Source organism: Colius striatus, chromosome 4 (assembly GCF_028858725.1).
Source record: "Colius striatus isolate bColStr4 chromosome 4, bColStr4.1.hap1, whole genome shotgun sequence".
NCBI lineage: Eukaryota > Metazoa > Chordata > Aves > Coliiformes > Coliidae > Colius > Colius striatus.
The window spans coordinates 73728183-74278843 of NC_084762.1; the positions used below are offsets into that span (position 1 = coordinate 73728183).

General features: G+C 40.3%; 6 protein-coding genes across 13 annotated transcripts; 4 read left to right on the forward strand and 2 right to left on the reverse strand.

Annotated features, from left to right (window-relative positions):
- Nucleotides 1-4544: 4544 nt before the first annotated feature.
- Nucleotides 4545-8863, reverse strand: LOC104553975 (cytochrome b-c1 complex subunit 7). 2 transcript variants are annotated; one of them, XM_061995973.1, is made up of 4 exons: nucleotides 8754-8863; nucleotides 7790-7861; nucleotides 5907-6073; nucleotides 4545-4770 (listed from the first exon to the last, which is right to left on the reverse strand). In XM_061995973.1, the coding sequence occupies exons 1-4, from the start codon at nucleotides 8770-8772 to the stop codon at nucleotides 4693-4695; spliced, it is 336 nt and encodes a 111-aa protein (XP_061851957.1). In that variant the 5' UTR covers nucleotides 8773-8863; the 3' UTR covers nucleotides 4545-4692. The 2 variants fall into 2 exon arrangements, with proteins under 2 accessions (XP_061851957.1, XP_061851956.1); XM_061995972.1 differs by lacking the exon at nucleotides 8754-8863 and adding an exon at nucleotides 8388-8591.
- Nucleotides 8864-11745: 2882 nt separating this feature from the next.
- MTERF3 (mitochondrial transcription termination factor 3) lies at nucleotides 11746-27579 on the reverse strand. Of its 4 annotated transcripts, none has more exons than XM_061995031.1 (8): nucleotides 26943-27579; nucleotides 25990-26345; nucleotides 23870-24022; nucleotides 22990-23179; nucleotides 18779-18926; nucleotides 17499-17570; nucleotides 14539-14700; nucleotides 11746-11974 (listed from the first exon to the last, which is right to left on the reverse strand). In XM_061995031.1, the coding sequence occupies exons 2-8, from the start codon at nucleotides 26318-26320 to the stop codon at nucleotides 11780-11782; spliced, it is 1251 nt and encodes a 416-aa protein (XP_061851015.1). In that variant the 5' UTR covers nucleotides 26321-26345; nucleotides 26943-27579; the 3' UTR covers nucleotides 11746-11779. The 4 variants fall into 4 exon arrangements, with proteins under 4 accessions (XP_061851015.1, XP_061851018.1, XP_061851016.1 ...); XM_061995034.1 differs by having other exon boundaries at nucleotides 27126-27191; XM_061995032.1 differs by lacking the exon at nucleotides 26943-27579 and adding an exon at nucleotides 26644-26718.
- Nucleotides 27187-61667, forward strand: PTDSS1 (phosphatidylserine synthase 1). Of its 2 annotated transcripts, none has more exons than XM_061995029.1 (13): nucleotides 27187-27519; nucleotides 32641-32732; nucleotides 34297-34341; nucleotides 36499-36623; nucleotides 41096-41254; nucleotides 45565-45716; nucleotides 47609-47750; nucleotides 48690-48802; nucleotides 51082-51147; nucleotides 55164-55263; nucleotides 56418-56486; nucleotides 57005-57074; nucleotides 58301-61667. In XM_061995029.1, exons 1-13 carry the CDS (start codon nucleotides 27341-27343, stop codon nucleotides 58411-58413), a joined length of 1425 nt encoding a protein of 474 aa, XP_061851013.1. In that variant the 5' UTR covers nucleotides 27187-27340; the 3' UTR covers nucleotides 58414-61667. The 2 variants fall into 2 exon arrangements, with proteins under 2 accessions (XP_061851013.1, XP_061851014.1); XM_061995030.1 differs by having other exon boundaries at nucleotides 58304-61667.
- Nucleotides 61668-112721: 51054 nt separating this feature from the next.
- SDC2 (syndecan 2) lies at nucleotides 112722-175523 on the forward strand. Its single transcript, XM_061995637.1, has 5 exons — nucleotides 112722-113050; nucleotides 164514-164625; nucleotides 170730-170863; nucleotides 171636-171771; nucleotides 173272-175523. The coding sequence occupies exons 1-5, from the start codon at nucleotides 112991-112993 to the stop codon at nucleotides 173433-173435; spliced, it is 606 nt and encodes a 201-aa protein (XP_061851621.1). The 5' UTR covers nucleotides 112722-112990; the 3' UTR covers nucleotides 173436-175523.
- A 9871-nt stretch (nucleotides 175524-185394) lies between these two features.
- Nucleotides 185395-359011, forward strand: CPQ (carboxypeptidase Q). Of its 2 annotated transcripts, none has more exons than XM_061995505.1 (8): nucleotides 185395-185465; nucleotides 209020-209477; nucleotides 223012-223219; nucleotides 251637-251844; nucleotides 297809-297920; nucleotides 318687-318778; nucleotides 329593-329794; nucleotides 358477-359011. In XM_061995505.1, exons 2-8 carry the CDS (start codon nucleotides 209051-209053, stop codon nucleotides 358635-358637), a joined length of 1410 nt encoding a protein of 469 aa, XP_061851489.1. In that variant the 5' UTR covers nucleotides 185395-185465; nucleotides 209020-209050; the 3' UTR covers nucleotides 358638-359011. The 2 variants fall into 2 exon arrangements, with proteins under 2 accessions (XP_061851489.1, XP_061851487.1); XM_061995503.1 differs by lacking the exon at nucleotides 185395-185465 and adding an exon at nucleotides 193666-193743.
- A 142767-nt stretch (nucleotides 359012-501778) lies between these two features.
- On the forward strand, nucleotides 501779-535673 carry MTDH (metadherin). 2 transcript variants are annotated; one of them, XM_061995064.1, is made up of 13 exons: nucleotides 501781-502451; nucleotides 508141-508245; nucleotides 512221-512302; nucleotides 512795-512974; nucleotides 514444-514512; nucleotides 516744-516995; nucleotides 519156-519242; nucleotides 521179-521277; nucleotides 523271-523395; nucleotides 523942-524061; nucleotides 526515-526634; nucleotides 530605-530764; nucleotides 532300-535673. In XM_061995064.1, exons 1-13 carry the CDS (start codon nucleotides 502047-502049, stop codon nucleotides 532368-532370), a joined length of 1875 nt encoding a protein of 624 aa, XP_061851048.1. In that variant the 5' UTR covers nucleotides 501781-502046; the 3' UTR covers nucleotides 532371-535673. The 2 variants fall into 2 exon arrangements, with proteins under 2 accessions (XP_061851049.1, XP_061851048.1); XM_061995065.1 differs by lacking the exon at nucleotides 526515-526634 and having other exon boundaries at nucleotides 501779-502451.
- The last annotated feature ends 14988 nt before the right edge of the window (nucleotides 535674-550661 follow it).

Genomic DNA, 550661 nt, shown 5'->3' on the forward strand with positions numbered 1-550661 from the left:
CAGTCTTAACCTCCTGCTAAAGCAAGTTCACCTCAATCGGGTTGCACAAGAACACATCCAGGTGGCTTTTGAGAATCTTCAGAGGAGACTCCACAGCCTCCCTGGGGCAGCATGTGCCAGGGCTATCTCACCTTTACAGTAAATAAGTTTTACCTTGTGTTTAAGTGGAACTTTTTGTGTTCCAGCTTCTTTCCATCACCCCTTGTCCTGTCACCAGGTGCTACAGAAAAAAAAGCGTCACCCCATCCTCCTGACATCCACCCTTTAGGTACTTTACAACTGTTGATGAGATCACTTCTCAGCCTTCTCTTCTCCAGACTAAACAGCCCGAGATCTTGCAGCCTGTCTTCATATGAAAGATGTTTCAGTTCCCATATCATTTCACTAGCCCTCCACTGGACTCTTTCTAGAAGTTCTCTATCACTTTTGAGCTGGGGAAGCAGAAGCACACATGACTTCTGGCACACTGAGGCACCAGACCAGCCTGTCACCTAGTCCCAGCACTACCAGCACTGAGGTCCTGGGTGAGCCAGGAACTATGTGATATTGAAGAATTTACAAAGCCACTCCAAAGGAAGCTTGTGGCTTCACACGGCCTGCAGAGGAGTCCGGGGAAATGGAGTTTTGGGATTAGGCCCCATTGGACATTTGGCTAATTGGCTATTGACCCAAATTATTTACAATGGAGATAGTTGTCTACAGATTTTAAGATCTTAATTCTTTGGGCATTAGACCAGCTAAAAGAGGCTAAGAGAAGTCACTGAAAGCATTGAGGTGAGCAGCATACCAGGCACGACACTGAGTTCCAGCCCCGGTCTCAGCCTGCAGTAGCAGTGGCTCAGGTGACCTATCCCTGTTTCACCTGCAAGGGTGAACAAGAAACCAAACCAACCTCACCCCAGTCAAAGTTTCAGTCCATGAAAACTGACTGCAAGGATGCAGCATTACTGTGGGGAAATCTTGAAGATAAGGCTCGATCTTTGCTATCTAGAGAGAAACCGCTTCATGTAGAAATGTGTTTATGATATTAATGCTAAAACAGTTCCATTATAATGACAAGCATGATGTTTCATCAAAATTCTTCTGAGATTTATATGTGCTGTAGCTCTCCTTCAGATGGAAGTTGGATGTAAAACAAGCATATGTTTCTTGTTACAACACTGCAAAAAATTTCATTGTTTCTGGGTTGACCGATTGGAAATGTGAAGAAATCTGCCTGCCATAACAAACAATCAAAACCTGTTATTAAATCCACCGTGAAATATAAGAAAAGAACTTCCAAGCGAGGCGCAGGTTTGCTTAAAAGTGATGAAAACAGATTCAAGCAAAAACTGTCATCAAACTATGGGATTAGACTCTCTTAATTTGACATGCACAATTTAGATGTGCCAAAGATAGCGTGAACTACAGAAAGACCTCAGTAATTTATGGAATCTGCATAGAATTTATATCCCAAAAAACTATATTAGTAAAGGTTTCAGAGTGAAGTCAGGAAACACAAGATGCACTGTGGCTTTGTGTGTTACATTACCTTAAGTTGCAGGTACACATTTAACCCATCAGGAACTCTCTTTGATTTAGGAATTCTTTTCAATCCTCTCATGCACAGCTCAACCTTGCTTTCGGCACTCCCCACACATGGATCAGCTTTTTTAGAAGTATTTCTCCATTTATTGTCAGAGGACTAATGACTGTGAGGTCTTTTGCAAATCTGTGAGAATCCTTGTGAGATCTGCTCCTGGTACCACCACCTGTAGTATCCATTGTGTGTATGGATGAACGCCAACACTTTCACCCAATGTTTTCAGAACAGATCTACTGAACCTAGACAAAGATGAAGTTACTCTGCACTCCTGTAGATATAGTTCCAAACACCGTATATTAAGCACTTAGAAAAATCCTTGTAAGTTTCTGTGAACCAATTGTCTTGCTCAGTATTACAGAACCACCTCACTCATGATGGCAACAGAAAGAAAACAAACGAGTTCTCCAAACAAAAGCGCTCTTTTACCATCAGACTTTCTTTTAATCTCTGGCAATCTGACATCCTTTACTGTTACCAAGCTCTTCCTCCTTAAAATGAGGCAATTTTGCAGACAGCAAGCTCATGGCTGCAGTCCTGGATCATGCACAAAGGAGCACAGCCTGCACAAGGAATGTGTCAGGATCCCACATAGAGCTGCACAGGTGTGATGGAAGCATTACAAGGAAATTACAGATCTGAAAATTCCTAATTTTTGGAAGTCCATTCCTTCACATCCCAGATATTTTCAAGGATGAACTCAAGGATCCAAAAATGGCAATTACACTGACCCTTCCACTTGTCTTCAGAGCTTTCATACAAGAAAACTCCTGTTTCTTCTAGCTAAATGTCAGTAGCTCAGTATGCAAAACAGAATACTAGAGTGAAATACAAAACTTCTTCAAAGTCTCTCATCTATTAGCCAGTAGCACAAGCATCCAAATCGCACATCACGTATTCTAGATAAGAGTTTACGGTTGCTAACATAAAGCTGCTACAGCTCCTGGTTCCCAGGCAACGGATATCCCTCTTGTACTTACTGCCTTCCTCCCTGCTTCTCTCTATTTTTAGATTCTCTTAAACATCTCAAAGAATACATCTCTATCTGATAAAAAAAATGACATTTTCCTTACTAGTATCATTCTAAGATACAAATAAACAGCATTCATTGAGCTTTTTCAAAATACTTCCACAGGAGACTACTGCACATTGTGGGAACTTAAAAATGATCAAAGTCAGAAGCATCTGAAAACACAACTAAATGAAAGCTGTCAAACAATGTCAGCCTTGGTGAACAAGCAAGCTCTTAACATGGCTTCCTTTTCTCTCCTCCTCTTGAACTGCTATAAAGATCTCTTTAAAGATCCTTTCATTAACTTCTACTACTTGCCTCTGACTTAAATATTAGATTTAAGTCTAAAGAGGTCAGTGATTCCAGGTGCCCTAGGTCAACATGAAGCATGGCTGCTTTGCACTCTCAAGGTGCCCAATGACAACAAAACTGTTTTCTCTAAACCAAGTAATTTCTGAGAGACATTTGAGCCATGTTAATCAGAACACAAGGTCAAATAAGCAGATGCTGTCTTTCTAAAAAATCCTAATTTTTGTAGAAGTTTGACCAGCTGTGCCTTTTAAGCACTACCTCCATTAAATAATTCAGTCTTGTAACATTATTCTTACAGATAATGAAATAGTTCTATCTCTAATTAGAAAAAATGGAGTATCTGATAATTTCAGAAAAGGACGTGTGAAACTTCAGGTGCTATTTGTCTCTTGGAAGAAAACTATTAAGCTCTCAAATATACATCAACTTACATATGCTTCAATCTCAAACTGAAAGAAACCTCACATTCTTAATATAACCTCCTCACAGACTTTTAAGGAACATCAGTGATGCAGATATTTTTCCAGCATTTTGCTTTACTGCACCAGGCTGCAAGGTTTTGAAATAAATATTTCAGCCAGAGATCACTGTATCCATCCTACAGATGTAAGCAACCGAAGCAAGCAGAAGCAGCATTACAAGAGTGATGAACAAAGCTAAAAGACAGTTTCCATCCTAACTTCTAATCCAGTATTGTATTATCTGGTCACACCAATTCAAAACTACAGATATTTTTTGCTCCATATTTATGTAATTCTGTTTTTTTCTAAACTGCTCTAGCTTTTGGTGAACTGATTCTTGCATTTGGCAGACAAACATGCACAGCCAAAAGAAAAAAAGCAAACCTTGGGACTATCACACAAGATTATGTACTGCACACAGAGGGCTGTATGAGGGGCTTTGAATTTCACAAGTAATACCAAAGTGTGTCTCAAATTAACAGTACCATTAAACCATGGAAGACTAAACTCAAGGTCTTCAGCCAGCAAGCACTGGTATTTTATGGATACAACTAAATTCCTTCTGGTTTTAAGCACAGCTTGAACTCCACGTCTTGTCATTAAGCCTGACAGTTTATAATGCTTTATACCAATCACTGTAAACAGTATGCTTCAGACTATGAAAAAAGTATCTGGGAAATTAATTACGCTGTTGAAAGCACATGTGACTACCACTTACATCCTTTAATGGGATAAAAAGTCTCACAAAGCTGAGTCTTCTAAGGATCAACAATGCATAGAGTATAAAAACCTAGTCAAAACATTTCCTGTGATTCAGGAATCATCTATCTTTTCCATTACTGTCATATGTATGTGCTTAGGTGCACAGAATGCTACACTCTGCTGTCTCACAATGCCATTGTAACACCAAGCACTGGTTCAGTCTTGTCTCCCGGGAAAAGTGATGAAGGAAACAACCTCTTTTTAATTCAAACACAGGAACTAGCACCAACAACCTTGTGTGTTTCTTACCTAGCCTTAAATAAAACTGCAGAAAGCAGCTGTACTGTGAAAAGAGTACGAACCAAAAAGCTGGAATGAAGACTGCATACCACTAAGCTAACATGTAATGTATATGCTCATAGGAAAGATCTGAACATTAACTTGTTAATGTTTACAAAGAACTCTTCCAAGTAGATTTTATACTTTGACATGTTTATTTTAGTTGGATGAAGAGATTCAATGAACGAGCTGAAACAGTATTCCTCAGCCTCACATGTGCCTCCCTGTAGACTTTATAACCAAACGTTTAAAAATATCAGAAATATGTGGCTATTTGCATGAAGTTATTTCTTGTTCCATGCTTCTCTTTCATGTCTCTCACGGATTACCTCTTTTAGGTACGGTTCAAGGTAATGCTTATCCTGAAAAAGAAAAGAACACATTTTAACTTATAGGGAGCTCCATAAAAATCTCAAGCTGTTTCTATAGATTAACTGGTTTCTCAAGCCTTGTCAGATTTGACTAAAACTGAGCCTAAATAAGAAGTCCGACATTACTGACTCTGAAAAGGTAAACTTTGTATTTGCCAAGTCTGCAATTACAAATTCTTTACTGCAGCAGCCACTAATTCCTTATGCCTCGCCAACATTAACAAGCAAAATGATGCTTTCAGCTATACCTCTGCAAACAACATCCTTTTGGCAGACATCCAAATGTACAAAACCCTCTTTAATTAGTTCAAAACCTAACTGCAGTACATTGGAAGGAACTCAGTTTTGAATTTAACTTCTAAACACTACCATCAACTTGGATTCCATAGGATATCCTGACTGTTTTTAACGCTTACAAACCAAACGCTGCTTCAGGAACTATACTCAATGCAACAGACACTGAAATATAACCAATAAGACCACAAGAAACTGCCTCTGCTTATATAGAGAAACATAATATCCTCACACTATTCTACAGTCAAAAGTTTAGTGATAAGATTCCTCTCTGTTAATCTGCAGATAATTGAGATGGACAGCAATGCACAGTCTGTGAATCAATCTACTACAACCCCCTCAAATTTTAATTACACCTGACAGGAAAGGTGTAGCTTGTTTTTCAAATTACAAGATGACAACTCAATGCAAGACATCACTTCTTGGCATCTTCCTGAACAAAAGCTTTGGCTCACGATTTTCTATAAAATTCAGAAATTAATCAGAAAAGGGAGAGACTTTTTAAATCAATTTCCACATTTGCTGTGGTGTATTTCTTTATCTGATAGCCTAGAAGAAATGTTTTGTCTGAATACTGACAACGTGCTATGGCTCAGAGTTGTAGTTTAAGCTTTTGTCATCTTGAGGGAAAATGTTACAGCTTTCACAGAAAAACAGATTTTTCAACAGCATTCAACAGCTGCTTTTCCAGATGCATCCTACAAGACACACACTCGATTACTCACTACAGAATTGCTCACAAGTGCCTATCTCTTCACAGATTGAAAATCCCAACGATCAGTTGTAGCAGTGTCAGTGCAGATCTCCACCTTGGAAACAACCTGTACACATACCTCTTCATACTTCACCCACTGGTCTTTTGGAAGGATCTGATGTTTCAGGCTTAAGTCGAGCGCTCGCTTTATACGAAACATTCTTTCATTGTAAAGATGTTCTGGAAGTCTCTTCAGTGCTTCTTTTACATCATCATCTTCATACAATGTGTCATCTCGCATTAATCCTGTACCGGGAAGATTTTGCAATATCACTGAATAACTGTTCTTACTTAAGATGTGGGATAGACCCAGGTGTTTCTATACAACATCAGTGAAACACTTCTAAGGCAAAAACATGAAGAAAAACCAAGGCAATCTGTAAGAACAGAACCGCAAATTGCTCACAGAAGACAAACATCAAACACTGGCTTTCACATACTCTATTTACCTTTCCTAAGGAAGAAAAGGGAAACTGGATATTTAAAATGATGTGTTTCCTAAGAGTATATATCTACAGAACAATAACTACCCTCGATCTGAGGACTTGTGTTCCTTTAATTTTACATTTGTATTTAAGATGATTGCCTAGGTAAAGGGCTTAAGAGCTCTGAATCCACTAGTCAGTTAACCACAGATGTGACTACCTCAGTACCGAAGAACTGTTCTCTAAACTCCACTATATGCATGACCACTAGATCTCTACTGAACTGTATAATGCTATGGAAACCTGAAGCTAGATGTTTGTGCACAAGCTGGTTCCCTCCCACATCACCCCAAAATAGAAATTAAATCACAGAGAAGCTCTTAGTTTGCTCAAAGCCAAGAAGACCCCCTCATACTGTTTGTGGAGCCAAGGATTCCTGAAATTCCACCAGCTCTGCTTGAAGTTTCAGTCTTAACAACACAGGACAGAAAGTGACTTCTGTAACATTGAAAGACTGGTGCAGATTACCAAAGTATACCTACTTGACTTGTGGTTACAGGTTTTGATCTCATGTGACTGAGCTGGCAGTAAATCTCTCAATAAAACAGGAATTTCTTTTGAGGCTACATTTCCTGAATTCAGTTATCTAACTTATTTTAAAGGCATGGGGAGTATGGCTGATAATCACCAGATTAAATTTGGTGTTTCTCCTCAGTTTTCAGTCACATTAAACAAACATTAACATTTGTAGAAATTGCAGCAGAGAAAGATAAAAAGAGGGGCTAACCATGGCATCTCTGGAGAACAGATCTAAGCTCATTCCTTTACAGTTGCCTTGCTACTTTTTTCTAACTTTCCCAAGGCAAGTGTGTTAAACTTCCTTTAAATTACTTACTCATATTGTGGTCAGCAGTAAATTACAGCATCTGAATATTCCGATTCTCTTGTCCTTCAGAACAGTTGAAAAAAACTTGCTGACAACAGTTTGAAGACAATACCATCAAGGCAATCTCGTGTAACTTAAGCAAGCACTGTTTTTACACCTACCTCACCACTTCTCAGGGTGGACAGATATCAAGTGAAGTGTAGGGTGATACAGAGGCCAGAACTAACTAAAACCTCTTTTGCACTTTGGATAATTGGCCTAAGTATCGCAAGGCAGACTCACTGCTATCAGCAGAAATCTCTCCAGCTTCAAGGGCAGCCTTTGGGTTAGAAGATATTGGCCAGTAAAAGTGACTTGGTGGGAAAAGAGAAATAATCAAGCTTTCAGGACTGCTTTGCAAAAGTATTTTCAACTGCTCCAGTTTAACCTTAGCTGTTATAATTTATTCCCCTGAAAACAAGAGCAAACACAGAAAGCACAGAAAAGTCACTGATTGATTACTAGGTAGCAATGATGGCAACTGAAGTGACTGCTTTCCTCCTCAAAAATAGTAGTTAATCTTGTCCAAAAAGACATGGCAAACTACACGGACTTATGCCAGTTTAGAGTCGTAACATTTGCAGAGTTTGTAAAACTCAGTGAAACACTTACCAAGTTTGTTGAATCCAGCTGCGTTATAATACCACTTGCGAATCCTGTCTATCAGGCGACCACCTCCTGCAACTGAATGGGACCACCATCAGTGGCATAGCAAGACAAAGTTCAACATTGACCCACTACTATGATAGTACACAAATACTTTCTGGCCTACTTCAAACACAGCAATGCAACACTATCTCGACTTTGAATCTGAACACTTATGACTCGGCCTCTCTGCTTTTCAGTACTCCTTAACTGACACTGAATGAGCACTTGTTATGTACAATTATTTAACTTCTGTGCCCCAACCGTACAGCACACACAGAACATTCATCAATAACTGTAATTCTGAAGTAAAGGGTGCTTACACGTAATGAAGTACAATGCTGTGCCAAATACTATTAAAGCAACCCAACGAGGGGTCCAGAAATCCAAAAGCAGCACAATATGGTCAATGCAGCCAGGACAAGCAACCTTTCACGACCTTAAACCAGTTGTCTTACCAAGTCCCTCAGTAGAATCATTGCTACGTGTGATATCGTTGGCACCATTAGCATACGGCCGTATTAGCCTTTATTCCTTTGTACTTTAACACTTAAGAAGGACTAACGTTAGCGGCATCTCAGGCTGGACTGGGTATCCGGGCAGGGCTGCAATCCTCGACGCCCCTCCGGAACAGTCCAAGGCAGCCCCCAGCGCTCCCAAGCTCCTTCTGCCTCACTGCTCCTGGAAAGCCTCAGTACCGGAGGCAGGCTCCCTCGGGTGGGACTGGGCTCGTCCGGGCTGCGTCGGCAGTGCAGCACCCACGGGCGCTGCCCGCGCTCAAGGGCACGCGTCGCACGCGGCCTGCAGGCCCCCCACCTCCAGCCACAGCGCTCTCGCTTCCCGGCGAGACACAGGCCGAGCTCAGCGCCGCAAACGTCACGGGACCGGCCCCACACGACCCCCCCTGACCGACCCCCCAGTGCCTCCTCACCCGACGCCCTGGCCGCCATGTTGACCTCGGCGCGGCGCGCTGCCTGCCGGTACCCGCAGCGTCCCGGGGGCGGGGGCGGGTCCGGCAGTGCCGCCGCAGCGCTGGCGCATGCGCTCCGGAGGCCGCGGCGCGGGGCAGCCGGGGGCGGGGAGACCGGCGGCTCCTCCTCTGCGCGTCAACTACGAATGTGCCCGAGGACGGCGGGTGCGCGTTGGTGTCCGCCGTAACGAGCCGTCCGCTCTCCAGCCACCCGTTAGGCCCCTGTCTGGCGCCGGAGCCCCGCGGTAGGGGCCCGGGCTGCGCTGAGGTGATCAAGGCAAGTCCATGCTTGTTCTGGACAACGTGAACAGCCGGCTCCCAGCGCACGTCCGCTGCGGCACCTCCGCAAACTGCCGGTGGCTCGACGCCGCGTTTTGCCGCCACAGTCGGAGCCGTGGCCCTGGCTGGTAGCGCCCGTGGCCTCGCCCGCCGGTCTGCGTGGCCACGGCTGCCACCCGGGGCCTGCAGCGTCCAGCGGCCCCGGTGTATGGTAATGTGGCCCTGAGTCAAGGCAGCTGAACTGGTAGACCGTTAACAGCACACTGAGCGGTAGAGGTGAATGTTTGCCAAAGCTTTGTGAAGCACAGTAAGCAAAGCACCAAGTCCACCACAGAAGGCTCGGGTAACGTAGCTGTCAGGTGAACAAACGGCTGTTTTCTGAGGGACAGATCATAGCCTCTCCCCAGCAGCTCCTTCAGAAACAGACTACTGCGTTTTTGAAGACAAATGTGTGCCATTATTCTAGGAATGCTGCTATGGTAGGCAGTTTCAGTAAGAAAAGCACGTGGCTGAATGTGATACGCAAACAAACGGCACGGCTCAGACTGGACATTAGCTGAACAGAGTCTTTGCTACACCGTACCCAGCGTGCCTCAATTAAATCACAAGCTCAAAGGCTGCTAGCCCTTATCAAGAACTGCAGACAAAAGATTGGCAATGCTAGGCCAAACTTTTCTTCTAAAGATTTTTTTCATCTTAAAGCAAAAAGTATTTGGCGTGATCCTCTCTCCCCTTTCCTTTTAGCACTCCCATAAAATCTTCTGCTTGCTTTCTTCATGGCATTTCTGGGAAGCTACTTTGGCATACGCTCACACATTTAACATTCCAAAGAAACTGGTTCAAGCTCTGACTGCAATCATTTTTGCATGTAAAAACACTAAAGGAATTAAAAGCTCAAAGTTTGAGATACTCAAAATATACACATTCCATAATATAATTTATATTAAAATGTTTTGTCATGTGGTAATATAGATCGTGATAATGACAGCAGAGTAAATCTGCAGAAGCAAACTCTTTACTTTGGCATTACAAACCCACATACTTTCTATTTTTTTTTAATAGAAACATTTCATTTGTACTAGATTTTGAAGCTTACAGTTTCTTACTATCATTTAATACAATCAAAATCTAGGTAAGCATATTGAATTAGACTTATTTTTATTTAAAAGCAGGGAATGAGTTTAGCCATCACATTTCAGCCACCGCTTTAGATGAAATTCATTATATGTTTCCACCAGGAACAGTCTACTTAATAGAGGATTCTTCCCAAGCCAATGGAATGGGAAACATGAGAACAAAAGTCAAAAGAAAACATCTCGGATAAATATTGAAGACAATGAATGTGGCTGTTTACTGTGTTTCAAGTGAAGATGCCCCAGTAAATCATTTTGCATCCTTGCTTGTTCCAACAATGCTCCTTTTCTTGGGTTGTAATTCAAATTTTTATTTTGGATAAGAGACTCGAGTTTTAATCCAGATGCACTACTATTCTCATTTTTTAAAATGTCCCTAACTTTACATTGTTTCCTACTTATAAGAATTTAACCATTTGAATTTTATTCTGCTATCTCCATTCAAATTGGTGTTTCAAGCTCCAACAGCAAGCTTTTAGAACACTGAGGCTTCTTCATTAGATAAGCTTAAATCCAAATGAAAAAAATCTGGATTTCAGTTTCCTGATTTTTTTTAACTGAGAGAATGGAAACTTCTAATAAACTATCAGAGTTTGCTTTGGGGTTTAGTCAGTTCCTTGACTTCGCCCAAATACATTGTGAAGGGACTGATAATTCCCCATCACTATGGTTTGTTTCTTGGTAGGATTAAGTACTTTCAATACTCCTGCAACTCCAACATTAGCATTTACTTCAGCTGCCATAATTGAGCAAGGTAATTGTCACCTAAGTATACATTACAGCCTTTTTTCATATAGATACTTATATACTAAAGCCACACAATTCTCATTGGGGTGGGGGAAAATTGCTTCCCTCTTTCAACAAGGGGAAAAGTGGCTTTAAAAAAGGTCCTTCTAGACTTCAGAGACATGTATAGTTTCATTTTTTTGTATGCAATTTTTCTAGGTTCATTTTTTTGCATTGATATTTCAAACCAAGTTTCACTGCACAGCTTTGAAGATAGTAACTTCAGCAGCCAGCTTCACAAAGAAACACCTCTGTAACCCATTGAAGAATGACTTTTTGTATGAAAGACTTCACATATGTCACGGTACACTTTTTTCTACTATACAAGGAAAAGAATAATTTTATTAGCTCTTAAATAAAAGTAGGTAAACACATAACTTCTTTGTCTACTGCATTAGCTGGTTATTGTAACTTTTGGCAGAGAGGGTGACCGGAGAAACAGAGCAAGACAAAGAATGAGTCGGTAGCCAGTTTTTCCATAAGAACAATAAAAAACCCAGAAGCATCCATTTTAATTTACTTTGTATTCGTGTGCAATACCACTCACTCTGAATTAAGTCAGCAATTGATTAAGATTGCATCAGTAGCAATTACCACATAGTCACTCAATCCTTCTGAAATGTATTTTTAATTCACCATAAAGAAAATTACCCAGCCTTTAAATCCTAAGTGTTTTGTAAGCATCAACTTCTTAAACCAGAAATGAAAAAGAGAGCATAAAGCAGAGTAGTTTTATAAAAGATATTTATTTCATAACTTTATTCTGTTCTTTTTTACATATGTCACTACTTAAAGTGTTTTTAAGAATTTTTCAAAGTCACATATAGAAGCTTTGGCAATCTCTGTACAAAACACCTCATCGGGCAAGGATACGAGCTGGTCCAGAGAGATGTACCTGGGTTGTGCTGGATCATACTGAGCTCTTCCCAAAAATTTAAGAAACATGTGTCTCTCTTTGATTCGTAATAGTTTTGAGTTGAAAACCTAAGAAAAAAAAAGAAAGGGAAGAATCTTTTAGGTTATCTAAATTTTAGACTCTGATGAATCTAAAATAAGAGCATGTTTTAGACAAACTGAAGCTCTAGAAAAAAAACAAATAATTTGTGTTTTGTGTAAATGAGAAGATGCAAAGTAGGTTACTTTATATATTAATGACTTACATTCTAAATAAATGCTTAAATGCAATACTCTGATGTACACACAAGGGAAATCAGGGAGTGACACAGCTCTCAAGCATGTTTTTTGTTCATATATGATAACTGAATTACTCTTGTGTAATCATAGAGAAGAAAGTGAAGAGGAGGTGTTCAGAAACGGGGAGCAAGAATACCTAAGCATTTCCCCTATACAATAACCAGTATTTATTTATCCAGATGGATTCAGGAGAGCATTATTATAAGGAAGAACTTACCAGGTGACCACATTGGTCACGTGTGTAATAGAAATGAGTGAACGGTGTAACGGAGTGAACTGCAGAGTGGAAACAAAAAGGTGAGTGGCTGTGCCCCCTATCCTAGCGCAGCCAAAAGGCACAGTGTGGCAGTTCCAAACAAACACTTCTCTTCTGCAGCACAGCAACACCTACCTTGGAAGATATTTGTCATAAAATGAATTCCAGACAGTGAAAGGTGAGAACAATGGTAAGGGAAACATGAAAGACATTAGTGAAACATGTAAAGACAGAAGTGAGGAAGACAAGAGATGCACAGGTAAGAAGCCTTAAAAGCAGAGATGTAACTGCCCTTCAGTGCAATACAACTGAAGAGAGAGATACTGCTTTAGAGACAACAATGGTGGCAATGAAAGTGAGCAGAGTTTTTACTAAAAAGTAGATGCTACACTACTGCAGGAAAGATTTCCTGAGGATGCAAACTAATTTGGACTAGGACAGAGAGCAAAACTACTGTTCTGCCTCTGCTGGCCTTGAATTTTAAGAGGGAGTCAGTAGACAAGGGAAAAAAAAAAAACCCTTAACCACTATTTGACAGAAAGGATGATGATGACAGCAGCTGTAACATCACAGAAGAGATGGAAGGGTTGGAAGAGACCTCGAAAGATCATCTAGTCCAACACTCCCTACAAGAGCAAGACCTCCTAGAGTAGGTCACACAGGAACTCATCCAGATGGGTTGTGAATGTCTCCAGAGAAGCTGACTCCACAACCCACCTGGGCAGCCTGTTCCAGTGCTCCGTCACCCTCACAGTGAAGAAGTTTTTCCTTGTGTTTCTTTGGAACGTCTTATGTTCCAGCTTGTACCCACTGCCCCTTGTCCTATCGTTAGACATTGTTGAGAAGAGCCTGGCTTCATCCTCCAGACATCAGGGAAGATATGACAAAGATATGCCGTACACCTCATTTTCAGAATTTCTGTCATTCAGGAATAATAGATGGAGACAAGACTGCATTTATGAATGCACAAGTTAACAGGCAGACCACATACAGCCTGAATTGCACTAACTATATCCTGGAACTCAAGAGTTTTTAAGCATGGAAAGGAAGAACAGGGAAGAGAGAGGGTGACTGTGCCCAGAACAAGGAACAGAATAAACTCTCCACTCATCTTTCCAAACACAGAGAAGAGAAATGGCAAGGTGAATGAAGTCAACAATAAGACACTTGAGAAGGAAGTTAGCAAGACCCACATCGCTTACAGGTCAAGGAGGGCAAAAGAAACACACGGATTTGAGTTACATCCTTGTTAAGTAAAGACATATTAAATAGCAAGATAAGTAATCAAAATCCTGGGGAGTAGTTTTATTTCCCCATATGATTTTGTCTTTTTAGCCAGTCAGACAGTTAGATTCCCTATCAGACTTGCTTTAGGAAGAAAATTAATGGAGTTCAGGCACTGTAATTAATGCTTTCGTTTCTACTTTGCAAGAAGCTAGTGTGACTGAATATCAGCATTGGATGAAATAACTAATGCTTTTAATTTGTGAGGAAATAACACTAATGAGGAGACAGAAAAAACTACAGTACTCATCAAGAAACTAATCTATTTTCACTCGTGATTTTTTTAGGTATTGCTGTAGGAACAGGAAGATCACTGAGAATCTGATTGCCTAATGGACAGAACTTCTCTTACCTTTAAATGATATTTTCAGATTCTAGAGTCTACAAAATGTATTTTTTAACAATACAAATCCAAAAGAAATGCTTTTGTATATGTGTTATTTAATTAACAGGTGTGCCATATGATGTCTTCCCATGTGTCTCTCCAGGTAAGGTATCAGGACAAAGTATACCTAAGCAGGCAGTAATCTCTCTTGTATGAATCCAGAAGAGATGAGTATGATTAATTCTGTTGAAAACTGAAACACTGACAAGACTAAGGGCAGTGGGTGTGATGGTGTAACATGTGCCAGGGGGAGAAGGGCACTTCGACACTGGAATCCCCAATTGCTAATAAAAGTTACCCCCATCAGAGTAAAAGCCACAGACTAGCTGAAGAACTCAAGCGTGTCCTGGATACAGCAAAGCTCCACCTTCAACATCAAACTAATAAAGCAAAAAGCACCTACAGTTTATTCCCAGACTGACAGCTCACCTGAGGAAAGTGAGTAAGCATGCGGTGGGGAATGCCCATCACATTGTGTAAGTAGTCAAATGTCTGTTTGAGTCTCTTTTTACTTGCAGTTAGAATCTTGGGGGTTTTAAACACAATCTGTTGAACTTCATGAAGTTGAAATCCAAGTTCAATCTGACAAACCTGAAAAAGAGCAAAATTTCATTTCCAAAAGTCAGCTATAGCAAACTTATTTTAACGTGCCACTGAAACTCATGCAAAATTCTTCTGCCCTTTGTCACAGAGCAACAAAAGTGCAACCCAAAATAATATCTGCCATTCCAGTTCTCAAGTCAGACCATACAAATTGTTTATCATTCTGGATTAAAGTGTAATTTGTTTATTGACTACCCCTGTAATATAAAGATGACTTCTGTGAATGCTATATATTTTTCAGCTTGTCTGAAATATGAACAAAAAGCTGTGTCTCAGTATGCATGGCAGTTATAAGCATAAAAATCCTCCCCTAAAGAGTCTTTTATCAGTTTCAATACAAAGCTGTATCGTTGTGGAGCTGTTGAACTCTCTAAAACACTGCAATCCAATAGCTAGCAACTACTTTTATTAATGTGTTACTTCTTTTACTAATGTGTTCAAGTTATACTTTTATGTTAGGGAGTATAATTTCAATCCTGTAGTCTTCAACTGTTAAACTGTTAAGTCTTCAACTGAAGTCTGCTGAACCTGAAAGAGATATGCAATAGAACCTGTAGCATATGCAGTGTGTTCATTTTATGTTGCAGTTGGTTCATGTCTAAAGTAAGATGTCTTTTTCAGAGACTGACATGACTTCAATTGTGGTTTCCCCAAAGGAAAACAAAACACATTTTTTCAATAAAGTCATGAGCACTCCTCCCAGTGTACAAGAATGGCAGGCAGTTCATTGAGATGTTGAGAAAGGAATTCAGCATATGAAAGTGTCTGGTAACTCAGCCATTTCTTCTATCTCCCAGTGACATTTACAAGCAGCTTGTTTCAGTCATGAAGTGGGTGTGCTTGCCAGTCAACATAACCAGACTTTCAAATCTAGCTCAGGTAGTATGTCAGCTGGCAAAAAGGTGGTGCTTTTTGGTTTTTGAGTTTGATGTGCCAAGGCTGTTTTCCAAAACTGCCTGGTAAATACAAGGGGAAGGGCTTAGAACCTGAGTTTTGAAGCTACCTTAGGATTTCCAGACCCTTACGGGGAATAGTTTCTAAAGGTGACTACAATCAGGTCTTTCAACTCCTGGTTCTTCCTTATCTGCTTTAGAAATATATGTATACCACAATAAATACTAATCAACTAAAACAGCATCCAAGTATGGAGAGATGTGTTTGCACTTCAGTGGCATCTTCCCTGGATCTGAGTTGGCAGGGGTAATTTACTGAATTGAGACGCAACTGAGAGCAAGGCTTGATGTTAAACTAGAGATGTACAGCTGCCCCTGCTGCAGAGGTAACTGTGGCAAAAATCTTGAGCTTTTATTTTCTACTCTGTAAAATGGAACAGCTCTCTCTTGACATGAATGGTGAGCTCAAGTATAAGTTGCTTTGACTGCACTCAGCTTAACAGTAAACATTTAACATTCAGTAACTCTCTAGACCACCATATGCCAATACCCTTAATGTGTAAGCCCAGCAATAATCAACATACTCCGAATGATTCCCACAGCAGGCAGTGGTAATGCGAGCTGTCCACTTTTACCCTATCAGTGAATCACTAATGGTGCTTGATGGAACCTTCAGAGGATGGAATAAGCCATCTTTAGGCTCATTTAGTCTATGTTTCCTATCTTTGGACAATCAATATCAGCTGCAACAGTTGTTTCTAAATAATAGCCAACTCAGGAGGGATACCACCACAGATCACTTCTGAACTGCTGGTATTTCACTCTTAGTACTGCCTGCCCACCACCAACTTAGCAAATACAGATCTCAACCCAGATTCTGAATCTGAGGTGTCCAGACACCTGAAAGGCTGGAGCTTCTAAGTATTAGTAGATTTTAATAGCAAATAGACCTAAAAATCCTTCCTCTCCATCTCTAAAACATGTTATAAATAAGGATGCTACACTATACACTTTTTGGTAGATAGCTAGCATAGTTGCAGAGAAGTGAGGATCTTAAAAACACATTCATTATAATCCCTAGCCTTCGGAAACAATGTTCATTAAAAAGAGAGCACTATTAATTGGAACAGTCTGCTACTTTCCGGTCTCCTCCCTTACCACACACATTTCAGATTGCAAGATTCTCAGTGTTTAATAGTTTCAGAGCAATGAGTCTGTCTGAAAATTCTATATTTTAATTCACAGTTATGCATTATAGGATAATGGGATTTCTCAAATTGTTACACTGCATCATGCTGTTTGGCCTAGATGGCTTTACAGCACAATAATTAAACCAATACACAGTTACATTTTCAAAAGGGAAAGGATTCCCTGTGGGTTTGAAGTTATTTACTCAATGGTTGTTAATAGCGACCATCTGCTATCAGACAATAGGTGTCAAATGTACATTTTGGCAGGCTAGCTACCTGCCAAGAGGAAAATAATCAACTGCACATTTCTTGCTCTTAAATTCTCATGGACAATCCAAGTTAGCAAAAAAACATAATAATTAAGGGAAAAAAAAAAAATGGAGCAGGCTATATTTTTCACTCATTGTAAAGAAAAGGCTAATAATTTGTGTCATCAGATAGCAAGTTTTAGCAGGAAGGGACCCAGATGAAGTTTCTAACCTACATCAGGGTTGAAGAGAGAATGAGATACTTCTCCACATTCACTGTAAGCCTGTAAGCTATAGAGGAAAAGGAATTAAAAAACCCCTCAGTTATTTTATACCTCCACTAAAAGTATTAATTGAGTTATTTTTGTGCAGGATTCTCCTCCAGGAATTTTATCTTCTGACAACACAAACTATGTGGCTACACAATACATTCTAATATTTACTAATAAGCTCACCTCAAGATTTTCTTTTACAGGTTCTAATTTGCCAGTCAGTAGCCTTGGAAGACGAATTACCAGATCCTTTGTCTACAATTGGAGAAAATACACAAAAATGACTGAAAAATTGTTTGTGAATACATCTGTGAAAGAAAGATACAGCTCTCATAGAAACTTCTCCCCCACCACCCCCGAGTCAGAAGAGAGATGCACTGTCATTGTGTATCATTTTATCTCTACCAAAGATGTGTTTGTATCAAGCAGCAATATATTGAGATGCAAGAAGTTACTGAAGCATGTTTGTACGGAAAACAAAAATTAACATAGCTGTTGTAAAACAGAGAAGAAGAGGGAATAAAATCATGCCCCAGAAGTACAAAGCATGCTCAAGTACCCATGCTCAGTGAAGTTGTTTGTTCCCACTTTAAAAAAAAGTAAACATAACACCATCTGATCGAGGCTATAAAAGGATTTTTCAGCGGCAGTGCAATTTCTCTACCTCAGGGTCTGGTTAGACCATAGTGCTAGTGGGAATACAAGAAATTACTCCACATACCCTAAGCCATGTGATTACTTGTAATCCGCTCTGAGTACAGGGCAACGACAAAACCCTTTCCCAGAGAGATCATGGCAAGGCCAGGAAGAGGCACTGTGACAACTGTGATTGTTCAGCTGATAGAAGTCAAAAGAAGAACACCAGATTCCACTCGGAACTCGACTTTTACAGCAATTCTCAGCTACTTCAGCAAACACTGCCCACTTATTCCAGGAAAGTCCAGCTACTGCCTCTCTGAAGATCCCAAAGCACAGCTAAGCATGTAAAGTGATAAGCACTTACAAACAAAAACAGGGGCTATTCTTGTTAAGCTGGGCATATGATTTGGCATTTAGTTTTACATGATATTCACATATTAGACTATTTTTCACCAGTTTAAGTAGGTTACAGTATCTTGAAGAGAGACAATTAGGTTTTCTAGAAGTTAAAAAAAAGCTGCTTGCTGTTTCAGCAACAGATTCTGTCCTCTGATGCAGATAATAAAACTGGACATACACATACTTGTCTGACAATAACTTGCAGTTCGTCTTCAAGAACTTTACTTCAGGACCTTTAAAGTTAGATGTGCCTGTTACCCCTATAGACAGTTAAAATCATGTTATCCTCCTGCAACCCTCTGTGTTACAATCAGTAATGTCACTAATGTTTGCAGATAACCTCCAAGCACATGAAGTACTCATGTTGCAAGGCCTTACAGTTGTCACTGATAAAGTACCTACAGACTTTGGTGTATAGACTTTACCTTTTTTACACTGAGGCCAAGTTCGTTTTTGAAGAAACCCAGCCTGTTATCCAGTCTTTCCACTGAAAACAACAGCAAATATGGAGCTCTTGAGACCATCTGAGCAATTTCTGCTTCACCAAATTTTTTTGATTTTAGGTAAGCTACTCTGGGAAGAGAACAAAAACAAAATAAAATCCAGTGATGAAAATTTTATTGCCTCCATTTATTCAGTACTTGCTTAAATTCCTCAGTGATATCTTATAAACGGACAGATGTTCTAGCATTAACATGCAGCCCTGCCAAAAATAATTAGGGAGAAATCTGCAGTTATCATAAAAGCAAAATACCATACCTTCCAATTAATTAGAAGTAAAATAAACCTCAGAGCATAATGTCAATACTGAAGACAGATTTTAATTCCTTCCAGCTGTACTTAAGCAGATAACTGTGTTAACCTACGTTTAACTACCAGCCTGTCTCCTAAATTGCAAACACATTAATAGATCATCACAGAGAATGGACAAGAAGATATATACAGCCTTTTGCTATTTTAATGAATTCCATTTCTACTGCTGAAAGAACAGAGTACTATACCTCATACATCCCTGTTTTGCCAATAACATTGAAGCAGAAATATTACACAACAATGCTATCTGTAGAGACACTGCCCAAAAAGACATTTCTAAACCAGTTGAAGTTACTTTTGTTACAATAGGTTCCTACTTTCAGTCACCGATCCAAGGATTTAGTTACAAAACATCTGGTTGTCAGAAAGGAGAAGGAGCTGACTAAAGTTTTTATGTTTAACAGAGCTTGTTTGCTTTCTTTCCAATTCAAAACGTCTTCCAAACTTTGTTGAATTCAGTGAAAGTGAAATCCTACTTCAAGTAATACCTTCAGTAGATTATTGCCATAGCTCTCAGAAAAAGAAATAGGGGGGAAATATAGCACACAAAATAGACATGATTAGCCCATGTACCACCATTCACAAAAAAAATAAACTACAATTTGAAGAGGTCTCCTTTGGTTATAGATGAGCATATACAGAAATACCTACTGTCAGGTGAACTTAAAGCATACAAGAACTGATTTTATCTGGCAGTAATCAAGATACAAAATAGATTGCAGAATATTCTGCAGAAGCAGATATTCAGCAAAAGACATGTTGTGTGTTAAATCATGTCTTGGAAGTATCTTCTAGTCACTACAACCTTCCTGTGTTCCACAAGCCCTCACAAATGGTGTCACTGCAAACCAAAACCCTCTAGATCTAAGATCTAAGAACAAGCTCTAGAGTACCAGTTCCTAACTGAGCAAGCGTCACAGCATAGAAGGTAGCAGCCTAGGCTCCAGACAACACTGATTGAACTGGCTGCAGGAACCTCAGAGACAGGAAGAGATTAGGAGGGGGAGAAATGCAGAACATAATGAACAACCGTCTTGTCAAAATTCATAACATCGTATTTTGAATGCTGCAGCTTGGCTACACTGTGCTTCAGTTTTTCAAGAGCACAACTGCCAAGCATCCTAGAAATGTAGCTAAATGAGCTGACGAAAAAGAAAATCTTTTGGTTGTCCTGACTCTCCTTCACTTGCTTTCTGTTAACAGGTTGTCACGAGTTTGTGTGGAGCTGCTTTTTGCTTGGTAACAGGGACAGGAAGCTGCAGTGTGGGTCCCAGTACAAAGTTCTCAAAATATCCCCAGCTCTGAGGTGAGCCCACCTTCAGCCCAGTCAGGCAAATCTGGCACCTCTGCCATCACTATCTAAGGAGGGAATTCTGAGCAGAAAGAGGAGGTGCAGGAGTGGTACAAGATAGAAGTGATCATGTGGACACCACAGTCAGAGAAGGAGGAAGGAAGGAGAAGCACCAGACAGGAGAATCCCTTGTAAACCATGGAGGGCAATGGCAGGACTGAGAGCCACCAGCAGCTCCGGGTGAATGTGCCCGGATGGGCAGGAGACTATGTGAGGGGGTGGCCACGGCTCAGACCGTGCTGGAGAGCCTGAGCGTTGCAAAGCAGACCCACATGAGAGGCAGAGAGGAGCTGCAGCCTTTGGGATGAACACACATCAGAGCAGCCTGTGCAGGGCTGCCTGGCTTGTGAGGTACCCTGTGCTGGAGCAGGGAGAAGCAGAGAGGAGCCCATCTGTCCTGAGGAGAGACAAATGGTGGGCGCCATCAGAACAGGACTGATTGAAACCCCTATTCCCTGACACACTGTGCAATTCAGGGCGGGGGGAGATAAAGACACTTAGATTAGGGCTCTGAGCCCAGGAAAAGGGTAGGGGGGAAGGTGGTCTTAAAGGACTGGTTGTGCTTTTCCATCATTGTGCCACTCTGTGTTGTTCTCTGTTTATGTTTTTGATTGGTGATGGATTCAATTAATTTATGTTTTATTCCCCAAGTTCTGTAGTCTTGTCTTGACCATAAGTGGTGAGCGAGCCCTCCCTGTCCTTAGGGGGTTCTAAAGGCCCTTGGTGCTTATGGCTGATTGTGATCCCTTGTTCCTAGATGGGCCTAAACCTGACACAAGTCATCAAGATGCACACCTGAAACATTTCTTTGTATCTTGGAAAGGGGAAAAGCTTAAAAGAGGGATGGCAATATGGTAATAAACTGACTCTAGAAACTGGTATATTAAAGAAGTGCTATCATCCAACCTGACCAAAGTTTGAGATAAATTTGTGATTGTTGGAACCAAGGTCAGCCCTTGTTCTGCTACAAGGGTCAGCAGTTCTATACAGCATGTTAACAGTTTCACATCATCATTAACAATATCATAAAACAAAGCATCTGGTGCAGCTGCAGTACAGACACTGATTTGCAACTGTCAGAATTGTTATGAATTATGGAATGTTTTGACTTTTACAGTGTTTATCTGAAGTCAAATGCCAAATTTATTGAAATTTGTGTTTTGTTTCCTGGCAACGTGGAATCCATAGCAATAAAACATTCCAGAGTGATGTAACCAATACCATGTCCATCTGCACTGAAGTGTTTATGCAAAGGTGATACTCGGCTTTCAGAAGACAGCTATCCAAGACACATTCCCTCCATGGCCTGCCACACATCCTCCACAGCACACTTACTTTAAAGCTTGCAGGAAAGAAAATGCCAGAGATAAAAATTATGGAAAAATCAAGCTTCAGAAAATGAAAAGGAAATGGGATCACCCTATTCAGCCCTTACCTCACTAACCAGACAGTGCCACAGGACAGTCACTGAAAAGCAATTCTGACCTTACAGCAGAGTTAGAATGCTTATCATAGAAAAAAATACTCTCTTCTTAAGAGTTTAAGCAACTCTGATACCTAGACTCAAAACTACTGCTGAAAAATGACAGGTTATTTTTGGATATTGTTTCTGAAAGGCCACTTACTGAACAGATGGATGGAAATAGAGAAGAAAGAAGAAAAGGCAGGTCTATGTCAGGCAGGAGTCTGCTAATGTGCCTGTTTCCAAAAACCTGTATTTTCAGATCTCTGTCTTGGACAGCTACTACGTGCAAAAGCTGAGCAGACAGAATTTCTTTTCAGGAAAAGAAATTACAAAGTGCATGTACACACACACTAGTTGCTCTGTAAAAGAGCTGTTTAATTAACATAAGCCTGTCTGGAGTAATTTTAAGAATAAAAAGTCTGTCTTGTAGGCTGAGCAACAGTGTAGGGCCATACAAGTGTGAATACAGACACAAATTAGTTCATTGTGGTCTCCTTCTCAGTTTGATCTGGACAATAGGAAAAACCCCATAAAAATAACCAAAACCTTCTGCTGCTATTAGATGTAAATACAGAAGAGATCTGGTCTGCTTCTTTTACTGCAGAATTCACAAGGTATGGGTAGACGTATCTTCCAGAAAACTGGCTTCAAAGCATGACTGAAAAGGTTAATACTGTTCCACAAATTTAGTTAAAGCCTCAGGGACTAACAATTTGGAATCTAAACAGAAATAGGTAAAGCAAGTGGCCTAGGATGGTAAGCTGCCTGCTCTGTGGCAGAGAGACAGGGATGAGTAGTAAAATTTGTTAATGGTCAGTTTTTAGGTGGATCGGTGTCTTGACTTATGATATCACCACATGTTAATGCTGACTGATGGGAACAGTGAGCCAGGGACTGAGAGAAAAAGGAAGCTGCAGCAACACAGTTTCAGACAAGGTTAAGCCAACTGGGAAACTAGATCTTCAAGCTAAGGGCCTTAACATCCTGCTGCTATTTGGAAGGCTTACCTGGTTTCTAAAGCTTCCAGATCTTCAGCAAGGATGTATGGATTTTTGGTCAGGAATGGTCCCAGCTGATTGTCTTCTACACCCACATCCTTAAGAAACAGAAGTATTTTTCTTACATCTTTTTCAAAGTCCAAGGTCAGTAAGAGCTGACCTGCCTTTTGACGTTTCTCCACTTGGGATAAGTCAACTCCTACAACAAACAAAATTAGACATTGTTTTAACTAAACACAGACCCTACTTCCTATAAATGTTTCACAAAGGCATGTTGAAATTTATAGGACTACTCCTTTTTTGCACTGCTTTAGCGTACTTTAATTGCTCAACGCAGCAAGGTCGCACCACCTTGTGTATTGTGGAAAGATTCCAGATAAAACAAGAAGACATTTTAGATGCTTTTGCTGAGCTTATTTTTTGAGGGAAGACATTTGCAGTGAATCCTGCCTGTGAGGAATCAAGTACACTAGCACAGGCCACATGCAGAGACCTACTCTTGTTGCACAGAACTAGATGCACAGAGGAATTCCCAACTCCATTAGACAAGAAGAGGGGACAAAGGTGCAGTAAAGTGCCTTTATATACTGGTTCACACGTAACTATTTGTTCCTACATGGGGCCAGATATCCCCTCTCAAATACTTTTTCTTCAACTTCCTTCTAGTGTTCCTTGCATTTCTGGGAAACAAGGAAGTGGCCAGTAACCTGGAACTTTGCTAGCCCTTAACAGTCCAGGTGCTTTCCCATTTACCCTGTGTAACATTCTGCTGCTTTTAGTCATTGGTCACCCTTCTTATTTTCACATTTACAAGGTAACCAGTAAGATCAAAACACAAATTACAGAATCTCCAGACGTAGGCAAATCATATAAGCAAGATCATATATACCTAGGTGGACAAGCTTTGCCAGGGTTTCTGAGTGGTCAACATAATCCCGGAGCGTGGAAGAGTGGAGGGGAAGAAGTGGTTCTGCAATGATCTGTACAGCTTCTTCCTCAGAAATTTCCTCCAAAGCAGATGAAGGTGGGACGTCATCCCAGTCTAAGAAACAAATTTAGAAAACTTAAATGCGTTTTGTGAAAGACGAAGCTGCTCCCACTAGATGCTTGCTACATAGATTTCCTAAAATCCATTTCAAAATGCAAGAACACTGCAAGAGATGAATAGCCAATCTATTATTATTTGGAAATATACAAAAAACATAAACTCCCAGTTTTTGTCTCTGTTCCATCTCCTTGCCAGTGTCCATCAACTCTTGCTCAAATAGCCAAATCTGAGGGTAGTAACCAGCAAGCCTGCCTTCAGTCTGCTGCCTTGATCACTACAAACAGATCACATCATCTTCTTTCATGTGTTCACAAATGCATTCTTGCCTGATCATATCCAGATCAAAGGCTACAGCAAAGATAATTTTTCCTAACCTGGCAAGACCACTACTTTGTGCCTTTTCTGAATCTGATGCCTGAACTGCAGTTGCTGAAACTTTCAGGGTATTTCACAGCCAACTCTAACCAAGCTATCACATCTTACCCATTATCAAAGGGCTGCTGACTGCCACCACCTCTAACAGCTCAAGAAATCAAGCTCCATTTCCTACCCATTAAAGTTTCCAAGTGAATATCATTGTCCCTGTTTCCCTTTAAGTGTTCCAAGTCAGAGACCAGCGTCTTTTTTAAAAGAAATGTTTCTCTAAAATGATCTATTTTTCCATTGACACAAGCTCACAGAAGCTAGGTCAACATTACTGCTTGCAGGCTGGATGGCAGTATCTACCTCAATCAAACTGACTACTGGTCAACACCACCAATTATAAACTCTTCAGGATGAGGATTTTCTGTGCCTTGTACCTTTACACAACTTCCTAGAGATTAGAGTAACCCTCTTCCATTGAAAAAAAAAAAAAATCAAAGTCACACCAGAACTATCAAGACAAGTTCCAAAATAAGTAGGATGACCCTAATATTCCAAGACCAAACCATTAAACATCAAGGTCCATTCCAGAACCACAGATGCCTTTTTTTTTTTTGCAACTTTTAGACCTCCTATCAAAACATACCACAAGTAACCAAAAAAGAGTTGGCAATTATATTTATTACATTATATACACTGCCAACTGGGCAAAATTGTTCCACAACACACATATACACAACTGTCAGTCTGCTGGCAAATAAAAATCTGGCATGTAGATAAATTGTACCACAGGTGCAGACACATACAAACTGCATGACTTGTCAGCTCTGGTGCAACACTGTTTCCAGAACCAGCTGCACAAACACACATATCTCAGTTGCAGCTCTGAGCCACCCCAAAAATAAGCTCTGTAGGATCCAAATTGGCTGGGCTCAAAGCAGAATCTGAACATCCAAGACTTCTTGGTAATCCAGAGCAAGTTTCCTCAACAAACTAGAATTATTTTCAGAGGGTGATACTTTTTGCATCCTCACTTCGATATAAATGTAGAGAAAAGTGAGGCAATTTCCTTAGAACAACAACGCCAAAGTGACCTTGTATCTATCTCCTTTCCTCAGGAGACAGTTGTGGAAGCTTTTCTCATCAGGGCAGTCCTTAAGCAGGCTTCACACTCTGCTGCCTCCTGTTGTTCATCCTTAATCATTCAAAGGGGTGTGCTGTGCAAGGTGCTTCAGGGGCTGCTTCCTCCCACCTTGCTTAAAACCTCCAATCCAGCAACATCCCTCATTTTACACCAGCACAACTATGAGTGAAAGGCAAACACTTAGCTGCTGCAGATACTACTGCGAAAAGAAATGCCCTTTAAACAGCAGCTCCAGGCCGACATTTCTACCCAAAAACATTTTCATCTCAGCTTAAAGGTATCCTCTGTATGTTAAGAGTGACCACAGGAATTCTGTGTTAGCTATGGGACTAAAACCAAGTGAAAGTCAGGAATTTCAGATAAATGGTTTAGATAAACAGGCCAAAAAAAAAAAAAAAGAGAATCAAGTGTAAGGTATGTTGGAGATTTGGCAGAAATTCCTGAGGCCTCTTACCTTCATATAGTGTTTTTGCATCTATATTAGGTAACGTTTCTGCTTTTCCTTGTTCCTGTTTTACCGGTGAAGGCAAGTTACTTTCTGGAGACGAAAAGGATCCATCCTTGGCACTGTTAGATGGAGAACAGCTTCCTACCGAAACACATCTGTATGCCTGCAATCTCCACGGGAGAACGTCATTCCTAGAGGGCAGCAGAGCCAGAGGGGCTAGCACATGACGTGCCTGCGCGCTGCTACTGTGGCCACGCAGCCTCCGGGGAAATGCTGCAGCAGACGCCGTTTGCAGCAGGCAACGCCAGCGGGAGACTTGTCGAGCCCACAAAGCCATCTTCTATCTCAGCGCACCAGCTCATCTGCTGGGAGGGAAAGGCCCCAGCTGCAGTACAGGCGCTGCCGCACCTCGCCCACAGGGCCGGTAGCGCGGGCGCTGGTTCCCCGAGCGTTACAGCTTAAATTGCTGACTACAAAGCACCAAGGAGCTGCTTTAAAGCTGTAAACGCGGGTCAAACGGGGGAAGACAACCGAGGGGAGCCGGCTCAGAAAGCCACAGCTCGACCCTATGACAGCCGGTCCCTTAGGAGCAGGAGTGAAGCCCCGCCCGTGATACCGTTTAACTTCATTTTTGGCATTAAAAAAAAAATAAGTTTATACCCTAAGATACCACTGGGACCGAAATCCTCCCCAAGAACAGGGCCTTCCGCACTGAGCCGCCACGGGGCAGGAGGAAACCGGGCTGGGCCGGGCCGGGCCGAGCCGAGCCGCCCTCGCCGCCCCTTACGGGCCTTCCCAGGCCGGCAGCCTCGGCATGCAGCCTGCGTCAGGGCGTGCTGTTGTGCTGTGCTCCGCTCCGCACGCACGCAGCAAGCCCGGCTTGAGGAGGCTGAGCGGGTGAGCAGCCGCCCGGCGCGGGCGCGCAGCACAGCCGGCGCTTGGGACGGCCACTACCTCACCTGCCCCACGCGCTCCTCCCGCGCGCGGCCTAGCCCACGTGCGTGCCCCTCCCCAGCCACAGCGCAGGCGAAACCATTCTGAAGCAACGAGAGGGGGAGGAAAAGGCAGATACGGTTCCTTCCCAGCGCTTGCTCAAAGGGGGCGGTATGGTCCCATCCCCCTGTCGTTCCTTCTTCCCTCACCGCGTGGGCGCAGGGCGCCGCGGGAGCGGCAGGGCGAGCTCCGCCCCTCGGCGAGGCGGGCGCGGCGTTTCTCTCCTCGGCGGCGGCGCCTCAGCGGGAGGCGGCGCGGGCGGCCCGCCCGGTTCGCGCCGTGCAGGTTCCCGCTGCGCCGCCCCGCGCCGTCCCGTCCTGTTCCGGAGAAGCAGAGCTGCCCTGAGGCTAGGGGAAGGGGCGAGATGGCGTCGTGCGTGGGGAGCCGGACCCTGAGCAAGGACGACGTGAACTACCGTCTGCACTTCCGCATGATCAACGAGCAGCAGGTGGAGGATATCACGCTGGAGTTTTTCTACCGGCCGCACACCATCACCCTTCTCAGCTTCACCATCCTCAGCCTTATGGCCTTCGCCTTTACCAGGTGCGCGGCCTCCGGCGCCACCGCGGGGTTACTCCGCCCCGGGGGTGCCGGCGCTGCCGCGGCCTCGCGTACGCGGTGCCAGGGCGAAGTGGGTTCCCGGGGCGGGGGCCGGCGCCTGTCTCCTGAGGGCGAGGGCGGGCAGCATGACTCTGGCGGGCGGAGGTTTCTGCTGGAGGTGGGTTAAAAGGTGTCGGGTTGTGACTCGCTGCGTGCTCTGCAGGCAGGGGTGCTGCAGCAGCCTGGACAGCATCCTGCTCAGTATCCTGCTCAGTGGGCCCTTTGCCTTCGTAGAGCCGATATTCTCCGCAGCTGCCTTCCCAGGGAACTTGTTGATCATTTTAACGCTTGACCACAACGTGTGTTTCAAGCAGTTGCCAAAAATGGCTTTTACTAGACTGTCAAGAAGCTAAGCGAGGATATCCCCTCAGTCGGTAATTTACCAAGTGTTCTGTGGACGGGAGTGACCGTTTTGTATAATCCTTTTTGCCCAACACACTTTGTGTGTGGCCAGTTGCACGTTGGCTTAGGCCCCGGTGCTGATATGCTAGCCACATCGTTTCCGCAGCGCAGGAACATCTCTGTGGACTTAGCCACTGCAGTAATTCATGGAAATAAAGCTGGGAATGGGCACAGTCGTTTTCAGGAGCCTTATTTGTAAACAAAGGGTATAGCTGTGCAATCTGAATGGTATTTTTCTAAATTGCACGTACTTTTTATTGCCTCCTACTGAATAAGGCTGTGAAGGTGATAACATAATTCTCCTTTAGGCTAAATCGTGCAGCCTCTGGACAGTGATTCCTTAGAGATTTTGGCTGAGGAGTTGTGCATCGTGTTTTGAGCTCATTTACACTTTTGTGGTGTTGTCCATACACAATCGGAGATTTCAACAGCCTTGTTGATTAAACTTGGCATTGACAGAAAAGCATCATTACTTGTCCTTAGGCATGTGTATAATCTTCTTACTCTAAGAATCTATAACTGTAGTTTTTATCAGCTGTGAAAATAATTGTCAAGCCTGTTTTAAATTGAGAAAGGAGGATAAGTAAACATAAAGTAGTGTAGCTGGTCTGAGGTGGACCTTTACTTGTTTTAACTTGTGTATGGCCCCAAGGAGGATATTTTGATGAACACACTGAGATCTTGTTACCTAAGCTAAAGTAGAATGTCCAAAGGATCCCTCCTTAAGAGACATATTTCTGTGCTTAGGTACAGCATTTGAGACTTGATATAAATTCTCCCTTTGTCCTGTCTCCCCTTGCCCAATCACTTTTCTCACTATACAGCTAATATAGGTCAAACTTGTGAGTTACTAGGAGAGTCTCATCCAGATATAATTCTGAAAGATTAATGGAATTGTTCTCTCACCTTCGGAGAAGTAAAGGAATTTTGCCTTTAATTCTTTCAGTGGAAGATGGACTAAGCAGCAGTTTCAGACCTGTGGTGCATTCTAGGCCCAAAGAATATTATTTCACTTCTGGAATGTTTGTTTGCATTTTTCAAAAAGGATTGCTAGCTTTTTAATTCCTCCAGTTTAATTTTCTTCCCCTGTCTATCTCTACTCTGCCTCCCTTCATGTGTTTAAATGCCTGTTGACTTCTCTCTGTTTCTCCTTTTCTCAGGTTGTGGAAGCTACTCTGATTTTATTTTTTTTTTCATTCCCTTGTTCTTTCTGCTATTTCTAACTATTCCTAGACCTCCTGGCTGATACCTGAGTGCTGCCTCAAATGAGACGTGACCCAAACTATAGGTCCTCTGTGAAACTGGGGGTGTGGAAATAGTTCCCCACGTGCTTATAATAAGCATATGCTTCCAGGTCTGGTCTTTCTATTCCCGTCAGCTGATTGCAGTGATGACTGTGTGTGTGTTTCTGCCTCCTTGGCACAAGACACTAAAGACTTTCCAGTAAGGTGGGACAAGTGATTCTTTGTGTCTTCTCTGCTGTCAGTTGTTCTGTAGCAATTCTCCTCAGTTTATCAAGTATGAATGTATTGCAGAAAATCCCCTACTGTTGTTGTTAAGTAAATTTTATTTTTTCAGGAACTTCAGCATAGGCAGAGGAAATTCTGCTTCCCCTAAAGTCTTTCTAGTTTCTCCTCTGACTGTTTTATGTCAGAAATATGTGAGGGCTCAGACAAGCTTAGAAAATGCTTTTCTCCTGGGTGTACCAAGCCAGTATGTGGGTTCTGCTTTGGGATCACTGAGAGCAACTGAAACTGTCTTTCAGCTGACAGTTGAAGCTGGTCGGTGAAGGGTGAAGATGAATTTCAGGTAGCAGTAATCGGCAAGTAGTAACAATAATAATCCAAAAAAAAGAAATGTGTGTTTGATTTTTCTATGTTTAAGTGTGAAGTTGAGGCTTTTCTGGTTTTTAAAGCACATCCTTCAAGTGCTTCTGACAATGGCTGCAGATGCCTTGGTTATTTCCTGCTGAATGAGCGAGATACAGGCTCCTCTGCTTCCAGGCTGTGCCTGGGAGCAGAGGCATGGAGTGACTCTAGCTTTTCCTGTCCTCTTCCTCCCTGGAAAGAGCAATGTCTGTAGAGCAGGTGGGTGATAGAGGGGATGTTTTGTGGAGCACAGCAACAGGGCTGAGGAAGGTGACAAATGTTAGCTTTGCAGGGGTTTATTGAAGCAGGAATAACAACTACGGGGATATAGGGCTATTGTCTTTCACATCCCTTGATTAATGAAGTTGATTAAACTGGATTATTGTGCATTTAAGTTTGGGGAGTTTATTGAAGTTGTGGGGTTTTTTTTCCCCCCCACACTCTAAATTGTGTCCTAGATATTTTTTTTTCCCTCAAATGAGTATCATTTCTTTATGATGTAATAACTTACTAGTTTATATTTTTGTAGTTTACCATTGTAACGTGCTCTGGAGAAGAGCAAGAGAGAGAAAAGGCTATGCAGGTATTATGTGCTTTGGGTTGTTTTGTGTTTTGGGGGTTTTTTTTAATTCCTCAAAGAAGCCACAAAACTGAAAAATACACTAGTAAAATGGGTTTAAATTGAGAGAATTATCATCTGTCCTCCCACACAAGCATTAGAAATCTTGTTTTTGCTGCATGAATGCTTTTATTTCAAAGTCAGCATCAAAGTTCCTAAGGCTAAGTGAAGAGATGATTTAGCATATTTTCCTGATTGAAGCTTGTTGTGATCATGTCTTTCATCCAACAGTTATTTTGCTTCCCTGTTTGTTGTGGCGTTCCCCAAAATAGTTCTTCCAGGCAAACACTGTAATTCTTACTCTCACTAGCGCACAGTAATGAGTGTTGCTCTCATCTGCTTTTACCTGCCCCTAGCAAGAAGATTAGAGGTTTAACCATGTTGAAGGGTGTCTGCAAGCCAAAATGAAGTGCTTCTACTACTCACTTGGAATGAAAAGCAGTTTGATGCTGCATACAGCATTTTTGTTGACTTTTGGGGGAAGTGACACCAGTGTGACTAGGACAGCTTTCCAGAAGCTGAGTAGCAATTGATATCCTAATATGCAATGGTGAGGATAGGTGAGGTGTCACACCTTCAGCCTAGCTAATGTGACAATGAAGTGAGGTGATCAGCATATTTCACTTCTTTCTAGGCCATGCTGAACTGTACAGTGGTATGGCTCCAGTAACTGATTCTTTGCCTATGGTTAAACAGAAACATGGGTTTGCTGCCTGGGCCAGCAGAACCCGAGGCTCTGGCTGGGAAGTGTGATGAGTGGCAGAAGGCTCTTGAAATTGCCAGGGGAGGCAGAGTTAAGGTGTGGAACTTGGGATTCATAGCTGGTTTAAAGTGTCAGCCTGTGCAGCGTGGCTGCTGGCAAATGACTGGTAAATCTGGGCTGAGCTGATGTGAAAAAAAAGCTCTGAGGAATCCCTGAGGGCTGCAGAGAAACCATTCATGTTTAATGTACGTTTTCCTGCCATACAGTTAAACGCACACGGTGCTTAAAATGCCTCAGTGATGAAAGTCTGCTGTGGAGCTGTTAAAGTTCAGTTTTGAGGGGAAAGGGAAATAATTTGGTCAAGTTAGGAATATTTTATAGCTGCAGCAAATATGTAACATGAAGTGCATTTATGCTGTCACAGATTCCTTACTGAACCATCCATAAATGTGACAGATTTTCTGCCAGGAATAACTTTATCCCTCTAAGGTTTGCTGGGAATTTTTTGGTATCAGGTTGAAAATAAAATAAAAGATATATTTAAATAGATGAACCGATCTTAAGCACATGAAAGATAGCGAGATAGTAAAACTTTAATTTGAATTGTAGTGGGTGTTACATTATGAATTGTTAGCTATGCATACTGTGATAATCTGAAGTTTGTTTCTATTTGTATTACTGAAGTATTCTAGAAGCTGACTGCTGATTAGAAGACTTGAGTGGACTTGTTTTTTGTCAAGCTTGCTGCTGTACAGTCTAGTCTACCTGCTTAAAAAAAAAGCAGCTTAATCAAGTTTGCTTTGGCTTTCCAAACTGAATCCTTGGATGTCTTTTCTGGACATATGACAGTAGCCCAAATAATACCTTCTATTTATTCAGAGCTTAGACTTAATGGATCTAAAAGCAAGTTGGTATTTTTCGCTGTTTCTTTTAAATGTTGCTGTCTCTCTGTTATATGTGGATTTCAAACTGTTTAATCCTTATTTCCTCTCTCTCTTTGCACTCAACTCAGGCATTTGGCATTGGGATCATGCCAAGGGAAGTGAAGGGGGTTGTGAGCAGCACCAGTACGGCTGAGGGAAACCTAGGAATTGCATCCAGGCTTACAGAGTTTTTGTTCTAGGTTTCTGTTTGCTGTGAAAAGTACTTTTGATGATGTTTCTATGAACATGAAGATTTTTTTCGTCCTATGTCAAACTTAGTCATTGCTTCTGCATTGACTTCTAACAATGCTTATGACTCTCATGTTTTAGTCGTTCTGAGAAAGGGATACCCCAGGGATGCCCCAGAAGGGCAGAGTGAGAATCATTCAGTGCAATTAATATCTTGACTTGTTATATAACCAGCATGCTTATTTCTTATTCTTAATTTCGATGTAGTCTTTATTTAAATAATATGGTATCTTCAGAACTTTTCAACTTCTTCCTTATAATGTACTTTAACACTTTGATTGTTGTTGTCTGTCTCTTCAGGGATGATTCTGTCCCAGAGGATAATATTTGGAGGGGTATCCTCTCTGTGATTTTCTTCTTTCTAATCATCAGTGTTCTAGCTTTTCCTAATGGTGAGTAAGGTTTATTCTGTTTATACTTTACTATTTGTACATCCAAATTTATCTTAATTGCCACTATATTTATTTTTGCTTTTATTAAAGTACCTATTTTTTTTTAATGTGGAGTGGGGTTTTTTTGACCCTTTTGAATTCCTTTATATTCAGGAACAGTCTAAAAATGGATTGCAATCATACAGAGATAACGGTTATTTATAGCTTGTCTGTGTCTAACAAGGAAGTTAGATTCTCCAAAATCAGTGTCTCTAGTTGCAAGTGCACAGTTGTGGCCCAGATTGCTACATACTGATGCCTCCAGATCCTTAAATGATGTTTAAAAGGAGTCTACCTCAGTGTGCTTTAACAGAAGTGTCATGCTTCAAATTCTCAGAGATGTAACACTTTATATAATCACCTTACCAGAAGCTATTGATAGCTGAAATGTCTAAGTCATATTACAATGTAAAACCATAGTAGAAGGTTAAATTAGGCAGAAGTTTTGGTGATTGTGTGAGGAACAGAAAGTGCAGAAAGGTAAAAACTCCTGTGTGACACTTAATTCTGTAGAGGAAATACTATCTTCCTGTTCTGGTGGTATGGGATGGGTTTTTTTGTTGTTCTAGTTCTAGACATTTGTTTATTATTTATTTTTAGCTTTTGCTTATTGCTATCAGCAAGAGAAAAATTCTTGGGTCAAGTCTAAACTGTCTCAGGATTAGCAGTGTTCAGGGAAAAAAAAGAGTTATTTTACACAGGACAGCTTTGTACTTTGGAGTCTGGATGTGCTTTTCTCATATTTTAGGAATCATCAATCCATGCTTTTCACAAAGTACTTCTTGAAAATCTGAGTGCTGGAGAAAAATGAACTTTATGCTTACAGTGATGAAAGAGCGGTCTGCAGTGCATCCTGAAAATATTTGTTCAGCCACTTTTTGCTACCTAAATGTATGATTCATGTTTAGAGATTTTTCCAGTTTCACTAGACTGATCTTCTTTACTTTTCACCTTACCTGAGAAGTTTTAAATCTAATAAAGTCAGTTTAATCACTGACTCTAAAGTAAATAACATTGATACTAGTAAAGTGTCTAGGTAATGTACTTCTCATCAGATGCACAATATTCAGTTTGGAAGTTTTGAGAGGCCTGTTTGATAGCATTTCATGATCATCTGAAGGCTAAGCACCGTGTTTCTTTGCTACACAGAATTCGTGATTGATCACTTTGTTGGGGGCAAGCCATGTATGAGCTGTAGTTTAGAAACCAGATGAAGAGATGCTCAGGTGACACCTGAAATACAGTGTCTGCTGGTCAAACAGTGTATTACTGTTCTGGAAACAACTCCATTAAAATAGTTGAAAACTTTGGCTCTACACTACTGACTGGCAGTCTCATTTTCATCTCTAAAATATGTTACATTTTTTTTCCTTAAACACAGAGCCCCAGCATTCAGGTGTATTATATAGTTTGATGGAAAACTGATCTATGCTCGTGCCAAATCCTTGTAGGAGAGAGGCTCAAATAGATTATGTGTCTTATTGATCTGTCGTGTAATAATAGGCTTTTTATTTACTGTCCACAGGACCTTTTACACGTCCCCACCCTGCAATATGGAGAATGGTTTTTGGTAAGTTTAAATTGTATTTCTGACTTTTTGAGGGCTTCTGCAGAACTGGCCATTTTACCTTTCAAATGAATGGAATTGTCATAAAATGTAATTGTGCATCAAACATCTGCAAATGTGACATCCCTCCCACTTCTGAGCAGTTGCTTATAATCCATTCTCAAATTTGTTTGGGAATGTCACAATATTCATTCTGTTTCAGGATCATGTAAATTAGATCACTAGAAAAGAATAATTAATTCTGATACTACTACTCTGTTTTAATACTATTTTTGTGTTTGTGCTTCCTAATCTTCTTCCCTCATGCCCTTCCTACTGCCACCTTTTCTCACCCTTAAAGATTTGAGTTTTTCATACCTACTACATATATTATCTGACTTCTAAGTAAATCCAGTTTAGTAGGGCACTAGTAATAGCAAAATACACTATTACTTGCTGTCTTTTAAAGTTGTATGGTTTTATATCTTATATACATATTTATTTCATTACTAGTAATAATATTAATATTGTTAATATTAGTAACTTAACATTTCAGAAAAAATACCTGTAAATGGGTTACATTCATAATTTGGAAAACAATTGTATTAACTACAGAACTTATTGAATGAAATGCTTCTCCTTAAACATCTGAATTACATGTTAAAATCAAGGAATTTTATTTTTAAATAATTGAGGAAATATCTTAGACTTTAAGCAGATATGCAGAGATTTAGGCCCATTTGGTTTAAAAGCTCATGTGTTCCTTTTTAAAGGGGACCGTATGTTTCTCTCTCCTACTATCTTATACAGCTAAAAATAAGTAGCCTCCCAAAGTAGCTGATTACTCATCTCTTGACATTGAGAGGATACTGCTGATTAGATAGTACTCATTAAAGAATCTTGCTCCTTGTGAAGTTTGGAAAACATGGGGCCTGGTGCTCATTTCAGATTTCTGCAACTGTTAAGAGGTCATTCTCAATGTTGATTCTGTCAGAGCTTGACTCCCCGTACTTTTGGGAAAAGGCTGCACACAAAATGAAGAGCAACATTTTCTCCTGTGTAATTCTGTTTCTTCTGACGTGGCTTACTTAGCCATACTTGAGGTCACAGACCTGTTCAGTAGATGAAAGGCAGGAGTAGTGAATCCTCCACAAAGCTGTGCTGCTTGCAGTAGCTTGACATCAGTTTACCAGATTGTGTTTAGGATGTACTGTGGAGAACAGTGAATATACTTTCTATTTATGTGTGTGTACTTGAACGGAAGTTGTTTTCTAGCATACACTGGGGATTAATAACAGGTAAGTTTTGGTTATAGTTTTAAATATCTTTTTAGAATTGCTGTAGTTTATTTTGGATGGCAGTTACTAAGTTTATTCACATTAATCTTTCTGCCTTCCATAATATTGCTGCAGGATACAGGTAAGCTTGAATGCTAGACTATGGAGATAGCATTCATGTTCATATGCCTCCTCCAAATGTGGTCTTGGGTATCTGTGAACTTGTGAATAACCTAAAGATATGCTTGCAGCTTCATCTGCCCACAGATCTGCCCTTAGGACTCTTACCTTCTTACAAGTTTTGTGTTTTTTTTTTTAAAGAAAAATCTATATTCAGATATTGGGAGGAGAGAGAGAAGCAGTAGTGTTTCATAATTTATAGTGGTGTGAAAACAAATTGTAATCATCTTTGTCTTTTAAAAGCTTTAAACAGCAAATTTTGCATCTCACACAAGTAATTCAAACATGTATTAGTTTATATTTATAGCTACTCTTAGTTGCCAGCATAGCTCAGAATTGCCAGGTAGTATTCTTAAATTGATTTCTATGTTGAAATCTGCATATAGTCACAGGGACCTGTGTTAGTGAGACCACGATTACTTAAAGCAAAGGGATAGAACTAATCCAATACTGAGGTCCTAATGTGTCCAAGCATCACGTGATTTTTGTTTTGATGGGTTTCATGCGATCAAGCATGTATTACTAGAAACAGGAGGTGATATTAAGGGCAGAGTGCTCAGAGACTGCTATTTGGCTTGTGACTCTTAAGCTTTCTTTTTGTTTGGCCACTGTAGGTAGAAAACTCATTCATCCAAACTGGGCATGCGTAGAGCAACTTTTTGGACTCTTCTGTCCCAAGGAGTTTTGTGAGTGAATGTGATTCTAAATCTGAATCTCTTTGCAGGTCTCAGTGTGCTCTATTTTCTGTTCCTGGTGTTCGTGCTCTTCCTTAACTTTGAGCAGGTAAAAGCAGTGATGTACTGGCTGGATCCTAATCTTCGATATGCCACAAGGGAAGCAGATATTATGGTATGTATCCATGGCACTTTTTTGAACCTTTTGGCTACTTTAAATACGTTTTACACAGATAAGAAGGGATACATCTGAATTTGCTGGTATAAGGAGTGCAAGTTTGTTCCTGTACTTGACAGAGTCAAGGAGACTTTTGCCAACTGTTATTTCTTTACATTGAAATCAATTGTTGTTGAAAAAACACTTTTTTTTTTTGTATTCTTTCTAATGCAGATGTTCATATGGATGTGCAGACAGGAATGTGAGGTATTAGCAGTGAGGTGGCTTTGAATTCCTTTGAGTAATAGATATGAGCCGGGATACTGAAAATAAGCTTAGCAAGGTATCTAAATGAATGGGGTGTGTCCCCAGATCAGTGTTTTTTGATTACTGCAATGCTACAGTTGAAGAACTTCGGTCTTGTCTTACTGTTCTGAGCTTAGTGCATGACTGGCATGCTACTGAGTCTGTGGAAAACCAGGTACAGCAACTGCGGGGCTCTGCTGCCCTCCAGTCACACAGCTAAGTACTGGTACTGTTACCACTGGGGAAATGACTTCTACAGACCATGATCTGCAGTGGCATGGAAAGCCAGGCTTGCTCTTCAGCCTGTTGAGCAGCTTGCAAAGAGTTTTCAATACAGGTAAGGATGCAAGCCAAGATAGTTGAGGCAGTATAAGGAAGCCTGGGAGAAGCATGTGAGGTATGAGGCAGGCAAAGAGAGTGTGAGCAGTTGAGCACCAAGCAGAAAATGATTACTGGGTGGAGAGGCCAGAGTTACCAGTCTTGTTCTCTTTGCTGTCATATCAACTTACTGCCTACCACCTGAGGAGCATGCTTCCTTGCCTTTGGGGTTGTACATCTGCATGCCATGGTCACCTATTGTATAGTAGGTGCTGTTTGTTATTAGACTCATGCCTCAAGTAAGGAAATAGACTGATTGTTTTTGACAAATAGTAGTGTTCTGTCTGTAGGAACAGCAGTGGCTGCAAACTCCCACCCTGTGACATGTAAAGGGGAGTGGAAGTCTTTACAAGTGCAATAAGCTTACATTAGTTGTTCAATAGCAAGGCCTGCATACATACTGCTTACCTGAAAAAACCCTACGTGCTTCAGATATTGCACCTCAACTGACAAGCAGTATGTGCTGTGCAATCCCAACATCCAGAGCAGGCATCTTGGTTTAACCCCAGCTGTCAGATAAGCACCACACAGCTGCTTGCTCCTTCCCTTCCCGTGCCCAGCAAGACCCAGGGAAGAGAATCCAGAGGGTAAAAGTGAGGAAACTCGTGAGTTGAGATAAAGACAGGTTAACAGCTGAAGCAAAACTATGCTCACAGAGCAAACCAAGGAATTCATTCACCCCTTCCCATGGTCAGGCAGGTGGTTCAGTCGTCACCAGGACAGCAGGGCTCCATCATGTGTAACAGTGACTTGGGAAGACAAATGCCATAACTCTGAATGTCCTTTCCCACTTCTTCCTCCTTCCCCAAGCTTTATGTACGGAGTGTGACATCATATGGTATGGGTCAATTGAGGTCAGCTGTCCCAGCCTTGTCCCCTTGCAACTGCTTGTGCACCCCTAGCTCACTTGGTGGGGTGAGCAGCAGAAAAGGCCTTGACTCTGTGTAAACACTGCTTCCCTGTAGATAACACAGGGATGTTTTAGTTACACTGTTTCCAGCACAAGTCCAAACCATAGCCTTATATCAGCTATTAAGGAGAAAATTAACTTTATCCCAGCCAAAACCAGCACAGCAGGGCTGTGGCTTTCTGTTCTGCAGGAGACGTGTGGTAGTGGCGAGGCGTGGGCAGCCTACTGTTAGGGTGGTGGAAGGACACATTGCTAAATGGTGCATGAATGTGGGGGCTAGTGATGTTGCTGAGCAACAAAAGAGAGCTGAGCTGAGCAGTCTGTTAGTAAATCAAATTCACCTGCCTCTCCTGTCATTTAGTTAGAAATAAATAGATTTTGAGTCAGGGGAGGACTAGTATTACTACTGGCACAGAACCACAACACAGTAGATCCCTTGACTATAGCAGTCAGTGGAAACTTACTCTGTATTACTTTGCAGTCTTGGTGCTATCACTTAGAGTAAACTTTTAAAGTGCAACTCTAATGAAGACAGTAGCTTGGTCTTTTGCAAAGGGCTGGCAAAGTTGCTTGACTATAAAAGAAAATTCAACACATTTCATTGTGTGACTGACAGAGCTGCAGCTAGAAAGGTGATATAGAGGGGGGGAAAAGCCCCAGTTAAAAGCAAAAAAAACAACAGCCCTGAAAAAAGCTTATTTTGGGAGTAACCTCATTGTGTTAACTCACAGAATTTCAGATATCATGGTGTAGCTGGGAGCCTGCACCTTCCATTGTGCAGTCAGTATTTCTCATGCTTTTGTTAGGAAACGTAACACAGCAGCTGTAAGGTTTTGTGTGCATGTAGGTCAAGGTACTAAAGTGACTTCAAATGAGAGCTTCCTGACCTGGAATATTCCTCTGGATATTCCTCTGCATGTAAGGAGAAAGAAGCAGAAATGTAGAAGGAAGCTTTAGTGTGTGTAGATTTGTCCACCATTGTGCTGGGGTGCTCTCAGACATGCTGGGAATACAGCAAATGAGCCCGTTCCACATCTCTTTGGGGGCATACACTAAAAGCTGCAGCTTAGACCTCTGTAGGACACGTGGGACACTTGTCTCTGAGTGACCAGCAGCACTGACGTGTGTGAGGCAGCACCCTGCTTTTCTTCAGCCAGCAGGCAGTTTTGTGGTGGGACTTAACTGCCTTGTGAGAGATGGGAGAAGCATTCTGTGAAACTCTGCATCGTCCTTTTTATGGAGATCAGGATTTAACTCTTTCTCTGCCATTTCAGTCTTAACTTGATCATCATTCCTTTGTGCAGAATTAACAATATTGCTCAGACCTGGGAGAGAATCCTTTCTTAATGCAGCAATACCAAGCAGTGCTGTGCTATCACCTGCAGGTGGCAATGTATATTTTAGGAGGGTTGAAGAGCAGAGATTTTTTTTAAATGTGTGTTTCCAATTGAGAATAGTTCAGTTTGTGCTCAGTGACAAGACAGAACTCCACAGATGCAGCCTCCTGATTGCATACATATTTTTTTAAATTGGGCAGTGATTTCTAGCACTTAATGTACAACATGGGAGAGTGCATTTCCTTCATGATTGAGGACTACAATGTTAATGAATATTCTTAAGGAATATGTCACTCATCTGTGAGAGAAAAGTTTTAAGTTCCTTGTATGTATTTTAGTTTGAGTCCTGATAGATAATAAACTAAACATGAGCCAGCAATGTGCCCTCATGGCCAAGAAGGCCAATGGTATCCTGGGATGCATCAAGAGTGTAGCCAGCAGGTCAAGGGAGGTTCTTCTCCCTCTCTACTCTGCCCTGGTGAGGCCTCATCTGGAGTCCTGTATCTAGTTCTGGACTCCTCAGCTCAAGAGGGAGAGAGAACTTCTGGAGAAAGTCCAGTGCAGGGACACCAAGATGATCAAGGGATTGGAACATCTTTCATATGAGGAAAGGCTGTGGGAACTGGGGCTGTTTAGTCTGGAGAAGAGGAGACTGAGGGGAGATCTTTTTAACATTTATAAATATCTAAAGGGTGGGTGTCAGGAGGTTGGAGCATCTCTTTTTTTCTATTGTATCTAATAACAGGACAAGAGGTAATGGGATGAAGCTGGAACACAAAAAGTTCCATTTAAATATAAGAAAAAAATATTTCACTGTTAAGGTGAGGGAGCCCTGGCACAGGCTGCCCAGGGAGGGTGTGGAGTCTCCTTCCTTTGAGATCTTCAAGACCTGCCTGGACATGTTCCTATGTGACCTGATCTAGGTTGACCTGCTTCTGCAGGAGGGTTGGACTAGATGATCTCTAAAGGTCCCTTCCAACCCTTACCATTCTATGATTCAGTGCTGCAACCAAACTTGCTCAATATTAATGTGTCGTAGGAATTTGCTTTTGTGACAAAAATAAAACAAAAAAAGAAACTGATGGACATGGAAGAGAGTAACAAAATATCACAAACTGGTGAAGATTATCTACTGATGAGCCACATCTAAATACTAGGCAGCATAAAAATGGGGAAAGGTGGTTATTTCAAAGACCACAAAGTAAAGCAAATAACTATTTTCTGGAGTATTGTTTGCTGGTTTTATTTTTATTGATTTTTATTGTGGTTGTTCCTCTGACATGTAAGAAATAAATACTCCTTCAGGCACCGAAGTCTATTCCATCTCCCTTCAAATTAGAGCTGTACTGTGATGATACTGAATCTTAATGCTGAAAGTTTTTCTGCAGAGTTTAGAAGGACAAGAAAGCAGAAAAATACATATTTAAATATTTTTTTATAATTTCAGGCTTATTGCACTGCATAGAAAGAAGTTTGTTCATTCTAGTATTTCTAAAGTTGCTTGTCCATTGAGGTTTTTTGGGTGTGGATTTTTAGGTTTTTTTTGTTGTTGTTGTTAGGAGTATGCTGTGAACTGTCATGTTATCACCTGGGAGAGAATCCTCAGCCACTTTGATATATTTGCTTTTGGGCATTTCTGGGGCTGGGCTATGAAGGCTTTGCTGATCCGCAGCTACGGTCTGTGCTGGACTATTAGCATCACCTGGGAGCTCACAGAGGTAGGCCGCCTGTTTATCTTAATTGTAAGCAACTGTATGAGACCTGAATTGTTCTTGGGGGGGGGGGGGAAATGTGAATGTTACTAGAATGACTCACTAGTTTTCAGTATAAATTTACATTTTAAGCCATATAAACCAGATACTGAACAATTGATGCAGTTGCATTAGTGGACAACAGCAAGCTAGGTTTAGGTAAGTGACTCACTACTACTTTAATAGGTGGGAAATCTAAGCCAGCCTCTTGGTGCCATCCGTACTTTTTTCTGTTGTTATGAGAGTAAACACTCATGCGACTTGATGTTGACTGTTATTTCCTGGTTCAGAGCAGTTGTTCTCATTTTTCACCTTGCAATGTCTGTGATCTGCCATCATGATCTCCTTATCCCAAATACAGCACTACTGTATGTTGTTCACATGTGAACTAGCTTAGATCTAGGTTTAGTAGGAGTCACATTTTGTATCAGCAACCATGAATAAACTGGGTTTTTGGGGTACAATTTAATAAAACAAGTGTCTGTGCACTCTAGCCTCCTGACACCATGATTTGGAGGACCACTGGCTTATTTTTGTTATCCAGCTTTAGCACAATTATCCCAAACACATGCTTAAGTTATTTGAGTGTTGACACTTTCAAATTCTACTTTGGCTAAGGTGATATAGAGAGACTTGACTTAGTCAGCTGACTGTTGCTTGGGCTGATGGTCCTTGTTAGATCTGTTTTAAGAATTCAAGCTGATTAATTGCTACTCTAAATATTTTCATTTACATGTTACCTATAGCTCAATTAGTAGAATGTGTCATGTAAAATACAGGGATGTTTTCCCATAAAAATGAGTTTAATTTCATTACATTGACTGGACAATTCAGAGAAAATGGTATGGGCTTTTGAGACAGCAATCTCACCTGTCACACTTAAAATACTAAGTATAGATGTGAACACCTGAATTTAAAGTCTTTAAAATTGTAGTTTTCTGTAGAGCCTTGCTATTTAGAGAATTCTTTGCTCATCTGACAAGGCACTTATAATTCAGAAATAAAGGTAAGAATTTAGTTGTCTAAAACTAAACAGCTGGATTTAACAATACTGGTAACAGTATTTCTTTTTCAAAACACGTTTTTGTTCTGTGGCACTAAAGAATACAGTTTTCTAAGCAATTTTGAAACTGCTTAAAATGGGGTTTTCACAAGTAGCCATCCACAAAAACCAACTTTGCTGGTTATTGTACCCCTTTTTTTCTTCCTCCTTTGGAAGGTTTAAATTTGGGTTTGTTTCTCACGCACTCTTATCGTTCAGTTGATCATCTCACAACCATCACCTTCCATTTGACACCGCTTGAGGTATCTAGTATTCCCTGCTGTTGAAAGGTAGATAATTGGAACAGGCAATGTATTGGGCAAGGTTCAACATATAGAGAGGTTATCACCACTCAAATGGATTTTTAATGAATTAGATAATTCAAAAAAGTCATTAGAAACCTACAGAAGTTATCAGAGCAGCTACATGGGGATTTAGCTGTGCATCTCCTGTTAGCATTAATGGATTTCAGCTGGCTCCCTGTTCTGAAATGGGACACTTGGCTCACATTGTATGCTATCTGAGGAAAGTTGGGATGCAGGCAAACCTTGGTGTCTCATTCTGAGACAACAGCTAGCTCCTTAGAGATGATCTGGCTAACACCTGTGCTCTGTCTTTTGCTGCCTTACTGTCTGTAATTTCTGGTGCTTTTGGCTGGATTATTGAAGACTGAGATTTGTAGCCTAGGACCCCTTTCAGGTTAAATTAATTTAAAACATGAAAGGGAAACTGTAGCAGGATGATGAGCAACATTGTATAGCTTGGGTCCTGACAAGAAATGCAAATTTTCTTTTCTACAGGTTGAAATTCCCGTAGCCTTGTCCAAGATGAACAAGTTGCTTTGCTATGCTTTTGCAAGAGTTTTTAAAGGAACTGTCATTGTCAGTGTCAGTCACTGCAGTTTATTGGAAATGGACCGGTGTTCATTCTTGCTGTATACAGGAAACATCCTTCTTGTTCCTTTTCTCACATTTATGCATCTGTTAACCAGAGATACTTTATAACAAAATCATACCAATAATCTTCCAGAGACACAATGCATGTACATTAACTGACCAAGATTGTATTGTTTGTGTGGAGGTATGAATATGTTCTGGTTTAGGCCCATCAGAAATAAAAAGACCACGATTAGCCTCAAGTACAGAAGACTTGAGGATTGCCAAAGGGCAGGGAGAGCTTAATTGCCACTTAAGGTCCAGGACAAAACAGACCAGGCTACTTGGCTTGGGGAAGAAAACAGAAAGTAATTTAATGCAACATCAACTAAAACATACCATAAAACCCCAAAACACAACCAACGTAAAACAACACAGAGTGATACAATGATGAAGAGTCCAACCAACCCTTTAAGAACACCTTCTCCCGACCCATCCCCTCTTCCCCGGCTCAGAGTCCTGATCATGGTGTTTTTACCTCCTCCCCCCACTCGAACGGCTCAGTGGGGCAGGGAATGAGGGTTTCAGTCAGTCTATTCCTGAGAGCTTCCGCCATTTGTGTCTCCTCAGTGCAGGTGGCCTCCGTACCAGTCCTCTCTGCACCTCTGCAGGGGACCTCACACACCCGGCAGCCCTGCACAGGCTGCTCTGATGGGCGTTTATCCCAAAGGCTGCAGCTCCTCTCTGCCTCTTGTGTGGGGCTGCTCTGCGGTGCGCAGGCTCTCCAACACAGCCTGTGCCGTGGCTGCCTCCTCACACAGTCTGGGTATACTCACCCGGAGCTGCAGGTGGCTCTCAGTCCTGCCATTGCCCTCTATGGGTTGCAGGGGCACAGCCTGCATTCTAACTGTGGCTTGCAGTGGGGTCTCTGGTCTGATGCTCCTCCTTCCTTCCTCCTCCTCTGACTGTGAGGTTTGCTCCGTTGCCTCCATCTTGTACCACTCCTACACCTTCTCCCAAGCACTTCAAATTCCTGTCCCTAAATAGTGATGGCAGAGGCACCAGATTGGCCCAGCCGGGCCGGAGGTGGGTCTGAACCCAGGAGGCAGGGGAAAGTCCAAGAACTTTTTACCCGGTCTTCACTGCAGCCCCTCCCGCTGTTACCAAGCAAAACCAGCTCCTTGCTAAACCATGACAGAACAATCTTCAGTTTGCTATACGTTTTTTTAAACATCTCCTTGAGTATTCCAAAGGGACTGCTTAACAAATGACTATCTCAATTTCTAGACCACAGCTTTTTCAGGCTATTTTTTGGATTGCTGTGGCTTTTCTTGTAAGAGAATACAATTATTTTATCTCAAAGGAGATCAAGAGGCACAGAATCCATTTCTAGCTCTCAGGAAATGATGGTTATATCTTGCATTAAGTCTGGCCAGTTATTTTTCACCTATCAAAAGTGTAAAGTCACTGAATGTATGTGTAAATATATTTAATTGCCTTACTGATGCCCTGTAGTGGTCTTATCTGAGTATTCAGAAAGGAGGAGGTTGCTGTAGAGGTAAATAGTTTGTATGCTTTACAGGGGATATCTTTAAGGGATTAAATCTTAAAGGAACTAAATGTTTTGATATATACAGATGGGGCCAGCTTTGCATTCTGATGTTGGTTTGTTTCTGGCCTGTTTTCTAGTATCTTCATCATAAAAGTACCCTCTTTAGTGCTTGTCAGAGAACAAGCAGGAAAGGAAAGTTGAAATATCCTCTTATTGAGAGATTCTATATCAAGTGTAGCAGCAAAGCTTGTAGTGCCTGAAATATTGGTGAACTCTTAATCTTTTTAAAAGTCACTATGTTTCCTAAAAACAGTAAATGAAATAATTTTGAAAAAGAACAAGTCCTGAATTCCAATGTGCTTTAGTACTGAGAGTTGTTACAAATGCATCCATTCTGCTTACTGCATTTTGTTGCTGGTTTAGAAAACATACTTCTTTAAACTGTTGAGCAAAAATATGGCAAAGATTCTCTTAATTTTTGTTAAAGCACAAAGCACCTTTTATCCAAGAAATGCAGTAGTTATTTCTTGTGTTTCTATGAATGTTTTGTATATCATCTTTGAGAAGGCAAGAGCTGCTTGATATCCTTACATACAGATGAGAAGGAAACTTCTGATGTCTTGTGATGTTCCATCCAAGGCGTTCTGCAGTTAATGGAAGGATGTCCATCAAATTTCAGTGGTTGAATCTCATGTCCTTAAAATGTGACATGTACTGAAAGGATGTTTTTTGAGTGTGTACTTGAAAAGTGAATTTGTATGAATTCTTTGCTGTTCCTCACCCAGAGTCTTTTTGCTGTATTCTGTAGCTCTTCTTCATGCACCTTCTGCCTAATTTTGCTGAATGCTGGTGGGATCAAGTCATTTTGGACATCCTGCTTTGTAACGGGGGTGGCATCTGGTTGGGCATGGTAGTTTGTCGTTTCTTGGAGATGAGGACCTATCACTGGGCAAGCTTCAAGTAGGTCTAAATTAAAGCTTGATTAAAAACTGTTTGATATTATAATATTAAGTTAATTTCCTTGGGAAACAGACCTTCTTTGCCTATGTAAATTGTGTGTGGACATAAGGAGCATGCAGTTTGCACATGCTGACATTGCTGTATATTTAAAATGTTAAAAATCCATCTCACAGTAATGCTACTGTACAGCATAAATGTGTGAATATGACTGTATATATAATTTTCAGTAGTAAATCTATATTTGCATTTTCACTTTATTTGGTCCAAGTTAAACTTTGAAGAAGGCAGTGAACAAAAAAAATTGTAATAGTTTTTTCTCATTGTACAATATTTTTAAACTAGATTCTTTGGCAAGGCATTAGCCTGACAATCTGTCAGCACTAGCTGTAATTGCAGACAAGAAATCGTGCTGATTGTACCCCATTGCTGACCCTCTGTAATAAATGGAGTAATTGCAAAATTACGTAGCACTTGTTGAGTAAAAGTGCAACAGCTTGTGGCATAGTAAATGTCAGTTCCTACCTGTCTTGGTAAGGTTTCTTCCACAGTTTTTTGTCCCTCTCCTGCCTTCTTCCCTTCCAGTTGGTCGCAAGCATGGCTACCTGTGTGTTACCAATGGAACTGATGAAAGAAGACAGAGTACAATGAATTGCTAAAGGATATTGCCTTGAGAGATGGAAAAGAAGCTCAAATCTTTACTTCCAAATTTGTACCCTACACGAACTTCTGCTTTTTTACTTACAAAGTTGTTGGCCGCTCTGAGATTTTTTCCTGCATTTCAGTTCAGGAGGAATAATGAACATTATAAAGTTGATGGTCTCTAGTAAATTCTCTAAAAATAGAAAGTTAAAACATCAAAATATCTGTGGCAGCGCTAGTCTTTACTGTCTTTGTGGAATGTTTTTTCCTCACGTTCTTGTAAATGCATGAGTAGAATATATTTTTTTGACCTTTAACATGAAGAGGAGCTGCATAAAATGAGAAGCTTTTGCTTTTGCCCTTTTGTTTTCCTTTTATTTTTTCATTGAATCAACATGGATCTTAAAGATTATGATGTTTCCCCTAACATAAGATCTCAGTAGCCTATAAGAACACAAGTATCAGAAATAGCAAATCTCTATCTATCTTCTTTTTTGTTCAGAAGGGCCAGGGAAATACCAGGATGAAAAGGGGTTTCTAGCCCTGCCAGTTTTCCTTCAGGAAGGAAACTGATTTTTTCTTAGATTCCCTGACCTTTAGATGCTGTTCCTCATCTGAATTGATGTTATCAAAAACAAGAACCAGTAACACATCTGATAGGTGAACCTTCAATCACATCCCTTTTTCAAAGGGAATTTAAAAGCCACCTAGCTTTTAATGGTAGTATTACATCTTTCCAGAAGATTCCTGTGCCTCTAATATCAGAGCAGCAGTGTTTTGTGTGTGCTGGAAGTGCAATACTTTCAAATCTCTGGAGCCAGCTGCTTTTGCAGTTAATGAATCTGACAGATTGTTGAAGGATTCATATTAGTGAGCTCTAGAACAGGGAGTCTTTGAGAAAACAGCAGTAGCACTGTAGACTTGGAAGAAATAGCCTCTAGATTTTCCAAGGAGGTTGCAGAATTGCACTACTTGTTTCTTTCCTTCATGGAGAGAATGACAGATATGTTTTATATTTAGTTAATGAGGATAGAGGAGGGTGGATTTTCATACCAGAATGCATTCTGACTAAAATGCTTAATAGATTTTATTTCTTAATTTACCTTTGCCTGGCACACAATTGTGTCCATGTAGGTTGCTGCTATCAAGGGAAAATGTGTGTTTTTTCTGAAATCTCAATATTGCAACTATTACTTTCTCTTTTCTTCTTGCATATTGGTTGTATTTACCAATATGCCATTCTCTTTTTCTAGGGACATTCACACAACCACAGGGAAAATCAAAAGGGCTGTATTACAGTTTACCCCAGCCAGCTGGACCTATGTTCGCTGGTTTGACCCCAAGTCTTCATTTCAAAGAGTGGCTGGAATCTACCTTTTCATGATCATTTGGCAGGTAAGAAATAAATTACGTGAAATCAGAGCTGCCATCAGCTCAGTTACTTATTGGCTGTGTTTGGCTGAAAGATATTCTAATGCAGTGTATGTCTGTGATTGAAGTGCACCATTAACTGAATTGATAATACAGAGTTAGTCAGGGCATTGTTTGCAGGAGTTATGTGATAGTTCAGGAGTGAAATTACAGAATCTTTGGAAAAACCCAAATGTTACAGATTGCTGTACTGGCCATCAGATTGCTCTTGGAAATTGACAGTTTTTAAAACTGCTAAATAGTGGGGTTTTAGAGTAGGTTTTCTGTTGTTTTGGTTTTGTCGGGTGGGATTTATAAAAAAAAATTGTTTTTCTTTCCTGTTGAATTGTTGTTGAATCTCAGAATTCTGGCCTTGAGCCGGCAAGATTCTCGGGTATGTCCCAGCTGCATTGGTACTTCATTACTCAAATCCTAGCAGGCTTCACTAAAACTTTGTCTTTGTTTTGGTGTTTTATGTTTTTTTTAGTGTATTTACTGAATTTAGTTTTTAAAGGAGAATCAGAAGTGTTTCATATACTTTTTAAAATAAAAACAATAATATAGTCTCTTCTACTCCTCTACCAAATTCATTCATAGCTGATTTAAGATATGAAAGTTATTACAAGACATTTGAAGTGTAAAGTAGTATCTAGTCTGTTGTGGGTTTCTGCAAGGAGAGCAAATACTTTTACAAAGGTGTCTAGGGGAGAAGTCTTTGTTTACTAGTATATTCCTTGCTTGTTCTGAAGTGGGAGTCTTAGATTCTTTAAATCCTGGATCTAACCAGCAGGGCTGTAGTGCAGCATAAATAGTTTTCCTTCTGTGTTTTAATTTCCATATTCATCTTCCATACTGATAATTTTCTGTAATGATGCATTAAGAGTTACATAAGTTGTACACTACCAACTGTTTATTTTTTCCTAGCTGACTGAGTTGAACACATTCTTTTTGAAACATATCTTCGTGTTCCAAGCAAGCCACCCTTTAAGCTGGGGGAGAATTCTGTTCATAGGAATCATAACAGCACCCACTGTAAGGTAATTTTCCAAATACTGTGTACGTGCTACAGTTCATGGCAAAAAGTTAATACTAAGCATCACGTGCTATGCATAAGGCCTCAAAGTTTCATTTTTGTAACAACTTAAACACCAACCTCATTGTGTAAAATCACCATCCTTATTGTGCTTAAAACATCAGCCTTATTGTGTCTAAAATATCACTCCATCTGTTCGGCCTTCAATTAGTTTTCTCTCACACTATGGTTATGCTTACCTTACATTTAGTTAACTTTATATTATTGTTAGTTACATATGTTACAATTTATTAGTCAAGTACAATCAATCATATAATGCTAAATTGAATGCTCTATTCAGTCTTCTAACAATGCTTAGTTTAATGTCCTGTCCTGTCTTCTTGCTTTGACCTTGTTTCTGTTACAATCTGCTGTTTCGGTTTTCCCCTTGCTCAAACTTGCTATCACATAGGCATTCCTTTCTGTCCTTTTTTGCTGTAGAAGGCAATTCAAAGACAAACTGCAGACTTTCTTTGTTTCTGACTGACTCCATAACATTCTTTATAGCCCAGGCCCCAACACATCTTAAACATCCTATAAGCTCCTGAAGAGCTGAGCTTTTAAGTATTTTTATGTATTTTCCAATCTGTAAAAGTCCTTATTCTCAAAAAGTCCGTGTGTTGTTGGATTAAGAACGCTTGTCTTCTCTGTCAGTGGAAACTGGAAACAGAGACTGAGAAAAGAAAGTGGTTCCACTTCTTTGGAATTCTCTTCTGTAGACTCTTAAATTAGGAGCATAAAGGACATAAAGAACAGAGCAGAGTGGTCTCCAGACTGTTCATAAAATAGTGAGAAATTATGCTCTGTTTTTGAGAGGAAAACCTGCCAGTAGTTAGAGCACTCACCTAGGGCTCAATATTGAGAGTGGTTCTGTTTAATACCTTTATCAATTATGTGGATGAGGGGATCGAGTGCACTCTCAGTGCATTTGGTGACAACACCAAGTTGGGCAGATGTGTACATCTGCTTGAGGGCAGGAAGGCTCTTCAGAGGGACCTGGACAGGATGGAGCGATGGGCCGAGGCCAATTGTATGAGGTTCAACAAGGCCAAATGCCTGCACTTGGGCCATAACAACCCCAGGCAACACTACAGGCTTGGGGCAGAGTGGCTGGTAAGGGAAAAGACCTGGCAGTGTTAATCAACAGACTGCTGAATATGAGCCAGCAGTGTGCCCAGATGGCCAAGAAGGCCAATGGCATCCTGGCTTGTATCAACAATAATGTGACCTGGGAAGTGACTGTCCCCTTGTACTTGGCTCTGGTGAGGCCACACCTCAAATACTGTGTTCACGTCTGGGCACCTCACTACAAGAAGGACATTGAGGTACTGGAGCGTGTTCAGAGGTGGGGAACAAAGCTGATGAAGAGTCTGGAGGACAAGTCTTATGAGGAGCAGCTGAGGGAGCTGGGATGTTTGGCCTAGAGAAGAGGAGGTTGAGGGGAGACATGATCAGTGTACAACTATCTGAAAGGATGTTATAGTAAGGTGGAGGTTGGTCTCTTCTCTCTAGTAATTAATGATAGCACAAGAGGGAATGGTCTCAAGTAGCCTCAGGGGACATTTAGATTGATATTAGGAAGAACTTTTTCACTGAGAGATTTGTTTAACACTGGCACAGGCTGCCCAGGGAGGTGGCAGAGTCACCATCCTTGAAGATATTTAAAAGATGCTTAGATTAGGTGCTAAGGGACATGGTTTAGTGATGGGCTTGGCAGTGTGAGATTAGTGGTCAGACTTGATGATCTTAATAATCTTTTCCAACCAAAATGATTCTATGATTCTGTGGTATGGAATAGCAGAAACTATAAACTTGGTTTCTTCCAAGTTTAAAACCCACATCTGAAGAAAATGCTATTGTTAATAATTTAAAGACAAACTGTGAAAAAAGTGAGGGATTTTCTAATTCTTTAAAGGCTCTTGTGCTTTACCTAAAAGAATTGGAGATTCAGTGGAGAGGCAGGAAACAAAAATATAGCTTTGTTAGCCTACTAGTTTGGGTACTTTCCCAGTCCTTGCTCTCTGGATTGTTTTCTGTGTTGATTCAAGCTATTTGATCTATGTGATAATCTGTCCTACTAGAATTGAAGCCATCTGGTAGACATAGAGCATGATTGCATGTGATTTTAGCCATCAGCACTTCATTTTCGGTATAGATACACTTGTAACATAAACTTGTTTTCTAAATGTAAATACTCTGGGGACTTTCAGCTCCACTGAAGAATTTTCTTGTTTCCTTTCTCAGGCAATACTATGCATACCTCACAGATACACAGTGCAAGAGGGTGGGAACTCAGTGCTGGGTGTTTGGGTAAGTGTTCTTGCTGCATTCTTGAAGCACTTGGACAAGTGTTAAGTGTGAGTCCAGCGTGAGAACAGGCTTTGCATGAAGCCAGTTGTTGTGTCATTTTTTGTTTATAAAGAACAGTATGGAGAGTTTTTCTTTTTTGGCAAGTTCAGAGGAAAGGAAAAATCTGGATTTGGATGAAAGTGATGGAACGAGTAAGAACAGGAAAAAGAACTAGAAACTATTGGATAAAGCTGGGCTCCTCCAAAGTTGCATTACCTTGCTGTCTGTGTTCTCAGTCAGGTGAAAAAGATGGAGCTTTTGACTCTACTTTTTGCCTATCATTGGAGCAATATTTATCTAGCTGCCAAAGTGGGCATTGCTGCTGTAAACAGAGTCACAACAGATAACAGCAAAACAAACCACGATTCTCAACTATTACTATTCTAGTCTGAAACAGGGAAAAGAATAACACTCTGAACTATAGTTACCTTGGCTACAGTCTCTTTCAACATGTCTCTTGGAGGAGGCCTTTAAATTAAGAGTTTGCTGGATGCTTCTGCTGAGAACTTCTTTCTCTAGATGGCTTGACTGAAATGTCCCATTCTGGAAACATGAAGTATGTGCTATAGTAGCATTGTAAATGTTCTTGTAAATAAGCAGCATTGTAGTGCCCCTTTTGAATTATGACTTGGAAGCTTACAAATAGAAAAACATAGAAGATCTTAAATGACATCTTAAAAAGTAAATTGGAGTAGTATTTCAATGAGCCTTAAAATACTGAGATACAATTTAGAGGCAGAGCTGTGACAAACTTCTCACCTTTACTGTTAGTTTTATGGATGTTAGAGTTTTAGGAACAGTGCTGGGCTGGAAGGCATATTTCCAGCTGCACTACACCACTGTAAAGAATGCCCCTTTCTCAACACTTAATAGAGATGAGAGCACAGCATGCTGCAATGTAATCAAAGGGATTTCTACTCTTGTTTTAAATGTACCCTGGAGAACGTGACACACGTCTCCTTAGGTTTGACTGGAGCTTAAACATTCACCTCTTTCACCTTCCTACATTGATCTGTCACTGTCGTCTTATATTTTTGCAAGCCTAAGCCTCCTTACTTAGGGAGGATCCCCCTTCTTGAAACATGTTATGATTCCTAAAGAGAGTTGTAACATACACAGTCCTTTAAAAAGGGTTTTTAACGGTCATGGCAGAATAACCTGTCTTTCTGGGTTTTGTACGGATGGTGCCTTAATACTGAAGATAACTAATTAATCACACAGTTAATATGACTACTTAATTTACAATTAGAATCAAATAACCTTGCTTTGTTAAAGCATAAACATCTTGGTAGTTACAAATCAGCCATATGAATATTTTAGAGATACGTGTTTGGATACAGATGTGTTACTGAAATCTGTCTTCAGGAATTGAGACGTTTATATGGACTGGAACAGACTGCCCATATGGGTTGTGGAGTCTCCTTCTCTGGAGACATTCAAATCCCACATGAGCAAGCTCCTGTGTGATCTATTCTAGGTGGTCCTGCTCTGGCAGAGGGGTTGGACTAGATGATCTTTCAAGGTCCCTTCCAACCCTTAAGATTCTGTGATTCTGTGAAAAAAAGAAATTTTGTCAACTATAGGTGGCAGTTTTAGAGTCTTAGAGAAGACACATTTTAAATAATTTTATTATTTTGGGGAAGAATTTTCCAGTTCTGCTTTATGAAGAAAGCAGGCTGAACTCATCAAGGCGAAAGCACGTGTACATACTCTTCTGCAAACTGAAGGGAAATATGATGCTGAATGTTTACCTTCAGGCTCTGAAAAATTAAGGATTACAGGAAACAATCATCCTTGGTTCAGAGCTGTCACTGACTGAACGCATTGATGTCACATATGTCAATAAAGAGATGCCTAAATATATCTCTAGGATTGCATAAGAAAAGCTGCCAAGATAGTGTTCTCCTACAGTATGATCTAGTTGTGGGAAGTGTTCATGGAGTAAGTTTTCTTGTTGATACTGCGTCCTTCTGTAATCTGATAGAAAAACCAAAACAACACTAGGAGTTCTGTTGTTTGTTGGAAAAGCAGTGCTCTTCTAGTAATTTAACTATCGAGAATATAATTTCTGAACCAATAATAGTAAGTATATAGAATATCCATATCTGTGGTGATATAAGACACACATCTAAAGGCACAAATTGAATTTAATATGGGCAGTAAGTGATGTAAGGCATGAACAAGGCCAGTGCAACAGCTCTGCTGGAAACTGCACCATTTTCATGAAGATGAAGCCTTTCAAAAAGGACTCTGTTACGATGTTACAAGACCATTTTGATTGAATAAAAACTTGCAATGTCTTTAGTTGCATTGAGTATTCTCCTCACCCTTCACTAAGACATCTTTCACTGTTAGCATTCCTCTGTCTTTTGTTTATCATGTCTTTAACTGTAATAGCTGTTCTGTTGTACAATGCACTTAACCAAGTATTTTTTACAAGAATAGGAAGAATGTACAAATGCAGCACAAACAGCTGTGTTGTTTTTTCGAGTCTTTGTTGAAAGTAGCCCATTGTCTTGTTTATACCTCTGAGTATATCATACCCTTATATGTTTGTTTCCTGATAGTGATCTTTCTGTTCCCACTGCTCTAATTCAGTTTAACTGTTTTTTAATCTATATCTGGATCAGTTAGAGTAACATAAAACCAAGAAAGCAAAGTAGTTGGTGACCCAACAGTAATGCTGCTCTCAAGTTCTAACTAATACGCACCTCATTAGTTTGCAGTCTTGGTCAATTAGGTGCTAATTCCACAATTTTAAGTTTTGTCTGCACTTACCATACTGTAAGTCACATCAGATGGTACAGAGAAAGCTGTAATTCATTGCTTACACTAGGACCATCTCTGCCATACCAGTGGTTAAGTCATGTACACATTTTTCCTCTCTTTCACAGAGGGGTCTGGGTGCCATCTGCCGGGTAGTAGAGCTGTTTTTAGCAGTTGCCTGGTTGTGGAGACTGCTAGTAGGGAATGTGTCTTGCAGTGTCGAGCTTGGGAGAGCAGAACACTAGACCTGGTGTAAAGTCTGTCTGCACATGTTTGAGGAGGAGTATCCATGCATGTGCTCACATATACAGCCTCAAAGTTGCTATCGATCAACTAAGTATTTCTTTGTCATTTGCTTCAGCTTGAGAAGAGACAGTTTTCTACACTGTTGCTTCACCAGTTGTGTTTCTCTGCTTGTATTTGTTACAAATAAATAATTTTATGTCCAGGATCTATACAAACTAAATGTATTTCTATGGCAGATGATGGAAGCTTTGGATTCATAGCCTTTTGTTCCACACCAGTGCACGGGACAAGCCTCCATAGCTTTGAGCTGGAAAAGATGTAAACATCAATTTTTGCTCTCATTTCTTCCAAAATCTTCTGATACTGTGGTGTGGGCCTGAGTTTACACATAAAGCAAAGCAAATGCATGTATTCTCAGAGAACTTGAAATGCTATTTCCTGTTATTTTTCTCATTAAAATCCACCTGAAGCAAGTAAAATAGTCTATTTAGAATTATAGTAAATTTACATCCAGTAGAGAAATACCCAAAGCACAGTCCTAGTTAACCCAACAGGGTGTCTGTTAGCTCAGCATGGAAAAGAAATTTGTACCTGCTGAGGACTGAAGCACAGTGGTAGGTATAAACAGAAATTCTCTGCAATTGGCACGTGCTCCTGCTTGTTCCCTGGACAAGGAGAGGCTTGCAGAATTGTGAACTGCCAGTTGATCACTTTTTGCATGCAGTTTATGCATAAAAACTTGCATTATTTTTTTTTTTCAATAAAAGAAAGAAAAACAAATGGAAAGAAAAATAAAATTCCCAAAGAGTTTTAGTTAATGGTGGTGTTGGGAAGGTGTGAGCTCACTACAGAGGAGTGCTTGTCTTGTTTAGAGCTGACAGTCTAGGGTCTGAGTTTTGACCATGTGAGTTAAATCCTTATTGTTTGTAACCAGTTTTCCTCCCCCATCTTTTATTTACCCACAGGGTTATTGCTTTCCTTGAAGCTATTGTGTGCATAAAGTTTGGACAGGATCTTTTTTCCAAAACACAAATCCTATATGTTGTGTTTTGGCTTCTCTGTGTGGTAAGTGAAATTCCTTGTGTGAAACTTAAAACATAACAAAATCAGTGAAAGCATCTAAATAGCTTCCTCACCAGAACATTGTGGAGGAATGCTGGTGCAGATCTTTGTGCATGTCCTAGGAAAAGCATATGCTAGTTCACTTACAACACACTTTGAAGGGACTCGAATAACTTTTTTTTCCTTACTTCTTGCCATAGGAGAATAAAGCTACTTTACCAGTGCTTAATGAAACAAACACTAGTTAAAGGGTGCTTTGTCTTTATGAGAGAAAAGGTCAATTTGATTGAGACTGGCTTTGATGGTGCTTGCTATAGTGCCCACTGGAAAGGAACAAGAGTTAATGAATAGCATTAATAAGTAATGCATGTTGTTTCACACAGAATTCTTACAACTATATAAACAACCCTGCCTTATCAGGCAAATTGTTCTCACTCAGCCTGTGACTTTCTGTACTTCAGCGTGATTACTGCAAATACAGCATGAAGTGCCCATTTTATAGCAGTAAATGGATGGTTGTCTTGCCAGACTTGTAACTCCAATGCCAAACACTTTTTAATGGTCAGAGAAAGGCATTTGTAATTGGCTGGCAGATAAATACTTCTCCCTTCTTGTTGGGAGCACAGCTTGAATAGGTGAGTTCAAGGTCAGAACTTATTGTCTTATATAACATGACAATTTTATTCCTGCAACTTCAGAGGAGAAAAGTATTGAATTGCTTTGCGATCAGAGCGCCACAAAACCAAACATGTAACCGAGCCTGAAACATGGGGCAGCGAGAAGGAGAATACGTTTTCCTTCCAGACTGATTGTTCCTAATAATACACCTACAAGTACTTGCCTACAAGTGCCTGCCAACTGCATTTCTATTATAACCGTACAGGGTGAGGACAAAAATCATATTGACTTATTGTATATGGGTGATCTGTATGCATTCTCTTACCCTCATTGAGAATTGGTCTACACACCCAATGGTGGCAGAATGTATGTGTACCTTAAAGTTGAAGCACAAGTCTTATTTATGCTGACAAAAGATGCAGTCAGAAACAGAGCATGAAAGTCTCTGAATGCAGAATCTCTGGGGACTCTGAGGCCTTGAACCAGCAAGAAATTTAAAAAAAAAAAATTACAGATGGTTTTTCTTCTCCCTTGTTTAGGCCTTCACAACGTTCCTGTGTTTATATGGTATGGTTTGGTATGCAGAATATTATGGCCATCGAGAAAAGGTACTTTATTCAAAAGCCTCTTTTTGTTTTTATACCAGAGTTAAAACTACAGACTTCTAGATATTAGAATTCTTTACCAGATCTAGTATAAATAGGAGTGAGAGGGAATGGTCCAGAGTCTAACTGAAGTCAATAGAAAGAACTCTGAATTCAGCCAGCCTTGGACAGGTCCCAGATTTCACTGTGGTTTCTAAAGAATGCTGTCTGCTTAGTTACTCAAAATGAGGCTGTAATTTTAGCAAAGCATTTAGGAACGAATGGTTAGCTAATGTTCCCTTTGTACAGGTGGAATGCCAGGGAGTATTAAGGATACTTGGTTACACAATAGATCACCTAGCAAGGGGTGAGTTCATACTGTATCATCTATGTTGTACCTTCTAATTAGGAAAGGAAAAGTCCCTAGTACTGACTGAGTTTTTTGTGAGGACTTCTGCCACAGTTTAAATTTACAAGTCTAATTTGCAAACAGGGATCACAAGAATCACTAGCGTCCTAATGTGTCCTCCTTGCTTTTGCAGACCTTATCAGAAAGTGAAGACAGTCCATACAGTCCTGATGCTTCCTGGCTTCATTCTAAATTCAGTAGAGGTATTGACAGTTTTGCATTTATTTTCTCAAAGAGGTAGCATTAAGGCACTAGGAAATAAAGCTTGAGAAAATTACCTTGGAGACAACTGGACTTATTTAAATATCCCTGTAGGAGCTATACAGATAAATCATCTGCACAGCTATTTTGCTTTGCTGCCTTTTTTTCTTCTAACTCTTGGAAATGTATTTATTTTTAAAGTAAGCAACTGATTTTTTTCTGCCATTATTCCAGGTCATTCTTGTAGGTTTAAGGTATTACATATAACTGGTGTGGAAGGGTTTTCTCTCTGAACATTGTATATTTGATTTTTATTTTTTTTTCACCTGTTTGTTAAGAAAGAGTCAAAAGTGACTGTCTCCTCCTCTGACTTCTTTTCCCTACAGTACAGATCAGTTAAGTTACTGATCCATTAACTCTTCAGTGTATCAGGATTCGCACCTGGAAGTTATCTCTGTCAGAGTTTTTGCTCTGTGTGTGTGTATCATTAAAAAGATTTCTTATTTATCATATGCTTAAAAAACACCTACAGCAGAGCTTTTATATATTTCATACACGATTTTTCTAGATGCTAATGTTAATTTACTCTTAGTTTAGTAATCTTGTGTATTTTTATGTTTTGGAGAAAAACTGCTCGAACTCAGAATGTTTTTCTCATTCCTATATGTCAGAGAAATGTGGCCAAGCAAATTTTTCTCTGACTTTCTGTTGCTTCATTAGTTGTAAACTTCAGCCTATTTCATGTTTTGCTTTTTAGTTCTTGTTTCAGTCCCCATTGTCTCTGCTTTCTGAGAGTCAAATGTGGTCCCTCATAAGAAAGACTGAAAACAAGTAATATACAAGGATCTGTGACCTCACTTCTGTGGTTCTTAATTTCTGATGGTGCTGCCTGACAGGAATAAAAATAAGAGACCAATGAACCAGTAATTTTAAAAAAAAGATGGATGTTTGATTATTGATGCCATTTAAGATGGAGGACCACTGCTATGGTCTGCCATAGGAAACTTCTGAAATTTTTTTGGAGGAATAGGAATTTTGCAGAAATCTTAAGAATTGCGTTGTTTAAAAAAAAATAGGCCACTAGATGGAGTACGAGTATCAACCAGTTTGTGTTAGCCTGAAATAAAACCTACTGTAAACACTGTAGCTCTAGAAAGCCTTTCTGTCTTTTAGACAAGAGTTTGACAGTGTCAGTTATATATGTAGTAAAGAAGTATTTACTTTTCAGCAGGTGCTGACAATAGTCCACCCAAGCATTCAGTCAATAGTGAAAGCCATTCATCTAGGAGGAGGAGCCGGCACTCCAAATCAAAAATAACAAATGGAATCAGCAAGAAATAGGAATGATCTCTGAAGAAAGCCTACAGCACGACCAGAGGTGACAAAGAAAATCAGACCCGGCTCTGAATTTCCGAGTGGAAGATTGATTTTTAAGTTTAAAAATTAAAAAAAAGGAGGTGTTGTGGTAAAAGGATAATCAAGATAGAGCCACCAGTGTATTGCAAATCATTGCCTGCTGACACTTGCCATTCACTGATTTTAAACTAGTTTCTTCAGCATGTGGCACCAAAAGCTATGATGAAGAGCATGCTGGGAGGAAAAGTAATTTTATCATAGCAGGTACACCCTGTTTTGTGTTCAGGTGTTGCAGGTGTGTTTTTAACTTTAGTTGAGGACTTAAACACAAAGTAAACTGATAATCAGTTGGTGTAGTTGGTTGGATTTTTTCCATTTGTTTTCCTGTGTTCTAGTTGTTTTCTAGAAGAGTATGCAATCCTTTGACTAAAAGCTGCTCTGCCTTTCTTTCTCAGTCTATCAGCTATACTGTTTTATACAACCGTTAGCAAGTATTTAAAATTTCTATACTTGTACCCATCTACTTGGATTTATGTAAAGGCTCTTTAGACCTGGTGATTGGGTTTCTACCAGTGAAGAAATGGGTCCAGATTTCTTGTAAAGAATGTGAAATCCATCTTCAAACATGGTTCTTCTTTTCCCACATTGTCCTTTTGCTCGATTGTTACACATTTCATTTCTTTTGAAGCTTTTAAAATACTTACATAAAAACCTGTTGCATAGTAGAGAGATGTACCACCTGCTCTGAAACAGATACTATGTCATTTACTTGGTTTCCCCCCTTTACTGCAGTGCATTTTGCATTTTCAAGTGCAAATATGTCTTTTATTCAACTGCGTCACATTGTGTATGATGTTCCTTCCCACTCTTCTCTAGTTTGCTTCAGCTGGAACCAGAAACCCCAGCACCTTAAAACTCATACCAGAAACTGCTTTGAAGGCTCTGGTGCCCTACTAAGCCTGGTGATAAGGCAGTTTTTTGCTGAAACTGATTGACTTACTACTGCCATATACATAATTATTTATGAAGGCTTGCTGTAGTCTTTGGTGTCTGAGAGGCAGCATGATATTACTGTGATGTACCCCATTGCTTTGGTATTTCTTATCATGCAGTCAGATACCCAACAGCAAGCCTACTCTTTCTTGCAGGGTTTTTTGTAGGGTGGCTTTTTTTTTTTGTTTGGTTTTAATTTTTTTATATTAATTCTGACACCAAGCAAAGTGGATAATTCTCCAGCAGTGAACATTATGATTAAGTCAAGACATAAACAATCAAGAGCAATCAGTTCCTGTGTTACCAAAATATAGTTGTGCCAATTAGATTTTTGGATTCATGGGGCTGAGGAGTGGATAGCTTAAGTAAGGATAAGTAACAACTATTAGTCACTTAGAAAATCCCATTTTCTTATGAAGACTTTTTCTTTGAATAGTGTTAGTGTGATTTGCCACAGGCTAAGTATTAAAAGAAATATGCAGCAGAGACTTTATACAAGTGTATGATACTGTAAATAGAAAAAAGTAAAGTATCCTGTGTAAGCCATGAATTCCTAGGTGCCACAGATTATCAATGTTTTCAATGCACTTAAGTGTTGCTGCTGAGCTCCAAGGCCCTTCCTTTCTCACTCCCTTTTTCAATCAAACATGAAGTGGACAACTTGGGAAGTAACATAGTAGAAGCTGCTATGTCATCATTGCTACAGTAACATTAAATGTTACACGAGGGAACAAAAAGTATTAGGAAGACTTTCAGATTTTCTACAACTACTTGTTCTTTATTGGTACTATAGCAGTTCCATCTATTGCCTACTTATTCATAATGTACTACATATTGTTGAATGTATTTGTAGATTTCTTTGGATACTGAGACTTAGTACTTTTTTTATTTTCTTGGTTAATAATTCAGTCTGTCTAAGACTGAAGAATTGCATTGTAAATTTTCTACCTTTCAATACCAAAGCAAGAGATTGGAAGTCTAATGGTTTAGATATTTTAAGCACTGTGGTTTTCGAAGGTGAGAGCCTGTTTTGTACTTGCAAGGTGGATACACACCAATTTTGTATACAAAGCTTACAGGTGTAAGCAGATGCTGAAGGATAATTATCTACTTGCCTGTGGGGACAAGTGCATACTTTGTAAATGAAGATCTGGTGCTCAGACTGCTGAACTGCACCCTAAAAATATTGGAAAGGTAAATATGAAATGTCATATTATTGGAAGATGACTTCTGTATGTTATTGCAACAGCTTGGCCTTTGACAACACCTTTAAAAATATTTCCCATTAAGGTTTTTTTCTTTTCTTGTTTTTGATCAGGTGTTTTTCTGTTTGCGTGTTTATGTTTTTACTACTTTAAAAGAAGGATGACTAGGGAGAGAGTAAACTATACAAGTGCTGCATGGAAAATGGCACTTTGTGTCCTCTGTCAGCAGTTCTGGCTGGAATTCACATGTGCTTTCAGCCATGGACTGACAACTGTATCTTCAGCCCCATTGTTACAGATGTGAGCTTTGCACTGGCAGGTGTTGGAAAGGTGCTTTTGTTCACTGCTGTAAAACTGGTGGTCTCAATTTTATCATTTACTGTGCTATTACTGAATCCTGTATGTCTGTAACACCCACGGTGACAAATCACTGAGCTGTTGAGCAACAAGCATCCATGTATCAGTTCTGCTGCTGCTTGAACAGTACTTTAACAGTCACAGTTGAGCTGTCCTGTTTTTAACTAGTTGTTCTGTCTTGGCCTCTCGGTCTTACTTTCCTGCTTCTGATGTTCTTTCCTTTCTCTGTCCTCTAGTGACCTCTCTTGCTGCTATGAATTCGCCCTCCAGAGGCTGTCCATCAGCAATGTCAGTCATTGAAGGGAGGCTAATGCAAGGCAGCATGGTGTGAGCAGAGGGTAGTGGGAAGAACTATAACTAGTGGATTAAATAAAAATGGAACATTTTAAAATGCCAGTATACAGTGAACTGGAGCTAGTCTTGAGTACTGGATTCCAATATTAAAGTTGCTGCATAGATCATACACTGCATCTAATTCAATATTTGGAGTGTGATTTCAACCAGTGCTTTTGTTACTCTTCTGTGAAGATCACCATTTGATGTTCCAGCTGTTAAAACTTTGGAATTTTTTACATTGTTATCACAAGAGGACACAGATGTTACCATGTGTTTAATAGTTTGAGTTGCTCTGTATTGATTGCAAAGTTTGTATTTTGCAATAACTCAGTAAATCAAGCCATGTCACCAGTGTGTGTATGTGTGTGTGTGTACCTGCAAGGCGTGGGAAATGGTTATGTACTGCCTTTAGAAGCTATTACATTGTACTCAATGCAATTGCATGCTGACAAATGTATCAGCATGCATCTAATGCCCTTCCTGAGCAGCCTACAGTGCACGCTGTGGTTTTGCTGGAATTTATTGTTTTGAAGCAGCAGATCTATATATGCACAGTCCTGGTATGCCTTCTGAAATATTCAGGGTACATCTTCATTATTCTTTTTGCATTTGTTTTACTATTAGATGGAAGAGCTGAGTTGCAAGATGATCTCATGCCAGACCTTTAAAGAAGAAATGAAATTTCCTTTACAGTAGAACTGTAAGGCAGGTTATCGGCAGGTAAACTTCTGCCAGTATAAAGGTGTCACTGAGTGTCAGAAACACTTGCTTTGGCTTCTGCTGCTGCCACAGTTCCCACAACAGCAATTCCCAGTTGTTTTTGTGCCTAATACCCATTGTAAGCTGTTGATTGCTCCTCCACTGTTGGCATGAGCCAGATGTCTAGTGTGTAAAGAAACACAACTTTCCCTTTGTTCCTTGGTTCCTTCTCTCGACAGGCATTTAATACTGTCGGGTTTTCTTCAACCATCATCTTTTTGAATACTCATTTATAGAGAGTCTGTAAATTCTGAGGATGTAACAAAATTTGGAGTAGCCAGGGCTGAAGCTTGTTCATCATCAGGGGAGAACAGCTATGAGGCAAGTATTGACCTGGTTAAACAATTTGTAAAAGCCACCTCTCTCACAGGACCCTACTTACTACATGGGGGAAAGCTTTTTTATGTCTTCCTTTTGGTGAAGTAAAGCATTAGAGATACTGGAAAAAAAACCCATGAAGCATTGGAAAACACTTCCATTAAGAAGCAAGATTTGAAAAAGATTCTGCTTTGTAAGCATGGAGCTTCACTGGTATTGAAGGATTGCTACTTTGTGTTTTACCTGTGCTACTGTTTTCCCACTGATATTTCTCCATCTGCCTATGCCTGAGAACCGTAAAGACTACACTGTCAGAGCCTGGAGTTTAAGCAGAGGTCTCTCAGCTGATTTTAAGCCACATGTCCTCAAAGTACCTCCTGGAGTATTCTGTCCCCCTCTCCAGGTCTGCTCTGCTGCTTTATCCTTCCATTGCCACTGCGTGTTTTTTTTTTTCTCTGGAGCCTTGTCAGGGACTGATCGTACTTGAACAAATGACGTTAGTTCCCTAAAGTTTCAGCTTGACATTTGGGTGGAAATGTGTTTTGGACAAGCACCTTCCCCACCCCACTCCCCCCCCTCCATTACTCACCATGCTTTTGCTTTTTACAGGGCTGGTCAGAAATTGAGAACATACATGGTTATTCAAAGAAAGTGAGACTAGAAAGCCACAAGTTCTTCATACACTGGGCTTAAAGCAGAAGGAACACCCGGATGGTAGCTTTTGTCTCATGTGCTGCATGCTCAGGCACCTGTGTGCTTGCTCCCTGCTCTGCTGAGGCTGTGCCTGTGGCTGCAGCTGTGCCCTCTCCCTTTGGCAGGTTTAATGGGTGCCAGCCCCTTCTGATAGTCAAGCTCTGCCTCCTCCCAGCAATTTTGTTGGAGTTGGTGATACAACTTCCCCGCTTCTCAGGACATCTGGGTCCAGGAGGGCTTGCCAATTAAAGAGTGAAGATAGAAAGCAGTCTTTCAGGCTTTCTCACATTCTATATGGTACCAATCAGGCCAATATCCTCCCTGTCTGTCAGAGTGCTATGTATAAACCACCGTGTTGCCTCTAGAAACCCAGTTTGGGTCTGGAAGAAGTACTTTTACTTAGTTTTTTTTTCCTGTTTTCTGGAGGCTTCCAAACCCGGTGTGCCTTTGGCAATGTACAGTTTGCTGTACACTACAGATCATGAAGAGCAGATCCTTCACACAGTCTTCTGCAGGATATTTTCCACCTCTGTTCATTCTGGACAGAGGAAAATTTATCAAGTTCCCTCACACTCTAAAGAAGAGTCCAAGTCATGTTTTTTTTCAAAGGACTTTGGAAACCTTGGGGATCAATCTTTCTATTTCCAGCTCATCTCTTATCTCCTTAGTTTTGACTGTATCTTCTCGTGTTTCTGTCATCTCTTAGTAAAAGACCAGAACTGATCTCTTTTGCTTGGACTTTTCTTCTCACACAAAGGGGCAATACTGCCCTGAGCAGTCTAAATTATATTATGATAAGATCAAGTGAGTTTTTACTTCAAGTCAGAGAAAAAGAAAGACTGGGAAAGAATGTAAATTGTAAACATTGAATTCCTGTAATCAGCAACAATGTAAGTGCTAGACTATATACTAAGCATGCACATGGGTTTAATTTTTGTAGCGTTCATAGATCTCAGTTTGCAGATGATCATGAAATAACTGGATGGCTTATTTAATGTTTTTTCGAGTAGTGGAATTTACAGCAGTAGCATTCCTATGGCTGTGATCCAAAGTATGTTCTGCAACTACTGTGCCCTCTGGTTCAGTGTTCCGGTGGTTCTTGCTTTTAAAAAAAAATGTCTAAAATACTTATGTTTATTTATATATTCATATAAATCGACCAAATGAACTTCCTCCTCGGAGCGCTGGGGGCCTGGCTGAGCGTGGGCTCCATGCCAATGAGCACTGTGTTCCTGAAAGGGCAGAGGCACTGTGCCTGTGGGTACCACTCTGGTGTCCAGGGTACCAGGCACTGATCTCAGCTGCAGCCCCTAGGTGATGCTGTAACACAAACACACGGAGAACGTGACCTGGATTTTAAATGCTGCTTCTAATTTTGGGCTACTGGCTTTAGCCCACCCTGTCTCAGTTTTAAAGGCTTCGTAACTCCTGTTGACTTTAATTACATGTGCCATACACACAGGCCTACAAAGTGCTCCCGTTGTCAAATGCTACAGAACAACCCAAGCAAAATAAAATCAAATGAGTGGCTTTGAGGAGGGTTTTAATTAAAATGTTAAATGATAGCCCTAGTCTTTGGAGAGCAAGAGCGAGAAGCTTCTATTTTGGTTCCTACCAAACACACAGGCTGCCAATTTGTTGTTGAAGTACCTTCCCTGTTTGAAGGGAGCACTGCTGTCTGCAGAGGATGTCTGGGACGAAGCTTCAGCGTTCTTCTGGCTTTCATCCTTTTCCCACTGCCCTTTGTGTGAAGCATTGGGGTGGGACAGGGTGAGTGCCATTCGAAGATGTTAGGTGTTTGCTTAGAAGCAAACAGGAACCTTGCTGGAGCAGGCCACAGTCTTCAGGGCTATCCCCTTGCCTGAGCTTCTGGCTCTAGCAATGAAGCTGTGAGTTGATCTGATTGCTCAGATGAACCTGTCCCTCACCCCTGCCATCCTGTTTGGGAAAGGCTAGTAATAATCCACTGTGTGCAGGTTGTTATTGCTTCATGTCTTATTTGGGCCAAGTTCGAGATGGCTCAGTACATTTCAGCAAGCATTTGGAACTTCATCCTACCCACAAAGAATTCCCATTTTTTCAGTGAGAACCCCTGAGCATTTTTATTAAAGATTTGGAAAGTCCTGTCAACCTTAACAGGGCACCTGGCTTCTACCAGTTTCTGTGACTTCTGTCTGTTAATGCTGAGATGTTCATATGGGCCCAGGAAAAAAAAACATTACAATTGTGTGTGGTCAGCTGAAGGATGAAATCAAAGCTCTCATTCCTTGCAGGAGGAAATAGTGTCCTTGCTCTTCTCAGTCTGATCTTGTGTAAGTGTGAGCACTAGTAGAAACATGTTTTTATTGTAGCCTGATTTCAGTACGTAATGGAGAGGAAAAAATGCAGTGTAAAATACCACTAAAGAACATGTATTTGCATTAATCAAATGATGTGGAAGAAAACCAGGATCTTTTCTTAAATCAACTGAGACATTTAGGGTTTCTTTTCCCCTAATTTGTGTGCTGTGTGATCTGTAGGTGACACAAAGTGATACTTACAACTTTTAAAATATTCTTATTTCTGCCCACTTGCTGCTTTTGCCATATTTGGATCCCAAATCCAGATCTGCACATTCCCTTTGCCCACATTTGAAATGTATTTAGAATAGCAGGATGGGGATTGGGTTGGAGAAACCAGATAGAGCTGAACTGCAATTTCCTGGTGACATGTTTTCTAAACATCCCAAAATAATCTCTCAGTGTGAAGTGTTCCACTTCTCGACTTCAGCTTTGGGCAGTACACACCGTTCATTCAGTGCCGGTACTGCTGGCGGGGAGGGTAACGGCGTTACCGCTAATGATCTTTCATGCTGTGGAGTTTTCTTCTCCCACCGCTTCCACATTGAAGCAATTTCTTTAAAACAATGCATAGGACATTGTAAACCTGACAGCAGGGGGGTGACCAGTAAGTTCATGGTAAAGATTAGAAATGGAGGCAAAGGGTAAGTGATTTGTCTATGTTTCCTCAGGAAGCTGAATACAAAGTAAAGAGTAAGATCCCAGACCTTCAGTTCACATGCTGTTACCAGAAAATTACCACGGGACTTGCTAAAAAAGGACTTCTGTAGTAAATCCAAGAATGTTATCTCTTAATTCCTAAAAATGAAAACATACTATGTTAGACAAAGAGGGAACAGGAGTGAGATGATGCTCCCCCCTCCATTTATATATTCTGGTCTTCATTTTATTTTGTTAGTTTACTTCAATTTACCTACTGATGAGCTCTCATGACCCAATACCTTGTCTCTTGATTTAAAATTAGCATTTACCAAAGGCAGGTCAACACGTGTAAGGCAAAGCACAAGGTCTTTGGATCTCCAGGGCATGCTGGGGCACCGTGGTTCTGAACCAGCACAGCAGCTTTCTGCTCTTTTTGTTAGTACTTGTAGTCCGACACATTTGACTTCCCAAGGGATGAAATAAGCTGGTGGACTTCTTCCCAGTTTACTGAGTCTGGTGAACCAAGGCTGCAAGGGGGACACCAGCCAGAGGTTGGTAGGGGGCTTCTCATCCTCCCTTAGAATCAAAAGTGATTTCAAAGGGAAATCTTCATCCTTTGGAAGACTGTGCCCCCACATACATGAAAAAACAGCAGCTGGAATTGTTCTAAAATAAATAATGTGGCAAGAAGCGTTTTCATCTCACAGGCTTCTTGCTGCATTTTTGGCAAATGCAGGTGCTGTACCAGTCCTCCCCGCAGAGCTGCTCTCTGTTGCGATGCTCCACCTCTGTCTTGGGGTGTGAGATTATTTGGGACCTTTTCCTTCTCTCAAGTACATCCCTTTCTCATGGGCCCGAGCCAGTTTCGTCTCTCATCTTACTGTGAGATTGTCCTTATTATGGGCCTCATCAATGACAATCACTTCCTTCTCACTTATCTGACCTCTAGGAAGTTTCCAGAGGACCTTTCTGAGAAAAGCTGCCGTGATCAGTGGTAGCACAGTTCTCCTGTGTCTCTTAACAGCAGACCTTTCAAATGTAGCTTGTTTGCTTGGTTAAGGAGATGGCTATGAATGCTCCTCAGGAAGCACTGCCAGGGTAAACTGGCATGGGTCATGACTTCATGCCAAATAACCATGACACTTCCAAGCAACTGCTGGCTCAGAAATGCACTGCTACAAATCTCTTTCAGCACCAAGCTGTGAAACATCAGTTGCCTCTCTGAAGCCCTTGATGTCTGCAAAGCTGGGGTAAGGTAGGAGTCTGCCCACCACACACATTTAAATGTGCTCCTGTTGGGTTTTTTTAATGAACTATTTGGATGGTGTTGCAGAAACACCAGTTTGCTGTGGGTTTGTGTAACCAGGCACATGTAACCTTCTTGCACCTGCATGAGGCAACTGTGATTTGTGAAGTGGGTGATTTGGTACAGTCCTGCCACCAATACCAGAACCTTAAGGCTTTAGTTTTGTACTTAGCAAAATTGCTGAGCGACCTGATCTCCTTTGCATCATGCTTGTTTTCCCTGTTCTGTTGTGGCAAGAGTGAAGGAGATTTTGACCCAAGTGACTTTGTACCAGGCTAAAAAGTTTCACTTTCTGCTATTTAAGTACTGTTCTTGAATCTGGCAAGGCCTCGGTGTTTGCTTCTATCAGCCATGCTCTTCTGCCTTGACATGTCAGAGATCTTTCAACAAGGACTAATTACTTTTTGAACTTGATAGGAGGATGCCAAGCATTTTAAAATGAAAAGAAAAAGGAACCAAAATGCAGCTTTTGTTTCTGAGCTGGGTTCCTGGCTCATCTCTGTACTTCCATCTAATGTGATCCCACAAGGCTTCAGCTTTCAGCAGCTGACAGAGGTGTCCTAGTCAGCCCGTTTCAGCCTCTGTTCTGCTCCACTCACAATAAGTTTTTACTCCTCTCCCCCAGCAGCAGTATTGCTTTCCTCATGCAGCAGCCAGCCTCACCCCTTCCAGCAGCAGGACAGGATGCCTGGATTCATCTCCACTTGAGACAATTCCCAGAAGAGCCTGAATTAGGTGCAGAGCCCCTGTAGGCTTCCTTGCTAGTCAATGATATTCAATAGGCACCATCAGAGAGCAAGGGAGGTTGTAGGTGGTTTAATCACTCACTGGAGTTGCAGGTGACCTCCATAGGAGCCTCCACTGCCAGCAACAGGTGTGTAGCTACCGCCAGCCTTTTTAAGTGCAATACCTCTGGAAGTGTCTAAATTACAGTCCAGGCCTTTGCCCCATGTTACTCCACTGATTCGAGCCATACATCTTTTTTTCCCTGTTGCTCCTCACAGTGTGATGCTGATTTCCAAATGCAGAAATGCTATACTCCAGTGGTGGACAATTCCCATCTGATGGGCTGGTAAATACTTGATGCCTCATTTCCCCGATGGTGGGCTTTTAGGATGCTGCTGATACTCTGAGCCCATTGCAGCATCAAAAAGCAAACAAAGGGATCTGTGCTGGAATGAACATGTTCACCAGCTTTTTCACAGCACCTGCTAAACTCAGGGCTGTTTTCCTACTAAGCAAACTATCATGGTAACAGATGTGACAAACCTGTCTTTCTTCTCTCAGCTCTCCCAAGCTGTAATACCTCTTCTCCAGTGTCTTTCTTTAGGAGGTAGCTGCAGCTGTTAGAAGAGGGTTAAACAATCTCACTAAGAAGCAGAGAACTTTTTCATAGCTAAGGAGGATTAAGGCAGGCGTAATCCCTTTACAAAGCCACTTGCCTTCCAACTCCAGTGCATAAAAATAAAAAAGGGATTGGATCAATGTTATTTTTCTCATATCTAATTTGAGAACAATAGAGCACATTAAGTAATTAAAATCTTCACCTGTAAGATGCTTAAAAGCAAGGCTGCTGGCAGATATATAATTAGCTCCAGTTAGCTGCCTGCTTGTTTGCTTCAGTTAATTCACCTAGTGTGGGGTCTTTGGGCTTGGAGCTTTGTTTAGAAAACATTTTGTTGTTGCATAAGGTAATGCAGTGGATAGGCAGGGACCAGAGATAGAAAAACAGAAAAAAGATGATTTACTGAGCCAACATACAGGCTAATACAGGACATTCCAGGTCCTCTTCATTATGCTGCCTGCAGATGCTGGCAATTTACCTCTTGTAAGAACTGTAGTTCTTAATAGGTCAGGCAAAACCACCCCAACCATTACCGATTTTCTTCTGCAGAGGACCCAGTCTGCTCGGCCTATCTCTGCACATAACTACAAAGCAAAGGGTTTCCAGCTTTCTTTAATGGAAAGATGACTTTGAAAGGTGCAGAGCTGTGCATGAGCAGACCTTGTGGGCAATTTAAAAACATATCAGGGCTATTACCTTCACCTCTAAAAAAACCCCCAAACCAAAACAGCCTTAAATGATGAGGATACACTTACTATTTGTGTTTGGTCCCGTTTTGTTTGAATGCACACAGAGAAATGTGTGTGAAGTGCTGAAGAACAGGATTTTTACCAGGTTTCACATGCTACCTCTGCCAGCCCATTGCCTGCCCAAAAGCCAGAGGATGCAGGTTGACAGGCCACATCAGGACAGATAGATGGAGACCTGACAGGATTTAAATGAAGAGGCCAGAACAGCAGTTCTCTCCTAACTCCAGGCTGCAGTTAATGGCTCTCTTGCCATGGACTATAGGCTTCAGCCATAGGCAATGGCCTATGGGCCGGGACCATTCATTTCACTGATTTTATGATGTGGCTTTAAAAAATCCAGCAGCCCTGGGAAAATAAACCTTGGGAGGATTTGGAATTATTTATTGTTCAGCTGTTACATGTGAATGGGTGACTCTGCAGAAGAGCCCACAAATGTTTAGGGTTTATGATCTGGATAAGACATATGGGAAGCTTGGAAGATAATGACTGCCACCAGCAAGGAGGGGGAGATATTATTATACTGATGTTGTGTGTGCACAGTAGAGGAAATGAGCCTTTAAAGTGTGAAACCTCCAGCACTTCAAATGATAAGCAGTGCCTACAGAAATCAGCTTGTGGGATCTGTTTCTAAGCTGCCTTTGAAGGTTGGGGGTTTGTTTTGCTTTCAGTTCCCCTGAGGAAGTTTTCTCTCCTTTCTAGTCCTGCCTGCTGATCAGAGCTACACCCCCAGATCTGCGGGAGTCTGGATTCCCATGGCAGCCTGCGATAAAGCCAGTGGTTTTCCACACAGTAGAAGTGATTGTCCTTCTCTGCAGGTCTTGAGTTCAACAGCCACAGGAGACTGAGCCTGTCAGCAAGTGAGCCCTTCATGGCTTCTGCTTTTTTAGTGAAATGTTGGTTTTGTGGCTCTTGACAAGTGCATCTCGGTATAAAAATCATATGTGCAAGTTGAGTTGCTTTTCTTTTGTTGTGGAATACTTTTCTTTGCCTTCCTGTATTTACTGTCTGGCTTAGGGACCAAGGACTAAACACCTGCCTGCCATCTGCCTGGCCGAGCCCAGAGATCCCTCTACATGTACTTTCAGCCACTAGTGTTGTTCAAGTGTCCTTGGACAGACTGAAGAACCCGAGAAGCTCCTCCATTGCAGCCTGTTTCGGCCTTTCCTACTCTCACTGAGCTGAGACAAGATGAGGGCAGCTGCTGATGTAGTATCAGGCCACCAAAGCTGGAGGAGTTTTACCAGAGATGGATCTGTCCATCCATTTAAGTGAATCTAAGGCCAAGTTTCTCAGATTATCTATTTACTCCCACACTGCTCTCAGCTGTCAGCCAGGCATATGTATGGAGCTTTGAAACTCAGCTCAGGCAACATGCATGGGAGTGGAAAAGGACAAATCCCAGACATATGCCTTCCCCCTCTTTTCTATCCCCTAATCTTTCCTCTGGCAACCTGTGTTCAACTGCTAGTGAGTCCACATCAGCTAATCAGCTCTCACAGTTATCCAAGAGTATCTCCAGCTGGTACTTGCCAAATGGTGAAGAAAGCTGCAGAGGTTGGACCTCATCAGAGAGACCCCCAGTCTCCCCTGGGCTTCCCTGCAAGGGCACAGAGGCAGGAAGAGGCACACTCAGCTGCTGTTGCAGGCAAACAGGCTCTGTCTCCCCAGAATAGTGCACACTGCACTGTGACACTGACAGAAAGTCCTACTAGGGAGCCTCAAACCAGGCTTGGCTTATTCTCCAAGCCTGCCAAAGGCTGCAGAAAAGACATAGGGTCTCACGTCCACCAAGGACAGAGCCAGCTTACCTCCAGGGCAGTGATGCAGTCAGTGCTGGACAAGTACAGCTAAGAGCAGCCAGAGAGGACACCATCTCCATCAGAAATGCTTGTGTGAACAGCTGGGATGAAGCAGGAACTTGAAGCCACATCTCCAGTCAAAAAAATACAGACCTTGAGAGGCTGACTTGGAAATGGGACAAAAGATAGCAATTGTGTTTGTTTGTCATTGTAAAGATCTGCCTCACCCTCTGACTTCACCCTTCCTGTTTCAGATGGGTCACCCTGACCTAATTTTCAGGCAATGTTTTTGAATTTCATGACATGATGAAATCTGGATAAGTAAGAGCACAGAGGGCTTTCCTGGTCCCACCATTACAGAGGTGGCTGGTGGCAGGTTGCAGTGAACGTGACCAGAAGAGCCAATGCGGGAGTGCATGGGGCTACCTGGAGAAATGTGACCTGAAGGTTTCCTGTTTAAGCTACGTCCCTTCCTCCCCAGCAGGCATAAAGGTTAACTCAGCTGTGCAAACTCATTTATATTCAGCTGCATGGGGCCGAAAACTGTACTTTTTGTTCCTGACAAATATGAATATGGTATTTGCTTTGAAAATTCCCTGTTTGTCATGCAAAGTCTTTCCCTTTGCCATTTGTCTCTGCGATGTAGAGTTTTGCTTGGCAGACGGACAGTGCAGGAGGGTGGCCAGGCTGCGTGGGAAAGAGTCAGTGCCCGGGATATGCAGTATTCTCTTTTCCTCTGAACTCTTGTGCAAGTTATAGTAAATTGGGGACATGTAAATGGGAAAAAGAAGAATGTTCTTCCAAACTGTTGAGCACAAAAGGAAGATGAGATGTCTAGAATCATCTAGAGACCTGGGAGTGCTGGTTGATAATAAATTGAACATGAGCCAGCAATGTGCCCTCATGGCCAAGAAAGCCAATGGCAGCCTGGGATGCATCAAGAAGAGTGTGGCCAGCAGGTTGAGGGAGGTTCTGCTTCCTCTCTACTCTGCCCTGGTAAAGCCTCACCTGGAGTTCTGTGTCCAGTTTTGGGCTCCTCAGCTCAAGAGGGACAGGGAACTTTTGGACAGAGTCCAGCACAGGGCCACCAAGATGATCAGGGGACTGGAGCATCTTCCTTATGAGGAAAGGCTGTGGGAACTGGGGCTGTTTAGAGAAGTGGAGACTGAGGGAGGATGTCATTAATATTTATAAGTGTCTAAATGGTGGGTGTCAGGAGGTAGGGGCATCCCTTTTTTCTGTTGTATCTAGTGACAGGACAAGGGGTAATGGGGTGAAGCTGGAACACAAAAAGTTCCATTTAAACATAAGAAAAAAATATTTCACTGTTCAGGTGAGGGAGCCCTGGCACAGGCTGCCCAGGGAGGGTGTGGAGTCTCCTTTTCTAGAGGTTTTCAAAACCTGCCTGCCTATGTGACCTGATCTAGGTGAACCTGCTTCAGCAGTGGGGTTGGGCTAGATGATCTCTAGAGGTCCCTTCTGACCCCCACCGTTATATAACTCCATGATTCTATGATCTAAAAACCCCATCCTAACTCTAGACATCATCCTGTGAAAGGATGGAGAGGACACTGGACAGAAAAGTGGTTTCAAGTTCCTTTCCAGCTTGGAGATTGGATTTAAATTAGGGAGCTGTCAGGACTCGGAGCTTTCAGGACTCAAGAGGTGTTTTCTGGAATTATCATCTGTATTCTGTAAAAAATATGAAATGACCTACATAATGTCAGACAAACTGTTGTAAAAAATTTCTGCCTGAGCTTGGGAAATAATTGAGAAGCTCTCTGCATGAATATTCTATGTTGTAATGTCAGAAAATACATATATGTGTATGTGAACACTTACAAATCATTTCCCTTGCTCTGTGTGCTGGGAAAATAATGAACTAACATTATTAGATAACATTATGCTTTTGGCCACAGAGCTGTTTCGAGGTTATTATCCAGCTTGTTGCCCTCAGCATGGAAGAGCTGACTTTACATTCTGCCTGATCCCAAGCCTGTCACGTTAAACACAGGACTAAACCACAGGCACAGAACTGAGGAGCATGGGAGAAAAGGAAAAGCTATTCAAGAATCTGGCAGCTGACAACAGGATCTTGAAAAATTATTTCCTTGGATTCAACAGAATTTCTCCTTTCCCCACTCCAGACAGGGCTCTGCTAGGAAACAGTTTGGGCCGCTGTGGTTGAACCCAGCTGTTGAAATCCCAGCCAGCTCCTGAGTGAGCAAAAAACTAATCAGAAACTGCCTTCAGCAATCTCTGCTTTCCTAAGTGCTGCTGTCTCCCCACCCAGGCAATGTGCTGCCCATCACCAAATCAGCAGGCGGCTGATTCCTGCTTGAGCCTTAAGCAGGTTCCCCTGTCTCCTGGCCTCACACTGTGCCCTGGTTGCAAGACCCTTTGGTAGCAATTTAGCAGCACACCCATGCCTCGCAATGTTGTCCCTTAGCCGGCCATTCTTGCCACACTGGTAGAACCGCCCTTACTAATTTGATGAGTTCTATTTGATGTGAGATGATCAAGGGCTGCTGAGGACTTTGTGTCACCATTTTAGGACTCCAGCAGGTCAACTCTTGTGGCTCAGTTGCAGCTGAGCATCTTCTGGATGCATGTCACACCATTTTCAAATGCATTGCAGGCGTGAGGAGCTCAGCTGGAAAGTGGGAGAGGTCTAATCTGGGAATTTTCTTTCTAGGGGTACTTTTATTCAGACAGAGAAGCTCTCCTGGTATTGCTACATCTCTATTGGAAAAGTCTGCTAGACTTTTAAAATGAACATGAGCCAAATCAGCTACACCAGGGAGAAGTTTATTATGTTCCTTGGTTTACTCACTAGCTTTCTGCCAGCACAGCACTGTTGTCATAGAACCAGGGCTGTTTGCAGACCTGGCCAACAGTTGTGGCTGGCTGACATCTTTGACCAAGAGACCAAGGAGCCAGAAGGCAGAGCCACTTGCTCCAGTCTTTGATTTGATGGTGGGCAAGTATTGCCTGGGTGGGGAAGCAGTGGTGCTCAGGAAAGCAGAGCTTGCTGATGGCAGTTTCTGGTTTAGTTTTTAGCTCATTCAAAAGATGACTGGGATTGTAACAGTAGGTTACACAAGCTGTCCAGCAGATTTCAGTTCTGTCTACTCCTTCTCGTTAGTGCAAAATATGGCTGCACACTCCAAACACCAGCACAACTTCAAGGAAGTCCTCGGTTCAGATTCTGTGGCAGAGTTCAAGCTCTTGAAATATGGACTTTTACTCCCAACAGCAGTTTCTGGCAATCCCATCCTCATGTCCTCACCTTTAATCAAATAGAGGACACCTCAAAGCAGAGGGACAGCAATACATATTCCCTCTCTGCTACTGCTTGCGAGACTGACCTGGATTACAAGGGCCTGGTGTTTTCTAGGTGTGCTGCCTGCCCTGTCTCACTTCATAGCTGTCCCTGTTGTGGCAGAATGTGGCACCACACAGTCACTCTGCCCTTTCCAGCTGCACAAAGAGCCACGCTGCACCCTACCCTGCCAGATGGCTCTGTGGCTAATCCCAGGGAAGTGGCAGCGATGTAGAGCCACAAGCCTGGTTGCAGCAGTTTAAACATAGAGTCCAGTTAGAGATTAAGCTGGAGTCCTGGCCCTGACATAGCAGCTGACATGAGGATACCTGTGGCTGGCATGCTTGGGGACCTCCTGCCACAGAGGTGGTCCCGGCTGCAATCCTCCTCACTCACATACACATGCTGCAAACTCTTCTCCAATGATTAGATAAGAGCGATTGCCCATTTACTTTCATTTCAGTTGTGCGTGACTGGATCAAAGGATGTATGCTCTCTTTGCTTCTAGTACACATTTTGGTCTAATGTAGTCCAGATGGTTATTTCATCTCAGCTTTTATATTTATTCTTGGCCTTTCTATTTAACTTGCCTAAAACAAATGCTCACTCGTGGGCGTATATTAATTCAGGGACAAGAACTACCTCAATCAGTATGTTGAGGTTAAGTTTCTATACCACAGTAGGGCCTATGTACATAATTTCTGTTTTTATTACCCCACTGCTAGCCTCAAATATATGAGCAATCCCTTTAAAGAGTTTACTTTGGCTTTTTCCTAAATTTAAACAAATTATAGCTCTCCTGATTATTAGATTTTCAATATGCAGATAAACCCCTCTGCAAACTTTGGCTGAATATTAGTACATTTGCAGAAATACCAAGGAGCCCGAATATTTGACAACATGATATTGTAGCACTGCTGGCTGTGGCTTGAGTGCCCAGCAGAGGGAAAAAAAAACATTGTCTATTCTGAGTGCAATCCTGCAACCATGAAATGGAAAGGGTGGAAAAGCTCCAGAGGCGAATGGGACAAGAAACTGAGAATTTGTGGTTTACACTCACATCATCTTTCAAACCGAGGCTGAAGGCTGGGTGCTGTGGATTGACTCAGACACTGCTGACAGAGAGCTGAAGGCTGTTCCTGGCAGCAGGTGCCCGAGGAGGCAGAAGGACTGACTCTAGGCTCAGCAGAGATACGGGATGAGGGGACGTGGGAAGTCACTGTTTAACCTGTCTGGCATTTGATTTGGGCTTTTGGTCCTTGTTTGAATGATGAGATTGCAATTGATCTCAGTACACTTCCAATAAGGACATCTGAAACTCAGCTGCAGCCAGGCAACAGACTTTCATTTTGGGTAATCTGATTTTAGCTTTCGGTGATTAGCTGCTCTGTTGTCAATGGCCAAATCTAATTGTCATTGTAGTTTCTCTCCTGGATCCAATATGTGCTAACGTCTTACAAGTTGAGTTTTGCTTCATGCCTGTCTCAAGTAATGTCTCCCAAGGCATTCCCAAGCAAAGGGGAGGTGATTTCAGTCCTAAGAGCGAGGAAGCTGATAGCAATCACAGAGCAGTTTTTCTGTTGTATAAAATGGACATAGAGATTCATCACATTCTGGAAATTGATATTGACCTGGAAATCTCATACATATATAAATATATGTATATTTATTTAGCATTCCTAATATAAACCTACTTTTCGTGACATATGTTGGATGAAGTTTTCCAGAAGCAGATTCACTGCAGCATTTTACACCTGTATTTTTGTGTGTTGGTGACTGCTCTGAAAATCAGCATGAAACTGGGACTAGATGGATCAACAAGTTTCATTGGAGATTATTTTTTGTTTGTAAAGCCATTTCCTCCAGACTTTGTTTGATTAAAACAAAACAAAACAGGATGGGGAAACAATTCATGACAGCTTTTCCCTCCCCTGATAACCCCATTCATAAAAAAAGCTAGTTAGAAGTATAGAGTTAACTTACACACAAATCCTTAGCCTGGGAGGAAAAGGAGACAGCAATGATAGTACTGGCACAAGTTTCTCCTAATTACACTTTCCTTTTGGTTGGACTTCTGCAGCAAATGAAGGTTTAGGTTTAAATCTCTAGCCTAGCTTCTGGGCCCACTGTCTGTTCCCAGGAGAAACTATTCCATTTTTTCCTTAGCGAAAAGCAGAAATAAAATGCTTTGATGTCTTGGGAGGGCAGATGAAAACCAGCCCTCTCTGTTGTGTGTGGTGGGAGAGCGTTGCTAACACCATATATGTGTGAAAGAGCACCTGCACAGCACTGCTCAACAGCCTTTGGGCTTTCCACCCATGAAGCTTCCTTTAGGAAATCCTTAAAAGCTATCTGAAAGTCACACAGAATCACAAGATCTTAAGGGTTGGAAGAGATCTTGAAAGATCATCTAATCTAACACCTCTGCCAGAGCACGACCGCCTAGAGTAGGTCACACAGGAGCTCGTCCAGGTGAGTTTTGAACTCTTCCAGAGAAGGAGACTCCAGAACCCATCTGGGCAGCCTGTGCCAATGCTCCATCACCCTCACAGTGAAGTTTTTCCTTATGTTTCTTTGGAACCTCTTGTGTTCCAGCTTGTACCCATTGCCCCTTGTCCTATCATTGGACATCATTGAGAAGCGCCTGGCTCCATCCTCCTGACACCTTCCCTTTATGTACTTGTAAACATGAATAAGATCACTGCTCAGTCTCCTCCAAGCTAAAGAGCCCCAGCTCCCTCAGCCTCTCATGAGAAGGAAGATGTTCCACTCCATCATCTTGATGGCTCTGTGCTGAACTCTCTCCAGCAGCTCCCTGTCCTTCTTGAACTGAGAGGTCCAGAACTGGACATGATATTCCAGATGCAGTCTCACGAGGGCAGAGTAGAGGGGAAGAGAAACCTCTCTCTTTAAACTACAGTAAAAAACTTCAAAAGTAAAAAACTTCTACTTTCATTAGAAATATCTTCCCATTGTGAAGTCCTGCATCTAATGTGTTCGGTTATTTCCTCATTTCTGTTGTTTTTCTTCAATAAACATGACTTTAATGAGATCTACTTCTCCTAGAACAATTCAAAACATTTAAATTTATTGTTAGTCCAAATCAACAATTGTACAAGATACTTGTAACACTGTGCACAGGATATTCTTCTCATCACTGAGGAAACACTAAACATTTTGTCTTTCAGGAGAAATTCCAATTCTAATTTCGTACAAAGACAAACCTCTCACTAAATTTGCTAGAATACAAATATTTTCACTTAATACTGAGGCAGTGAAGAAAACTGTATATGCATGTCACTTAAGCAGACTACAAATATAGTGTAGCATATGCACACAGTCCTTACCCACAGACCATACGGGGATACATATGAAAGTCACCCCCCAGTCTGTGCTTCAAAGGAAACCCCAAAAAAGAACTTATGAGAAAACTATAGCTTTCCAGTGAAATGAGCTCAGGCTAACTGGAAAAGCAGAAACAGTACACAACCACCCTCAATGCCGCGACATAAGGCTTTGCCTGCACAAATTAAAGTCCATCCATTCGTCAGTGTTCCTCAATTTCCAGGCCACCGGTGTGCCTGCTTTTCCCCAGCTCTGAGCCACACTGGCTGTCATGGGCAAGCATACACTGTCTACAGCTGCCTGGATGGATGGAGGCAGGACCTGGTCAACTGGGTGCCGTCCTTGCCAGCTTGATGAAGCTTCTAGGTGGCTAAACCACTTCTACCCCACTGCTAATGAACCTGAATGTGGCACCTTGTTTGTTTATAATAGCACGTGTAATGCTGAGGCTGGCCTTGGGTGCTTGGGCCTCGATGATGTTTTCTCCATCAGCTGGAGACTGTTCCACTCACTCAATCACTTCCCCATCAGCACTGACTACCAGGGGAAGGGATCACCAGTCTTGGCAGCAGCACGTGCAGAGACAGTATGGAAACAAGAGAGAAAAGAGGAAAGGTTTTTGAGGGCTTTTGAGACAGTCTTTCCAAAGGAAGGACAAGGGGATTGTTTCACTCCAAAAAACCCATTGGCAAAGGACTCGGCAAGGAGCCTAAGCTAGAAACGCCAACTACAGCTTGCCCTCAGAGTCAGTGTGCATATCCTGGGCACTACAAATACTTTCAACTGCTGTGGCCATAAGAAGAACTGTTAATTAGCCAATTTCCTGGGTAAACAATAAATACACATGTTACAATAAAACCTGACCACAAATTTGCTGTTTAGAATTTCTGTCCCTTAAATAACATCTATGTGAATGTGTTTTCCGGATCCCTTCCCAGACTTTCCCATGCCAAACCACCCGGTACTTTGGAGGGTGTAGGCTCGTGTGGGACAAGCAGCACAGCTCCACAAAACAGCACTCTGGGTTACTCTCGCCATTCTCTGCTTTAACAGCTGAAACCTTCTGCAAGAACTAGGGTACAACTATTTGATGTAACCCATACACACACCTCCCTATAACAATCACAGAAAAATTTAAGAACCAATAATGGCATTGGAAAGAGGACACAGGTTTCTTACTGGTTGCTGTTGTGTCTGTTATCTTGGATTTGCTTTCCTTTATCACTGCCATTTTCTTCTGTTTTAACTCAGCCCCACGGGCCATCTTCAGCCAGATTTCTGACAACTGATTTAATCTGTGTTATAGAGATGAACTTTGAGAGGTTCATAGCATGAGCTGCCTGGAGCTGTCAACCGGTTGTAACTTACCCCACTTAATTTTCCTTTTCTATTTATTTTCATAGTGCTGAGTGATGCTGTGAGTTTTTTTCTTAAGTGGGTTGGTTTTAGACAGCAACAAGATGCTACACAGTTTCAGGAGTTTATTGTTTTTAACAAATGTCACTTTAGTGCCAGATGGGGATATAACTCACGGTTGGAAATCAAGAGGCCATCAGTCCTACACCCAGCTTGGCTGGATGGCCGTCAGTTCTTCTTTTAGGCACTTCTATGTGGAATACAACAGCATGACCACAGCACTATGGAGCTGGAGACAAAGCAGGTTATTAGGTTATTACACCCAGGGGACAGGTTAGACTCCTTCTGCCAAGGTGTTGGTTAAGCAGAGGCATGTCTGTGGATGGTGCTGAATCAGTGGTGTTAACAGCTCTTCTGGCATGAGATCAGTATCTAGGAAGCATTAATTTCAGCAACAGAAAGCAACTTTGTGTCAAGGGGAAGAACACAGAGAACTTTGAGTAAAAGGCACATGACTACAAAGGAGGGTGATTACTTCCACATTGTGAAATAAGTGAAAGTGGCTTGTACCTTGTCTGTCTTTGGTGATTCTTAGAGATGGCAGTTGTACAGCACCACTTGGGTCTCCTCTCTGGAAACAGGCTGTAGACCACAGGAAACTGATAAGTCTAAATAAACAGGCTTATTAACTACATAGGAAAGCTACCAAGTCCGGGCTCCTTGTGATCACATTTCCCATTACGTTCTGGGAACTGAAACTCAGGCAAAAATCCTGAAAATCCAAGTAGCTGTAGCCACGTCCCTGCCTTCAGCACAGCTGCACAAGCACGTGAAGAGGGACCAAAGCGTTGAGTCACGCAGCCTTACTGATAGATATCTCGGCCAGCCTTCACAGCGTGGGCTCTTGGATGGCTCTAACTACCCAAAATTTTGGATTGAGGCTCTCCTATTTCCTTGCCATTTTCTCTCTTCCCTTACCTTGTTGTTGGGGCTAACTTCACACTGTGGAGCTAATTGCTGCTGGCAAGTTGAGATGTGGTACTTGTCATGTGCCAGAAATTTTTGCAACTGAGTGTGCCTGCTTCTGAAACCCCACTGAAATGACCTGACTCACCTTGGAAACACTACAGGTAACAGTGGGATTGTATTAACACTGCTATGAGGGGGGAAATGAATCCCAGGATAGCAGACACAAGAGGCTGGTAATAGCAACTGCTGCCCACAAGACATATTGGAAAAATACCGTGCTGAAAACATGTTGTTTTAAAGACATTCGATTCATCAGTTTTCTCCTTGGGAATGTAAAAGAAATGGAGAAAAATACCCTAGAAATAGAAGAGAGCTAAGCAATACTCACATTCAGGAATAAAAAGGAACCTTTTGCTGCCATAGCGTGGGCAATGACTGACTAAAGGTCATTATCAAAGGCTGATATTTGAAAACAGCACCGGCTAGTATTTCTATAGCTCTTCACAAAACTGCAGGAGCTGACTGTTGGATGCTGTCAGTGGTCCTCTGGGAGCACAGCTGGTACTGCACAGATGTTAAAACACAGAGCCTATAGCCTACCTGGAAGCTGGGGCTTCCAGGTCACTGAGAAGTGGTTCTACAACTCGTTAAAATCCTTTACTAAATAAATCAAGCTCTATCTTAAAACTCATCAGATTATTTTGTTCCCACTGCCCTGACTAGGGAGCTGATGCACAGCCTCCATGTCCTTGGAGGAGACATGCAGACAGCAGTTACTCAAACCTTGCTTTGGTAGGCTGGAGGGGTCAGCCCCATGTGGTCCTGTCCAGTAAGAGGAGACCGGGGCAGGCAGGGTGTGGGAACACTCTTCAGGAAACTCTTGAGGTGTCATTCCCTTCATTGCCCAAGTCAAGGAGCTGCCCAGCTGTGCTGCATCTCCTCTGACAATACTCCCGGGTTTCAATCCTCCAAAAGCTCAGGCAGTGTGGCTTGGATGAGTGGACAGTGAGGTGGATCGAGAGCTGGCTGAATGACAGAGCCCAGAGGGTGGTGATCAATGGCACAGAGTCGAGTTGGAGGCCTGTGGCCAGTGGAGTTCCACAGGGATCGGTTCTGGGGCCAGTCTTGTTCAACATCTTCATCAAGGATCTGGATGAGGGGACAGAGAGTACCCTCAGCAAGTTCCCTGATGACACCAAACTGGGAGGACTGGCTGATTCCCCAGAAGGCTGTGCTGCCATTCAGCAGGATCTCGACCGGCTTGAGAGTTGGGCAGAGAGGAACCTCATGAGGTTCAACAAGGACAAGTGCAGAGTCCTGCATCTGGGGAGGAACAACCCCATGCACCAGTATAGGGTGGGGATTGACCTGCTGGAGAGTAGCTCTGCAGAGAGAGACCTGGGAGTCCTGATTGATAATAAGCTAACCATGAGCCAGCAATGTGCCCTTGTGGCCAAGAAGGCCAATGGCATTCTGGGATACATCAAGAAGAGTGTGGCCAGCAGGTCAAGGGAGGTTCTGGTCCCTTTACTCTACTCTGCCCTGGTGCAGCATCATCTGGAGTTCTTTGTCCAGATTTGGCTTCTTCAGCTTGAGAGGGACAGGGAACTTCTGGAGAGAGTCCAGTGCAGGGCCACCAAGATGATCAGAGGACTGGAGCATCTTCTTTATGAGAAAAAGCTGCAGGAACTGTGACTATTTAGTTTAGAGAATAGGAGACTGAGGGGGGATCTCATTAATATTTATAAGTATATAAATTTACTGCACTGTCACATTGCATTGGTGACTTACAGCCTGACAGTAACTGAGGCATCTACATCTTTTCCTTTCTCTATTCCTTTTAATTCCTGGTTTATTGCTGGAATCCTCATTTGTTATCCTTGAAATCTTGAATTCCCATTTTTCATTCCACTTCTTTAAGTCTCATCTGTTATTTGTGCCTTCAGAAGAGTCACCTTATTTTCCTCATCCCATATCACATTCCCACCTGTCTGTGTCACAACCAGACTTAAGGACACATTTATGTTTCATGTCAAGACTATTTATGAAGAAAAAAAACCCTAAAAATTGGTTCTAAGTCTAATCTCTTAATTCACCATCCATACTTTTCCATTATCTAATTCTTTTTCTTTCTCATTGACCTTTTTCACTGAGAACTCTTCCTCATTTCAACAAATAATTCCCTTTGTGTCCTCTCATCAACTGGTTCACTGAAGTTTGGACAGATGAGATCTATGATCTGTAAAACTCCCGTCATCCATACAATCGGTTTCTTATTAAAGAAAAACCTCTACATCTACCATTTCACCCCATTTTCCATTTACCTCCATGCTTGTAAATACTTTTCTCCAAAAAATGTATTTCAAATTGTGCAGAGCCTTCCAGAACTGGACTTTATGGGGGTTAGGGAAATAGTCTGGGGATTATCTAGATTGTTTTCCTCTCTGCTTCTTGTTTAGCCATAGATCTTTTATTCTCTTTAATTCTCAAGGTTTCCAATACTATTCCTGATGTGGAGGATTTACTACAGCTCATCACTATCAAATCAGCACTTTCACACAGCAGGTCTTTGAGGAAAACTTGAGCAGACTAAGCTCTCTGTGTATAGTGCCTACCCTGACACATCAGGGTATTTGATGATAACACGGGCAGCTAAATGATGGAAAAGGTGGATTGACTGAGCATCTTGGAGTGGATGGCTACACCCTGCAGGGAGAAGGCACAGGGTGAGTGGGAAAGGACACACAACTATATCAGGATGGCAGGGAGCCAGTTGAGAGACTGACCCAGGTCGCCTTCAAGCACTCACTGCTTCTATTTGTTGTGCTGGGCTGAGCTGCCCTGGAGACTGATGCACCCAGCTCTATGCCATACAGCACACAGCTGAGGGGTGCAGAGCCGAGCTCTGTGTCACCAAAGGAGAGTGAATCTCTCCCTCTGCCAGGAAGGAAATTTCAGGCCTTAAAGACAACAGAGACAGGTCACTCTTCCTTTGTGGAAAGGAGCTTTGATGTGCTACCTCTCTCTCCATTTAAGAAACAAGGGTAATGACAGCTGTCCTGCCGGAAGGCTGCTGACCATTGCCTGTGCTGCTGCGCAGTCCAGAAGCACAGCTCTGAGGACGAACCCAGTGGGACTTGGCTGACATTCTCCTAAACATCCTGCAAACCCCTCTGGAATCAGCCTCTCCAGCATCTTTTTAAAGAGCTGGATCTTTCAAAGGGGGTTTGAATCACTTGCAATTCTGTCTTACAGCCACGTTACACTTGAAGGCAGAAGTGTCCACAAGGGTTGTTCAAACACTATTTTTGCTTCTGCAAACAAAGGAGCCCTTGATACCAAATGAGTGACTGTATCCCCCAAGTATGCTGGCTTGTCTAAATATGGAGATATTAGTAAGCATTTATTTTCATTATCCGAAAAAGGAGGAATTACTGTTTCCATCTTTTCTTCTGAATTTTAATGGGGAGAGGGAAAAAAAAGCCTTTTGGACAAGCACAGTTTTTATTTTCCCAAGAAAAAATACTTCTCTGTGTGCAATACTGGCCTTGCATCTGCAACAAAAATATCCTTTCAGGATATTTTGATTATGTCTCTTGGGGGGACACCATGATCAGCTGTTTTCCAGATGTTTTAGTCTTTCTTAATCATACTTTCTCACTAGCTGAAAGATCTGATTCAAAGCTGAAGAACGTCATTCCATCCAGCACAGCTCTTTTGAGTCCCCGGGAAGTGTTTGGCTTTTGAAGCTTATAGATGGGAATTTAATGAAAGGATAAACTGAAATAAATCTATTTACAGTGTAATTATACATATGACATGCCATTGGCAGTCTAGAGCTACCAACATTGCCACTGGGAGATACATGTTTAGGAGTTTATCTTGCATGATTTATGCATCAGGTTGAACTTTATAAGTCTACCCTGGGAAATGGAGAGTGCCTTTCTATCCTGTTGAAGGCCTACTATTACCAAAAAATGTTCTCACTTTGCTTCCCACTCTTTACCTAGGTCATTTACAAGGCTATTGTACAGCAGGTCCCAGTGCAGATTGCAAAATTCTCTTGGTGATCTTCCATCTCAAGCAGTTATGTTTTGTTTACTCTCTTGTAACCAAGTTGTCAGTTTCCCCGGGGCTCTGGTGAGAAGTTTTGTCCAAAGCCTTTGGTTGAGAACCCCAGCAAGGCGGTTTGATTTTCTGCCTCTGCCAAGAGCCAGCACACAGTGTTTCCTCCACCAGCTCCATGACACAGCAATCTGCCTTTGCCCTAAATACCAGAATTTGTCTTTTAAACCAACTCCATAAAAAGATTGTTTTCCCCATTGCCCTGCTCTCTGTGTAGTCATTTATTGTTGCATATAATAGAGGTAAACTGCTCCTTAATCAAAACTGTACCATCTGCATCAGTTTCCTATCATACAATAATGGCTCGTGTACTTTTGCTCTTAACAGTAGATTGACTGTGCATGTCTCAGGGAATTTACGCAGGACCTTGTTCAGCGGGATCTAAGCTACGAGTGAGGCCTCTGGGATCCCCATGAAAGCCTGATGTGCAGATGACAGCCCTTTCTATATGACTCAGATCATATTTGCTGCACACATTGCCATCCTGACATTTTCCCTGGTCCACTGAGGGCTGTAGTCCCTCACTAGCAAAACAGAATGTAGGAGAATTTTTGGAAAATCAAACTCTGGCTATTTCTAGAAAAGCAAGCTGGGGATTTTTTTTAAAGCAGGGGTTTTTTACATCATTCTCCATAAAAATGAGACCTTTTATTTTCATTGTTTTGATGTTATTCCTCCAGGAATCTTTTTTTTGAGTCACAATTAGTTCAATGAAGTTCATAAAGCACCAAGTCCTACAAACAGTTGAGCGTGGCAGGGATTTATGGGGAGTGGACACACACAGCTTTGTAAGCACTCTTACTTTCTGTTAACTTTTTTTTGTTAGAAACATAGCAGCTGGTGGTTTGGGTTTTTTTTCCTTTCAGAAGAGAGGAACAGAAAAAAAGATCCTGTTTGTGTGGATGTTGAAAATAAATAGTTTTTAAATGGATGTCAAATATTGGGCTGACAACGTGGAGGGCGAGGTCATGCCTCCTAAAAATGCAGATAAAGGCAAAACTCTAACGGGTTTCTCCATGTTTTACTCTGGATTTTTGCAGTTATTAGACTCCTAGGATTTGCAGTTTTGGAAAGAAGGATGTGAAATGGCCCCTTGGCTTTGCAGAGCCTGAGAGCACCCGAAGTGTCTTTTTGCTTGACCATTCACACACATACACACACACACACACACACACACACTTTCCACCTCCCCAGCAGACTCACTGTTTCTTTCTCTTCAAATAAAAATGTTGCTGGGATAGCGGGTCTTATTTATGTGTTCATACTTTGACACTTTCCTACTGCACTAGGGTTGTGGCCCCATTCATTCTTGCCTTCCCCATGACAGAATAGGAATGGGGAAAAGAGCTCTAACATCAAAATTCTCAAAAATATAACGGATAATATTTGTTTTTCTGCCATTTATTTTTGTCTCCAGTCTACCAATGCCACGGGAGAAGAAGCCCCCAGAACTGGACGACAGAGTAGGCAGATTATGTGAGCTCCTGTGTGGTTCCCATTGCTACTGACCCACCTTCAGGGGCTGCAGTCCCAAGGAGTTGGAAAGAGAAGTTTTCCTGACGTGAGAAGCCTGAAATTGTTTGAGAACCTGCTGATGTATTTCAATGAATCTCAGTTAGTGGCAGAAAGAATCACAAACCACAAGAAGAAAACGTGTAAGTTGGAGAGCAAGAATTGCTGGGTTGTTTTGGGTTTGTTTTTCTAACAGCTTCTAATTTCTTGACGTTTGATTATTCAAGTGCATAAAAGGCACAGTGAAAAACTAACCTGCAGCTTTGTAGAGTACAATACCATTATCCCATAGGAAGTACAGATTGTTTATTTCAGTGATATTTTTTTCTGATTTATAACTCCCACGTAAACTTTGTGCAGACTTCACAGAGCAGGACTCTGACAGGTTCAAGGATTAAGATATTTACTGTACAGATACATTAAAATAAACCTCATTATTTGCCAGGGGCAGCCTCCAGTTTGTTTTCATAAAGAGGAAGTGCAGTGAACTTCTTCATGGAGACTTCACTTATAATCTTCCTCATTTTATTTCCTCTTCATCTTAAAATAGCTCTTTTAGGATGAAAGTTGATGGTTCCACTCTGTACATGGAAAGTGTAACAGAACAGTGTGAGATGAAGTGTAGGACCTAGTCCAGAATGACGTGAGGAGGAAAACAGCTTCAGCTGCAAACGCTGATGCAGTCAGGATGTGAAAATCATTTCTCTTCTTCAAGCTGGAACAAAAATGTAACTGAAAATATAATTTCTGGGTGGCAAAAGCAATAGTCCTGGGATTAGTTGTAAAAATAAAAAAAAACAACAGGAAATTGTTTAAATATATGGAGTTTGTGTTGGAAGGCAGGAAAGAAGGAATTATTTGCTAATCATGCCACACATTTTAGAGGTTCTCCTCATCTATTCTAGTCACGTACATACACTCTGATTCTTTTACTATGAAGAGCTATTTAACCCACAGAGAACCACATTTCAGTGCGCTTGCATTGTAAAACTGTTATAGGAAGAGTGTCTAGTGAACTGTTAATGACTTCCTTAAAAGGATAATACAGTTAACAGTTGAGAGGATGTACTGCTAAATGTGGCCCTTATAAAACTTAGCAGATTTCATTAAAAAACAGACGTGCAGGAAGTGTCTCGTTCCTATTAGAACTGATTGTACACAGTTGCATGGGAAGAAATAAATTTAGTGTACAGAATTTTACATCACATCCTTTTAAAGCACTGAAATTCTCTGGGGTACACAAATCTGTGCATCTGGTCCACATACACACACACACATACACACACACACAAACAATTAACTGCCGTGCAATTACTTGAAAAGAGAATGTGGATCTAGAAGTCAGAGTCTACACATCTTGAAGTGAATGGTAGTGTCCTACGGGCTGCAGCAGTCCTGGGTTTGGCTGCTCCTGAATCTATAAGTTAGGCTCTCCTCTTACTGTCAGTGTACTCATCAGGGAGACTCCATGTCTGTGCAAAGGAGGGGGAAATCCATTCCTCTAACTCCATTTTTTCTTTGATTTAATTTTCTATTTTTGAAATTGAAGCTGAGTTGATACTAAAATTTCCTTCATTGGATTGATCATTTGTTATGAACAGCAACTATGGGTTCAGTCATACTTAAGGGATTCAGCTTGTTTATTTTCAAGGTATTTTCAAGTGAAAGATCTGCAGCCAGAATCATCTCCAGTGTCGAAAGGTGGCTCTTCACAGGAGCCTGGAAAACCTTTCTCAAGTGTATTTGAAATGATTTTTTAATTCATTTGAAAGGACATCAGAAAATCAGTTTGTCTCTAGCCACAGTCCTGACACTGGCAGGTAAAGACAGGGAAATGATCCAGAGAGCAAAGTTACCTACCAGAAGCCTAAAGAATTGGACTCAGGGGATGTTCATGGGTCCAAACCCAAGTTTTTTATTCCTCCCAAACAAAACTCACTTCCCATTGACACTCAGTGAAGCTCCAAGCCTGTGCCATGAGGATGCCCCAGACGGGTTCAGGGCCTTGGGAAGAGGGAGGTCTCAGGCATTTTTGCTACCTGCAGACAGGGTGGGCTCTCACCTCTGAGAGTTGTTTGGGCTGCTGTGCAGTCCACAGTGGGGACAAGAGTTGTGTGGGGTCTTCCTTACTCCTCATGCTGCCTTGTGTCCTGGGAACTGAGCAGTCACCAAGGAAAGAAATATTTGAAACCTAATATCCTTGAAACCTCTTGCTCTGTAACACCCCAAAATAAACCCCAGCTTTTGGTGCTCAGTGTATCTTAGAGAGGTTAAAAATTCAGACTGACTGAAGAAAGCAGCAGCCATGGTCCTATGAAAAGTACTTCTTTGGCAGGTTGATAACAATGTATCTCCGGGCGGGAGCTTTTTTCATATTCTAAGGAGAAAATGAAGACAGTGTGTCAGCCCCATCTGGGCTCACAGGGCCAGTAAGCAAGAGGGAAGTGAAGAGTATCACTATTGCAAAGAAAAAAAGTTTGAAAAAATGAAAGAGGACTTTTTCATAGTGAGGTCTGGAGCTTATGCTGTATTTTTACTACTAGAGATGGTTTTGTGTGGAATATGATGGCTATCCTGCTGTGTTGGAAGAATTATGTTCAATTTAAAAGCCTGAATTTCTAGGCTACAGGTTTTGTAGGAAATAAATAAACAGTTTTACACAGGAAATGAGCAGAAGTCTCTCTGCAGCACGCAACATTTACAAATCATTGATTTGTCATCTGATATTTAATGGGCTACCTTACATTGACAATGTGGAGACAAAAAGTGAAATTAAGTGAAAGCACTCTCCAGTACCTGCTGCCAGGGCAGAACGAGTCTTTGCTCTGACAAAAGTTGCCTGTTCCAGGCATGCCTTGGCAGTTCCAAGTTCCATTAGCTGGCATACAGGGCTGTTTCCATTGGCATCTGCTGATTTTGGTATAAGGCTGCACAGCAGAGCCTCCATCCATGGCACTACCAGGTATTTCTTTAAAATGACGTTACTTCAAAGCTCTGGGAGTGCGTTGTGTTGTGAGAATTCAAAGCAGCAGCAGAATGTTATTGAGCAGCATGCCTAACTCATTGGTATTATTTGCCATGTGGTAAATGTTCAGTATTACTAATAAAAATTGTTCTTAACTATGGAAGAATAGCACAGGAAAAGAGCTGCAGCAAGTTTTTTGATGTTCTTCGTAACTGTTCCCTTACAAAGCCTAAACTCTCTAATGCTACCCAAGCATTAGAAATGTTAAGTAACAGGAACATGTACCATTTTGTGTTGTGTTACTTAGATGATTCTTCAGCCGAGTTTATCAGATGAGGACAGGATATCACCACATTAAATATATGACCTCTGTACACCAATTAACCCATGTTGCTTCTTGGAACACACATGGGGAGGGAGGGGAGGAAGGGATGCTGAGGCTCTCTCTCAGGGAACTGCTAACAACATTAACAGGTGCCTTTAAGTGGAAAGTAGCAGCAGCAATGCAAACTAGGGGCTTGGTGCTCACACTGACTCCCGTAGGGACATGACAGGTACAGTCCTGGCTAATTACTGGTGACATCTGCATGTAACATGGGTCAAGCCCTGGTCCTACTTTTCTCAAAACAGATTTAATAATTATTAACTTTAGACTGGATTAGGAGAAAAAACAAATGTTAACTAATAACCTTGATTTCCTGGTATACACAAACCCAGGGTTTTTTTAATGTTGGCTTTGCTTGACTTTCTATTTGCCTGGGAAATGCTGATTTGATGCTTTGCCCCCTTCCTGCAGTTTTATACCAATGGAAGGAGAGAAAATCTGGAGTGATGAAGCAATGATGCAAAGTGAAGTCAGAGATATGCCCAAGTCAGTGGGTATGTAGCTGCACTGATGGAACCAGGGCTTCTTTTCTTCCCCTTACCGTATGAATTAATTTACCATCATGTCAGTTCAATTGGAACTAAACCAGCTTCTTTTCTTCCCCTTTTTTTTATGATGCACTCTGCAGTGCTTCTTGTAGCCTGAGGGTCTCGAATGGCATGTAAATGGATATTGCCCTGCAAGCTGCATTCTCCTGCACAATTGCCATCATCTCCTAAGTCTTAAAAGCCAGAGCATGATGTGAATTATAGGCTTTTCTTCTCCATGTGGGGCTCACAGCTTATAGTCCTAAATTACATTTTGTCAGCCTGTTAACAAAGCAAGATAGAAGACCATTAAAAATAAGCTGCAGTTATGTAAGTGTTCATGAGTGTCTAAATATTAATGTCAGGACTCTGCATAATGGAAGTACTCTAAATAATCCTTTTTAGCCTTTGTAGTTTAATCTTTATTCGTATTTTATCCATTGGTTACCTTTATATACCACAGTTCTTTTGACAAGTAAGAGGCTGTGAATAACATTCACAGAAATTTCAACATTCTTGTCTTTCACTGCTGCAGTCAAAAATGACTATTCCTGGGGCCACTTGGTCTTTGGTATTTTAATTGCAAATGAACTACACAACCTGCAGTAGTTTAAACAAAAAACAGAAAGAAAGAAAAAAGAAAGCAAACATCCCAGTGCCCAACTTCTACCTCTATCTAAGGCTGGCAGAAGTATTTGAAATCTCAACCCACTTGCATTATCAGTGCTTAACTCATACCACTTTTCTACATGCTGTTATTTGCTGATTCCCAAAGCTTACCAATAAAATGCTGTCTCAATGATGTCAAGCTGGTGAGATAAAATGATAAAAGGCAGGGATTAGAAGTGTTCATGCTGTGCCTAACTAGCTGCCAATGTCCACAACTGATCTATTGTGTCAGTGAATTTGCCAGGCTTGGCTGGAGGCCCCAGCGGTGGGCACCTCCTACGCTGAAGCATCCAGCTGTGGAAGTGGAGAGTTTAATTTATTTCATGTGCTCTCAAGATGGTAGAATCCCTACCTTACCAGGGCTTTCATAAAAAACAAACAAAAAAATAGAACCATAAGCAATACTCGAATGCAAGTGATGTAGTATTTGCACATTAAAAAAAGAACCTGAGGTGGTAATTCCATGTGTCTTGGTAGCAGACTGGACCTTCAGCTTGGGCAGCCAAACCACCTACTGAAGCCAGACAGATCCTTCTCCTCCCATCCTCCTTATGTGTCAGCACATTGATTTACCGTATGGTAGCTGCTCCGCTGTGATAGAGGCACATGCATGGCAAAAAAGCGTGGGGCCACTGAAGCGGATTTCTCGCTGCCCACCAACCAGTGCTCTCAGCCACAGCACCCAGTCCTGTCAAGACCCTCTCTGCTACATGAGAGTTTCTGTCTGGAAGCTTGGCAAGGAGGATGCAGGGCTAGGAGCAGAGGCAGGATATGTATATATCCAGGAGATGGGTCTAATAGGAGAAGAGAGGAATTTGGCTCACGGCCTCATTTACAGCTCTTGCTTGCAGCCCCACACAGCGAGGAGAGAGTCTGTGGGGTGGCACTGTGAGCAACCGGCATCGAGTACCTGTGGTTTTTGTAAGACAAAAATCAACTTCATAAACATCCTAGCCTTCCATTTCTCAAAAAATGCCATGGGAATCCCATTACTTCAATATTTTGTAAACAATTAACTATATCAGATGGTTATAAAGTTTTTAAATATGTTTCCAAAATGCTTAGAAATTTGTTTGTTAATTTAGATTGCACTTACTTAAAGAAAAATAGCCAAGCAAGAGCCATTGAAATATTGTAAGACAACTTCCAGTGGGAGAGATGATACTGTTTAACTCACTCCGTCATCATTTTTTTGGGGCATAGCATTTCTTGAATCCCCACAGTGCCATAGGAATGCCACACAGCCAGGTGAGAAATAGCTGTCATTAAGAAATTCCTCACTGTTAGATTTAGGATATTTTCCAGGTTGAGATAGGATCTCATGTCTGAAGATCCTATTGTGAAAGCTTTGTTCTTGCAGATGGGTTTCTAAGGAAGTTGTGACAATATGCGCTGATGAGAAAGCACCACATGCTGATGCTGAATGATTCATGGTGTCACACAGGAGCCTGATGCAGAAATATCAGCTGATAACAGAGAGCATCCCAAACTCTGGCCTACAAAGTAGAACCACGTGTGAATCACGTGGGAGTGCTTCTCTCCCCTTACTTCCATCTGCTCAATTGCTTAAAAGGTTGCTAAAAATATGACTATTGCTTAATATTACCCTTATATGTAGCCTTTCTGCAATATCATCGTGGAAGCTGTGTGGGGAAATCCTCCCACTGATGTGACGAAAATACAGAACCTAGATTTTCCAGTGTAGGCATTTGCTTTCCCTTTTTTAAACACACCCTTCATATTTTGGTCATATGAATGTGATCATTAGATCATCAACGAGGTGAAAAGGAACCCTCAAAACAAAACACATCCAAAAGTCTCATTTTTTGTGCATTGCTGCCCTACCCCAAAATGCCTAGGATGGCTGTCATGCTTTTTTGGAAGTATCCATGTGGATAGCTGGGTTTATGTTATATCAAGGATTCTGTTGGTAGTAACAACTTTAAATAGCAACATAATTGTTTGTCCTTATTATCCTGGCTCTCTAGAGGACCCCAGCATCTTGAATGAAAGCAGAAATAATTAGGAGTCACTGCAGCATCTCAATGTTATTCATTTTCACAGTAAAAGCCTAGAAACTGTGTGTGCAGTATTTGCGTAAGGCTAACACCTTATTTTCCCATTTGTGCATCCACACGTGTCCCTAGACAAATGTGCACACATATGCACATACAAGGCTAGATGGTAGAAGAAATCTACCTTTTAAATATTTATAATACCCTGAGTTCAGTTTTCTACAAATGGTGGAATTGTCTTTACTGATATTTTGACAGCATTTGGAGCACTGTTGATGCCTACAAAAATCTTATGGAAGGCTGGATGAACTACAGAAGAAATGTGTCCTCGCATCAGAACAGCACTGTGCTCTGCCTGCCGTTCTTAGCTCTTCCCTTTAAAATACCTCAGCTATCTAATCTGGGATCAGAAACTATATCGTGTCACTTAAGTTGTCAATCACACACAACAAGTCCTGAACAGGGAGTGCCTGAAACAAAACTAAAAGTCTGTGCACAACCTGTAATCTGCAAATCATTGGTACACACAATTCAGTGACTGCTCATGAGTAAGAAACAAATACATTTGAGGAAATGAGAGGGAGGCTCACAAATTGACCAGATAATCATCATCCAGGGTGAAATATTCATGGCTCCCAGAAACGAGTTCTTTATTATCGTGAAAGAATCTTCTAGGGGAGCCTGCAGTGACCTCTCTGGGTTGCTTAATATTTTGAATCGGCCAAGGTTTTTGTGGACATCTCTGAAGCTCTGATGCCTCCCTGATGTGCCCCTGCCATGGGGAGCTGGGCTAGGGGAAAGAGGATGGCCAACCACTATGTGCTTCAATACAACTGAAAGCAGAGGAGGAACTCTGAAAGCAGAGTAGGAACACTTTTAGATGCTTCCACCACTTTGTTGGGGGAGGGGGGAAGTTTTGCTGGGAAATGCTGGCAAAAGGTACCAGAGACCTTTATAGGAGCCACAGGTAGGGATGGCAGGTGAGGAGGGATATAGGGAGAGGTTCAGTGGTGGAGATACACAAGTAAGAGATATTACCCAAGCAAAGGCTGAGGCACTGTGCCATCCATGTGGCTCTAACTCACACTCCAGGGCAAGGAAATTACTCCCTTTCTTATCATCATGTCTTATACACAGCCTTCAAGAAGCACAGAGTAGTTAGGTTTTTTCATCCACTGCTGTATGCATGCCAGAAATAGGCTTTAGTTCTTTGCTAGTTTCCAGTTCATGTTAACAAAATAGAGTGAAAGCGATTGCTGAGCACAGGCAGAATCAGAGCAAGCTGAAGAGGGCTGAGAGACTGTGAAAAATGAATGGCATTCCGGCCCTACTATCCAGCCGGAGTGTGGGCTGCATGGTACTGCTGGGATCCTACCAAGTACAATCACTGACCAGGCATCACACGTTTTCCATCTACTAAACCAAAAGGAAAAAAAAATAAAAGAAAATTTGCTATTTCTCTTTGAAATCCTTGGAAACTCTGCTAAAATAAACTCTCTAATCCTGTTTGAACAAGTGTGACTTTATATTCTCAGTGTTTGCTTTGCGTTGCATTACAAACCCCCATAGCCACTCACTTGGAAAAATGCTTGTGGCTCAAATACATTGAATAGTCCAAACCAAACATTGTTTACTCTTCCGATTGAATTAAAAACATTTTATTTAAAGTGTTTACAAAACCTTCTCCATGTAATAGGAATTCACTGCAAAGTCGGAACAGCGCTTTTAGGACTTTTTGAAATCGTCACAGTAATTTGATTATGTTACCAAGATTGTATAAATATTCAGGAAATTGGGTCTCTATTCAGTAAGATGAAAATAAGTTGTAGGGAAGAGATACTCGGGCATTAAATGCTACACGACGTTCTGCTGTAAATTGCCAGATGTTCCTGTGCAGCGTACGGCACACAGTGAAACATTCTGATTGAAGATTGCAACACACTGTTTGGGGTAATCAAACCGTCCTCAGGCAACGGGATGAAACTCCTGGTACCCTGCTGGAATCATACAGTGCAGCAAATTCCTGTAATCTCCTGGCTCAGTTCATGGAAGCGGCTCTCACAACCCTCTCAGTGCACACGTTTAGAGTTTGTCAGTTTGCGTTTCATCAGCCTGTGCATGTGCTTGGCAATAGGCATCTGTTCTGGACAAATGCTTCTCATTCGAAGCCTTGTCCATGTGACTGTATGCCCCTTGCCTTGAGTTCACCTTCTGTATCTGCCTTGTCTATATGCAAAAGCCATTTAAAATTCAAATTGCTGTGGAATAAGTTCTGAGGAATTTGGCTTTGTATCACATTTTTCACACTTGGGGTGTGTATAACTGCAGTGGAAATTCATCAGCTGATACCAACTATACAACTGTGTTGTGTAGGTAACTCCTGGGGACACCAGCTCTGGATGCCTATTTCAGCTTCCTTAACAGTCAGAAGGAATTTTGGTGACATTACTGGGGTTACACATTCACTCTTCTTTTTTTCAGGAATGCCATGGAACTGATCTCTGACCTGGAGAGTGACACAGAGAGACAACCTCCACCTCTGACCTGCTGTGGTGGGTTGGCCCTGGCTGGATGCCAGGTACCTACCAAAGCTGCTCTATCACTCCCTCTCCTCAGCTGGACAAGGGAGAGAAAATATAATGAAAGGCTCACAAATCGAGATAAGGATAGGGAGAGATCCCTCAGCAACTACCGTCATGGGCAAAACAGACTCAGCTTGGGGAAATTAATTTATTACCAATTAGAACAGAGAAGGGTAATGAGAAATAATAATAAAAAATCTTAAAACACCTCCCCCACCCCTGGGGAGGTCTCTGCCTCCTCCCTGCCAGTGGCACAGGCGAATGAGAATGAGGGTTATGGTCAGGTCATCACAGATGGTCTGTGCTGCTCCTTCTCAAGGGAAGGACTCTACACACTCTTCCTCTGCTCCAGTATGGGATCCTTCTCACAGAAGACAGTCTTCCATAAACTTCTCCTATGTGAGTCCTTCCCACAGGCCACAGTTCTTCAAGAACTGCCCTATCATGAATCTCTTCCATGGAATGCAGTCCCACAGGAACGAACTGTTCCACTGTGGGTACCCCACAGGGTCACAAGTCCTGACAGCAAACCTGCTCCAGCCTGGGCTCCAGTCTGCACAGGGTCACAGGTCCTGCCAGGAGCTGCTTCAGTGTGGGCTTCCTACAGGGTCATAGCTTCCTTCAGACGTCCACCCACTCCGGTGTGGGGTCTACCTCCAGGATGCAGGTGGGTCTCTGCTCCCCTATGGCCTTCATGGCTGCAGGGGTAGGACCTGTGTCACCATGGGGTGTACTACAGGCTGCAGGTGAATCTCTGCTCTGGTTCCCAGAGCACTTTTTCCCCCTTCTCTTCACTGACCTTGATGCCTACAGAGTTACTGCTCTCATATTCTTCTTCCTCCTGCACAGTAATTTTTTTCCCCTTCTCAAACATGTTATCCGAGAGGTGCTGCCACCATCTCTGATGGGCTCAGCCTCGGCCAGTGGTGGGTCCATCTTGGAGCCATCTGGCATGGGGTCTGTCAGATATAGGGGAAGCTTCCGGCAGCTTCTCACAGAGGCCATCTCTATAGCTCCCTGTGCTACCAAAACCTTGCTACACAAACTCAATACATCTCCCTTCCTTCAAAGGACCTGGCTTGGTGTTGGTCAGAGCGGCAGCCTACCAGTCCTGGACTGCTCTTCAAATACCACCATCAAGCACGGGATCTCCTGTGATCCTGAAGGAAATTTCCCACTTGCCCATTTCAGTTTTAGTAGTAGATGTACAGAGCCTCTCATCTGTTTGGTAAGGATGTATTGCTAGTGGGGCAACAGGAGAATTTTTATGGAGTAGGCATGGCTGGAGAAGCTACTCCTGCACTGTGCCCACTGTGGTTTCAGGTTTGCTCTGCACCTGTGCATTGTCTGCCAGGGCAGCACCAAGGGCAGGGGAATGTCCAACAGGAAAGGTGCGGTGGTTTCAGCTGCTCTCTTGAAGACACTCCAGGTTTGATTTTAGTCCCAGAGGGCAAGTGAGCACCAAACAAGTTGGAACACTGCTGAAATCCATAAATCACTAAGGAAAGGTCATTCTTCTCTGGGATAGCTGTGGCTATGGTCTACCACATGAACCTTTCCCTCCTTGCAGGCATATAGATTTTGGGAACCTCAGCAGGAAAACTTCCAGTTTCCCTTTAGTCAGCATGCCATCATTTGTACCGTCCCCATGTCCACTGTGGTGTGAACAGACATTTCTGGCACCAGATAATGTCCACTCTCTCTTTTCAGTTTCTACCTGTTTAGCTCTGACCTTTGGGAAACTTACTGTGAGGTTAATAGTGAACCTCCGCCTGCTATGTCTGATGAAAATCCCAACACCATTTATACTTCCCAGGGGGTTTTAGGCACTCTGGGATAAATTTTAGATTGTCATTAAAAAGGGATACTCCTTATCTGTCCAGAAAAGGAAATGTGTGATTTCTGTATCATGTAGAATCATAGAATCGTAGAATCATAGGGGTTGGAAGGGACCTTTAGAGATCATCAAGTCCACTCCACCTGCTAAAAACAGGTTCACCTAGATCAGCTCACACAGGAATGCATCCAGGTGGATTTTGAAAAGCTCCGGAAAAGGAGACTCCACACCCTCCCTGGGCAACCTGTGCCAGGGTTGTGTCACCCTTACAGTGAAGTAGTTTTTCCTTTAACAGTTTCACCATGGAGTTGTATCACATTGGGGTTACCTTTCTTTATTCCTTTTTGTTGTTGCTGTGACTGTAAACCCCAGAAAACTCTTCTGAGAGGTAGGCAGGCAGGGAGGGCGCCTCAGAAGAGCCGGCTGCTAGAGATGGGCAGGAGACTCAGTCCCCATGGCTGTTTTCATATTGTGCTGCACCATGGTCCAAACAGTGCCTGTTGATCAAAAGTGTCATTTCAGAGGAAGCAAAAAGCAGGAAGAATTTATGAACATGAGTGTAGCTGCAGGCTGCCATCACAGCCAACCAGAGGTGCGGGGAGCTGCTCTCTGATGTTGATGGAGAGGAAAGTATCATGTGGTGTTTGTGCAGTTCACCCATCCTCTCTACTGCATTGGTATCAACCACTCAACACGTACAAATTTAAAGTTTAGACAGCAAGGACCCATGGTAGCCTGTAGTGGAGAGGAACTCCCTGCAGGGCCTTGCCTAGTCACTGCATGTCAAGTCAGATCCTCAGTCATCTCAGTCATCATCCTCAGGTGTACATAGATTGAGTACGTAGATTGGTCTCCTTCTTTTCCTGTAGCCTAAAACCAACATTGATCCTGGCAGCAGCTCATTCTGTGCAAAGCTCTTTGTCTACCAGTACCTGAGAGGGTTTGAAATCAGGCTAAATGTGTTCATTCAGCCTTTTCTTCCTCCAGTAGGAGTGACTGCAGGGGTTGGAGTCATGCAGTGCTGCTGCCCAATGCTGCCACATTAACGACTCGGCAGTTTACAAAGCCCTTTGAAGGCCTCAGTTGTATGGTGTTACTTGGGCACAGAGTGATGTGTACACAGCTTCTTATTGACCTGATACTGGAACAACGAGAGAAAGAAAATTTAATTTAGCCCCTTAATAGCATTTATTTAGCCTTGCCTTAGTAACAGGCAAGAATAAAGGTCTAAGAGCCCAGGAGACTATAATCCTTTTAGATACTCAGGCTCGCAGGCAGAAGGAGGTGAATCTCCAAATGGCATGTAGAAGACATGAGTGACTCAGGATTGTGCCTCAGCCATGGGAAACATAGGGAGTCCTGTTCCTTCTGAAGGAAGTGAGCAGATGATGACCCAGAAGTGCTTTCTTTCCTGGCATTTGGGTACTACTGGACTTAAGAACAAAGGTCATAAAGATCAGGACTGAACTGGCTGAAAATTAACTTTCTGCATATCTATAACAAGGCTGTCTCTTTTTCCAAAAACTTCATGAGAAACAAGGGAGAGTTTGCAAATCTGCACATTGACTATCAAGGCTTGAAGATACAATCCTCTAAGCTGCTGAAAAAGTATCACATTCTTCCGCAATAGATTTATCAAGATGCTCAAGTGAACTCTTTGTAACATGAAGTGGATCTAGCATCCTTGCTAATATGGTTTCCTACTGAGTTAAATAATAACATAGGATTTTTGAAGCAAATCAACTCTTGGATCCTACTACTGTCACTGTGCTTTTTCATCTCAGGAAATTCTGGGGACTAAAACTGGTAAAGATTTATTTCATTGTGTACTTCCAAAGAGAAACCCATGTTAGAAAACAAGGGCTAGAGCTGTGGCAGATGGTCCTTTTCTGGAGAAGAAATTAGTGTTTAATAAAGATTATAATGGTGTGAACCAGATGTTCATCTCACATTTTATCTTTGAAAAGATTTGGGAGGATGCCAGATAGATACATGTGTGCATCACAGATCTTGAAAAAATACACAAGTGGATCTCCAGGGGCTCATTAAGGGAGGGGTAACTTTCTGTGAGCCATCAACCTCAACTGAAAAAGCTAGGTCTGTTTAAGCGGTGACCAAGTATCTCCTAGGAACTCCCTTTCACCTTTCACATGGACAGAGCAGCAGTCCAGAAGAATAAGGGTAGCAATAATCTGGTTTTCCAAGCAAAACGGTGACTCTAGTTTAATCAAGTATTTTGGAAAATATTACTTAAGTAAGGAAAGCTTGAAACAAAGTGCTACTCTTACCATGCTTTGTCTAGCTCCTTGCTGGGATGCAGAAGGGAGTCCTTAGCTATCCATGACACCATTTTCAAGTGTCCTAAGTATTGGGCCTTCCAGCAATGCACGGCTATATTTATTGTGTCTGAATTGCTCCTGCTATGTGACAGCCTTTCAGTCTACAGTGAACTGTCAGGATTTCTCCTTGAGCAGTGGAGAAATGCTCTTGTCCATGCAACTGAGCTACTCAAAGGCTCAGCCTCAGACTAGGTGCTTCTGGCAGAGTGGAGACACCTCGTCAGAGCTCCCAGGCTGGTGCTAAGGTCTTAAGATAAGACTATTTTAAACCCCTTGTGCCTGTTGCTCCCCTGCCTTTGCCATGCACGTTTTCCTAGGGTGCCTTGGCTGCCAGTGAGCAGCACAGCTGTGCCCATACTTCTCATCAGGTAGTTGCAGCAACAAGAGCTGTTCTTTTTTCCTAGTGTTTCAAACATGGTTTTTCTTGTTGTTTGTTTGTTTGTTTTCATAGCACTAAAACAATGAGCAAGGGACTCTGTGTTTTAGTTAGGCCTGTGGTCATTTTGAGTCTCTTTCCTGCAAGCCACCAGGCAGACCAAGTGGGTACGTGCAGGAGGGTCTCCATTATGTTTAAGGAGAGCCTCTGAGTTCCTGCTGCCCTCCTTTAGCATATCCCTAGAAGCCTGCCTCAGCATCCAAACAAATTCAAAAAGCACGGATGCTCAAGTTAAGTGAGACAGACTAAAGCACACGAGAAATTATCTTAAGTTCATGGTGGACATAAGTGCCAAGATCTTTTTTCTGGGCATGGCATTTGTACTTCTGCATATTGCTGGGGGATTCAATATCATGGCTGTTTTCACTGTTAGAGGCCAAGGTGTACTATCTGAAGAACTTTTCAATATGTTTTGTGTAAACACAAAACCTGCATTAATTAATAAGACTTTAATTAAGAAGATGAGCTACATCACACACACTTAAATTGGTTTAAAACTGATTTACATCAATTTCTTTGCTATTAGTCAGCTGTAATTAATTAAATTTGTCCACACAGAGGACCTGACTGGTATAAAATACAAGACTGATTCACAGATTGCTTGTACTTACATTCCAGTTCAAGGTCTCCCTGCAGTGGGGCCAGACGCTATCCTGTAAACAATACACTTATCTTTTGCAGCTTCTTGTTTTCTTGTGGCTTAGATACAAACCAAACTACAGTTATTTAGTTGTGGAGGAAATGCTTTAGCTTAACCTCCCCCCATCAGAGTTCATGCTGAGTTCCCTCACCTTGCAATTAGAGCAGGTGAGGAGGGCATATAAATGATTATTGACATCTCTGGGAGCTCAGATGTAGCAAGGTTAGTTACTTAACTCAGTTGTCCGCTGGAGGCCTTGAAACAAAATAAAGGTTATTCTCACTGACAGCATCCTTTGTGTATGCAAAAGCACAGGAGAACTCATTAAGGACTTCATTCTTTTAAATTCCTAGGAGTCACACCAAAACCTCATGGCTGCTAAACGTGTCCTTCCAGAGCTGGAAGCTAATGAATTTAAAATGTTGTTCATTATAGAAAAGAGGAAAGAAGGAAAAAAATCACAAGTGTCATCATCTGACATTAGCAGTGAATTTGGAAGGGAAATTAAGATACTTTTTTCCAATGTGAATACGTTTGCAAAGTTTTCCATCTTTCCTGTGCTACTACAGAAGCAGCTTGTACTGTGAGCCAATCATACTTTTGTGAAGAATTTCATAAGAATATTAGAGTAAAAGCAGCTGCAGCCTCTGAAGTGAGGTTCACTTGAGAGACAGCACACCACTAGTAAGAGCCCTCCAACACAGCTTGGGACCACAGGCTCATTGCTGACCAAGACACAGCTAGCATTACACCTGGAAATCAGCAGCATCATCTGCTTAAACCATCTGCATATCGCCAAGGTTTAAAAAGGACGTAATTCTCCTTCGTGCCCATTGCTGACTGTTAACATGGGAAAGCCATACAGAATTTAAGCTAACTGTTCAGAACTGTAGGGACTCTGCTCGTTCTTGCCGGTTGCAGTTGTCCATTATTCCCGATCCTTGTTCATGCAACACCTAAACAGAGAATCTCATTGGACAGAAGCAACAATTTTCCTTGTGCCTAAAGAGCTGTTGCAGCATTTTGGGCAACTTCTAAGCAGATGATTTGAATAGCATGTGTGTTTGTGATTTTCTTGGCCACAACAGACCTCTTCTTCAGCTTTGTCCCAGGTTCTGTCCTGAAGGACTCCAGCACTGCCTGGTGCCTGTTGCACATTAAGGCACTGGCAGGGCTATCTCCTGGAAGCCAGCATGCAGAGGAAGTGACTCACAGAGCAATCCCAATGGCACACACGTGGGAACATTCAAGGGACTTCTGTTACTCATATGAGTTGCCATTAAGAAAACTCTGTCTTTATGACAATGTTTATGACTGTACCTACTGCCCCACATAAAGAAAGAGGGGAAGGAAGAAAGCATTCACTGCCTTTGTCAAGGTGCAGGAGATAGTTCCCACTCTAGCATATGTTACTGTTATTTTTCCCCACTGCTTGCACCCTTCTCCCTCCTTCCTATCCTCCCATTTCCTTCCTCCACTACAAAGCCCTTCAAAGATCAAAGTCATCATTGACCATGAGTTTGCACAACGTTTCTGCTTCGACACTGGCAAGGAGCCAGCTGGCACGTGTTAAAAACCATCATCAGAATCTGTTTAATTACTGTTCCCAATGCAGTATTTTAACAAAACACTGGAACAGACAGAGTTCCAGCAAACTGATGCCCAGTGATGGGACACTGCAGCAGTGCAGACATGACTTTGATGTTGGCTGGTTTAACTGTTTTTTATTTCATACTATTAATCCACTTTTTGTCTCACTTTGAAAAAATGCCTTTGCAAACACAGTAAAAGGAGATCTCTAAGATTTTGCCTGGTTTCATAAAAAATTATTACTAAAAGAGGTCCCATTTAGATTTGGATTCAAAATGTATCAGCAAAAAAAGCTTTTTTTTCTGTGAGAGCTCCTCCTACCTGTGACCTGTTGCTGGATAAGGACACTCTCCTGGCTAGTCTTGCAGCTGAGGGTCAGAATGACAATCAGCTGCTCCAGGAAGGGCTTGCCATTAATCCACCTGTTAAATGAAATCTATCATGGATGCTTCTAAGCTTTTTCCTGACTTTTGGTATATATCTTGACTTCTGGTCCTGCCCAGAACAATTGGGTGGCTCCTCTGGCTCACACCTTCTCTGAGTTCTTCTCTGATCCATGCCCATGTATTTTTGCTGCCTCTAGGGGATCACTCACATAGCACAGAGCAGGTCAGATGCGTTCCAGGTAACCTGTGGCTACCTGCATTGAAGGACTTCATGTTATATACCTCTCTAGCTAATGGCACACACTTCCCTGTCACCCTTGGTCTCAACCACCTGCATTCAGCCAGTGTGTAAGTGTGTTACCCTGGTGAGCAACACAGCCCGGCACAGGGCTGCTCATGGCTATCCCTGCCATTGTAACAGGGCAGCCAAAACCACCACCCTTCTCAAACCGTGCAGCTGGATGCCCTCCAGGTCATTCCCCATTTTGTGTCTAAGATATTGCATCTCTGCTGGCTCTACGTACATGCCTCTGTGGTTACACTTGATCAGACTTCATCTTCTTGACTGGAGGAGGAAATATCCAAAAAATCTGCAGGTGAATCATCTGCACTGTTGCCCAAAATTATGCCACAGGACTGACTACCACAACACTCTAACTAAGGGAAGCCAAAATCTGGAAACACAAAGACTATATGGGGCAGAAAAAGTCTGTCTGGTAAGAGAAGAGCATCCATCCCAATGTGCAAGGGAAAGGCAATGGTATCACTGTGCCACTCAAGTTGGAAATGGCATCTGTGAGGCAGCAGCACCATCCACTAAGAGACATATTCAGAGCTGTCTCCTGCCAATGCATGAGTTGTTCCTGTTTTGAGGAATGAGACTGTATTATCATAGCCACTTTGACCATGACTAAATACTTGTCAATCTTCATGGCACCTGGGAATCTGAACTGCAAGTACCCAGGGCTGGATGAGGATGACGAGGCAAGTCCTGCAGCCTGGGACATTGCTGTCCTGCCAGACATATCCTCACGTAAGCCAGAGAACCACTCCTGCTGCTCTGCAGTGGACGGCCTCTTTGGCAGCTCAAGGGACTGTGAATAATCCTTTTGAGCTCCTGCCATCAGTCCCAAAATGTGATCAGTGTGCAATGACGCCAATGACATAGTCTGAACCTTTTCCCGCTTTGAGTGACTAGGTTTGAACAACAGTGACAAGAAAGAGATGGGATGTAGGGGACATTCGAAAGGACTTTCCCCTTCACACAGATCCCATGACAGGAACACAGTCACCACATCAAATCACAGGTGATGTGTTAGGGATGTATTGTCCTGGCTGTATGAGGGGAATTTGCATCCCGACCTTGACCCCAACTTATGTGACAACTGTATCTTCTTGTCCTACTTCCCTTGTCCCATCACGCAGCCTGATCTGGGCCTCAGCTCTGAGAGGCCTGACTCCTCATGTCTTGCTGCAGAGCACTTGTCCATGCCCAAAGCAAAAGGTAGGTGGGGCAATTACTCATCCTGCTCATCACTGCTAAAACCTGGGGCAAAAACTTGTCTTCAAGATCTTTGGGATGCTGGACTGGAAGCCTCAGCATCCAGGGTCCCGCAGCAGAACACAGCACATGTGGTGGCTGGGGCACACAGCACCGTCTCCTGTGATATGGTCATATTTTCATTTCTCACCCATAACTCCTCAGCTTTTCTTTGTTGTGTATTATTAATAAGCTTCATCTCCTCTATAGTGGATTGAATGGAAGGTTAACTGATTGGGGCTTTTGTTCAAAAAGACCTCAGAAGCTTCAAATACTTGGCCACTCTAACCAGCAACCAGGGTCTGCAAAACTTTCTGGGGATTATTCTCAGGATGAGGGTAAAATTTTGCCCTTGGAGAGGTCAAACAAAACTTTTACCATAGATTTTATCGTGACCCTGGAGATGGAATTTTCCCCAGCGAAATTTCCAGCACTTTAACTGGGTGTTCAGTTAGAAAGACCACACATGATGCTGTCTGACTGGTGTTTAGCTTTTCTGCTTCCAAGCCTGGCTTGACCTAAGATGAGAGCTGAGAGTAAAGAGAAGGAAGAGGAGACAGGCTGAGCAGGAAACGGAGTCCAGTGAACTTATACAAATCTTAAACAACTGCAGTTGGCCGGGATTCAGTGTGAGACAGACCAGGGTTCAGGGTGATGTATTATATCTGGAATGGTTTCACATCTCTGGGTGTAATGTATGGGTTGATTCCCCCTCTGAAAGAAAGTAGATCTGAAGAAGTAAGCTTTCAAAATGATCATCCATTTATCTGTAGTGCAGTATTCGCTTTCTCTGCATTCACAAATTTGGAACTAATTCCCGGTACGACATAGCGTTTAATGAGTTTGTCTCCTGAGTTCTGCAAAGCATTTAAAATCCTTTTGATGTCATTTTCTCTTTAGTAATTAATGTCTTATCAGTGAGTTTTGCAGAGAACAATGGCCTGATTCTCCTACAGTGCCATTTTACATCTCTGTAGCTTCACTGACTACAAATGAGTGACTCCTGCTTTGCTGTGGGGGGAGAGGAGAATTAAGACCTTAAGCCTACCACTATTTAATCACATGTTTTGAAATCATTTTCTCTCATTTAGAATTTGTTCCTTGCTGCAGCCCTGCGTAACTCCAATCTTACTGTCATTAGGAAGTTGGTCATTATTGGGAATGTATGTACTACCTTTGACTTCAGAAACCCAAACAAGGGAAGCCCCACTCTGCATCATCACGTGGCCATAAGTGATGGGTCTTCTCACTCAGGTGTCAGACTTCCCCTGGGGACAGCTACACAAGCACTAAGGGACATTTGCCATTATTTCATTTCACCCCATATCAAGCAGCTTCTTCCACATACCTGATGAGTTTGCAATTGCACTCAAAAAAAAAACAAAAAAGAGGAAAGCTTGTGAGATGAAAATGAAGCTTTTTCTCTAGCATGAAAAGTCCAGCTGCATTTTCTCTTGGAAACAGTCAGACCATGGATGGTCTTTTTGCTGCAGACTAATTTGTTTTGATGCTCACAGGATGTATATCCCAAGACTGGAATAAATATGTCGAAACATGTATGACTTGGACACATCTTTATTTTATTCTTTTGGCTCCGGATCCGGTGTCGTCCTGAGAAGGTAAAAACAACACAAACAGAGAAAAACAGAAATGTGAAAAACCCAGATAGCTATGATAAGGCTTGCCATAGACAGATGCTCACTTGCTTTTGAAATATATATTTATTTAAAATATATATATATTTATATATTTATATCTGAAGAATAAAGTATAAGCAGGCAAGAAGTAGCAGATACTGTTTTAAAATGCTTCCAACAATTACATACAAATCTGGATTAACTTTAAGATGCTCAGTATATTACGTGGGCAAGTCATGCAGTATCTGTTTGCACCATAAGTTAGGAGTTGATAAGTGCTGGCAATTAATTACAGTGGTTTTTTTTTATGTGTGCAAACATTACTCACATGGGTACAGATTTCCAGGGCCAGACAATAGAAATTATGTAACTCGAGTGACATGTTGTACATCATATTGTGAGAGTAATATTGAGAAAACCTTTGCTATAGAAACATTTCTGCTACAAAGCAGAGCAGTTGAGAAATGTCAGAATTAAAGCTGTCCTTGCAGCTAATGCCTTATGATACTATCTTTAATTACAGTCATCTTTGTCATTGTCTCTATAGTTTTCAACTTCTGCAACAAAATGCTGCATGAATCTTACTAACAACATTATCTCTCGCTGCTCAGCCTATTATTTATACTGATCAGCCAATGCAGAGAGTTGGGGCAGACAGATGTCTTCCCATCATTATTTGCTGGCAGTAGAGGAACGTGAAGCCTTACATCTGGTGGTGTAGTTTTGAGGTCTGGAGGAAAACGCAAGTACCCAATGATGGGCAGGACAGTCTCTTTCCCCTTCATCTCCCAGCCACCCCAGGCACTGGTTTCCTCCATTGTTGCCCTGGTGGGTAGTACCTACCATGGATCTGATGCCCTGGCACTTGACCCTCTCCACCAACACCTTCCTCCACCCTCACTCTTGTCCTTCTCCCGCCGTGCTGCTCCCATTCCATAGCCTCTCTCTTTCCACTCACTTTCCAACTCTTATAGCCATTGCCTCTCTCTTTACTCCTCTACAAGTATATCAAATTCCCTTCCCCCTCACTGTGCAGGCCCACATAGCCGACCTTGTCTCACAAGTGCCAATAGGAAATGTATTACCAGCCCTTTTACTTGGAGATAGACCACAGAGGGATTTCTGGGACTCTGAGCTGGAACACGCCAAGCCTAGATGGGATTTTTAGATGTCAGAATTTAGCAAGTCTCTACCGAGTATGTACAAACTGCAAAGACAGTAATGCTTAAACAGGGTCCAAATTTGGGAATAATTTCCCAAATGTGTTGAAAAGCAAATTTCTGGTGTTCAGTTGACTCCTTTTGCCAAATTTTTGCTCTTTGCTACCATGCACGGAGGTAAAATGTCTTCTCTGAGAAGTGTTTGAAGGAATTTGGCTTACTATAGACTAAATAACATACTTTCTCCTAACCTTGCTCTTGGATATAGACGCACCATTCTTGATAAAACTCACAAAACAAAAATAAACTGAAATAAAATCAGCCGGAGGCTGATACCCTGCATAGGAAATTTCAGCATGATGCATTAAACTTTGGCAAATGTGTAAGCAACTGACAACAAGATATAATAATGAAAAAGTGTTGGGCAATCTCTGCACCTATAATTCATAACTCCTACACGTTTTAAGATAATGGAAATTACTCATGTTCATCAGGAATTGAATAGATGCCTCTGTTATTACTTACATTATTCAGTTAGCAACAGCAGCCAAATGTATGTCTAACTGACTTTCATTAACTTCAGCAGTATACCTGGCAGAATTAAAATCTATTTCAATTCAACCCTTATGTACCTTTTTCTCCTGATACACGGCATACAAACCTTAACCACGAGATCATCTTTTGGGATAATAAACTAAATCAACAATGTATTTCATTTGCAGGGATCATCGTGGTTGAGACACTTCCAGGTATGCAAATGTCTCAGGCAATTATTGAGCCATGGGTCTAAATGAAACTTTCTGAGATAAAGAATTATCTTGTTTTTTTTAAAGTTACACTTTGTCCTGATTAAAAATAAATAAATAAATAAATAAAAAGGAAAGTGTAATAGCCTTGACTAGAATGGCAGAGTAGTGATTTTTACCCTGTTCAGGATGCCAGCATGAAGTAACGTTAAGTTTCTTAGTGCAGTTAATATCCAGAGCCAAAGCTGGGAATATAACACTTCTTTGGCCAAGTCTCATTATTTTTCGATATTTCTAGCTGTCACTATTTTATCATTTGCTTTGCTTATGGTGCTTGATAGGCATCTCTCCTGGACAAAAAGACTCTCAAATCAGCGAGGCACTTGAGGCATGTATTCCACATTTAAAAGCTTCAGTGACTGGTGGAAGAGCAGGGTGAGACCTATTCCAGGAGCATTGCCAGAGCCCAGCTTTAATGCCAGGCATAAAAGCTACCTTTGAATCTGAGCAAGTGACTGGTTCAGATGACTCCCTCCAGGTGGGGGTCACGACTTCTCAATGTGACTCTTCCGGAAAGCCAGCTAATGCCATTCTTGCCAAGCAGATCCCACCTCACTTGCCGCACTTGTAGCATCCTCCTCTGCAGCCATCATTGCGGTGAAGCCCCCAGTCTCTCCTTATCCCTCTGCCTCTTTTCATTGATGCTGACTCCTTTTGTTGCACAACAACAAACACAAACCAGCTCCATTTTCAGGTTGCTCTAAACTGCATCACCAAACCCATCAGCTCTTAGGAGACTGCTGCTTGTGCTTTGCCCATAGTGCCAGCCTTTTATTTTCTTTTGTATTAGGCCTGCCTAGCACTCTTCCATGGGAAATGAACAAAAAAGTTTTGCATGCTGCAAGTTTTCTGTTGTCAGCTGTCATCCAGCTAAGCTGCAGACCAAGCTCAGACTTCCTGTTGTGTTAATATAAAGCCTGACATTATAAACCACCTTATAAACAATATATAGTGCAACTGTATGGCCCTGGCAGTGCCACAGCAGACACAACAAGCACTGCTTGCTTAATGGTGTCCTTAGCTCCTGCCATGCTGTTATTTCACCTATCAGGAAGCAGCCGGTTCTGTGTAGATGTATTTTGTATTTCATATCAAACAGATAGATAGATGGAGAAAAAACAAATCACCTACAGAAGTCTATGGTTCAGAAGCTGCATAGCAGAAGAGACCTTTGACTCAAGGAGAAACAAAGATGTCCCCCAGGTATTTTGGGGATGCATAGAAGAGATACAGGGGTCTGATGAAAAAGGATGCATGTTCATGTAATTACACTGTTAGGAACTGATGCAGAAAAGAACCATTCAGTGACACATTACCAAAAATTGATGCCACCTCTCCTGTGGTGAAATGGTTTCATGAGCATCAATCACATCCTACAAAGCTCCTGAGGTCAGATACAGAAATGAACATGAATGCACTTGCAAATATTTACTGAGACATTTTTATAGAAAGTATAGGTAGTTCTATTTTTCTTAAATTAAAAGCATAAAAATGGGGAGTTTGGGAATACAGTAATAAATATCAATCTGAACTGTCCTACCAACATACTTCACCAAGTTTATTTCAGATTATTTCCTGTATGAGTTCACACAGGTTTACTGTCAGCTGCTTTATCCCTTTTCACACGTTCTGTTCATCTTTGAATAAGTTATTTGGGAAAACTTACTGTCTTTTATGACCTTTGAATGTGATGCCAATGTGATCCTATCCTGGGCACAAATACAGCCACCCATCATCTACACAACAAACATCAGCTCCAGCCAATGCCACATCATTGCCCACTTGACCGCGGCGCTGAGGCTCTGGGGTTTACTGTGTTCACTGGTGCTTTGGACCAGGTGTTCCCAACCACACTTTGTATTATTGGCCAAATCTTAATGGAGAAACGGCATTATTAGGAGCTCTCCTTCATGTGTGTATCTCTTTCCTTATCCATGCTGGTTGTGCAAGTCACCTGGAGGACATGGCCACACAGAAATGAATGCTTGTGAAGCACTTGGGAATTTGTTAAGGACACTGATAAGGCACTTAACAGTGCCTTGGCAGCCATAGGCTAAAAATCTGTTTCCCAGGATTTCCCAGCTTACTTTTTTGCACTCATCTCTTTGTAGCCACCCTCTTCCCTAAAATTCCAGTAACTCCATGGCACGTCCACTTAAAGGGTTCTGCTAAGCCCTGTGCTCTGTAGTTCTCCTAGCTTTAGAAGGGTTTGTTTTGTGTGAAATAACTCAGTGCTCTGACTGCACACTGCAAATGAGCCAGAGCTGGCAACACAGGATACAAATCCAGGTTTATATTTATAGAAGAGATGCAGAGCTGAGTTTTCAAATTCGGTGCACATTTGGGTTACAGTTTGGGCTTTTATGCGGTTAATTGCACATGCTACATGCAAAGTCCTCTTGCATCCTTTCAGTATACACTATGTTTCATAAAAAACTACTCCTTGGTGAAGTTTGTTCCTTAATCTCACCTTAATTCCACTCAAAAGATTGGGACTGGGTGGCCAGTGCCCATTGGAGGGCTGAGGGATCTCACAAAGGCAGTGTGGTGATTGCTGCCTGATAGTCTGAATCAGAAACACCCAGGCCTGCAGCTTTCTCTTGGCAGCTCTGTCTCATCGCCTGGCTCTGATTACCCTCTTGTTGCGGTCCTTATTACATAATTCCTTTGAGTTAAAAACACTTGCTTTTGGATCCATGCTGGGCTTTCCACTCGCCTTTGTCCCTATAAAATCAGGCCAACAATAGGAGCAGGTGCTAGAGCACTTTGCTGTGATAAGGTAGCACAGCTGGTCTCCATGAGACTACCAGTGGGAACGCTCCTACCACAGTACACTGCTCCCAGTCAGAGAGCTCAGGAGCGTGTGGAGGCAGAGTGGGTCCCCAAGACAATATGTGGTTATTTCTGTGACCTACAGGAGTTACTTCTTTTCTCTTCTTTCCTCCTCGTGCTCATTTCTGTCTTTTCAAATGATTCATCTTGCTTCTGGTTCTCAGTTCTGCTCTTTCTAGTGTTTTCACGTGTGCTTAGCTTCGTGCTTGGCCTCGGAGATTGCTCCCTCACGGGGTTAATGATGTGTGTAGGCATTTGGAGGTTTTGCAGGTCTTAGCCCCAAGTCCTTCATGGGGACTGCCTGTATGGACACTCACGGTCCATGAGGAGCCCGTTAGTGGCTGGTGTCTTTGCCTGAGGAAAATCTTCCCTTCACTGATTGCAGATGTTATTTTGGTCTTTGATAGATTCTACCGAGTATGTAAATAGTTGAAAATCATGGATTGTAACACAAAAGAAAAAGTTAGCTTGGTGTATTTATTAAAGATATGCCTGAAAAGTCTGAACACTAAAAAACCCACCCTACTGTAGTAAATCACGTGCTTCTTGGTGTCTGACAGCCCTTAGGCTGCTTCCTGTACTCAGCTTCTTTGTCTTCACATTTGCTCTTTTATGTTATTTGTTTCTAATGTGGTGTTCTTTTTTCCTGCTGTTAAGGATCCTGCCAGCATAAGGAATACTATTTCTGGTTTCCGCTTTGACTTGGGGCAAATTACAACCTCTTTATCTCTCCCATCCCTGCAGATGGGGGTCCCTGTAAGACCATGTGCCTACAGATTTGGCCCAAATGGAGTTTTCCTCCCTTTGCTTCACTGCATTTCACTCACTCACATCAAACAGCACTGAATTTGTTGCTTTGTTGGATTGCAATCCTTCTGCCTACCACGGAAGATGATACCTACTCTTGGGTCCTGAGTATTTGCAACATATTTTGAAGGAGAATGATTATATTGAACACCCTGTTTAATATATAGAATGTATTACACTTCATGTAAAGAATATATTAAACAATTAAACACCCACAGGGAGCAGACCACTGAAAATCTGACAAAATTTCAGTGGGGAACACAGTCTAAAAAAAATCAATGACATGGCATGTCCAGAAAGTGGATCTGGAAATAGCAAGTGTGTTAATGGTTGAGAGGTATCACATTCCTGGGACTGGGTTGCATGCAGTGAGAGCACTCCAGGCACAGCTACCAGCCTCTGTGGGGACAAGTTCCTGCCATGTCCCAGGACAGGGCCAGCTGCTGCACCCACATCACCCAGGGATCTCCAGGGATGCATGTTTGCCTTGGGGAGGCTGCAAAAGTGATGAGTGGGGTCAAAGGTTGGTTGTGTCAAATTAACTTTATTTAGTTGTTGTACATGGCTTTCCTGTTTTGACCGGAAAGCAACCAGAGCCAGAACTAAAGGTGGTTAGGATCTCTCCATAGAGCACAGGGTGAGCAAGGCAAAGGGTGTGGAAAAACATCTGCCTGGCAATCTCATTGGGCTCTTCTTGCCCTCTGTGGGGCTGGGGTACTCTAAGAGGTATAGGGTTCGCTACAACAAAAGAGACTATTACAGTCCTTGTGACCATTTGACTAGAGTTATGAAGGGCTTCCTGCAGCCTTCTGAATTAAATCACAAGCGCTAGTTTGCAAGTGAGATTGGTATGTTTTGCTTTCTTGGTTACTGCTCCTTTCCCATGTCCAATGACTGATGTAATATATGGACACGTTCAGCGGTGGAAAGATGCTGGCATAGGCAAGTGGATCAGGCTGAGGCTCCTAAACTCTGCAACACCACCATTTTCCCCAGTTGAGAAATACCGTGGACTAGTCATAGCAAGACTTCTTGTTTTGGCGTCTGGAGCATACATGCTTGGTGTTGTCAGTTCCTGCAATATTTATTTTGAAGACATAGCTCCTGGATCCATAAAACTAGATGCAAATTGTGGCCATCTCTTACCTGCCACCCCCTCATCCCCGAAAGTTTCCAGTCTTCTTGTTGAGGCGATCCAAAATGGGCTGGCACGTTAGGATATTCTCCCTTTCCCCGTGATTTGTAACCCCTCCGTCTCGTTCTTTTTTTCCCGGCACGCAGACCGACTCTGCGGGCGGCGCGGGGCAGCGCTGCGAAATCTGGCGGCAAGCGCGAAAATCACGCGACAGCGGCCAGATTTCCCCTGAAATGAGGGAGCCTTCCCCCGTCTCCGCTGTTATACCGGGCCAGCGCTCGCTCGCTCGCTCGCTCGGCCCGCGGCGCTGCTCGTGTTTTCCACTGGGCGAGAGGACTAGAGAGGGGAGACCAGGGAGGAGGAGGAAGAAGGGGGGACGGGGGCGGGGGGGGGGGGGGGGGAAAGTTGCTTGAATTTGCGAGGGGCGAGAGCCGGCGGCGGCGTCGCGCCGCCTCCTTCCACTGGCTGGGGGAGCTGCCAATCTGTGTTGTAATCCTGCAGGAATTTCTGCGGGGTTTAACTGGGAGCCGCGCCGCCGCTGCCGCGCACTCGGGGCGGAGGGCGGGCGGAGGGCGGCGGAGCCGGCAGCGCGCAGCCTGCACCCCGCGCGCCTCAGCGCCGCGCAGCACCGGCGGCCGCAGCGGAGCGCAGCGCACCGGAGCGCGGAGAGACAGCGCGGAAGAAGAGCGGCGGGCCGGAGGGCGCCCGCGGCCCAGCCCCGCGCCCCCTCGGGCGCTGCCGCCCCCCAGGTTTCTTCCTTTGTGCCCGACCCCAGGCGGCCGCCGAGTCGGCTCCGCAGGAATAATGCGGGGCGTGTGGCTAGCGCTCACCGTCAGCTTCGTGGCCTGCGCCTCCGGGCAGTCGGTAAGTGTCGGGATGGAGGGAGGGGGGCCGGCGGCAGCCCCACGGGGCGCGACGGGACCGGACAGGACAGGGGCTGCCGCCTCAGCTCTGTTAGCCGATACTGATGTGTGGGGCCATCTGTTGATAGATAAGCTCTCTGTAAACAGTAGACATCCCCCTTCCTCCCCAAAAAGCCCCAGCCACGAGCGGAGCACCCTGCCGCCCTCCAGCGAGCCTCATCCGAAGTTTATTGTGACGACCCAGCAGCCTGCCGGTCCCGGAACGCCCCCGGTGCCTCTTCCCCTGCCTCGCCGACGTGAGGGTGGGCTGCCCGGTGGCCGCGGGGCGCCCGAGGGGCAGCGGTGCGGAAGCGAGTCCAGGAGCCTCCGGGGCTCTGTGCCCGTCCCGGCACAGAGCCTGGTGGTGAGGCGGCAGCGTCTCCTTGCAAATCAGCCCTCCGCGACCAGTTGTTCAAAGAAGAATAGAAATAATAATAATTTTTAAAAAGCAACAAAAAAAATCAAAGCGGTAACTGCCCTTGGCTGCGCGACTCAGGACCCTTCCCCGCCCTCATCCGAAAACCTGCGGGTACGCCGCGGAGCTGCGCCTTCACTCGTGCGGGTGCGCAGCGCTGCGCGCTTCCCGGCGCGCCGCCGGCTCCGCGGAGCCCGAGCCTGCCGCTGGCCCCTCAAGCCCTTCCCCGACGGGCTTGCTTGGGATGATGCCGCTGTTGACACTTTTTTTTTTTTTCCGCGCCACAAGTGTGTTTGCTAAGCAGGGACCTCCGCTTAATGCAATTAACTCGGTTGCCGGGATTTGTACCTCTGGAAAAACCCCTCTAGGGCGAAGCGTTCCTACCCTTTCGTGGCATGGAGCCAGTGAAGGCCGGTTGGAGGGTTTCGGACTTTTCCATCGGTGGGTGTGAGATGGTCTTGAGGGAAGGAGACATGCAAATGACACCGTTGCGGTGTTCAGGCAAATATTGGGAAATACTAAGTTGAGGATTCAGGATGAAATAAAAAAAAAATAACAATTTAATCCAATTAAAATGAGCCGCTCCACTGAACTAAATAATGTCACTAGTTTGGGTTAACTTTTGAAGTTGTGTAGCTGTTGTATAAATTAGCCTGGTCACAGCCTTCATGAAATCTGTCTCATCATTAGGGATTTCTGAGGATACAATTGCAAAACACTTTTCTTAAGGACCAATTAAAAAAGGGTTGTGTAGAACACCGACTCCTGTTTCTGTTAAGTGTAACTGAACTGCAGAAACAACCTCGGCTAATGAGGTACAATATAGTTTAATTTTATAGAAATACTGTTATTACAAAGTTCTCTGATGGTGTAGTAACTATTAAACTGCCACAGTAATTAGTAAAGTATTAAGTTTTATGGGTTTTTTGCCTTGGGATGAACATGCTGCGGCAGCATGAGGTAGGTTGTTGGGGCAGCATGGTTTGGGGGGCAGGGGAGAGCCTGCCTAGCCACAGCGCAGCACTCTCTCTGCTGCAGAGAGTTGTGGAGAGATCGGAAAAGTAAAGGGGGGGGGTGTTTTTTCTCTCTTTGAGCCTCTCCTCCCCCCCCTTTTTTTTTTTTCTTTCACTATGGCTGGCAACAGTTACATGGTACCTTAAGGTAGGATTTTGTAGACAGGCCTCTAGGAAAAGAGATGCCAAATCTGTTATCTCTGCAGAGGGCTGTACTGGTCATAAGAGGAATTTTGTATTGATTTTTAACAAAACTGTTAGCTCTCCAGAACACTGTTAAGTGGGTTTAGCTCTACATTTCTTCTCCTTTGTTTGATCCTACTATTTATTATTGTTATTATCTAGGCAAAGCTGTGAGGTAAAAATTTCTCATTTCTGATAAATTACCCAGGAGTTTTTTTGAGCAGCGGAGGGAAAGGCAGTGGGAGATTTGTTTCATCAAGCAACACCTTCCCTGGGTTTGCTTCATGTAACCAACAAGCTTCTTTATTGGTGTGGGCCGAGTAGATGTCAGAACCCTGTTCAAAACATACTGGGAATGAGAGCTGCCACTGAAACTGGGAGCGGTTTGTCTGTGCTGGGTGCATGTTTTATGTGCCCTGACGTGGGCTGTCGTGCTGAATATACTTTATCCTGCACTTTGCCGTGCCATGCCAACTGCCCTGAGGGAGCAGCCCTTTGGGGACGTGGTCAGGACACAGAGGGTGAAGGGGAGCCCAACCTCTTCATGCCAACCTGCGCATGGTGGCAAGCATTGTTCAGACCAAAGCTAGTGGATTGCAGCCAGGTTTGCGGGGTGGTTTGCTGCCATCAGCGCAGCGAGCGGTGAGACAGAGTGGGGCCCAGTAACCCTGGCGGGCGTGGGGAATTCACCCAAGCTTGGCTAAATGGCAAAAAAGTGCTTTCTAGCTGCCTTGAAAGTTTCCTGATTTGCCTTTAGAAGAGAGAAAGAGAGCAATGTGAAATCATTGCAAAGAAAAGGCACTCTCTAAGTGAGAGGCCTGATGTGCCTTTTAAAAGGTTGGGTCTGGTCCTGATGATAGCGGGAGTCAGCTCTTGCTGATTTTAATAGCACCAGAGAGCAGCGCCAAGTATCCAGCTGTACTTGTCAGCTTCCATTCAGAAGAGGCTGATAAACCTTACTGCTTCATCCCAGTTCTCCAGGGTGGGACGAATGGTTTTCCGGAGCTTGTATGATGGTCTGATCCTCTCTGCAAGCCTGAGTGTGTGTTGAGGAGCTTTGCTGGCTGACGGGTTGTGCCACGTACCACAGCGTTGTAGTCATTGTGGCCCTTCTCGAGAGGGTTCTTGCATCTGGAGACTTTGCCTCACATCAGCAAAGCATGTGTGTGGGGTTAGTTTTTAGGCTTTCAGTAAATTACAGTGCTGGAGCATCAACATCAACTGGGTGGTCTTTCTTCTGTAAGCAACTAAGCACTGATTTGTTGGCACAAATGTAGTTATTGAAGGATGGTCCAAAGGTAATATTTGGTGTGTTTTTCAGAAGTATTTAGTATTTCAGAAGCATGGTGCTGTAATTTTTGTGCATTTGTTTCTAATGGTTACTTTACTTTTGGAATTTGGAAAATTGGTAGTATGTTGGAGGGGAAGAATGTTTGGTTTATTTTGAAAAAGGCAGCTAGGCTTTGGAGACAGTAATTGGAGAAGAGAGAAGAAGGGCTGAAGAGATAGGTGGCGTTTCAGATTTACATGCTGTATGTGTCTCTCCTAAGCCTGTTAAATCTGTATTGCCAAAGAAAGGTAGGAAGCTTTTTTAGTCTTGATTTATTTCCACCCTTCCCCAACTCACGTGAGCCTTTTTCTTCTTGCTGTGGAATTAATAAATATCCATCTGTTGTTTTTTGTGGCTTGGCAGCACCTGGAACCGGCCAGCAGCATCTGCCATGGCTGCTTCCCTTGCTCTGGATGAATATCTGGGTTCTCCCATCCAGCAGTTGGCTGCACTGCTGTGCACTTGAAGTTCAGGGAAGCTCTGGGTTTTGTTGCCAATCTTGATTATTACAATTTTGGTGCTGCAATGAAGCCACCCCTTAGCTGGATCTTCTCAGGAGCCACTTGCTGGGAATAGATTTTCCTCCCAGGTTAGCTTACCTTTTAAAAATTAAAGAACAGATGATTCTTGATCTGAGATCAAACACTGAAGCAGTTTCTCTTTCTAATATCTTAGCCCTGAGGACTGCGTTGGAACTGACTTAATATTCAGGCCTGAAGTGCAGAGATGTTTTCTCTGCATTTTTTTCTAGATCCTTATCGAGGAAGCAGATGAGAGCCTCATCTTCAGGAGCAAGTCAGGACAAACATCTCAGGGTTTGAAGTCAGGCAGTGAGATTGTGGTTCTTGGGCTGATGATACCTCTGTGGTAGGTTTGAGGCATTGCTGCATCTAAGGAATAAAGATGGTAGACTTTGGAGAATGAGCCCTAAGACTGTGTTTTGTTTGAGGTTTAGATGGATCTAAGTCTCTGTGGTCCTAATCTTAAGTATAATCTCAGGATGACCAGATCAAGGCCTAATTTCTTGGCTAGCAGAAATATGACTTACAAAAAGCCTCATGTCAAACACATAGCCACGATCTAATGTCTCCAGGGAGGATGGTGGAGAGCTACTTACCATCCTTGACAGGGAATGTGGTGTTTTGTCAGGGAGTCCTGGGCTTGGGGAAGAACTTGTTCTTCCCTGCAGCAGCTGAGCTCCTGGTGGATCAGCCAGTCATTTACAGAGCTCTCAGTTTGCCCTGCTCTTCATGGCCAATTGTCTTTATAAAATGTCAAGCAGAGGCATATAGATGACATTTATTAATTACATTATCTCACCAAATTGACTTTTGCCATTGACCAGTTTAAACATTTTCCTTATGGCAAAGAATTACGTGCTTTAGTAGGGCTCAGTGTCTTGTTACGAAAAAGTATTCTTTCATCTTCTGAATAGATTTGACTGAGTATGATTTTTAGCAGAAAGTTGTTTTTGAGGCTGACAAGCTTATTTGAGGCCCAGTGTAAGACTCTACTTGAATGGAAGTAAAAAAGATGCCCTCTGTGCTGCCACATTTGAGAGAATCATGATGCATGAGTTATGAGCAAGCGGTTTGGTCCATGTTCAAGTTGCCCTGCTCTCTGTCTTGTGGCAAGGATGAGAGAATTACTGTAGGCTGTTGTGCAAATAACTCATCGTTTGGTTATCTTCAGTTCAATGTTACACGATGATAACAAACTGCTATCTACAATCTTTTCAGGACTCGTAATTTATTCGTAGGTTACATGGCACTATTCAGTGATTTGGGAACAAGTTTCCTCATGCTCACGTTGAAGTATAATTTGCAATCTCTCGAGTAAAGACTGCATTAGCGTTTGACCCTGTAATAATGACAGTTTTCTGTATGTATGTTGTTTTCTTGATTAGCTCAGCCCTGAGGGATGCTTTCAAAAGCATACTAGATATTTAGGCAGAAATACAAAATACATGTAATCCTCAAAAGTATTGGAAAACTGATTGCAGTAGGAGAAAACACAGCATTTAACAACCGTTTGCAACAAGTACTTTTGTACCAAACAAGTGATTTTTGTTGATGTCTCAAGTAAGGGGGTTCATTTAAAGTGAAATAATGGCTAACAGGGTGGTAATGAAATCTGCAAAACTTGGCCTTGCCTGTAGATAGGCTATTAGGGTGTCACATAGGCTATGTTTAAGTAAAGCCTGAGCTGGAGGCTCCATCTGAAATCACTATTTTTAGTTTATATATAAACAAGCTCTTCAGAAATCTCCCTCCTAAGCTAAATTGTTTTGTTCCAAAGGTGAATTGATTTGGAAAAGTTCAAATAAAAATCTGTTTGTCTGTGTTTGAGTTGTGAGCATAAAGATAAACACAAACTTTTTACTCTTGTTAATGGTGAGAAGACAAAGGGACTTGCAGAAGGTCAAACAGCCTGTGGTGTATGCGGGAACGAACTCAAAATGTCCGGAAACTAGCATTCCCATTAACAAACAGAAGGTATTGTCAGTATTTGAATATTGTGTTGTCAGACATGTTTTGCTCCTGCTTGATTAACCATAATAAAGCATAATTTTCTCTAGAGGTGCTTCCACACTAATGGAGGTCACTTGTCACCTTTCAGATCAGCATGAAATGGCCCATCCTTATTATTTGAAGTGTATTTCGGGAATATGACTGTAATGGTCTCGCAGAGCTGTAGGAAACTGTGCTGATAAAGTAATATAGCCACAGGAATGAATAACTTAACTTATCTTCCATCTCTCCTGCCTTTCCCAGGATCCTGTCTGGTATGGACACTCCTGCCCTTCCATTAATTATACGGGTAGAAGCAAGTTTTCCCCTTTCATCTGGGCTGAGATACATTAATTCCAGCTGTGGTGACTCTGCAGTACCTGAGGGAACAGCTGCCTGGACACAGCAGCTGAAGGGTAGAGCTGTGACCAGCACATGATCTCTTTTGACTTTAAAAGCAGAGTCTTACTTGCTTTTTGGGCTGAGGTCTGCAGGGGAAGGCTAATAGTGGGTTTGAATACATGATATATCTTTCAGGCTGCAGAGAGGAAAGATGTGTGGGAGATAGATTCTTCCTTTACTGGGTTGTTTATCCGTGCTCACTCTGGATGTGGAGAACCAGAACCAGTGTGTGGCTTAAACTGATTACCAGGCAAGAGCTTCCATAAAGCCTTTCCTTTTGAATCTCTTTTAAGTGTTGAGCAGTTCTGCATTCAAATATGCAGGTGTGGAGGTGTGACATTGATGGTGTTCTTATTATGTAAAACTAAAATCTGTACCGGGAAGCCAAGCAGAAAGGTGAGGCAAGTTCAAAGTGATGGAAATACACCGTCGTTGGGACATCCAAAACTTGAGCTTCCATTGAATATAAATATGTGACATTGCATAAATAAAAATAGATACGACTCAGCCCTATAAATGATAGTAGTGTGTAATTCCTCCAGCAAGGATATGCATAGAATGATGTTGCTGAGAAGCAAGATGACGAATTTTCTGTGGAGGGAGTTTGCAGAACATCCAAGGCCTGGCCTGACTGTTGAACTGTGTTTCCTCACAGTTGGGAGTACAGGGATATGTGAAACTGGTGTCAGTGCAAGCACACTCAGGCTAATTGTTCATGCAGCAAGGAGGAGGAGGAGCATCCATGAGCAGGGCATATGAAATTTGGTTATGTTAGTAACTGGCTTCTCTAAGTCTCATTGTAAGAAGGTGAAAAGTTCTCAGGACCTGCCATATCATACAGTGTTGCAAGATTAATGTCTGAGGACCATTAGTGACTTAAGCATCTGTAGCACGTGGAACCCACAAATCTTGTTCTCCGTGGTAGAACAAGAAATATCACTATTCCTGGAGGTAGAAATGAAGAGTTACTGAAGTGCTATGTGTATCTTCTTTGGTGGAGTTACTATTTTTTTCAGTTTTGTGCTTGATTATTTCTCATTTGTGAAGGCTGATTTTTTTTGAATGTAACACCTAAAATGGTATGAAACAAAACTTCTTGAAGGATGTTAGAAATTAAGTGCCTATGGAGACTGTCTTCCACATAGCATTCAGTACAGAGCTCTTTGCAGCTCTTGTAGTTCTAGCTTGGAAAGTTGTGGAAACTTTGTTTTATATAGGTCTTTATTCTACATAGATCTCCACATATATTTTTACCTTATATATTTTTGTGTATATCTCTTCTGCAAGACACAGTATGTTTTTCAAATGTCAGGAGAAGAAATGCCTGCAGAATATGACGAGGACTCTTGGTTAAATAAACAGAACAAAATGGCTCTCAAAATTATCCCAATTATTCTGTTGGCCTGAGTTAAGGTAGGAGAAGCAGCTTCTTTTACCTTACTTAGCAGGAAAAAAAGCCTTAAACAGAATTTAAAAATCATTCTCTTGTTTCTTCACTTGTGATTTAATACAACAATTTCATAACAATTTTCCTCCATATGTATGATTTGATCCTCTCTAGCTCCCACAGATGCTTTTGGTTTGATTCTCTGGCATAGCCTTCATTCTGTCATCAAAGCCCTGGTAAAGGGATAGGCATGGCCACCATCGCTGTAAAATGTGAATGAATGGGAAAGATACTGTTCTAAAGAGAAAATCTGGAAACAGGGATTATCATAGGCCTGCACCTGACCTGGCCAGGCTGGGAAGTCACGCCAGAGCTGTCATGACAGGAATGGACTCCTGGCTCAGCTCAAATTATTTGTCCATGTTGCAGCTTGGGTCAATTGGATTTGCTTTTTCTTCCCTTTTGACCACAACTCTTTGGTGGATGTGTCTATCTGCTGCATGATGATGTGGCAGAGGTCTCCAGAAGTTTCCAGAGAGTTTGGCAATGAGTGGGAGGTGGGTGAGGAAGCTCTGTGTCAAACCTTGAGATGGTGTCTGTTCTTCTGGTAGGAGCTGTGGTCCTTCCTGCGAAGTTCCATAGAGCACCTGTTGGCATGCAGAGGGGAGGGGTGACATGCGGGCATTGAAGAAGCAGCAGCTCTGAAAACTGACTATGAAAAAAACTGTAACATTTAACAGCCTTATCTCCAACCTAGTGAATCATGTTTGGATACCTCATTGCTGTGTAATGGCCTGACTGTGTAGGGTTTGAGGGTGATGAATGTAGGTACCATGGCCACTTGTTAAAAACAGACTTCCCTCCCTAAAGCAGGTGCTGGAGGAGACAAGGCATTGAAGTTGAACGTGACTGGCTGTCTCCAGTTGTGCTGCCTATTGGAAGTGGTTTTTTTCTCTCTAGTGGCATTTAGCCTGACAAGCTGTGCCCTGTTGAAGAGCAGGGCCATGTTCTGCAGGAAGGAATGTCCATGCCTTTGCCGAAGCTGAGGCTCAGTAATAACTAGCTTTTCTGCTGGAGTGGGGAGTCAGCAGTGTGCTGGTGTCATGGCTCTGCAGCTTACCTGGTGGAGGGAACTTCTGAGCTTCTGGTAGTGAAAGAGAATTGAGTTTAAAATGATTTGAGACAGTACCCTTAATACTGCTGCTGTGCTCAAAATGCCACTTCTTGTCTGTTTTGTAAATGTAGAGCACTAGAAAGGGGAAATGACCCTTCTTTCCCTTTGTTCATGTTCTTACTGTGATTCACAACCTGAAAAAGCTTATTCTGTCCTTGCCTGGTTTGGGGTTTTGTGCTTTCACTAGTGCTGCTTTCTTGACCATACCTTTACCACTTAGCTGAGAGCTGGTGACTTGGCATTTTGATGTAGGTCCCTTCTAGTGGACACCTGTAGCTGGTCTTCTGCCTGGTGACATAAGTTGGCACTATACCAAAGGCCAAATAAACTTGATAGTGATGAATGTTTCCTGATTTTTTTTTTTGAGAATTGTGGATCTCATCTGTGTGTTAATGAACTCTTCTGGAGTTGTGAATATTTAGCAATGCTACTGGGATCACGTGCCTGTAATTTTATTTTTTGTTTTTCTGACCTTCTCTGTCTGCACTGGAAGAACTGGGAAGAACTTTGCCTTATGACAAAAAAAAAAAAAAACCCTTAGTTTGGGAAAAAATGTGGAGCTTCTATAATATATAGAGGCTCTGTGATACTACTTCATCATGTTCCTTTGTGCAGTTTTACACTTGCATCTGAGGATCTTATTTCCACTGATTTAAATGTGTAAAGGTATTTGGCTGGAGGAACTTGAAGACTGAGGAGAAAACTTCTGTCAAACTCTGTCAGCCTCAAAAAAGGTAGGTAGGATCCCTTGTCTTGAAGATTGGGGCTGCACAGGCAGAGCTGACACAGTTCCTGTGTGGTAGAGTAGCTTACATGGTATTTCTGTGTTGGTCATCAGAGAAGAAAGGGTCCTAAAGGAGAATTAGTAAGCATGTTTTTTGGGATTTTTCTGCAGCTTCCTAGAGATGGACAGAAAAAGCTAATCACCCTCTCTCATTATTTAATTCAGCTAACCTAATTGCCTGCTTAGAGCAGTCTCTGGCAGCTAGCTGGAGCAGCTGTACAGTTAGTAGTGTCACTTAAGTGGAGTGAAAAACAAGGAGTGGTAGGAAACCAGAGGTGGATTTTCATGTGTATCTTAACAACACCCCCAACAGCCAAGCTCGACAGAGTGAACTCAGCTGTGAATTTTAAGAGCTTAAAAAAAAAAGGTCAGAATGTTTAAAGACTTAAAGTTCCAAATGTCTTTATTTTCTTACTGCCAGTGTTGTTACGCTGTAAATCTCACAAAGGTGGTTTTGACCTGAGAGTTACTGTTCTGACTCTATAAAACTGTGTTTACTTCTTGAAGCATTCAATTTTGGGGTTTTGACATTATTGTAGTTAATTTACAAATTAACTTATTAATGAAATTTTACACAAATATGATTGGATATGGGGGCTGGTGAGCTCTATTGCCCATTCCTTGAGGTATGAGCTTGTCAGGCTGGATGGGGAAGAGATATTTAAGTAATTGCTTTATATATCTGGGGACAGGTCTTTGGCCTTTGCCCTCACAGCTTGACTACTGGAGTATGCTTTATTTTGGGATAACCCTGAGGCCCATTAAGAGCAGGAGGCAAGTTGGAGGAGAGCATCAGCCCTGGGGCTGAGGAGGTCAGCGGCCTGTGGTAGTGATGCTCCCTGGCTGCAGGATTTAGTTGGCACCAGAGTGAAGAGACAGATTTGCATTTGAATTGCCAGCTTGGCACTTTCCAGCCTCACATCATTAATTTCCGTGATGCTAATGTCATTTAGCCATATGTGTATATTCAGGTAGTGTTTAGTTAAGAGTATGAGTGGGGCAAGTCCTAATCTCCCAATCTGTGCAGAGTTATGTGGGTTGTCATATTTGAGATGTGTGACCCATGGTTAGGAAGAATGGATTTTGGAAGTGTTATTAACTGAGTGGCATATGTCAGGGACTGGAAAATGTAGGCTATTTATAATTGTCCACAGGTGGAGAGGGAGGCAGCAATGCACGGGACTAGTAATAATTATCAACAGGATAGAAGTTCATCTCTGAAGCTGTTAGGTCTAACGCACTAAAAAGCATTTGATCTGAAGTCTGGCACAGCCTTCAGATGGAGCCGTTCAAAGGCATCCTGACCTAATTTTGCTGCGGAAGTGTGTGAGCCTTCCTCGCTCCCCTAATTTCTTGCAGAAGGTTTCAGTGATAAAGTCTTCATCTGCTACATGTGCATATATTTTACCATAGAGCATTTGAATAAAAGCAGCCATTACAAGCCAGGTGGTAAATATAGCATGCAGCTTAAGAGAAATGACCTTCAATTAAGCAGAGGCGGGCCCTTCTCCTGCGCTTTGCAGTTGTCAATTAGCTTAAGACTTTCTTTTATTTGTTGGCTCTTTTTGTGGCTAATTGCAATGCCTGAAGTGCAGCACTGCCAGTAAAGACTTCGTGTTACGCTGAACATCTCTAAAATGTGAAGCAGCTTATAAATAAAAGTTTGCTTTCTTTTCCAGGGAAGTAAATAATTAAATTATAAACCATCATCCATGGAGCCCTGTACATTTATTTATCAGTTAAAGCTCATAGCATAAGTGCTTTGGCTTGCCTTTGCATAAACCAAAGCAGATGTAACGACATTATGTCTTAATGGGCTTTTGTCTTCAAAGGAAAATTGGGACAAAAGAAGGCTGTTTTCCAAAGGCAGTACTATAGCGCACGCTGCAGCCGTGGGTAGTGCTCCCTTTATTGTCTGTGTAGGTGTATGCTGTTTTTATCAGAAGATAAAAACAAACAAAGCAACCTGAACCCAAGAGTGCTTTTAAATTCTGTCTAACCTGTCACTTGTATGTTTTCCCATGCCATTATCACTGCAGTAGTGGTGTAAGACTACCAGTTTCCTACCAGAAATGTCGCTTTTTGTTCAGTGTGAGTTTTTTGACTTGAGTTAATGGCATTTTTGAGCAATGCTGTGCAGTACATGATAACTATAGAGCACTTAATTGTGATTTGTGTATTAAATTCTTTATTTGCACTTTTTCTCTGTAATCTCTTGTGATTCCAAACTCATTATACTGATTTTTATGGTTTTTCCTTTCTCCCTGCTGCTTTTCTGCTGTCAGGCAAGCCAGGTAACTGTTAGCATTGGCACTGCTCTTCAGTCTCATGTTGCAAGCACAAGATCCAAGAGCAGAAGAAATGGTAGATGAAAAACTGGGCCTGCTCTGATCCTTTGCCCACCCTCAGGAATCCTTCTGCTCGCTCAGCTTGTGGTCATGAAAAGGAGGGAGCAGGAAGGGGATGGTTGGGAGTGATTGAAGAACTGTCAGTGGTCTTGGTAGGGAGGAGATGCTGGACTGCTGGCATATCTTAGCCAGATCATAATTCAAGGGAAAATCTAGGGGTGACCAGTTTGGGGTAGAAAAGAGTCTCTGTATCAGGGATACTAGTGCCATCTTTGACTCATCAGATGTGTCTGAAAGCACTGCAGCACAGGAACCAAGTGTTTAAGCAGACATGGATGACTGGGGCACCGCATCCCTCATTTCCTTTGCATTTTGGAAAGTGTGTGAAGCCAAACTTTGCAGCTTGCCATTTCTCTTGGCTCTTCAGGTTTTCTTGGAAGCCTTTGTATTCTCCTCTCAGACTGGGGAAGGTCGGGAATGGTGGGTGCATAGTGCTGATAAAGTCACTGTACCTCCTCTGACTGACGGTGTCACTTCAAAACTTAGGGTTTTGGGTTTTTTTGCAAATCGCTTTTTGACTGTTTAAGTGATCAGTAACTCTGCTTGCTCAAATGGGAGGGAAGCAGGCTGAAGTTAGGACAAGCTGGAGAAGTGTCAGGTTACTGAAGGCCCTATAATCAAGGTGACAGCTGCTTTCCTTATGTTGTACTGAAACAAAATATCCCAAACTGTTCACGAGAGCCTCACCAAATACATTAACCTTGGTTCTTTTACTCTTTCCACAAGTCAGTGCAATACTTAGCATTGTTGGCTTATAAAATGTTGGAGCGCTAATCTCTTTCCATGGATACCAGAGGAGAAAATGTTGAGTATGGCTACCTCCAGAGTGCGAGCGTATGCATGTGCTAATGACCATTTCTAAGGCTGGTGGCATGGTGAGGGACACAGCTTCTCCTAGGAGTGCCTGTGCACCCCCTGTGGGTGTTGAACGTGACATGGGGGGAAGAGGAACAGTGGGCCTGGGAGGATGATCAGCAGCTGCTGCCTGGATGTTCGCTTCTCCATACCCTGCATGGTGAACAACCTGTTAACACAACCCAGTCTCCCTCCTACCCCTTCCAAGGTACTTACACTTGCCCTTAAGTAACCATTTCTCTCTTTGGCTACTTAAGCTGACACACTTCAAGATACACAGGAGTAAAAAAATGGGAGGTGCTATCTGAAATAGCCTTGATGTGGTATTTGGGAGAAATGTGTTTGAGGAGCAGGTTATAAGAGTTGCCTCTGAGCAATATTTATACCTCTCTTCTAAAAATACCAGTTAATTTTGTTTTATTTTAAACAAAATCTCCTGTGGCTTTCTTAGTGACAGAAAAAACCCTCACAAAAACACCTTGTTGAGGTTTGAGTGCAGTTTTTCCAGTGATGAAGGGCAAGCATGTGTAGGGAAGAGTTTACATGAAAGAAGAAAAACAAAGACTGTGAAAAGTTACTAGCCCAGGGCTTTCTTGTGGAATTGTGACTGAAGATTTGGCAATCATAATCTGGTACAAAGCCTTTCCTTAATAGGCTTCTTTTCAGAGAAAACTAGTTTTGGGCTTAGTTTTTGGATTGCCATAGACTTCCAGAGCAGTTGGAGGGCTGTAAGCTATAGTTTCTTTTCCTTCAAGGCAGAAGGACCTTTTCCCAGGCCTCCACAGACCCTTCATCTACTGTAACAACAGAGGTTGAATTGGGATGCCCCAATCTGTAGAGACATCAGAAGTAACAGACTTAAAAATTGTGGTGGGGAAAGGCAAGAGTAATCTTACTCCTCACCATATGGAAAATGTAGCATCAGCTGTTGTGTGCCAACTGCCTACGTACCAGTACTGGTTGGGGAGTGAACTCTCAGAGAGCAGTGTAGGGGAAAGGTACCAGGGTGTGCTGGTGGACAGCAGGATGGCCGTGAGCCAGCAATGTGCCCTCATGGCCAAGAAGACCAATGGCATCCTGGCATATATTAGAAGGGGTGTGAGCAGTAGGTCGAGAGAGGTTCTCCTCCCCCTCTACTCTGCTCTTATGAGACCGCATCTGGAATATCATGTCCAGTTTTGGGCCCCTCAGTTCAAGAAGGACAGGGTGCTGCAGAGCAGGGTCACAAAGATGATGGAGTGGGGCATCTCCCTTATGATGAAAAGCTGAGGGAGCTGGGGCTCTTTAGCTTGGAGAAGAGGAGACTGAGGAGTGACCTCATTAATGTTTACAAGTATGTAAAGGGCGGGTGTCAGGAGGATGGAGCCAGGCTCTTCTCAATGATGTCTAATGGTAGGACAAGGGGCAACGGGTACAAGCTGGAACATAAGAGGTTCCAAAGAAACATAAGGAAAAACTTCACTGTGAGGGTGACGGAGCACTGGAAGAGGCTGCCCAGATGGGTTGTGGAGTCTCCTTCTCTGAAGACATTTAAAAGCCACCTGGATGAGTTCCTGTGTGACCTACTCTGGGTGTTCCTGCTCTGGCAGGAGTGTTGGACTAGATGATTTTTCAAGGTTCCTTCCAACACTTAAGATTCTATGATTCTGTGAAAAACAAGAATGAAGAGTGAAAGGACTCTGAGAAAATCATCTGTATTAAACTTGACACGCCTGACTCGCACAGGTCTGATAAAAAGCAGCAGGACTTGCACTGAGTGCATTTTAAGAGCTGTCTCTAAAAGGCTGGGCTGGAGCTCCCACGGGAAGGAAGGTGGACAGTCTCTAGCTGCAGTTTGCAGGAGGCTCCTTCCCTGCCACAAACTCCTCCATACAGCCTTCCTGTTCCACTGGGCTGCCAGCACAACTGGAAACCTCCCCTTTTCCCTGGCCATGAAGCCTTCTCCAGCTTAAGGAAAAGCACATCTGTATCACTTCATTTGTGGTCAATGATGTGAAATGTTTCCAGAGTTGAGAGTACAGGCGGAGTAGTACTGATACTCCCATCAGGGCAAAGAAACAGAGTGAGAGTAAAAGTATTGGCACCACATGAGCTCCATATTTCCTTGGCACCCGGTTTGTCCCTTGATCTTTTCTCAGTTGCATGTAATGTGGGCAAAGCCTGTGCTGCACGGGGACTGTGTTGGAAGACATGCATTTGGAAGCAAAGGAACTGCTCAGTACTGAGGAAGCATGGAGATCTGGCAAAGAGTTTTTGTACATCATGATTTTTACTCTTAAAAGGTCTGGAGCAATAGATGCCCTGATAACACGTTTCCCATGAGCAGAAGACTAAGTGGCATAGATCATGGTTGCATCCAGGCTTTTCCAGGGGAGTGGTTAACCTGAACCCCTGCAGGAAGGATGGCTGGATTGTGCCAAGTCCTCACTCGTGTCTCCATTTTAAAAATTCTTGAGATGTTTTCCTTCTCATGCAAGTAGAGGCTGAAGATGTAAGGCTGACCTCTTGCATGAGGAGGCAGCCTTTTCCAAGGGAGACGGAACAAACACCAAGGAAATTAAAGGGAGAGTTGTTCCAAAAAGAATTTTTTAGGGCTATTTTGTTTTCTTTTTCCATAATTATTTTTAATCCTCTCCTGCTGGCAGCATAAGAGGCATCAGAAGAAAGCAGTGTGTTCATTAGGTGTGGTGCAGGACTTATGAAGCCTGACCAAAATGAATAGGCTTCACTGGACGATCATTGAATACTTGCTCTGGAAATAACTCCTTCATTTTCTCTTGGGGTTTGGGAGATGAAGGGGGACTTTATTTCAGCCCTCTTGCTTATTTAAAATAATGTGTTGGCATGCCAAGCAGAGCTGGATTTATTTTTTCTAACACTGGGAGAAGCAGACCATGATTAAGAAACTTTGGTGGTTTGTGACTCTTAGTTTGTTTTCTTGTATTTTTGATGCTTGTGTTTGTATGCTAAGGTGTTCACAAAAGCATAGGAAGGTGTATTTTGGGGGAAGTTATGAAATGGATGACATTTTCCAGAACAGTGTGTCTCTTTTGGCAGCATCGTGGTCAAACAAGTAAATATGTGTATTGGTAAGGAGCCTAATTTTGAAAACATCTATGGATGGGTCCTGTCATACTTCCTTACCATGTCTGCAATTCCAGGCAGCCTTGGAAAGACCATAGATGACAAACCCAAGTATTTGAGGGTTTGTCTTTTTTCTATTTCATTAATTTAAAATTACTTTTTAATTCTGTGATAACGGCCTGGATTGCTGCACAGCAGATATGCTGGATTTCCAATATAATTAGCATAAGTTAGGGGTGAAGTAGCCCAGAATACCTCTAGTAGTGGTGTCTCGGCACTTTCTGTGGAGGAAAAGGTAGCATGTCAAGCTTTCCTCTGTAAAAATTTCAGTAGAAGGGACAGAGTAATTCTGTGCTGCTGTTGCTGATCTCTTGTGGGTACAGAGGACATTGAGGTCAGACAGAAAGACACAAGGAAAGAGGACAGAAGAGCCACAGTGTAACTTTACATGCTGAAAACTATCTTGTAATTGCTCACAATCAACTAACACTGTTTCAGAAAATTATGCATGTTTTGGAAATTGGTGCAGTGACAGACAGGAGAGAGGCATCTTTCCCTGAAAAGGAGGAAAAACCCTCAAGAAACCCCACCTGCTGCAGCTTCTGATTCCTTCTACTTTTGTTTTTACTGGTTTTCATTAGATGGAGGATGCTTCTTGTCTGAACTCTGCCTAAGAGCCAAGCAAAGCACTTATGGAAAGTGGGTAGGTTCTCATCACTGTTGCTCCCAGCAAAGGTGCTAGGAAGTGAAGGAATTACCTCATCTCACCAGTCCGTAAGCTGCTCACCTCCTTCAAATTGGGGAATTATGATAGTGTTGCAAGTAATGCTGTGAAAGATGAACATGAAGGTAATGGTGGATTTATTTGTGGGACTCCAGAAGGGTGATCTGGGGAAATTTAGGTACTGTTGTGTAGCTTTTGTGAAAGCAGAGGACTAGTTTTACTGGAAGTGCAGCAGAGGGGCAGGTTGGAGCTGACAGACTGCGTGGAAAAAAACAAATACCCCTTGTGATATTTCAAATGTGAACTGATGTGAAAATACACAAACCAAATCAGCTGTTATGTGAATAATTCAGTGTAATGTAAGAAATTTCTAGCTTCTCCTGCAACAACAGCAAATCAGTTACTGCTTCATTATTCTAATGTATGAAGTAAAGTGCCTATATTTTATCAGTTTATCTTTGGAAGCCTATATGATTCAGGGCTTTCAGCATATAAATTAATGAAATTAAAGGTTATGGATCGCAGTGCATATGGTTTTAAAGTTCTTACTTAGATGATGAAAATTAGCTAATATTTTATATAACCTATTAAAGCTTATTTAGCTTTTACCTAATAAATATTTATTAGCTGCTAACTATCAGTAATTCATGCCTGATGAATGTGGTTCTCCAGGAAGCGGCTTCAGCTGGGAAGGCATCTCTCTCCTACCCTCTCTGCATAGTTCTACATTAAGCGGTGTCTTTCCCACCTGCTGCTTTTTGCCCGCAGTTGGAATGTCCCTTTTCAGTGCTTGTCAGCAAGTCTGGATGGAGATGTGGGTATCTTGCACTTCCCAGCACTGAGAAAGGGGCCAGTTTTCCAGGACAAATCCTTTTAGAAATGTGAATTTGTTTGCTTTACAGGGAGGATTGAAATGGGTCACCTACTATAGCAATACTGTGGTTTCCTCTTGGGGGTTTGGATGGATATTTTATGCATGTCACACAGCTGAGCTTCTGGAAACTTTTATTTATTTTTTTTTTAAATGCTTTTAAATGTCAATATACTCATCTATAAATCTTCAAGCATCCAGAATTGATGAGTGGTTTTTTTAGAACTAGACAGTCTTTGTGGAAAGGCAAGCGGGAAGGCAGTAAGAAAATAAAGTATTAGACTCTTTGGGATTGATGGTTCAGCTTTACTATCAGGGGATGATAGGTCTGGTTGTACTGCAAGTGGGGTTTTCCAGGACCCTGTGGGCCAAGTGAATGCATGTAGAGTTCAGGATACAGGGTGTAGGATTTTCTACAGAACTGGAAAACAACAATTTGTCTGTATGTGTTATGGCTTTTTGACGGCAATAGTAAAACTCCCTTTGTATACAAAAGCATCACATGTTACAAGGAGGAAAAAAGGAAAGACAAAGGAGAGCTCAATAGAATTGGCCAGAATTATATCAGTTTGTTTATTAGGAAAGAACAGACTAGGTAGAAAGCTGCCAAAAGAAAAGATCCACCCCAAAGCCTGATTTTACCATGATCAGTGATGGCCTAGCAGGCTAGCCTCAAACAGCTGCTTGGGATAGGCTGCTGGGTCTTTTAAAAAGAAATGATTGGTTAGTGGTATTTTGCTGATGCTTCAGGTGGCACTTTGCTACAGAATTGACTTAGGGCATCAAAAGAAGTTAGGGATTTTACTTTCTCAAATGTAGAGTTTCAGTTGTCTAGCAGTTCAAGGATTTCCATGCATCAGCATGATCTGCATGGATTATGGAGCTGGATTTAGTTACATACCATTTAAGAAAGTCAACACTTCGTAGCAATTTTGTGTAAGGAACACTAGATACTGTATTAATTTCCTTTTCAGTCACTGTGTTCTCTGTGAGGTTTTTTTGTTTGTTTATTTTCTTAAAGGGACCAGAGCAAGTGAAACTTTGAGGATTAAAAGTAACTTTCAAGAGTATAATTACAATACAGTTCTCTTCTGCCTTACACTTGTTTTGTAAACTGTTACTATGCAGCTGAATTTACCTTTTGAATGAAGCCTTAACCACTGGAGTTAATATTTAAACCAAACCACCCGCTTAAAAATATCTACCCATTACCCTCACTTAAATTAGAAACTCTGGTAACAAAGTGAAAAGGTTCTTGTTTTATAGCATGAGCTGGTTTCCCACCCTCAGGCAGCAAACTTATTTTAAGTCTTCTGCTCTGAAGAAAATAGAGTTCAGTCCTCCAGCTGCACATGGCCGTCTCAGCACTGCGAAAATAGAAACTGCTGCTATCCCAAATGCATAATTCATCCCATTGCTAGCAGGCATTCATGCAATGCAATAAATGGGAATGGCTTCTTTGAGGGTGCTGCAGGTGGGAAGGGTGTCCTAAGGATGGTGCGGGCAGCTTGGCAGTCTCGCTGGGGCTTGTGGCGACCCCCTGGCTATAGGTAAAATGAAGGCTGACCTTGCAGCCGCTTAAGTTATGGAGGAACTTAGCCTGATGTTGTCGTGGTTGAGTGCAAAGATCTGTAGAAATGAAGATATTTCAACTTTACTGGCATCCTTTGAATGAAAATACGTTGCTTCAAGCTTTACGGAACGTGATTATGTTCTGAATTTGTATAGGAAAAAGTAGTTTTGGAAGCTGTCTAGCTGCTATATGATGTCTTTTTCTTCCTACCTTCTTTGCCACAAACCAGTATTTGTTTCTTCCTCTCCATCACATCAGTGTTACTGGTTACTGCCACAAAAATCAGAGTTGGAATAGAGATACTATTCACTATTAAATATTTGAGAAGTGCAGCATAAAGTAGCTCATATTAACAGTATCTTTTTTTTTTCCTTATCTGCTTCTGAGTAAAATTTTCTAGAGCATTTCTTAATTTCCAGTAAGAAATTTGAGTTAGTCTTGCTTTTACTCTTTGTTGTACCTAACAAAATGCCATCAGCTTGAGTGAAGTTTGTGTTGTAGTAATTGGAGATCTGACACTGAAGGATGGAATAATCTCAGCTAGAAAGGAAAATGCATAGAGGTGGTGGTGTTCTTCTTACAGAGCAAAAGTGTAACAGAGACAGCTGACCTGTTACTTGTTTTGGTAACAGAAAACATACATGTCTATTTCTCTACTCCTTTGACTTTTAGAGGAATAAACATTGAGCAATGAAAACAAATGGTCTTCTGTCAAAGAAAGACAGAAGTTTAGGTGGCTTCTCTGCAAAGAGAGGAAATGATCTGAAGCCTGTCTTGTACAGGTGAAGGGTGACAAGTATGCAAAACTTGTCATTGATTATGATGCCTTTCAGAAGAGATTTTTTTAAAAAATAGTGTTCCAGAAAATGATTCTTTAAAAAAGAAAAGGTAAAAAGTAGTTCCTTAGATGCTCATGGCTCTCTTCACCCTTCTGCCATGCTGCTTTTATTGCTGTACTTCAGTGTGCACATGAGACATAGATTTGGTCTTGCTTCAGTCACACTAGGTATCCATCAGTGACTGATGGATGCAGAGGTGTTGGCTGTTTCAGGGTTATAGCTTAGGGAAATGAATCCCCAAATGAAGTGGATGCTTGAACCAGCAGGAGAAGGGCATTCAGAGAAGTATAGTCATCTTAATTTCCCAAGTATGTCCATAGTTGCCAGCTGTGGGGTGGGTAGCACTTCTGCCTGAGCCCCACTGCCAGCTTACCCTTGGGGCTGGTACCTCAAGCTCCCCGTGGCACCTCTGCTGGTGTGGAGGAAGGCTGGAGTGATTTGGAGGCTCCCTGGCTCTGCTGCCAGCTGTGTCCTGGAAAGCAGGTGGGCTGGGCATGCAACTGGGAGACTCGCGTTATCTGATGGTCCCTGCTCAGGTGCCTCACTGATCTCTTTCTTCTTCGTCTGGACAGCCTTCGATTTGGTGATTGCCATGTGTGATGAATGCTGCCTGGGATCTGTCTATGGGCCAGGGGCCATGGCTTGGCCATGTGGCCTCAGTAGCTGAAGCTAAGCTAAATCAAGAGGCTTGAGGATTTCAGTCATCAGGGGAGAGAGATTGAGTTGACAGTGATTCTTCATTGCAGGAGTCCACATCTGTTAGTGCACAATGCTTTGTTCTGCTGGATGATGGCCTTTATTTGGCTGGGATTTAGGACAGCCCCATTCGCCACTTTACTTACGATTAGATGCTCCTGAAGAAAGTTTTAGTTGCATAAAACTTACTAGTGATTGAACCATCACTTCACTTGGCTGTCTTCAGCTTTTGGGGATTGTCAACCTTTAAACGAAACTTCGTGCAACTGCGGTAGAGCTTGTGTTGTGACAGGTATAAGCTGGGTTGCAGCTGGGCCTCACATATTAGATATGTGCAATAGATGATGTCTGGGGAGGCTGGTGGTGATATTCAGGTTAGGTAAATCCCGTATGTTATTCTTTGTTACTCTTGCATCTATCTCATTTTCTAGGACCTCTCAATTGATAATAATGCCAAATAAAAGATCATTGGAGTTTGCAATGCAAGCACATTCTTGAATGGTCTTCTAAATGCAAGCACATTCTTGAATGGTGTTCTAAAGTATTTTAGAGTTGAAAATAAGTAACTGAAACAAAAAAAAAAAGAAGAAGAAAATGGTATTTTTGGAGCAATTCTTTACAACATGAATTAAAACAGAAAAGCAAAAAAAAAAAAGGAAATGAGATGTAATCCATGACTTAAGGACATGCTCCAAGTTAAGCACACTGAGCAACCCCAAATGTGGTCTCCTGTGACACTCCTTGTTGTGCATAGAGCGAGACATGTGTGAGAGCACCTGACCAAGGACCAAGGTCAGAGTTGTAGGTTGTGGGCAAACCCTAATCCAAAAGTGGTAGCAGGGCACTGAGCCAAAATTGGCCCAGTGTGTTCCTTGAATGGTTTGCTGGCTTTGGTAAAATGCTCCACAAAATGGTTTCAAGTTTTGTATTGATCCAAGACAGGCCAGAGCATGCTGCTGTTTGCTGGAGAGCTGTTTGTTTATTTATGAACTTACAGGAATGTAGTTGATTTTAGTGCTCTGGAGGGAAGAGTGAATTGTACAAAAATCAGTATAAGCACAGAATGGCATGAACACTGAGACTAGCACTGCACGGGTTGCTTTACTCAGTATCATATCTCAGTGAAAACACGGCGAAGGAAGTAAAACTCATTAAGTATTACTTTGGGAGGAGCAGCCTGTGTAACCTGTCAGCAGGAGGAGCTGATGCAGAGAAGAGGCAACTGTCTGCCTTGCAAGCTTGTTCTAGGAACTGTTGCTTCCTTTAAAAAATCAAAAAGGAATCAAATTATGTACACCAAAGGCAGTTTACATGCTGTGTTTGGCAATTAAAGTTAGGAACGCAGCTGAGAGGGGTATACAGATCACTGCACCAGGCATGGAATTGTCTTGTTGGAAAGAGGAGTAGCTCCAGGAGAGGGTCCTGTACAAGTACAATACACTTATTTTGGTTAGCCCTTTAGGGAAGGAATTGAAATAACAGAAGTCTGGGAATCTTTACAAGTTTCCGTCACGTTAACTGGAAGAAAGGATGTTTTCCTGTGCCTCACGTGAGGGAAACCAGTGGTTGACATTGCCTGTGTAGTTCTATTACTCGTTGTTCCTGAATGTGACTGAAGCACACACATGCAATGTCCCCATTTCAGTTAAGTCTTTCCATCCTAAACTCTCCTTACAGACTTACTTGTGAAGCACTGTTGTTTTTCTTACTTGATTACTCTCCTCTCAGATCCTCAACCCCACCCCAAACTCAAACTGTGAAGCCGGGTAGGGATAAACCCATGGCATCATGCCTGTCTCTGGAGCTGCAGCCCAGGCCTGGGTGAAGCTCAGGCTGTTGGATGGCCACCACCTTGCTCTTGTTTGAGAATACACTGCACTGCACAGACTTTTGCAGGGGTTGGAATTGCATGGCAGTGCCTGAAAATCTGTAGCTGTAGACCTTGGCTTAGTGTTGACTTGGCCAGCTCATACTAGGTGTAGGTGCTGGTCTGGCAGTGCAGAGATTGTGCACACAAACCTCAGTGATGTTGCAAAGTTGGGCCCTCCAAAGATGATGCCACATGTGAGACATGGACTGAGGCCTTAATTCTGGTCTTACCTTCCCTAGAAGTCATTGCTATTTCTGATCCTGTGCTTTGTTTCTTTTCTGTTTCATGATTCTGTGCTTTGTCAGAGAAGATTTGGTATTGTGTCTTGTAGAGATCAGGCACAGATGAGGTCTGGGTTTTGGGGTAGAGTACTTCACTTGAAACTGTGCTCATTCCCGTGTTCCTCCAAATCTGGTTGCTCTGCCCCTGGATTAGGAAGCTGGCAGGATTTGTAGGTATGTATGCTGTGGTGAGTGCAGTAAGGTCGTACCTCTGAAGCACACAGTCAGTTCTGCTCTGTTCCAGAGGATTTAGTAAAGCCAAATCCTTCCCGCTCTGCTGTTAGGTCAGGCAAATGAATGAGATTAAAAATAGATCTGTCTGCTAAGTGTTTGAATTCCCAGGTGTCTGAATTTCCATGTAATGGGACTTTCACCTTAATTTATCTGCTTGGAGTGTATTAGGAATGAAAAGCTACCATTCTGCAATCACAGCTTTATTCATCATGTTTTGTTTCTGCAATTGCTCAGCCTTTGTCACCCATCTTTACTTCTAGGTGGCTTTTACTACCATAAAATTTGAGATACTCTATTGAAGAGAAGCTATACTGGGAAATTACACCTTTATTTAATTTGCCCTAGTATATATTTTCCTTCTTTTCTTTCTCTCTCCGTTTTTCTCACACCACTTCAGTCTCAGAGCTCAGGTGATGAGACTTCCTTTGCTCTGTTGGTGAGGCCAGGTGCTCACTGTGGTACCTGCTTCTCCTGTGAGCAGGTCCATCCTTGGTGATGGAGAACTGGTCTCCTCCTGTGGCTGCCTCACCAGCAGCAAAAGGGAGGGTAGTGTCTTGGAAAGCAGAAGGAACTGGTGCAGGATACGTGTCAAAGAGGTTTTTCATGTTGTTAGCTCTGTTTTATTTGACTGAAATTACAGCAGCTGTGCTTTGTGCGTGACTCATGGGGAAACAGATTTCCAGATTATATTGGTGCGGTGACTTGGCTGGTGCCAGCAGTCGATAGGATCCGTGTTTCTCCCTCAAGATGTGTGACAACTGCTATGTAATGTTAATAAAAGCAAGACATGCAGAGGAAGTTTTTCCCTCTCTCCTTTTCCAAATGAAGCTTCAGCTTTAGACCTCTGTCCTGTCAAAGACACTAAGGGAGTGCACCACAAAAAAGATGCTGCTTGAGTCTGAAAGCACAGTATAATCTGCAGTGTGGGACTTCTACTAGCATGTCACCTTACCCTGCTTCACTGGCCTTTTGAAGAACTTGACAAGAAAAACATTATTTAAAGTTATGGCATGTTTATATAGAAACAACAGTATTTTATCATAAACTGTATTTTTTCACACTCTTCCCATAAACTGCTAACCTTAAACTGGTCAGTTTTAGAAAGCGTATGTATTATGAAGTTATTTTTTCTGATTTTATATCCTTTCCATAAATTCTGTGAGAAGTTTTTATAAAATATATTTTTCTTTATATCATTAACTTCCTATGTCATTTACTTCAGTGTTGTGCAATACTGAATGAGCATTCCTCTTGTTTCTTGAAGCATCTTACCTTTGTTAGTGTATAATGTTTCTGCAATCTATTAAGCTTTATAAGAGTTTCTTGGTAGTGAATGAAAAGAATTGCAGGTATTTCAGGAATCTAAGAATGGCTATTTCATAATAAAAGGCTAATAAGAGGGGAACATTTTTTTCCTGGTAATCTGAGTTTCATGAGAGGTGAGTACTAAGAGCTCACTGTTACGGCCTCCTTGCTATAACTTGATACTTCAACTGTGTAGAAGAAAGCTGTAGTCTTCAGTGAGATTGTGGAGAGATAAAAATACAGATCTGTGCTGTGTCAGAGTATTTCTCAACACAGCACTGAGCGAGCACTGTGGTCTCTTTATCTAAACCAGAAGTGACAGCAATGTTGCCTTCAGCATGGCCATGAGCTAAGGTAGAGGAGGCAGACTGGATAACAAGTCCCATTTGAGTGCCTGTAAAAAGTAAATAACTAAATTACTTGCAAATTCTATAGTATGCTACAAGTCTGACTCTGGTAAGGAACATTAAATAATTCTGATGTGGAAAGACATCTCAGGATGACCATTTTACCTTTTAAAGAAAAGTAATTCTACTAACATTTGCTTTGCTCTATATAATGAATTGCAGTAGCTGCTGTTGAGAGCCCTTCAACCTTAATGCCTTCCTTTTAGGAAGTGGTATTGCTAATGGGAAGTTGTACAGATTAGGTTATATCAGTGCCTGGTTTCTATCAAACAGCTTGGCAGGAATTGCTGCATTCTCTGCTAATAGATTTGGTCCTCTAAGAGTACATCTTTCTAAACACAATCTCAAATGAGATGTTGTAGTACGACTTTTGTTTCATGACTATACTTAAGAGTATTGCCTTTAAATCATAGAGGCTTATTGTGCTTCAGTTTACTTCTGTTTAATTTTTAAGCAGGGATTCCCTTGAGCTAGGTACTCGGTTTTACTTAAGGCACATAATAAGGTAAGTATCAGATGTGGATGATTGTTTAATGGCCATGGATTTTCACAGTATAATTAAGGTTAATGTTTTCCTAAACTTATTTAGATTTGTATCTTTTTCAATTAGTGTCCAATATAAAAGATAGGTTTATAGGCTACCTCTGGTCCTTTTTTTTTTTTTTTCTAATGTGATTTAATTATTTCTCAGGGGAGGGAAAAAACCCTCTCTATTTTGGCTTCAGTGTTTTAGTAACCTATAAATTTAGACAAATATGCTAAAGCCTAATTTTAGCTGAACTTTTCTTTTTCCCTCTAATCAGTAATGATCAGAAATAGGTTTCCATAATTTAAGTCTGCATCTTCCAAGGACAATAATATTACCTGTGCTGTCAGTTCAACCCACACAAGGTGGATTTCATTACATGATGAAAAAAGCACATCTCTCAGCCAATAGTTCCAACAAAATAAATATCTTTTTTCTATCCTTTTGTTAGAACCAGCCTTAGAATTTTGCTGTTGGGGAAAGTTACTCCCAAATAACTAAGTCTAAACTTACACATAGTACTAACACTGTATCAATTCTGAAAATAATGTTCATTCCTTCTTAAAGTAAGAAACATTTGGTTTAGTGCTACTGATTCAAGGCAGTATCAGTATGACAGAGACAAACCTTGTTCGTGTATTTGAAAGCCTTTAGAGGAAGTCTTGCATTACACAGGAAAAAAATTGGGCTCAGATAGTAGAGTTCATTGAGCAAGTTTAAACTGGGAATACGTTTTCTGTCTTAACGAGACAGAACATACATAGACTATACAGTTTGCTAGTGACTTCTAGTTACCTGTGACTGTTGTTACTACAACCACTATGCTTCTTGTGAAAATCAAGGAAATTTAGAAGTATATGCAAGCTTTCTAAACCAGATAAAGAAAAAACCCCAAACCCCTCTGTCCCATCCCCCCCCACCAGCCCCTGTTGTGATCCTCAGGCTGTTGTGAGCAGTTTGTGCATTATTTCTGTTCTGTTTAATTAAGAAATTAAATGCCTCTGTGGGAATGCCTGTTCTGTAGGAAGCTGTCAAGGGTTACTAGTCCAGTAAAGCTAATGTGTTACTTGCATAAAAGTTAATTTCTCATACGTTTAACCACAGAGTTGAAGCATATAAAGTTATTAAAATATTAGACTTGTTCTTTTTTGGTGGTAGCTGGTTTTTGTGACCTTTTTTTGTGGGCCTTATACATAAAGGTTTGGTTTTTTTCTTCCCCTCAACCCATCCTTTTATCCCCTTTAAATTTATTGCAATAAAGCAAAATGCCTATTTTTAATAGCAGTGAGTACAGTATGTAGTACAGTCATGTAACGTCACTCCAGTCTTCAAAAAAGACAAAGAAGGAAGACTCGGGAAACTACAGGCCGGTCAGCCTCACCTCTATCCCTGGAAAGGTGATGGAACAACTCATCCTGGATGTCATCTCAAAATACATAAAGTAAAAGATGGTTATCCAGGGGACTATACATGGACTCATCAAGAGGAAATCTTGCTTGACCAACCTGATAATCTTCTATGAGAGTATAATTGGCTGGCTAGATGAGGGGAAAGCAGTGGATGTCATCTATCTTGACTTCAGCAAGGTTTTTGATACTGTCTCCCACAACATCCTCATCAGAAAGCTCAGGCAGTGTGGCTTGGATAAGTGGATAGTGAGGAACTGTCTGAGAAAACCCAGAGTATGGTGATCAATGGAGCAGAGTCCAGTTAGAGGCCTGTGGCCAGTAGAGTTCCACAGGGTTCAGTTCTGTGGCCAATCTTGTTCAACATCTTTATCGATGACAGGACTGAGTGTCCCTGATGACACCAAACTGGGAGGTCTGGCTGATTCCCCAGAAGGCTGTGCTGCCATTCAGCAGGATTTTGACTGACTTGAGAGTTGGGCAGAGAGGAACCTCATGAGGTTCAACAAGGATAAGTGCAGAGTCCTGCATCTGGGAAGGAACAACCCCATGAACGAGTACAGGCTGGAGGTTGAACTGCTGAAGAGCAGCTCTGCAGAGAGAGACCTGGGAGTCTTGATTGATAATAAACTGAACATGAGCCAGCAACGTGCCCTCTTGGCCAAGAAGGCCAATGGCATCCTGGGATGCATCAAGAAGAATGTGGCCAGCAGGTCAAGGGAGGTTCTTCTCCCCCTCTACTCTGCCCTGGTGAGGCCTCATCTGGAGTCCTGTGTCCAGTTCTGGGCTCCTCAGCTCAAGAGGGACATGGAACTTCTGGAGAGAGTCCAGTGCAGGGACACCAAGATGATCAGGGGAATGGAGCCTCTTCCTTATGAAGAAGGCTGTGGGAATTGGGGCTGTTCAGCCTGGAGAGGGAGAGACTGAGAGGAGAATCTCATTAATATTTACAGGTATTTAAAAGGTGTCTGTCAAGAAGATGTGGGGTGCACCTTTTTTCTGTAGTGTCCAGTGATAGGACTAGGGGTAATGGGATGAAGCTGGAACACAAGAAGCTCCACTTAAGGAAAAACTTCTTTCCTGTTCAGATGAGGGAGCAGTGGCACAGGCTGCCCAGGGAGGGTGTGGAGTTTCCTTCCTTGGAGATCTTCAAGACCTGCCTGGACACATTCCTGTGTGGCCTGACCTAGGTTGACCTGCTTCTGCAGGGGGGTTGGACTGATGATCTCTAAAAGTCCCTTCCAACCCCTCCCATTCTGTGATTCTATTATTTTTTTGACTGCCTATATAAATTATATTCTGTATGCCATGCTGCAGTGTATTAGTAGGCAGACTGATTTATGGTTGAAGAAAAATATCATTGCTTGTGTTTTTGAAAGCTTGGGAAAGATGGAAACAGGTAGCCTTTCTCGTTAGTTTTTAGTAGAATGCTCTGAAATACTTGGCCTTGAGTCAGGCAAACAAAAGCTCTCTTGTTTTATGAGACTTTGGGGTGTGCCTACACCCTAAAAATATCAAAGTAGCATTTATTTTGGAAGCCTTATTTGGAGCTTTCATCAACACCTTAATGAGGAGGGGATAGCTACTATCAACTGCCCTGCCTGGCCAGTCTCTGGCTTAATCCAGCCAAGAGGGAAACCAATAATAATGCATCAGCCTTTGAAAATCCTGCCTGGACCTGCCTTGAAGAAGGAATGAGACGTTTACAAAGTATTTCTGCTAATGTCTGTATAATCATGGCTGGTGAGTGATACAATTTGAAACTCTCGAAGTAGAAGATCTACAGCTGTTTTAACACAGGCAGCTGGTAATGTTTTCCTTTAGTGTCTTTAACTGTTCACTTAACATAAGATCCAGTTCAGAATTGCAACCTGCTAATCCTTTTTTCATGTCCTTCGAAGAGCTTGTTTGTGCAAAGAGACCCTGAAGCCGAGAACTACTGAAAAGCTATGTGTAAATCACCTTGTAGCTACGTGCACTGAAACAATATTAAAGCTTCCTCCAGATCAGAATATTTTTTCCAGCTTTTATGCTGTAGATATGACTAATGTGACATCTTCTGATATAGTGTCTGTGTCTGCAGGCATTAGACTGAAAAGGATTTTCTAAGTAGTTGTGGACCCTAGGTCTGGTGAAAATGCTGATCTCTCACTGTGGAGTCAGGCCAGTGCAAATCTGGTGAGAAAGGTGCCCTCCTTTTTCCCATCCTGCCCTCATTAGATTTTCAGCATGGCAAAGAGGAGGATTGTTCCTTCCACAAGAAGCTATGGCTGCTGCAGCAGCCTGCACTGCCACAGCTTCTGATGTGGATGTGTTGGAGTTGGCAGGGAATGAGGGGAGCTTAGTGATCTGTAGGATTGCTCAACAAGGTGCTGTGCAGCCTTTATCTGTGCCATTACTGGAGCAGGAGATAATGCTGGTCCATAGGGTCTTTCCTACAGCAGCAAGGGGAGAGATAGTTTAATCAACTGTTAAGGAGTTCTTTGTTTACTATTCATTATGAAAAATTGCCCAATAGATTTGTGTTAAAGACATGTCCTTCTCACTGCTATAGGCAGTAAGTTATTTAATTAGCTTTGAAGGTCTGGATACTTAATTTTTCTGTGCTTGGTGTTTTTTAGTTAAAAAAGGCAACCTGGGAGAAGAAATTCTTGAGTGTAATTCTTGTATTCTGTGTCATTGTCTTGCACACATGGCATGCAGAAGCCTGTGTGGACATCTGTTGTGAGGAGTGCCTGGGGGTTTTGACCCAGACCTCATCATCTGAGGTGTTTCTAGATGGTGTAAGCAAGCTCCAGAAGACCCATAGGGTGACATCCAGGAGCGCTCTCCAAAGCTTTTCCTGCTGTGCAGAGTTTGCTGTGCAGGAGTTGCTGTCACTGAAAAGTGATAAGTCAGGCTTTGCTCATGTTATGTTCAGTGCCTGTGTCCAGGGCAGGCACTGTGCAGAGGTCACAAAGCTGTGTGTCCCAGAAGTGTTTTAGACATCTGCACAACCTTCATTCAGAGTCCTCTGTCTTCTATGCCACAGACAGTCCTGATTTGGAGACAACCTCCTTCTGCCTGCAACTCCTGCCCTTCCAGTGAGGGACAGAGAAGACAAATGATATTACTTTTTGGTGCCATTTAAGATACCTTCTGGCACTTGGAAGTCTGCATAGTCCTGGAAGGAGGCATGTGTCTGTCCAGAGCAGGAGCTGGGACAGGGCAGGGTGCCTGAGACGTCAAGAATTGCGAGGTGCTTGTGTTTAGGAAGCTCAACAGGGCTCCCCTGGCTGCAATGGCTAGATTTCCGCTGATTAAAATAGATGTTTGGATGCTGAGCTCAAGGCAGATGCCTGCCTAAAAGGCTCTTTGGAGATGAATCCCTTTCTTTAAGCCTGGCCCTCTGGGCAATTGAGGCTCTCCAGGAATGGATTTTAAATTCTCCATGCTTGTTTGTACCTCTCTTTTCCTTTTCCCCTATCGCTGAGGAACAGCGATGGTACTGCAGCTTGGAGCCAGGAAGCACGGCGATATCCTGTAATTGCCTCTCAGATGTTAGCTTGGAAGTTGCTTTTGTATAATTGTCTTGTTTTGTTCTCAGCTTGTTTGTTCCCACAGCCTCCTATTACATTAGGACAATACATCCCTCTTGGAAGGTTTTCTAAGCACTGTAAGGTAATTTCATCTTGCTGACCATTGTCTGTAAGTGCATTATATGCAGGTATCCTTAGGGGGTTTTCATACTGTGTGGGCATTTATCAATAGCCTGGCCCGAAAGAGAAGAAGGTGACACAGGAATAGGAACAGGATTGCTGTCTTATGCTGAGCGAATAGGTCCTTATTGTCTGTAGATAGAATAGGTGTATAATTACCAGAAATGTCAAGCACTTTTTAGCACAATCACATCTCACATTTACAGGTTGGCTTTAGGTCAGTTTTTCTGCTACTCTGTAATGGATAGGTATACAAAGCACTTATCGAAGACCATTACATATACTTATGATCCATGAAGGATTTAGTAGGCAAAATGTTGCTAAAAAGATAACCAGCATGTTTAACGGCAGCAGTTTCCTGCCATACAGTTTGGATTTGATTCTTTTCTCTGCTAGCAAAGCTCCATTAGTTTCTCATTTCACACCTGGGAGATTTCTGATACTAACTCTATTGCAGGATTTCAAGTGGCTGTCTTGCTTGCATTTGGATGCTGGTTTTGCTGCCTCTGTTGATTTTAGGAATGAAGCTAAATTTGCATAGAAAAGAACTGTGAATTTTGAACTGGTTTGCCTGTTTTTTGTCTCATTGCATGATAGATACCTGACGTTTAATTTTAAGCCTTAATAGATTACACTTCATTCTCATTGCGCATGAGAAAAATAAAGTAAAATACAAAATCTTCATGTTTTACAAGCCATTACATCCTCCTGAGGTAGCACAAGTCTGAATAGTTGTGTATCTTGTGGATTTTGATGACTGTATCACAATGCAGCTACTCCTTTGATTTCTGTTACTCAAAGTGGCATGTGGAAAATCGTATTTCTAAAGCATTATGTTCAGCGTGCACTTTTCTGTACACAGTGGATGGCTTTGAGAAAGGATCTGATATATGTTGCCATTCACTTAATGGCTGTACAGAGCAGAGTGAACAACTGGAGGAGAGTTGTGGTGTGCCAAGCTTGGAACAGTGTCACTTTCATAGCAGTCATCAAGTGACTATAAGCAGCATAAGAAGAGGTAAAAAGTTTACATGGAAGATTTTTTTTATTTTTTGCAGATAGTAATGTGTTAATTAGCCAGTAGAATTGGTTTTACAGGCAGCCAGGTCTGCACATTTAGTTTCATGACAATGATGTCTAGGTGCTTGTTTACTTCAGATCTGAAATAGCTACTGTTGTATGTGGCCAGAGAAATACAGCTGCTTCTTGATGAAAGAACTCTGTGGTTAGGAATTATGCTGTGGTTGATTTTTTTTTCATTTTTTTTCCCCCTTCCTTGTAAAGCATCCAGAGACATGAGTACCCACTGTCCCAGTCCAGGGACGAGTCACCTACTTGGTTGGATCATACTGTGTCATTACAAATAAACACACATCTTTTATTGGAACCATCAGCTGCAAAAATATGGATGTGCAGTGTGATGTGGTGGGATTTGGGTTTTTTTTCAGTACATCTTATGGCAGCACTGAGATACTGAGGCTTCTTTCCAAGTCTCTTAAATATGCTGTTGTCACAGTAATTGTTCCCTTGGAAAATGCAGAAGATCTGCTGGCTTTGCAATGTGCCTCTCTACTGTTTTGTTCCAAAACTCATTCAGAGCTACTGGAATTTGACATTATAGGTGCCACTTCAGCCAGAGACTGACTCCCTTGCTTAACATATGTTGGAAGGGCTGTTCAGCTGTTAGCTGTTAACTGAGAAGTCTGAATTGAGACATAAAATCGGGACTGTGAACAGCCCTCCAGAGAAGTACACCTCTCTATTGATCTTTAGAAGGACTTTTTGGTCCTAAATTTAGCTGCTCTGAATTGAGGTAAAGTTAGGTGCCTGAAAATTGCAGTGTCTTTCTGTCTCCCTGTCTCCTTAGTCTCATCTAAGAGTGTGACTGTATTAAAGCCCTGAATTGGATAATCCAGCATAAAGACAGTGGGTTCAAGATTACAAGTGAGGTCTACTTGTAGTGATTATGCTAATTGTATGGGGATATAAAGAGGGAAAGGAATGTGCATATGACTCTTTGGAGGCTTACTTTGATCCTTTGCCCTCCCTATGCCAAGCAGAGGGACACAGAGAGTAGGAGTAGATACAGATAACGTTGGGAAAATACTTTAGGTTTCATCCAAGGCTAATGTTGCATTTTAGGCTGTGAGACTTTTCATCAGGCTGGTTAAACCCCCAGCCCATGCAGGAGACATTGTTGAGGTTGGGTGGCTGCAGCTGGCAGCAGAGTTAACGAATGATGCTATGAGGAGCAGTGCCCTTCTGCTGAGCTCCATGTCCTGACCAGCTGCCATGTTGGGCGCTTGCCAGAAACTCAGAATTTATTAATAAATAAATACTCATAATTTATTAGTAAATAAATACATGGGATAGTTCTCAACTGAGAGGATTGAAGTCAGGGATTGACATCCCTGTTACGGAGAACCAATTTCACTTTTGCTGTGACTAAATTGATGTAACTTGTGCATTGTGGATCAACCAGTCTGCCCACACCAGATAAAACAAGGGAGTCTGCCACATGAAATCCTGGTTTTGAGAAGGGAATGAAGGGGTAAACAGGTGATGGACGTCATATGCTTTATATACCATGTCAGAAAGCACTGTGCAGCAATCAGTACACAACAGAATAAAGGAACATGAAAAGGTTCAGCATTGATCCACTCTGGAAGCTATCTCTTTTGTAAGGAGGATGGCCTAGGTCTGTTGACACCTGGTTGTGGAAGTAGGATAATCTGGGCATGACCCCATCACAAGGTGCACCAAGCCCCTGGGAGCTACCTGTCTTTAGCTCTGGCCTTTGATCCACCCTGAATCCTGTGCTTGGGTCAGAATGCCCACGTCTCCTTCTTGGCCTTCCCTCACTTCAATGGAAACACTTAGTTTTCTTGAGTGGAGACATCAGCTACTAGCATGCATAGCTTTTGCTGACAGGGTTTGGGTAGCATTGAGAGCAAGGGATGTTTACATCCTAACTAAACTGTGTCAACACAGATTATGTTGTTAAAAGAAGTGACAGTTGTAATCCCACAATCATTACAACATCAAGCAACAAGTCTGAAAAAGATGTGAAGTTTGATGCTGTTGCTCAGGATGACTTAAAACCAGAATAGGCATGCTACAAGACCACAGCTACATCTTCTGCTCTCTTCAGAAGTGATGAGGTTCCAAAGTGAGAGGATGAAGGCTCTGATAGGATACTCTGCTTCAATTTCACACACCCTCAGGGTATTTATTCCAATACAGCTTTCAGCAGGGAAGTGACATTGCAAATAGCTGCCATAACTAGAGATTTCATGATACCTTCTGTGTTTTGCCTTGAAAATACAAACTTGACATGTAGCAGGATCACCATGAAGGCAGACTGAATCTGTGTTTAATTCCTCTTTAGCATTGGAATATAAATAAGGACTATGTGCTCTGGAAATTTTTCCAGCTGCTTGCAGAGAAACAGTAATAGAAGCTCAGTGTTGAGATTGATTGATTACTCACAGATTATAGAGCAGCAATTGAAGACAGTTTTACTGTTTAAACACTGTTTGGTATTAAACCACTTTTATAGCAGACTGAGAAGGCAGATGTCCATTTAATCTGTTTGGTTGCTTTAGCACTGCATAATGTCATGAATGACAACCTTCACCAGCAAAATGGAAACCTTCGGCTGCACGAGTCAGTGGAGGAGGCTTGAAAGTGAGGGAGAAGCTTGGTCCTCTTAGTGACTCCTCTGGTGAACGTGAGCTTTAACTTTTAGATGACAGGTCTGATTATAAATTGGTACTGGGATGTATATAAAAACTGTATGTCATGGTTATAAATCAATAATTGAATATTGAGTTGATATCTTAAGATACTATAAAGTGGAGAAGTGGTGGGAGGCACCCTGAACTATACTGTTACTTGAATCTTGTGTTTTGGAAGGGACAAAAAAAATCAGTACTAGTGCAGCCTGTCCCTCAGCATACAGACTATATGTACTGAAGTTTTGTAAGTAAAATCTTTTAAGTTGACACTTATACTTTGCTTTAGCAAAGGCTGAAGGTCTGCAGTTGGCTGTGAAAAACCCAAGCGCTTCCCATTTTGTTTTACCTCTTAATTGTGGCTGTAATGAGCACAGGGAGAGGAACAGCACAACCCTCTTTTACCCTCACAAAATAGGTTTTTGAAATACCCAGGCCCTGTTGGCGGGTCAGCACTAGCTGGACTTGCTGGAGAGCCAGCACAAAGCGGGCTGGGAAAAGTTAATGTCCAAGTGAGTGCGTTCCTGGGGACAGCACATTGGAAACTTCTCAGCTTTCTAATGACAAAATGAGGTTTTTCACTCTGAATGCAAATGGTGTGCCACTTCAAACCCTCCCTACTGGGAAAGTAAGGAAGAAAACGCCGCATTGTCTGTGAAGGCAGGACACAGCTTGCCGGGAGGTTTGCCTTTGGCTCCCAGTTCCTTTGGCTGCTGAGCTGGTGCGTGCAAAGAGCGGCAGCGTCCCTGGGGCTGGTGGCTGCTGGTGCCATGGGCAGTGGGGTAGGTGGGACAGACCCTTGTCTCTCCTGCTCCAGGACATGCTGTAGAAGGTGGAGTGACCTCCAGAGCAGATTTCCATGTTAGGCTTGCAGAGCATGGCCTGGTCTTTTTAAAAATTGTAAGCAGGCTTATGAAGGACATGATGTTTAGGCAGAAAATAGAGTCAGTTCTGATTTTCTGTCAGGCTTAAGCGTGGATGGGACTGTCAGCAGTGTCCTGACTGCCCTCACCCTGGTAATTGAAAACTGAGGCATTATCCCACAGCTCTGCACTTTGTTTTGGGGAATTTGTGTCACTTTTTTGGTATTCTTCATAACTGTTCATTTTTTTCCTCTTCAAACTAATTTTAAAATAATTAAATGGAGGCTTGTTAAGCCTTTTGGTTGCGTAACGTACTTCATCTGAGCTGTAAGCCAGTAGTAATCTGCTCTCCCAGCCTGTCAAAGGCTTCCCCAGGGGACTGCAGCACCGGGCCTGTGTGTGTGCACACGTAATTAATGGAGGAAGGCCAGCCCCTGCCAGGACTAGGGCCTTTGGTCTCCTGAAAGGCCCATACTCTATCAGGCTGTTAAGCAAGCAGCTTCAACACAGCAAACTCTTGGGGTCCCAGTTTGTCTTGATAAGCAATTTTTTTCTGCAAGTGTAGCGATATATTTCACTGGATGAATATCATTAGCTTTTGTGGGATGTGTCCAGTATGGAGCCATTTTTTTTTAAGAATTAAATGAGATGATGACTCTGCTTTATCAAAATGCCAGTAACTCTTGTGTTCTTCTGCATAATTGTCTTTGTTTATCATCTTGTTATGAAGTTGAATGAATTTCTGAATGACTTGAACTGAGTTTTTAGTAGAAATGATTTTCACCCTGTTGGCTGTCAAATGCTTCCTGGTCATTGTCTGGTTTCATTCAATTATTGTCCCTGAAAATGTTAAATGAAAATATCTTTATGATCTCTTCTGTCTGGTCAAAGTGGGTAAACAAATGCTTTCCATGATGTACCATTTTGCAATGGCCTACTCACAGTTGCCTTCCCCAACATGCCATATAAATATGTTTCCATCTGTATTACTTGCAGAACTCTATTTATCGACAAGTTCTTGGTATAATTTACTCATGTATGTTTATTATAAAACACAATATATACACTTCGTACTCTACCATGTGAGGAGAGGCTTACTCCTCAATAAAATGTCTAATTTGAAAATAACTTACATACAGTATTATTGTATGATGATAGAAAACTCCTCTATACCTTCTGCTAAAATGAGGCCTAGATGCATGTATGCATCTTGTTGAAAATGTTGTAACACATTGCATTGCCCTTGTTTGAAACAGTCCTTGACCACTCCATTTTCTGAAATATACACATTCAGTTGTACTAGTAATGTTGCAAAACCATTCTGTGTTGTCTTGCTGTGGCAGATGTGAAAGTCTTGCTGTATGGTCTCCCTAAGCAGTCTTTACACCTCCCTTCTTTGTCCTCCAACTTTATTTTTTTTTTTAAGCTCCCAGAACCCAGGGAGCTGAGCAGGTTTCTGTGAGGTCAGGTCTATTAAGCAGCCAACATCCATAACGCTTAGACTGATGAAACCGTTTTTTGCTTGTTCCATTTCCGAGTGCCGAGTGACCCTTTTACTGAAGCAAACAGAATGAGATCTAAGAAGCCTTCTAGTGCTGTCAGAGTAGCAACCTGTTTTTATTGCTTGCACAAAAAAAGCTGTGGTTTGAATTAAACTTTTGTCATTAATCTGGGGATAACCTTGTAAAGTGCAATTGCTTTGGACGTATCTGCAATGAAACCTGAAGAGAATTTGTCCATTTGATTGACAGCTACATGGAGCAGATTATGTGAGTACTTTTGAAGCAAAACTGTTGGAAATAATTGGAATACATTCGTGCTTTACCTAGAGTAACTCAGGGTTGACAGGTTATTTGTCCATTATGTCCACTATTTTTGACAACACTTAACCACATTAAGTAGCATTAAGATGACAGTGCTTTCATAAGATACTGATTGAAAGGTGTTTTTGTGGTATTTTCAAACTTTACTGAACTAATAACTGAGAAAATATCTGTTCTTTCCATTCACTCTGCAAAGTACAAGTTTAACAAGGAAATAGGAAAGTTGATCTAACATCCAGAAACAAAATATCCCTAGCAGATATTTTGCGGACTACATTTATAACATTTTAAATCTCTTTCTTTTCTCTCTGGGCAGCTTCCTCTGTATGTCTTGGCCCTTGTTTGAGAGTCTAGTTATCAAGTGTGATACAGAAGTTGGTATCAAACCGGGCTGTCAGCTGGGTACATTCTATAATGTGTCCTTGGATTAAAACAGAGTAGATCTTAGTAGTTCCGATGACACTAAGGAGTGGTATGGGTCACTGGCCAGACAAACTTTCAAGATATGAAACTTCAGAGTAAAAGAATCAGCAAGAGCTTTTTCCTGAAACAGGATCACCTCATAAATATTTTTTAATAAGAAAACAGAAGCATGGATGCAGCTGCTCAACTGTTACTATTCATAATTTACAATCCAAAGAGAGCTGCTGCTCTAGCCTTGGCCTTCTTGGTTGATGTCTCTTGGTGTGAGTCTGTAGAAGACCATGAGACTGCTTTTTGATGTGTGTTGATGTGTGTGCTTTCCTACCATGCCACAGAAATATGGTCTTCAAGCTGTAAACCTTGATCTGATAAGGGGTTTAGGAATAAAGGAAAGGGTTTGGTTTTTGAGTTTGAAGTGTGAGAATTTTACCTTTCTTTTCTCCCCTTCCTCGCCTACCAAGCCAATTGATGTATTTTCTTAGTCACTAGGTAAATAACACTTGCTAGATTCTGGTTTTCTACAATACATACATACATTTATATATATAAGTGCCAACTAGGCAAAAGAAAGTGTGCGAGTTAAACAGCATGGTCCCAAAAATACGTGGCTTCGGTGTGTTTTATCTGCTGTACATTCACATTGCCCTCTCCCAGGCGGTAGCTCAGGTGCACAGTCAGATTCCTGACAGTAAGGCAATGATCCATAGGGTATTAGAAATACATCGAGAAGTGGAGGAAAAAAAGAAATAAAAAGGGCTCTTGACAGACCCCTGTCAGGTTTCTGCCTAGTACCTCCCCATTTTGTGCTGTGTTGTAAGCAGTAGCAATAATACAGACAAAGCCTAACAAAGAGACTTACTTGCTGGCAGAAAGTTGCTTAAAATAACTTACTGAGGATAAAGAGGCTGCCCAGGTCAATAATGCTGTGAAATCCTCAATGTGTAACAGCTCCAGGAGGTTTTGTAGGCATATGGATTTTTAAAAGCTTTGGGCTGCTGATAAGGCAGTAAAGATTGTACAGTGCTGCTAACCTTGTATTGATGGTGCTGGAACAGTTTTATGAAAATTCAGAGTTTGGCTATAGAAATAGTGAAATCTTTGTTCCTTTCATCAGAACTCTAATTTGAAGTATGAATGCTAGAAAGAAAAGATTGTTCTCTATTAACAGATATTTAATACCATTGAGAGTCTTTGTTGCATTTTGCTCTCCAGTCAGATCTACATCTGTTAAAAACGCTGTCAAACAAATTACTTGGCTTGCTTTCCTTTAAATCAAGGCAAGCTAATTTATCAAATACAGTGTAACTTATCCCTACCTTCATTATAAATGAAATTCCTTTGGTTCTAGTTTTATGTAGTGTTATTATTAAGACATCAACTGAAGGTAATCAATATGAAGCTGATTTCAGCCAGTTTTCATTAAAGGTAGTCGCTCATGATAACTAGGACAGATTATGTTATCGGTTCACTAATCCTTCAATTAAACCAGCAGCTTTCTTGGCCATGCTTTAAACCAAAAAATGCTGTTTGAAAGTGGTCCCTTATGTTGAAAATATCAGTTGAAACTGTTCTTTGGAGAAATTCCTGTATATTCATGGTTGGAGTTGTCTGTTCCATGTTCTGTTGCATCCATGTGCACAACTCATAAGGAGGGAGCAGCATAGGGGAATGGGTTAGTGGTGGGGAGAGAAACATCCATAGAAGATCGAATGTCAGCCTTTCCACTGCTCATGGAGTAACTCTTATTTTGGTATACCTTATACTAGGTGGTTTCAGCTCAATGCTTTCTACGTATGTTTGTGGTGTTTTCTTAAGAGCATATGTTTAAGACATATGTTAGATGGTTCTTTTCAAAAATATAAATACATGTTAGCTGTTACAGTATGTGCAAGGATCTTACAGCAGGTAGGGGGGCTCATGGCAGACTGCCTTACCGGAGCTCTGCCTCATTTTCTCTTGCTGTGCAATCGATATAGTTCAGTCGGCTGCAAAACTGTGTGGGAAGAAATTCCTAACAATATAGTTCAAATTCTCTTTCAGTGGTTTTGCTCAGAATATCCGTCTAGTTTCTAAATGAAAACCTGGACTGTATTTGTCTTCAGAAGAAATTGTTCCCCTGGTTCCCTTGCTCAATCTGATGCTCCCCTGCAAGCCCTGGGGAGCCAATGGGAGAGTCAAAGATGGAGGGAGGGCAGGAGAGAAAACCCTTCCTTCTTCCCTCAGCACTTTCTGGCTAGGAAGCTGGCTGCAGGGAGGGTTCTATGTACCTCCCAGGCCAACCTGTCTGGGTAGCTAATTGGGCTTGTGTCAGTGATGCTCCAGTTCCTTCTTCCTGGTGGGAGGAAAGTCATGCCTGAATGGCAGCATACCAAACAGACAACTGCCCACAAAGCCATGTAGCCTGCACAAGCTGCCATATTTCTAATTTCACTCAACTGCTTTTATAGGATAAGTTATTTGAGTCATATTTTATCCCATCTGAGGTAAACTGATTTCTTATCTTTGTATGCATCAGAGAGAGTTATGAGCACCAAGTCTTTGTAGCAAAAAATCTCTTAAGTAAGATGGGATCAGAGTGCCGAATTCAACAACTTGAAATCTTGTAGACCAGCGAGATGAGAGGGAGGTGACACCTGGAAACAGCAATAAAGTCACCTTTGTTGTCTTACTGTTTGGGAGTCAGAGATATGAAGACATATTTCGTAAGAATGTACCTGATCTCTCAATGCTTTCCGTGTTTGCTGCCTCTGTCTGAGAAGACTATAGTAGTGGAAAGAGTATCAGTGATACTGTTTATCCATTTGGCCACAGAGATTGTGCCTTCTGGCCTGATTTATCCAAGTTTTGGATTTAACAATTTTTTTCTGCCAGAGGACAAACTGAGCTCCTAATTCTGCGCTTCCAGCCACCACCCAACAAACTGGGAGTAGTTACCTGAATAAATGAAGTCTTGATCATTCTCATGGACTGGAGGAAGAATTTGGCATGTGCAGCATGTTCTGCTGGCTAACACAAAGTTCACATTGATCTGCAGTTCACTTTGACTTGTGCACCATTAGACAGTACCAGAGTAGAAAATCTCTGTCATCACCCAAAGTCGGATAAAGATGATGATTCAGGGATTGTTTGTTTGTTGGGTATTTATTTAAAGGTTGATTCTTTCCTTTTGTGTTGAGTGCACAACCTGCATATTCATCTCAGTTTTAGAGGATCCAGGATTCCTCTTCATTCAGAGCAGTTTATGACTGTCTTCTGAAATAGGCTGTATGTGATTGTGAGAGGGAAAGAAGTTCTTTCAGATAGTTGTTATGACAGAACACAATTTTAGAAACAGATTTTGGGTCTACCAGTGGCCGGTTTTTGACCTGTGGAGAACTTTGGTGGGATTTCACTACGAGTTTGCCACCAGGTGTGGGTGGCAAACAGAAGTGTCCATTGAGGTACAGAATACCAAACAGGATCACAACTCTGGACTTTAGCAGGGTCAACTTGCCTTTTCAAGCAATTGCTAGAGGACATCCTGTGTGAGAGGATATTAGAGGATAAAGTGGCACAAGATAGTCAGTCTCTGTTCAAAGATCACTTTTTCAAGCTCAGGATCAGTGCATCCCAGTAGGTAGGAAATCAAGAAAGGGAGCCAGGGGATCCACATGGTTAAATGGGGAACTGTTGGGCAAACTCAAGTGGAAGGAAGGGATGGCCACTTGGGGTGACTGTAAGACTGTCTTTAGAGAATGTAGGGAGGCAAATAGGAAAGCTAAAGCCTCATTGGAGTTGTGCCTTGCAAGGGAGGTCAAAGACAACAAAATAGGCATCTTCAAATACGTTACAGACAAAACTCTCCCACAGCATCCTCACAGCAAAACTGAGAAAGTGTAGGCTGGATGATCAGGCAGTGAGGTGGATTGTTAACTGGTTAAACGGAAGAAGGCAGAGCATTGTGATCAATGGGATAGGGTCTAGTTGGAGGCCTGTGTCGACTGGAGTCCTTCAGGGGTTGGTACTGGGACCAGTACTGCTCAATATATTCATTAATGACCTTGATGAGGGAACAGAGGGCACTGTCAGCAAGTTTGCTGACGATACCAAACTGGGGGGAGTGGCTGACACACCAGAAGGCTGTGCTGCCATTCAGTAAGACCTGGACAGGCTGGAGAGTTGGGCAGAGAGAAATCTAATGAAATTCAACAAGGACAAATGTAGAGTCTTGCATATGGGAAAGAACAATCCCATGTACCAGTACAGGTTGGGGAATGAACTCTTAGAGAGTAGTGTAGGGGAAAGGTACCAGGGCGTGGTGTTGGACAGCAGGATGAGGATGAGCATGAGCCAGCAATGTGTCCTCCTGGCCAAGAAGGCCAATGACATCCCGGGGTGTATTAGAAGGGCCGTGGGCAGTAGGTTGTGAGAGGTTCTCTTCCCCCTCTACTTTGCCCTCATCACACCGCATCTGGAATATCATGTCCTCAGTTCAAGAAGGACAGGAAGCTACTGGAGAGAGTTCAGCACAGGGCCAAAAAGATGATGGAGGGAGTGGAGCATTTCCCTTCTTTTGAAAGGCTGAGGGAGCTGAGGCTCTTTAGCTTGGAGAAGAGGAGACGGAGGGGTGACCTCATTAATGTTTATAAATACATAAAGGGCAGGTGTCAAGATGGAGCCAGGCTGTTCTCAACGATGTCTAATGATAGGACAAGGGGCAATGGGTACAAGCTGGAACATAAGAGGTTCCAAAGAAATACAAGGAAAAGCCTCTCTCTGTGAGGATGATGATGCACTGGAACAGGCTGCCCAGATGGGTTGTGGAGTCTTCTTCTCTGGAGACATTCAAAAGCCACCTGGATGAGTTCCTGTGTGACCTACTCTAGGTGGTCCTGCTTTGACAGGGGGATTGGAGTAGATGATCTTTCAAGGTCCCTTCCAATCCTTGAGATTCTGTGATTCTGTGATTTGCAGACCACGATATTCAACTACTAAGTTGAATAACAGATTATGCGTTTAAGAATTGGAAATGCTCACTCCCGAAGCCGAGAAGTCAGATTCCTTCTCACTTTTGACAAGCTTCAGTTGCCATACATAACCTTTGTAGTAATATTTAATTGGTGCTTAACGTAACTTTAATAATATAGTTGTTTTACATGTAATTTCCCTGTTTATGCAAAAGGAATGTAGTTGATTGAGACAGTTTATTGCTAATTCTTGCAACTAATGGCAAAAATATCTTAATTTAAATGATTTCATGTTACTTGATTCTGGGTTCCTCACATGGGGTTATTTTGTTGAAATTCACGGACTGGAAAGTGATCAATATGGGGCTTTTGAAACTGGTGGAGGTTTGCAGTGCTCCTGCTACGATTGATTACAGCTGCTTTTGTTGGGCTTTAAAAAGAACAATCTGTATTAAAAACATCATTCTTTGGTATGAGCTTGAACAGCTCCAAATAGGTTTCCATGGGGGCTGCCCTGCAATTTGACCACTTCAAGGGATTGCAGTAATCACCAGTGGGCCAGGGCAATGAGGCAGAGGAAAGGCTATTAGGTGGGGAGTTATTGGCATGCATGCCAAAGAGGTTACCCTGGCAGCTTTAATCATTCATCCACATTCTCAAGAGGAGGGAGGAAAATATAAGTGTTAGTTCTTCTGATTGATTAGGAAAAAGGATCAGTAAAGCGTGAAAGGAGAGGGGAGGTGCACATGGAAGAGACAGTGCACGTTGGACTTAAAAGCCCTGACTGGGGCAGGTACATGCAGCTATGACCTCTATACCAAAAGGTATCTGCTTTTCCCATTACTGTCAGACTTGTAGCTGGTGATTCAAAGACAGGCTAATCTCTTCATTCAGCATTTTGAAAGTATTTAGCTTTTTGGTCACGGCTGTGCCTGAAATTTAACCTATCTGCACGTGGACTGATATGTCCTTAAAAAAATGATTAACGTTTTGAGCTGTGACAACATTTTGCATAGTAGTTTAAATCCTATTTTTGGTGAAACTAATGGATGCTTTTTGGAAAATATGCAGAAAATTGCTATACTATTGTGATAAATCAATCTGTGATTCACATTGCTGTCTGCTGACTTCTGACGCTGTTTGGCCTGCTCATTGCCCTTTAGTATTTCAGGTTGGAATCAGCTTCGGAAGCTGATTCAGCTGTAGCCCTTCTAAAATAGTTTCCCTGTTGTATCGTGCCTACGTCAAAGGCAGAGTTGAAGAATAAACTGTTCTTTGCACTGATTGATAGCTCGGCATGAAAGCTGGAAGGGCTTTGTATCTTTTAATTTTGGGATTCCTAGAGAAACTTTGGTATTAAACTTCTGCTTTTACATGGGAAATGAGAAGCTGTGTACTGCACTTTAACTGTTAAGCAGTCTTGAGACTTTCCAGGTAAAGAAGACAACTAAATTGCAGTGTTCAATTCTGGATTTCATGTACGAGCAGAGAAAGACCTGTTGGTGCAGAGTCAGTGAATGTGCTATAATGTCAACTCTTGGGGTTCATGTAAATAGCACAGCAGTACCATCTGCTTGTGTTGCCATATTACGTTTGCCCTGCCTGTCTATCATTCCTAAGTAACCATTTTTAAGTTGCAGTAAGCTTATGTGGTCATTGAATTAGGAAAGTTCTTTGATCCTAACCTGTAGAGATGATCTAACTACATATCTGACCACCATTACCCTGCTGCTGGTTTGGGAAAGGACCAACAGGGTTGATCCTCTCTTGAGCATGGGCTTTCAGCACAAAATGATGCAGAACTGCAGGAAAATTTCATTGCTGGAAAAAGAAAATAAAAAGCTATAGTTTTCTATCCTGTGTTCCAAGTACTTACTAAGTTGTGAGATTACTATGTGGGACTTACTCTGAAGACTCGCTGCCCAGGTGAAGAACTGCTCTTCACTGCGGTATAGCGGTGGCAGGGATCCACAGAGGTAAAGGTTTGTTGTTCCAGAAAATCCTGTGTAACTGAATGAAGACGTAGATGACTTCTACAGGGTAGACGATGAAGGTATCTTTTGTAGGGGCATACCCAAATATGGTCTCTCAGCAGTGCTTTGGTACTACTTCATGTGGGCTTGAGCCTAGTTGGATAGCCTAGGAGGGCTGTTGAGTAAGCAATGAAGACCTCTTTCACTAAATTCTTTTGTAACTGGACAGAATGGAGCAAGTTGTTTCATCCGTCCATCAGAAATCATTCTATTAGTACTGGTAGGTAAGGATAGAAAACTCTACCTGATCTCACTGATATGCTTGCTTGCTTCCCTCCTGCATCTTCATATGACAACCTCTGTCCTGCTCTAAGCAACAAAGTTTCTGAATAAGGGATTGGATTAATAGACTAAAGTTTGGTTTTTGTGTACATCTAGTAGATCAATGATACACACAGGAAATCAGACTTCGTGAAAAGAAGTGGAAAGATAGAAGCTTTTTCCATTGGCATTTACCTGAAAGAGACCAGAATTTTAGAGGATGTCCTCAATGCAGCACAAGCTTCAGCTCCAAAGCTCTAAGCAGGCCAAAAGTCTGTGAGCTTTTACAGAAGAAAAAAAAAAACCAAAACATGTTCAGTTAGGCTTGAACAAGTTCTCCTGTTACTGTTTTAAGTTCTTTTACCACATGATGTACCATACAGCATGTAATTACACATTAGGGAATATTCCTAAAGGCACAGACGGCTGTTAAAAAACAGGCACATTAGTTTCCATGACTTTGTGAAGAGTGTGAACTTAAATCTATCAACTGCAGCACTGTAATTTCTTTGCTGCGTGGCTGTAAGTGAGCAGTAGCTGACGTGGTCCTGGCTTGTTGGTGTCTCCTTACCCCAGGGGCTCTTTGCCTTGCAGCATTTTCCCTGTGAGCACCATGGATGCAGTGTATTTTCTTTAGCACAAGCCATGACATCGACTGCTGAAATGCCTGACTCTGGCAAGAGTTGCTTTATTAATGCCATCCCTGTCAAATGTACCTCTGTTTTGGTAATTAGTCTGGCATAACAGACTGTGTGCATCTTAAAAGCCAGCATATTTTGACTCTTGGCTCTGACATTAGGCAATCTCTGTAAATCAGCTCTTTTGGTAGACTCCTCTATTGTTGAATGCTAGTGGTACTAGAAGCAGTGTGCAGTACTTGTGTTTATTTTGAGCTCTCTGCCTTTCCTCAGCAGCCACGAGAGGTCAAACCCTTTATTTATCTGTCCTGAGAGATTGGAGGCCTAAAGCTATAGTTTTGTGCAGCATCAGGAAGTTCTACACAAGGTACAAGGAGCGTGAATAATCTTTCTGGCATGTGCTCCAGCCACAGTAGTAGCTCTGTGCTGCACCAGACAGGGTCTCAGCTGCTGTGCCGCTGCCAGCACTGGTGCCATCCCCACTGGCAAACACCTGACTTACAACACTAGCAGAGGCACTTGTACAAAGACGATTTACCTGAAGAAAGGCAGCAAATGTCCTCTAGGATTTTAAAAATACCTTTGGAAATGAGCTCTCCAGAACGAGTCATGGCAATCACAGTTTGTTATTTAATTGGCCAAAGCTAGTGGTGAGGGAGGTGGTGGCTTTTGCAGATTCAGTCCAGACAATTCCCATTGCGAGGCTGGTTTTCACAATGGGCACGTGGATGAGCAGGAGAGGAGGAATAGTTGAGAAAGGCAGCAGCCTTGGGGGAGTGCTTGAAGGGTTTTAAGCTGTTCTGAGGTAAAACTGGGAGATGGTAACGATGTCAGAATGATTTGGGGGAAATGAGTAATGCACATGTTGGCTTCTGTATGAAATCTTTGCTCTCGAACTTGGCAAATCTATTCTGGGGCTTGTTGTTATGGAAATAATATTTTTGCTGTGATCACAGATGCCCAGACTGTGGTGTAGGGCAGCTTCCCTGCAGCTGGGACTTGCTCCACTCACATCGCCGTTGTGCAGGCAGTATGGTTTCCTCAAGGAAGAAAATAGGGAATCCTTATAGTGTTGTACTTAAATTATTAGTGTCTTATTTCTCAAAAAAATCCCACAAACACCGTGTCTTCTTCTGCCGCTTCTGCTGAAGGCCTCACCATAGTTGGTACAGTGCACTGAGGTGGGGGCTTTCTGGGAAAAAATGGGAACTGTTTCTCTCCTATTCTTCTGTGACTAGATGTAGGGTATATCAGAGAAAGGAAAGAAGGGCATCTATACTAAGTGGTAAACATGCCTCGTAACATAAAATCTTCCTTCAAAATTACATGTTTGTAGGAGGGTACATGTGGGGAGCACAGGGATGTGCAGGCTCGAGGAGGTTGATGTACACCGTCAGAGCTGGCAGAGACTCATCTCTGAGAACCAGTAATACGATGAGAAATGGAAGGTGGATGCTCTTCTGGCTAGTGCATTTCTCTGTGAAAATCTAGTGCTTTTGAGGTTTCAAGTTCTGCTCTGCAGAGGGGGTTTTTTGTTTAAAATCATGACTCTTATTCCTGGACAAGGTTAATGAACTCTTAAATGAGACAGTCTCACCAGTGAAATAACTTCCCTGTTGTGGTGAGGGAAACCAAAGAAATGGCCAGCAGTGATAGGAAGACACCTTCCAGCTTTGATGTCAGCAATACTGAGGCTTTTTAGGACTAAGTCCTGTTGGATGGCAGATCATAGTTCCTTTCCCAGGAGGCCTAGAGGTAAATAGAACTTCTCCTTCACACAACTACCTTTTCTCTAGCCTTCATTGGGAGTTTCTGCAATGGCCCTTGGGCTTTAGATGAATGCATTCAGGTGTTTAGCTTTGCAAAAAATGTAGTGTATATGACGAATACATCACCTAGGTGAACTCACACTCACCAGCTGACTGTGATTTGATAAAGCATGTGTAGAACAGCACTATCTGTTAGTAGAAGAGGAAAAATCTGTTTTCTTTCTCCTTCTTACATACAAGATCTCTGCCTAATCAACAGCTGTAATGCTTGCAAATTTTCAGAGCCTTCTGGCTTAAATATTTGTGATATAACATCACTTTTAAAACATTAGTCTCTGGTTCTGTGCATACTAAATGGATTACATCTAAAAGACTTCCATCTGGGGAAAAACGGAGGCAATGTACCATTAATAACACAGCTGCAAGTCTCAAACTCTCTGTCCCGTATATATATCCAAAAAGGCAGAGAACAGAAATCTTAGTGCATGTGTAAGTAAGAAAGCGTTTCCTTCCATATGTCAGTTACTCATTGCTCTTCCGTCTGAGTCTCAAACAGCCTCAACAGCCATGGTAGACATTACTTCTTCACTGCTCCTTACACCAGCTTACTTGACTTCATCTACATGACATAGAAGGTTTTAATGTTTTACTCCTAAATCATTCTCACATAATAATAAGACTGTAACAGCAACACTGGAAAAGAGAATGGCTGTGACAGGGCACTTAGTAGTTTTTTTACCAAATGAAATGTGCCATCCTTTCCCAAACCACCTATTGTCTGAAGCTTGTTTTAGATTTTTTGTCATTGTAAGTTTGATGAATGATTTATGCCTTTCACGAGATGATGAGTCAGAAAAGGCTTTTTTTTTTGCTTTGTTTCCTTTCTCATTTAGTGTCAGAATTTTTTTTTAATGTCCTGGATGATTTAAATTTATTAAATTCAAAATAATTGAAACTGTAAGCTTCAAGAAATAAAAACTGTGAGATCTCAATTTCAGTGTATAACTGGTATGGGAATATCTTTTATCTAGTGCTTAATGGGGGTGCTAATCTACACTGCATCCCTGAGATTTATATTTATGCCAGTGTAGTCAATAACCAGACAGGAAGCAGTGATCATTAGCATGTAGCATGTGAAGTATTTAGGTCACAGGATTTTGTGGCATTATATTCTTGGAATAAAAATGTAAGTGGGATAACAATGATGGACGAGAATGCAATCTCTGTCAAGAGGTAATGAGCAGTTTTTGTGGCTTCAGGGCCAGATTAAAGGACTGATAACAGAGACATCTTTGCCTGGTGTTCCTGCCATTTTAATAGATCTGAAAATAAGGCTGTTACATAAAAGTGACATGAGGGCCCTCATTTCAATTGTTAGCCACAGGAAATAGTCCCTTAAATATTTGGCCTTCATAATGACTAAAAATAGGTTTATGGAGTTAGAATTTGCAAACTTTTTCATTTTTCCTCCTAAGCGTATTGAACTACTAATACAGATCTTTCTCTGTCCATAGAGAACAGACTTGTTTTTTCCAGCTTGCCTTTTGTGAACACCTTGGAAATAGTCCATGAGCACCCATGGATTCCCAGCTGATAAGTGAGAAAACATTTCTCAAGCAATATTAAATTAAACTTATTTTTTCATAGCATAAAATTGCAAAGAGTGGCTTCGGTGCTTGATACTCACTTAAGCATTGTGAAGTATTCTTTTATTTTCATTAACCATCTCTCATTTTTCTAAGATTAATCTTCACAGAATTATTTGTAATGGCTGCACATTTTTCTTAGCTGTCAGGCTTTTCTTTTTATTCATCACCTTAAGGCAGTTTCCATTCCAACTGGCCTAAGGCAGCTACATGCTTCTGAGCAACCGGGAAAAGAAGTGCAAGCTGTGGGTGTAGAGATGATGCCCCTGCCCCAAATATGCTAAGCCAGCTTGCAAAGAGAATCTGTTTGGGGACAGTGCAATGCGTTTATCTATGCGTATGCCTGGAGGTTTTTAAGCTAGAATGTGCTTCTTTGTGCTTTGGTGTTTGCCTCCTGTCTTGAGTGCCAGTAGACAAGAACCATTCATACTGGAAACGGGCTGAAGCAAGAAGTTCTGGCTAGAGAAGCTGTGCAGCATCTTCTTCAGATGGAGCTTAATGTCTGATCTGAATGCATTTGGGGTTCACTATACCATGTACTTCTCGCTACAGTAAATACTGTACTGGATCTATAACACTATGGAGAATAGTTTTCTTGTTCTGATAGAATTGTGCCGTACACAACACTGGCTATTAAATAATGTTTCACACTGTATCCTTTGCATCCCCAGAATAAAGTACATTGCATAGTCAAATTGCTACTGAAAATTATCCAGACTTTTCTTTCATTCTGTTCCTGTTTTCAGCTGGTTTAAATCTTGAGAACATCTCAGCATAGCTAGAAATTAAAGCTTTTGGCAGATGAAAAGCCATAATTCATTAAAAGAAAGGGAGTGAATATAATGGCGGGGAGACTGGATGACCAGACGTTTGCAGCTTGGTCTGGGTTGGGTCTTAAAAAACCAGAATCTTTAGAAGAACTGTCAGGGATCATTTCTGTCTTCACTGAGTCCTGTAAGGCTGGAAAGAGCAAGAAAGCAAAGTTGTTTGTTTCAGTAGTGAAGTGGTGTTTGGGGTTTGTTTTTGGTTTTTGAATTCTGCTAAGTTTGTTTCTGATATAGACAGAAGTGGGAAATGGCCTAGAGAATAAATTGATTTGTAAGTTCATATTTTTATTCAACACTAAAAATTCTGGGCACAGATATGTGATCCTTCTATTCTCATGCAGACTAATTTTCATTCACCGACATTTGCAAACTCAGGCTGTTTCTCAGCTGTTGACAAATGCTATTTGCAATTTCCATTGTTAGGAAATTTCTCCAGGTAGATATTTAAAATTTTTCTCCCAGCTTGGTGTTGAGTAATATTTACTACATCTGATATCTTTTTAATATTGTATGCCTTTTCTGTATTAATGGGTAGCCACCTGCATTTCCTTTTAAATAGATATTGTTTTTTCCTGTCTGATACAGAGGAGTGGGTTGTTTTGTTCCACAATTACGGCTGAAAGTAAAATGGGGCGAAATGGCTTGGTCCATTGTGGCAGCCTGATCAACAGCAGGATATTTGTCCCATGACAGGGAGTTGTTTTCCTATATGGAAATAGTCTCAACTATGTCTTAATTACAATACCACTTATACACTTACCAAGGTACTTCAGGCTTTCCTTCAGAGACATCTTTTAAAGGAATTAAATCATTTGATGGTGACCAGACATGGTCTTGAATTTCTGTTTTGGACCGCAGCCAGTTCCAGGCAGACTGTGTGAACTAGCAGCAGCAGCAGATGAGAGCAAGACTTTTGTAAACCTTAAAAACACCGTGTTTTTCCCCCGACATGTCCCACAAAAGCTGCTGTATCAAGAGTGGACTTTAACCAAGTATCATGTTTTTCTTTTCCTCAGGAGAAGAAAAACAGGGCAATACTACTTTAGTTCAGACCTCTTCAGAGAAGCGTTAGGTACCACCAGTACAAAGGTCTTTGAAATACTCTAATAATCAAGATGGTCTTTCTGCTTCCTGTGAGGTCAAACTGAAGGACAATTTTGTGCTGTGAAGATGTGTACAATAGGACTCTGTTGCCAAAAACGTCCTAAAAAAAATAAAGTCACAAATGTCTTCAACAACATTCCAGGCCTTTGGAACAAAAAAATAAAGCTTGGAAAGTCAGGTGTGGGTCTTTGCACACAGGAGGAGTTACCCTTTCACAGTTTGGTACCCCTTTAGGAAAGCTACAGTCGATGTTGTATAGAATAAAGCGAATCAATGCCATGCAGTAAAAAAGGTGGAAACCCTTGGGACTCAGAGCAGCAGGTTTGGGTGTTTTTACGAGATATAGAACAGATGCATTTTGATAGAGCATTTTTGTATTTGTCTTTTTTACTTCAAACTCCATTTGAAACTGTCATAAATTTCTTCAACAAAACGTATCAAAAGGCCATTCACAGACATGTTGGTAAAAGTAGTAGTAGTAATAGCGGCAGGTACCTTCTCAGTCAGCAAAGGCACTTGGCTCCCTTAAGGAAGTTCATGCTCTGTTGAGAAAGTGTGAGCTGCTGTGGAGGAAGACAATTTCTAGTCTTTCAAAGTCTGAATTGTCAATCTAAAAGGAAGACTGATACCTTGTCCTATTATCAGTTCATTTAACAGAATCTCTCTTTAGCAGGGAAATACTTGCAGACATAAAAACGTGGTGAAAATCACATGAAGCCAACTTTTCAGCCTGTTGAAAGCACAGCTTAATTTTAGGAGAGATGTGTCCATTTAGGAGTTGGAGCATCTTGCCTGACCAGAGACTTGCTCTCTGATCCAGCTGGAAATGTCATAATCCTTAATCTACAGCACTGTCTTGGAAACATTTGTATTCTATAGTCCCACTTATTCTAACTTGTACAGAGCTTCATGAGATTTGGCTCCATTATAGCTATGAGATGGTTTTTGATACATGCTCTTGTTGATTCCTGTTTGAGATCAAAGGACAGGCTTCACATTACAGCCTATAGATTCATATATTTGAGATCTTGACAGAGGGCTTCAGTCCTGGGATTTGTTTGCTTCTTGTTACAGAAGCTCTGCAGAGTATATTGCAAATCCTATTTATTCATTCATGCGTTTAATGAGATGAAGTGTGATTTGAAGGGGCCTTGCTTCCCGAAGCTTGGAATGTTTCTTAGTTTTCATTGTGCAGCCTTGGAATTTTTTTATGCTGTAATTTTACAAATTTCTTTAACATTTTAGACAAATGCGTTGCATAAACTGAAAGTATAAACTGTGCCGTGTGCCATCATCAGCTTTGGAAATAGGAGTAAAGAATAAGAGACTGCTACAGTGGAATACTGTTATCTTTCTAACCATTTCCTCTTATCTGTTTTCCAGAGAGTGGATTTGACCTCTGATAAAGATTTATACCTTGACAACAGCTCTGTTGAAGAAGCATCAGGTGTCTACCCAATTGATGACGATGACTATTCTTCTGGGTCAGGTTCAGGTGAGACAACATGTCACAATTTGATTTTAAAGAGTGTAAGAAGTAATGGAATTATTTGATGAAAAGCTGTGCAGTTTTCCTTTATAAATTGGGGGTGATACTTTCAGTGAGTACCATGAGTGCTTGGCTCTCTATTTACAGAGCACTGAGTATCCCTGCAGGCTGGGTTTTAAATAATAACTTCCTACTCTTTTTTTCTTACTCCTTAGTTGTATCATTTCACTGCTTTATTTTTTTCTCTGCTCTCCCACTGCTTGCTCTCCCAGATCTCTGGAGTTTAGAAATAAGGATTAGAGAAGGCTTAGTTCTCCCATAGCATATTGCTAACTTAGTAGTCTGTAAGAAAACACAGCAGCAGCAAACTTGTTTTCTTTTATATGCATTCAGGTTGACGTAAACATGATGTCCACTTCTTTGTTGTTGTTTTAAATTTGGAAGTCTAGTCTACTGCCAAAACAATGACAGGCATTTCTGAGACAATTACATCCATATAGTGAATAAAGAGATTCACAAACATAACTTACTTAGTTCTCAGACTTAAGCACTCATTAGAAGCATGTAGCTAGCTCAAACACTATCAGTGAAACTTCGTTAATAATTTCTCTTAGAAAGCATCAAGTGTCCTCTAAACTACTTGGGAGACTCTAGCCATTGAAAGGTAAGTGCAGGATTTTATGGTAGTTCTAAAAGAGGGCAGTTGCTGAGCTGTTGCTGAAATCCTGTTTATTTTTCAAGTATGTTAATTTTTTTGTTACTGCACTTCTTGTAATCTGCCTTTTGATGTTTATAGATACTTGTGAATTTTTAAAGGATGAGCCCTTCATGTAGCACCACTGTCTTTGTTACTCTTGTGAACCACAGTTGAGATTTTTTTGGATGGATTTGTGCTTTTCCTTTCTTTTGGAGTTTCAAAGATCTGTTAAAATGGAGTCTACAGAGATCTGATTATGCTGCCAGGCAAATTCAGGCCCATCAGTCATTAGGACCTGGGTAATACCTTTTGGGAGTCCTCCATGGGGGAGTTTGACGTTGTGACCAGAGGCTTAATTGGACCTCCTCACTGTAGGCTTTGAGGGGAAATTTAACTTCATTTGAAAAAAAAACACCAACCATTCAACCCAACTAGTCAGTGGTTTCATCCAGTTCCCAGGACAGTCTAAGAAAGTTTCTCACCTCTGAGAAAATTGGTCTTTCAGTCAAAATCCCATTCTGTCATGTCTTCAGGTTACTTCATAAGCTTCAGGAAAGGAGATAGATTGACAGCAAGTAGCAATATGCAGTATAGCTTGTTTTGGTTTTATTGCATCTGTCTGTGGAGTTTGTCTTTTTCTAATATGAATGATTCAAAATGCAGCCCTGCTTTTAAAGTGGGAAGGACTATACAAGAACTAGCTTTAGATTTTGTTAACCCACCTCAGTGGTAAAAGTGGAGCCAGAAGGAAGCCACATCTAGACTTCACCAAAAGTAACACCTTGACTTTCTCTTCTCTCTTTTCACGTGCTCAGCCCTTGAGCCACAGGTAGAAGACAGACTGTGTAACATGCACTCACGCTACCTCTGGAAATCTCTTTCTTTCCTACAAGAACATTGTGGACTGAGTCTAGCTGGATTCCCTTCCAGAGGGCTGTGTGACAGTACTATAATCTAATGCTTTTGAACAAAAGAACTCTTCAGGTCAAATAGGCTTCTGAGCAATATGTTTACTTGAGAAAAAAAATCTCAGTAGAAAGTGTCCTGCAGATGTACCAACGATCAGTTTTTCTTGTATTATGCTGAAAGTCTCTTTCTTTACTTGATACTCAGTGATGTAGTGTTCCTAGTAGAAAGAGCCCTCCCACTCAAAAGCGGTTTTCTTGCTATGTAATTCCACTCCAAGCAAAGAGATCTGAGATGACAACATGCTGACTCTTTTCTGTGGTATGAAAATTGTTAGCTGCCACCAGGCCTATGGAGATAAATAGGAATTGTCAGCACCACCATTAATGCCCTTACAGGTCTACAAGCAGCATTAACATGGACAAATGTCACTGTAGGCCTGATACATTTCAGACTAGAAGTCGGCTGAGGTTTTTGTAAGGAGAAAAAAAGACGATGGTGTTTTGCTTTTTATTTTCCTTTCGTAGACTCTGTGGTCTTCGTGTACATTCAGCTGCGGTTATGTTTGTGCTCAGGTGTTCAGTACAAATCTATTGGTCAGCAGTTTCTAAAGGAGCCATGTCTGCTTTCTGATTGTCCTGTAGCAACAGCATAAAGTCTGTAGTAAACTCATTAGTCCACTGTTTACTTCTTGCAGTCTCCATCTCTGAGGATATACTTTGATCTGTCAGCGTTATCTTCAGGTGTTTGTATGTAGCATAATAATAAAAGCGTAAAAATCCTGCCTATATACCCCTTGGAATGTTTTTATAACTACTATTGCTTTTTCCTCTGCCATAAAAGTTCTTAACTGAGCAGGTAGCTGGAAGTAGCTACTAAGCAGTATCACCAAAGAAAAGTACCATCTCTATTATGTTCATCTACAGGTTCTTTAGAAAGCTATGTGGTTCTTGTGTCCTCATTTAAGTTACTCCTGGTAGAGAATTGTCTGCAATATATGTATATATCAGAATCTCACGAAGATTTTTTTCTTCCTCTTCTTCCCTTCCCTGACCTAATATTTCTCAGTCAATAGTAGCTCAAGTTGAATAGGTTAGCTCAGGGCGATATCAGGATGATTAAGGGATGCACTGGGGACTTTTTACATGAAAGGGAGTGAGATAAGCCAGCTAAAAATGTGTCATTCTGGTGTGTGTCACAGTGATGATAAGAGATGGAAGGTGTGAAAGAGATGGTGGATGTGTTTGTATGCACCTATGAGTTTCCTTGTGGTGATAGTACTTCCAGAACGTGATGTGCAAAAGCAAACAAACATGATGCCAAAAGACATGGTGAAGTGATTGGATTTGCGTGGTAGGAAGAGTTAATCACTGTCTGCTTTGCAAGTAAGAGAGGCTTTTGTATATACAATAATTTAAGCTGGCACAGTCTTGATTTCCTGACAAGTTTCCTCAAGCACCAAGAATATGAAAGAGCATTTGAGTTCCCTTGTCATCCGAGGAGCAACTAATAGACTGAGGGTGAAATTAGATTTTTCCAATATTACAGTACAATTTAGAGCTGTTTTCCCTACTGTGAAGACAGCAATGGGGCATCCTGAAGAATTTATCCTTGGTAAAAGTGTGTAGTGACTGAGAGTTTGCATCTCTTTACCACAGAGATATCTATGGGTTTAATTACTGCAGGGTTTTTGCAGTGCTCTCACTAAGACAGCAGTATCTGTTTTTTAGAGGGACTCAAGTCAGATGAGATCCAGCACCATCACCCAAGCTGGCCAAATCCAGGAATCTTATAAAGAGGCAGCAGAAGATTCAAGAGGAAGAAGTGAACTCTTCTACTCCAACTGTTTCACAGTGTTCATCTCAACAACCTAAACTAGGAAGTTGGAAGTTAAGCTCATGACACTCAGTTTTTCTTTCCAATCCCATTTGGATTCAGAGAGGGGAGCAGTTCTCTTTGTTTTGCCTTTTAGGGAACATGATACTATATATAATGCCATTAATATATTCTGGAGAGTATTAGAGGGGGTTTTTTTGATCCCTCAGTCCTATTTATTCCAAGAATACTACTGTCAGTTTAGCAAAGGAAATGCCTTTCCCTTCTTTAGACCTTTAGACCTGCTTCATGCCAGTTAGATTTCTCTAGATTTTATCTAGACCTGTCTAGATAAAACTAATTAGAAAGCAGGAACCATGGGATTTTGTCTGAGCCATGAGTCAGGCCTAAAGGATAGATAACCGGAAGCTTTTGGGATTGTCAAGTTTCCCCCAAGGCTGTACAGAAGAGGAGTTGGTAACTTTGGTGCAAGTCTAGTGACTAGTCCAGGAGTTGGATTAGTCACCCATTTGTTGAGAGATCGGAGATCTACACCCTCCACAGGCAGAGAGGTTCAGACCCATAACACTCACGGTTTTATCTGGCAGACACAAATGCTGCCTGAAGCTGAGGTGATGTATAAGGATTTGGAGGAGCAGTTGTGATTAAACAGGACTTATCATTTCATAAAAAGAAGAAAATAAAGTTCTGTACTCTCAAAGTGTGTTTTATCAGGTCTTTGATCTCATCGTCAATTTTCATTTTCTTGTCTGTGAGAGTCTTGTGTAATTTGGAGGAACTTTGGAAGGTAAAGCAGGCTGAGCTATCCTTTGGGCCCTTATTTCTCACAGAAAACTCTTGAGGCAAAGCCAGAAAATTTTTCCTCTTGGATGCCTTTTCTCATCTCTGTTATGAAACAGGATGTTGTTTTTTTGATCATTAAGTAGCATATCAGGAAAATACCTAACTCTTGTTGTGAGGTCTTTATTTTGGAGGTAGCACTATAGTTTTGGTGTTTCTGAAGAATTTTCCAATATTATTCTGTACTGCTAGCTTTAATATAGTAGTTTTTTTTAATGATTCCAAATTTTCTTTTCTACAATACAGAAGTTGTTTAGTTATCCTCTTCTTAATGCCTTTCCTTTCAATGTAATTCTTGATCGTGAGTTCAAAACTTTGCTATCATGCTTGTGTTTTAATCTTGTTTTATTTCTCTACAAAAACAAGATAAAAAGTTGGTTTGGAATGAGTGAATAGCGCTGTTCTGTTGTAAGAGGATATATTTTTATTTGTTGGGAAGTACTCTTATGCACATTTGCTGGATTTACTACCCGACAGTTCCTTGAGTAACCAATGTCTGTAATGAGCAGAACACATTGAGATTCATAAGGAGTAGTCCAAGAAGAAATTGATTCTTTTCCTCTTTCAGGCCTTGCAATAATTTAGTCTCTTGTCTGTGTCTTCTTCCTTCCAGTGTCACTAAAGGATATTTATTAGACATGTCCATTATCTTATTCTAAAAGAACCTTCATACTCCAGCAGGGCTTTGAATGTGGAGGAAATTAAATTTAAGGTCATCTTTAGGGAGTTTTCTATTCACTTGCTCTTTATTTCAAAAGAAAAAGGCTTCTGAATTACGTGGAGTTTAAAAACATACAAATTCCTAGTGACAGAAACATAATGTAGTAGCAATCTTCCTGTGGATAGAAGCTACTTGTTTTTTTATGTTTGAGGATTTAACAGATTTACTGTATAGGTGAGATTCTGTTGTTGAAGCAACGTGCTACAGGGAAAAAACTGTTATTTCATGTAGTTTTAAGTTAAATCAGAATCAAAGAATCCTTTTGATGGGTTTATTTATGATATGTAATTATCTGGCAATAACTGAAGTTTTGGGCCCAATATCAGCAATAAAACAGATAACCTCAGTACCAGCAACTTACAAAATGGTAATACACAACCACAAATTTCCAATCCCTGTTCTGTAGCTGATCCAAGTACGTGCCAGAGCACACAAAGACTCGTGTGCACATACACATCCCTCCCACAGGCATGAGGTGTGCAAGCTCCCTTCCTGTGGGTGTGCAGGACCTGCCCCCATCCCCCCACTCTCCTGCTGATGGAGGTGCAGGTGCCACCAGCCCTGTGTGATCTCAGGGCCCTGCTGCCTCCTGCCATCCCCAGGTGTGCCCCAGAGTGCAGGTCCTGGGGATGTCCTTGTGGAGAGCAAGAGGTAGCTGGAGGCACCCATGAAGTGTGGGTGTGGGAGGGATAGGGACTGCCAGGCCATGGCAGAGCCCAAGAGGCCACATCAGATGGAAGTCACAGCAGCCCTAATGGCTGATGCTTCAGGGTGTCTTTCCATATTACAAGGATTTTAAGGTTTTTTTCAAACTTCTTTTTAGGATGGTTCCTTCTGTTTCAAAAATACCATGGTAATTTCCTGATTACTGCTTAATCCAGCTGATGCCCCTCCTCTTCCTCTTCCATGGGATCACTTGGGAAAAACTTCCCCCTAGTAGTTAGGGGCACTTCGTCTGCACTCATATCTTTAACTTAGCAGGTGTCATCATCAAGGCCATTTGCCTACAGTGGACTGTGCTAGCATCCCTGCCTTGGTGTCATAATCAAAAATGTAATTGTTCTGGAAGAGTTTCACAGGTCAATGATATGACTCTTATTTTGTTTCCAGGTGCTGAAGAAGATGAGGATAGTGCAGTGGTAACAACATCCAGAACACTTCAAAAATTACCAACAACTAGTGATGCATCGAGGGCTGAGACCACCACAGTGAAAATGCAGACCAAGGTGCCTGTACAAACAAAGGTGTGTAGCTGGAGGGCAACATCATTTACAATGATTCTGCTATACCCTGCTGATGGCTTGATGTTAACTTGGTTTTATTTATATGGATTAAAAATCACATGCCCCCACCACCACCTTACTGCTACTGCAACCTGTTAAATAAATACAGAGCTCTTCGGTTTCATTCCTACTAGGAAGTCTGCACAGGGACATCTGGATTTCACATAAAAGGAGAGGGAGAAGCAAAAAAGAATAACACATGATACACAAGACAGTTTCTTATGATACCTTTGAGTCTGAGCTGTACTTTTTTTACATCTCTCATAGAGCTATTAAAAAATTCTACATGAAACTTCCTTTCTCCAAGGAGAACATTACGTGGTTTGGCTGTAGTTTGAACACTTGCCAAGTTCCATTTACTATTTCAGTCTTCCTTTCTACTGCCATAGGTTAATGTTGCCTTTGCTACCCTCAAAGGTGTTCTGAATACAATGAACCTGATGTGTTAATTTCAGAATTGTTACTTCATTCAGAGGCTGTTATTCTGATAAACGCAGAATATTTAACAGCTGTTTGTTAAATATCCTTTTGAGGGTTTTAGTCTTGTGGACAGTGTTTTTCATTCTGACATCATGCCAACAAATAGATCCAGTTACAATGTCTAGCACAGCTTTCTGCTGTCAAAAAGCCTCCCATGTGTTGTGTTTGTCAGCATTGTGGAGCCACAGCTCTGTGGCTGCCTGTGGTCTGCCCTGTCTGTAAGCGATGATCTGTTTTCTCCTTTGTGCCACAGTCACCTGAAGAAATCGATAAAGAGGAAAGGTCAGAGACGGATGCCAAGAAAAAGAGTGATGAGCCAGGGGATGATACCGATGTATTCACTGAGAAACATTCAGAAAACCTCTTCCAGAGAACAGAAGTTCTGGCAGGTGAGGTGATGTTTGCTAAGGTCTGTCCCACCAGAAATACCACAGAAAATGGAAGATCCATATCAAATAGTGCCAATTCAGTCTTTGTGTTTACTTGGTAGATTTTGAAACATGTTTGTAGTAGCCAGTGGTTGATTCGATGAGAATGAGATGGGCATTTTCTGGAGCTGTTTAATAATGAAGTCTGGTGCTAATTGATTTGATGCCCACAAGTGGAATACTGCCTGCTGGTTATCTGAAGCTTCTGCAGCTCAAAAAGTGTGTTGCAATTTGGATTGATGCTTGTGGTGTAGAAATTATTTCTCAGCCATGCTTCCAACAGCATGTTTCTGTCTGGCCCATCTGTGCAGATGGACGCTGCCTAGGAGGAGCTTATGGCAAGTGTTGAGTGGATGGAGAGGGATGGATAAGCAACGTCCTTAGGATACAGAGAGTCTATTTCTATGCATAACCCAAAGAGGCACAAACTGACCACCAGTGTTTTCACTACATCTGAGGGTTTTTTTGCATAAGCACTGCATATACTTTGCCCCATCACCTTGGGGTGTGTGTTGTGAGGTGTGAAAGTCACACAGTTTTGGACCACATCTTCCTATGAGCATCAAAGTGTAAAATAGCCTTAATGCCCACATCAGCAGAACTATGCATTTTTGCCCTTGAAGTCTAGTTGGAGTTGATACTTCCTACACACTCACAAGTGCATGATGAGTGTAATGCCTCTTGCTCCTACAGCTCCATGAAATGTTCTTGCCTATTTACTTATCAGTAAGAAATTTGTTTCAATCTTGAGTCACAGTGAAAACTGATGAACAAAAGGGGAAACTCATTTCTTAGCGAGTCCAGCAAATTATTCTCTTAAGGCTGAAAATGTTAACTGTGTAAAAAAATATTCCGAAAGAAACTTAATTGCTATTATTATAAATTAAGTTGACTTTGTGTGTTTTGGCACCCTTGGTGACTGTCTTAACTGAGGTTTTGGAAAATTTTTAATAACCTTTTTAGATCTGTGAATTGTTGGATTACTGACTCGTAGGTGGAGTGTCCTTTTCATAGAATGGTAGGGGTTGGAAGGGACCTTTAGAGATCATGTGGTCCAACTCCCCTGCAGAAGCGGGTCAGCCTAGATCAGGTCTCAGAGGAACATGTCCAGGTGGGTCTTGAAGACCTCCAAGGAAGGAGACTCCACAACCCCTCTGGGCAGCCTGTGCCAGGGCTCCCTCACCTCAACAGAGAAATAGTTTTTTCTTATGTTTAAATGGAACTTTTTGTGTTCCAACTTCATCCCATTACCCCTTGTCCCTTTTAAGCGATTGCCTTCATAAAGACAAACAGGCTTTCTGAGAATATATTTCTGGATACTAATAATCAAGAGAGTTACATAACAGGAGCCTTTTTCTGCGATTTGAAAATAATGGCAAACTCATTGTGTGAGATGAAAAAGAACATGGTGCTAAACTTGTTTTTCCAGCATATTGTGAATCTCTGTTTCTTTGATTACAGCTGTTATTGCTGGCGGAGTTATTGGTTTTCTTTTCGCAATCTTCCTTATCCTGCTGCTGGTATATCGCATGAGAAAGAAGGATGAAGGCAGTTACGACCTTGGTGAACGTAAACCATCCTGTGCTGCCTATCAAAAGGCACCTACTAAGGAGTTTTATGCATAAAACTCCTATTTAGTGTCTCTATTTATGAGATCACTGAACTTTTTTAAATAAAGCTTTTGCATAGAATAATGAAGATCTTTTTTTTTTCCATTAAAGAGCCGTTACGGCACCTTTATGATAAAATCCCATTGTATTTAAAACTTTTCATGTATTCCTTTAAAAATGTAAAATTAAAACTTAACATTTGCAGTGTTCTGTGAATAACAGTGGCAAAGCATTATTTTATAAAACCATTGATGTTCACCGAATCATTTTTAAAACTTTATGCATAAATATAAATAATGAAAATTATTGTTTTATCCTATGGTTCAATGAAAGTTGTTTAATTTTTGTCGGCATGTCTCAGATTGATCTTCAAAGTTAGTTTTTATTTCATTAATTTATCTGTTTCCAAACAATGCCTTTTTGTAATTGTCATGGTGCAGTTTGTCTTCAGATAATTCAGATAACAGTAACTTTTAGTGTAAATGTAATTTTTCAGCTATGTAAACTTTAACCTCCACTTCGTATAAATTTAAGTGTCAGAATATCAATTTTACACTTTGCATTGTTTCTCAGCGTACCTGTAGCTTCAGTGAGATTTGTAACAGCAAATTAATGTGTAAAATTGGATTATTACTACAAACTGTATAGTCTTATTCTTACTAAACAAATCTCCTGTCAGGAAGATTTGGAGTAAGCTACTGACAAACCTAAGCAAACCCAAAGACTCTAACAGTATTTTGAGAAGTTGCTGCAGATTTCTATGGCCACTGTATTTGTTAATTATTTGCAATTTGAAGGTACAAGTAGGGGTTTAAATTTTTGTTCTTTAAAAAGACATTTAAGTTGTAAACATCTTTTAAAGCCTTTGAAGTGCCTATGATTCTATGTAACTCGTCGCAGACCGGTGTTAATGAGTATATAACAGTAAAAGAAAATGTTGGTATTTTATAAGCACAGACAATTCTAATGGTAACTTTTGTAGTCTTACATGGATAGACATAATTGTAATTTGGGAACATAAACACTACTGAATAAATCATGTGGCCTAATACTGAAAATTCCATTGTGACATACTTTTGTACACTTTTCATTTTATGTCTACTTGCTTGTGTTTTAATGTCACAGAGTACACCTAGTAGTTCTTCAAAATCCAGACCAAAAAAAAACCCCAAAAGGCTGTTGATCGGGCTCGGTCCAGATTTATTCCTGAAGCTGGCAGAGAAAAGTGGGAATGTCTCTTGCATCTGGTGTATGAGTTAAGAGTCATTCGACCTTTGCATTAGATTTAATGGTAGTGTCGACATAGACCTGTTCTTCCTGAAAATGTTGTTTTCCACACTGTAAAATTCAAAGGAGTACCTGAGTTCATTTATTGTGTATATTGGGTTTTGATTTGTTGTTCAGCTTTATGTTTTTCCCTGGCCTTTTGGAGAATTTTGGTTGATTCTGCTTGGACTCCAGCAGAAGAACTAAGTGGAATATCTTCATAAGAGAAGAAAGAAATATTCCGAGTAGAAGAGGAAAGGCTCTGTTGCTTAGACCTCAGATAGGTGTTGAACAGAGGGACACATGGTGAAGACGATAGTCTGCCTCCTTATATTATGCTTTGTAACAGACAAGTGACTTCGTCTTCTGCTCTGTTAACCTCCTCATTTTTCATTTGTGGGATTTCCAAAATATAGGTGTTCAGGACATCAAGCTGAACTGCTTCTCAGAAATGGCAATGTATTGTAAATAAGGTCTGGCAGCTCTTCAGATAAGAGTTGCGTAACTTGTATTTGTTGCTGTCCCAAGTTCAGTGGTCATTTAGGAACGAGCAAACACTATCCTGTGCTAAAATACTTAATATATTGCTTTTTAAATTACTTATACTTACTGGCAAGTTTTTCAAAGCCATACAAGTTCAACACATAAAAACAGGGTAAGATTTTAACAGGTATATCTTATTGTGCAATATTTAGTGAAATTCAATTAGTAAAATAGCTGCTTGAAATAACTGTGCCAAGAAAAGAAAATTTCTGGCAAATGCTGTGCCACTGCTGTAAAATAAAGCATTTGTTCAAGTGCCAAAATAAAGTCTACCATGCCTAAACTAATACTTTATTTGTATAGTCTGACATCCAGTTTTTTGAAGCTCACTTTGCTTAAGGTAGTAGATTCGAATTTGCTTTAAGGGTGCAATGAATATTGCTGTAAGTATAGCTGTAAATACTAAACATCAGATAAATTATCTCCATAAGCAAATTGATATTAAGAAGCTGTTCTCTTATTTATGTACGTTAGACTCTGCCTCTCTACCTAGTGTACAGGACACTTTATCCAACATAGGCATCTATTGTAATTATGCAGGCTACCAAATAACATGCTTGTCTGATTCCTCCTACATTTGCTGTCAAGCAGAAGCAATGGTAAAGTTTCAACTCTGTTTTAACCACTCACCTATTTTCCCTCTACCCATCCATTATCCACTGTTACATGCAGAAGCAGCTTAATGCTTCAGCTGTGTACATGGACTTGAAGTATCGCAGTTCTCCTGCCTTCCCTAACATAAACCCGAAACTCCTGTAACATACGGTAGGTGTTATAGCAACATTCATCATCTCACAATCTCTTTGCCTTTCTCTTTTCAGTGCCAAACCATACTGTTAGGGAGAAATTCTAACAGAGCTATCATCTTGGTTATAAACATGTTTTCAGCGGTCTGAAAACTGGGCTGATGCAGACACTCGGCTTCCAGCAACTCTGTTCAGAAGAAATCGGCAGCTGAATGGGTGCACGTCTGTTAAAACTGAGCCTTCCTAGCATAAGCTGGTCTTAGGTTTTGCTTCCCTTTTGTTCTCCCCTTCCTGGATGTGTTTCTAGCAATACTCTGGCTACTCATGGATGTTGCTGGGCAGCTGGGAGTCCTGGTGCCAGGCTGTGGATGCTGCCTACTCACAGCTAGCAAGAGCTTCTGTATGTCTGGGATAGCTTTTCCTAGAGACCCTTGGCTCTTCCCTGCTGTTGCAGCTCTGAAATTCCTCAGCAACCTGATGCGACATCTCCTTGTGATTGATAGGCTCTAATGTTTATCAAAATGCCATTTTGCTTTGGTTTACTCTGCGTTATAAGTGATTACTTCCTCTTAGATTCTTTGCAAATGAAGCCCAATGCAAGTGACCTAAAGCTTATGGTAAAAGAAGCCTCTCACATTTGCTGAATTAATAAAAAAATAACTTCAGAAGTTGAGTTCTTGCTGCCTCTGCTCTCCAACTTTACAAGTGAATTGTAGCTCATGTTTACAGGCCACATAGCTGGCTTTTTTCTTCATTTTGAGCATTGCACTTCATTGAAGAAGAATAAATTAAAACCAGAATGATTCTCTTCTATCTCCTAACAAGAGTCTAGTATGTTTGTAACTTTGCCTAGTTGCTGCTCTTTTTTGGAGCTGTGTATCGAAATGGTGGTAGAGTGCAGTCTCAAATGACAGATACTATTTTTAAACAACATATGGAATACAGGAAAGAAGCATCCAGATAAACATTAAACAAAAACTGTTGGTGTGAGGGAGATGATGATAGTATGCTGAGTAGTATATTATTTGCTCAAGTAAGCAAACAAGGAAAAGGAATCAGGGAAAAAAAATCTCAAAGTAAACTATTGTTCTTACAGATGGAAATAATATAGCTTTTTTCTTTTATTGTTTAATGTTTGCTTAATCAGAGTGGCATCATTTCCTTTAAGGAATTTGCAATATTATTGTCTGTTTTTATTGAAGTTTAGTATTAATTTTATTGCACTTAAGCTCTTGCCTTTGTGTTGCTGAGCTCTGAACCTTGGTGTGAAAACTCCCTGCTGTGAACTTTTAGAGCATTGTCTTTCCAAAACTTTCTTCAAGTTGAGAAAGCATGACTTTGTAGCACAGTTTGAGAAAAGATGTAGTGAGTATCCCCCTCCTTGGCATGTCTCCTGGTCCTGAGATGTTTTGTGACTGGAACAGAAGAGCAGTTTTGCTAAGGAACTGGAGCAGGAGAAGGAGACTCTGACATGTGCATTTCATTTCCTCCTGACTATTGGGCTGAGCAGCCGCTGGGTTCAGTCGTGTGGGTGGGAGTGGGGGACCTGTAACCCAACCCTGCCAGGGGAAAAGCTGTTTTGCTGAGATTTCTTCCCCTATGAAGTAAAGTTGTTTGGTTTTTTTTTTTTCTCTGAAAACAAACAAATGATAAAACTTAAGCTCGGTAGACCTAGAAATGAAAACGTGGGCTTCTGCCCTGACCCCTGTGAACCAATTTCACATGGGCATCGGATGTGCAGAGTAGCTGCTTGCGTGGGTGGAAATCTGAAAAACCCTCTATGTGTCTGCAGTATACGAGTTCAGTTTCTAGAGGGAATGGGGGAGGGGGGACTGGGTGACAAGGCCCACGTAGAACTACAAACATTAATTTGGGGTGAGTGGAAAGAAAGCAGGAAGAGAAGCTGTGCTGACAGCCCACATTTTCCGCTAGAAGTTAGAAGGCATTTTGGTGTCTTGAGTATTTGCCATCGCACTCACTTTACTCTAAACAGAGAGAAATTGTAGGCTGGAGAGTGGGCAGGTGTTGGTGTCATACCCTGAGAGATGCTCTTGGTTGCACACAGCTTCCCAGCACATGGGAGATTGGCACTGCCAGCTGTAGGTGGTGCCGGTTGCTGCTTCTGGCTGCTCACCCTCCAGACTGCAGAGGAACTGCTACAGCAACCCAGGTGGAGGACCTCCAGGGCTGAACCTATGTGCCTTCTGCTGCCCACAGGAGATGCTGGGAGGGCAGCAGGAGGCAACAGTTAAGGTGCTGTACTGAACTCAGAAGGGTTTGCATTATCTTTTGTCCACAGGAGGTGAGAAGAAATTATGAGATTACAACCAGGACTTTGCAGCTGAGATGTGCTGTTGTGCTGTTTGTTCTCCATGCTTGGGATATGTCAAGCTTTTGCTACACATGACTCCTTCAATATCAAATGTGTTTATGGCATAGCCTCCAGAGGTCTTGGGTTTTTAAACTCATATTGCATCTTAAAAACTGATGGTTTTGGGCTGGGGCTGAGGGCTGCTGTCTCTCGTGGCTGAAAGACGGGTCCAAAGAATTCCTCCAGCTTGGCAGTTCAGCTTCAGCCTGGAGTGAGAGGAAGTAGGAATGCTTGTGAAAAACTTCCAGAAAAATATTGCAAGACCTGTAATAGCTTATTGAAAATAAACAGAGTCCAAGTTCTCTGTAGGGGGTGACTTTAACTCATTTAGATTTCTTCTGGGGCATTATGCATTTTTTTTCCCACGGATCTTTTGTTGATTTGTTGAATGTAGAGGAAGCTTCTGATTTTTTTCTATTTTTAATCCAAGTGCTGACGTATAAGGAACAATAATTCCATCAGACACGCTACTTGAAGCTTATCGAGTGGTGGGAAACTAAGCACAGTGGAGGAAAAAGTTCTGTGTCCTAGTTATCCACCCACCTTCTATGGCCATATGTAGTTCCTGAGTCTAAACAAAGTTTAGTACCCATTTTCCTGAGATCCTGTGATGGAACTAGACCTTTCTCTAAACATTTTGGCTCCCCAGAGGATACCAAAGAGAAATGGCAACAGTCTTTTTGATATTTTTGTGTCATAACCCATAATACTAGTGTTCATGTCCTTCCTACTTATATTTCCAAATATAGCAGCAGGGGAGAAGTCAACAACCATCACACTAAACAGTACTGAAGGAATGTAAAACAATCCAAAGTTCAGTTTTCATCATTCATCCCTATAATTCTCATTACCACAGAGCTAACAGAAGAGTCTCTTGTGTAATGAAGGGAAGCAGAGCATGTGCTTTCTTCTGGACCAGCCCACAGTGCCAGCTGAGTAAATGCTGACTTGCACAAAAACCTCTTCTTGGCAAGGAAGAACTTGTGGGGTCAAGTCTCAGATGGATGAGGGCACAGCTTAACTCCTGCTGTGAGAAAAAAGCTTGAATGAGGCACCTTGACCTGGTGCCTCACTGTCAGGCTAAGACTGTGCCATCTTCATGCTGGTGAGGCAAGGCTTCAGGAACAGTTCTGGTAAACCTTCATTATCTGAGCTCCATTCCCTAGGAAAATCTTCCCTGAGAACCACAGTCAACTTAAATTGCTGACTACAATCAAAGCAGCAGCAAGAAACCTTTCTTTAAATCATCACCTTTCACCTTGTCTTGCATGTACTCAGATATTTTCCCAAAGATAACTGGTTTTCAGTGGCTGGTAAACAGGACGACTTGTTAACTCCTAATTTAATTTAATCTTTACAGTAAATTTTGTACTTCTCTTTGCTCTGCAGGAGCACACACTGTTTACATATTTATGCCAGTACAAAGCTTAACTTCCATTTTTGTGTCCTGGTTTTTCCATTCTGTTATGTTAAAAATGGTAAATACATATTTATTTACCAGCTGATTCAATTTATAGCTTTCATTTGTTTCAACTTGCTTTTCAATAGAAATTCAGATTTCATTCAGAATGTATAAAATTAGCACTTCTTATAATGTAAAATATATTAAGCACATCAGAACAAAGATTAGCAAAAACATGTTGAGCAAACATATTTAATTGATGGAAGTTATTTATTAGGCAAAAGCATTTTTGCTAGTTATTGAATTGAATTGAGCAATTCCAATCACAATGTCTATTAAGACTTTAAAGCCAGTAGCTCTCAATCTTTCTTCCTTTTTCCCATAGGTTGGAGGAGTACAAGCTTTCTCGTTTTTCTGTTTCTAAGTGGTTTTATTTAAAAGAGCTTGAAAAAAGAAAAAGAAAGGATAGAATTTTATACCTACAGAAGAGCTGTCAGCGTAAATTTTTCTTTTATCTTAAAAATTGGTTACTGGTGCTCAGCCATGTGACTTCTCCCAGTTCATGGTTTGATTTTTGTAACAGTTCTGGCAGTAGAAATCATCAATTTTTCTCTGTCAGTCTGTGCTTTTTATAACACATATTCAACCACTAAAAGCTAAGTGGAATTTTACTTCAGTCTTTCCTGATGGGAATTTCAATGCAGATTCTGAAACTCCATAGACTTGTTCAATTCTGGCTCATCTAGATTCTAAGAAATACCATACCTATCCTTAAATAAGCAATATATTATTTTATGCAAGCTCTTAGTACATCAGCTTTTCACTTTTTGGCATGTGTATCAAAGCTTTCAAATTGTAATCAAATAGACTTTACAAAATTGGGTAAGAATCGTGCCATCTCCTGATTGTATACTGTAAAGGGTCAGAAGAGGACTTCAAAAATTTAGTCAGTTTTGATGGTAACACATTGCCTCTCTTGCAGAATCCCATTTTGGCACTCAATTTCTGTCCATCTGTCTAGTATCTGCCACTTCACGAATGCTCCCCTTCCCAGTACAATGGCTGGCTGAAGTGTCATTACCCAGAGAAGTCACACTCCTGCTTGGGCTCCCATCTGCCTCTGTTAGACAAATATTTTATTGGCTCATCCTGTATGAAGACAGTCTGTTATGTGTTCAGTCCAGCCCCAGCTCTTCCCCAGGGATTTACTATTCTCATGCAGGGTGGTAGCATTGCACTGGATGTTCTTTAAACTTGGAACTCACCATTACAGTAGCTGTGTTATGAAAAAAGGATTGCTTTGGTACTTTGCAGAGTAGAGGATTACTTTTACTCAAAGACTATGTATCCAGAAATAAAAGATATATTTTATCTGCATTTTTAAAAGCATCTACAGATTTAAACTTTTTTGGGGTCAAATATGCGTACAGAAACTGAACCAGGGTTTTGAGTAAGTTAAACCTGGATTTTAGCCTCACAAAAATACTGAGATGAATAAAGATACCTAACTATAGTGGAGAGAATTGCTGAGATAAATCATAAAGGAAGTAATTTAGAGTAGTATTTAATGTATTTTTAATGCAACTATACGATAATTGATATTAGGCATCCAAATGTCTCTGCTTTGTAAACACAGGATTGGAGGAAGACTCATGGATATTGCTGGACCAATTGCTACCCGAAGACTGGAGCTCCACAGGAATGCACACACAGGACTCCTTGCACCTCTGGTTTTATAGGTGCCTCTGCTCTCTACCCATAGCAGCACAAGTCATACAATTTATAAGGAAGTGGAAACACTTTTCTATGCTTAGAAATGAATGCTTAGCATTCAAGCATGGGAATGCTTAGCAGAAACTTTTCTGTGCCATGGCAAAGCTGTTGCCCCTTGAGTAAACAAGTAGTTACCTGCAGGAGAAATTACACTGTCAGGCTACATCTTACTAGCAAGTTTTGCTCCCAGAACTTTTGTGAGGTCTTTAAGTTGCTGACATTTTCATGTCCCTGGAGCATGTGTATTCATCACTGCTTTTTTTGAGGTGCTGCATGCCTTCCCTGCAGGAAGCTGTAACAGCAGAAGGGCTGCTGCACACTGGGTAAGGACCCAGGGCTTGCAGCTGCCAACATTGCCATCTTCTTGGAGCATGTATACAGTGACATTTTGCTAGTAGCTATATGTTGGGTTGTGCTGTTCAGAGAGGAGATTTCACTTTGGCAAGAAAGGCTGACTTTTGTTGGCTGAATTCTGATGGAGATCAAATTAGTATGAGAGTGCATAGAAATTGAGGGCAACTAATGCTGACTTCTGACAGTAAACCTGTATAGCACTGAGCAGGCCCCAGCTAAGATGTCCCAAGAAAGGCATGCCCTACCAACCCGTTGCTGGCAGATGATGTGTTCTGTTCTCAGCCCATGCTGCTCTTGATACCTGAAAAAAAAAAAGAGTCTCTGACCCAGCAGCAGAAAAGCTAGCAGAATTGTGTAGAAGAATACTGGCCATACAATGCTTACTGGTTTTCTGTCATGATGTCCCTACCTTTTTCTTCATTCTATGTGCTACTAGAATAGGTTTATTTGCTGTCAGGCTGCATAAATCAAAAGACATACAAGTCGGAGTCAAGCTTGAACACTTCTTCCTATGAAGAACTGAAAAACAATGCTTCCCAGAAACTCTGGAATATTTCTTTTCATCTCCTTTACCTGAAAAATAATAATAAAAAAAGAGCTGAAGTTTGCATCATTTAGCAGTCTATATTTACCAGTCTGCAGTGCAAAGTAACTAAGAAAAACTTAGTTGGGACTTTTGGGAGACAAAAAGTGGAAAATACTTTGGTAAGTAAATAAATGTCTTAAAATGAAAATTGAGAGCATGCTTCTAAACAAGGGTAACTGGTACATTGGTAATTCCTTCAGCCTAGTACAGTATGCTCCCACTTCAAACACCTTTTGTGTTTGGACCTGTGCTGGCAGCTTTTCAAAGGAATCTGTACTTTCTTCCCTCCCCTCTTTGCATAATAATTAGTACGTGAATATGCTTGTGATTTCTTCTGTTATTTTAATGCAGTCACATTTTAGAGACTTCTATGAGGTTTAGAGCTCCACTGAAGCAGTCCTTGATCCAACAACTGTGCAGCCTAAACAGGCTGGAAAAACAAAGCACAGTGAAATAGCTTCATCCATCATCCCTATTCCATGCAGGAAGAAGCATGGGACCAAGCAACTGCCCTAACAGAAGAGCTTCAGGATACGTTCAGGTATTATCCTGCACCTAACAGCACACCCCAGTAGTTGCCTCAGGTGTGTCATAGAAGGTTAAAAAAATTCCAGCAGTAAGAAGTGTGACCTGTCCTCATGTTAGATTTCATTCTCCTTTCCAGTAGTCAGATACCAGCTTATTCTCTGAAGCACCAAGTTAAATCAGATAATTCAGATTATTTTTAACACTCATATAGATCCAATCCCTTTCTTGAATACTAAGTTCTTGACTTTGACACTGTTCCTGCTGGTGTAATCACAACAATCACGTACAGACACATCCATATGGGGACCTTCAAGAACCTGAATAGTCTCAATCAGTTAAGAAGTCTGCAAGATGGATCACACAGATGATTTCTGGATGGAAGGGCTACAATTTTGTCCAACACAGTAGCTTATAAAGTCTGGAAAACTGAGCACGGGTCTCTTGAGCTGCAGCTTCTCCCTGATTTAATAACTGCAATCCCAAGGAGGGAAAACCAGCAATCTGAAAGTCCCAAAGATACAGACTAAAGGAAAACAAAATTATGCAGTTAGTGAGTGATGTAAAATATGAGAAAATAATGTCAAAGGTGGGTGTCATAGAAATAACTTTCCCAAGGCAAAGTAAGTATTGATGTGTTTCAAACCCTGGAAGCAAAAAGGAAAGCCATACATTGGAGGTTAAGTTCAAGATGTTGTGGGTAACAACAACTAACTTTTGAGGATGGAATATTTTCTTGCATGATTTACAATGCAGTTATAACTATTTAATCACTATATATACTCTCTTTCCCCTTATTTCCCAGATGAATACCTACAGCTTCTAGAGTATGATATGTAAACAATACACAGAATGCACAGGAAAGAGACAATTAGGCAGATCTGTAATACCCTCTTGTTTGTGTGGTATTTTAAACAGTTATTTTGTTACCCTTAATGGAAGGGACTGCAAGAACTGTGTCAGTTTGAGAGAAACATTGTTACACCTACTGGTACAGCCCCAGCTGCAAAAATGTACTGTCCAGACTGCGCATAGAAAAACACAGGTGAAAAGCAAGATGAAAGAATCACCTCAAAAAAATGGGTGGAGGAGTCTGGTTGGCAGGGACAGCCATTATCTTATAATAACTTGTATTTCAAATGCCTCCTCAAGGTACATGCCCATGAAGCTCTTTACTATTAGTCTTTTCACTTAGGCAGAAAATTCATGAATATTGGAATACTGTGTTGAATAATAGAGGAAAATTCTTCACTGTCTTCCTGCTACAATGGCTTTTGGAAATGCACCATGGGCTTTGATCCTATAAAAACACTCAACCTGTAAACACCTGGGTAGTCTCCTTGACTTAAGTAGACCCAGTTGAGAGCTTCAATTCAAGTGTTTGCACATTAAGACCCATGTTTGTATTTTATGATCTTATCTACAGAAGAAACTACAGTCATTTACCTAGGTGTTTCTTATAAACACACCTTTATTTAAATGTGTGCAATGCTACTTGTGCAGGAGGCTGCCATGTGATGAGTGGTGGTCCTACCTTGGTTCTCAGCAACGGTTCCTAGCCCACTTGAAATCACCAATGAACAACATGGTATTACCATACTCTGAGGAGGAGGCTGCCGCTACCACCCAAGCAGCAAAAAAATATTCTCAGGCTTCATCTGTTTGCTGTACATCCTCGCACCACTAATGCCCTAAAAAAATGCAGTCCTAGGTAGCAGGTACCCCCCTCCCACCAAACAATTTTATCCCCAGGAGTGCCTGATGAAGGGTCTGGAGAACATGTCTGATGAGGAGCAGCTGAGGGAAGAGGGGTTATTTAGCTTGGGGGAGACTAAGAGGAGACATGATCCCTCTCTACAATTATTTGAAAGGGAGTTGTAGTGAAGTGTGAATCAGTCTCTTCTCCTCAGTTATGAGTGCTATGACAAGAGGAAATGGGCTCAAGTTGCTCCAGGGGAGGTTTAGATTGAACATTAGGAAAGACTTTTTCACTAAGAGGTTTATTAAGCATTGGAACAGGCTGCCCAGGGAGGTGTGGTGGAGTCACCATCCCTGGAGATATTTAAAAGATGTGTAGATGAGGTGTTGAGGGACAGTTTAGTGATGGGCTTGGCAGTGTGAGGTTAGCGGCTGGACTTGATGTTAAAGGTCTTTTCCAACAGAAAGGACTTTATGATTCTTGGGGGCAGGGCAGGATTTTTTTAGACCCCCTCTCCGAGAGCCCAGGGTTGGGTGGAAGTGCTCGGGCTCGGTCCGCCTCACGTCAGTGGAGCCTACGAGGCTCCGGGAGCAGGCTCTCGCACGACTGGCAGCGCCAGGAGGGTGCGTGCCCTGAAGCGGCCGCAGGCAGCCCCGGCGGCCCGCCCCCTTCCAGCGCCGCGGCCGCCCCCTTCTAGCGCCGCGGCCGCCCCTGCCCCACGTCGCCGGGCGGAGGCAGGGGCCGTGCTAGCGCTGCCGTGGGCCGCTCTGTGCGGGGAAGGTGCGTGTTTACTCTGCTCCTCTCCTCATCCTCCTCCTTTTCCTCCTTCTCACCGGGGCCAGGCCCGCCGGCGCGGTAGGCACCTGGGCCGAGAGCCCTGCGCTTCTCCCAGGGCTGCGCTTCTCCCAGGGCTGCGCTTCTCCCAGGGGGCCCGGCCCCGGCCCTGCCGACTGGCCAGGAGCGAGGAGGAGCATGCAGGCCGCCGGCGCCTCGGCGGGGCTCGGCCCCGTCTCCTCCTCGCCGAATCCTTGGGTTAAAGTCCAGACAACATATGCTTCAGTCGCTGGGCCGCGGGCGGCTCTGTCTTGGGTCGATGGGCCGGAGCCCCCCGGCCAGGTGCCGGGGCCTCGAGCCTGCCCTCCCCCTCCTCTCTGGAGAGGGCCAGACATTTAACTCGGTTACCAATCTTACCTTCGTGTTCCTTTAAATTTAATACCGAGTATTCACTTTAAGTTGTAGTTGGCTGTGACTCACGTGCTTAAGGGACACATGGTCAGTTTCAGGCAAAGCAGCCGTGCTCTGCCGTGTCAGATCGTGAAACCGGCAGCGTTGACAGCAGTCGCTGATTCAAAGCTGTGACATTGCAGACGGATAAAATCCATAAATACCAGATGCGTACATTAGGTATTTAATGACATTTTATGTCAGACTTCATAGTGAAGAGGTCCTGGCATGTAAAGTTATCTAGTTGAGTAGGAAACTCTAAGAACTAGTACCCATTAGATTTGTTTTGACAACACTTTATTCTTCAAAGGCTACCATTTTCAAATTGATGCAAAAGGGAAAAGTATAGGCATTTATATATACCCAATTTTTATGTATGTTTATGTACATATTCGTATTTTATAGATGCACTAAAATATATATGAGGGAGCGAAAAGTCAAATATATAAAAGCATGAGAAAAAGAACTGCAAGCTGAATCAGATTTTACTAATGAAGGATTAGATATGGAGCAGCCTTTTGGATCTAGTGGTTGTGTCTGACAAGTTACAAGCCTGCTCAGAACTACTGAAGGGAAAATTCAAATTACAAGCACTAGATTTATGTTTGCTTGTTGATTACTTGTTTCTTCCTTCAAACTGCAGAATAGTTGGGATCTGAATTACCTAAGTGCTGCATGAGCACCCAAAAGCCTGCTCAGAGGACCGTGTGTAACATCCAACACCTGAAATCTTGAGTCTTTGTTTTGCAAGCGTTAATTTTCAAAATTTTGCCTGCCTGTGGTTTTCACTCTTTTCAAAATTAGATTAATTTGTACTGTTTCTGGAGATTGTTCCACATCTGCTGGTCTTTTTGTATTAAAAAAACTGCAAGAGTGTTGTAATCTATTGATGAAAGGGAAACACGTGGGTGTTTCTTCATCTACAGCAATATTTGGTATGACTGTAGAACAGATTCCCTGTGCAGGAATGGAAGAATTGCTCACTTCTGCATCTGTCTAGAGTGTATCTATTTTAGCTTGAGAAATTACTAAGATTTAAGCTAGGCTGACAAAAGGTGGCTTTGATTTTACTCTGGTTATTTTTCTGCAAGGGTGAAAGTTGTATTAAAACTCTTTCTCATGCTTATCTACTATCACTTCTTACAACCACCTTTTAGTCTTGTCTGGTGATCCATCTGTTAGATGATCATTTTGAATAAAACCTCAAACACTTCTTTCCCCAAAGAAACCCTACAAAGCCTGCCATATCCATGAATTTGTGTGTTCCTTGTTTCCTTGTAAATGTTGACTCATATCTTCAGACATAATCACTCTTGGATAACATCTATCAATTGTGCCTTGCAATCAGTTTTACTTCATCCAAACTTCAATCTTTCAGATGAAGTCTGTGTAGATAAAATTGGATCAGAGCCACTGCAGCTTTAGAGATTCATACAAAGCCTTTGTCTTACTCAATCTTGTTTCTTGGTGTTTAAAATATATATAATTCTTTTGAACAGGAGAACAATAAGATACTAAATCAGATAAGAACAGATTGCAAATCTGGGCTGGGGAAGAACAACCGGGCATTGACCCCTGTTGGGAGACATCTGTCAGTAAAAGCTCATATAGATTCTCATTTGTTTTATAACACAGTTTTGCAAATGCTTGCATGTCTTTAATGCCAAATCAGGAAAAGAAGCAACTTACAGAGTCTCTTGTTGTTGACATAATTGAACAAACTCATAATGCACGTGGGATTTTTTTATCTATCTCTGCAATAGCATGTAAAACTCGTTTTAAGATACAAAACTTCATCTTGTCATCTCTTCCTTTCCAGTTGTGGGAGGATGAAGATGAAGGATGGCAGCACATCTAAGAGATAGCAGCTGCAGGGGTGAAATATTTTGCTTAAAAAAGTACTTTGTGCATAGAAATGTACGAAATGATTACAATCTTGAAACTCTACAGTTCTTTCTGTTCTGTCTCGACAGGAAATATTATCTGTCAAAAACTGCACTGCAGTAATGTTTCACAGTTTTGTTACCAAATGTCTGCAATAATCTCAAAGCAGTGAAATGTAAGTTTTCTCTTCACTTGACCCCCAGTCACTTACATTTTCACTGCAAGGGCAATAGTGAATTTTTAGCTCTAGTTTATAATCTACTAAATACCAATTATTTGATTAAGTCAGTATTTTTGGTGGAATCTGTGGAGAATACTCTGGTATTTTTTGTTCCAGTTTTTTAATAGAAGGAAAAATGTATGTCAGCTTGAGAGAAGTGTTAACTCTGGTAGCCTGTAGTTTTAAAAAATGATAATTTGAGTGCCTTAACCTTACATGGGGCTTGATTTCTGTTTATGAGAGAGAATGGACCAATGGTGGGTGGCTGGGGTTTAAGAGTGTGTTTATTTTAATATTAATTTTGTAGTTGGTTGATTTTGTGGGTTTTTGTGTTTTGTTCTTTTAATTATTGAGGTGGTTTTGGTTTTTTTTTAAATGGAGTCCATTCAGACACACAGCACAATTAGATTATTTTTTTTCTCTTCTGGTATTAATAATAGTAATATTTTCTCACAATCTTTTAACGTAGATCCCTGATGTATTTTCTCCACAGTGGGTGAGAAGAAAATGTGAAAGTCCCTTTGGTGCTGTTACTACCAAGAGGGATTTGATAGAAGTATCTAATGAACAGAAACATGGATTAAAATGCATCTCTAAGAAGTTATTTATGAATTTTGGCAAATATTTCTCTGTACTACCTATTGCAATCAGAGGTATGGTAGAAGACCTGTGATCATAAAACCTGGCTTTAAAATGTATTAATGCTGTTTTAGAAAAGAAGAAATCAGTCAAATTCATCATAGTTCTCTAACATAAATTTTAAATCAGTGGTCTTATAGTGAGAGGAGGTTAATCTCAGGTCACTTATCATAGACATTTCTTATATCACAGGAAATTTAAACAACTAAGATTTATTTCAGACTTGCCTGAGTGAGCATCTGGTATTCAGCACAACAGTGACCATTTCCTCCAGCTCAGGATTTGCCCAAACCTGTTTTGTGATCCCCACAGATGTAGCATTTTGTGCAACTGAGAGCTGCCACTCTTGTGAAGCCTGTTTTAGTACTGATGTGAGAAAACAGTTCTGGTTTTAAGTATATATGTGTTTTAGGGTGGCTTTTTTTTCCTTTTTTTTCCCCCTCCAGTTACTGGTTGTCATATCTGATCTTTTACTTAAATGTAATGATAGTACATTTCCTGCTAGAACACTCTGTATGAAAGTGAATGAGATGACTCTTCTGCCCTCCCCCTATTTTTCTAGCTTTCATCTGCTACACATATATTGATATCCTGTGCCTTTAATTTTTGTGTTGGTTGTTTTCAGAGGAGGCACTTGACTGTGAATTTACATAAGACAAGTGAGTCAAAAGTAATTCTGCGTTTCAAGTAGCCCCACAAAACAGGCTTATGTAATATTATGTATATGCCAATAGACATTTGAGAAAGAAAAGTGCTTTTTTGAGGCCTTAAAGTGAGATCTGAGCCAATAGACTCCTTTGGGAAAGCACTTTTTTATCTGTAACTTTTGAAGACCGAAGTATACATGTGATTTATCTGTAATGGTTTTTCGTTCTACTCTCCACAGGTTTTGAGATTAGCATTTCTGATCTTGTTGATTTTTACTGTTCTGAATCACAGGGCTCACGTTCTAGTTCTCACTCTGGTCATATTCTCCCATACAAAACATGAGTGCTCTTCTGTGGCAGACTGCGAAAACACTTCTTGGAGTTTTAATTTAATGAAATTCTTTATTGCTTTGGAAGCAGAAAGAATTGCAAGCTACTAATTTCTTTAAGATTGATCATATACTGCAGTGGAGTATTAATATTTTCTCTCATGACAACTAGATAAGGCAGAAAAACACATCACTAATCTCAGGTGACGTATTCAATGCTGCCAAAAAATACACAAGAGCAGATAATTTCTATAGCAGTGATGATGGACTGTGAAACATCCTAGAAGGAAGACAAAATCAACTTGGTTTTAATTGTTAGGTTTGGTTCTCTTGAAATAGTTGTTGAGTAAGGAATCTCTAGAGGGCTTTCGGAAGCTAAGAAGTCAGAGGAATAATCTTATAAAACTGTGTGGAGGCTTCAAGCTACTGTCCTTGTCAAATTTACCTGCAGCTGCTGCGGAGGTTTCCACTCCAGCCACATACTTGTCCCTTGGTCAGCCATTTTCACCCAAGTAGCAGAGGTGGTGGAAAGTGCAGAGCTATCTGCTTTCAGGCTGTGGGGAATGCTGCAGTCCAATCTTCTTTCGACTACTACATCCCCATTTTCTCTTCATCACTGACCTATTGGTAGTGCTCATGCTTCATTCTGCACATAGAGAATAAATTTTTTTTCACTGGATGGTTCCCAGAACCAGCTTGCTGCTTTCCCATATAGATAACTTTCTGGTGCAAATGAATGGCAATTTGGAGGGCACAGCCACTGTAGCTGGGCTTAGATGGATTTAAGACACAACAGATCCAAATCTTCTGTCGCCTAGTCCATAAACTGGCAAAATACACTGACACCATTTTCAAGATATGTTACTGCTGCAGTTAAAGTCTATGATTAATGCTTTGTTTTGGACCTGCAACTGAAAAGAAAACTTGCAGAAAGGATAGTAGTGAGCAGGAATATCTCTGGCTGCACTTTCAAGAGTAACCAAATGATGCAGTGGAACAGGCTGCCCAGAGGAGTTGTGGAGTCTCCTTCCTTGGAGGTCTTCAAGACCCGCCTGGCCATGTTCCTATGTGACCTGATCTAGGTGAACGTGTTTCTGCAGGGGGGTTGGACTAGATGATCTCTAAAGGTCCCTTCCAACCCCTACCATTCCATGATTCTATGATTCTATGATGCTTGTTTCCAGCAGTGGATTCCCCTCAAGTCAGAACACACATCTTGCTTTGTAGTACCATGTGGTGTATACTATAGTTGTGATTGTTAAAAAGAATTGCAATAACCAAATTGCATACCAGTGTATCTGGTATGGGTGGATCAGATGGGGCTTTTTAGTAGTTGTCCAATTTTGGACTGTTCTAGCAAATCTCGTGATGAGAGAAGAGAAAGGCATCAAACTAGAAGAAACTTAGAGAGAAAAGATTATGCTGAATGTCAAAACATCTCTTCAAAGTTTGCTGAGCTCATAAAAGATGCCAACAGTGTCTTCAGCCTCACATCTAATTTTTGACTGGGACAATGAATTTTTTGTTTAATTGAAAAAGGTGGTCAGAAGAGTATTATTATCGTTCTGTGTTTATGTGTCACAGTAGGTGAGCTGAAAACTCACTTGCAAGTCATTTTCCCTATAGAGGAAAAGGTATTTCCCAGTGATAAGTGATGTTTCTGTTAGCAGTCCTCATTGCTCAAAGTAGGTCTGATTTTTTGACCCAGAATATTGGTTTGGAGTAAAGAGAATCCTTTTGATAAAACAGCATGAGTTATTTTGCATTTGTAAGCAAACCAGACTTGGTGCTGTCTCTAGCATGGAAATTCTGGTACAGCCAGAAATGATACTTTATTTTTCCCCACATCATACTCTCCCTTCTGATACTATTTGTGAAAATTACATCATAGTTTAAGGTTTTAGGCTGAAAGAAGTCAACGTGGTTTTTTAACTTTATTTGAGGAGCTGTCATTACCACCAGTGATATATCCTGTGTTCCCTTGGTCTAGATCATATGGCAAGTTTTATTTAAAATAGAAGCATTAAAAAGAAACCCATAAAAAGTGAATCCTGTTTTGCTGACCTTTACTATAAGTCAGGGTATGAGCCCAGCAACTAAAAATTGCATGATATATGTGTCTATAAAGTGTATCTGATATTTATTGCTCGTTTTCAGTTGTGTGATTTTTTTTTCTTTAAACCAGTGCCATTTTCTTATGCTTATGGTGCAGCCCTCTCAGCCATCTCATTGTTACATTATATACCACACTCTTGTCAATCTCACTACTATGCATTTACAGGTCTCAAGGGTTTACCAAAGTCAGAGCAGTTATGTTTCAGGGGAGTAGTAGTTGAATTTCATAAAGTTTTCTTCTCTTTTTCATGCTGTTTTATATCCTTTGGCTTTTCCTCATTGTTATAATGCTGGAAGATATGTCATTTCTCCATTGTTTCTGTTCTCAGTGTGTTGGATGTTAGAATTAAATGTATTCAGATGAGAACGTTGGTGAAGAGAAGGCTCTGAGAGATACCTTATTGCAGGCTTCCAATACTAAAAAGGGGCTTGTAAGAAAGATGGAGAGAGACTTCCTAGCAGGGCCTGTTGCAACAGGACAAGGGATAATGGTCTAAAACTAAAAAAAAAGGTAGATTTAGACTAAATATGGAATCATATCATAAAATCGTAAAATAGTTTGGGCTGGAAGGTGCCTTGAAGATCATCTAGTTCCATTCCCCTGCCCATTGTCAGGGACACCTTCTGCTAGATCAAGTTGCTCAAAGCCCCATCCAGCCTGGCCTTGAGCACTTCCAGGGATGAGACATCCACAACATCTCTGGTCAACCTGTTCCAGTGCCTCACCATCCTCACAGTAAAAAACTTATTCCTTATATATAACCTCAATCTACCCTCTTTGAGTTTGGAGCCCTTACCTCTTGTCCTACAACTACATGCCCTTGTAAAAAGTCCCTCTCCAGCTTTCTTGTCGGCATTCTTAAGTATTCATAGAATCATAGAATTATAGGGGTTGCAAGGGACCTTTAGAGATCATATGGTCCAACCCCACTGCAGAAGCAGGTTCATCTAGATCAGGTTGCATAGGAACATGTCCAGGCGGGTCTTGAAGACCTCCAAGGAAGGAAACTCCACAACCCCTCTGGGCAGCCTGTGCCACTGCTCCATCACCCTCACAGTGAAATAGTTTTTTCTTATATTTAAGTGGAACTTTTTGTGTTCCAGCTTCATCCCATTACCCCTTGTCCTGTTGCTAGCTACTATAGAAAAAAGGGATCTGCCAACCTCCTGACACCCACCCTTTAGATATTTATAAATGTTAATAAGATCATCCCTCAGTCTCCTCCAGACTAAACAGCCCCAATTCCCGTAGCCTTTCCTCATAATGGTACGCTACTATAAGGTCTCCTCAGAGTCTACTCTTCTCCAAGCCGAACATCCCCAGCTGTCTCAGCCTGCTTTCATAGAAGAGATGCTCCAAACTTCTGATCATCTTTGTTGCCCTCCTCCGGAACAAATTTTTCACAATGAAGGTGGTGAAACACTAGAATAGATTGATCAAAGAGATAGTAGATGCCCCATCCCTGGAAACATCCAAGGATTGGACGCAAACTGATCTAGTTGAAGATGTCCATGCTTATTGCAGAGTAGTTGGATTACACAGCCTTTAAAGATCCCTTCCAACACAAACTACTCTGATTCTTTAGTGATCGTTTCCTGAAAGTCCAGAACATGTAGCCTGGTTGAGAAGCATGGGGACAGGAAAGGGAGCATGAGAAAATTCTTTTGAAGACTGTTCTATAAAAATAACTATTTGGATCTTATCAGTATGTAAACTATATATATATATAAAAGACAGATGCACACAGTATAAATAATGATTTGAGTGTGCATCTGTCTAATGTGAGCTCCCAAAATTGTCCAAATGAAGCAAGCTGTCTAACGTCTCGTGTCCCTACAGACGAGTGGCACAGGAAGAGTGGAAGCCAGCTATTGCTAGCCTTTTTCCTGGAAAACATTTTCATCTGCGGTGAAGTAGCAGCTGGACTGTTAGCTGCAAGCATCATTGCCACTGCGGGTGGTGGTCTGTGCAAACTCAGCTGCTCTTCTGAATGCAGAAGGTAATTTCGCTCTAGAAAAAGCCTTAATCTAGGAATCAAATGGGATAATAAACTTAAGAAATGTAGGCTTCTTCCTGACCTTGCCTGCTCTCCTGGCATTTATATCTAAGTACTTGGTACTCAAACATGGAGTAAGGAGTGTAGGATTAGTGTTGCCATCAGATCTGTTCCTATTGATAACAGAAATAGTTGTCATTGCGGAGCAGGACTGATACATAACCCATTGACCAAAGCACTGCTTATATCCCATCTTGGCTTCCAAAGGGTTTCAAAGAAGAGCTTTCTGATGAGTGCTGCTGATATGGAAATCAAGAAAATTTGGGCACACACAGTAACACCGTCATCCTGAAAGGAATGGAGAAGTGAAAGATGACTTTTTGTCTGCTTCTGAATGAAGGAACAGTTGTAATTTTATGTGCACTATACCTCATCATCTGCCCCTGCTTGCAAGGGCAAATATAAGTGATCCTCCAATACCAGTTTAATTTAAATTTGGAATTGCATTTATTTCAAAAAGCGATTAACATTTCCAACTTTTGGATTCACTAGAGGAGGCAGAGACTCTATTTCTTCCTCATGCTAGTAATAGCAGAGCCCTAAATGTTAAGTAGTCTCTCTGCTCATGCTGTGGATAAAGCCCTCTAAATTTTATGCAATTATGACAGGCCAAATGTGTGGTTTAGAAAATCGCCATTTATAGGTAAATCAAAGTAAAGTGCTCTAAGTGGGTTGTTTTTGCAAGCTTTTGTCTCCTTAAAGATTGGTCTTGTGATTAGAAACACTTAAGGCAGCATTCCCAAAGCTGTGCTGGCGGAGGGCTACTTAGCAGGTAGGATAAAAGCCAGAGGTGCCCGAAGACCCAGGGTCCCTGCCCCGTTTTATAACACTGTATCTGAATAGCAATTTAAAGAGTGTCTAAATGGCTTCACTTTTTATTATGTTCCAAGCATAACTCCTCCATTAGACCCAGGAGCTTGTGGCTGTCACCTGCAATAGCAGAAGGACAGGATAAGCAACTGGAGTCTGGAAATGGAGTCACTGTGTGCTTCCTGAGCTTGGACACAGTCACCCACCTGGGCCTAGTGTGTTCTTGGTAGTGGTGGTGAGCTGGTCTTTTCAAAGATGGTCAGTGTAAAAACTTCTCTGGAGTATGGGAAATGACACCTGTCTGTCAGCTTTGCCTTATGCAATCTGAACTGAAGTATTTAGGACTTAGGAAACGTCTGGCTGTTTTGTTTCCTCCTGTTAAAAAACAAAGGACCTGAAGCTAGTAGTAGCAAGATATATGCTTGAGAACTAAATATTTAAAATGAACTTTCACATGAAAATATTATAGGACTAGTCTTCCCTGTACATATTTTCCCATGCTCATATTTTGTCAACACAAAATTACCTAGTATTTGCTAACCTAGAGTAGCTCAGTGCAAGCTGTTTCACAGTTTACCTGGAAGATGGTTCTTCTGAATCATCACATGGGAGTTCTGGAGAGAAACATGCCAGCTGTGTTAGTGTGTGAATTAAATTGAAAACAGACATTTTCAGATATTTATTACTAGCTTACCAGATACAGAAATTAGTTACACTTATATCTATTTTGCTAAAAAAAAATTAAAATGCTGACGCAAACATATCTTCAGATAATCAATTCTGGAAATAGAATTACCTGGGTGAGAAAAATAAGAATTGTCTTACCCAGACTCACTTGGTGTCACCACGTGTCACTGCCCTTTCGATATAATTGACATGTTTACTCTTTGGTATGTTGTTTGGGGATTTTGTTGTTTTGAGGTTGTTTTCCACTTTGATTTTCAGTTGACTTTTTGTAACATGACCATTTGCTTCACCACAGTAAGTTTCTGACCAGCTTCTCTTGGTACTGTCAGGGGAAAGGGGTTGAGTGATCATGCTAATTGAAATGTCTTTCTTGTGGCAACTGAATCACTTGGAGATGTCACTTCTGTGTCTCTCCTCTCAAAATTATTGGTCCATTTTGTCTGTCTGTAGTTGTAAGGCCCTAAAGGCACATTTGTCTCAGGGTATCTGTGCAGTAGGTAGCACTGTGGATCCTAATCTTAGCTGGGACTGTTGATGCAGATCTACTGTCATAACTGACTTTTTTTTTGTCCTGCAATAGTAAAATTGTATGATATTTTTTTGTCTCTTAAATGACAGTAAAAGGTAATTCGAAGTTAACTGCAGAATCAGAACCACCTTATGCATGGTAACTGTTGTGCTCCATGATGAAATGGGGAGTATCCTTTCTCACACTTAAGTAATGTGTGCATCATAAATATTTTTTTTCTGTCCATTGAATTGAGAAATACTTGATGCTATGCCACTTTCATATACTTGTATTTACAAATTCATCCTTTGTTACTCTGAGAGGGAAGGCTTGGTGGGCATATCCTACAGTAAAGAGGCAAAAGACTAGAATATCAGTTTTCTTAACAAGTCTAGCAATATGTTCACCAGATTTCTCAGCTGTTCACAAATGGAATGTTGTTACTATAGCAGTATGAGGAACGCGCCTTTTCTTGCTAATGTAGAGCAAGACTGTATTAAAAAAACCTAATAAATAGAAAAGATGCTCAGAAATGTTACAGTTATATTAACCAGGAAATTTGATTTATGAAAATTCTTAAAAATAATATTCAACAAAGAATAATTGACTTAATTTCGAATTGTGGTGCTACTTGTAGTCTGTAAAATGAGATTGTAGGTATATGGAGAAAGATAGCTGAAATGGTTGGATACTTCTGAAAATATTGGTCTTGCTTTTTTTGGCCTTTTTTTTTTAAATCTTTCATAGAGTCACAGAATCATTACGGTTAGAAAAAACCTTTAAGATCATTGAGTCCAACCACTCACCTCACACTACTAAGCCTATCACTAAAACAACCCACATCCCTCAGTACCTCATCTATGCATCTTTTGAATGTCTCCAAGGATGGTGACTCCACCACCTCCCTGGGCAGCCTGTTCCAATGCTTAACTACCCTCTTGGTGAAAAAGTACTTCCTAATGTCCAGTCCAAACCTTCTCTTGTGCAACTTGAACCCATTTCCTCCTGTCCTCCATTGATTACTGGAGAGAAGAGATTGACCCCTACCTCACCACAACTCACCTTCAGGTAGTTGTAGAGAGTGATCATATCTCCTCTCAGCCTCCTCTTCTCTAGGCTAAATATCTCCAGCTCTCTTAACTGTTCTTCATAAGTCCTGTTCTCCAGACCCTTCACCACCTTAGTTAACTGTCTCTAGAGAGTCTCCAGGACTCAATGTCCTTCCTGTAGTGAGGGGTCCTGTATTCAAGGTACAGCCTCACCAGTGCCAAGTACAATCAGAGAATCGCAGAATGGTAGGATTGGAAGGGACTCCAGATGAGGCCTCACCAGGGCAGAGTAGAGAGGGAGCAGAACATCCTTCGCCCTACTGGTCACACTCTTCTTGATGCATCCCAGGATGCCATTGGCCTTCTTGGCCACGAGGGCACATTGCTGGCTCATGGTTAGTTTATTATCAATCAGGACTCTCGGGTCTCTCTCTGCAGAGCTGCTCTCCAGCAGGTCAATCCCCAGCCTGTACTGGTGCATGGGGTTGTTCCTTCCCAGATGCAGGACTCTGCCCTTGTCCTTGTTGAACCTCATGAGATTCTTCTCTGACCAACACTCAAGCTGGTTTAGATCCCGCTGAATGGCAGCACAGCCTTCTGGGGAATCAGCCAGTCCTCCCATTTCGGTGTCATCAGCCAACTTGCTGAGGGTACACTCTGTCTCCTCATCCAGATCATTGGTGAAGATGTTGAACAAGACTGGCCCCAGAACTGATCCCTGTGGAACTCCACTGGCCACAGGCCTCTTACTTGACTCTGTGCCATTGATCACCACCCTCTGGGCTCTGTCATTCAGCCAGCTCTTGATCCACCTCACTGTCCACTCATCCAAGCCACACTGCCTGAGCTTTCTGATGAGTATGTTATGGGAGACAGTGTGAAAAGCCTTGCTGAAGTCAACATAGATGACATCTGCTGCTCTCCCCTCATCTAGCCAGCTGGTTATGCACTCATAGAAGGATATCAGGTTGGTTAAACAGGATTTCCCCTTGGTGAGTCCATGTTGACTCCCCCTGACAACCATCTTTTCCTTCATATGTTTAGTGATGACAATCAGGATGAGTTGACTGGCCTGTAGTTTCTGCCAGATACCTGGAAAATGCCTTATTACTGTCCTTAACTTCCCTGGCTAAACATAATTCTAGAAGGGCTCTAGTCTTCCTGGTTGCACCACTGCATTCCCTGGCAATGTTCCTATACTCTTCCCAAGAAGCCTGTTTCCAGCTCTCACAGAGTGGCTCAGTGAGCACTTCTGCCAGTTCCTTCAGCATTCTTGGGTGGATTCTGTCTGGTCCTATCAACTTGTGTGTGTCAAGGTGGGGCAGCAGGTTGCACACCATTTTCCCTTGCACTAAGTCAGCTGCAGTCTGTCCCCTGTCCTCTGGCTCTGGTGGACGAGTGCCCAGAGAAGGGCTGGTTTTAGTATTGAAGACTTAATGAAGCGAAGAAGGCATTAAGTACCTCAGCTTTTTCCTCATCCTTATTCACTAGGTTTCTCCTTTCATCCATTAAAGGCAGGAGTCACCTTAGGCCTCTTTTTTACACTAATATATTTGTAGAAAATTTTCTTACTGTCTTTTACAGTTGTGGCCATCTTAACTTCTAGTTGAGCCTTGGCCCTTCTAATTTTCTCCCTACATGACTTCACCACATCCTCACCAGCAGAAGCTCTCTGTTCAGCCAGAGTGGTCTTCTGTCCCACCAGCTCATCTTCTTGCACAAGGAAACAGTTTGATCCTACATCTTTAAGATTTCCTTCTTGAAGAATGTCCAGCCTTCCTGGACTCCTTTGCCCTTCAGGATAAAGTTATGTGCCACAAACTTGGCAATTTTATTCCTTTCAGCTTTCATAAGGGTGGCAGAACAAGTTGTGATAGTAACAGCCCTGCTCTGATTGTTGTTAACAAAACTTGGTTTGCTCTTGTTACGACATCCATCCATCAACTTTATCAGCTTTTGCTATCCAGAGATATGGACTGATCATTTGCTTGTAGCTCATACCTTCTCTTTTAAGCTTTCTCCTGGCATGAAGATAGGTTTCATCCTTTGGCAGGCTGCAGTCTCCTAGTCTTTCAATGAAAAGAGAAAGAAAATATTTACCATCAGAATTGTGGGAATAATTTAACACAATACAGGATGTTAGATGTCTTGTTGAATGTATTTTCCAAAAAGTAACTTAGTTTACAGTTTTGGGTAATAGATGTTTAAGTATGGTGCCTTGCTGGCGATTCTTTTCTTTGATGCTCCTTAATTTGTGGTCTCTTGCTTTTCCCTCTTGGGTACTTTATTTTTTTCCATAGCCTAGTTGATCTCCTTGATAACAAAATTCAGAAAATACAGAATTGGTTGCAAGAGAAGATTTCTGTGGTTATAGTGCCTCAGGAGAATGGGAGTGCTTTTCTCTTGTAGGAAAGACTGAAAGAAAAATATACAGTTCTGAAGGGTTTGTGTCTCAGTTACATATGAATTTTGTGAAGATACAAGGTATATGTCTGTCCCAAGTACTTTTGCAATCAAGAAAGTTTCCCAGAATTAGTAAGAGGCTACTAATGTTTTGTCTCAGAATGGGTGTGTATAGATATGTATATTTCCTTTCACAAGCCAGCCTTTCTATGCCTGAAGGCAACTTGTCCTTTTTTTTAAAACCAGAGCAATAGTTGCAGACTTGGAGGAAGTGTCACCACAGTTGAGCATCAGAATACTAGATAATATAATTGCGGCCCTATTCTGTTATGTTTTGATTTAAATGTCCAAAATAATCTTTCCCACCTTCCCTCCAGTTGATTTTCAATGCCATCAGCTGGTATTAGCTATGTACTTTGGCATTCATTGTAATATGAACAATATTGTGTATTTCAGTGTCATTGTTTCCTAACTGCCTTCCTTTCATTAAATATTTCTGTTCTATTCAGTTGTTCTCATCTAAAAGTCCCATGGAATTTGCATCTTTTGCCTCTGAAAAGAGTGTTCCTCCTCCCTTTTGAGAACTATTTATATTTTGAATGCTGATTAAGAGTATCAGCTGCTGCATGGCCCAGGCATTATTTGGTGGTAATGTCTTTTGTTTTAATTATTTTTAACTTAATTTTTTCTTGGCTACCACTGCATTTTAGGGAAGTAGCAGACCGATCATTTCTTTGGCTTTGCTGATACAGTACTCTGCACAAGGATTACAGTGTGATTCCTCAGGATTACTGCCATCTGTTTTAGCAGCAGCTGCTGAATAAGATTATACCAAGGTAGCCTGTTACTATTCTGAGGCTTGCAGGTAAAGCAAGAGTTAAGTGTGATTCTTTTACTGATTCCTCCTTATGTAAAGCTATGGTATTTCCACCATACAGAGTCTAAATAGGGTATGAACTTTTTATTTTGACACATGAGGAGCTATGACTGCAGTATCTCTGGGCACATTTGGGCATTCCCTGTTTTCACCCTTGTCCTTCTTTAAACATTTCACTTCCTCCTGTGTCTGTGTAAGTCAATATCACTATCTGAGCACATACAGTCATACCCTACTAGTTCACATTTATCTTTCAGGACATTTCTCAGTTGTAGAAAATCAAGATAGTTCTTCTGAATCACAGAATCTTAAGGTTTGGAAGGAACCTCAAAAGATCATCTAGTCCAATGCACCTGCCAGAGCAGGGTCACCTATAGTAGGTCACACAGGAACATTGTCCAGGTGGTTGAATGTCTCCAGAGAAGGAGAATCCACTTCCAGTGCTCTGTCACTCTTACAGTGACAAAGTTTTTCCTTGTATTTCTTTGAAACCTTTTATGTTCCAGCTCGTACCCATTGCCCCTTGTTCTATTGTTGGACATCATTGAGAACAGCCTGGCTCCATCCTCCAGAAGTTGGTCAAGGTAAATTTCAGAAATTTCCTCTGGAGTTCTAGACTTTTTAGTCCAAGTAGTAAGATTTCATATTGTATTCAAAGTCTTGTATCCATGTTGTGTTGGATTCCTCCTTTCCTTAGCTTTAGATGTAAAAAGGCTCATTTTAAGGAGTTTTTGATGTAAATGGTAACTTTGACTGTGAATATTTCCAAAGCCAAGATTTTCCATCTGATTAAACATTCTCCCAGATGAGGAATCTTGACAGTTCTGGAAAAGCGGTCTTTAAGGAATGTCTGCTTTTCTGATTCACTCTTCAAGATCATAAAGTTTCCCGCCCTGCCCCCCTTATCTTTCTAAGTGATGGAATAACTCTATGACTTTATTTTTAGGCAGAAATCTCCTCATTTTTCAAGTCCACCTAGCCTTCCAGTCATCCTACTCCACAGCTGTCACAACAAACTTTCTTTAAGATGCTATTAAATGTATCAGACATCACTCCACAGCATGTGAGTTTGTTACCCTGGGGCTTTTCAGTCTATTCTCATGTTATCAAAACCACCGTGTGATTTCAAGGTTTCCTACATTCCTTGGAGGAAAATCGAATGGTACATGTTTAGGAAACTGATAGATAGTCTGCAGATTTTGCAAATCTCTAGAAATTAAGTGGTTAATGTCCTCAATTTATTGTTTTCTTTCCTCATTTCCCATAACCATGGCTCTTGTGAACTCCCTGTATCCTTTTGTCTGTATTTTCAACTGGGATTTTGGGAAAACTTTGCCACAGTGGAGAAGCAGCATTGCTCTAGCTTTGTTTATCCTATTTCTGTTCCCTTTGCCTCCCTTCCAGCTATCTGATTGCTGTAGACAGTGTTCTCATCTGATACTTTTTTATCCTCTTCCATTCTTTTCCATCTGTTACATTTAAGTAATTTATGTTGTAATGATTTTAATGGTGCTAACACAAGTTAGCATGGTTACAGATTGGATGTGCTACAGCTCTTTTACATGAGGGCACCGTAAAATATGAAGAGTCCAATGATCTTGCCCTTTAGCATCAAAGACAGTAGTTACTTACAAACAAATGGATCTGAGAATAGGTAGAAACATCCTTAAATTAGCTGCTTAGCTAGTATTAAACGTATCTTATGCCAGTCTGTACTACTAAGGTCTCATTATGCTGTGCATTTAGTTCTCTTTTGTACCCAGTTGAACTGGACAAGACTTATTTCCTGCCTTTAATTTCTTTTCCTTCTACATACTTAGCACCTTTCTCCCTTGATTTTAAAAAATCCTTTCAGCTGGTGTTTATGGCTTCCTTTTATATTCTGAATCACAGATTTAGGTTGAAAGATATGTTTTGAACTCATCTAGTCCAAACCCCCCCATTTAAACAGGTTCAGCTGCAGCAGGTTGCCCAGGCATGTGCCCAGTCAGGTCGGGAATATCTCCCATCAGGGACACTTCAGAACTTGTTCCAGTGTTGGACTACCGTAACAGTAAAAAACTGCGTTCTTCTGTTCAGGTGTGCATGTTTCAGTTTGTACACATTGCCTCTTGTGCTGTTGGTGGGCACCACTGAAAAAAGCTGGGCTGTCTTCTTCACTGCTTCCTATCAAATATTTATGCTCATTGATGAAACATCCCCTGAGTCTGTTCTTCAGGCTGAAGAGTCCCAGCTCTCTCAATTTGTCCTCTTAGTATAGATACTCTAGTCCCTTAATCATCTTCATGGCCCTTTGTTGGACTCTCTCCAGTAGGTCCATATCTCTCTTGTATGGGAGAGCCCAGAAGTGGATCCAGTACTCCAGGTATGACCTTACCAGTGCTGAACAAAGGGGAAAGATCATCTCTCTCCACCTGCTGGCAATACTCCTCCTAATGTGCAGCCCGCCAGGCTGTTGGTCTTGCCATTAGGGTGGATTGCTGACTCATGCTCAGCTTGTCCACCAAGATCCCTGATCATTCCCTGCTAATTGGCTTTCCAGCTGAGTGACCCCAGTCTGTCTTGGTCCATGGGTCTTAGTCCTCCTCACATGCAGGACTTTTCATTTCCTCTTCTTGAACTTCGTAAGGTTCCTGCCTACCTATTTCTCCTTTCACTCTGCATAGCAGCATAAGCATCATGTACACAGCCACTCCTGACTTCATATTATCTGCAAGTGTCTCTCATCTGCTCTCTATCCAAGCATCCAGGTCTTTAATGGAGATGTTGAAGTCTACTAGACTTCTAATGTCTATTTGCTTTATTAATGACTACTAATGATTACTTGCCTTACTAATGTCAAGGCAAACTACATCCACTGCTTTCCCCTCATCTACCAATCCAGTAATTTTGTCCTAGAAGGTTATAAGGTTGATTAAGCATGATTTCCCCTTGGTAAATCTATGCTGACTATTCTGAGTCATCTTATTGTCTTTCATATGTTTGGAAGTAATTCCCAGGAAGATTTTCAAGGCCTGTCACCTTGCCAGGGATTAAGATGAGACTGACTGACCTGTAGTTCCTTATGCCTTTTGCACTTGAAGATAGGAGTAACATGACCTTTTAAATGTAATTGGGACTGACCTCACAATGACATCAGCAATCTCTCAGCATTTGTGGGTGCATCTCATCAGACCCCAGACTTCCTTGCTCCAGACTTTCCCTTTAAAATGTTCTGCTAGGATTTTGCAGGAAGAAATCTCTCTCTTCTGTGGACTGTATTCAGACCATGTCCTGCCTTCTGTATGTGGTACTGCCATGGCTGGTTACCCTCTATCCACTTCACCCAAAGCTAAGAGAACTGGAACCATTTTACAGTACTACTTTTTAGCTTTGTCCTCATTATGGACCACAGAGTTGCCATGGTTCATAAGTGTATTCTTTTATCTCAGAAAGCTGAGAGCCTACATAACCCTTTAAGCTGGAGGTGATTAAACTCTGAGCCCTGCTGAAGTTTCTGAAGAGACCAAATTCATCTGGAATAAACATGCAGTGTCTAATTTCTGAATGGCTTTCAATTCTGCTCAACATGGGGAGAAGAGCAATGGTGGGTTTCAGTTGTTGTTTGTTATGTCAGTGATTAGAAGTCCTTTGGAAAAGTGGGAGTTATAGGTTTTATATCATCTTGAGAGCTTCACTTTTTAGGAGGATATCCTAAACATGAGGCTGCATAGGCTGCAGAGAAGGCTGGAAATGGGACAGTTCTATGTCTTCTTCATATGTGCAAGATTTACAGCATTAGAGAAGTAAAGTAAAAGGATTGAAAGCCTTTAAAAACATTCATCCTGCAAGAGCAAGGAGAATCCCAGATTCTTATCCCTAGTTTAGAAAATGGTTGTTTTGTACTAAAGAGCCAGGGAAGGGCTGGGAGAAAGGACTGTACTACCTGAAAGTATGTTTTCTTTGTATCTCATTTTGCTCTAAACTTCTACTGAAGGAATTCAGTGCATAATTAAATGAATGAAATGATTGTGACTGTCTTATTTTTTAAAAATTGGCTGGCACTGGGATGTTCATTTGCTGAGTCTTAACGAGTGAAATGTGCAAAAATCAGTATTCTCTTTTCCTAGATCATTCACTAGGGTGATAAACTTAATGTTGCAGCGACTGGGACAAGAGATGTGCTATTCCTTTTCTGAATTTGCAGTGGAGTGATTACTGTATTGCAGTCCAAGTGAGTATGATGTTATTTTACCTAGCAGAGACTTATTTCTGAGTGCTACTAGCTTTTGGACAGATTATACTGGAGTATTCAAGGAAAACAAAATAAATTACGTTCCCATTCTTGTGTCCTTGCCCAGGGTTTGAATTCATTTACTCTCCTCTTTTAAAGCAGTGGCAGATAGTGAAATGCTGCTTTGCGTGGCAGGATTATGTTACTTCCACAAAAGTTCTGCAAGCAAGTCTTCTCTGGGTGTTCAGCAGGAAATTCCTGAAAAGAGTGAAACTCAAATGCAGCTCCTCTGGGGCAGAGTTTTGAATGAGGATGCTGCTGGTTTTGAATGAGGCCATGAAGAGCAGAGAAAGCATTTCTTATTTAAGGGAAATGTGATAGCTGTGGCTTCACTTCTCCATTGAAAAAATGCATTAAGTTGGCAGCTGGGGGCTATTTCAGATGGCCAATGCCAATTAAACAATCTATCTTCTTGTATTTTCTAACAGGTAAAAATATCAACTTTGTCTGGTAGATTTGACAAACCCTTAAACAAACAAATTCCAAACCACAGGTTTTTGAAACTAACTCTACAAAGTTGTTGGCTTACTCCACTAGGCAAGAATTTGTCTTATGACAGAAATCAGATTATTTTGCTTGCTTCTTTGTGGATGACGAGCTTGGCAAAAAACAGGGAATGAGCATGGTCATCCTGAGAAAATTGCTGATGTCTCTAGTGGAGGATGTCTATAAGCCTGTCCAAAGGGAAGGAACAGAGGGAAAGTACAGAGCATAGCAATAAAAATACACCAATACCCTCTGTGTAATATAACCACAAATAAACAGTAACTCAGACTATAAAAGGCATTTTACAGTTCTCTGTCAGTGTCCTGAGATAACCCGAGTCCTTTGCTCCTGATTATGTAAGACCTTTGCCCTCTGTCTCACTGAGAGAGAGGAACTCTGTGTGATAGATTTACCATTCATAGACGAAATCACAGATTATTCTTCTTGTTCTTTTGGGATAATGAAACTTCATTGTGAATAATTTGTTAGTACCTTCATCTCAAGTTTAGGGGACATTTGAATAATCAAGGAGAATATCTTAATATTCTTATATTGCTAAAGCTATTGTTTAACTGGCTGTTTATGAAAAGACCCATAAAAGCCTATGAAAGGCTGGCAATTTGTGCTGATTATCCTGTGAGCTAGGCTTGGTGACTACAGTTTGTCTGTGTGAGTGTTTTTGTTTTGGTTTTGTTTCTCTTGTTTGTTTCTTCTGGTGCTTTATGGATCCTAGAATTCCTTAATTTTTTCTCTCTGTGTCTTAATTCTGCATTGCACAGCCAACATTTCTGATGGCATCTTATGAATACATGCCTGATGGGTCATCCCTGCTGCCTTGTAGCTGATCAGACAGCTCTCACAAAAATGCTGTGGGTTGTCTCCTCTGTTTCCATTGACAAATCCATGCTTCTAAGTACCTCTACACTAATTTGCGCAACATAGGGAATAAATGGGAGGAGTTAGAGATCTGTGTGCAGTTGCAGGGCTATGATCTCATTGGAATCATGGAAATGTGGAGGGGTAGCTCACATGACTGCAATGCTGCCATGGATGCATATATGCTCTTTAGGAAGGACAAGCTGGGAAGAAAAGGAGGTGGAGTTGTCCTTTATGTGAGAGGACAGCTGGAGTGCTTGGATAAATGGGCTGGCAGGAACCTCATGAAATTCAACACAGGGAAATGAAAAGTTCTGCACCTGATGAGGAAAAACCCCACTCACCAAGGCATGCTGAGGGCTACTCAGCTGGAAAACAGTTCTGCAGAAAAGGATCTGAGTGTCCTGGTGGACACAAAGTTTCGGCAAAGACCAACAGCCTGGTGGGCTACATTAGGAGGAATTTTGCCAGCAGTTTGAGGGAAGTGATCCTTCCTCTCTGCTCAGCTGTGGTGAGGCCACACATGGAGTACCGGGTCCAGTTCTGGGCTCCCTAGTACAAGAGGGAGATGACTAAGGGCTCAGAGCATCTTCCATATGAGATGTGGTTGAGGGAGCTGAGACTTGATGTGAAGGGGCAAAGAGGACAGCAGCAGCCTCTTTTCCGTGATGCCCAGTGACAAGACTAGAGGTAATGGGTAGACAGTGAAATACGGGAGATGTTCACTGAACATCAGGAAACATGTTTTATGATTATGGTGCCTGAGGTGAAACTGGTTGCATAGAGAGGTTATAGTCTCCCTCCTTGGAGACATTCAAAAGCTATATGGATATGGTTCTGCGTAGCCTGCTCTAGATGGCTGTGCTTGAGCAGGGGATTGGACAAGATGAGCTCCAGAAGTCCCTTCCAACCTTAACTCTTCTGTGATAGGCACTTACTGACTTTCCAGAAGTTATGCTTTAAAGTTACAAGTAAGCATTCACATTAGTACCAATTAGACTCTTTACCGAGGGTGATAATTCAGCTTTCCCTAGCATGATCTACCACTGTTAAAGTGAAGCTTCTTTGGAAGAATAAGGTGAATAAAAATCTGAGAAAAATCAGAAAAAAAAGCAGCAATTGTAACTACCAAAGTAACATCTGAATTTCCTAGATCCTTGTTAATCTCAGCATGTTTCTTGAACAAGGAGAGATCAAATGAGTGGTTACTGCAACCTACACTGAGTCAAAGATTTCTAGGTGGAAGTATAAATACACAGAAACTAAGAGAGAACAGGAGAGGAAATGGGACAAGGCACATTTAGATCCAATGTCAGAATTAATTGTATATTAAGGTAATTTTGTTACATCAAAGGCATTTATTTATTTATTGCAAATGCTGGAAAATTGTCCAGTATGAGTGGTTTGAGAAAATGAGTTCATCTATTTGCAGTTCATTGTAACAAACTTAAGTGGAAAGGAGGTCCCTTAGCTAAGATATTTCAAAATGGAGCTTGCAGAAGCTTCATATACAACTGTGGCATGTGTTCCCAGGGTGACAAAGCTGGTGTAACCTCACCTTATTCTGTCAAGAATTGCCTTGACTGCTGGTTTGCTGTGTGGCTGCTGGTGGTGGGAATTAATTCAGGAATATCCTGCAATCACTGTTCTGAGGTGGTCAGACAAGATAGATACTCTAGTCCCTTCTGGCATGATGATTTAGAAAGCTGTTTGTTTATTGTGAAATTTGCCTGCTCTATAAAATGACTGAGAATTAATGCTCGATTAAACCTCACTCCATGAGACCTCCTGTAGTGTGCAATTGTTTGAAAATAAAGTAGATTTTTTGGGTATTTTGCATGTGAATATCATATGTGGATATAATGTATGCAAATACATGTATGCATACATACACACGTACACTCATACCCTCTTCCCTGCTTTATACTGACTTTCTGGATGCGTATAACATCATCAAACAAAAATACAAGGTAAATATATTGTGCTTCCTCAGGTCAGTGACTATGAAATGAAGAGTCTAACTCTCCCAAAATATTAAATGAACACAGGGAAGGAAAATAATATGGAAATCTTAACAGCTAAAGCTTTTAGTAATTCTTCTTCCATGCAGGTTTGATTTACTTGTATTTTATCCACGTTAGGCAATTACATTCTTTTTCAGAAATACTGGTATTCCCATGAAAGTCCATGAAAATGGCAAAAGTGAGGAATCAAAATCTTTTTGGGCTACTAGCCATTGTCACTTCACTTGGCTGTAGCTAATGACTATAGTTTTAAGTCTCATAATAGCTGCAGCTATATAGCTGATTTAAAAGCCTTAATTCTTATCGCTAATTTTTATTAATGATCTAAATTCAAAGGAAAAAGAAACAAATTTATTTTTTGTGTATAACAGTAAAGACTTTTGTATTTTAGGTTTGCATACTCATGCTTCCTATGCTGCAAAAGAGCTTTGCAAATACTCCAACTGATTGTAGAGAGGTTTTTTGTTCAATTAATAGTATAGACAAACTTGCTCTACAGAATTAAAAATTTGAGAGTGCTTTTAATTTGTGAGAAGTTTTAACAGTAAGAAGGATAAACTATTAAGCATTTACAAAGATAACTCTCGGTATTCGCACAGGATCAGCATCCCTGGTGCTGCAACTCTCTACAGTGCTGCTGAAGTCAGTTCTTTAGAGATACAACAGGTAATAAGAAGTTTATTTCTCTGGTGGTCATGAATTTAAATAATAAAAGAAAGTAATACTTTCTTCCTGGGGGCATTGGATCTAAATTACTCTAACATCTTTCGAATGCAGTAGAAAGTGTCTTCGTGATTATCAAGATAGAGATTAAGATGCAGTTTTATTTATGAGTGCTTTAAGAAATGTTTTTGTCCAGATGTTTTGTGTGAAGACTTTTGATTTGGCACTTATGGCAAATCCTGCTCCTAACAGAAAGAAGATGCAAAGCTTCTCCTGGAAGGGAGCTGCCCTGGGTTTAGATTCAGTGATTCTTTAAAGAGATGCAGCATTCCAAGGATATTTCTGAAGACCACAATAAAGCTTATGTCCAGTGCTCTAAGTATCTTTTTCATTTGTTTTCAATAATTGTGTCTCCAAGTTGAGTTTACTTTCCTGCCAGTTCTGATCAAAGCATTTTCATGATAAACTAATTTCTTTTCATTTTGGTCTGTCTGCCAATCCAAATAGCAAAAAACATTGCTGATAGCTGTATGATTTCTTTTTTTCTTTTTGTCTCCCAATAGGCCGTCTGTGCAAAAGAAAAAAGAGGAAAAAATGAAGTACATATTTTTCACCATTTTCATGAATTTGTTACCACAGTATGCTGGTAGATCTTTGAGCAGAGATGACAGTTACCTGAAAACATTTGAAGACATTAAAAACGAGATAGCCGGTTATACTGATATTGCTAAAGCTATTATTGATCTTGCTGTTCATGGAAAAGCTCAGAACAGATCCTATGAAAGATTAGCAGTTTTTACTGATACTATAGGACCTAGACTCAGCGGCTCCAAAAATTTAGATGCAGCCATCAAGTACATGTTCAGTGCTCTGCAGGAAGATGGGCTGGAAAATGTGCATCTGGAGCCTGTGAAAATACCACACTGGGAAAGAGGAGAAGAATTTGCAATGATGTTGGAACCAAGGAATCACAGTATTGCCATGTTGGGACTTGGGAATAGTGTTGCAACTCCTCTGGAAGGTAACTCTTCCTTTTAAAACTGAGTATCACTTTCTGTTTAACTCCAAACTGTATTATGCCCCTAACAACCACTGCTCTCAGTGGTCAAACAAGTTTTTTTCCTGCTATAATAGTTCTGCTATGTTTCTGGGACTTTTGTGTGTGACATGATTGTGAATGATGCTATTTTGTTCAACTTGGTTTGGTTGAACAGACTTGTAGAATTAGAGTTGATTTCTGAACTCTCCATTAAATCTATACCCTTTTGTAACACTTCTCAACCTTGTTTGCAAAGATTCTACTCCTCCTTTGAGATTGGTGGGAAAATTGTTTTTGTGACTTGGGGTTTTCCACCCCTTCTTTTTTATTTTGGCCAGAAAAGTTCTCCCCAGGGTATTGAGTGACATGTGATTTCTGCTCTTGTGCATCATCTTGCCAAGCTCAGCACTTCACTGTGACAAAAAACAAGACAGCAGTAAGAGAAGGAAGAATCTGGGCTTGGAAAGTGCCAGCCACTCACTAACAATTGATACCTATGTGTCCCTTCTTCTCTTATGCTCACCTTGAAAAAGTCTTTGATACTTACTGTTACCTCACTATGTGTTGCCTTTTAGTGGATCATGTGTGATAAATTACTTTGAAAACAAGAGTGACTGTTAGCTGGACTTAGAAAAATTCAGGTGTTTTGTTTCAAACTTCAAAATATTAGCTTGCTTGCAAACAAAGTGATTTATAAGATTTTCTTTTTGTACATATTGATGTGGGGATTTCTCAGGATTGCTACATAAAGGCCAGATGACAAGCTGCTTCTGTGACTTTCTGCTCTCCATAAATAACAATAGACTTTTTCCTAGACCACTTCAAAAGAATTCTTATTCCTCTATGAGAAATAAATTCAGTTTAGGAAACAAGGTAACATGACACATATTTTTTTAATGAATTGCATTTTTTTGTGATAGTGAGCTCTGTGTTTGAAATTAAACAATTGATGTATAAAAGCTATTTTGTTTAGAAAAATTATATAGCCCTTTATACACCACAAAGCAAAACTGGGTAATTTAAGATATGTTTGGAATAAATCTTACTTGTTTTGTGAAACTGTGGCTGTAAATTTTGTCTGAAGTATTTCTGTTGTATTGAAGTACATGCATGCCTAAACAGCAAACCAACTAAACCTATTAATAATATCTGTTCATCCCATGATATGTCTGAGTTTTAGAGCTTTGATCAGAGAATATTTATAGCAAATATTAAACTTACAACTTATTTTGTATCCTTTCCAGTCCTAGCTTCTTTAAAAGTAGCCTAACATTAAAATGGCTGTTTTGATGTTGAAAAGTGTCACTGAATCTGCAAAGAAAACCTGCAATTTAATCTTGGTGAACATCTTCAGATCCCGAGAAGTCTGATTTTCACTTCCTTTTTCTTAGCTGCATGGTTATTTGCACCTGCACTGTCTTACTCTTAGGTTTGTTTGTTTTTTTTTTTAATTTAGCAAGATATTAAACTTACATATTTAGAAATGCTCATAGAGGCTAATTGTGTCATTTTTCATTTATAAAGTTTTTATTAGTCCGACAACTGAATGGTTGGACTAGTAGTTATGCCTCTGATATCTTGGAAGATTCAACACTGGTTTATATTGAGTAATGTTCAAAAAACCATATTCTTCCTCACCTTTCTACTTTCCTCTGAGATCTGCCATGTTTCTAAAGAGGTGTATGTATTGGTGCTAGAAGACTGCATGGCAATGAAATGTCTCACAGAGCAGGCAGCTTCTCACACTTGATGGAATCATTTTGATTGAATTACTTACCTTCTGACTTTAAATTTATCCAATTGCTCATGACCGATATGATTTCTGCTGGTTTCATCTTGCCTTGTGCAAGTTGTGACAGGTTTTCCTGCTTGAGGAGGTTATGTGGGGTAGCTGGTCCCTGGTGAGCTCTTGGCTCTCACTTTTCCGATTGCTGGGGCGGCTGCCCGCCCTGACGGAAATGCTTGGCGAGAGCCTCTTGTCACCATCCTCTGTGGGCAAGGAAATTGCAAGGTGTGCTGCTCAGAAAATCATTCGACCTAAAAGTCACACTCGTCCCAAGCACAGAATAAAAAATGTGTGGTTAGACTATTAAAACCACTGTCTTGAGTCATAGACCTCTTGAAATCACAGAATCATAGAATGGTAGGAGTTGGAAGGGACCTTTAGAGATCATCTAGTCCAACCCCCCTGCAAAAGAAGGTTCACCTAGATCAGGTCACATCCTTTCAGTTATCTCCTGTATCCCTCCTTCCCATTATCTGCCCTCAGGCTTGAGACCCAGTGAGATAAGAGAGCTAATGCTCTCAAGGACTCTTTATTAACATGGCAATAGTTTATCAGCAGTTAGACACCTGGCTTTGAATGCCAGGTGTTCATTTTCCCTTCTATCCATGGAAATTCAAACCAGTGTTTCCTAACAGTGACCCAATGGCCAGAGCACATACTGAGGCTGCTCACTTACCATTTTGACATACACCATGCAAGTGTGAACAAAAGTCTGCAATTGTTTGGGTCAGGAATAGGAAGCCCTAAATAGTAGCAATATTTTAGCTGAGCCAGCCTGAGCCAGCATTGACTCCAGGATACAAGGAGTGTCTCTACCTACAATTTTTCTATCTATCTAACCCATACCTATGGCATTGAAAACCTTATGGGACATGGACAGAGCTTTGTCCATTTATTGGATTTGCTGGGATTTGCTCATTTTGGCTCAGATATGGGTTTGATATACTGCTGGTTGATTTACTCAAGGTTGGAACAGTTCTGATGGTGTGCAGGAGACGTTTTGGTACCTTGTAGTCTCGTGGATAAAATCCACATTTCTTTATTTTCCCCTTTAGCAGTGGGCAGCATGCCAAGACATCAAGTTTCCAATTCAGTCTGATTTACATGGCAAAAAGAGGCAGCACAGAAAAGGTTAGATTTTTTTTTATTGAAGAGGAAAAAAAAAAAAAATGACCTTTTAATATATCCCAAGATTTGAAGCTGTTGGGTCAAAAAGAAAGTTTTCACTTCTTTTGATCTCCTTAAAAGGAAGGAGTAACTTTAATGCCTGTCTTAGCAACAGGGAGAGGAGAAACATGAAATGCAGAGTAACCTGGATTTCCTGGAGTCACAAGAGTCTCAAAATGATCACCACCTTGACAAAATGAATTCCTAGGTAACAAAAAGTGTTGAATACTAGGAAGTGCTCAGTTTAGGAAGCTGTCAAACTGGAGGTTTACCATATTTAGTCAACTTCTTTGTCTCAATTCCAGTATTCCAGCATTGGCAAAGCATACAGATATACGTAGAGAAACTGTGTTGATTTCTGGTAGTACTGATTATATGCCCCAAATTCTGAGGAAAATAGATATAATTGTTGCTTTCTGTATCCCATAATTGAAGAAAAGTAGTAGTTTAGCAGATGTTTGACCATAAAGAATCAAAGAATTTTTTTTGTATGTGCTTTAAAATATACTTATTTTCCCTTCATGGGTGACCCTGCCCTTTCATTTTAAAGAAGTACTGAGAAGTAGAACCAACCTCAGAATGCAGCTTGTCAAAATATCTCCACAAAAAGGAACAGTTTCCATGTACTTTTTGTTGCAGCAAAACTGAAATAATATAAATATGAAGATGACGTATAGGCAGACTTTTCCCTAGATTTTGTGTCCAAGCCACAGGTTTTTCTGTTTGACTCAACAACATTTGGTCCAGTCTTGCTCTTACAGAAAGTGATGGGAGTTTTGCCACTTAGATAATATGAAAATAGTTTCAGCCTGTTATTTATAAAATAGAGATTATATATGTCTCTAAGCTGTTGAAGGCGTGTGCTGTTTCCATAGACTCAAAGACTTTTTAAGCCAAGGATCCTGCTGAAAGAAGCGGTCTGGCCCCAGTCCTGGCTGATGCATTTTCCCCCAATGTTGACCCTCCTATTTTGTTTCTCAGTGGTGGATTAGGGAATTCAGCTAGGTTAACAAAATGCCAACAAAAAAAGTTAATTTTAATGTGTATCAGAGTATTTACACTTGAGTTGCCAGCATCTTGGATGACCTACTGGGAGAGAAGGAGGGATTTGAGTTTCCCCTTTGATGATGGCTCCTGTTCTGAGAACAGGAGCTGGAGAAAGGCACAGGCATGAGAGCACAGTTCTTGGCAAAGCCCTCCTTCTATCATCACTAGATCTCTCTTTTTCTGTGTCTTAGGAGCTATTAATTCACATTGTGAGACCATGAGGCTCAGTATTGGATTGTTTATTATTACTTAGAACAGTTCTGCTTGTGGTATGATAATTATGCTACTGTTTTTCTTGGAATGAAAAATATGATGTCTGTGAAGGACCTCAAAAGCTATGGTGGTCAATGGCTCAGCATCTGGGCCAAAAGTTAGTGTAGAGGCATTTCAAAGATTTAGAAAGTAGGAGTAGCTGCTGTGTGGCTTTGAGGTGGACATGCTGTCTGGAAAGGACATGGATTGTTGCTTTAATGAATGTTCAAATGAACTGTACAGATTGGCAAAAGCAAAATTTGAGTTTTCAGGTCTTGGCCAGAAAGTACCAAGGCCTTCAGTGTCGCTGAGTTGAGGGTGGTTACCTCGAGAAAGGGAAGCCTAGGGTGATGCTCATGCCTCACTGATGGAGGCAGGATTTTAACGTCATTTTCTGTATCTGTGGGGAATGTACACACAACTGAGTGGCACTGACACTTTCCCTCCCAGGGAATAGCCTGCAGTGGCTGGCATCTTGGCTCCCTAAGGAGGAAATGGTTGCCCTCAATACTCCCTGCATTGGCCACCTGTGTGCTCTGATTTCTGGATCCCATTCTTGGTTGCCTGATTCTCACCAGACATAGCAAGCCTGTGCCCTTGGGAGAACCAGACCTGTTTCCCTGCTCTTTTGACATTCAAGTTTTCGGGCTGGGGGTTGGGTCCAACCCTCTTGCTTCTAGGATCTACTGCTGCACAGTAAGCTGCATATTATTGAAACTAAATCAAATTAGCTCCAGAACTTGCTGGAAATTTTAAGTCATATTTGTTGAAAATGTAACTATTATATAGTGTTTATTTTTCTCTGTGTTCTTCTTAAAGAATGGAGTAATACATTTCATCTCTGTGCTATGCATCAGAGTTGAATAGTCTCATATCCTTTTGGATAACTCTCCTATGTAATTTTAGTTTCATGAAGTAATTCTCTTTACTGTTCCACAGAGTAGGTGAGGTCACATTTTCCAGAAGTATGTTCAGATTTTGTAAAATCTTTCTTCTTGATAAAATCTCTCTTCTGTGTTGTACAGTTTTCCTGAAATATGTAATGTTTTTTCATATTATAATTCTTGGGTCAATGCATATTGATATGTGTTGATAGAGGAAATATGTTTCTAGGTGTAAATTTTCATTACACGCTAAAAATTTTTGAGGGAGAAGAAAGTAAGTGATGACATGAATCTTTCACCTGCTTCAGCTTGATGCCAAACCTTAATTTGATATGATGATTGTAGACCCAAAATTTGGGTTTGTTTTTCTGAATTTTTTTTTACTTATGTGGGGCACTGGGGAAAAGCTGAACTGACTCCTGGAGACACCAGAAAAGAGGCGTGTTATTAAAAGAGGTAAGATAGAAGTTGGGGGGGAAAGCGTTTTCTGGGCTGATTTTAGAGAATATTGAACCTAAATAGCATATAGTGCCATGTTTCTAGTCCTACTCAGCTTTCAAAAATATGTTCACCTGTTATCTCTACTCTGCAAAACCTTATTTTCGTTGACCTGTCCCAACAATTGCCCTTCTCCATCTCCAGATATATATCTGCTTCATATATATGTGTGTGTGTGTATATATATATAACCATAGAATCATAGAATGGTAGGGGTTGGAAGAGACCTTTAGAGATCATCCAGTCCACCCTGCTGTCAAAGCAGATCCACATAGATCAGGTGACACAAGAACACATCCATGTGGGTTTTGAAGGCCTCCAGAGAGGGAGACTCTACACCCCCCCTGGGCAGCCTGTGCCAGGGCTCCCTCATCCTCACAATAAAATAGTTCTTCCTTAGGTTTAAATGGAACTTTTTATGTTCCAGCTTCTTTCCATTAACCCTTGTCCTGTCACTAGATACAATAGAAAAAAAGGATGCCCCAACCTCCTGACACCCACCATTTACATATTTGTAAATATTAATGAGATCCCCCCTCAGTCTCCTCTTTTCTAGACTAAACAGCCCCAGTTGCTGCAAACTTTCCTCATAAGGAAGATACTCCAGTCCCCTGATCATCTCGGTGGCCCTGCACTGGACTCTCTCCAGAAGTTCTCTGTCCCTCTTGTGCTGAGGAGCCCAGAATTAAACACAGGACTCCAGATGAGGCCTCACCAGGGCAGAGGAGAGGGGGAGCAGAACCTCCGTCAATCTGCTGGCCACACTCTTCTTGATGCACCCCAGGATGCCGTTGGCCGCCTTGTACATGAGGGCACATTGCTGGCTCATGGTTAGTTTATCATCAACCAGGACTCCCAGGTCTCTCTCTGCAGAGCTGCTCTCCAGCAGGTCACTCTCCAGCCTCTACTGGTGCATGGGCTTGTTCCTCATGAGGTGCAGAACTCTGCACTTGCCCTTATTGAACCTCATGAGGTTCCTCACTGCCCAACTTCAAGCTGGTAGAGATACCACCAAAATTTGTTGAAGAAGTCAAACTAACAAAATCAAACTATGTTTTTATGAAGAAAATGTTTCTCCTCTTTTTCTTTTCCTTCTTCTTTTTTTCTTTTTTTTTGGTGGTATGGGAATTATTTGGAGAAGATTCTGAAGTCTTCTATTTGAGACTGTAATACATGAAAAGAACTGATATAAAAATAGAACTGATATAAAACTCAACCAGCACTCTTAGATGTCTCTCTGCAGAGGTGCTCTCCAGCAGGTCAATCCCCAGCCTGTACTGGTGCATGGGGTTGTTCCTTCCCAGATGCAGGACTCTGCCCTTGTCCTTGTTGAACCTCATAAGGTTCTTCTCTGACCAACTCTCAAGCCGGTTTAGATCCCGCTGAATGGCAGCACAGCCTTCTGGGGAATCAGCCAGTCCTCCCAGTTTGGTGTCATCAGCCAAGTTGCCTAGGGTACACTCTGTGCCCTCATCCAGGTCATTGATGAAGAGCTTGAATAACATATATATATATATATGTCTCTGACCACTCCGAGGTGCTCAGCTGGTGAGGTTCCATCGCATCTTTGGACCATCTTGAGGGCCTTTGGACTTCCAGTGAGGTTCATCTCAGACTTCTGACCTAATTTGTATAGTCTTTGGTTACCTGGGCCATCTCATGATGGGAGTCTCCACTGGGGACCTCCCTAGGCCACCCCAAGTAAATCTCTCTTGCCGACCACTGCCAGGACTTCCCTTCCCTTGCCTTGCTTGCTTTCTTTGCTTTGCTTCACTAAGCTTTGCTATGCTCTGTGGGCTTTTTTTTTTACTTAATTTCCTTCTCTTCTCGTTTCCCTTTATCTTCCTCTTTTCATACTGCTTCTTTTTTTCTCTGTGTTTTTTTAATATATATATATATTAAAAAATCAATAGTCTATATAACATATATAAATATTCTATACACACACACACACACCCACACACACACCCCCACCTCGATTCCTTATTGTATGCTTTATCCTCTTAGATCCTCATCCAGAAGCATTGATCCTAGAACATGCTTCAGTCTGTGCAGGGTGATGTATCACCCAGGGTCCAATAGTGTCATTTTTACAGGAGAACTGCACATCTCAGTTGCTATGTGATAACTTTGTATGTGCAATGTTTTCCTGTGGCCTACGCAAAAAAAACCTCTAGATTCTCTGTAACTCTGTGAAAAAAGCTACCTTGCAAATAGGCACAACACGGTGCATGTTTCAGAAAGGAGCAGGGGCATGATACTTTTATCCTGGGGAGATGGTCAAGTCTCAAAGACAACTGGATTAGCCAGGCTGAAGTCAGAAGAGTTTGAGAATGCCACCAACATGTGTCTGGAGTTGGCACGGGATACAGTATACTTTGACATAGGACACAGTATACTTTGATGTGGCAGATTGCAGGCTAAACTAGCTTTGTGGGAGAGCTGAGGTGGAAATGGAGAAATCTAAGAAGTAGTGGCCATCCAGCAGGTAAAAAATGAGGGTGGTCTGATGTTGCTGGTCTGCAAGGCAGGGCTGTGTTCATCAGATAGGTTTCATACGCTGCTCTTGTAGTATGTTGCTGCTCCTACTGTCTTCTTCCTACTGTGAAAAGGTGTTTTGATTTCCTAGCTCATGATCTGATGAATGAAGAGGTAGCATTCTATGTCCTCCTGGCTCTCATGACTGCAGAGGCCAGGAGGCATTTCAGATATGTTATTCCCCAGTTTCAAAATCTCCACCAGTACCAGAACAATTGGATGTGTTGTTGACTTTCTGTGTTGATATTTCAGGTAGTATTTTATGATCAGGATGCAAAAATTTTAAATATGTGACACATAGAGAAGTTTATCAGAGATTTAGTTGTATTTTCCAGATTTGCTGTGTCTAGACCTAAACTCCCCATATTTTAATTATTATAAGCTAAAATTGCCTTTCTCATCAGATTGTTTATTTGACATTGGCAGCTTCAGTGCATGCAGATCAGCAGCACTGCCATTCCATAGGGCAGTTTGCACTAGAAATCATAATTTTTATGTTAACACAGTGTGAAGTAAATGAAATTTGGAAGGTACATAAGGGTGAGTTGTTCACTTACTATTACTGGAAAAAAAATATTGTCATATTAATGATGGCTGCATTTGGCTTTGTAACTGGATCTCCAAGGGACTGTCACTGTTAATTAGATGACAAAAATGAGACTCAGGGAAAAAAGTAGAGATTAAGGCCATAATTGAGTAATGAGGAAATTAGTATCCAGTAAAATTAAACAGTATGCAAATGATATGTCTTTCTGGCTTTGTCATCTTTTAGTACAGCAATTGATTGCAATAAGTTGAGTGTTTCTAGAATAATAATAAATAAAAACCAAACCAATAGAGACTAGCTTCACAAATCTCAGGAATGTCCTGACATGGTCAAGAACAACAACAATATTCTGTATGAAGTTTCCTTGATGAGATTAATACCAATTCATCAGTTTTAAAAGTCTGATAATATGGTGAATTTTCTGTTTTTTTTGTTTCTCTTCCCTGTAACTTGTTACTAACACAGACAGAAGTATAGCTTCAGATACCAAAATGGCTTAAATATTTGCTGCATTTTATCTTGGGAAGAATAAGTTATCTCATGAGGAATTCCCTTTGAACTAATCTACTTCTGGCATGATTGCTGGCAGGTAAGAAGGTGCTAGGAGGTGACTCTTGACAGAATTCTTCATGCTAAGAGTCAGACTTCTGATATATGGCAATGTTGCAGACAGCTGGCTTACAAGTGCTGATTTACAGGTGCTTATATATGTATATATAAATGGAAGTGGACTTTCTGTAGTTGATAAAGAGTAACTGTAATCAGTGTTGTCTTTGTCCTTCCTGTGACAGACTTTAGACTTTGCTAATGTGTGCCATGCCATTAATTTCAACTGGCAGCATGATCATCAAAGTTGTGGTATATCCAAGTATTTAGATAAAAAAAGATATGTTTCTATGTACAGAGGTTTTTGTAGTATATAATTTTGTTGGTAGTTGAAGTTTGTCCAATTGTTCTCACCATTAACACACTTCTTGTACCTTAATAATTGTCAGAAATGGAAGGGTACCATTTACTGTTTAATATGAGAAATGAGAGGAAAACCACAGTACTAAATATCTTCTTCTGCTCACTGACCCAACACAACAGTATGTGTAATGTTCTGTAGGGCAAGAAAAAGTAATCTTCAGCTTCATACCTTTTGACAAGTTTATCATTTTCATAATTCTGTCTTCTTCATGCCTTTTACTTCGCTAATTCCTCAAATGCTCTGTATTAATATTTTGGACCATGTGGGTTATATCTTTATATCTTGCTTAAATAAGCAGGTAATATGGCTCCCTCATTACATGGATTTTCAATGACACATAGCCAAGCTCTGGATCAGAAAACAATAGGAGTACGAAAGAGACAGAGCAGCTTTCCACATGGGAAGCAGAGCCACCAGACACTGAATTGGCAGGAGATGCTAGGGATAGAGTTTTGTTAATTTGCTTAAGGGCCCAGTAAAAGTGAAGCATTTCCCATTTTTAAAAAGGATATCTCATTCCCATAAAAGTGACAAACTGCTGGTTTTTTTAATTTCATTTCTCCCTTAAGAAGAGCAGTCTTTGGGCAGTTTGTACCAGTGTCCATGTATTTATTTAAGATAAAAATTGATTTTGTCACTTTAATAGATGAGACTGATATGTTGTAAAATGGGACTAAAATGCAAATGAGTTGTTAAATTAGAAGTTACACTAGGGTGTTTGACTTTGTTACAGAAAGCACTGTAATGGATGCTTTAGGTGTACTGTGATGCCATTAAGTTAAGCTTGCAGAGAGAAACTTTGTTTTGGTTTGCAAAACATAGAATCATAGAATGGTAGGGGTTGTAAGGGAGCTTTAGAGATCATCTAGTCCAACCCCCCTGCAGAAGCAGGTTCACCTAGATTAGATCACATAGGAACATGTCCAGATGGGTCTTGAAGACCTCCAAGGAAGGAGACTCCACAACCTCTCTGGGCAGCCTGTGCCAGGGCTCCCTCACCTGAACAGTGAAATAGTTTCTTCTTATGTTTAAGTAGAACTTTTTGTGTTCCAGCTTCATCCCATTACCCCTTGTCCTGTTGATATTTCTTAGGAATTCTGGATAATTACCAGCTGTCTGTAGCCTTCTTTGTAGAGTTGGTGTTTGTTCATTAACATAGTAACAAGAAGAGTTGGACTCCTGGCTTCCCTTGATGAACAGTCACTACTGAAACGTGTGCCTGCTGTACTATCCAAGTAGAGCACTGGGGAGAGCTAGTATGAAATACAGCAGTATCACACTACCAAGACCATGACTTTTCTTGTGGAAAATGAAATTTTACAGATAGCTGGCTTTATTTCCAGTGGCACAGTTCCGTACAACAATGATCCTGTCACTGGGATGCTTCTTAGGTAGGCAGCTGAAGCTGCAGTTCATTAGTAGCAGTTGGAGTCTGTTAGAATGCTCACATGCTTGCCAACAGAAACAGGTAAAAATTGAAGGTGATGCTCTGATTTGGCTCTCTATACCTTTCTGTATGGCTGAGAATCTGAATAGTTACTCAGTTACAATTTTTACACCTCTCATTCTAAGTTAGTTCTGTAGCTAAAACTCACAGACCTTTGTTGTAGCAATAGATGTCTCTCACTCTCTTGGTGCACTCTTAAGAAACCAAAACTTTTTAGTATGAAATAGTTTCTTTAAGGTTTTGAAGTATAGTATAGTTTGATCATAAAGATGCCATAAGCCTGGATACATTAGTACTGGGAGAGATGATTTTCCTATTTTTATATCAGTTCTTTTCATGTATTACAGTCTCAAATAGAAGACTTCAGAATCTTCTCCAAATAATTCCCATACCACCAAAAAAAAAGAAAAAAAGAAGAAGGAAAAGAAAAAGAGGAGAAACATTTTCTTCATAAAAACATAGTTTGATTTTGTTAGTTTGACTTCTTCAACAAATTTTGGTGGTATCTCTACCAGCTTGAAGTTGGGCAGTGAGGAACCTCATGAGGTTCAGTAAGGACAAGCGCAGAGTTCTGCACCTCATGAGGAACAAGCCCATGCACCAGTAGAGGCTGGAGAGTGACCTGCTGGAGAGCAGCTCTGCAGAGAGAGACCTGGGAGTCCTGGTTGATGATAAACTAACCATGAGCCAGCAATGTGCCCTCATGGGCAAGGCGGCCAACGGCATCCTGGGGTGCATCAAGAAGAGTGTGGCCAGCAGATTGACGGAGGTTCTGCTCCCCCTCTCCTCTGCCCTGGTGAGGCCTCATCTGGAGTCCTGTGTTTAATTCTGGGCTCCTCAGCACAAGAGGGACAGAGAACTTCTGGAGAGAGTCCAGTGCAGGGCCACCGAGATGATCAGGGGACTGGAGTATCTTCCTTATGAGGAAAGTTTGCAGCAACTGGGGCTGTTTAGTCTAGAAAAGAGGAGACTGAGGGGGGATCTCATTAATATTTACAAATATGTAAATGGTGGGTGTCAGGAGGTTGGGGCATCCTTTTTTTCTATTGTATCTAGTGACAGGACAAGGGTTAATGGAAAGAAGCTGGAACATAAAAAGTTCCATTTAAACCTAAGGAAGAACTATTTTATTGTGAGGATGAGGGAGCCCTGGCACAGGCTGCCCAGGGAGGGTGTGGAATATTCTTCTCTATCTGTTTTCAAAACCCACATGGATGTGTTCTTCTGTCATCTGGTCTAGATGGACCTGCTTTGGCATGGAGGTTGGACTGGATGATCTCTAAAGGTCCCTTCCAACCCCTGTTATTCTGTGATTCTGTGAAAAATCCATGCTAGGAATTTGTTATCAGTTTTAGTTTTCACTGACCTGTGGCTTTTAGGTGAAATGTACAATACTAAAATTTCAGGCATCTGTTACTTCTATATTTGGAAGAAAAGTATCAGCCTATGTTGTTATGTAGTTTCTGCTTATCTTTGTAATGAATCAACAAAACTGGATTTTAAGCAGTATTCGTTTTAACGAATTGCTTTGTAAATGCTGTGAAATATATTTCCTCAACTAATGTTCTAAAAAGTTAAAAGCATCTCTGTTTTTGGGAAAAACTACTTATCTATACATTCCTTTGTTTTTTTTCAAGGAAGTTAATATTGCATTTTAAAACTACTCCAACCATTAAAAACAAAGAGATGAGTGGGATTACCATATATGAGCAGTTCTGCAGAAGTACCTGCCTGTGTTCTCTGTATCATAACAGGGAAAGATGGGTTCATGGGAAAACTCCCAGAAAGAGATCCAGTAGAACTGTGGGATTCTTCTGAATTGAGTATGAAGATTTGTTTTTTTTTTACTTTACAAGCATATTGCAAAATGTATTGAAACAGCAGAATTCTAATTTCATTTCATTTATGGATTCAATAATTTTATAAATGTCCACCTAAAAATGTGCTTCCAGTTGTCTTATGTTAAGCTAAGTTGTTTAGCAACCTATCAAAACAATTCTGTGAAAAGATTACTATCTTTGTTTATTCATCCCATAGGCAACTTTTGCAAATGTTTTTGTACTAAAAATGACTGCAATAAAGTATTAAAGCACATTCAGTGAACAGAATTCCCCCCATGTATTCTTCTTGCCCTTCAAGTTATGTTTTACTACCAACCTGACAGCGTGGTTTACAGAGCTATGTGTATTTGGCACAGGGTGCTAGTACAGCTATTTAGTACCAATCCCTGATGAAGCATTTCACATAGTCTTCCTTTTCCAGTAAGAAGTTAAATCTGATTTCCTGTGTTCTACTCAGTCCATATTTTTTGTCTATTAAAACTGTCTGTACAAGAGTTACAGGAAGGCCATGCTAAAGCCACTGTAATGCTTTCTTTCAGGAATTACAGCAGAAGTCATAGTGGTAGCTTCTTTTGACGAACTGCACCAAAGAGCTCGGGAGGCCAAGGGGAAGATTGTTGTCTACAATGAGCCTTTCACCAGTTATGGGGAAACTGTGCGATACAGATCACAGGGAGCAGTGGAAGCTGCTAAAGTTGGAGCAGTGGCATCCCTCATTAGATCTGTTGCTTCTTTTTCTATTAATAGGTAAGCATTTTTGTCTTTTCTTCCTGTGACTCACATTTAAGCCTGTAGTTCACATGTCATTTCTGGGCAGGCATTTTTGTTCTAAATGATTTAAACATTACCAATTATGAGGGTGTTTGGTTGTGAAACTATTGGCTCCACAATAGTTCTTTTCCCCTGTGCTTTGTCATTCTTTCAAAATGTTTTCATTTTTAGTTACTGATCCAAATTTTGTAACATATTTGTTTTAAAGAACTTCCTGAATTTTCCAGGCTGCCATAAATATTTGAGATCAACCAAAATCAAATGTCTTTGGTGATAGTGTGTACTAAACTGTCAGAAATAATATGAACTGCTCTTTCTGTATATTTGCCTGGAGTGCAAATATAGTTTTTATTGTATTGGTTGTTTTACTTGCACAGGCTGACTTGAACTAGATGAAGGAACAGTCTGCTTTGATTGTAATTATTTAGAACACTTTAGCAGTAAGGTTTATTATTCTAACCCTGCTTTTTAGATATGTTACCTATTTATCATATGTGTTACATTACTGAAATGAGCTTTTTTAGTTTTCTGAATGGTAGAATGGTTTCATCTGGTGTTTTTTTCCAACTCTGAAATCTTACACTTAAAGTACTCATCTGTTGTGAAAAAGCCTAACTGAGGCATAGAGAATAAATGGGAAAGAGTCCAGCCATAAAGTAAAAGGATTGCAGATACACTTGGTCTTTTAACACAGTGTTTTAAAAATTTTACCCAGTTATCACTGAGCTTAATGCCTGCAGTGAGCTTTGCTGCAATGAAAGTTCTGATTATGCAGGCTCAAACAGAAGAGCTGGACTGAGGACTGCAGATGGGACAGAACCACCTCCCTACTTACCCTTCTGAACACTGAGCTGCATCCTGAACAGGAGTGGCAAGGGCTTTTAAGTGATGTCAGATGCAAAGCACAACTGCTTAAACTGTAGAGCTGTGTTAATGAAACCACTTACGTAAAACAGCATAGAAGACAGACATGCAGTTTACACATGAGATGCTGTGTTTTGTAACTTTTTTTTTGGGAGTACATATTTAGAGGTGTACAGACCTTTTATTCCTCCCCCTAGTTGCCCAGCCACAGTTTGCTCACAGAGGAGTCATCAGCAGTAGCTAACCTAACCCTGAATGTCTACCACACTATAAACTGGAATTGTGTTCTGTTTGGATAATACCAAGGATTCTTTTTGATCTCTGCTCCTGGGTTTTGTTCTTACAGAAATCTAGACCGGTAAGTGGGAAAGGGTGGTGTAGTTTTGGGTCTTGCTTGAAACTGGGAATGGGAAGTGCTTTTGACAAGCACTTGGAAGCACTCTTGATTCCATCGTTTCAGATAGAACATAAGTGGTCACCTCTCAATAGTATGAAAAGTGTGCAGATATCACCATTTGTGATGCTTCAAAAGTCTAAGAAATGCTGTAATTCCAACTAATTCTATTAGATCACGTGCAGAGGACAGCTCTGCTGCTAGTGTAGTTGTTTGATAAGATTTTTGTATGCTTCATATTCCCCTAAAGAAGCTCACATTATATGTTTAAAACGCTTTCTCAGAAATGAAGTACTTTGAGTTCAGATAGTCCAAACTATGGTAGTGTATTTCTTGATACCCAACAAATGTGATGTTTACAATATATTTTCTAATAGTTGTGATTTTAAAATACATTTCATAATCATGAACTGCTAGAATTAGTTTCAAAAAAACTTTTCTAAAAAATCATATGATTTCAAAATAGTGTTATAAGACTAATGTGATCTTTAATCTGTTAATTATCAGAAGATGAAAACATGATCTGTCCTGTCTGTAGTTCTGGTGCCCTGTAGAGGTGCTCATTTGAAAGTAACTCTTTGTATCTTCTGTTTACCAGACTATTTATAGAAATACATTTTAACATGTAATGGAAAATTTAGAGATGAGGAACAGAGGTGGAGACTGAAGGTAGTAAAACCTGTTTATTAGGTCTGGGTACTGACATTACAACGATTTCAGAATTGAATGAAAAGAGAAGAGAAACAGATGCCAAATGCATGTTTGTTTAGAAGTATTGAGTCCTTAATTGAAACTGGGAGCTGGGATGTCATTCCCAAAAGCAATTTCAAAATTAGATTCTGCCAGGAAGCATTTTTTCATGACCTGTACTTTTGTCCTTTCTTCATTTACCTTCACTTAAGGGTTTTTTTTTCTGAGTGTGTGAGGAATTGGTTAATCTATTCCTTCCTGTAACAAGGGAGGTATTCAGGCCCAGTCCATCACTTCTGCCACTCCATGATACCTGAATCTGTTTGTCTTGTTTCCAATAGAAAATAGATATTGCCGTAGGCAGGATGGATGTTCTTATCTCCATGCCTTCTCCTGTGTTTTATTCACCAGTTGTGTTTCCTTGTTTGTCCTACTGATGTGCTGTGCTGGATGGACTCTGTACTGGTTATCGTTTAGCTTGTCAATCAGTGTCTGGGGCACAGTTTGTTCAAGTCACTTGCCTTTTTGATTGACTGATGAGAAACATTGTGTTGCTGCAGTGAGCAGCATGTTAGAAGGGTGAGAGATAATAGGTAAAAACCCGATAAAAGACTTCTAAGTGTTGTGAAAGAAAGTTTTGTATACTTGCAATTTGTATACTGCTGCTTTATCCCTAAAATATATCACCTTTGGTATGATGTTTTTGTGGTTTTTTTCTTTTAGTTGGTTGGTTTTATTTAAGATTTCAGTGTTGCTTATAGTTATTTGCTAGCTCTATTTACAATGAATTAAGCTGTCTGGAACAATAGAAGCCACTTGGTAGTGTGATTTCTAGGTAATCTTTCAATGTATATAATATTGATTGGTTAAAACTAGGTACTTTCTAGTAGATTAGCATCAAGACAAGCCTAACTGACAAGACAGAATTGGTAAGATAAAAACATGAATTAAATCAGTGTTCTTATGCTGGCTATTCCTTGTTCCAGAAATGGCAAGAAGCTGCAAAAATTGTGAAAGGAACCTTTGGCCAGGGATTATGTGGACCCTTTATTTTTCTTTAAGATATTGTAGTATAATTATGGAGTGAATGAAATCTCTTGAGGACTCAAGCTTCCAAACTGAAGGAGGGCATGAAGGGATGAACTTGAATATACTCAGAAAATCTCATTGCTGTGTTTATACTTAGGGGTCTTGACAACTCATCAGTAACTGCAAAAGACTTGAAGGATTTGTTGAGTTTCAGGGAGTGGATTAATTTATTCAGGACAGAAATGGTAAGTGAATAGGAAATTTAGTAACAGAATCTTCCTTGGCCAATGAAGAGATGACAGTAACACAGTTGGTATTATCTTGTTGCACAGCAATTGTCTCACAGCTGTGTCCCCATGTTGTGAGTCGGATAATTCTCTTGCTACTTTATAGGTATCATTTAAGAGTCAGTTTTACTTAGGAGAAAGTCACTGTAATAGGTAGGTAATTCTCCCTTTCCTCCCTTGAAATGGCATGTTTAAGACTGCCTTTTTCCCAGCAACAATTTCCTGAATCACTGGCAATTTTGTGGAAAAAAAACTTTTAAATGTGGATATTTGCAGTCAAGAGTAGCAGAAATATTTTCAATGAACCTTCTCATATAACATGTCTTAATCTAATCATCCAAAAGTAATCCAGGTATTGACTGGTTTTGCTTTACTAGTTTGACTGTGCTGTTATGAATGGTCTTGTACGAGTTAAAATAATACATATATTTACTGTTGTGTACAATGAACTGATGAGTATTTACCAGTTTGTAGTGAATGTTTTTACAGCAAAAATACTCAACTTACAAGGCATCGTTAAAAATGTGATTGTAATAAGCTAGCTTGTAATAAGTTTGCTTCCAAACTATATGTTTTCAGAACATTTTATAGATAAAAGGTATCCTTTAGCTATTGAAATGATCTAGTATTTATCCTATGGTGAGTGCAAAACTGTAAGTAAATCCTTCTGTTCCTCAAGGACCACAGACTAGATAAAGTCCTAACACTGTCTTGTAACAATAACCCCTTTAAGGGCTCTAGAAAGAAGAAAAAAAATGAGTGTTTTTCAAGAACACGAAAAGAAAGTTCCTCAGAATTCTCAGAGATAAATGCCAAGAGCCCAATTACTGTTTTTTTTAAATGCTGCAGAACAATCTCTCCAGTATATAAGAAATCCAACAGGGAACTTATTAGAGGGCCAAAATAGACTAAGGAGTGCTTTGACCCAATCTGGAGACTTGTTAACAAGGACACATACTTGGTCAAGTTCTTCTCTTTTTGGGCTGAATTCAGCATCTTATCTAAAGTAAGTAATTTCCTTTACTTTCTCTACCCTTATTCAGGTTACAAATAGCCAAGACACAATGTCTGCTTGTGAAGCTCTTGTAACTGTAACCAAACCTATGTCTGGATGAAAACTGAGTTAATAGGTGGCATGGTGCAACTCAAGATTTATGACAGAGGAAGCAGGAATAGCCCAAGTGGATGCATGTGACACAACTAAGTGCAGGCGTGCTAGGGCTGGAGTATCATTTTATGTAATGTATGTGAATTTGAAAGCTGATGCTTTTCCTTTACCGTAATTTTCCCTTTTTATAATCTGACTTGATATATTTTCTTCTACCATGTTTAGTCATGTATACCTTTTTGTATACACATTGTAGTCTCAAAGTGTGTTTTCTTTTCCTCTCGCATTTTCCCTTTTATTTGTCACTGCTTTGTAAACAATTAATTGCCTTCTTGATTTTGCTGTCAATGTATGTGAGTTATTATCGTTTTTCAGCTCTCGTGTGCTAGTATGATGATTTCTCACCACATCTCCTCTTCCTAATGCTTGATCTGCTGCCTTTGGTTCCAGATGTGAAACCTGCCTGCTAAGGAGAGCTTCTTCCTCTCCCTAAAACACCATTTTGAAGGACAGTAAGGGCTTATTCACACCAGTAGGAGCAGAGATGCCCCACTTCTGCTTGTTCTGTCAAGTTTTCTGAAATCTGGGATGACACAGTGCTTTTGGTGGGATTTCTTTTACTCTTGTTTTTTTTTACAGCAAAGAATGGCCTTTAAAACTGAAGTTTTATTTTTTAAATACTGTATGCTCTGGTTGTGCCATGGGCCTCAAATGCTCCATTCCCTCCTGTTCTGCTTCTTCTTCCACAATAAATCCCAGCATACTGTCGTGGTTTGGCCCAGCTAGCACAACAGCACCACGACAGTTTCTTGCTCGATGCCCCCATTCACCCCCACCCTCGTTAAGATGGCGGAGGACCCAGTGAAATGGGAGTAAAAAGATAAGCAAGATTGTTGTGGATTGAGACAAGGGCAGGGAGGGCTCACTGCCAATTATGGTTCTGGGCAAAACAGACTCCAGTACTCGACTTAGAGAGGAAAGTAGGAAAGTTTATTCTACAAGAAACAGAACGGAATAAAAGCAAAAAGGGAGTAGGATGATGAGAAAATTACAACCAGCACTTTAAGATCTCCCTCCCCCATCCCTCCTTTCTTCCTGGGCCCAGCTCACTGCTCCCGATATCTCTACCTCCTCCCCCCACAACGGCTCAGGGGGGCAGGGAGTGGGGGATGTGGTCAGTCTCTCACAGATGGGCTCTGCCGCTTCTGTCTTCTCAGATGAGGATGACTCCTGGCATTCTTCCCCTGCTCCAACACGGGGTTCCTCCCCCGGAACACAGTCCTTAACAAACTTCTCTGGTGTGGGTTGTTCCCAGCAGCTGTGGCTTCTGCCGATACAGGGTCCCTTCCTCGGGACACAGTCCTTGGTGAATATCTCTGACGTGGATTCTTCACCGCGGTTGCAGGGTCCCTCTCTCGGGACAAGGCCTCTTCTGGGCATAAGTTTAATGAGCTGCTTTGTCGTGGGTTCCTCCCCACAGTTGCAGCTGTGGATATTGGGTCCCTTCCTCGGGACAGGGCCTGCTCCGGCCATAGTGATAAAGGGCCCCTCCTTCGGGACAAGGCCTCCTCCGGCCAAAATCACTGTCCCTGGCTCGGGGCCTTTAATGAAGTGAATCGCTGCCCCTGGTCCGGGGTCAGCTTTAGCAAAATGAGTTTCTGCCCCTGATGCGGGCTCATTATCAGAATGAGTCTGTACCGCTGATGCGGGGTCTTTAAAGAAATGAAAATAAATCTCAGCTTCACCAGTTCTCTCCATAGAATGCAGGGGAGTCTCTGCTACAGTACACCTCCTCCCTTTCATCACTGACCTTGGAGTCCGCATGGTTGTTTCTCTCACCGTTCCTACTCCTTGCACCACCACCAGCCAGAAGAAGAGAAGAAGGGGCAGAAGAAAGAAAGAAGATGGAGGAAGACACCTCCCCTTCCGGCTTCTTCTTAAAAAGTGATCGTGGAGGCGTCTAATTGGCTCAGCCCCAGAAGTGGGTCTGGCTCAGAGCTGGGGAGAGTTGTGAGCAACTTCTTACAGGAGCCATCTTTGCAGCCCCTTCCCCCTTACCAGAAAAGGCTGTCATGTCAAACCATGACATTCCACCCCTCGCCTTCACGAATTGCTTTTTAAGGAGGTGTTAAAAATCCACCCCTCGTCCCTTCACCAAAGGTAGAACCACTTAAAACCTCAATAGTCAGCAGTACAGTTCATGTTTTGCCCGTTACCACTCCCAATTAGTATCCTTGTCTCAAATTTAATCTGTAATGCTCCAAGTCCCACAGACTCGGGGCCCCACGTTGGGCGCCAATAATGTCGTGGTTTGGCCCAGCTAGCACAACAGCACCACGACAGTTTCTTGCTCGATGCCCCCATTCACCCCCACCCTCGTTAAGATGGCGGAGGACCCAGTGAAATGGGAGTAAAAAGATAAGCAAGATTGTTGTGGATTGAGACAAGGGCAGGGAGGGCTCACTGCCAATTATGGTTCTGGGCAAAACAGACTCCAGTACTCGACTTAGAGAGGAAAGTAGGAAAGTTTATTCTACAAGAAACAGAACGGAATAAAAGCAAAAAGGGAGTAGGATGATGAGAAAATTACAACCAGCACTTTAAGATCTCCCTCCCCCATCCCTCCTTTCTTCCTGGGCCCAGCTCACTGCTCCCGATATCTCTACCTCCTCCCCCCACAACGGCTCAGGGGGGCAGGGAGTGGGGGATGTGGTCAGTCTCTCACAGATGGGCTCTGCCGCTTCTGTCTTCTCAGATGAGGATGACTCCTGGCATTCTTCCCCTGCTCCAACACGGGGTTCCTCCCCCGGAACACAGTCCTTAACAAACTTCTCTGGTGTGGGCTGTTCCCAGCAGCTGTGGCTTCTGCCGATACAGGGTCCCTTCCTCGGGACACAGTCCTTGGTGAATATCTCTGACGTGGATTCTTCACCGCGGTTGCAGGGTCCCTCTCTCGGGACAAGGCCTCTTCTGGGCATAAGTTTAATGAGCTGCTTTGTCGTGGGTTCCTCCCCACAGTTGCAGCTGTGGATATTGGGTCCCTTCCTCGGGACAGGGCCTGCTCCGGCCATAGTGATAAAGGGCCCCTCCTTCGGGACAAGGCCTCCTCCGGCCAAAATCACTGTCCCTGGCTCGGGGCCTTTAATGAAGTGAATCGCTGCCCCTGGTCCGGGGTCAGCTTTAGCAAAATGAGTTTCTGCCCCTGATGCGGGCTCATTATCAGAATGAGTCTGTACCGCTGATGCGGGGTCTTTAAAGAAATGAAAATAAATCTCAGCTTCACCAGTTCTCTCCATAGAATGCAGGGGAGTCTCTGCTACAGTACACCTCCTCCCTTTCATCACTGACCTTGGAGTCCGCATGGTTGTTTCTCTCACCGTTCCTACTCCTTGCACCACCACCAGCCAGAAGAAGAGAAGAAGGGGCAGAAGAAAGAAAGAAGATGGAGGAAGACACCTCCCCTTCCGGCTTCTTCTTAAAAAGTGATCGTGGAGGCGTCTAATTGGCTCAGCCCCAGAAGTGGGTCTGGCTCAGAGCTGGGGAGAGTTGTGAGCAACTTCTTACAGGAGCCATCTTTGCAGCCCCTTCCCCCTTACCAGAAAAGGCTGTCATGTCAAACCATGACACATACTTAATTTTTTGCAAAAATCTTAGGAGCCTGTCTTTCTATGACCTGTTCTGCTGTTGGGAGAGGGGAACCACTGCCGTGTCCATGTAGGATTGTGTTTCAGCTGGTAAGGGCTTGTATGTGAGCAGGAGGGCTGTTCTCAGTTAATACAGGACATGAGCCCAGCCATGAGCCATAGGTCAGGTCTCTGAGCATCTCTGTTGGTCTGTGTGCACATGGTCTAGCTAAACAGATCTATATTCCCTTTCACATATCATTGACTGAGAATCAAGTGGCTGAGGCAGGTCATTTTGCCCTAGAAAGCTGCCCCTGTTGCCCATTTAATGGCCTAGACCACCGACTGTTCTTTTCAGCCAGAAAAACTTGACCTGTATGTAAATTTCTGAAACTTAATCTACATCTCAAAACAATTTCAGAAGCTGTTCAGCTAACTGCTTCATTTTTACTGTCTTCTTTCATTTTGGTTACTTAGTAAACAAAACGATTGCTGTGAACAAGCAACCCCATGGTAGTACAGGAGTTCAGTTTGTCATCATTTTTTCTTCAGTAACACCGTCTGTTGTAGGATGAAATTGGTCACCCAAATTGCCACTCAACTAAAAAAAATCAGCTTTTCTCAGGCATTTGAATTTAACTAAGATTGTTCACTGCCTCTGGCATCAGTTAAAATGAGAAGAATGAAATTGGTTTATATGTACAAAATGAAATAGGAGTTCTTGTATAATTAGTTTTTGTAAGTTTTTCTTTCTCTTCTTTCTTTTTGCCCAGTCTTCTACACAACTTTTTGTGATCTGCCTGTGGCATCCTGATGACTATGTGATTTTCAGGGCTCCTGAAGCCATGCAGCCTCCCTTGCATGTCTAGCCATGTTCAGGGGCTAGACTGGCTGATACTCACAGGATGCATAGCCGGAGAGAAGCTGACACATAACATCTCCAGCCATGTGCACAGGCTTAGTGTATGTGAGCTGCCAGTGCCCTGGGTGTTTTTGAATTTCGGTCCCCCTCTCCAAGTTCTGTGTCAGTTCAGGAATGTGTGGTTACCCTGGCTTTTGGCCTGTTAATGCATGTGGTATGCGAGTTAATTTCCTGCAGTTCTGTTCAGTCCTTTCATTTTTTCCTTTGCTTCTAATTTAGCTAGACTTGGGCTCTCAAATCTGCAGGGGTGCGATGTATTTTAATCCATCTCTAAACTTGCTTCCTTGGTTTTTGGTTAATGAAATTGTCTTGCATCTTCTTGTCTTGGGGTTAGGGAAAATATTTACTGATTGTCCAAATTTTTTCTCTTCTAATTGCAAGTAGTTTTTCAATGTTTTTTCAAAACATAAATCTTTGTGTTTCAGTGGAGTTTTTCCACATGATGATATAATTAAAGTAAAAATCCCTTTAAAATACATTAAATAAAGCTACAGTTAAATATTTAGGTGCAACAGATGAAACTCAGCATGTGTTAGTGACTGGGCCATGCAAGGTGCACTAACGAAGCATATCTTCTAGTTCAGTTTCATCAGAAAGGAATCTAGTACTGGTGCTCAGAGACTGCTCAGTGAAGAAACTAAAAAAGACTAATTCAGAAACTGAAAGGCTAATATGGACATACAGCATGGGTCTTTTAAGAAAATCATGTCATTTGCGTAATAGTTTAAACAGTTTATGGTGTAATTTCTATCGTAGTAGCCAGAGGTGTGCCCTTTGTGATATGAAGATTCACTCAATCAGTGCACGTTGTGACTCTTAATTATCAAATGGCAATTGCAAGAGCGAGCACAGGAACAGAGTCAAGGCCTTTTGTAAGCCAGGAAAGGCAAACTTAAGGATATTCACTGCATGTCAGCCAAGTAAGTCTTCTTGATGCTGATGTGTACATACAATCAAACATATTATTACTGTAAACTTTTTGAAATAAATGACTAAATCCATTGCCTTTTTGTCAATTGCACTGAGAATGATCTGTTTTGGATAGAGAAAGATACTGAGTTAAGTTTCCAGAAATAATGTTTTTCAAAGGATGTCTGGGGCACAAGAAATTTCTCTGAGTGTAAAAAGTAAACTATTTCTTTATTCCTTAAGTAAAAAAAAAATCTACTATCTTTTTTTTTTTTTTTCCATTTCATGTGCTAAGTTGGCATTTGAAATTTTCCTTGATTGCTTCTAATGTTATGTTCTTTGATAGTGGTGCATACTAATAAGAACAGTGCCACCACTCCTACTTCCAGGGAGCTAGCTCTTGATGGAAATACTGAAAATAGTTTGCCTATATTATGTATGGATTTGATGCCTTCATTTATTTACTCAAGAAACTTTCTTTGCTCATTACCATCCCTCACTGATAGAGTACCTGCTTTTATTATTGCCTTGTGTTTTGAGTTTTATACACACAGCGTGAAGTACTAAATATGTGTGTTGAAGAGTTATTTTCTTTCAGTGAGGAGAGTGCAGTTGCGGTCAAGGTAGTTTAGAACTGATCTCTGAGTGAATTGGACAACTGATGAACCTGTTTCTATCCTGCTTGATACTGTACATGCTCACTTTTGACACTGCAGATTGTTATAAAAATAGTCTTCTGAGTAGGCAGCATCTTCTGTTCACTTTGCACAGGCTTGAAGAATGTGTGAGGCATAAAGGTAGCAGAAAGCTGGGCAATAGCTGTGAATATGTGTAGTAATGCGTCATGACTGAGGTAATCAGGAGCACCACTGATTATTTGTGAATACCTTTCACTTATGGGATTAATATAGCAGCAGGAATTGTTTATGGAAACTATCTCAATGAGAGACTGTCCTAAGGCAATATCCTGTGGCAACAGGATACAGTGGTATTTTCTTCTGCTCTACTAAAGGAACAGGAGACAAGTGTAACAAGAGCAAATAAGAGCAGACCATGTTTTATCGGTCTCTGGTGTACTCATGGAAGATTCTAGTTATGTTTCATAGTGCTATGAATGTTGTCTTGCTACCCTTAGAGATATGAATTGGTAGTGTGCTGTGGGATTTATTTTCTTGCCCTGCACTTTGGGATTTTCCCTCCAGGATGTCTGTATATGTTGTCGACTGACAATTCATTAATTTTTACTTTGCTTCCTATGTTCCCTGAAGGCCAACATGCCAGACTACATTCTGCAGCACAGTCTTTGTGCTCACTCTCAAGCAAATCCTAGCTGTCAGCAGAGAACTTACACATCCTTGGAAGAGATGGAGCCTGTGCTTTAGGAAATGATCATAACATACAGTGAGTTCTTGATATTTGAGCAGTGATTAAGAGGCAAACTTCAGGTAACTTCATCATAGTGAGAAATCTGTAGATGATGTTTCTGAAATCCCTATCTTTCTTTGGCTTTTGCCAAACTTTTTTCCTATTTTTTTTTTACTACATGACTTTCTTTGCTGTTTTTTTTTTTTTTTCCTACTAAACATGGATCTATGTGACATCTGAAATTCAGAGTAATTTCTTACATCTGCCATAATTGTTTTCTTACGAAGTCAGTAAAATGCTCATGAGACTAACAAGTGCTTTCTTTACCTCCTCCTAGTTTTGGCTACTCCTGTTCAGGAATATATTAATGTAATTGAGAAGAATTTCTTCCATTCAGAATCTAATAATATAAGCAGCGTCCTGTAACTTTGCTAGAGGCAAGTAAAGGGCTGGTAAAATCTTTATCAATAGATTTTGTTATCCAGAAAGATGCTGTGAAGATAATGGTCCTTCTGAAATCCTTGCTTCCTCACCAATAACTTCCCATGGCAAACGTTTATCAATGTAGTACTCAAGGTTTGTTGTGGTTTTTTTTCCTTCTGGCCTACCTACTCTCCTTACATTACTCACTTATATATTTTGTTGGTGGCTAGATGGCCACCCAAATTACAAATAATATGTGTTAACTCTGGTCTTACTCAGGTACCATGAGGATACACTGATTAGATTTGGTAATATTCTACAGTTATTAAAATTTAAAGGAATAATTTTACTCTGTCTTTGCATTACTGGTTCATGTATATAAAGATACTGAGGGTATAAAACTGCCAAGTCTTGGCTTTCTTGTACTGATCTTTAAGGAGTTACAGCTGTGTTTCCTATGGGTTGAGCACCAGGAACTTTAGCAGTTTTCTATGATTTCCTGTTTTGCCCTAACCAGCTCCGGCTTTCTTTGTTTCTGCCAGCCCCTTCTAAATCTGCTTGAGTTACTGTGCCTACAAAAGCCCTGTTAGGAAGTTCAGAACCATCTGACATGTAATGTTTTGATCCATCAATTGCAGTTCTGTTTTAATGTTCTCACAGTATTCAGTTTTCTTGATTACCCTGATAAGTGTCTCACTAGTATATGACGACTATAAACGTATTGATTGAAGAAAAACCTGACAACGAAAATGCAGATAAACATTACTGAGAGAGGTCTGAGTAATGTAGTGGAAATTAATTATTTTCACTGCTGATAAGATCTGAGCAATATGTAAACTGTCATTTTGTTTTTCTGTCATTCTCTGTGCTTTTCTGTGTAAGTGCAGCACTGAGGACCTTATCTGGATTGTTCATCTCCAGAGCACATACCTCTGGACAACTGGAAGCTGTAAACAGTACTGAAATTGTTATGCCAGAATGGTACAGAATTGGTGTTTTGAATATCCTAACCTAATGCTCTCCTTTTCTCATGAAAAAAAAAAAACAAAAAACCAAAAAAGGAGAGTAAAGATTCTGCTCCAAGTATCAGAGAAACAACTCCATTAATTTCAAGTAATACGGTAATTTACTCTTTTATTTTGGTCCAGGCAATGATGAAACAGCTTGTACAGAGATCTACTGTATAGATTCACCTGCTTAATTTTGTTGTTTTCATATCTTATAATTGTTTTTTCCAGTTTGTGCTTCCCACTGAGTATTGTTTCTACTCCCTGTATTACTGAACATACTATTTCAGAATCCATTTGGTATTTTTCTTAATCGGATGATGTTCCTAAAAATTATCTACACACTTCAGAACAGTTTTAACTTGTATGTGTGAAAGTTTTATTTATGACACGTTGTATCTGTTGTAAAACATCTGAAGTATTTTTTTCAAAGTTTACTGCTGATTTCCAGAAGTGAACATGAGTTTATGTAGGGAATCTGGCTTGATTTGTGTCCTTCAAAATCTGTCACATGCCTGCAACAAAACGTTTTATTTTGATATATAACCTTTTACATACATCATGGAAACCAAACAGACAGACAAATATAGGTGTCATGTAGAAAACACATTTAATGTACTACTCCTAGTCACATAATCTTTCTTTTTTATGCCCCAGACATGCAGAGGATTTGGAAATGCTAATTCCTCATTTTGTTTTGCCTTATTTGCTTAAATGTGTGAGCAAACATGTATGGCTTGCTCCAAGATATTATATTTTCTCTTTACAAGAATACTTGCATTGTTTTTCAGGGGGTAGGGGGCCTCTTGTTATTGCTGGATTTTCCACTTCCCACAGTCTTCCTTGTGGCTTGTCCATATGGTAGGGTATTTCTGTGTTATTTCATTAAATCTTGTCTTCACATAGGATGGCTGAGTTAGCTCTCCTATGATGTATGTCAGGCATTGAATTATAAGCTAAACCTGTTTGTATGATGAAACCTCTTATTTATGGCACACAACTTTTGACTTGTTTTTTTAGGAAGTCAGAGCCAATTATTCAACAGTTGTTCTGAGTTGTTTTCTAAATGTAGCCTGATGTTGATGGCCAACAGTAATAATGGGCTCTTCCCTGTAGAAGTAATGTCTTGTGCTTTATAAGTGTAACATTTCAATTACTTTAATCCTTTGCTCTAGCTTTGTTTTCCCCTTCAAATCCAATCAGTCACAGGAGCCTCTCTCTTATCATGTCCATCTTGTTGAATCAAATACTAGTGCTTTGGTCTTGCCTGCAGGGTAGGGCTAAATGGTGAAAATCCTTCTCCATCTGGTTTATTAAATGAGAGGTGCCAACTCCTGTCTCTGCTCTGCCAGTGATGCCAGCTTTGATTGCTTGCCTGTTGTCCTCTCCTTCAGGCATCTTATGCTTTCACTCATTTTGTTTCTATATTTAGAAGAATGGTACAAAAACCCAAAGCTGTAACTTTCTCTTCCAAATTTCCTTTTTAAATCTAACCTTTGATTTGTTATTTATGGATTGTTCCCATATGTCATTAGCTGAGTAGGTGCCTAGGGTCTATGACTTCAGCTAAAATGTGTCACTGTTACCTTCCTTTTCTATTCACTGTGCTGAGGACTTCTGCATTGTCTTTCTAATATGAATATTGCTAATACTCCATGAAACAGAGAGGTGTTGTCTTTGATATGTTTTTGTTCATTATTATCAAGCAGGGTTGAGCTTTGACTGCAATGCCCGGATTTTTAATCTGCTGCAATCACAAAACAAGAACATTTATTCTAAGAATAAGACTTAGAAAATAACTACATGGTTTCTGATTTAGTTATTTCTATTTGGATTTCATCACATTAGTTTGCTGGTGTCTGTGAAGCACACAAAATATGCCTCAACAGGAGATATTGAAACTATTGTACTGTTTTGCTCTGAAAAATCCATATTGATTCTAGACATTTGTGCATAGGACAACAAAAGATACTTTTGTCAAGCAAGGGAGAATAATCATGAGAATTAACTAAAACCAGGACTTCTGAAGTTCCATTCATCACTCTGCCTTGTGCCCCCATGAGATCTGGATAATCATGGTAATTTCTCTCTTTCCCTGTTTGCAAGCAGTGGTGATATTTTTTAAAATCTTAATTTAGTTTAACACTCATACATTGTTTACTGGAAAGAAGACAACATTAAAAATTGACTCTTCTAAACTGTGAAGTCAATAGTAGATTGTACAATAATTTGCCTGTGCCAAAGCCAAGTAATGGTTGCATTATTACATAACAATGGGTGACTACTCCTGATCAATTCTATAACCATGTGTTTTTACTGTGACATGAAATGTAGTGGATTTGATTCTTAGCTTCTGCTGGATTGAGATTTCAGGTTGACCAAACAGGGATCTGAGGGAAGGCTCTGGCAGGAGGTGAATGACATTGGTCATGATCTTGATATATTGTATTTTCAAATGTAAATATTTAAAAAGAATTGTTTGACTGTGTTTCAAAGGATTTGTATTTTCAGTTCAGTAACAACTCACTGCGAGAGAGTTGAGGCTGCTAGAAAGAGCATGAAGGAGCTAGAATTTCATAAAAGTTAGAGCCGTTTCCTAGTAACAACAGCTCTTTATTATCAAGAACAACGTGAACTTTAGAAATCATGTCCTGGGACATAAATGCGATTTTGCCAAAAGTCTGAAGTTTGGAAAGAGTGAGCTCACAGGTGAGATGTAAGGGACGTTTTAGCTGTCCTTCTGTAATCTGTATATTGCCCCTTTTCAGCAAGTAGAGTGGGATCCTTCTTTGAGGACAGTCTGTATCTCCCTCTAAGTTTCTCTTCCTGCTGCCTTCAAAGAAGGAAACAATAACTTTTTGAGTATCCTACTTTCAGGTTTTGAAAAGGCTGCAGTTGCTGCTGGGGGGACATAGGAGAGACAAAAAGAATGTCAAAAGACCAGGCAGCTTGAGTGCATGCTCTGTATCTCCAGAAAAGTATTAGAGGCATATATGTTTGTGATCTAGCCCAAAGAGATTGGAGGAGGAATTCAACACTCTCCAAATGCAGCCAGCATCTGGAGTTCAGAATCCTAGGCTGACAGGTTCATCTGAGAGACTATCCAAGGCTGTAACTCCATAAAACGATGTGGATTTTTTCCATCTTCCTTTACTTAGCTTATAATGCTGACAATCTAGGAAAACAGTAATGGTGTGCTGCATGTCTGAGAGAATATTAGCATTTCAATCTTGCTAGAAGTACAATATGAATAGGAATACCCATGAGAAAACTTTAGCAGAGCTATTTGGAATAATTATTGCAGCTGCAATTTATTATTTTAGAAGTGTAACTGTTTTTCAGTGCCTAAAATTAGGTTTTAGTCATGTAATTCTTTGTATGGTACTTCTCATTAACAATCAGTGATAGATTCCTTTAACTCTTTCCAAAATAGAGCAGTATCTTTTATTCCTTTGCTATTTCAGTGTTACTTAGTGGAATGACTTAAGAGTTAGTGAAAAGATGGTAGAATCCAGACAAATGCAAAAAGATGACAAAGATTGTAAAGCTTCCAGGTAACGCTTGTCCATATAAGTTTTGTAAGAAACAAAAAGAAAATGCCTTTATTTTCTCTGAGAGTGTCCCCCGTTCAGTTTAAGTGTCTAAATTGAAACAACTAGTGTGATTGGTCATACTTGTAACACAAAATTTTTAAAAATAATTATTTAAAATGCTTTATTTAAAATCACAAGATGAGTGTCAGCTCATCTTGTGATATGATTGGCTGTATATCTGTATAAACAGATGATATGTAAAATACGATGTGGTTACCTTTAGGTTCATCTATCTCATGAAAGAAAACGTAATGGAGTGACCTGAGTGTTTTGGAAGTTTGATATGCCTGAGTAATTCTTGGGCATTAGATAAAGTATCTGTGAGGTTTGCAGGGGCTTTCAGTCCAAGTATATTTGTGGCTGAGAAGTTCTAACCACAAATACACTCCTCAGTTTTTCAAGACATCACAAGGTTAGCAGAGAGCAGAACTTGTGAGCTGGACAGCCTGACTGTTGAGGCTTCAGAAGGATGCTCCTAAATTAGTTAATCTCTTGCAAATGTTTAACAAATCATAACTTTCCAAGAAGATGTTTTATCAGCATTTTTGTAGCCAGGCCACTCAGTAGTTTCATAGCTCCAGCAGCAAGAAGTGATACCATGTGATTTTGCAGTGTATTGTGGATCATGTCAACCATCAACTGTTCATTGCAGGTCAACAGTTCAGTGATTAAGTTGTGAACCAAGAACTATTCTGTTAAACCAGCAGTTTTGTTAAGACTGGTATTAATCAAATTCACCTGCAGGTTAGTGTACTCTTACCTTCATGTAGATGAAACCACACGATGCCTGCTTTGAGAGCTGGGTGTACAGAGGCTTTGCAATCTGCAAATGATATTTGGGCTGCACTTAAGTGCTTTAAACTATGTAATAGGTAACGTGCACACCTTCAGATTTGTTCTGTAGAATTCAGTATCTGTTTAAAGACAAGCTACAATTGAAACAAATGCCATTTCCAGAGAATAATTTAAGTAACTTCACTATGCTTACACGAAAGTGCAGTACAGAGTATTTTACAGAAACATATTTCCACTTGACAGCTGCAAATTAGTTCAACCTGAATGTATTAGCTTATAAAACACAGCTCTGCTTCTAAAATTATATGATATACTTCTTTTTAAATAGATACAGTTTTAGACCAGATTTTCTATTTGTATTATTCGTGAAGTTGTATACACGGTTTCAGTGTTAATGCTAATTACTAACAATCAGTAAGATAACTTTCCTGCATAGTGTTCATCGGGGGGGGGGAAATCATTCCTAGTTAGCATCTGAGTACTGTGAAGAAAATTCCCACTTTTTACTCTCTTAGGGTCTTGGAGTGTTGTCCTACGTGGGCTTCAGTGTGTCCGTGTCTTGTGCTCCAAGGCTGTGGTGTGTGCACAAGTCTATGAGTGTTGGTGACTCACTGCAGACTCTTCTTAGTGCAGGCTGTCTGAGCAGAAGAATGAGCCTCAGGTCAGATGGGTGAGGAAGAAGCAGGGAAGCTCATGGTCCTTCCTGAAAGCCGCCTTCTCCTCAATCTACAGAGGTAGGCTCAGAGAACTGGCATTCCCATGGCTGTCCCTATTCAGGTAGTCAGGAATCTCATCATGACGCTAAATCCTGTTCACATTCTCCACCACCCCAATTCATCTGATCTGACAGGCTGTGTGCCGATATCTCTTGGTTAAGATCTGAAAGCATTTATGTATTTATATTTATTTACAGACTGTAAAAGTCATGATCATTCTTGTACATTCCAATAAAAGCTTCCAGCCTGCAACCTTCTTCCAACAACATTTTCCTCAGCAACATGGATCTACCAACTGAAAAAGGAAAGAAAATTGTATTGTTTGAAACAGTGTCTCTTGCAGCAGAGACCCTCCTAGGAACTTTTTATTAGATATTAAAGAAATCCATACAATCTGAGAGTGGGATTGCAAATAATCTGTTCTCTCCTCGTCAGCCGATGATGGGGAAAACATCTCCGAGATTAAATACAAAAGGCACAAACCTTCAAACAAGAAGCAAAGTAATAGAAGTATATAGTATTGAAGAGCACAACCAGCTTGATACTTCAAACAAAACCGTTAGAAAGTGTTGCCATTTGACAGCAATTTCTCTTTTCCTTTTAGGGAACAAAAATTACTTGAGTTCTCGAGACTTAACTATTTTCTCAGGAAACCCCTACATTCTGTTCCTCATGGCAGCTGCTGTGTACCGGGTATTCTTCCTGCAAGCTCCCAAAGAAACCAGCAGCACGGGGAGATCACCAGAACTGATTCAATCATTCTCCCAGCTATGGTGTGCACTGGAAAGATTAATTTTTTTCTCAGCCTGACATTTTTCTTTTCCCAGACACAACACTTAATTGCCAGGAAGGGAGCTGTTCAGAGGAAACATGTACCTATTGGGACATTTTGTATTTCATCTGATGTAGGTTATGAAGCTGTTGGAAGAATCTGCCACAGTCAACAAACACAGCTGAGGAAAGAATGTTCAACACTTAGCATGACATTTTGCCATACTGCTCAATCCTAGTTCTCAGGAGTTATTATAATATTATAATAAACTTATTATAATGTTAGAATGAGTTTTAAAACTAAGTTCTCTTCCTGAAAGGATCTCTTCTGTTTACAGACGATTTCAAGTTTGAACCTAAATAATTCAGGGTGTATCTGTAACTTTGGAAAGACTGGCAAGACTTACCTGAGTTTTGAAAATAAAACCATACCATTTTATTAGAGGATGAGTTTAAGAAATCAGTGTAATGGACTACTAGATAAAGTATCCTTATCACTGAAGCATTTCCATTGCATTTATGTTACATGAGTGTTGTATGATATGTGAACTAGATAGGCAAATATAATGATTAGGTTATGTTAAAATATTTCCGTTCATGTAACACTATTAAAATATCTCACCTGAGAGAAAAAACAAGTGATACTCCCTCTGTGTTGTTTTTGCTATCATACTTTTTATTTTTTCACCTGATTCTTTTTTGTTTGTTTGTTTCTTCCCCCTTTTACTGAAGTTAATGGAAGATTTACCACAGATTTGCAGTGTAAACAAGGTTATACTCACAAGCAGCAGAAAACATGACTAGATTTCCCCATGTTCTTCCTGGGATTTACTTCCATGCCATCTATGGTGATAATACTCAAGTTATTCTAATGACTAGTTTTCTCCTTGTGTCCACCTACATAGTTGCCTTTGGTGCTAAGATACTATTCTATTGTCTTCAGAGACCTGTCCTTCCCATCTATATCTTGTTTTTTTTTCCTAGACTGCCTTTGTGTTCCTGTTGACCATTAAGTCTTACTTTTTATGCTTTAAAATTGTATCTCCATGACGTTTTGTTGGGAAAAGCTTTTCCTAAATAAAACTGAGTTTAAGATACATTTGTATTTCAGATTTTTGATGGAAGACAGTGTGAAAAGTGTGTACTGCTCTGCATGGTGTGTGATAAGGGAAGGGAAGGGAAGGGAAGGGAAGGGAAGGGAAGAAGAAAAATTACATCAACACTCTCCTCTGTGAGTTTTAAACTTCCCTTTGCCTCCTTTCAGACCTCACTCCCCTCTATTTACCTCTGTGGTCAGCTGAATAAAAGTAAGAAGTTTTATGGTGGGTAAGATCAGTATCCTCCATCCCTACCTTTTTCTTTCATCTTACTGGAAACATTAGCTGTGTGTTACTCTTTACTATGACCACCTTTCAAAAGGAGGAGGAACCTCCTCGTACTGTGCTGTAATATATTGTATTCAATGCCAGAGGAGGCTCAAGTTTCTGGTGTGACTTAGGGTATATGCCTGTGTATGGGAGAGCTTGACCTTCCCCTCTATTTACTCAAGCAATGAAGCAGAGTCTCGGAAACACTGGTATGATGTTTGATCCTACCCTGAAAGCTCTGATGCTTCTTCACACCTCTCTGTGCTTGATAGTTTAAATTTAAGAATTCCTTATCTATAATATCAAACATCATTGCATGGAGAAGATTTGAAGGCCAGATCAGTATTCTAGACAGCTAGTTGTTATTTGGTTTGCTTATGTACTGCTAGCCCTGTGATGCTGCTTTGTCTGATTCATGGCTTTCCAAACAAAGAATATATTTTGTTGTTGTTTTGGGGGTTTTTGTTTGGATTTATTTATATCCTTCCTGTAGGTATAAAATTAAACATCTGCTTCCAGTGAGAATCTTTCAATTTGTACTGTGTGCTCAGTAGTCTCTGGTGGTAGAAGAGTCACTGAAGATGTAAATATGGCTTCTACTCAATGCTGGGAAGCCAGAAGTTTGACAAAAAAATAAAAAGAAGCCTCACAAAGCCAGAAGCCTTGCAGCTGCTGGCGATTAGGATTGACTTTGGCGTTCCCTTCAGGAGCCCTGTGCTAACATACCTATGGTAGCATGGAGCAGGCAGCTGTGTTTTCACAAGGCAGGGATGTAAACACAGGAGGAGGGAGCTTGATTGCTCATACTGAGCAGGAGGCGGCCAAACAGGTGTATTGCTTAAATGGATCCCTTAAGGTATTGTCAGCTGCTGGAGAGTCATTCTCATGACTGTAAGATACAGAAAGTTTCTTTTTCAGTTGAAGAGCAGCTAATGCAAGTCTTCATTTCCTACAGACATTTGGAAAGGACTGTGCAGACTTTTCTACCTTCCCAGCAGTTGGATAGTCCCAGAGTGGAACTCATTGGAATTGCTTAATTTGATCATTTTACCATTCACAGTTGTTTCCTGCTTCTTGTTTGACAAACTATATCTAATCTATGCTATTTTTTAAAGATTTCTATGGTTATCACAACTCCCTTGATGCATGTAGTACCAAATGTTGTAATGAAACACAAAAAATACACATTAGTTGCCTTCAGTAGCCTAGCACATATGTAATTACATCAATTGCTTGTTTGGTAATATCTAATTTTAATGAGTGCCTAGCATTAATCAGATACCATTTTCTAAATGTTGATTTAAATGGAGTCCATGAATCATAGAATGGTAGGATTAGAAAGGATCTTTAGACATCATTTAGTCCAACCTCCCTGCAGAAAGAAGTAAAGAGTAATGCTGTACCTTTTTTCAAAGGGAATTTTCCTTGGTAAGCCAACAGTTTCTGAAGTCTCTCTTACACTTTATTACACTTTTGCAGATGCTACATCAACTAAAGGCTGGTACAAAGTAATCTAGAAGAGACTGTACAACTAAACTCTGAATAGTCTATCCTTGGTAACAGACTGCAATATTATTAATTCCATATTTGTACCACATCTTAAATTTGCTGCTTAATTTCTTCACATTTTTTGGAGCATATTCATTTTGTTTCAAATTTGTCAGTCTTGCTATTATTTCAACTTACTGTATACCAACAAATGAAATCCTAGAAAGCTGATACAAGAAGCAAACAAAGCATGAAAAACTTGGGACAAATTATGACAGAGACACAAAGTTAGTCTGAATGTATTTATTTTTTATCTTGTTGAGTGAACTTAAATGGGAAATAGTCTTGATTTTAAGTTTAAAAACCTGATTCTTCTGAGAAGATTAACAATATTTTGGCCATTTTGACTAGTTCTGTTACAGCTTGAACTCTCTATCCAGATGACAGTGAGAAACTTGAAAGAATGTACAAAGTCTGAGTATGCACAAGGACAAGTTTTGTTTTGTAAGGATTTTATGGTGCTGGAAAAGGGAATTTTCTTGAACAGAGTTCAGCCCTTGCCATGCTGCTCTTGACAAAGAGAAAGATATAGGAGTGAGGCATTCATGAGTAGCTGCTCTTGACAGCTAAGCTGAGTGAGATCAAGATGTACAGTTTTCCTTCTGCTCTGCTACAGGATATTCCATCACTCTTTGAGTGCAAAGCTTTGCATTTGAGGGGGTTTCCTGTAATATGTAGCTTATACAAGCGAAATACCAGAAACAAAGTATGGAGAGGCTGTGAACTTATTACCAAGAGTTAAGGCTGTGATCTTGCTATAAATATAGCTAGTGATTAATCTAGTCGTATTTCCATGCAGGAATGCATTTTATGGTTTAAGTCAATAACAAACTAGTTGACCAGATAAATGTTTAGTTTACATGTGGTTAGTACGGTGGATATGGCATGAGTCCTGTAGAAAGGAGGTGATCATGTATGTAATTAGTCTCACAATGTGTTTATATGAGTGAGTAAACTAAGGATACTTAAGAACGTTATTTTGTATTTCCCAACTCTAGATTGCTTGATGAGGTTGGTGTGAAGAATGGATGTTTGTATACATTATGGTTGAAGTAGATCTTTGTAAGCTTTTATGTAATCATGTTTTGGTCGTCCTCACTCCTCATCAGACTTGTTCTCCAGACCCTTCACCAGCTTTGTTGCCTGTCTCTGGATACCGTTCAGCACCTCAATGTCCTTCTTGTAGTGAGTGGCCCAGAACTGAACACAGTATTCAAGGTGTGGTCTCACCAGTGCTGAGTACAGGGGAGCAATCACTTCCCTGGTGCTGCTGGCCACACTATTCTTGATGGAAGCCAGGATGCCATTGGCTTTTTTGGTCGCTTGTGCACACTGCTGGCTCACATTCAGCTGGCTGTCGATTAACGCTCCCAGGTCTTTTTCCTTGGGGAAGCCTGTAGTGTTGTCTGGGGTTGTTGTGGCCCGAGTACAGGACCCAGCAAGGACTGGGTCTTGTTAGACCTCATACAATTGGCCTCAGCACATCAATCCAGCCTGTCCAGGTCCCTCTGAAGAGTCTTCCTGTCCTCAAGCAGATCTACACTCCTGTCCAGCTTGGTGTCATCAGCAAATTTACTGAGAGTGCACTCATCCAGATCATTGATAAAGATGTTAAACAGAACAGTTGTAGTTCTTCTCTGGGACTCTCTGGGCCTGGCCATTCATCCAGTTTTCCACCCAGTGCAGAGTAGGTTTGTTCAAGCCATGAACAGCCAGTTTCGCCAGGAGGATGTTGTGGGAGACTATGTCAAAGACTTTACTAAAGTCCAGGAGGACCACGTCCACAGCTTTTCCCTTATCCACTAAGTAGGTCATCTTGTCATAGAAGGAGATCAAGTTGGTCAACAGGATCTGCCTTTCCCGAAGCTATGCTGGCTGGACCTGAACCCTTGGTTGTCCTGTATGTGCCTCAGGATGGCACTCAGGTTGATCTGCTCCATAACCTTCCCTGGCACCAAGGTCAGACTGACAAGCCTGTAGTTCCCAGAATCCTTGTAAACTTCATATAATCATGGTTTTTTGGTTTTGTTTTGTGTTTTTTCTTTCAGTCATGTTAGAGTTCTTGTGTTGGCATGCTTGATTCTTCCCTTAGGAGATTGCTATCTTTTTCAGAGGCTTCAACCTCAGATTTGTTTTCTGTCAGAGCATCCAGTTTAGCCCAAGGCACTGGTTCTCACAGTTTATTTGTCCTTGGGCATTTTAGCTGTTCTTGGATACAAGGGTTGGTAGTCCAGGAACAAAGGAATGAAGCATGCAAGGTCAGCTACCACAGTAACAAGAGTTAGAACTGACCTCATGCCAGCAGCACATCTTTTTATCCAGACCTTTTGATTTCTTCACATTTGAATATTTAACTGAGAAGAGAAACCAACTAGCTGCCTCTTGACTTTTTTATCCTTCCTTTGCACTTTTCAGTAAGATGGAAGCCACATTTGTTTCTAACCGATCACTTGATGAGCACTTCTAAGTGAGAAAGTGCTTTATTTTTTGGAACCTTTTCTCTGCTTTGCTATTCATACTGTGATACTTTTCTTAGAGACTTTACAAGATGTGAAATCTAGGGGTTTATCAAAAGCAAAACTTAGCCACTTTATTTATCAGAATCTTGTTGGCTGTTGAACAGGAATGCCAAGACCAAATGATGATGAGTTTTTATTATTATTAACAGATTTATAAGGGATTAAACTAGCCAGATAAAGTGATCCAGTAGCTGTAAAATCAGAACAGGTGCTTTTGATGAATTAAAAAAACCCCATAATAACAGAACCACCCAGCCCCTCATCTCTACTAAACACCAAGCTATGGTATTGAAGTATGGGTATGTTTGATATCGAATGGCCTAGTTACCCTTCAGGTTTTGCAAAATGCATTCAGGATTTGCTGCATGACAGCATTTTCAGAGAGAGTATGGATTTGAAGCAACAGACTCTGACATCACTCCCAGGTGTTAGTAGAGACACTTCTTGGTTACCTGTAGGTACCAGTGTTGCAAAGATGAATGTTGGTCTGAGTCAAGGTTGCTTTGTGATCTCCCTAGTTGGTTTTATGCCACACTTTTTTTTTTTTTTAAAGGGCAGGTGATGGTAAAGTCAGATTTTTTTTTTTTTAAGTAAAATCCATTTTCTTCAGAAAGAATAGCCCCAGGGTCATGTTTGTTCTGACTTAGTGGGAAAAAAAATCTTCCTCTCCCACCCATACAACTTTTTTCTCTTGAATTACATCCTCTTCACCTGGATTTGAGCCAAACTCAGGACTGTTTCTCTCCCTCTTCATCTACTACACACATACTCATTTCTTTTCTATTTTGTTTAGGTAATTCTTGCCATATGGTCAGCAGACTTTCCAGTGTTTTATTGTCTCTACCTGAAATGGGCTTAATGTACTTAGAATATTTTTGTGTGCACTTTGCCACATTATGAAGCAATTTATTATGTAGATATATTTAATACATTGCATATTTTGCATGCATGTAAACTTTAATCAGGTATAATCAAGGATGCTTAGTGTTTGCCACAAATGTTTTCTATGGGAGTTCATCTTGTCCATTCCCTTCGGTTCCCAGTATCCTCTGAACAGTTACTGGCTCTGCCTACCTCTGCCAAAATATCTTAATTTGGGCAGGTGGCTTTACCTGTGTAAACATGCATGCTGTGTAAGTATGCATGCATCTCAGTAGGCTGTCAGAAACTTCATTTACAGTTGTGTTGGAGCATTGGGGTTGAGCATAGTAAAGAAATGTAATTGCTACTTACATTGGACAAACAAATACAATTTTAGGGGCTTCTTTTGTTGAGCATCTGGGAAATAACAAGGAGAGTGAAATCAATACAGGTGGTGATAAAACTTGAATTACTTTAGTTCAGTGTACAGGGCATGTTAGTACTAAGACATAATCTTGCCAGAAGATACAGGTGAATGGATTAATTTAAAATGAGCAGAAACTGTTTGTTTCCGCTCAGTTGTGGAATGTAGGGGTTTTCTGAACATTAATATATGAAATTTTCATCTCTTTTTCTTCAATATGTCATTTATTTTATGTTTTCTGGAAAGTCTCCTGGTTTATATGCTTGGGTATCACAGAATGGCAGGAGTTGGAAGGGACATCCAGAGATCATCCCGTCCAACTTCCCTGCTAAAGCAGGTCCACCTAGATCAGTTCACACAGGAATGCATCCAGATGGGTTTTGAGAAGGAGACTCCACACCCTCCCTGGGCAGCCTGTGCCAGGGCTTCCTCACCTGAACAGTAAAATATTTTTTCCTTATGTTTAAATGGAACTTTTTGTGTTCCAACTTTTTTCCATTACCCCTTGTCCTGTCATGAGATACCAAAGAAAAAAAGTGATGCCTCAGCCTCCTGACATCCACCACTTAGATATTTGTAATATTTGTAAATACCTCCAAACACTCAAAGAAATACTACACATGTGCAGCAAATTGTCACAGTTTAAAAGCTGGGAGGAGGAGGAGGCTGTCTATTTTTTCAGGGACAACAGAATAGAAAAAATAGATAAGATCTGAACATATAAGTCTATTTGAGTTTATCCCACCCAGGTAGGATTATGTGGCATAAGAGATTATGAGTACCAGGGTAAGTAACTTTAATTTCAAAGATGAGTTATGGGTCACTCGACTTGCAAAGCTTAGAGGGAGAAGGGGCACCAGCCTTTGTGTGAGGTGCAACTGTAAGCAACAGAGAACAATAATTTCCTAAGCTGTTGCAATCAACAATAATAAACAGATCTACCTACATTTTGTAACTGATTTTTAATGTTTGCTTTTAAAGAAATGTTTATACATATCTACTTTGTGGGTTATACTATTGATTACAATATGACTTGCTCTTGCTGAGAAGGATTTCGTCTTCTAAACAGAGCTGAACAATGTCTCGCATTTTACTTTATATTGCTACAAAGTGTATTTCTGCCCTTCTCCTCAGCACGTCTCCAGGAATTAAGAGGGATTTTTCCAGTTGAGAAGACTTAATAATCCCCTCAATTTAAAAAAAGAAAAAAAAAAGTGTTTCAATGTATTAAAATATGTGTCTGCTGCCATAAGTAGGCTCATAGGTGAAATTTTTCATGTGTTGGACATGGTTCTGGGCAACCCTCTCTGGGTGGCCTTGCTTGAGCAGGGAGGTTGGGCCAGATGTCCCTACCAACCTCAACCATTCTGTAATTCTGTTAATAATGTACAGATAAAGAGTAATAAAAACTGTAACAGCTAATGTGAGGAATGTCTGTAATGTTTTGAAAGCTTGTACTCTAAGTCTTCTTAAAAGAATAACATAATGTAAGAAAAGATATAATTTAACTTTAGAGATTTCCTTTGTCAACTTAATTCACTGGCATTTCAATGATAAAGCCAGAATTTAGTAACATAGACAAATACACAAATAACATATTCATAAGAATATTGAAGAAAACTCTAGATGACTGAATATTTTATATGTTTTGAAAACACCTCTGGAGTAGTGACTGAAATGTGAGAATTGCAAAGTAGACCTGAAATAAAAGGTTGCAGATGTATTATTTTAACTTACAGATTTACTACAGAGGATGGCTGGTGCTAGAGAACTGCTTATTCACAGTTATTATTAGGATCCTAATATTTCAATGCACAATTCTAATCTTGTTTTAGGATTTGGCATGTGTAACTGTATACCAGTCAATATTTGATCATTATTGTGATATCAGAATGGTTCTCAAGTGTTCATTGAGTCTGTCCTCTTGAAATAAAAGTATTTTTATTCCTTTTTTTTTGTTTTTCCCTGTCTGTGAAACACAGAAGTTTCTTTGTTCTCATTTTACAAGTAGGCACCGAATGATTTAATGTAGGAAGTAATTGCAAATTTGGTTCTACATCTAGATCTTGATGCTCTTTTTCTCCCCCATACATGTTTTTTCACCATATCTGGGTTTATATACAGCTTCACTTTAAAGCACTGACTTCAGCTACAGCTGTAATGCTCAGTACTTCTGCAAGTCGGATCCAAAGATCCCAATAGAAGCACCAGAAAATGAGAAATATGTAAATAATGGCCAAACGTTAAAAAAAAAATTAAAAAGAAAGAAACTTGCTAAGGAACTTGTCCATTGCTTCGTAGTGATCCTGTGAAGTTAGATGTGGAATTCCCACTCCAGTTAGTTCTGCAAACAGCAGTGGCAAAAGGAGCCTTTGGAAGGGAAATGTTTACTTTAAATAGTCATGAAACCATCTGCAGTTTTCTTAGAGGAGAGAAGTTCATCTATACTACACAGTGAATGTCACAGGAACTTTGTTGTTATTTTGAGTTGTTCAGTTTTTTGTTCAGGCATAAGAAACTGTTCAGTTGTTCAGGCATAAGAAACTGAAGTGCATACTTTTCTTCTTCTTTGTGTTATTTATGTAAAGTTAATTGTTTGGGTTTTGGGTTTTGATATTTTTTTTAGTTCTCTTTCATCTACAGATAGTGGTTGGAGCCTTGAGTCTATTGAGAAGAAATGAAAGTGTGGTTTTTAATGGTCATCTTATTTTTCCTGAAGGCCTTCATATTAGTGTTCTTCAAAATAAATCTCTAGTCTGATGCTGAAATCACTGAATTTGTGAATTTTAATTTAATTACTTGTCACAGAGAAAAAAAATCTTTTTTTACAAATTGTTCACTTACTGGCTTTTCATTGATTTTCTTCCTGGTAAAGCACTGAAGGAAGTGTGATATCAGAGCATTTACTATTGTAGTGTCAAAGAATGGCAGTGACCCAACTAGAGTTGGCACACAATAATTTTCCAGACATATAGAATGGTAACAGTCAGATGATCTAATTAGTATAAAACCCCTTGATGTATTTTATCAGAAAGTTTATTTAAAAAGAGGAGATATATCCTTTTTGAGAGTCTACTGTGAATGGTAGGGAAAGTATTCTTGTAAATAATTCTATGATAATCATTATAACTTATGACACTAAGTTGTTAACACTGTATTTATATTTTTCTTTTCACAGCCCACATACTGGATGGCAGAATTACCAGCCTGACGTGCCCCAGATTCCTACTGCTTGCATCTCTGTGGAAGATGCTGAAATGATGTCACGAATGTATTTACGGGGCACTAAGATCATTGTGCACCTGCAGATGGGGGCTAAGACCTATCCAGACTCTCCTTCCTTTAACACCGTGGCAGAGATAGTTGGAAGCAAGTACCCAGAGCAGGTGAGTGAGAACATGCAAAAATAAACTTATTTTGTTCTTTAAAAATACAAAAAAAACAGACCCAAAGAACAGCCTTCCCTAAGAAATCCCTGGAACAAGTAGTTCTTATTCACCTACTCTTCTGTATTTCAGATATCTTTGCTTTTCAGGCCTTTTCAGGTAGCAGGTTTCATAGAATCATAGAATGGTAGGATTGGAAGGGACCTTTAGAGATTATCCAGTCCAACTGCCCTGCCAAATCAGGTTCACCTAGACCAAGTCACACAGAAATGCATTCAGGTGGGTCTTGAAGACCTCCAAGGAAGGAGACTCCACACCCTCCCTGGGCAGCCTGTGCCAGGGCTCCATCACCCTCACAGTAAAATAGGGTTTTTAATGTTTAAATGGAAGTTTTTGTGTTCCAGCTTCATCCCATTACCCCTTGTCCTGTCACTAGCTACAATAGAAAAAAGGGATGCCCCAATCTCCTGACACCCACCATTTAGATATTTGTAAATGTTAATGAGATCCTCCCTCAGTCTCTTCTTCTCCAGACTAAACAGCCCCAGTTCCCACAGCCTTTCCTCATAAGGAAGATGTTCCAGACCCCTGATCATCTTGGTGGCCCTGTGCTGGACTCTCTCCAGAAGTTCTGTCCCTCTTGTGCTGAGGAGCCCAGAACTGGACACAGGACTCCAGATGAGGCCTCACCAGGGCACAGTAGAGGGGGAGAAGAACCTCCCTTGACCTGCTGGCCACACTCTTCTTGATGCATCTCAGGTTGCCATTGGCCTTCTTGGCCATGAGGGCACATTGCTGGCTCATATTTAGCTTATTGTCAATCAGGACTCCCAGGTCTATCTCTGCAGAGCTGCTCTCCAGCAGATCGACGCCCAGCCTGTGCTGGTGCATGGGGTTGTTCCTTCCCAGATGCAGGACTCTGCACTTGTCCTTGTTGAACCTCAGGAGGGTCCTCTCTGCCCAACTCTCAAGACAGACAAGATCCCACTGAATGGCAGCACAGCCTTCTGGGGAATCAGCCAGTCCTCCCAGTTTGGTGTCATCAGTGAACTTATTGAGAGTACACTCTGCCTCCTCATCCAGGTCATTGATGAAGATGTTGAACAAGACTGGCCCCAGAACCAATCCCTGTGGAACTCCACTGGCCACAGGCCTCCAACTCAATTCTGTGCCATTGATCACCACCCTCTGAGCTCTGTCATTCAACCAGTACTTCACTGTCCACTCATCCAATCCACACTACCTGAGCTTTCTGATGAGGATGTTATGAGAGACAGTGTCAAAAGCCTTGCTGAAGTCAAGGTAGATGAATTTCTTCACTGTGAGAGTAAGGGAGCACTGGAACAGGCTGCCCAGATGCATTGTTGAGCCCCCTTCTCTGGAGACCTTTAAAATGATGATGATCTTTTGAGGTCCCTTCCAACCCTTAAGATTCTGTGACTCTGTGACATCCACTGCTCTCCCCTCATCTGTCACTAAATCACAGAATCCTAAGGATTGGAGAGATCATCTAGTCCAACCCTCCTACCAGAGCAGGACCACCTAGAGTAGGTCACACAGGAACTCATCCAGGTGGGTTTTGAATGTCCAGAGAAGGAGACTCCACAACCCATCTGGGCAGCCTGTTCCAGTGCTCCATCACCCTCACAGTGAAGAAATTCTTCATTATATTTCTTTGGAACTTCTCATGTTCCAGCTTGTACCCCTTGCCCCTTGTTCTGTCATTGGACATCATTGAGAAGAGCCTGGCTCCATCCTCCTGACACCCACCCATTACATATTTGTAAACTTTAATGAAATCACTCCTCAATCTTCTTCAAGCTAAAGAGCCCCAGCTCCCTCAGCCTTTCATCATAAAGGGGACGCTTCACTTCCTTCATCTTTGTGGCCCTGTGTTGAACTCCCTCCAGCAGCTCCCTGTCCTTCTTGAATTGGGGGACCCAGAAGTGGACACAATATTCCAGATGGGAATATTGTCTCACAAGAGCAGAGCAGAGGGGGAAGAGAACCTCTCTCGACCAGTTGCTCACTTCTAATACAACCCAGGATGCAATTGGCCTTCTTGGCCATGAGGACACATTGCTTGCTCATGGCCATCCTGCTGTTCACCAGCACCACTAGATCCCTTTCCCCTACACTACTCTCTGAGTTCATTCCCCAACTTGTACTGGTACATGGAATTATTCTTTCCCGGATGCAAGACTCTACACTTGTCCTTGTTGAATTTCCTTAGATTTCTCTCTGCCCAACTCTCCAGCCTGTCCAGGTCTCATTGAATGGCAGCACAGCCAGACATGTGTCAGCCACTCCTCCCAGTTCAATATCATCAGCAAACTTGCTGACAGTGCCCTCTGTTCCCTCATCAAGGTCATTAATGAATATATTGAACAGTACCGATCCCAGCACTGACTCCGGAGGGACTCCACTAGATGCAGGCCTCCAACTAGATCCTTCCCCATTGATCTACCCAGCCCTTGGTAGTTACTCCCCTTGGTGAGTCTATGTTGACTCACCCTGATAACCATCTTTTCCTTCATATATTTAGTGACTACATTCAGGATGAGTCGTTCCATCACCTTTCCAGGGATGGAGGTGAGGCTGACCAGCCTGTAGTTTCCTGGGTCATCCTTCCTGCCCTTTTTGAAGACTGGTGTGACTTTGGCCTTTCTCCAGTCCTCAGGCACCTCACCTGTCCTCCATGATTGTTTGAAAATGATGGAGAGTGGCTAAGAAATCACATCAGCCAACTCCCTCAGTAGTCTCAGATGTAACCCATCAGGACCACTAAGCTCAGTTCTGACATACTTGGATATATTTTAGAAAACTAAGAATCCGTGTTCTAAGAAAGGGAAATGGAACTAAATTATGTACAATTTAACTTCCTCCTTTTTGTTTCCCTGGCTTAAAGCTCACTTTACCATCTGCACAGACTTACAAAGAAGCATGTGTGTAAGTAGAAGTGACATCCTAACACTGTAACGAATACAACTATTGTTTCAATTAAGTACTAAGTTAAGATTGTCATAATGATTTGTGCTTTGGGGTTTGTATATTGTTCTGTTAATAATCTTCAAGTGGTTTCCTGATCAGGCAAATAAGCCAGGTTCTGCTGTCCGAAAATCAAATTGCTTGCCTGAGTTTTTCCTCAGCTTTAAAAATGAGTGCAGGATGTCAGTTTAACTTTTTTAAAGATGATTTTTCTTGGGCAAATCATTGCTACAATTAGTAGGACTGTATGTGTATTAGGTTGGTGAAATAAGCCATCTATGCTCAAAAATATCTGCAAATTCTGTTTGAATACTTGTTAATCCTAAATTGTTGGTTTCTATTCTAAGGCATTTCTTCCCACTGTTTTCTTCCAACTTTTTTGCCAAAGATCATCCAAACTAAATTCACAGTGCTGAAAGATTTGTGCCTAGTATGAAGTCTTCTATGTCAATTTACAACATGGAATGGCTTTTCTGGCAGCATGGTTTATTGTGAAAATGTTGATGCAACCTCAATTACAGTAGCACTAGAAATTGCTGTTATAGTGAATCTGCTGAGCCCCATTTCTGTTTTAAACATTGTTGTTTTCTAATTTCAATGGAAAATAAGGACTGTATCTATCCATGAACCCAGATATAGCTCTTAAAGGATTTTATCTTTTCTGAGACAGTAGTTCTTTAGGCCTGGCTTGTGATGTCTAGAGATCCTCATTGTTAGTGTGAATGTCTGGTTTCAGAAGCTTGATCACTGTGTAGGAAAAATGTAACTACCTTTATATTTGATTGGTTTACATACCGTCGCCTATGAGTCTAACTTCATGAAGCACATATTTACCAAGTCAATGACAATGCCTTAACTTTTAAATTAGGGTACAGTTAATTTAATTTTATGTCATGTGAATTTTTAAGCCATGTTCTACCCAGCCAACAGGCTGTGTTTCCTGAATTATGTTTGCTGGATTTAAAAATTTGACATTTCAATTCACTTTATGAAGTGTCCAAATGTAACCTTCAAAGATGTTTAAAGACACTTGCCTGTACTTGATTTTCCCTTTACTGTTCTGCTCTGTTTCTTTAATTAGTGACGTGGATCTTCTGAAATGGATTCTTCCACTGAGCAGCTCGATTTTTGGAAACACAGGGTTAAAGACTTATTTACAAGCCCCCTGCTGCTGTTAATGTGAATGGTAGTGGATACACTTTGAAAATGTAACCAAGAAACAGAAAAATAAAACGAGTGAATGTTTTAAGTTTTTTCATACTGAGTTCCTCTTGGAGCCTTAATGGGTGTTTCACCATGCTCATTCCACCGCGTTACTCTGGTAAAAATAGGAACCATCTAGCTATTTAGGCAATAAAATACATTGCAGACTCAAACTCTTACAATGCCTTTTATGTGAAAGTGTTTCAAAATGCAGAACAAATCCAGGGGAACAGAAAGGTACCATTTCCACAGGCCAAAATTTCAATTTAAGTTTTGAATTGAAACAAAAGTTAATCTGGATCTCTGAACCCTGGGTGAGAAATCAGCAGCAGGTGGTATCACTTTTACAAAGGTCTAAAGTGAAAAACTGTGAAATTAGACTGAAGCCTGTAAAATGTAACTGGTCACAGGTATTGCAGAAAATCATAAATTTAAAAACTGGAATTTAATGGAAACTGAGGGTTGCTGCAGGATAATGAAGTCTAGTGTGGAGTGATACAGTCCTAGATATAACTGCACATTAGGTATACTTGTGTTCACCTGTGTATTGACCAGAATTTAATATACTGCTTGATTTCTAATTAGTTAACTAATTAATCCTGTATGATTTTAGCATATTTATTAAAAAAATTCACCAAGAACTGAAATAATATTTTCCAAAAATTGTATTTGTTACAAGCAGTGTTGAATATTATTATTAAAATCCTTTAAAGGAGAAAAGAAATTCTTGTTTTTTCTTCTTCTGAGGATTTTTTTTGCTTTATTTGACCAGTTTTGCAGCATATCTATTTCAATTCCTTCTTTTTAAAGCCATTTTTCCAAGTATTTTTTGTGAATTCTTGCATATAACAATGGAGAGGAGAAAAAAAAAACCTAAAAAATGCCGAGGAAAGCAGAAAAAAAGTAGTTTAAATACTTCTGACATATTTTCTTGAAAGTTTGCTATACATTAGACTCAGTGTTCTTAAAGTCTTGTCATACATACTTTGTTTTGCTGTTGCAAGAATTGTTTGATATCATCAAAATTGATACTCAGAATTGTTGAACTTGCAAACCTTTGTTTAGACACCTGTGCTTAATTTCAACACGTTTACATTTCTGAATTACTCAGAACAGTAAAAGAAATGTAATTAGTGCTTTGTGAAGCATTAAGCTCTCAGGGATGTGTTCATCTTCAGAAGTGATGATGTGACATGAGTGCAGATGTCCTGTTGCTTTTTGAGACAGTTCTGCACCCAAGGCTCACAGGTAGTTTTTAAAAGTTAACCCAGTGATACTTCAGGTTTGTGTTCTGCTTTATCCTTTCTGTTCAGCGAGCCAGTAGCATATGCTTTAGCATCAATTGCTCCAAACAATGAACACAAGCAAGCAATGTGCCCTTGTGGCCAAGAAGGCCAATGGCATCCTGGGATGCCTCAAGAAGAGTGTGGCCAGCAGGTGGAGGGAGCTTCTGCTCCTCCTCTACTCTGCTCTGGTGAGGCCTCATCTGGAGTCGTATGTCCAGTCTGGGCTCCCCAGTTCAAGGGAGACAGGACACTGCTGGAGAGGGTCCAGCACAGGGCCATCAAGATGATTACGGGGCTGGAGCATCTTTCCTTATGAGGAAAGACTGTGAGAACTGGGGCTGCTTAGCTGAAAGAAGAGAAGACTGAGAGGGGATCTTGTCGATGCTTATAAATACCTGAAGAATGGATGTCAGGATGATGGGGTGAGTCTTTTTATTGTAGTTCCCATGGCAGGACAATGGCTAATGGACACAAGCCGTAACACAGGAAGTTCCACTTGAACATGAGCACTAATTTATTTCTTGCTCAGGCGAGGAAGCCCTGGCACAGGCTGCCCAGGAAGGGTGTGGAGTCTCCTTCTCCGGAGGTTTTCAAAACCTTCCTGGTCTTGTTCCTGTGTGACCTGATGAGGTGAACTTACTTAAACAGCGAGATTGGACCAGATGATCTCTAGAAGTCTGTTCCAATCCTGACCATTCTTTGATTCTGTAACTAAGAAAAATGTACTTTAAATCCTACTGTAAGTTGCAGCTTTGCAGTATCAAGTTTTCAGGTGGTGTAGAAGGCATCTAAACAGAAAGAGGAAATGGATTTTGTCACACTGTCAGTAAAGTTCAGTGTCTTACCAGTATCTCTGTTCTGTTTATCTTTGTATTATCCTTTCTAAGTTAGAGAAGGGCTGCTGTCCCCAGATAGGACTTATGCTAATGTCAGAGTGGACGTAACTGTGCATGCTCTGAGCAGAGACATCCACTGTCTTCACCATGAGTCCCGAGGTCCTCATTTAGTGTCTTCTGAAGCCTGAATAGCCAAAGGTACCCAAAGGAGAGAAGTCTGTTCCTACAAGTTCAAGATCAAGCCTTTCTTCATATAAAGAGATTGGAAGCAGTGGGGCCAAACATGCTATGACTTGATGCCCTGTCAGCCTTTTTGCATTTGACATCCCTATCTCATGGTGCTTAGTACAGCATCAGGAGAGGAAAACCTGTGGGTTGTGAGGCTAAACATATTTCAGCCTGTGTGACTGCTGACAGTTCAGCCAGAGAGTTTGCAAACTGAAAAAGGTATAGGAGCAGAACCTCCTTAGGTTGAGACTATTGCAGCTTAGAGACGTTTGCTGTCCATCCTCAAATTTTGTCTTGGAGAAGGAGCTTTGAAGCACACTGTTGAACCCAGGACAGTACTGTCAGTATTCTTTTGTACTGTGTTGCGTATTGGTGAGAGATTTTATTTAAACTATGTAAGTTGACACTGGAGACTGACTGACTTGAGAAATCCACAAGTTAACTAATGTGGTTTTCATTTGAAATTCAGGCAGAGCTGGCAGTAAAACATGTTTGTCTTCTCATTTTAATACAGATGTAACATGATTAGTCTTAAAGTGCAGAAGTAACCATTCCCATCTCTGGGGAAATGATATAAATAGCAACTGTTTCTTGTTAGTCTTGCTTCAATGTCCCTAATGTGCCAAACATAGAACCACAAAGCACTTGATTAACTAAAAAGTTATCAAAGTGGATAAAGATATAACTGTTCTATAATCCTGACTTTCAGCATCTTTCTGTACTTTGTATTTCTTGCTGTGCAGTGCTGTTTTGCTTATCTTACAGTTACTAAGTGATGGGAAAACTGTGTCCTAAGTGCCCTACTAAGTACATAAATTTGATAGTTGTTCATTATTCTGTGATCCAGCATAAATACTGTAGTGCAGAAACAGAAGAGCTCATAAGTAGCATTTTTGGAATCCTCAAGAGTTATTCCAGGAATTCCCTCTACACAACTTTTTTGCCTCCTGTTTTTATGGAGTGTCATATCTACAAAATGTACCATTTGAACAGTGACCATATTTTGAACACCACAGGCATAAAAGACCATTGAAGAATGAACTGTAGCTCTGAGCCAAGTTTGGACAGCGCTTTGAAAATAGCAGTCTGAAGAATGACCTGGGAAACAGAGATGCTATAGTAGTAGACTGTGAAGTTCTTTACCAACATGTGATTGATGTAACAGAACCTGTTCTACAAAGGAAATAGCAACTTGTTTACTTTTTCATTCTTCTTCCTTTCCCTATTTAAAAAAAAATAATCCCTGTCTTGCAATTTGTGATACTGGGCAATACTCCAGGGAATAAGAGAACATGAAAATTGTCCAGGCTGCTTAGCCTGCTAGGTATTCATGCACATAAGGGAAGAAATAATTTGTAGACTGAAAGAAAACCCCAACCCCAGGGAAAAAAAAAAAAAAAGAAAAAAAAAGACAGATTTCTCTGAAGAGTGTAATATTCAGTACAATGTTGTTTTATGGCCTGACATCAGTTCTACATATGTTAACAAAATGTCTATCCATTAGCCCTTTGATGTGGCTTCCAGATATCCCTATGCTTGAACTAAATCATGCATACAATAGAGCTTTGAGTAGAAATGTTTTAAGAGCCTGGTGCCATCAAGTTATGGCTCCATTATCACATTTTCTCCATGTGGATTGTTTTGCTATTCGTTCCAAAATGTTGAAGGGTTTGTAAGTGCCAATTCTGTGAGCCTCTACTGAGACTAACTGTAAACTGATGTCTTCCAATGCTAGAGTTCAAGAGAATTTAAAAGAACGTAAGAGATGATTATGAGGATTGGCTTTTGAGAGTGGCAGCCAATTACCTTATGATAGCAGACTGATGGGAAAGAAGATAAAAGAGAAATAGTGGAAAAGAAATGAGAGAAAGGATGAAGAAGGAACATTGACATTGTTAGCAAATGTTTTATTTTCTTGGAAGATTTTATATCGATATTTGCTGAAAGAAGTAATACCCTCTGTGTGTGTGTGTGTGTGTGTGTGTGTCTTATTAGAAACATGACTTTGTACTAGTAGCTAAGGGTGTGTGGGTTTTATAGTGTGCCTTGTGGGAGTGGCAATATTGACATAATTTGTTCTTAAACAGAGATCTTGCTGTGATGAAAACAGTCAAATGAATATGAAACTGGTGTAGAGGAAAATTTTTCTTTGTAACTTGACCATTAAATTTTTTTAACTGCCAGAAGGCATACCAAATTTTAAGTCTAAAGTGCATGCTCAATTTTGTGTTGTGGAGCTTGGCAAATCTTCTAAAACTTGAATTGCCTGTTTAAAACCCAAAAGCTGACTGAAAGCCTTTAATTCTACTGGAGAGAATTTGGCAAAATTTGCTTTCTGACTCTGAATGACTGATATGTCCTAAAGTAGGCATGGTTTTTGGAAGCCTCAGTATCTGGGTGTGCCACAAATGCATTTTATAAGTGACAGCATATATGTGTTGATGTTGTAAAGAGATAACAGTTAAAAAGCATTGTACTACTTAGAATGTGTGTCTGGAATACTGGTGGAATAAGTGAACTTGTGTGTGTGGAAGAAAGATTCAAAAGAGCTTGCATCCTAAAAATAATTTTCCTGGTTTAATTTTGATGAAAGCATGAGATTAGGTTCACCAGTGTAAAGTGACCTTTCTAATGTTCAAGTGTGTTCAAAATTACTAGGCTATATCTATAAATAGACATCAGAGAATGGGAGAGAGGGCCAGGATGGTCACAGTCTCTGCTGATCTTGGAAACATCTGAAATTGCTGTGTCTCTCTGCTTGATGATGATAGAGCGTAACCAAGGGATGTGCTCTCTGGGTACAAGCGAGATAGCAGCTCTTTGAAAGGATCCTCTTCTTGGCAGCTGAGGAACAGTAGCCATCACTGCATATGAACTATCACAATATGAAGGAAAGATGTATTAGCTTTTCATGCAATCTGTACCTGGTATCCAGAGGGAGTAGGACCTTTTTAGAGTGTGCTAGCTCAGCTCGCTCGCGTACAACTGGTGGTATCCTACGTTATTGCAGCACCAAGGCGAGAACGACAAGGGATGAGGACGTATAGATGTCCTTTTTCACTAGAATCAAGTAGAATTTGGAGTAATTGAGTGCTGCTGTCACCCTGCTATACATGTTCCAGGGAGTGCTTCTGCCGTTCACCCAAGCCTGGGCATAGATAGCAATACGTACACATAGATGATACCTACCCGTAATATCAGCCCAAAGCTACTCGTTAGAGACCTTTGCTTTGTGCACTGCTCTTTGGAACATTTGGTTGGAGTTTAACTTCTCTGCTTCCTAAACTGTGACCAACTAAATTATGAGACTAGAATTAAAAATGAACACTTAGGGTGCTTGTTCAATTGGTCAGCAAACTTGTCTGAACATGCAGTTTTGTAGGCCTTTTGATGATGTGAGTATAAGCAGATACACTGTAATATTTTTTCTTCCCAGCCATTTCTTTTTCTCTACTCCCACACAGTAGTTTAGAGAATTACTGTGGGATTTTATTTCAGTAATAATTTACAAATACACATAGGATTTACAGAATGGTTGTGAAAGCTTTTCTTCTCCACATTGAAAAAGTTATCTTCTAATATTACACTGGATCCTTCTTGCATTCTAATACACAAGAGGGTAGTCCTGGGTTTGGCAGATGTGATGCTTGCCTGAGGCATGAAGTAAGAAACCACAATATCGAGGCAGAAAAAGGAAAGAAACTATATAATACTTTTCATTATGAATAAGTACTTGCCAGAAACGCTAGTGCCAAGTGTCAAGGATTAGGTTAAAAACAGCTGCCCACTACAGAAGTAGTCAAATAGCTGTAGTTGTATGTTTGTATTAGTTAGGTGACTTGACCTGATACAACAGAAGGACTACCAAGACAGTTCTTGTCTTGGTGACTCTGCAGTCCAGAAGATAAATACAGTGATTAAAAAATACATCTTTTCCATGCAAGTCTAATGGAAATCTGTATGTCTAAGTGTGTGTAGGTTGGGTGAAGAGGGCTGTTTGACAGAGGTTCAGAGGTTCCCACACAATGGGACCAATGTGGATGAAGATCCGATTTTATATGGTGGACGGTTTTAACATTGTTAACACAACAGAAGGAGAGTGGAGAGGAAATGCTAAAAGCAGTGAAATCTAAATGGTCAGGTTGGTGCTGAGGTGAAAGGGGCAAAGAGCTTGGTCTGAAATACTGACAGTAGAGATGTTAAACGTGTGGTTGCAGTAGCTGAGAGAGATGGTTACTCAAGGATGCAGAAGAGTATCTAGCAGAGTTTGTAGTTTTGGTGGGCAGTAAAATAACATTCCTGAGAAACGCTGAACCAACTGCAGAATTGTAGATAGAGTTGTTAGGGTTTCACATGTGGCTTTGCTGTTTTGGGAGAACAAGGAATGGGGAGAGATAGTGAAAGCAATAAGCTGACCACAGTTAGCATGGCCTTTAAGACAACTAGTCTCAAGACCTTGGTTTGCATCATTAGAAAGTGCTTCAAAACATTGAAATCTTTAGTCCTTGATGTCTTTATACCATTGTTATATGGTTCTTTATGCAGTTTCATCAGCCTAGAAGTCCCCTAGTCTTCTGAGACCTTAAAGGTCTTCATTTTACCACTGTAAATTTCTCGTAAATGTAAATGTAATCACAGTGGTGCAAAGGTATTTATTATGATTTGGCAGAGCAAAATACACCGTAAAGCACATTAAACAAGCAAATTTTTCAGAATGATCGTTAATAAAATGTTAAAGATCTTGGGAGGCTGACAGGCATAAATCTTAATTAAATCAAAGAACAAATTTTGTTCATAAAGTTTCTCAAGCATTATCATTACTTCTACCAACAATAAATCATGAAGTAATATGTAAGTTATCTAAAATTTCATTGAGAACAAATGTAACTTATCATTAATTGTAACAGATAAATGAAAATTTTGGACAAAATTTGGACAATGTGGTTGACTCTTTTCAGTAGTACCTGTCAGAAAAATAAACTGGCTTGTATATTTAGGATAGAGATCTATTTTCTTTATTGAAGTTGCAAAGGGAAAAAAGGGACATGTGACAGAGTCTTTAACAGAAAATATATTTTATGCTACAGATTCTTTAGACTTAATACTTTATACATGCTGAAAAGTATGTTCCTTGGAATCTGAATTTGCTTTTCCCACTAATATTTATTCTGTCATTTATTCCATAGACTGGTTTATAAATTTGAATAAAAGGGAACTAAAATGTGTATTCTTTTGGTAGTTACATAAACCCTTGACATCTGAATTCTATCACTGTGTTTGAATTTACAACCACCATATTGAAATATTAATCTCAAGATCAATATACAGTATCCTGGTATAAATTACTCAGAGCCACCTCCCTCTCCCCCCCCCCACCACACCCCTCCATGTCCCATTTCATCTAACCAAACATTTGTTATCGTATACAAGGTGGAGAATGGAATAATACCATGACATAAGATGAAATATTCATAACCACACTGCTTTAGGAATTGCACAAAATCAGTGTTTCTTTTTTTTTTTCCCTAGAGTGCATTTAACCAAATAGAAGTAGGATTATCCTGGTATTTTAATTTTTTCAATTCAGCAGGGAAGGATATTAACACTACCTCAGTCCTTTTATATCACTTAAAATTCTGGGCTTTATTTGATAATTATGTGCTTGGTCTAATGATCATTGTGCTTAGTTTCTGCTTTCGGTGATGTCAACTGGACAAAGGCTTTTCTCATCCTCTCTGCTTGCCAAGTGTAATGTGCTGCTTGTGGGAGAAGATATTGAATGTAATAATATTCCTTCACTTTAATGGAATTTGTTGCTGTAAGAGAGATTTACATACACACATAAATTATAATTTTAGGATACCACCTTTTGTGGTGTGCTGCTTGGCAGAGTAGAGTATATTTTACCTTTCCAAATGGGAAATGTCTGCCATGAGGCTTCTTGCCAAAAGAATGATTACTGAAACGTGAGGTCCTCCATCCTTTTCTTTCCTCTTTCAAATAATTGAGAAGAAGACTTGAGGTTCATTATTCTTTGTGAAGGAAGGGAAAAACAAGATCTTGAACTGTTGACAAGTGTGTTCCTCTGTCTTATCTTACAAGCAGATACCACAGCTTGTGATCTGTTCCGTTTGTATGATTTTGTTTCTTGGCATTGTAAGCCTGAAGTCTTGGATTTATGTTCTCCACTTCTGCCTGAAGTCCACTACCTCTGTTTATATGCTAAAGTGCTCCAGGGATCTGTTCACGGAGCCAGAATTAAGGTTCAGATGATACTTTGACTGTCTCATAATATGTTCTGCAAGTTGCTCTCCAAGTCTTTCTAGAGGACTGCAGCTGTGTGTATAAATAGGCTATAGTTAATAAGCCTAATTATAGCAAGCTCAAGTCTGACAATCTTTTTCTCATTCATTAGAGTTTCCATCCTTCAAATGAGTTCAACAAAATAATTGGATCGCACCTTTTCCCACTAAGTATGATGCATTTACCTTTTCATCGATTAATTTGATAATTTAAAATTGCCTAGACAAATTTAAATGCAGAGTTTTAGGAAAGAGATACAGCCAAGTATAAAGAAATATAAATTAGCTGGCTTTGATGGGTTGGTTAGATTTAAACAAAATTGGTAAGGATAACATTCCAGATTATATGAAAATATATAAGCTTATATTCTTTTATCTGTGGGCTTTGCTACGCACACAATTTCCTGTTAGAGATTAATGTAAGAACCCTTGCTGCCTCTGCAAAATACCCAGCAAGCCTTTCAGAATGCTTGAGATTATTCGTTGCACAAAGTTAGCAATGGCTAACACTCAAACTACTTCCATCTTCATTTATCTCTAACAGGTTTTTCTGTGAATTAAGAACAACTCAGGGGATGTTCACAACCACACTTCAGTGTGACCTTCTGAATCTAGTGGTAGCTTGAGTAGGGTGAAGAAATGAATGATGTGGTTGCAAGTGTTGCCAGGGTCACAAAGATAAAGTACAAAATACTCTGGAGGAGAGAACAGCAATTCAGAATAATCTTGGCAAACTCACAGGGTTCATCAATACTCATCAAGGTGAAATGTGATCTGCTTTTCTTTAGGAAGCAAAAATTGCATGTACAATGTGCCCCTGGCAAGGTGGCTCATGTTCACATGGTTCCTGGCCATATTCACTAAGAATAGTTAAAGGATACTTAGTACTTAGCAGGTGTGGTACAAATTGTGACATAACAGTAATGAGGTGACAGGCAGCTCATCCATGGAAAAGCTGTCTTTACCTGTGAGCAAACATGTTTTAGACAGATCCACAAGTTGGAGGGTTGAAAGTTCACACTTGAAGAATATGTTGGTACAGAGACAAGTGAAGGCAATCCTTTGTGAGTGCAAAAAGTTCAGGCTGCTGGGAGAGCGCATCTGATCGACTGTCATGTAACAATTACTGCAGTTTGTTTCAAAAGTCTCTTAACTAATGAGATGGCTTTGTTTTTCTATTTAGCATATTTAAAGTGACCTTTCAGCATAGGATTCTGCAGTGTCATGAAGCATGAATGTTATCTAAGATCCAGTCATAGAATCATAGAATCATAGAATGGTAGGGGTTGGAAGGGACCTTTAGAGATCATCTAGTCCAACTCCCCTGCAGAAGCAGATTCACCTAGATCAGGTCGCATAGGAACATGTCCAGGTGGGTCTTGAAGACCTCCAAGGAGGGAGACTCCACAACCCCTCTGGGCAGCCTGTGCCAGGGCTCCCTCACCTGAACAGTGAAATAGTTTTTTCTTATATTTAAGTGGAACTTTTTGTGTTCCAGCTTCATCCCATTACCCCTTGCCCTGTTGCTAGCTACAATAGAAAAAAGGGATGGCCCAACCTCCTGACACCCACCATTTAGATATTTATAAATGTTAATAAGATGTCCCCTCAATCTCCTCCAGACTAAACAGCCCCAGTTCCCGCAGCCTTTCCTCATATGAAAGATGTTCCAGTCCCCTGATCATCTTGGTGGCCCTGTGCTGGACTCTGTCCAGAAGTTCCTGTCCCTCTTGAGCTGAGGAGCCCAGAACAGGACACAGGACTCTAGATGAGGCCTCACCAGGGCAGAGTAGAGAGGGAGAAGAACCTCCCTTGACCTGCTGGCCACACTCTTCTTGATGCATCCCAGGATGCCAATATGGGAAATCACATAGCTTGTGTGTCTATGAAATTAAATCACTTGCTGCTAAATTCTGTTTTGTTAAAGGAATTCAAGTTTATGTTGAAAGCACAAAGAAATTTCAGTTTTGTTTTTTTTTTTTTTTAATGGAAACTTTTCCCTAATTGGGAGAGGCTGTGTATGTTTAAAGGAAGAACAACAAAAAATTCCAACCAAACCTTTCCTTACTTAACTGAGAATCACTTAAAGGATTTAATTAAGATGGTCTTTGAAAGCCAGTAAGAAGCTGAAGAAAGAGCAGCTACCTTGCAGTAATTTTAGCTGTTTAAATCCAGTAACACTGAAACCATTTAAATTTCTGTAAGTACAGTTTTAGTGATTTTAAAGAATCTTTGTCTATAGTTACATTTTCATTTAAATGTGTATCTTTTAGGAATAGATAAGGGTTTCTTCTCTCAGGGTGGTGCAAAAAGATAACTGGTATATTTTCAACAACTTCATTTTGCTGCTTAAAAATATCTCTTTGAGTGCTTAAAAATATCTTATTGAATCTTTGAAGCAGATAACTGATTTTTTTTCTTTTCCCTTATCTAAAACCACATATTTAATTGTAATATGGATCATAATTGCTATAACTAATTTAAAACTGGGATGTTGAACCAAGCAGAACCAGAGATTAAGGGATTATCTCCATGGTGTTAAATGAATACAGAGTATTGCTGTACAGACGCAACAGTGGCGTGGGATGTGAATGTAGTGGCAGAAGGTAGTATGATGTCTTTCCTGCCATGTAACTCTAAGCCTTCATCTCTTGTGATGTTGAATAACAGACATCTTTGTCCCTCTCTTTCTTGGTGAACCAGCTTCAGTTATAAACTCTATCAGATGATACTGCACAGAAATGATTCATCTGAAACGATTAGCACGATGCTGTGCAATTGCTCTAAATTAGTACTGAATTAGTAATCACAGAATCATAGAATGGTAGGGTTTGGAAGGGACCTTTAGAGATCATCTAGTCCAACCTCCCTGCTAGAGCAGGTCCACCTAGATCAGGTTGCAAAGGAACGTGTCCAGGCAGGTTTTGAAAACCTCCAGAGAAGGAGACTTAAGAAACCTTAGTTCATCTACAATTCTCTAGATAGTCCTGTGAAGAACTTCTATTTTTTCAGAGCTCTCTTAATTTTTGCTGCGGTGTCTCAGGTTTAATCAAACATTTGCCTCTAGAAGAAAATAAAATGATTTTCTGCTACAGGTTTAACAGACATGTACATTTAAAGATCTTGTTCCGAAGGGGAAATTGTAATTAGTTAAATGTGTGTGTCATATAGATAGAGAAGATCAATATTTTTTAAAGGGATAAATCAAAAGTGTGTATTACAATCTTCTTTGAACCTTGAAAAGGGATCTGAAAGTAAGGGGTTTTTTTTCCAGATCTTTTAACATTTTGTTTTAAACCTTTTTATAAAGAAGGAAAAAGAAGGAAAATGGTAGCATAAATAGATAGCAAAATTGTCTCAATCTGTGAGCAAAGGAACGGAACTATTCTGTGTCACTTTTCCTCATGCATAATGAAAGTCAGAAAACATGTTTGTTTATATAAATAAAACCACTCTATATGTAACCTACCTATCATAAAGTTACAAAACCAAGTGAATTCAGGATACCACAATGTGACTTGCTATTTCAGTCTTAGACTTGGAGGTAGAACCTTCACCACTGGAACAATACCCACACAATTTACTGCAGTGCTAAGTTTGCCTTAGTGAGGATGCCAAATTTCTCTCTTCCCCTCACATTCTGTCGTCATAAACCATCACCCTTCCCCTAGATGTAATCCCCACCATCTGGCTTACTGCAGTCCCTTTTTGAAGTGGTGTGGATAGTCTTCCCTCCTTCTCCCATTTGTTTGAAATTAAGTGCAGGAAGAATTGTTTAGCTGTGTGCTACAGCCAGATTCAAGAATATGAACCCATGAACCCATCCATGAACCAACCCTCACTGTGGCTTGTAGAGTACCAAATAGTTGAAATCTTTTTGGTGGTAGGCAAAATGAATCAGCTGGTGGTCAGGCTGCCACTTTGGGAAGTGGAAGGAAGTGCTGTGCAGGTCTTGAGATCATGACCTCTGTGGCTCTTTGGTTCGGCCATGAACGAGCTGTCATTTTGTGGGCCAGGAACACATTTGTAAGAGTGGTATTGACATACCAATTCTGTTTCTTGTTGTGAACATTATTTATTTTTTTGATGCTTTAACTGTGTGCCTGCTCTGCTGTTCCCCTGCTGAGTGTCTGTATACATGGTGAACGTGCCTTTTCCAGTGTTACTGGTTTGGGCTGGGAAGGGATGATTCTGCAAGGGCAAGACCTGGGGAAAAGTGATCAGGTGGTCAGAGTTTGTCAATGTTTCCAAAGAGATTTTTCCTGTTCAGTTCACCGTTGGTGTAATCCATACAGTAGAAGCAATATGAAGCACAATTATTTAAATTACAATTTTGAAATAACTGCTCTCTGAGTTCAAGCCTCTCCTACCCAGTATTTTTACCTCATTTCTAGTTTATGTATTGAAAGGATATGGGAGAGAGAGTTATTCTGAGAGTTACTTCTCCTTCAGGTAGTTATGCATTAAAGGAACTCCAAAGAAACTGAATGTGCCAGCTGCTGTTCTCTATTGAACCTCTCCTTCCCAAGCAACACCATAGAGAGACTGCTCAAAGGCTACTATAAGCTTGTCTGACAGAATTTAACCATATGGAATTGTCATAGTCAACGTCCAGGCCAGAAGCTGAGCCACCAGTGTTGCAGTATTATTGGTTCAAAGACAGACAGCATTCATGGCTTCTTGAGTTCTCTGCTAAGAATGTTTCAGTCCTTCCTGACACTGTCCCTGTGAGTGGTGATGAAACACCTGCCAATCAGTTATCTCTTTCTACTTTTCAACAACCTCTTAGAATTGTGGAGTGAACCATTAAGACAATGTGGGCTCAGGCACCAATAACACATTTCTGAGACAAGTCCATGTATTCCTTCTTCCTCACCCGATTAAGAGTCACCAACCCCATGAAAATCTGTACTGAAAATTTAGGGCCTTCCCCCAGTAGATAGGCTGATAGGTGACCTCCAGTCAAGATGCTGGTAAATGACATCTGCTTGAAGTTTTCTCAGTTTGCTGAGAAACTTTTCCCAGGCTGCAGAAGCATTTGAGAAGACATTGTCTTCTTCCATACAGTAGCATCTGGACTGAGCAAGCACTTGGAAATAAAAATCAATGTGTAGTAGTTTGGCATTTGTGTTTCCCTATGTAGAGTAATGTCTGTCAGTGGTGGTATATAGCCCCAAGCAGCCCTCTCTGTGATGGGTTCATGTACAGGACCCATCAAGTGAAAGAAGCCCAAATCCCCAATCCAAGCATACAAGATCTGCTCTCAGATTAAGTAATTCCTTTGCCTGGGGATTCTCTTGGATTTTGTAGTCCTTGTGAATGCCTAAATATTCATGATGCTAGTAAATACTGGCTTAAGCTTAGTTTGCCAAAAGATTCAGTAGGCCAGATCCATGACTCATGATGATCTGTATCTTTTTTCTTTCTTTCTTTTTCTGAAAATTAAGGAGCTTTTCAAAGACTCAACAGATAGCAGATAGCAGTAGCCTGTGTGCTGAGCTCCCATCCCAGTGTTCTGCTGACTGCAGTAGTTTTCTGCTGAATGCAGAATCAAGATCTGATGTTAGTACCGTAATGCTCTACATGACTCCACTGTCCATTTTTAAATATACTCTTTAAAATTCCTACAGTTAATTTGTCTGCCAGTGGACAGGTAGGAGACAACCACTGAGGGAGATGAATATAGATGATGAAGTGGATTCTTCCAAAGAAAAGTATTCAGACTTCATGTCCATTTATTAAAATTGTAGCTTTCCCTTCTGCTTGCATTCTCTCTGTCCTAACCAAACATGTCTCTGAGTGAACAAGGTCATTTCTTTACTTACAGTCTCAGGAAGAGGGCTAAAAGAAATGTATATTTTTACAGTCATGGGAATGGGTTGGTATAGTGAAGAGAGGGATCTTAAGTACCATGAAAAAGATATTCCAAATGTCTGGGTTTTTTTTTTAAAGAGGTATGTGCTAAATGCTCTTTTTGGTTGCTGGAAGCTTTGTGTTGTGCAAGTTGGCTTTCATACTTTTCAGAAAAATCTTTGGCTGGAAATGCATGTTCTGAACTGAAACAGGAATGTTTTTGTTCACTTAAACCTGCTCACTCCAAGAAGAGCTTGAAAACTTGGGGAGAAATTTTTACTGCGTAAGATGCTTTGTTTCTGGGTGTGACGGCACACTAATAATATATATCTGACATACTTGAGTATGGAGTTACATTGTTCTTGGCGATCTAATCAGAAAGATATTCAGTGAATGCTGCCAGAGCTGGGAAATGGACCAGAACACATATTTATAAAAAAACAACTTAAGACCAACTCACTTTTCTCTGAAGTTCTAACCCATCTGAGTTTCTCAGTACAAGTTTTTAGTTAAATGAAATTTATTAACCAGAATTATACTTGCAAACTCCATTTTGGTTAAGGCTTATACAATTACTTATTCAAGAGGCTGTGAGGCGGACGAGGTGCAGTGACTAAATCCAACACATTCACTTGCTGTTTGTTGAGGCGTATTTTTTCTCTCTTACATCTAATAACCCATGCAGTGTATTTTTTGCACCAAAGATAATCTCAATATTTCACTGTGAGAGTGGCGGAGCAGTGGCACAGGCTGCCCAGAGGGGTTGTGGAGGCTTCTTCCTTGGAGGTCTTCAAGACGCGTCTGGACATGTTCCTATGTGACCTGATCTAGGTGAATCTGCTTCTGCAGAGGGGTTGGACTAGATGATCTCTAAAGGTCCCTTCCAACTCCTATAATTCTATGATTCTATGATTCTATGAATATTTAACCGTAGAGACATATTTTGAAATCTGTGACACTCTTTTTGGCCTTTTGTGGTGTCATATAAGAATGAAAAATGCTGCAACTGAAAGTAGATTTGATACTTTTGATTTACCCTCTTGTTCAAAAGTGTGTGTACAAGAGGTTCTCAGTGATGCTGCATTCAGGAACTATAACCTTTTTAAAGATAAATCACTATAATCCTTTCATTGGCTAATTTCTGCATGCTGTAAATGAATTGCTCTGTATCCAGGGAAAACCGCTCAAGGCAAAAAAGACTGACTTTTATTTAGCACATTTTGTTCAGCAGTCACTAGGCTAGACAAAATGATTAATAAATTACTGGTTTAGTAACTTGAAGCAAATTACTTTTGCCAATGGAATTACTAAAAAAATCATTTAACAATAAAAGATTTTTACACCAAAATTAAATATTTTGAGTGGTGCTTTCTGAACTTACCAAGCTAATGTACCCTTTCTAATGGAATAAATCATTTTACTGTGGCTTAGAAGGGGAAGACTTGGGATGCCATACAGAATTTGAAAATTGTGGAGCACTAGATTTATTAAGAAGCTACAAGTGTTTGTGCTGCAGAAGTACATCCCCTTCTTTCATTTTTTGATGCAGTTTTAGCACTGGAATTGTCTTAGTATGCTCTTGCCCACTGTATCACACTGTGATAGCAAGTCTGCAAGATCAGGTCAGTGAAGCTGAACCTGCACTCCGTGAAGCTGACCAGTGGGGGTAATGAGGCCAAGTGGAGATGCATCAGTACCTGCAGTTGGACTAATACAATCCTACCCAGTCTGCTCCAGTTTTAGTTCATAGAAACCCATGGCACTGGCAGTGTCTCCATGAAGTTGAGAGAACTGAGGTAGATGGTCAGGAAGCAGAAGTGAGGCTATGTCATGCCAGACAGTTCAATAGCTAGAGTGTCAGACTGATTTTAAAGAGTCTTTTGATCCTATTTATTTTTCCTTCCTGAAATAAAGATTAAAGTTTTTTCTGACAAGGATATAGGTCAAGCATTTCAAGAATCCTACTAAGTGCCTAATCTAGAACGGTCCTTCTGCCTGTATCTTCCGGGTAGAACAACCAGAGGCATTCTGGGTATTAATTTCCTGATTTAATTTGTGTCCTTTGTGCTGATTGTGTTTCCTCTAAGCTTTCAGCAATCTCAGCTAAGTCCTTTCGTATTTACAAAATGCTTAACATGTGTACATGCTTGTTTTTTAAGGTTTTTTTTTTTGAGCATGTTTTTTGTCAGAAGAAAGTGGACTTAATAATGAACTGTGCTTTTTGTGATACTTGGAGTGAGCAAATAGTGTTCATACAGTTTACTTATGTGTTCAGCAGTTCCGTCAGAGAAACCAAACAGCCGTATCTGTTTAGACTGCCTCCATTCTGCTGAGCCTTTGTAGCCCTGCCAAAGTTCTCCACATCACTGAGCCTCCTCGTGAAAACCAGAGACCACTTCACTTTGTTCAGGGGGCTGAAAGCTGCTCACAGTGTGGGATCTGAGGAGTGAAGTTCTTTAAAGAATGAATTACACTCAACCAATTAGAGTCATCAGAGGAGTAAATCAAAAGGATTATTTGTTTTGACTGGTGTCTGATTTGTTTTTGCCAATATTATGCTCAGTCAGAAAATTAAAAAAAAAGAACAACCCTTAATTAAGTGTGATGTTTTTATAAGCAAAAACCAGGCAGAAGAATCTGGCTTAGATTTCACTGTGCCCTCCGTGAAGGAACTTTTATCGTCTGAGCCATACTGGCTTCTTTCTATTATGTTTTATAATGGACAACAATTATGCTTTAAAAATTGGGTGAGAGGATTTTGGTTTGTATAATGGAGGGCTTAAGCAGGGGGCAAAAGATTGTGCCTCTCTAAAAATCTGATCATGGGAACTTCTCTGCTTCTGTAAATTGTTTATAAAGGATTAAAAACAAAGTGATAGGAATGCAGATGCTCTGATATGAAGTGAGCAAAGTTGAATGATTTTAAGGAAAAAAGGACTTCTTTTGTTTTTCAGTTTTCTCAGCATTTGAAAGGAACTATGTACTGGACTATAACTTCAGATTGCAGAATTGTTAGCAAATATACTTAAAAATAACCCCTGAGGAAACTACTTCTCATCCCAAAATTATTTCCAGCAAGCTGTGCTTGTAAAACTACTAAGAGACTTAAGGAAAGAGAATAGGAGTGAGCTGTTGCTTTCAACATTGTTAAAGTATGTTAAAAGTTGTGATGAAATAGTAGATGTTATTAGAATTCTCATTGCTGAGTTACAAATGTCATTAGGCCTTTGATTAATGAACTTAAGAAAGGTTCAGTTGAACTAGTTAAATAGGCCACAAAGTGGCAAGTGAAATCTATGAGGAACTGCCACTGTATAATCTTCAACAAAAAGATTTCAGGAGATAAACCAAGTAGGCATCCTTGTCATCTCATCATTAATACCAGATCAGTTGCCCATGTAGTGAACTTGTGAAGAAACATATCTAATCGATATTAATGAATAGCATTTTGACACTATTGAGTTAAATTGAGATGTTTATGGCTGGAAAATATTAATATCATGATTCCTGTATGATTTAAAATAGGTTTAAACACTTAATATGGCTTTATTAGATGGGATAAAATTTTCTTGAGGAGATATTTGAAAATTTGATAGGGCTGAAGGAGTGAGTGGGAAAAAGCTGTACCTTTAAAGATGTGTCAGATGCCACCTCTGATTCAGGATATAAGATGTAACTGTGTCTATGTGAAATTACCATGTTTATTCATTCAAAATTGTTTCTTTTGGAAATTACAATTGGTAATCAATTTTCTTTTGGCTTATGCAATTTTTATTAGAACACAAAATGTTTTGAACAATGATAGTAGATGATGTTTAGAGTTACATTATTTGCCTATTTGTTATGATAAGTGTTTATAGTTTGTTAGTTACAGTAGTTTATAATAAAAAGCTTTGTAGCCATTGCTACTTTAAAATCGAATATAGGGACTAAAGCTGCTTTGCATTTGCTGGGTCTGGCACTTAGACTCTATTTTTGGAGAAAGTGTTTTTTTCTGAAAGTGGTCCTGTTAACTTGAGCAACTTTCAGTCTTATTAAAGGAGACAGAAGTTACTTGTATTTTAACCAATACCTTATAAATATTCCATCCCATTGAATGTTGACGGTGATAACACCTAGAGCCTCAAGGGTTGTGTTGGTTCCTGTGCTGCACCAGCTGTAGCCATGTCACAGCCCCACCCGCCAGCTTTGAGTCAGCCTTGTTGGCTTTTAGGGTCGCATCACTGAGCGTCTTGCAATAAGGATAATCTGAAGCTGTGCAGGTGTTCTAAAGGAATGAATTAAAAAGGGTTTGTTGCTTTGGCTCCAGTCTGTGTTGCTGAAAAGGTACAATCTGTGCTGGCAGGAGAGTGGAATTTCAGAGGCACGTAAAACTCTGGTCAGATATCCAAATCTTGCAACCCAAGTACTGTTATCCATATGCAGTTACTCTCTGTGGAAATATTTGATACTTGCTAAATTTATGGTCCAATAACAAGAAAAGGAAGCTAAGCAGTGTCCTCATCTAGAACAAATAATATGACTGCAATCAATTTTGCTATATTGAGATAGCTGTAATCATGTCCATAGTATCCCAGGTTTTCAGGACACTTAAATGGAATAACAGGGTAGTTACTCTCCCAAAGATTTTACAGTTGAAACTAGGGATGAGAGAAGTTGAGTGAATGATGCATTGGAAGCAATTAATATAGTGCTTTGTAAAAAGTTATAAGTACAGATTTTGAGATAGAAGTTCCAGAGTTCCAGAAGTTCAGAGCAAGTACAGAAAACTGTTTGACAGAAGTGGAGGAGGCTAAGGGATTAAACTCACTAGGAGGATTTTGAGGCATGGAGAGCGACAAGCATGGGCAGTAGAGAGAGAAATCCTTTTACTCTGTCAAGTTCGACAGAGGAATTAGGAATGTCAGAAAAAAGGGAGGTTACAAAGGGGAGGTAATGAAAAAGGATGGAAAGAGGTGTGAATCACTGTATGTGCACAGGGAATTAAAACAAAAATTACTTCAGAGGATAGTGAGAGAGAGGAGAACCAAATTTTAAAAATCCTCACAGAGAAAGATGAGAAATGGCAAATAATAACTTTGAGGATCTCTTTAACCATTCAGCTCTTCTTAAACCAACATCTATTCTTATAGCCAGCAATTCTTGCAGGCTCATGTGGGACTAGAGGTGTCTGCCAGTAGGTCTTCTCATGCTCTCAAAAACTCTTTTCTTCAGATATTTTGTTCTTGATGATTGCATCTAGATTTAAATTCTCTGTATATAGTAATTTTTCAACACTTTTTATGACTAATATTTTCAAAACCAGGAAAATCCTTTAAATCAACATTCTTGGGTTAACATAGAGGTTTTCTGGAACAGAGTTTCCTAGAGTTATTCCACCAACAACATAATGCAGTTGCAAGGATTTGTTACAATTTAATTATCTTAGAAAGGACTTCGTGATCTGGAAGTCCATTGTTAGTTTTTAATTTTCAATCCTGCAAAAGAAGAGTATTGATGACTCAAAAGGTGTTTGGTGGGAAGAACACAATACTTAGGCACAGAGTGGAGAATGACAAGGGAAAATGATTATAGAATAATTCTGTATCTGTGAATTGAGTGGGTTGGTGAGGGAGGACAAAATACCTGTACATAGCATGAATAATTACTTGAGATAAACTAAGCAGGGAATATTTAGATGAAATATCATGAAAAGCTTCCTGAGAGAGACGTTTAGCTGTCTACAGAGTGGCTCATCACTTAACTCCCCGAGTTTCCTCAGATTGTGTTTTAAATATTTCAAATGCTGCAAAATACTGACAAGGAGAAGAGTTTACTGTCATGTTGCTTCTCTTCTGCCTCTAGTTTTCAGTCTGTTTTTGTTAGTTCTACTATCTTATTAAACAAAATCCTACTTAAAAAAGCAAAACAAATTCCAATGTATGAATAAATAACGTTTGCTCAGCTGTCTTATTGCTGCAGAAGCCTTGGGATAGGTCCAATCCAAAGAGGAGAAAGGGTTATGGGATTGTGGACTGTCATTTGCAAATCTTCAGGCTTGCAGTTGGTAACTGTTGCTTGTGCTCAAAGCTGAATTTTGTTTTATCTTTATTCTCAATGGTTTTGGTTTATTTCTCATCAGTGAACACAACAGATGCATGTCAAAACTAGTGAGGGAGCTTTTCGTCTGTTTAATATGGGATTATTTCCATGACCTGGAAAATCTGGGAGAAAAGCATAAAGCAGAAACAAAGGAGTTCCTAGAATTTCTGTAACATGCAGACTGCAAAGATGATTTTCATTCGATAATTACCCATCCATATAGTAGATAGTGAACAAACCGAGGGTAGCCATGACAGAAATTGCACAACTGTTGGGAGAAGATTTCTTTGTAAACTGTCTGAACTTCTACTGGCCTTGCACTTGCAGCCTTGTACACCTTTGATGCTCCTCTGGTATTCACAAAGTATAGTTAGTGCATTTTCATCTTGCTCATTCAATCCTTTGACCTCTTCTGTTTTAATGGAAATGGAAACTAGCCTGGACTTTTTTCAGCAGCTTTCTGGAGATGATGTCTTCCATCTCCTGAAGTAATCAATTTTCTCAAAATATACATGTACATGATCTGGTTTTAGGACTTCTTCAAACTCTTTGTGGTATAGTAAAATCCGATTCTTAAGACAAGGAATTTTGCAGTTTAGGGCAATGTTAACAGTGACTTGTCCAAACTGGACTAATTTTGCTGAGTTCTGTGAAAGCTACAATGAAATTTTTAAGGGCATTTTGTCCAACTTGGGGATAAATTGGGATGTAGCTGTATTTACATCTCAATGCCTCGTGAAAAAAAGTCTTACATCATAAGGATACTGCAAATTTGGGGACATTTACTGGACCTTGGTCGTAGTTACTGGCTATTTACATGGAAAATTAATGCGTGGAGTATGTTATGTAAACCAAAATAAGTAATAAATGCTATAAACATTGCTTGGTTCCGATGGATGCAGCCAGACTAATCAAAACTATATTTAAACTGTGTTAGCTGTGTTTAGACAAGATGCAACAAACTTTCTTGGCTGCTGTAGAGAAGGCGTATATCTACCTTCAAAGACATTTACATGGGGTCAGATTTGCCCTATGCTTCCCTTCTATAGAAAAACATGAGAAAAAAATCTGTGCCATTCTCTGCTTTCCCTCTCTGTTGACAGGAATGATTTACTTATTGATGTCCCAAATGTGTTGTTCACTAATTGTCTTATGCATCCTCTTTCATAAAAATTAGGGGATTCCCACTCTTAGCCACAGCAGTCCAGAGAAAAATGGTTTAGGTTATTGTACATCTTGTACTCAAATTTTAATTTTGCAATCTGTTAGCACTGTCCCCTGCTTCCTTTCTGCTTTTATTTTCCTAATTAAAAAAAAACTGTCAAAATTTACATTTTCTTGTTCTGGTATAGCTGTAGATGTTATTTAAAGTGCTATCTACTACACAATTTGCCTAGTGCCAAATACTGTATGAGATACATCCTTCCAGCAAGCAGTGAGAGAGGAGAAAATTCAGACCACCGGGCATGCACAATGGCTTCTTTGTGCCTCTGGTTGACATGTTCCAACTAATAAACCTAACTAGTACTTTCATTTATAAAGGATGCACTGCCAAAGCCCTTGACACTGAAAACAGTGTTTGTTTTCAGTAAATATACACAAACAATTAAAACAAAACAAAACAAAACAAACAACTCAGTAAAATGTGACCCTTGCAGAAAAAAAGCCATCAGACCATGTTCCTTGTTTATTAACCTGCTGCCTGCAGGAGTCATTCTTTATAGAGACTCATGCTTCTCTGGCAAAACTTGCAGTCTGTCACAGTAGGCATCTTCATTTTGAGACAAATTAGCATATGCAGGGACCAGCTTTCTTGGGAATCAGTCAAAATCTATATGTACTGAATCCAATCATTTCCCCCTGCAGATGTAAAGCATACATCTTTTACTTCGACTAAATTAAGTGTAAGATGTGTAAACAGTGCTTTTTAATGAACAAATGATTTCCTGCTGTGATAGGAAGGAGGGAATATACAAGAGTGTTGGACACATCACTAAACACCATGGAAGTTAGTTACACGTTGTGATGGATTCTGGGAAACTCCTTGGTTGTAGGGTCAGTTGGAGAAAAAAAAAAGAAAAAAACCCAAACAAATTCAGAATACAGTCCAGACCCTGCAGATAATGGGAGTAATGTATTTTTAGCTCACATATTAATTTCTTTTAATGTCTCTGACATTATGTATTGTCTGGATTAAAATCATTTGTGTTCAAAACATGTTTTGTTTCCTCTGTGTAAACAGAACACAGGCATATGTTTGCTGGAGTTTCAACTATTGCTCATATGGTCACTGTAAAATATTCCTAATGTCATAGTAATATGCTCAGTAATTTCCTTTCTATTGAGAGCCTTGGAAAAGAAGTTTTCTTGCTATGGCTGATTGACATGAAGAGAATGCCTTAAAAATATGTATTATAGTAGACTTGAGTCAAGAAATATGGTTTAGTGTCTAGTAAATTGTGAGTTTATGCAAAAATGTATGTAAGGTCTTGGATTTAGGGGGAAGGCAGACACTTTGCATAAATAAAATGAAGAAACACGGAAGGTAGATTATTTATTTTACTTTAACAAGTTGTTGTTATTACTGGCCTAGGTAATTCACCATCAGTATTTCCCCTCAAGTATAAGAAAATGTACTTCTTTGGTTTTGCTATAATTCTGTGCTTTGCAAGGTTATTTCAGAAAAGGTGTTTGCTACAAATGTCATACTAAATGAACTTTAGTCTTGTAACGCTTGTATTTTGTATGTACATACATTGTCTCATATTGAAAAACGTGCAACTCATTTTATGAATAGACTGCTGTTGATTTAAGCCTTTGATGATTGGAAATTAGATTCTGAAAACTAAAAATTTAATAACTTGTGTGACATTTAAAGGTACTTGAAATGTTACATGTTCTGGTTAGAATGGTCATATCTGAAGATGTATGGCCCATTTTGAAGTCCTGTGGATGAATGGTGCTATATGAAGCCTTTTCTGCTTTTCTGCCCTGTGTCCTCCACAGTGTTCAAGCTGTCAATAAATAAGGCTCCCTGGGCTGAATTAATTGAGAAGAAAAGGGAGCTGAATATTGGAGAGGCAGGAGAAAAGACTGAAATTGGATTATAAAGTAGCTTTCTAGGAATGTGATAAAATGCCTATATGTCTCATTTTCACCATCTCTGGCTGCCAAATGGAGGTTGTCCTCTCCCTTCTGTTCTTACTATGAGTATTGATTTTCCTTTCTTTCAGATAAAGATGCTCTGATTCAGCCTGTGTTGGGCAGTGGGAGAGGAGACAAACATTTTGAGATAAATGCTCTCTCTTTTGATTTATTTGGAAGTTACAGTGACTCACTGAAGGTGGCTGTTCCTCACCTGTGAGTGAAATTGTTCTCTTGGATCCAGATTCCACCCTGAAGTTTAAAAAATGGTAATGGAGAGAATGGGCAGGAAATTTTAGTCACAAACTTTAAGTTTTTCTTGGTTGTGAAAACCAGTGTAGACATATAAGTGCGACTACTGATCAAGATGATCTGCAGAACAAAGGAAGCTCTCGTTTTTTGATCTTGTTCTATGACAAGATGACCTGCTTAGTGGATGAGGGAAAGGCTATGGATGTGGTCTTCCAGGACTTTAGTAAGGCATTTGACACAGTCTGAGTCCTGGAGAAACTGCCCATGGCTTGGATGGACCCACTCTGAAATGGGTGTACAACTGGCTGGACAGCCAGGCCCAGAGAGTTGCAGTGAATGGAGTCAAATCCAGTTGGCAGCCAGTCACCAGTGGTGTTCCCCAGGGCTCAGTGCTGGGCTTGTTTTGTTTAACGTCTTTATCAATGACCTGGATGAGGGGACTGAGTTCACCTTCAGTAAATTTACTGATGGCACCAAGCTGAGTGAGAGCATAGATCTGCTTGAGGACAGGAAGGCTCTTCAGAGGAACCTAGATGAGCTGGAGCAATGAGCTGAGGCCAATCACCTGAGGTTCAACAAGGCCAAGTGCTGGGTCCTGCACTTGGGCCACAACAACCTACAGGCTTGGAGCAGAGTGGCTGGAAAGATACCTCAAGGAAAAAGACCTGGAAACGTTAATCACCAGCCAACAGTGTGCCCAGGTGGCCAAGAAGGCAAATGGTATCCTGGCCTTGTATCAGCAATACTGTGGGCAGCAAGACAAGGAGGTGCTTGTCCCTTTGTACTTGGTACTGGTGAGGCAGCATCTTGAATAGTGTCCATTTCTGGGCCTCTCACTATAAGAAGGTTATTGAGGTGCTGGAGTGTGTCCAGAAACGGGCAACAAAGCTGGTAAAGTATCTAGAGAGCAAGTTTGATGAGGATCGGCTGATGGAGCTGAGGCTGTTTAGCCTGGAGAAGAGGAGACTGAGAGGAGATATGATCACTCTCTACAAACACTTGAAGGGGAGTTTTAGTGAGAAGGGGGTCAATTTGTCCTCTCTTGTAATAAAAGATAGGGCAGGAGGGAGTGGGCTCAAATTTTGCCAGGGGAGGTTTAGGTTGGAGATTAGGAAGAAGTTCTTCACCAAGAAGGTTGTTAGACACTGGCACAGACTGACCAGGGAGTTGATAAAGTCATCATCCCTGGAGATATGCAAAAGATGTGCAGGTGAGATGCTGAGGGATATGGTTTAGTCTAGTGATGGTCCTGACAATGTGATTGGACTGGTTGATCTTAAAGGGCTTTTCCAACTATAATGATTCTGTGATTCTGTTATTCTATCTCCAGGCACTGTCATTGCAGCTACAGCAAAGGTATTGTGTGGGGACACAAAGAAAACCCCATGATGAGTAATCATTGGCATCTCTAGCACAACATTTGTTATTACATAAAATGCATGTTTAACATCCATCCTTTGCCAGTGCAGTTCCTGCTCAATGTAGCTTGAGCTGTTATTGTGCTTTGTCCTTCTTCCCAGAGGAAAATCAAGTCTGTCGTAACCACATAAAAGCTTTTCTGCAATACATTTACAGCCTGATTTTCAGTCTTGGTTTTGTTTTTCTGTCTCAGTGTTTTCTTGTGGTCATTTGCAGAGATTATGTCCTTAGTATGAGAATCTTCTTTATCTCAATAGACACAGATCAGTGTTGAGGCAATTTATCAAATTTTTTGTATGTGTTTCTGTGTGTTTTCTGAACTTCTGGTACTCAGTTGTGCTTTCACTGATCTGCTCAGAGCAAAGGTCATGTTACAACACCACTGAATAGTATCTGTTCCCAGGTTGCAGTTTATATCAATTTCTACCCCTCAGACCTATGCTGATTTGATAATACTGGCAACAAGTCATGGGCAGTTGTAGTGACATACTTGATTTGTAGTCAACCCTTTACAGAAATGCAGATCTTTTCATCTGCAGCTTTCTCTTTACCTCATTTGACTTCCTTACTATTTCTACTAACATCTTTCCTTGTGTCCTTTTAAAGAAATAAAATATTAACTACCTTTTGTTAGGTTTTTTTTGAAAGGTGTGTATACCAGAGAATGTAGAGTAACTCTAAATCAATTTGGAAGAGAAAGTAACTATGTGGTTGCTTGATAGATTGCAAAGTTTGTAGGCATTGTCTTAGAAACATTTCAGTTCTGTGTCTTTTTGCCTTGTGTGTAGCTCAGTTATAATTATAATGGTGTAATTATGGCAGCAATGTTAGTATTCAATGTCCTGCATCTGGGAAGAGTAAACATCAGTTACTAGAGTGAGATCTGTAACCACACTCTGGGTTATGTGAATGTAGGTGGTTTCAGAAAATGAGCATGCAGCTTACTTATTTCAGGGATAGATGCATTGCAAAGGATCTGTGCTTCGGACCAGCTTTTTCCAAGAGGATGTCTGACACCTGTTGTTCAAATGACTTATCCTGCTGAGCTGAGGGGTTTCAGAATGAGAGGAGTAGCAACCCAGTAGCAGAGTAGTTTTGTCTTTTTTTTTCTCTAACTAATAGAACAACTTAGTTTTCTTTATTTTTAATTTGTAACATGCAAAATACAGGTGAACATATACTTACTGTTGCCCAGGAAGATGAGTCTAATAAAAGTTGAAGTTTCCTGCTTATCCTGACCTTATTTTGCAATCAGCATTTTTTCAAAGCCATAATTAAAATGGCCTCCAACATTACCACCTTTGAAACAACTGGTGACTCACATTCCCTTCAGTTTGTCCCTATCGTATGTGGACCAAAAGGGAAATGGCTGCATAAAGGCTTCAGTCTTTTGAGAAGAAAGTGGTAGACATAAGAAATGCTGGCCAATGTTTGAGCATCTTCTTTAAACAAGTTGAGACATCCAAGAATGTCTTGAAAAGTCAGAAGTAAATTTTATAAAGCATCAGTGGGAGGAGAAGAGTTTAGAAAGAACTACAGATTCCTATCAGTTATTCTCAAATTGTTGTTTTATTAAATTCACTAATGTGGGAATAAAAATTGCTGAATGCACTCAAATGATAAACGTATGAATCAGATTTTTCATGTAGTTACATCTGACAACAAGGACTGCAGTGGATGTCTTAGGAGTTTCTCATGCCTTTCATTTTCTTTATGCAATCTTGTCAGAAGATTATTTAAAGGCTAGAAGAGGTTTCTTGTAACATTCAGTCATTAAAGTATTTAAGCAGGTACAGCCCTGATACAATCTTAACTAAACATGCCTTTCAAGCTTATTAATCCAGGATACATAATCAGTTTTATGTACTACTGTGATAACCATTGTGTTTAATTCTGAAAGTTAAAAGCACAAAACCTAGTAAAATTAGAATAGGAGCCTCTGAGAACAATGCCTGAAGGAGAAATTAAGTTCATTTCAACAGAAACAGATATGAAATGAAGTACAAATAGAACAGCAGTAATAATTTTAGTATGCCACAAGGTTTCATTAGAAAATTCAACAATCTTTATTACATTCAGTGTCAGGGTTGTGGAGACTGAGTGAATATAGGGTCTTATTAGTGCTTATTTTGGAAGTAATTGAGGATTGGTGTCAAACAGCAGTCAGTGGTACTTGCCAGCTGTTTAGCTAGTGCTATATAGATGTCAGAAATTCTGTGAGCATACATTCCTCTGTTATGTGTGAAATTGGGGGGTGCAGGGGTAGTTAAGTAAATAAGTTATTTCAACTTGTAGCTGTAGGAAGAGAAACTAGAGGGAACTGGCAATGAGACACACAGCCTTTGAGATGAAGGTCAGCGATTCAATCTAAGGTGAAAGTGACAGGGAGTATTAGCACTGACAGATTTTGAGAGGCCTAGGGACATAAACTTGATATTAGGTCCAAGTAGGCAGAAACCTCCATGACCCAAACCCATCTTTATAACCTAGACTGAGCTGGATTTTCTGATATGGGGAAAAGAATTCTATTGTGAACATTCTCACAAGCTCAGGAAGTTTCTTGTGCTATGGGGGACCTGAAGAAATTTGTGCCTGTGAAAATGTCAGAGATTAAACCAACTTGCATCCATTCCTCTGGTGCTTGATAGAGGAAAGATGGAGACCCATGTGCAAAGCATAGCTTGACTTGCTTCCAGACTCTTGCCATGAGGACACCCATCTCTTTTTGGGATATGTGTTGTAATTACTCTTCGGGTCCCTTCCAATGAATATTCAAACATTTCACACAAGCTGGACCAGTTCCAAATGAGATAACTTCCATTTTCTGGTACCATGCCTGTGGTAATCACACCATGGTTTTGGGAAGAGGCAGAACAAGGTAATTGTTTATCTTCCCCCTTTCTCTTATGCAATTGAATTTCTCCTTTCTCCAAGGTTTGTCCAGAGCTATGACATATATCTGCTGTCTGTTCTGTGCAAGGGAAGCACTGTTTTATACTCAGCATAAATCATAGAATCCTTTAGGTTGGAAAGGACATTTAAGATCATTGAGTCCAACCCTTAACCTGACACTGCCAAGCTCACCACTAAATCAGGTCCCTCAGCACCTCTATATGTATTTTAAATGATGACTCCACTACTTCTCTGGGTAACCTGTTCCAATGATTCACAACCCTTTCAATGAAGAATTTTTAACTACTGCCCAATCTAAATCTCTCCTAGTGAAACTTGAGGCTGTTTCATCTTGTTGTGTGACGTGTTACTTGGAGAGAGATCGACTCCCACTTCGATACAACTTTCTGTCAGGTAATTGAAGAGAGTGACTGTGTCTCCCCTCAGCCTCCTTTTCTCCAGACTAAGCAACCCCAGTTCCTTCAGCTGCTCCTTATCAGACTTGTGCTCCAGACTCGTCACCAGCTTAATTGCCCTTCTTTAGACATACATGTTCATGTATTAAAAGACGGCAACAGGCAGTAGCCATACAGTGCCCAAATGACTCATGCACTTGAACTGCTTTCAAGCCTTGTGCTATGCCAAACATCTTGAAATGTCTGTTGCCACTGTTTTTTCCTGCTTTGTCACAGATGTACTTTGTACCAGCTTTTCTGAAGTCTCCTGCACTCCAAATGCATTCCAGAGATCTTGCATTAGAAACTCAAATAAACCAAATCTCTTGATTTTAGCCGAAATTCCAGCCTGGGAATCATCCTGACAACAGTTGTCTCATCTAGTCTTTTACAGATTTTTTTTTTTTTTAAATCAACCTCTCTCCATATTGGAGAAAAGTTGTGTCAGAGACACTTAAAGTTTCACAATAGTATACAAACAAAGAAATTAAGGATAGATAAACATGAAGGATGAGTTATCACTTAATATCAAAACTCTGGGGTTTTTGATACACTAATGAGAATCTGTCAGTTTTATTTACAAATACTTAACCAAATCTCTGTGAATATGACTTTTTGGTTTGTGTGGGGCTGTGTACAGGTACTAGAAATTGTAGACTGAGTTTTTGTTTGTGTAAGGAGATAACAGCTCACAGGGGCTTTGGGTTTCCATTTCTTATTATTTTCCATGAATGCTGTCACAGGGTTAAATGTTAATCTTCACTATATTCCTACAAAATAAACAGTTGTTGGATCCCATTTTACTGATAAAGAGATCAATACAATATAAATAACTAATCTGAATTTAGAAATTATCAATTGTTAATCTTCAAAGTCTATCTTTAAGCCTCAACAGAAGTGCTGTTTTGATTGTCAGGAGCTAAAACAAACTGAAAGGACTATAATTGGTGAAAGAAGATTTGTAATCTGAAAATTATGTTGAGACTTTGAAGACGTGTCTCATACAATATGTAAAGCAGTTCTTTCAGGGTTGATGTAAGAGAAAGACTTCATGTTGCAAGCCGAGTAATGTTTCTGTGGGTCCTTGCATCAGTTCATAAACTATTAGACAAAAGTTGCAAATGATTCCATAAAATGAATTTCATCTCAACTTTAATTTGCACTATGATTTTGACTGACCTAAGTAAAAGGGAGGTATTTTGTCTTCTGCCAGTTAAATACGGTTTTGAAGATTACAGTTGTACTTCAGCTGTGTGGATCTTGAAGGACATAGTTGGGCTTGGTAGAACATTTCTAAGTTGTGTTCTGCTTTTTGTGTCTCATGAAGTACTCAGAGCCAAAAGAAATAGGGATTATTTATAGAGCCAGCAGAAAATATGACTTATTCATTCTGCAATCAGTGTCGTAATAAAAAAACCCCAAATCTCAGGAGATCATTTAGCCCAACTCTTTGCTCAAAGCTACATCAACTAGGGCTTGTTTTTTTGGTATCTCCTAGGATGGAGATTCCACAGACTCTGTGCAGCACTTCCAATGTTCTACAACCCTTGTAGTAGAAAAGTTTTATTTCTTTTCTTTTAAATAGAATTTCTTGTGTTTCAGTTTGTGCCTGTTTGTTCTGTCAGTGGACACTATTAAGAATCTGGCTCCATCTTCTTTACATCCCCCATCAAATATTCATACACACCGATGAGATCCCCCAAGCCTCTCTTCTCCTGTCCCAGCTCTGTCAGATACTCAGTCCCTTCAACATCTCTGTGGCCCTTGGCTGGACTTACTCCACTATATTCATATCTGCCTTATTTTGAGGAGCTCAGAGCTGGACATAGCACCCAGATGCATCTCTCCAGTGCTGAGTGGAAGAGGAGGATCACCTCCCTTGACCTGCTGGCAATACTCTGCCTTATACAGCCTGCATGACCTTGGTCTTGTTTATAGCACAGGCACAACTCTTATTGTCAATTAATTGTCCGCTGGGACCCTAAGCTCCTTCTATGCCAAACTACTTTCCAGGTGGTCAGCTTCAGTATGATCCTTTAAAATCAGACAGCTCTCTTGGATGTTCACTGTAGACCTTTATATCCCCAATCATTTCTTCATTGTTTGTAAGTTTGAAGTCCAGCAGAGCATCTCCCTCAAGGGTTCCCCAGTCATCTCTGTAATAAAGTCATTGGTGTACTCCAGAGATTTCCTAGATCGCTTGTTCTCTGTTGTATTCTGTCTCCAGATATTGGGACCTACAAATGTGGGGCTTCTTCCTCTTCAGGCTATCTGTAGCAGACACACTACAGTGTCACCCCAATCAGTCTACTTGCTAATCCTGACCCATAAGCTCCCAGCTGGTTCAGGCAGAACTCCAGGAGCTTCCACTGTTCTCATATAAAGGGCAGCTCCCCTTCATCACCTTCACAGCCTGTGCTTCCTAAAGAACCTGCACGCATTATTTGCAGCCTTCTGGTCATACAAACCATCCCACCATGCCTCAGAGTCCCGAAGGAGATTGTAGCAGTGCAGCTACACACAGATCTCGGTTCCTTCTGCCCATTCCTCATGCTGCATGTGCTCATCTTTCAGTCATCACTTCATAGTAACTTCCTCACAGTGGGTTGCTGCACTTCAGGAAATGCATGAAGTTAGCACCACATTGAGGAGTTTATTGTGCAGCTTAAGAGAGAGGCAACGTGTGTCTGGGGAAGGGAAATAAAAATGTTATGTACACATAAAAAAAAATAGTAAGGAATAATAAGAATCTTAAAACTCTGTGACAAATAAAAGGATAATCTTGGCAAAATTCTGAGAAAACTTGTGCAGGTGCCAGAAATGTCGGCTAAGCTGTAGAAATAAAAAAGAGTTACAGAAATCAAATGAAAGACTAATTGAGTGTTTTGGCATACCATACAATTAAATTCTTTAAGTATCAGGAGAAGAAGTGGCAAGAACCTGGCCTACATGTGAACTGGTGAAGAGAGCAGCATGAGAAAAGCCTCTGTCATAGGCTGAAGTTGTAGCTGTGAATACAAGCCTGTGAATCTGTGACCGAGAGATAAGGAATTTCTGCCATGACAGCAGAAAGGTATGGAGCCATCTCACACTATTAGATAGCAAGGACAAGAGGCATCACCAGTTCTGATAGATCATTGTGACTGTAGAAGTGAGATGATGAGACAGTTTTGGGAGAACTGATTATGTGATCAGCACTCCTTTTAGTAAGTATAACAGAGAAAGACAATGGTGCGGTAAAAGGCAAAAACTGAATTTCCATTATGTCCAGCTGGTGGTGATGAATTAAGTAAAAGCTTCTGGAGATGTAAAACTACAAGGCAGGCTTGAGAGCTGACAGCATTCAAGTTTGACTTTGGAATGCTGCAGTGAGGGCCCAGTAGGGCACGTTTTAAAAAAGCTTGTGTAGTAATAGGAAAAATACTTTTCTAAACATCGAAACATGTTTGTTCAGAGAGGTGATGGTATCTATCTTTAGAGATTTTCAAAACTTGACTGGACAAAACTCAGTTGTAAGATCAAGTTGACCTTGCTGTGAGCAGATGTGGAAGTCAATGAGCACCCAGAGATCTCTTCCAACCTTAAATATTCTCTGATGCTTGATGTCTGGCATTGGGACATAAGTGTTACATTTTGAAGCCTCCTCTCTTGTAGCCCTCCTGTTACTACAGCTATCTAAAGGTGGTTTTGACTTGCTTCCATCAGCAATCTTCTTGAGGGATTTGTAAAATGAAGTCTGTTTTCTTGACTGAAGTTCAGAAGTGACTACTCAGGATGGATTTTGGGACATTTAGGTCATCATAATGCTCTAAAGGAGTGCTAGTGAGACACGGGTGTGACTTAAGGAGTCCTCTAGAGTTCTTGAGAGAAAATCATAACTTGGGGTTTTTTTGAGCAAAAATGTACTTTTGTTTTTTATAGTTTTGGAAAGAGGTGCTTACCAGTAGTGTCACCATGTACAAGTAGGACAGTTTTTGTAAATGCTTCAGTGAAAGAAGTAGCACTAGGCAGTAGTGTTTGTTTCAGTTGAGATTAATGGTGATATCTGATTAAAAAAAAAAAAAGGAGGATAAAACATTGGGAATATAGCTATTTCTGTAGCATTGTGGAATTGTATCTATCTCTAAAGTGAAAAATATTTAAATACAAAGACTCCAGATTATAAAATAATCCTTTTCTTCCTATACAAATAATCTACTACGTGTGTAAGGGAAATCTTCCTTTGATAAGTGTAGAAAAAGGATTGTTTCTCTCTGCATCAAGTCAGATGCTATCTCAGCTTTTAGACAGGGGTATTTCAGCGTTTCTTGGCTAATCTTTCAACTAAAAAAATTAAATTGCCATATAATATTTATGCAAGGGTGAGTGATATTTCAGTGACACCTGGCTTTGTTTAGAGGTGGTTATTGTTATGATTTATCCTCTTAAAACCACTGGAGGTGGGCTGAAATATTAAAATCTGTATTTCAGAAATAGAGGATTATGAAGAAGGATATTATTTCTGAAATGTTACAGCTCAGGAAATAGGAAATAAAGGCTTCCACAGAACTTAAATATGGAAATGTTAAGTCTTAAAATCCAAAATTTAATATGAAAGTGGTAACTATTTCAATACTTGATTATCTTTTGAATGCTTATATAGTTTCTATATCTGGTTACCTTTTTTACAATTCCCTTATCAGTAATAGCTTATTTTCAGACTAATTTTCTCCTTTACTGTCCTATATATCATAAATTGTATCTGTCCATGCTATTTAACTACTCGGTAGTTTTGAGATTCACTTGAAACAGGGAGGTTTGGTTGCAATACTTTCTGAGAACACTTGATTTTCAATCACTTTTAGAAAGTAGAGATTCAGCTTTAAAGAGTTTAATATATATTGTGACACAGAGGCTCTTTGAAGGTTAATAAGCTTTTTAGCAATAATAGGGTTGGATTCTTGAGTGACTAAGTTAGTCACTTCTGTTTCATGTACAGATTTATCATTTAATCGGAAGTCTGGAAGTTAAGACTGACTACAGTGCATATTAAGTAGAAAGAACAGTTTATGTTTTAATCATTTTTTTCTTTCTGAATTTCACTGTATCTTTAGGACTGTAAATTAGTTGAGACAGCTAGACTGATTATTTAAGAACCATTCCTAATGTGCATGAAATCTAATAAAAGGCACTGAAGTCATATTATTTGGACACCAAAGCTAAAAACTAATTTGAAGAAGTATACATAAAAAATGAAATCCACTAAATGTGGTAATGTTCCCAATTTACAATTAGGTCATGATTTTTAACTGAAGGCAGTTAGTGTTTTCACAGAATCACAGAATGGTAGGGGTTGGAAGGGACCTTTAGAGATCATCCAGTCCAACCCCCCCTGCAGAAGCAGGTCCATCTAGATCAGGTCACATAGGAACATGTCCAGGCAGGTCTTGAAGACCTCCAGGGAAGGAGACTTCACACCCTTCCTGGGGAGCCTGTGCCTGAGCTCCCTCATCAGAACAGTAAAATAGTTTCTCCTTATTTTTAGAAGGCATTTTTTGTGTTCCAGCTTCATCCCATTACCCTATCCTGTTGCTAGCTACTATAGAAAAAAGGGATACCCCCACATACTGATAACCACCATTTAGATATTTGTAAATATGAATAAGATCCCCCCTCAGTCTCCTCTTCTCTAGACTAAATAGCCTCAGTTCCTGCAGCCTTTCCTCGTATAAAAGATGTTCCAGTCCCCTGATCATCTTGGTGGCCCTGCCCTGGCCTCTCTCCAGGAGTTCTCTGTCCCTCTTGAGCTGAGGAGCCCAGAACTGGACACGGGACTCCAGATGAGGCCTCAGCAGGGCAAAGTAGAGAGGGAGCAAAACCTCCCTTGACCTGCTGGCCACACTCTTCTTGATGCATCCCAGACTACTGTTGGCCTTCTTGACCACGAGGGCACATTGCTGGCTCATGTTTAGCTTATTATCAACCAGGACTCCCAGATCTCTCTCTGCAGAGCTGCTCTCCAGCAGGTCAACCCCCAGCCTGTACTGGTGGTACATGGGATTGTTGCAGATGTAGGACTCTGCACTTGTCCTTGTTGAACCTCATGAGATTCCTCTCTGCCCAGCTCTCAAGCCGGTCGAGATCCCACAAAAGTTCAGAAAAACAAAAATCTTTCTTTTCACATATTTGTTGCCCAAAACAAGTATTTGGGAAATGGTCAGAGTAAATTTTAATGAAAAGTTTTTACCAAGTAAGCATTTTTTACCACTGAATATCTCTGATATAGCTGCATGCTTCAATTTAGCTGTTGAAGTTCACTTGTGTTGAACATAACTGGTCAAAGAAATATTTTTTTTTTGTAGTAATGAACCACACATCTTTAAATGCAGGAGATTTTATAAATATATATATAAAATATGTATCTTATGTGTATATATGGAACCTTGTATGTAAGTCTAGTTCTAATACTATGCCATATAGTGCTATGTTACTGATGGGCATTCAATTTTATCAGTTATATCTTCCCCAAATATGGAGATGCTGAACTTGAAATAATGATAGTATACACACAAAATGCAATATCTCTGCAAGAGCTATTAAAATGGTTATCTTTACTATGCAGCTTTTAAGAAGTTTCCTTTGAGTTTCTTTTGGACAAGTTGGGGTGGATTACAGAGAGGAAAATTATGTGTGATGCATTTGCTGCAGTCTCTATGCTGCTATAGCACACAGGATTACATATTCTGATTTCTTTAGATTTTGGAAGGCCTTTGATGCAAAAGCCAAGTGACTTACAGAGTATTACTGCATGATAGAAATAAATAACTACTGTAAATATTTTAAAAGCTGAGGAATGTTGGCTTGTAAACAGGAATGTAGTTCTGCCCAGACATAAAGTATCAAGTAGGATGAGTTCTTACTTTGTTGTTTATTTTGCTGTGTGAGTTTAAGAGTGAAAGGTTTGAGGTGGAGTAGGGAAGAGAATGGGTCAGGGTAAAAGAGAATGGGTCAGGGTAAAAAACCTTGTTATGCACCAACATTTTTTTCCATTGAGATGACAGAATTTTTCCTAAAGAGAGAAAGATAATGTAGTCTGCAGACTCAGAATGACTTTGAAAAACGAAGGTTGCTGTGGACACTGGTGCCAGTTTTTCTATGTGGGTAAGCACTAGAAAAGTATATTGCTTGGTGCTGATGTTTTCCAGAATGTATTTGCAAGCACTACTGCAGATGATGCTAATTGATCCTAAACCTGCAGCACCAGATTTACTACTCTTAATTTGCAAGTCTATGTAGATGAAGATATTACTTAATCATAGGATGAAAGGCAAGTTAAGGATGATGGGCTTAAATTTAGTCCTGCCAGCTGTTTTATTTGCCCACTAGTTATGTACATGATATGCTCCCTTTCTCTTTTCCCTTGTTCTCACGCTGTTAACACAGTGAAATGAAGAGAATCTTTAGATCCTTTCAAACTGAAGCCATCTGGCCATTCATGGTTGTCATGCTTTCCAAACTGGTAGATTACTCAAAATGTACTCCCTATGCTTAGATGCACAGGCCTGAAACTGGCGCTGGATTCCTCTAAGAAGCTGGGATTAAGTGTTTTTCAGTCATGGTTTAGTTAATGTCAGAAATTTTACTTGAGACTAGGGAAAAGAGTAAATTATAAAGTGTGAACATGTTTTTGTGAATAAAAAGAGTAATGAGTATCTGGGGAGGGAGATAATTTATAGGCAATTTCTTGATTGGTTTGAATAGGGGATCCTAATTCTTATCTAACTTTTGTTAATTTTGATCCAAACACGAATCAACTGTTGACGATGTTCAAGTGTTTAAGGTAAGTATTGTATAGATATCCCATGCCCTGGGAGAGAATTCACAAAGGAAAAATATCCAGTCAAATAACGTACCTTATTGTGGTACCTAAAACTTAAGGTGGATCTATTTAGAAGCAAAATAGAGAAATGCTTTTCGTGAGTTTCCAGTTTCCAGATTTCTCTCCTTAAATAGTGATGACAGAGGCGTGAAATTTGCCCCCACAGCGCTGGAAGTGGGCTCACCTCAGAGCTGGGGGATGTTTCAAGAACTGCTTACTGGGACCAGCACTGTAGCTCACTGCCCCTGTTACCAAGTAAAAAGCAGCTCCACACAAACCCATGATACAGGAAATTACTCTGTGTGCTGGTTTTCACAACTTGACACAAATGTTACTCTACTTAAATTCTAGGATTGGAAAGGTTACAGTTCTGTTCTAATTCATGTATTATCTCTATTGTTGCATAGAATGAGACTTTTCCCTTATACCTCTACAGGAGCAACTGGGATTGCAGAGACTAACTAAAAGTGGAATAGACTTTTCTTAAAATTCCCACTAACCAAATAGAATTTCACCTACATTTTATGAAGTTATTGCATGACAAATGCAATAAGAATGTGTGACTACGTATCGAATGGGAGATTATTTTTTAGTGACAAAAAACATCCCTCTTAGAAAATGGTAACTGCATGATATATACAAATATATGTGAGTGGCTGTCTCCTCTTCCTAATCATCTTCGTTTTAAAATAAATAAATAGCTATATAAATACATATAAAACATAGTATAAGTTTCAAAAACTTCAATATACTTGATTGAAATGCTGGGTATGACTTAAAGACATGCAATAGAGGACATAACACTAATGCAGAAAGAAATAGAAGAGCTCCTCTTTTGTTTGAAACATTTTGTGCAGTTTCCCTTCTGCTATATTATCTCAGGACTCTGTCTAGAGTAGCATTTCTTAGCTGTGTCACTGCAGGATCGCTGTGGGAAAGCCAGATCTCCAGTTGTCATGTTGCATGCAAATTCTCTTATCCTATATTTATTTTTCGTTAATTTGGCAAATGTGTATTGCTGTATTTGTACTGTCCCATGTAGTTGCTTGTGCTCTCTCTGCACATTCAAAACAAATACTTATATTTATATACAGTTAATTACATTTTTGTTGACACAAGCTGACATTCCTATACAGATATTTTCACAGAATCACAGAATGGTAGGGGTTGGAAGGGATCTTTAGATATCATCTAGTCCAACATCCCTGCAGAAGCAGGTCCATCTAGATCAGGTTGCATAGGAATGTATCCAGGTGGGTCTCAAAGACCTCCAAGGAAGGAGACTCCACAACCCCTCTGGGCAGCCTGTGCCAGGGCTCCCTCACCCTCACAGTTTTTTCTTATGTTTAGGTGGAACTTTTTGTGTTCCAGCTTCATCCCATTACCCCTTGTCCTGTTGCTAACTACAATAGAAAAAAGGGATGTCCCAACCTCCTGACACTCACCATTTAGATATTTATAGATGTTAATAAGATGTCCCCTCAGTCTCCTCTTCTCTAGACTTAAACAGCCCAATTTCCCGCAACCTTTCCTCATAAGAAAGATGTTCTATTCCCCTGATCATCTTGGTGGCCCTGTGCTGGCCTCTCTCCAGAAGCTCTCTGTTCCTCTTGAGCTGAGGAGCCCAGAACTGGACACAGGACTCCAGATGAGGCCTCACCAGGGCAGAGTAGAGGGGGAGAAGAACCTCCCTTGACCTGCTGGCCACACTCTTCTTGATGCATCCCAGACTGCCGTTGGCCTTCTTGGCCATGAGGGCACATTGCTGGCTCATGTTTAGCTTATTATTCTGTATAAATGTGAGTGATTAATTTATGTATAGATTTAGAATTGAGAATCATATAACAGATTTGAAAGCAATGTGGTAGATGCAATAATCCTTGATAGCTTACATCCTTCATAGTTTAACTCCTTTGTTGGAACACGCTGCCCAGAGAGATTGTACCCACCTGGACATGATCCTGTGCAACCCAATCCAGGTGAACCTGCTTTAGCAGGTGGTTCGACTGAATGAGCTCTAGATCCAACCCCTGCCACTCTGGGATTCTGTGTTATTAGCCTACCTGTACAGAAACTTAGAATCCTATTACTATGTAATATTATTTCCAATAATATAGTAGTTTAGAGTGAATTTCAGAAATACTTCCATTCATTGCTCAGAAACATTAAATCTGCTTAAAAACCAAGATAAACATGTTTTGTTATTTTATGACTGTGTCTTCTTTTAAGAATGTCTGTTGCTAGCTATCAGCAGGATCACTGAAACTTTTGTTTTAGCAGCTGCTACAAAAGTATAATAGTTTAATAAAACAACTGTTCTGAAAAAACTCTCACAGAGAAGTACAATGATTGCATTCATATAATTGCTCTTGGTGGCAACTGAAGTAAATTTAAGTAAAAGTTCATCCATAAAATTATCTGACTTTCTCAATCCTCTTGAACCTTGATCTATTTTGGTATAATGTTCTGGGGTTGGTAATGATGCTTTAAGATTGGAGTCTGTAACCCCAAATGGGATTATACTACTTTCTTCTGATTCAGAATTTCCCACTGTTGCAATGTGTTATTTCACAGAAATGAAGAGTAATTCCCTCTCGGACACTCATGTTGAGATTGCTGCCAGGGAACAGCATTAGTAAGTTATTCTTTCACTGCTAAAGACAAGGCATCACTTCTATTGTAAACTTGGTTCCCTTTCAATAGGTTTACAAACTTGTTCTAAATAATTCACTTCAGCCTGAAGCTCTGTTTCCCAGGAGAGTGAATAGTTATCTTCTGAAAACCAGTTTTTACTTTAAGAACAAACAAACTATATGGCAATTTTGAGATTGTGGAATAGACATCCTTCAAACCACAGACGTGCTTTCACTCAGAGCCTTTTCTGTTCTTTCTTAAAATTCATTATTTGCAAATTCCTTACTGAGTGGATAGTAATGAGTCTGCATCAGTTGGCTGCAGTGTGCTGGTGGTTGAATTCTGTCCTCCATAGGGGCATCGTGATGTGGCTGCACATGCATCCCAAACCTTCAAAACTGAGTTCATTTATGCTCTGCCCTTACCACCTGCATGCCAGTCTTTGTGTGCACTTGGTCCTCCTTTATAAATAACCAAAAAGAGCAAAGAGTACCGCAGTGACCACTTGCTTTCTACTCTCCTTTCAGGAATGTTACTGCCATCAAAGCTGGCATAGCTTTTCTTAGATTATCTAGTTTCAAGTTTTATTGCTATTGTAGCAGAGGGTTGCTGCAGATTAAGTACTTCTACTGCAGGGCAGCATCCCTGGAAAATATGCTGTTTGCTGTCTTTCACACAAGGCCTGGGAGGATCTGGATGTTAAATTGCAGGAATACCTCCTGAGTAAATCTGAGGCTTTTACAGAGGGATCTGATGTCCAAATTTAAGCATTTTTGAAGGAAGGGACATTTTGGAATAAAGGCTGCAGTATGTCTATCTACTACCAAGAAAATCAGTCTGTACTGGAAAGCAAGTACATATTGAGTTAAGGCTGGATAAACACAAAAGAAAATAGAAGCATGAGAGAAGGAAAGAGTAAGCTGCTCTTCAGATTCTGATTACAATCTTTTCTAGCTTCTAAAGCATGATACTTTTGTTTTTGTAATGCACACATTTATAAACATTTCATAGTGTATTTTCTGAATTTTTAGTTTAGTGCATTCTAGTTGTCCATTTGGCCTTCATTTCATACAAAGGGAACTTTTAATTGTGTTACCTGAGTTGGCATTTGGTTGGATGAAAAAAAAATGGTTGTTTGATGAGCCCTTGATGCTTTTTGTTGTGCCATGATCTGTTTGTCCATTAACTTTAATAACCAGTGAAAACATACTAAGATTTCTCTCATGTGAAGTGAAAAAAAAAAGAATTTTATGCCTCAGCCCCAAGTTGACATCTCACAATGTCAGCTGCACAGTTGATATCACAGGTTCTCACCCTCCAGGGGTGAAAATAGGAACAACTCCTTATGTTCTCATTTTCACTGCTAAAGTACTTGTTGTGTGATGAATGAAAACTGAGATGGTATGCCAGGAGATTGTCATCCCTTAGGGAAATGTCAGGAGGAATGGCTATTTTTCACCTTTTTCTAAATCCTCTAGAGGTCTGAGATCTGTTTGATATCAGCCAACCAGAGAGTGCAAAGCATCCCGTCATGTATGAGAAGTTCTGGGCAAGATGCAGGCTTTGATGTTCCAGGGTCTCCTTCAGTTTTTCCTCAGTGCTGAGCTCTCTAATTCCACCCTATCCTAAGGGCACTCTTTACTGGTAAAAGTTCTTCAAAGATTCCTGAGTAACTTGGTTTTGTCCTACTGCATCATTTTACCACACTGCCTTCTTGGCTCAGAGTTCGTGACCTTCCTTGACCTCCCAATTACAGTGATACATCCATCATCCCTTCAGCTTCAGGTCCACTTAGGGAACTGTCTCACTTCTGGTATTGGCCTGGTGCAAGATGTTGACATTTGAAGAGTTCAGATCTGACAGTGGATGTTTCTGGAGATGCATATACTACTATATTCTGCTATAGCCACAACATTTTCTTTGCAGAAACCCATCTGGGACTTGCTGCCATGTCGTTTTTAATTTAAAATATTCTTATGACTAATTGAACTATAAAATACTTTGTCATTGTTTTAGCACATAGGTGATCCAGTAATAAATTAGAAGTCCTCTGTGGCAAGTACCATAGATACATAACAGAACAACAATCACTATCTGGACACACTTCAGTCTAAGTTCATGTTTCTTCCTTATGCCTTCCCAAAATAAGATTAATCAAATTTCATGCCTAAGGGCTTAAGCAGCTGGAAAATGAAAGATATTTTCACCATTCTGCAATGGAGCAGTCTTGTATCTCTGCAAAGTATGCATTTTGTTAATGTACAGGGCAAAACCTTTCATTTAAACATTCCTCACAGCATATCTAGTTTGATTTAAGCAATGGTTTGAAGGAGTAAGATGCCTTTGGTCATTCCAGCTTTATATTCAGCAACTAGACAACAGTGCTTTAGTTTTATTCGAAAAGTTTCCTTCCTTATGTTCTAAACTAAAAAGCCAAAGCTATGACAAAACTACTAAAAAGCTTAGATGATAAAATTACTTCTCTGCTTCAGTGTTTTCATGTAGATATATGTTCTCATAATTGCTTTTCCAGGTTGTATTGGTCAGTGGACATCTGGACAGCTGGGACGTTGGGCAAGGAGCTATGGATGATGGTGGTGGAGCATTTATATCATGGGAAGCATTATCACTAGTTAAGGATCTGGGTAAATATTTAATTTTAAAATATTTTTAATGCATTACATTTCCAGGACATTTATATGTTTCTATTTCATCCATTCCTCTGAGTGCAAATATTCATACTTGGTATAAATATTTTGCAAGTTTGTCTGTTAAACTTCTTTCATCACAGGGGTCATCCAAAAGCAACATATGAGTCAATGATCTAGAAAGTGCTTTGAGTCTGCATGGTCAACATCATCAAAGATGATAATATTTAGGTACCTTAGAAGGAAGTCACTCCATTTGGTCTTAATGAGTTCCTCACTATTGATGAAGATAAAGATTCATGAAGTCACTGATATTTATTAAGCAAATGTCATCATTCAGCACATCCCTAAATCTTTCACTGTCCTATGTGTTGCTTTCACAGTGGCTACTCAACTTAGTTTCCAAACCCTTACCTTGCTCTTGGTAACATCTCAAGACAATTTCATCTAAATGTCTCTCAAGGGAATGTAACTAAGACTGAATCCAGACAGTGACCCTGCCTCTGGTCTTTTCCTTTTCATCTACATGTAAAGATATTCAGCAAAAATTATTCAAAACTTCACAGAAGCTTGTATTTCCAATGCATATATTTCACTGGATTTGTTTTTTCCTTGAATATTCTTTCTAAGTAGATTTATATCCTGCCTGGACTTATTCCAGCAACTATTGATAGATACATCTATACCACCAAAATGTTCTGTTCTCTGCTTTGCACTTGAGGGCTGATTTCCTGATTATGCTTCTTTCATGTTGCTGATTTTCCTTGGTGAAGGAAATCCAGGTCAGAGGAAGTACACTCTTGCGACATCACTACAAAGATACACCTCTGTCAAATTTGGCTTAGCCATGGTGCTCTGTCAAATGTTGTGGACTCTTGTCTTACCAAGCAACATTTGATGCTGAGTCCTTGCACTCCTGCTACAACAGGTCTGTGGGATGAAGAACGGTGATTTTTTCCAGGGATCATTTCCTTGAATGATTCTTGGTCATCAGGAGGGGTGACAAGGTGACTTGGTTCTAGAATTTGGTCTGTAGATCAGCTGGATTCTTCTGAAGTCAATATTCTAGCACACCGGCTGTTAACCCTGGGCTTGCTGGTCTCCTCCAGAATTTCTGCTCAACATGAATTGAACTAAACTCCTATGCCATCAATGCTAAACGTAGATAAAGGAGGAGAGAAAGAGGAAAAGGAAACTTCTGGATATACCTGTTCCAAAAGTGCTAAGAATAAAAATAACTATGGGGACTTTCTCAGACTACTGTCTTCTGGTTTGCACAGCCCCCTTGTGTGAGATCTGAAAGGCAAATTTCCTTCAGTTATGGGCTTCATCTGACTCATGGGTAGAAGTGGGCTGCAGACGGTATGTTGTTATGAAAGGGCATGGTCTACATAGGGTTTGGTGGGAGAGATGGTCCACAAGGTAAGATGAGTGGTGTATGTGCAAGAGGGAGCTATGGTTGCACAGGGTGTTCTTCAAATACCCAGCCTCTCAAAGTTTGGTCTGGTGTCCTGCTGTTTCTAGTCTTCCATAGACTAGTCTGATTTTTGCTCTCTAAACTGCACATTCCAGTCTTATTGCTAGATCTCCAGGTTTTTTGTTGGTTTAACTTCCATATGGACTTTTGTCATTGTATCTCTTAAAACTAGTTTAAAACAGACTTCTTAGATTTTCAAGTTGATATCCAAGGATGCTTTTCCCCCTTCATCAGATGTAATCTGTTTTTCCTCATTATTTCCTTTTTCCAGAATCATAACCTGTAGTCAAGAGGAATGTACCATATATGCATTAAAAGCTAAAATCAGCTGCTGCTCCTGCTCTTAGCTCTGAGAGCTTAAACAAGAAATTAACTTTCCTTGTTTCTGATCAGAAGGATTTGTGCACTTGAAAAATCTCAGTGTTTCTTGAAGAGCTCTTTGTAGACAAGCTCTGTTATGTGATTAATTGCAGTGGGGAACATCAGACATCCTTGTTAATTCCTATTCCTTTATTTTGCATTATTGGAACCGTTTATCTCTCATTTTCCTAGCCTCAGAATGGCTGGAATATCAGTCTGCAACCAAAACCAAGGTTCATCTGTTTTAATATTTGAACTTTGAAAAGGAAACTAAAGAGATTTTTCTGTAGAAGAATCTAGGCCTACTCTGCTTTATTGTTCTTAATCTTTTAAGGTTCTTGGAATGTTGCCTATGATACCACTACCTTCAGGGGAAAAAAAAGCCTCTCTGCTGACTCCATTCCATTCAGAAGAAGCTGGATTGTGTCTCTTAAGGACAAGTTCATGGTGACATTGTATAATTCTTATTCACTGGGTTTCCCTACATGCATGACTGAAATGCATCACACTCTCCTTTGTTTCTCTCTGGTAGTAGCCCATGCATTTGCTATACGACCTGTGGTGAAATGCTGTTTACTTATCTGGGAAATGCCAGAATCTTTACTGATGCCCTCTGTTCTGGACAGCTATTGTGCACAGTTCTTGTTATATCAGTGTTCTGCAGGAATGTAAGGCTAGGAGAGGACTTCCTGGTCACCAGAGATTGTCTTCCATAGCAAATTGTTTAATGCAGATTTTGTATCTTACAATGCACAGAAAATCTGACAAAAGGCACAGCAAAATAACAGTTGTGCAGATTGTACAAGAAACAAATTAGTGGGCTTCATTTAAAATCAATTCCACAGACTATGTTTTGAGTGAGCATTATATTTTCAACGGTGGAGACTTGATTTAATATGCTTTTGACCCTGATAAATTTAGTCTCAGACTAGTCAAATATGTTTGACATGAGGATCAGCAACTCAACTGGCTTGACTGCAAGCAAGCACGTGTAAATTTTTTTTACTGTCTTCTGAGAGTCTTAAAGCTATGTTGTATTGTGTAGCCATAAAAACTGTGGCTAAAGTTACCAGAGTGTAACTGATCTTACAGCTATGGTGATATGATCTTAAAGCTGAAGTGAGTATTCTGAAATATGAACTCTAGAACATTAAGTTTGTATCGCCTAGGGAGAAATATTGACATTATTGCCATGGTCCATTCGTTCCAGGAAAGCAAGTTATTCCGAGTACTTCATCATGATATCACTGTGACCCTTGGATGTAGCTAGTGGACATAAGTTGTGCCTGTTAGGATTTTGATAATTCAGTACAGTACTTGAAGAATTATTATATTTTAAATACCATTCTCTACTTTCAATGTAACCTCCTTCCAAACAGCCATTTAATAGCTATTGGCTTGGTACCAAATACATGAAATTCACTAAAAAGTCATTAAAATTACAGTTTATGATGGTTATGTTTTATTGTAAGCAGTGCAGCTTGTTTTCTTGCCTCAAATTTTGTAACAGTTTTTGCTTTTATTTCTAAGTAAACCAGTTAATGTGTTAGCCTTTATATTTCCTGAATTTTCAGTGTTAGTTTTTATTTAATTGAGCTGGCAGTTTCTGTACCATATTGATATCTTTTTCTCTTTCTGGTGTTTTTGTAGATATTCAGACACAATAATAGTGACACATTACACATGTAATCATAGAAACACAGTTTGCTAGGGGCTGGAAGGGATCTCTAAAGGTCATCTAGTCCAACTCCCTGCTCAACCAGGTCCACCTAGATCAGGTTGCACGGGAACACATCCAGGCAGGTTTTGAAAACCTCCAGAGAAGGAGACTCCACAATCTTCCTGGGCAGCCTGTGCCAGGGGTCCTTCACCCTCACAGTAAAGAAGTTTTCATTATGTTTAAGTGGAATTTTTTTTGTTCCAGCTTTTGTCCGCTACCACTTGTCCTGTCATTGGAGACAACAGAAAAAAGTGCCTCCCCATCCTCTTGATATATACCTTTTAAATATTTGTGTCAAGGAGGACTCAGTCTTCTCTTCTCCAGGCTGAACGGTCCCAAATATTGCAGCCTTTCCTCATAAGAAAGATGCACCTGCCCCCAATCATCTTGGTAGTTCTGCTCTGGAGTCTCTCCAGAAGTTCCCTGTTCCTCTTGAGCTGAGGAGCCCAGAACTGGACACAGGACTCCAGATGAGGCCTCACCAGGGCAGAGTAGAGGGGGAGCAGAACTTCCCTCGACCTGCTGGCCATGCTCTTCTTGATGCATCCCAGGATGCTATTGGCCTCCTTAGCCATGAGGGCACATTGCTGGCTCATGGTTAGTTTATTATCAACCAGGACTCCCAGGTTGCGATCTTGGTGAATGGCAGCACAGCCTTCTGGTGAATCAGCCAGTCTTCCCAGTTTGGTGTCATCAATGAACTTACCGAGGCTACACTCTATCCTCTCATCCAGGTTGTTGATGTTGAATAAGACTGGTCCCAGAACTGACCTTTGTGAAACCCTACTGGCCATAGGCCTCCAACTTGACTTGGCTCCATTGATCACCACACTCACTATCCACTCATACAACCCATTTTTCTCTTCATACATTGGAGATGACCGGGATGAGTTGCTCCATCACCTTTCTGCAGATAGAGGTGAGGCTGACCAGCTTGTAGTTTCCTAGGTCCTCCTTGTTGTTGTTTTTGAAGATTGGACTGACATTGGCCTCAGGCACCTCATCCGTGCTCCATGTTCATTTAAAAATTATGGAGACTGACTTAGCAGTAACATCAGCCAACTCTCTCAGCACTTGTGAGTGCATCTCAACAGGACCCATGGCCTTATGAGTTTCCATCTTGCCTAATAGGTCTCTAACCCTCATTCACCAAGGGAATGTCTTCCATTCTCCAGATCATCCTACTATCCTCCAGGGACTGGGCTTCCCAAGGGCTGGCCTTGGCAGGAAAGACTGAAGCAAAGGCGGCATTCAGTAGTTCCACCTTGTCTGGTGTCCTCTGTCACCAGGGCACCATCCTGATTTAGCATCAGGCTCACATTCTCCCTAATCTTCCTTTTGCTGCTGATGTATTTGAAAAAGCCCTTCTTTTTTCCCTTTACTTCCATTGCCAGGTTTAATTATAAAAGGGCTTTAGCCTTCCTGCATTCATCGCTACATGTTCTAGCAACGTTCCTATACTCTTCCCAAGGAACCAGGCCATTTTCCCACCTTCTGTAGACTTCTTTCTCCTCCTCAAGTTGATCCAGTAGCTCCTTGTTTATCCACACAGGCCTCTTACCTCCAGTCTTGGGCTGGGAGGAAGTGGCACTTAAAGACTGACCAGCTTTCTTGGGCACTTCTACCATCTAGAATCCTAGCCCATGAGATTCCTCCAAGCAGGTCTTTGAAGAGGCCAAAATCAGCTTGCCTGAAGTCCAGGATCACAATCCTATTTGCTGCTCTGTATTTTCACCGCATGATGCAGAACCTTACCATCTCATGGTCCCTGCAGCCAAGAGTGCCTCCAACCGTCACATCCCAAACCAGACCTTCTTTATTTGTCAGCACAAGGTCCAACAGCATACCTCTCTTTGTTGACTCCTCAACGACTTTTGAGAGGAAGTTGTCTTCAGCATTCTGTATGAAACTCCTGGACTGTATGTGCTTGGCTGAGTGGCTTTGCCAGCAAATATCATGGTGGTTGAAGTCTCCCCTGAGGACCATGAATTGTGATCGTGAGGCAGCTCTCAGCTGGTTGTAGAAGGTCTCATTCACTTCCTCTTCCTGATCAGGTGGCCTGTAGTAAACTCCCACAATAGTATCACCCACACTACCCAGCCCCTTAATTCTCACCCATAAACACTCAACCCCCAGCATGCTCACTCAGACAGAGCTCAATGCACTCTAACTGCTCTCTCATATAGAGAGCAATTCCACCCCCTCATCTCCTTGGCCTGTCTTTCCTAAATAGCACATAACCATTCACGGCTGTGCTCCTGTCATGGGAGTTATCCCACCATGATTCTGTGATTGCAATGAGATCACGGCCCTGCATCCTCACCCACATCTCCAGTTCCTCCTGCTGATTCCCCAGGCTGTGTGCGTTGGTGTACAGGCAATGCAGGGGTTTATTTGAGCACATATGTTTCCCTGGTAATAGTTATACAATCTTCAAAACATTACTAACATATCTACTAATAACAGGAAATTTATTAGCTGTAATGTCTCTACCCATCTTCCACACCAGACTGATGGGAATGGTATACTTGGTGGAGGTGCCATTCTCTCTTCTCAGGGGAGAAAGCATAAGCAGTAAATTCAGAGAAAATCCTGACTTTTAGATGGTTACAGTTTCAGCAAGGAAGATCTTGCTCAAAGAGGCTTTCCCATAGCCACTCCAAGTAGAAAACTGAACCCTCTCTTCTGCACGGCTGCAGTTTCACTTTTGAGACATCCTTTTCAGCAACATACAGGTGAATGTCAGCACCTGCTTGTGCACTTGTTGATACCAGAACTAGTTGAAGACATCTCCTTACTGAACAGAAGTGTTTTCCTTAGTGCACCCGATTCAAGTTCTCTGTATGAACTGCACTCTCGCAGCTGCTCTCTTTGCCCTTAGCTAATCTCAGAAAAATTCACCAACTAGTGGCTGTGTTGACTGACGTTATCCAGAGCAATCTTTTCTCCTGGTTAATGATGAAGTTTAATGAAGTACAAAGGAGAAAAAAAGAAACCAGTCTTTTAGTTTTTTTCCTGGAATTCTCGAAGCTTATATATACTGCTGATCAGCAAGAAATGTGGTGAGCTGCTTCACAGCTTATATGCTTAAAAAACAAAGAACTGGAAGTGTTTCCACAGAAGTTATTTATGTGAAGAAAGCCGGAACTTTCAGCCAGTTAGTGCTTTTATTCCTTTTCCTGAGAATAAAGATGTCCTCAGAGGCACTGAGGCAGTGGGCGAGCTGGACTGAACTGGTAAACTCCCATTCCTTCATTGGAGCTGGGGCTGTTGTGATTAGCTGAGGATTTCTGATGCTTAAGAAATTACCCTTTATAACTGCAGACAGGGTGTCTGAGGCTGTAAGTTTGTACAATTTGCAGTTTGCCTGCAGCTGTATCTGGCAGCTGCCTCCCTCCACAGCACAGCCTCTTGCAGTTTTTAACCTTTTGGTCAATTTTTACTATATTTGGTAGAGGCATAGAAATACTTAGAATATGAAGTTCTGAGATGTTCTTTGCAAATGGATGGTTGAAGAGAGGTGGACAAGTGCATTTATGTCCCAGTTGGGACAAAGAGAGTTAGGAAGAATGCCTGGTTAATCAGCACACTTGTAGCTTTGACGTAAACACCTTTTAAATCTGTCTCTAAACCCTGTGTGACAGGTAGCAAATATTGCAATGGCAGTAGTGAAAATAAGGGGGGAGCTAATTTAAAGATGACAGAAGGACTTTAAGCTGAGGGAATCCATGGAGGGTTGCATGAGCTGTTGAGGTGTGAGGGCATTTGGAAGCTGTAGAAGAGACAGCACTCAAGCAAATTGGGGTTTTCTAGTTTTGCAGAACAACAGCTGTGTTGCTAATTACAGTCTAGAAACCTCACACCCATCTTGTTTTCAGGTGGCATTTATAATCCTCAGATTTTACATTTGTTAGTTTGTGTGCAAGAAGGGATGTCTCTGCAGATGGCCAATGCCTTGTTAGTCAGGTTAATGCTCTGGTGTCATTTGAAACAGTTTCTTTTGTCCTTGTGTCACATGAGGTTTACAAAAGAAGCTGGCTTTCCAGGTATGGTAAAAGACTAGTTAAGCAGCTACTCATAAAAAATCATCATTAAATTAGCCCAGATTTATTTTTGTGCTATATTTTGCCTTCAGTTGTCTATACAGGTTGGACAGACAGTCTGTGGGACTTGATCCTGCTCTGAACGTTGGTTGCCAATTTCTGTGAAGGAGGTATTTTTGTTCCCCTGCCACCAATTCAAGCCTGTGGCTGCCACCATCCTGATCTTGCTCAGGACTAATACTAGTGTAATGATGTGTTTGAGCAAGAGGAGATAGTTTGTATCTGATGATTTCAGAGCTTTAGACGTCTCTACCTTCTTGCTCTAAATCCAGCTGTGTTCCTGCATCACCTACTTGAGTGGCATTTCCCAGCCAAGGCACCCTGCCCTGCTCCCACCCCAGGAGAGTGCCCTGCCAAAGCCACTTCAAGCTTCAGCACTAGAGATGTGTGATCCTTAAAGGGAACTTGTGGGAACTAAATACCAACAGTAATAGAGAAGATGGTCATATGGCAGTGTCAGCTTTCCAAGCATAACATTTTAAACCTCCTAACTGCAGTAAAGAGGCTGCTGGAGTTAGAGATGCAGTTGATTTTGATAGATGAATTTCACTGCTTTCTTCTGAAAAACTTAATATATGGTAACTATTGTGTCTCTTTTTAATTAAAACAGCTGGAAACAATTCCTTATTTTCCTGTTGAGAAGAGAAGCTGATGGGGTCTGCTACTTGACACTACAGTCTAGTTTATTTTCAGAGACTCATCTCTGCTAGTACAGGAAGAATCAAATAGTCAACAGGTCCTTTGTTCATAATCCCAGGTTTCTTTCAGCAACATTTACCCACAAGCTCTTTCTCTTTGTTTAGAAATGTGCTTTTATCTTTCCCTGACTATGTATGTTTAGGTCTCTTTTGCTCCATTACTAGCCAACTCTTGGTGCCCTGACAACCCAGTGGTGCACGTGTCCACCAGCTACTGCTCGGTCTGTGTGTTTACAAGGTACATCTTTGAAAGAAGCACAGTGGCTGTGCTGTGAATTTGCCACATCGCAAACTTACCTCTTTCAATTGCTTGAACTTCAGTGGTGTCAGACATTGACAGTTACTGCTCTCTGAACTCCTGCCTGTGTTGGTGTAGTCAGTACAGACTTCAGGAAAGGCTGCATTCCAAAGACCACTATAGTGATGGACTGTGGTATAGAGTGTTTCCCCATTTTGGTTGCTGTCTGGTGCTCTGAGCTCATTTTCAGTCTTGTCTGCATACCATGTGAGATCAAGAAGTGTACTGCTCTGTGACTCCAAGTGCTTCTGGGAATCCTGGTTCTTCCATGTAAAACAATATTTGCTATGGGGAGCTGCCAGAGCCAGCGAATATCAGGAGTCAAGTAGATGAAAAGGACACATTTTCCTCTTTTGCACCAAAGGCAGGATACCTGATACAATTGGGGATTGGACTAGATGATCTCTCAAGGTCCCTTCCAGCCCTATCATTCTATGGTTGCTGCTACAGCAGCCTGATGAATCCCAGCCATCATACCTTTTCCATGGCTTGCTTAAATTCCTAGGTGATGATCTGTATGCACACAAGAAAGGGAGAAATGTATGGTGGTAGGTGCTCTGCATAGTTCCTCTGTTTCTTCTCTTTGCCAGCATTACAAATCAACTTTATTATAGATGTAAACATGGGTCTCACACAACCACATTTCTGTTTTATAGGAGAAAGGCATAGAAAACTACAAAAACGTTTTTAAAACAATGCGTGTCAGAATTTTAAGGTATGACCCAAATTGCATTTTATTTAACTCATAAGGAGTTGATTAGACCTTTTTTCCCCCTTAAAACTTATTTAAAATTGAAATTGTAACTCACATCTGAATTATACCCATGACTAATGTGACTGGAAAAGCGTAAGGCAGATTTTTCTGCAGTTCACTGCAGTCTTTGTAAGAAGTTAAATTTCTTGAGTCCAAATTCACTGGCTAATATATGAGGACTAAAGTTATGTTTTATTAAAAAAACTGGAGTCATTCCAGTTATTCCTTTTTGGCTAGTTTAATTGAAGTCATATAACTGCAGTTTTAACCTACATGCCAATAATTTTGTTAAACATTTTTCTGAATTTCCTATAGCTGTGGTGGTGTAGTTGTTTGCTATCCAGGAGGTATGTTGTGAAATATGATTTAATGACTGCTTTTACTGTAGGGAGTTTTTAAAAATTAAATATGCCTTGTATTAACCCTTTGTTCTTACATTCTTCCTACTTCCCCAAAGTTAGACATTTTGTTCTGACCTTCACCTTTTGCAAATCTACTAAAGCTTCTTGGTATGAAATATGTGCAGATGCTGCTGCACTGCAACTCCATTTATTCATTCATTTCAACATTTGGTTGAATGTATATTTGTCAAATACTTAAATTTTCAATTTCCATACTGGGCTGGCACAACAGAGGTGTGACTGTAGGCATAAAAATTTGTTAATCTAGCAGTGCATTTATGCATACAGCCCTCCATAACAATGTTACCCCATGTCCTGTGAACTGCTGCTTCTCTGCAAGCTTTAATTTGCCTATGAAGTTCAAGATAAGCTATGTGCTTTGTTTATGGATAAAAATCACAAAAACCTGTTGACACAGGCTACTGTGATATTTTTTCACATCTGTGATGCAGCTGACATGGTGAAATGCTGAAATCCTTCCTGGATGAAGTCAGGGGCATCTTGCTCTTACTGTCGGGTTTTTTTTAAGGTAGATATTTTCAATGTGCAGAGATAAATGCATCTGTTGCATTTTCTGTCTCATCTCTGAGGACAGTCTAACAGAAATGTGGTGACCCAGACAGAGGTCTCTCATAAACATGTAAATTTCCAGGTCTCTGGCTGCAGGGAGTGCTGGGGTCTGGCACTCTTAGCAGATGACATAGAAGACAACACCTGTGTTCAATGTGACCAGGTGAATGACCTGCTTAGCCTGATGGTTGAACTCAAGGAAGAGGTGGAAAGTCTCAGAAGCATCAGGGAGTGTGAGGGACAGATAGGTTGGTGGACTGAGAATCTACAATCTCTGAGGTGTGAGCAACAAGTTGAGTCTTCACAAGAAGTACAGGATCCTCTATCATCTTCTAATTGGGTTAACAAAGGGGATCTAAGAGATGGAAGGGGTAGGATACAGGTCCCTTCTCAGGGAGGCAGGTGGATCTCTTCCTGGCCACCCACTCCTCCCCAGTTGCCATTGTGCAACAGATATGGGGCTTTGGATGTTGAGAATCAGGCAATGGAATATGAATATGTAGGGCTACTTGAGGAGGCGCCCAAGGTGACTCAGTCACTGTCGCGTCTTAGGACTACTTCAATTAAAAACAAAAGGAGGGTTATAGTAGAAGGTGATTCCCTTCTGAAGGGGACTGAAGGCCCCATATGTCAACCGGACCCATCCCACAGAGAAGTCTGCTGCTTCCCTGGGGCCTGAGTTAGAGATGTTGCCAGGAACCTTCCTGATCTGATGCAGCCAACTGACTAGTACCCATTGTTGGTAATGCAGGTTGGTACTGACAAAGTTACAGAGAGGTGTTCAAAAACTATCAAAAAGGACTTCAAGGCACTGGGGAGAATGCTAGATGGCTTGGGAGCACAAGTAGTGTTCTCCCTCATCCCTCTCATGGCAGGGAGGAATACTGAACAAATAAGGCAAACAAGTGGCTGGTGCCACCAACACAACTTTGGGGTTTTTGACCATGGTGAAATTTTCTAACAGGTAACAGGTCAGGTGACAGGTGGAGTTCATCTGTCTCAAAGCGGGAGAAGGATCCTTGCAAATGAGTTAGTGGGGCTCATAGAAAGGGCTTTAAACTAATATTGAAGGGGGAAGTGGATAAAACCAGGCCCGCTAGAGTTGAGCCTAAGGGTAGAAAGCCAGCGTTGGGAGTGAATCCTACACAATTGGCTTCCTTCTCAAAATGCCTATACATCAATGCACACAGCATGGGGAATAAACAGGAGGAGCTGGAAGCCTGTGTACCAGGCAAGGGGTTATGATCTGGTGGCTATTGCAGAGACATGGTGGGACACCTCACATGACTGGAATGTGGTCATGGATGGCTATGAACTTTTTAGGAAAGATAAGCCAGGTGGAGTTGCTGACAATACTAAACTGGGGACAGTGACTCACACCAGAAGGCTGTGCTGCCATTCAGTGAGACCTGGACAGGCTGCAGAGTTGGGCAGAGAGAAATCTAATGAAATTGAACAAGGGTAAATATAGAGTCTTGCATATGGGAAGGAATAATCCCATGTACCAGTACAGTTTGGGGAATGAACTCTTAGAGAGTAGTGTAGGGGAAAGGGACCTGGGGGTGCTGGTGAACAGCAGGATGTGCATGAGCCAGCAAAGTGCCCTTGTGGACAAGAAGACCAATGGCATCAGGGAGTGTATTAGAAGGGATGTGGGCAAGAGAGGTTCTCCTCCCCCTCTGCCCTCATGAGACCTCATCTGGAATATTGTATCCAGTTCTGGACCCTTCAGTTCAAGAACACGGAGCTGCTGGAGCAAGCTCAACGCAGGGCCACAAAGATGATGAAGGGAGTGGAGCACCTCTCTTCTGATGAAAGGCTGAGGGACCTGGGGCTTTTTAGTTTGGAGGAGACTGAGAGGTGATCTCATTAATGTTTACAAATACATAAAGAGCAGGTGTTAGGATGGAGCCAGATTGTTCTCAACGATGTCCAATGATAGGACAAGGGGCAACGGGTACAAGCTGGAACATGGGAGGTTCCAAAGAAATACAAGGAAGAATTTCTTCACTGTGAGGGTGATGGAGCACTGGAACAGGCTGCCCAGATGGGTTGTGGAATCCCCTTCTCTGGGGACATTCTTCTGGATGAGTTCCTGTGTGACCTGCTCTAGGACCTCCTGCTTTGACAGAGGAGTTGGACTAGAAGATCTTTCGAGGTCCCTTCCAGCCCTTGAGATTCTGTGATTCTGTGATTTGAGGCTTTTCTGGTTGAAAGAGCAAGGTGGCAGAGGGGGAAGGTAGGGCACCACTCAGTAAGACTAGATGATCTCTAGAGGTCCCTTCCAACCCCTACCATTCTATGATTCTATGATTCTATGATTCTATGGTTGTTGCTTATAATCCTAGAGCATGAGGGAGCAGGGCCCTGCATGGCCTCTCTGCATCATGATTTTATGAAATGTCCTTTAAGGAAGAAGGTGTTCCTAAAAAGGAATAAGATGTGCTTTAAAGGTTAACAGTGTCTTCCTTCTTTAGCAGGACTCAAGAACATGGCAACAGGATCAGAGCAGGGAAGGGAGGGAAGGAGTCTTCTACTGACTCAGTTATTTACTGTTTTATACCAGCAAGTAGCAGGTTTCCTTTGCTTTTATTTTTTTGTACCTGACTTGAATTGACTTCATGACACCACACTGTTTCCCCACATAGAGAAGATTATGTTTGTCAGCGCTTCTTGTTTGAGCTCTCCCTGAGCTGTGCTGATGAGTGGCAAGGAAGTGGCTCTCAGAGAAACCCTCGCTCTGGTAGTGTTGCAATCTGACTCGATTGCAGCTTATCACATCAGGCTCTGGGCTTGTCTTCCTTCTTCTTTTCCCATCTTTCCAGTCAAAAAGTTTATCCATGCTATTTTTAGTTACCAGACTGCAAATCATTCACAGCTTTCCCCTTCAGTCTTGTATACCCAGCTCCTTCCTTGTCATTTCTTCTTGTATATTCAGTTGTTTTCTTAAAATTAATCAATGTTAAATCTTTGACTTCTCCCACCTCCACTCTTCTGTCATAAACTGTGTCCTTTCTATTCTGGCATAAAGTCTCAACATTCTAAAAAAAAGAGAAAATAATTGCTTGGATTAATCTCAGTTTCTCATGGTATTGCCATCAATACCAGTGGAGCTCTGCAAGTCCCAGTCCTTCCCTAGCTAGGCTCACCTCAGGACTTGCCATCTCCCTACAGCTTCTTAGCAAGGGTCTGCCCAAAGTGCTGCTCCAACTTTACAGCTGTGGCATATTCTTGTCCTCTTACTCCCCAAAACATGGTTCTGAGAATACCCCAGCCTCAGTCCTCAGATTAGCCTGCAGCGCACAGCTTGGCTTCTGCCTCCAATTCCATTTTCTACTATCCAGCCCTTGACCTGCCCATTTTTTGCCTTCTTCCTGTGATACCACACCTCTTTTCCAGGAGATCTCATTTCTCTCTTCTTCAGATCTTCACAAGTCAGTCTGTGCTGCAAACAGAACCCTTATCAACAGAGAAAATTCAAGCAGATTGTATTGCATTAGACTATTTTAGGAAGAAAACAAAGGGAATTTCCCAAGCAAAAAGCTGTTTTCTATGTCTAATTTGTGCTTCACTAGAAGAATTAGGAATATATTATAGTCAGGGTTTAAGAAACACTAAGACCATTTTTTTTTAGTTGCACTTTGTCTTACTTTTGAAACCTATAACATGAATTGCCTTATATTTCTCCATTAGATCACTATTTTTCATACAAAAGCTCCCCAATTTCATCTTAAATAAGCACCTAAATAGCCAAGTACCTTTCTTCACAAATAATGTGGTTAGTCGTTTGAATCATAGAGGATTGTATTTCTAACCATAATGAAAGCCAAAAAAAATCCTGCTGGTTTGGAATCGAGTCATTTTAGTCTTCAGAGGAAAAAGTCTGGACATCCTTGATTAATTGCATTATTACTGTCATCTTGTAAATTGCAGTTTATTGCTATATGTATATTCTTTTAAATTAGACAGAGAAACAGTATGCTAAGAATAAGAGCTTTTTGTCTCAAACAATGCTTGCCCATGCCACAGAACACACAAATTGGGCAATAATCTGTAAAATACTTGAGAATATTGGAACCTTCCCAACTTCTATGTCAAAAGCCATACAAACAGGGTAGCAAATGTTAGGAATTTATGCATCTTTCCTGTATGGAGACCATAGCCTTTTGGGACCTCTAGCAGAGTCAAAACTGCAAAGTGTGGACTTTTACTCTGGAAAAGACGACTACAACACCAAAACCGTGTAGTGTCCATTAGACAAAAAAAGTGCTTAAAAAGTTATTGTGGCTTGGTGAAAGTGACCTTATTCGATAGCTCACTTGAGGTCTAGATCAGAACAGAGACTATTATAACTAAAAATAGAAATGATTTAGAAAGTAGGCAGTGTAATGAGACCTAAAATATGTAACTTGCCGTGAAGCCCAGCAGTTTAATTAAACCAGCAAATTGAGCATTTGCTGAGATTCTGGAAATTTCAGAAAATCTCCCATTTCCCAATCTGTTAATGAGTGAAACATTTTCCACTTTAGCAGATTAAATCTAAAAGAAAATGAAAAAACTCTCTGAATATTTGACCAGATTAAAAAAAAACAAATCAGAGCATTTCTAGTTTGGAGAGGATTTTAATGATGTATAAAGAGACTGCTGGTGTGTAGTATGCAAATCAGAGTAACTAAGAATGACTATTGATGTATCTAATTTGACCCTAAAATATGCACCAGAAACTGCTTTTTTTTTTTTTTTTTCCAGAAGATCACAGAAACTTGGGAAATTTTCATGAGAACTGTGCAACAAAAGACAGGGTAGGAGGGAGGATGGGGAAAGCAAGAGGCATAGCATGGAAGAAATTCAAAGACTAAGACATAATTTGCTAAGAAGACACTGTTTTCAGACAAACCCAGTTGATACTACAATAAGTTAAAAAGGATGAGGACAAGCTAGTATTAAAGTGCCTCATCATAAGGATAGTGCTTGTGTTTGCTGATGCTGTGTGTCTTCAAATGCCAAACTCTAAACCTTCAGCTTGCCATCAAAGGAATTCTTTAAAACCAGAATGCAATTACATGAACGTGCCATGGATGACTGGAGTATTAGGTGCATATCAGAACCTTCTACAGATTATTCATAGCATAATTTTTAAGTCAGACTTGTAGGATGGAATATCAAGTGAGAGTGTCAATGTTTTGTACTATGCCTGGGAGAAAATTAAAGATGTCCAGCTAAAACGTTTAGCTCCAAAAAGTAGTAGATGGGACATACTGTTTTTAAAAGCAGAATTTGAGCTTGGCTCTTGCTTGAGTAATTTCTGCTGGTACAAAGTACGTTACAGAAGTGGAATTTTGCTATTGTAGTGTAGCTGAAGGATGGGAATGTTCCACATTATTAGTATTACATTGGCAGCTTAACAGAGGTCTTTTTCACAGAAATTGAATGCTTTTTATATTTTCAAGAGATGATCAGTTTTATAACAATACGATGACCTCTCTTGAAGAAGTCTGATTCACCACCATCACTGTCTTCTTAGAAAATGCTGTGTCTTTCTACTTAATCCTCCCCTTCAGTAAAAATTTATGTTCATGAAATGGGAAAATATTTACTGAAGGAAATGTAGTGTTTACACTATTGAGCTTTACTGTGATTAAGAAAAAAAGACACAATTCAAGTTCTCTCTCCGGGCTTATGTGATATATTGAGCTTGAAGCAGGTTTATTGTTTTACATTATATGTGACAGTTGACCATAATTTGTCTGGTTTTCTACTGAACTATACATTTCAGTTTCACTATGTGGGAATCTATCAAGCATGAACATGATACATAGAACATAAAATTCAAGTCCTATATAGCATCCTGGTAATTGTCTTAACACAGTGTGATCATCCACATGTGTAAGAATATGTGTGGATTTAATAAACACTCTCACATCTAGAAAATATCCATTTTAGATTTAAAATTAATTTAAAATGTGTTTCATAGAAGCACAGAATCACAGAATGGTAGGGGTTGGAAGGGACCTTTAGAGATCATCTAGTCCAACCCCCCTGCAGAAGCAGGTCCATCTAGATCAGGTCGCATAGGAACATGTCCAGGTGGCTCTTGAAGACCTCCAAGGAAGGAGCCTCCACAACCCTTCTGGGCAGCCTGTGCCAGGGCTCCCTCACCCTCACAGTAAAATAGATTTTTTATATTTAAATGGGACTTTTTGTGTTCCAGCTTCATCCCATTACCCCTTGTCCTGTCACTAGATACAACAGAAAAAAGGGACACCCCAACCTCCTGACACCCGCCTTTTAGATATTTGTAAATATTAATAAGATCACCCCTCAATCTCTTCTTTTTCTAGACTAAACAGCCCCAGTTCCCGTAGTCTTTCCTCGTATGAAAAATGTTCCAGTCCCCTGATCATCTTGGTGCCCCTGCACTGGACTCTCTCCAGCAGTTCCCTGTCCCTCTTGAGCTAAGGAGCCCAGAACTGGACACAAAACTGCAGATGAGACCTCACCAAGTCAGAGTAGAGGGGAGTAGAACCTCCCTTGACCTGCTGGCCACACTCTTCTTGATGCATCCCAGGATGCCATTGGCTTTCTTGGCTACGAGGGCACATTGCTGGCTTATGTTCAGTTTATTATCAACCAGGACTCCCTGGTCTCTCTCTGCAGAGCTTCTCTCCAGCAGGTCAATCCCCAGCCCATGCTGGTGCATAGGGTTGTTCCTTCCCAGATGCAGGACTCTGCATTTGCCCTTGTTGAACCTCATGAGATTCCTCTCTGCCCAGCTCTCAAGTCGGTTGAGATCTCACTGAATGACAACACAGCCTTCTGGGGAATCAGCCAGTCCTCCCAGTTTGGTGTCATCCATCATTGTTTATGAACTTTTGGACTAGATGATCTCTAAAGGTCCCTTCCAATCCATACCATTCTATGATTCTATATGTGCATGTGTATCTGTAATATCTGATGACAATTATCTACTAAAAAAGTTCTGACAGAAAAGCTTTTGGCAAAATATATCATTGTAGTTGAGCTTAAAGTCAAGCTGATTAGTTAATAAAGCTTAGTTACAAATCTTTTTTTGGCTAATCTGGGCTTGCTGCTGACACCGGCAAATATGAGCACTCTGGGATGATTTAAAAGAACTCAAAACCAGAGTTAATATGAGTTGCATCTTGGTATGACTGAAGTGTTTGTGATGTGCAAGAGCATAAAAGGGCTAGCTAGCAACTACTCCAGCTCAGAAGGAGTATAGTACTGCAAGTGTCCTGGTGTACTTACTGCACATTTCCTTAATGACAGATGTTTTCTTTTAATCACATCCTTTAACTTAGTAGCCCAAGTGCCCTACTGGATTTTTTGTGCTTGGGATAAATGATAAGAATATAGAGATTGATTAGTAAATCGCACTTTTGTGGTAAACTATGACTGTGTGTCCCTGTCAAGGGTGAGGCAGAGAGAAAAAAACCTCTTACCTCATTTTTCTAAAATATTAGATATTTGTAAATTAATCTGTAACTGGAGGAGGATCTATAGTTGTTATCGTTTTGTTGTAGTTATTTGAGCTTAGAAAGAACAATTCATTTGAGCACCAACTATCACATTTCCAATGTTATCCTTCTGTAAAACCTTGCTACCCTCTTTGTTGAGATGTTGCAGTAGGGTAGAAACTGAGATTTCAGTGGTTTTGAGCAGATACTGAGATCTTTAGCTTTTATTTGAGTGATATAATATCAGATCCCAGTGACCCAGGGAGGACACAGTAGGATTCGGGCACTGATGCATCAACAAATGCCATTATAACCTGCTGCACTTTGCCAAAAGAATCTATTGAAATGATCTGGGTAATTTTACTTATTTTCTTTTCTTCTGATATCTTATTTTATTTTTTTTAGGCCATATTATATGTCATGTATGTAGATAAAAATGAAAGAGACCCTACTTTATTTGTGAAACACTTTTACTTCATTTTAAAATTTGATACCTACCCCTCTACAAGGTACAACCATCACCCATCTAGTCCAAGGGCTATTTTCTCTTGCCTTTTCAATACATATTTGGGTTGTGATCTGCAAGGCTTATTATTTTATGGAGATCTTACCTTGCTTAGGAAACAGTACTTTTTAAGAAGCAAGCCAAAGTAGTTAAACTTAATTAAAAAATATATATTGTAACCTCAGTATAGTACCTTATAATTTTTAATAAAAACATGCATTGTGACTATTCTTAGTAATTTTACTTGTGAATATTGGATTTTTTTATTGTTCTTTGGTCATAATAGCTGTGTTTTTAATAACAGGTAGATAAATACTTATCATTTTCAGATAAAGATAACGAGGAAATTATATTTTTGCTCTGTAGATTTTGGTTTATATCTCAAATAACTACTTCTATAGCTTTTTTTTTTTTTTTTTATTAACCTGACCATTTAATTTCAGTAGAACACACAAGGGAATCTACTGACAGAAATCTGTGAGATTGGAAGAGCCAACATATGACCTTTGGGACCGGAAAGACCAAAGCTCTGCAGGGCTTTTTTTATTTCCCCAGCTGTAACGGACAGATGTAATGATGGACTAGAAAGAGACTATAAGAATCTCAAATTTTTGACCCGATACCTTCTAAAACTCCTGCAGAGCTGGAGAGACCAACTGGGGTTACAGAACACTTAGCTGCATGCGATGTTCCCAGTCACCGACCTGAGCTCCCCTTAGGGAAGCAGTGGCAGACTAAAATGTCTTGATTTTTGCCTGGGAGGAGGCAGAAAATGCGACTTCTCTGTCTCAGGCATCTCTTACCAAAGCTGCTTTCAGAGACTTGGAGTGGTGGGCTGGAGACTGAGCTTTAGGTCTTTGTAATTTGTGGTACCACAAACATACCTCTATTTTCCACTTAAACCTCAGGGCCATTGAAAATGTGCTACAGGACCAACTGCTCTATGTTTTATGCTCAGCACTTTTTCTTCTTTAAAGCCACCTCTTCTAACCAAGCTGTTGACACATTTGTGGTTATTTGAGGTCTAAAATCTTTTTAACTTCAACACACTTGCTATTTTCTTATCTCAATTTTACCTCATTGGCCAATTGGTTGATTTGAAAAATGAAGGATGTGTGCAAAGGGATTGTCTTTAAAATGATGAAGTTTGATGACCTTTCTGTTTGCAAGCCATTAGATCAACACTCAGAAAATATACCTCTAAACCACTTGTTTACACTTCCTTCTATATGAAATATTGGAAAATCCAAGGTGTTTTCTTCAGATTTTGAGTATTCCTTGTGTACTCTGCCTTCAGTTATGAGGATTTCTAGCATGTAGTTTTAATAAAGAAATCTTCATTGATTTTCACTGAGTTAAGAGAAAAAAAAATGGTCAGATCAATTTGTAAACTTCATCCATTTCACCTAGGAAATGAAATATGTTTTGACAGTGATGCTGATATTATTTCTCCTTGGCGCAGACATCTGTGCATGTGTGTGTGTGATAATTTATGCTTTATCTTAAAAAAAATTAGTTTTGGGGACTTTATTTTTGCTCAAACGTGATCAGCATTACACTGCACAGAGAACACTATTTTTGATCTGTTTGCTTTTCTGTGCTCTCAGGTTTGATGTCTCAAATGTATTAGTTTATGAATAGAATCAATCAAATAAATAAAGAGCAACAACTTCTATCTGTTCAGTTCCACCATGGCAGAAATGGTTTAAAAATTTATCTGAGAACTTATCTTTCTTACTGAGCTACCACAGCAAAATGGAAAATGGTCTTGTGTTTGCCTTGTTTTAAAAAGCTGTGCATACATTCAGAGGCTGATTCTATTTCAGATTCTAAAGTACAGATTGTTGCTTTTCATTTCTCAGATAAAAAGGAAAATAATTCTGGAGATATTTCTGTTCTTGAAATGGGTAAATATTTCTCATAAAAATCCATCAGCTCATATTCAATTAATTGTAACAAATTAACCATGACAAATCAATGATAATTCTCATAAAAATTTGATTTGGATCTACTGAAAGCGGGTGTGCATTGCTTACTGCAGGCCACCACAATGACAGCAGCATATGTCTCAGAAATCTATCAAGGTATTTATTTTATGTTATGGTTTTCAGATATCTATAATATGTCTCCAAAATGTGCAACTGTTAGCAGCACCACAACATCCCACTCCTTTGTTACATGGACTCCCTCTTTGCATATCAGTCCTTCCCTCCAAAAAAAGCAAAAACTACTCTTAACAACAAATCCCACACTCGAAATGGGTTGTGTTTAGTGAAGGTAAAGGTGACTGGTAAAGGAAACTTGGATTTTTCATCTATCAGATGGTGGAAAGCAATAGAAAACCTGCTTAAATATATGGATATCTAGTACTAAAACCAATATTTAAATTGATGTTTTAGGACTTCGCCCAAAAAGGACGCTGCGCTTGGTGCTATGGACGGCGGAAGAGCAAGGAGGAGTAGGTGCTAAGCAATACTATCAGTTGCACAAGGTACATGAAGTCATTGGTTGACTTGCTTTACAACAGTTTTCTCCCTAGTTGTGTGAGTTGCATATTATTTCTTCAAAAGTTCAGTTTAATATCTAACTAAAAATAATGATTTGCACTACCACCCAAAAGTGCTTTTTCTGCTTTTAATCATACATGTAAACTTCATTTTGCATTTAACAGGAGGCATTTTTACTACACATGAACGTGTTCTTCTTGACCTAAAATACTCTGTCACAAAACTGTTTTGAAACATTTTTAATTTCTGAAAGATGTTTCACTATGGTATCTGCCATAGTTTTCAAACGTAGCTCACTTCCTGAGAATGGGTGAGAAATAGTCCACATATGTTGGCAATATAAATAAATTTTATTTGCCTTATATATTTCTGCTTTGTTGCATTTTCCCACAATATTTTACAAGATAAAATGTAAACTTATGCAAAGAAAAATCTTTGCTATCTTATCGTAATAATGTAGAATCTAAAATACTCTTTGACAGTTATTAGCTTTATAGGATCTGGAATATTTTAAATGGTTGATTTCTGATGCTGGGAGGAATATACAAACTTCATGGCTGATTATCAGCAGAAAAATATTGTATATTGGTACATCTGTCTCTCTTGCTAACAACTATCTTTTCAAAGTAGGTTATGACATAAAGGGCAGTTCCATAAAAGTATTTTGGAGATAAGTTTTTGGAATATATGCAGCACATTTTTTCCCTGAAAAAATATGTAACTAAGCTAAAGTAGTTATCTTTTATTCTTTTCTCTAATTTAGTATTACTCTCAGAAATGGTTAGTATATCCAAGGCAGAGACAAGATGAATAAAAATGTGTTTGGGAAGTCATATGCTGTGCAAAAGTATGAAAGTATATCCTAAGAGTGTATCTTTAACTTTAAGCAACCTATCAGAATAAAGAAATAGAATTTTGACTTTAAGTCAGATTAATTATGATGAACAAAACCAAATCAATTTTCATCTGCAAAAGCGGTCAGAGAGAGCATTACAGTGGTTATAGTTTTCTGGCTCATTGATAAACTGTCAATTATTTCCTAATAATGTGTTGAACCTTATTAAGAAACATATTTAATGATCCTTATATATTGTAGTTCCTCCTTATCTCCGAATTATAGGGATAGCTCAGCTCTCTCATTTGGAAACGGTACCTAAGGGCTTGCTTTCTCAGATTCAGGGAGGTGATAGGTTGCAGTTTTGTATCTATTAAGGACTCTCTATTCAGCAGGAGATCTCGGCTTGCTTGAGTTGGGCAGAGAGGAACCTCATGAGGTTCAACAAGGGCAAGTGCAGAGTCCTGCACCTGGGGAGGAACACCAGTGCAGGCTGGGGATTGACCTGCTGGAGAGCAGCTCTGGAGAGACAGATCTGGCAGTCCTGGTTGATAATAAACTTAACATGAGCCAGCAACGTGCCCTCATGGCCAAGAAGGCCAATGGCATCTTGGGATGCATCAAGAAGAGTGTGGCCAGCAGGCCGAGGGGATTCTGTTCCCCCTCTATTCTGCTCTGGTGAGGCTTCATCTGGAGTCCTGTGTCCAGTTCTGAGCTCACCAGCTCAAGAGGGACAGAGAACTTCTGGAGAGACTCCAACACAGGGACACCTGATGATCAGGGGACTGGAGCATCTTTCGTATGAGGAAAGGATGCAGGAACTGGGGCTATTTAGCCTGCAGAAGAGGAGACTGAGGGGGGATCTCATTAATACTTGCAAGTATTTGAAAGGTGTCTGTCAAGAGGATGGGGTGACACTTTTTTCTGTTGTCTCCACTGACAGGATAAGGGGTAATGGGCAAGAGGTTGAAGAAAAAAAGTTCCACTTGAACATAATGAAAAGCTATTTCACTGTTCAGGTGAGGGAGCCCTGGCACAGGCTGCCCAGGAAGTGTGTGGAGTCTCCTCTGGAGGTTTTCAAAACCCACCTGCATGAGTTCCTATGTGACTTGATCTAGGTGGATCTGCTTTAACAAGGGAGTTGGACTAGGTGATTTTTAGAGGTCCCTTCCAACCCCTATAAGAAAAGAAAAGAAAAGAAAAGAAAAGAAAAGAAAAGAAAAGAAAAGAAAAGAAAAGAAAAGAAAAGAAAAGAAAAGAAAAGAAAAGAAAAGAAAAGAACAATAAAATGTCCTGGAATATGTAGCATGTGGAAGAGATGTTTCTTCTGTACAATAGTTTGTTTTGGAGGAGCTGTAGGAATACTCTATGCTTAATTGCACACTGCTCATGAGAAATGTGTCATCACCTCTTCAGAATTCCATGTTAGACAGAAAGCTCCTTCCTACAGTGATGGTGTCAGCAACACATGAAATTGCCTCATGTACCTCTCATCTTTTGCCAAAATTCTGCATTTCGCTGTCATCTCTAGGATTTATATTGAGAAGTAATATTAAAAAAACCCAATAGTCTTGGTGATCAAATAAGGAAATACAAAGCAGGCTGAGTGTTGTTTGAAAGATGTTTGGTTACTTTACTTTTAAAAAAATAGAGACAAAGATGTGATTCCATCTGGATGTTGTGCTCTGCAAAGAAGGCCTAGTCTAACCTAACAAGAGTTTGTAATTTACATGGAGAATTTAAGCAGAAATAACATCTGTGTATTGTTTGTTGTTCTTGTTTCCCCCTGCCATGAATCTGGCATAATTTTAAATTGATCCGCGTATAGGACATCACATTAGTTATTCTAATAAAACAAAGCAGATTAATACTGCACATTATATTTAGCATGAAAGTAACTAATCTTTTAATTATTTACTTGTGCAAATTTCTGGTAATTAGGATAGTATGGTACAAATAGTGCCTGCTTATGGTACGGAGTACAAGTTAAATGAGTGGTATTTAAAGATGCCTGTTAAATGAAAATGGCCTCTATGACTCGCCTGCATAGCTGGGCTTAATATGGCTCTAGTTTGCTACAAACAAGTAGAAATATGAATGCAGTAATTCAGCACAGACAGACATGGGTTTCCTTGATGTTTTAAATTATCTCCTTATGTCAGTGGAAATGTGGCACAGGAAAAGAAATGAAGACAATATAGAACCGGACAAGTACAAATACTCCTACCTTTTATCTTATTTATTACTTCTTCCAATTTAATTTCAGCTCTTTCTTCCTCGTCCGTCATTGTAGGTCGCCACTGCTAGAAAGTGGATAAGTTACTGCAGAAATAACTGAGATAGCAGCAGCATAACAGTTTTACTATGGTGCCAATAATTAACTCATATCCCTGCATGATAGCATTATTTATATCACCCAAGTATTTCTGTAGAGCCTAATTTTATAATTTCTGATTATTAAAACTGATGATAGTATATATTGGCTGTTCAGACCTTCATGAGAATGTAAGAGCTGCCATATGGAGTCGACCAAAGGCTCAGTCTAGTGCTGTCTCCAGTTTCTGACAGCATACAGGTAAATAGATGCTTAGGAAATGCATATTTGCCCAACTGCAGTCGGAATAAGCTCAGACACATAGATGACTCATGCAATTATGTTTTGATTTTATCAAATATTTTTCTGGAGAACATCTCATGGTCCTCTGCTAATGTTTCTTTTGCATAATTTTTCTAAGACATTTCCAAGACTTGAAAGCCATGTGTCTTCCAGCAGGTTCAGTACCTCTATTAGTGCAGGAGTACCTGCCATCCAGAAGTACATCTCAGAGCACTAGCTCCATTTGAGCATAGGTTAGAAGCCTCCCAGGGGAATCACCAGCAACTTTGCTCCAAAAGGAGATACTTACTGTATTGTTCACTGCTTTTAACTTTTAGCCAATAATTAGATTTAACCCCAGACTGAAAAAAAGTCTTGATTTTCCTTTAGGGTAAAGAGTCCTTATCCTGATGAAGAGTAGTAAAAATAAAGGATCTAGTTGTAAATCAGGCTGCAGGTCTTGAGATTCAACACTACATTTAAAGTGTTTGCCCAGTTATCTTAGTTTTCTGTGACCCAGCTATTGAGCAGGGCTCTTACATACAGACAATAGAGTAAATAACTTCCGAAACATGAAGCATTGCAACTGCTGCTTTCCTTTCAAGGTTAAAGGGAAGAAGCAGGAGGAACACGGTTTAGTTATTCTGAAGGATCTCATATTATAAGTATTTAGTATAGATTATCCTACAATTTTTAACAATACCTGAGTGCCTTCCAGTAGGGTTTTAAAGTTTAATCTTATGCTGTCTTCATGAAGGGAAAAAGTATATATAATGAAATGTCTGACCTCCTTTTCATTGCTTCAGACTAATTTCTGTGAAAAAATTACTGTGAAAGATCCATCTACCATGAAGGCAAGGTTACAGTTATTTACCCAGATGAATTAAGAGACTATGAATGGCTGTTAATATTTATTTTGCAATAGAAATATTGAATACAATCTTCTGGGGAAGTAAACACATTTTGTGATTAGAAGACTAAGAGATCCCAGGCCATGTTCAAATTTACTTTAGTAACTCTGTTGTGATCATTGGAGGGATTGTGTTATTAATTTAATTCAAATCACATTAGAGAAAGCATTCTTAAAATACTACTTCTTGATTTTATTCCTATCTTAATGATGTTTACAGTGCTTTCCTTAATTACTAGTGCAAATGCCATATACTTTTTAAACTTTTGAGTAAAAGTTTAGCATTGTAAAAAACATCAGTCACTGTTATTTACTATTATTTCCTTTTTATGTTTATTACCAAAAAGATTTGACGTTTTTCCCAAACTGGGTCTGCATGAAAACAAGACTTTCTGAAACACTGGTATCTCATTGTTGCTAATTTAAGTACACTTTGTTGATGCTTGTATGAGGTTTCTACTGTGATTTGCTAATAAGTTACTTTCTCTAAGAAGCAAATATCCAAAAGCTTATTGTGACTTTCAGGTGAAATGATTCTTCCCCAGAAAACACTGTCTTCTCAAAAACAGAGTTTTCAGAAAACTCTCTTATTTCAACATCCTGTTTATTTCTTCAGATACCAAATACATTGGTGAAATGTAAAACGTAGATTTGTGTCTGATTTGAACTAAACACATTAACAACTTCAATGTGAGTTCTTTTATCCTAGTGAAATGTGTTGACAATTTGCCTATTGGCTGTTCTCAGGAAATATTCTCTATGATCAAAAGTTCTGTAACATTACTGCTGATTGTTGTGACCACTGTTGCCATGTTGATCCCTTTCATTGAGAAATGAAAGAAATCCATAAAGAGAAAAATGTTCAGTAACAAAACTACAAAAAGAAAATAATTGCACTATACCACAATTAACAACCAGTAGCACCCTTGATTGTTAAGAACAGTAAAGCTAGCATAATGATACTATTATATTTTACATCAGTTCTAGATCAGTAGGCATTCATAATTCTTAATATTGAAGTGTCACATTCTGGTAAAAGTTGCAGAAAAAGACAGATTTTGCTAAAATACAAAAGTGAGTTGATTCCTTACTCTGCCTGAAGCAAAGAAGACCCAGAATCAGTCATGAAAATGTGTCTTCTAGATGCTAGTCTTCATTCCATGTGGGTAAATTTCATACACATCTTAGAAGAACTTTTGTATTGGCATCTTTCATCTCTTTCCCTCATGCAAATAGCAGATCTGCTATCTGAAACATATGAACGTGTTCTGAGAATAGCTGCTCTGCTTTCATACTCGGATGCACCTGACCACATTGCCTTAGGGTTTTTTGAGTGTTCTGCTCTGAGATAGCTGGCCTCCTCCTATCTAAACTCTCCACAGTGTTAGAAGACACAGAAATTTATCTTTTATTTTTGGCTTATCATGATGATCTTTTTACTTAAAAGGAGGTTGTAGCAAGGTGGGTGTCAGTCTTTTCTCCCAAGTAACAAGCAAAAAGAATTGGCCTCAAGTTGCAGCAGTAAAAAACAGTAAATACTAACAATGTGCATGCTGTGATAATTTCCAAAGTGTTGTAAATTTATTTTCATCTATATTTCATTGAAAGTTACTGAAATACTCATTTTCTTACTGAAAGACTAAAAAAGTTCATTGGTTGAAAGACATAAACCACAATTTTTAATTTTGGGAGTTACCTTTTTTAAAATAAAAACCTAAAACCTTTTATAAAAAGGACATCAGTGAGGCACTCCTTCAGAGTCATAGACAGGGTTTTGATACCCTTTTATTTGAGCAGTACAAGGGCTTCAATTATGGAACATTTTCCAGGAAGAACACGTCTCTTTGATATTATCCTTTGTCAAAGAAGCAAACTCACAAGACAAGACTGCAGGTAATCCAATGGATACCATACTTAGCTTGCTGCTGTCTTTAGAGCTGTCTGCTTTTTCTTGTCTGTCATCCCAGAGAACTTACAATACTGAATGGTCATCTCTGTGAGTGCTGGCATTTGGTTGCAGAGGAAACAGTACCGATATTGTACAAACCAAGACATGCTGCTAGTATGTTTTTATTGAGTGAAACACTAATAAGTACACGACCAAATCCTGCTCCAGGACTGTTGGTGTTACTAGGGTTTTTGTCACTGGCTTCTCAGAGGTCAGAATTCTGTAACTCTGATAGAGAACAGGTCATAAAAACTGTGGACTTTTCTTACAGATTGCTTTCTCACCAAACGTGGCAGAAAAATACTTAATCTTTTAACAAAATAACTTGTCAACAAAATTCATACCTTGTCATTTATCCAAAAAATACGCTAATCTTCAGCTTTACAGCAGTTTTCTTCCATACAATGATGAGCTACTTTAAAAAAAAATGTAACTCATCCTGTTCCTGAATTTCCCTATCTTCATTTATAAACGGTGTGAGTGGTATGATCACACTTGTGGCTGGTGGTTATTAGGCCTTGATGCTGGCATATCTCAGTGTCCTAAAAGCTGCTCTTTTGTTTCATTAAATAATCTTGATCCTAAACAGCAACTCAAAATAACATTACACCATGTTTATATATAATTAAATAGATTATATGATTTATTTTATTTTTTTCTTTTCCAGCTGTCATATGCACTTAGATGTTTGCAGTATTTTCCCTTGTCTTTCCTGTAGTCTTAATTGACAGCCTAACAAAGCTGGGTGTTGATTTGAACATGCTTTTAGTATTGCGAGTGGGATGGCTGTCATTTCACAGTAAGTTCTGCAACATGCTTGTTGCTCTGTATACTTGGATCCCAGCTGCTCTGAGTCAAATACTGGAACACAAGAATACAAGTATTGGTGTTTCCTAAAGTGTAAAGCAATAACAGAAAGCTGAAAATGAACTGTTGGATTAACGGATGTCCCGTGTTACTGAAACAAATTAATCATTAGTCAAGGACAGTGCTTTGCCATTACAGATTTTAGTATTTTCCCTGTAAAGTGGTGATCTTTCTCAGTGGAATGAAAACCAGTAAATGAATAAACAGAGAGTAGTAACACTATATCTTAAATAGCCCTAATTACTGAAGGCTTTTAGAACAGCTACTGCCTCCTTCATCCTGTCAGGTATCTCACTGCTTTAGCTGAGTAAGAGGAATTGCTGTCAGTGACTTGGTAGATTAGTCATGATGTGTTGGAGTCTAGTTTAACATTTGGTAAGAATTAACAATTGGGATTTTGACTGAATAAGTAGCTACCTGTAAGGTATACCTCCTTGGGATTGCCAGTGTCTGTGCTCAATGGGATGTGTTTTCTGCCAATAGAAGGGTGCGTCATGGCTCTGACAAGGGTTTGCTTTCTTAATTGAAAACTTTGACTGTAATTTTGTGTTTTCAAGTGACTTAGAGATGAGAAGCACTTGTAGTTTCAGTTTTACTTAACATATATAAAAATAGATTGTTTATATTGAAACTAGAAATAAAAGGAATTAAAGAAATTAAAAATAAAACTGGTGGCAAAGATCAAGTCTATTTGTGTATTCAATGAAAACAGCAAGCTATTGGCTATTTGGCTTTCTAAGCCACTTTTCCCATGCAGTATTTATTGTAATGCTTCATTTAAAAATTCGGTTGAAGAGCTAAACGTGATAAGATAAAGCAAGGTGACCTCTTCTGTGACTGAGTCATAGGAAGATAAAGGATAAAAGTCTATGTTGATGTTCAGAGAATTAGGCAGCAGGTTACACCAACAAATTTTAGCTTTCTGGTATATCATAAGAGAAGTGGCACAGTATCAAGATGCAGCAAATGGGATTACTTTCTGAAAAAATTGCTTACTGAGTTTAAAATGCTTAATTAAATGATAGATTTACTATGAGGAAAAATGAAGGAACAGCTGAGCCTGCAGTTATTTTATACAATCTTACTGGTTTGTTGTGCTGTTCCCTTGAATTAATCAAGGGAGCAGTGTATGGTCTCACTCTGCTTTACTAGAGTGCCAGTTATTCCCACACCGTCGAGGGCAAAGGACAAGAAAGCATCTTCCCTATAGAATATTTCCCAGCATGTATTTCTTTCTGCATAAGTAGAAACACCAATATACGTGTACAAAAGTGGGTGTGATGAAACTAACATAACACCTCCTTTTTTAAGATTGCAAATTTCCTTCTTGACAGTGAATAGTTTTATAATTAATCCTATCTTCTAGTGGACAAAAAGCTTTCGCAAGGACTTCAAGTAGCTGTGACCTGTTTCTTTTCTGTCTCCCAGTGAGTTTTGTTTATCTCCCCAGGGTGTCCTGTTCTTCTACCACTACAGCACTTTCTAAGAACTGAACAGTTTTCTTACAGAGCAAGAATATGGTGCAATGTATTGTGGGTGGTTTCTTTTCTCAGTTTCATATTAAAAACACATGCAAACATTCATATGAGAAAACACAACTGAAAACTGCAGTAATGCTGCTATATTAACAGTTTATGAAGTTTTGGAATTCTGTTCTTTGGAGTGGTAGGTTCGATTTCTTCTTGGTTCCTGTGCTGTTTCTGTGCTTGCCCTGCTTCTCACCTCACTGTCTTGAATAGTCCCATCCACTCACCTTACTCTCTAAAAATGAACAGAATGCCTACTTTGAAGACTTAGAAAAAGAGTCTGTCTCCTGTGTTACCTGCTCTAGATGGTTCTGCTCTGGCAGGGGGCTTGGACTAGACAATCTCTTGAGGTCCCTTCTAGCCCTTGATATTCTGCTATTCTGTGCCATTTATGCAGGGCTCACTAAATTTAAGTTAGCTTTCACTGGCAGTTCACCACACACCAAAATGAGTTTTGTCTTCCCTAAGTCTTGCTCTTTGGGTTTGTGGTATAAAGATTTAAACTTTGAGACATTCTTTCTGTTGTATCTTTGTCTTTGGAACATCATTGGTCCCTTTGACTGTGTAGTGTGCTTTCCTTGGCCTCCTTCTCTCCAATTATGTTTAGTGAGTCTGTGAATTGTGATTTAATACTGAGGCTCATGACCTGTAATACTGCATTTGGTGACAGGCCTAGACACCACACATATCCTAATTGTTTACATTTAATGGTATTTAAACCAAAGATGTTTTTAATTTGTGAAAAAGTAGTGATTGCCAATTTAGTGACAATGTTGGTTATTTACACCTTGATTTCCAGTAGCTGGAGGAGTGGATTGGTTATTTTAGGGTATTTTAAGGCATTATAACATTTACAGTTACTTCATTGTATGCGAAGATTTTGTATTAATTTTTTTTACTCCTGGATGTATTTCTAGGTTAGAAGTAGATACCTCTGCTGTGTTAGAACTTCTTTCACTCTAAAGAGAGAAGTTCAGGGAAAAGCAGTGGGTAAAACACAGTTCTTGGTAAATTCTATAAAGAACTTCTGAAAACTTTCATGGACATCACATTCACAGTCATAGTTTATATTTAGTTTCATATCCAGAAAAATGTGGAAGAATTATTTACTGACTGTAGGCTTATGTAAGCAGTTAATGACATGGATCTCATTGCTATCATGTCTCTTTTAACAATTTTGTTGTAATAACCCATGACAGCCATAAAATTCTGGAAAGAGATCTGGGCATGGGAGTGAAACCTACAGTAAGTTCTCTTAGTCACATTCAAGACAGTCTGAAGCAGAGCTTTTTTCTGCCTAACCTGTCCATAAATTTTTGTTTTGAAAAAAAAGTTACATGCCTCTCATGAAGAATGAGACCTTCCTTCACGTAAAGATGCTAAGTAAAACTTGATGACTCTGCTTTCTGCATGGGTGGGAAGCAAATAAATGTCTCCGGATGCTAAATTTGTTCTTTTCATTAATCTACCAAGTACACACTAAAAGCAAATGTTTTTATTCCATTTTTATCTTAAATCTTAAAATTTTGTGTTTCCTGTAAGAACTTACCTTGGAAGAACAAATTTCCTTTAAAACATACATTATTTCTTCAGGTCAGGAGGAACCTTGGCATTTCAGTCCTCCAACCAGTCAGAGGTGACTACATGGTACATTAAAGAAAATGGGTTTCTGAAGAGACAACAGCTGGGTTTTTATTAAGTGGAATATCCTTCACAGTCTAAGCAAGCTTTAAATTAATCTCATTTTAAAGCCAGACAGTCTGCATACCCTCCACATGCAACAGAATTTCTGAATTTGAGATCTGAGAAGAAAGCAAGAGCTGCAAGTGAGAACTTCAGAAGTCTTAAAGCAAGTATTTGAGGACAACAGGCCAACCACATTGTGGGTTCTACAGAATACTGGTGTCTCAGAGCTGAACCTGAATTGTTTCAATGTTTTCATATAAAGATTAGGTCCCATCATTTATGCTTACATATACACAGCCATAGGAAGAATATCTGTGTTTCTTAAACAAATTTGTTATTGTATGCTCACACTGTCATCTTGGATCCAGTATACAGTGACAGTTAAAATAGCCATCACAAAACAATATCTGTTATTTCTTCACATGTTTAGGAAAATATCTCCAACTTTGATATTGTCATGGAGTCTGATGAGGGCACCTTCAATCCATCTGGACTGGGTTTTACTGGCAGTGCTAAAGCTCGGGACATCGTGAAGCAGATCATGACTCTGCTGCAGCCCATCAATGTTACAGATGTTTATGACTATGCAGATGGAACAGACATCGATTACTGGATGCAAGATGGGGTGCCAGGTGAGCATACTTTACAAGTAACATTGCTTCTCCTGTGCAGTGGCACAGAGGGTGGGTGGTCTGCTGCTTTGAAAATGGGAAAAAAGGCTTTCTCTCAAGGAATAAAATTTACCCTATGTAAAATGTGAAAATGCTAAAAGGTAACCAACAGAAATAGGACATACAGTGCATCTGAGCTGCAGTTTAATAATGGTATAGATTATACATAGCATAACGTGACTGAAATCTTCTTTTCGGCTTTAAGGATTTATAATAATTAATCCCAGACTGGTGGTTTATAAATAGAAAACTAAGGCAGAAGGGGGTTCTCCAATGCAGAACAAATAATTTTTTAATTATTCTAATTTCAACTTTGAAATGCAGAGCTTTTTCTTCCTATTTTGTGTGCTGAAGAAACAATGCCTTTGAGACACTACATTTGAAAGGTTATGATGCATTAAGGTGTGCTAAAGCAGTAAAATTCTGCAAAGTTTGAAGTGGTTTACGTGTTTGTTTGGAGTGCTGTGTCTGGCTTCCAAGTAAGGAGCAGCTTGTTGGCAAAGAGGCGTGCAAGCTGTGAGAGAGATCCACTGCTGGCAGCATCCTCATGCAGGAGACCCCACATTGACACAAGGACTTGCAGAGCACAGGAAACTCAATTAGAGGCCAGCCTTGAAGCCTTAGTGAATTTCCATGGCAGTTTCCACATCTAAATAATAGTGGGAACAAAAAATTCACAACATTGATATTTTAAAAATTATTATAAGTTAAAAAATGTTAAAGTTCTTTTTCTCCAGTGTTTTATGACAGAAATAGACTGATGCATTTCTCATACTAGATTTACTAGTAACCATTATATGCTTAGAATTTCTTAATATTTGATTAACTGCCTTATTTTTCACCTGGTCATATGGAAGAAGCAATGGGTCATGGAATATATGCTCTTATTTATGGTCAGAACTTTGTGCTTCTCACTCACCTGGAGTGTACAAAGATGCTATAAAGTTGACTGCCTCGATAAATGTATGGATGCCTGATTTTTCTAAGCGAAATGTCTATGAAGAAGTATGTAAGAAGTATGGATGAATGGATATGGTTAAACGGCTAGGGATTCATCTTCAGCTGGTGAGCTGCTTGCGAGGTGAAGTGCAAGGTGTTCAGTGCAATGTCATACAGCTGTGACATTGGTGTGCACACAGCTTCCTAGACTCTGTGAGTGCATGAACATTAGGATCATGTGCTGACTTGAGTTCAAAGACTGTGAGCACTGCTGAGAGGCTGTAACAATGAATCATCCTTCACAGCCTCGAAGTACCTGCACAAAGATGTCTAGTCCAGAATTTCAGGCCAACATGTCTGTGTTGCAGCTGGAATATGAGAACCCACCACTCAGCCTGTATTTAGAAAAGGCAAGAGTACCAGAATTATTTCCTAGGTAAGGTGTTGGGAGTATTACAGCTGGTCATTAGGGACTTCCATGTGAGTGTGACAGGTTACGGAAGAAGAGACAAAAATGCCTTTTAATTTGATAATGTGAGTGGGCTTTGTGATGTCAGTGTGTATTGAGCTCTTCTACACCACTTTTCATTAGCTGAGGTGCACCTGGAGCACAAGCAGCTGCATCTTGCGATGGTACTCTTGACCAGAGTAGGACAGACACAGAATCCTCTCCTGTAGTCATCTGTACTCCTCAGAAAGCAAAAAATAGTAAAAAATATCATAAACTGTAAGGTGAACCCTAGGAAAACATAAATACACCAGATACCAAGACCTCAGTTTTAAATAAATCTGATTTGTTTTCCTGTTAAAAATTTAGCACATTAGTTGATGGTGGGGTTTTTTGCTGTCTGAAGCTTCGGTTCATGTAAATTCCCGTTAAGCAAATAACAAAGGGTTCTTGCAGCATAAAGGAATGATGATTCTTATTTTCCCCATCAAGCCTTGATGGAAAGGAATTAGCTCCACTAAACTAATTTTGGCAACTTTAGATTGTATTTCATACTGTACCAGGGAGAAGTCTAAGACATCATGTAATCTTCACGCCTTGACTGCAGTATTCTCACTGCTCGAATGAGCTCTTATGGTATATAATAACATTGGAACAAATTGAACAGACTGTAACAGCTTTTATAATTTTGTCCAATTTAAACAAGCAGTCAAGTGTTGACACTTCATCAATTATATTTAAATATTTTATTGAAAATACACTTGGTGGCTTCGTTTCTGAAACAGTCAGAGAAAATATGTACTTCTTGAAAAGCAAATATGATTTCTGACATAATTTCTCTAGATTTTTTTTCTTCCCTTTCAATCTTAAATAGTTTCTGGGATTTGCTTTTTTGAATGCTACTAAAATTCTACTACTCCTGTGCCTTTTGGTCTGAAAGATCCACAGAAGACAACAGTGCATGTGTTTGTCAGAGTTGTTCATAGCTGCTTCTGAGACAGGCAAAGTGACTTCTCATTTTTTCCTATTTCTAGCATGTTTATTTTTAATGGACACACAATGAAATACTATTTGTAATGTTACTTAAAAATATTTGCAAGAAAACAGTGGTGACTATTCTGAGATTTTAGGATGAGAGAGGCCATGAGAGTTCAGAGTGCTTTGCAAACCATAGACTGAAGTTTAATCGATACCTCTAAAGCACAAGCAAGGTGATGTGCACCAAACCACTAGTTTTCTGCTTTGTGACTGCAGAGTATTAGAAATATTTCTGGTAGTGGCCTTTACATTGGATCCTTTTGAGACCAGTTCAGCCTAGTAATAACAAATGTCTGTGGCTGTGTGATTGTCTGTTTCAGCTACTGAAAATATTCGTGTAACGTTTGTTTTGTTTTTTGATGAAGTATAACTGAAATTAAATGGCAGATTTGTGGCATTGTATTTTATGCTACGGTTTTACATTTTGAGGTGACCATGGTCCTGAGGCCGCTTCTTTATTAATTGTGCAATTATCTTCCTCAGCTTTCACTTTAAGGGTTCAATTATGTATTTGGTTTTTTGGTAGAAATGCATCAAACTGTGGCTTACAGAGCTGTTCCTTTCCAAAACTAACTCCTAAAAAAGTGTGGCCAGAATTTGCAAATATAGGTTGGAAGAGAGGTTGATTGGATAGGTTTGATTGATTTTTTTGCATGCTTTTTTGCAATAGGCTTCTTCAGTACCTGAATGGGTTAAAAAACATAAAGAAATCCCTGCTAGACCAGTGCTCAGGTATTTTTGTTGAAAAAGCAAGGTATCTGATGATCACAAGGATGTTTCGAATGTGATTTAGAGTAGTTCTTATTAAGGTAAAGCACTGGGACTCAGATTGCCTTCCCTGAAAACCTTCGGAAACTGAGAACAGTGAATGAAGTGATTATATTTGTATTATGGTATCCAGTGAACATCAGTTCAACTTTAGGTGTTAGGGAAGAGGAAAATGGGCAATCTATTATTGCAGAGCGAAGACTGTTGTAACATAGTGTTTCCAGGAGAACTGGTTCAAGGATGCTTCTTCCTATTGAGCTCATCAGAGGGGTTATCTTTTGCTGCAGTGCTTATGATGGGAACATTTGTCAGTTAGGAACTGAGCTGTATTTGAGATCAAGCTGACCCAGGACATCAAACAACTCCCCAAGGCATGTAGCAACTCCTCTATTTAAAATTCAACCAATGACCTAAAGGTGAAACTCCTTTTTACAGTGTCACTCTGAACCTTGATGGATGTTTGTGTCTATCTGTCTCCACAGTGACAGTGTCATACTTTTTTTGTTACATTACAAAAGAGGAAGAATTGTTCTTCCAGCAACTAATAAACCAATAGTTCATCTAACTTTAATGTTTCTTCAGAAATCAAAAAATTCATTGCTATCCCAGTCTATTAGTCATTTTCTCAGAGGTGGCAAACAAATACTGTCATATATCATTTCTCTCATTTTTATGTTTTCATAGTATTTCTTTATTACTTCATCTAAAATAAGATGTAATTTTGCCTCAGACACTAGACTTTGATATGCATTATTTCCTTTCTTATTAGGTAAGGGATTAAATCCTTCGGTTCCATCCTCTTTCTGAAGCACACTGCCCCCCATCCACCTGTCCCCATCACCCCTTGAGGCACCAAACTCCCTTGCAAGGCTACTGGCATGCTTGAACCAAGCCTGCTACTCTGCTTGGTGTCAGACAGGGACACATTTCAGGAAGCAGTGTAATAAGAAAACTCCCTGACTTGAGGATGTCAGTTGAGCATGAAGAACTAGTTAAAGTATTTCCCAATTATAAGTGAGTAACATCTGTTCACTCTTGACTACATCACTTGTTGGAAGTGATACTCCACCATGATGCATGAGCGTATTTTATACTGTCCACAGATTTGGACAGACTCTTTCGATAAGGTCTCTGAGCTTCTTTTTTATTGCCAAAAGAATAAAAATGGTAAAGAAAACGAGGAAAAATCAGATTCACATAGTCTAAGACTTCATAGACCAATGGTGAAAAGCTTTTGCCTTAATTGTACATGTGTAAAGGATGTTGCATTTCACAAAGACCTTCCTACACGATGAGGAAAAGAAAAAAAAAACCTTAAAAATAAACACTAAAAACTTATTTTAATATGTTGCATTTATGTGGTTCATGATCTAAGAGTGTCACATGGAGATCTCTGTTTATTTGACGGACTAACACTAAACATCTCCTGCTCACTCATGGAGCAAAAGTTGGACAAACTTCCTGAATGCTACTTACAGAACTAGCTTTATGTATGGTATTACAAGTGCTTAGATAATTTTAATTATTCCTCAGGTGCTATGTGTTTGTACTTGTTGAGTTCCCACTTCACTGGACATGTGTTGAAACACAGCAGCACCAACAGCTACTATGAGCCTCCTTATTTTTATGTGGAAATGAGGGGTAAGGGTCTTAATGTGTACACCTATGTCTTGCCTGAGTCTTGATCTCAGTATATCTGAGATATACCAACACTGGTTTTTGATAATTAGCAATATTGTATTGCTTTTTCCAGGTCATTCCTTTACTTTTAAATATTTATTTCATCATTATGACAAGAAATATCATGAATGAGTATGTTTCACTGCAGAAGTCAAATTTTATGCAACTTGGGAGGTATTAAATTAAACCAGTATGCTAAGAGAACAATCGTAATTGCTTGGCACTTAAAGAACCTACTGTAAGTGCTACAGCTATTAGAACCATTTAAAATCTTGATTGCAGAAAGAACCGTGTGTATTAATCAGTAAAAAAATTAATCTATGCTTTATTTTTTCATTATTCTATAAAAATAGCTCTTTGAAATTAAAAATTAGAGTAATTTAATAAACTTAATATTCTGCAACTTTTTATGAAGGTGCATATCTTATTTTAACATAATATCTTTCATATGACCTTTTTCTGCTTTTAATAAAGCTAATAAAGTCTTTGACACTAAGCATTTAATGAAAGAATTAGCCTGTAAATTATGGTGTGTTTTTTCTTATTAGTTGTACTATTTGACTACCAAACCAGCTTGACCTTACTTCACATACAATTCTTTCCACTTTTCTTCTGCTTGGCCTAGAGTCTTGTTTTGGCATCTTAGAGTATTGGATTACTTCTAATAATTAACAGGAAGGATCAGAATTGCAAAGTCTTTTGTCTTTCGTGTAGACCAGACACAAACTGCAAACTATTCAGTTTGGATTGTACTGATAGAGAGAGGGATGGAGTTAGGAGATGAGATAAAGTGCCTGAATGCAAATTTAGTTTTAAAAGGGCTTCTGTAATATATTTCTCTTCAGAGCACATACACTTCTAATGTGAGGACACAGGGCAGACATGTCAGGTCAAAAGTAATGTCCCATCTTTGGGAGAAAATAATTCATGCTATTAGCAAATACACAAAAACCACTCATTCACATTTATTTTGACAGAAATGAAGACTATCTTTGAATGACCTTGCTTAAGTCTACCTGAACTATGAACTCCTGCTGTTCTCTAATATGTTTTAAAAGTAATTTATTAAAGACTGATACAAATACTAAAAAAAGATTGATGCATTCAAGGGCAAATGCTGCAATTACTAGAAGGTAGTACTAAGTGATTCTACTTCACTTGCTAATAGTGACATTTTAGTGATATCGAGATCACAAATGAACTGCAGAAGGACTTGAAAGTCTAGAAATCATATCTAAGAGTGAGAAACAGGAGACATTAAAATTCTCTCAATTTATGCAAAACTATGTTAAGTGATGACTCAACCACAGCATACATAATAGTCTGCAAAGTGATTTGTCTAATTATAGCACCTTTCTCCCATTTTAATGATCCATTAACAATTCAGTCTAAAACAAATTCTGAATGGAAGAAAGCAAACACTTTCTTCCGATAAGGTTAGTCAACTACAGAAGCACCTTGCAGACTTGGAGAATTCTCCATCACTTTGAATGTGTACAGAGAGACTTAGCTGTCCTCAAAAAGTAAAGGGTAATTCAAGCAGGAGGAATGGACTGATGCAGTAGATACAAGGTGAGGATCTTTGCTGTGTGTTACTCAGGAGGTGTGATTAAAATGATATTTGGTCTTACTGGCCTTAAAAAACTGTGAATTTGTCAGTAAATATTATAAACATTTTCTATAATGGAATTCCTCTCCCATTTAAGCCTCTGCCATTCCAAAGAGACTAGGGGTTTTTTTTTTCAATATCAAAAGCTTGTCTTTGATGTGTCGAATCTTTAGATAATCCTAATTACAATAAAAAATAGAACTATTGTTAACTTACCAGTCACAGAGAAATTTTGAACAGTGAAACCAAAAATATTTGCAAAATTGTACCATACATTGCTGATCAGTTTGAATTTTTTATTTTGTTTCTAGTTATTCTTTTTTTCTTCAGTATCTATGATGCAGTTTACCTGACAGTTTCCTTGATGATCACAAGGTAAGAATAACAGCTCATGGGTTAGGAAGCTGATATTACACAGCACTTAAATTTATCTTTCAAAAAAATGAGGCAAGGCAGCTTTAAAAGAGTCTTATATGCATATTATGGTGAATTAGTTTGAAACTCTAATATTCTAATTGGCTTTTAGAAAACTGGGAGAAGTAAAATTGTTCCAATGCATTCAACACTGCACAGATACTAAATAAACCCATTAATCTAGCAATGAAAACTTAAGGTTTTTAAAATAAAATTTTGAAAAAAAAATCCAAAGTTCTAATGATTCCTGCACCTTTTGACTAGTGGAGTTCCTTCCCTAAGAGTTTTTTTGTCACTGTTCCTTCTGTGAATAACAGTAATGTTGAACTGTGTCCTTTTAAGTGTTTAGTCTTAAAAAGCTTACATGAAATGTATTGACATAAAAGACCCTGTTATTAAATAGGTTCCTTCTGTAAGCACACAAAATTCCTAAACCTTTCAAAAATCAATAGATTTCCTCCTGCCACTCACCTTGTTAGTAGGAGAACTGAAAACATGTAGCTGAGGATCTCATTTGGATTTGGGGTGTGGCTGTTTTTATTCTGGCTGTGCCTCTGAGAGGCATATTAATTCTCTATTGTTTGCTGCATAGGAAAGCTGAAATCTCTTTCTGTGGGTGGGAATATCCTTTTTCATATGGAAGCATTTGCCATTTGTTGATTGAAAAAACAAGTGTCCCACATTAACACACAGAGCTTATTCTTAACATGATAAATATGCTGTTTGGAAGTGCAAATTAGCTAAGCCTTATTCTTAAGACTGTCCCTGACTTCACTGAAGCTCATGCAAATAAAGAAGTAAATATATATGTATATATATATAAAAATGTTTAATTTGTGTTCTGTAAGGAAGTTGAAGGTGAAAGATGGTTGTCAATGGAAGTTAAATGTAATTCTCCCCACTTTTTTTTCCTTTTTTGCCTTTTTGGAATTTGACTGTATGAAAAATAAGACACACTCATAGTGTGGGAATGTTAGTAGATTTCTCACCTAGTGTGTAATGATCCAGAATGACTATTAGTAACAACAGCAGAAATATCTGTAGATTCATGGATTTCATTCCTGGAAAACAAACTGTAATGGTATCAGTATTGCAAACTGAATAAAAAATAAACCATAAGTAGCAATCCAGGAACACCAGTGTGTAAACTGCTTTTGTTGGGAGGGACAGAGGTTAAATGGATTAAGATCTGGCTAGCAGCTCTCCATGTAGTTTCCTATATGAAGTCATATGAGTGTTTCTAATAGGATTCCTCAGGGCTCGGTACATCCACAGCTATTCAGAGTTTCCACTGGGCGTTTGGAATCAAATTTAAAATTACAACAAAACATAGCTGATGTAATTTTTATTATAATGATAAAGAATGATGAGAACGAGCTGATTGTCTGCCAGTGAGTCCACTCTGTCCACTTTTTCCCCACCTTTCTTGTACTAGAGTCCCCAGAGAAGATGTACTATGTAGAAAAAAATCTCTTCCCTGAGTGTCTTGGCTATCCTATTGCTCATGTAAGCCATTCATTACCTTCACTGCCGCAGGGTCACACTGGGGCCTCCTGTCCACCAGGGCCTGCAGATCCTGTTCTGCAGAGCTCTACCCTCCTAGTGCATCTTCAGCCTGTACTCTTGCAGTGGGTTGTCCTGTTCCAGTACAGGGTTTTTGGGTTTTTCTTTGTTGAATGTTCTGAGGTCCTTGTCAGGCCACTCCTGGATTTTGATCTCTCTGAACAGCAGCTCTGCCTTCCAGCATACACAACTGCTCATTCCTCAAATGTAACAAAGACAAGGAAACAATGCAGAGGGATGTGCTGCTGGACCTTGTGCTAGCAAATTAAGAGGGTCTGGTTGGGGATGTGAAGGTTGGAGGCAACCTCGACTGCAGTGACCATGAGATGGTGAAGTTCAAGATCCTATAGGGAAGATGCAGGGCAGCAAACAGGATTGTGATCCTGGACTTCAGACAAGCTGATTTTGGCCTCTTCAAAGACCTACTTGGAGGAATCTCATGGGATGGGATCCTAGATGGTAGAAATGCCCAATAGAGCTGGTTGAGCTTCAAGTGCCACTTCCTCCAAGCCCAAGATAGGTGTGTTCCCACATGTTAAAATATGGGAAAAAGAGGCAGGAGACCTCCACGGATGAACAAAGGTCTGCTGGGACAACTCAGGCAGAAAGTAGCCATCTATGACAGGTGGAAAAAGGGCCTGGTTTCTTGGAAAGAGTATAGGAACATTGCTAGGGCATGCAGGGGTACAACCCTTTATAATTAAACAAGGAAAGGAAAGGAAAGGAAAGGAAAGGAAAGGAAAGGAAAGGAAAGGAAAGGAAAGGAAAGGAAAGGAAAGGAAAGGAAAGGAAAGGAAAGGAAAGGAAAGGAAAGGAAAGGAAAGGAAAGGAAAGGAAAGGAAAGGAAAGGAAAGGAAAGGAAAGGAAAGGAAAGGAAAGGAAAGGAAAGGAAAGGAAAGATGGGGGTTTTCAGATACATCAGCAGTAAAAGGAAGATTAAGGGGAATGTGGGCCTGCTGCTGAACACAGAGGGTGCCCTGGTGACAGAGGATGCAGAGAAGATTGAAGTACTGAATGCCTTCTTTGCTTCAGTCTTTACAGCCAAGGCCAGCCCTTCGGAAGCCCAGTCCAGCAAGGAGAGTAGAATGGCCTGGACAGCAGGGGACATGTCCTGGGTAGATGAGGAAGAGACTTGTTGTGTAAGCTTAACACTTATAAGTCATTGGGCCCTGCTGGAGTGCATCCGAGAGTTCTGAGGGAACTGGCTGATGCTATTGCTAAGCTGCTCTCCATCATTTTTGAGCATTCATGGAAGACAGATGAGGTGCCTGAGGACTGGAGAAAGGCCAATGTCACACCAGTCTTCAAAAAAGGCAGGAAGGACGAATCAGGAAACTACAGGCTGCTCAGCCTTACCTCCATCCCTGGAAAGGTGATGGAACAATTCATCCTGAACGTTGTTACTAAATATATGAAGGAGAAGATGGTTATCGGGGGGAGTCAACATAGGTTCACCAAGGGGCAATCCTGTCTAACCAACCTGATAGCCTTCTATAAGGGCATAACTGGCTGGCTAGATGAGAGGAGAGAGGCAGATATCATCTACCTTGACTTCAACAAGGCTTTTGACACTGTCTCCCTTTTGACATCTATTTTCTCCCCAACTCTGTTGCTGGGCAGAGACCTGAGAGTTACTTTAAAGTTTAAATCTCAGCAGTTACTTACTATTCTTTCTTTGCTCATTATAGGTAATATAGTGAATAATATAGCACTTCTACATATTTTTTTTTCCCAAGCAATCTAAAAGTTTTACACAGAAAAGTCTGTAAAAACATCTTGACTGACTGTGCAGGGCACATTGGAGGTTTGAACCAAGCATGTTTTGATCCAGGATCAGAAAGCTTTTTAGTGACAGAGCTTTATGTATTACTCAGAAAACTCATCCCTTCCTTAAGCAGCAAACACATCATGCTTTCATTTGCAGGTGACATTTTAGGTGTAAATGTCTGAGGCATCTGAAGAATGCCTTTGATAGTAGACCTAGTTGAACAAATACAAAGCTCAGAAATCATTTATAGAGACATCTTCCTCAAAGGAGCAAGTTCAAAATTATTTCAGTGGCTGTCTCTCCAGGACTTCATTAACATTTATAAACTTTTGAATGGGAACTCTTCTGTTTGTCTTCAAAACTGATTCTACAGAGCTAGTGAATTTCTGAAGAGCAGAATTATTGAGCACCATTTTCTTTTTCTCAAATATCTCTCTTTCCAGTGACACTATATGTGTTTTCATGCAATAATTTCAGTCAATTCAGCTATGGAATAGATCACAGAAAAGCACTTGTGAAAGAAATTGAATATGCATTTGTAATTTGTAGCAGCAAATCCTCAAGAAAACATCTTGGGCTGTGTAGGAATGCAGGAAAGAAGTTATAGAGTTATTGTCTCATCTCTGATGTCAACTGTTATCATCACTAATCATTTTATGATTCCTCAGTTTCCCTAATGGTAGCAGTTAGCCTAGGGATGCTGAGGAGATGCTCTTTGTCCATTAAATTCAGTAAAGAGGAAAGAGTCTTCAATACCTCCCCTTCAATATGTTCCTAATTAAGCTGATCTATCTGAAATCATCAGACGTTGCATTTACTTAGCACAAGAGCACTTCACTTGATCAAATACTGTGGATGTAGCGTATATCAAAAGACCTTCCTACAAATATATTTGTAGGAATATATACAAATATATAAACAACTCTGTCTGCAAGGACAAAGCATATACCTCAACATGAGCAGCAGTTTATTCAGATTCTCCATTCAAAGAGCCAGAAGACTTATTTAAGAATTATTATCCATCAAGGCCAATCTGTTCACAGCTCTCAACTGTTTGCAGTGCCCATCACAGAGTGTTGTCTCAATCACTATATAGGGCTTGGAAATCCATCAAAGAAAATGGGCACTTTTCCTGTTCCTTAGCTGGCTAAACTAGGTTTCAAAACAGTTCCATTTTATTAACTATATTATATATATATAAAATATATAAATAACTATATATGACCTATTAGCACAGCAGAATTTTTGTAGTTGTTGCTATATTTTAAAGGAAGCAAATATAAAGAAACAAAACCAAACTTAGCATCACTGAAGTCACAGAAGGGATTTTAAGAACTGATTTATGCCTTATACTCTCTAAATGGGAAATTTCTAGGACTTTTAGCACTATTTTCCACACAAATGCATTGCAGGTCATGTGAAATATTTTGGAGTGAGACATTTTTCTGATATAAAGCTCTTACTTCAAGACTGTGTAAAATGCAGTAAGGTTACTCAAGAAGTTTGATGTATAGTTTAATGCTACATGCAAGGTTCCCTTGGGATAGCGATCTTGAATTTCCATCTGCTTCACAGGCCAAATTGTAGCCATGGGTCAAGTCCATGAAAGATGTGTAGTCTGTTAAGGAGCTATTTCAGAAATGTGTACAAAGACACAAGATTTTAAAGAACCACAGAGCTGTCAAGAGGGTCCCTAAAGAGCCTCTAAACATCTCTGTTCCAATACAATCTCTCCAATGCCAGTATCATTTGTTTCACATTTGTTTATGCTGTTCTTGAAGACCTGCTATTATGGAAACATTATAGTTGATCTGTCCCAGTATTATTTTTAGTACTTAGGGAGGTCTTTCTAGTATCTAATCCAAGTCTTTCCTGCTGCAATTTAAGTGCATTAGCTATCTTTTATTTACATTAGGAACCCAGAGTCATGGTTATTTTTTTCCTCTTGCAGCAGATTTTCAAGTGAAGTTTTTTCCCTTTCTTAGTGTAGTGGTTTGCACTTGCCTCTACTGATCATCATCCTGTTGGGTTTTTTTTCACGTATGTCGTTAGTGAAGACCACTTAACAAATTCTCATCGTACTCTCAGTGTTCCAGCTGTATGACTCTAGTCAGTGTCACGTCTTAGCATAGGAAGACATCAATTTGATCTATAATGAAAATAACAAATAACCTCAAACCCCTGTGGTGCTCCACTCTATACATCCTTCCATTTTTTATTCCCTAAGTACACTGTCCATCCAGTTTGGATCAACCTTGTAATATACATAATTTTCTTTGTCTCTTCTGATATCCTTAGTAACTAACATAACTCCAAACATTTGTACATGTGTTATGGCATCAGAAAATTAATTGAAAGGGAGCTGTCACATGCTACAGACACAGACAGAGGTGTTAAACCATATTATATTCTGGTAACATCTGGAAATGACAGTGCTTTTGTGCCTGACATTAAAAGCATTAATCGTAGCTGTATGTTTTAGGGTTTCTTCATAGTCAGAATGCATTGCAGAAGTGGTTTCTGTAGGTAGCTCTTTAAAAAAGATATTGAGAAGTGTTGATTTGTATAAAGAGGGTCTATTTTGATTGAATTAGAAAATAACAGAATAGCAAGTTCCACTAAGAATAAGCAATCAATCAGTTAAAATTTAGAGTAATGATAGAACCTAATTTTTAAGGCTTTTGTTTGACATATGTATTAAGTAAAAAAAAAACCTACGTAATTGGAATATTTGGGTTTACTATTTTATTTCATTTTGAGATAAAATTTTGGGATGTTTTTTGTTTTCATTTGGGCAGGAAAAGAGAAAAGCAAAGTTGTGTCATCTGCTAGAAAATGAAAAGCCTGACTTCTCCCAGTTCAACCTTTTTTTGTCTGCTTGTCTTAAGGTTTCCATGAAAATACAGTTCTCTGTGCTGTGTATTACTACACCAAGATAATATGGTTTACAAATTATTAGTTTAATCAAAGCAAAGGAATCTTTATACTGTAGAAGCTACTCCTGCAGAATTTGTTGCAGACATGAACCAGGCTAGTTACAGGTTTTCATATTACATTGTAGATAGTGCTGTACTATATGATAGAGAATAGCAATTCATCTTTTATAATATAACCAGAGGATTAACACTAACCAGAGAACAGACAAAAAGACACACTTCTCTGGACAGTGGATAATTAAATGGAAGAAATCAGCACCACAAGATGTTTTAGAGACCAAGATGAAACATAAATTTTAAAAGGATGGACTATTGCCTAAGAGAAAGGTTCAGCAAAGGTTGTCCAACACAGTGATATGAATACAATTCCCTATTTAGAAAGTCCTTAATCTGTTGATGGTTGGACAGGTATACTGAAGGAAGGGACCTTGTTTCTCCCATTCTTTCTCACAATTTTGGCAGCTATCAGAGAGAGGATAGGTTTAGGCTGGCTGAACCTTTGTATTTTTTCCCAGTTCAGTTCTATGATTTAAGTAGTTCTAGTCTGTATATATTCTAAAGAGTGACAAATAATATGGGTAACGAGGCTTGCAGTACTCTTTGCATTCAGTGACTTTTTAGATGCAGGAATGTTCTGTGTGTTGTTTAAAGTATTAGAAGTAAGTTATTATTTCCTTCCAAAGGCTTTCCTTTGAGCCCTTTTCTCTCTATAATATAAATCCAAGACCCTCAACCTGCAGCCAGGTGCAGACTGCCAATGTAATGCAGATGGGAAGGGAAAAGAGAAAGTGAAGATGAAGTGGCTGAGGAAGACCTACGTAGACTCTCAGTCTTTCCAGTCTAGTTGCTCGCAAATGGAAGCATCTTTGAGTTGGTTTCCAGATTGAGGCCAGAGTTATTCAGGAAATAGTAATGATAAATGAATGTTATTAACTCCTTGCATTTTACTTCTGTTCTGGATCTGCGAGTGAGTGAGATATTGAAGCAGTAGTCCTTCACTTCCAAATTACAGAGACTGAAATAAGCTGAACAGATTTGAATTTGTTTTTTAAAAGGGTTAAATGTCTTTTTATTTGTATTTCAGAGTAGAATTAAGGCCCCATGTATATGCCACCAAGTCACCTGAAGAAGGCTTCATAAAAATACTGCTGAATGTTGTTTTTCTTGCACTCAGGCTTTAATCAGTGCATGTTGTAGACTGACCTGGGTCCTTGCACTAATAGCAGCCCCTGGAGAAACAAGTAGCAGTCTTACAGGCTGTAGCATGCACCTATATGGTCTATATTGGTTTCAAGAAAGCCGTAGTGCATTTTCATTTTGTTATCTCAGTTCACAGCTTGTACACAGAAAGATGCAGAAATAGATAGCCACTAATAGCTAAGATCCCTAGTTTTGGCAAAACCTAGGTTACTTCTTGGGCTGAGTTTTTTTTCTCATGCAAAAGGTTTAGGGAGGTTCATAAACTGTTTGCACAGAAGTGCCACTACCAGCTATTAGCTCTCCAGCCACCATTAGTCTTGAGCTTGTAACCACCAGAGGCATGAAGGAGATTGGGTCTGACAGGGTAGCTCTCGCTGTGCTGGAGTGTGAGATCCACAGACTTTGATGCTCCACTGCAGCAACTTGTTTTCTGGGCCTGAACAATTGTAGTCCGTTTAACTTCTAGCTGAGAAACAGATTCCATTGTGCAGCTAAAACTAATGACAAGTTTTAGACATCTTAATCTTGAAAATATATCAAATTATACACATTTTAAATTTTAAATCCCTAAGATGTGCTAAATAGACATTGAGGAAAGTTAATTACCCTATCTGCCTTTTCCATTAGCTCCTAGTTACTCTGAGTACTTTTCTTGTCCACCAATACCTGCTGCCTAGATTTTAGAGCAGATGTTCACATGCGGTCATGATTAAAAGCACATGCACTGGATGTTGTTGAAGCTTCCAAGTGCTCTGCATTTATGTATTTTATTTCAGGATTCTTGGGGGAAAGAAGAGACCATCACACAGTTATAAGTGTCATTTGCTTTCTTTTGTCTTTTTTATGCAGCTCCTCTCTTTTGGTCAGACAAGTAGATGACAGGAAATCTATCAAGGGTAAAACAATTTTGAGACACGGTGCAGTGCTTTTGAGAATATTATCTTGATATTTTTAACAACTTTTTCACTCAATATACCCAACCTAGTGACAATTTCCATTCACTTTCCCTTGGCCCAGATAATGACTTCAAGTTTCTAATTAGAGAGAACAAGAGTAAAGGAACTGTGCATGGTCCCTGGGGTCTAAGCTAGATTAGAGAGTGCTAGGAAACACTCCTGGAATAATTTAACAGGCATGAGAGCTCCTGCCTGCTGAGTCAGCTGTCCTGCCCCTGTGCAAATGGGCAGGACTGATACTTTGCCCATGTCTTCTGTCAGTCTGCCCCAACCAACTGTGACCTGACTTCACCTCCCTGAGCTGTGTAAGTTGTGGCTTGGGCTCTCTCTTAGCCCTCCTTACAGCTTACCTAGACAGAAACATCTACCTTCCTCTTTTAGGTGTAGAGCATCCTTTCTGAAATGAAAAAAAAAACAGATGGTGTTGAATACATGGCCCTGTCAGGGATAGTGTTACTCCATGCCTTTTGCTGCTTTTCTCTGGTCATTCTCTTTTTCTTTTTGATTTGCAATGTGTTTTAAATTAATTGAGAGAGGGGAAAGTGTGATTGCTCTTCCTGTGTTTCAAGAGGACATTTGGCTGCTTCATTCACTAAAATAGCTAGCTGCAAAGGCAGTCTGGGTGCCTCATCTAATTCCAGACAACTCTTGGTCTCTTGATACACAGCACAAACAGAATGTAATTATTGAAGTAATTATTATGGCCTTGTTTGCTACATGGTGTTTTTCCAGACCCAGAGGCACTTCTGGAGTGAGAGTTGTGGGCCTTGCTGGCAGCAGTGCAACACAACGGCACTCTGGCAGCCTAGGAATGACTGTATTTACCTGGAATGAGTTATTTAAAATCTCAAATGTCTATTTTTTGACCCTGAAAAGAATAAGTGAGAGGAGAAAGTTTACCCATCCTCATTCAATGCATTCTGATTTCATATATCTGCATTTCTGAAAAGGTGTAGCTGATTTTTTACACCTCTTCTGAGGAATCTGATGCTTTATAAGGCCAAGGGTGGGCTGCCCAGAGCTAGTAAGACCTGCTGTTTTTTCTTGTTCTGTACCAGTCCTCGTAGGAGTGAGAAATGAAAACTATTCAATCAATAATCATGCAAGACAGTTTTGCAATAATGGATCTTAGAGTAAAAGTCATCCTCTTCTTTTTCTACTATAAAATGTTTGTGAGTTTTAAAGTGAGGGTGTAAAAGTAAAATAAATATTGGCCAGAGTGTAAAGATTTTTCACAAAATCACAGAATGGTAGGGATTGGAAGGGACATTTAGAGATCATCTAGTCCAACTCCCCTGCAGAAGCAGGTTCACCTAGATCAGGTCTCATAGGAACATGTCCAGGTGGGTCTTGAAGACCTCCAGAAAAGGAAACTCCACAATCCCTCTGGGCAGCCTGTGCCACTGTTCCATCACTCTCACAGTGAAATAGTTTGTTCTTATGTTTAGGTGGAACTTTTTGTGTTCCAATTTCATCCCCTTTTTCATTCATTTTTTCATTCATTCATTCATTCATTCATTCATTCATTTTCATTCAGATGTTATTTTTAGGTAAGGTCTTTAATTCAATTTGACTGAGTAGTGATGGCAACTAAGTTTATAGCATGCCATTCTATTTAGAAAACGCACATTTGGCTTCTGAAAGGTTTCAAGTTATGTGTGGGTTGATACATGTGTATGTATATGTGTATGTGCATGTGCATGTGTAAGTATGTTTGCTGTATAAAAAAAATCTCCATTTTATGTATTTGAAAGGAGCTACTGGTCTTTTCCAATGAAATTCGAGTAATTCGAACCTTCTGAAATGCTGCAAGGTATAGCTATGTTCTTAGACTTCTCTTAATGATAAACATAGTATAGGAAACATTTTAATTGATTTGAGAAATATATATTAATACAGTAGTCAAAAGGAAGGCAGGTTGATGAGGATAGACATCTAAATCCACCTAATCTGGGTTTAATGCCCTGAGTGCTTTTCAAATGGAATCCTAGTTCTGAAAACTTGTATTTGGGGAGGTGTCTAACTTTTATTAGGAAATAACTTATGTTGCTTTATAACTGAAGTATACATTAATCAAAGTAACCATAGGTATTTTGAAGGATGTTTTGTTGTTACAGCCATAGCATACTTCTAGTCTTGCCTAATGGTCTTACCTCTGAAATCTACTGTGGTCTCAAAGAGTTTGATAGTCTCAATGGGGTGTGGCAATAAAAAAGCCATTGCTCATCCTGTTAGTGTCGCTGTATAAATGCACTTGCTGTTTATGTGATATAAGATGTAACAGACTTGTAGTGTACTTAGGATGTGTTTTACTCGAAGTTACAGGACCATTTGTGTTTTTTGTAACTTGTTAAGCTCCAGAATGATCATAAACAGGCTTTCTTCAAATCTGGGCAGAAAATAACTCTGCTTAGTTGAGTCCTATGAATATTGGCATTTCTAAGAGTTGGATGCTTGCTGAGAAGAGTCTTACAGAAGCATAGTGATTAAACATCCAGCTGTGATCCTATCTAGAAGGGAAGTCAGACCCTGAAGGGAACTTCAATGAAAACCTGCATGCTTCCTCTCAATCTTCGGTATCCTATGGGAGAGCAGACCTAAAGGCTTGCATTAAATTCGATTGCAAGTTTGGCAGGGGAAATAGCTCTGTCGATTGTCAAATACAAGGAAGCTTCTTGAGTGGACTGAAAACGTAAATGAATGCAAGCAGTTACTGCAAACAGAAATACTGCTCAATCCCCCAATACATGGGTCATTTTCACAGTTCCTGCTCCTCACATTTGACCTTCAAACCAGGCAGGGTATGCCTGTTTTCATCAGATTTCTGAGGTGATTGGGAAGCTGTTGATACAGAGTGTAGAAAGGGTCTATCCCTGGGCATTAGCAGCAGGTTTGTTGGCTAGCAGAGGATGGTGAAGAAAGCACTGCAGTACTTTAGGTTTTTATGCAAGTTCGTATCATCAGCTAAATGATGCAGTCATACAGAGATTATATAGAGACATACAGAAATGCATTTTGTTAGAAAAGATGATTTACATGAGTCCCAGTCTTCACTTGGCCCTCGCGTGGCATTTAAAGCTTAATGACACTAAAATAAATTACTTTGCTCAGACTTCAATTGTTTTGCTGGGCTGAGGCACAAACAAATACATGAAAAAGAATTCTAAAGTGCTGATTTTGCAATGACTTTCATCCCTCTTACACCTTTTTTAAAAACAAAATGCTAAATGTAAAGGATTCATAAATCCAACAACCATTTTTAAAACAATCAACTTTGTTAAGTAGTCTCTACATAATATGTGTGGCCATATACCTCATTTTAAAGACACTACAAAGGAAATAATCTATATTAAAATATATAGAATATATACCTACATATATAGATATCTAATACGGGTATATAATTTTTTCTTAATTGAAATGCCCTAAGTAGGGAATCCCCTAAAATAAGGATCTGTGAATTACTTAGCCAGGGTAGTCACAGAGCCAAGAGAAGTGCTGCAATGTCAGAAAATATCTAATTACTATATGAATCCTTGTAGCTTTTTAAGAAAGAATTCATGCCTCATCAATCTAGCAGGCCTTTTTCAGAGGAGTTTATAACTATTTTTGTAGCTGGATCTGGTCAGTAAAGTACAGTTGAGTCTTCAAAAGCTTCTGTATCAAAGACCTTTAGAGAAGTAAGCTACTGTGTGATAAGAGGTATATTTCTCTTGCAGAGTAGTATCTGATTAAAAGAAGGTAAAAATAAATTGTCAGTCTTCATAACATAGAAAGACTTTATTATGCTGCTAATTTTTTTCGGCACTTTGGATGTCCACAAAACTCCATGTGACCTGCAAAGCAAGTGAATAACAAGAAGAGCAAATTGGCAAACTTTGCTGATGACTACATCAAATATTTCATATCAAAACTCATGCTGACTGTGAAAATGTGACAGTAATCTTCCAGTAGAAAATGCCTAAGCAACAGCCAGCAACACTTTTGTGTCAATAAATGCAGAGTAATGCAATATATGTCTTATGCATACATGACAACAGGATCCATAGGAATTATTTTCAAGAAGAATGAGCTGGTAATCACTGTGGAGAATTGTCTAAAATTGCTGACTCAGTACCCAGGGATTGTAGAAGGCACAGTGTTTTGTGCAGTTGGGGAAGGAAGAGGGAAGAAACAGAAAGCATCTGTAGGTAATGTGTTGTGGTGTGCAGCAGTTCACATCACGAGTTCATTCACATGCTGGCATTTGCATGCAGTGTTGGGCTTCTCATGTCAGGAATGGTGAAACACTGCTAGATAAGGGAGAAGAAGAGTCACCAGTAGCCTGCATCCTCAGAGATATTAAATAGTTTCTGCACAAGGAAGACTCGTCAGCTTGAGAAAAAGAAGCTAAGTTAGTGAATATTAAAAGTATATTAAGCCATCAATGGTGAGAAGGTGAATGAAGAAAGGCAGGGTGCTACTACTACAGCTCACAAAGTGAGAACTGTGGCGTGCCCACTTGAAATGCTCAGCCATACTGTGCATTGCCACAGAGAGCTGTGGCAGACAGAGGTGTAGATAGTTTCATAAATGGGATTAGTGACACTGTGGAGGATCTGTCCATCCCAGGTAGCTATCCTACAAGTGAAGGGTTATGTTTGGGCAACACCAGCTAAGAAAACTCACCCTTTTATTTCCTTTTTTCCAAAAAAAAAAAGCCTTGCTGATTTTAGACAGATGTGGATGAGGAAAAACTTCCAGTGTGTTTTACTGTTGAAGCTTCATCTGTTTGTTGAGGGTTTTTTCCCTATTCAAGGGCTGTTTAGGATATTCTTTTAGAATCTAGTCAACCTGTGCTCTATGGTATAGAACTGCTTCCTTCTCTGAGACCTCATTTCACAGGATTTCATGTGAGTTTAGATTGAATTCCCAGCTGTCACTGGTCCTCTGCCACAATGAGTGAAAGGTTAATGCATTACAAAAGTAACTGTGATAATCTTGAGCTGTAATTTAGTCTGTTTAGTGTATCCAGAGGATTAATTCTCAAATGCTTTAAGAAAAACAAGAAATCATGCACATTCCATGTTGTCTTCCTTACACTGTAGTCTCATTTAATTAGCTACTGAAACAACTGCCTGAAAGCTTTCCCTCTGCCTTGTTGTTTGAATCATGAATTTTAAAGACTTTTGAGAGAATGACTCAGGAGGTGAAACAGCAGGGCTTCTGATGTTATTTATAAGCTTTGTACTGGAAACTATTTCAGTGTCTGTAGCCATGAAACTCAAGCAACTTAGCCTGTAATTTCATCATTTGAGACTAAATGACAGGAGAACTAATGCTGTCAGCGCCCCACTAAACAGCATTAGCATTCTCCATTGCCTCTGCTTATTTGAAAAATGGATAATGAAATAATTGGCATTAAAGCCAACTATCAACTACAGGCTGTCTCACGAATACATTTTGTGCACCAAAATACTCGCAATACATGTCTGTAATAACCAGGGTTTCATTACAGTAATGGTTCTGAAGGCTGAGGTTAAATGAGGGCAGCTCATAAAATGTCAGTGTAACACCTATCACGAGCTCCCAAGGGCTTGCAGACATGGGGATACTGTGACACAAGGGGAACCTTCGAGCCAATCCATCCCAAAAAGAAATACCATTGCAGCATATTTGCTTCCCTGACCATTTCAAGTTTGTGACTTTGCTGGGTTTTAGAAAGACGCAAAATGAAAATTAGAAACAGCATAAGAAATTATGTTCCTACTCATATCTTTTATCTCTTTTTAATTTGGTAGCTCTCTGTAACATATCCTTTGAAGGAAAAATCATGTGTCTTCCCACAGTTTTGACCTTTCAAAACGTCTGGGGCAGCAGTGCTCAAGCCCTGAGAATTCAGATGCTATTGATTCTGTTACTGTCTGGACATATGTGTACCTTCACAGCCCCATTTCATAGGGTGTGTAGGAGTACAAAGCTGAATAAGCACTCTGGTATGGGGAGGAGAATGCTCTTATCTCCAGTATTTATGCTTCTTAATACACGGCAGTTTTTAACTGCACAGAAGTTTATGATGTATCACTTTGCCTGTTTTTCCCCTATTTTTAAGTACTCAATGTAAAGGAAAAGAACATATAGGACATACATATATTTAATCAGTTCTTGCTTCATTTCCAAGGCACTGTGGTTTTTTAGTACATTCCTGAATTGTATCATTAGCATTGAAAGGGTCTGAGATTGGAATAAGCTTGATTATGAAGTAAAAAAGTTTTTCTTGTTTATTACAGAAAAAGCAGGAAACAAAAGTAGTTTTTAGTAGATGTAGGGGGAAAAGGATCTGTCTTTTGTAGCCAGGAAAAAGACTGCAGAAACAAAAATAAGTTTTCAGATCAAGTTTTTATGAGGAGAACTTACCACAAGCAGTACCTTTCATAGTATGCAGATTTGTCTTGATAGTGAGATGAAGCTCAAACACATAGGTACTTGGAATGTACAAGAGATGCATAGATTATTTGGAAAGCCTTTCTTTTAGCTTTGTAAACTTTTGAAAACACTGAGAAAATATCCCTTGTTAAGGCATTTCTGACTTTGCTGTTAGGAAGCAGTACGGCTTGCTCAACAAGGCACTGGCCCAAGATCAAATGTCTGGCATCTATTCCTTTCTCTCTGCTGAGAGAAAATGAATGTGCCATTTCATCTCTGCATGCCCCTCTCATACTGCAGTCTCTCTTGTCTGTTTAGAGTGCATGTTCTTCTGTACTGGAGTCTTTTTATTACTTAGAGAGGTATATATACTGTGTAAAATAGTGGAGCAGCAATTCTGCCGGCTCATCTTGAGACTAGTGTAAAATGAAACCTAAAAAAGTTCTACATTGTTGTAATTCATTAGCATATCAGCTTCACTATATATGGCAATGTACGTGCAGAGGTCAGTATCCCAAAGACCTAACCACAATACTGAAGACCCAGCCTACCCAAGAGAGGTTATACAAACAGTGGGTAATTTTGCATTGTATTTGAAAGTTTCATGGAATGATTGTATTGTGAAGTTTACTCAATAGCATAGAGAACTGGGCAGCCATTGATAGAGCTGTACAGCAAACATGCACTGACTTCAAAACTCACATTTGGCTTCTTTGGGCAGTTAAATTGTATTTGGGATATAAAAAGAAAAGAAAGAGAACATAGAGAGGAATGTGGTGCAAAATGTTTTGCATTGAAAAAATACTCTAAAGTTACTATATGCCTTCTCCCTCGAACATATATGTGTTTTATGGAAACTGCCTTTGTAATAATTCTGGTAGACAATAAATAATTTTCCAGTCACTGTTTGCATGAATGACAATAATTTTAAGGTTTAGATACCACAATAGAGTTTAGTTCTAGTGATGACTTATCACAAGTGCATAGGGAAGCAGTTGTGCCTGATGGTGATTGACAAGAAGCAGTGGTCATCGTTGACATGCTCATCATTAATTTTGTGCTTCGTTCATCCTTTTACCTCAGTAGCAGCATTGTATCTTCTTGAGTTGGCAAGAAAAAAATATGTCAGACAGTTTATTAATGTGTGAAGAATTGGTGTTTAATGTGGATATGTTGTAAAGCAGGTAAATGTTCTGGTCATCAGCTAGCTAATATTCACAGTGTGCATTTCATGCTGAGATCAGAAGCTAGAAGGGATTTCAGAATTTCAGAATTCCTCAATGTGTATGTGTGGATTTTCATCAAGGTACTCTTACGAAGCTGATTACTGAAAATATATTGTCAGTATCAATTACCAAGGCAGCTGCTTTTACCTGCCTTATGTAGTGCATCAAACTGTGTATGAAATAGTTGCTTATGCAGAGACTTATGAAATGAGTTCAAGCTGTAAATGAGCTTGAACTGAAGAATTTGTTTATGGTGTGTCAGTTCGAAGACATGTCTGAATGAGCCAAGAAAATGGCATCATGGATTAGAGACTCCCACAGAATGGTTGAGGTTGGCAGATACTTCTTGTGTCCATCTAGTCCAACCACACTGCTCAGGCAGGGTCAGCTACAGCAGGTTGCCCAGGACCATGTCCAGTCAGATGTTTGAATATCTCCAAGGATAGAGAATCCATAGCCTTTCTGGACAAATGTGTCCCAGTGTTTGACATCCCTCTCAGTCAAAAAGTGTTTTCCTGTGTTCAGATGGAATTTTCTGTTTTGATTTGTGCTGTCCTGTCAGTGGGCAAAGACTGTCTCCCTCTAATTCTCTCCCATCTGGTATTTACACAGATCTCTTCTCCATTTGAAACAGCCCCAGCTCTCTCAGCCTTTCTTCATATGAAAGATGCTCCAGTTGCTTAATCACCTTAGTGGGCCTATGTTGGTCTCTAGTAAGGAGCTCCAGATGGGTAGACTGAGAGTTGCCTTTTTTGGAGACGATATCCCTGGTCCAGTGGCACAGGAGATGGTCTATCTTACTCCTACTCTGTGAGACAGCTGCCATCTGGGGCTAGGAAACAAGGTACTGATGGCATGTTTGTGACAGTATCTCAGGCATGTCACAAACAAGGCAAAGGGAGAGGATAGCAGGGTTGGCAACAGTAGCAACAAAAAGTTGACAGAGAAGTTTTTTATTCTTGATTCTTACTTCTCACATTAATAAAACAAAAAGCAATGGACCATTTTGGTGCAGTTTTATTCACTGGCCTTGTGTGTTTTTTGCAACTACATGACAGTGAACTGATTCATGAAGAAACAGTTGCGCTTTGTGGCAAAGCTTGGAAGATGGCAAGCCTTAAAAGAAGGTGCAGCACTTGGGGACAGCAGAAGTAGTAAATAGTTTTTACATTTGAGAGACTGATTGAACTGTGTATAACAAACCTGCAATACCTAGGATCGATGTGTTTCCTAGGAGATGAATTTGATAACAGGACACCTGCCTGCTCTGCTAAGGGGATTCCCATGATTAGTTTTTTGGCTCAGATGATACCAGTATCACCTCAAATTCTCCAGTGCCATTTGGATTTCCAACAGGCATTTGTTTATACAAGAGCATATACTGGTTTTGCATGGTTTTGAAATTACTACATTTATGCAGTAAGTTGATCTGTTTGGCATGAGCTGTCCTGCTCTATAACCTGAGGACAAAATTGGTTTCATCTGCAGCCTGCTCAGCACGCACACCCACTAATAGGCCAAGTATAAGGAAACGGGCTCAGAGGGAGTCAAAAGCAGAAAACTAAAACACAATAAAAACCCTGCAACCTCCACAACAAAGAAACCAGAGAGATCAACCTGAGAAGTTAAAGGCATTTCCGAGTGCTTGCCTCAGACTTTACTTATACAACTATTTCCCACAAAGGGCAAGTAAGGTGATGTCTTGCTGTGTCAAAGAGAACTCTTCTTTAAGTTCCCAAAACACCCAAATGGTGCTACCCAATTGTGGACTGCTTGGCCTCAGCAGCTGCTTCAAAATTGAGGTATTACCTTCTCTGGTCCCTCCATCAAACCTACATCAATGGGTCTCACCAGGCACCTGAGGGATTGCAGGTGGCACTAGACAGCTGCTGCTAGGGAACAGAACTGCATGTCTTTGCTAGAGAGGGTTTCCTGCCACTTTGCAATGAAATTGTCAGTTATCTATATATTATCCTATTGAAGCTGTCAATCATTAATTATTTTCAGTTTATAATTTCCAGTATTTCTGATACATTCAAATAGTAAGTACAGCATTTTTGGCAGCAGTTTTTAACATTCCCTATGTTCCTATGACAAGACCTCCTACATCCAGCTAGAAGCACTTTCTCACAGATCTCCTTATTGGCTAGCAGTGTTCCTCGTGTGATTCACATCACTCTAAATGTCAATAGGCTGAAAAATCACAATTAGAGGGGATTTTTTTTTTTTTACAAATATCTCCTTTTTCTTTATGAATGTTCTTGATCTGCAAACACAAGAAAGCAGTGAAGTGCCTAAAACATGATAGTAGAGTACCCAGCCCATTTTTTCTGTTTGAGTACTTGTTCCACTCGGAGATCAGAACTAAATATTTGCTACATGTCTACATAGTACCTCCCATCTGAGGGTTCCTGATTACTTAATTAGACCTTTCAGACTCTTGTAAAGCTATATGCTGTCTCCTTTCTAGGTGTCTAGCATGCATGGAGATGGCTGAATAATTTATAGATCTATGAGACATGGCTACTCACCTGTATCTGACTGCTAGGTTATGTAGCTGGCAAAACGAAATTTCCGTTTGATACTGTTTCTGAGTTGTTTCTACGGAAATCATCACAAAGTAACAAGAAGTTTCCCTCCTTTAGGTCAGTTTTAAGTGAAATAACAAAATCGGTAGCATTTTAAAACTTGTATCTGTGTGAATTTTTCCGGTTTCTTCCAATCTTCTGGACGTGGCATGTTTAGTTTTCAGGCAGATTTAGTTTGAGAAGGGTTAATAATTCAGTGGCTAGTGAGGATACAGTACAGTCATCCAGCTGATGTGCTTTGAAACCTCACTGAAGTGTTAGGCAGAATTCTTCTCTCCTTGTCCCTGCTTTCTGTAGCATGCCTGCTTCTGCTCACAGCATTGCTGTTTCTATTAGTTTTTTAGAAAAGGAACTGTAGGATCTCACAGACTTTGTTCAGATAATCCAACATGACTGCAGTTCACATAAACCCACATAAATCCACAGAACTTCTCTCTTCACAGTTCTCTGCAGAGGTTGATCTCAGTCCTGACGAAAGGGCACTCTTCAGTGTCTTGCCACAACCTGGTGACCTCTGGAAGCCATAAATATCTCTGGGCAGCTAACATCAACGTGGAGGAGTCTCAGGTTTGGAGCAGGAAACATGAAAATTGTTCACAGTCATATCTGTGCCCTAGGGTGTTTCACATCTAGAGGCTTGCCTGGGGCCCTTGGCTGTAAACTTTTCTTGTGCTCAAAGCCAAGAACATGGATATTCATTTTGTTTCTAATTACATCGGATAAAAGTGCTTTCTTGAGGTCCTTTCCTTCTTCTTACACAACATTTACAGGTCATTGACTTCAATGCTAGCTTAGGACATAATAAAGATAGCATGGCCAGTTTGGGAACCCTTGGATATTCCCTTCACTCACTCTGATGTTTCTTGCATAGTAATTGTTTGATGCCAAAGACAGAACGGGTTCTGATTGTTAAAATCAATTTAGAGAAGCAAATCTGTTTTAGTATTTCAGGGAGTTAACCACTACAAAGCGAAGGGTGTTTATCATTACTGCATTTGCAGAGATAAAACACTACTCTGTAAATCTGTAGTTACTGTGCTTAGTGCAATGTCTATGATAAACTTCTGGCAACCGATTTTTGGGTTGAGTCTTACAAAAGTGTTCAAACCTTGTAATGGATTTCGCTCAGTGGCTTATACTTGTAATGTTTCTGTAGTGCAGAAGTCCATCAGTTAAAGAACTGATCATTTTTCAACCCTTTTGTGGTTGTATGTGTTTAAAATAATTCAGAATAAAATGTTTAAAGTGGATATGTATTGACAGAAATTCAGTCTTAAAATTATTGAAACATAATTCAGTGTCTATAACCTACCTAGTGACTTCTGTGGGATTGCACTGCTGCAAATCTTTAGCAAGCTAGTTTCTTAAGAGCAATAAAAACTCTTCAAATAAAATCAATCACAATACCATATATCAAGATGCTACAGGATTTGGTCTTTCTGCGTATCTTCTCTCTTATGAAGGGATCTTAATCTTGGAAGGAATTATAAAATGCATTGCTTTTCTACTGCTTCTCTCTAAAATTACAGTGAAACAAGCAGTCAGTCCCTATTACAGCAATAGAAACATGCCTGTTAACCACAGTGAGAGCTGGACTCTGTCCTGACTACATGAGTGATCAAAAGATATGTATTATAGGAACGTACAGTTATGCTGTGAGAAATTTTGCTTTCATTCCCTTCAAAGGCTTCAGGCATCTCAGGGAAACCAAAAAAATCATACTACTAAGTCTTTTGAGCACATATGAGTTTAGCAGAGCCCTCATCATCTGATACTCATTTTAACTGCATGCAAATAAATATATGAATAATTTATTTACTTCATCTTTATGATCAAACAGTTCTAGTATTTTTTTTATCTTACTTGGCATGATAGAGTAGCCTCAATCTGTGTTTCCACCCAAGGCCCATAGCTCTTACTTATGAATTCACATCAGTACTTGTCCTCAGGGTTTGATGACCAAGCGAGGAGGGGGGCTTGTTGTGCCAGGTGGGTCCTGCCCTGGGAGCTGAACACTTCCTGGCCCTGGTTGTCAGGCAGGACAGGGAATTAATGCAAAGGATTTGCAAGCAGTGAGTCAGTATGGTGGGGCAATATATGGCATTTACTTATGTTCAGAATTTGAATCTGTTCATGATAGAAGGGTTATTGAGATTAAAACAAAGGAGATGGAGGCTGATAAAACTGGAGATGAAGAGGCAGAAATAATGAATGAAGAGAGAAGAAATTACAAGGGGACAGGGAGACAGAGAGGGTCAGTGGGGACTTGTCCAGGCAGAGAATGGCCAGGGTGAAAATCCCATGCGGGTGGTTCTGTTGCAGTACCCAGTCAGGTGGCAGCTTCTTCTGCTCCTCTTGCCTTTGGCTTTGATCTGCCTTGAGGCCTTGAATGATACCTCACTGGCATTATTTGTGCTCCCTGAACTGACCTGACTTCGGGAAGAGTGGTCCTTTCTCTACTCGGATGCCTCCCAAGGTAGTCAGTTATTCCTGAATGGGGAGAACTGTGGTTTCACACAATTTGCTTCTCCCCCAGCTGATGAGAACTGACTTCAAGGAGTCTTGGGCTGTCTGGGTAACCCCAGTTTTTCTGGAAAACTGTTCTGAAACAGCACATCCTTGTGATGGACATACATTCAAAAGTAGAATCAAATTCCAAGGTGTTTCTCAACACAAATAACAGCAGGAAGAGAATCTATAACTCATTCTTAACTCATCATTGAAGCAGTGAGATGAGGAATAGAGGAAGTGCTGCCACGTGTGGGCTTATTGTAGGGATTTTCCTGCTTGAACTATGGTAGTCTTAGAGGAAAATAAATATATACTGTTGCTGAGGACACTAGTCTCCCAGAGGAAGGTTGATTTTTCCCTTTTATGAATTTTTGCTGCCTCAAGCTAACTTAAGTCAATTAAACTAAAACCTACGAAGTGCACATGCCATGGCTGTGTGCAGTTTGTACATGGAACTTTATGTAGTTGCTACATGGAACTTTATGCAGTTACATGTGGATTTAATCATCAACAACACAGGAATGGATTCAAGTTTATATTCCTCTTTAAATATTTGTATTCTTATAATGGAATATCTCCCATTTTTCTTTCTAGGTGCCAGCTTGCGTGATGACCTCAGTAAATACTTCTGGTTTCATCATTCTCAAGGGGACACTATGACAGTTCAAGATCCAAAACAGATGAATCTCTGTGCTGCTGTTTGGACTGTTGTCTCCTATGTAATTGCTGACATGGAGGAGATGTTGCCAAGGTAATAAAACAGCAAGAAAAAAGATTTCTGCTCTTCAGTAGAGATTGTGAGTCTACTAATGCATGTGGTCTACAGCTGTGGGAAATTCTGTTTCTCACCCTGGTTTTGAGTATTATTATGTTGATTTTCCTCAAAGCATACATTCTTTTACACATTCCTGTGTCCTTTTGTTATTTTGATATCTTCTGTTTGTGATTTTCACTTAAAATTTCTTAAGTACTTTAAAAAATTCTGATGAAGGTATGGTAACTCTTTGACCACGACATAGTCACCATTTGTATGTAAAGTGATCCTATGGAGCAGGAAAAATATACCAAATAAATTTGTTGCATCAGAAGAATTACTGTATTAAGTTGATGTGGACATTTGTGGGTTTGTTTTCAGTCTTTCACTCCATGCATTAGAATGATGTACAAATAAAACAGTCCTTTATTTTTATTCTATTAACATAATACTTTAGTTTCTATACAGTTTTCAGGTTATAGGACTAATTAGTCTTGGCTATTTTAATGATAATATATAAGATGGTCAGATAACCATCAAAGTGCTAAAATAATAGGGCTTTTAATAGTTTGCTCAGCTCCCGCTGTTAAATCTCACTAAAGGTTATTTCATGAGCAACTCAGATAAACCAAGACATAAAGGATAGGAAACCAAACACAGAACTCCCAGATCTCTTGTATTTCTTCAGACACCTCCCCATGGAAAGCTCAGCATGTCCTTCTCTTTCTGTTGGAAGACTTGCCACAGTGACATGCAGAGAATTTCATACATCAATTTTTCTCTGAAAGGCCAAGATGTTTCTGAGATGGCATCATAACTGTGATTTGTGACCTTCACTACCTGCCAGCTGATATCCAAACAAAGTGAAAGTGCAGATTCTGTTTCAGGATTCTGAAGCCATTCCCAGCTGCCCTGCTCTTGTGGGGATGCTCTCCCCACTGGAAGCTGGGCAAGAGAATGCTGGTACATATGCACTTTGGTGAAGGAATTAATCTGATAATTAATTCTTGTATACTTTGTTCGGGTTTGGTTTGTGGGGTTTTTATTTTCCTGATCAAAGATTATGAATATCAGATGAGTTTCAGAGGTATGTGTAGAGAAGATATAACAGCATTGGGGAATATTTTAAGGTGTATGATTTCCGTGCATTTCTTTGTGACATGATCTTTGTTTGTGCTTTTAAATTTTACAACAAGCAAATTTACTGATGTGAATAACTGCTGCAATATAATCAACACCAAACAACTAATGTAATGAACAACATGGAGTATTAAACCAAATGGCAGGCAGTCCCTGGTGCTATTAATCAGTTCTGTAGTTGAGCAATAGCTGAGAGTGACAAGAAACTCATTTTTACAGAATTAATAACCCTGATATCTATTTACTACCATAATAGCAGATTTACATCAAATTTATTAAACATTTCAGTTTTCCTTCCAAATCATTTCAGAAACATAAAAGCTGCCCAGGGATACTCTGTTCTTTCTTTTTAAAGAAACAGTATTGAAACAAAAGTAGCAAAAATTTCCTCTGCCTATGAGGCCTGCACCTCTTTTTTTCTGATTTGCTTGACAAGAACATAGCTGATGATGCTCGCCACTGCCAGATTCTCAGCTGCCTCTAAATCCAGCCTTTTGATCTTCACGGAATATTACTCACTGTTTCTTGAACTATGTTCCACACCTTTTTCTCTCTAGATATGCCACCTTGTATGTTAGGGATTCTGAAGGCTTTTTCCATGAAGTTATATTTATTGTTACAAATCTTAACCTCTGTTCACTTGGAAAAGGGCTTTATTTGTCTTTTCCTCTCTTGCCTCAAGTAAAATGCAGAATCTCTGGAGTCAAGAATAGTCTCTGCAGAGGAGAAGAATGCTGTGGGATGCATGTGGTGCCACATTGCATCCCAAGATGTGCTTCTTTGCTCCTAGGTGTCATGGTTTTGTGTCGAGACATTTCTGGTAATGGGGGAGGGGCTGTAAAGATAGGTCTTGTAAGAAGTTCCTCAAAATTCTCCCCAGCTCTGAGTCAGACCCACTTCTGGGGCTGAGCCAGTTAGGCACCTTCATGATCACTTTTTAAGAAGAAGTTGGAAGAGGAGATTTCTTTCTGTTCCTTTTTGTTCTGTTCTTCCTTCTTTTCTGGCTGGTGGTGGTGGTGCAAGGAGTTGGGAGAGAAAGAAAGAAGTGACCATGTGGACCCAAAGGTCAGCAAGGGAAGAGAGGAGGAGGTGTGCTGGAGCAGAGACTCCCCTGCATGCTGCAGAGACAACTGGTGAAGCTGAGATCTGTTTGCACTTCATAAAAGACCCCAGGAGCAGTGACTATGCCCAGAGGAGGCCGTGTCCCATGGGAAGGATTCCATAATTGCAGAAGCTGTAGCTATTGGGAAGATCCCATACCAGAGAAGTTCATTAAGGACTGTGTCCCATGGGAGAGACTCCATATTGGAGCAGGGGAAGAATGCAAGGAGTTGTCCTCATCTGAGAAGAGAGAAGTAGCAGAGCCCATCTGTGAAAGACTGACCACATCCCCCATTCCCTGCCCCCCTAAGCTGTTGAGGGTGGAGCTCAGGAAGAAAGGAGGGATGGGGAAGGGAGACCTTAAAGTGCTGGTTGTATTTTCTTCATCATTCTACCCTGGTTTTGCTTTTATTCTATTCTGTTTCTTGTAGGTAGTAGAATAAACTTTCCTGCTTTCCTCTCTAAGTAGAGTACTGGAGTCTGTTTTGCCTGGAACTGTAATTGACAGTGAGCCCTCCCTGCCCCTGTCTCAATCCACAATAACCTTGCTTATCTTTTTCCCTCCCATCTCGCTGAGGCCTCCACTGTCATAAGGGCAGTGGGTGTGAATGAAGGCTAGTGAACAAGAGATTGTCTTGGTGCTTCACTGTTGGCTGGGCAAAACCATGACACTAGGCTATATGGGATGGGCCATAAAAATTAGAACTTTGATGCCCCTAAAGAAAATTTAACCTTCACATCAACTTGAGATTCAGATTGCTAGAGCAAAGTTTTGCAGAGTGGATTTTGGAAAACATGGTCAGAAATAAAACCAACCATTTAATTTATATAGAATTGGTGGAATTAAAAATATTCTGAGTAGTTCTTAAATTGAAAAACAAGGATTTTTTCTTACATGTAAAACTAGATTTCATTAAAATTTAAAAAAAAAGTCTTTTTTTACTCCCACAGTCTTTTTTATCTGATCTTATAATAGTTTTCAGACCTAAAAGTGTAGCTGTTCACAGTACTGTCCTGATATCCTGGCTGTTTGGATACACCTCTTTGAAAAATTTCCATAAACAAAGACATGCTAATAAATTTCTTTCCTTTCCTGGTGGGATTTTGTATCTTCTAATCTTTATCCCCAATCAGCAATTATACTATCTCAATTAGTGGCAATTAAACATACATTGGTCAGTCAATTTTCAGTTCAGGAGTAGTACTTAAGCAATTCAGGTAAGCCAATGTAACTTTCCTTTCCATTGACCTCTGATCTTTGAGAATGTTGATCAACTTTAATTGAGAAAGTACTAGCTGAGAATATTATTTACATTACTATTATTGTCAGGGTCAGCTTCCATAAAGCTGTGCTTTTCATAAGTATTTTGATGATATTCGAAGATAAAGAGACCATGTGCACATTTTTCTCTGATAAAAGAAAACACTAGCAGCTTTGGACTAGATTGGTTTTTTGCCTGCAAAGACCTGTGAGCTGAGAGTTCAGAGAGCAATGGTGATATTTAATTGTATGGCAAGAATTTAAATTCCAAATAAACATTTTCCTCATGGTGTTACAAATCTCTTGCATCTACTGAGGAGGAAGGCCCCTTCCTTTCTGCTACAACTCCAAGCATTCAAAGTTACAGAGGGGTAAGTCGGATACATAATTCATTCACCTGATGAAAAGTCTCTTTTCAATACTGCATAATGTAATGTAGGTAATTTTGCCAGTAATAAAAGAAGAATTGCTGAATAGGAAACGGGAGTTGGTGCTTTTGTCCTTCATGTGTCAAGACATTATTAGAGTTTGACTGTCGCTTTGAATGATTCAGTTCTATGAGAACCCACAAGACTTTTACCTCGCTTAAAATAATTAAAAACAAAGGAAGGGAGCTATTTCCTGAAACATGAGATGAAGCAGTGCTTCTGTTGCTGCTACATTTCAAACATCCCTGGCTGTGTATTTAGTTAGTATGCTTCCCCCATAACGACTTGAGACACTTCCATTTACCATGAGTAAATATCAAACTGATCTTGATATCTATATCTGTCTCATGAAATATACATACCAACTAAATGTGCCCAAATGATTAATTTACTGCTATGTAATGATTAGCATAAAAATCTCATCACTGCACAGGATAGAAATGTTACCACTAATTGCTGGTTGAAGTGAACAATGTTTTCTGCATAGCAATTAGTGATGCATGCATCGCAGCCCTTGAATGGGAAAATTCAAGACCTTCTGGAGGAGAAGCATCATTTTTTTTGTTCTCTTTTCTGCTAAATGATAGGAGAACCTGGTCATGTATTATAGAAAGGGACTTTATGTACAGTTCATTTTATCTTTGCACCACACATTGAAATGTTTTAACTTACAGCTTTTGGAATCTTCTGTCTACAGCAAATGCATGGAAGCACCATCCGCACACACACCTTAGTGTTTCATGGTCATTACTTCTGAAAGCTCCAGCCCTTTTTGCAGAAAGCTTTGGCCAACTACGAAGCTGTGATTTGTAGTTACAAATGTTTAATAAATACATTAGGCTACCACCTACTTAAGATCTTTAAATGCCTCTCTTAGTAATCCTCTTTGCCTTTGGAGGAGAGCCCTCGATGATAACTATATGCAGCTCTGTGTTTAGTTTGCAGATTGACCTCCTTTAGTTTATGTTAAGTTTCTATCTTCTATGGGTTTTTTAGGTCTTTTACTCTGTCTTTCTGAGCCTCTGTACCATGATATGGGTATCAGGAATAACTGATCAACTGAAAAAGATCTGTGTATTTTATGCCTGGGAGCTCAGGAACTGCAAGATGCAATTAATATGACTCTTTAAGGACAACATATGGGTGAAAGCTCCACCAGAGCCAAAACTTACCATTACTACTAGTCTATGTTACTGGCAGACAGAGCTTTGTGATAAATGCAATGAGTTTTCATCACCAGTCATGGTTTTCTATATAACTACATGAAAATCAGGTTTATGGAAACCAAAGACGGAAGCTTAAAGGAGGGACAACAAAAATTAGAGCAAGGTAACAATAAGGTGGGGACTGTGGCTTCAAGTACCAATGTTTTGCTCTGTGTTGCTAGGTGAGTTGAGGAATGCTACCTACACCTACCTCAGTTTCAGTGTTAAATCATAGTGATGGTGTCTTGTGCTTGTGTTTGGTATACTCTGATTTAACAACACTGTTAAAACACATGATATGCGTAAAATGTAAAGTCATAGTAGACATGAGGTTCAGCTGGAGGAGAAGAAAAAGAAAGTAATTCCTTTTAGCTAAAGGACAATTAATCTGTAAAATGCCTCTTTTACTATTACTGTTTGCATTTACACTACTTGGATTATTAGCATTTGTATTACTATATGTATTTCCTGTTTTTCATGACAAACAAGAAGATTTTCTTCCTCCAGATACTACCATTCCAAAATAGAATTTGGACATTAAGCATATACATTTTAAACTAATGATACTTTGGATACAGGAATTATCTTGGACAATTATGTATGTGAACTGATCACACACAATGCCATTTTTATATATAATTTCATAGTTTTGGCCCATCACACACATGCTAAATCTCCTTGACAAAACCGTTGGCCATACAGTGGGTCAAATGGTTTTCCAACAGCCATGTGGCCAGTCGGCCCTAAAGTTGTTTAGGATACAAAAGTTACTACCTCAGCCAAACTGTGCTGCCCAGAAATGAGCAGCTGCTTTCTTTTTATATCACTGAGATTATTTTGAAGCTGATGTGTAAAATGTTGTGCAAAGATTACATTGTTGACTGAGTATATGCAATGTTCTGGATCCAATTCAAGAAAGAGAAATGAGGAAATAATTCTTGTGTTTTCTCTCAGTTAATGAAGTTAGTGATTTCTGGGGGGAAAACAAGTAGGTTTACACCATTTATATTAACCTCAAAACATATTAATAAGTATCTGCACACATTTCTTTTTCAATGCACTATACAAAAAAGCTTTTATCTCCTGAAGATTCCTGTCTGGTTTTTATCAAAGCATTTGCTTTATAGGTAGAACATGTTAAAAAAAAGTCTGAATTTACAAACTATATTCTTTAGTCTTCGTAGGATTTAGTGCTGCATTCATCTTTATAATGATGTCCTGTGTGTGGACTGAGTCTTTGGGAAAGTCTTTGAACATGTACTTTCACTGAGATTCTTTGTGACTCATGTTATAATCTCTGAAATATTTTGACTTCACCTTTCTGAGTGTGATTGTTCAAAATGTAACTTATCCTAAACTGTCAATATCTTTTGCTTTTCCCAGGGATATTATGTCAGTGATACAGCTGCATAAGATTTATATCATTACCTGCACTTAAAAGCAACTTTCTCAGTTCTTTTACACTTCAAGTTATTTTTTTATTTTGCTTTAAATTTCTATCACTAGGACAGAAAAAATATGACAGCCTTTAATATGATACACAACGCAGAAGGTAACAAGTGTTCAAAAGCAGATAACCAAATATGCACTTCTTTTAAAAGAAAACTGCCATAATGTTCTTTCTGCAGCTATTATCAAGCTTTAGCTCATCTGTAAGATGAGTTTAATAAAAGGAATTACTAGAAAGTGAGTCATGAGACATTTAACCATGGAAAGTGTAACTGGCATAAATCACTCCATAGTTCTGAATGGAAATAAAACGTTGACAGCTTTACTGCTCCAAATTGCTCATTGTAGAAGCAGAGAAAGCTGTAAATATCTACAGGAAAATGCATGTTCCTTTTCAGGAGTAATTCCCAATGCTGAGTTATATCCAGTCATTATTTTAAGCCTTTATAATGTAGCCTGAACCTTTAACATGAAATGTCAAGAAGCAAATGCACACTAGTTGTGGATTCCTACATGATGTTTTTGGAATGATGAAAAGGATACAGCTCTGTTGGGAACTCAGTCTTGCTTTAGCATTGCTGTCCCTCCAAGCAGGAGTCCCTATTGGAAAGATAAGTACGAGCAGAAGAAGAAATTTAAAATTTAGTCTTGTGACATCTTTATAAAATGAGGGAAGTCGATACTATGAAAGTATCACATGTATGTAGTGGTTTTGCCTGGGCCAGGTTTTCTGGTATTAGAGGAACTAGAGGGGTGGCTTCTTTAAACAAAGATCTGCCAGAAGCTTCAACTGTAGCTGATAGGTCAATTCTAAGTAAATTCTAAGATGGACCCTGCACCTGATCCAGCCCTGGCCAATTAGTGACTGAGGTAACACCTCTGTGAATATCATATTTGAGAAGGGAAAAAATTGTTGTGCCATTGCTAAACTGCAGCAGCAACAGGGAGTGATAATATGAAGACATTTCCACAGACACCAAGGTCAGTGGAGAAGGAGGGGGAGGAGGGTGCTTAGGCCCTGGAAGAAAGACTCCCCTGTGACCTGTGGTGAGGACCATGGTGAGGCAGCTGTGCCCCTGCAGTCCATGGAGCACCACCAGGGAGCAGAGACCCACTTGCAGGCTGTGGAGGACCCCACTCTGAGGCAGGTGGATGCCTGAAGGAGACTGTGACTGCGTGGGAAGCCTACACTAGAGCAAGTTCCTGGCAGGACCTGGGAGTCTGTGGCAAGAGAGGAACCCATACCAGAAAGCAGATTTTCTGTCAGGACTTGTGATCCTGTGAGGGATTCAGGCTGGAGCAGTCTGTCCCTGAAGGACTGTTCTCTCAGTGTATGACCCTCGCTGGTGCAGGTGTGAGGAGCTGCCCCTGTGGGAGGCTCCGTGCTGGAGCAGTTCGTGAGGAACTGCAGCCCATGGGAAGGACCCACGCTGGAGAAGTTCATGAAGGACTGTCTTTCGTGGGAGGGACCCCACACTGTAGCAGTGGGAAGTGTGAGGAGACCTCCCCCTGAGAGGAAGTAGCAGCAAAGTCCATCTGTAATGAACTAACTGCAACCCCCATCCCCTGCACCACTGGAGGGGAAGGAAGGAGAGTCCTGGGAAGAAGGAGAGGTGGGAGGAGGTGTTTTAAGATTTGGTTTTATTTCTCATCTCCCTGGTCTTATTGTTCCTTTAATAAATAAAACCTTTTTATCCCCAAGTTGAGTCTGTTTTGCCCATGATGCTAATTGCTGAGTGATCTCTCCATCCTTATCTCAACTCACAAACCACTCATTATATTTGTCTCTCTCTCCTGTCCAGTTTAGGAGGGGGAGTGATTTTATGACTTGGTGGACACCTGACTAAACCACAGCAATGTATTAAACAATCACCTATCTAATTTACAGAAAAATGAATGTATTTATTAACAGGACTACATTTTTAAATCTGAAAAGAGGAATAATTTCCAAATTGTTAGAAGGCAGCAGATGTGATAGAAGAAAGTGTAGAAGAAAGCGTAGACTTTCACTTTCAACTGAGCAAAATTTTATTTCATGTTTTTGGCATAATGCATTCAAATGGAATACAGGGTTTTTTGCTCTTCAAGTGCTAGTTCAGGAAGAGCTGATGGTCATAGGCTCTTTTTTCCTCCTAAATAGTGTGACTTATACTTCAAACTACAGTACTTATGTGTCTTTTAGACTTGGATTTTCAATGGATTTGTAATATATAACGTTGTCATCAGGCTGTGAAATCACCAAAGTCTAATACTTTTCATGTTCCATATCTCTGCATTTCAGAGCTGTATCTAAACAAGCAGGAACAGTAATGGCTGTCAGTGGAGCACTTGACAATATCTTCAAAGCCAAAGAACTGAGTAAACATTTGCTGTGTGTGCTCTGTTAGGTGTCAATGAAAATTTTATTCCTCCCTCCCTCATCTGTAAAGTGATGGATGGGGAAAACATTGCCACTCTTTGTTTCTGCAGCAGTTAGTCTTAGAGTTGCTGCTACAATACTTCTAAAACAGTTTGAGGTGTAAGATTATATGAAACATCAGGATTTGGCAAGCTTCAGAGCAGTTGCAAATGCAGCAATGTTGTTTATTATGCAGTGCTTATTCACACAGTAGTGGATGATTCTTTAAAACAGAAGTATTAGAGTTTTGCACAATTTGCAGAAATGTTTTGCTGACCAGCTAAAGTTTTGAAAGACCTCAGTTACTTTATTGTTGTAAAGTAACTAAGTGAAATGAATACCTATTTTTTCAACTTACAACTTTTAGATTCCTATATGGAAAAAAAAAAACCCACATCAGTCTAGTTTGAAATAACTGTAGGAATAGCTCTCTGAGTTCCTTTGATTTACACTGTCTTAAAATATGAGGAAACAAAGATTGCAGCTTCAGATAAGCATTGGTCAAGTCAATAGGAACTACTTTTAAAACATTTGAAAATGTAGACGGATAGCATTGGGTGTTCTGAATCAGAGCAAGTAATTACATTAGACTCTTTTCCCCAAAGTTATCTTGATTTTTACAAAAATCCTATTGCCATTAGTCTCCAACATTCTAACAAGCCATAAATTTACTACCATGCTGTAAATGTTTACCTTCTGACCACTTTTTTTTCCCCTTAGAATAAGCTCAGTCTAGTGGTTTTAACTTAAGACAATAAATCAGGCACTCCCAAATTCTAATTCTGCCTTAGTAACCATCTTGCTGGGTGGTCTTGGCACACCCTAAAGGTATGCCTTCTGTTCAACTTTAATTTGTCAAAACTTTTTTCTTTTTTTTTTTTTAAAAGAGATTTTTTTCCTAGATTGGATGCAGCCAGAGGTGTGAGGCACCATTCTAATGAGGTATCATTATTCTTTGGTCATAACCTGAAAAGAGCAGAGGTTTGGGCATTTTCAAATTTACGCTCTGTAGGTGAATTAACCTTGCCTCTGGATAATACTCCAGCTTGGCTAAAATCTGAATACCACTGCAATCTGTCTTCAGTGTGGCTGATTCACATTTTGGAATGGAAAAGATATCAGAATTTAGTGGGCTTTTTGACCTCAAAACTAACAAGACATTTCAGTTGTGGGGTATTTTCTGTTGGTAAAAATTTGGACCCTCTGCATGTGAAATTGTAGATGTTTTCCTTTGAAGTTCTGCACAGAGACTTCTAGAAAATAACATGGGGGGAGGGGGGAGAGAAATAGTTGTTACAAAAACCATCATACATAGTAACACAATGAGCCTGGAAACAGGGAATAAATTCCAAATTTGAAGTGTAGGGTTGTCTTTTTTTTTCCAAAAATAAGATTTTAGATAATAAATCTGCAGAGTAAGTTTAATAAAGTGTCTAATTTATTCTTAATCCAAAGTAATTTTCTTATAGCTGCAGGAAATAAGTCCTACTGGAGTCAATTCAGAGAAAATTCAGCAAACAGATGTAGGTCCCACCCTTCTTCATTACCCTGAATAGAAATCTATATGAATCTCACATATTCCACTTCTGTTCCTGGTGCTTGCAGAGCCTTTGGTACACATAATTAGGAGTCATTCCTCATAAAGCACTTACAAGTTTGTGAAATGTCAGAGGATTTCCCTCCATGTTAGGTTTTATTATAGATTCATCTACTATCCTCTCAATTTCCTTAGTGGATATAATTAATGACACTGAAGAGTTCTCAGGGTATAAATTAAAGTTAAAATTTGAAGTAATGCCAATGGCTTAAGAAGGCAGTTTACTGAAAACAGTCTTCAGACTTCCTAATACATCAATTACTTTTTTAGCTGCCAGCCCAGACTCTAGATAAATTTGACACATGGTATAAATTACATTTCTTTGCTAAAAGAAATTACAACAGAACTTAGTTGTATAAAACTGTTCTTTGTGCTTTAAGGTGAAACTAAAACTGTCTTTAAAATACTCGTTGCACTCACATATTTTTTTCAAATACTTTTTTTAAAAAAATCACTTTCAATTTCTGTCATTGGTAATAAGCACATTCACTTTTCACACAACTGAAAGCAAGCAGTGCAGGAATTGCACTGCTTCTTGCAGGCATTGACGTAATGAAAAAGCAGTGTTTAAAAAGCTGAACCAGCAATTACATACAATAAGTCCGAGATGCTGCTGTGCGAGGAATGAAAAACATGCTTTTGTCTTATATTTAGGGCAGGAGAAAACAAAACATTTTTAGGGAAATGGTATGTATAAAGTAAAATATCAGGAAGTTCAAATGGGAAGATGAGACATTCTTTTTGTGCCCAAGTAGGGTAACGTAGTATCAAGATACCTGAAGCGCTCAACTATTCTGGTAGCTGGAAAAAGAAAGAAGATGACGAGCAAAATGCTCCATTCAGTATAACTATATAAAAAGTAAGGAATTTATGATCCAGGAAATACTGCAATTGCCTCAGATGTTGATACAGGACCAAGAACTGGGCTAGACTGATGGCAGACTTGGAAGTTTAAAGCAGCTTTAAGCAAACATGATCCAGCTGGATGGCAGAAACACATAACTTATGGGGTTCATTATCCTTCATCACTCAAGTAGGTGAAAATTGGCTGATCTCAGTGCACTTATATTAGAATTTTGGTTCGAGGGAAATTTGGAACAACAGTCCATGTGTAACACTGCTGTAACAGGGCTTTTCATCTTATGTCCTCTTTTTGCTGAGGATTGTTTCATGCAGTCAATGCTGAATCTTTTGTCCAGGTTTACTTTAAAGTCTGAAATTGATGGGCTTCCCATGATTTCCCCTGAGCAAGTTTTCTTTGCAATAAATCTTCCCTACAAACTTCTTCGGATCTTGTAACTTACCAGTGGGATAATGTTGTCATTCAATGCCCTTGCACAATTTTCAGGGAGGAAAAAAAGCTGCCCTTTGATTTGACTTTGAGGAGAAAATGATCTTCATATGACTGTAGATGTTGATGATGTATTTATATTACATTCCATGGTTCTTAATAGAAAGAAAGAAAGAAAGAAAGAAAGAAAGAAAGAAAGAAAGAAAGAAAGAAAGAAAGAAAGACAGCCAAACCCAACTTTTGCTGCTTGCCCAGGCTTTTGAGGTTGGCATCCTTGTGGAACCTCAGCAGCAGCAGGGAATAACAGACAAAAAGAAAACTGCCCTATGGAGAGCGTAGGCAGGGCTTATCAGTCATCTGATTGCTGTGCTATTTGCCTTTAGTACGTCACTACAAATTCAGGATCTCAATATCACATCCAGAGAAGGCCTACAAAATCCAAAGGACATTCATAGTTCACCTTTCCTCATAAAGGATGTTCTGAGGTGTGCAGACTTTGCCTCCCTCTTCATAAAGTGTTTTATATAAGGTTGCTATCTGTTGCTGTCTAATATGTTAATGCAAACAGCAGGAATAAAAGTCCATCAAAGATTTTTTTTCACATTAAGCTTTAGGAAAAATGATTGCACATTTTTGTATGATTGAAGTATAAGATACTGCATAAATGAAGTGTGAGACATTTCCTGGCAAGAGGAAGAGGTGGTTCTTTGAGATAAAAGGAAAGTGTACATTTTCTCACTACTGAATTTGTCTGAAGACAAATCTTGTAACATATCTTCCTTCACAATGTTGTGAGAATCCATAAATTCAGGTTAAATTAAATAGCCAGACATTCTGCATTTTAAATAGTAGTGTGGTTAATAAACAGAAAAAAGATCAGAGAGCTATGATATAGCAAGTCTTTTCAAAGTCTCTTAATGCAGTTAATAAAGAGAACTTCAAAATCAATACATGGCTTTCCTGGAAGCCAAAGTAAAGTCATTAAATTGGGAACAATATAATGTAAACTTGTGTGTCTGAAACAATTCAAGCATTCACATCCTGGGCACTTTGTGTCTGGGGAAAAAGATGATCAAAACTTCTGTGAAGAAAAGCGATGTGTTCCAACAGTCTAATTTCTGCAAAACAAGAGCTTTCACAAGAAATTGAAAATCCTTCCCTCAAAGTAACTTCTATCATCTTGGCACCATTTCACAAAAAATTGCGTTCTCTCCCTGACTGGCTGCAGAAGGACAGACTGTTTCATTTCATCTTGAGAAAAACCCACTACTGCCTTTCCTTTGTAATACGTGAAATGAAAGAACTGTGCCTGGCACAAAGACTAGCTCTCCTGGGAATGCTTCAAATTGTTTTTCATTGTATTGTTAAAAGTCTTTTATTTCAAACCTCTCCCCACTCCCTAGGCCTGGCTACTGAAGCCCAACAAGACCTCAAACCAAACTAGCATTTAACGTAACAACAACAAGAGCCCAACTGTATTTTAAGATTTGAAAATATTTTCCTTTCCTCGTTCAGACATCTATTTACCTTCAACACAAGCAGTCTCTGTGGTTCAAGCTGTTTATATCAAGAGATTCCTCTCTGTCACCATCTTCCAGTAAAGCCTTCAGAACACTTGATATAAACTGTAACATATTTATGCAGCTTTGTGGTGTTTTGTTCTGGTGCAACATAGCATGGTTTCACTAGCAACTGGCAAAGCTGTCAAATGTTCTTTTTACAGAGGTTTTTTGCAATTTTTTCTCCTCCATACTGAGTCCTTTGAGTAGTGACAGCCTGAAAACATCCCTTTAATCTTGATTCTGTGTCCAGAAAAAAAAAATTAAATGTGAAAAATGAAAACAAAACACTCAGAGAAGAGCCTGTCTCTTGAGATTTCCATATAGATGACTGAGCTGTTTTTCTTGGCTTCATGGAACAGATATGGTGGAAAAACTGTGTTCCTCAGTGAATGTAGGTTCTTGCTCTATATATATTTATATATGGAGACTTAGTTTCATGTGATGACTTGAGAGGATCAGGAAAGCTAATAACGAGATACACATTAAGGCAAAGCCAATTACACTCATTATGATTTCAGGTTTTATTGAGAAGACTCTATAATGTATTTTATGGAGAGCATAAGAATGACTACGTAATAAACGCAGACATAGATCTTAAATGCATGCAGTCTAGCTTCAGTCACACCCAAATTTAAATGTATACCCTATTAGATCTCCTTCACACATGATCATGCACCAATGTCGTGTAACACTCGAAGTTACAATGACTTATAAGTGGTGCAAAATCATACTGACATCTCTGAAACTAAAACCTAAGTGAGTTTTACCAGATTACACCACTGAAAACAGCCACTCATCGCTGAAATCAGTGTTTATTCAAGATTTTGCACTTATTTACAAAGAAAATTGTAGGTTAGCAGTGCAACTTTCTGCAGCTGATAAGTCCTAAGGCTGCCTGTCGCTGGTGTACTGGTGGTCTGAGGCACTGCCTGCCCATTTGTGGATGTATGTGCTTGTGTTTGATCTGCAAATAGCATTTGATAAAGTCAAAGCAACTGTATTACAGGCAAAAAGCAATCCAAAACCATCCCCGGCAACGCTAAGAAAGTACTGCTAATGTTTTGTTCTGGTGCATGGCCTGGGTCATTTCTGCAATCAAGAAAGTTGATTCCAACATTATTTCTCCATTCAATTCATCTAACCTCTGTCCCAATAAGCAAAGTATTATTGGCCAGAAGAGTTCATTTCCAAGTGTGTTACATGGGCATCCTGGGTAACAGCATCCAAGTGATCTCTTTGATAGTCCAGCTGTCATGAGGCAGGGGCTCGCACTGGCATTGCCTAGACAGTGCTGGAAATGGAAACTCTAAAGAGTCCTCAGAGAGTGTGCAAATGCTATTTGCCACGGAGGGCTGACTGCTGTAATGCACAAGGACTGCTGAATACGAGTTTATGGGCTTCTGGCCAAGTGACTGGTTTTCCAGCAAGCAAGCTGCTACTGCTGCTGCTTTGGCTTGCACGAGGGTGTAGTGAAAGCACTCAGCCCTTCCCCTAGTCCTGAGATAACCTGTGTCATCACAGTGACAGATCAGCTGGTAAAACATTAGCGTAAAGTGCACTCATGTGAGAGACTACTCTAATCTACCCATTCATAATCTGAAAACTATTCCTTGACATTTTTGCTTCTCCAGCACTGGTTGGAGACTCTACTCTCTGCGGTTTTGTACACAAAGAAATGGAAGCCAGATGAAATGGTTCCTTCAAGTTAATCTTTGTTTGCCATTTCACTTTTTTCATAGAAAAAAAAATCATGTGTGTTCTTCAGGAACAATTCTTCTGCTATTAAAACAAAAATACTTCTCTGCCACCAGAATAAAAAGAACTGGATGTGAAGGCATTTCCCAGGTCATACCAGGCTGTGAGAAGGAGCCAAACAGAGAGAAACCTGTTTGACTCTGTTACATTGGTGTTAATGAAATATATAACAAAGTATAAAAGTACTCTGAATTTGTAAGATAATATTTTAAGGTGCAGGTGGCAGACATTAAATGGAAAACACAGCCTTTTCTTACAAATTAATATTACAAATCTTATCACGTGTTTTGATCCTGTGATAAAAGTCATCAGATGTACAAAGATACCTGGATGCACATTCCTGAATTACAGTTATTGGTACATATATAGAGGAGATGAGAAGTCTAATAAAAATCATATAAGACAATTCCAGAATTTACTGATTGCAAAAATTGCTTTAAATTGAACACATTAAAAAACAGATTTTTTTGTTAGTATGTCAAGATAAGGTCATTCTTTTTTAATATATACAATGAAATTAGTTGAAGGTGTGTAGCAGCTGTTTTGATTGACCTGGTAAACTTCTTTTCATGTGTAAAAGATGGAGTAACTCTTCATTTTTTCAATCTTATTATACTTGCTCCTAAAACATACTGTAAAAAATATGTAGGATCTGGACTTCTTTCTGTTTCTTTTGCTGCACTTCAAAGAAGAACAGAAAAGACCTCAGGAAAATTGTCTCAGTTTTTAGTTTACCTACAGATTTTTAAAAAAATCTGACCTTTTCATTTGTTTGAGGAGTAATCAAAATTCTGCTTGACTTGTGGGGCAGTTGGAAATACAATTAGACCTGATTGGGGGTATATGAAACCCTTGATGCTTTATATGCATACCCCAAACAAGGCAGTCACTGCCAAATGAGTGGTAAGAAACAAGCAGTACAAATTACGATTAAGTAAATGGCTCAGAGTGTGTTAATGTTGAATGTTAAAAATTAGCTGGAATCTGGCGTTTTGGTTGAATAACTATAGCTTACTTCAGAGTCAGGAATGCCAAGGTTTCTCTTCCTGCTCACCCTGTGCAACTTCTGCCAACTTTGTTTGGGTTTTTTTTGTTTTTCATAGCTCTAATAAATTAATTGCATTAAGGATGGTGTTAAAAATCTTGGCAGAATTAACCCAGCCTTGTCTTTTCGTATTACCATAATGCATTGAAAGATAATTTGAAACCATAAACTTTCATCTCCTTCCCACACCTGCACTTGAAATTAGAGTAGATCTGCAGGTCCTGATTATTGTGATAAGCTGTAATTCATGTAGATGTCTGTTAGTCACCAGTAAAACGATTGAGTTCTTTGGTATGGTAGGTCTGTGTCTGTATGTGCATGTAAATACCATGCAGAAAATCCAACACTAACAGCATTAATGTTGGGAAAGCAAGAACACACTCTTTAAACTCAAATGATCATCCTGGACCTGTGCTCTGTGTGCTTACTCTATCAGGCAACCCCCTTTCCAAACATGAATTGCATAAACTATTGGCCATACCTGTAAGTAATCAGATGTGTTATAAACTAAGCTCCCAAAATGCACAGGCTTCCAGAGATGGATTTTTTACTTAGACAAACATTTCATTAACTTCAGTGGGAAAAGAGACAGCCTAACCTTAGCATCAGGCCTTGGATTTTGGAACTGAAACTCTGTAATTAAATATATAGTTAAATATCCACTAACTTCTTTTTGTGTTTGTTAGGGATTTTTTTGTTTGATTGGTTTTTGTAACTAACACAGAAGGAATACTGATTAGAAATCTAAAATGCCATTGATTTGAATGGTTTCGGGAACGATGAGTGGAAAAAAACTGCAGTGCAAGCTTCACACTGTGTACTTCCTGACTTGCACAGTACATGCCTATAAAGAGAAATTGCTGTGGAACTAATTTCCTGCAAAATAGCTCCATTTTCATGAATTGTAGAGGTTCACCATCTCTTCTTCCTGGGCTCTGTTACTTTCCACCTGTATGAATCCTTTTCAATTTTTAATTTCAACAGGATCTCCATAACCAGTTCTCATTTTATTTGTCAAGGTACTCATTTTTTTCAAATGGCCTGTAAGTGAAATATCCCTACAAGATGATGTAAAATCAATTAACTTAATATTGGCTCCTATTCTTGTTTTTGAATGGTTAAGTTTAAGGTTGCATACCCCATATGACAAAAATATCCATAAATGGATGTAAGAATGCAGTTTGTTTACATACTACTTCAAATAGCAAAGATGTTACAGCTGGACCTAATGAAAATTTTCTGCATGAATCATTTCTTGTTTTCCCCCAAGGAAAAAGTGACATTTATGAAAATAAGCAAATTCCTTCAAAAGTTTGGGAGAAAAGGGGAAGCCCCCAAAACAGACATTTAGTTATTTCCAAATTTGAGACTTAAACAGTTTTTATTCTTTCTTTTTTCCGCATCATTCCAACCTGATAGCCTTCTATGAGTGCATAACTGCCTGGCTAGATGAGGGGAGAGCAGCGGATGTCATGTACCTTGACTTCAGCAAGGCTTTGGACACTATCTCCCACAACATCCTCATCAGAAAGCTCAGGCAGTGTGGCTTGGATGAGTGGACAGTGAGGTGGATCAAGAGCTGGCTGAATGACAGAGCCCAGAGGGTGGTGATCAATGGCACAGAGTCAAGTTGGAGGCCTGTGGCCAGTGGAGTTCCACAGGGATTGGTTCTGGGGCCAGTCTTGTTCAACATCTTCATCAACGACCTGGATGAGGGGACAGAGTGTACCCTCAGCAAGTTGGCTGATGACATCAAACTGGGAGGACTGGCTGATTCCCTAGAAGGCTCAGCAGGATCTTGACCGGCTCGAGAGTTGGGCAGAGAGGAACCTCATGAGGTTCAACAAGGACAAGTGCAGAGTCCTGCATCTGGGACGGAACAATCCCACACACCAGTACAAGCTGGGAGTTGCACTGCTGAAGAGCAGCTCTGCAGAGAGAGACCTGGGAGACCTGATTGATAATAAGCTAAATATGAGCCAGCAATGTGCCCTCATGGCCAAGAAGGCCAATGGCATCCTGGGATGCATCAAGAAGAGTGTGACCAGTAGGGCGAAGGATGTTCTGCTCCCTCTATACTCTGCCCTGGTGAGGCCTCATCTGGAGTCCTGTGTCCAGTTCTGGGCTCCTCAACTCAAGAGGGACAGAGAACTTCTGGACAGAGTCCAGCACAGGGCCACCAAGATGATCAGGGCACTGGAACATCTTTCATATGAGGAAAGGCTGCGGGAACTGGGGCTGTTTAGTCTGGAGAAGAAGAGACTGAGGGGAGATCTTATTAACATTTACAGATATCTAAAGGGTGGGTGTCAGGAGGTTGGGACATCCCTTTTTTCTGTAGTAGCTAGCAACAGGACAAGGGGTGATGGGATGAAGCTGGAACACAAAAAGTTCCACTTAAACATAAGAAAAAACTCTTTCACTGTTCAGGTGACGGAGCAGTGGCACAGGCTGCCCAGAGGGGTTGTGGAGTCTCCTTTCTTGGAGGTCTTCAAGACCTGCCTGGACATGTTCCTATGTGACATGATCTAGGTTGACCTGCTTCTGCAGGGGGGTTGAACTAGATGATCTCTAAAGGTCCCTTCCAACACCTACCATTCTATGATTCTATGATCATTCTATTACTGAATGATACAGAGTAAATCTCTGGGCTGTGAGATTTTTCTCTCTTTTATTTCCATCTCAGTAACTTTTCAAACAATAAGGACGCAGAAGAGAAAGTTGGAAGGTAAAACTCCTCTGGTATTATCTATTCTAATGCATTCAGGAGATACTAATTTTCAAACTTCTTTTTTGTATATAAATATAGGAGTGCAGTGTGAGCTTTTTAGATGTCATATTTCTTCTAAATTTTCCACTATGTTGGGATTTTTCTTTATTCAGTTCACCCTTTTGATAGCATCTTTAAATGTTGAAATATAGCCTAGCATTAAATTACGTTATGGTAAAATTACAAATATAACACAGCACATTACAAATGTGTTTAGAGTTACAGCAAATCTCTGAATTTTAATCTACATTTCAGTCATATTTACAGCTATGATTTGAGCTGCTTCTGATAGACTGTAGTTTTCCCTGTTTGTCATCTCTTGCTGCTTGCTTGCAGCCTATAATTACAAGGTATGTTACTGTCTGTCTCACTCAGCTGTGGGGTGGATCTGAGCACAAAGTGATGGGAGCTGATGACTGATCCTCCAACGCCTGAACAGCCACAAACTTCAAGCTATTCCTGTTAAGTTCGCTTGATATCCAGTTCATCGTTTGTTATAACTGGATGAAAAATGGCCAAAAATACTATCAAAACCTACTGCACAGCTTGTTTTCCTCTCTGTGTTTCTGTGCAAGCACTGAGGTAGAGCCCTACATCCTCCTGCACTGTCCTGGGACTGAGCACCTCTACCCTCAGGTCAGACCAAAACCATGCTGGTACAAACAGGTAAGGAACACAGCTGCTATCCCATCCTCTTCAGGGGTGCTGGTCCCATCTTCTCTGTCCCAAACAGGCCACTAGTAGAGATAAAACTTTCAACCCTGGCTGCTCCAGGAAGCAGATACCTTGTATCCAACTACTAGAGAAAGCTGAAGAAGAAATTTATGAGTAAGGATTGTGCCTAGAGGACTGAGACCATAGCCAAGTGAAGGCGTACAGTGTCCACATTACCCCTGCCAGATACTACCAAATCCCCAACCTTCCAATCATGCCAGCACCACCCTTTGGATGCAGCTTGAGAGAGAAAATCTCCTTTCCTCATCACAGCCTGATGCACTAGGCAGTCTCCTCATATCAAACCTGTACTTGTGCTTTTCTGGAGACACTTCAGCCTTTGCTGCAAACTTCCTGTTGATGTATCTCCTGGGGAATGGAGAAGAGGGGATTCTGTTCTCCTGAGCATCCCCTAAACTGATGAGGGAAGATAGTAGACCCTTCCCCCTTTTTTTTATCCCCAGAACTGCAGTGTGGTTGTGCCAAGCCTGGAGTCCAGGGTCCTGCTTTGGGCTACCAGGGGGACTTCTGGCAATGTTATTAAGGGTTATTAAGGTCCTGGCCAGCTGACTGACATGGGCCGCTCTCTGCGTCATGCCATGCACCATGCACCTGGGATGAGACTAGCCAGGGACTCTGTTAGGTGTTTGCAGTGGTCATCTGCCTCTTGTAAAGATTGGATTAATTTCTGTGGTGTGACACGATCCCTATCCATCACACGAGAGCCATTGCTAGCAATATAGAAATTAATCCTCTTTCATAGATGGGAACAGACACTTGGATAAGACCAGGAGGCCACAAAATGTTTTTAAGCATCTTCAAGACAAAAAAAGTTAAAGCAGTGGCTATCACCTGCTGGTAACCAGTAAGAGGGCAGAAAGACAATATAAAAAGGGGAAAGCAGGGAAAAAATACACTGGAATCAGCTGCAAATGTGTGAGGAAATAAGTGTAGTGTTATTAAAAGACAGATGCACCAGGGAGTCCAAAGCCTAAAAAAATCCCTTCATTATCTACTTACGGGCTTCAAAAAGCTGTGGCTAAAATGTGATATATCAGCCCAACAGGTCTGTTTATACAGACTTCTCTAAACAGCTCTCCAGTCAGATCTTTTGATTCTGCAAAATCTTTCTTTTTCCCTTGTGTTTTGATTCCTTTCATCTTAAAGGACACCCTGCCATTTCCCAGTCTGTAAATAAAACTCTCTATGATAAAGGTCACTAGCTCAGTCTCTGGAAAGAATTACCCCACAGTGAAAGGTAAGGCCAATTTGGGACCTGCTGGTACTGCCTTTTGCATCTACCACTGCCAAGGCCTGACAAACGTTGCCCAGCTCCTTGCAACTATTGAGCTTGCATGAATATAAAATCTTCACCTTGTAATTACCCTGAGCCTCAAAACCAGGACTTTTGTAGATTTACTAGAGAGTCAGGAGACATCATGGTGAGCAGAGCCAAAGAGCACCTCTGAACCTAATTTTTGGCTGATGTGATGGAAAAGGTCCCTCTTAGGTTGGATATGGGTTTTGCTTGCTGTGCATGGTATGTATGCGTATACTTGAATGCCTCAGTCTCTCCACTCAAAAGTCAACTCTGTTGGCAACTCCTGCCTGAATTCCATGGGAAAATATTTGGCAAATCACATGCTGACATGTTTATCTTGTTAGCTGTCAGGATGAGTAAGTGTGCACACTGAACGCTGTCATTCAGCTTGAATGGAGCAATAGCTACCACTCAATGAAATCTGTCAGAATAAATATATTTTCAAGCAATGACTTTTGTCTGACTCGTATTATTCCTTTGTTCAACTGTTGTCCTAAATGACCTTAAGTAGACCCATGCTCAGTGGCAACCCCAAACTCCAGCTGAGAGTCATAGCTGGTGTGGTGACTACACAATCCAGAGGTGACAAAGTGACACTGTTGCCCACTCATAAGAAATGGATTGAAATAGCTTCTGCTCTGGCATATGTACATGTCTTCTAACATCTAATTACATTGAAGCATCCCACAGAAAGCTCACGTTCAGGCTTTTAATGTTAATCCAATAAAAAAGCAATGCAACCATTTCAAGATAGTTATGACATCAGCAACCCCCTGGCTGCTTTCAGGCAGGCATTCATGGGAACCCCTCGTGGGTGTTCAAATGCTGTGAGAAAATATCGAGTGCATTGAATCTTATTTCTATGGCACAAATATGTCAGTGTATTAGAGTATCTCAGAGCTAAGAAATCTCTGAAACATCAACATTTGGTTTCCTGCTTGATCTAAGCGGGCCTCGCCTGAGGCAGAGGTCAACAGCATACTGTTCTGTTGTTTGCCAGAATTAAGAGTAGCGGAGCCTGTCTGATCAGCTCCCTCACCAACAATATCAAAGTGCCTCATTCACATTAAAAAGCATTGAACTTTGGCCCATTTCCCTTCTGATATTGGCAGAATTGCAAGTGGGAGGGGGAAAGGGTAGATTGATGGTTTCTCCATCCCTGTTTTTGCTCTTTGCTTCAGTTTCCCCAAGACATGCCAGCATACCCTGGCCGACAGGGGCAGTTTGTAAAGGAACAGTTCAGTGCGATGCTTACTTAAGAAGGAATGAGACACTTAAAAGCTCTGTCCAGCCTTTTAGGGCTGCTAGAATCAAGTAGGTAAGGAATGGCTTAAATCAGAGATCCATACAATAGAACAAGATCTTGAAATCAGCAGAACGGCTGGGAAGACAGACCGAAGTTGCATAGCTCAGAAAGAAAAATGTGGCATACCAATGACAGAGTGATGAAACTGGGGTTTTTAGAAGTGCTGTGCTCTATTTTAGCCCTGACAAAGACATGCCAGAGATATAACATTTTTTTTCAGATCCATTCACATTTCACATTCTGAGCACTTTATGATAGGCACCTGAAGTGAGCAGAAACACAAGATGGTAGAAGGACCCACAACTCTTCCATACATCCCCTGACTCCTCTGTAGTACGGGGTGAACCATGTTTTCTGAAAGAGCAGCTGTTCAATATTTATTTTTATCTGCAGAGCTCAACGTGTGGCCTTGGCTGGCTGTGCAGCACAGGGCTGAAACTCTGCACTCCTCACCTCCTGCAGCAAATGCAGCAGAGGGGCAGCAGCTCCCTCTGCACATTTTGTCTTGCCCATGCTACGAACTGAAGGAGGTAAAAGGGAAGGATGCCCACTCTCATAATTTAAAGACTTTAACCTTTTGAAATACCATTCAATGAGGGGAGAGGCCTTTGAGAAGGGGAGCATTGCAGGTTTTGTTTGCAGTGTGTTTATACTGAAAGATATGTCATGGGAAAGAGAAGGTTCGACCATTCTGTCCCAAGGAGAGCATCCACATGAAGCAAAGGGTTGTAGGAAGCTCTGAGAGGCTTTCCATGTTCATCCATTTCAGTAAATCAAAGACAGCACTGTCCCTCACATCAGTGTGATTTAAATTAGGGTAAAGTCCTGTGTAATATTGCTGCAGTAGATGACACCATGATTACCTCTCGTCCCCTTTTTCTCTGTGTTCTCAGCAAATTGCAGTAAATTTATTCATCTCAGCTTATGAATCACAGGACCAAGCATTACCTGTAATTTCACATCATTCAAACTAGCTTTTATCTCTCTTGACACAAATGCCAGGCCCTTGTGTGCCACTAAACAGGCTGCAGGCAAGAAACTGTGGCTGAGTTATGCCAGTAATCCTGAAGTCTGTCAGCCAGGACAGGCTTCCAAAGAAACAGCAGGTTATGCTGGGACAGGAGGGCAAATCTGATGTGACAATCTATTTTTTAAGCTGAGGGGGAATTTGTTAATGTGGCTGCCTGAGCCCAGGTCAATTCTCACTACAGGTTTTACCCAGAATAAACCAGAAAGCAAGAAAGACTATTACTTCATAAAGGACTTTTATGACTAACACATTTGTTCTTCTCTTCCAGTGGAATGACCTATATTTGCTTTTGATATAAATTTTTTCATGAGGAAAAATTCCCCTTTTGTTGTGTTTTACTTGAATTTGTAACATGTATTTTACTTGCATTTGTCACGTGTTCTACTGGCAGAAAAGCTTTTCTTTTGAAGTGCACCTTTTCTCTTTCTGTTCTCATTTCTCATTCAGAAAGCTCAGAAAATCTTTCTAGAATACAGACAGATCACTGGCATTTGAAGAATGAGCAGCATAACATCTACGTTTTCTTTGGTAATTTAACACACAAAAACAATCACTGTCTTAAAATGCAGTTCCATGTGTAATTTTATTGTCAAGCCACCCACAAGCAAGTCCTGTACCCGTGTACCACAGTTCATTCAAACAACAGAAGGACAAGGTCCCTGAGGCTTACTGGCCCTTCAGACCACACCAGGAGAGGACACTTGTTTTCTGGCCATTTCAGTAAACACTTGGAGAATGCGGCCAGGCCGCCATCACTTCTCTGGGATGACTGGGGCTTCTCCAAAATCCCACGGTGTAGCTCTTCCAGCTTGAAGGAAGGGTGCAGGGAAAATCCCAACTTATTCAACAGTTATTTTCCTACTTTATACCATGCTTCGCAGGTCCTTGGCTCAGAATTAATCTGAGAGATAGGCATGAATTGGTATTTCTTTTCCATAAATATTGATAGTTAAATGACTACATAACTAAAGAGCTTCAGTACAGAAAGGGGAAGAAGGATGTTCTGCTGGTGGGGAGAAGATCATCTTTTCAGTCTCTTCAGTTGTCCCTTCCTATCTGTGCCCTTTGAGGAGAAACTCACAGTTACAGGAGGTTTTTGAAGGACAGAGAGCTTATCTGGGAAAGCCAGGGCAGGCCTGGTATGCCAGGGCTGTCTGTCTTCCCAATAGGTGAGTGCTTTGTTCTCTGCTAAGGAATAATACAGATCCAGGTCTCCTGCCCAAATTCTCCAAGTATCTCGAAATGTTGAATCTCTTGTGTCTAAAATGCAGTTTCTCTTTCTAAAAGAAACAAATCTGTGGACCAGTTGAATGAACAAACCCCTTGGGATCCTTCCTTCCATATGTGCTTACAGTGTAATGGGTGGCAGCCTCAGCTGTGGTCTCTAACAACATCCTGACAGGCAGGTGGGTTAAAAGAGTCTTAATGTCCTAATTTCTGCAGCCAAAAGAAAGAGCTCCATTTGAAGCTTGTCAGGCCTTTCAGGAAAAATGTAGCCTTACAGAGCAGAGCTGTTGGAGACACAGAAGGAAGGCTTGTGAGCTGGAGCAGCCAAGCATTGCCGTTAATATCCTCAGACATACATGTCTTGAGAGTCACCTCGCACTTCTTTGAGCTGTTTTGAACTTGTGCTGAAGCTGCATCTATCCAGGATAGACTGTGCAGCTCTGTTCTAGCTGTGGGGTCTGGAGAACTTGAGAGAGAAGCCATTGTCATGCTCTGTCACATTAATCTGGCTAGCAAATCGATGCTGCTGCCAAAAATCCATGTAAAGTATACTCTGGTTAGGCAATTTTACAAAGCTTACAAATGATATGGGGGATAGGGTGTTTGTCTTTTTTTTTTTAAGCCTACTGTATTATAATGTCTTCTAACAGGATAGTTAAGGTTTCATGTTACAGTCTTGCTTAATTTGCTGAATCTGGCCTTTGGGTTAATCTGTCAGCTGCCATTAATTTATGTAAACTGTACAATCTGCAATATGTGGGACATTTTTATACAAAGTCCTAAGCAAAGGAAAATTATCAGTTTCATGTATTCCCCAAACTGACCCCTGTGTTCACAAGTAGTCCCTGGTGCGAAGTGCCAAGGCTTGTACAAATACACTCTTGTTCAAATAAATCTATTGAGAGCCTGGACACAATGAAATACCAAGAAGCTGAACTCAACCAAGGCCCTCAGAGCTTCTCCCTACGGCTCTTCCAAAACAAGAGGCTTGAGGATATGTGTTGTGCTGCCATGATCAGCAGCACCATGCAGATACATCCTTAGTGCTTAGCCACTGCAGAGATCATGATGATCTTCGCTTTGTCATTTTTTTTTATAGGAGCTTCTCCTTTTCTATTAATTTTCTTTTTTCCTTTCTTTTTTCCTTCTCTTTCTCTTTTCTATTCCTGGCACCCCAACTAAACATACCAGGCAAATCCTCATGCAACTTACTCCAACTGCTGAAATATTGGGGAGGATCATTAGCTGCTGTTGTTCACAGCTCTATTCTCCTAAATTTTCTCAACGTAACACATAAATGGTACATTAGAGCTGAGGTTTGGCAATACTGTTAGTACTTCTTTTCAGGAAAAAGAAAAAGAAACAGCATGTCCCCACCATTCCTAAATCTGTAATGTTTTCCTGGACAATAGTAAGCACAGTTAGTGAAGGGGAAGGTTTTAAAATGACAGCTCACCCCTTGAAAAACAACCACCGTTGATGTTCAAGTAGAAACTTAACAAAGAGTTCATATGAAAAAGAGAAAACTTTTTCTTCCAAATCAGGATATAGTTGGTGCTTCACTCACCGAGCCATTGAGTACTTTGAGCATGTGAGAAGCTCCCGATGTTTTAGAGGATCCAGCATGACAGTAGCTTGCACAGCTGTGCTTGAGATCACTTTTGGCCTTTTGCTGCCCTGAGTGCCAGGAGCAAAGCCACTGTTCAGAACGTGATGAAACCAGCTGCAGGTTCACAGTGTGCCACTTGCCAGGCACTTCCAGAGCACTTAGTGGAGCTGTACAGTGACCAGACTTTGGTTTTGAGCTGTTTTTTCTGCTTGTTTTTAGTAGTTTGACAGAAGCCTCCCGCTCTTTGCCCACACTGGACTATCACCCATAGCAATAGGCCTGCTGTGCCCATTACCAGAATGCTGCAATTCCAGCATAAATTGCAGCCCAGCCCAGTTTTCACTAACAAGAGTTTCAAACAAGTGCAGTGCCACTGGATTCAGTGAGATAAATCTTTATCCTTCTCAGTGTGAGGGAAAGACAGAGGTTCTCTGAGCTGCTATAGGTGTAGCATAACGGTACTTGCTCTTATAATTCTTATTCCTGATAAGAATTAGTCTGTGTTTGTCTGTCCTCACCTACAATTGCCTCATGACCTCCCTGCTATTGGGAGGGTTTGGGTGAGTTGTTGTCCCTCTATACAAGAAAAAACACTTCCTTCACTGTTTCCTATTTCCCCATTGCTGTCTTTGATATGTGCATCTATGAGACTGTTCTGCCCCAGCTGTAGGCAGCTCTGGCCTTGGACTGGGATATCTTATAGCAACCCAGTGCCCACAGCCCTCTGTAACTTCATCACCATAGTACAGATGGGTTTGCTAAGCTATTTCCTCTCCCCTTGTTCCCCTTCTATAAAACTGCAAAATCATTAACATGTTAATAATTTTGTAAATTGGCAAGGACATTTTAATTGAATTTACTTTCCAAATGGATATCGAGGAGAACAGTGTTAGAGCAGTTAAGAATGGAAGAAGTCTATTAGATCTAGCTTTTCCCTCTGGGACACTCACTAAATATAAAATTGGATTCCACTTGCTGACAGATTAGTGGCCACAGAGAAGACAGCAATATGTGTTTTCAGTTGCCTTCACAGGCTGCTAGCTTCATTGCAATAACAACCTCAGATACTCATTGAACAAACTGAAGGAGAGTCAGCAGTAAGTAAAATAAAACGATCATAGACAATCCCTCTGTTTGGGAACTGCTGGCCTTGTGACCTTAGTTCTCCCCAGCCATAAGCAGTGGTGGTCTTCTGGCAGTCTCCTGGCTGTGGTAAGGAGATTTGAGCCAGAATTAGATCTGAGCTGGAGTGCAAGTCTCAGACAGCTACAGTTGTGCCCAGCACTCCAGCTCCAGGCCTAGGTGCAAGGCCCAGCATGGGTCCCCTGCATCAGAACCTTACAGCATCCCTGTCCCCATGGCTTCCCTGTGCAGTGGGCCTGAATGCTACGCTGATGGGAAGGAGCTGTCAGTTTACTTGGTTATTTCCATGAGCAACTACTAATCACCTTATTTCTCTTAATTCTGTTATTTTCAGAGGTGCTAAACATTAAACAAATAATAAACTTCTTATGACTAAGGAGGATTAGAGTCAAACACTCAAACAAAGGACAGTGAGGATTCAAGGAAAAGTATTTTTTTCCATTTGCCTTTCTTCTACACCAAACGCCAGGGCAACAATCTCAGACAGCACATTTTGCAACTTTAAAGGAGCCTCAGCAGTTTTATTTCATATCAAGCGTGGTACAAGGAAAACTTGTGAACAGGGATCTGGGCAAAGCCATTGAAGTTCAGTTCAATCACGTGCTTTGGAGAAAAGCTGTGTGATACAAAAGGAAACAGTTTGAAAATCATCTAAAAAATGACGTCGGAGTCCAACACCATGCTGGGGACCTGTCCTTTACAGTCACTTTGTAAATGTTAACTGTAGAATTTTGTAGATATATTTCTCCTTCACCATCTCCATCTCAAGACTAGGAGATATCAAAGGAAAAGTTAAGATTTCCCTCACAAAGCTCCCCTGAAGACAGATGCATGCATCAAAGACAGCAAGGGGGAAATGGGAAGCAGTGAAGGAAGTTCTTTTTCTCCTATTGAGGGGCACCATCTCACGCAAAACCAAAGCCTCCATACTGCCTACAAACATGCCCTTTCTGAAAAAGTGAATCTGTACCTTAATCTCAAAGGAATCCTGCTGATGCCAGACCAGGAAAGACATTCATAAGCAAATACATTTTTTAATGACTTGAAGCTTCAGCTAATTACTGGTGGTGGACTGATATATCGTTATGCCTCCAAAGCTGAAGTGTTTTCAGTTATCATACATATGCCAACAGAAATAGTAACAGTTATGAACTATATATGGTGGGGAGTGAATGAAGGATGGTCTGAGATAACAACTTGACAAAATGGGGGTGTCATGGAAGGGGCAAAATAGACATTCACCTTCATTTACTGTGATCAGGTCAGTTTGTTGCCCTTTGTTACCTTTCCCCAAGTCTTTCTTTGCATGATCTTGCCCAGTCAAGAGAAGTTCAAGGGTAACTGCTTAATGGCCAAGAGAAAGTGAAAGAGGTAAAGAGCGAGCTTGAATATGTCTGATCCTGTCAAAAGCATCAGCTGTGTTCTGGAAAAAGAGGTGTGGCATCACCAGCAAAAGAAAGAGACAGAGAAGATGCCTTCCTCACCTTTTTGGCATGCAGGCTGCCTGAGCACTTTTCTCCCTGCTTTTGCATAATGGCATCAGAAGCCTGTAACATATTTATTACTGTTGGAAATGCTGAGCCTGAATATGGGAGACGTGTGGGACAATGAAGACACTAGAGAGCAGAAGCTGTGAATGCTGACACCAAGTGAGTTGGCAAAGCTTACCATGAATAATGTAAGAATAGTTCCAGTCCTTTTCCTGCCCACACGGGGAGGTATGAATGAATTCAGTGCTAATGTGCTCTCTGAGAACATATGCTGCCAACTGTATTTGCATGGGGTAGAAATGGGAAAACTTAAAATCAGCCATTAACTGCTTCCATTTCTCTGTAAGGTGGTTACTGCTGAGCATAAATATGCATACGATAAAAATGTGCTTTTTTTCTGGGCTGAATGACAGGGGATAACTTACAATCAGTGTCAGGTGATGATACTGCAGTGAGAACTTCCTCTAGATTTCCCCACTGGCACAACTCAATAGAGACAGCACTTGAACTCACTGTTGCAAACAAATGGCTGTAGACCTGTGAGCAGCACTTTTGCTGGTGTGCACAGAGTGATGCATGGCACAACCTCAGCTCTGCAGCTGTACACTGGCTACTGCAGTGTCACTCTACTCGACTTCACTGGAGAGGAAAGAAGTGGAAAATGACACAAAATGGAGAAATCAAGGAACACTGAGGAAGGCAGCTCAAATGTCATTGTCAGTGACTTTGGCAGAACAATGTGTGTGTTAATTGCTGTCATGATAATTAGTGGACTACTCCCAGACTAAGGTACTCATGTTCTGGTCACGCAGACAATCAACTGTACTCATGCAGTGAAACCCTGTAATGCTGCCTTCAGCAGTCCCATGGATGCTGTACAAACTCTTACTTGTCAGTATTCATGAGCTGGGTTATCCAGAGGAAGATCTGACAAAATTCAACACATTGTTCCTCTCCCTTACTAAGCACTGTAGCAAATCCTGGTGGGTTCACACTCTTTAAACCAAATCAGGGTTGAAGTATTGTATTGATTTATTAATAATATGTAGTGAACTGGCAACCACTGCACAATACATTCAGGATCAGTGTCAACCATACAACAGATAATCACAACACCAGCTGCAACTGATAACATGCAACTGCAAATTTCTGTCAAATTTTTGTAAGTGATCCCATGTGCCACATACACACACACATAGACTTGTGTGCACACGTGCAGGTGCACAGGCTGTGGGGATCACACACATCCTTCCTCATCTGGGTATGCAGGACCCTCTGCTTGCACACCCCTGCTGTGGGATGTGTGGGTGCTCCAGCTCTATGCAGTCCCACACCCCAGATGAACGTGGGTGTTCACCCAGTGAAGTGAACCCCCTGCATGCACAATGTAGATTCCTGTGGTGCAACCAGTCTGGAGGGGAAGCATCAATATCCCCAGAAAGTCTGCTCTGTCAGCATCCATTTTGCAGTGTGGACCTGAGATAGTAGAGGTAAGGTCACTCTTTTGCAAGGTACATAGTATATAAAAATTTAAAAAACCCACAGAAACCACTTTGGATTTGGGCTCTTGAGCACTGCAATAGAAAGAGCTTCCAAATGATCTGTTGAGGAATAACTCCAAGGGCAGCTTTGTGCATGTGCAACAACCCCTCCCAGTCTCAGGGAGAAAGACTTCTCTTCACTGTCTAGTCTTTGTAGGTTTTTTTCTTTTGTTTTGGTCATATTCTTAAAATCTTCTTCAGTGAGACACATCACATAAATTTACCGCTGAAGCAAAAAATACATCTCTCTCTGCCCAAACTTCAAATCTTGTTATTGCAATATGACAAATCAGAAGGAGTTTGTTCATCATGTAGGGCAATACATATGTCAGGATGTGTTGTGTCTGTGTCATATGTGTATGTTGATATAATAGGCTTCTGTGAAGTCATCTTTTCAATGTTCTATAACAGTGAAGAAAATATTAGAGCCTTACTAATTACAGGGGGTAAAGAAGCAGATCCCTCACCTACCCGCAGAGGTGAGAACATTTCGGTTTGAGAGGCTGTGAATGGATCTGACTCATGTTAACAAAATATCTTTCAGCATTCACCAAATCATAGAATCATAGAATGATAAGGGCTGGAAGGGACCTCTAAAGATCATCTAGTCCAACCTCCCTGCTCAATCAGGTCCACCTAGATCAGGTCACTCGGGAACATGTCCAGGTGAGTTTTGAAAACCTCCAGAGAAGGAGACTCCACACCCTTCCTGGGCAGCCCATTCAGTGCTTCGTCACCCTCACAGTAAAAAAGTTTTTCCTTATGTTTAAATGGAACTTAAAATTAAAAGTGTTCCAGCTTTTGTCCGTTAGCCCTTGCCCTATCAGTGGATTCATCTGTCATCTTTATGGTGCCTCTTTTCAGCTAATAGGTATGTTTTCATATCCTGAGTTATGGATTATCAGCTTTTAAGCTTTGAAACCAAGATATATTTTATATAGGTTTTAAGCTACCATATCTGATTTTTCAGGAGGCTCAGAGTCAGAAAGTCAAACAAACCAGAGCACAGTCCTCTTTGCACTGACTTTGGGTTGTGGTTAATGGAAACAGCAGAGTTTGCAACACGTGTACTCTCTTGGCCAAGTTCTACATTTTGTTAAAGTCAGCAGTGATGGGAAAAAATCATCTGATCTCTAGAAGCTTCAGCTCTACTGTTCAGGTTAGTTTTAGAAAGACTTACAGAAGTCAGCTCAACACTATTTAGTATCAAGTTCTCCATCTTATTCCTTTAATGAAAAATAAGAAGACAGTCAATTATGGAACAAAACTAAATTTTATAGCATGAGAAGTCATGCTGGAATAAAAGCTTGAACAAGTACTCCCTCTTCATGAGTCTAGGGGTGGCTGGGAAACAACTTCTGCTCTGTCATTTTTCAAAAGGGTGAAGGGTCATTGAAGACTGATGTCTACCTCTGTATGCAAATCACATTTTACAGTAATAGGTTATTCCTTAATTTTAATTTTAAATTTGTAATTCCTTAAATCCTGGTTTTGATCTCATGAAGGCAGGGGAGAGAAAACTCATTTTGTCTTTATTTCAGCTCTTATGCACCAATTCCTTTGGAAAGTCTGAAGTAATTCAAGTAGTACAAGGAGTAGTGAGTGAACAGCATCATGTTTCATAGATGAGAAGGAAAAAATTCACTCTAGGCTTAAGCCTTGAAGGTGGAAAATTAGGAGAAATGCACAGCAGTCCTCCATTGTAAACATCCTGACTTACTTCTGCGCAGTAGCTGCAGAAGATACAAATCAATACTTAAATGGAAATATCTTTTGTGTGTATGTATTTAGAAGAGAACATTTGTTCTCTAATTAACCTAAGCAAACAGCTATGTTTTACTGGATAAATCAGCCATACTATTAATCTGTTTGAGATTTTTACCTGGTCATAGTCCAGAATATAAGTGAATAATGTGGTCCAAAGAAGCTGTTTATCTGAAGTGACAGTGTGTACAGATGAAGCATTGCTTTACTTATAAAGGAAAAGATTCTATAATATAAAAGGTTTGTTGACTCTTCACAGAATCACAGCATGGTAGGGGCTGGGACCTTTAGAGGTCATCCAGTCCAATCCCATCCCCCTGCTAAAGCAGGTCCACCTAGATCAGGTCACACAGAAATGCGTCCAGATAGGTTTTCTACAGTATTTTCTAAAGGTTTAAAGTGGTTGTTCAAGGAGAACAGGTAGTTTCCTGGTATCAGAAAGTGACGGATTTGTAATAAAATCAAGCTATAATAGTATAAGGAATGTAACCCTTAAAACCTAAAGCATCAACCTTCTTTTTAAAATATTACTGCTTTCTTTTTTTTTCACTGGGAGCAGCAAAAACACATTTAATATAATCACTGCTTGGAAGCCAGTGTCTCTAGCTGTCCTGAAAGACAATCTGATGTGATTTAAAATCGTATGCCTCATTTCTGCATCAAAATTTGACTAGCTGCACTTGGTCCAGATTTCTGTCGTCTCAATGTGTAAATGACTGTCTATACGGAAAAGTTTACAAAAAGGTTTTGGTAGAAAGTTCAGATGATCTTTGGGATCTTCCATGCAATAAATGCAAACACTTTTTGGTGATGTTAAATATACAACATTGCAGCTGAGTTTACTGGACAGGTAGCAAAAGTCTTTGAGTTTCAGTCTGTATTTAATGTGATTTAAGTAACCTCTTTAGAATGAAGCAGACTCTGACCCCAAACATGATCTGAGCATCTCCGACATCTTTACAAGCTTCTTGCAAGTCCTCATCATAGGTTTGGCTAGGACAGCTAACATTTGTCTATATTAGTTCTATACCCCTTCTATAGACTGAAATGCCACTAAGCAAGAAAAACAACTTTGTGCTTTATCACTTGCACTTCTCTTCACTATCACGCCCTTGAGTGATGCTTGGCTTTTGAAAATAAAGGAGTTCAGAGTGAATTTGTGAGGCACATGAAGGGATACTCTTGTGACTTCTCAATCTACTGATGTTAATCTTGGTCAATTTGTGAGACTAATATCTTGATTGATAGACAAGAACTCTGGAAATTGTGGAACTGCTATTTGTTCAAAAATTCAAACTGGAATTTCTAGAAAAAAATAATTTCTAGCATAGACCTACATCTAATTTAAAGGGAGCAGACTGGTGGCTGTAAATGGTCTAACCGTACATGGCTGATGAATGACCAAGCAAGCATACTGTGAGATTTTTATATATAAAGTAAACTCAGTACTCTTCCTTCTGATTACAAAACAAGCAGCCCTATCCCTCAGCATCACCACTCTCCCAGTAAACCATTTCTTCTTGTCTAAATCTACCTTTTTCAGTTTAAAGCAATTATCACTATCACTACATGTCCTCATAAAAACTGTCTCCCCAGCTTTCTTGTAGGCCTCTTTAAGTACTGGGATGTTGCTAAAAGGTCTCCCTATAATCTTTTCTTCATGATGAACAATCTCCACTCTCACAGCCTGTCTTCATAGGAAGATGCTCCAGACTTCTGATGATCTTTGTGGCCCTCCACTGGACTCACTCCAACAGGTCCGTGTCCTTCTTGTATTGAGGGCCTCAGAGATGAATGCAGTACTGCAGGTGGAGTCTCATGAGGGTGGAGTGGGAGAACCACCTCCCACGACCATGCTGCTTTTGATGTAACCCAGGACGTGTTTGGCTTTCTGGGCTGCAAAGGCACATTGCTGGGTCATGTTGAGCTTCTTGGCAATCAACACCCTCAAGTCCTTCTCCACAGGGCTACTCTCAATCTATTCTCCACCTAGCCTGTGTTTGTGCTTGGGATTGCTGTAGGCACAGATGTAGCTTGGACCAGCCAGCTTGAATAAAAATGGTAGGGATAAGTTAACGCAGCTGGCATGCTACTTCAGAAACAGGTGCTGCAAGTTAATCAATTGGGCCCTGGGTGATCTCATGGGCAGAAGCAGCATATAAGGAGGTAGCTAGCAAAGGAAGGGTGGCTTTGAGTCAGCTCTGGTGGTTGTACTATGTTGCCCCTGTAAGTCTCTGCACGTGCATTACTTAGACCCTCTATGTCTTTGAGTGATTATTGCCTTCACAACAACAACAGATTGCCATGTCCAGTACCCTACCCTTGGCCTTGTTGAATGTCATGAGGTTTGCACAGGCTCATTTCTCAAGTCTGTCAAGGTCCTCCTGGATTATATCCTTTCCCATCATTGTTTCAACTACACCATTCAGCTTGATGTCCTTGGTAAACTTAATGAGACTGCACTTGAACCCACTGTCACTGACAAAGATGTTAAACAGCACTGGTCCCAATACTGACCCCTGACGAACCCCACTCCTCACCGCTCTCCACTTGGGACATTGAGCCCTTGTCCACAATTGAGTCTGACCATCCAGCCAATGCCTTATGTACCAAGTGGTTCATCCATCGAATCCAAATCTCTCCAGTTTAGAGTCAAGGATGCCTTGTGGGACAATGTCAAACACTTTGCACAAGTCCAGGTAGATGATGTCAATTGCTTTTCCCTTGTCCACTAATGTTGTACCCTCATTGTAGAAGACCACCAAATATGTCAGGCATGAAACCACATTAGCTTTTACCAATCATCTCTTTATTTTCCATGTGCCTTAGCATAGTTTCCAGGACTATCTTGCCATCATAGTTTCCATGATCTTGCCGTGCACAGAGGTGAGACTGCCTGGCCAGTGGTTTCCTGAGTCTTCCTTTTTACCTGTTTTTAAAATGGAAGTTAAGTTTCCCCTTTTCCAGTAGATGGGAACTTTACTAGACTGCCACAACTTCTCAAATGAGAATGATAGTGGTTTAGTGACTTCATCTACCAGTTCACTCAGGGTCTGCAGATACATCTCATCAGGTCCCATGGACTTGTGCACCTTCAGGTTCCTTAGGTGGTCTTGAACCTGATTTTCTCTTACAGTGGGTGGTTCTTCATTCTCCCAGTTGCTGCCTTTGCATTTTGTGACTCCGGCAGTGTGGCTACAACACTTGCTGATGAAGACTGAGATAAAAAAAGTGACTGAATACCTCAGCCTTATCTATACCCAGGTAACCAATTCTCTCATTTCCTTCTGGAGAGGGGACACATTTTCACTAGTCTTCCTTTTATCGTCAGCATACCTATAGAAGCTTTTCATGTTGCCCTTGACATCTCTGGTTAGATTTAATCCTATCAGAGCTTTAGTTTTCCTAACCAGATTCCTGGATGCTCAGACAATTTCTCTGTTTTCCTCCCAGGCTACCTGTCCTTGCTTCCACCCCCTGTAGGCTTCCTTTCTATGTTTGAGTTTGTCCAGGATCTCCTTGTTCATCTATGAATGTTCATCCATGTTGTATTTTTGCCTGGCTTCTTTGTTGGAATGCATCACTCCTGAGCTTGGAGGAGGTGATCCTTGAATATTATCCAGCCTACTTGGGCTCCTCTTCCCTCCAGGGCTTTATCCCATAGTACTTTACCAAGTAGATTCCTGAAGAGGACAAAGTCTGCTCTCCTGAAGTCCAGGGAGTGGAGCTTGTTGTGCACATTCCTTGCTGCCCTAAGAATCTTCAACTCCACCATTTCATGATCACTGAAGTCAGCGTTGCCTTTGAGATTCACATTGCCAGCGAGCTACTCCTTGTCAATAAGTACAAGGTCCAGCACAGCACCTCTCCTTGTTAGTTCCTCTATCACCTGGAGAAGTTACCAATGCATTGCAGGAATCTCTTAGATTATTTATTCCCTGCTGTGTTGCCCCTCCAACAGATATCAGAGTGGTTGAAGTCCCTCATGGAGACTAGGGCTTGTGAACATGAGACTGTCCTTATCTGTTTATAGAGGGCCTCATCTGCTTCAGTCTTTCTGGTAGGATGGCTTGTAACAGATGTCAATACAATGTTACCTGTCCCTGCCTTCCCTTTAAAGTTGACCCATACATAAGTTCTCAGTTAGCTCCTCATCCATCCTCAGGTGGGAGCTCCATGCACTCCAGCTGATCATTGACTTAGAGAGTACTACCCCACCCCTGTCTTCCCTGCCTGTCCTTTCTGAAGAGCCTGTATCCATCCATTCCAACAGTATACTCATAGGAGCCATTTCATCGTGATGCCAATAAGATCATGCCTCTAACTCTTCTTACTTATTCCCCATGCTATGAGCATTTGGATAGAGGCATTTAGATTGGGCCCCCAATGAAACTGACTTACTGGCTGGAATGGCTGGAGTTCCTTTGTGCTGCTCTTCGGGTGCTCTCCTGTTGCCTTGTGACCCCTCTCCTGGCTCTGGACATCTATTGCTGACCCGGGCATCAAACTGGTAGGATTGGGATGGATTGAGGTTCCTCTCTCCCAGCAACATTAGCTTAAGGCGCTCTTCACAATCTTGGTAAACCTATGACTGAAAATGCTCTTCTACTTCTCTGATAGATGGACTCCATCAGCCTCTAGTACACCAGGTTTATCAAAGCAATCCCCATGGTCTAAAGTAGCCAAGCCCCTGCCTGTGGCACCAGTCCTGCTACCATTTGTTGATTTGCCAAATTTGACTGGCTCTTTCAAACCCCTTCTATTTGAACAGAAGGGCTGATGAAAAAACAGGGCAAAGCAAATATCTGTACTAACATGTAGAGAACTAATCACATTCTAAAAGGGAAAAAAACCTTATTTCAGAAGTTAAAAATCACTACTTTGTGAAGTTCACATTTATCTAGTGACATAAATAAATTTAATTTATTGGGAATAATGGTAGAAATATAGTCTAATACATTTAGGCTTACCATATGATAATACTTGCCAAAGACCTAATCGCTTTGTTAATTTTCCTGATGCATATTAACAAATTTTGTATTTTTTGCAATTTCTGGTACAATTTCTATATAGCATACTGCATAATTAAACCCTCAACCTTTCTCTTGAGGTAGCTAATTGTTTACTGCTGGTAGTGAAACAACAGAACACCAGCAGCAATATAAATAGATGGTGACATATTTTGCTAAATAGTGAAAATAGAAGTGTATCATTCATAGCAAAGAAAAGCCTTTGTTTATAGTATTTCCTTAAAAAACAATGAGGTTTTATGGTGTTTCCTTAAAAACAATGGCTTTTATGGTGTTTCCTTAAAAACAATTACAGGTATTTGCTTTATTGATGCTTTCCAGAGAGAATTGTTTGAAAGGGCACGTCTAGAGAGCTGAGTGATGTTCAGTGACAGCAGGTACTCAGGGGCTCCCCTGCAAAGAAGCAGTGCCCTTGCCAGTGTCCTGCTCCTGCCCAATTCTACCCCTTTGCTACAAAACCTACATGACGTTTCCAGAAACTATGAATTGCATGTGTCAGCCTGAGTGTTCTTGTCCCAGATCAGTGATTAAAGGCTAGCTGCATGTGCCAGGAAATGGAAATCTTCTATTATCCATGTCAGATGAAGAAGTTGTTTTGGTGTCTGTTAAAAGGAACTGGCAAGTTCTTCCAGGTTAAAAAGTAACTTACAAAGCAGCTGGATGCAGTGGCTGAGCAGGAGGAGGAATAATGTGCTCCCCCAAAGGGATGCAAGCACCACAGTAACCCATACAGAAAGCTGTAACAAGATTTTAGAAAAGTGATGTTTCTTTTGATTAAGAGATGAATCTGAAGGCTCTGAGACTGGAGAGGGACTGAATAGACATGACTTTTTTCTTTACTAGATATGAGAAACAACTTAATCTTATGTCATGGGTAAAGCTGACAGAGATCCAGGACTCCTGTGGTTACAAATTCAACTCCATCTCTGAGGTGGTCAATTCAAGTAGTTTTTTGACTCTGCCAGATAATGTTGTTAAAATTGAAGTGGGAACAACAATACAGACAAGGCTCACACTAATGTATTCACAGTGATTAAATAGCCCATCATTTGCAGTCTCTTGGTTTTCCTTTGATAGCTCTTCCCTCTAGAGTCTATCAGCCAAGCTGAATTCCTCCGGTGAGATCTGCAGTAGCTTCCAGTTGCTGTCCCTAATGGTGAGGTCTACTCCTACTCTTAACAGATTGGAGAGTACACAGGGAAACAGTGGTGGACTGCATGAGCAAGCTTGCACTTCCTCAGTTTGGTATGCAACCTGCTCGGTGCTCTCATTCATTTGCCTGGCAGATGAGCAGAGCGAAGCTGACAAGGTGAGATGAAGCCCACAGAGAAGTCCTTTCCTCTTGCACCAGAAAGGAATCTTGGAGTACATCCCCAGCAGTGATGCCTTTGAGATAGGAAAAGGTATTCTCTTGTTGGATCTGACCACTCTAAGGTGTTTTGTCAGTCCTGAATAGCAGTATGGATGAACTGTTAAGTGCCAGCTCAACCTGTCATGCCCAGCAGTCCTGTCTGCCTAACCAGAGCTGGCTGTAAGGACTAGCTGAAGGTCTGTCATCCTGGCTCTGTGACCTGAAAGGTAGTTGTTATCTAACAGTGGTATAAGTAGACACTTGTTTCCTACATGGGATGTGACAGTCTTACATCTTGTTTCCAGAATGACAATGGGATGTGTCATCAGCTCTGCTTTCCCTGTTTTTTTACTTCTGTGTCACTCAGGTTGGTGGGATCACTCAACAACTGCATGGTAATCTTCACTCTACTCATTGGATCTTAAAAGGATGATGGTTTCTAGGTTGTTAGATATTGGTCAACAGGTTGCCCTGTGCTACTTGGTTAGGCTTTTATTCTGCAGTGATATGGTCAATAATCAGCAGTACAGTTGCTTTGCAGTCTTAATCTTTCACTACTTATCTTCTCTGAGCAAAACAATTTGCACATCTTTACTCAACTGATTTCCCCAAGCTTGCCTGAGAGCCTTATCTGTGTTAAGTCAGTACATAACAATATGAAAATTTAAACAGAAAGCCACTTTCTCTACTATTTAATTTGAGGAAGGGGAAAAGAGGGTTAATAGGTAGTTTACAGGACCCAGACTGCAGGGTAAATCAATTCTTCATATAACTCCATGGTTCAGTAGCCATGGATGAATTCTGTATAGTGACAGACAAAAATGTTGATAAAGCTGAAAAGCCAGTGGGAGGCTAGTGATGGGTTTTAAGGCATGGGGAGATATCAGTGTCCAGTTGCTAGGTGATATGTGCCTAGCAGACTACTCTTTTGAAAAGATGGGGTTTTTGGTTTTTTTTTCCAATATGATTGCATCTAGCTAATCACATACATGTGGGTACACATAGCTCTTTCTCTTCTTGTGCTTACCCTGATTGATGTATTATTTTTTTTATAACCTGTGATTCTTTTTCTGCGCTATCCTGTACAATTAATGAAATCTAAGTAGGAACCTTGTAGCAGCTGAAGAGGAACTTTCATGTGAGCTATAGAGACTGGGTCACAAAAAAAGTCATATTCTTCTCACTGACTCAGGCTCTGAAGAAGCAGAAATTGACCTCTTTACTCTTCTCTCTCAAGATGCAGGAATGCCCATAGCAAGTAATTTCATCACAGCTACAACTTAATTGGTATTATTTCTATTGCTGGAAATCACAGCCAATCTTCAGCACAGTGTATATATATTTACACTTCATATATATGCTCCAACTTCCCTCACTTCCGGGTAGGACTGAACATCAGTCTTGAGCTACTGCCAATAATAAGTTAATCCTCATATTATTTCAGAGTATATGTTTAACTGTTACAACATCATAAATCCATTAATTTGTTCATTTAGTAAGTAATGTCTTAACTGTGGGGCTGTTCAACATTGACTGTTGTAAAAATTCAAAACTTCTGATAGGGAGAAAGAAGCATAAACAAAAACAAGACATATGCCCCAGTTTCTTATCAGCATGCCTGTCTTTCTCTGTGGGGTCATGGGACACAGTTCAGTGTATCTGTCTCTTCCCAAGGGTGTGCTTTGGGAGACAACGTCTGTGAGGGTTGCTTTTGGCAGAAAACTTCAGACATCTCCTGGATTTGCCTGGGCATTAACCCAGAAGTTAAACAAGTCTGGATAGTTCCTGAAAAGGAGTTGTTTTCCTCTCTTGATGGTTATCTGTCATTTCAGGCTTCCTAGGTTGGGCGGTGCTTATTCTAATGGGTCTTACAAGTCCCACAAAGTGAACTTGAAATTCAGGCACGAAGTCTGTCAGGAGTGTTGTGCTATCTACCTCTGTGAATAACAGAAGAGCAGCAGTTTGGGAGAGCCAGGTGCTCACAGGTACAGCACAGCCACTAACGGACCGTATAACAGCACACAACGTCTTACTACCTTTGCTTATGTTGAATTATATCCCCTTCAAATGCCTTGGTCCAGATAAATAGTGCCTGCTTTCCCTTTTATTGTTGTTGCTAAATCTGTATTTCCTTTGATTCTCTTAGTTTTAAATCTGTAAGGAATAAGATATCAAACCCGTTTTAAAAAGGTAGCCCACAGAAAAAGTTCAGAAGATGACTATGTCCAGCATCTCAAGTGGTGTGCCTCCAGGTCAGGCAACTATGCTTTCAGCAGAGCTTCCCCGGCACCTCCTTGAGATTTAATCCAAAAGCAGTACTTGATTGTATAAACTACAAAACATTATTATCTGTTCTTACAAAGCATTTTTTCCTGTCCATGCACATGGTTTAGTGCAGAAACTGTAACATGACAAAGAGCAGCAATATGCTGAGGCCTCTCCTTGGCATAGAATATGGCTTAAAATTCCTTTTATGTTATCTGAAAGTACCAGTGTGCCTTGATATTGGTATAATATCGAATCTACTACTGGCTTTTTGTTCTGGAGCTCATTTCCACAAATAGCCTCTGTTTTAGGCTAAGATTCACAACATCACTGGAAAAAACTCACTAACACGGTACAGCACTATCTGTCAGAGATGAAAAGTGTTGTATCACTTCTCATACAGCAGCTCTGGCAAACTGCCTTGGTGATATGCATAGTTTCCAATGATATGTAATCATCCATGCAACATGGCCTGCTGACCCACCCCAAAATGGTTGGTGATTGCTCTGGAGTTCAAGTCAGAAGCTCAGATCACTGTGAAGTATGTGTTTTTTACCTGCTCTAGTGGGAGGTAATGGGAGGACTTAAAGATCTATGTATGAAGAAGACAGCCAGCCAGCCTTGGGAGCGACTCACTCTTCATGTCATACCCATTGCTCTAACTCCTTCCTTCGCAGCAAGGGCAAAATGGTTTTGCAATTGTACGTAGAACTGACTTTTGCTGCACGTATCTCCTCCATCACATGGACCATCCTCTACTTTCCCAGCAGCTGCATACTGCTTTGGCTTCTCTCTTGCTCCTCTCCCAGCTTTGTCCCAGCTCTTTCCATGGGTCAGAAGCTGCTTTAGTGACTCCAGCACTGCAATAAGGCAAAATCTCACCCAAATAAGATGCATGGCATGGCTCACCCTTAGGAGGGACAAAAGGAGGGAGGATACATCTATAGTCTATTTGGAATGTATTTGCTAATACCCAAAGCTTACAGCCCAGTATTTTTTAGGAAGATTTCATTTTTTAAGTCATTACTATGTGGACAGGGCAGCCAGCAGTGCCCCCAACTTCTACCATATATCCTGTGTTCCTACCCCCAGTCAGGTTGGACAGACAGGTCCTAGAAGTGCTCCAGAGCTGCATGCTGGGTCCAGGCAGTGCACACACTGCTATGAACCAGCCCATCATCCCACATCCAGAAAGGCAAATTCATAGCTGGTGTCACATCTGCATTCCCATTCTTCGGAAGATCAGCAGGAAAAACTCTCCTCATAGAAAAGCAAATGCGTTAGATGCTTAAGGGCATGTCTTGATCAGCTCATTTAAATGGTGTTACTCCAGGAAACCTACAGGTCAGTTTAGTATGATTTCAACATCCCATTGTGTCTGATAGCATCTTTTCTCCCTGCAGTCCTCAGGCTCATAGGCTTTTCTATGAACAGAAGTGTCTGAATCTAGTCAGCGGCTCTGCAGCCAGGGAGCTCTGCCCCCTCAGTCTGACAGTGGTCTTGGCACACACTATCCTCTGAAGTATGACTGGACAGGGGCCAGGAAAGTGCTCATTGGTTGACATGGGCAAAATTAGTGTTGGGGAACATGTTGATAATTAAAGGGCATGGATAGCTATAGAAGAGTGTCCCGTGCAAGCCCAGTCCAAATTCTCCTACAGTTTTACAAATGAAAATGTTCCTTCTTTGCAGCTAGTATGGCTTCCACCTTGAGTTGGATGAATTTCTTGTAAGAATTAATTAAAATATCCCACATATTTTTTTTTTTTTGCTAGAAATTGTTAATTCAGGTGCAAACATTTTGATTTTATACGGAAAATGTTGAAAATGATAGCTTGATTTTAAACATTTAGAGTATTGAGCATTTGCAGCTCAGGAGGAAAAAAGAAAAGAAGCCCATACAATTTTTTTTTTTTCACCCATTTGAATTAACTCTTAATTTCTTGAAGAGAAAAGATTCTCATTTGACATTTTTCACTTTACTTTTCCACTGAGAGAACCTTTTTCCATATAGCTTTCATTTTGCTTCAGATAAATTGTCAGATGTATCATTACACTAAACTCTCATCTTCAACAGACATGATATAAGCTCCCTTAGCTGTGAAAGAGGAATTGGTTTAGACTGAATTACAAATATATTAAAAATGCTTCTCTCTTGCTTGTGAATTCAGTCCTTTATTTCTTATTCAGGGAAAAAATATCCTGCTTAAATAACAGAGGCAGGGCTGGCATAGTAACATCATTATTTAGACTCGAGATCACCAAATAGGATGAATTTTAAGTAATCAATGTCTGGATCTGATAACTGTTGAAAATGCTTCTACCAGTTTGTTAATTCAGAATTTTTATTGTTTTTCATTAAAAAAAAATAAGTATATGACTATGTTATATCTCTAAGACTTCTTTCCTTGAATGTCTTGATTGTAGCAAAACCAACAGACCTTTACTATAAACTCTGTGTGCCTCTGATGAATATACCAAGTCGCTTCATTTACAATAGAGATTCTTTGTACTCACTATTCTCTTTCCACTCCAGCTGAAGCTATAATCGGTGCTTGTGGAGACCAACACTTTTATTAGTGTAAGCTAGACGAGTGTATTGCTCTGCTTTTTTTGTCAAGGGATTGACAAACTTTTCCTCAATTCCCCTCTCCACTAAGGAGCTCAGAGCAGCAGGAAAAGATCCCCAAAGGCATGGAGACCAGACATACTCTTGGGACTATCGTTTCCATGCAGATACTCTGGGATCTAGAAATGCCAATCTGTGAACATCAGCAATGTTTTAACCATCTAACATATTGGAACCAGTTCCTGCTTCCTGTAATTCGCTTTACTTAAGTGGAATTACTCCAGGGGTAAATGTGTCTCCCAATGCCATGTGCAAAACAAGCTGGCTGGGTTCTAATGTGTACAGACTCTGGAAAAAAAAAATAAAGACCTTAGAGGAAGATGACGTATATTGTGGCAGCTACTCTGGCTCAGGAGAAATAACCTAATTTATCAAAATTAATGAGTTTGTTTAAGATTACTGTATCTTAAAATTCTAGAATTAGTATTACCTAATCATTTTCTTAAACTACAAGGCCACCGATTAATGGAAAAGTGCACGTGGCCTGTAAGACTCCAATTCCTTTCTGGAAGGAGGAGAGAGGATGTAGATATAACGTCAACATAAGTATTGAAAGGAGAAAATAATCCAACATCACAAAACACTTGCCTTCAGGACGGGGAAGGAGTGTTTCTGAGCATGAGACATTTGTGGGACAGGCAATAAAAAGGAAATTAAGAGTCTATTGCAAGTACTAAGCGAAGTACTTCTCCTTGCCCAAGAGGAAATGGCAAGTTTCTTGAGATAGGTTTGTAACTAGACACTAAACAAGCTGCAAGAGACCCTGTGAGCAGTCTCTGGTCTACTGGGTCATCCTGCCATGCTGGAAATGCACATCTCGGTGGCTCCCTGAGGGTATTTCTCCCACCAGAACAGGTAATTCTGACATCCCAAAGGGTCTGTAAAAAGGAGGCAGCCTTGCCTTGAAGCCTGGGCTTGGCTGAAGTTCTTGTGGAGCTTTTAAAGCCACTCCCCTTTCCCTGCTGGTGTTGGAAGGGGTTGTCCTCAAAGGACAGTGATTCGATGGGCCCCCAGTGAGCAAGGGGTATTCAGGGATATGTTCCTAAAACAGCAGGAATTATGAAGACATTTAACCCAGCACAGCAAAAGCTCAAACACAATCACCTGCAGACAGATTTGCCACTGTTGGGAATCTTATGATAGCTTATGCCTGTAGCATTACATCACTAAGCTGAATCCAGCCCAGGGCCAAAGCACTCATGGTTTAATGCAATAAGACATTACTCTTTTGGTTATAGCAGAATGATGGCAGGAATACTAATCTGCAGGGCATTTTTGTGTATTTCTAAATCAGATGAACATTTTCTGTGTATTTGGCTGTTTGGTAAAGTTCTGTCATCTCACTTTCCAAAAGGAAGCAGCAATGACCAGAGTGATTTTCTGAAGAGCATGCACCGTGATAAACCCGGAGATGGTGTGGGAGATCTACAGAGAACCCACTGCCTCAGAAACACTGTACTTCTTTATTGTCTCAAAACCCTTTGTCTCCTATGTTTTGAAAGCAGGCTTCAAAAGTTATGGTGGATCACAAAGACAGTGGATTCAGTTCACAATAAAAAACACTCACTGCATAGAATATTTGGTCAATCCACCATCAAACTATGTCAGAGTGAAAGGGCATTCAAATAGCTGATGTCCGTTAACAGCAAAGGGCCATGTATAGCAATTCCATAAGTGATACTTGCATTTCCCATGGAATTGAACAGGCCATTTGATAAACTGTTCTGCAAAGCATCCTAAAGCTTTCTGACAAAAGAGAAAAATCATGTTTAATTTTTGCAGTAATTTGATTCAGGAAGCAAACTAATGTGATAGTGAGCTTTAATCTTGCTACTGTATAAACAGTGCAAGTCATTGCCACTGCCTGTAGTGGCAACATGAAGCTATGACACCACATTTGAATTATGGGTGCAGTGGAAGCCTCTGGAAGATGGCTACATGAGCCTTTTCCAGTTGGTGCCGGAGCACTGTAAGAGCCACTGTCTGCCTGAAAATGCCATTTTCTCATAGGTAATTATGAAAAGACACTCATGTGTTACTGCTTAAATTGCATGGGTTGCAAGCTTTCTATTTTGTGATTATAAAGGTGGGGAAAGTGCAAAACTTGGAAAAGGTCAGCCTGAACTTGAGACTTGAACTACACACTCTTCCATGATTTAAACTTCTCATGGCTAGGAAAATGCTTTCTTTGTTTTCTTTGAAATGATATAAGAAAGATGGTTATCTCTGTTACCTCTATCATACCCACTCTTTTCACCTTGCCACCAGATAATCACAGCACCCCGGCTCTCAGCTCACTAGAGAAGGTAACACTTCTTTGATATTGAGCAAGTTACCAGGGCAACAGGAGCTGCTCTGCTCAGTCTCTGGATCTGCTGAGCAGAAGTATCTGGATTAGCTTCTTCATGTCTCATGAATTGGCACTTTTTAAAAAGTTCATGATGCTTCTGTATGATTTTTTTTTTTTAATGAAAAAACATGTGGAGGATCAGAAATATTTGCCTGTGTATTACTGTTCTGTTTGGTCAAGTAGTCTTTCTGGACCTCAGTAAGGCCTTTGACACAGTCTCCCATAGCATCCTCCTGGAGAAACTAACTGCCCATGGCTTGGAGAACCTACTCTATAATGAGTGAAAAACTGACTGGATGGCCAAGCCCAGAGAGTCATAGTCAATGAAGTTAAATCCAGTTGACAGCCAGTTACCAGTGGTGTTCCCCAGGGCTCAGTGCTGGGGCCTGTTTTGTTTAACATCTTTATCAATGACATGGATAAGGGGATCGAGTTCACCCTCAATAAATTTTCTGATGACACCAAGCTGGTCAGGAACATAGACCTGCTTGAGGGCAGGAAGGCTCTTCAGAAAAACCTGGACAGGCTGGACTTATGGGCTGAGTCAATCGCATGAAGTTCAACAAGGTCAAGTTTCAGGTCCTGCACTTGGACCACAACAACCCCAAGCAGCGCTACAGGCTTAGAGCAGGGTGACTGGAAAGCTACCCCAAGGAAAAAGACCTGGGAGTGTTAATTGATAACTTGCTTAATATGAGCCAGTAGAATGCCCAGGTGTCCAAGAAGGCCAATGGCATCCTGGCTTGTATCAGAAAAAATGTGACCAACCGGGCCAAGGAAGTGATTGTCCCCCTGTACTCAGTGCTAGTGAGGCTGTGCCTCAAATAGTTTGTTCCGTTCTGAGCTCCTCACTGCAAGGACATTGAGGTGTGGGAGCGTGTCCAGAGACGGGCAGTGAAGCTGGTGAATCACAGAATTTTAAGGGTTGGAAGGGACCTCAAAAGATCATCTAGTCCAACCCCCCTGCCAGAGCAGGACCACTGAGAGTAGGTCACACAGGAACTTGTCCAGGTGGGTTTTGAATGTCTCCAAAGAAGGAGACTCCACAACTCAGCTCGGCAGCCTGTTCCAGTGCTCCATCACCCTCACAGTGAAAAAGTCTTTCCTTGTGTTTCATTGGAACCTCTTATGTTCCAGCTTGTACCTGTTGCCCCTTGTCCTGTCATTGGACATCACTGAGAACAGCCTGGCTCCATCCTCCAGACACCCACTCTTTATGTATTTGTCAACATTAATGAAATCACCCCTCAGTCTCCTCTTCTCCAAACTAAAGAGTCCCAACTCCCTCAGCATTTCATCATAAGGGAGATGCTCCACTCCATCATCTTTGTGAGAGTTCTGCAGCAGCCCCCTGTCGTTCTTGAACTGAGAGTCCCAGAACTGTACACAATATTCCAGATGCGGTCTCACGAGGGCAGAGCAGAAGGAGAGGAGAACCTCTCTTGACCTACTGCTCATACTCTTTCGAATATACCCCAGGATGTCATTGGCCTTCTTGGCCACGAGGTCATGGCACCCTATTGTCCACCAGGACCCCCAGGTCCCTTTCCCCTACACTACTCTCTAACAGTTCATTCTCCGACCTGTACTGGTACATGGTACATGTACTGATACTTTCCCATACGCAAGACTCTACACTTGTCCTTTCTGAATTTCATTACATTTCTCCCTGCTCAATCCTCCTGTGAATCTTATGAAGAGTGGCTGATGGAGCTGGGGATGTTTAGCCTAGAGAAGAGGAGGCTGAGAGGAGGTATAATCACTCTCTGTCTATCTGAAGGGAAGTTGTAGTGAAGTGAGGGTCGATCTCTTCTCTAGTAATGAATGATACAACAGGAGGAAATGGGCTCAAGTTGTGCCAAGGGAGGTTTAGATTAGACATAAGGAAGAACTTTTCACAGAGGGTTATTAAGCATTGGAAAGGGCTGCCCAGGGGGTTGGTGGAGTCACCATCCCTGGAGGTACTCAAAAGATGTGTAGATGAGATGCTGAGGGATATGATTTAGTTTAGTGATGGGCCTGGCAGTGTGAGGTAGGTGGTTGGACTTGATAATCTTAAAGGTCTTTTCCAACCATAATGATACTGTGATTCTGTGACCAGTAGTGGCTCAATCCTTTGTTTTCTGTCTCTGCCTTATGCCTTCTCTCCTATGTGTACCTTTTCAGTCACAGTAAATGTTTTATGTTTTAATACCAAAATTGCTACCCAAAAGTTTTGTGAAAACAAGATCTGAAGATGAATAATCCCACTGAAAAAAATCTAAAACAATTTCCTATGAAACTTTTAATCATCTTTCAGCAGCTATTTATCAAATTATTTCAGTTCCTGGAATTTTTAATTCCATTCAATATCTTCTTGCATAAATGAACAGTAAACAGGGCACAGGAAAGATAATGACCTGAGGAAGATTGATCTCTGCATTGTAGGAAAGACAGAAATAGACATATATGTGTATATATATATATATCTCACTTCCTTCACTTCCTTCACTAACATGCACTTGAAAGAGTGTGATGGGCATGAAGAGAGAGACAGATCTGGGAAATATTTCTTCTTGCCATGTGACATGGGTCACATACTGCTTTCTTCCTATATGGAGAAAGGAACATCATTAGCTTAGAGAAAAGAGTGCAGCCACAATTTTTTTCCTGCGTTCATCCCTTCTGTTTCCATGCAAGTCTCCTTAAAAGAATGTTTATTTCATCTCTCCTACCTGATCTCCTACATTCGGTTTTATAAGGGGGAAAATATATATCCTACTAGTTCCAAAACGTAATTAGTTGGCAGAATGCAGGGCAGTCAATCTGCAGCAGTTGAGAAACTCTTCTCTTTCTGAGTGATCAAACATTTGCATGATCAAACTCATACTAGATAATATTGCTTTCACAGAGTACATTGTTTCTCCTTTGATACGTTCAACAACCTTTGGACTCTTCTGCATTTCACATGCAACTCTGACTCTATTTCTTAAAACATATGCTGACACCTGCTTCAAAGACAGAATCTCCTGGGTCACATAAAGACTTAAAGTTTGGTAACCCTTAAAGCAATTTCAGATTCTTGGCTTGAAGGCAGTGCTAAATGTAAGCCAAAGACCCCAGTCATACTGAGGTGCTACAGTTTAGCTTGCTGTAATTCTATTGCACTGCAGTCTTACAGTTTTCATTTCAGAGCATGCTTGTTTTACCCCTCATATTCCACATTTCAAAACAAAACCAGAGGTTTGTTGTTACAACATGACAGCAATAGGAATATTTTTCTCAGGCTTAAAAATTTCTCCTTCTGGTCCTTTCCTCAGTGGTGAAGTTCGGAGGCAAATTTAAACACCCTTCTCATTTTATTCTAGGGTCTGTGGTCATTTTGAGGTTACATAAGCCTGCAGAAGACCTGCAGCATCACACCTAAGCTTGAAGCTCTTCAGAGAATCTACCTGGGGAGAGAGTGTTTAACATCTCCCAGCCACCTCCATTGACTTCTGTTGGGCTTCAGTGTCTTTATGATTTTGTTTACAAAAGAGTGAAATCCCCATTTTCCAATTTGAATGCCACTAGTCATTTGTAACCTTAGAAAACAGAATGTAGCCAAATATGAAATTTGCCTCTTTTTATTTTCCACTCCACCCCTCCACCCCTTCCTCTCTCCTTTCAACTATTCTCACCAGTTGCCAGTGTAGTACAGCTCGTTAACTGGCTGCCACTCCAATTTTTCACGTTTGCCACGTTGCAGTGACAAGACCACGTCAGGGCCCAGATGCTTCAGAGTAAATAAATAGCACATCTGGGATCTGGAAATGGGCTTGCTCTCTATTATGGAAAAAGCTGGTGTGGAAACACATCCAAAGAATACACAGCTGGAAACTGTTAACTCTGTAAGGGGAAAAAAAAAAAAAAAGAAGAGAAAAAGAAAAAGAAGGCAAAAACTCTGGAATTACTACTGCTTGAGATCTTGTGCATTATAATTGCTGAGAAACAGAAACTCAGTTTACACAGCAGTTAAATTAATGGCATTCCTGAAAAATTGATAGTTTATAATAATTGACCTCAAGCAACATAAAGGCAGCACAGGGTGGGAGGCTTGACTCCTCGTTGTCTGGCTCTCTTGGATGTGTTTGGTAACATCCCAGCTATTTGCATTTGCAGGCGAGCTGGTGGGAGGCTGCTGGTGGTAGAGGGATGTGCCTGCCCTTTTGGAGCCAGGCTGCTGAGAACTACCACAGTTTCCCAGGCCCCTGAGCAGCCCATGTCACTCACTCACTCACTCACTCACTCACTCACTCACTCATTCATTCACTCATTCGGGCTGTGCCTGCCCCAGGAGCTCACACTGGAAGGAGACCCAAGAACAGGCAGCTGTGCTCATTGCATCCCTCCTGCAGCCCAAGGAGCAGCACCCTTGGTAGATGATTCAGGATCGTGAATCAGCAGTAGCTATGGAGGAGTCTGCTCCCACACATTCTCTGAGACCAAACCATATTGTGCTTGCAGTGAGGGCAGGGAAGAGTTTAAGCAAGGTAAAACCAGTACAGAGAAGGCAAGAAGGAATCCAAAATAGAAGGAAATTGTATATTTGGACTTTTTTTTTAGACAGGAATCTCCACATTAAAAAAAAAAAAAAACAATGAAAAAAAAATCAACAAGCCAAACCAACAAAGATCTCAGACAGTGAAATGATTATGAGCAGTTATTTTAAGCATCACTCCAAGGGAGTCACACATCATGCAGAAAAGCTCCTACTTTTCGTATGGGCACTGGTCCTAGTGCAGAGCTATCAATGGAGTGCCAGATGCTGTCACGGTCCCCATGCTCAGAAAGTGTCAGTAACTCTTTAAGAGCTCTGAATGATCCTGTTTTCCCCAGATGAGATAACCATTGATTGCAGCTCAGTCAGGCACCAGCTGTCCTCTGTCCAAAGACATTGCAGTAGCCTATGTTTCTGCAGTAGGTTCATTATAAATCAAAAAAGATAAAACATTATTTCATTCCCTTTTTTCCCTCTCTGTCCTTTTTGTCAATCTTCCTTTAACATTAATTTTGATTTGTCATTGCATAAATGGAAAATGTGGCAATGGAACAAACCCAGATTTCTAGATCAAACTATACCCACTTGGGCAGCTTTGGGGCTGTCACCTGTGTATAAAATAGGGCTAATCTGTGGTGGAAGTTGAGTGATGCTACAGATGCCTTACTGTGGTCTTGTGTGTTTAAGAAGCCCTTTACTACGCCAGGACAGATGCCATTCTCTTTACTGTGCCAGGATAGATGCCATTTCACTTTCTGTATGCTTTACAGTGATGCCTGAGTATTTCCTAGCATTTATTTTTTTTACCCTAAGAACACTCTGTTCTGTTTTATGGTTAAGAAATAGGATATATTGGCAAAATCTCTGTAAGATTTTGGGCAGAAAGGACTGTCTCTAAGGACTGTCACTAAGGACTGTCTCTGATAGCTTCCTGTGCTGCAGACACAGAGAAGAGACTCATGCCTCCTCTTTTACACGAACCGGGAGAGAGACAGATGGCTCCAGAGCCAAGAAAGGACAAGTGTGATTTTGCCTTTTACCTGAAGAAGACCAAACTAATTCTTCTGTCTCAAAGGAGTTCCTTTTCCCAGTCAGACTGTCATACCAGCTGCTGAGGCAGCCCACTTGCACACACCTCCACCTGGGTTTCTGCTATGTGCTAGTTTATCCCTTTTTTTACTCTATGTCCTTATTATCTTAATTCAGGTTAGGATGAAGGCAAGCACTCAGCTGTGGGCATAGAAAAGAAATCTAAAGGCTGAGGCTGAGTGCACAATACTTCAGGAGAGTCAGAGTTAGATGAAGCAAACCATGTTGAACATGCCCATGTCAGCAAACCAGAAGCTTGCCCTGCCACAGGGTGTTCTGTGCTTTGTCTATTAGTAAGGCTGCCAATTTATTATAGTCATTTCTTGAAGCACCATGAAGGGTTGAACATTATCTGCTCTGAAGATGCAGAGAGTTATACATCAGGTTATTGGGTTCAGTCGTGTTATTAAGAATTAACTGAAAGAAGTGGCATGGCCTAGGCAATGCAGGAAATACATACCGTAAAATGAATCTGCAGGAATTTCTGAAGCTGTGTTAATCCAAACAAAACAAAATATTCCACAGAAGGCTGGAGGCAAGTCCTGGCTTTCCAGCCACTCAGCTCCCTCTTCCATAGAACTGTTTTGAAAGTGCTACTGCTCACTTTCTCAAAAAAAGGCCTGAGAGACTCACTCTCAGGAGAGAATTCAGGGGAAAAGTCCAGAGTGGAGAAGATATCTCCTTGCACTGCTCCATGGTTTTTATGAATCCCCTTCAGAAGGACTGTGCCTTCTGTGGGGGAATCCAAACCTAAGTTCCCCATCACAAATAGTATAAGCTTTTCATTACCCATGGTTCATCAAAAAAGAGCAGCTCTGAATCCCAGCACCAGGAAGAAATCTGCAGCTACAGAACTGCTCAGTCCTTGGTAACAAAGGAGCTGAGAGGCATGTTGAGGAGGAGCAGATAGATCTTTGGGTCAACAAGTGATTGCACAGCTGGTATTGACTACATGAATTTGTTTTCCACAAAGTCTTTTAGAATCAGGGACTTTGAGGATCACTCAACAGGCTGGTCAAATCAGTGAGGAATGTTTTAAACTAGGAGCAATGAGGAAGGAGATGATGACCCATAGCCAAGTGAGGAGGAGCTGGTCCAGGCTGGCAAGCAGAGGATGCAGGGTGATGTGGACAAAACTTGAGAGAAGGGAGCCCATTGCAGGGCTCTTACCTTTGACAGGTGACAGAAGGAGTGCAATGCTGGCCACACATGACGTGGAAAGCACAGTCCTGCTGCAGTTGTGCCAGTCACTGCAGGTCAAACATGGCCACTGTAGATCAGGATGAGCTATGGTGCAGTTTCTGGCTTTTAGTCTGCCTTTCAGAGTCTCACCTTATGTAGTCAGCTGTCTGCATACTCACAGTCTTGTTGCTGTAGAAAGTCATGGCGAAGCTAAAGCACATGGTAGGAGTCTAGCCATGTACCACAGAGTAACAGAGTATGCATAGCATCATGCTGGGATTAGGATTTTGTGGAAGCTCTAGAAGAAGAGCAAGGAGTTACAGGAGACCTGAGCAATGTATGTGAACATTAGACTGGTCATTTTATCCATGAGTGTTTTATGGAGATCAACAAGTTTGTAAAATATGATGGAGGTGGGACACCCGTAAAAGCCATATGGCCACAGTGTGTGGATGTGCATCCTGTTAGTGTCATCACTTCCTAGCAAAGGAATTGCCTCCGATTCCCTCAGGCGGCTAGCATGGCAGCTCAGCAGGGGACCTGCAAGATGACATCACTCTCCACTACTCCATAGCAAAATGGTTGGGGACTACTGAATTGAAAGGGTCATGAGCACCTCCTTCTTGGTGGGTAGAGGTGCCCAGAAGGCAGCATGCTAGCTCTGGATGGCACATGACACCTTGAAATAGTGTGAGCTAATGTGGATACCATTAGCCACTTGACAGTTGCTCAGCCACTAGTTTGCTGGGAAGAGAAGCCTGTCTGCGCTCTGTCCTGGTTCAGTGTTAAAGACTTCAGGCATCTCTTATCCTACAAATCCTGCAGTAGAATCTCCTCCAGACTGGAAAGACCAGCTTAGCAGATGCCCTCTCTACAGCTCAGAGAAGGAGTAGACTGGCCTGGTGATGGGCACCATGGGAGTCAGTGGACAGACAGCAGTAGGAGTAAGGGCAGGGTGGAAGGGAGCATTTTGTCACAGTGAGCACCATGCGTGTTTCAGAGCTGTATGGAGAAGGAATGGGACAGACAAATGCTAGAAATGCCCGTGGCTGTAAAAAGCTGCATAGGGGATGTTGCATGTGATGTGCTTCATGCAGCACTGGGGCACCTGCTCTGTGCTGAAGGGTCCTAATCTTGACTACTATGTACACAAGTGGCTCTGCAAAGATCTTGGTGGGATTCAGTGCTGGCATCATAAAAGGCAAGAATAGTTTTGATTAGCCAAACAACTAACTTTAGGGAGTAGAACACCTTCAGTCAAATCCTAGATATTTTTGTGTGTAAACTAATTTTAGATATTAGCAGCCAATTTTTTTCTCTGTGAATTCCCACATAGTGACAGTAGAAATAGTAGTGTAAACAAGTGAATAAAAGCCCAAATGCAACATTCTGTGATTCCAATACAGCTAGAATTCAACTCAGAGCCACGTAGAAATCTCAGGGCTGGTTTTACATTGGTGATGCTTTTTCCAGATGCTGACTGTTTTACAGAGGTGCTCCACATTGCATGGATCTGCATTTGTTTTACAAGCTGAACTATGGCTTTCTAGTGAAAACTTGGGGTTTGAAGCAGAGTTTGCCCCTAGTTAAACTATTGAAGATCAAAAAGCTGAAATCACCAAGCAGTAGGCCAATGCTCTTCACTCTGAATTTGCTTGAGCTTATTTAAATAAACGCCTTGAGCCCATCTGGCTTTGTAAATTTGTTTGTGTGTTTGTTTCTTGGGCTTTTCCTGCTGTTGTTGCAGCCCATTTATTACTTTTTAAAGACAATGTGGCTTTACAATTAGTACATAATGGAAAATGTTATGTCAAGCACTTCGTTGCTTTCAGTTTAATCTTTTAAAGATGACTTACTGATACACTGATTGTTTTTATTAAAAAGGGAGAGGTCCCTATTTCTAAATTTCTCTAGAATTCTCCTTTGTTTATTTCCAAAGTTCAATATAGTCATGCTGGCTGGAAAATTTTGTAAAGCATCATTTCTTTTTAAATGTAGTGTTCTGGGTGGGGTTTTTTAATAGGATAAATAAGTTAGGACTTTGTATGAGTAAAACATGAATGACCTAATTCTAGATACAAACCTCAGGTTTTCCTGGGACTTATTTCCTTCCTGTCCTCTCGAGACTGTCAGCACCAATCCCTCTCCATCTCTGAACTTGGTTTTGGATGAAGCACAGTGCCTTTGAACAGGCAGGTGGCTGAAGAGCTTGGAAGAGAGGTCAGCAGAGGACTGGGACCATAACCTGCAACCCCCTCCAGAGGCTGCTGAGGCCACTGGCTGATGTGAGACATAGCTGGTACTTCATATCCTGAAAGCATCCTGCAAAAATACAGCCTTGCAAAATCAGAGATTCTGTCTGAAGCACAGAGCATTTTAGACCCGTGACTTTGGGGCAATTTTCGCATGACCGTTTTGATAGGTCACATCTATCCATTTCTGGTATGCTCAAACAACTGGGACTATGTGTGTCCCCAGAGGTTGACCAGACACTCTCTTGGCCAAATGAAATGGTTATCCTTGCCAGGTTTAGAATACATTATGTGGCTGTATTATTCTCATCTACAGTTGCCTATTCCTCAGCATATGCTGAGTGCCAATGTTAAATGCTTTCTCTTCTCATGCCTGTGTGGTAGGAGAGCTTGTCATTGGCTGCATGGTGGTCTGCAACTCTTGTCTGGGTTTCTACCAGGGCCTTTTTTGGGTTTCAGGAATGTACATTTCCCAGAGAAAATCTATTATCTTCTTGTGAAGGCTTGCAAGGTTGTGTAGGTCAGGAAACTACGCGAGTTTGCTCAGTTGGATAATTAACTTCTGGGTATAGGCTTAAGCTCTTCTCTTGTTGCTCTCATATCCTTTTTTTCTTGTATTAGACATATGAAAGTGTCTAATAACATAAAGCCTCTTACTAGCATTGCATGTAAATTCACAGTATCTGCACCTGTGTCTTCTATTACTCTATTATATTTAATTTTCACCTCATCTTTTGTAGCTCTTGATGTACATTTTTCCCCCTGTTGACAGTCTGACCTTACTGCTGAATGGTATTATGATAGTGATCTGGCTTCATAGTGAAATAGCAATTTCACAGGCATAGAGATTGTATTCACTGGCTCTTTTTCTTTGAGTTACATATTAAAAAACCTAGGAGGAATGTTCAGCTAAAGCTATATGAATATTATTTACTTTTTAGCTTCATGCTCAAAATAATAAAATGAGCACAGCAGAGATATTGTATTTGGATTGAACCAAAACAATATATTGGGGGACAACTGATGGAACCAATTGAAATATTTTTCTATGCTACCAAATTGTCTAATTTTGCTTAATCTTTTCACTTAGGTTAGTTTCTTTTCATATTTTACAACATAGGCTGAAAAATTTCATTAGGAAAACAGCTGTTCCAAAAGTAAATACTTCATGTCAAAATAGTTCTGCGCTGACAGCTTTATTCCCTCCTCAAGACCTCTCATCTTAAAAACTTTTCGCCAAACTAATTTAACCCAAAATCAGAACCACTGTGAATTCAACTGATATTCCCTTTTTAGTATTTTCACTATTAATTTTTTAGTGATTTATATGTAATATCTCTGATACAGCATCCCTGTACAGAGCATCTTGGTACAAGAAGTTGTTTCCTGTAAGGTTTTTTTTCTGCATCTGTTAGGATGAATTCTTTGGTAGGTACTAGAAATCTTTCATTCATTGCCGAAGTCTTGCAGTGAGCCAATGATGTTTTCCCACAAAGTATTCAGTGTACTGTTTTTTGTGATTAGAACTACTTTTTGTGTACATTTCCCAGAGTGCTAATCAAAGCATATGGGAACGCTAGACAAAACCTCTGCCACTAAGGGACAGAAAAATCTGCTCCTACATCTCACCCACCCATTCTGCACAGGAACAAAGTTCTGTTTTAAGCAGTAACTGGCTGCTGGTGCACAAGGCAACTCTCCATCATCACATTGCTGCTGTCACCAGGGTATTGTCAGCCATGTTTTGAACACTAATTTCATTCCTTCTGATGTTTCTTTTCAAAGGGAATACATGTCTCTGGGCATTTTATTTTATTTACTGGGTCTTAACTCTCTTCTTTTTAACACTTATTGGTCCACACTTGCTTTACTTTCTTCTTTCAAAAAAACCCCTTCTTTTTGATCTTCTGGGTTGGTTTTTTTTTTTGTAGACAGATATTCATATCTGAACTGGAATGGACATCCCTATGCAGTTGTGTATTGCTAATTCACTCTTTCTTCAATCTACTGATGGTAAAGCAGTTAAAATATTTCTGGAGGCTACAGGATTATTTTCAACAGGGGAAGAGCCTTTTCTTCTTTATAAAAATAAAGAATAAACAAGGAAAAAGGAAAATATTTTCTTTCTTGATAAGCCTATATATATGTGTGTATATATATACACACATATATATAAAAATGTATTCCAATATATCTGATGCTTTTCAAGGATTTCTGTGCTCCTGGCAGTTTCCAAAGTTAGTGTTCTTTCAGGATGTGCTGCATTCTCTGTATTGGAGTTCTCCTTTTGAAGGACAAACTAGCAATGTGTTGAGATGCAAACTCAGTCACCAGGTTCTCATTTCCATATCTGGCAGTGACAATATCTTATTTTCCTCTCCCTGATACACTGATAAATAGTCAAGATAAACAGAATTATATTCTAGAGAGTCATTGCCTGACAAAAACTATAGTGTTTTTGCTCCCAAAGCACTCCCTACTTAAATCCTTTCTCCCTTTTTAATTTATCTATATCCTCAAGCCCTGAAGATTTAATTAAAATAGCTCAGTATTCTGAACCTTTCACCGGTCCTTCTATACCACTGAAGGAGATGCTGGGTATTTAAAGATACACTGCTCTGACTTACCTTGTGTAGTGATACTAATGGGAAACAATGAGTAAGATATTTATTGAAAATCATGCTCATTTTTTCACTGTTGCTAGTATTAATAGCTGTAGCTCTGGATACTATAGGAAAAAAATACAGTATAATGTGTTATAGGGACACTGCTAGCAGCAGGAAAGTAACTGAAAACTGCTCAAGGACAGTTCCTGCTTCCTCCTCTAAAACATGGACAAACTTTTGAAGCCACAGCGTCATGTTTGTGAGTGTGTTTCCCCCTGGCCACTTTCTTTTCCATCTGCAAAGACTGGCACTATGGGAGAGGACAGTTGTATGTGCTTTCACCCTCCCTTTTTCGTCATCCTTTTTGGCTACCTCCTTTCCTTTGGCAGCTCGTTTCCCCTTCCACTGACTCTGCCACTCTTTGTAAGGAAAAGTAGATGCGTTAAGATGTACAATTATGTAATTTTTAGGTTGTCTGTGAACATCTAGAAAAGACAGTGTGTGTCTTCTTGAGACAGTCCAACAGAACAAAATTACTAATTTACTATCCTTTGGCCTGCAGCAGGGTAGTCATCCCAGAAACATAATTCCCCCATATTGCCTCTCCCCTTGTCTTTTTTCCAGGGCACCAGTGGTGATGTTTGACACCATTGCAAGGCCAGGCATCTCCCCAGAGATGTCTTGCTGGGCATGCTGGACACCACAATCAGGCTAGCACAAATTTGATGGGGACAGATTTAAATCTCTGCAGAGCAGGTTCAGTTCAGACTAACAGGCAGAGGTTTCAGTCACCAACAGAGAAAAAAGTTACACTCAAAACCAGTTTGAAATGCAGGGATTTTTCCCCCACTGGTTTTCTTGGTCACCAGCCAAGTAGGGAGAACTCATTTGCTTAATGAAGGCCAGGTAGCAGCCATGTCTCCATTCATAGCTTTACAGTTCACAGGAGAAGTATCTCCCTTCCCCAAGCAATACCTTGAACCATTCTGACTGCAAGAAAACAACCTTGAGAAAAAAGTACTGATGCAGGGCAATATGCTACAGGATGCTAAAACAGTAACTTCAAGACTTGAGAACTGACCTCTAAATGTCACAGGGCATTAGCCCAAAACCTTCACTGAGACAGAAATACAGATATTACTAGAAAAAGAAAACACAGTGAGAGGTAAAAACTGACATAAGAGAAAAATTCAACGAGTTCTTATTCTGAGCTGATTACACATGTTCATAGCTGAGTCATAAAAAGCCATGGTTACGATAGCTGACTTTTCTGAAATCAGTGAAACACACACTCCTGCATACACATCTGTGTACAGCCTTGCATTTTTTCCCGTTTGCTACATCTTTTCACAGCATTGTGAAATAAATATGAAAAAAAAAAAGTAATGAGTAAAAAAACTATTGCCAAATCATTCCCTGATGTTTGTACACTTTCAGCTATGAAAGAAGCCGCATCTTTGTCAGCTCAGAAAGTCTAAAGCTATCAAAGTCGTGGAAGTGGGGATCAGCATATAGAACATTTGTTTCCTCACCTCTAAAATGTTGTTGCTATTACTAAACAATATATCTGTAAGAGTTAAATACAGACTTTTGATGTGGTTAGTTTATCATATTTCTTTCTGCTTTTCTGGAGGTGGAAGCATGAGCAGTCTTCATCTATAGTCGTTCAAAAGGAAAGCATTTATTCTTGTCAGAAAAAATCAGAGAAAAGAAGACATGAAGAAATATTAAAGTTCTGAAAAGGTTTGATCAACCAGAATGAGATAAACTCTTCAATCTGATGAGAAGTCTGGAAAAACAAGGGACTCAGTCTAAAAAGTAGGAAATTAAGAGTGAAAGGGGAATTCAGGCACAGCTATTTCAATCAAAAAGTAATAAGCATGTGGAATAAATTATTGCTAGGTGAAGTTATTGAAGCAAATAGCAGGAATTAATTTAAAAGACAGTTAGACATCTTTATGGAGAGAGCAGAAACTTCACATTTTTCCTACTTATATGCTTTGAATTAGATCCAGTAGAGGACTTAGGGACTAAAAAAAGACTTGGGAGAACTTTATCTGCTTAAATCCAGAAATACATTTAAAAAAAAAAAGTGAGTACTGCAGATGCTGCAAGAACCTGGGTTACACAGTCCAAGAGACCTTGGACAGGGTCTCCATGTCCTCTGGAGCTGTGTTGGTCCCAACAGCATAGTGTTACCTTCCACCCCACTCCAGGTTTCAGCTGATGTCTCCCAGGAACCTGATGCAAACCCTGTTTTTAAGCACAACTAATGTAAGTCAGGGGACCAGGACCCACACAAAATATAGTAGTAGCTGCCACTTAATTGTAAAATTATTGGAGGGGTAGTACTAGTCTATGCCACCTTTGAGGTAGTGCTTTAATAACAACATCATGGGATGTGGAAGACTCCAACGCTTTTCTGCTGAAATCTAAATATCCCTTATGCCAGGAAAGAGAGAATCTCCTTTCTTGAAGGAGGTTGATTATGAATAAAGGCATCTTCAGACTCACTGAATCAAAGAAGAAGTTGCATGGGTACATCCTACTATGGTGGTCAGAAGGGGAAAATCTCAATATCTGATTGCTTTTTGGTACCACACAGTGTTTTTATTGTTACTGAATAGGACCGATGGTTACAAAATGTTTATTATTATTATTATTATTATTCTAGGACACTTCCACCATGGCTAATAAAATACTTTCACCAGACTTAGAAGTTTTTGAAAAATGTTCATTTCATTACTTATTGAGCAGCTTGAAGCTGACAGTGGATAGCACCATGAGAAGACTGTGAGGTAGCTGTGGTTGACTATCTGGAAGACATGAGTTAACTGGGCAATGTAAGCCTTCAGATCATAAATACATACTGGGCTCTGACTAACATTTACAAGAACCAAAGAAAACTTCAAGCTCAACTTCAGACACTTTTAGGACATTTCAGGCTGGCTGCAAGATGTGGTCTTCTCTCCTCAATACTCCCCACCCACCTAAATTACAATCACATGTTATTAAAGTGACTTTGCACCATCTGTGACGAAAAACCTTCTTGTTTTTCATTTAGGCTGAGTCATGCACTGCTGAGCTGTTGCAAGAGATTTTCCTCAGTCTGATGGGTTTACATATGCTGTGCATTGAAAGAGAAGCCAGAGGCAGCTGGAGGCAGATGGAAGAAGTCAGGAGGAGCTGGGTACAGCTCTGCAGGGCTGCCCAGGCAGGACAGGGAGGGCCAGAGACACCCAGAGACAGTCCCAGGGAGGCAGCACCCTAATCGTGCCAGGCCTGGGCTTCCTAAGGACATTCTGTAACTCAAATTGCATTTTGTAATCTCTGCAACTCCATTTGAAGATCAGCGTGCAAGTGGAGCTACTTTGCAATGAGTCCCAGGTGTTGAGGGAGTTAAATACCTCTGAGATTTACATTGATTTACACCTCCCTTGTTTAAATGATAAAAAAGAAAAAGAGAGAAATCCACCTTGACAAAATTAGTACTGATAAGTAACTATCCTGTTAGATTTGTACTGATAAGAACACCACACTGGTTTTCTGAATTAACTTTCTGGGTGACCCAAACAAAACACGCTCCTTGGTATAATTATATTGTGCTTGGATCTCTCTGATAATACTTTCTTCTTTACATCTAGTTTAAGGGCCAAGTGAACATGCTTAATTCTGGAGGAAACACAGCAGAAGGTAATATTGGAACAGGACTGGCATCTGGCGAGAAAGGTCGTCTGGAAGTGGGCCTGGGGATGGCTTGAGTGACGAAAAAGGTAGAGGTTCTTGTGAAACAAAACGACTCATCTTGCAAAGCAGGTGGGAAAGCATTCTTGCCAAAATGCAAAACACAGCAGGCTGCTATTTTTAAAGCACAGAGGGTAGTTATAATTTGTAGGAAAGGTGAGAAATTACTTCTGAAACATCCAACTTTTTTTTTCCCCTTAAAGAATTTTTTATGCTTCTATATCTGAATTTCTGTTAAAGTATAGCAAGTGATTGCTTGTATGAAGGTCATGGATTAAGTAGGGAACACAGAGGCAAAAATCTACTCATATCTAATCCTGGCTTTGAGACTGATTCAAGCTTTGACCTTGAGCACATCACTTAACCTCAAAGGAATAACTTGAGGATTCATTAGCTGGTCCTTGCAGAGTGCTTTGAAGATGAAAAGAGCTTTATAAGTGGCAAATATTATTATGTGTTCTGGGACCTGGAAATTTTCAATGTTTGTATATATAATCATTTTTACAGAGAATTTGCTACATAAAAGAAACTGTAAATTTTGCTGGAAATTGCTGGAGTGCAGATAAGAACTCCCTTTTCCAGCTGAGAGGACTTTTCATTGAAATCTTTCGCTTCTTTTCTGTTGAGCCTTTACAACTTGAGCCAGGGATGACTGTTTTGCTCAGCTGGTTGTCTGTGGGCTTGTTTTAAAGAGAAGAGTTATATTACAGTTGTGAGTAAAAATGTTTGTGAGGATGATACTCCTGACCTAAATGGTGTAGCAGCCCATGGTGTGGGCTCTTCTCCAGCCAGGAGGTTTCATAGGCTGTGTAAGGTCTATTCCACAGAGACTCTGCACCAGAGGAATACAAATCGTCAATCACCAAAGCTTCAGCTCCCGACTGAGAGCAGATATTAAAGTTAATAAGAGCATGCAACTGTTGATTGTAAGGTGGTTGGCTTCATGGGTTTCAAAGGAAGATTATGCATTAGCATCATATTAGGTTTCCTCCTTCAAATCAGGTTTTAAAGAGGAAAGCAGCCGTACAGTGTTGTTCCACACTATATATTACAAGATTTCGAACATTTATGAACAGGATTAGGTGTCATGATACCTTCAACAAAATGGGATTGGACTCTAATTCAGGAGATGTCTCACCTACATAGGTCCTACCTTTTCCTGCATCATTCAGATCTGTGATAGTGTTAATGACAGCAGCAGTGTGAAGTTTGTGTGCTGATAAAAGGTAAGAATGGTCATGAAAGAGCTGTTTATTTCAGGGTTTTCTAACCCAACAGTGAGCTGGGCAAGAGTAGGGAATCGATTGCCTGGCTGAGTCTGCTGCATCCTGCTGACAAGAAAGATTGCAATGCTTTCAGAGGCAGAACCTCCTTGTGCAACTTTTAAAGATCTATCAAAGACAAATCTGCTTCTGGATCATATACTTTCATTGAATTTATATTAGTGTTGATACAGCATGTGTGATGTCTACAGGCTGTGAGTGCCCTGTGGACATGGGCTTGCTGCTTCCATATCAATCAATTTCAGGCATATTTTCCCCTTAATCTGGGTGAAATTGGTTTACTCAAATCCTGAAGTCTCCACTTAATCAAATTTCTTATTGAAATCAATGGAGATTCTGACTGAGTGGAGCTGCCTTGTTTGTCCCATTGCCTCTGCAATAGTTGTGTGCATTTGTATATGTGAAATTAAGAAAGGCATAGCATTAGAAAATGAAAATTACACAAGGTTGTTTAAGCACAGAAGGAACAAAAATACCTGGTACTGTATATCCTAAAGGTGAGAGCACTGAACATTGCTTCTCAGAGAGATTTTTTTTTTTATTTTATTTTTTTCTTGGCCAACAGTAGCTGTTTTTCTATGACCTCAAGAAACACAGGGGGAAGAGAATTTTTTACATCCTAGAATAAAATGCTCTCATGAACAGGTAACTCTTTTGTTTCTCACACATGTATGAGTCCCTCCTGCCTCCAGAGAACCCACACAGAGCTGGGAAGCCAGGAGCTTCCAGCAAACAGTTATTTTAGGATCATGTTGGAAATGGAAAGCTGCAGTTAAGACAAAGTAGGCACATTCATATTTGAATCTAAAGGAAATCTAAATTGCTTGACAAAATGGAAAAAGAATCTGGAAATTCCACCAGATGTTCTCCTGTTCTTTCTCACCTCACAGTGTTTTCTCACTGGCCAGCATGAGGAAAAATATCCTGTTGTAAAGTCATCTTTTTCTGCTCTCCATATTGTCTGGAAGACTTGCTTTCTTCACACTAGACATGATTACCAGCACTAGGATAAACATTTGGACACTGTACATCCCTTTGCTCATCCCCGCACCACAAATATCCAACAGGGTACAAAGTGGGAGAGGAATGTTCTCAAGCAGGTACCTCCTCCTCAACTGAGCAGCACCCAGCACAGCGGGAATCACAGTCTCTCTGAGGGATTCATCTTATAGAATAAAAAGTACAGAGACTTATAACAGCAGTGAGGTTATCTCAACTCACCTCACCTCATCACAAATGGGGACTTGTGGAATCATATTGTGCACAGCAGGATCCAGGAGTAATCCAGCATCTGGCACAAGGAAACATTAATTACCTGATCTGGTTGGAGAGGGAACCAAATCATGGAGAACGTTTAATTATCTGCACTATCTTTAGCATATCTAAAGTATTTTTGTACTTCCTATTACCTCTGTAGCAGGGACTTCATTTTTCCACGTAAAAGATTTTAATTATGTAAAATGCTCAATTAGAAACTTAATTCCCATTTTAGAAAATAAGTACACCATGCAAATCACTGGCTTACTCTTAATTTTTCTAACAGTGCTCTAAAACTTCTCAATAGATGCTTCCAGTTCTTTTCCCATTAATGATGTCTGCAGGGATCCCAAATGACAGACTTATTGCTGCTGCTCTTTGCAGTTTAATTTAAAAGGGAAAACCTAGATCCTGTGCTAGACTTTCGTTCCCTCGAATATCTGTCCTGCAGACAGCCTGGAGGACAGCCAGTCTGCTGGTTGGAAAGGTCTGTGCTATAGGAACTGATTTTGGCTGTCAGTAACAGGACTGTTGTAGTGAAGTTTGTATTAGAACAAATCTGGTATGAAAGGAAGGCACCCACAAGGGACAAAGTGGGGATCGTATGAAGTAACCAAGATTACAAAGGGTGACAGGGGCAAAATTTGTCTTTCTGGAGGCAAAGAAGTTAATTGGGAAAGGAGAGGGAGTCAGTAAGGTAGAGAGCTGGGGATAGCATGTTGGATTTGGAGGCAGAGGGAGGAAGGGAGAATGGAGCATTAGTGGATCTGGGAACCGTCAGAATAAAGATGAGCGCAGTGCGGGTAAAGACCCAAGAAGGCCTGGGTGTGTGAACCATGTTTAGAGGCTGTGATTGCAGCTCCTTCCTGTCAGGGAGAGAAGTCTCTCAATTTTCCCAAGAGGGAACTGAAGGAGAGAATGGGCTAATTGACTTGATGAGAGGATTCAGCATCTCCTGGTATATTTTTACACAGAAAACTGTGGTTTGACCACATAGATGCTGTCTTTTTTCAGCACATCTGCAATCTTGATTTTCAAGACCACATTGACTCATCCAGTACCTTCTGACTGAAAATTTTCAATAGAAAGAACTACAGAAAACTTTTATTTCCCATCTTCTCTAAGCTTTTGTATCTTAGATACAGTCACCCTAGAAATCTGTGGCCACAATACATGCCATCTGAATGCTCTTTTCCTGTGTCTATCCTTAGATCTCCAAGGTGGGCAGAAAACTACTCACGACATACCAATGCACTCCAGCAGAAGAAGGAATTGCTCCAGCACTTTGTCCACACAATATCATGCATTAACATACAGAAAAACTGAACAAATCTTGAGCCATCTTGCAGAGGCTCTTTTGAAGGCATGTTACCATTTTAGCAGCACCTTTGCCTTGGCTCCAACATCCCATCTTTCTGCAGAGCTGATCAACCTGGGCAGAGGCTCATTTATAGTGCACTTGTACTGCCTGTGGCTGGCTTGTGGTGAAGATATCTCTGCTTGGTGTTGCATTGAGCCCCACAGATGTACCCTCCCTGCAGACAAAAAGGGGGATGTCAGGCTGCAGAGGTCAGCAACATTGCGTTGCTATTGGTGTCTGTGTCCAGCTGCCAGCTAGGGTGGTCACAACAACCAAGGACATTGATGGAGAAGACGCCAGGGGTGACATGCAGCACCTGAACACATGTGATGGGCTCAGTAAGGTCAGGGTGTAGCTTAATGGAATGGGCAGCTATAATAGAGAATGACTAATAATTGAAATCTCTCTTTGTGAATAAATAAATGGCATGTGTGGGAAAGTTCAAGGAAACATATGACAAGTAACAAATTCTACCTAAAGCTCTAGATGGTCTCCTGACACCATGTGTTGTACTATTGCAGGCCTCCTGCTGTTCAAATCAGAGAGCAGTAGGCGTCGATCTGTTTGGGGATGAAATTATAAATAAGCAGATAACCAGTACATGAATAAAACAAAGTGAAACCAGTCTGCATATCAAAGGAATCTGTGACAAGTGACACAGTTTAACATAGACTATTGCAAATGGGGAAAAGAAAAATGAAAGGTGGAATTGAAGCACAAATGAATGAGAACTGGTAGGAAAAGAAAAAAAGAGAAAGTCAAAGAAATTTAAAGTAACGAGATGTCAGGCAATCTGGAGTTGACTGCAGCAGGATAAAACACTTCCTTGATGTAATATCACTCTCTTCCCAGGACTTACGTCAGACACTGACTTGGCCCTCTTATTTAATTACATGCTGATACACCATGATGAGATCTCATGGGAAATCTTGCAAGATCTTGTGACAAATATTAAATTTGCACTTGCCTTCACCATAAATAAAATCTGATCAAAAACATTTCATGTGTGCAAAGAAGCCAAGTTTGAAAAAGAATGATTCGGCTATAAAAAGAAATAGCTTCTATAAAAACAGCCATTACAGAAGAGAAGTAGCAAATTATCAGCTATTTTTTCCTTTGAATATGCAGCACAGAAGGGGTCACATGCATAATTTCAAATATTGACCGATTGAAGTATGGCTGCAGTTTCTTGATTATTTTGGTGCTGAGTTGCTATCCAAAGAAGTGAGGGATGTTGTCTGGTCCTCTACAGTAAGCCAGTTGTTTCCACCTCCTCACCTCTGCCTGCCATAGAGTCTACACAGATGGAGCAGATCAAGCTGAAAGCACATCATCTCTTGGGTATTTTCTGAGTGAGATCCATTCCCACATCTGACTCCCTCCATAGAGGTGGGAGAAAAGGCATCACACATGACTTCTTTTGGTGAAGTTGAGTTTTAGCACAGGTGCCAAGGTCACAGGATGCAGAACCAGAGGAGTAAATAGACTTTTATTTGGAGAGCTGTAAGACACAGGGAATGATTTAAGAAAAAAATAAAAATGTGAAACTGGGACAAACAGGAGCTTTCAGGAATTTGTTCTCTGCAACATTCTCATTAGCAGTATGAAAGACCTGTCCTCGGTCAAGCTTGAGGCTCATTCCTTGAAAATCTTGGTAAGGCAAGGCAAGGCAGAAGGGGATCCTCAAGGTTATGTGGTTTCAGAGCTGCTGCCAACGATGTCTAAGTCCAGCCCTGAGTTCTAAACAGATCTCCCCACCCTGCAAAGCCCTCCCTTTAGCATAGAGAAAAAAAACAGAGGGAGAGAAGTGTGTACTCTATGGCAATGTTGTGGTGAAGCTCATGACTAGCAGAAGAACAATGGAAGATATCACCCTTTAGATGCCTCTCTTAATTTTTATCTTTCTTTCTGGAAGTTTAATATTGGACAAATGCTAAACACTTGAGTGTTTATCCAAACTAGACATCCAACCCTTTCAATTTTTGCCCATCAATGGGGAAATAACATTTACCAATGGTGATATAACATTTACTTAGCTTCACTAGGACCAAACATTAAATAAATGTTCTGGTGAGTTTCTGTTACAGGCTGTCAAGTTCCCAGAACGGGGAGAGACAAGTTTTTTCACAGAGTGAGCAGTGAACCAAAGAAATGTTATTTTTTTTCTTGATGCATCATATGACTCTATAAATACATTCATTCTCATTAGAAATGCTTGCAAAGAGAAGAAAAGCAAAGAGAAAAGAATTGGACTGTTAAAGGACAGTGGCCTTGGAAAATAAATGCTAAATATTTTAAAGACAGAAAAGAAAGGAGTAGATATTAGCGACACCATTAAACAAGTAATTTCATACGCTAGCACCAAGCTCTCTTAAGCCTGCCTTTCTTTTTCTTTTCTATTTCATGTGTTCTGGTGATGCTTCTTCTCCCGCTGTAGCCATTATAAAGTGTGTTTATTTAAACTTCCTAAAGACAGTGATTAGGTTGACTTTCTGAGTGGTATCAGAGGCTGGGCCCTATGAGAAATGTGTTCCTTGCAACCTCCTAAGTATGTAGCCTTCACTGTGCTTCCAGATGGAACAAGAAGTGAGGACTCTGAAGGGCAGACTTGGGTTAAAGTTTGAAGGAAAGCTAAGTGGGTTTTTTCTCTCCACACCTACAGAAACCATACAGACTTTTCTTCAGGATTTAGTTTTCTGTGAAATACAAAGTTGTCCATAATCCATGTTTTCCCATAACCTGGAGAGGTGAGATCAGAAATCTGGGATGCTTGCTGCATCTGGTAAAAGAGATTCTTTGGATCACAGGAGCTCCAACAAAAGGTAAGCAAGATGTTTTTATTAATCACATATATGCTGCCTTAGTGGTACAAAATACTGAACTGGGCCTGACTGCTCTGATTTGCAATTCTGCAGGCAAGAGCCTCAGCTGCAAGTCCAGAATATCTGATGGGGTGAAGAAAACATCTTTCCCTTAAATCATCTTAATATTTGCATATTCCTTGAGTTAAGGCTGAGGTTTGGCACGTTTTAGAGAAACCTCTGGATTCCTCTAAATGCCAATCAGCTTTGTATACTCTCAGAGGTCATGCCAGGTTGATGATTCCTGAGGCTTTGGGACATACAGGTCATGATTCTTCTCTCCTAGATGGGAATTTGGAAGGGCACAGTTCAAATCTCCCAAGCTTTATACACCACCTGGAAACTGCTCTGCCGTGGCTTTGCTTTCAAAATGCAGGTCTCATATCACCTCTTGTAGGTTGAAGGACAGCACAAGGACAGACAAAGGGCACCCATATTCCCAGCATTTGTCATCCAATATTACAGTGTTATTTTCATAGAATCACAGAATGTTAGGGGTTGGAAGGGACCTTTAGAGATCATCTAGTCCAACCCCCCTGCAGAAGCAGGTTCACCTAGATCAGGTCGCATAGGTACATGTCCAGGCAGGTCTTGAAGACCTCCAAGGAAGGAGACTCCACAACCCCTCTCGGCAGCCTGTGCCACCTGTCTGTCACCCTCACTGCTCCATCACGCTCACAGTATTTTCTCTGTTATGTGATGTTTCAGATCTGAACCAGATGACACTACAAATAGGTACCTCACCTGATTGAAACGGGGCCACTGTTTTTGCTTTCAGTAGTTTGTGTCAGTCTTTCCTTGAGCTGTGCTGCATGAGGTATGCCAAGAAGGTCATGTTGAAGTGCTTGGGGAGGAGCTCCTAGAAAGGAAGGTGACCCAGTAAAACGTTTTCTCTGAAGTAAATGAAGACTTAGAGAATATCTTTCAAATTTTAGACATGACAGAGTACATAAGAAAGTATCAACCATTGCCCCATCTAGATCTCAGGAAAAGATGATGGGACAGCAAAACACAATATCAGGGAAAGAAATGTCTCTGAATTGGCCTGATCAGAGTGCATAACCTTTCTTCTTCTTTATCATGGGTCTGCATGATCGCCCTGAGGCTGTCAGTAGAGAGGCAGCCCCCATGTGCCAATGCTGCATCACCCATCCAGCCACTGCTGCACCCACACACCTCAGCCAAGCCCTCATCATGGTGTGCAAAATGCATCTGCCCAAGACACACATTTGGGATGCTAGGCACTAAAAAAGCAGATTTATAGAGGAAGTAGTCAGTGAAAAGTGCATTAATACTTTTTTTTTCCCCTGTGGATCCCCCAAAGTGTTTCTTTGGCAGTGAATGTGAGGAAACATCTGTCAGGTAAGACTGTGTTCAGGGAACTTTTGCTATTCCTGGAAGGAAAAATCCGGCAAAACATTGTAGTACTCTTCTTACTTAGTCTTTTATACTTCTTTCCTGCACTTTGCCATTGAAATTAATTTTCTTGATACAGTTCTCATTGTCTTAATTTGTACACTCTCTAATGGCTTTGCCATCTGCAAACAATTTTGCTACCCAAAGCTTTCTACACATTTTTTCCACATTTACTATTATTATATAAGCAGTAAATTGCTCTATGCTTTTAAGGCCTTGAACTGTTTTTAATAGTTTTGTTTTATAAGTGCAATACAAAAATCAGGGCATTCTTTATGCACTTACTCACCACACAGACTCCTAGTCCTCAAGTCTTCACACAGGAGAATTGTCAGAAAGAACAATTTTCTCTAACAAAACACTTAGAGTGATCTTTCAGTATTTCTACTTTGATAAGGATTTGCTTTAAAAACATGAGACATATTGAGACAGGACTGGAGTCTACCATACCATTTTAAAGTATATTTAAAAAGTGTATTTAGTAAATAAGTTAACTGGAATTTTGTTATATGTCTTGAAATGAGGGTAGAATGACAAAAAGACAGAATATTAGAATTTTGGATGTGATTGTAAATCTATTTTTAGATTAGGAAAACTAAGAAGCTGACAACAGAGCTCCAGCACAGGCTGCCCAGGAGAGTCTCCTTCTCTGGAGGTTTTAAAACCCACCTGGACACGTTCCTGTGTGACATTCCTGGGTGGACCTGCTTTAGCAGGGGGTCGGACTAGATGATCTCCAAAGGTCTCTTCCAACCTCTACCATTCTGTAATTCTGTAACAAATTTCTACATCAATACGTCATTTTAAATTGCTTATGTGAGCATCAGCACTGCTGACAGAGTGCAACACGTACATCCTTGTCTCATGACATGTATCAAATTACATCTGCACCTTCTCTGCTGGGTGCATGTTAAGGGTTAACCAGTAAGGGCACAAATTTATCTAAGATAATTGAAAAGGAAACCAGAAGATTAATGACCAATGACATCCATCAAAAGAGAGAATACACTGCTGAATAATTAAATTAAGAGTCTCCATAATGCCATTAATTATAAAAAACATTGAACAAATTCAGCTTTGAAAAATTGCTTTGGCAAATGGCATGACTACTTTTTGCAGTAATTTATACTACAGGAAGAGTATATTCTAGAAGCGTTTCTATCAAACACAGCAATGCACACACCGTCTAAATTTCACTCTCGTTCAGCGGACCTCCCAAAGGTCAGTGTGTCACTTAAACTCTGTGAGTGAAATTGTACTCCCATTGCAGTAACAGAAATTTTAACACTGAATCCAGTGGAAACATGCTTTCCCCCACATATTTTGAGAGGTAATTGAGCCTAACATGATGAATAGACCATCTGTGCAGTCATGAATCTTAGCCACAGAAAACAGTCAAAACTAACAGAAAAGGAAGATGTAGGATCTCTTTGAAGTAGGCTCCAAAAACCTGGTATTTCACTGTTACAGGTAACAAGGGAGGACATAATATCTAGAAATAAAAACCCAGATATGTTTAATAAAGTTGAAAAATACGTCATTCTTCCTAGAAAAATCCAAAACACCTTTGAAAAAAGAGCTTGATTCTATCCTAATACTTCTAAAATATATATGTGCATCTATGTAGTTTGAGATGAATTATTGCACATCTTTTCCCAAGCAAATTCCAAATCTGGAAAAAAAATCCTATTTTTTGCAATTCTAAATCAACATATCATTGACTAATTACATAGATAAAAGTGATTCAACAGAGCATCAAGATACAGATATATGCGTATTTTTTCTCCTGCCATTAACTTCATTTTATTTTCTTAATTATAAGCATAATATTGTAACATTTGTTTGACTTAGGATAATATCTTCCTCCTATGAGGTGCTTTTATTTCTATAGGTATTACTTTAGAACAGAATTTGGCTCGTGCCCATTTGTAATAGTGTGGTATTATTTTTCAGCCATATTAAATATTAATCCAACCAGCACACAATTTATGTTATTCTGAGACAGAGCTTCCTGAAGAGAACTACTATAGTTTCTTCTGAGAGCATGTGTTTTTTTCTAATTTTCCCCAGTAAGGGAAAGCATATTTTTCTATAGTTTCCCATACTTATAATCTTTTCTTTTCTTTACCTTGCTTTGTGTTTTTCTCCATCCCAAATAGTTATTGAATAACATTGGTACCATCTTTTTGTTTCTTGGTGCATGCAGACAAACTGGTTTTAGTCAAGAAAAGATGAATCCGCTTCTCTTTCCTGTCAAGACCCTTCATGCCATTGCGGTGGAGCAACAGGATTTCAGTTGCATCTCTGGAGGAAAGCAGGGCAAGTACTCTAGCAGCTGCAGCAGAAGAGACATCCAGAGTAGGGGCAATACAGAGGTGGCTGTGGTTTTTATAGACCTCCACAGCAAGGAGGGGTCTCTGCAGTTAGAGAAAATCTGCTAGAGAAGGCAGCTGTAGAAAACAAAAAGGCTAAAATGCCAGCAGGAAGGAATCAATAACTGTGCTGAATATTGCATTAAGAAGCACTAAGGGGAGGACAGAATGGCAGCAAAATGTCCCAAGATCTGGAAACATCCTAAAAGTGAGTGAAGGACCCCAGAAGTGTAGGAGGAGAGGTCTTTGAGCTTGGGAGAAGTAGAGGGGAACAAAGGTACCCAACTCCTTCAACGGCTGAGAAGGAAACTCAACATCACCTTTACCAGGGAAAAAGGGCCACCAAGCAGTGACAGTCATGCCACCAGCACCCTTGCATGCCCTGCAAAGCCTTCTGCATGATGCTGCTGCATGCCATCTACTCACAATCGCTGATCAAGAGATCACTAAGGGATTGTCTCGAAGGAATACACTTGCCTTAAAACATGTGTACTTTGTCTCTTGGCTTGTGCCAGGCAGTAGTAATGTTGGGTGCTGTATGGTTGGTTCTGCCTGGGTGCAGTCGTGGGGCAGAGTTCAGCAGCTGCCAAGCTGCCTGTCCATCAAACCACAGCTGTATGTTGTGGCTTCTGCAGTGCTTGTGCCCCATGTAAAAACAAAATACAATTGCCATAGATATCATCCTACCATAAGGCATCCCTTCCTCCTGGCAGGGTACACCTATCCTGCTGGAGAAGATTGTTTAGTAGCCTCAAAGTGGATAATATTAGAGAGATCTATTACCCTTTAGTTTTGTAACCTTGATTTTTGGTAGATTAAATTTGGATGTTGTCAGTTGCAGTGTATTTTTCCACACACCTGATATGTTTGCATATAGAGCTAGTAATTTAGAGAGTAGAGTAGATGTTTAGCAGTACAGGGAAACACATACATTACTGACACCTTCTTTATACAAACCTCACACTATGTATACAGGCAAAGTTACAAGGGAGGCATTTGTTGAGATCTTTGTTTTTCTTACATAAACGTCCTTGACAGGAGAAAAACCTGCCTTGATAGGCTGATTTGGAAATATTTTTAAATATCCTGCAGGCATATAAATTTTGGAAACTCCACAGCAAATAGCAGCTTCCGTATTAAACATACAGGAATCTCTCTGTTTAAAAAACATGAAGGCTGTGATACACATCAGTGTGTGTCAGGAAGTTGAAAGTTAGGACGGTGTTAAAGCCTCTAACTTGGCTTAGGTCTTCATTGCTCAACACAATGCAGAGTACAACCCTGAATACGTCAAAGACAGTCACCCAACAATGGATTTCCCCTCGGTGTTTCTTTCTGCCACAAAAGTTTATGCCACAACTTCAGGGTTATATAAGCAGCTATTTCTGTGTTTATGTCTGTAAAATTTATCCTAACATTTAATTGGAAGTAATATTTGGTGGTGGTATGTATGGAGGTATGTCATAGTAAGGTGATATATCGGTCACTTCTTGCAGGAGCCAACTCAGCCTCGTTGAACATTTTGTAAACAGATGCTTGGATGCACCATGGAGCTGCTGTGGTTGAAATCCTACTGCTTTCTCACTGGAAAATATTGCTAGGTTTGTAGTCCCTGCAAAGATTTTATTTGGCAGTAAAATCATCATTTGAATTACAATCCAATGTCATTATATCATCTGCAACATCTGTAGTCAGGATGCATTTGTCATTTCAAGGTTGGGAAGAGGGAGAGCATCCTCAGTATTAAAGCAGAGCTGGGGCTTGGAAAGAGACACAGGGGAATTAGGTTGCCTCCAAACATGTTGCTGCTTCCACATACTTATTGGGTGATGGGGAACGGCCTCTGGAAACTATTATTTTAGAAACAACAACACAAAACATCACTGTTTTGGGGAAATTTAGGACAATCATTTGTAATTGCAGAGCTCATAGAGAAGCACAAACAGCAGATCATAATGTTAATTCTTTGAGCAAGGAAGTAATTGTTTCAGGTCATGCACTGCAAGCAGACAGGGCTTCAAAGATCCTTCAGGACAGAACTGGGATCACTTGGGCAGGAGGATAATTGAAGAAGAAGAGGCTGTGCCTACATAAGATGAAATCAAAAACCTCCCATCTGATTCCTCTTTTGGTCTTCTGCCTCCACGCAGACTGCTTGCTCCCATCCCACAGCTGAATCAAAGGATGTAACTAAGCGCACGGTCCTGTTCCTTCAGATTTAATGTTGCAGCAAGATTTCTTCGTCCTGCAGTCAGAGATAAGATTTTATTTTTACTCAAGGCTCTTCAATCATAAGGCTGGCTTTGTGCTCACTGTTCTGTGTCTTTCCTGCCTGTTGCTCTCTCCATCTTAATAAATAGTAAGGAGAGGAGAGTGACTTGTAAGCCTAAACTTGCCCCTGTGACCATTCCTCATTAGCAATTGTGATTAAGGTACACTGAGCTTCTCTCTTAACAAGACAAAAATTATAATTATCATGATGTTTATTTGATATTCCTGATGTCTATTTTGAGTTGCAACTACAATATGTATTTTATAATGCTCACTTAATTTCTGACCACTATTAGCAAAAGCAGGATAGCAGAGAGTGTACAGAGAATAGAGGGAGAGAAACAAGCTGTCAGGAAGTGAAGGTGAGAGACTCTCCTCAACCCTCAGCTACGATGCTGTCAAGCAAAAGCCTGATATATTGCAGAACTTTTTCAGGAATTCATCTATAACCCTCAGGGTAGAACATCCCTGCAAGCAGCTTGAGTCACCTAATCCACTTATGTTATGCTCTTAGTTTTCTAGGCATGCCGGAATTAGAAGCATATTTTATACATATTTTCTACTGAGCTGGTTTTTTTCCCTTACATTGCTGCTTGGAAAATTCAACTCTTCCAAAGCTGAGACAGCCAGCAAAAGAAAAAAAAAATGAACACCTACAGAGATGCAAGGATATTACATCATGAAGCAGAGAAAATGAGATTTTGGCATAATAGACAGGGTAAAAATGAATATGCTCTTTTCAATGAAGCATGTTTTCCAAAGAGTATTTAATGATTTGCTGCTAGGTAAAACAGCCTAATTATTTCTGATGCTTGTTAACAGCTGCAGCATTGGATGAATGCAGAGCACTCTGCTTTCTCAACAATGCCCAGGTAAAAAGAAGATAAGCAGTGATAGCTCCAATGTATTTTTTAGCTGAAACATAAAGCTCTAGAGGACAAAACAAAAGCAACCTTGTTAGTTATGAAAAAGACAACAAAGAGCATTTTGTTACCTTATTTTTCATGAATGGCCATTAAGACTCAGTTCCATACTAGCCATGAAGCTCCAAAGATCTCCCCAGCACCAGTTACTTACAAGAACTCCCTTCTACCAGTGTTCAGGTGCACAATGTTCAGCCGCACAATGTTCAGCCTTACTTAGCAAATAAGGGTTAGAGCAAAACTCCCAAGTAATTAAAATATTAAATGGGCAGGAGACCATACGTCTGGGAAGGACCCCATAAGGTAATGCACTTGATGTCTTCCCAAAGCAGAACAATCTTTATGTATATTATGTAAGGAAGGTCAGGGATGGAGATTTCACAACTGGTATACTGCAGTTACACCTCTGTGGTAACTCCGTTACATTGCTCCTGTTCCTCCTCCTCTCATGCTTCTCATTTTCAGACTAAATTTTGTCCAGTAAATCCTGAAGTGAATGATTGGTCCTTTCTGTTGCACTCTGCCAGTTATTCTTCTCCAAGAGACTCTTATCCTGGAAATGAATCCAGCAAGGAAACCCATTTACCTAAGAGTCATCACCCTGCTCTGTTCTTTACACTTCTGCAAAGAAGAAAGCAGGAGTGTGTCCTGCACCTCTCCCTTCCTCCAGGCTCGGGAGTTCATTAGTGCACTTATGTAAATTTTGTTGAAGTGAGGGTTGAGGCAATGTGTGAGGCACAGAAGGGTGTAGACATAGAGAAGCTGGCTTGATTTCTATAGTGGAAGCTAATCCATCACACACCTCTGTCACCTGCACTTGCCAGCCCTCTTGGGAGGGACTGCTCTTCTGCAAGCACTTTGATGCCAGTGGTACAGTCCACTGGTGAGCAGCTCATCTGTTCTCCAGCAGTCAAAGTAGTCTCAGGCATGAGATTAAGCATAACATCGCTGCCAGATATTGTCCCAGCACAACAGAGTCTTGGCAGACCTGCATCATTTCCTTGATAATGGTGTCATGCAGCTTCAACCACCATTGGGATATATGAAGCCTCAGAAATCAGGGAATTAAGATAGGCTTGGATATTATTTTATATCTGCATGTGTCTACATGGCAGTTGCACATTTCTTTCAATTTAGGGAGCTTAGTGTCTTAAATGAGACTAATTGCACTACAAATGGGATGTGTTCTTACACAGAAAACTGTGGTTTTTAGCCTGAAGTTCCTTGATACCTATCACATTTCTTGTTCTGATACCACAGTAAAGAAAAATAAGAAGGAAAGATAGAAGTGCATATTCACAATGCATTATCTTGAGCATAGCTTTTCCTTTGTCCAATTTTTCACCAGTATAACTGTGAAGGTGCTCAGGGGAGCCAATAAGTTGAAGGGCTGCTTAAAGTAGGATTTGATGTTTATGGGATTGTCAGAAACAGGCAGTGGTTCATAATGAAAGACTCAGATTTTGAAATGCAGTATAACTCGATGAATGGCCTCAAATGAAAAACAGTTCTCTAAAGCTGTGTGGTGTTGAGGATGGGCTGAGTTCCGTATTCTTACAGTTCTGTAATTGCCATATATTTTTAAGACTAACGATAGTAACATATGTAATGATGCGATATCTTTTCTGAATCATACCTCCAGTATAACTGAATTAAAGCTGGATTTCTATTTGCTATGTGTGTCATATATTTTTAGAATAACTGCAATCATGAGAGCTCAGCTATTGTCATTGTTATTATCTCTATTGAACACAATATTTCTCTTAGTAGGATTTAATTTTCTCAAATTCATTCAATGTCTTCAAGAAATTAGTGTGTGCCTTTTTCACAATTTAATTCCATAAATGGACTGCTATTCTCTCAGATTACTCAATATTTTGAATTTTCAAATAAAATCAGATAAATCACACTGAGCCTCTTTCCTGCTAATATAAGTATGTAAGCATTTCTGCATGAAGATTGTTTTGAGAGATTTATTATTTGGTGTATATTCCTATGCGACCTGATCTAGGTGAACCTGCTTCTGCAGGAGGTTTGGACTAGATGATCTCTAAAGGTCCCTTCCAACCCTACCATTCTATGATTCTATGATTCTATATTCTTACATGAGCCTTTGAAATCCATTTCCTCCATGCACAAACCAAAATGCAATTGCAATAGTAGAGTTACACATACATAAGAAAATGAGCACTATATGTAGGAAGTACTGCACACTCAAAGCTATGTGGAGCTTTAGAGGTATTTACAACAATGTTTTTTTTCTGTAGTCATCCTATATATCTCGAGAGCCTTTACTGATGGAGATCAGTCAGGAGGTAGAGAGAAGCAGTATACTTTTCTCTTTGGAGTGTCACTGGCTGGCTGGACATTGGCAAATTCTGGGTTCAGGGCTGGGCAATGCTAGCACAAGGTTGGGGCAGGAAAAAGGCTCCCTTTAGTCACTCTGACCTATGTCTATGCTAAAGGGGCCAGGACAGGAGATACCAGTGGTGGCAGGCAAGAGTGATGGGTCTCCAGCATCAATGACAGAGCAGCCTCCATCAGAGTGCATTTTTTGCTAACTCAGTTAAGTTTTCATGATCACTTATGCGGGAGTTTTCACTATTCTCATGGCGTTTTCATTAATATTCCTTTTTTTGTTGTTGTTATCATTTATTTTAATGGCAGAGGATTTTTTCCCCAGGGCCAGAAGAATATGACTTACTCATAGAGATACACCAACCAGACATGCATTAAGAAACTTTTTGAGCACCCCCACGTCACAGCAATCACTTTCACTTGTGAGCTCTAACCCCTCCTAAACCTGCACATTCACTACTGTTTTACTGGTGGATCTGAGTTAGGAGCTGAGCCACTTGGGTTTTCTCTGCCAAGAGCAGAGCAATGTGAGAGGTTCTGCAGACCTCAGGGCTGAATGTCCTTGTGTAAACTGGCACTGCTGGCCATGCTAGAGCTGAGACCAGTGGGTTTTGCTAAGTCTAAATCTTTATTCCAAAGTGCTCATGTTGCTTACTCCACAACGTCAGACAACGGTTTCAACTGTGTCCAAGCACAAAATGCTTGCTCTACAGCAGTCAGTCCCAACGGTCACAGATTAAACTGCAAAGTGGCAGCACACTGAGCAGAAAAGCAAAGTACAGCCACAGTACCTTGCTGCTTTCACAATTTTCCTGCCTGCTTTCTGAGTCATAGCACTCTGCTTAAATGGAAATCAAAAGCACTACCAGGAGTCAAGCTGGCAGAGGCAGGATGGCGCACGGTGCTCGGCGCTGCCTCACGTATCAACAAAAGCATCAGGAGAGCTCCAGCTGCAGATCCTCTGCTCTTATCAATGAAGTGCAAAGCAAGGAGTGTTTTATTTAATCTTCCATATACAGGGATACATTGGCATTTAGCAAAGCACTTTGCCTGGCCAGGTGGAGTGCTCTGGAGGTGGAGAGTATGGGAAGGGAATGAAAACAAAACACGAAGTTGTTTTTCTTAAGAGGGTCACTTTTCTGACCACAACCGCACAGACTCCTTTACAGCTTGGCAAAGTGAATGCATTCCTCCTTCTCACACTCTCCCTTTGCTTTGCTTGCAGACAGCAAACCATAAACCATCCTGTGCCTGGTGGAATTTGGATGCCTCAGCCTAGTGACTGATGCAGAAAATGGATTGAGAACCATGTAGCTCGCAGGCATTCAGGGTCAACAAGTTGCTGACTCTCTGCCTTTGGAAGCAGAACACCATGGCTCCCTGGTGGGGAAGAGCAAAAGTAATTGCAGGAAGTCAACAAATTCATGCAAAATGAAGCTAATCATTAATGGTGGGGTACACAGCCATTCTTCTGCAGTGCTGTACAATTACTTCTAAGTCATGTTTTAAGGCTAGCATGTAATGAGAGTGTGGCTGAGTAGCTGGAGCAAAAAGCATCTCAGTGGGTGAGTTGATTTCCACTCCCTCCTGTCATGGTTTAACTCCAGCCAGCAACTGAGCCTCACATGGCTGCTCACTTCCCCCCCTGGAATGGGAGAGGAAATTGGAAGAGTAAAAGCAAGAAAACTCATGGGTTGAGATAAAGACAGTTTAACAAGTAAAGCAAAAGCTGCTCACACAAGCAAAGCAAAATGAAGAATTCATTCACCCTTTCCCATGGTCAGGCAAGTGTTCAGCCATTTCCAGGGCAGCAGGGCTCTGCCATGTATTATGGTCACTTGGGAAGACAAATGCCATCACTCCAAATGTCCCCTCACCTCCCTCTCCTCCTCCCAGCTTTATATGCTGAGCATGACATCCAGTGGTGTGGGACATCCCTTGGGGCAGTTGAGGTCAGCTGTCCTGGCTGTGTCCTCAACTCCTTGTGCACTCACAGTCCACTCATTGGTGGGGTGGGTGAGAAGCAGAAAAGGCCTTGATTCTGTGTAGGTACTACTCAGCAATAGTGAAAACATCCCTGTGTTATCAGAACTTTCCAGTACAAATTCAAAATACAGCTCAGTCCAAGCTACTGTGAAGAAAATTAACAATCCCAGCCAAAACCAGTGGAACTCCCTTGCCCTTGCTCCTTCAGCTGGAGCAAGGCTTCACTTCTCAGGCTGCCAGGACAGTGTCATTTGCAATTGATAAATATATTGCTATATATTGCTTTGACAAGAAAGTCAAAGGATCAACTCTGTCTGGGATTTCTGCTTACTAGATGTTATCACAGTTTGTTCCTTCATGCCCACAATTTTTCTACAGAGAGAGAAAACCGGAGATCCAACTCTAAACAGGGACATGACTACCCAGATCACAATTGCAGTCATTCTTCATTTCTGTTATGCTTCTGTATTTATAAAGATACAGAAAAAGAGTACCTGTGAAAGGGTGGAAATCCAGAGGATGATCTAGCTTTGCCCCACACCTTTTCAGCTTTGTTTCCTACTTCATATCTTCAAGTAAAATGTTGCAGGCAAGTTCAGTATGAGTTTCTGCTGGATAGGTTTCTATTTACATGGAGGTGAGAGATGGTGTTAAGAGAGTGAAGATGGCAAGAGAGAGTGAAAAACAAAACAGTCCTGGGTATAGCAATTTGCAGTGAGGGAGTAATGAATGACAGGGAGAAACAGGAATATAAAGAGAGATAAGTTTTGGACACTTACATAAAGGTGGAATCTTTGTATCCAATCTCAGTGTCCCAACATCCCACATGCTACTGAAAGTGGCTCAGTTCTACATACGTTTTTGTATGTGTGTATGAAATTTCAGTCACCAGGAAACAAAACAGTAACTGCTTGGACTTTAATGGATTTTCAGACTTCTTGCATGAGAAAAATCAAATCCTAAAATTTGTTAAAAATTAATCCTTAAATTAATTCTTCACTTGGCACTTAAAACTGCCATTTTTAAGTGCCATTAGCAAGAACCTAGTACTAACATAACAAATGTGCTAAAAGACAATTTAAGTCATTAACAGGTATGACATGATAGAACTTTGCTGGAGGCCTTGCTTATACACTCATGCAAATAATTCCCAGAGAATAAATTACCCAGCCAATTTCCTCTGTTTTCCTGTTTGTAAATTGCTTCTGAGTAGCTCCTGTTTCACTTGAATGTGCTTTTAGTAAATATGTCAGGCTATGGACAAGCAGCTTATTGTGACTGCTTGGTGTTTAGGAGTCAAGTTGTTTTCATTCATTTTAATTTTATACCAAAGCTATTTCTATTTTCTGGATGGATGGAAGTCCCACAGAGCCTGGTTTCTAGTGTGAGCACTCATTCTTAGAAGTCGACATTGCATTTATGTGTGACCATTTCATAGTTTTCATTTAAAATTGTTTCTTCTATAAAATAATTCTGGCCCAGGGAGCCCAGCTTAAAGGCTGTGCAAGGTCCAGTAAGCAAGAGATGCAACTGCCTAAGGGATTCAGGAATGGTTGTTTACAGGCAGAGCTATATGCTGACCTTCATGGCACCTTTGGAGCCACCTTGATGCTCCATGTAAGTCCCAGGAGCCTCAGACCAAAAGACAAATGACATCAGGTTGGAACAGATCAAAGCCTGGAACATGGATCACATCTTTGCATGTGAAAAGAAGACAGAGAGAGCGGTGATTCCCTTGGAGATGGCTAAAATACTCTTTTCCCATAGACACACTGTCCTGGTCCATGGAGAACCTTTACTGTGCTATTTAGAAAGGATCACTCAAAGAAACCACTGCCTGCAATAAGTCCTGGCCCAGACAGGCTCATGGCAGAGCCTCTCCTGTATTTCTATCCAAAGTGTTCATAAGGGTATATCCTCAACTCTCTCCTATAGTTTGTTTTCTCCTCCTTATCTTTCAAAGTATACAAAAGCAACAGTTTCAGCAGCCCCCAGTTGCCTGTGGACACTTTACTGTCATGCAAGATACGGGATGGGGCTTCTGCAGGCAGACCTATGCTGAATAGGAAGACGACAAATGCTCCCTTTAAAATGTATCATGTGTAATGTAGGTGCACTTTTGTCAAACAACTCTTCCTCCTCCACAAACATCCCCCAGGCATTAAAGTGCAAGAAGAGCCTGCTAATCAGAAGACACTGCTCCTGTGGTTGTCTTTGCTGGCCTGGTTCATTGAGACATGCAGCATGTTTAACCTCACGGACCAGAGCTCCCCTCACAAGTGGCACCAGGTCCTTATACACTAGCTGTTGATGTGCCAGATCCCTTTTCCATGACAGCACTCTTGATAGTGCTGCAAGATCGAGCCTGGGACTTTAAACCAGTCACAGGGTGTAGGGCACGGTTTTCTCTCTTGCTTATATGAGAGGTGTAATTATCGCAGTTCAATGCAAGCTGGTCTGCAGCTTCAGCTACCAAGTGCTTTTTGTGTTATTTTACCAGAATTTTCTTATCTTTACATAGCTGTTTGAAACATTTTTTTTTTTTTTGTATTCTTGAGGAATATATAAGTTCTAGCTATTTCTAATCCTGTCATCCTCAAAAGTTGTTAAACACAGCGAGTGTTCAAGAATATTTTAACAAGACTATAAGAAGACTATTCCTTTGAATAAAAACTGAAGAATGGCTTCATTGCTATTCATTAAGCCACTCGGCTGCATTCCACAACATTTGTGTTTACTGAAATGCTCATAAAAAGAAAAAAAAATCTTGTAAACATTTAAGTGAATGTGGATTTATACAAAAACTTTGCCCTCAGAATATTAAGGTAGCTGCCTTAAAATGTCTCCCTTGATTTGGCAGGGATCTCATTAGAGAATAGAAATACTGTATAACACTAATCATTAGTGGCAGAAATAATCTAAATAACTCCACTGCCATTGGTGTACTTATTCTGAATTTACAGACATATGCTGAAACCAGATTCGAGGTTTTATTTTTACAGGTTTATATTTTTTACTCTAAACTGGCTTTCAGAGGAAATACTTTAAATCGAGTTCTGTCATGTTTGTTTGTTCTGTGCTTTATAAAACTGTTAAGAGTGATTTAATCCATGCATGATTGTGAGTCTGGAGATAATGTTATAATAAGACTTACTAAAATCACATCAGAGAGAATTATGCTATATTGTGGGGTCAGGAAAATGCTACATTATCTCTGAATATGTCTCATTTTCAGTGAAATTTGCCAGAAGAACGGCAGGTATAGACTGCTCCGGTGTGTGGGTTTTTGTTATCTGCATCCTCAGTGCATGTTCCTGCCCTTCTCTAAGACCTCAGGGCATTCTAGAAACACTGGCCTCTAAGTCACTCTACTTTCACCTTACTGTGATCCTTTCCAGACCGAGTCAACTGTCTGGAAACTTTACATCATCCAGGAGCTGTAGCTGCAGGACATCTCAGCTTCGCTGACTTCCTCAAAAAATGGAGACATATTTTCTAGTCTTTCAGGTATGAAACTGATGGCAAAATCTAGGTGAGCCGTAGTTCTTACAGTGACAAAAAGATTACTCAAGACAGCAGGAAGCCACAGAAATTATTACATTCTTTGCACTGTATATAGTCATCCTTGTGACAAGGGATCTGAAGTCCAAAAAGATCTGGGAGAATAAACTCAATCTGTCAGTGACTGACCTAGATTGCATGAGGCTCCCTCAACTGACCCAAACTCCTGGGGAACAGCAGAAGAGCACTTGGAAATGGAGAAGCAGACAAGCAATCCACAGGAGGAAGATGTCTCCATTTCCTCAATGGAACATTGGCCAAATGCTTCCAGAACAATGAGCATCAGAAATACTTTTTCCAAGGGGAATTTAGAAATATCTACCTTTTTTCCTCATTTGGAATGAAGTTTTTCCTTCATTTTGGGAGAGTTTGCTATTAAATGTATCTTAGTTTGAATCAAAATATCCCTTTAACAAACCATACCCTCCCTCTATCCCCTCCCCAAATTTCCTTACTTTTGTCTATGACCACAGATAAAATGGTTAACATTGCGCCTTTGTTCCACTACTAATTTTTCTGCATCTCTATGCACCATGATGAAAAGAAGGGATTATGTGGCAGATTCAGAGATTTTGGCATGAGAGACCTTCACCTGGCTTTACAGCAGCTTGAGAAAAGTAGTATACCAGCCTGACTACAGCAAGTATGTTTTTATTTTCAGGTGATACACTACAGATTCCAGCTTCCACCATGAGAACTGAGAGTATTTGGCCATGAAGAGCACAGAATTTTCACAAGTGTTAAATGTGTATATTTTTATAGGCTGGGATGTTTTACTACAGTTTAAGGTGTGAAACTTAACCCAGATCCCTTTTCTGAGTAACAAAGTGGCAAGAAATCTGGAAGGATTTTCATGTCCAGGTGCTGGAAGCACAGGGATTGCTCAAATAAATTAGCTTATGAGTGCTGCAGTGTGTGCCTAGGCTGTTCAGCTGTACTATCTGGCCCATTAAGATGCCAAATTCAGATCTTGGTTTCTATATTTCAGGTGTGTTGACTACCAAGAGAGATGCTGAAGGAAAGGATTCTCTGATCCTGAGGACCAGGAGCTGGATTAATTTACAGCACTTTTGTTTTCAACCTGGCCACTAGAAGAAAGAACCTGGCTTAAGCTGAACCTAAAGTATCTACCTGAATTTCCTGCACCAGTCATTGACATTGCTGTTGAAAAGACAATATTGGGATTCAGGAGTCACCACAAGAGAAAACTACAAGTCAGGACTGCAAGAAATCCTTTCCTCAAGTTACAGACTTTCAATGCTTTTAGCAAAGCATTCAGAATTCTCATTTCAATGTCATGGAAATAATAACTAGTATTGAGTTAAAGTAATAAGACGTATTTAATAAAAAGTTAGGAAATGTGGTGAAGGGCCACTGGCAAGGACATTTCTGATTAGCTGGCTGAGTCAATTCACAAAACAGAGCTACCACTCCAGAGATGTCACATTCCCAAGTGAAAACTGTAGCAAATACAAAATGAGTCAATGAACGTACATTATCAAATTTCTTTGGAGAACTGTTAAATCAGATCCTGTGCCATGTGACTGCATCTATATATTCTTTAGTGGCCAGGACATGTACTCAGGAGATTAAGAAAAGAAACTTGCTCTTAATCTCAAGCCATTAAGAGCTGGCTGATGAACTGAATCATGAAGGCCAGTTGTGCTTCGGTGAGCTGAAAACCCCTTGTGTAAATATTCACTCAGATAAGAAGTAAATTCACTGTGGCTGCATTTCTGCCATTTCCTCCTACTCTCATGTGTGCTCTAACCATCGCATTTTAAGGACATCTAATTTCAATGTTAAGCTTGAAAGTGTCATCACACAGACAACACACATTCATCCTTGTAAAGGTATCATTCTATCTGCCAGAGACTTGGTGAAAACTGATCAACAATTTAGTATCTCATGGTAAGAAAACTTCAATAAATTTTGTGTATGACAAGTTACAGAGAGTTTGTCTGCCTGGAAATAGTGCTTAGCAAACCAGTTCTGACTGTACTAAACCAGTTCTAACTGTACTATATCATCACTGTGTCCATGCACATGGCCTTCATGGCCAAACCATACTTAAAAGTCTGAGCAAGGCAACAAGTGAAACAGCAGAAGATGCTGTTGATAAGAGGATAGAAATGTTCTGCTTTGCTGGTAGTCAGCTATTTCTGATAGAAATCCTAGTAGTACCAAAACTTCTTAAAGGATATGACTACAGAGAGGAAGATGCTTCTCAGCATCTCTGGGAGGGAATACTCTCTATGGGAGGAACAACAGATAAGAGTAAGACTGCTATCATAGAATAAAAACAGATGAGAAGCAGAAGGCTAAGTGCCCTGAGGAAGTGTCAAATGAGGGAAGATCCTCTTGCATCCATCCAGGGAAACCTGTCTGCTTGAGTAAACCTTTGTATTGTCTGTACACCAATGCATACAACCTGGGGAATGAGCAGGAGGAACTGGAGATGTGGGTGAAGACACAGGGAACACCTCCCATGATGGGAGCACAGCCATGAATCATAGAATCATAGAATGGTAGGGGTTGGAAGGGACTTTTAGAGACCATCTAGTCCAACCCCCCTATAGAAGCAGGTTCACCTAGATCAGGTCGCATAGGAACATGTCCAGGTGGCTCTTGAAGACCTCCAAGGTAGGAGACTCCACAACCCCTCTGGGCAGCCTGTGCCAGGGCTCCCTCACCTGAACAGTGAAATAGTTTTTTCTTATGTTAAGTGGAACTTTTTGTGTTCCAGCTTCATCCCATTACTCCTTGTCCTGTTACTAGCTACTATAGAAAAAAGGGATGCCCCAACCTCCTGACACCCACCCTTTAGATATTTGTAAGTGTTAATAAAATCTCCCCTCAGTCTCCTCTTCTCCAGTCTTAACAGCCCCAGTTCCCGCAGCCTTTCCTTGTATGAAAGATGTTCCAGTGCCCTGATCATCTTGGTGGCCCTGCGCTGGACTCTCTCCAGCCATTCCCTGTCCCTCTTCGGCTGAGGAGCCCAGAACTGGACACAGGACTCCAGATGAGACCTCACCAGGGCAGAGTAGAGGAGGAGAAGAATCTCCCTTGACCTGCTGGCCACACTCTTGATGTATCCCAGGATGGCATTGGCCTTCTTGGCCACGAGGGCACATTGTTGGCTCATGTTTAGCTCATTATCAATTAGGACTCCCAGGTCTCTCTCTGAATGGCTATGTGCTATTTAGGAAAGACAGGCAAACAAGGCAATGGGGAGGAGTTGCTCATCATATGAGAGAGCAATTAGAGTGCATTGAGCTCTGCCTGGGTAGGGATCAGGACTGGGTTGAGTGTTTATGGGTGAGAATTAAGGGGCTGGGTAGTGTGGGAGATACTATTGTGGGAGTTTACTACAGGCCACCTGATTAGGAAGAGGAAGTAGATGAGTCTTTCTACAAAGAGCTGAGATCTGCCTCATAATCACGTTCCCCGTTCCTGAGTGACCTGACCTAGGTAGACCTACTTGAGCAGGTGGTTTGGACTAGATGATCTTTAGAGGTCACTTCCAACCTCTACCATTCTATGATGCTGTGATTCTGTGAAAGATGTGACTTGGAAATATCTTGAAGGGAGTAGTTTAGAGAACAAAATGTCAGCCTGTGTTTTTATCAGAAATAAATTTAAAGACACTTGTCCATTTCTGATAAAAATAATTTAATTTGTGCAAAATCATTGTGCAAAGCTGTGTTAAAATCTAGTCCTCTCTCTATTGTGTACAACTGAAGTATGGTGAATAGGTGCTTATACAAGACAGAGTGCTGAAACTAGACCTAATCACAAAGTGCTGCCAATTTTCTGGCTCTCCCATGAAGCCAAAGGATATATTTTACTAACAAAACATCTACACAACCAGACCTGGGGTGTCTCGGCCACTTTGGGCACTCTGAGTGATGCACAGCCTTACAGCCCCACTGCCATGCCATCTCTAGCAAATATGGCACACTGATCGCTGCTGTCTTGCTCCTGGGATGAAACCACACCATGAATGGTGCCTGGTGAGATCAGTCTGCTGTGAAAGCTGAAGCCCCTAATCACATCAGAAGGTACATTTGGAGTGGTAACAAAGGAGAAGTTTGTCTCAGAGCAGCCTTTTACCCAAGGAGCCAATGAATTTGTTGATGTAAGCAATCAAGTAATATCTGAGCTGCTTGCAAAGGCGTGTCCTAAACTTAGGCAGGTAGAGGCATATGAAGGCAGACATATGCCGTTAGCTGGGGAGTTTGGGCCAGTGTTAGGCAGAGGAGATGGGTGAATTCAACAGCTGCATGTTTGTTCAGGGCTTGTGTGATATTCAGAGGTCTTTTAGACATTTCAACCAATCACTGTAATTCCAGCTGTAATTAATGTACTTTCCAAAACTGTTTAATTACTAGCTAAATGTAGTTGAAGGATACTGTCATGTTTAAGTTTCAAATGGAGTAAAGACATCTACTGCCTGAAAAATGTCATGGTGAGTTAATGTGTAATGATGGTAATTATACTAAATGAAGAATGTCCAAGCGCTTACCAAGCTTAATTAAACTTTGCAGCATTCCTAAGACGGAATTATTGTTATGGTAATTTTAACAGATAGGTAAATTGTTCATTCTGGCACATGAAGGTTTGGTAATTTACTCAAGGACACATATCAAGGCGGCAATATTGCCAAAGTAGAGCTTAACACCTTAACTACTAAGCTGACTTCCAGTTGCAATCTTCAAATAATTTTCCCTCTCCTAAAGAAGGGAAAAAGGAACTGGGTTTCTGAAAGAGGAACTGGGTGTTGTTCACAGACTTGATTGTTGATAAATTTCTCTGTCCCCAAAGGACATGTATCTCCAATCTTCTGCCAGTAATTCATGGCATCGTGGCAATTTGCTAGAAAGTGAAGGATGAGGGCAAAGAGGAAGACAACATGAAGAAAGAAATAGGGTACAAAGCTAATAAACGAGAGTGGGATAAAGGCACTAGAGGCAGAAGAAAATTGTGGCACACAAGTGAAAGACAAAGCAGTCAATGGGAGATGAAGGGTCAAAAGAAAAGTGCAATAAATAGGAGAAAATAATGAAATCGTAAAGGACAGCATAAGGCATTAGTAGACATCAAATAGTGAGTGAAATGAAAATGCTCTAAGAATTGAGATGCATTTTATAGAAATTGTGTTAAAAGTAAAAATCTACTGTCTCCACTACAGAATTCTGTTTACGTGCCAGGAAATTCCTTACATCCTCAATCTATTAAGTGTTACTGCACACAGGGACAGAAAAAAACCTGTCTGCCTCTGAGTAAAGATGAAAAACACAGTAAAATTCCTGCAGAGTAGCCCTAAAATGGTAACACGAGCAGACTGTGGAAGGAATCCCCACTGAGATCTTTTGATTAACCTTGCTATGATGTAAGTGGGGAGTCTAGATTAAATCAGCCATTTCTTCATTTTTTTTCCTCTCCTTTTATGTTACAGTAATGCAAATAACTAGTAGAAATACATATATGAAGGTGATTGTTTTTCTTGTTAACTCTAAGTCTTTCTTCCTTAACTTGGCAAGTAACATTTTTTCCATTGAAAGCAAGAGTAATTCAAGATACTGTTAAAAAGAAATAGACAGGAAATTCAGATAAAACCCCATATCTTAACTGACAGACACAGCCTTCCTAACTCAATTGGGAAATCAAAGCATTGAATGTTTAGAAGGACCAAGAGCAGACCAAGAGCTCTTGATCCCAAAATATTTGTCCTAACATACACAACATGTGGCTGACTAGACTCAGGATCATATAATCACACAATCACAGAATGGTAGGGGTTGGAAGGGACCTTTAGCAAGGGACCCCCTTGCTAAAGCAGGTCCACCTAGATCAGGTCACACAGGAATACGTCCAGGTGGGTCTTGAAGACCTCCAGAGAAGATTTCCCCTATGGGCAGCCTGTGCCAGGGCTCTTTCACCCTTACATTAAAGAAGTTTTTCCTTAAGTGGAACTTTTTGTGTTCCAGCTTTTGTCCATTACCTCTCATCCTATCACTGGACACTACAGAAAAAAAAGCGAGTGTCCAGATTTTTGGGTGTCCAGCTTGCCCAACAGGTCTCTAACCTCATCATTTTATACCACAGGAAAGCCTTCTGTTCTCAGACTATTCTACTATCCTCCAGTGACTGGACTTGGCAGTGAACACTGAGGCAAAGAAGGTATTCAGTAGTTTCATCTTCTCTACATCCTCTGTCACCAGGACATCCTCCTTCTTCATCAATGGGTTCACATTCTCCCTAATCTTCCTTTTGCTGTATTTGCTGCAGTATTTGAAAAAGCCCTTCTTGTTTTCCTTTACTTCCTTTACCAGGTTTAATTCCAAAAGGGCTTTAGCCTTCCTGGTTTTGTCCCTGCATACTCTGGCAATGTTCCTATACTCATCCCAAGAAATCAGGCCTCTTTTCCACTTTCCATAGATTTCTTTCTTTTTCTTGAGTCATTCCAGTAGTTCTTTTTTCATCCATATAGCTCTCTTGGCTCCTTTTCCTGACTTTCTACTTGTGGGGACACACTGATCTTGGGCTTGGAGGAAGTGGTGTTTGAAGCTCAACCAGCTTTCTTGGGCACTCCTACCATCTAGAATCCTATCCCATGAGGTTCTTCCAAGCAGGTCTTTGAAGTGGCCAAAGTTAGCTTGTCTGAAGTTCAGGGTCGCAACCTGAACCCCACCATCTCTTGGTCACTGCCGCCAAGGATGCCTCCAACCTTCACATCTCCAACCAGATCTTCTCTATTTGTCAACACAAGGTCCAGCAGCACACATCTTCTTGTTGGCTCCTCGACATGTGAAAGCATCTTTTTCCACAAACATCTTGATAAGATCTTATTTCTGAGATTCTCAGCTGACGTGGCTTTCATTTGAATTCCTCCTCCCTGAAAAGCAAAGGTAAAACCTACTTCTGCCATGCATCTCAAAGTGAAATTCAGTCCTTTTTTTATCTGACTCTTTATCACTTCTTGCAAATACTCAAATCCATTTCCTTTGGAAAAGGTTTGTCTCTGTAGGACAGGCATACAAATAGATTTTATTATAGTACTCTATTCACTGGTGATGCTTAGCTGGCAGATAAAAAAGAATTGATTTTCTAGATTTTCCCCAAATGTCAGCTCTACATTATCAGAGTTCCTAACTCAAGAAGAATGGGGACAAAAAAAAAAAAGTGAACCAATATATCCTATCTGACTTCCTGTTAGTGACCAAGAGCCCAAACTTCCCCCGCAGTGAATTGAATCAAAATAGAATCAAGAGTGAAAGATTAGGCTGAAAAGCACTGAATCATCTGAATTTCAATAAAAGTAACTTAGACAGTGCAATCTTTTAAATATTAATGGCAAACTCTGCTCCCTGACTAAACCATACTGCTGTGTATGGCCTAAAGGTCAGAAAAATTGGATTTTTTCTTCCCTTTTTTTTTTCTCTTGGCAGATTTTGACATATGTATCTAGGCTTCTTTCTAAAAACAAGAACAAATCCCCAGAATTATCATAATATCACACTAGGGCACTTCTGGCCCTGTAAAGCAAAGCAGCCTATCATGACAGTTAAGAATCAACAATCATCTAACTACTATCTTGTCTATATTTTTTTCTGCTGAAACTTGAAGGAAATCATAGAATCATAGAATGGTAGGGTTGGAAGGGACTTTTAGAGATCATCTAGTCCAACCCCTCTGCAGAAGCAGGTTCACCTAGATCAGGTCGCATAGGAACATGTCCAGGTGGCTCTTGAAGACCTCCAAGGTAGGAGACTCCACAATCCCTCTGGGCAGCCTGTGCCAGGGCTCCGTCACTCTCAGTGAAATAGTTTTTTCTTATATTTAAGTGGAACTTTTTGTGTTCCAGCTTCATCCCATTACCCCTTGTCCTGTTACTAGCTACTATAGAAAAACTGGATGTCCCAACCTCCTGACACCCACCCTTTAGATATTTATAAATGTTAATAAGATCTCCCCTCAATCTCCTCTAATCACTTGTAGTGGGTTTGTATGTGGCCAAGTTCTGGTATTGGGGACCTCTAGGAGAGGCTTCTTTAAACAAAGTGCTACTAGAAGTGTCCCCTGTAGCTGATAGGGTCAGTGTCTGTTGGCTCTAAGATGGACCTGCTGCTGACCAAGACTGAGACAATTAGATGGAAGTAACTCCTCTGTGATTAACGTATTTAAGAAGAGGAAGAAGTGCAGATGGAAAATTGCAGCAGAAGAAGGCAGTGAGAATGTGAGAACATCTCCACAGATACTAAGGTCAATGGAGAAGGAGGAGGTACTCAGGCACTGGAAGAAAGGTTTCGCTGTGACCTGTGAAGAACATGGTGAGGCAGCTGTGCCCCTGCAGTCCATGGAGGTCCATAGAGGGGCAGAGACCCACTCGCAGCCCATGGAGACCCCCACACTGGAGGATCCCATGGAGAGATGAGCTAAGGCTGGAGCAGGTTCACTGTTAGGACTTGTTATCCCACAGGGGGCCCATGCAGGTGCAGTTCATTCCTGAAAGTCTGTTTTCTCTGTGGATGAGACTCCCATTGGGGCAGTTCATGAAGAACTGTAGCCCGTGGGAAGGACTCACGTCGGAGAAGTTCATGAGGGACTGTCTCCCGTGGGTGAAACTCCACACCATAGCAGTGGGAAGTGTGAGGAGGCCTCCCCTTGAGAGGAAACAGCGGGAAGGACCGTTTGTGATCGTAGTGGTTTTGCCTGAACCAGGTTTTTGGTAGCAGAGGGTCTACAAGGGTGGCTTCTTTAAACAAAGGTGTGCCAAAGCTTCCCCTGTAGCTGACAAAGCTAATGCCAGTCAATTCTAAGCTGGACCCTGCAGCTGACCCAGGCCTGGCCAATTAGTGACTGAGGTAACACCTCTGTGAATATCATATTTGAGAAGGGGAGGAAGTTGTTGTGCAGTTGTTAAACTGCAGCAGCAACAGAGAGTGAGAATGTGAAAACATCTCTGCAGACACCAAGGTCAGTTGAGAAGGAGGGGGAGGAGGGTGCTTAGGCACTGAAATAAAGACTCCCCTGTGACCTGTGGTGAGGACCATTGTGAGGCAGCTGTGCCCTTGCAGTCCATGGAAGCCACCGGGGAGCAGGAGACCCACTCACAGCCTGTGGATGAGCCCACACCAGAGTGGGTGGATGCCTGAAGGAGGCTGCGACTGAGTGGGAAGCTCACCTTGGAGCAAGTTCCTGGCAGGACCTGGGAGTCTGTGAGGAGAGAAGAGCCCACACCAGAGCAGGTTTGCTGTCAGGACTTGTGATCCTGTGAGGGACCCAGGCTGGAGCAGTCGGTACCTGAAGGACTGTTTTCCTGCTGGGTGACCCACGCTGGGGCAGGGTGTGAGGAGCTGCCGCCATGGGAGGCCCCATGCTGGAGCAGTTCGTGAGGAGACGCAGCCCATGAGAAGCCTCCAAGTTGGAGTTCATAAGCGACTGTTTCCTGTGGGAGGGACCCCATAGGTGGGAAGTGTGATGAGGTCTCCCTCTGAGAAGCAGCAGCAGCAAAGTCCATCTGTAATGAACTGACCGTAACTCCCATGCCCCATTCCCTGTGCTACTGGGGAGAAGGAAGGAGAGTCCCAGGAAGAGGAAGGGTGGGAGGAGGTGTTTTAATATTCAGTTTTATTTCTCATCTCTCTGCTCTGCTTTGATTGTTCATTAATAAATCAAACCATTTCTCCCCAAGTTGTGTCTGTTTTGCCTGTGATGCTAGTTGTTGAGCAATTACAGAATCACAGAATCTCAAGGGCTGGAAGGGACCTCAAAAGGTCATCTAGTCCAACCCCCCTGCAGGAGCAGGACCCCCAAGTGGATTTTGAACCTCTTCAGAGAAGGAGACTCAACAAACCCATCTGTGCAGCCTGTTCCAGTGCTCCATCACCCTCACAGTGAAGAAATTCATCTCCCAGTTCTTATCTTGACTCACAAACTTCTTGTTGTATTTCTTTCTCCCTTGTCCAGTGCAGGAGTGGGAGTGATAGAACAACTTGGTGGGCACCTGACACCCAGTCAGGGTTAAACCAAAATAGCAGTGCAGGAGCCTCTTCAGGCATGTTTGCTATAACTGCTCTTGCCACCTTGGCCATTACCTGTCAACCTGCGATTTGGTTTTATTGTACTACTATTCAGCACTGTACAATTAGGGCCAGATCCAAGTTGCCAGCTGATGGTAGCTCTGATGGCCCCTCCTGCCAACCCGTGGGTATTCTTGCCATGGGAAACTTATCTCCACTTTCCAAACTCCTTGCAGGAGCTTGCCAACAGCTCAAGATACTTCTGCAAGTTGTGCTGACTGGGAGGTATTCCAGCAGTATGATTTGTGGCACCCAGAGTGATTTAGATATGTCAGCAACTGCAGAGGTTGTACTGATTATCAGAGAAAGATAGAAGAGAGGTAGAAAGCTTCACATAGTCTATCAAAGTCAAGGTAAATATGTTTAGAAATAGAGTAGCAAAAATAAAGAAAAACACTACCTGGAGATTCATACCACCTGCCTCCTCCCAGCATCTTCTCTTCAAGGGCTGGACGACTGAATCAAGGAGTAGGTCTGGGCTCAGTGAAAAGACATCATGTAGTCCATGGGCTGGCTGTGTGATTATGCAGTCTGGACGGCTCATGAGCCCCATTCTCAAATGGCAGCCTATCTTATCTTGCTAAATCACCACATGTTCTGCTATCCTTTTGGTACAAAAGAGACATAAAATGATGCTCTCAGGAACCCTTTTTTTTCAACTCACTGCTGTACTCCAGAGAAATTCCTTGAACTACTAGTGTAAGCTTAATTGATTGTAACTGACCTACAAGGAAGACATAAAACTCTTCTTATACTCATCAGATTGTGGTGAAGCAGATTAAGCAATGTGGTTTTGACCAGCTTGAGTGCTGCCTATCACATTGCTGCTTTCTCTCACTCGTTCACCACTTCCTAAACTCACCTGCTGCCTGATTCAGACAGTCTCAACAGTGGCCATGTGTTGCAAATCGTATAAAATTATTTAAGAAATTAAAATCAAGCCAAGAGATTCATCACAGGACAAATATTAGCATTGGCAACAGTATCTTATAAACACCAATTAGGAGCTGGAGGCACAGTATGTGAATGTTCAGTTTGCCTCAGTTTGCAGCCTGGCCCCTTTGCTACTGCTAGGATCTCCAACAAAGGCAATAAATCTGTGGTCCAATATGGTTTGGGAATAAATCTCTTTGGGTGAGCTGTCAGTTTTTCGACTCAAACTCAGAAAAAGATGAGTACAAACAAAATAGAATGATTTTTTTACTGAAGTCTATCTGGTTTAATGTTCAGTGAACCAGAAGCAGTTTAATCAAATGTCCCATGTTTTCTGACAAAGAATACACATAAATTTGCATTAAAAATGTAGAGTTGCTCTGTTGCATCTGTTACTATGATTAAAGCAAGAGTCACTTTGATTTCATTATAAGGAAGCAATAGCATCTTATATGCTCTTTAAGCTAGTTGTGTCCTTTATCTCCTTTTTCCTCTAAGAATCAAACAGGAATTCAGAAGCATTGATCTTAGGGGCTCACAGGTCTGTTTGGAGGCCCTTCCCTCCTGGTTTGTAAGATCCTAATGATGTGGTAGCCCTGGAAAGGAGGCAGGATGTTCCTCCACATGCTCAGGCAGATAGATCATGAAAACACCTGAGAACATATCTCAGGCCTATCCCCAAGAAACCTGAAATCCGGGCAGCCTGAGACTTTGGATCATACTGAAGTTCTTTGTTTTAACTATACTGAAGCTAGTGAATAAGACTGTACTGCTGCTGATTTAGTTAGGCTAAGAGCAGCATTGCCTGTTGAGTGCCTTTCCTTTATAAACAGGACTGTTTCAGTCTGAAAAATGGTAACACTTCAGACACAAGGCAATATGCTGGTAGAAGATATTTATGCAAGCCTTTGACTTAGAACTATGTGTGTATATACATATGGAGATAAGGAAGACGGAGAAAGAGGCTTTTAAATATATTCTTTGTCATTTTCACTCTTCTCTTTGTAAAGTCTAATTTGTAAAGAATCATTGAACTCTGAGGCATTGCTATAACAAACTTAAAAAAAAATGATCTAGAAGAAGTGATCTATTAATATCTTCAAGACTAATTTGTGGCTTTAAAATTGTTATCAACCATTAAAAAACAGGCAAACCTTTCTTTTTTCCTGAAAAATCCTCAGAAAGTCTCACCACTTTTACCAGCCCTAAGAAAAAGTAAATGTCTCTGCTATTTATTCTTAATGCAGTTCTCGTGATCCAAACATAAACACAAGGACTTAGATTCTGCAGTAAATGTAAAACTCCAGAAGCTGGGCACAATTTTGAAGGCTCGGTGGATCTATTAGGCATTCAATTCTGTCTTGAACTGTACAAGAAAGCCAAGTACCAACTTGAATGTGCATTTTGGTAGATTACAGTGTCTAAAAGTGCGTAACTCCCTGTTGTGACTCCATCCAGCTAAGGACAGAAAAACTTTGAAAAAGCTCTTCATTGCATATGATAGAATCTATTTGCCTCATGATTGTAGTGCTGGTTCTATAAAGAGACCCCCAGTAGTTGCTAATTGCATCCAGAAACCTCATTACATTATACCAATTGGATTTTTAATTAGAAATGCAGATGGCAACTCATTTATTACTTGTTGTAAGATCCAACTGGGAAAGAATTCTGTTTTGGATGCATTCACCTTTAGGATGCTGGAAAAGAATGAGGAATGAGAGTGTTGAAACTGTGACTGATGTTATATCTTCCAATAAAGATGTATTATTGCATCAAGACTGAAGGTTACGAAAAGTAAAAGGAAGGAGAAGTATCTTAGAAGCCAGCTTCAGAAAAAATAAAGAACTCTTCAAAGAACTCTGCTGGGATAGGCAGCTGGGAAGTTGAGAAATGAAAAGCTAGCCAAAGTGATTTTGTGGGGTTATTAATATACGCTTCTCAGGTCTTCTGAATGGAGAGAATGAAGGTGAGCATCTCAACCTCCTACTGAAATTAATTTGTGTCTATAAATCCTTTTCTTCCTGTACAGAAAAGAAGCCTGTAAATGTCCTGCCTCATGCTGACAGTGGTATACAGACTGTGAGCTGATGTGCTCAGTGCCAACTCAGATCCTGCTCCTGACAGCAGCCATGGCAGGGCCTAGCACTCTCTTAATTACACAACAGAGGAGGTCACAGCCTTGCACCTTCAGGGACTGGCAACGGCAATTTGGACTGCCATTTTTCTCTGTTTGCCTTGTTCTTTTGGATTGTAAATTCTTCAGGGAGGTGGTTTGCACTTCCATATTTCCCCAGCCTAGAACAAAGCAGTCCTTGACTCAGAGTGAACAAACAGCGAGCTCACCTGCTACTGCTTAGCTCTTCGCTCCAGAGGTGTAAAGGGTTGCTGGAAGCTTACATGCAATATTTCTGCCCCTTTTTATGTTCAGCTGAGACTTCATTAATTTCATTCATTTTGTTTAGAATCTTTTTCCTTTGTCTCTTCCACTCGTATGCCATCAAGAAAAAGTGTTTCTCTGTAATGAAGTCACTTGAAAACAAAATACCATTAGCCAGTGTCAACCTGAAGAGATGAGCACTATCAACATGATGGTTACTTTGTGCAGTAGCTGAACTGTTTCTTCTGCAGACACATTTCTTTGTGTGTGCAAATCTCTGTCAAGTGGACCTCATAAAATTCTGTGAGCACAGAGCTATTGTCTCGGATCAGGAAGGAGTAACACAGCAGCAAGGACATGGATTCTCTTTCAAAGTCTCTGTTTCCTGTCTGGAAAGTGCAAACTGGAAACAGTGCCTCTTCTCACTTCTTTGGGGTTTATTTTCTGACAGTCGTGCTACAAGTTCTACTGAGAGTTTGGGGGTAAAAAAAGTAATTAAATAAAAGCTTTTACTGCAGTTTTTAATTGTGAGCTATTAGAATCACAGTTGTGCTTTCAGAAATACTTTGAATCCTTTATAAGTAAACATCATAGCCTACTACAGATTCTGGATAAGTGAATGATTGCTGTGATTCCTTTCTGTGAATCCTGCTACAGCCAGAATACGAGCATTTTCTTTTCCAAGATGGGAGCAGGAGCAGCCTCACTAGTTTCCAAAGAGCTGTATCCTTTCATTCTTAGTGAGGTATGCTGTTTCATGCCAGGAAAAGTGCCATATATCATTAGCTCACTCGATGAATCCTGTTTTAAGATCCTGACTTTAGTTGCTTTACATGAACAAGTTTAAACCATCCAGACTGGCTTTTTGCATTGTATCTTTCATGTTTTCTTTCCTTAGTTAAAATTTTAAAAATAAAATAAAATAAAATTAGCAGCTGGTGTAAATGTTCACTCCAGCACGTGTATTTGAAGTTTGCTGAAAGCAGATCTACTGCTAAGAATCCATTTTTCTATTCTGATAGAAAAAAATGGCTAAATAAAGCTAAATTATGAACGTCTGGAGCAATGTCCATTAGCATGGGCATGGTAGCCATGCTAATTTTTGACAGCTGTGTTCACTCTGCTTATTTGTCAGTAGCACTTGAGGTGACTCAGCTCAAGGAGACTCTCTCCTGTGTCCTCAGAGCTCAGAGGTAAACAAGGTGGTATAGAAGAGGAGACTGCCCTACAGACTAGCTTCCCAGGGGCAAGAATGGGAGGTGAATGAAAAGCAGGAAGAAAGGAAACAGCAGCAAGTGTAAGAGTGCATTTTTTTTTAATACAACTTTTGCATGGTTCTGTGCACAGGGAGAACAGGATGCAGTGGACTGAGCAGGCCTATGTAGAGAAGCAGGCTCTTATCTGTAGGATCCTCTCTCTTCTTTGCAGAAATCAGGCAGTGAATTACCCAGGGCAACTCTAGGAGAAGTGACTGCTGTGGGAAGTGTAAAATTGGAGAAAGTCGGAGAAGCCTTGAAGAACCAAGTTCTGTATCTGTCCCTGCTACAGCATTCTACTTAAGAGTTTATGAATTACATGGTCCTCATTTTTGGATACCCAGTATGAAACTCTAGGAGCTGCAATGATAAAACCAACATAAAATTACTCTGCATTTTAAGAAACACATTTTAGCATCTTGACTACAAAAATCAGAAAAAAGGGAATAGATATCTTTTTGGAGATACCTACCTCCACAAATAGGAGGCAGATAGCTGCAGGTAGGCAATTACATACAGTCTTCTCTATAAGTTTCAGAATTGGAACAGGATTATTTTTAACTTTGGAGGAATCACCATGGAAACATAACGAAGTATGAGAGTGATCTGACTGATTGACAATGTTATAGCAAAGGAAGATTGACAAGAAAGGCAGAGATAAAATTCATTCTGTTCCAAGGCATAGTTCCTCTAGCAGCTGAATCATCAGGTCTTATTTCCCAGACGCTGATGTTGCATGAGGTTTTCTTGTTCCTATTCAAGAGGAATGTGATGCAGAGGTCACTTTTTCTCTCTAACCGGTTGTCAGTCTCAGAGATGGTAATAACAATGAAGACCCTTCTATTTATATAACAAAAGGTTGAGACCTGCAAGTAAAGATTTCTTTTTCTGTTAAAGTGTTACTCTGCTTTAAATCTGTGGATTAGTTTGAGCTTCTCAGTACTACAGTCAGATGAAACTTTGCTCACATTTCTTTATGTGAAAAACAAAAAGTACTTGTAACCTTAAAATGTTTTTCAAATTCATTTTGGTTTTATAAAATTTGTCAGCGTTTGGGAAGGGCAGGAATGGAAAAAGTCCTGGCAGAATAGTTATTTCAGCCTCTCATTTGGAAATTAACTTTTATTTTGTAATGTCAAATAACTTTATTTTTGCTTATAAAATACCCACAGCATTGAAAGGAAACATTCTCAATCATAGTAAATAAAAATATTTCTTTTCATCTGAAAGGATATTTTTTACTTCTTTGTTCACATTAAAAAACCCCGACAACCTTGGACTATTTTAAATTCAGGCTGATCTGACTGCCCCGAACTGTCAATGTAGAGGAAAAAAAAAGGTTATTGTTTCCATTACTTGAATTCATTGTTTCAATTTCAAACCTTCATTTTCCACTTTTGCTAGAAGGTAAATTTTAAAATCTTGTATAGGAATATTCTCCTAATCTCATATGAGAGTTGTAACTTCAGAAGATACCTTCATTTTTAGGAACAACTGAACAGGGGACCAATGCTATTAACCTAGTCTGTGATCTGAAATCTTACAGAAGGGGTTGTTTTTGCCTGTTAGCTCTGTGTTGCCTGCTCAGCTCTAGCTCACTTTATCCCATGGCTCCCTCTAGCTCATGCCCATCTATTCAGTGACCGACTCCCTCATTCATTGGCACTTTAAAAAACTCTATTGACTATTTTTCTTTATTCTGCAGTGTTTCCCTTTCTGTTTATTTATTGACTTATTTTTGCTCAGTCTACTCATTATTATGGAGAATTTTTCAGCTCCAAATCCCAAAGCTCTTGATACATGCTTTTTAATTGACCAAGAGCCACAGTTAGCATAGGCAAAAACAGAGGTCAGGAACCCAATTTTCAGTCCTTATTCTATGATTTTAGTCCAAAGTGTCTAACGTAAAGTGATCACAGGACAACAGAACAATCACTTTTAAGACAATTCAAGTATGATTGTCCCAGATTGTCTGGGTGGTTGGACTAGAAGATCTCTAAAGGTCCCTTCCAACCCCTACCATTCTGTGATTCTATGATAGTGATGTTAAAATAACCACAATGGCCCTTCATGGCTGTTTCTGTTTTTCTCTTGAACACCAAGCAAAGAATAAACTCCAATTACCTCATTGAAAACCCTAGGGAGCTAAGACTGATGCTGCATCAACTGTGGCCATTTAGTGGTTGATTGCTGTGGTATGGAGGCCTATGGGACAGTGCACATTCTTCCTGTAACAACGTCTTCCTCTCATTCTTGGTGCCAAGTCCATCATCATGTGACTAACAGCAGATTGCCTTCTAGGGGAAAAGCTCATGGTTATTTTGTGTCTGATCTATGTCCGTTCTGTCAGGAAGGCCAGCCAGAGTGCACCCTATGGACTTTGCAATGTGGCCTCTTGGGAGCACAAGTAGCTTTTCTGCTCTCTTAGCAATTTGGCTGTACAAAAAAAGAACCTAGAGTGGAATCCTGGTGTAAGTCTCCACCATGTTGCAATGGAAGCACAGTAGGAGGAACTGCGGGGCTTCTACAAGGCACTCACAAGAAAAAAATAAAGAAGAAAAAAAATAAGGGAAGTAAAAAGATAAAGAGAAAGACAACTGTGTAGTCAAAAAGTATCCTAAGACAAATACTGATATTTATTTACAGAATATTTATGTACGAAAGCAGGGGGAGAAGATTGCTCATAACCGGTAATGATTACTCTGATCATCAGCATTTGCTTTGAGCTGCTAGCCACTGCAGTAACACACTTTGGGTGGCAAAGTCATTGGGGCATGTCACAACCCATGGGTCTTGTGTCTCCTCTTCCTCAGGTTTCTACAAGTAAGTATTTCAGGAACAGATTTTTAAATGCACTTAGGTACCTATCATCTGAGAACTTGGTGTTTAAATACATTTAAAGATCTCAGCTTTAGAGACAGACATTTAAAGCCTTTCTGAGACCTAAAGACTTTCAACGGCACCAAGTTACTTAGTTGCTATTGAAATCAATGGGAAATCTTGGCTTTTATCCTTAAAATGAGGAAAATAATAGTTTAATGAACATGGTTGCTAGGGTTGCTAGAGATACTGAGTTCTCTCTTTTTGTATAGAGGCAGGCATACTCAATTACGTGTCTGTCCTGTTAATGCTCTCTTTCTTGTTAATAGCTGGCAAGTTTTCCTTTGCTCTCAGGGGCTGGTGCCTGTATTGCTGTGGCGGAGGGTGCCCCTTCCTTTGCCTCCATCACCTCAGAGAGGCCAGATGTGCAGTGCAGCAGCAATCAGCCAGGAGTGGGTCCATGAGGTTCTATCAGAAAACTGATGCACCAGTTTATTCCTGTTTATGATTTACATTGGGAACTAGTATTCTAACAATGTTCAGAGACTTGAAATTGAATCAGCATTTTTTTTTTCCTCCTGGTGCTTGATGTCACTCATATTGATACACGGATTAAAAGTAATTTTATGGACTGTTGGTTATTGAAAATATCTGAGACACATTTGTTAAATTGATTAAAGAAGGGTTGTGAGGGGCATTCCCCAAATGTGTCCTCTGGGAACGAAATTTCCTTGTGTAGTAAAATGTCATGGGGAGATTTCTTGTTACAGCCATGCTGTGGCTCAGTAGGCTGGCATCTTCTCATATTTTGAACAGTGGTGGTGAAGCACTGTGAATTAGATTCTCACATATGATGCCTCCAGCTGATATTTATGAAGAACAGTATTGCACAGACTTATGGGAGAAGATGGAAATTATTAGTATGAAGTTTGGTTGCAACGTGGTAATTTATATAGATAAATCTAGGCCTTTAACTAGCTTGCCTGCTCTCAGAAAGAAAAAAGAAATGTGCATTAGAGCTGCTAAAACTCATTGATAACCCAAATCACAATGCTTCCTTGAGGAATATTTTCAGCCTGTAAACAGAAAATCTACTGTAAATGCATCACTGAAGTTAGCTCAGTACTACACTGATTCATTCAGTGGAGTACTGAAGAAATTAAATGGCTGTTATATTATGAATTAATTATATATCTGAAGGTAGTTTGGGTTTTTTAATTATTGTGGTGACTAATAGTAATTACACAACTACACTGTGTGTTTAGATATAAAATGCTAAGTACTTGTTTTACTTTCCTTGTGTGGTCATGCTTAAAAAGCCTAATCTTCTTAACAAAAGTATCTAGTAACATCACTAATATTACAAGGGCAGATTTAGATTGGACATAAGGAAAAAAGTTGTCACAATGTGGGTAGTGAGGCACTGGAACAGGTTGCCCAGAGAAGATGTGGGTGCCTCATCATTAGAAATTGTTCAGGTCAGGTTGGATGGGGCTTTGGCTGGGGGGTTTGAATTTGATAACTATCATTCTATGCTTACGATGGATAGCGTTTTGTGTTTAATAGAAGAGGAAAAGGGAAAGAGCACTGACACTACGAGATAACAGACAGCAAGAGCAGAGCACATAGAAGCTAGTAGTTATACTCAGGCAATATTTTTATACTATATGTGACACAAGCTGATGTGAAAAGGTTTTGAGTGTTTTCTCTTACCACTGATATCAGAGTATTTCATTAAGTGGTAATGAATAAAAAGTGTGTAGCTATCTAGACGGCCATTTAATGAATTGGAAATCAACAGGGAATGGCTGCTGATGGGTTGTTTTGTCCCATATTAACACAGAAAACTTTAGAGCTGAAAAGTTGGATGAAACACTAGAAATCAATTTTTTTCTTGATACAAATTTTTAACATGATTCTTTCCTTAGCTGATGTAAGAGGACCAATTAAATTGTGATCCTGTATCTGAATTTATAACGCTGTGGCTTCAAACAATTTATCTTGGGTGAAGGGGTAGTATTGGTGTTTGCATGGTTATTTTTCTCCTCTCTCACATTCTCTTTCTGCTGTAGAATTTCCATTCTTAAATAGTTATCACAGAGACATCTGATTGTCTTGGCTGGCTTTGGCCACAGACAGGTCCAATCTGCAGCCAGAGGAACTTCAAACAGTTTCTTGCAGGAGCCATCACTGCAACTTGTTCCTGACAATTAAAAACGCTGCCATACAAATTCAATATATTCATCCCCAGAAACACTCAAGATCAGAGTAGACAGGGGTCTGAGCATACCAGGGATGCTAGGCTAGATGACCTTTAAACATCCCTTTAAACACAAACCATTCCATGACTCTATGATAAGAAAGAAGGGCCAAGAAGAAAGCTTTTTCAAATGGTTTTGAAAATTGCTGTTTGTCTTCTTCTACTTGACTTCTTGAACACATAAAATAAAAAAAAAAATCTTCATCTAAACTGCTTGTATCCAATCCAGCTCAACTGGGAATAAAGTGTTACTGTTTTGAGGATGTGGAGAGAAACTGAGTACCACAGAGGACACATTCTTTTCTTTGAAGACTGTCTTCATGAACCTTTACTTGAAAAATTAAAGGAAAATAAACAAGTAGACCAGAATAATCTCTATATATTAAAGAAACAAGTACTTTTCGAGAGGTTCTTCTAATATCAAAATCTCTTCTCCCAAGAGACAGGAGGAGACATTCATTTCTAAGACTGCTATTGAATCAGAGTGAGCAGCTAATACACAATAAAATGGGAAAAGACACTCTTGCCATCTTCCCAGAAGTTGACATTAAGGACAGTGTTTCTAAATCATAGTCCATTAAGCCTGAAATTCAAGCAGCAATTAAAGTTGTTAAAGACATAGTAGAAAAAAACCTGAAAGTAGAACATTGCACTGTTGAAATTAATGGGATTTTTTCATTCTCCAGGATTGTAGAAAGCTCCTCTTGACTTCTAGCCACTGCTATAGAAACTAACTTGAATGAGTTTGAGACAGTCCAAACATAACTATGAGTATAGCAAAATCAATTCAAATAGCTTCAGAGCAATGTGACAAAAGATATTTTTTAAAAATCTAAAAAGTGTCCAAAAATGCTAGGTGGAAGAAGAGATGTTTGTAATACTTGTGAGATGGTGAGTTAGACACTTTCACAGAGGTAAGATGATCCCTTCTCTCTGATAGGTTGTGTCTATACCGTCAAGCCTATAAAAATCATGAGTCCAGATTTTAATAAGTATCTTTTATGGACTAGCTGTAGTGGACAGTTTTGGCTGAGATTTTAGTCAGGTCCTCCAGTTGGTCTATCAAGACTATTGGAGCTGTGGCTATTTGGGACCTCTGCCTGTTCCTCACTTCTTGCTGGGATAAAGAACTGTGACTTCTGTTACAGAGAACTGCAGCTCACACTGCAAGTCAAAGACTAAGCATGTGCAACCAAGTTTACGAAAATAAATCTTTACTGTCATGAGTCATTACAAATCTATAGTCTAGTGGTTTTTCCACCCAAGCCTAGTGTACTCACAGACTGATCAAACATCAATCCACTCCCTGTTAGCAACTGATACACACCAGCTACATCAAATAAACTTTTCTTAATCTTTGTTATCTAATGTGATCAATGTGGAAGTGGAAGTATTTATTTCTTGAAGTCTCCATAGCCTAGTGTTAGAGGCAGTGAAGTCACTCAATGAGACTTGGGCAGGCTGGAGAGTTGGGCTGGGAGAAATCTAATGAAATTCAACAAGGGCAAGTATAGAGTCTTGTATTTGGAAAAGAATAACCCCGTGTACCAGTACAGGCTGGGGAATGAACTCTTAGAGAGTAGTGTAGGGGAAAGGGACCTGGATGTCTTGGTGGACAGCAGGATGACCATGAGCCAGCAATGTGCCCTTGTAGACAAGAAGCCCAATGGCATCCTGGAGTGTATTAGAAGGACTATGGGCAGTAGGTGGAGAGATGGTCTCCTCCTTCTCTGCTCTGCCCTTATGAGATCACATATTATTATTGTTTACAAGTATGTAAAGGATGAGCATCAGGTGGATGGAGCAAGGCTGTTCTCAGCGATGCCAAATGATAGGACAAGGGGCAATGGGTACAAACTGGAACATGAGAGGTTCTAAAGAAATACAAGGAAGAATTTCTTCACTGTGAGGGTGACGGAGCACTGGATCAGGCTGCCCAGGTGGGTTGTGGAGTCTCCTTCTCTGGAGACATTCAAAACCCACCTGGACAAGTTCTTGTGTGACTTATTCTAGGTGGTCCTGCTCTGGCAGAAGAATTGGAGTAAATGATCTTTCAAGGTCCCTTCCAACCCTTACGATTCTGTGATTCTCTGATTCTGTGATATTCAATCAAAAATCTATACAGAGACTTGCACTCACGGATGTATCCATAAAGAGTAACTACATCCCAAGATTGATGTCTACATTAATAATTTATTTATATGCTGCCTGAATTTGTAACATGCCAAAAGTTTTGTAGAAGGTATATACAATCAATGATTTTTATATTTAATGTAAACTTATTACTGCCACCAAAAGGTTGTGACCTTTCAGGCAGTTGTGCTATGACATAGTTTTTGTGTCTGTCCTAAGAAGGAGGCATGTCAAAAAGTTCACCTATCACAGAGATAAGCAAAAGAGTTTCCATAAGCTTACACAGCGGTTCTGGATTAAATCATCAGGTACGTTTATACTTGAATCCCAAAATCTGACTCCTAAAACTACCAAGAATGAGGATAAGAAAGAAAACAGGATTCAGAAGGTGGCAAGGCATCCTAGGAAGGCATGGCCCCATCCTGGTGGACAGGATACCAGGTAAGGTTTACATTTCAAATCAAGAATAACTCTAAGGGTATACAGGTGTTGCTCTCAACATTGAGGTCATAGAATCATAGAATGGTAGGGTTGGAACAGACTTTTAGAGATTATCTAGTCCAACCTCCCTGCAGAAGCAGGTTCACTTAGATCAGGTCGCATAGGAACATGTCCAGGTCCTATATATATATGACAATGCACCAGTATCTTAGGATCCTAGGTAAGAAATTATGATTAAATTGTATTTGGTGTAATTAAATTATATTTTTTTCATCCTTGGCCTTTGTTTCCAGTCTAGAGTCTGATCTTAGGTCTAGCTAACACAGCTTATCTCTGCTTTACTATTGAGCTTATCTAGTGTTGAAAGCAAGATGAATTTAAAAAATGTGCCATCTCCCTGGAGACAGTGGACCCAAGGAAGCATGCATCTACAGCCTTCCTAACCCATATCCAGAGAAATCCTGAAAAGGGTGGAACTGAGAGTGCTTTCTGCCAGACCACAGTGCTGACCTGCAGGAAGAAACTAGTGTTCATTACACAAGGCAGAGATGTTGGTGAATACTCCATGGTGCACTGGTATCTCTAATCATAGACCAGTATAAAACCTGAAAGTTACTCCAAGTCAACAAAATCAGAAATGCCTCTGGCATTACTGATTGCAGAGCTTGCAAGGCAGTCATGAGAAGTCTCTTAGAGGTGCTTCTTGAAAGCAATATTGAGATAAACTGAAAGAAACTAATGTTGAGCCAAGAAAAAATATTTCTTTACATTATAGAAACATAATTCAAAGCACACTATGAAAGAAATTCTCTGTCTAGAAGGTAAGTAAATATTAAGTTATGTAGTAGAACAGCATTATTATAGACTAAATACTAAAACTGATGTTTGAAAAGTTTGAATTGAAAGAGGCAACAACCTCCTCCCATTTGTTTGCTTTTAAAATCAGAGATAGATTTGACAGAATCTGATGATATCAAAGAACTGCTTTGCAGTAGGAAATATTCTCATATCTAGCTGCAAAGAGGCACATCTTACGGCAGAATGTGGATATTCTAGGCACTCACATGTTAATGAACAGATATGCAGGCTCAGAAACTACAGATATGGTTTTGCAATTTAATCTTGCTGACTTGGAATGGTTCAAAGAAAGAAAAAAAATATTTCATAACCATTGCTTTATATTTGCATGGAATAAACAGGTGCAATATTGACATGATAAACTAGAAAGCAGGTGTTTTAATTAAAACAACCATAGGAAGGATCATTTGCCATGTCTCAACAACCACAATTAACTGATCTCTGTGTCTCGGTGTTAATGGAGCTCATTTAGGAGGAATCAGAACATTTAGAAAATCCTGAAAGTCAATTGCTTTCTATATCCTAGCCTGTAGGGTTACTGCAGAATATTCATCCTGCCTCCAGTGTGGATTAAGTCAACATTAGAAAGACCCCTGCATTGTAGCTATAGAGTTAATTGCCTTCATTCGCATTCAGTGGTTATTTATTATGCAAAGATCTGAACATTAAGAGGGCCTCACTGAGGCAGTTAGATAGTGTACAAGCTTTGTGGAGGCTCCCTACACAAAGATAAAATTCGCCTTCAAGATATAGGTCCATGGAGGCATTCCACCCGAACTCAAGAGATGCAGTCTAGAAACAAGTGTGACCCTCACAGCCTGTGAGTCTGGAAGGTTCTTCAGTGGCAGTCCTGTGTTAGCCTATCAGAGCAATCTCTGGAGGCTATGGCAAAAGGAGAAGCTAGTGTAGTGGTAAGGACCTCACAGAAGGACCGCAGCTGCTCCTTACCACCCCAAGCAGGTCTAACAGTGGTGTGGGGAGATGGACTTACACCTGCTAATAAACACACAAGCAAGCAAGCTGTTCTAGAACACCTCATATCCAAAAAGAAAAATGATCATTCTTCTAATGCTTTGTTTCAAAGAGTGAGAATTTCATCAACTGCATTTTTACCCAAGTATTCACTGTTTCTGTTGGTCCCAATCCAAGCTGTAGTAAACAGGCTTCCATGCCACAAAACCACCATCGCAAATACAATTCCGCTGAAAAATCTCGGTATGGATAAGGTCTGAAGTACCACAGACTGAAATAATAACACATTCTGAACATTACACTTCCATTAATTAACTGATTCTGATGATGCCTTGTAAAAGGGAAAAAATCGTGGAAAGAGACCCTGTAAGATTTAAAAGCTATGTCATCAGGAGAGTTGAGACCATGAGTTCAACTGACTGGAGATACTTTGTCTAAACATGCTGAGGTAGTTAAGCCATGAGTTCTCCTACCAGCCCATCTCTTAGGGACTGTCATATCTGATGCAGGGAAAGGTCAGGTCGTGGTGAAGCAGCAGATGAACTCCAATTGTTTACGATATGATGTGTTAATATAAACTGTCATTCAATTTTTATTTTACTTAATGTGTCAGGGTAGCAGTGGTAGCAATCCAGCAACTACTACATGACCAGGAGATTCATGAGAGTGAGGTGGGACAGGCAGCTGTGGACAGCATGGGCAGTCAGCCTTGCTCCAAAGCAAACTCTGTAAGCCAGGATTTCATAGCAGGCATTATCGCTCTTCAGGTGAGAACAAATACTGGGAAAAGTTATTGTCTGCCATCTCAGCACTCCTGGTGGTTTGAGGGGTGTCAGTGTTTGGGAGGTTATTCTCATTAGCTAACCATCAGGTTTTCAACCTTCCCTGTGCCTGCAGTAGGAGCCCAACTGAGAACAGGAATCTAATAATCACCCCACCAAGCTCTGAAATCCTCTTTTGGGAATTAAAGCTTCTAGTAATCATGCAGTAGGCCGCAGGCAGTTAGGAGCTGATTTTTCTGATGTATTTTTCACCTGCACTTTCCATAGGTTTCAGCTATCTCTGAGGCTGATTAAATGCACTTCCTACAAGAAAATGTTTAAACTAAGTTAAAATGTTTGGAGATGGAACCTTTTTCTTCTTTTTTTTAAAAAAAACCCCACATTATTTCTGTTGGAGAAGCAGTAACGTTCACCTGTAAGCCTTTTTATCCAGGATATTTGATTTTTTTTTCACAAAAGCTCAAAGCTCTCTATGGGGTACATTCTCTGCATTTTATAACCAGATCTGATCATCTGATGCCTGCCTTCTCTGGAGATGTAGTATATTCTTTAAACTCTTTTGTCCCATAAGTATTTCTGTTGCACTTTATATTATCTTCTTTTTTGATTGCTTTTTACCATAGGAGTTCTCAGGGCCGTGATGCTCATCTCATTGTTCTCATTCCAGTGCTGAGATCCATGTCAGAAACTTACATAACAAGAAGCTTTTATGTAGCTCAAACATTTCTTATCCTCTGAATCCGACTTTTCAGCTTTTTGTAAGCCAGGGCTGCCTCATTGTCCTTTAGGCTGTACAGGTCTGCAAGGCTCTCCCTCGTATTAGAACAGTGCCTCCTGGATTACTTTGGCCTCCCAAATCAAATGGTGTGATATCCTTCACATTTTCCCCTAATGGATATTTATTAACAATCACCAGCATGTGAAGCAACATACAAAGCAGAAGCAAGCTCACTCTCATTTTAAGGTTGTAATTTTGTAGACATGTCTGTATTTATCATTTGGTAAGAAGTTTGTGTCATGAACTACATGAGATTACTCATGTGCATAAAGTTTCACACCTGTATAAGAGTTTGCAAGATTCTAGCCTAAATAAAGCAAATATGTGGTTAGATTCAGTGATCTTAAAGGTCTTTTCCAACTGAAATGATTCTATGAATATTCAGATTATTTACAGCAGAACCACCTGCTTAACGACCATCTGATTAGGCAGACTCTTTCCATGTTTCTTCCCTTACCAAATGCCACAGTACTCTAAAGTGGGCTTTCTTTCCATGCAGGTTGCCTTACAAGTGCTGTGGGACTTCTCGTTTCAGTTATTCCAGTATGTTTGAAGGATGGGGAATATGCTTTCAAGTCAGAGGCATTTTTCCTTTTCTGTCCTCTAACATGCTCAAGAAGTACCTGACCACTGCAAAAATACTGGCAAGAGTCAAGAGCAGGACAAAAAAATAGGCAAGACCAGGACACAGACCATATAAGCTCCATGTATTTTCAAACAAACTATGCATAAACTGTGTATGCTCTAGAGGGAAAAAAATTAGGGAGATGCACAAGTAATACCTTTTAAATGCATCTGTTTCTTCATTCTGTCTCACTGAGATTCTCTACCCTAGAACACTGCCCAGGAAGGTTAAAAAAAAAAAAAAAATTATTATTTCACATTAATACTGGAGAAATTTAACACAAATTGGTAGATCTGTGGAATACACCAGCGAGCACTTATATGATCAAGTGTCACCTTATGAAACCAACTTGCTTAGCCTTTAGGTGCTTTCTTTGCATTGTCTGTGTTTCTATCACTATCAGAAAATACTTCCTTGGTTAAGAACTGTACATTAAATGACAATGTGCATCTGGGAAACACCAGGCAATGTATGTTGCTAATACTATCCAGTGGATGATCAGCCATATACAGAAAAAGAATCTCATAAGAACAGACTGAGAAAGCTGGGGTTGTTCAGCCTGTAGAAGAGAAGGCTTCAGGGAAATCTTATTGCAATCTTCCAGTACTTGAAGAGGGCTTATAAGAAAGATGGGGACAGACTTAAGGGTAATGTTTTGAAATCAAAATAAGGTAGACTAATCGGTAGAACAGGTTGCCCATTGAGGTGGTAGATTCCTCATCCCTGGAAACATTTGGACAGGGCTCTGAGCAACCTGATCTAGTTGAAGATGTCCCTGTTAATTGCAGAGAAACAGTCTTTAAAAGTCCATTCCAACCCAAACCATTTTATGTTTTTATTCTTTGAAAATGAGAAAGGGAAACAGAGAGTGTTGTGCTTACCTGCACATCTGTGTGTTTACATTTGTCTATCACTATACCTCTGACTAGAATTCAGAACATGAAACAAATAACAGTTTATCAAAGGACAAATCATTAAATATCTTCAAGTGCACCTTTTTTTCTTTGAGTATATGAAGAATGTAGACCAAGCATCCTCTCACTGAGAGATGAAGAACTCAAAGCAAGGTTTTTCTATGCTTAAGACAGCAAGTGATGACAATCTGTTTTTTTTAAAGCGCTCTTGATGCAGCTGTCCTTGTCACAGGGTTTCTTTTATCCAGAACTTCCCTGTGTGTAAAGCAAAACATCTGCCCATGGATGCTCTATCACTGATGACACCTATAAGTATTGCCAATTACTCTTTTTCCAGTTCAGAACTGTTTGGCATTTATTTTAAAGGTGGCAACCTTAGAAAAGACAAAGATGACTGATCTTTTGAGCAGGCTCCAAACATCACATTGTGAAAGGTGTTTTATCATCAACATATGGCATCTGTCTGGGCTCCTTAAAGAAGTCTCTAGCTGGAAAAGAAATGTTCCCTAAGCAGGATCTTTGTGTCTTCAGCTTTTAGGCAGCCTTGACTGTAACACCATTCTGAACATTATTTACCTTCAACTTAATTTGATCCTCAGGAATTTACACACAGTTTAAAGTTTCAGAATAAATTCCTCAACTAACTCCTCATTAAATTCACTTGAAGGGTTCTTTTATGATTAAGACAACCTGGTTCCCAGAAGACTGTATCTGCATAAATGTACACATTAGTCTTTAAGACTACCCACATCCTGGTACTGTGGTTGCCTGTGCTTTTTAATGAAGAGTGAACTCCACAGTATATTTGCTATGCCAGGAATCAAGATATTTTCAGTATGCTGCCAGATAAGGAATTTATATAAGCCTTTATTTGGGCCTTCTTACTTTGTATTCTACATTCTGCACAAAACCATCTTTTTCTCAAGACGTTATAGTTAGAGTTGATAACGAAACAGGGACAGAGGAGCAGATGAACTGTGCAGTTGCAGATGCTATGGCAACTACAGCAGGTATGAAAAATGCTTTCAAGTAGAGTATTTAAAGCAGAAAACTTACAAGATAAATCTAATTAGCAATTTAAGCAGATACCTTTGACCATAAGGGAAGAGTTATGGAATGCTAGCAGCTGATACTGTTACAGCTTATTTGAGAGTGCTTTTAATTTGTTGTGGGTTGTTTCACTGTAATTCAAGGAATACAAATTTAAATTCACGCTAGGTTTTTGCCATTTTCTCCCAGGGTAAACTCAGGCTTCTGTAGCAAGAACTCTGCAGGAAAAGAGGCTGTGGCAATGGAAAGAAGCAACCAGTCAGCTACAGCCACACTATTATTGGTGAGCCAGCTAATAAATAAAGGTGGCACTGCATTCAGAAAAGAGCCATGGGCAGGAAAGTTGAGGAAATGACAACTTGAATGTGTTCATCTACTAAATGTAGTCTCAGAATTTTCTCACTTTAAAAATACATCTCTAGCTTTGGAAAGTCCAATTTAGTGTGGCAGCATAGCTCATTCACCTTTCATGTCTTCTCCAAGCGAGCAGGCTGGACTGGGAAGTTGGACTGAGTCCTACTCATATGACTTGGCTTCTTGTGGGTTTTTTCAGAATGTATTTGCTTGCTTCTTGAGATACACATATCCTCTATATATCTTCTATGCACACATATACATTTGCCTCTCTGGATTCCTTCAGTGCTTGATTTTCAACATGTGTTGGGTATGGGATATCCTGAGTTGAGGTCCAGTTTAGCCTCCTTCCAAACAATACAAATCCTCTATCATCTCCTTAAAGAATATGGGTCTATAAGTGTTGATACCAAATCACCATTGATATTTCATGTTCTTGTGAGAGAAAGATAAATACTACATTTGATCTTCTTGAGAAGATCAAATGCTGAAAGATAAGGAAAAAAAAGGAAATGCTACTGTTTCATGTCAGGAACCCACAAGACTACCTCCTAGGCCATAAATGTTTCATCTGAAGGCACACTGGTTCTGATCCCTGTGTGTCCATCAGTCTCACACACTGAGTGTGGCTTGGAGACTGCAGCTCTGCTTTGCATATGCAGTGCCACCAGGCCCTCTCCTCCTGCTCCAAATTTCTAGATTCTTCAGAATAGTGCTCTAGAGAGATAGTCTTGATTGGACTACTAGAGACACTCTTCAGCAGAGTTTCTCTTTTATGGTGACATACTCCATTCCCATTGAAGTCCAACATACAGTTTGCAAAGCTGCTTAGCAATTTGTGGAATCAGGCTACTTTGGCATTTCAGAAGCTGAAGGCTGGTTAGAGATGATCAAAACAGCCTGAAACCAAAGGGCTAATCAAGGAGACATCTGAGAAACTTACAGCTTCACTTTGCATTGACGTTATGTGATGAAGGGCTGGCGTGCTCCTTAGAAACAGAAAACCTTAGAAAATACAAAAAATGTTGCTGGCAATCCTGGATCCTTGCCTGAACATGCCAGGTACAGGACAGAATGCCATGGGAATGTGGTAAGTTCAGCTCCATTCTGAGATGGTAAGTATTCCTGGAACCTGCCTTGAAGGGAGGCCTGGGGGTGAGCCATCTGAGTGGCTCTGAGCATTGCTATGTCCAAACTGCTCAGCCTGAGTTGGCTTCAGCAGCTGTAACCACTCACCAGCACTTACAAGAGCAAGCATGTGAAATACATCCTGCCATCCCAACTACTCCTATGGCTTCACATGGTATGGAGCCAGCCAAGGTACCTGTATCCCGGGCATGTGTTATCTATGTCTATAGATACAGATAGCTGTATAGATAACTCCCTTAAAAGAGAGAACCGATTGCTGAAGGTATCCTCTAGATTTAGTAGTGTGCTCTACAACAAATTAGGAGGGATTGATCAGCAAATCCTGGAATGACTTTGTACCTTTGCTATAAGACCACGTTTATTACTCCTAGATTGCAGTCAATTGGTTCTCAGTGGTCCTGCAGTTTTATAGTAGTCACATCCCATAATGTGCAGTAGCACAACACAGAGCAGATCAGCCTAACACAGAGGGTCTGCTGTCCTAGCTGAAATATTTGCTTGTTCACATCAAAATCACAAGGACGCTGTTCTATAGTCAGCGTCTCAACAACAACAAATCACAGGAGCATTTTTGCAGAGTCTCTGTAACTGCATCAAATGTGAACTAATATAAAAGACCGTGGAAGAAACACAGGCTTCTACATACATCACAAGCTCCTATAAGTTAGATGTTGACCTTTCGTTTTCACAATTTCAGAGACTATTTGCTTTAAAATAGCCTCAGCAGCTACTTTGTTTCTAAAGAAAATAAATACTGTTTTAATTCTCCTCCTGGGGGCTGCACACTGTGGAAGTGGTAACAGCTAGTTCAGGTGACACTGGATGAAACTGAAGGATTAAAATGCCCTCTCTGGTAAAAAAAAAAAAAAAAGTAGATAATTGTTGAAAACACATTTCTTGATCATGTCCCATGCAGAAAATACGTAAGAGTTCAATAACTGATCCTGGTTTATTAAAACAGAAACTTGATTTTCAGGGAGAAATGGCTTAAAAACGGCCTCTCAATTTGGGTCTGCAGTGACCCAGGAGCAAGGATTGAAGACCACCTAGAAAACTTCTGCTTTTCTCTTGCCTCACTTCTGTTTTACTGCTGCAGTCACACAGAGCAAATCTGTTGCATGATGCTGTGAAAATGCTTGTTGATAGTCATGGTTCATTCAGGTACAGTCCTGAAGATCTGACTTCTGCAATTCAGGTTGGAGCAAAAGATCCAGAGTATATTGCACTGACACTCAGAACAGGAGAGGGGGCATGGTCTAACAGACTACCATGCAAATACATGCTTCCAGACAGAGAAGACATGAGCTTAAGTGCAGCCAGAAGCATACGTAGGAGGTCAGAACCAGGATGACAGAGCACTAGGCAAATTCATCTTGCAGAGTTGATAAGCAGTCCTCCAGCAGCAGCAAACTACATCCCATCTCTTCATCCCTCTCTCCACGTGTTGATGTTAGGAGATAATGCCCTAGAGTAGCTGTGAACCTATTACCATACTCCAGCAATTAATGGGACTGAAAAGATGAGTTACTCCCAAGAATAGTGAGGCCATTAAAAAACACAGTGGTGCCCTTTTTTAGTTAGGTGACCACTTTCTATCCCATGAACACAGGTACCAACATATAGGACAGAGTAGTCTCTCACAAGTAATGGTGATGACTCCTCCACACCCTGTAGTTCACGTCTCTCAACCGCTAGTCACTGTTATTGAATTCTTCTGCCACACCATAACATTATACTGGAAAGAGTGGCAAGTAGCCAAGGAACTTTCCCAGGGCTGTAACACAAGACACTAAGCAGTTCCAGTAAGAACCTCCTAACCCTCATCTAACTGACGCATGAAACCAATGAAAAATTGTAGGGCTCAAAATCAAACCAAAATGTGAAGGTGGAATTTGTTTGGATTCTTTTAATCACTTGACTATACTAATCCCCTCTTCATTTGTTTTTTTTCTTATATAGAGCAGCAGAGGCTTTATGAGTGTGTGTCTGAGATGCCTTTTGAAGCTCCCACAACCTGGCTGAAACTGAACCTGAAGTTTGTTCTAGGGTGCTTTCCTGAGCATTAGCCTCTGGTCATGAAAATGTGGCCAACGATTCTGGTTGTATTTCTGTGCTCTCAGTTTTATATCTACTATAGTTCATGGAGTGTGATGCCAAGGGTCAATGGTAGTGACCAAGCTTGGAGCCAGAGGTATGATAATTGTGTTAATGAATTGGCACAGGTGTAATGCCACACTGACATGTCTCCCCTGCTTTCAGCACCCAAAAAAGTATGTTTCCATGTCTTTCTGCTATGCTATGTAGATAGAACAGCTTGCTTGGTGTCTCATGAACATATGATTCCCCTTTTCCAGCAACTGCTCTTGTTTTCTTTTTCTACTCTTGTTAGGTTGAGTTTTTTTCTTCTTTCCAAGATGATTTAAAGCTAAAATTCCTTGTACATAAACGGGAGAGGTTTAGTTGTACAGTAACACAGCCTTCCATTCCTTCTTCAGGTCAAGTGTCTAGTGTCAACTGTGGGAGTGTTGCATATGCACTGATTCTTGGACTTGCCCCATGACTCATGCATTACAAAAGGGTCTATTCTGCAGGGCCTACTGGTTGCTGCCTGCTGCTTTGTAAACAACAGAAAAAGTGGAAAACACAAGGCCAAGTTCTACTCCTGGTAGAATCCCAATGGATTCTACCAGGAGTAAAATAAAGTTGGCTCATAGGATATTGTAAAATCTATGAACTGAATGGTTGTTGTTTCTGCAGAAATACTTCAGCCATGGTAATTGTTAGTTGACTGCTGCTACTGCCATCTAAAGAAACATAAGCACTGCAATCTCTTTAGACTGTACAGTATGGAGGGCTCTGAACCTCTTCTGAAAAAACTTCTATTGATTAGTCTACTTATGCACAGAAGTTAGCAGCTCAATATTAGGTTTCCAAATCTTAATATCTTTAAATTACTTCTATCATTTAAGATTCTTATCACTTGATTAAGATACTTAAGCATTTTCTTGAAGGGAAAGATAATACCTTTGGAGGGGAAAAAAAAGAAACAATCCAAACTAAAAACAAAACAAAACAAAACAAAAAAAAAGGAAGACTTGTTCTTAAATTTTAATATTGGTGAACCTCTCAGATTAAAATGGTGTTGATATCAATACAATACCAGAGTGGTCCTCTAGTGTGTCAGCGTTCCATGCACCTGTGGCTCAGGAACTGTCTGTGTTTGTCTTGTTTGCCATTAATCTCTACAATTGCCTTTATTTCTAAGCTTAATAAAGTTTCTTATGGAAAAATCTTTCTCAGAGGAGTAGTTAATTTGATCTTTTATCTTTTATCTTTGTCAATGTTTTGTAAGCAAGTACAAGGTCAATTAACACTTATGAAATAGTGACACAGTTTCCATGCATCTTCCCTGAAATCACTAAGTTATTGTTGAATGTGATTATATAGGAACATTGCTAATTTCATTTGCAGCTCTCTGTTACCTTATTTGAAATGTTCCTTAAGATACATCTTTGACTTCCATGTTTGGGAAATTATATTCTGCTATAGCACTAAAGTAGACTACAAACTATCTATGCACTGATGCCTTTCTCATTTTTCTAGCCAATATAGAAATGGAATATTATTCCAATGTTATTATCAATCACAATTGCTTTAACAGACACTTTAAGAAATTTATTCAAAAAATTATTTTAAAATAATTATTACCCTTGAAACTAGTTTATGTTTTCTCTGTTTTTCTCCCCCAAATCTCACTATTCAAGATTATATGTTACTTAGAAAGAACAGACACATGCCCCTTCACTGATATCCACACTTATTAGAAAGACACCCTCAGGTGCCTTTGCCACTTACATTGCAGTCGGTTCAAATCTTGATTGCCAAAGGTTGGAAGGAAAATAACCTCCGGACCAAAGAAAAGAAACATCTCATGCTTATCCTTTCTTATATATTCTTTAGAGGATTTCTCCATCTGTTGGGGATGCGATGCTTAGCTTTGGACTAACCAGTTCTATATATTTATACTCATAAGCGATGAATGATCCCAGTGCCAACAGCAGGTAATTATTGACTGCTTTCCTCTGCAGGGCTGGCTGCCTTGGTGGTATTACTAAACAGAGTGTCTCCAAACTTATTCCAGTTTTATGTCTGTGGGCTGTTTCTTCTTTGACATATTAAATCTCTGACATCACTGGGGTTTTATCCAAGACAATGGTCTTGTTGAAAACAAAGCCATGGAATTTACATTTGGATCATGTGTGGCTCACTGGACAATTTCAATAGTTGCAGAAATACTTTATGTATACAATAAGCAAATGTTGTAAATGAGAAACTGGAATCGAATCAATATTGTAGAAGGAATTTCAGAAGGTTCATCAGGTTGTCTGTCAGCAGTCTCATTCTCTCTAATTCCTTTATTAAAACCAGCTTTTAGTAGTTTATTATATGAGATCATTTAGGCTGAAACATGACCCACATTCATCCTACGGCCAGAGTGTCTCCAGGAACAGCAGAAATCGTACAGTTTCACTCTGAAGAGGAAAGAGATGAAGAACAGTAAGGTAGCACAGAGAAATTCACAACTTTCTTTTAAATCCTACAGCTATGTCACCTGAAGGCATTTTCTATAGGCATGTGCTCTGGCTATGCTGTAAATCAGTACACAGCTGCCCATTGGGTAGAAGGGGAAAGGTTTAATCTTTGAAGTTTCCCCCACCAAAGCCCTTAACTCTTTTTCTCTTGAGATAAGATAGATTTCATCCTTCGATGATGACTAGCATTTTATATATTCATTATCTACCATCTGGGAATGTAAATCCTTTGACACTGGCATTTCAGTACCTTTTCAGTGTTTCACATCTTTGAGCACTGAAGAAATAATCCTGTTCTCAATATACAGTTTATGTTCTGGATTAACTATGGCAATGGGAGAGGAAGAACTTCTTTCTTGGCAGACTGGACAATCTTATTGTCTGGTCTTTACTCCCTGGTAGGAAGGTGAAGCAAAGGTTTCTTGCAGCTTTAGCCTCTAATAGTTCTGCCACTCCCAATGTCACAAAGCAACTATGCTCTGGGTTTGAACTGAAAGGAAACTTTCCCCCAGCATACGTGACAAGACGGGTCAGGCTGTCAGTCACTGGCTGGGTTTGTAATGTTGTTACCTCTACAAATGTCTTCAGCTGCTTTCTGGGTGGTGCTATTAGGCTATTTGTTATGAATGCTGACTGACAAGCATCAAATTCTCAAGGAAACAAGTAGTGAGGTTTAAAAGAGTTGTACACTGGCTGGAGTTAACCACTCTAGGAAGCTTTAGGCAGTGAGGGAAATAAAAAGAACACATGGAGATAGGCCTGAAGATACTTTGGGTGCAGTTTGTGACAAAACAGATATTCTTATACTCACTTTAGACCAAGTCTTTGCTGGTTTCTAGCCTTCTAGCCCTCAGAGATGTACTATCCTGACATTGATAAATGCCAGGATTTGGGGCCAGGCGGAGTCAGGAGGTGTAGCAAAAGATAAAAGGATGCTTTTGAGCTGGGGTAGAAACCAGGAACTGGAAGTAAGAATTTTCAGAAGACTAGCTAGTTATCCTAGTTGGTCCAACAGAGAGAGGAGCAAGAGAAGGAAAATCTACAAATTTCAGGTAAGAAATTAACTATTCTCTCCTTCCCTCAAGAAAAATTTGAGCAGGAGAAAGTGATTCCCAGAGGCCAAGGAAACAGCATGTTGTTGTGGGAAGGTGCAGAGTTGGTCTAACACAAGTCTCAGCTTATCTGGGAATCCTTTTTCCCCAGGAACAAGAACAATCAAGGCAACTCACAGCCATGCTCCCACACCCTCCCAGCTGGGATAGACATTGCCTTAGCACAGCTGACAACATAGCCCTTAATCTTGTTTCTCTTGATAAACGGATGACATGTATCATCCTTCCCTTGTTGACTTTTACTTCTGGCACCATTTGTTTCCATTTCATTTTAAGGTCAGTATGAATTGTCCTGAGCAAAAATGACTTAATAATGAAATTAATAAAATGAAAGAATGTTAAAGTAATACGATAAACACATTTTTGGCATTCAATCCAGAAAGGGAGGCTTTAGATCAGATCATTCTATAACTACTTTTCATAAATACACCTAAGCCATTTCTCAGCGTGAACTTTCAGAGAGCACAGGCAGTCAGCAGTCTCTTGTAAGTTGTGGATTCATATTTTAAAAAAAACTCAGCAAGGTTTACTATATGAAACTCTACAGTCTAAAGACTGTGATGTAACTGATGTCTTGAATATCACTTTCTAGCAGAATGTTCCATAGAACATTATGCCTTGAGATAGCATCTGAAAGTGGTTGTCTAGGAGAGTTGTAGGAGGAGCAGTGTTCAAGATTCTATGGCAACTTAAAAAAAAGGGGTCCCAAAGTCATAATAAAAATGATTCCCTGTGACAAGAAGTTCTGTTTACTCTTTGAAGATAAGAGCAAGAGAAGAAAAATATTTGGTATTTTACCAATTGTAACAGGTGGGGCATTTTAATACTGGTCAGAGAGAGCAAGAATGTGAATCATCCTGCAAGACAGCAGCATGAGGTAACTAATAGAAAACAAAAATAATTCATGGGAAGAAGAAAATAACATGGATTTCCTAGTCAGAGACACGGCAAAATACATCATAGGCCTTGAAGGAACTAGTCAGCCTACAGCATGAGTGAATGAAGGCAAGAAAAATGTGGGGGGGACATCTCTTGAAGCAAAAGAGCATGACAGCACTTCCCTCAAGGCTAAATAAGAACTGGGCCTGGAAAGGATTAATGAATTGATGATACGGGAAATTATTTTCCAGAGTTTTGCACATTGAACAGAATTTCATGTCCATGCTGAAATGTTCAAAAAGTGATGTTGTTTTGCACAGACAGCTACCTGAGTAGCAAAGGCTGAATCAGATAGTTCTTTCATTTCAATAGCCACAGACAGGAATAAAAGAGATCTGCTGATTTTCTACTAAAGTCATGGTACAAATTTTGTCTTCCACAGAAGATTAAGTGTATTGTGTCAATGAACTTCTACTCTTCTTACAATAAGCAGTGAAAGACTATTTTAACTAAGCCCAGCAGTAAATCAAAGATGTGTGTATACAGAGTAAAATTGCTTCTTTCCTTTTTACAGTTACTAAAAGACCATCTGACTCCAATGATAATCAGCCTCTCCACATGATTCCCATTAGCTCAGTCCATGGAACACCTGAACAAAAGCCAAAGGAACTTGGACATGTTCCTCATTCTGCCTTTTTGTTATTTTTTTCATCTAAACATCTGTTTTCCCATGTTGACGTATGAGCTCATAACTTGCAGAACAAAGGCAACCCAGCTTTCATGTAGCAGAATGTTTATGTAGGTAGCACTGGGCTTTCTGACACTTTCTAGATATCAGTTCTACAATTCAGCCTGTTGCCCAAATTCACTGTCACTTTGTAAGGAATGAGCAAGAGGCACTAAACACTTCCTATATGGAGTAAGATTTTCAAAATGTAAGCAGAAATTACAGTATAATTTAATGAGGGATATTGGTTAAATATCATTTTATAGAGAAAACACTACGGTGATTACTTCACAAATAGCAATGCTATGACCACTCTCACAGATCACGTTTATTTAGCTGCACAACACCATAGCAGTTTCAAAACAAATGCAACACGTGCCCTATTCTGATGCTCTTGTATTTTAGGGCCACAACTCTGTTGTAAAAGTTTGCACTTTTCACAGGACACTGAGACATCTTGCAACACCCAATTTTGGGTATGCGTCTGTAACATCTAAAAGGAGGAGGGCCTCTTAAACACAGAGTACTTCTACTGTATTTAAGATCCCAGGATGCTGTGGAATGTCTTCCATGTGGAAACCTGCGAAAAGTGTGCTGGCATATCAAATAAGTGAATTTAGAAGCAAAATGAAAATCAAAAAGTCAGAGACTACAAATTGGAATACAAAGTGAAATTGCTTTGGACTGCAATGTAGTATGTTAGTCCCGCTAGTATTGGCTTCTCTTTGTTTATAGTACAAATGCTGTGTACCAGAATGCACTTATTTTACTCTATGTAAATCCTAAGTTTAAATGAAGGTAGACTGAATGATAAGCACTGAAGCATTTTAAAAAGTTTAACAGTTTACAGAATTAAAGTTTTTCTTGCACTAACACAATTATTATTATCTTTACATTAGAGCTTACATAAAAGCCAGTACTTTAATTTTCTTTCTTTGTCTTCAGTTACATAAGGAGAAGATGGAGTATAGAGATCAAGAAAGAGACAAGATGATAAAAGACACAAGGAGTTGCAGCTAGATGATCTTGGAAACAAATGAGAGTATAAGTATCATTCATGGGTTAAAAAAGGTGAAGCAGTAATAGTATGGAAGTATGTACTTGTGGCCATTTGGGCAACTTAATACAGAAATGCTGGGTACCAAATGCAGTTCTGTGTATTCTCTCAGTAGTGTAAACAGCTGTGGGCATCAAGGGCATAGCATCTAGCTCCAAAGGTGCAGAGAGGCTGCTGCCAAGACAATAAGACACCAGCCCCAGTAACAGCTCCAGAGAGTGGGAACTTAAGAAAGCTCCTCTAGACACTAGTGGCACCAAAGTGGAGAGTGGCTCTGTATTCATCACAAAAAGTCCAAGCTAGGGAGCAGCAAATGTGGTTTCAAGGGATTTTAAGTTTAGTCGGGTTTCCTTGTGTTGTGATTCTTCATGTACAAGTTGTCAGGGAGCCTGTACTACCCATCATGGATTCCTGGAGATGCTCATTTCCGTAATGTTTATTATTTGACAGTCAAAGATCTAGCCATAATTGCTGGCATATCAGCCACAAAAGATAGCCATGGCTTCAAATGCTAGCCACCATCACCCCATCAGCTACAGCTACTCAAATGTCTTTCCCACCAAGGAAAGTTCAAATGCCGGTTTTAGCTCACTTCAGTTCCATGACAAAGACCAAGGGATTCTTAGGTCTGCATGCAGCAGATGCAATGGAATGTTACATTTGAGAGAAAAGCTGTGTGTTGTCTATATGGGGTGCACTGAGAGGAGGGATTCATGCTGTGCAGTTTGAGGGGAAGGTACGGGAGGCTGAGGAGTTAAGATCCCTGTGTACAGGACAATGGTGTGACAGATCAGACAGTAGCCCCTCCACAGGCTCAGCACCTGTGCAGCACATCTGGTCAGATGATGCCAAACAGAGCAAGAACACTCTTCTCTCAATCCTCCCAATTACCTGGATCTGCGTTTTTCATATCTTCTCTTGCACTGGCACTGGTGCTACACTTACGCTCTCCACAACACTTTAACAACCAGGTAGGGGAGCTAAAGCAATACCCTATTGCATTTACATTTTCCAGTGCTGGTTTTCTGCTAAGCTGGTTTCTTAGTCCCACACTCTGAGAGGGAAAGGTACATCCCTCTACAGGGGTGCTGAGCCTCTGTATCCCACCAGGCTATAACAGAAAAGTGTGGCACTTCCATTTAGAGAAAACTAGACCAAACTGTATGATGACTGACGATAGCTCACTTCCACTGACAACTGCTCCTACACTGGAAGCCCTGGAATTTCCTCAGTCCACACCAGAAACCCTCATCAGTATGCTAAAGAGTCACAGATTTTCAGGTGCTGTACAGTTGCCTTGCCCTTCTGCAGGTTGTGTTAATTCTTGCTTCCAGTCTTTCTACCTCCTCTATTTATGCTTTTCAGGCAGTAAAAAGAAACATCTCTGTTTCCAAGACACAGAGGAGGGTGGAAGTAGGAAAAGATCCTAGTTCTCTCCCAGATAATCTGTTAGGATTAGGAAGGACTTCTCTGTAGCAGTGTCAGGATTTTCTGCTGTAACATAAATGTGACGATTTGATGGGTCAAGTGAAGATGAAAGCCACCTTTATGAAGATTCAGAACAGTACTTTTGGGCTCACTACACAAGCATTTTCATACTGTAATCAGCTGTGTTGTACTGTAAATTGAGTAATGCTGCTGTTGTACTTGTGACTCAGGATGCCTCTGGAGGTTCTCTCTCTTCACTGCACAGGATGCTGAGATAACTCTTTCTTATAAGTATTTGCAGTGAGAAGGTGTGATGGTGGCGATGTCTGATCAGTGGTAAGTGTTTTGGGCCTAGACAGTTAAGAAGTCGACTTATGTATACACAGCTATAGAAAGTTGTGAATCTGGTTGTAACAGGCCCTGCAGAAAGACTGCTAGATGCTTCCCCTGCCCTAAGAGACTTACAACCCAGTTTGGGAAAAAAATAATTGGAAAGAGAGAAATGAAAGACATTAAATATTAAGAGTAAATATTTATACAGTAACTACAAGATTCAAACAAGATTAAACATTAAGAAGAAACACTTTTTTAAGGTATGAACAATCTGGGAAAGGTTACTTAGAGAGGTAGTGCTTCATGCAGCTCCATGATGCTCCAGATTTGTATCACTGTCCCATGGGTCTCATATCTGAGATCATGCTTCAAAGACAGTGTGAAAAAGAGTAGTTTCTTGCAAACCTATTCAGAAAAGATAAAGCAGTATCTTTAAGGGGTATGCAGCAAACAGGCAGCCATTGCAAAGTGCTTGGCTGTAGGAGGAACAGTGTTATGAGAAACTCAGTTAAGAAGTGCTTTCACAGAAGATTTACATGCAGTGAAGCTCAAAAAGAATAAGTTTCACAGGTATGTTTTCATGCTCTGCATTTATATTTAGGACCGATTTAAGCATTTATTTCAATTATAGCAGTTGTAGTACAAATTCATTTACATAGTTTGGTTCCAACTGTTCTAATTTGATTTATTAAAAAAAAACCCACCTGAATGAAAGTATCTGTATCTATCTTTAAATAATCTTCTGTACTGTGAACTCCAAGTGCTTCACAGTTATAATTACAGCCCTATTAATTAAGAAAATGCTGTTATCCTCAGTACCATGAGAAACCGAGTTACTAGCAGACAGACCTTTAAAGTTTTGAGGTATCTATCTCTCATGGAAGCTCACAATGAAAGGGAATGTGGGTGTCTGATGATCAAAGTGCTCTGCAGTGTGTCTGAGAAAATTGAACCTGCCTCTTTGCACCCTCAGGTATTCTAACAGGAGTGGCATTCTTCCTGCGAGCGCTCAAGTTGGTTCAAATTGCATTGTTCATGCTATGTGTTGAGTTGTAAGAGGGTTCAGACAGTCTTTTCTCCATCCTCCCTTGCTTCTGTGCATACTGCAACCTGGGAAGTATTATACATACATGTGTGGAAACAGGAACTTAGTGCCTTGGAGATCCCATGCCTAAATAAACTGTCCAGGACACGACAAATTCCAACTTAATTTTATATATCAGATAGTATAAACAACTTTATGTAAAGTAATGCTGCTAATAGTGGGATCACAGTGGGATCACAGTGAATCTGCCAGCAGTGCTAAATCAGACATAGATCTCAAGAGTTCCTCTTACTTATTGCTATTTTCCTGCTGTATTCCTATTTGCTTTGGTATGTATAGATGTATTTGGGTGAAATGATGCATGTGCTAGATAAACTACTATTTATGTCACATCTGTCTTACATGTTTTGATTCAAGAAGATGGAAAAATTATGTCTCCTAAGGTTGAGATTTTAAGGAGAGTGCTGTTTTACTTGGTGCATGAAAACATTTATGTTTCAGCCTGCCAGCACTCACAGTAATGAACAGGGCAGAAGGAAAGATAAACAGAAATGTTTAGTCAGTCAGTCCTTATCTTTTTCCCCATTTTCATCTTTCTCTCCTTTCAGATACAGGAAAAGGAAAGAGCACACAACAGTTAGCTCTTAATAAACCAGACTAAAATCCAGGTAAATCTCCTGATCCTTATCAGGGCAATGACACAGAAGCATAGTATGTTTAGAAGAATGAATGACAGCATTTTGCAAATGCTCCTGTAAACATACTGCTGAGACATCTATTTATGATTGTGTCATTTGCTTCCTATTCTTGATAGAAAATGTACCATACAAGAAATCATACCATTCAAGAAGACCTATGTTTAGGTCTCCTATCTGACTGTACAGACTTTTAAAATACTGAATTATAAATACTAAATTCTTTATGCATGTTTGAAGTCTAACAGTCCAATGCTACATACCTACATAAGTGCTACCTCATGCTATATTTCACATTGGCATGAAAGACGGGCTTTGCAACATTTTCTCCTGGACGTACTTATCCCTAACATAGACATCATAGGAAATTGTCTTAATTCAGAAACAAATGCTGAAACTAAACTGCCTTTAAAATAAATAGAGTGTCACTCAAGTTTTTGCTGGATAACCAATGGAAATATGGTCTTACAATCTCTTTGTGATATCTTCTTCTGTATGGAATGGCTTCAACATGATGTGTGAGTAAAACTCCCACCCACATAGTAATCACATCAATAGTAGTAATAGTAATAATATGGATGAAATGTTATCTGGCATTATCTAGTTTTGTCAAGAGACTTGTTATCGTATTTAAAAAAATAGAGACCTGGTTATTTCTAGGAATTCATGGAGCATTTCAATTTATATTCACAGAATCCCACTGGGCAGTTATGTAGCATTTCCCGTGAAGAGGGAACACATTGCCTGGGAATGATCCCTTTCCTGGTAAAAGCTGATCATTCTCTGAAGCATGTTTCACCGAACAAAAGATCAGAAACGGGACCAAAGAAACTTTAAAATACAATACTGTAAAGAAATGGTCTCCTAGAGTACTATATAATCAAAATAACCCAGCTGGATGGAGAAAAAGGAACGCAGCTCTCAAGAAAAACAAGTTACAAAACTCATTTGTTTCCTTTGCATGCTGATTTTAGGGTACCTAGGAAGAATAGTTTTAGCCTTCTCAGCTGAAAAGCTAATGAATGAATGTTTAGATATATGTCTCTATAATGTCTCCCACATAGGAGCTCAGGAGTTTTGATTCAGAAAGTGCCAAAGAAAAATTAGTATGGAAAGTGGATTTGATGTAATTCATATAGAAGACGGTCTTTCATACCACAGTTCAGATTAGAAAAATTCAGGGTCTGAAAGGATAGGTCTGTGCCTGTTTGCTGATATGAAGCTAATTCCTACTGTTCCCTTTGCCTTGTCTTTCCCCAATAGGAACGTTTTTCTTAAGTGGCAGACTTACGAAGCACATAGCAGTAAAATTAAAGCTCTCCATCAGCTAGTGTATTTTATGCTTCTTAACACCATGAGATGAATGACTCTATGACTCTGTGAACTTATATAAAGGATAGAGGGAACTAATGAGTACAGTAGGATGAGTGGCAGTCAAAATAGAATGGATTTCAAGATTTATTGTGAAGCATATCAGGGCCCTTAAACCTGCTATACATTGACTAGACTTGCATGAGTTGTTCTTGTTACAAAATGCCCAACTGACTTCCAGTCTGAAAGAATTATGATGCATTAATTCACCTTATCAGTGGTAATTCATATCATTCAGTAATAGGAAGTGCTAGTACTCAGACATCATAAACACATATCCAAATGAGAAAATTCCCTTATTTTTGACCAATTAGATCGCTTCTTATTACTTCACTTTAATATTTTTTCCAAAAATAGCAAAAGAAAGGATAATGAAAGAGAAACATATATTTAGGAATTCTGTTCTAACTAACTACATAAGAAATAAGACAAACTTTAAGCATGCTATTCATGATTTTTTTGAAACACAAGTATCTTGAGGATGGGTTATTCAGGCTTTAGCTCCCATTTTTGTTGCTGTTCCAGGTCTCACAGCGGCAGTGCAGATTCCAAAGCCAGGATTACATTGGGTAAGCTGTATCTGCCATCTGCTGGAAAGAGAATTTCTAGCACTGATGAGTTACTTGGTTGGGTGGCCAAACACAGGGAAACTCAACTAATAGCATTCTAGAAGCAGCTGAGAAATTGAAACTTAATCTGCAACATAACAAAGACCATCACATGCTGTTTACCAGTGGAGAAATGAGTCACAGAAGAGAAATTATTTACAGAGTGACATTATGGGAGAGGACTAGAGATTTGACCTAATCCACTTTTCTGTACAATAATGCACACTGCTCCCGTTTTAGCTTGTAGATCTCACTAAAACCATGTTTGCATTCATAGCATCTTGACAGAATAATTTTCCTCTGTCCACTCTGCAATTATTTCCCAGAAACATAGAACACAGCAATAGTGCACATTTGAACAGAAAATAGTTTTTGTCTTTTTATTTTACTTGAGAAGTAAAGCATTTAAGTTAGTCTTGATGATAAAATATTTTCAAAAAATGAATAAAAACTAGTGTTCCTATATTGGTATTATTAATATAGATGGCTAGTCTTATACACATATATCTTGCATACAGATAGACTTTCACTCTAACAGAACACTGAACAGAACACTATGACAGAACACTCTGACAGAACACTATGGTTGTGCTTCATAATGCCTTTGAAAGTATTCCATTAGGCTTTAAATTCATGTTTCCATGACGTGAATGAGTGGAGTGAAATGTTATAATCATCTCCAAGGTAAGAGACTACACACTGCCTTTGCTGCTCTTTGCTGAGCAGTAGTATGCTGCCTGATTTGGTTAATACATTAGTGTGTTGGAGTCAGACTGGTAATGCTATTAGGACAATTATCCATCAACTCAAAATCCACAGCCATGTTATAAGCTGCATATAATTTTGCTCAATCTGGACTTTTCCATGCTGGATATTTGCCTCTGGAAGATGTTCTAGAAAACTTCAGTCAAAAGCTTTCAGCTGTTTCTGAAAACAGAACTAAGAAAAAAAAATACATTGTTTTGACCGTGTTAAAAAATTCTGGCAGGCTTTTCTTTAAATGTCTTTAGAACAGTCATCCTTTGGTACAGGGAATTCTTATCTGCAAGCTGGGTGGCCTGTTTATCAAAGATTAACTTCTTGCTGTCCTCACGAAACTTTACCAAAGTTTAGTCATGTTATAGACCTTGGAGCCTGAGCATAACAGATAATTTCAGTAGAGACCACAGTTTTGAATTAAATTCTCCCAGAATTCATCCACCCCAGTGGGCTCCAGCCTCAGGCTGTACATAATTTTCCCCACATTTCTGGCTCTGAATTGTTGTCATTGCTGGATGAAGTTAGGGCATGTGATATGAGAGAAAGGATGAACTTTTAAACAGTCACTTTCAGGTCTTCCTGGTATAAGAGTGAGAGTAAAGGGCTAGTGAAGGGGATTTGGCCAGAACAGGAATGATGTGGTAAGTGTGGGTGGTATCTTGCAGTGCATTGCAGTGTGGTGTGGAAGAGAGGAAAAATGGAACGGGCTGCCACGGTGCTGAGAGAAGTGGGATTGGAATAATTGAGAGAAAAGGCTGGGGTGGGTAACATAGGATCTAGTTTTAGGTTGAATCAAGATGAAGAAATAGAGGAGTCTGAGAGTAAAGAAGTTGGTAGGAAAGAGGTGCAAAAGGGAAATGGGCTTAATTAGATCAGATATGGTAGAAACAGTAGGAAATGTCTAGGAAAAGACACTAGAACAAGAAGCTGAGATCAGATGACAAATATACAGGAAGACTGGAAACCATTGTGAATGGGGAAGTTGATAAAGAATGACTAGATGAGGAGTTAGAAGAAAAAATACGGGGTAGGCAAGCATGGAAAAATGAGCTGAAGAATGCAAAGTGTCCAGTCAAAGAGATAGGGTGGGAGTAGAGCTGGGATTTAGTTGGATCAGGGATTAGTACTTGCTTGAGAAGTCTGACAGCTACCCTTTATTTCAAGACTACTTGAGCAATATAGGACATACGTCTCAGTGAGCTATGTCCAAGGCATGGGCTGTTCATTGGGCATCCCCAAATGTTGTCATTAGACACTGTTCTTTCCTATTTCATTCACTGATCTGCTCTGATGATGCATTTACTACTAATGTAGTAATGGAAACCATGCTGGTTGCTGGCCAAGATATGCTGTGAACAGAGATAACTGAAGCCTTTGCTTTCAGTAAACATATCACCTATCAAAGACAGTATCTTTCTCCTTGGTTTTATCATTTCCCTCAGAAAGGTTGTGCGTGTATGTATATGCATGCATTTCTCTGTGGTTACCTTTCCTTCACTGAGTGGGAGGGAGATATGAAGGAGGAGCCACGGTGATCTATCACCTCAACCTATTGTAGAAGTTTTTCCTTCACTCTCACATGCTGCTTTAAAAATGAACCTCAAGTATTTTCATACTTCTTCTATTATGAAGACAGTTGAAAAGCATAAGTTCATGTTGAGAGACCTAGCACATGGAGAGCCACAGTCTGGAGAGGAAAAGATGCATGGGCAAAGCAGTAGGCAGCTGGCAGTAAGCACCAACGGTTGATTGGAAGTTGCTGCATTTCTTGCATTGAGTCACATGAAGACCTCACTAGGTCCCTGGCCATACACTAATTTTGTTGAGAAACCTAATCTCAAGAATTCCTCACCAGTTTGCTCATAATCCTTGAAGACCACATTGGTCTCAGGGGCACTCTTCAGATAGACAGTATTATTGGATTATTATTATTGGATAGTCATAATCATGGTTAGAATAGAAGTTATTTTGTGACTTCAGCAGTAATAGGATGTCATTTTCTCATGCAACAGAGGAGCAGAAGTAATGCAAAGAGAAACAAAATGTTTGCCTTTATCCACTGGAGACAACAGTGAAAATGTGCATTTCCACAAGAACTAGAGGAAATATAAAATACATGTGAGACTAGAAGAAACTTAGTCATGTGTATAACATTATAGATGAGTGGATTTAGAATAGGTACTGACTCATTGCTCCCTGAAAAAGTGCATATAAAATCTGCAACATCCTGTAAAAACACAAGTTTTGCCAACACGAAAAAAAAGAAAAATGTTCAAATATTTAAAATATTTCATGTGTATCTGGAGTATAGATTTAAAAGAGCCTTACTAAAGCTTCCACAACTGATCTTTAATCTCTTTAGACTGGATTTAGAACACCCCATGTTATTCACTGACAGACAAGAAAGTCTTTTAAGCTAAGTGGGTAATGTGTGTACTTAAAGGCTTCCATTGCTCTCTGGTGGCAAAGGTTCCCAGGCACCAAATCTTTCCTGAGTGGTCAAAAATTGTTTTTTCAACCTCTTCTAAATTCAGAGCTATTTTCTTTCATCTTTCTCAGTCCACCCTTGCCTGTTCCTCTCTTGGGTTCATGTGAGTGCAAAGAGAGTCCTGTGGTATTGGTGCCTGGTGCCCAGAAAAAGCCATGCTGTGCAATAGCAGCTCTGTCTTATGTGCTGCAGCTAATTAGTGTCAGGAGGAGCAAAACTGGAAAGAAAAAACAAACAAACAAAAAAAAAGACATCTTGATACTATACTCTTTTTTTTTAGGATAAAAAAAATATTTCACTGTCCTGGACTACTATCAGAAAGACAGAATCCAAATCATGTAAATACACTTCAAATATGGGGTGATGTATTTTTATTCCCCATACACAAATTTTCTCCCTCCCCCTCTTAGCTGGCAACATTGAGGCAGAACTAAAAACAAATCTTTTTAGACTCACTTGGAACTTGCAGCTGCCTCTCTGTAGCCCAGTTTCTGGATGTTTGAGCTTCAACTCACAGGCAAATGCCAATACTAAGCCCTATATTGAGCTCAGTGAGATCATTTGTGACACTTTTCTTCTTGACAGGATTTCACGATTTTGGCAAGTCTTTACACCTCTCTTAAGAAGCATTTCAATTCCTTGGTCTCTGGGTAGTTCATCTTTGTTTTGAACTCCTAGTTGTTACCATAAGGCCAAGTTTCCAAAACTGCATCAATTTGGGAGGGAGGTACAAAAGGCTCAAGGATGCGGCAAACAGTTCTGGAAGAGAGCACTGAATACCTTTGTGAAAGACTGACTGCACATGCATAGGATTCAAGCTTTCTGCATGCTGTGTCTTTGCCAAGGATTATATGTTCACTAAATAGATTCGGGGATTCTGTGAATACTTTTGAACTAAGTAGAAAGGATAGGAAACATCTACCAAGAAAGTAAGGTCTCAGTAAGGTCTTTTTGTTCTTTGCACACCACACATATGGGTGAGTTTCTCACGGGTTCTCACTACATAATAAAAGTGATAAGCAGGTGAAGAACTTGAACAATCCATGGATCACTTAAGCAGTTGAATAGTAACCCACTTTTTGTTCCTTTCTTGCCTCTGCACCTACAAAGAGTGTTCAGCCACACCTAATATTCAAAAAGTGCAAGTCTAATATGAATTTTATCTAAAGACAAGCTGAACAGAAAAGACTACACGTTTTTAATACTGTCAGAATTGTTAAGGCTGAGTAAAAGCACAAGTGTGATCAGCATCCTCCTCAGAAAGCAGAAAGTAGTGCGAGGTCCCACTATTCTTATTGATGGCTTCTGGCTGAGAAGATTGGAGCAAGGAAAACATCAAGAACTACTTTTGTCCAATACTTTCGGCATTTTTCTCCAACTGCTGCTCATCTTTTTTTTCTATTTGATACTACAGTGTAAAGCTTTCTAGGTGATCTGCAGTATTTTTTCAGTGTTGGATAAAGCACTGAAAAAGTCAATAAATGGCTGCAAGTTTGAAAATCCTGTTTTCTAACGCTTTACATTATAACAAGCATATGTTCCAATGTTCCTAGTCAGTGACTGCTTGCTAAAATGTCCTGTAACTGATTAGGAATCCCGATAATATAAGGAAAGAAGATATTTTTAGTGTTATTAATAATATTAATGCAGCTCTCACTTTTCCCTGTATATTGCAAGCAGTTGCTACCATGGCTGATGAAAGGAGCACAAAGAGTCACCTCAGACAATTTCCCGACACCGCAAGTCTCTCAGTACCTCTTCATTCTCCTGATCTGCCCCTCTCCAGCACCACAGCATTATCTTCTCTTTCCCAAAAATTAAACTACTCTAGTTCTCCTCTTCTTTAGAAGATACTTGCAAAAGCTGATTTGATTTCTTCTGTATTTTTTTGGAGGCTTGTGTAGTTATCATCCTAGACAGACAATTTAATTAGGCTGGAAATGTACCAGGTGCTCCTTAGCAGCCAAGACAGATAAAGGATTTCTAAGAAAGAGCAAAAAATGGAGTACCTTTAAGTCAAATTATCTTTCTTTACTTCAGGATGTTGTTCTTTAACACATGTAGCAGATGGATCCTTTTCCATACGTTTCCCAGACTGATCCATTCAGGTGTTTGGGTCCTCCCAGCGGTAACTAAACACAATGTTGCAGACATGCCCCAAGGCACACCGTGAAGCAGACACCAATGTACTCAACCCCACAAAAAAAAATATGATGAATCAAAAAAACATATTGTCTTGCCCTGAACAGTTTGCACTGCGACACAGGTGGGATAAATGCAAGATGTAACATAAACATAGAGTAACTGCAGTAAAGGCCAGCAAACTTTTAAACTATATTGTACTTTAGTACTTGTTTCCTCTTCAGTTATGTTATGTATGACAGTGGCATATATTTAAAAAAAATAAAAATCAGAGAATGAGTTACAGGGACTATGGAATTAAGCGAGTGTAAGAGTGCAGGCATGAATGAAAAACATGGCAGGATCAAGGAGAACACAAAGGGCTAGGAGGAAGGTAAGTCAGAGGATAAATAGATGAGGTTGCAGAAATGGCAAGAAAAGAAACAGGGCCAACAAAAGAAGGAACCTAACATCCACTCTGGAGCACACAGTACATCATTTGTGCCCTGCTGAATAAATGAACCATCTACCAGCCTTTTCAAATCATTACTGTTGGAATTCTACTTCAAAAACTCCAGTATTTCAGAATTATTTATCCCAGTGAACTTTGGGAAAAATGGTCACCACAAATATAAATACTTTAAAAGACTATTCAGACATCAGCATTAGGAATTGCACGTAACTGTTGGAGGCACTTTGGCATCTGCATAAATTCATCATCTTGGATTTTAATAAAAGTCCATTGTCTTGTAAAGATTTTTAAGCATCTGTTATTTCTTCCCTAATGCATACAGACTGCTGATATCCTGAGAGTGTTTTCTTATTATTGTTCAGTACAATTCCCCAAAGAATATCTCACACTTCATGAGTGAATTTGAGAGTATGATTTTAATACAGGAAATAGAATGCCTACAGTAAAAATGGAACAGCAGTTGTTGAATAGTGTCTATAAGAGACATATAATAAAACTTTCATAAAAGTTAGTCCTTACATTAGAGGACTGTTTTGTAGGGTTTTTTTTTTTTACTTCAAAGGAATTTTACAAATAAAACAGGGAAAAGAAACTAAAGGGACATGCAAGATTTAAAGTCAAAGACCAAAAAAATGTGCTGATAGCACAGAGACAGAAAAGCTGAAGGTAGAAAGCTGGGATGCTGCTCAGAAATTAGGTGTGTAGTTTGTAGGGTTTGTGCTACACTGGTTCAGGGTCATGAACATACTTGGAAAGATATGTCAAGCTGAACACCTGTGACCTTTTAGGTCTTCATTTTTAAAATGAAACACTTAGGCCTGCCTGCCTGTCCACTTTTCAGATTCTATAAAATGCATCTGAAGTTTCAACATACAGAAGAATCAATTGATAGTAAACAGGGTAAAATGAAACTAAAGGGAAAAGTTCATGAATTTGAGTAAAACTGCTGACTAGCAATTTTAGCTAGAAGACAGGATGTAAGATCCATAGAGGCTGAAACAGTTCAACTTCTTTGCAATGAGATGTTTCTGTTCAGAAATGCCAGAAGCTTTAAAATACATTTTTTTCAGAAGAATATTTTCTCATTTTAAAAATAGTTTAGACTAAAACAAAAAAAGAACTAAATAAAAGACATACTTCTAAATGAAATGGGAAAAATGACATGTTTCACTTTTTGACTGGCCAAATTTGTTTCTGCCTTTCAGACAGGAATTTTTGCCACTGTCCCATTGCTCTGGCTTAGCTTTCAGACTGGAATATCTATTTACTTGCCAGCTTTTTGCTGATATACTGATTTTCAGGCTTTATAATGTATTTTCTCAGTGTAAAATTCACTGTTTTCTCAGTATTTTTTCAATACTTAGAAGGCTGGAGTATATGACATAGAAGAATAGTTAGTTTTGGTTAGCCTGGAGAAGAGAAGGTTGGGAGGAAATTAATTGCTCTCTTCAGCTATCTAAAAAAGAGTTACAGATAAAAAAGGACTCTTCCCAGATATGCACAGCAAAAAACCAAGAGGCAATGGCTGCAAGCTGCATCACAGGAAATTCCAGCTGGATATACAGATTACATTTTTCAAAACAAGAGTGTGGCCAGGCACTGAAACTTAAACTGGAGAAACTGAAAAATCTCCATTCTTTGAGACTTTCAAAATCTGACTGGGCAAGATTGTGCGCCCTGATCAAACTTCAAAGTTAGCCTTGCTTTGCATGGGAGATGGGAATAGATGGGTCAGTCCAACCAAATTTACTCTGTAATTCTAAATGTAAATGTTTTGCATAGTAATGCTCCAGTTTAGATCAAAACCATACACAGAGTGGTTAAGTAACAACTACATGATTACCAAAAAGCACTGATCTGGTAACTAATGCCCAAAACTTCATAGAAATATAGGTGGTCTTTCTGTACTTTAGACTTTCAGGATGAGCTTGGCTATTGTCCAGGAAGAAATTTTCAAAAATGAACACTCTTTTCAATATCTGTGTTAGGTGTTTTAGATAGGTCTACTTACATAAATAAGAAGACAAAAAGTAAATTTCAATCATTTACTCTGAGCATTTACAGTCCTTAACCACTACTTTGCATCTTAGGTTTGTTTTGAACCACTCCAGCTAACTTTCCAAACAAAATTCAGGCAATGTGTTCAGGATAGTTTACTGTAAGAGTACTGTTGACAAGGCTTGGCTTTGTCTGACCTATACAGTCATCATGGTTTGACATGACAGCTTTTTCTGGTAAGGGAGAAAAGGGCTGTAAAGATGACTCCTGTAAGAAGTTGCTCAAAACTCTCCCCAGCTCTGAGCCAGACCCACTTCTGGGGCTGAGCCGATTAGACACCTCCACGATCACTTTTTAAGAAGAAGCCAGAAGAGGAGGCTTTTTCCTATTTCTTCCTTCTGTCCTCTTCTTTTCCAGCTGGTGATGGTGCAAGGAATGGGAAGAGCAAGAAAAAGAACCATGCAGACTCCAAGGTCAGTGAGGAAAGAGAGAAGGAGGTGTGCTGGAGCAGAGACTCCCTTGCATTCTACGGATAGGACTGGTGAAGCTGAGATTTGTTTACAAAAGATGCCACATCAAAGACAGAGACTCATTTTGATAAAGAGAACCCCATGCCAGGGGCAGTAACTTTGTTAAAGGCCCCGTGCCAGGGGCAGTGATTATGGCTGGAGGAGGCTGTGTCCTGTGGGAGGGGTCCAATATTCACAGAAGCCGTAACTGGGGGTAGAAACCCACGCTAAAGAAGCTCATTGAAATTATGCCTAGAAGAGGTCATGTCCTGAAGGAGGGACCCTGTATCTGCAGAAATTGCAACCGTGGCAAAGAATCCACGCCAGAGATATTCACTAAGGGCTGCATCCCGTGTGAGGGACCCTGTATGGGTAGAAGCCACAGCTGTTGGGAACAACCCACATCGGAGAAGTTCATTAAGGACTGTGTCTCAGGGGAGGGACCCCATATTGCAGCAGGGGAAGAATGCCAGGAGTTGTCCTCCTCTGGGAAGAGACAAGCAGCAGAGCCCATCTGTGAGAGACTGACCACATGCCCCATTCCCTGCCCCCTAAGTAGTTGAAAGGGAAGGACGTAGAGATATCAGGAGCAGTGAGCTGGGCCCAGGAACAAAGGAGGCATGGGGGAGGGAGATCTTAAAGTGCTGGTTGTAATTTTCTCATCATCCTACACCCTTTTTGCTTTTATTCTGTTCTGTTTCTTGTAGGTAGTAGAATAAATTTTCCTACCTTCCTCTCTGAGTCGAGTAGTGGAGTCTGTTTTGCCAGGAACCATAATTGGCAGTGAGCCCTCCCTGCCCTTGTCTCAATCCACAACAACCTTGCTTATCTTTTTACTCCCATTTCATTGGGGTCTCTGCCATCCTAACAAGGGTGGGAGTGAATGGGGGTCACGGAGTAAGAGACTGTCATGGTGCTTCTGTGCTACCTGGACCAAACCACGACAACAGTCTTCACATGTTGAAACATCTTCACAGATCCTTATGGAGCACAGCAAAGCATACATCCCTCAGTTTTGTTCTATAAAAACTTCACTGTGCCAAGCTGCAACACAGCTGTCGTGTTGTTTAAATACTTTGACCTAAAAAACCCCTACAAAAATAGCAGTTATCTCTTATGGTGATAGGAACATCACATGGTCCCCAAACAAATCGCTAAGGCACAACCTATTCAGTATGGATGTAGCCAGTCGCCTATAGCAGTCTTAAACAACATGGATGTGAGCCAGCATGTGCCTCCACAGGGTGAGGAATGAGAATGACCCCAGCACTAATTTTTCGATCACTACAGATATATATACTATAGACAGTGTGTTCTTGTGAGGAGTCAGGTTTCAATGAGTTTTAAATGAGGCTGGGGTTTTGCTTTGTATAGGAATCATTTCAATCTGAAGTAGATTTTAAAATCAGGGAGTTATTTTCCTATTTGATTTTCTAAAGTCTAATTGGTATGTTAATTCTTATGTTAAGAATATGAGGTTAGGAGGTTCCATCTCTAGCACTGAGAGCACATACTGAATTAACGTGTGTGAGTTTTGTAACAGTTTCATGACTGACTGGTTGGTTGGGGTTTTTTTCCTCTCATGGGACTTATACTGCTTTCCATCTATAAAATGGATTGAAAACCAGTGATACCCTAGCTCAGGCAAGAGTTGGGTTTTCTGGGTTTCCAAGAGTGCAGCTGCCCAGAACAGGTCTTCTCTGTAGTAAACCTCATAGACAAGGGTGCTCAGGCTTCACAGTACCCTTGCTATACTAGATACCTAGTATACTACAGCACCAGGCTAAGCTTCCTGTGGGAGCTCCAGTCGTGCTGCATCAAAAGCTCACTGAAACAGAATCGTTACCCTTTGTGACTGTCATTTCCCTGAATGGGAATTTTCTAATGACATTAGGTATTTTGCAGTATTCCCACCTACCTCTAGATCAGAATGACAGAAATGAGTCCAAGCCTATAATAAAATTATTCAGAGTAGAACATATAGGAAAAACTATTTGTTTGAATACATCTACACTGATGTCCCCGCTGGGTAGCTCACATAGTGACAGTGTAGTCAGCAGCGTAGACTGCAGTGCAAAAAACTAAATGCATATCTGTGCCTGCATACTTGTATTCTAATAATTGTATTGCTAATAAATGAACCACACGGTTTCAAGTTAACTCAGTGCCATCTGTATGAACAGCAACCACCTCTTGATTAAAATGCAGTATTAGGAAAACTGTCTTTCCTGTAAAATAAAGCTGTGAAAACTCTCCAAAGATAAATGTTAGAAGTCACATTATAGTACATATGTAATGTACACTCAAAAAAAATATAGAAAACAACTTTGTATAACCAGTGATATGAGCAAATAGGCCTATAATTTTGTGTTTGCTTTCTGTTAATTTGATCAGGGTTTTTTCTCAGCTGGGTAGCAAGTCTTTGCATATTTATTTTTCTTAGCTCACGGCTGATAGAAATTTTAATATGAACAGTCTGCCAAAGTGTTCTTCACCTCCCAAGACACTCGTGAGCTCTTTCAGTCATAACGACAATTTAGATTTGATGACTAAACACTATTTATGTCAAAGGTTTAATGAGAACAGACTTATCTTTTGTACAGGGTATTAAATTTATTATTTTTGTCGGAATGTTTCTGTATTTGAATAGTATGGTTATGCATAAGAACATGAACTATAAAGAAAAATCATGTGAAATTAAAAAGGACCTTAAAGAACACAGACCTCCTTAACAGTGAATTTTGATTTAAGATTCTGGGGCAATTTAAAAATTTTATCATGTCAAGAGGAAAAATAAATAAGGTGAACTTCAAAGGTCACAGCAGGACATGGATTACTCATCCAACTGAACTTCCTCTCTTTTTAGTTCGGAAAGAAATCTTTCCTGAAGTACTGTATCAGCAAAAATGGACTTGTTCAGACTTGCTAAAATCACTCACTACTCTGAGGAAGTCACTGAGCATCAGCCCAGGTCCATCAGCCATAGCCCAGATTAACAAATTCTTAGGGGACAAATTTTTTTTGCAATCTACAACTTTCTTCAGCAACTCCTTTTGAGCCTCTCCCCAAATCGAGCTCTGTGCTTTGTCCTTCTCTCAACCCCAAACCCATGAGTTGGTGGAGGCTTAGCCCCAAGTACCCCAGACACTGAGTTAGGGTATCCAAGTATGCTAGCCATGATGCAGGTAAATATGTTCTCATATCAGTTGAAGCTCTGCACAGGATCTCAGCCATGGCCAAGGTGGAAAAGATCTCAGGAGATAATTCTTTTGTCACTCCACTCTTCCCTTTGGCAACTCTTTTCCAGACCACTAAGCCGGAGCTCCAACAGTGTCTCTTCTAACCCTTCCCTCAAGCCTAGGTGTCAGATGAGTTCTTGTCCAACATCCCCAGCACAGCCCAGGTGAACACGTTCTGAGGAGATAATTATTTTTGTCCCCCATCCCCTCCCTTGGCAATCCCTTTCCAATCCCAGTCCAAATGGTTTTCTCTCTTCTCACAAACATGATCAGATCCCTAACCACAGGTTGGGCTGAGACTTAGCCCAAAGCCCCTAACCATCAATCAGACAAGAAACTTATCAGAGGATAATTATTTTTGCAGTCCCTTTCCTGCCTCACTCCAAACAGGGATCCAAAGTTTTCCTGTTCTCTGTCTCTAAGACTAACTGTAGCCCCAACTCTAACACCTGATATCAACAGAGACCAGCCCAAGACCCCAAGCCAGATTCTCAGAAGATCATTCCTTCAGCAACTATTTCTCAGGATGATCAAAGTGGAACTCTGGTCTCTGCCTTGTTAAAACTTAGTCTGAATGCAAAGAATAGGTTGAGTCTTAGCTCCAGACCCTGAGCTAGAACCCATATTAAACACATCTCAGGGAAGAACTTTTTTCACAGTCTGTCTCTTACTCTGGCTGATCATTTTCTGCCCTACACCAATTGGAACTGTAGGCTTTATCTCTCTGCTAACCATATACGTAACACTAACGCCAGTCCTAACCCCAGACATCAGCTGAGCCTTCTCCAACATGCCCTGCCATGGCTTGGATGAAAAATGTCTCAGAGAAGAATTGTTTTCATGTCCAACCCCTCTTTGGCTGTTCTCAGTAGCTCCGCTCCAAGTGCATCTCTAGGCATGATGACTCTCCTGCTTCTAATCCAAAGCTTAGCTCTAATCCCTGTCCTTAGCATGGGCTGAGTCTTAGCCTAAGGCATCTGGCCATGACCCAGATGAATAATTTCTCAAGGAAAAGTCTGCAGACTACTCATCCCTGCCCATGCTCTTTGATGTCATTGCCAAGGGTGGAGGTTGTTGGATAAGGGATTTTTTGTTGTTTTCTCCCACAGGATAAATAATGAGTATCTATCAGTATTTTCATTGAATTATGTACTGAGTTCACCTTAAAGCAATTCAGAGTCATGATCCACGTGAGGCAGTTTAATTGCCTGTTGTTCAAGATTTATTTAACATCCTGATGCAAGAGAAACCTTGAATGTGTGTTGTTGGGATTTTGCTTATTTAAATGTGAGGAGACTTAATTTTCTTCTGCATCTATCTGACTTCTAGTCTAAAAAAATATCTAGATCTGCAGGACACATGGCTTTATTATTGTTTGAGGTAATCCACGTGGAACAAGTATTCTGAGATCTGTGAGGCATAGTTCCCCCGTGTCATGCCAAAAGGCAGGTGCTGAGTTTTAAATAAGGTTGCAGGAAGGTATTACACGGAATATATCTCATAGCACTGGTGGTAAAACAAAGACTATTTGAAGGGACAAGAGAGATTACATTAAAAATATGAAAATCAAGCTTTGTCTTTATTCTTTTGGGTTTTGTCATTGTTTTCACTTTTATAATGTGTCATCCAACCTTCTGCTGTGATCCTTGGGAAAACGACATGAGAAAGATATTTTATATTCAGCTCTGCCTGAAGGAGTCTTTGGGGTAGCTTTGATCAAATCTATTAAGGCATTTGAAGATTAACACCTGACTAATATCAGTATTGAAATTAGTATGAAATAGACCCCATGTACTTTGTGATGAGTACTGTCAAAGTAGTATGTTACAGTCACAAACTTTCTTAAGAATATTTCAATTTGCTACAAATTGTATATCTGTTTATGGTTGTATCTCATTAGTCCAGAATAAAAATATATTTATTAGTTTCAGATTACCTCGCCGAATCAAACCGAAAGCGGTTCTTTCCAAGTGGGGATCTGCTACTTTTGGTTTCCCTCTCGGCCCCATAAATGTTTAGTACGAATACCGGCTATTCACGACGCTGCCACTCGGTGGTGCCAACGTGCAGCATGTAAAAGGCTTCATCGGGTCTTCAAGTCAATCACCGGAATCATAGAATTCAACCACCTCAGGTTCTTGCAGCGTTTTCTTTAAAATGAAAAATATCTCCTGTTCTACCGCCCCAGGTTTTAAAAAACAAAACAACACAATAAACAAACAACAACAACAAAAAAACCCAAATCAGACAAACAAAACCCATCAAAAAAAAGCCAACCAAACAAAAACATCATCCAACACATTTAGAACTAAAACTATGTGATCACTGTTCCATCACCTCTGTCTATATGGGACAACATCTTAAACAAATAAACTACTTACAGAGTAATTCTTTTGCCATGCCCTCGTGGCCAAGAAGGCCAATGGCAACCTGGGATGCATCAAGAAGAGTGTGGTCAGCAGGTCAAGGGAGATTCTACTCCCCCTCTACTCTGCCCTGGTGAGGCCTCATCTGGAGTCCTGTGTCCAGTTCTGGGCTCCTCAGTTCAAGAGGGACACAGAACTTCTGGAGAGAGTCCAGCACAGGGCCACCAAGAAAATCAGGGAACTGGAACATCTTCCATACAGGAAACGCTGTGGGAACTGGGGCTGTTTAGTCTGGAGGAGACTGAGAGGAGATCTTATTAACATTTACAAATATCTAAAGGGTGGGTGTCAGGAGGTTGGGGCATTCCTTTTTTCTATTGTAGCTAGTAACAGGACAAGGGGTAATGGGATGAAACTGGAAGATATTTCACTGTGAGGGTGACAGAGCAGTGGAACAGGCTGCCCAGAGGGGTTGTGGAGCCTCCTTCCTTGGAGGTCTTCAAGACGTGCCTGGACATGTTCCTATGCGACCTGATCTAGGTGAACCTGCTTCTGCAGGGGTGTTGGGCTAGATGATCTCTAAAGCTCCCTTCCAACCCTACCATTCTATGATTCTATGTTACAGTGGCTGAATCGTGCAACAAATAGTACAATAATGGTTAATAGTGCCCCCAAAAAATGTGCATGGTATATGCTAAAGCATAAAAGGCTCACAAAGTATTACAACTTTGAATTAAAAAAAAAACCCAAACTTCTAAAAGTATCTAAATGTCTACCAGTAAAACGTTCTGCCTGAGATTGTTGCTACTGCCAGTTCCAGCAATATCCTTTGTTCCAACTGAAGTCAATTAGAAGAGCAGGACTTGATTGACTGCCTAGTGGTATTTTTTTTTTTTTTTTAAAAAAGGACTTAGAAGCAATTTGAGTATTTTACTAAAAATCTCCGAAAGCAATGAAAATGTATAGCCACTTGTATGTGAAAGATATATTGACTTTACAAAATTAAGTAGTTATATGAAAGCCGTGTAAGCTATCACTGTGTTGTTTAAACAAATTTTATTTTACTACATTTAAAATATGCCAAGCATCCTATGCAAAGTTCAATGCACTAAACACATATCTTCCTAGCAGGCTATGAGAGTAACATTTTTATCTGTAAGTGGAATTGTGAAGTGAAAGAATGGGACACAACTGGAGAGAGTTCAGCACAGGGCCATAAAGGTGATGGAGTGGAGCATCTCCCTTGTGATGAACGCTGGGGCTCTTGAGCTTGGAGGAGACTGATGGGTGACCTCATTAATGTTTACAAGTATGTAAAGGGTGAATGTTAGGAGGATGGAGCAAGGCTGTTCTCAATGATGTCCAGTGATAGGATAAGGGGCAATGGGTACAAACTGGAACATAAGAGGTTCCAAAGAAACACAAGGAAGAATTTCTTCACTGTGAGGGTGATGGACCACTCAAATAGACTGCCCAGATGGGTTGTGGAGTCTTCTTATCTGGAGACATTCAAAACCCACCTGGATGAGTTCCTGTGTGACCTGCTCTAGGTGGTCCTGCTCCGGCAGGAGGGTTAGACTAGATGATCTTTTGACGTCCCTTCCAACCCTTAAGATTCTGTGATTCTGTGGGATCACTTTGCAGCAACAAACCACCGCAGAAGGCCAAAGTCATTGTGACGCCCCTCAACACCAGCTCTGAAGTTCTGACAACCTCAAACCCTGCAGGAACTCTGGATGGTGTGAGACCAGATTTCTTAAAAATCAATACATGCATTTGGGGTTTAATTTTTTTAGCATTCTTTTTAACAAACATGGAGAAATACAGTTTTGGAACCCTAATGACAACACAACTCCCAGTGATACACATAGCTTATTTTTCATGAAACTATTTGATGTGATAGATGAAGCCAGTTTGTGGGAGTTCCAATCTTAGAAAATAAGGTTCATAAAAAAAAAATCAGTGCTGTTGTGTTATCTTGTCTAGCTATATTTAGAAAGAACTAAAACCACACCCTTGGGGGTTTTGTCCCAACATTTTTTCTCTGCAGAAGAGATGGGCCTCTGAGGGGCTCTAATCCCAGCCTCTGAAGCCTGAAGGGAAAGAGCAACTCTCAAGTCCCTGAGACTCGTAGCGTGGCCTCAGGGCTAGTCCTGGAGCTCCGCCGGCGGCAAGAGCACCCACAAACCGGCAGCTGGCGTCTCCACACCGGGGCCGTACCGCCTCTCTGGGACAACCGCACACTAAAATAAGAGCCGATTAGTGATCATCGCCGTGGAAATGCACCCACGATGGGGCGGATCTGGGAAAGCCGTAGCCGCTTTGGCGGCCCGGGGATGGCCCTCTCCGCGCGGGACAGCGCGTCCCACCGCTCGGGCACGCTGCTCCGCGGGGGCGCAGCGGGGAAGAAGCACGGCCCGCCGAAACGGCGGGAGAGGGTCAAGCCACCACTCCCGGGTACAGCCGCCCGCCCTAGTCCCGAGGGAAACACCAAGGAGTCTCCCGCCCCGGCCACGGGGGCCACTCGGCCTTCACAGCCCCGGCGCCGCTCGCCGACTGCCACGTCAAGGTTGTTCCTCGCACCGCCCTCCGCCTTTCCCACAGCCGGTGCCGCCCTGAGCGGAGTAGGGGAAGAGGAGGGCCGCAGGCCTGCGCTGAGGGGGAGAAGGGGCAGAGCGGGGAGCTCTGCGCCCGCCCTTCAGGCGTTACCCTCCGCCCCGCGCGCGGCGGCGATGGCGGCGGCGCGTTGCGGCAGCGGCGGGCGCTCGGCGGGGCGGTGACGTTGCGCGCCAGGCGGAGGGCGGGGAGGAAGAGGAGGAGACCCGGGCGCCCGCGGGGTTGAGGCAACTGCGTCCCGCCGAGGCTCCGTCCCCGTCTTCCCTCTCCACCCGACCCTTGGCGGGCTCCGGCTGGGGCAGGCGAGCGCGACTCTCGTGAGGCCGCGATGTTCTCGGCCTGAGCGCTCTCTCGCCGCCCCGCCTGCTTCGGGCCTCTGCGGGGCAGGGGGCCGCGATGGCTGCGGAGAGCTGGCAGGAGACGGCGGCCCAGCAGGCCGAGGAGGCGGCAGCCCGAGTGCGAGCCATTCTCTCGGGCGGCCTGGGCCTGCTGCGTGCCGAGCTGGGCCTCGAGCTGGGCCTCGACCCGCAGGGCCTGCCCACCTGGCTCGCCCTGGTGGTCCCGGCCGCCCTGGGGCTTGGGCTGTTGGGGCTGCTCCTGGCCGCGGCCTGCGCAGGCAGTCCCCGTAAGAAGCTGGCACGGAGCGCGGCGGAGAGGAAGAGTGACGAGGCGGCCGAGACCGGCCTGACAGCCGGCGGGGGCCACGGCAAGGCGGGTGGCCCGGGCTCCGGACAGCTGCACCTGAAGAGCGACGAGCAGAAGAAGAGAAACAAGAAGAAACTACCGGAGAAAACGGCTCGGGTGAGGAGGGCTGCGGGGGCCATACCGGTCGGGAGGGAAGGAGTCGGGACGTGGTGGGGCAGGGGAGGCGGCTGGGCCCAGGCGCCGGCGGGGGAGGGGGGATGAAAGGCGCTTTGACAGCGGCAGGATGGGGACGGCGTCGGGGTTTGCAGTGGCACTCGACTGGGCGCGGCGAGTCCCCTGCGGGAATCGCGGCGAGAGGAGATAGTGTCTGCTTCTTTCCGGGCCTTGTCACCGGTGCCCCCTCCTCGGTAAAACGCTTGCAGGTTAAATGGGCCACGGTGAGAAGCGTGAGGATCGCCCGCAGGGTCTGGAGGCCACGGAGGTCCCCCAGAGCCGCCGTGCCATTCACCTGTGTGGTATTTGCCTAGGGAAGGGAGGAGGGATTCTGTCTGCTCTGGGGCTGTCGCGTGTCGTCTGGGTTACTCGATTGCTCTGAAAACCTGGAGGAGCACAGACGGAAATTACACACTAGTAGTCCTGGATGATGACAAAAACGCTAGTTTCTTCCCGTAAAAGCTTTTTCATGGAAACTATTATATTAAAGCATTTTTTATTATTATTTATCGAATGTTTGTAGGGCTAGGTACTAGTAGTGTAGACCTTTCAGTGGCTTAGCATTTCAAGCTAGGAGTTGCAGGTCAGACTGCTGAAAGCAGCATTGTAAGCCCCATAAATGCTGTGATGATTCGAACTTGAGTAGGGCTTTTTGCTGTATCTTTTGGACAAGACATGTTAACATCAGTCTTGTGGTGAGCTTTCTTCATTAGGAATATGTCTACTTTAGTTGTTACAGTAAGGATCATCTCCTTTAATAAGGAAATCTGTGTCTTAGCAGCCCCTTAAAAACAAATAATTCCAATCTTTTGGGGAAAAAAAAACAAAACTCATCAGTGTGTGGTGTTGGAACCTTCCGTCTTTAACAGTCTGCATGCACTTCATGAGAAAATCAGTAGAATGCAGAAATTATCAACTGCTCTAAAGCTTTCAGTTACCTTCGTTTTGGGACTTGAAGGGATTGCTTCTATAGCTTTTATATTGTTAGTATGTTTGTAATCCTATTTATGTCCAAATGGATTATAGGAATGAAAGTGAAGCAGATGTCCCTTGCCTGTTACAACTGTGTATTTTAATTAAATCTTGCTGTATAAAATCTGAATTGTTTACCTAATGACCAGGAAAAGGAGAGAAAATGGGCTCATACCTTCATTTGCATCTGTGGCAGTGTTAAGACTTGAGACGTTTCTGAATTTTAGGGATTTTTTAATGAGAAGCCTAGAATATCTTAAAAGAATATTTAAAAAGTCTGCATACGTCACCAACCTGTCTTTAAACAGTGAACTACTGAAGTTGATTCTGGAAGTTGCAAAAGACTGAATACTGAGCATCAAGAAGAGGAAGCATTGTGATTCAGAATCTTTCCAGTGTAGTTAGGTCTCCATTTTGGAGAAGGCATGTTAAAGAAGCAATTTCTTTGGCCGTCTTAAACAGCTTGAATCCTTTAAGGTTTAGTAGATCTATTATGCCTTCTTAAAAAAAAGACTAACCCTAGATAATTCAGACTTTTCTTGTTTTATTTTCATTAAAATCCAGTATAAAAACAAAGCATAAGCTCTTGCAAGTCATCACTGAAAACATTTTCAAAATGCCTCAAGAGAAGATAGAGTGAAGAGGTAGATACACTGTTAACTTGACAATGTTCTGTAGTGCAGGGCTTCATAAAAGCAACTTTGTATTAATTTTATGTACAACTTAACTTTTTGGTTAATATTAATACTTGTACTGATTAAAGTTTGGTTTGCTTAGGCACAAAATAAAGCTAAGGCTATGTAAGAGCAAATATTTTCATAATCAAAAGAGTAAAAGAATTTTTCAGCTGTCAAGCTGTCATACTGAATTAATTTTAAGTTATTTTTATAGTACTTGGTGTCATTATTTCCATGCAGAGGTAAACTCAGTTTTCCAAAACCAAACCATTAACTGAACCATTTTCCAATTTCCAAACTTTATTGGAAAACTGAACCAGTTTCCAAAACTGAACCGTTAACTGTAGTGCAAATATGTTTATACCAGTGGCAAAGTTTTATAGGCCTGCCTCATACACGTTTTCCATGATAACTTCATAGATACCCATAGTAACACATCCCAATATTTTCCGACTTTCACATGAGAAATTCTCAAAACAACTCCTTATTGCCTTGTCATTTTCATCTTGTGTTTTTGTATGCTGTGGTGCTAAAACTGAGGTCTGCAAGGGGAAAGAGTAAGCCTATTATCAGTAGATTTACTACAGGGTTTCCTGTGGCATGGTCTAGATTTCTACTGCAGATGTTTCAGAAAGCTCAGAGCAACTGGTCTGTAGCATTAAAGAGCACACTACAGATGTCTAATTAAGAGCTCTAGGGTTACTTTAATATAGAATTACTGAGCTCATTTTATGGCAGGTGAGGCATAATTCTCACCAAGCAAGGCTGGAACATTTTATCTTGTGTCACAGAGTTCTTTATCTCCTGTTGAGATTTTTTTGTTTGGTTGGTTTTTTTTAAATCTCGTGATATTTCATTTCACTTCCCTTATGAATAATTCCTGTGCTTTTCTACTTTTTTAAACCTGCAGAAAAAAGGTGAAACTGTTCTTACGTGGTTTCTGTACAATCTGCAAGACACCACAGAAACTTGAGAGTAACCATTGATACCATATGTTTGCAGCTGCAGAAAATACCAATTGACTACATACCTGCTATTGTTTGAAGTACACCTGGACAGTAAATGCTACACATTTTAGTAAATGCATTTGCATGCATTTGAGAAAGTTTCCTCCTTGGTCTGATTGAAAGAACTTTTCAGGCTATGACTCTTTTCTGCTGTTGCCCTTAGAAGTAATCTGACTAAAATCTTTTTCATACTTTCAACTGGTAGTGACATGTTTTTGCGTACATATTAGTTGTCAAATTGTGAGAAGTAGGGCTGTAGAATTCTCCAGTGCTCAGAGAAAAAATTGCATGGTTTCTTAAGAGAAGCTTACAGAAAATAATATTGGTAAACAGATATTCTAAGGCCAAAGATATACTAAGTAGACATTTCTTTATAATGTGTAACTAAGGATTTAGGTTAGTACAGTCTTGTAAGACTCAATGCCCATTTCATTACTACCATTTGAAGTGTGAAAAAAAGTTATCCTTTGCACTGAATCATATTTAAAGAACAACATTAACAGGTTCAGCAAAACTTTGTTCTACTTTTGGATTAATGTCCTCAAATGTCTATGGAAAGGGTTTATTTAAATATTGGGATTTTAAGGTCAATAGGCAAGAATTGCATTCAGAACTCAGTAGTGTTATTGACAGCACTATTTCTGCCTTGTTGCATCTTCCCTGTAGCTTTTAGGTTAACAAAAAAGATTACAAATAATAAATTGCACATTTTGAGTTAATATTGTCAGTGAACTTTTGATATATTACCATGAAGTCTTGAATTTGGTCTCTTTGACTGTAGTTGTCTTTTAAAATAAACATTTCTGAATACTATGGAAATGCTTTTTCCTTTCCTGCTTCTGTTACTGTCTTTGGTATACCCAAAAATGGTCACATGAATTTTGGTTAAAAGTCTTATGATTCATCTGTGGGCAGAAAATAAATGTGGAAATCTTCCACCGCAAAAGAGATTTCCAATTCAGGGTACATTGAGGGAGAAATGTATCAAAGGACAAGTTTTTAAACATATTTCTCATGGTTATTGTTTGCATGATCAGATGATCAGACAGTATTTTAAACAGTCATGTGGATGAGTTTTTCCAGAGGATTCTTAATGGATATGAATTATAGTTTATTACTTCAGAGAAACATCTGTTGTTTTGGGTTGTTTTAAAATTGAATTGAAATTGAATTTTTGAGAGGGATTAAGACAGTGGTTTTCAACTTAAGGGTATGTATGTTATAGCAAAGAAACAAAGCAAGGTACAGAATTTAAAAAGTTACTTGCTGTAAACATTTTTGCCACAAGTCCAATACTAGATGCAGCAAATCTGTTACCTAACTGCTGCTAAACAACTTAGAAATATGATTTCTTCTCCCACTTAAGATCTTCAACATCAGGAGTACTGTCATAGATTGAAAGACATCACACTACTAACATGACTGTGCAGAATCTGGAGAAAATGGAGGAGTTCAAGACCTGATTTTTGGCAATGGATTATTTTCAAGATCGATATCTGGTCTTTGGTATCCCTGTGGAATTGAGTACTGTGAGCTTTGCTGGGAGTTTTGAGACCCAGATCTGTAAAATATACTTGATTTTCATAATGCTGAGAGAAAAGTACTCCATTTTAGATGAAAAATCTTAGTTAAAAATTAGTTAAAAAATTAGTTAAAAGCTGGTGGTTGAAGGGGAAGAGGTGTTAGGTGACCTGATCTTTCAATTTCTATTAATAGTTCCAAAATAAGAAGTTGGCATGCTGGTGAACTACAGTAAGCAATACTGTGTTACGTGCTGGTGAAATCACGCCAAGGGTGATTTGTAAGCATAATATAACACGGCAAGACTGAAATACCTGTACCAGTAAATTGGGAATCAGAACTGATATTTGAAGGAACTGGTACACTAAGTTGTAATATGGCCTTTGTTTTACTTTAAATAACCAGGTTAATGTAACTTTTGGGGATTTCATAACAAAAAACGACTAAAGGTAATACAGTTCGGACTTTAATTTCTGCAATTTCTTTTTAAGTAAAGCAACTACAAAGTAGTTATTTATGCTTAATATCCTATTTAATTTTCAGAATTTAACTGAATCATTATGAATGTATGAAATTTGTGTGGACTCAGTGTCAATTACTACTCTTAACAATTGCTTTTTGCTCAGTGAAATTAATGACTAACAGTACTATAATGCTTTGCTTGTTGTCATCTTTTTTGGAGTTAAGCATAGTCACTTCAGTCATAGCTTTTTGTCAACAATAAACATGACTTTAAAAATTACTACATTTTTGCGTAGGGAATGCTAAGGTATGCCTTTGCTGTCAAATGTGAGGATAAAAACTAATTTAATGACTGTCCAGAGTTTCAATTTTGTATGTTAAGCAATACATGCTATTTTTCTTTCCTTAATAATGTGAGAGGAAAATGGTAGACTAATATAGCACCTGTAATCAAGTCTGTCAGAAAAGAACAATGAGATGTCATGCTCAGTCATGCTTTGTGTTTGACTTCTAATTTCTGTTCTACTATGAAGTTTAACTTGCAAAGGAAATGAGCTGTGAGGGATATGCATAGGTAGGATTTGCAGAAATTTGGTCAAGGTAGAAATTGTTTTAAAAATTCATCATGTTGCTAAACTATTACAAGATGGTAAATACATTCATTTAATTAGGTAGTCTATGGCACAGAGAACTGTAGGTGTTCTGAAAGCTAATGACTTTCAGAAATTTACTTATAAGGAATTCCTGTGTTGAGTAGGATTCAGATGAAATGAGGAAACTTGCCTCTTTTCCTTTGGCGTTTCTAGAGCTGGTAAAAGTAGAATTGCAACAGATACTTTGAGCACTGATCTACAACTCTGTCAGCTTTACTTAGTAGCCTTCCAGGCATTTTACAGTCAAGAAATAGTTGCATTTCAGTAATAGTGTAATTTGAGCTTTGCTTCATTTGTCTTCTTCACTTATTTTAATTGTTCATACTAACTATTTAAACAGCCTAATGGACGGTCTTTCCTTGATGTATCTGAGGATGAAGTAATACAAACGGTCCGTAAAGAAAATACAAAGCAGCCAGTGGACACAGAAAAGAAGAATGAAAAGGTCAGTTATGGATATGAAATGACACTGTTGAAGTTTAGTTCATGCTGTTTCAGTCCCTAGTTACCATACTTGTGATTCAAAGCCCTGTTACTTGGTATTTCTTACTGTGAGGAGTACTAATTTGATTTGTTGTTGCAAAGAGCTGTAGGGGTATTTTCTTAACTTCTGAGATCATGCCTTATCACAGAACATTTGCATCAAGCAAACCCCTCACTAAATACTGATATCTCTGTAAACCATGTGATAATGTTAAGCCTTAAGAAATTAAGTTTGTTTGTCATTTTTGCTGGCTTCTATGGAGATGCCTTATAATGATAGTATTGTTAAGTGGCTTGTAAATGGCCCAACAATTCCGGGACTAATATTCAAAGGTTTAAGTGCCTTCTTTTGTCAGATGCATCCATTAGTGATTACAGTTCTTAATTTCTGATGGCAAATGTGGGCTTTGAAGTCTGATGTGAGCGGTTTGTTACGCAAATTGAACTACTGCATTAGAAACATCTTTTTGAAGCTTGATCTGTAGGTTTATCTAAAAAAGTGACCATGCTAATCGTGATGTTATTTTTTTGCACTATAGGGACTATTATCTTCTAGTGTTATCGTAAATGCCATCATTTGTGGGCAACTTGGATATATTTATGATAGGCCTTTGATAATTTTTTGCTTAGTTCTTTTGCTAACATTGTGCATTAAATTTTTGTACTGTCATAAATTTCTGATATATTTTCTTCAACAAAATGAATTTGTTTTAACTACACTCAGTAATGATGGGAAAATAAATGCTTATGCATAAACAGTCAGAAAACAGTAGTTGATTATTCTTATTTGTTTAGGTCATTCAAGCTTTAGTTAACTGTCTTATAATAACTTATTTTTCAGTTAGTATGTTGGCTAAGAGACTGTATCCTGTTACTTGACTATAGAGTTCTAAAAGCTTTTAACATTGGCAGATAGAAAGACTTCTCTTTGAAATGGGTTTGCCTTACAATTTCACTCTGTGCACTTCTTTCTGTTCTCCTTTGTGGTTTTTTTTTTCAAGAACATACTAAAATTTGATCCTGAAGAAATAACTATATATTTCTTCTGACCTTTCATATTATCTTAAACCGGTTTCCAAGTAGGAAAGATGTTTAAATGATAAACTCAAGCTTTACCTTAAAACTACAAACATAGTGATCTGAATTTTAAAATCTTAAGTTGAAGCTACAGCTCCAGGAAATTAGTACCACTACATGTATATGGGTGCTTATTCAACTAATTATGTTTTTAAATCACTTTGGAAACCTATGGACAAAACTTAATTGCCTTAGGGGTCAACTGTTATCCTTCAGTCAAAAATATAGGCAAGAACTTTCTTTAAAGTATAGGTAACTTTACAGACATGTAATTATTTGGTTAAACCTCACAAGGAATCTGGTACATTTGTAACCTATAAAGAAGATTGTAAGGGGTCCTGGTATGTGTCTTTCTAGAGCTTGAGGTTGGTGGTATAAGTCAATGGGTAGGATGGAAGTAGTAGGTGCACATATATAGATATATGGATATATGTAATTTATGACCAGTAGAGTATGATGATTTTTGGTGTGTGCTTGAATAATATATTTTCAATGAAAATAACACTTTCTTCGTGTGTCTGTGTCTAGTAGCTGCTTTTAGGGTTGTGAATTTCATGCATGTTTTTTCAGAAGAGTCATTGGATTCTCTTGTTCTGCTTTTGAGGAGGGGAAGTTTTGGGTAATGTCTGGATTGTGTCCGTACATAGGGCTTATGATTCTCTTGTCACTTTGAATAGTTTCCTCCTTTTTTCCATTTTAGTGACTTTAACAGAATGGGATTTTTTTGGAATTTTTAGTGGAAGGAACTCTGTTGATGAGATAGCAGGATGTTAAAACTTCAGTGGCCGTTGTATTTGCAAACACACAACTACCATGTCTTGAATACTAGAAAATAATAGGGATGAGGAGGAAAGATTTCTTCTTATATTTTTCTTTCACAGGGGACAGTGCATCTTAAAGACTTCAAAAATTTTGTCAGGCTTGCTGAGTTCCTCATGTGCTCTCTGACTGGTGGCAGAGCCAACACTGGCAGCTTTCTGTCTTGAAGAAGGTGACACTTAAAATGAGTAGGCTTCTGTAAAATAACCAACTATCTTCTTCAGTAACCTTTAACATCTCTTGCTGCTTCAGTCAGTTTGATACCAACGTAGTGACTGTTTACAGAACTAAATTTGGCCGGTAGTGAGTAAATTTGATAATTAATTATAGTTCTGGTTTCTCAGATCAGGTTCTAGTAACTCAGGTTAGAAAAGTGTATTTTCAAGATTTGAATTCTCAATCTTTTTTTTTAAAAATAAGCTTATTTTTTAAATGGTTTACAGTTCTCAAATACATCGAAGTTTAAGTTTTATGTTGATGCCTTTGTAAGAGCTAGTTATTTAAGGAACTGGAGTTACAACTTGGAGGAGCAGTCAAACTCTTGTCTGGGAGATTTCTGAAGTCATTGCAGATGTTCTTTTAGTGCCAGAGGACAATTGGATAGTTATAGGCTTTGTGTTAGAAATTCTAAGACCACAGCTTTTATTCTCAAAGTAGCTGAAAAGGGGAGATGTAGGTACAAACTTACTAATCTTTCCTCAGCTTAATCTTCAAGAAGCAAATCATAACTGTTTTTTATATTCTTCATTTCCTTTTTAATTTTTTCCTTAGAAAGTGCTCTGACAAGTAATTTGGCTTATTCACATCCTTACTTCTAATTCTTCTTGAGTTGCTTTCCAAACCTGCCTTTCTCTTATGGAGACTTTTCAGCAGTCAGCTGGTATGTGAGTTAAGGTAGGCTACTAAGCAAATAAGTGAGGTAATTCAGTTTAGATACATCTGTATTGTGTCTCTTCTAGTACCATAAATGATTTAACATGTAGGGAATGATCTAAACAGTTATAGGTGTGTTGGCACAAAATTGCACTTAAGCAGTGAAATTTTTGTTCTCTTTGTTGCTGCACTAACAAGCTATACTGCTTTCAGTTCCTATATTGGAGAGACATGATACTTTTTGAGCATGCTAACTCAAAGTCATGTGGACTGCATGCCGTTTAGGGCCCAGCAGATATTTGCTGCAGCTGTTGTGATAATTTAGCTGTTACCAATTCTGAATTCTAGGGAGTTTGTTATACTCTTCTTGGGCATCTAAGACCAGAAAACCATACAGTTTGTATTCAGGTATAAAGCTGGCAATTACTAGTCTTTTTTTTTTTTTTTTTTTCTTTCTAGAAAGATGTCCTGCATTTCTTGGAATATCTTTATTCAAATATTCCAGAGACTGTGAATTGGTGACTAGTTCCCCTTATAACATTTGAGTAGGGAACCATCTTTCTCAAAAAAATTTGGGTGGATTTGTTTTTGTATTTTTTTTCAGTCAAGTTCATCTTGTACCTTTCTTCACTTGATTGAAAGACTTTTCAGTATAGAGTTTTCTAAGAAGGTAATTCACCATCACTTTACCTTAAGATTAAACTCCAAGGCTTTCTGCAATATATTCTCTCCTAATATCTTGGGGCATTTTCATCTTTCTTTTCATCAATGTTATATTTTCAACACTTTCTATTGCTGTATGTTGCACCAACACTTATTTCAGAAGTAGTTTCTTCTGCTCCTCTTTGTTTATCTCTGCTTCCATTAGACAAGAAGTAACGTGTCCCGGCAGGTCTTGAAGACCTCCAAGGAAGGAGACTCCACATCCTACCTGGGCAGCCTGTGCAGTGCTCCATTACCCTCACAGTAACTTACTTCATAGTCTTAACTTAGCAATTCATATTGTTTAGTACTCCTTTCAAGGGATTGTCTGTACAGAAGATTTTCAGGAAAATCTCTTTCAAACTTACTCCTACATTTTGTTGGGAGGGGGATTGTTAATCACTATGACAAATGATGATTAAGTAATTATTAAGATAATATGGTGTCATGTTTGTTTTTTTTCTAGTCAAAGAAAAAAAAGAAATCAAAAGGAGATGCTAAAACAGTTCAGGATATGTCACGTCTAGATGGAAAGGAAGTTGATGAAGGTACTGAACAAAAACACAAAAAATGGAATTGTACATATTTTGGATTAAGTGGTCTTTAAGATTTACTTGTTTGTGTGTCATAAAGAAATATAAGAAATTAATTTTATCATAACTCTATAGTCACATGTTATATCTGGAAATCTGATCTTTGAAACAATAGTTTTTAATAACTTCAACTGATATTTTTTTTTTTAAGTTAAGCTTAGAAAAACTGAGAAAAGTCTTTAATAGTAGGGCCCTCATGTTGTTCATGTTTTTCTCTGTGTAGCAAAGTAGTATCACATTACATTCAGAAAAACTTGGCTTTGGCCAGTTGTTCAAGTTTTCAAAGTAATGTTGAAGTTGTCTGCTTTGTGATTTTTTATTTATTTATTTATTTATTTATTTTTTTAACTTGGCCTGTGCTTGGACTTCAGCTTGGTACAAAAGGCGCTAAAACTCCTTTATTTTGCTGTCTGACTCAGCGATGTTTTCATTTGGGGGATGTTTTAGGAGCCTGGGAAACGAAAATCAGTAACAGAGAGAAGCGACAGCAGCGTAAGCGAGACAAAGTGCTGACCGATGGTGGCTCAGGAGACTCTAATCTCCAAGGAGTGGAAAATACAGTTACTGTATCCATTGAGCAGCTGATGCCCATGCCATCACTTCCAGCTGGTCTCAGAAAAAATAAAGGTATGATGGTCGATAGGTCTGTGAACATCTTCTAGAAGAGCAACTTTACTTGAATGTTTAAATAGTGACCCTGTTGTGGATATATGGTAGGTATATTTGGAGGCTGTAACCGTTGAGGAAATTATTTCAAGCTGTGTAAAGGTACTTTTTGTTGTTCAAAACTGCTCCTTTTTTGTTGAGCCTCACTTTTAGGCAAGCTCAGGAGAGAATGTTCTGGATTAAGTGTCTGAGCTGCTGGCCACCATGCTGGTGCTCTTGTCAGTGTCTGCACAGCTGCATAGGCATATGTCCCCTTTCTTTCACTTGTGCTCTACTGACTCTGCCCTTTATGTTTCTGTAGACTTCAAAGGCACCCACAGCACTGCTGCGGACAGCAACAACTCCTTAACTTCTTGAACACTTCCTTGCGGGAAGGTTATGCCCATGAGTTCTTAGAGATCATTCACTATATAACGTGTAGACATTTTTTCCAACATGAATTTAGTAGTTCCAGTACAAAAGCTGTTCATATTGTTGGGAAACATCTGGCTGAGATTTAGTAATAGTTGTAACTAAGAGTTCAATAAAGAAGTATAGGCTTTAGCTTCTATGACTACTACTCTTTCAGGAAAAAGTAGCATGGACTGGTTAAACCATGTATAGGCACAGGAATTCAGACTTGGCTGTAACTGAGAAATGGTTTAAGAAACAGAAAGAATCTGAAGACACAAACAGTTTAGCTTTCTTAAGGTACTTTTAACCTACTGATACATTTGGTGCTTTAATTAGATGAAATTTGATGTTCTAGCAAAGTAACAAAAAGACGGAGCACAGCAGCTCTCTGGTACCTTGTAACAATTTATTGAAACTTGCACACCTTACCTGGTGTTTTTACTGACACCTATTTGCATCTTGACTGAGTGCGTGATTCCTGTCTGAGGGCTAGATTGGTATTTTTCTCTTTTTCTGTCCATTTACACAGAAACAGCTTTAAGAAATGATGATTCCAACTCTCTGTCTACTCTGTGAATAGCCATAACTACTGTAACCTCTCTTACCAGAGTCCTTCATGCATCCTATGTTCTTAGTTCACCTTGTACTAGACACAGCTGAATTCTGTTCAGAATGTGTGTTCATGGTAAGGTAGAAGCTAGTAATAGTTATATATCTTTGAAATACTCAGAGCTGGCATTTGCTTGAAGATGCAGCCTCTGTTTTAGATTTTTGCTTTCCATTCGGGGGGAAACTAGCTAGAGTTCTTTGAAATCTGCAGTTCCTTGCATTATAGGTCTTAAATCAGTTTTGAGTGTGTCTACAAAATAAACACAAATAATAAAAGCTAGAGCATTTTATTTAAGTTTTCTGTAAATGTCTTCATTTAGTTTGATGATTGGTTGGTTTTAATATCAGTATTAGATAATCTTTTAGAAGATTTTTTTTTAACAGATGTGTCTATTTGAAAAAACTGTTTTCTCTTACTTCTTAATCAGGTGATGCACTTCTGAATGCACAGGTTAGCAGCTCTAAACCTGCAAAGGGGGAATCATCAATTCCACAAGGTAAAAGGTTTTCATTATTAGATATCGTAACTAACTAGAGAAGTGTTTTACAGAAGTGAAAACACAAAAGTGTGGTGCAGGATTCTTTTGGGACATTATTATGCAGCTGGGTTTCTTGATGGACTATGCAGATGTTATACTTTTAAGTGTGAGTTACACAGATTGAAAACAGTCTGTTACCTGTAGAAAAAAGGATTCAGTATCTAGAATTTTCAGACAGATTACCTCTTTCACACATTTTTAGTTACAGAACAGTAAATCTTATTCTCAAGATCCACTTAAAAACTCTTTGTTCTAGCTTTTCAAACTTCCTCATTTTTTTCTGTTAATGAATTGATTACTTGCTCAAAAAAAAACCACTTTATATAGATAACTGCAAAGAGCTCAGATACCAGTCCTGATTATTGTGAAGTTTGTATACAAGCACTTCTCAGTTCTTTGTGATCCTTTGAGACACATACTTCGAGTTCACTCATTTTGAAAGTACTTAAATACAAAATGTATGTTTATAAATAAGTATACATAACATTATATGTCACACAGGTAATTGTTAAAATATTTGACTATTTTTTTACTGTAATCTACTAGCGAATCTAAACAGTTTACTAATAAGAGATACTGCTATATTAATAATGGAAGTGATTTAGTTTGCCATAATGAAATCAAGACATTTGGTTTTTACTCATAGCCAACATAAGTGGTATTGTTTTAACAAGAAGTAGTTAGTATAATTAAGCAGTTCAACAAATCAGTTACTAAAAGCACCCAGCTCCAGAAAGTTAATCACTTTCTACTCGTTTTCAGGAGCTTTACCACAGGCAAACTGCCCAGACCATAGCACAGGAGGAATGAGTTGCATTCTTCAGAGATGGATGCATAATGAGAGGAGGACAGGAGGCAATAATCAAGTTTCAGTAAGAGACATTCTGAATGACTGTGAGGAAAAAAGCTTTTAATAAGATTGCCCAGAGATGCTTTGAATTATAAGCTTTTATGATTTCCAGAACCTGAGCAATGTGATAAAATTTTGAAGTTAGCTGTGGTTTGAGCAGAAGGTGGAACTAGGTGACTTCCAGAAATCCGTTTCTTTTTTTTTTGTGGTTCTCTGAAGCTTGCTGATCATGTAGCTGAATCAGCATGTCAGCTATCTTGTTACAAGATTGCAAAAGTGTTTCTCTACCAGCTACAGTTTGGTTTGTGTCTGCAATTATTGTTGCTTTCCCCCAAGAAGTTTGTTACCTTCAGGGGATGTTGACTGACACAAACTATGTAAGTGCTGTGAAGAAAGGGCAATGTTTTTTAGGTACAGCAGTGGTGACCTTACAGAGGTCTGTGTTTGGATGTGATTTGTCTGAGAAAATCTGAACATATCTCACCTAATCAATTCCTTAACAGTGAGGCTGCCTGGAACGTGGTATGCTCCTGCTGCCGGAGCTATGAGTTAATTTAAACAATTACATGTTTGGTCTGTAGCTTTTGTTGGCATATGACTTAGTGTAAGTTTTATAATGATCTTTGTGACTAAATATATTACTGACTTCTCTCAAAATATACATAAAACTTTCTATGGCTAGTATTTTCTGATTAGGGTAGGCTATTGCAGTCTTGTGGTCTTTTACTGTAGTATCACAAAAATATATTGCTTATAAATTATTTTAAGAGTATTACCATGGTTTTTTCCCTCTAACCTCAATGGGCACTATGGTAAATATGATAGCTGTGTTCTTTGTAAATCCTGTGTAGTGTTTCGGAAGTATTTTCTAATCCTTAGTCATTTCTTCTACTTCCTGCTTAGAGAACTGCTATATGCAGTTATGAGACAAGAATTATTCTCCATTTAGTGCATGGTGTTTTCTGGAAATCAACACTATACTCTGCAAGACAATTTACCTGGCAGTGTTGGAAGCACTCCTACCCCTTTTTTAAAATCTAGAGACACTGATTCACCAAGATATCAACCCTATAAAGAAAAGGATGCAGGAAGGAGAGTGCAGTTTGTTGCTATTTTTTCCTCACTCTTTCAAGTTAGTGGACAGATGGTGTATGTCATCTGAACTGGAAAATCAGCTGAGACAGAGCAGCAGCTCTCCTGTATCACATTGATTTAGCAAAGCTGCTGTTCATTTGTACTTTCTTTTTTTTATTGTTAAGTGTATGTGCACATAAGTAATGTTCTCATTCTTTATCCAGTTCTTATTTTAAATAATGCTTTCCTTATGCTTCTATTTAAGTTTCTCCAGGATTGACTGAAAGCCATACAGTAAATGGAGGAAGCTGGAATGAGAAGTCTGTAAAAATCTCCTCACAGATTGGTGTAGGGGAGGAGAAATGGACATCTGTTCCTTCAACTGCAGCTGGGAAGAGGAAGACTGAGACATCAGCTTGGAGCCAGGACGCTGGAGACGCTAATGGGAATGGAAAGGACTGGGGTGTAACCCTGGTGGGCAGGCCCTGGAAAGAGCGTTCTTTGTTCACTCCTATCAGTAAGATATTACAAAGAAAACTTGCTTCACTTCAGTATTTTTACATAAGTATATTTTTTTAAATATTGAATCTCTTAAAGAGCATTATGCTTATATATTAAAAAAATCTTGGAGTGGTCTAATGAAATGTGAACTAAGCAGTTTCTGTTTATGGGAAATTCTGATGGCTTAACATCTATGTCTGTTTACAGTTTAACTGAATTTTTGGAGTTTATCTGAAATAAAATTATTTCTGTGAAGGAATCAAAATTTTTATATCACTTCCTTAGAATTCTGGAAGTGATTACTAGGTCATTTTGAAGAGCAGCTTCTTTTTTTTTTAATTAATGTCTTAAAACCCAGGCCATAAATCTTATCTGTAGATCCAGTATGATCAAATCAAATGTGTTTGATTTTGACAGATTTTTGTTTAGGCTCAAGGCTTAAAGATTGCTAAGCTCTTGTGACAATTAGTGTTACATTCTTTTGTTCATTAGTGGTTGGTTTTAGTCTTTTCTGATACAATATTTTTGCCTTGGCTACTTGCACTGTCCAGAATAATAATGTAGAAGAGAGTCTTCATTTCTCTCTGGGCAACAAACTTCAACTTATTAGTAGATACTGTAATATGGTCCTTCCCCTGTTCAGTCTAAGTGATCCTAGACTCCTCTGGAAAGCAGTCTTCCTTTGTAGTCAGCAATGTTTCTTTGGTCTAGGCCTCTTTTGTTTATGTTTTATTTATCTTGAACTGTGGTTTCCAAGACAGGACCTACTCTTCCATTTGAAGTTTTTTTGTTGCCAAGAAAAGGCAAAGGGCTTTTTTGGTATTCCAGTTAGCCGTATTCTGCTCTGTATTCTAATCAGATAGTTCTTAGTGACTGTGACCATCTTGTTGTTTTTGTTACTCGGAATACATCATGCTTGACCAGACTGATTTCCTTCTGGTAAAATACCTGGTTTTGTGGGTGAGAGGAGAGCAGTGAATGCCTTTTATGATTACTTTAGTAATGCTTTCAACACTGTCTTCCACAGTATTATTGTATCCAAGTTAGGATGGTTGAAAAACTGGTCAGACTCAAAGGTAGTGGTTGGTGAGTCATATTCTACCTAGAGACTGGTAGCATGCAGGATATGACAGGGCTCTATACTTAGAGATGTCCTGCTTATCATCTTTATGAGTGACCTGGAGGAGGCAAGAGTGTCTTTCACATCAAATTCCAAGATTACACCAAACTTGAGGGGGAAGCTAATTGATACAGTCCAGATCAAGGGCAGTATCCTATAGAATCTAAAGCAGACGAAGGAATGCACCAACAGGAACCTGAGGAAGTTCAGTAGGCACAAATGTGAAGTGTTGCACCTGAGCAGGAAGTCCCCCTGTCTGGAGACTGACTGTAGAGAGTAGCTCTGTGTATAAGGAATGCTGGTGGACACCAAGCTGGGCATGAGCCAGCCATAGGCCCCAGCAGCAAAGGTAACCATCAGTATTCTGGGCCATATTAACAGGAGTCAGTAGGTTGGGCATAGTGATTGTCTCCTCTTGGACTATGTCTGTAGCATTTTTTACAGTTTTGAGTGCTTACTCCCCCAGCTAAACAAAACTAAATAAAAGCTACTAGCTGGTTTTATTTAGAATCACATTCTAAATACATGGTTCTGTTGACATATTCACTGATTGTTTCTGCATATTGTCTACCTTATACTTAAGAGTCAAGTATATTTTAATTTTGAAGCACTATTTCTTAATTGTCAAAAATTATTCTGAACTCAGTTGTGTTCTTTAACTTATACACAATTTACTCCAATATAGGTTTCTTCTACGGAGTGAATAAATACAATTTGTGGTAACTTAGATGATTGAAATAATGGGAAGAAGAATAATAGTATAGGGCTCAAAATACAATTTGTTTTTCCTTTGTGAGAAGTTTATGGATACAAAAGGCTGTAGAGGGAAGAAGATCTTAGAAAGCTTGAGAATTGTTTCAAGGTGAGTGCTCATACAGCCACATCTCTATGAGCACTGATTGCCTGATATAGTAAGCAAAATAATGTTCTCAGTTGTGTGAAATGTTAACATAGCTGGAATGTCAACTTCTTCTGACCCTATTCATAATTAAATAGCCAACTTTTTCAACATTGCCAGCAGAGTGAATTTCTTTCTTCCCTCCCCTTCTCCCACAGCTGCTTGGAATGTGGATGCAAGGATTAATACCTCTGAACAGAATTCTACTTCTTTCTCTTCATTTGGATTAACTCCTGGAGTTACTGGTTTGTATGCCCTTCCAAAGATCTTTCCACTCTCTTCTACTTCACCAAGTGGAAATAGAATTTGCCAAGTATTATTAATATGCATCTTTCTCATTGTTCTTTGGAAATATTACAGGCAACTGGAAATGGGTGGAAGAGATGTTTTATGAAAGCCTAGAAAGCTTTCTTGTTGTGCTGAAATTATGCAATAAAGTAACAATTTTAATTTGATAATCAAAAACTAGATCAACAAGAAGGTGATATTTCTCGTTTAGCCTTCCTGTTTGTGTGTTGAGTCTAAAGAGCGTGCATAAGAGATTGGTATGTCTCATGTTGGAGAGCTGAAGATTGCATTCTAGAGAAGTCTAATTACCCTGATCTTCTGGATTTGTTATTTGATGGGGGTTTTCCTCTTCAGGGACCTGAAGTACTGAGTTTAGAGTATGTCCCATAGGCAGGATCTGAAGTCCTGAGTCTTCTGTGTATGATAGGTGGGAAAGTTAAGCTCTGGGATTTTGTTTGGAAATTGCTATAGAGTGCAAGCCTGGCTTTCTAACAAATATTATGTGTTAAACTACTGACATAAGTGCTACAGTGATTTATTATACAATAAAGGGATCATATGTCAGGTTTTCTGCACTTGCTTACTCCAGTCGCTTAATGAGCTTGGTATGACTATTTTCTTTAAGGAAGTAGCTGGCCAAGTGCTTGTGCACTTATGCTGTGTTTACTTATATTGCAGTTTAGCTTTTTAGTTATGGAACTCAAGCTTAGTGTTCTCCAGCTCAGGAGTGTTTCATTCTCTCTGCACGTCTGAGCAGGATAATAAGTTATAAATGCCAACATCTAATTTGTCAGACTTTCCAAAGAACAGTTAATTGAATGAAAACTTATAAAAACCTTTTCTTAAAGGAAAAGAAGAAACAAGGTTTTAATTGTACAAAGAGTTTTAATAAAATAGCATTTCCCAGGGAGCCACTTGAATTCAAGTTCAGTCCCTAGGCTGAAACTTAAGGTTTAGTTAATGAGGTGGAATGACAGACTGATCTGAGATTCACCTGCATTACTACTATTCTAACTTTGAGAGAAGTTTAAGGTCAGCGAAATATATTCACGTCTTTGATGCACCTTAGCCAGCAATGTTGTAATTCAAAGTGACCACATGAATAAATATTTACTTCTTACCCATGACTGGCTAGCAAAGAATGAGGCCATGTCAAAGTTCCTTACATCTAAGGTATCTTTTGCAGAGGTGTTTTTAAAATAGAGAGACTCAGGTAGCTGTCATCCTATTTACACTTCATTTCAAAAATAAGTCATCATAAAGTAATATATTAATTTCTTCATTCTCACAATTAAAAAGTTTTTTGATTTATTTCTTTAAAATGGTTTCTGTTTGCTGATACCTTATTTTTCTTAAAATAATGATGTTAGTTGTCTTGACAGTTTGTTATCATGACTAGTATTGGCCTTACAGTTGTTTCTTATGCTACTGTTATGTTCCCAAAACCTTTCACTTGAAATGAGAATTGGATGCTTAGGAATGAGTAATTTAATTGCTCTGTCTGCACTGTAACTCATGAGGTTGCTTTCTGGTACTCTTATCCTTTTAATCTTCTCCCTGTAAAAGTTCTTTTGATACAGAATAATAATTTTACTACCTGTAAAATTTTGTTATATTTTTTTTTCAATTTGAGGAGACTGCTCTAAGCTTTAAACTGTTGTTATTCATCCTCCCTATCTTTTTTCCTGACTTAATTTTGTATTCCTTCTTCAGTTCTCTTGTTTTCTGAATATCTGATTTTTGAGAGTCTTGTAGTTTTCCTGTCCTGTGCAGTCCTTAAGATCAGATATTTTTTTCTTTGACCCTTCTGTCTTCCTTTCCTACTTTGATTGGAATTTTTGTGCCCAAGAGACCTCAGGAAGCTTGCTAACTTATTTATTTATTACCTTTCAGGATCCAACAGTGAGTCCGTTTCTCAGGCTGGTACTTCTGATTTTCAATGGGATTTAAGTCATTCTCAACCCCCTGTTGATGACGAATGGTCTGGGTTAAGTATGTTCCTCTAAAATATTCATTTGTACGTTGTTAATAACTGTTACTTGAAAGTGTAGTTACTTACATTAGCCACTTGTATTAACCAGTTGTGAGCATCCGAAGGAGAACCTGGATTGTGTCACTTCTGTAAAGCTAATTGAGATTTTGAAGAAAGCAGGAAGAAGTGTTTTGACAAATTATAATAGACAATTGACAATTTTTAGGAAAATACTTGGATATTGAAACTCAGAAGTGAAAGAGAGCTTATGCATTTTAAAGTAGTTCTGGCTTTTGCTAGCAAATCTTGGTAAACAGACTTACTGAAAATCATAAGAAAAATGTGCTGTGAGTCTCCAAAAGATGTATTTGGCAGGTTGTATTTCAGTTAGAGTTTGCTTATACATTATTATACTTTCCTGAAAACTTAATGTTACGAAAGACTCTTATATTTAGTCTAACTTTTTCTCACTTAGCAATCATTAGCAAGTTTTTATGTATATAAATATATATATATATATATATACACATATATATAAAAAGCATGTGCATGATAGAAGTCACTGCAGACTATATGATCTCTAAAGGTCCTTCCAACCCCTACCAGTCTGTGATTCTGTGAAAATCTGTGTTTCCTCTCTCTCCCTGACAATTAAGGAATACTCTTGTACTTCTTACCACAGTCTATTCCTAAGAGAGCTGTAGTAAAGTTACAACCCTACCTAAATATTTACTAGACAAACTGTACCTGTGAAGAAAATTTTCAGCCTTCAGTTCACTTTTTGAATTCTCCTGTAATTGATAGCTTTACTCAGGCAGATCTGAGAATGTTTAAGAAAAACTGTTTAGTGCCTTTTGTTAGGTCAGTGACCTGAAAAGTTGGTCAAGTTGACCAGTAAAGCTGCTTTCCGTGTTACCTCCTCTCTGAGAACAACTTGTTGTGTAATAATCAGAAAAGTAAAATGGATAGAACTGAGGACTGCATCAGTCAGTTTTATCATGACTACCCTGATACCACTTCATTTCAAAACTTAGCTTTTGTCTTTTATCAGATTTAAGGATATGGGAAGCACATTACGGTTATCATTTGAAAGTAGTCAGTTTTACATATGATCAAAAGCATAACTTGCATTTCTGAGCGTAAGCTGTTTATTAGTGTATTCTTGACTTCATAATGTTTTACAGTAATTTTCATTTGGGTTTTTTTACTGCTTTTCATTTTTACTTAATTTTCAAGTGTTTAAACTGAATCCTGCTTAAATTATCAGACCAGGTTTTCCTCTTCTCCTTCAGTTTGGAATAGACTAAGGGTGAGAAGTATTTGTGATGGTAATATAAGTATGAAATGAAAGACGATCTTCTACAAAGTGTTCTGTTTTAGAATCAACTTGCTTGTAAATTTCTAGTGAACAGTCAGTCTTAAAGCTTAGTTATTCCCATTAGATATTTTTAATTTTTATATAACTGAACTGAACTTTAAATTCATCATTCCCATGTGACAATATAAACATGTGCCATCATGACTGAACGACAGCAAAATGGAGTAGGGACTTAGAGTCTTAGGAGAAATAAGGCTATTAAAAAATGAGTGCTACATGGTGACTTGTCTCAGTAACATAGATGCTTTGAGATATATCACTGAATAAGGGATTCTTAGTTAAGACTGATCGGTGTTGTAGTTCATCTTAATTCTTTCACAGTCTAGGAATAAGGTTTAAGATAGAGAACAACTCTTAAATAAATTTGACCCTCTTTGCGTAGTCTAGAAAAGTTATCTCGTAGTTATCTAGTAGCTGCTGCTGTGACTAGCTTGTAATCCAATTGCTTTGTAAAATAATCAAGTAAAAGTCTTTTATCTTTAAAGATTAAAGTCTTTTTTTTTTTTCAGAAATATAGGAAATTAATATTTATATCTTGATATCAATGAGTGATTTTATACATAGACATTCTTTAACTGTCCAAGAGCACCTGAAAAGTAAGGAGATGTTCCTGAAAATCATTTTAATCTTTACAGATGGGCTTTCTTCAGCTGATCCCAGCTCTGATTGGAATGCACCAGCAGAAGAGTGGGGGAATTGGGTAGATGAAGAAAAAGTTACTTCTGTTCCTCAACCTGAAGAGATATCTGATGTTCAGAAGGTAAAAGGTGATATTTTCTCCTTAGCTCGAAGACTTTGTCCTTACTGCTGACATTTCTTAAAGTAACTTAAGAGTGATGATAAAGGTAACCTTTCATCTCTTTTACTGCTGATAAGAGTAGCACAAGAGAAGTAAAACGCGAATGTTGTTACTGAGAAAAGAGAAGCCACTTAGCTCCATGTCAAATCTTGCTGTCTCACCATAATTTAAGGATTAGCTTATCATTATAGACTAAGACAGGATTTAGATCTGTTTTCCTAAATACTTCTTAACAATATTCAATCCTGTCTATGAAAAGCAGCAGTTCTATCCCATCAGTACATGGTGGGTGCTTTGTCACCTCTTTCATTCCCAGCTCCTATACCTATGTTACCAGATACCCTGGTGAGAATCTAGTCTTTCTGAAATTAACCAAATGGATAAGATTGTGTTCACTTGTACTTTTATTTGCAATTGAATTCTTTATAACTAGTAATTCATGCTTAGTCTGTGGAAGGTGTGTTTCGCTGACATTTTAAATGCTAAATACCTTATATTCCTGCAAAGGCTTCAGATAATGAAAGAGAAAAAGCAGAACCAATACTTCAGGGTTCTACTAGTGGCAAATCCAAGAAAAAGAAGAAGAAAAAGAAGAAGCAAGGTGAAGAAGCTAATTCTCCTGCACAGGTAAGTGGAAGAAAATCTGGATATTCTAAAAGGCAGTTATGAGGAATTCACAAATCACCTTATTTTTATATATTAGTATCTTAAGCAAAAGTTATTTGGGGAAAATTAATTTCCTCATGGTATTGGAATGTCTACCAATGTTTCTCAAGAGTTAAGGTAATCCTTCATTTACTAGTGTTTCTTTAATTTGAAGTATTTGATGTTTAACTTGTGAATAGGACATAGTATTACTGGATTTATACTTGAAAGCATGAAATATGTGGAAAGTATTTATCCTGAATTGTTTATTTTCTGTCAAGTATGGATTCTGTACTGTAGGGATGTTTCCAAGAACTTTCCTTTGCATGGGAAGTCTTCTCCTGTCCTTTGAAGGACAGCTGCCTTGGTGGATATAGCTAGCTAGGAGGAGAGAAATTCAAGTTTTCTCTTAAGCTGTCTTAAAGCACAGTTCCATGAGAATATAGTGAGGTTTTTAAGTACTGGCCTAGTTTGCTTTTGCAAAATGATATCAATGTCCTGAGCTCAGGAGGTGGAGCTACTATGAGGCAGGTTTGAGTGAGATGGATAGTATTTGCAAACTGAGGATGGTTGTGGAGTTTTCTTTGTCACTTGAAGAGCTTTTTAAGAATTATGTTGAAACAGATTGGTTGCAAAAATAGGAAAAGCAAGTTGTGCTTCACTTGGCAATTGAATCATGTTTGAGTAGATGAGAATGAGACCTTTCCTAATAGCAAAAAGCTTTTAATAGCTCTTGCTCAGAATACATCCTGCGTCTGCTTATAGTGACAGCCATTCATAATTTGCATTCTTTACAAAATGCCAAATGCTTGGTTGAATCTGACTAGATGAATTGGAGAGAAGGAGGAAGCATTACTTCACTCGTACTTGCTTTGGATTTGCTTTTTATGATTATCATTTCAGTCTGAGATTTTTTTTTAAACTATTTTAAAAAATCAAATTCCTATTACACTAAAGTTGTCTACATGGAGGTGGGTGTTTGTGTCAATGTTTGTGTTTCTTTTGAGGCAAATTCAAGCTGAAGGTACTAGGACTGCAACTTTTTTCGTAATTGAAATCTGTCACGTTCTAGTATCTGCAATGACTCTAAGTGAGAGTCAAGATTAATAGATTATATGGTTAACAGGTGTTTGTGATGTCTTGATTGGATCTTAAGGTCAGCAAGTGTGTTCTGAAATTACTTTTCCTTTGCCTGTGAGCTGCCTTTTAAGTTGTATATGTCAAGTTAAATCCTACTGTCCATACTGACGTCATCAGATTCATTTATCCTACCCATTGGTTTCCGGACATTCTGATGTTGTTAATTTTCTTTCACTTCATCACACTATGAGATCATCGGTTTAAAAATGAGAATTCCTCTCTATTGAATTTTTATGGAAAATTGAGAGGTGGTGTTTGAAAGGAGTAGACAGAGCTGTTAATACATCACAGATCCGTGTTAGAGCAGTGTAGTAATTGAATTTGCTGGTCCTACTTCAAGCTCCCTTAAAGTTTGTGTGTTTGTCCTCTGAAAATTGAACACGTTCATTTAAACAGCATCATCTTTTCTCACTGTTTATATGTAAGTGTTCACAGTCATGTGTTGATTCAGTATTTTCCAAGGTAGTGAATGTTACCTTCAGAGGTAGACATAAGGCAACATATATGCTTTCCTGTCAAGAATCAACAGACTTAAACTTCAACTATCCAGGGGAAATAAGTGAAGGAACGATATTTCAGGAGGTACTTCCAGTGTAAAACCAGAGACCTGTGTTCTGTTAATTGTTCACCACCACAGGATTCTTCTGGTGCAAGAAACAAATGTAACTATTCTTAATTCCTCATGTAAGATGAAGACTTTCCACCATTACAGTATTCAAGGAATAAGTGTTGAATTTCTTGGATATTTTGGTTTTATTTTCAGTTTCTCTACTGAGAGGTTTGTTTTGCAGGCATCACAGCAAGCTAAGTTGGGTTCCAAAAATATTATAAGAACTTAGTACATGATAGAAAACTGTACAGAGTAATATGCAGAACTTGCATTTAAAAACATTTTACTTACAACAGAACACAGAATTGAGAGCAGTCAAGTCTCATCGTGACACTTTTGCCAAGTGTTTAAGATCACTTTAAAGTTTAACTTCACATCCTTATAATTTCACAGGCATGTGAAGCGCAGTTGGAATGAGATTGGGATTTTTGTTAATAAATTGCATGAAGAATACAGCACTCTGGGCTTTATTAGATTCAATTTATACTTTTGTAACTATGCTGTTCTACATGTTTTGAGTGTTAGCATAGGCAAATATTAGCCCACTACTTGATTTTATTTTTAAATAGATTTTCTTAGATATAAAAACTGATTATGGCAGTGTAACTGATGTTCAGGGAAGAAGAGTCAGAACTTTACTACAAATACAGGCTTTTTTTTTTTTTCCCACTTCCCCGTTTTGTAGGACACTGAAGAACTGGATAGAGAAGCTGGAGAGGAATTTCAGCAGGATACCTCAAAAGTTCAACCACAGCAGGAAATAGCTTTTTCTCTGAAGACCATAAGTACTAGTGAACCAGCCAAGGTAGGGGTACAAAATTGGCTTCATGTTACAATTTTCAATTGGAAGTGCTCAAAGTCCATTGCAACACTTAATTTTTGTAGCTAAGGTTGCAATAATAATACTGCTTCAAGCTGTATGTTTATGAATATAAAGGTGATTGAGAGGTTGTGAATTTCAGATACAGGTCTACTCTGAAAAGCAAAGTCTTCTAAATCAATAGTCACTTCCATTACTGTCAAGTTATTTTCTTGTTTGAATATTCAAGCAATAGCTTAATACTTTGAAATCTGGAAACCTAAGAACAAATAGGTCTGAGCACAGGACTGATAGGATATCTTACTGTTTTATTGCAACAGAATGAAGTGTTTACTTAATATATTTTCTGACTTAAAAACAGTCTAAAATTGATTGTAATGACTGTGCTGAGCTTAATTACTAAACTGGTTTCTGTTTTAATCAGTTCACAAACTGTTTGCCTCAGCTTGAAACAAACATTCTAGAGAATACGAGTTCTCTAGTTTTTCTCCAACTAACAGTTTTTTTGGAAAACATTGTCCTACAGGCATCACATTGCAGGAAGAAGTGTGGAATATTCCTTGTAGTGTTGGGTTTGTGTTCCATAAAGACTGAACAATACCATTGAGATAGCAGTTCAGTACCACAGAATGTCTGTCAGAGTATTGAGTTTTACTTTTTAATTGCCTATCATTTGTCTTATATAAAACTAACAAAGTCTTGAGATTCAAATGAAAATACTAGAATGGAATCTTTAACAAGAGTCTACAGAAAGTACAGAAAGTGTGTATTGAGAACATGTGCCTTGAAAAGCACATTTAGACATACCTTTAACTTTAAATATCCTACATTGAGGTAGAGCTTTTGCTATAATTATTTACTTTAGGTTCCATTCAGACTTTATTCAAGGTTAACAACAGCTACCTATTCTGTCTGACTATGACGAAGTTTTGTGGAGTTTTTTTGAAGCTGTGTCTGAAAAAAGACACCTGCCTATGAGTGCAAGTGACCTTATACCCAGCAATTTGTTTTTTAAAAAACTTAAGAGCAAATGCATTGTTTTGTGTTAGGAGTCCATGGTTGAAAATGTATAGACAGAAAACTCATGTTTGAATTGTGATGTTGATTGGTGGAGGTTTTGACCTTTAGAAAGAGGTATACTGGTGCATCCCAAAAGACTATAGCTTTTGCTGTTTACAAATCTATATTGATTTGAGAAATACTTTTCAGCTACATGTAATGATTCTTTTGATCTGCAGTTAGACTGTTTTTTTTTTCTGATAAGATGTCAGTGCTGCTAAAATATCAGCCTAGTGTCAGTAGACTTTGTTCAATTGTTTAGCATTTAAAAACATACCCAGCTTCCTAGGTGATTTGATGGCATCAACTCTGTTGTAGACCTACACCAGGCACTATTCTCGGGGAGCCTGAGTGTTCCCATTATTTTTGAGTCTTGTTGTGGTTTCAGTCTGCCCTATATGTGCCTATGTATAGCTGTGTTAGTGGTGATTTTGTGAAACAAGACATAGACTGTATTAAATTTGGTGTGGGGGAAAAGGACAAATAAAACAATTGCTAACAACATTCTCTGGAAGCTAGTTGGACTTGATACAGAATAATTTGTGAATTAACAGTTGGTCTGTCCGTCTTTAGCAAGTCTCCTTGCCATCAGATTTCGCTTCATCGAAATTTCACACATGCAAAGATGCCGTCTCATATTGTTTGAATTGGCTGTTCCAAAAAGTTTTAGAAACAGTCTGTGACTGTTGTGTGAAATGGATGACTTAAGTTTCCAGGGTAGGTAGTCTAGTCTTGAGCAAATGCTTTAAAACATGAGAACAGTTGGGGTAAATTAAGCTGAGTGCGAATAAATTATTGTGCAGAGTGTCCTCATAAAGACTAGAAACAGCTGAGTGACATTTTTCCCATATTATACATTTGCCTGTGTGGAAACCTTTGGCATTTTATCAGCAAGCATGGGTTTTAAGTGGAGATGCCTTTTCTTTGTAACAGTTTCACAAGTCACTACTTCATTAATAAGTTGTAGGATTATGCATATAACTATTTATATTATCAAATAGGCCACATTGTTTCAGATTTCCTTTCTGAACTGAGTTGTTGGCACCGAATATTCTAGCAAAGAGTAGTACCCAGTTCTTAATGATTGGTATCGCTGTCCACTTCACCTCATCCAACATTCAGACAGAAATACACTATTAGGAAAAATGCCCAGGCGGTGCTCTATATACCTGTGTTGTTACATTGGCAGTAATACTGAGTGTTTTAACATTCAGGCTGCAACATGTTTGTTAGTCAACTCGAGACAGCTGTATGTCATTAAAATATTGAGTTGCTTTACCTGCTGGTGCCTCTGTCCTAACAAAACTGGGATAGCAGTGAACTGAAACAATTACCTGACACAACTAGAAGCTTTAAGTCCTCCTCCTGTTTTAGAGGCCACATCCATTTTGTTAGAATTCTTTTATTTATGTAGCTGATGACTGCTAAGCTTTAGACAACATTAGAATCTCCTAGGGTTGAAAGTGCTATAGGATGCAAGTCCATTTTATCATTATGGTTCATAGTAAAATAAATTTAAATTGCCATATTTTCAGTAGATCCAGAGAATTACCGTTATTTAAAAAACTTGCTTCAGTTGATGTGTAAAAGCACAGCAAACTCCTGTAGTCATAAAAGATTAGTGATCTTCTACTCTCTAAATTCATGAGTTGGGTTTTTTAATTAAAGCTGTTAAACTTCTTTCTCAGTCTGACACCTTAAAAAGAAAAGTGTAAAGATGTATCCTATTGCTCTTTTATATGTTCTGACTAAATCCTTAGATGCTTACATTCTCATGATGGTAAGAGTACAAACTATATGACTATAATATATGATCTGTTTACATCCACATCAAAAGCTGGATGTAGACGCTTGTTGCAGTAGCGCAAGGTCTGTCCTGGCTCTTGTGGCACAACTACAGCCAATCATGGAGTGGTTTGGGTTGGAAGGGGCCTTAAAGACCCTCTAGTTCCACCCCCCCTGCCATGGCCAAGGACACCTTCCACTAGACCAGGTGGCTCAAAGTCCCATCCAACCTGACCTTGAATGGTTCCAGGGATGGGGCATCCACAGCTGCTCCAGGCAAACTTGTTCTAGTGCCTCACTCAGTTAACAATTTCTTAATAATATCCTAAAGTTCATGGTGTAATGCTTGAATGAGGCACTATTTTCTAATACACTCTTATTCAAAAGCTTTTGTCAGTAGGTCACCTGCTGTGGGATCATGTGGTTTTTATTTTCTGATTTTCCTATTGGAATGTGAAGTGATTTTTGCATTTTGACTTCTGGTAAGCGCTACACAGTAAGCTACGGTTACTGTACAGTCTCTGTAGTGGAAACCTTCAAAATAGACTGGATGACTGCAAAATCCTAGGAATATCTTTTACTTGACAGTTACAGCAGTTTCCACTGAAAGAATCTGAGTGCTCTAGCAACAGATACTTGTAATTGTAATATAAGGCTATTGAGTGTTTTGAACAGTCAGTAGGAACAACTGCAAATGTTTACTAAATCGTGTAAAAGCTTGATTTGTCTTGACTTTTGAATTGCGTATTTGGACCCATATAGCTTTCTTGTTTGCCTTGTGGCCAAGTGCATATGTGTCATTGTCTTTTTTCTGAGTATATATTCTAGTGTCTTTTTAGGATCTTAGTGATTTCTAGGTTGTTCTCCCTTTCTCTGCATATCACGTATTTTGTCTTTGCTTGTACGCAACCAGACGTTGTGGCACTAGGTGGCAGTCATAGTCTTGCAGGCCTGATTGAAAGTTTTGAAGAATATGGATATTTGCTTAATTTTTTCAATGCCATCTTTCCAGCAGCTCCTAAGTTTACTGCCAAAAGAACACCATATAAGAGCGTTCTACTCCTGTATGAATTAATAACAATTTTGAAACTTTATTCTGTTTTTCAAATAGCCTGAGGAGGCTCCTTCGCTTGCTGTTTCTACTGAGCCATCTGTAATTGTATCAGAAAGCGATTCTGACAAGAAGATCGCTTCCCAAGTGCCACAGATGCTGCAAGAGACAGATGTTTCTAGTCCCAATATTAAGCAAAACAGTGTGCCTCCTCCACAGAGTGAGTATCTCTCAGTTCAATTCATTTGTCTGAATTCAGGGTGTACTTTTTTCCCATAAGGCACACATAGTCAGAGTGCTTTGCCTTGAGGTTTGGCTTTAGAGTGCCAGATCAGGTTCCTATGTATTTAATTTATGTACCTTGCCACATTTTAGTTTGCATTGAAGTACTTTGACAAATGTGCTTTCACTGTGAGGAAAAACTGGCTTCATTTGCTTGAATGACTGAAAATGTCTGTTGGCCTTGTCCGCTCTGTAACAGACATTTGGGCGTACTCCTCACCGTCAGGACTGGCGCTCCATGCTGGGACTGAGGAGTTCTGCCAACACTGTTTCAAAGGCATGCTTGCAAGCCTTCAGTGGAACAGATGGCCACTCACATAGCAGTTGACAGCATTTTTAGCTACCAGAAATACAGAAAAAAAATAAGTAATTCAATTTTCAACCTATTGGGGTTTTTTTTGACTTCTCAACTTAGCTCATTAACATCTTTTTACATATGCTTCCATGAAATGTAGTAGTAGTGGAGGAAAACAGTTGCTAATCTAGAGGTAAAAAGGTGGTGCACTTATTTTTGTTGTAGCCTAACAGTACATGCATAAGACTGATACATGCAGATATATTGGCTTTCTAAAAATGAGCTGTGCCCAGAGGTGTCAATGTATCCTCTTTTATACTCAGCAAAAACACCTCTGCTGAAAATACCCACTCTGTAATACAGACAGAAAAATTAGAAGGGAAGTCATGATATGAAAGACATTGCTTAAAAAAATAGTTTGAATTAGACTTTTTAATGAGATTAAAAAATCCTGACATCTTGTAAGAAGTTCCTGACTGTGTTGAAATACTAAACCAGTTTTTAATGACTGCGGAAGAATTTAAACAATATCATCTTCCAAGTCAGTGTGTCAATTTACAACTTTTTGGTTTGGTTCTAAAACATGAAGGCTTCTGTGACTGATTCATGCCTCAGCAATTGGAAGAGCATCTCTTACCTTCAGCAGATATAAGATTTTACCTGATTTACCACTATTGGCAGTCAGCATGTTTTAAGGCAATCTCTTTTCATAAAATAACATAGTGCTTCTTTATTTGATTGTGGATTCCGTGTAACCACATCTTTATATAGTTCGTTATTTTAAAAATAATCTTCTGACGTGTCATTTACATTTGTAGTTTAAAACAGTGTAGTCTGATAAAAGTGAACATTGAATGTGAGTTGTGTACATGTACTTGTTTTCCAGTTAGCCAAAAAAATGATGACTGTACTGTAAATAATGCATTTACAAAAGGAGCGACCTATGTTGTATATTCCTCTGTGATGTGAATAATTAGGCTGAAATCAGCAAATGTTGGTTTAGATTCACTTTAAATTAGAGACTTGGGGAGAAGCAGGTAAATATAGATCTCCTTCAAAAGTCATGGTAGTTAATTGTTCTGAATTACTTCAAGTTAATGTGGGGTGTACTATCCAGGATTTTCAAAGTTCGTGAAAACTTTCTCAGTCCTAACACTGTAGTTACGTTTTGTTTTTAGCGAAGTCTGAAGAAAGCTGGGAATCCCCCAAACAAGTTAAAAAGAAGAAAAAAGCAAGAAGGGAAACGTGAACTTCCTGAGATGGACATGTGTTGCTGAATATTGTCATGAAGATTATGCTGTTTATGCAATAATTTGTGAACATGTACAGAATTTTATATAAATTTCAAACAATTTTTAAAAACAGAACTGCTGTGAACATGAACATCTTTAAAAAGGAATCAAAGGAAAGTAACTTTATGATATAGCGAACAGAATATGCTACGTTTGAAAGACGTTCTGAAGAGTCTGTTTTTCCAACTTTTGGAGAGAGATCTTAATTAAAAAAACTGGTTTTACAACACAGTGCCCTGTTTACAACAGATTATACTCTCATCTACAGCTGCGGATAAAAGATAAATGTCAAGGAACGGTTTTCTGTAAAAATACCTGTCTGTACAATAGTGGGTGTTTCTTACCCCTCTCATGAGATGGTGCATTAGAAGCACAGAATGTTAACCATTTAAATTTGTTTCATGCCTAAATCAAAGTGCTTTGATTAAATACATAATCTGCCATATCTTTACAGTGAGTTGGTTAGCGAGTCTGCCAGCTGTTACAGGAATCACAAGTGCAAATCATTAACCATGTGTACAGTCAGACCTTCACGGTTTATTATATGAAGTTAACACAATAAAACTGCTTTGGGTTAAAGGTTTGAGAATGTGATTTGAAACTTGATTATGGTTCATGAAGTTATTTTTTATAATGTCCGTTTCCTTACTTGAATTATTGAAGATAACAGTATATTTTTAAGAATGCAGTAGTGTGCTTAAAATCAAGTTTCTCCTTCATTTCCTACACTTCTTGGTTGATTAAGACTCCCATCTAAAACTGTATTCTTTCAACTTTTAAACTCATGGAATGAACTGAAAGCGAATGTTCCCTTCCCTCAATGCTTTTTAAATTACCATACCCAATTCTGTTCTGTTCTCTATTACTAAAATTCTGAAGAAAGCAAAATGACTTTTTCTTTCCACTCATAAATTATTTGGGATTTCAAAGATCTGTTGGAGAACTGGAGTGTTTTCAGACAGCTTTAATTGACATTGTCAAGACCAGTTATCAGGAACACATTTTTTTACTGCCTTAACCTGTAGTATGTAGAATGTGTCTAGACTTCTGGACAGGAGTTAGTGTTTTTATATTAAAAAAAAACAAAACAGCAAACTTGCAAGTATAGCAGTTGTAAAATAAAAATCATTTCCCGCTTGAAACTGTCAATTAAAATGGTGTTTAAGATGTGTTGTCATTTTCAGGCACTGTGTAACTACATGGTATCAAACTGGCAGATGTGTTTGTGTCTGTAAGGTGCATGCCCAGCCATGTACACTGTAAATAGCCTTTACAAAATCTCGCTTGATAAGGATGGTAATTAACAGCACCTGGTAAATTCAGTTAAAGAGCTGCCAAGATTTTTTTTTTTAAATGGTTGACTTCTGGTTTTGTGGCACAAACAGAATTGTTAACAGCTGGTACTGATCAACAACCTGTACTCTTTAACTGTACTCGACTGCAGTTCAACAGCATTGCAAGGCAGGAATAGTTAATGCAGCAAGCTGGTTTTAATTGTACTGGAAATGCACCTTGCTAATGGAGAGTTTTCCTAATAAATGGATACTAACTTGCACGGGTATTAACCCCTGTATGTCAGGAACATGTGACACTCTAAAACTGATTTGTTAAAATAAATTGAGCATATTGATGGTATGGATTTATTTACTGGGAGGGAGTCATGCCTGAGACTGATACCTGTCAAGAGTCATGTAAAATAAATTTAGAACTGATCTACAGCGCTTCAAGGAGTATCTTAAGGCAAATGTGAAAATAAGATATTACAAATTCATGCAGAGTCCTTTGCATGTAAATAATAGTACAATTTTACTTGTTGTCTTCATAGTAAAGGTTCAAAAAAAATACCCTTTGAATTCAGGTCTGTAATGTATGTCTGAAATGTCTGTTTCCAATCTGTATGTTGTGCTAAAAGCCTCTTTTGTAGAAAATACAAAGATTTTGCATCATGAGAGAGATTGCCTGCCCCCAAGGGCTTTCACTGCATAAATTCTTCTCTTTTTTTCCTCTTGAAGAGAAAATTGGTGATATTTCTGGCTTAGTGAGCTCTAGCTCTTGAATAGCTTGTTATTCTGGGAAGAAAAAAAAAGAAACAAGCTAACAACCTAGGAACCCTGCTAATTAACTCCTACTACTAAGCAGGATGATATAAATAAATCATAATAAATCATTAAAATAGCCTTCCTTTCAAAATGTTGTCACCTATTTAGCAGCACCTCGTACTGTTTTCTTAATGTGCAGTTTCAGTGTCTTAGAAAGCAAAGCTTGCTTTATTTGGACATTCATTGAAGAGGTAGTAACTGTATAGCATATTGTCTATAAATACAAACTCGGTTATCTATGTACTGACTGTCATGTTTCTATGACTCAAGCAATGGTTAGTCTTAATGATACACTGTATCCAGACTTTGGTACTTGGATAGAAAGAGAAAACACCATTTAAAGAAACGTAATCTCTTTTTTTTTCTTTTTTCTTTCCTTGTTTTTTTGTTGTTGAATGCATGGAATGGTTTCATAAATCCAATATGTTGGGGTTTTTTCTAAGTACTCTGGAATTATTTGTATGCGTAATTTAAACTTGTGATGATGTGTAATTGGATAGTCATGGCATATTTTTGTTTCTTTTGTGGGGACGGAAAGGTGTACAGAATTCATGTGTGCTTGTTACAAAGGTAACAACTGTGCATTGGTTTGGAGTGGGGGGGAAACTGTATTTCTGATCCCCTTTTAGAAGTCTAAAGAAAAAAAGTGCAAGACAAAGGCACTACTTTAATATTTACTAAGAAAGAATGTACATATTAAAAACATTTCAAACTTTATAGAAATACTTTCTAGTACTGTTGTGTTGTAAGTGGATTGTATCTCATTGGAAACTGCCTTATTAATTGTTCCTAGCCATGGGATTGTACTGTGAATAAGGCTTTTTGAGAGGTGCCATGTCAGAATACATGGTTCAAGCAGACTTTCAGCTGTTATTAATCATAGTTGTTTTGCCTTTAAATGACTCAAGTTGGTCACCAGTCAAGATTTCAGTTGTTAAATGCGAGTCTCTTGCTGCTTGTACTTGTGCATCTCATTCTAGTGACCACTGAGCACCCAACGAAGGACAGTGTTTCAGTTTTCCAGGACAGTACTGAAAGGTTTCTTCATCGCTCTGCTGTAAATGGAAGAAAAAAATCCTAAAAAATGGAATTACTTTTCAAAAGATAACTGCTAAAATTATTTTACTATTAAAATTCCAAGTGAATTGCTTCATTTAAGAACTAAGAGCATCAGTTGAGTCAATTTGGGTGGGGGAAGGACCTGGAAGGGCTGTGTGGCAAATAGTTCTTAACCTGACAATAATGTAGTGGCACCACAAATTTTATTCCCTGCAGGACTAACAGAAGTGCTGTTAGAAGGGATGGATGCTAGGAATGAAGTGAGAGAACTTGTATTTTGTCAGGTGATGGGAGCAGGGTGGAATTACCATTTCCTGTACTCTAGCATGTTGCTGTTAGTGGTTCACACACTGTTCTTCTCGAGACTTTGTTGAATTGACAAAATTGTCTAGTTTCTATATTGGGCCCTTTCAGTTTTCTGAAGCTAACAAGCTTTTCTTGTTTAAAATATCTGGTTAGTTGTACCAAGCTGAAGGGTTCTGGTTCACTGAAAATGAGTTTCTTTACTGAAACTATGATGTGTTTAATTTTGGTATATTCTGGAAAGGAAAACTGCATTTTGAACTCTTAACATGAAACTACTGATTTCAAGGTTTTGTATGATGCTCTTTAAAAAATAAATCTCAGAAGCATCTGCTGCTCAAAGCAAGTACATTTTCTGTCCTAACTGTAGCATCCAGTGATGTGTTCACCAGACTCAGTGTTTTTGATTTGGTCCATGGCAGAAGGTAAGTCATGGACCCCTCAGAACCAGATCACCACAATGAACTCATGGAACTGACTGGCTCAAGGCAGCTCCCTGTTTTCCAGGGACAGTGGGTCTTTTACGGATACAGTGTTTCCAGACTCTAAAGTTAAGTGGTTCCTTTTTTCAAATATCCAGTGAAGTATAAACCAAATACTTGGTTATGGAGAGCTTTGTTTTCACAGACTGTTCTTGTCACAGCTTGGTTTTCGTGACTATACTTTATCCTTGACCATCCTTATCTATGTCATTAATGAACAAACTGGTGCCTTGAGCTACATCTGCAAATGAAGCTGTGAATGGGAGATAACTCCTCTCTGATGTGATACTGCAACTTTAATGTCTTATGATGTTGTAGAGGCATGCTAGACTGGAGATCTTGGTCTTTCCAGGTAGCCAAAATAACAGGAGCTGTATCCACTAATGACCCCTCTGCTGATGAGGAGCTGGGTGTGTAACCAAGGAGATGGACAAGCTTTGCTTCTCAGAAGGCTTTAGAGACTGTAACCTTGCATTTTCACCTTTGCACATTTGTAGCCATTGTATGTGAGGAAAACCTGCAATCATGGCTGCAAGTACTACAGCTTTTCTCAAGAAGTGGGCAGTGTTGGAAACTTAGAATGCAATCATACGTGAAATCAGTTTGATGGCCTCTTCTGGTTACTTAGAAGTAAGGCAACATGGGGGAAAGATGATGCCAAAGCTGCTGTTACAGTTTACAAAAAGCTACAGGCTGGATTCTAGTTTGTCTCCTAGAGTTAAATCATTAGCAGCTATTTATAGCTCTAACTGAAGAACTGAAAGTGGAAAATTAATTAGTTTGCTAATGAATTAGATTGCTAATGAATGGCCATGTTGAATTCCCTATTTGTATACACTGTGATTAGGTGTTTCCTTAAACTTCTAATCATTGCCTTGGAAAGTGAAAGAATTGCCTAGCGAAAGCCTGAGAAGTGCTCAGGCTGCTTAGTTTACTTTCCCTCTGCTTAGTTTACTTTCCCTCTGAGCCCCCTCACATTTCATTGTCATGTTATCTGCACACATACAGTTCCTGAAAGGCTCACAAACATCATTATATCAATGTCAACTGCTGTAGATTTGTCCTTGCCTGGGAAGGGAAAGGCTACTTGAAATAGGTGATACTCCATGTATTGATAGCAGTCCATGCCTAGGGAGCTGAGGTGTTTTGGAGATCTAGCACATGCTGGAACTTTTGTTTTCTTCACTTGGTTCATCTTTAAATTCCTTATCTTGCTTATTCAAACCTGACAGGCGAGCAATGTCTGGCAAATAGATACTTTTGAAGTATCCCAGAATCGAAACACAGTTGGCGAAACTGTATTTGCAGCCAGAAAGTTTTCCTTAGTATTTCACTTCCAGGTCATCCAATCTCAAAGAAAATAGCCCCATGTACCAGTACAGGTTGGGGAATGAACTGTTAGAGAGCAGTGTAGGGGAAAGGGACCTGGGGATCCTGGTGGATAGCAGGATGGCCATGAGCCAGCAAAGTGCCCTCGTGACCAAGAAGGCCAATGGCATCCTGGGGTATATTAGAAGGGGTGTGGGCAGTCAGTCGAGAGAGGTTCTGTTCCTCCTCTACCCTCATGAGACCGCATCTGGAATATTGTGGCCAGTTCTGGGTCCCTCAGTTCAAGAAGGACAGGGTGCTGCTGGAGAGAGTTCAGCGCAGGGCCACCAAGATGATGGAGTGGAGCATCTCCCTTCTGATGAAAGGCTGAGGGAGCTGGGGCTCTTTAGCTTGGAGGAGACTGAGAGGTGACCTCATTGTTTAAAAATATGTGAAGGATAGGTGTCAGGAGGATGAAGCCAGGCTGTTCTCAGTGATGTCCAGTGATAGGAAAAGGGACAATGGGTACAAACTGGAACATAAGAGATTCCAAAGAAACACAAGGAAAACCTTCAGTGTGAGGGTGAGGGAGCACTGGAATGAGCTGCCCAGATGGGGTGTGGAGTCTCCTCTGGAGACATTCAAACCCACCTGGACAAGTTCCTGTGTGACCTGCTCTAGGTGGTCCTGCTCTGGCAGGGGAGTTGGACTAGATGATCTTTCAAGGTGCCTTCCAACCCTTAAGATTCTGTGACTCAGATTGTTGAGTGATGTGCCCATTCTGGCAGAACAAGCAGCCAGAGCCTGACAACAGCAGTGCCAGTTCCCATATAGCAGCATCTAATTGCCTCTTTGACTTTTCTCCAGAAGGTGTAAGTGTAGCTGTCACATAAGGCTAAGGCTGCTGTGGTGCTTGAGAGGTGTTCATACTTCAGCTGGCTGTCTGGTATTTCTGCTGTAAAGTCAAGTCTGTGGCCTGTGTAGAGTAGGGTTAACATTGCTGTTACTTGGAGTATGAGACTTTGACAGTCATCTTTAACATGGAGGATGTCTTTTCCGCCGTTCATCAATAACTTTTGTCACTGTCACACCTGGCTAATTATTTTTTAAATATTATAAAAATCTTAAGCTAGAGATTTGGAATATTTTTCTCCTTTTGGCTGGAATTCTTTTCACAGTTTCCAGGGACAGAGGTTGGAACAGCTGTCTGCTCTGAATTAATGTGATTATTTCATTTTTTTAAAAAAGGAATAAAAAAAAGGAAAGTCTGTCTTTTTCATAAGCAAAAACTAATATTACTCACATTTGACCTCGGGGTTTGAACACTTTTGAACAGTAGTAGTACTAAAACATTAAAGTGCTTTTCTGGAATGGGCTCAGGATGCACAGCACTTGGTAGAACTGAGCTGGAAAAATCAATACTATGCTATTTTATATCCATATGCTACAGAGATGCAGTTCAATGTCATCCAAGTCATGCAGCCTGCTGTTAACCATAGAACTTCTTTACAGTGTTTGAGGAGTGTGTGTTGCACTGTGAATCCTTAGGAAGCATACAGAACAGCAGATCTAGTGATTGGCTTTGTAATAATTAAAACGCTTCAGCTTGCTCTGAATGTTAAAAATGCTTTGTAGACTGTGACAGAGATGCATAATCCAACTGTTCCAAAGCCTGGCATGTTGTTGACTCAGAGGGGCAGGTTGTACATGCCCAAGGATTGCCATGTAATTTGGATTTCTGCAGTCACATTATGCAAATACTAGGCTGTGGGAAACTTAGAAGCTGTGTGTGTCGCATCAGAAAATAGCTTTTTGCCTGTTCATTTCCAGGCAGAACATCTGCCATGCAGCACAAGGTCAACATGTGGAAGCAGGATGGCAAGTGCTTCACTTTGCATTAGTAATTCCATCACAAAAAAATCTTGACTTTTTGCTAGTGTGCCACTGGGATTCATTGCTTTGTGCTGCCAGAGAACATTGTGCTGGAACGCATTTCTGATGTAAAGACTTAATGTAATGCCAATGTCTCTTGAGAGCACCATTTTGCTTCTGCTTTGTGTGACTGCATGATACAGTTTGAGGCTGTAGACTTCATCATTCCAAATATTTCTTGAGCAGTTCACCTCAAAGAAGGTATTTTGACAAGTTAACTGGGGAAAGAATTCCTGGCTGCAAGTTGTGTTCTTTATTTATGGCAAACCGGTATCTCAGTCCTGCTGTAAAGGAAGCAAACTATCAGCAGGGTGTTCTGCCAGGACTTTAAGGATGTCTCCATCAGCATGGTAAACACTCAGTGGAGAGATGCTGACTACCTATCTCATAAATATGAAAGTGTCCTTTGGGGCAATTAAATGGTTTAAGGGCACATATACACTAAACATCAAAGAGGAAGAGAGTAAATGTGCAGATTTGTATTTTCAAAGTTTGATTTTGGAGAATGTCATGTTGGTGATCAGTATTTTTTTATATTAGAGTTGAAAAGAAAGTTGGATTCTGAGAACAGAACAAAAGCATTAGGTACCTCAGTACAAGGTTGTGCAGTAAGGAGGTTGCAGAATGTGTAATAATGGTATTATACTGTTACATACCAACTGACTCACCCCAACAAGTTTAACAATTTCACATCATTTTTTGATTCAGAGTCAGTTTAAACACTGTCCAAACATTCATCACTTCACAAATTGGAAGTGCACTGACATACACTCATAATAAACCTCAGGCTGAATTTAGCACTTGAAATCCCAACCAAGTCAGTGCATGTAATCTGAGCTCCAGCAGGAAGACAGCATCAATCATGGCTGAATGAGATGCCAAGTTAGTATAAAATAGGAGGTGCTGCTCTCCAAAGTGACAAATGTTTATCTTTCTGATCTGCAGAGGCGGGGTTTCTGTATGCCATGGCTAAGCCACTAAATGAGTTGCAGCAAAGATGATGAGTTAGAGTTGTGTGCTATTGCAATTAAACTTTGTCTGTGCATTTACCAGTCCATTACTGAATACCAACATGAGCTGGGAGATCTCTGCAGTGCTGGCTCAATCAGGATTTCCCAGAGTTGCTTCAGACTATAATCAAACATGTCCAGATGTGTGATGCCTATAAAATGTTTTTATAGTCACAATACAGCAATGTACTTTATACTGAGAACCTTTATAGAGACAAAACAGAAAGCAGTGTGGGTGTGTGACGCTGCACTTGGGAATCAGTTGCCAAATAATGCTATTTCAGTAGAATTACACTGGTGTTTGTAATGCTGTTTGCTATAAAGTGGAGGATTAGAGATTAGGCTTATTATTTAAACTATCAGTCTTACTTATGGCTTGAGAAGGATCTGAATGGGACATTTGGCAGAGCTTGTGATGAGGAGAAGCCAAAAGTATCTTTGGTTTCTACAGAAGAACAGTGGCAGCCTTGATCTATCTTTCTTTAGAAAAGAGAATATAAAACATGCAGTACTAGAGAGTTTCAGTCCCACACACACATACAACCTGTGCTGGGGCTCCATCTCACTTAGTTTTTAATGTAATTTTCCTAGCTGTATTCCCCAAGACATACAAAAGATTTATAAATTGGGAAAAACTTAATCCAGTTAAACTTTCTGTGCTAGCAGCACCCAAAAGAAGTGTTTTCCTTGCTCATAAAGTAACAAATCCAGCTATGCTGTATCTCTGTAACACACTACAGATCTGTAATATACACAGTGTACATGAAAGGTGCTATATTGCACATATCTTACTTGTAGTTTTCCTCTGAGAGGGCTACAGGAAAATGCAGATATTGATTGTTTGAATCCTTATCATGTGCAAGCTGACTATCAGGGGGATTCAGGACGAACTGCTGAAGGGGTCAAAGCCAATTGGCATTTTCACAGTATAAAGCCACTAGCTACTATGGCATGTTCTTCAAGCTTAACTGGCAAGGAAATAATCTCCATTGGTGACTCCAAATAAAGCAGTAGGTGGGTAAATTCGTGGAGGGTATGACAAAAAGAGAAAGATGAGTGCTTTTCCTAGCTTAGGAAAAAAGACTTGGGGCAAGACTGGAAGTTTCTGTAAAGCTCCATGGCAAACTTGTGCCCATGGTGAACACTGGGTGGTCTGCCCTGGACTTGGCTTGAGAGTCCAGCAAACTTGGAAGAGAGCAAGAAAACAGGAATAACTCCATGGATATTCAAGTAATGATGACAGTGCTAGTCACTTGCTTTAAAGTTGATGATAAACTTCAGGGGTTTGGTACTTATTATGCCACAGAACAAAACAGAGCAGGAGAAAATTTGCAGGCACCCAAGTAAAGTGTTGAGTTACGGCTTGAAACCTGTCTAGCATCTAAAAAGACAAAGCTGGGAAGTGTTTGCTGAGTAACTTACAGGCAATAATAAATTACAGTTATGGATTCTGTGATGTGTTGTTTTAATTCCTCTTGACTGTACTTAGAAATCAGTGTTGGTTCTCAATAGGACGGAAGAAAATGATTTATCACTAGGCTGAGTTTGTTAATAAAAACCAAAATGATCATTACTTCAACTAGATTTAAAAAATCCAAACAAATATTTAAACAGAACATGCTTGATGAGCAAAACTGGGGGGAATGTCTATCTTCTTCTACATTTAAAAAAAAGAAAAGAAAAAGAAAGTGATCTTTTAAAAAAAGGGGGGAAACCCATAATCTCATAATGAGGGAATAAAATCTGGCACTGTTCCCAGCATTGAGCCATACTCGAATGAATTCATAAATTAAACATTAACTAATAAAACTAATGGAACTAAAAGGAAGTAAATACTATTTGATGTATATTAGCTTTTCTTAGATGGTTTGCCTCTGCTATCAATCAAAGACCCGTGACCTCTCTGACTGCAAATTCAACACAGCATTAAAAACTGTCACTGAGATTTCCTTGGCTCAAGCACTAAGACACTGCTGGCAGCACAACCATCTCTTTAATCAACAGATTCATCTCATCCTCATATGCTGGATTTCATGTTCTATAATTGGCTACAGATTAGGGATAAAATGTACCCATCTTTACCAGTCAGGTTAATACTGTGTCCAGCATAAGCATTCAGACTGAAAGGTCAAAAAAACTCCAAGCATGACTTTTTGCTCTGCTGCTGCATTAAAAGGTCAAGTGTAAATTCTGGGATGTTTGAGTAGTGAAGAGGAATGGGGGATATAATCTCAACACTCTGTCCATCAGTTAAATAAATACTGTCATGTCTGATGCCTGCAGAAGTTTTGAAGCTTTTACAAAACGGGCTAGATCCCCACACTAGTGAGAGAAGCACTAAGTGTACTTAAAGGACCAGAGGCAGTGTCTAGTGAGTAGAGAATTAATTTATCAAAAAGAGCTGGAGCACACGTTGTAGAGCAGGAGTTAGCAGGAGGTGCTAAAGGACTCATCCTTCTAGAGGAAGAAATTATGAGTTTGAGCTGGATACAAGACACCTGTACATACCAATTTGGTTGATAAGGATTGGAACCAAGATGCCAAGATTAGTGGTAGCATCTCCACTTCTCACTCTTTTAAGACATGCTGGGCCAGTGGAGGGGAAAAGCCAGAGTGCTTCCATCCCCCCTGAATATAAGGTGGAGTACAAGGCTCATTAGGTCTGTTTAGCTGGGAGAACTAAAGTTGTTACAGAAATTCACAGACTTCCCAAGGTGAAAGCAGAGAGGATTGATGTTATTTATTTTTTGCTAAGGTACTGGTTAGAAGTATAGAAATGCCGCTGGGTACAAAGTTCTTAAGAATAGACATACTTTTAACACATCATACTCCATCTTCAGATGTATTTTTCAGACTCTGTTTGACTTTATTTACTTTACTTTCAGATATTAATCTCATAAGCATTTTAACTAACAACAATTATCATCAGCCAAACTTCCATTAGCACTTTAAAAATCTCCACTGAACTTGCAAATTACTACTAACCAAAAATTATTCTAGTGAGTAACCCAAACCCTCAAAATTAGTGAACTTGTGCTTTTATTCTTCCTTTAATCAGTATCTAGATCAGTCCAACCTGCTTCTGTAACAAAATAGATTTTGTGTACCAGCACAGTAAGGTTCGCTGGTGCTTCATTAATTTATTTGGTCTATACTTTTCATGTTTGGACATTTAAGAAGAACAAGCACGTGCATATCTCCCCATGATGAACACCAGCATCAGACAGAACTACGGGACACTTGAAATTTTCAGACCCATCTTGTGTTCTGGTTTGGCAATGTCCCTAGGCTGCAACTGAGACTTGTGATAGTTCCTGTCTAACCCCGAGGGAGAAAACCTCCATGACAAGCGACAGACAGGGTTTCTGGCCATTAGTGACTGCAGGACCTGCTATCTACAGGCATTCCTGTGTGGTGGTTACCTGATTAATACCTCAGTTTTTTCCCTTGCTTCAGGGTAAGCCCTTGTGTATTGATTTACCTCTGCATGCTTTTGTTAGAAACCACCAGGAATCCAGTGGGTGACACACACACGGAGCAGAGGAACATACGTAAGAGGGAAGGAGCAGCCAGGAGAGGCAGTTACATGCCAATCCCAGACCTCTGGTACTGCTGTGAAATGCCAGGAGATCAATGTGCTGTCCTGCCACAGGGGTCCAGGGCTTGCCATGTGCTCCCAGTGGGGTTCTGGACAGACTGAGACCCCTTGGTGATGTAGGATTGCTGGGCTGATGGCCAGCTTGTGGGTGGCAGCTTGAGAGAGCAGAGCTCAGGACAGACTGAGGCCTGCACTGTTTCTATGATACTGCCCTGCACAAGGGAAAAGCGCTTTGGGGTCTGCTGATGGAGGGGAGATTTGTAGCAATCATCCAACTCTGCCAATCCCACAGTGAAGGGACTGGGAAGGAGCTGAGTTGCTTAGACTGCAGGAGGTCCTCTTACAGGCAAGGGACCATGAAATGGTGGCAAACCATAATGCAGTGGCCCAAAAGTCCTGTCAGCTAAACAGGGTTCTTACCTGATGAGCTGGTGGGGTATCCTGTTAGTCACAGTGAGATCTACCCATATCAGACTGGAAGAGCACATGCTCTGTTAGGAGCATGGCCAAGAATAATAGAGAAAATCCCTTAGTATGGTTGACCTTAAAAAAAGTGTCAAGGAAGGATGAAACTCTTCGTGCTCTCACCCTGCATGCTGAGATTTACAGGTCTTCCAGAAATACAAGGGAGAGGCCGTGGCAGAGCTGGGTGGAAAGTCCTTTAGAGATCTGTCACCATGAGACAAAGACTTGACCATAAGAATCATTTACTTGTTTTCTAAAATGTAGTAAATGACTTAAACAGCCATTGTACTCTTGGTCCTGTGTTTTGCAGGGTCAAGAACTGAAGTTTGTAATGGATGCTTGTTCAGTTTGTAAGGGTGTTAACCTGCAGCCTGGTCAGCAGGGAGGAGGGATGGATTCTGTTGTAAGCATATGTTCAATTTGCAATGGTGTTGACCCCATCATCTGTTTCTAGGGGTGGAACGTGTCTGGCATAAATTTCAGGGATTTAGTAGCTGGGGGGTGCAAAGGTGCCTTGTATATGAGGACACTGTGCCCTGTGCTGGCCACAGCCAGTGCCAGATGGCTCCAACTCCAGTGTAAAGATCTTCTGCTCACCAAAACTTCAGTGAGGGGAACCTGTGGCAACCACAGAAGAGCAGGGGCAAAGGACAGAAGAAAGGGAGAGACGAGCCACCTGAGGAGGAATGGAAGAGGCACATGGAACGAGACATTGTTGAAGATGTGATGGGGCACATACTTGTGGCAGAAGGTACTCCATGCTGGAGCAGGTAGGCCTCTAAGGAGACTGCAGCCCATGGATAGCATATTGCACCTGACAATGAAGAAAGACGTCCAGCACAAGTTACCAAATTGCAAATCTGCTTCCAAGCAAATCATGAGATAACTGCCTAACCCATTTTTGAGGCTTCTGGTGAATGTGGCACAGGTGATTTCTTCTCATCTGAAATGTTAAAATTCATCTGTAAGTCTATCGTGAATGCAAAGCCAGAAGAGAAAAAAGATCATTTTATTAGCTCTGTGCAAGTGGTTGCACACCAAACTGAGTCACTGCAATGACTCTCTTACAGGCTTCTGAGATGTATTCTCAGTTGTAACACACTGGAGAAAAATACTGGTCTCGCTTTGATCTTTTTTACACAAGCCAGGAGAATGCATGACCTCTTGAACTCACTTTGAATTGTGGCAGCACTCCTATTTTGATGCATGCTGGCCAGTCTTTGTGGCAGAGAGATGGTTTCAGATGCTTATTAGAGGGTTACCTTTTTTAGAAAGCCTGAGTGTTTTTTAAACTTTGTCACCTTAAATATTTCCATAGCCTTGAATACTTGAATTGTGTGCAGCCATCCTGAAACACAGGCTCTGAAGCAAGCCAAACAATAACTTGGACACTCAAAATGACTCTTTACTACAATCACAGTCAATGTCCCAATGTTGTCACCACTCTGTGCCCAAGGACAATATCTAGACCTTGGTTTCTAGACAATGTTTAACCCGTTTCTTATCTTGTCTTAACCTGACCAAATACAAAACAATTAACAACTTCTTTGCTCACTCTGCAGCATGTGGCTAATCCTATAAGCAGAAGATATGGTTCCCTTGATCTGCCCTTTTGTGTATGCTGTAGGCAATGCTGGGCCACAGTGTAACTGAATTATTCAAGGCCAAGTGAACAATGCTCCACCATGTCTGTGGACTGTGAGTACAGACAGGTGGGAAGGATAGGCAGCTTCCAAGCCACTTGTCCTCTTCAAGCAGTCTTGTTCAATAGGTATTAAAAAGGTTAGGAAGAGGAGTACCAGTAACCAATTTTAGCAAGTACTAGAAAGCACAATAAAATGCCAAATGAATCAGAGCATCCTCTAGCAGGAAGAAGTTGGTCCCTGGAGTGGGAAGATCACAGGGGAGTACAGAGCAGAAGCAGCACACATCATACACTGGATTTTTTTTTTTTTTTTAGCAGCTTGCAGCATAGAAAAGAGTTGTCAATGAACTGAAGGTGAGCTGGATCCTTCCCCAGCTGGCTCATCTCTCAGGGTGTGCTGCAGGGAATGAGTGCATGCACAAAATGAGTTTAGTGATTCAAAACTCGGCTATGGTAAGGAGGGGCAGGAGGTAGCCTTGAGTCTGTGTTTCTCTTCTGGATACATCCTACAGCCCACATTCTGGCCTGTGGTTGTACAAGGGAGATTTTGACCCTGTGCTGTGCCTAATTCCAGAATCAGATGTTCCCTTGGAAAAAGACTTTCTTACCATATCATGGAACCCACTGGAAAGATTATTTTCTCAGCACAACTAAAACAAGTACTTGTGAGTAGGCTATTGATTCACTTGAGTTTATAACACACTCTAATCAAGGCAGAAATACTGATCCTGTTCAAGTTTTGACGTATAAAGATTATAATCTGGCATATCTCTTGTATCTCTAGGAACCCTGACAAAGCTCAGGTGTTATCCATGTCAGAAACTGCCCTCAGTGCATCTTAAATGACTTTCCACCATTCTGGGTTTAAGATCAGATATGGCGGATTCACAGCCATCACTGTAAGATGTGTTTGTCATTTCTTGTTTCATAAGGCAATACGAATGGCACAAAGGCTTGAGCTATAAAGGCTGTGGTCTGCTGCTGCGGCAATACTCAGGCTCTGAAACAAATTAGGAAACACCAAGTTTTGTACATTTGAGACCACTTCATTTCTGTTTGATTTCTCTCTTGATATGCACTGGACAGCAGACTTCTAAGGCCATTAAAGGTTTGTGTAACAGTCTCAGTAAAGTGGGTTTCCTCCTGCTAAGTGGTGGCTGTTGAAGGCTGTTTGGTGTCTCTGCTAGTAGATGGGGCACATGGCGGTGGGGGGCTATGGGTGTTGGTGGTCAGGCCTGGGAGGAGCTGCCAGCGACTGCCTCCCACAGAGCCTGCTGCCTGGTTTCAATGTCCCACAGTCAATCTCCTTACAAAGAGCTTGCTCAGAGCCAAAGCAGGAAAGCAAATTCTCCTCTGGAAGATATTTTACAGAGAAAACTGTTGTGCTCAACTTGTAGAAGTCAAAGTGTCTTCTCAAAATCCCATTGCCTACAAGAAAAGTGGCTTGGTGTGCATTGAAGCCCAGCGATCCTCATGCTGTAAGCTGGGCTGTGACCAATTCCCCCTGCCCCCCACATCCTTTTACTATGCCTTGCATCTTTTAGTTTTAATTCAATTTCTGGTTATGTCTTTGCCTCCACTGCTGGAGGCAAGGGGAGTGGGCTGATATCACAGGGCTCTGTGCAAGTGCACAGTAGTGCTTGTGCCTGTGCAGTCAGTTGCTGATGAGAGCTGAAGACGGCAGTTGCTGCAAGGCAAGGACTAGGTCTTCCATCTGCAGAGTACATATTATGCCCCAGAAATAAAAATAACAAGGAACAGATTGGACTTCATTGTTTCTCTAAACTCTGTCTTTATACTGCTCTGGACTTTTAGAGTTGGTTACAAATCAGGAGTGTGATATAAAGCCTGATGTTTCCTGATCTTTCCCCTCGGGAGTTTGAATGGAAAGTAATAATTATAAAAGAAACTGCTATGAAGTAATTGCTGTTGACCTTCTTGTTCTTCCTTTTTCTTCTGAGGCTATCCAGGTGTTGCATTTAATGTTGGATAAATATACCACAAGATGAATCCCCTTACACTCTAGCTAATCCTCAGAGATAAGAGGGGTTGAAGGATCTGGACCTACCTCATAATAGGTATCCCAATTATTACCATGACTATAGGCCCAACACAGATGTGTAAACATCCTGTCTAATGTAGGCCTGGCCACATTCAAACAAAGCAGCCAGGTGCACGAATAGGACAGTTTATTCAATATGCAATAAATAAAGATTGTTTAAGTTTGCTAGTGACCAATGCGCTGAGCTATAGCTGTCAAGATATGATGGCAATCACAGATTCACTCTCCCAGGAAAACATCCAGCATAGCCAAGATCACAAATCTTACCAAAGGTGTCTCTTCTGGGGAAGGTGAGGAGGACAAACTGGTCCATCTGTCCCACAACTTCTTTAAATTCTTGTCCCCAAGTTAGGTATGAAATCAAGTCACCTAGAAATATCTAGTTATTCGCTATTGTGTAGTATGTGGGTGGGACTGTGGTCAAACCACTGTTCTTTGCAATACTGTCATTCCTTGCAAAACTCTCAAAAACTATTGCTTTGTCAGCAGTTGCTCAAAATACTTCTTGCTGCCTTGCACAGAACATTTCCTTGGCAGCTTGTGTGAACTGGAAGAACCGGATGGGAAGAATGGGACCACACATCCTGCACCTCGCTTCACATTCCTCCCCGACGCCATGGCAACACTGGAGATCACTGGATCTTGATCCAGTCCCAGTGTCTGTTCTAGACACAAGATGCTTATCAATGATATTGATCCTTGTTTGGTGCTTCCAATACTTCCTGAGCTTTGTAGTTTTTCCACTCCCAGGTTAAAGACATTGATTAGAAACTGTAAGCAAAAGAAGACCTTACAGAGACTAGAGCTGTGCTGGGGGATGTTAGAAACAGATGCTGCCTCCAGCAGCTCCAGGGCCTAGGGCTTCTCCTGGGCAGCTACTGGACCCTAGCTTGTGCCCATCTTGGGCTGATGGATGTGGCTGCTGCTTTCCCATTTGCAAGCACCTAACATTAATGGGGGTAGTAATACAGATGGCCACAGACAAGGTGTTGCCTTCATCTGTGCCTCCTACATGTAGGACCCACAGAAGACTTCAGTACAGTCCGGCTGGTCCAGCTTGGCATTTGCAGGCAAATAACACACATGTGCACAGTCTGGGCCAGTTCCCGACTCTCATCCTGCCAGAAGCCATCCCCAGGCATGCAGGCTGTGACCCATGGGCCCACTCCAGCTGCTGCTGCTAAGCCCCTTGCTTGCCTCGCTCACAGTGATCCCACCAGTTGCTAGTGCTTGCTGTCCCCACAAACACTTTGTAGAGAGTGAGAGTACAGAGACACAGTCAAGAAAGGTTTTATTAAAAAAAGGGAGAGTGATTGAGCACCAGGCTTGGTTAAATAAGTGTATTTTACATGACTGGCCCTTTTTATAGTCCTTTCTGTCAGATCCCCACTTTACTCCTACATGATCCCCTTCATCTAATCAAATCTTCCTTTAGTTTTGCGAAGTCCTCCTCAAATATCCCAAATCTTCCTGTTGTTCTTGTTTGCCCTTTCTTATCAGTTACAAGGTCCAGGTGACCCTCTCCAAGGCTGCACCTGGAGCTCTTCAATGGCACATCAATCAGTAACAGGACTCTTTTGGTCTTTGACATATTCTCCATTGTCCCCTGTCTACCAGCTTTGCATCAGTATCTCCTTGTTTACCACATTCCTCTGTACTTATTATCCCCTTTGCTCTGAAAGCCTCAGTTCCTTGGGCAGATTACCTTCATGAAAAAGCTGCTCCTACCTTTCACTCACAGAATATACATACAAGGGTTCAGTCCTTAACTTGCTTAATTTATGGCATTAAAGGACAAGGTCTCTCAAAGGTACCAGTGAGATAGTGCAGACCACATTGTTTGGGATTTTCCACTGACCTCACTTTGTCCATATGGATGTTTCATTTGTGTCATTTTTTACCATAAATCTTGAAAATACAGTATTTGGCTTATCTGTAAAATCAAGTAAGATCAATTCAGTGTGAAGTGGCTTTTCTCTTTATGCATTAAAAAAAACAAAACAAAACAAACCCTGCAAGTGTTATAAGGACCAGCTAAGAGCAGAGGTTTTGTAAAGCTCCTACTTAAAGTGTTTTTAATTTAATTTACCATAGTGGCTTTACAAGTAGGGATAAAGCGTTGTTAGAAATGTTCCTTCGTGCCAAGTTAGCTTTTACCTTGGAGTTCCTGTTCACTGTGCAGATGTATGCAGGAAATAAAGAAGAGCCCCAAAGCAACAATATAGGGAAACATTTGAGCACTTTTCAGTGTTATAATTTGATGATAAATTGTGACATTTGGCAGG

Excerpts from the sequence above, each read along its gene's own strand:
- LOC104553975 (XM_061995973.1), bottom strand. Across the intron at positions 6,074-7,789 it reads AGCTGGATTCAACAAACTTG|GATTAATGCGAGATGACACA; the intron begins GTAAGTGTTTCA and ends TTCCCGGTACAG. Across the intron at positions 4,771-5,906 it reads AGTGGGTGAAGTATGAAGAG|GATAAGCATTACCTTGAACC; the intron begins GTATGTGTACAG and ends TTTCTTTTTCAG.
- MTERF3 (XM_061995031.1), bottom strand. The coding sequence starts at position 26,320 with ATGGCTTTGTGGGCTCGACAAGTCTCCCGCTGGCGTTGCCTGCTGCAA. Across the intron at positions 17,571-18,778 it reads TTGGCCTCAGTGTAAAAAAG|ACAAAGGATCTGGTAATTCG; the intron begins GTAAAGTCTATA and ends CTCCAATTGTAG. Across the intron at positions 11,975-14,538 it reads TGCTTACTCACTTTCCTCAG|GTTTTCAACTCAAAACTATT; the intron begins GTGAGCTGTCAG and ends TTTTTTTCTTAG.
- PTDSS1 (XM_061995029.1), top strand. The coding sequence starts at position 27,341 with ATGGCGTCGTGCGTGGGGAGCCGGACCCTGAGCAAGGACGACGTGAAC. Across the intron at positions 27,520-32,640 it reads ATGGCCTTCGCCTTTACCAG|GGATGATTCTGTCCCAGAGG; the intron begins GTGCGCGGCCTC and ends CTGTCTCTTCAG. Across the intron at positions 41,255-45,564 it reads TCACCTGGGAGCTCACAGAG|CTCTTCTTCATGCACCTTCT; the intron begins GTAGGCCGCCTG and ends TGTATTCTGTAG.
- SDC2 (XM_061995637.1), top strand. The coding sequence starts at position 112,991 with ATGCGGGGCGTGTGGCTAGCGCTCACCGTCAGCTTCGTGGCCTGCGCC. Across the intron at positions 164,626-170,729 it reads TTCTTCTGGGTCAGGTTCAG|GTGCTGAAGAAGATGAGGAT; the intron begins GTGAGACAACAT and ends TTTTGTTTCCAG. Across the intron at positions 171,772-173,271 it reads GAGAACAGAAGTTCTGGCAG|CTGTTATTGCTGGCGGAGTT; the intron begins GTGAGGTGATGT and ends CTTTGATTACAG.
- CPQ (XM_061995505.1), top strand. The coding sequence starts at position 209,051 with ATGAAGTACATATTTTTCACCATTTTCATGAATTTGTTACCACAGTAT. Across the intron at positions 223,220-251,636 it reads GCTTCTTTTTCTATTAATAG|CCCACATACTGGATGGCAGA; the intron begins GTAAGCATTTTT and ends TTCTTTTCACAG. Across the intron at positions 318,779-329,592 it reads AATACTATCAGTTGCACAAG|GAAAATATCTCCAACTTTGA; the intron begins GTACATGAAGTC and ends TCACATGTTTAG.
- MTDH (XM_061995064.1), top strand. The coding sequence starts at position 502,047 with ATGGCTGCGGAGAGCTGGCAGGAGACGGCGGCCCAGCAGGCCGAGGAG. Across the intron at positions 508,246-512,220 it reads CAGAAAAGAAGAATGAAAAG|TCAAAGAAAAAAAAGAAATC; the intron begins GTCAGTTATGGA and ends TTTTTTTTCTAG. Across the intron at positions 512,975-514,443 it reads TGGTCTCAGAAAAAATAAAG|GTGATGCACTTCTGAATGCA; the intron begins GTATGATGGTCG and ends CTTCTTAATCAG.